Source organism: Natator depressus, chromosome 14, assembly GCF_965152275.1.
Source record: "Natator depressus isolate rNatDep1 chromosome 14, rNatDep2.hap1, whole genome shotgun sequence".
In the NCBI taxonomy this organism is placed as follows: domain Eukaryota; kingdom Metazoa; phylum Chordata; order Testudines; family Cheloniidae; genus Natator; species Natator depressus.
Window position 1 is genome coordinate 9,623,430 of NC_134247.1, and position 569,605 is coordinate 10,193,034.

The 569,605-nt window shown below is 43.6% G+C and overlaps 8 protein-coding genes, 1 long non-coding RNA gene, 1 other non-coding gene and 1 pseudogene across 16 annotated transcripts; 3 read left to right on the plus strand and 8 right to left on the minus strand.

Moving 5' to 3' along the window:
* Window positions 1-65,868: 65,868 nt before the first annotated feature.
* TRNAT-CGU (transfer RNA threonine (anticodon CGU)) lies at window positions 65,869-65,940 on the minus strand. Its single transcript has one exon. It is a non-coding gene; the product is annotated as a tRNA-Thr (tRNA).
* Window positions 65,941-83,125: 17,185 nt separating this feature from the next.
* RAB11FIP4 (RAB11 family interacting protein 4) lies at window positions 83,126-286,943 on the minus strand. 2 transcript variants are annotated; one of them, XM_074971911.1, is made up of 15 exons: window positions 286,715-286,943; window positions 212,179-212,266; window positions 194,945-195,033; window positions 105,518-105,741; window positions 103,128-103,310; window positions 101,888-102,022; window positions 100,040-100,075; window positions 98,308-98,407; window positions 96,603-96,706; window positions 95,844-95,984; window positions 94,331-94,412; window positions 93,373-93,510; window positions 92,640-92,798; window positions 91,135-91,278; window positions 83,126-87,798 (listed from the first exon to the last, which is right to left on the minus strand). In XM_074971911.1, the coding sequence occupies exons 1-15, from the start codon at window positions 286,865-286,867 to the stop codon at window positions 87,682-87,684; spliced, it is 1,893 nt and encodes a 630-aa protein (XP_074828012.1). In that variant the 5' UTR covers window positions 286,868-286,943; the 3' UTR covers window positions 83,126-87,681. The 2 variants fall into 2 exon arrangements, with proteins under 2 accessions (XP_074828012.1, XP_074828013.1); XM_074971912.1 differs by lacking the exons at window positions 194,945-195,033; window positions 212,179-212,266; window positions 286,715-286,943 and adding an exon at window positions 123,201-123,344 and having other exon boundaries at window positions 83,127-87,798.
* On the minus strand, window positions 132,590-157,013 carry LOC141998936 (uncharacterized). The gene is made up of 3 exons (XR_012641929.1): window positions 156,622-157,013; window positions 136,235-136,334; window positions 132,590-132,692 (listed from the first exon to the last, which is right to left on the minus strand). It is a non-coding gene; the product is annotated as an uncharacterized LOC141998936 (long non-coding RNA).
* A 16,389-nt stretch (window positions 286,944-303,332) lies between the features above and the next one.
* SCPEP1 (serine carboxypeptidase 1) lies at window positions 303,333-325,222 on the minus strand. The gene is made up of 13 exons (XM_074971913.1): window positions 325,094-325,222; window positions 321,195-321,340; window positions 320,126-320,215; window positions 319,528-319,683; window positions 318,600-318,674; window positions 317,573-317,645; window positions 316,200-316,237; window positions 315,836-315,964; window positions 314,285-314,369; window positions 313,254-313,367; window positions 312,370-312,507; window positions 307,031-307,194; window positions 303,333-304,820 (listed from the first exon to the last, which is right to left on the minus strand). Exons 1-13 carry the CDS (start codon window positions 325,152-325,154, stop codon window positions 304,752-304,754), a joined length of 1,338 nt encoding a protein of 445 aa, XP_074828014.1. The 5' UTR covers window positions 325,155-325,222; the 3' UTR covers window positions 303,333-304,751.
* A 1,240-nt stretch (window positions 325,223-326,462) lies between these two features.
* COIL (coilin) lies at window positions 326,463-339,743 on the plus strand. 2 transcript variants are annotated; one of them, XM_074971904.1, is made up of 8 exons: window positions 326,463-326,766; window positions 328,872-330,075; window positions 330,657-330,743; window positions 332,006-332,053; window positions 332,702-332,771; window positions 333,796-333,884; window positions 334,492-334,572; window positions 338,502-338,725. In XM_074971904.1, the coding sequence occupies exons 1-8, from the start codon at window positions 326,513-326,515 to the stop codon at window positions 338,565-338,567; spliced, it is 1,899 nt and encodes a 632-aa protein (XP_074828005.1). In that variant the 5' UTR covers window positions 326,463-326,512; the 3' UTR covers window positions 338,568-338,725. The 2 variants fall into 2 exon arrangements, with proteins under 2 accessions (XP_074828005.1, XP_074828006.1); XM_074971905.1 differs by lacking the exon at window positions 326,463-326,766 and adding an exon at window positions 328,125-328,263 and having other exon boundaries at window positions 338,502-339,743.
* A 4,415-nt stretch (window positions 339,744-344,158) lies between these two features.
* Window positions 344,159-367,236, plus strand: TRIM25 (tripartite motif containing 25). Of its 4 annotated transcripts, none has more exons than XM_074971907.1 (10): window positions 344,159-344,847; window positions 349,300-349,395; window positions 353,245-353,478; window positions 354,132-354,288; window positions 355,847-355,882; window positions 356,572-356,655; window positions 357,524-357,589; window positions 358,375-358,401; window positions 360,181-360,255; window positions 362,031-367,236. In XM_074971907.1, exons 1-10 carry the CDS (start codon window positions 344,245-344,247, stop codon window positions 362,558-362,560), a joined length of 1,908 nt encoding a protein of 635 aa, XP_074828008.1. In that variant the 5' UTR covers window positions 344,159-344,244; the 3' UTR covers window positions 362,561-367,236. The 4 variants fall into 4 exon arrangements, with proteins under 4 accessions (XP_074828008.1, XP_074828010.1, XP_074828009.1 ...); XM_074971909.1 differs by having other exon boundaries at window positions 357,527-357,589; XM_074971908.1 differs by having other exon boundaries at window positions 355,850-355,882.
* Window positions 367,237-374,341: 7,105 nt separating this feature from the next.
* On the minus strand, window positions 374,342-386,668 carry LOC141998178 (meteorin-like protein). Of its 2 annotated transcripts, XM_074970836.1 has the most exons (5): window positions 386,458-386,668; window positions 383,529-383,656; window positions 383,013-383,422; window positions 380,958-381,017; window positions 374,342-376,552 (listed from the first exon to the last, which is right to left on the minus strand). In XM_074970836.1, the coding sequence occupies exons 2-5, from the start codon at window positions 383,552-383,554 to the stop codon at window positions 376,236-376,238; spliced, it is 813 nt and encodes a 270-aa protein (XP_074826937.1). In that variant the 5' UTR covers window positions 383,555-383,656; window positions 386,458-386,668; the 3' UTR covers window positions 374,342-376,235. The 2 variants fall into 2 exon arrangements, with proteins under 2 accessions (XP_074826937.1, XP_074826938.1); XM_074970837.1 differs by lacking the exon at window positions 386,458-386,668 and having other exon boundaries at window positions 383,529-383,867.
* Window positions 386,669-390,590: 3,922 nt separating this feature from the next.
* DGKE (diacylglycerol kinase epsilon) lies at window positions 390,591-418,624 on the minus strand. Its single transcript, XM_074970563.1, has 11 exons — window positions 417,584-418,624; window positions 411,209-411,368; window positions 408,397-408,516; window positions 407,098-407,241; window positions 405,393-405,550; window positions 404,959-405,010; window positions 401,721-401,834; window positions 400,128-400,199; window positions 399,345-399,472; window positions 398,906-399,017; window positions 390,591-398,577 (listed from the first exon to the last, which is right to left on the minus strand). The coding sequence occupies exons 1-11, from the start codon at window positions 418,039-418,041 to the stop codon at window positions 398,386-398,388; spliced, it is 1,710 nt and encodes a 569-aa protein (XP_074826664.1). The 5' UTR covers window positions 418,042-418,624; the 3' UTR covers window positions 390,591-398,385.
* A 5,091-nt stretch (window positions 418,625-423,715) lies between these two features.
* On the plus strand, window positions 423,716-433,451 carry C14H17orf67 (chromosome 14 C17orf67 homolog). The gene is made up of 4 exons (XM_074971605.1): window positions 423,716-423,770; window positions 424,519-424,619; window positions 429,874-429,993; window positions 433,097-433,451. The coding sequence occupies exons 1-3, from the start codon at window positions 423,716-423,718 to the stop codon at window positions 429,988-429,990; spliced, it is 273 nt and encodes a 90-aa protein (XP_074827706.1). The 3' UTR covers window positions 429,991-429,993; window positions 433,097-433,451.
* Window positions 433,452-495,965: 62,514 nt separating this feature from the next.
* Window positions 495,966-496,073, minus strand: LOC141999098 (U2 spliceosomal RNA; annotated as a pseudogene).
* A 35,254-nt stretch (window positions 496,074-531,327) lies between these two features.
* NOG (noggin) lies at window positions 531,328-533,160 on the minus strand. Its single transcript, XM_074970911.1, has one exon. It carries the CDS (start codon window positions 532,569-532,571, stop codon window positions 531,900-531,902), a length of 672 nt encoding a protein of 223 aa, XP_074827012.1. The 5' UTR covers window positions 532,572-533,160; the 3' UTR covers window positions 531,328-531,899.
* Window positions 533,161-569,605: the final 36,445 nt, after the last annotated feature.

Sequence of the window (569,605 nt, forward strand, 5' to 3'; positions counted from 1 at the left end):
GAGGCTCTATAAGGAAGTTGACAGGGGGATTAATGTCACCCCTGTGCTCTGGGCCAGCGCAAGGAGTCACTTATGTCCCACTGAAGCTCTCTTGGGCATAGGCCTTCTGCAGGAGATGTGTGCTGGGGTGAATGTCACCCACTGCAGCTAAGGAAATGCCTCTGGCAGTTTCAATGAAGGAAAGCGAACAGCTATAAAGACAGATATGTAGGAAGTGTTACAGAGTGATAAGGATACCAAAATGGTAAATCAAAAGCAGAGGAAGGATATAAAGCAGCATATACATAGTAAATCTTTTTAAAGGCTGACAATCAGGCAAGCAGTCACTGGGGCCTTCAGAGGGATGTGAATTGGGAGAAATTGCTGAAAACTTGAATTCCTTGCCTTGATAATTAAGGAAAAGAAACTGAAGGTTGCATACTGTATTGGAGCCTGGGAAGCACGATATTTTCCTGTGTGTGTAAAGGGAGCGGGGGAAGAATATGAAAAGGTTTTATGTTTAACCAAAGCAGACAGTTGGGTAATTAAAACTATTAAAGTGGCCAGGTTACCAGGCCTCAGTAGAATTACAACTTAGGAAGCAGAAGAACATTGCCAGGGAGCTAGAACGGCCTCTGGCAATGGCGTCTCGGTGAAAGTGGCAGTATGATAGGATTGATAAGCAGATAGCCTAGTCTCCAGGCTTAAGACACAACCCCCCCCCAAAAAATAAGTTGTGGAGAAAAAAAGGGAATATGGATAAAAGCACAGCAGTAGTCAATATTTGGAGGCCATTTTATGGACAATGGAAGAGGTCGTCAAGTACAAGATGAATTTGATTTCTATGAGCATTTCAATAGGCTAAAGATAAACTCTTTGGGGCAAGGACTGTCTTTTGTTTTGTGTTTGTACAGCGCCTTGCACAATGACAGCCTGAGGCTCCTAGCTGCTACCACAATACAAATACACGCGGTAGAAATGTAGAATTCCATGCAGTTCCCCACTGTGACACACCGCATAGTTACAGCAACACTCCTGCTATGTTCTCACCAGTTCTCAAGGTGAATTCCATTTAAGACAATGAAAGGAAATTCTGTTCTTAAGGTTTCAGGTTGGGTTATTCTAAATTACCCATTAAAAAGCCCCAACAACAACACAGGCTTGATTGGCTGTGGAGTCACTCACACCTGTGCAAAGAGAGCAGTGGCTTTGGAACCTGCTGTAGCATTTTACATCCACTGGGTACTAATTATGGCCACTATTGTGTTGACAACTGCCAGTAAGTACAAACTGTCAAATTAAGATTCAAAGCGCCCGGCTGCACTGATCCTCCAGGGCTAATGACACTGTTGAGCCATATCCAGGAACAAGTCCCATTTCCCAGTCTTCTACAGAGTGGCCAGATCCTCTGGTCAGCATTTGTGGGAGCATATCCCATGGGTTTCTGTGCTCAGCCACTCTATGATTTTTCCCCAGAAAATTATGGGAGAACCTGTCTGTCCTTCTGGGCACATGGGGGAAATTGTGGGCCGGTACTTGAGGACTAGCAGCCGTCATGTGATTTAGCCTGCAACCTCACTGCATAGTGGGTGGGTTACCAGCCCAAGTGAAAGCAGAATCTCTAACCCCCATCCGAAGCCATTCCAGCTATTGCAGGTTGAAAGCACCCCTGAAATTAGGTCAGAAGTTTGTGTATGTGGAGAGGAACTAAGACAGTACCTGTGTAAGAGCCTGAGATAACTGCAGTGAAGACGTACTCTCAGAGAGAACCGTATTGGGTACGTTATCTAGGTTTACCTCAACAAAAATGCATCATTGTAAAAAGATCCTGCTGTGTTGAGATGCTTTCATTAATAAGGTAACATCCATTTTGTATATTATCTAGGCTGAACTCTGCTTGGCCATCTGTTGGCTCAAGGTGCCAGGGGATGACCAAAATTGTTAGATACCTGCCTGTAGTGTTCCTCGTTATTTAAACTCTCTTTCAGTCTAATACCCCCGAAAAGCCTGCAGGACCAAGGTGTCAATTCTGACATACAGTACAACTTCAATGTCTTAATAAATTGGTAGTCCCGTCTGGGATATATAGGCAAGAGAATGGGTCGTGTCTGGAATAGATTGGCTACAATTTTCTAAATTTACAGGATTTAATATTAACTGATGTTAAACATTTCACTTTACATTGAGAAGTCCCTGGCACCTAATACCTAAAATATCCTTCGCCGGGTGAAAGAAGAGGCAACAGATTTCAAAATTTAAGCCACTACAAAACCCAAAAACTCCAAGTCAATCTTTTCTTTTCTTTTCTTTTCTTTTTTCTTTTCTCAACTGGTTTCCTGGTTGAAGTCAGTTCCTGGTTAACCTGTTCCAATGAAACAACAAAATAGGGTGTTTCTAATTCACTGAGTAACAATGACATTCCAAAGCTCCATCTGCTGCTGAGGGTCGAGGATTCAGTATAGGGGAGTTCATGACACCACTGCTAGGGTGGCTTTCGGAGGAATACCCTGAATGGGAAGGCAGAGAACAATACTCTGGTCTCTTCTGGAGTTGGGTCCTTGACAGGGCAGCCCATGCATCTGTCATAAGTGTGCCCACAGTCCATGGATTCATCAGTGAGCTTATCCTGTACTCTTGGAGAAGCCAAAGATCTGGGGCATCAATTTAACCGTGCTGCAATCTCAGTTTGGAGTTTCACAGTCCAGATGTGTATTCTCAATTCAGGTAGTTGTGGCACTGGGGGAAAGACAAAACCCACCCCTGTCAAAGAGGATCCGAACGCTTTTCTTTTCTTGCTTCATTCCGGGCCATGGTCACCATGCCCAGCTTACAACATCTGCAGCTTTCTCCTGGACTACAGAGGGGATTATGGCTCCCATTACTCACGCCTGCCTCTTGGAACAGTGTACCCTTCTAGGTCGATCCAATGCCCATGGAAGTCTGCATGTATCTGTTCATTTATTTCAGTGGGCTTTGGATCAGGCCCATGGGGCCTGATCCTGAGTTGTGCCAAAGCACCTCCAACTCCTAGTGAAACCAGGGAACCGTGGATGCGCAGTGTGTGAGCTCAGCCCTGAGGCCTTGAATCCTGACTGAGGTCTGGAGGAGTTTTGCCTGAGTCAGTCCTTTAGAGATTAATCCAGGTGATCAATAATGTTGAACAATTCGGCCTGGCAGAGGGTTTATAAATAGTGTTCGAAGTGGGAATGTTAACTGTAGCGCTGCATCTATGAGCCATTGTAATGCTGTTCACTAGCAGCTCCATGGTAACTCGGGCTGACTAGCATGAAGGGAGCATAGAATTTGCTTCAGTGCAAAGCTATCCCCAGTTGTGACTGTCTCTGCCAGATCCCACTAACGCAACAGAGTCAGAAAGCAGATGGGAGAGAAGGAACAGAAGAGACCAGATGGCAGATGTCTATCTTTCCAGCCTCTTTCCAACTCAGAGGTCCCCATCCAAATCAGCGAGAGCTTTCTGGACGTCAAACATGGCTGGTGGGTATTTTTGGAAGCCAATCAATCAGCGGTTACTGTTTAAGTTCAGGCAAGTCAAACACAGCCTACAAAGTTACACAGAAACTCTGTGTGTAATAGAAGAGGCTGGTGAGCCTGGCTAACTGGACATGCTGTGCCAAAATCCATCAGCTAACAGTGCTGGAGCTCCTTTTAGCAAGATGTCTATGAGACATAGGAGTATAAACAGACCGCTGATTGTCAAACACACACACACTTTTTTTTTTTCATACTGAGGCAATAAATTACCATTTATGCTTCTATAGAGGCCTTCATTCAAGGATCCAAAAGTGCTTTGCAAAACATTAACACGCCTGTGAGGTTGCCCTTTTTACAGATGGGGAAACTGAGGCAGTACATGTCTGTTTGGCAACTAGCACAACGGGGTCCTGAGCCTTGCTAGGACCTCTGGATGCTACTTTAGTGCAAATGAATAGAACAATAATAATAATTTCACCCCAGGAGAGCTGTGGGTGCTGAGCATTCTGCAAATTGGGCCCAACCTGCCTCAAATTGGGGACCCAAAAATTGATACATCCTGAATTAGTGGCATAATATTTACCTTATCCTCTCTGTGCCTCAGTTTAACCATCTGGAAGATGGGCTTACTACGTATTTACCTCACAGAAATAGTATGTTAATTAATGCTTGAGAAAGGCACTGTAGAAGTAGTTTTGTTCCTGCTTCTCCGCTTCCTTTTCCCCCTTCTCCTCACAATTGCAAGTCATCCTCCCTGTCTGGAGTCTGCATAGCTGCACAAGCTGTAATGCGTGGCATGATCTGAAGCTTGAGATTAACTCACATGTTCCCAAGCCAGCTGGAGGGACCTTCTGGGCTTTTGCTGATGCATCAGAAATATATATTTAGGAAGGTTTCCTTATAATTATCACATTATAGCTCCTTCTGGATCTCTCAGAATATAGTAAACAATCGCTATACTTGTTACAGGTCATGAATACATAAATTCATTCCTCTCTGTGAGGTCTGCTATTAAATAGTGACTTAGTTTGCACACATGTGTGCGTGCGCACACAGAGTGATCAAAGGAACATTCTGACCTTGTTCAAGCCAGTGATCCGGTTCTTGCAATTTACCCGGCTTTCCTAAAGTTGCTTCTCTGAATTGTAACAATCAAAGAGCTAAAGGACACCCATTGCATTGGCTTTGTTTGTTTCAGAGCAAGTGGGGTTATGTCCCATTCTCCAAAATACTTCCCACTTTCTATGAGTTTTACATGTCACTGCTGTGTCTCATTCTTCTTTTGTTATTTATACCATGGTACTGATTAGGGACCCCAAACAAGGATCAGGACCCCACTGTGCTGTACAGACAAACAACAAAGACAGTGTTTATCCTAAAGAGCTAGGTGTCAGCCAGGATCCAAGAGATGGACACAACGGGCCAAAGGGGTGGAGGTGAGTGGGAAAAGGAGTAACAAAACGAACGGAGTTTAGTGGTGAAAAAAATCACAGCTCACCATCCACCATATATCTTGTGGTTTTCAGATGCCCTGATACAGAAGAAATGCAAAGATGTGGCTGTTCAGATGCTCTGAAGAGCTGCAGTACTGTCCATCCCAGCAGGGCATGGAAGGCCCACATACTGCTCGACAAAGCCAGGCAGAAATTCAAAGAATACTTTGATCCACACAAAAATGATGCTTAGAGAAGAAATATTTCCGAAAAAGCCAGTTGTCAGGTGAGACCATTGACCATTATGTTACAGAGCTACGTGATAAAGCCAAGTCCTGTGAATCTGAATACTTAGCCAATGGACTAATTATTAGTGGTATGACTGGGTAGCCAGGGTAAAGAAAGGTTATCATGAGCAATGGGACGTGGCTTTTCAAAGAAAGTGGCTGGTGAAACCATACTTCCCAGATGAAAATGTTAGCAAGCAGTGGAAGAACTGAAGTGTACCTCGTTAAAATGGATACACAGGTATCAAGGTACATTACTCAGGTGAATTAATCTATCAAGGCTTGACCTTGAAGTCCTAAATTTAGTGCCTATAGCCATTCTATTCTTAGCTTCGGCCTAGACTGCCAACAAAGGTGCCAGCTGTGGTCGTTACTCGTCCTCCTTTACTATACATTACTGATCTCCTTCCCTATCCAATACACGATGTTGTCAATGGCTCTGAAGAGTAGACGGCATGCATGCCAAAAAAACCAGAGGTAGAAAGGCGAGAGAGCCACAATTTATTCCAGCTCTAAAACCCACCCACTGCTCTGTATTGTATGATAAGAACATGCTCCTGCTTTTCAGCTCTAGATCTTTATGGCAGTTTGCCTCTTGTCCTGTGTACGCATACAGCACTACAGAAGCCATAAAAATAACTTGATTTAAGAAATCTCCACTACTGAGATATGTGCCACATTAGTGTTTCTCGTGGAAATGTTTTGTAGGTTTTGATTTATGCTGTAAACCAGCTTGAGCTACTTTTAAGATACATTAGTTTGGACAAAATGATGTCAAAATAACTCAAAGCTCTGAACTCCTCCACCTCCAACGTGTCACTCTCTAACCTGGAGACTGGAGCAGAGGATAGCATGCACAAGCACACACCAGGAAGGGGAGCTAAGATTTTGACATTAAAGAAAAGAGGATGGGCAATTCAGAGTTCACTGTGCCACTTGATCCTTAATTCATCTACTCTCCCTGGTAGGATCTGTTGTAAAGAGCTGCACAGAGGAGGTCATTTGCAGTGCACATCACCACCAAATTTTATTGCTTCTACAAAATCCAGGAGCTATGCTATGCGTTCTTGAGCACCACTTCTAGCTCCTTATCTATTAACTCGCTATTTACATGTCTGTGGACTTGTGACAGTGCCTGCAGATGATATTGCACAGGTTGGTGAAATAATTATGATGCTTTATGCTTCTATAGCATTATTCCTTGGCAGATTTCAGAGAGCTCTGCAAACATTAATGAATTAATCCTCCCTACATCCATGCGAGATGGGGATAATATAATACTGACGTAAGTGGTGAAATGGAGATACAAAGAGTTTTTAGGTCTTTTTGAAAGCTTGGGCCAGATTGTAAGAAATACTCAGAAGTTAGTTGTGGGCATTCAGCAACTCTGAAAAGAAATCTCACGTCATACTCAAAGTCCATCCCTACCTTGGGCCAAGCAACCACACGGCAAATCAGTGGAAGGAGCCAAGAATAGAATCCAGGTGTTGGGGTCCTGAGGACTTTGCCCTAACCACAAGCTCATCCATCCAAAGCTTGTAATGCTGGTTCCATAAAACTGAAGTACAACTTAATGAGCAAAGGATAGAATGGAAGTCTGAACAACGAAACCTCTTGCTTTGTTTGGTTTGTGTTGCATGCTCCATGTTGTTTTAATATAGACTCTAATATGCAATGCATTTTTATTGCTTACTCTAATAACAGTGACTGAGTGCTAAGAGCCAAGCCAAACAAGTCTTGCCAAAAAGCCAAACACTTCACTTCAACTAGCAGAACGGATGCCTCAAGTCTTACTTAGACATGTAAATCGAGGACCTTACCAGCCCATTAGAGAAAGCAAAACAAACTGCACCTCTGATGTCTGGAAAGCAGCCAATGGGTGACAGTTTCACTGGACTAGCAGCTGAAACTGCCATGGCTTGGGTTGGTCTTTCCTTCTACCATTGCTCTCAACAGGAAAGAGAGAGAGAGAAAACGAGAAAGACGAGGCATGGCTATGCAAAAAGTGCCAACTCTTCCCAAGTTGCATAAAATGGAGCTCTGGGCTGATTTTCAGAGACTGTAAGCCCCTGCAGATGCCTGGAACATCTGTAAGAGCAGGAGTCACTCAGGACCTTTGAAAACCAGGCCACTACTTACGGACTTGTTATTTTCAATACAATTTGAAAATCCTCCCTCACCTGGTGCAAAATGAGTGTAACTCCATTGACTTAAGTGCATTTATACCCATTAACACCAGGTAGGGATCTGACCCAATTAACATCAGTGGAGTCATACCCTTTTACACCTACTGACTTCAACAGAGCTATGCCCATTTACACCTGTTGGGGATCTGGCCCTGGCATGTGTCCATTTTTTGTTGGCTCCCTTTCCTTATATTTTCCCACAATATTCTGCCTAATTTCCCTTCCCTGTCCTTGTATTCCTCTCCCCCCCAACATTCTCCACCTTCTATGCCTCTCCTCATAGATGTTCTCTGTTGTTCTCCGTGCTCTCCCTTGTTCCTTATTTCTCCTCCTCATGCTCATTTTCTCCCTTACAGGTTAGCCCTTTTCCTTCACATTTCTCTCTGCATAGATTTATTTTCATTTCTTTACCCTTTGTTTTGTCTTGTAGGTGTCTCCTTGTAAAAGCATTTCTTAGTGTCTCTCTCTCTCCCTCATCCTCCCAAAGAGATTAAATTTTAGGGCCCCAATCTCACCTTCATTCCCCATTTCTCTCCACCTATCCCAGGGCTATCCGAACTCTTTTCCTTTCCTATAGGCCTCTCTTGCCTTTCCCATGGTCCATTCCCAGTCCTCTTCCCTGGACCTCCATATGTAACCCATTTCCTCCACAGCAGTAACTGAGAAGAGAGAAAATGAAGTGGGGGGAGGAACATTACATTACATCCAAGAGTGATGGTTGCTGAGAGATGCCAAGTATTGTCCTGCTAGCATTAGTCTGGACTGTTTTCATCTGGATAGACAAGTTGAACCAACCATCTCAAGCACTGACAAGAAATTCACTAGTCTTCATCCCATGTAATCGATCATCGCTCCCGAGTGATGGAGGCATTTTATTTTGCACAAGCCTGCAAATTATAAGTGTTTCAGCAAAGACGTCACAGGATGTAAACATGCACTCTGTTTTTTTCTTTGGGATATGCACCCCGTTTTTTACTTGTTAAGCTGTAAGCATCTGTAGCTGCCAGCTAGCCGTGCTATGGCCCATATAATTAAGTAATTATAGAGATGCAGTCTCAGCTGGGACAGAAAGTAATCAGTCCTACGAGTTACAGAAGAGGCAGTCTGCTACATTGGTTCTGCCACCTTTTCCTTCGCATAAGTTGAGCACACTGTAAGAACAAAGGACCACTGAGAGCCGGCCATGCTACAGTACAGCTCTGTGTTTGCAGTGTTGGTGTAGCCATGTTGGTCCCTGGATATTAGAGAGAAAAGGTGGGTGAGGTGCTATCTTTTATTGGCCCAACTTCTGTTGGTGAGAGAGACGAGCTTTCAAGCTACCCGCAGAAGAGCTCTGTGTGGCTCAAAAGCTTGTTTCTCTCACCAACAGAATTTGGGCCAATAAAAGATACTACCTTACCCATCTTGTCTCTCTATTCTGCTATGGTGTATTAAATGTATACCTCAAAGGTACTAAAGAATTTTCCCTCAGGAGATAATTGGGCTACATTTTAGGTAGCAGCTTCCGAACTGTAACACCCCTGCCTTATGCATCCATGCAGCAGCCTGTCTGTGCGTTTGTATAGGTTTGGGGAATGATCAGATATGGGAGGAGGGATGATCAGTCACTGAAGGAGGAACTTATGATCCATTCTTAGTACACTGCAGAGTCGCTTCTAATTTGCCGCGCAGAACATAACGCCTCAGACAGCCCAGAACTGCTGCATCATTAATTCACCAGCTGTGATTGACTCTCACACACTCCCACTGCCCCAGTTAATCCATGACTCATGCTTTGCCTTTCATTAACAATAAAGAAGACACATCTTTTTTTAAAAAAAAGAATACAGCTGCCCAGTGTCTTGGGGTGTAACATACCTCCTAGGACTCAGCGTTTAGAAATGACCTTCAGCCTCCTATGCCCACAGCATGTGGGTCAGGACCAGAGCTATTATGGAAGAAGGTTGGGACCAAGTACCGTAGCTTGGGTTACAACTAGCTAATCTAGGTGATCAGAGCCAAGAAGAAAGCACTGTATAAGTGGTACATTTATGAATATATGCATAGTTTGTGTTTAATCATAGGGTGCTCTCAATCATGCTCAATTGCGCTAAATATGCTCAAGCTGTGTATATTGTTTTAACAGTATGAGCCCTCAATAAATCACCTGTCACAGCCTTGCGTACATTTTAAAGCATTTATTGCAAATGGATTTTCACAATGTGGTTTAAAGGACATTGTTATTAACGAACATAACTGCATACAGTTGTAAATTTGATAAGAATGAAAGTTGCATTTATAAATTACACTTTACTTTCAACTGTTGCTAGGATTTTTAACTGATTTACAATAAACTGGATTTAACCTTGATTTTTCTTTTTGCTAAAGCTAGGCTCTTACAATCTGAAGCTAAAAGGAATTTATAAGCACCGTAGTCCTAATTCTGCATTCCACGGTGCTGGTGAAAATCCAATCAACTCTAATTATGTCAGTGATGTTACCCTGGCGTAAGAGAGAGCAGAATTGGCCCCCACTATCTGCCAACTCATGCCTTAAAACACACCAAAAGCGGGGAGAGGGGGGAATTAAAAAGGATGATTAATATCCCTTAATACGGATAACTTGAAAAGAAAATTATTTGTCTGTTTCTAGACAACCAATTTTTGCTAATGGACTGCTCTCCATTTCATTATCATTGCAATGACTAAAGTACTTCTTTGTGTATAAATTAATTGTGGAATTATATTTCAGTGCCAAACATCGATAGCACAGAATGCCTGGTATGGCTTAAGACTGGTATCCACCTCAAGGATGGGGGTCTGTAAACATTCATAGCACACAATGATGGGAAGTGTTATATGTTATGGCTGCACCCTCAAACTAGCATAACATTAAATGGACAGTTGTGAGGTGGAATGTGCGAGGCAAACACTTTCATTTCTGAGATTTAATAGAAGCCAGTCCAGGCCAGGATTCATGTCTCTGGCAAAGGAGACAAGGAGTAATCACAGGAAAGCATTTGTTTGCACAATTACCAGAAAGTGTTCATTAATCAAAGAATTTCTTGGTCTGGTTGGGCTTTCTGTTGAAGACACATGATGTCCACACTTCAGAATAGCACAGAAAAGAGACTGGGGGCTAGTAGCTAGGGCACAAGACTGGGTGTCAGCAGACCTGGGTTCTATTTCTGCCAATGAGCTGTTCTATGACCTTGGGCCCGTTACTTCAGCTTTCTGTGCCTCTATTTTGCTTCCCAGGGAAGGGGCTGTCTCATACCATGTGTTTGTACAGTGCCTAGCTCCTCAAGCTGCAATACACACATACCTATCTTAGTTCTATTATGACACACAATATACCAAACCTTATATTGCAAGGTGAAGTTCGCGGTCTGCTCCAGCCTTCCCCCTAGTGGTGACTGTATTTTATTCATTCATTATAATCATTCACTTTTCTTAATTAATTTCTGCACATAGTAGGCTATAAATAATCATTGTTATTGCAAGGCAGCTGTGAGTTTCTGAACAGAAATGACCGAAATCTCAATTTGTCTGTTGCTGGTACAATGCAGCTGTTTTTCTAATTTTTATTGTTTTGGTATTTTATATGCACAGAAAAAAATTCTGAAGTTTACAGAAAGTTTCTTCTTCCTAGATTCATGGAGTAATCATCTCTCAGGTGCCTCTATGACTCTCTTTGCATTTAGCACTTGTAGATACTGGATTCTGGCTGATGTCGTTTTGTTTATATAGTTTAGCAGTGTAAATCCCTAACCCCCCAGCAGTTCCCCAACACAATCACCAATAATTTATCAGCTTCCACCAGGGAACATCTTATTACTGGTGGATAGCGCTCTGCAATGAAAATATTGTTTTATCCTTCTCACCTTGCAGGGGTGACTTGCCAAAGTCAGCCAAAAATCCAGAGGCACCTACCTTATTATGACTTTTGAATCATTAATATTCACCTAACATGCTATGCACACAAGACAGACACAGCCCTTCCTTAGGTTTTCGATTTGCATCGTGTCCAAGAATTGCTACTTCTATTTCTTAGAGCCCAATCCTGCTCCTGCTAAAATCCATGGGTCTGATTCTGCTCTAGTTACTCTGGTGTAAGTCAGGGGATAACGCCACTGAAAATCCATGGAGTTACAGACATGTAAAAGTGGTGCAAATGGGACATGAATCAGACTGTGTGGCCAAAATCCCATTGACTTACATGGAAGCACACAGGGTTAGATGCACAATCCATCTGGCTTTACTCTTGTCTTGCATTCAGTGATTCGTGCTTCCACATTTAAGGCTCTGGACTCTGTGTATATTAAAGCCCCCTGGATGTTCTGCGTAACATGGCGAATGAAAAATTCTGCACAAATAGCTTCCAAAACAGCTTTCTCCAATGGATCCCTGCCACAGAGGGCAGACCACAAGGGCAGAGCCTTTTGGACAGTGCGGGTGTTAAAAATGTACAGGAAATGTGTAGATGCTGTTGGGTTTCTTTTTCCCTTGGATAAAGTAGTCTGAGGGCCAGATTCCAATTCGAGTTCTGCCAGTGTAAACTCAGTGCAAAGGAAGGCCCCAGACCCCACTGCCCCCAGCACCGCAGATGCATTTGACCCTTAATGCACGAACAAGCCTGCTCCGACAGCGAGCACAGTACCAGTGTTTGGTGTCGCAGGCCTTTACTCACAGTACTGCCCCTAGGCATGCAAAGGCCTAAACTGCTGCTGAGCTCTGTGCTCACTCACACCAGCATAACTGAAATGAACAGGGACCCTGTGAGCAGAACTGGGCCCGAGTCTGTTAACACGCGAGGTGGGGACGGTGTCTCTCAGCCCTCCGGATTAATCAAATCTGCTGCAGGAGAGCCATTAACAACGCCCAGTTTCTCTAGGGCAGTGGAGTCTGTCAGTGAACTGAATGCAAAACAATAGCCAACAGCACATTATTGCCCAGAGCATAAGGGAAACGATGGGCAAAAACGTTAAAGGAGCCACAGGAGGCACCTGTGGGAGTTAGAATTTAATAGGCTGTGGGTGCCTCCATTGAAAATGCCAGCTATGGACTATGCAGGCCCCTGGAGTAATGGGCCCAGGGCTATTGAAAGGAAATGTTACCCTGACCTGCTTTCTTTCTTCAATACTCAAACTAACCAAGCCTCTGTGGGCCTGATTCTGGTCAAGGTTCTAGCCTTGCTAACTAGGAGTGCCTGTGATGAAGTCATTGGCGTTGCTCCCCTTTTACAGAAGTAAGTAAGAGCAGAGTGAGGCCCAGCAGAAACCAGCTTTTGCAGGCGTTTGTTCTTTTTTTTTTGTCTCCTCCATTGCCTTTCATTGTAAGGGGCAGATTCCGCTTGTAATTTTTGTTAACTGGACACTGTCCCTTTAATGCAGAGTTCTGTTTTTCTTGCAATGCCAAAACCAAACGTTATTGAAGCAATAACCAGGCACGAAGAGAAGGCCCGGACACCAGGGAGACAAGTCTGCTTTGCGCTTTCTGCAGTGATGGGACTGTTCAAGAAACATTTGCTCTTTCACAACAAAAATCTAATTCCTGTAAAGCTGCCAAGGTCAATAGGTGCTCAGCCCAGCACTGGCCAGGCAAGTCCAAGATGCCTGAGGGCACATGTCACTTACACACCCAACTATTTCAAGATTTCAAAGTATTTTGGAGGGGAAGAGAAGGGGAGCTTGCTCTTCTATTCCAGCACAGTGCTTTCTACAACTTGCTTTTAGACTTTAGCCCATTCACCTGCAGAAACTTTGCTATTACAAATGGTAGATTATTTATCCAGGGTACGAATCTGACCCCCCCATTGCCACAGTATTTGAGCGTCTCACAGTCTGTTAGTTTGTATTTATCCTCACAACACCCCTGTGAGGTAGGGCAGTGCTGCTCTCTTCATTTTGCAGATGGGAAAGCAGAAGCCCAGAGAGGATAAGTAACATGCCCCAGGTCACACAGCACTTCCCTGGCAGAGCAGAGTGGTCTTAGTTTCACTGCTGGCTGGGGACTTAAAACATTGGGGTTCGTCTGAGGGATAGCCGTGTTAGTCTGTATCCACAAAAACAACGAGGAGTCCGGTGGCACCTTAAAGACGAACAGATGTATTTGGGCATAAGCTTTTGTGAATGAATGAAGAAGTGGGTTTTTTTTACCCACGAAAGCTTATGCCCAAATACATCTGTTCGTCTTTAAGGTGCCACCGACAGCTCTGCCACCGACTCCCTGTGTGACTTAGGGCCAGATTTTTAAAGTTATTTATTTAGGCACTGGAAGATCCAGATAGGTGCATAGTGAGGGTTTCAAAAGCCCCTAGTTTGAATACTGGGCACTGGTAGGGAAGGATTGGAACACAGAGCCTTACAGCACCTCCTGCTCCCGGAGCCCAAGAGCAGCAGTGGCATGGGTGATATTGACATGATGAGTGCCCCCGAGCGCAGGCAAATGTGGCTTTTTTCCAGCGTGAGAACAAAAGAAACGGAGGAGGAGTTAGGCACCTAGGCGCTCTTGAAAGCCCTACTCAGTGCCAACCTGCATATTTAAGCATCTAAAGACCTTTAAAAAAATCTGGCTCTGAATTTCCTTGTGCCTCAGTTGTCTGTCAAGTGAGAATAGCAGCACTTCGCCCCGCTCGTTAGTGGCCATGCTCAGCTATGATGGTGGTAGGGGCCATACACGGAGGAAGAGAGGAGTTTGGGGTTCTTTTACCGTCTCTAAATCACAGACTTGTGCGGCAATTGTGTCCATCTCGAAAGGATGCTCTGTTAATGAAAAGAACATGCTCAGTCCAGCAGGACCGGATGACACATGAGCCTCAAGCATGGTCTATAACAGGAAGTCAATTACTTTTTGTCAAGGTCCACATTTTTCAGTCAAGTTATAGGTAAGGTCCAGACTCCAGAGAAAAAAATACAAAAATAATAATATTGTTGATAATAATAAGTAAATAAAAAGATTTCGGGGTCTGTTCAAAAGCATCTGGCAGTCCAGATTTGGCCCATTGTCCACCTATTGACCACACGTGGTCTATAACCACAGACCTACCAGTGAAGAAGTTATCAGCCACGTTGGTAACTTGGGGTGAGTTACAATGAATGGCTCCAAGTGGCGGTGTAATTGTTGTGTCGTTCCAGGGGGTGGGGGCACATGCGTGGCTGCTGGCAAATTAGCAGGTCTCTCACTCAGAGTCCTATTATGAAGCTGAGGGCAGCGTGAGCTCTGAGTAACTCATCCAGTAACAGTGCCAGGTGTGTTTGATAGATGGCTCCTCTAAAATGCACTTATAATGGGGTTGATCTCTAGCTTTTCCATTAAAAACTAAAATCTCATTTCCCTTCACTGCAGCTGTCCTGACACTGCAAAACAGCCACATTCACCGGCTCTCAGGGAGCCCTTGCCATGAAAATATCATCCATGAATCCAAGCCGCAGAAGGTGCTATGAAGCTCTGTATTCCAGCCTTCTATTATCCATTCTTTTCCCAATAGCTCCCAAGATTCAAACTTCCAGTTCAAGGGCAAATTTTCTATGCCTCCTACCATTGACACACAACAGGCAGAGTTTCGGTAGTGTAACAAGCTAGCTAAGTGTATGGTGTCTCACCTCTCATAGCCTGTCCACAAAGTGGATAACAGCCCACTACTGCTACTAGCCACCAGAATTAGTGCTTTAGCTAAAGTGGGAGAGGCCTGTGCTGGAGCCCCTACAGGTCAAACAATGGTGGTGCTATTTCATTAGTATCCTGCTACAGCACAGACCAGCTTGACCACTAAGACACAATAGCACTAGAAAAAAATACTTATAAAAAATAGGGTAAGTGCCTTGAAGTTCTTATGCACTCTCGACTCAGGCTCCTTTAAGGGTTTTATTCTGCAAGCTGATGAGCACCCCCTGAAGGTCACGGACTGCCCTGAGCTCCCTTTGGCTTCAGTGGGTGTTGAGAGCACTCAGGCCCAGATCCTCCAAGGTATTTAGGTGGTTTCGGTGGGCATTTCAAAGACCTCACCATCTGTCTGAAATGGGGCTGAAGAGCTGGATGTAAGTTTAATCTCTCAATAATAGTTGTAAATGGAAATAAAGAAAGAGATGTCTGTATTGCGACTTCCAGTTCGATTGCTAAAATAAGGTCATACGCTTACTGCTGAGAACAAGCACACTCAACTCCTTAAAGATACAAGATCAGATCAGCTCTTCAGTTGCCTTTCCTATGAATAGATGAGATTCCAGCTGTCCCAGTGAGTAATTCTGACATCCTCCCTTTGCCTTGCAGAGCTGAGTCATAGGCATTCTGCACTCCAGTCATGCATTACTTACATGGTCTGAAAGGAAACTTTAACACATCCAATGAATCATCCGGGATTGGATCATATTTAAAGTTATTCCATTGGTATTTCCCTTCTATTGTAGCACGTCTGCCAACACCTAAAACTTCGGCTAATCCAGACTCCTAAATGCATTGAGTTGTTGACATATACAGCTACTAATAAAATTAAAAAAAAAACAAAACATGTTCTTTAAACTTCCCTTCGATAAACAAGTGACCCTTAGAGGTTTGCTCTAGCACTTCAGAGCTGCTAATTTTGTCAGACTGCTTCCTTGTTTTGGAGTTGCTTATTTAAAGAACCCAAAGTTAAAAATGTTTCAATAGCCAGCCTTTAACTACAGAACTTAAATGACTGCAGGTTTCATGCCAAGATATTATTTGCACAGCAATGAAGTGAACGGCCCCTTGCTCTCTCTCGCTCTGTCTCTCACAGAGACGCACACATTCCTTTTCTGACCAAGATAAAAATAAAATGCCTCCAAAGCAGAGACAAAACCATAACAGTGTTAAGTAAAGAAAACAAGGCATTAATCTGCAGCCTGCGCCAGGCCGTCAGCTGCATAATGTAGCAACAGCTCCTGAGAGGGACACAGCCGGTTGCTACCTCACTTTTCCCAGGTGTCAAAACTACATCCTATTGGTCCATCGATGGCTCAGTATTTAGAAGAAAAGGAAACATCTGGAAGAGCAGAAAATGCTCCAGAAGAATTTGGGAGAATTTAAATATAAATGTAAAACAAATATAAACATCTCTCTCTGCCAGTCTTGCAGTTTGTAACTATTTTGGACCTTTCATGCAGTATTCCCATATCTTCAATTTCAGATGAGCTAGAACTGCTAGGTGTTATTAGTTTGGGCCTCTTAAGGTCAATTTTTGTTTGTCCTTTACTTGGCCTTTCTCCAGTGCTTTTCATACTCGACGATCCGAAATCATGTTTATATTGGTAATAAAGTCATCGCTAAATTGCAGTTCATTACTGAAATGCAACCATCCCTGGGGGTGAAACACAGCAGCTAGTTTAACAGCCCACAGCAACAGTGTTGACCCACTATTTTCCAAAAGTTACTACACAATAGGATATGAGAAACCACAGGTTTCACACTGTATTTGGAATGGACTATAACTCTGGTACCTGTTGACAAGTGCTGATTTTTTAAATAGCGCCTCCAGAGGTGATTCATAGAGTAGTTTTTACCCTACTACCCACGTGTGTAAACCCTCTTAGAAACCTAAACATTCCCTACCAGCTGTGTCCTTTTCTTTTTGCCTTCTCATTGGCTACCTACGGAACATGAAACGAACATTGCTTTATTGCCACGATGGGCATCTTTCATGGTCACACAGGTGGCCGCAGCACAGTACTGGGAATAGGGTTTGCTCTTCCATCCATGTCACTCTGCTTGTCGGATGGCAACCCCTCCGTCCAGCAGAGCAAAAGAAAAATACTGCATGATCATGCAGTGCAAATTCTCAGTAACAAGGGTGGCTTGAAAGCACATTGCTCTTTCCATAAGACTTTATGCTTTGGCGAGCTGGTTGGAAAATGGGGAATGTTTTTACACACATGTTTGCCAGCTTCCAATCACTTTTCCATCCAGGCTTTGTTTCAGCTGAAATTTTCTGCCCAATTCTAATCCATTGCCCTTCTTTAGCACCTGACAGTCAGGGATTTCAAAGCAGTTTAGAAACACTAATGAATTGAACATCACACCCATCCTGTGAGACAGACAAGCAGTACTGTCCCCATCTTACAAACGGGAAAGCGAGGCTCCGAGCGGTTAAGTGATTTACTGCTGTCACACAGCAAGCCAGAAGCGGAAGTTGGATTAGAACTCAGCTCTCCTGATGCCGAGCCTTGTGCTTTAAGCACTACACCATGCATCTGCTCAGCTTAGAGCAACATTGCAGCCTGTGTCTACAGGCTTCCCAGAACCATGTTCACGCTGCTTAAGCTAGCATGCTAAACATAGCAGGGTGGCTGTGGTGGCTCAGGCTCTGACTTGCCTCCTCAATACAAACTCTCCCAACCTCCAGCCCAGGGTGTATAGTTGGTGGATATTCTGAGCTGCTGCTACCATCATACTGCTGCTCTTCGTGCATTAGCTCAAGCTCGCCAAACCTACACCGCACAGGACAGCTTTTGGCCATCAGCCTATGGAAATGAGAGGACTTAAATAGTCATGTCATAATAGCCTGTTGCCCTCTGTACTGATCTTTTGCTTGGCAGCACGGATAGTATCATTCTTGCTGTGCAAAGACTATGCCCCATGACAGTTGTGAGGCAAGCCTATGGAGATCAAGTGTCTGCACTTCCAATTAACAGAGTGATATTCATTGGGAAACAATATCTTTCCATTTCACCCAAGGGAAACCATGTGGGTGGAAGGCAAATGCCATTGACACTAATGGGAACCTTGTGTGTGTGTATTGCAGGCGTGATTAAAATAGCTGAGGACCAAGATACAGTGATCATCAATGACAAAATCCTGGGAGTTGAGGGAACTCAGCGCCTCACAGGATTTGGCCGTTACTAAAGAGACCATGAAATACAGTTTGGTTTAGTTGTGAAGTTTACGATAGAAATCACCTTTGGAAGGCGCTGGCGAGGAATGATGTATTAGTTTTTCCTTTATGTTGAAGGTCAAATATGCCACGCATCCCCTTGCGGCTTGAATTACAAGTTCTTATTCCTGAAGTCCATGAAAACTGTAAGTAGCATGGACAACATTCCCCAGCCCAGAAAACCTAGAGTAGATACAACCCGCCATAAGCCACTCATGATGACAGTCAGAGCCCACATAGAGACACAGGATCCACAGGTCTCATGCAAATAAATATATGCAGAGAGGATGTGGATCGCTGGCTATGTAGGGTAGGGTTGGGTTCCAAATCCCGTGGTAGAACTTCAATGACTTCAAAAGGAGCTACCTCAGAGATGAAGCTTAATCTATTAATGTTTGTAAAGCTCCTTGAGATCCTTCCTTCATGCATTTGTCACGCAACGCACTGTCAAACTCTGGAACTCCTTGCCAGAGGGTGTTGTGAAGGCCAGTACTATAACGGGGTTCAAAAGGGAGCTAGGTAGATTCATGGAAGATAGGTCCATCAATGGCTATTAGCCAGGGTGGGCAGGGATGGTGTCCCTAGCCTCTGTTTGCCAGAAGCTGGGATTGGGTGACAGGATTGACGATAACCTGTCTGTTCATTCCCTCTGGAGCACCTGCCATTGGCCACTGTCGGAGGACAGGATACTGGGCTTGATGGACCGTTGGGCTGACCCAGTATGGCCGTTTTTATGTTCTTATGCTGCTATTGCAGGGGCATAGAAGCCATGGAAGAAGTGAAATTAAGCATATTCTAAAAGGACATTTATAGAACGCAGTCCATAGAGAACAGAATCACTGATGACTCTGTCTTTCATTTGCACTTAAAAAGCGGCTGGACTCAAGTAATAGGCTGGTGTGGGGGGAGGGGGGGAATCTCCTATCCAGATTCTTAACACATCATTGATCCAGCTTCTGCAAAAAGCTCACTAATTTCAGATTCTCCTTCTACAGCAATATAGAGTAGGGGCTTGAGATGGGTGAAAGCAGATGAAACTTCACTGGCTTCCCCTCCACTACAGGCAAATAAAAGCCTCCTGCACCCATTCCGTAGAATCTCTTGCACCCTTATTTATAACCAGGAATGCTGCTGCCTTGAATCTCCATCCTGCCACTCTTTATACTGTAACACACCATGGTTAAGCAAAGATGCCACTCATGCCTATCTACAGGGGAGTCTGGGCAGAGACGAGAGGCAGTTATTAGGGGGAAACCCATTGAAAAATGGGCAGGCTCCTCCTGAAAGCTGCCTGCAGCCTCCATAACTTATACGCAGAGGGACTCACTGACAAACATTCACAGATGAATTTACGAGCCGCAGAATCCAGCCTTTAATCCACTATCACCGACTGCCCTAGTTACCTTGGGATGCCATATTCCTTCCACTTGTAGCCTTAATATTCAGGAGACATGCCATATTGATTGATTTTTTTTTCTTAAAGTAGCTTATAATGCAGCCATCGAACTCTGGGACATCTGCCATACCTGGGAATTTATCCCTGCCTGGCATTCAGATTGGGGAGATGTAGCCAGCCACAGGGAAACTGGAATGAAATTTCTTCAAGCTCAAGGATTCAGAGGACAGTGATCATCACAGAGTCATAGAAATGTAGGGCTGGAAGGGACCTCGCACAATTACCTAGTCCAGCCCCCTGTGCTGAAGCACGACCAAGTATACCTAGAATAGTAAGGGCCACACTTTTCTAAAGCTACTCAATTTGTATAGTGGGGGTACTGAGAGCCATTGAACCAAACTGTAAATGCTGTATATGATGGAAACCACTTCAAGCCAGGAGGTATGACAGCACCCCCAGTTCCAGCACCTGTGAAGCCACTAGTGATTTGCGGTGCCTAACTTGAGAGCCTTAAAGGGGCCTGATTTTTTAAAAAAAGTGAACATCTGCCCTGCAAGGTAACTCAAGTCGGGCACCCAATAACGGAACCATCCCAAATCACTAAGCTTCCTTGAAAATCTTGGCCTAAACTTCACTGTCCTCCTACTCATAGGTTGCTGCTCCCCTTCTAGCTCCTATTGCAAACTCCCTCACATTGTAAACAGTCTCTGTTTTAACGCTACGAGCTCTGATCTTATGTAGAAAGAAGAAAAAAATCTCAACCATCATCTGCTAAAGGGAGACTTGGGCAACTGGGATTTCGTCCATCTCCCCCAGAAAGACGTGTTTAAACTGCTAATAAAATTAAGTTCTCCTTAATAACCATATTTCCTCCTCTGAACAGCTATTTATTAAGCGTTCCCACAGCTAACCAGAGTTCCATTGACAGAATCAGAAGCTTTGGCTGTGAAATTTGGGTATTTCCTGCAGCCACTGGTTTAATTCACATCATGTGGCGCATGTACAATTCCTATCTGATTGGATGCACCACAAAAGAGAGCTGTGAACTGGTGGCAGTTGATACTATTACAGAACAGTTCAGCTGGTAACCCCGCAAGCTAGCTTTCCAGCTGTGCTTGAAACACATCATGCTAATTCCTCTCTGGTTGGAGTCTCATCCTGAAACCTTTGCTCATGAGTCAAGTCTGTTCGACAATCCATAGGTTCTTATGCCACACAGCACCGTCCTATCTGAGCCCCTTCCAGTGAGGCACGAAGTGACACAACGACCCTTTGTCAGGCCTGGTTTGGTCTTTCTCATTCTCTCCTGTTGGGTGGGTGTGGGGGTTGGGGGTGGGGGGGAGACTTGTGTGTGCAATGCATGGTTTTGTTTTTGTGGGGTTTTTATGGGTGTTGGTTTGTTTGTTAATGTCCATGCTGCTCGGCAGGCCGAAGACGCGTGCCTCATGTTTGGAGCAGAAGGTGGGGAGGTTGCCGATGGTCCTTAGTTCCGGGGGGGGGGAGGGGGGGGGTTCATTCCACAGGTTCAGACCAGCCCTCCTCAAACAGCTGTTTCCCACGCAAACATTGACTTATATTTTCAAAAGTGACCAGCTATTTTAGGTGCCTCCATTTTGTGTGTGTCCAGCTTGAAATACCTTAAAGGAGCCTGGATTTCAGAAAAATGCCAAGCATGACTGAGAAGATCAAACCCTTTCAAGGCATCTTAAGTTGGGCACTGAGAAACCGAGGCACCCAAAATCTCTAGTCACTTGACAATTTAGGCCATGGGGGCTTATGGGGATCTGGGTCCTCCACGCACAGGGGGCCCAGATACCACAGCAGTATGGCTCAGAGCAGCAGGGATTGTGGAACACTACTGATTGCTGCCAGCCCATAACGCAAAGAAGGAAGATCCACTATGAACCTCGCATGGCCTCACCCGCTGCTCTGGAGGAAGGCGTTGCAGAGGCAGGAGTGAGAGTCACATAATTCGTGTAGCTGGCATGTGCAGCACAACTGACCATGCCTGAGGAAGGTTTTGGGGGAGGGGGGCCCTGTATAGGCTTTATCCAGCTTCCTCAGTATCTATACCTATGGGAGGTGGGGGTGACTTGATTGGACTAGAATTACCTACATCGGGAGAAACTATTTGATATAAGGGAAATTTTCATGCAGCAGACAAAGATGTTACAAAAGCCAATGGCTGGAAGTTGAAGTCTGCAGTAAGATAAGAAATAAGATGCACATTTTTAACAGAGACGGATTAATCATTGGAACAGATTGCCACGGTCTTTGTACCAAGACTGGAGGTCTTCCTGAAAGGCACAATCTAGTTCAAGCCCACGTTGCATGGCCAAAGGCAATGATCACTGGGTGTGTCTACGGTGCAGCCAGACACCTGCAGCTGGCCCGTGCCAGCTTGCGGGACTTGGGTTGTGCAATTGTTTCACTGCAGTGTAGACTTCCGGGCTCAGGCTGGAGCTCGGGCTCAGGGACCCTCCCACCTCACAGGGTCCTAGAGCCCAGGCTCCGAGCCTGGAAGTCTACCCTCCAGTGAAGCAGCCCCACGGCCCAAGCCCTGCGAGCCCAAGTCAGCTGGCACGGGCCACCCATGGGTTTTTCACTGAAGTGCAGACATAGCCGGTGTGTGCAATCTATGGCTTGTGTGGATGAAGAAGTTTGGATTAGATGATCAGAATGGTCCCCGGCCTTAAGTTCCAGGAATGTTTTCTCTTTGGGGTGTGAAGGGGGAGGCTGAGGAGAATCCTTCAAATATTACAAAAGATTTATTTTAAAATATAAACATTCCCCGTTAGTGTTAAAATGCTTCAAAACATAAAAACAGTAACTCAAAACAATCAATAAAAAAGGTCCATGTTTCTAACCATGACCGGCCTTTCCTGTTTTCAGCACTAACAATATCCTGCTGGAGTAGCTTTTTGGTCTCCAGCCTATTTACTGGTGTGCTAATGCTCTCTGTGCTACACATAAGAATCAAAGCAGAAAGATAAAGCTAATCACAACCACAGGCCTTGCCAAGGAAAACAGGCAGCCCCTTCCTTCTTACCTCGGTACCAGGGGAAGACATTTGCAGTTGTTAGAGGAGGAAATGCTTGTAAATCAAGAGAGTTCTGTGCCTAGGGATTCTTAGGATGAGGTATTGTCAGATATCGGAGGTGTCAAAACAGGAAGCGCTGAATCAAATTGCTAACTACAAGAGCAACAAGTCCCCAGGACAGGCAGTAGAGAGGAAGGATGATTTTGTGGGTAAGGCACTCTACTGGGACCCAATAGCTCTGGGATGAATTCTTAGCTCCACCACAGACTTCTTGGGTTACCCTGGAAAAATCACATCTCTTTGTACATCAGTCCCTAGTTTGAAAAATGGGGATAATTAGCCTTCCTTTCTCCTTCCCTTGGTCCGTCTATTCTGTTTAGAGTGAGAGCTCTTTTGGGGGAAGGGATTGTCTTCTAGGGCTTTTCTATACAGGGAAATGTACCCATACCTATTCTACTATTGCTGTTCCGGAATAACTCCCCAGGTAGACATGCTTATTCCATAATAGCTATCACACTTTCAGTTCACACCCTCTCTTATTCCGAAATAACTTCCCTATGTAGACAAGCCCTTATCATGTGTATGTACAAGCATAATGGGGCCCTGATATCAGTTGGGGTTTCTAGGCACCACTGTAGTACAAATAATAATTCAGAAGGCATGAAAGAATGAAATGACGGAGCTGAATTGTTACGAAAAATATTCAGCCTCATTAAAATCACCTAGAAGGTAGCAATGTCCTTATTTTTAAGAAAGGTGCTCAGGGTGATCCTTAGAATAACAGAGTGGTAAGTCTTACCACAAAACCAGGTAAACTGATTAAAATGATATGTAAAAATAGAATTATAAAACACATTGTTGAACATGATAGAATAGGGGCAAACCTGCATGGTTAATGCTGAGGAAAACCATGCATCTCTAATCTACTAGAGCATGGCATAGGCTCCTAGTGGCTAAAGAAGAACTAACTGACATAAATGATATGGACTTTCAAAAAGCTTAAATGGCAAGAGGCAATCACTGTAGAACTCAATGAAAACCTTTATTCAATGCACAGAAGTGGTCAAAAATGCAACTAAAGCATTAGAATGTATAAGAAATTGAATGGAAAATAATATAGAGAATATTATAATGCTATTTTATAAATCAATGAGAAATCCTCACCTGCAAATATTGCCTTCTCTTCTGATCTCAAAAAGGATGCAGCAGGAACAGAGGAGTTCAGAGAAGGGGGACAAAAATGAGCAGAGGCCTGGAAAGATTTCTGTCTGAAGAGACTGGAAAGATTGGGGCAGTTTGGTTTAAAGAGGAGATGAATAAGAGAGGACATGAGGGAGGTATACAAAACAATGAATGGTATCGAGAAGGGAAATCGGATGCCCCTGTTTATCCACTCTCATAATAAAAGAACAAAGACCTGTTCAATGAATTTAAAAGGCAACGCATTTAAAGCTGAGAAAAGGAAATACTTTTTTATATACCATAGATCGGGGTGGCCGAGCCACAGCTCGCGAGCCACATGCTGCTCTTTTACCATGAAAGTGCGGCTCACAGACCTCCCATGTCTTCCCCATTCTCCACCTACCTGACTGGGGGTGGGGGAGCTCAGGACCTCTGTCTTGCAGTGGGGTGGTAGGGTAGGGGCTTCTGCCCAGCAGGGAAGGGAGTGGGTCTCAGAGCTTCTGCCCAGCAAGGATGGGGGGGGGCGTGTCTTGGGGCTTCAGCCCCTCAGGGCACACCTGCTGGAGCTCGGGGCTTCAGCAGGAGTGGGGCTGAAGCCCTGAGCCCCGGCAGGTGTGCCCCAGCTCTTGAACTTCTGAAGATTGTCGTAGGCAGCTCAGAAGGTCGGTAAGTTTGGCTGTCCCTGCCATAGATAATTAGCTGGTGGAACTCATTGCCACAAGATGCTATTGAGGCCAAGAGTTTAGCAGCATTCAGAAAAGTATAGTGAATTATGTGCATAATGAAAACATTCACAGTTAAGTTATGGTAAAAATATAAGGGATATAAAGATTCTTGTCTCAAGGTGTAGGCCAACAGGGGCAGCATGGGAATTAGCAAGAAATATCCTTTATAAGCCGGTAATTCCATACTTGTCCACTAGGAAGTTTCTTCCACCTTCCTCTGAACTGTATGGTACAGAGACAAGATTCTGGACTTGAGTGACCCTTCCTCATGAATATGTGATAAACTGCCTCCTTGTGGAACTCAACTGAATTCACATTTGACTGAGCTTGGCTGTCCAGAGACGGGTACAGCGAGGGAGCCGCTGCCTAAACTTGGCATTGTGGCCAAGCCTTGACCTGGAAGGTCCAGGATTAACGTTATTACACGTATCCACTCATTTCAAACGCGCTGTCGCTTCTGTCTTCAGTGCTGGAACTGAACTTCAGGTACACTCGAAGCAGCAAAAGGGAAGCACTGCCTTGTGGAAAGAGCCTTCCTAGGCCGGGTGATCAGTGAAGGTCCTATATAGTCTCCAGGGGGACTTCACGGGAGTGGGGCCCTGTGGGTCATTAAAGGGGATAAAACAAATTAGATTTCATGGACCTGTGCAAGAGGAGAGCAGATTATAAAGCACGTGCTAGAAATCTTTCCTTTACGTAAGGTCTGACTCCGGGTTAGCACTTGGAAGTGCGCAGGGTAAAAAGTTGGGCTGCCAACAAGAGTATATAGGGAATGTAAACATTAAGGGAATTGTGTCACTGACTTCAGTGGGGCCAGGACTTCGCCCTACGGCCCCAGGTCACCAGGGTCCTGATCCTGCCTTCCTTGAAATTTAGCTCAAAACTCCCAATGATTTTCAAATGCAGCCCCAAAAGTTCTTAGGCATGGGCATAAGACTTCAGTTGGACAAGTCATGTGCTTAAAGTTAGGCCTGGGCTTAAGTTCCTGGCTGAATCGGGGCCTTTATTTAGATTTCTTCACGAATTTGCACCTAGGACTTCTAATTCCAATTAATATTTCATCTTGAAGAATGTTTCCTTCTCCCCCACTTTTCCTGACCAGGCTGCGCTGTCAGCTGCTTTCATTTCAGTATGGACGGCGGACCCAGGTGTTGGGAGGAAGGGCAGGGGCACGTCACCCCACAGGAAGAATGGTTTGGTGGTGGATTCCTTTTGGCTGAGGAGCATGATCCTTCCAGATGACTGGGGAGCATTTGTTCAGTCTGGTTTCTTGTAAGTGTCATTCTGAATTTGTTAAAGTTTGAAGGGAATCACTGAAATGTGTATAATTTATTAAACAGGAGAAAAGCAACCAGAGGCCGCATTCCTTCATGAAGACACATTTCTCTGCGGGGTCCTAGCAATATTGTATGCTCTGGACATTTTTTTTTAAAGGCTGGTAATCGAAATCTGTTAGAGGAGCACATTCATTTGAAATTTCATAAAGGGACGCAAGCACAAGTATTTGCAGGGTTGGGCATTTAAATCTGCAAACACACTGTTTATTTGAATTTAAATATCTGTAAACATTTAAGGTCTGGATCTTCGGCTAGCTTTAACCAGCCCAGTTCTGTTGCAGTCAATGCAGATATGCCAATTTCTCCCAGTTGAATATCCAGTCCTTATGGCACCGATCCTTACGCAAAGACCTACGCACATACTTAATTTCATGTGCTGTGAATGGTCAATGGGATGACTTACAGTGTGTAAAGTTAAGCATGGATGTAAGTCTTTGCAGGTTTGGGGGTTCCCCCCCACACCTGAGTTTATAAACATCAAGGTTACTAAAATAAAGTTTTTTTTTTGAAAATCTGATTGTAACTGTATTATTAATCCTGTATGCTATTTGGTCATATTTTGCATTTCACTCCACTTAGTCAAGGGGAAAAAATAGATTAGCGAGTTTCAGTTTAGTTTCTCATCCGTTTCACTTCCCTGCTCTTATGCTGTAAGCACAATATTATTGTTGTTTGGGTTCTGAGTATAAAATACACTTTCTGTAAGACAATTCATGACAACTTTCCTATCCAGATTTGCTTTTGCAAGACCCCTTCCTCCTGCCTTTCAAAAAATAAGGATCCTAGCTGACAGTATCCCTTTAAAATGAGAACACAAACAACCACATGCCCAGACTTCTTCATTCCAGGGGCTGATACTTACCTCGTCAAGGCCTCCCAGTGCTGGAGGTTCTAGTTGAACATTGCAAGAACAATAAGGATTTTTAGGGGCATTATGACTGGGTTAGTAAAACACAGCTGCCCCTGAAAGTCCCTCATTTTTCTTGCTGCCTCTCAGTGCCCTCCAGGTCCCTGTCAGCTAGGAGAGTTGACAGACTTGCTTCACTCTGGCTTGCTTGTGCTGTGTTAAAACTGACACAGGAAGGCTTCGGCAGTTTTCCCAGCCCTACTCTCCCCCCACATCCCCCCCCAGCAACAGCTCAGAGTGCCCAGCAGTGCTGGAGGTGCTTAGTCATCATAAGCTTTGCCTTTCAAGCTAAATATTGTAACAATGTGGTTATAGGCTGCAGTGCAACCACACAGACGTTTTGTCACTCGCCCCCTTGAAGCCAAGCGAAATGCCACCCAGCAAACCCTGCCCGACAGCTTTTTTACCCTAAACAACTGGGGCATCAAACAAATAGAATTCTGTATTAAGAACACACAAGGAACAGGCAATCAGATCAGAGCTGGCATTTTGACTGGGGGAAGGGGCTTTTCTCCAGCTCCGAGAGACTGATATAGACAAGGTCATTCCACAGATTAGTACCGCATGTGTTAATATACCACTCATGCTGTAATCAGAAGATAAACCGCTGTACGCTAACGGAAGGTCAGCCGTAACAATCAACTGTCAGTGGTAGAAAACCATACCCAGCTTCCCAACAGCATCAGTTACTTCTGATTTATTAATAGAGGCAGGATAGTTGAGATTTATATTAGGGGATTATTATTGATTTTTCTAGGAGCCCCAGTCATGACCCGGGACCCCACTGTGCTAAGGGATGTACAAACAGAACTAAAAGATGGACCCTTCCGCAAAGAACTTCCAAGCCAAGTAAATTTTAAAGAGGCCTATAGGATTTAGGTACCCTGCTCCTATTGAAAGTCTATGGGAGCTAGGTGCCTTTTAATGCCTTTGAAAACTCCCACTGTAAATCAGCAAATTCAAGGCTGCACAGTTTTGGGTGAGAAGACCAAGGCTTTTTGTAAATTCACCAATAATTAAAAGCTTTAGTAGGTGGACTCATCAGAAGTCCTGACTGATCCCCCAAATACCTCATTTTGCTTTTTTGCATTACTTGGCCCACATCTCCATTTTCTGAACGCCTCACAGCCTTTAATGTATTTAGCCTCACAACACTTCTATGGAGCAGGGAAGTGCTATTATCCCCATTTTAGGGTTCAGGAAAGTGAGGCACACAAAGACTAAGTGACTTGCCCAAGGACACACAGGAAGTCTGGGGCAGAGTAGGGAATCGAACCCAGGGTGCCTAAGTTCCAGGCCAATTTCATAACCACTGTCCCAGCCTTCCTCTTGCATTAAAAAAGGTGCAAACCTTTCCTTGTTCACTTCTTGGTAGTAGGCTAGGAAGAACATCATTGGTTCGACAGCCCTTAAAATGTAGCTAGTCTCCACAGAGCAAGAGCCAGCAGCCCTCTGATCGTAAACAGAACAGCCTTTTGCTGTGCCCCCAGTTGCCCAGCACTGTGTTGGATTCAGTTTCCAACAGGTGTGTTAACATTCAGCTCCAAAATAAAGTAAGCTAAGCTGGCACATATCAGCCGCTTTCTCTGTACAGAACTGCATCTTGTTTGGAGCTGCTGAAGCTCCAAACACGTCATCCCCACGGATACAGCTGGTAGGTTAGTGATTCTGCTTTGCATGCAGTGTAAATGACTAGATTTTACACACTCATGCAGACGCCAAGGAGGTGTAATATTAGATTTATATCTCCCATGTCCTCTCGTGGGAGACCACATTCTGTATCTGCAGGCAATGAGAGCTCAAAACTGTCCATAAGACCCTCATTATTATTTATACAGACCGTTTTTATTTTATTGAAATTTTTTTCCCAGGGCCTGATATACAAATAAAAGGGAGTTCTTGGTCCGCATTTGCTAATAAAACACCAGCCAGGCTTCTGATCCAAACAACTTATTTGCCTCTTTTTAAAATTATGACAGCAGTTAAAAAAAAGTTAAAGCTCCCTGACGACACTGGTGTCCTTAAGGAAGCACAAAGGCAAGGCCCGGTGTAAAGCAGAGCAGAGTAAAAGCAGCAGAAGGCCCACTTGGGAAGGAGCATGGCCAGCTGGCTCATTCATTTAAGGAATCTATTCTTTTGTTATGAACATCAAGTAGTTTTTGGACCCAGATTAGAAAATTGCTCTTATTATTTTCAAAGGTTTGAATGGGGTTTTCTTTATTGATTAAACTAAGCAACCTTTTTATTATTCTTTATTATTCTGGGAGGGCCTAAGAGCCCCAGTCCAGGATCATGTCCTTGTTGCACCAGGTGCTGTACAGACAAGAAACGTAGGAGACAGTCTGTGCCCCAGAGAGCTGTTGATCTAGACATTAGACAGGACACAACAGGCAGATGAAGCGGACAAACAGGATAACAATAAAATAAAGAGAGTTTAACAGAGAAGCAGAAATCACAGAGTGAAATCCTGGAGTCACTAACATTAGTGGGGCCAGAACTTCACTCACAGGTTATTATTCATTTAGAGCATTATCTGCTAGGTGATTGGTTCCTCCAGACACTCAGGAAGGACAGTCCCTGGAGCTCTCAAGGTAAGTGTTTTTGGATTGAACATTCCTCTTTGGCATTGCAAGTCCAGACAGAGCTGCACGATGTGAAGTGCCCCAGAAATGGAAAGCAAGACCTAGCAGTTTAGTTTCACTGTCCAAGGCCCCAAGTCAACAAAAGCATTTAAGCGTGTGCTTAGCTTTAAGCAGGTGAGCAATCCCACTGTCATTCAGCAGAGCACTTAAGCACATGCTTAAATCCCACTGACATCAGAGGGACAAGTCGTGTGTTTCAAGGTAAGCTTACGTGCTTTGTTGGCTCTGGGCCTAAGCTCAGCAAAATGCAAAAATAAGACAAGGCAAAGAAAAAAAAATCATTACCAAGCATGAGAAGTAAATTGGATTTTTAAAATTCTTTCAGCTTTAATCATCTGAAGGGGTCGTTAATAACAGACAAAAGGTTGTTTGTTTGTTTAAAGCAGGGCTTTTACTTTGACAGTTTCCTTTCCAATGCAAACAGTGAAAACAAAATGTTCTGTACCCCAAATAAAGGCCCAGCTCCTCAGCTGGTGCAAATCAGCAGAGCCAATGGACCAACACCAATTCACACCAGCTTTAAACTGCAGCCCCTCATCCTGCTCCCGCTGGAGTCCATGAGAGCTTTACCGCTGATCCGAATGGCAGCAGACTTGGACTCTCTCTATTTTAAACTAGACCAAGAGCAGTTGAAAATACGTTAATAGTCTGAGAAATCTAAAAACATGTTACGTTTCTTAAAGCTGAATCTGATTGTATTTAAATGAGCCAATGGACAGAACATCAAGAAAACGGCTGACGCTCAAAGACGTGGCCTTGGAATTTATTAACGTCTTTTGAGAGATGCTGGCAATGCATGCATCCAAAAATCAGTTATTTATGGTACTTAGCCCCTGGAAGAACATACTATCTTTATGAATAGAGCCTTGTCTCCGATTTGTTCTTGAAATTATGATTGGGGCTGAGCATCACCTTAAAATGATATTATAGATCTCCAAGGAAATATTAAATCAGTGACCTCAGAGTACAAACAAACGCATATAACTTCATGGCCCACGCTATGTCAACCAGGCCTCATGCAGTGACTCAAGCAATGTGCAGTTGCACCAGATGTGCAAGATAATGCAGACAGCCATCAAGAGATTACTAGCTTAGAGAGTAATGGAAGTTACTAGCCACACCAAAAGGCAACGGTTTAAAAAGAGACTGCCAGGCAGGGTTGATGATAGGTCTGAAATTAGACCCAACCATTTTGGTTTGGGGGGGTGGGACAGCATGTGTGCTGGCCTGTCGCTCTGCCCAAACCATTCTTGTGAGCAAAGCCAGTGGGAGGAATGGAAGGTCAGCCTCCACCCTTTCACTGCTACGGCTGGTATCTGGCAAGATCATCTGAGCAACATGAATATCAACCCAAACCCTTTCTTTATTCTTCAGATTCTTCCAATAGCAAGCTCAGGGTCTGATCCTGCAGCTCACGTGAGTAAGGGTTACAGGACGGAGCCCTGAGGCGCCACATCTTATCATGTTCACTGTCCAGATAAAACAACACATGAAAGTTACAAAAGGATCAGAAGCCACATACTTCATGCAGCACAGAGGCCCTCTCTCCTGCTGCAGGAAGATTCAACTGCCCCTTGCTACGCCTATCTACCTCCACTGCAGAGAGCCCAGTTTACTGTGCTAATCGATGCACAGATTCCTGTGAAAGATACAACTCTTGAAAGGGCAAATGTCTTATATGGGAGTACTAAAACATCCAAGAGCAGAGAGTACGTGCAGAGGGAAGGAGGGGCAGTACCAGTGCATGACTGGAAAAACACCCAGGCCCCAGGGCTGGTTAGGAGCATTTAGAACCATCTGCATTTTACTTGCTTTGATGTCCTCAATTTGGAAGACCCTTTCCCCCTCCTGTATCAGAAGAGCCGGAAAGCCCAAGTTATTTTTAGGGGAGGCTACATTTGAGGCCTATTAATCTTGCCAGTGTCTCTTTGAAACCTGTCAGGTTTGGAGAATCAAACACACCACGCAGATTTTCCATGGAGTCTACCTAATAAAAACAGCAACCCAACAATGCAGGAGCCAATAGTTCAAATAGTAACTTTTAATGCTCATCTAACTCTTTCACCCCATTGCGATGACCTCACCACTATTTATGTGCAGGGGACTCATACACCAGAAGCACAGAGCAAGGCACCTACAGTACCCGACTCAAAGTACAATAAATAAAATATTTAGTCACCATAATAAACAAAGAAAGGCCTTTCTGGCGGCTCCGTGAATGGGACGAAACTGGCCAATGGTGTATGGCTGCAAAAGACTTTTTAAAATGATCAGTGTCGGCTCTGCTGTTCGATAAAAGGACCCCAGACACACGCCCGCAACAGCATCACAAAACTAAGCTAAGCCCTTGACAAAAATAAACCGCTAAACCAAGCTTGGACTCTGGGGGAAGAAGTGCTGTGGGCATGACAGCTGGGGTACTACACTGCTTGGGGAACAAGAACAGAAGGGAAAGTGCTGGGAATCCATCAGTGGCACGAAGGCACCGGATCTCTGCGGTGAGGATTCTGGGGTTATGTAGCTCCCTTGGGATCTGCAGGGGTTTGCATCAGCCCCTGCAATGCCTGACCAATTAATTGGGGAGAAACTCCACAAGGGGTTCTCCTCTTTGGGTTATACTAAGTGAAGGGTGATCCGGCCCAATGGGTTGATCAAGGAAGCTTTGCTACAGAAGACAGTACCAAAGGAGATATAACAGGGGAGATTAGAGTCTGATAAACAACCTCAGGGCAGGCCAGATTCTGATCTCAGCTACACTTGCGTTAGGCCAGAGCAGCTCCACCAAAATCAGTAAGCAAACATCAGGAAACAAAGTGCCAAGCAAACTAGCTTTTTAAAATGATTTCCTTTTAATTAAATAAGGAATGATGAATAATACCAAGGAACATACTATTCGATTGACAACATATGGATTTTTAATCTAAGGACTGGCCCTGTTGTACCATTGACATTTAATGTGATTTGGGTGCCTAACTCCCTCAGGTTTCTTTGAAAACCCCACCCCAAAAGCACCTTCAGATTCACCCTTTATCACACACATCAGTACTTTTTAGAATTCCCAGGTGCTGAAGGGCAAAGCACTTAAGCCCAGGAGTAATTATATGCTTAAAGTTAAGCACATGCTTAATTAATTTGCGGAAGAGAGAGGCGATTAGTCATATGCTTCAAAGTTAAGCATGTTAAATGCTTCGCTGAACCAGGGCCATTAATTTGATCCAATGGGTTATGTAAAACTCCTACTTCCCCAATTCCTTGAGGCCCAATAATTTGGGAATTCACTGGACATCCTTGTATTGACACACTGATAAAATACACAAGGTTCAACATGAGTCTGATTATAGAGTCCAACACAATAGCTCATTTTTCTTACAAAATTATTTCTAACATCCCTAGTTTACCTGGAATGGATATTACCAAAGATTAGTAACATTAATATATCACATACCTTTGCCTATTGTCTACTAGCGCTCTTTCTTATGCTGAATATTCTGCCTTGTGCAATGTGAGTGTTAAAATAAAAGGTTAATTTGATTTCCATTTTAAAAAATTGCCTCTAGAGCCTGTATCGATATCACACAAACAGTTATACAATCTCAGGGGACTGGCACATGATAGGAAAGGACCATGTGCTGAAGACAGAGGATCGGTACTGAGGAGTCTGCACTGATTGGTTCTCTAGGCTGTGCCAATTACAAACCCTGCAGAAAGGGGATAATAATGGTCATTTCATAAGGGTGTCAGGGGGATTAGAAAAGGAGTGCTTGTGGCACCTTAGTTAGCTTGTATTTGGGAAACAATCTGAGATCCTCCAAAGAAAATGTGAAATATTGTTATTACTAGCTGAGGGCCCGTCACATGACAGGGTGCAGTCCATGAATCATGGGTCAGGCCTGGTTATTTGTGCAAAGTCACATTTTATTAGCCAGAACGTTACAGGATGTTTGAGTGTTTTTCTTGTTGTATCTTTCCGCCTCCTCAGCACAGAGTTATTCCCAGCTCATAATTGCAGGAAAATCAAATCTCCTCCATTTCCAGAAGGTGAAAAAATTGAACCAAGGGAGTCAACACAAAACTCCACTTCTTGAAACATAACTGCTACCATTTATGGTTTTGCAACAGAAACTCATGCTCAGGCAAGTTGGATGAAATAAACAAACTGGCTTCTCAATAAGGAATCCACATGACCTATCAGTAGTGCCAGCTGGACCAATTTGAAAGGGGGGTACTCTCCACCCGGATCAAAACCTCTTTTAACAGTGACAGACCAGGAGATTTCAATTAGCATGTGGCATGTGCAAATCAATTTTCAATGGCCAACCAAGACAGCAATGATTTTGATTATAAAGATTAGAGAAGAAGGTTGTGTCAATTCTGTAGATGCATCTGCCAATAGAAACAACCCTTGTGAAAGAAAATAGCTACAGTAATTAATAAATTGTGGCTACTACTTTCAACCAATCCAGTTCTGTTGTTTATTGTCAGTAAATTCAAGAAAGAGCACATTTTACTCACCAGGGAAAGTGAGAAAGAAGAAAATATTAGATTGCCGAAAGATTTCACATTGAACCCGAATTTTCTCTCTCCTTTCACATTGTTAATAGGATAAACTCTCTCTTTAAAACTGTGCAGCCCTCGGATTAAAGTCTCAGTGTTTTCTTGGGCATTTACATCGATCTACTATTAAATACAAGAAAACCTTCCACCCCCCCAAAAAATAAAAGTCTGTTATTAGACAGTATATCTGCTTAACTCAATTGCTACACGGCTTTTATGTACTGGGGAATTTGTAAATGGACTTTTTTCCACTTTGATCTCACCCTTGTAACTTGTTTAGATTGTCTAACTGTAGGAAACAATTGCTAGACATACTGTAAGTGATATTTGGACATATGCTAGATTTTGGGGGTCAATTTTGTATTCAAAAACCTGCTTGTGTGAGTAAAGGTCACAGGAACAGGTCCCTGATTTATTAAATTCCATTAAATAAGCTAGAATGGTGTCAGCAACATAAAGTTCATATTTTAAATATCGTCCTTTTCTCTGTTGCTAACACATACGATTCATAGGAGGAAAGGTTGTCATCATTTATGGGCAGCAGTAAAATCACAACGTTCAGTCTGACCAACACGTATGCAATCTATATGCAATGTTGCCTATGGGGACTGTATTTGCATATGGTCTCTGGCCAATGATTTGTTAGCCAATACATATATGTTAGGCATAGTATAAACCACATTAATGGGTATTAATGTGCACAGTATTAATATAAGTGTTTGGAAGTTACGTTAACTGAATGTATTATGCCCTTCCCACAATTATGTTCACTCATGCTAAGTATCCCATAACACTTGGCAAAGCTGACATCAGCTTTGGCAATAGCTCATAGAGAACTTGTCAAATGCAAAATATATACGTTCTATGTCCTAGCATAGGTATTTTCACAGGCAACTGGTTTAGAATATAGTATCCAAAAGAGAAAGAAGAAAAATACAGAACAAAACAACCAGTTAAGGAACTGTTACAAATTGATAGGTTGGATTTTAGTGACGTACAGTAAGTTTTGTAACTTGTAAAACCCATACTATAAACTTAGCTAGGTTAAATGCATATTTCCAAAGCACAGCTCCTATGTCAGGTGAACATGCTATAAGATAAGAATTGCTTCCCGGAAGCAGTGTATGTATGTTTCCTTTTCGTATTGTACTGTTTTGTCTTTAGACAATAAATTTGGCTACGTTCAGTTATTTAGTCTCTTGAATACTTTTAAGAACGAATTGTGACTGTGGTCAAACAATTGACTACACCGTTTACTCAATAAATTAAACAGTAAAGCAATCTGTTACAGTAGCTACTTCACATGTCCATAACTTAAAAAATATATGAAAAGAAAAAAAGTGTGTGTAAAAGGGCCAGGAGTATATAAAAGTTAAGCAAATCTATGTAATATTCTCCAGACAAAACGTGCAAAGGATAACATTTGCAAAAGTGCCTAACTGACTTAGGTGTCTAAGCTCCACTTTCAAAAGAGCACGTTCAATGAGAGCTGTGTGAATAACTGGATTTGTGGTTTGTTGGACGAAACAAAAAAAAAATTGGGGAAAAATTGTTTCAGGTTGAAATGATTTTTTAGGAGAACTGAAAAAGCTGGGGGGGAATTTCATTTTTTAAACCTTTAAAAAAATTAAAATGGAAGTAAAATTCCAAACAAAGTCATTTCAATTAGAAAAAATCAAAACTTTTGGTTTAGAAAATGTCAAAACACATTTCAATTTTTTCAGATTTTATTTTTTACTGAAACAATTTAGTGAATTGGACATAAATTCACAAAGTGTTTTGGTCAACCCGAATCTGCACTTTCCAGAGGGAAAAAAGTTTCGGCCAAAACTTCTTTCTACTGTAAATGAGTCTTAGATTTCTAAGTGACTTAGGAGCTTTTGAAATTTTAGTCAGTATCAGCATATATATTTTTAATGGTTTACTCTTCCCTACTCTTACCAAGAACTGCACAGTAAATGACTGAAAAAAGTAAATTTATATTTTATACATTATAAAACTATATTTACAAAAATGGGGCTTGATCCTCTTTCCACTCAAGTTAATAGGAGTTTTAGTATTGGCTTCAGGGCGGCAGGATTGGATCCATAGTACCCTGTCTGTGCTTGATTGTGCTCTCACTGAGGTCAATGTGGTGGTCTTCTTCTGGACTTTAACAGGGTTTGGGATTAGGTTTATTGGCTAATGCCTGCTGTTCTGAATCCTGCATTGTATAATAATAAAATAAACAGCATACATATTTATTGAACAGACAGGACTCTGCTGAGTTTGGAAAACTTCTGGCCTCCCAGCTTGTGCTGTCCAATCCCTTTTTGTGTTTTCCTCAAGCTCAGACAATGAAAACAGCCTGCTCGGTTTCACTTTTGTTTAAAGCCGTTTTCCTTCCTGAGTCTCACACAATAGCTTAGTGATGCTGTCCAGGGCTGCAGCACTGCTGGGGAGTGTTGAAAGTTTAAGAAACTTCATGAAAACAACTCTGTTCAGGCCAAATCCTCAGATGGTGTCAATCGGCATCACTCCAGGCAAGTCAGTCTGGTGGGAGTTTACTTTTGAAAGCTATTTTTGGATGTTTACACCACATTGTTTCTCGTCCAAAATGGAGTTGTGACTCTCCAAGGAAAAAAGTACCTATGTCTGCAGATAGCTAGGTCAGATCCTCAGCTGGTGTAAGTCGGCATAGCTCTGCTGAAGTCAACATCTATGTCCATTTACAGTAGCTGAGGATCTGGCCCATTATGTTTTGCAAAAGCGTATTTATAATTTTTATTTTTAAACACTGAAATCTGTTTACAGCCTGAAAACGGATGATTGTAACAGTAGTATCTAGTTATAAGGTATTTGTCTTTCAAAAATGTGCATCCGATGAAGTGAGCTGTAGCCCACGAAAGCTTATGCTCAAATAAATTTGTTCGTCTCTAAGGTGCCACAAGTCCTCCTGTTCTTTTTGCGGATACAGGCTAACCCGGCTGCTACTCTGAATGCTTCAAAATGATATCTCAGAGCTCTGATTTTAGCACTGTTTCAGATTGATAATACAGCGTGACATAATTTACAAACATTTCTTTAGCATGGAATATTGAGAACAACGATCCAGGTGAAAAGACTCTCCAGATGTTTGTCAGAAAATATTACTGTTCACAAAAGTTACACCTCAGCTGGGGTAAATCAATGTAGCTCCATTGACTTCGGTGGAGCGAAGCCAGTTTACACCAGCTGAGGATGTGCTGTAACTGCTTACAGCCGCAGTACTAGTTCCTTGGAGAGTTGCAGCTCCATTCTGGGTTACATACAATGTGGCATAAATATAAAATCCCAATTTATCTTTCACGATTAAACTCCCACCAGATGTTTTGAAATAAAGCTACAGATTAAAAAAACAAAACGAACAATATCTCAGTGTTAAAAAATATGTCAAAACTTTAGACAAACTATATTATATAAACACCCTATATTGGCTAGTAAGCATTTTCCTTACTCTTTGCAATGTTTACACTTTAAAATAGGGTTGTATGAAACTACTGCTCCGATCACTGTAATCACCACAAGATAAAGTCACTCCAGAGAGAATTCTGCAGAGGGAAGATTATTGCTGTGTTTGCAAAGATCTCAGTGGAGAACCACTGTCAAAAAAAGCCGCCATTTCATTGTGGCTAGTAGCTTTTAGTGCCTCTTGATAAAGAAATTAAATAAAGTCCTTGGAGGAGGGAAGAGATAGTGTTAGTTTTACAGGCTCACTATGCAGAACTTCCAACTGCATATAGCACTAATGTCATAAATGTGTGTGAATGTCCTCATTCAGACTATAATTTAGTCCCCAAGGAGATGCTAAACTAGCTCAGCTATGCTAAATGTGAACCAAACTCTCCCAATGAAGTGAGTGCAGTATATGTATCCCAGAGCTAAATTTAGTCTGAGGCTTTCTGTAATTCTAATCTCAATTTACCACTTATAACTGCAACAGACAAACATTATAAAATGATTCCGTGAAGTCTGTTAGAGTAGGCAGCTATATTGGGTTAAGTTCTAAAAACTCTTTATTAACTAAGATTGGGGAAATTTATTTGAAATTTACTCCAGATAAGTTACTCAGTGTACTTGAGAGTTTGATTTTTTTTTAATGTAAATTATTTTCTAACACTTAATATTTTCAGGTTGTTTTTCAGGTCTTTAGGGTACATGAATTTCAAACAGGTACTGTTAATATTAAAAAAATCATTAACTGTCTTACTGAAAACACCACAATGACATTAAAAAGACAGAAGCTGTAAATATCTGAATGTGCTTTTCACTATTATGACATTTGTTTACTTTTATGTATTTTGTTCACCTTGGACGATAAAAGTACATTGGTCAATTCACTTTTGTTTAGATTAGCTTTCTAGCTCTCGTAGTGCATGACTGTTGCATTTGTATTTGATCCCTTTTTTCCCTTCCCCAAAATGTTTTTATTGAAATTAGTAAGCAATAACATTTATAGATTACACATTTGTATTCTTATTAGGTTTTTTACAAAATAATAATTTTAAAACACAACCTAGATTTAAAATGTCATTAACCCTTTAATTATAAAAGAGATATTTAAAAGTGAAATAGAGGACATTATTTCTTCTAGGAACTATCAAAATAATTTTAAAAGTGTTCTTAAAATCAAGCTCATTTAAACTGATCTGTGTTCAAATTGTTGTTTCATAATGAAAAATCTTTTGATTTGTTTCCCCAAACAAGATGTTTCGCTACCACCTAGCCTGGAAAGCTCCATATATGTTTGCCAGGACTTGTTTAATAGGAATAAAATCCATTATATGTTAAGAAGTCTATTTCCAATAAGCTGAGCACTGCCACCAGACCTTAAGGCTTCCCATTGATCAATCTAGTTGGGAAAGTCTGAGGTTTTAAAAAGAGATTTTGCTGCTGTTTTTAAAAGAGATTGTGGTCAAAATTAAGATTCCTGACAAGGTCTTACTCTTTCACGCTATAAATTCTTAATTGGTTTTCCAGTATTTGTAGGTTGCTATTAGCTCCGTTCTCTCAAATATCAGCCCATCCTTGCTCTTCCTAAAAAAAATTCCTTTTTATGGAAATATGATATTATTCCAGATGTTTCAACATACAGCAATTCTGCTTAACTCAACCTGATCACAGCTCTGTAATGAAGCCGAGAGTTAAATAGTTAAATAGTTAAATAGTTTAATAGGAACTTATTCCTTAAACTACTGCACTTACATATTTGAATTTAACCCCGTGGATAGCATAGGATTCAAAAGCCACGTCCTTTGTAATACCGCACAGATCTGACTAAAGGTTTTTCCATATCCACAAAACCTTTGGTTCGAGAACTGCTTTAGCTTGCTGTCTAGTTATTTGCTGAATAGTTTTGACAGACAGCGTATCAAATTAAATTTAAACATGTTTTAAACTGTGTTCTTCATCGAATTATAAAGGAAAGTGTAGTTTCTGAACAAATGCTATCCTGGCATTTTAGTTCTAGGAAATTGCATACCTAAAACTGAGAAAATTGACAGTGCAGTTTAGAGATTCAAAATAAGAATATCTAGCTTTTAGCACCACCGTAGTTAGTGGGAACTTTTCAATTACAGTGAATGAAAGCAGGCTTAGGCCTATATAGTGCTTTTCCTCACTAGATCTCACAGCTCTTTACAAAGGAGGATAGTATTATATTCCCATTATATGGAGGACTGACCGTGTCCCATTCCCCAGAAGTTATTAGAATAATATCAGTGTTTTGTTAGCTCTTTTAATAGTGTGCATTTCATTGTTATTTATTATTATCATTGTATTTTTATTGTCCGTTTGTGGCCCAGAAGCCTTGGTCAGGTGGGACTCTTTACAAGTAAATAAATATTTGTGACCAAGACTATAAGGTGGATAGAAAGTTGGCTAGATTGTCGGGCTCAACGGGTAGTGATCAATGGCTCCATGTCTAGTTGGCAGCCGGTATTCAAGTGGAGAGCCCCAAGAGTCGGTCCTTGGGCCGGTTTTGTTCAGTATCTTCATAAATGATCTGGAGGATGGTGTGGATTGCACCCTCAGCAAGTTTGCAGATGACACTAAACTGGGAGGAGAGATAGGACTGGGAGGAGGGTAGGGATAGGATACAGAGGGACCTAGACAATTTAGAGGACTGGGCCAAAAGAAATCTGATGAGGTTCAACAAGGACAAGTACAGAGTCCTGCACTTAGGATAGAAGAATGCCATGCACCGCTACAGACTAGGGACCGAATGGCTAGGCAGCAGTTCTGCAGAAAAGGACCTGGGGTGACAGTGGACGAGAAGCTGGATATGAGCCAACAGTGTGCCCTTGTTGCCAAGAAGGCCAATGGCATTTTGGGATGTATAAGTAGCGGCACTGCCAGCAGATCGAGGGACGTGATCGTTCCCCTCTCTTCAACATTGGTGAGGCCTCATCTGGAGTATTGTGTCCAGTTTTGGGCCCCACACTACAAGAAGGATGTGGAAAAATTGGAAAGAGTCCAGTGGAGGGCAACAAAAATGATTAGGGGTCTGGAACACATGACTTATGAGGAGAGGCTGAGGGAACTGGGATTGTTTAGTCTGCAGAAGAGAAGAATGAGGGGGGATTTGATAGGTGCTTTCAACTACCTGAAAGGGGGTTCCAAAGAGGATGGATCTAGACTGTTCTCAGTGGTAGCAGATGACAGAGTGAGGAGTAATGGTCTCAAGTTGCAGTGGGGGAGGTTTAGGTTGGATATTAGGAAAAACTTTTTCACTAGGAGGGTGGTGAAACACTGGAATGCGTTACCTAGGGAGGTGGTGGAATCTCCTTCCTTAGAAGTTTTTAAGGTCAGGCTTGACAAAGCCCTGGCTGGGATGATTTAGCTGGGGATTGGTCCTGCTTTGAGCAGGGGCTTGGACTAGATGACCTCCTGAGGTCCCTTCCAACCCTGATATTCTATGATTCTAAGACCACAGGTCCGTATAAGAGGTACTAGACTCATAATGGGTGCCACAATAGCTAATCTTACTGGGGAATATATTCAAACCATGAGCAATGCAATGGAAAATGGGAACAGATTGTCCCATGGTAGAGGACCCTGGGACACTTTTAAGGAGTTTCCCCAAATTATCAGGGAGGTCTGGAGAGAAACAGGATGTCCCCCACACCACCAGCATGGGAAAAACACAGGGTTCCTCTACCAGAACCTTTGGATCCTCCAGGATCCACACAGATCCTGTGGAATCCACAGGAGCTCTGAGCCATCTCTCTTGGGCCCTGGGAGGGTAACCATTTGGACTACCCCAAAACTGATCAAATAGGTCATGAACCCTTAACCTGTTCATTAGACAACACCCTTTTTTGGGTTCCCATAGCAATACATCAATTAATAAAGTAAAAAAAAAAACACAAAAACCCTCCAGCAAGCAGAGCTGTTATCCCAAAACAGGAGAAACACCAGAGACTGAAGTCCATAGGGACTGGCTACTGCTACTAGTTTTACATGATGCCACTCAAATACTACGGTGATGAGGGTTGAATAAAACCCCAAGAAAGATAGAGTGCAACGTCAGGCAACTTAACGATGTGTTCTAGCCATTCATCTACCCCATCTCTTCCATTTGGAATCAGTGACCTTTTGCTATTCAGATACAGGTGGGGAGGGAAACTATCATCAGCATTAACAATTTGGAAGCATTGTCTTTCCTTTATCATTCAGAAATGTTTAAAAGAAATTGCAAACATTCCTATAGTTTGTGACTATGTTTCTTTAAGAGCTGCAGTTTAGAAAGAGCTTATGTTATACACGGCAGGCACACCACATGCTCTGCATTCACCATGGGGGTGCACGGGGTGCCAGATTCCAAAAAGAGCAGAGCATGTTGGGTACAAGTGGGGTGCTAGGCTCTTGTGAAAATCTGGGCCCTCTCATGTACTGAACAGCAGAGCAAAGAGCAGACAGTCGATATAGAATATTATCCAGATTGACAACTCCTTCAGCCACATACATGTTTAAAACAGATTCTCCAGGCTCATTATGTTCCAGACCCCACTGTAATTCTTCAGACTCTCAGCTTTTGGGGTTCCCTATCATGAAGGTCTCTATTTGAAAACATGGTTCCTAAACACTGCAAACAAACATTCTGCTTCTCTCTCCACAGTTCAAGTAGTGAGAATCCAGCTCGAACCCCACCCCTCTCCTCAACAACTGAGCCCTTACTACTCAGATAGTTTTCTTTCAGGCCTTATCACAGACAAAACCACAGCCCTTTTTCGTGCCGAAGGAGTAGGACCTGCTAAATATACACCAACTCTTTCAGAAGGCTGAAAATGTCAGCCTACAGTGTAATAAACTTCACAGTAAAGGCTCTGACAAAGAGAGAGACAAGCAACTCTGCGCAGAACTAGGTTATTGTGGGGGTACATGCTGTCAGCTCTGACTGCTGAGGAAAGTCTATTTGTACACTGAGAAAGATTAGTGAAAGAGGTGCAAAGTTTAGAAGTGAAAATAAAACAAAGCCCCATTATTAACAGGGAAAAAACCTCACTGAGCCTGCAACCCAGAAAGCATAGGACATTATGAAATACAGATTAACAGTAAAATCACCAGTTAAGAAAACTGCCATCAGCACAACTTGCAGCAGAAGTTTGAAACATTTACCGTTCTAAGGTGTTGGCTGGGCCAAACCTGATGCCTAGTCTAAATATGCTTCATGTCCAATTAAAAAAAAAGCTAATTATTTTTACTTCGTAATTTGTCAAAATCACTTAGGAGTTGAGGGAATTTTAGATTCAAGTTTGATTTTTTTAATCCAATCAGAATGGTTAAATAGAACAATTTAATGATGCCAAAAAATTATTTGCATTAGCCTGTATGGCTCTTTGGGGAAGGGATTGTGTTTAGAAAGTGCCTAGCACATTGTGTGCGCTACTGAAATCTAAACAAATATTAATAATGAAGATGAACGGGGAAAAATACAATTCCTAATATCAGCACGTCCGTCACTAGAGTTCTCTCCGTGATAAACAACTGCATCCACTCTGGTTCAAAACAGATGGATTGTACTTGAAAAAGTTTGTCCTTTCGCCTTGATGAATGACATGGTTAAAGAAAAAGCTTTTTAGAAGTGACGAGTGTTTTGGGATACTCAAATTGAGACACTTAAAGGAGCCTGATTTTCCAAAACAGCTGAGCACACAACCTCTGAAAATTAGTCCCTTTTAATAGGTTTCAAACTGGGCACCCAAAATTTGGAAACCCACAGTCACTGGCCATTTTTGACAATTCTGGCCTAAAATGCACCAAGGAAGGAGAGGAAAAAAATATTGCTGGAAATAAGAGATTTCAGATCGTTATAAACCTGACAGCTTATGGAACTTTATAAAGCAAACCACAAGAAAGAAACGCTCCTTGTGAAAGAAAAACTTTAGCTGTCTCATCGGATAGTCCCAAGAGACTGAATAGTGAGAAATAACGTGTATAATCTTGACTCAAAATTGCACTTCCCTTGAAACAGAAAAAGTGATGTCCAAAAAGTTGCATGGAGAGGTAGAAAGACGACGGATATGGCTTCAGAAGTGACGTACTCAGCAATAGACATCTCTCCCACGTCTCCACTCTACAGGCTATACCATACCATCAGCTTTTAAGTCTAAATCCCCACTGGAATCAACAAGCCTGCATAAAACCTGATGGCAGGATACAGCCCTGTACGCCCAATGTACTTTTACAATGTGCTACCTTCGCTCGTCTTGCTGTAGCTCCCATATGTTTCAGGGCAACTGATTAGAATCAGTTTGCTGTGATTTCATTACAGATTAATGTAGTTTAAGGCTAATGATCCCTAAGGAGGAGGGGTGGCATGTAGTCCAGAGACAGAACTTACATTCTATAACCACATTCGTGTGACAAGGACAACATTTATAATCTTGGGGCAAGCCCACCATTTTAGATTTTTGCCTTTACTGCTTAGTTTCACATACTTTTCCTTCATGTACCCACCAGACAGAGCTAGGTAGAAAACTGGTGGGGTGGGGAGAAATTTGAAAATAAAAAAAAAAGTCCCTTGAAATGTTTCAAAGAAACATTGTTTCAAAGAAAGTTTCCCAATCAGCTCTTAGTTCAGTGTTTTATAAAGATATCAGGCCCAATCGAGCACTCGCTAACTTCACGGACAGCAGGCTCAAGTCATGAACTGAAAACATCATAAATGTCTACACATGGGCAACAATTCTTTGTGTGTTAAGACTAATATGCCTCTGATACATTCTGGAAGATTATTATTTGATTATGCAATGTACAATGTCCCAGTGCAAATGTGTGTGTGTATATAACAACAATGTTTGCAAAGCACTTTGGGATTCTTCAACCAAAAAGCATTATGTAAATATTAATAATTATTACTGTTATAAATGAGTCCTTTAGAATTTGATAGGGATGAAACTGATAGGGTTCTTCAGAATCCCACAGAAAACTGAACATAGAAGGTATGCTTTCTATATTTATATATAATCATCCTTATACAATTCTGGAGCAGAGATATTAAATGCAACATTACCCATTAAAAACAAAAATCTGTTAAATTCTATAGGATGTCTCAAAAATCCCAAAGAAAGGTTATCGATCTCAATTAAATTCGATACAATTTGTACACAATTACTACTTGGCCTTGCTCCTTGTTCTATTTCAATATTCTAGCCTTTAAAACGGAGAACAAGTCAAAACTCTTTGGCCCTCAAAATATTTCCTACGTAAGAACTTGAGGAGGAAAAAAGTTAATAGTAACACAGAAGGGCATGATCATTATTATTTTTCTATTAGTGATTGCGCCCTTTTGCACACCCATATATATATATATATATATATATATATATATATATATATATATATATATATTCATAGACACACACTAAAAGCTGGGTATGAATGGGAGAAATAGGCACGATTTGGAGCTGTAAGGTGCAGATCATAAATTAAGGACAAATTTTAGGGCAAGTTTCGGGGGGTTGGTGATACAAGCATATTAACACAAAGAGATACAATGGGCCGAGCTATTTAATATATGAATAAATGACCAGATCTACAAAAATCTGATCAGCTGTGTTTTCTGAAAGTGAAAGTTGGAAGAAACAAGTCCTGTGAGCACACAGACAGTTCCTGCAGAGAATTCCGATTTTTTAAAGAAACCCAATGCTGACAGTGCACATAGCTTTCACTGTTTCCCCTAAAAGAGGCTTTCTAGAATTATGTGCAAATTGTGCTCCTACAGTGCAGTCAAGAATCATGGGACCTCAAAGTGATACAGTCAAAATTAATTACAACAGAAACTGCTTGCCATGTGCAAAGGTAGGACTTTTTCTTGAGGTTCAAGCGAAACGCATTTCAAAATTCCCAGAGTGACATTTTTTATGGCACGACTCTTCTCCTTTGGCTTTACAACATCCCCGCTAGTATGAAAAGTTAGTGACCTCTCCCTCCAAGAAAGAAGCCACTGCCAGCATATGGCTGACAACCCCCCGTTAAAAAACCAAAACCTTCTTCTGAGCTTTCATATCTGAATACCGAAACAAATAATAATGAATTTGTTTACAGTCCAGGATGAATTGTACTGGGATCTTGGTTTAGATACACTCAGAATATAAAAGAAGTGAGTTGGTTGTTGTTTCCTGGGGGTGAAGAAATACATTTAACCATCCTCTAAAACGAATTTTTAAAGTTCTATCCCTCGGAGGAGGAGAAACCCAAAGCTAGTACCTGGAAATCTGTAAAACACATCAGCCTGTTGCTGATTTGTGCAGCTCAGCAAGGCCAGTCAGCCCCTTTCCCACCAGCACAATGCCAGGGTGGGTGCATGCAAGAGTTAACAGCCCTGAGAAGGATGATGGTTTTTTAAAACCAAGATCTTCTCTCCCACCCCCTGGCTCTAACTTTCAGCTGTTGTGACTCTTCAGTTGTTTCAACTGCCCTATGGCACTGCAGGTCCTGGGAGCCGAGAACTGGGACTTTGTAGGCCAGTTGAATGCACAAACCTCTCATCTCGCCCGCAAAGACCCAGCCCTAGACTCGCCCAATCCGACACCGCGAGCAAAACACGGGCTTTGAACTGTCGCTTTGAAAAGAGGGATTTTAGCACCTGAGCTGGCAGCTGGAGACTGTTTTTAAAAAATCAACTCGCAGCCAATTGGCCTTGTCCCATCGGCCCACGCTACGGGCGCGGGAGCCCCGGACTTCAGGCCGCTCGCCCTCAGACCCCCGGCCCGTGGGTCGGAGTCAAGCAGGGCTTCTGCGCCAGGGACTTAAATCCGCCCCAAAACGGCGGCGACTAGCAAGTGTCACGAAGCAAAAGGGAGGTGGGGGGGGGGCGCAGAAATCCGGATCCATGGTTTATGCTTCGAGCCAGACCGAGGGGCAGCGCTTTCCGCCTGACCCCCGAAGGGTTAACGCGCCAGCCGGTTCCCAGCGCCGAGCCCCGGCACCCGGGAAGCGCATCCCCAGCCAGGCGCGGGCTGCAGAATGGGAGCCGGAGCGGAGCCGCTCTTCCGACAGAAAGCAGAAGTTTGCACAAGGGGGAGGAAGGGAAAATCGTCCTCGCGTGTTAAAAAGCCGGTTACCTTCTCCCAGGGTGGTGGGCACAGGGCACCGGGGGGGAGGGGGCGGCTCTTCGTGCCCGGCCCGAGGCTCCGCCAAGCAGGTCTCCGAGTTGCGGGCGGCAAAGCCTTGACAATTAAGTGGAGAGAAGCAATGGGTAGCTCCCCCCCCGACCCCCCCGCCAGCTCCCGCCGCAGCCCATTCGCCAGAAGGCGGATATTTAAGCTGGTATTGACCGCGCTGCGACTTTTTTCCCACCCTTCCTCTCTGCCCTTGTTAAAAAAAATTTAAAAAAAAAAAATTAAAAAAAAAAGTGCAACCGGGACAGGACAACATTTCCCATTAAAAACAAAAATCTGTTACATTTGCCCGGGGGGGAGTCCCAACCCGACAAGTAGAAGGGGGAGGGGAAAACCCACCGCACCAAACCAGAGAGAAAAAGGCGACTGGATCCTTGCACCGTTAAGACACGTTTCCAATTCCGCGGCGTCGCCGTCCAAGTTGCAGACCAAGATCCTTCGAAAGTTCGCCCGGCGCAGCCCCACGTGTCCGCGCCCCATCCCCGGGGCGCCCGGCGGCGGCGGGGGGTCGCCGGCCCTGCCGCCGCGGCCACGGGTGACAGGGGAAGCGCACCCTCCTGCCGCGCTCAGTCTCTCGCGCTCTCCTGGCTGTTTAAGGAAGCACCCTAGTCCCCACCCCCTAAATTAGACAGCTCTTGCTGCAAGTTAGCCTGGCAGATGTGGAGGCTGGAGGCTTTCCGTTGCTGCCACCCTCCCCCCCCCCCCCCCAAAAATCATTTGGTCAGTTAGGATTTGCACAAGACACGAAATGGACAGTCGCTGCTTCAGGGGGTTTCCCCTAAATCATTGTGCCTTCTTGTTTCCAGTAATGTTCCTCTTTTTCCCTCTCTCTCCATTCGCTTCCAGTTGAGCAATCCAAATCGGATTTTCCTTTCTCTAAACTAAGGGACCGAGAGGCCCCCTAGTGGATCTCTCAGCTGATACTGTGGAGAGCGGCCGCTTTCCACCTAGGGCACTGCAGAGGTCTTCCAGGGGGAACATCAGCTCCTCTAGCTATTTGCCTGGTTTTACAACAGGCTACAGAAAAAGCACCAGCGGAGTCAGGACAAACTGTAAACTGTCCCCTGAAATGTAAGTGCAATATTTATGTTCCAATCGATTTATTTTACAATGATCTGGTAAAAAGGAGAAAGGAAGCAATTTGTCAGTACCTGTACTAGGGCCCTCTGATCCGTTTGTATTTTTAGGTCTGATTTTTGTAAGCAGGTAGTTTTTAAGTGAGGTGAAACTTGGGGTACACAAGACAAATCGGGTTCATCGCAAGGGGTACAGTAGTCTGGAGAAGTTGAGAGCCACTGATCTAGAGCTCATGCAGCACTGCCAGTGAAGGGGCAGAGGGATTACCTGAGTGTCAGCCACATTTTCAAAAGAGGCCACTGATGTTAGGGATACCTCAGTTTTTCAGGGGCTTGGGTTGCAAGAGCACGGGCCTGATTTTCAGAGGGGGTGGGGTGGAATGGAATGAATCAGATGGGTGGCTGCTCAGCCGTTCTGAAAATCAAGGCCAAGGTCTCAAAGTGAGGCAGTCAAAAAGCAGTAGTCATGACTCAAAATCATGGGCCACGTCTGCTGTGATGTGTAGGTGCTATAGAATGCGGGCCACATAAAGCCATTCAGACTGGAGCTGTGTACCTGTTGTTTATCCAGTCCAATCCAATCTGACTTCAGTGAGGCCAGAATCTGAGAACTGATGTTCTTCCTGCAGGCTCATATTTTACTGTATATTGGTGTATGGTACCTGAACCTTGTGCTTGGATGTGTTCTACTTCTACGTGGCTGTCTTTATACTTGCATATAAGACTTCTCTTATCTGTTTTTCTGTCTTTCTTTCTTTCTCTCTCTCTCTCTTTATTTTAATCTGCATATCTGTTAGTCCTGTGCACTTTCTTAGGTAGCTGTATTAATATTTGTGTAGGGGTTTTCACCTAGCTTATGCTAATATCAGCTATTTATGGGGCTAAGATAATGTGAAATTGCATATTCTCACAGTACTTCAGCTTTCCAGGGACTATAACACTGATTAGATCTCATATCAGTCGTGGCCTCCAGCATGTCGTCCTGAAGCACAGAGAGAGAGTGTGTGTGAGAGTGTGATTCAGGAAGACATGGTATATTCCCATTTCCTATTTATTGGGTTATTCACTCAGGTTAGGGCAATACAGCAAAGGGGAGTATCCCCGATGGCCTAATAGGTCTTCTCCATCTCTGGACTCTGGAATTCTGCAATAAAATCATATTGCTTCATGATCATGATGAGGTTAGAATTACAAGTGGATGTTGGGTCTGACAATACAGTCAGAGTCATACACTGAAAACCAGGGACTGCTGATTCATTCCTCTCCTACTCTAGTCGCATCTACGGCTACCTCACTGTACATTTCTTGTTCAGTGACTGCAGGCTTGCATTGGTGTAGGGAATGACCATGGTGGCTGTGCAGAGGGCCTAGAGACAGAGCATTGGATGGGCCCAGAGACAGAGCAAAAGTTCTGTACAGCCCCAGGAAGAAACTTGAGAGAGAGAAACAGACCTGTGCTTTCAACTCAGTCACTCATTCAGGGGGCTTTAAAGCCAATGTAAAATACATCCAAGTTTTTATTTAAAAAGAAACAATTTTAAGTAAACAGAAAATGATTTAATTGCCCCAAGATCCCACTTCAAAAATATTTCACATGCCCAGTTATAATAGACCTGTTTTACAGAAATCCTGAGCACCATAAACTCCACTTGAATTCAAAGAGAGCTGCGTCTGAAGAAGTGGGGTTTTTATCCATGAAAGCTTATGCTCAAATAAATCTGTTAGTCTTTAAGGTGCCACCGGACTCCTTGTTGTTTTTAAAGGGAGCTGTAGGCGCTCAACACCTGTGAAAATCTGGCTTTATGTTTGTACTGCAAAAAGAAACAAAAAAAGAAAATCTTCCAAATGAAGAGTACTTTTTCTGTGTGCATGCATGTGTACACACACACACGGTAACTTGCCTTACATTTATGCATGGCAAGATGACATACACAAGATGGGTACACAACTGTCCAGTGCCATTTTAGCTGAAGAATCAATTATTCCCACACTACCTCCTAAGGAGAAATATATCAAGGGATGTTTGTAACTTAGGTTTCATGCTTGAAGACTTAAGGCCTGATTGCTCTGGGCCTGATTAGAACTCGCTCTTGCATCTCATCCGATGACTGTCATCATCTTTAATGGTCTTTATAATACATGGGTCCAATCCTTCTCCCATAGGATACGAATAAATCCTGTTGACTACAATGGGAATTACTCATACTCAACAGGGTGAGATGAGGGCCCCAGACAAGGCTGTAAATACATCAGGAAGTGAAAAGAAAGGAGGGCAGTGCATCTATATACATCAGAAATGACTTAGCCAGTCAGAATATAAGTGACTTGTTACTTTGGATGCTGTAGACTTCTTGGTTAGAAAGTCCATGTGTCTGGTAGTAATGGAACATGGAGGAGGTCAGAGACTATGGTGATGAGACAGATAGATTTCACAGAATTTCTGGAGAAGTAGCTATTGTGAAATGTCATTTTGTGCCAGTTTGGGAAATATGTTTTAAATTATATAGAGGCCACTACCCAGGGCAATGCAGAGAGTGATCATTTATTTGTTAAATTTTAGTGGTGAGTGGAAGCTGCCCAAACATCTCCAAATCACAAAGCGAGGTAAACAGTTTGCCATAATATATGTAATAAAAACAGCACTTAGCATTTATCTAGGATCTTTCCTCCAAAGACCTCAAAGTGCTTTGTAGAGGCAAATATTTTATTCACAGGGAAACTGAGGCACAGAGAAGTTAACTGATTTGCCACGGTCACTCAAAAATGGCAGAGTGAGGAAAAGAACCCAGATCTCCCAGTTACTAATCCCATGCTCTTGCTGGTATGCTGCCACTTCCAAGTATCATGAAAACCAAATAATAATCTATGGAGAATAAAGTTATATGTTCCCTGGTTAGAAGGTTGCTGAATGTTTAGAATCAGGGAGTATGCAAAATAAATAAGGGATCACAGGCTAAAAGGCTAAAGAATAAACTGTATGGAAAGTATTGAGATAACATATATGAAAGGTAGATGTTAAACTGGTGCACTTGCTGGCCATGTGTGATGATAACATAGAGATAATCACATCATCACTACAGAATAATGCAAATCTTGTAAAAAGAAGATTTTCACACACTGTTCAAGGGACTAAAGCTCTCTCCCTGAGTGATGTGGTGATGACATAGAAATTACTTTTCATGAAGGAATAACACTGGTAACATTTGATTTAAAGTGATAAGATCATTACTGTGTTTACAGAGATCACAGGGTAGCATATGCTGTTCATTCGTTATTTTACCATACTGGGTTTTTCTATAGTATATTCTTCTTGCTCCTTTTGGCCACTTCCATTAACAGCAGCTGAGACAGAAAGGGTGCTGCATTTCTTACTTGTGGTAAGCCCTAAAAACTCAAAGCTAAGAATATGTAAAAACAGGAAGAGAGAACAAGCCAGGAATAGAACATTTGCCATCGCTCATATTCACAAGAGGGAAGGTAGATACTTCTCCCAAATTAATATGATCACATATTGCTTAGCTGGAGCATCCGTGAAACAGCTGTTTACTTTGCTATTTTCAGTATCATGCATGTTGATTCAGGTCCTGATCTTGCTCCCAATGGAGTCGAGGTCAAGCTCCTACAAATTTCAATAGGAGCAGGGCTGGGCATTTATTCAGGATTTTGGCACAGCACAAGTTCCTATGCTGGGGCCTAATCCTTTACGAGGTACTCTCAACTCCCAAACAGCCTGCTCCTGCTCTCATGGAAGGCACTGGCAAAACTTCAGTGGGAGCAGAATGAGCTACACTGAAGCCAAGGTCTTCACCTAGCAGGGGGCACCCCCCACCTTACAAGATCAGAGTTCTGGACTTCACCATTTCTTCACAGAGTGGGCCTTCTCCACACAAATACCTGCTGGCTGTGCTCCAAGGAGTAGGGAATCCAGTGCACGGGGACAGCAGGACGGCAGCTCCATTCTGTAGGGGGGTTATGAAAAGGATTAACTCTGCATTCAGTTCCGATGTGATCACAACTGTATCAAGTTGTAACACATCACCATCTTCACAACTCCAAAAATAAATGTAAGCAGTTTGTTAGAACCAGTTTAGCAGCCAAAGGGCTAATATATTAATAACGTTAGACTCACAATGGCTCGGAACAATAACCAGGGAACAATGGATTAACTCACTACTGAAAATAGTCAAGTTTAAAAAAAAACACCTAATTTTTTACAAGATCCAAGACCCAGCTGTGGCAGCCCTTTTTTGGTATCTCCAGAGATGTTAGTACTTCCCTCTACATTTCATAGAGGATATGTCAACCATTCTGAATTACTCCAGATTCACACCAGAGGTCAGAATGTGACTCATGGGCTTGAATGGGAGAATTCTCTGAGTAATAAGGGTTTGGATCCAGACAATAGTGTTTTTAACTTTCCTTGGCGTCGTATCTCCCTTTTTTCTTTCTTCTTCTTTGCTCTGTTGTTACATTTCACCTTTCCATTCAGAACGCCTCATTCTGCTCTTACTTAGACCCTGGGTGAATCAGGAATAACACCGAAATCAATAGAGCGGGTTACACTAATGTCTAAAAGGACTGACATCAGGACCAGTATCTTTGACTGTAGGCACACTATGTACCAACCCTTCAGATAATTTTTAATAAAGCACCTTTCATCTCTAGCTCTCAAAGCACTTTACAAAGGAGGACAGTACCACTATCCTCATTCTACAGATGGGGAAACTGAGGCACAGACCGGTGAAGTGATTTGGTCACAACTAGCCAGCAGAGACTAGAATAGAACCCAAGTCTCAGTACAGAACTCTATCCACTGGTCAACACTGTCTCTCAGGTTGCTCATCTGGGTTTGTATCTTTGGACTTGATTCTGCTACCCTTACTCATACTGAGTAGTACCTGACAGTGTGAGTAGGCCCATTGATTTCTGCTGAACTTCACAGAGTGTGGTCCTCGGATGGCAGAAATAATCCAAAAGAAACAATGCCAGGTTTTCTCATCTGGCTGATAGCTGGGATTTAGGGTGTTTTACTCCCCGGGGCCACTTTGCCAAATTCCAGCCTATATATGTAAGTGGGTAAAACTGAATTCATTCGTTACTGAAAGAGACTAAATTCTGGCACCAGTGGACCAACCTGCAAAGATACTGTGCTCACGAGAGTGTGATTGAACTTGGTGGTCATTAGATGAAAGTATGAGACCATAACAGAGATACAGAATCACGTCTTTTTTTGTCAGACTAGTACATTATTGCAAATTTAAGACAACAATGTTGAGCATGCAGACATAGTTACTAGCCCTGGGTGCACTTCACGAAGGACATCCATTCTGTTTCTGTGGTATGAAAAGATGTTTCTCCAAAGGGCCAGATCCCCCCACCTCAATCACACCATGTAAGGCCTCAATTCTATTCCCATTGACCTCAATGGTGCAGGAATGGGCCCTAAATGCGGAGTAAGTCTACTAAAAGTCACTGTAGAATAGACGAAAGTCTGCCCCGGAGACTATGATTTGGGCCTGATTTTCAGAATCCCTGAGTGCTCCCACTACTCCAGAAGGGAAGGGGAACCAAAGCATTAACTAGCAATGATTAACCTCAGAAATAATGGTTTCCTTTTCAAACACAGAGCTGTGCCTCTTCTTAGTATAACTACCTCTGCTCCAATTGCATCTATTAAAGCCAATTCCTGGGGGAGACAGCTATATGTAACCAGATGTTACAACTGTGGAACCAGCAATCACAAGTACAGTGGTGTCATGGGCAGTTTAAATTCTTACTGTCTGAACAACAAGTTACATATATAAATAATGGGTATGTTTGTGGGAGCAGCTGTCAATGGGGAAATCCCCTTATCCTACCATAATCCTACATTCCATAACCCCTGCCGATTAAAGGAACGTTATTTACGCTGCTGCTTCCTCCATGGGGCACCTTCGGTCCATGCAGTCCTTCCTCAGTCTTTTAAAGTTTCAATCTCAAAATATGCTGCAATTGTTCTCTATTTGGGAACTTGGACGTGTGATGATGTTAAACCCTGGTTGATGAAGGGCAGGAATTAGGGGATTTAGCTCAACTAGGGTCTAACAAGAAATGGGCTCAGAGGTAGCAGGTGAGAATTTGTTTGTACAGCAGAAATCCTGCATTGGGTCCAAGAGATTTCAGTGTGTGCTGAGTGGGGAGAGGTGCGCACAGGACGATCTATGTACAATGCTTATTTGGCCTTTATTACTATAATACCTGAGCACCTCATAAACTTTCATGTATTTATTCTCATCACATCTCACTGGGAGTCAGAAACTGCTATGTTCTAAACCTGGCAGGACAATAATTCCCTGTGCCTCCTGCCTCAATTTTCTCATCAGTAAAATGGAGATTTGGGCCCCGATCCAATTTCCATTGAAATCAGTGGTGAGAATCCCAGTGATTTCAATGGAGTTGGATCGGACCCATAGCCCTTACGCACCAAATAAGGCCACAATCCCACAGGCCATTCCATGCAGTCAGACCCCCTGCGTCCGTTGAAGCCTATGGTGCTGCACACTGACAGAAGGGTTCACCCACCGAAAACAATTTGCAGGATCGGGGCCAAAGACCCATCAAACTTTATTGCTGGTGAAAAAAAAAATCTGGGTGTAGCCATAAAGGAAATATTACTCCATCATATTTCTCATGCAGATATCAGACACACATTTCAGAGGCAGTAAGGAGACAGACTATGTGTTCAGACCCTCCCAGTCTTTTCCCTCCATCTGTAAAAAAGGAATATCCTACATGCTCAATGCAGCAATTTAATACCCTTGCCCCAAATCAACCAAGATATTAGTACTATTGGGCCAAAGTCGCTCCTGGTGTCCCTGTACTGAAATCACTGTTAGTACAGGGATGGATTTGGTCCAGTCTCCTTGAGATGGTGGAAATCAATACAAACTCTAAAGGCAAGAAAGTTTGTAGTTTATGTGCTTTTTATACCGCTGATGTGGTATATCACGGGGAATTCTGAATCCTGGCTTTGTCCTCATAATCTTCATGTTGTTTCAGGGGAGTTGTATTGTTTTGTACTGAATGCAAAGGAAACAGTTCTCCATTCAGACATGAGGACTAATAATTTGGAAGCTGTTAGTCATCCAGGCCTGACTCTGATCTCATTTACATTGTCTTTGCAGCCACACAATTTCACTGGCTTCTGTGGAGTTATACCCTAATGTACACCTCATGAAAGTAAAAACTATGGTCCTGATCTTGCAAATCCTTACTCATTGGAGTAATCTGGGCTCCCTTGCTGGTGTCGACCGGACTACTCCTGTGATTAAGGATTACTCCAGTGTGCAAAGTTTACAGGACTGGGCCCTGAACCTCTGGTTTTTTCCATTAATTCTATAGTCACAAAGAGGAGTTGGAAGCTTTAACAGCCTCTGCAGTAATTCTAATGCTGGCTGAGTCCTACCCTCGGTAACGGAGTGGAGTGGAGCCCCTAAAATGTGCAGGCCTGTTGCTGCAGAGGTCAGATGTACTGGTGAGGAGATGAGATTCTAAGTAGCCCCTTAGGGGGAACTAAAACATTCGGCATAATTGAAGCTTTGTTACACTCATACCAATTGGAACTTAAACTGGCATCTCGCTGGAGTTCAGCGCAGCAACTGCTGCCGTTCAGCACAAAAAAAATATGTCCAAGCCTATGCAAAGCTGAGGAGGTCAAATTCCAGGGGCTCCCATGGCCTCGTGCGGTGCAAAAGCCAGCGAGATTACTTGCTGAATCGGAGGCTTATTTTGCCTCTCCAGCAGTTGCCATTGTGGTAACAGGAAAACAATACTGCTTCTTAGCAGACAGAGTGTTATTCATTTCATCGTTCTTTCCAGCTGCGTCACTGAACCAGAGCAGTTCCCTCCTGCAGAAAAACCCTCAGGAAGGGAAACTCAGCAAGGTGAGCCTCAGAGAGGTTATCCTAGAACCATGCCCAATGGTGGGAGGGGTCTGGAGGGCTGAGGATTTGGTGGACCGACGCCCACAGATCTTCAGAGGGTACAGAGAGCAGGGCGCCGACCCCACTTTGTGCTGAAACAAGATCTACCCTGCAGGGACAGCTCCTTTACTCCGGGCAACGCAGCTCCTGCAGGAACTGTCTGCACTGCCATTGGCCGAGAGGGAGAACACAGTCTTCAGTTTTCCTGGCTTGTCCTCAGGGCCGGCTCCACAATCTATGTGGCAGTGGCACACCGGGCCTTCCCCTTACAGGGAGCTGGCATCCTTTTGTCTATCACCGACACACTCCTCTGATCTGCCAGCCGCAGCTCTGTCCCTGAACCCTGTCCAGCCCGACTGCAGGGCCAGGAAATGAATCCCCCAACTGCTCTCCCCAGTCCTCCTTTGGAAGGTTCCACGCTTGCATTTCCGGCTGACGGTCCAGAGCCTAGGAGTAAGGAAGAGAGGAGCATTCACCACCTCAGGTGAGGACTGCAGAGAAGAGGTAGCAGAACGGATGGGAATTGTCCAGCCCCAGCCTAGCACTGAGCTGGATGGCTCTCCCCAGGCACTACTTTGCACGGGTCCCCCAAATCCTTCTTTATATTTAGAGACCAGACTGTGCACCACTGCATTAGTACAATAGGAAACCTTTATACTGCATTAGAACAGTCATAGCAAACCTCTGTTTGTGCTTCATTAACACAACATCTAATAATCACATCGTGCCTTACCTCCAGAAGTATTCCAAAACAAATTACAAATGACTGGCTATGGAGAGATCATCTCATTTAGTGAAATGCAGCCACCTCTGGGCCAGAACTCAGCACATAGCCACACTACACAGACGGTTACCAATTGAATTCCTTTGGTATTTCAGGGAGAATTTGGGTGAGCAAAACATAATTATCTAAATCACAATCCTGCACTGGTATGGACATTGCTGAGTTGTGCTTTTCTGTCTCTATAGTTTATGACTCCATGAAACTGGAATTTGTTTAGGAGACACCCACACGCTGGCAAAATCACTATGGGATCCTTAATAAACAAAATCATGATAATACCTAGCTCTTAGCTAGCACTTTTCATTAGTAGCTCTCAAAGTGCTTTACAAGGGAGATCACTATCATCATCCTCATTTTACAGGGGAAATTGAGGCACGGGAAGGTGAAGTGACTTGCCCAAGGTCACCCATCACAGCAGTGGCAGAGCCAGGAACAGAACACAGGTCTCCTGAGTCCCCAGGAAGTGCTCTATCCATTAGGCCACATTGCCTCCCTCACAGATGTGACGGGGACCTCATTTTTGCATCTTATTTAAGACTGCCTTCAGCATCACATTGCGCCTAACAGAATGCTGGGCCACTGGCTCAGTGCTGACTGAGAGGCAAGAGTGCCATCTATTAATGTCTATTAAAATGATAATCCAATAAGAATTGGGGCCTCATTCTGCTAAGTACTTCACACACCCTAGACAAAAAGATTGTCCCCCAAGAGCTGAATTATCATCATTACTTCCTGCAGCACCGTGGGTTTCTCCTAGGGCTGTCTCTTAGACTCATTCAATGAAAAAGCAGCTATTTTCCCCCAGAATATTTTTTTTCGGCAAAAAGTCTTTAACCTGAATTCTGACTTCTTCAAACACCTTTAAAATTTTTTTTTTAAATAAACCCCCAACTTCTAAGGAATATTATTCCCAAACACACACTTGTGCCTCCAGCAGAACAAATCAAGTCATTTTTGTTTCTGCTCAGGCCTTCAGCATGCAGACAAAAACATTTTTTATTCATCAGTGGTAAAAGGCTACAGCCGTTTGACTTTAAAACACAGACATGCTTAGTTCTGGGCTCTCTTCCAGGAAGTCTGTGTCACCCGGGCTGTAGATCGATATGTTTGTCTGCAAAGTCACCCTTTTGATCTGTAATTTTTCATTTTGACACAAGAAATGCCTCTTGATCAAACTTCAGTTGGTCTATTAAATTCTAAATCATAATGGAAATGAGAATCACATTGTTGTAACCATGTGATGACTTCACAGTTTGGCGTTTACTTATTCTTGTGTTAGTTTGCTCGGCTGTATATTTATGATACCAACAACACTGCAAATACTGTTCCCTAGCTTCATTTAGGACAGCTGCTTTTTAGGGGGGTGGGGAGCCGCAGCAGCAGTCTGGTTTTCTCATAAACCAGCCTCTCCACATTATAGAATAAATCATTCACGGAATGGCTTAAGCTACATGAAATATTATCACAATTTTTTTATACTGTGCTACCTGCACGTCACATCAGCCAAGACCTTCCATTTATTGTTTATAAAGGTAGGTTTGGACTCAGAAGCCCCATGCTCCTTAGTCCCTCCCCTTCTCCCCCATTAGCTCTTATTCATATGAGCAGTCCTATTGGCTCCTGCAGGACTGCTCAAGCCAGGAGTACTGGCATCCGTAAGTGTTTGCAGGATCAGACCCATGCATTTATATTTTTCTTCAATTAATGAGTTCAAGATTTTCTCTAACAAAGACAGCTGGTGTTATGTGCAGGGCAGTGCATAATTTTGTGCCAGGGCTTGCCAGGGCTGAGCTCCGGCACCTTTAAGCTTGGCAGTTCATAGCCCTGGCACCTCTGGGCTTGCCGGGTCAGTTATGAAAGTAAAAACATTGCTTGAGCCCTGACACCTCTTTCATGACAAATTAAGTACCGGTGCAGGGAGTAGGCTGGAGACAAAATGGCTGGAAAAAGAGTCCCCTGCTTTTATTAACTGCACCAGCAATTCTGATCAGGCTTTTGGAAACATCATGTTCACACTAGCCAGGCACAAAAGCTTAACATAGGTTCTGGTAGAGTCACTTCACATGAATATTACATAATCAGATTTGCATAGCTACTCCCATGCTAACACAGTGCTTCTCAACTGGTGGGTCGCAACCCCGGGGGGGGGGGGGGGGTGTCATGAAAGAGGTAATGGGGGCGCTGAGAATTTTTTTTACAATCTAAGCAAAAGAAACCTTGCTTCCCAAATCTCTGCACACCTTTGCCCTTCAAGGTCAAGTATTTTCTGCCACCCTCTTGAAACACACTTACACTGAATGCATCCGATGAAGTGAGCTGCAGCTCACGAAAGCTTATGCTCAAATAAATTTGTTAGTCTCTAAGGTGCCACAAGTCCTCCTGTTCTTTTTGCGGATACAGACTAACACGGCTGCTACTCTGAAACCTGACACTTACACAAATCAGTTACACAAACGTGTGTTTTTTTTAATCAATACATTTTTTACGCTTACTTTTATAACAAATGTAAAGGGGTTGTGAAAATTTTTGACTGAATAAAAGCCGCCAATCTGTGTGGGATGAGAAACACTGTACTAACACATGGCCAAGATTTCAAGAGACCAGTGATTTTGAGTGTCTCCATTTTTGGGTGCTCAACCGAGACACCGTAAAGGGACCATATTTTTGCAGGGTGCTCAGCACTTTCTGAACGTCGGGTCCCTTTCAGACAACTCAGGTTGGGCACTCAAAAAAGCATCAGATACTTTTGAAAATCTTGCACCCCTAGCCTTCCAGCTGATAGGATCAAAGCATGAGTCTCTTGATTATTTAAAGGGGCATTAAAAATTAGTTAATTCCTCAGATTTAGTTTGCTAAACAAAATTCAGACTTTAAAATCTAACAGATGGAAATTTCATTTTTTTTTAAATTCAGTGAATTTTGGGGTAGGGTGTAAGATGGTGGGAGAGGCGAGATTGGGGGAGGACAGAAGGGCATGTGAACATATCCCCGCAGTGCTGTGAATTCTAACACAAAAACAAGGTGGTAGTGCACCAGAACCAGAAAATGAAACTGACTAGAAACAAAAGTGAAAGTGACCTATGCAGCATCATTCTCCAAAGGGAGTATAATAGAGTAATAATGTAAGGAAGCAGCACCCATGATTGAAAAGGAAGTGAGCTTTCCCAATCCTTCAGCTATGTTTATCTGAAATATTATTAGTAAAAGAAATATCTTTTTTCTTTAAATGTGGAGCCAGGCCCTCAGCTGGTGTAAATCACTTGACTTAAATGGGACGATATTAATTTACATCAGTTGAGGACCTGGCCACGATTTTTAACTCTTGTTGTTACTCTAGACCTCTATAACTTTGGACACACGTGTTTATACAATTCTGCTAATAGATTCACTATGGGTAATGGTGACACGGTATCCCAGATGGATAATGGTGACGTTGTATGGGCCAGATTCCCAGGCGCTGAGCACCTGCTACTCCTGATGGAAGGGTATGTTCAAATACCTTAAACTCATCTGAGCCCCCACCTCCTCCCAGGTGGGGCTCTCAGTAATACATCTCCTTGGAGGCCCAGCACAGAATCTCACTCCAAGAGTCCTGATTCCAAAACCCCTGTGTTAACCATTAGACAACACTTCATTCCCAATAACAAGCTTGAGCATAGTGTCAATCAAATCCTTTCAGGTGCAACAGATTTTCAGTCTGAGTGCTCAGCTGCAGAAACGTGCCTACACAATGTTTAAAGCAGAGCCATTGATAGGATTAACATGATTTTGTTCAGAATTTGCTTGAGGTTTCATTTTGCCCAGCACATGACACTGGGAGTGCTGGTTTTCAGTCTTCCTCGCTGTCCCTAGTCACCACACAGACCACGTTTGTGTCCATTCTACCATGCTGTAAACACACAGTATTACCAGGCATGTTGTTCACCCATCCTTAGGCTTGCAACAGCGGCTGATAAGGAAGCTCCCCACATTCAACCCCCATGAACACTGTGCTGCCCTATAGAGTGGGTCTGGAAATCACATGCCGGAGCTAGCGGGGAGGTGAGCACTTTCATTCAGTCTGATAGTAACATGCAACACAGCAGGGCTCTTTCATTGCATCTGATCTCCCAACACGAGAGGTGCGGTACCAGGGCTCAGGCCTGGTGCAGCTCCAATGCTGTGAAGAGTACAAGCATTTCCTTTTGCAGAGTCTGTCTGTTCAAAGGTCAGCAGGATGCATAATGAACACATCTACCCTTTTGATACCCTGACAGTCCCAACAGTAGCAAAATGCCAGGGACAAAGGCTCTCCACAGTCTGTCTTAACTGCCCAGTGGGGGAGAAAAATCAGATTCACCATCAATCATTTCTGAGTGGTTTTCTTGGAGAATAAAACAGTGTAACACGTAGGGCCCGATCCTGCCCCCCCTTACTCATGCTGAGTGGCACTTTTCCAAGCACAGAGTCCCACTGTGTTCAATATGGGTGAGTATATAAGTACTAAGGATGGCAGAATTAGGCCCTTAACAGGCATTTTTAAAAGTCTCTTGCACCATAATTCAGTGCAGCTGCTCATTTGTTTGTCTCTCACCAAATCTGCTTAGGTTCTCTGACTTATTAAGCAATGGTATTGTTTATTATTTGTATTGTAATAGTGTCAAAGGGCCCCCTCATGGATCAGCGCTCCACTGTGCGAGGCGCTGTACAAAGACATAACTACAAGATGGTCCCTGCACTAAGAGGCTCACAATTGCTTTGGTTCAGGTTTCGTAGAAGAAAGGGGCAAGAGAGCTCTGTGTAAAGGGTGGTGCCAGGAATGTACTTCGGCTCTGTAGGGATAGGACTGGGATAAGAACCCTGGAGGACTGGCCTGGGGTTAATCAGGGCAGGGGAGGTGGTACAAAGAGCATTGTGTGTTTGCATCGTATTGTAGTAGAGCTTAAAGACTAATCAGGTCAGAGCCTCACTGTGCTAGCTGGTAGATAAGCACAAATATTATTAGTAATCATTTGTTCTACAGGGGCTAAAAACTTGCAGACTAACATGGCTGCTACTCTGAAACCTGACTCCAGTTGGTGTAGTTTCCAATACATACCCTCAAGAAATATAGCATCCCTCCCTCCGTTAACAGGGAACCCCTTGTGACATAATCTTTGGAAGAAACGTATGTTTCTCTAATCTCTTAACCAAATTTGTAGATTTTAAATTTTATCTAGTCCCAGGTGCAGGACTGCATTTCTCTCTACCCTTCCCATATTAGAAATGCACTGAATACAGCCCAAGGGTCCATCTGTATGGGTCTGTTTGCCGGATCAGAGCCCAAGATTTTCACCCTACAGGCGAGCTACAAAGAAACCAGTAAATGCCAGGCAGGCTCTGGCCAGCTGAGTCTGAACAAACACTGATGAAGCTGGACCAAATTAATGCAATAATCATAAACCCTGCGTATGTGCTGAGTGTTTTCATCTTCCAGATGCTGGGCAAACGTTCCATTACATTTTCCCTGCCTATGCAGCTATTAGTTAGAATGTATTATCCGCATTTTACAGCTGGTGAAATTAAGCAGCAAGTAACTGGCTTGTTAGGCCACAGAGAAAGTCAGCCTCAGAGATGGAATTAGTACTGAAAATGCCTGGCTCTCAGTCTTATGGTCACATCACACTTTTGTGCAAGAGCTGACTAGTCCAATGTACAGGAATTGCATCCTTTGCCTTTTACAGTGCGATCTAAATGACACTTTCTCTGGGTTGATAATATGGTGTCCTTCCGTAATACCTTTTATCCTAAGAGTCTAAAGTGCTTTTTAAACACATGAATTCTTCCAACACATATGTGGGGTAGATAAACGGCATAATATCCATTTAACCTGCGAGTAAATGTGAAGCACAAAACAATTAGGGACAGATTTTCCAAGAGCTCAGCTTTCACCAAGGCACCAGAATAAGTGGCCTTCTCTTTAAAAGAGGTGGCTCAGGTCTTCGGTCTTCTGAAGTATCTAACCATTTGTGACTTTGCAATCAAGTAAGGTGGTGGCAGAATCAGGACCAGAGACTCCCAGGCCCAGATCCGCAAAGGTATTTAGGCTGCATAATTTCCATGGATATAAATGGAAGTTAGGAGCCTAAATACCTTTGAGGACTGAACCTCACTGCTCTACTCTAACCACTGGGCAACAATGCCTGAAAGCAGTGACTCTCAACTTCATCCATCTCAGACCCCCTACTTTAGAATTCTGAGTCGCAGATATGTACATTACACAAATCTGGTATAACTCCCCTTGCATAAATGTAGATGCAAAGAGTCCAGGGGCCACATTCAGCACTGATGTAAGCAGGGGCAACTCCAGTGAACTCTATGCTTCCCCAAATTTACACCACAATTTGGCCTCCCAATACCATTTACAGGAGTTATGCGTTGCAACCAACCAAAGCCCTTACACAAGGGTGAAAGCAAGCGGAATTCAGTGCTTCATGCTTACCAAGCAATCCTCCACCCGCCATGCAGCACCAAATGTTCCTTTTATTGAACTATTTACACTCACAATTATTAAGCAAAAACACACTGCCTCTGTCCTCTTCTCAAACAGTAAGACAAGAATCATTGCAATACCTGGCGTCAAGGTTTCCTTTCCTTACTCTGCCCATCACAACATATTACTGTGTGGCAGGAAGGGGCCTGAGCTTTAGTTTGGATGAGGAACTGAACTTCCAGTATTGGGGGTGTCTTAGATCCAGGGTTTTAATTCAGACCAATCTCTAGCATACATTAGGACACACATACTCACATAGATCCTATGGAAAAATCACCAGTGAGTGAGCTACCAGCTCTATTCTATTCTACATCGGTTCTTTTACAGCTTAAGTTATTAACACAGATAAAGACATGGGAGGTGCTTTTGGGTCACAGTTGTTCATTAGCCATAAGGAGTGTGCTATCAGTGTCTCTTATCTCTTTATTCATCCTGGATTGGTGTCCTCGGTTAAGGGCCTGATGTGGGGCTCTCCAGCTGCCACTCACTCAGGCCTGGATGGCACAAAGGGATCGCCCCCTTTAATAGAAAGGAGTCACTGTTTTCCTGCTGCATCTTCAGTGGTAATTTGGGCTGAGAGCAACGGAGCCTGAGAATTGGACACCTAACTCCCCAAAGCTACAGTGAAAATCCCAGACTGTCTATACATGCCCAGTGTTAAATAACCGCATGCTAGGGTTGCCAACTTTCTAATCACACAAAACTAAACATGCTTCCCCACCTCCTGCCCCGCCACTTCCCCGCGGCCCTGCCCCCGCTCACTCCTTCCCCCACTCCCTCTGTCACTTGCTTTCCCCCACCCTCACCCAATTGCTCATTTTCAATGGGCTGGCGCAAGGGGTTGGGGTGTGAGGGAGTGAGAACTCCAGCTGGGGGTGTGGGCTCCAGGGTGGGGCCAGAAATGAGGGGTTCAGGGTGTGGGAGGGGGCTCCAGGCTGGGGTGGGGGGGAGGTGAGGGCTCCGACTGGGGATGTGGGCTCTGGGGTGGGGCCAGGGATGAGGGGTTTGGGGTGCAGTAGGGGGCTCTAGGCTGGGGCCGAAGGGTTTGGAGTGCCGGAGGGGCAGGCTCCAGGAGGGAATTTGGCTGCGGGAGGGGGCTCAGGCAGGAGGTTGGAGTGCGGGAGAAGGTGAGGGCTCTGGCTGGGGGTGCAGGCTCTGGGGTGGGGTTGGGGGTTTGGGGTGCGGGAGGGGGTGCAGGCTCCAGGAGGGAATCTGGGTGAGGCTCAGGGCTGGAGCAGGCAGGTCGGGGAGGGCAGCAGGGTGCAGGATGTGGTGAGGGCTCTGGCTAGGGGTGCAGGCTTTGGGGTGGGGCTGGGAATGTGGGGTTTGGTGTGAAGGAGGGGGCTCTGGATTGGGGCCGAGAGTGCGGGAGGGGGTTCCAGACTGGGGCAGGGGATTGGGGTGGGGGAGGAGGTGTGGGTGGCGCTTACCTCAGGCGGCTTCCAGAAGCAGCCAGCTTGTCCCTCAGCTTTCAGGCGGAGGCGTGGCCAGGCGGCTCTGCGCGCTGCCGCCGCCCACAGCTCCACGGCCAATGGGAGCTGCGGAGCCGGCACTTGGGGTGGGGGCAGTGCGCGGAGCCCCCCTGGCCATCCCTCCGCCAAGGGGCCGCAGGGACATGTCACCGCTACTGGGGAGCCATGTGGAGCCAGGTAGAGAGCCTGCCAGCCTCACGCCAACTGGACTTTTAACGGCTCGGTCAGCAGTGCTGACCGGAGCTGCCAGGATCCCTTTTCAACCGGCTGTTCCAGTTGAACACCGGACACCTGGCAATCCTACCACATGCATGTAACTACGTTTTTGGTCAATTAGAAAGATTATTAACTAACAAGACTGGAGTGGGCACAGCAAGCTGTATTAAACACATACAGTTATTATTTGTTTAGTACTCAAGTGTTCTAAGGGCTTAATCAATATCCTGACCGAGCCCAGGCCAATAGGTTTTCCAGTTTCAGCACCAACCCGCTTCCCCCAAAGTAGGGTTGCCAACCCTCCAGGATTGTCCTGGACTCCCCAGGAATTAATTATTAATTAATTAATTAATTAAAAGAGTATGTTGTCAGCTGAAACCTCCAGGAATAAATCCAACCAAAATTGGCAACCCCACCCCCAAAGCAAAGCGGAAAACTGGCCATCTGCAATTTCCGCATGCAATGAAACTGGGGCTGCCCAGCTGTAACCCGGCACAATGCATGACAAATCAAGGAGCCCAGCTGCATTCCCAGTGCAAAGACAACTGTCCTCCCACCCCCGTCACACACAGACCTGTGCAATGCAGGAAAACCGGCTCCCCAGCGGCCAGTCCCCTTTTCTTTCTCGCGGACTCTCTCAAGCACACCACACACGAGCAATGCATGAAAACAGCCCCCCCCCTCCACCCCGTGCATCCCTCCCCCTTTGCAACGCTGGAAAACGGGCTCTTCTGCTGCAATTCTCCCCCCCCCCTTTGCAATGCAATGCAATGCAATGCAGGAAAAGACGCTGCCCGACTGCAGTCCTCCCGGTACAGTCTCGGTAGCCTAGGGCCATAGATCGCTGCTCGGAGGGGTCTGCAGAGCGCACGCAATCCCACCCCCTTGCAGCGCTCCGCCGGCGGTGGGCGCGCGCCCGGCCCCGCAGCCGGGAGGGCCGGTGTGCGGAGCGGTGCACGCTCCGTGGTGCGGCGGCGCCAGAAGAGCCCGCTGCATGCAGTAGCACCTCCCCGGGGAGGAGCAGGGGGAGGTTACACGGTCCCCTCGGCGCTGCAGCCCGGGCCCCCCTTTGTGTCTCTCAATAAACGGAGCAGAGGCTGAAAAATAAAAAGAGGCTGCACGAGGCGGAGCCAAGCTCCCCTTCCTCCCAAGCAGTCCGGGCGATACGTTTTCCTTTCAGGCACGGACGGGGTTCGAACCCGCGATCTTCGGTTTACGAGACCGACGCCTTACCACTTGGCCACCGCGCCTGACGGGCTAGCAGCAGGCGAAAGCAGCCAGTGGAAGGCAGCAGCCAACGATCCCGGGCCTGCGTTCCATCCGCCCGGGCCAACGTTCCGTTCGCCCGGGCCGCGTTCCACCCGCGTGGCCCAACGGTCTATGTGCCCTGGCTGCGTTCCATCCGCGTGGCCCAACGGTCTATCCGCCGCTGCCCGCGCGGGGCACAGCGCACCCTCCCCCTCCAGCCAGCTGCCAACCCCCCGCAGCTCCAAAGCAGCCACGGATAAACTTTCCGGCCTTATGCATGTAAAACAGCCTGCCTGGGGGAGCGGACGGGTGGATTGTAATGCAATGCTGCACCCCTCCGCTCCTTCCATGCAGTTCCCCTAAGCGCCAGCAGCTCCAGAGCAGGCAAGGAAGATATTCCGGGACTCATGCGTGCAGTGTGTCAGGGAGGGTCGCAATACACCGCGTCCCCCCCTTTCTCCCCTACACCTTCCCCCCAGTATAACTCAAGCAAAAGCCAGCAGCTGCAAAGCGGCCACAGACGAACTTTCAGGTCTCTCGTGCGCAAACGGCGCGCGTCCTCCCGCGACTGCCATCCCATGCACCTCAAAATCCTTCCAGTGGACCCCCAAAAGCACTAGTAGGTACAAAGCTGCGAGGAGCAGTCCAGGCCTCAATGCACCTTGGAATTCATCAAACCAAGTCTCCCTGCTGTGCTTCAATTTGCCTCTCCCAGACTCTGAAAAACCCGCCAGAAGTTGCAAAGCGACCGTGAGCAAACTTTCAAGGGAAATGAAATCCTTCCCTGTGAGAATGTGTGTAGAGGGCGAATCCACCTTTCCCTATCTCCCGTCTGCAACCCTCGCCAAGGAGAAAAGAGCAGCGCCTGCAGCGAAGTAGTCCCGTTTCCACATTCCTGCAAGTAGCCCCCTGCTCCTTCCAGGAGAAGTGGTTGCAACCATGCAAACCAAGCTTCCCATGCATCCATCGCCCCCATCCGGAGCGGGGATTTCAAGCTGGCATGTTATGGATGCACCTTTCCTCACCAAGATGTAAGACGTTCACTTCTCCCTCTTCCCAAATAAGCAGTTGCCAAGCCAGAGACAAACTTCCACGACTCATGTAATGCACCATGCAATTTAGGCCTCATTCTAGAACGAGCTTTCAGACACGCAACAGGCCGTAGAGACAGAGAACCCAACCCCCGCATCATCTAAACAAAACGAGGGCGGGGAACCCAGAGAGCCCCGTCGTGGCTGCGGAATATCACACCTCTCCTTAGAGCGCACCTATCTCTCTCCCCAATTAGGAGGGCAGGTCTTTACCCAGACATCGCCTCCCTTTGCATGGGTTGCATTTAAATCTGAGCACCGGAGTAACACGGCCTAAGGTCGGCCAGATTTGAACCAGCGACCTAGCGGTACGACGCTTCTTAAGCCGCATCCAATCCCCTAAGCCACCGAGCACTTCTTCCTGCAGCGTTCACTTTGTTTCTATAGCGATGCACCCTTTGGCGTAGCTGCAGTAACCGCACCGCAAAGAGGGCGAAGAAGCCGGGCTGTTTCCCCAGCTCCCAATCTGGGACCTTTCACGAGCGTGAAATGCACATCAGCAAAGTGTTCCACGCCGCACGCTCGGGACTGTGAGCGCAGTGTCCCGTCTACACTTGAAATGTCCCAAGAAAGGGGGTTTCCCTCACTCCTTCGGGAGAACATCCTGCAGTCTAACAATACTCTATGTCAGCTCAGAACGTATTTCCTGACAGCCTGAAAGTTCGTGTTTGTAGTTTGAGCCTATTATTATACATTAGATAAGAAAATAAAATAACAATAATAATAACGACCCCTGTAGGGTTTTTTTCTCCTTTAGGGTTACATGCACTAAATCTCTAGTCTTATGGCTAACGCTGGGTCAGACCCCAAGAAGCGAATCAATTGCAATTTCACTCTAGATCTTGTTTTTAGGGGAGAATTTGGACTGTGTAGTTTTGATACATAATATAGCTTTGCACTGAAATAACTCTTTTCTGGCTTGCAGTTTTTAAATTGATAGACCTTATTACTTGGCTCTTAGTGGCTGCTGTCTTCCTCCTTTGCAAACAGTATAATTTAAGGAGAATATGTATACGATATAATTTAATCTATCGAGCTTTCTATAATATGTCAGTTTGTATCCATTCATCTGTTCAGTCTTACTTGATTTATGGCATCCTATAAAAAGTACATGTATTCTCTTATGTAGACACCCCTCCCCTTCTTTGGGTAATTAAGTAAAGACCCAGACTTTGTTTGAGAACTTCAGCCCAAGGAATAGCTGGCTTGGAAAGTGAACAATTTTTTTGCTAAGTACAAAACTTTGCTTTTCAAATTAAAAAAAAAACATCGGCAATCACCTTCCAAGCAAACAACTGCACTTGCATTAGGCGTTATTGATTATTTAGCTTCTGGTGGGTATGTAAGGAGTAACTAATATACTATCCACCAATTATCATCAAACCTGTAAGGGATAACACAGCTCACAATAGGACAGAAATACAGAGTTTAGCACTAGTACACATGCTGAGAACTTTTTCAGAAAGCTTATATAGGCTCCACCAGATTTGCCTATTGCAATCAGGACGACTTTTATTCGGTAGCATTTTCTGTGTATGATTAATCTCCCTTCAGGCAATACTTTGTGTCACATACCCAAGGAGGTCTGCAAAAAGAACAGGAGGACTTGTGGCATCTTAGAGACGAACCCATTTATTTGAGCATAAGCTTTCGTGAGCTACAGCCCACTGCATCGGATGCATGCACCAAGGAGGTCTGCATCTGTTCAACGGGCGACGTCACCCACTCAACCAAGGAGCGGGTGGAGGCAGAAGTGCACCCTGGGATGAAAATATTAGAGGACTCGCTGCAAGTTGCAAGTGGAAGATCAGCCCCAAGGTGTTTGCAAACAGAGGACTGACGAGAATGAATCCTGCACAAGCAGCAGCTCTGGGCCTAGCTACAGCCCTGGGGAAATGATTGCCTGCGAATAATCAGCAGTCCATATTACCTGGCAGAGAACTGGGGGAATGCTCCTATTTCCCAGAGCTGGCTGTGTTGCCTGGGAATAATGCCATGATACCTAGGAGACTGAGGGCTGACCCCCCACCCAATATCTCTCACCCCCTACATCTTCAGTTAATACATCAACACAAATACAAATCAACCCCTTCAGTATGCTGCGCCATGGCACCATGTGCTTGTACTAAGTAGCCTTCATGCCAAGAAAGGTCCAAACCTGCTCTGTCCTAGGGTGTGAGAGTGACACAGTCCCTGTTCCCCTGCATGACTGTAGATGGATTATATAGGCTACAATTACAGTATAGACATACAGATAGTGACTATATGGACCGGACTGCACAGTTCTTTGGCTGTGTCATTTTTCTCCTTTCTCTGATGCATCTGGCACAAGCTTTTGTGGGAGGCAGCAGTGTTTTAACAAGGTGATTGCTACATCCCCAGATCAGATTTCAAATTCTCTGCCCCTCTTTCCCCTCCTTTGTTCTTCATCCCCCACTTCTCTTCCCGCTCAGGGGTTTTAAAAATTGACTACACAGACCTATAGCGCCATCTGCTGGAATAGTATTTAACTGCACATGAAAGTTTGATCTATTTTGTCTAACTTTCCCACCAGTGCTTTTGGAGCTTAGTTGCCTGCCTTCGTGACAGCCTTCCTATTTCAGGAGGTGTGGGAGTAAGGGCATGAATTTTAAGGGTAAATATTTAATGCGCACATTTAAAAAACTTTTTGTGCATAATGAAAAAAACTGACCCGTTGGCTCTGAGACTGAATAGTATGTTTCTCTATTACAATGAACTATGGCTCATGCTTGGTGTGTAATGTGATGACAGATCTTATCTGCAAAAGTGTCGTTTGGATAGAATTTGGTCCTCGGGTGTTTCACTGACACTAAATAATTTGCTGAGGTGCAGGGGAGGGGGGGTGTTTTTTGCTACTGACAGCATTCCAGTGTAGTGACCTTTAATGTCTAATGTTTGACTTTAATGTTGTTTTTTAAATCAAACCACATTTAGGAACGGTCAAACCATTCTAAAGGGATCAAAATATTTCATGACGCACATTGGGCAATTTATTGGCATAACCTACATATGCAAAATGCAACAGGGTAAGAGTTGTACATAAATACAGACGTTCAGCGGCTATTGAATAATGTGTACAGCAGCCTAATTAACCACTCTGTAGCATTCTTAGGATGTCTGCATCTATTTTGTAATCTGGCCATTGTGCCATTTTTCCCTGCACCAAAAATCTGTCCTCAGCTTCACAAAAATGCTGTATCCCTGGGTCATTATGGTTACAAACTAAGTGTCATAGTCACAGCATTATGGCAAAATTGTAATGCATGATGTCCATGAGCCTGCTCATGATATAATAGACTTTATCATCCCTATGCTTTTTTACAAATGAGTGTTAACGAGACAGGTTATAGAATAATACATAATGGGCTTAATCCTGAAATACTCAAAACTCATGCTCTTAACCTTCTTTCTGCCTCTGCTGATTCTAGGGCCAGCTGGTTCCAAACACAGGTCTACTCTGATTTTTGCTGGCTGGACTGGTACCTTCTGTATTTATTAGGGCAAATAACATTTAAGGAGGGATGTTATTAGATGGGCCAGCAAGCACAGAAGACAGCAGATCAAAGCAGCAGAAAACATTAGCTCCTATGACACTTAGACACGACAGGAATGAGTGCAATAGGAATGCCAAGATAATACAGATAGATTAGAGCCGTTTCTGCCAAACTGCAAGAACTGACCAGTGTGCTCACCTACTGGTTCCATGTGTGGTGTATCTCCTTTTATAAAAGACCTAGATGCTGCCATCCAGGCCAGACTCACAAGTTCTTTTCCCAGCTCTGCTACTGAAAGGCCCTTAACCTCTATCTTGCCTCAGTTTCTCCTTCTAGAGCTAGATCAGGGGTTCTCACAAGAAATTTTTTGGTGGCCGCTCTCACAATTTTCCTAAAATACTTCATTAACTTTAGAAAACAAACAAATAAATATGGACATACACATGTCCAAGTCATTGTAATTTATTTATATAGGTTTTTTTTTTGCAGACTCAATAATAAAAATAATGTACACTTGTCTCTATTCTTTACTGGACCTAAACAGAATAAAACCACAAATAAGATGCTTTGCACGTTCTTGTCTTTTTTGTTGTTGTTTCTTTTGCTTTTCTGGTTGTTGTTTTTTTTAAAATGTGCTAGCTAGTAAGCCTGCTGCTGTGAAAAGTGATACTTGTATGTTAATATCACTTTTCACAGCCTCCCAGCTAGCTACTAAGTCTGCTGTGAAAAGTGATATTAACAAACATACAAATATCACTTTTCACAGCAGATTTACTCAGCCCGGGCAAGACAAGGGACAAATTAAGCTCTGGATGGGGAGGTAGGCAGCAAGGGCCAGGGGTGATGGGAGGGGCATGAGCCCAGGGGCCAGAACCTAGAGGCCCGGAGCTCAAAGTCCTGCAGCCTGAGCCTGCTGCCTGCCACCCCAGAGCTGAAGTCTGGCCCCACCACCTCCAGGAACTCAGTAGCTGCCTGATCCTCCAGCGTTTGTCTCTCCAGAGTGGGGAAGGGCCCAACCCTTGCTGGTGGCCCCAGGGGGAGAGGCCACGGCTACTACTTCCCCTCCCCCCAATCACTGCCCAGGCTGTGGTCGCAAGCAAAGCCCCTGGTGGCTGCATTTGAGAAACGCTGCGTTAGATAATGCCCAGCTCACAGGGGTGTTTGTTGCAAGATTTAATTCCTGTTTGTAAAGGGAGCTGAGGGTTTGAGATTAATTAAAGATCCTATGCACAGCATAGTGAAGAAGTAGTAGTATTCCTTATTCAAAGATTGCAGACGTAGTGGCACGCTGAACTCACGCACAGTTTCCACCAGATGTAATAGCTGTTTGATTTTCCCAGCAAGTGATACAGGCAAGTAATTAAGCTGGGAAGTGGGTCACTAAAGCTTGTTAGCCTGACCTGCTGTTGTGTTTTGGGAACAAAATCACCTCCCATCTCTTTTGTGAATTGAGTTTAGCATACACAGCTGGGGGAGTGGGGCGTTTTCTTTGAGCCTGCTATTATGAAGCTGTATATCCAAAATTTCATAGTACAGGGAGACTTGGAAACGGGGGAAGCCTCAGAAGATAATAGGTAGCAAGAGAGCTCTGTGGATTATTCATAAGCCATTTTTGCTCTAGTTCCGAGCATGAATGTACTTGTAAGGAGAAACGCCATCAAGCATTGGAAGGAGCTGTATTATAAAAGGGTGCACATTGTATTAAGAATCCGCCTGCAGTCTAGGTAGCAACACAGATCTTCAGAAAATAACCCTTTGAGCAACTTCAAAAAAAAATCTCTTGATTTTATTTGATCATCTGATAATTATGAAAGAGTCCTCCCCTTACACTCCTTTGGAGGCTAAGACTCTAGCCAGACAATCTGACACTTGAGAGGTGAATTAAAAGCTTAACCGATACATAAGAGGCCTGATGCTCCTCTCCTCTGCACATGGTCGTTTACACTAGAGTAAAGCAGGTGTAAAATGTTACCAAATCAGATTGGTAACAGTCAACACACACTTGGCACAGGTGCAAATGACAGAAGGTGCAGGGCAATAGCAAATCAGGCCCAGTGGGAGCTTTTGAAGATGTGATACCCATGTCTGAAGCAAAACTTTGAGCTGCAAAAGATTACTGGAGAAGGTGGGGGTGTTGCAGCAGCCTGGCTATTCTCCAGCTATGTTAAGAGAGTAAAATGGTCACAGGAGTTCGTCTTACATTTGCAGCGGGATAAATATAAGAAGCTAAGACTGTTGGTTTGCCCTGATCATGTTACCCTGCCGGCAATGTAAGATGCATGACAGTGAGTTAGAACGACAAATGTGCTAATGGCAGGCATTATTGTAACATTTCCGGAGTACTTTTCCAGACTGTCACAGAGGGTTATATAAAGAATGAATTGAAAGTCTTGCTATTGCTTTTCATCACTTTTGGCTTCTCCACAGGTGCCACGTTTCCCTGGGTGCTGGTCACATATGCTGTTGTTGCCCCATAAATGCCTATAGTCACACAGCCTCCTCTCATATAACGTGAATTACAAGTATCTCTGTTTTGGAATCTGTCACAGTACGGATGCAGGCCTCTGGGATTGGCTCATGGAAGGGCTAAACGGGCAATATCTACTATCTGAATTAGAATTCTTTAATTAGTCCCAGAGAGAGACTGACAGAACCCATCTGCAAGGTTGGTTTCTCTTTTCCTGTTCTGAATCACCCATCCCCTGAGAGATTAGCATCTTAGGTATTTTTACCTTTAGAATAATGTGTTGATGGAGTTTTCTTGGTGCTGGAAGAGACTCCAGTGTTTGCAGCTAGCTGCAAGACTCCAGTTTGGATCGGGTGGAGGGGCTGATGTGTCCAGTCTATTAGGGTGGGGCTAAGGGACGATTAAACCTCCTACAGGCCTTATTCCAGTGTGGGGGAAGTCTGCTCTAGCCTTGAAATACTCATATCAGTTTTGGAGTGGAGCAGAGTGGAGAAGCTCATTCAGGCCTAGAGATCCAATGTGATGCCAACTCCAGAATTTACTGTAGCTTTAGGAGCTTCCTCTAGTCCTCAGAGTTGGTAGATTTAACTTATTGGTAGGAAGGCTTTTCTTAATTAGACAATTTATAATGGCGTGTTTATTTCTTATTAAGCTTCTACTAGAATATGGTGAGTTGACTTTCATACTTCCTCTAGGATCTTAAACTAAAACTCTCTCTTTATTGGATTGCTGATTCATCTCCCCTTTGCTGTATGTATGAGTCTGACGATAGTGTGATGACTATTTGTTGGCTCCTTCTGGGCATTGTAATACAGTCTCTGCAAACCTGAGAAACTGCACTGAAGTTCTACCATCGAGTTTTTTTCCTGCCAAGAGTTTTGCAAGAAGTGAGAATTCCTCTTGCAATGTCTTGGCAGGCTCCATCTCTGTAAAGTACTAAGTGACCTTTACACAGCAGCAAATATCTTCATTTGTATCTGACAGTCTCATTCTTCTACTGACTACAGAAGAGTCTCTACTGCTCCCTGGAAGCATAGATGAACTCCAGAGATAAGCCAAGGAACAGTGCATGGTGAATAACCGGGCTAACGTGTTTCAATGCAGTAGACATGACTGGATTCAAATCAGCAGCAGTAACACAGGGAGATTGAAGGGGTGTTCCTGAGATACTCTGGAAGAGGGTTTTTTTGTTGCATCTGGTGTACCAGGCTCTGTTTGTGCTAAATAACTGGATAAGGAAAATTCCTCTCCAGATTGGTTAGGGAAGCTGGTGGTAAAACTGGGGTGGTAGCATGGTCTTAACATTGGGCTCTGTCCACACACTGACCTTTAAGTGAGTTTGTAACTAATTACTGGCATGGTTGGCTCTGTGCATGATTTGTGTCTAGACACCACGTGGTTCTACTCAGTATGGGTAACCAGCTATAAACCTAAACAGGTATGGAGCTAGTTCAGCAGGCTAGTCCCCTTGTAATGGGGAATCTGACTCCCCAGTTGGCACTGCCTTTTGTGCTGCTCTGGCTGCATGTCTCTCAGGAACTCCATCCCCTGGTGTCTCTGCTGGACAGAGATGCTTACGTTTCCCAAGAATGCATTCGTGCAAACGGTGCTGCGATGGGAAACCAGCTGCCGTGTGGATGCAAGCTGAACGTTCCTTCACCAGTCACATTTAGGAGTAGAAATGTGGCCGGTAGGGCTGACTGCAATAAAGACTTCCATTTGTTGCAAGGTAATGTAGATGGAGGTAAATATGCCTTAGCTGATATAGCCCATACATGTAGTAAACTACTGGCACAGCTAAATGATCTCCCGTTGGTCAGTACTGGAGTTGAATAACATTATGTCACAGAGATGCATGTGCAACTATCTAATATATGCACATGGCCCAATTTGAGGCCTTAATCTATTGTAATACCCATAATTCTTAGATTTACTATAACTTGCTACTTATAAATTGTGCAGCCCCCTCCCCCAAATTAAGGAATCAAAACATGCACCAATTAACCACATGGCTCAGCAAATGATCTATACTGGATCCCAATGCAGGAGCTGTGTCCTGATCCTGCAAACTCTTCCACAGCTGGAGCCCCCCTGGACTTAAAAGAGGAGTGCTTGGAGTAATTAAAAGATCACTCCCATGAAGTATTAACATTATGTATCCTACAAACTCCTGGAATCTCAACATAAGAGTGTCAGGTAAATCTATCCCCCCCGCGCCAGCCATCCAACTGAAGTTAATGGGGTTGGCATGGATGTAACTGAGGGCTCTTCCAGTTTTGCCCTCTCTCTGAACTCAAAGCACAGTGTTAAAGGTTTAGAGTGATTTGAAGTATGCAGTGTATAAGTGGGACTTGTGGTAAAGAAAAATGTTAGGTTAGTCACCCCCAGTAAAGACATTGCCTTTTAGTGATGCAGGAAAAGCAAATAATTTATTTACACATCCGTTTGTACAACATTACAGCTACCTGTAATGATCAGCATTACTGAGAAGAGCTTTTTTCCATAAAATATATCACAAGAAAATACAGAGAAAGTGATCTGGTGACACACTGCAACAATATTTATACCACTTGTGTTGTAATTAACAGGATGAAATTAAAAATAATCATGCTGTTTTAGTAAGCTACCCATTTCAGGTCTGTTTCAGTGACCAGGTGATGGGTTTTGTTATGGTTCATACCAAGCAATCTTTGAAATTCAAAAATCATCCCTCAAAGCAGTTTTACAATCCCCTGGTCTGTGAAGTGGGCAACAGATTCATTTCAATTTACTTCTGCTCTCTGGGAATTGGAATGAGGTACTCTCAAACCATAGCTTCTTGGGTTTTTTATTTTTGCAACATGCCATGATGTGTTTTCACATTGTCTCTAAGAGCCGATGCTATGTATCGGGTATGGACAAAGCACTAGAAAATATGATGTAAGGCACGGTTCAGGGGCCTGATCGTTTAAGGAGATGAGCACCCTCAAATGGTCTTCAGCTCCCATCAATTTCATCTGGTGCAGTTCTGAGGTAGGGTTACCATATGTCCATATTTTCCCGGACACGCCTGGCTTTTTGGTTCTTAAATTGCAGTCTGGGAGGAATTTTTAAATATCTAAAAACGTCTGGGATTTTGCCATTATTCTTCTTCCCCAAAGAAGAGTTGATCATTCAAGAAAGAGAGTGAATGTTGATCACTTGAGAAAGTGCCCACTTTTTCCCTCTAGCTCCCAGTGCTTGCACCATGAAACAGCTGTTTTGTGTGGCTGGGAGGGAGGAGGGGGAACGTGGCATGCTCAAGGGAGGAGGCGGAGTGGGGCAGGGATTTGGGGAAGGGGTTGGAATGGGGACAGGGAAGGGGCAGGGCTAGGGGCAGGGGGGCACAAGCAAATTCCCCCCCTCCCCCAGAGCATCCTCTTTTTTGAATGTTCAAATCTGGTAACCCTATCTGAGGGCACTAAGCAATTTTCAAGCCAGGTCCCTGGCTGGCCAGAGATTGGATCCTCTCTACCTCCTAGGACATTTCCTACTCTGGTTTCTGATTCTGTGGCTGAATGAGCAGGAACTATATTGAGAGGCTGGAGGCTTTGCTTCTGCTCCTGGGTCTGCTTTAACAGCCCAAAGATGCTCATGAGGCCTGCACCTTAGTTTCCCCCATCTGTAAAGTGCTTTGAATTGGTATTACTGTCATGCTCTAGTGCAGGGGGTCTCAAACTGTGGGTCGGGACCCCAAAGTGAGGCGCAAGCCCGTTTTTATGGGATCGTCAGGGCTGGCGTTAGACTTGCTGAAGCCTGAGCCCGAGCCCCACCATGCAGGGCCAAAGCCCCAGGGCTTCTGCCCTGGGTGTCAGAAGGGGGTTGCGGTGCAATGAAGTTTGACAACCCCTGCTCTAGTGTATTTAGGATGTGATCCAAAGCCAACAGGAGTCTGTTCCTTGACCACTTCATGTTTTGGATTAAGCCCTCCACTGAAGTCACTGGGAGTTTTACCATTGACCAAACCCACAGACAGGACACGGCAGCTTTGGGGGCAATGTGAAAGCTCAGGGGGAGACATTCCTCTGAAGAGGCCGTAAAGGGGATTACCCTGCACTGCCCATTAGGACACTTCTGCACAATTTTTGTACCATTTTATCTATATTGACGTAGAAATCAATATAATCAGATCATGCAATCCCACTGTGCAGCTGTGGTGATATTGGTCTAGCAGTATAGCTTATTTCCATACACTAACCCAGCATGAGTACCTTTTGGTTTTTTATACCAGCATAACTGTCCACAGCAGGGAACGGCTCTGATCTAACTATATAAACTTCCAGTTAAATTGGTACAAAGAGTATGTGTAGATCTTCCCTTCAGACAGCAAGTTACTTATTCCATCCTCAGGTTGTATCATCACATTTATTTTCAAACTAACCCCTGGCATCCTGAAGCTCTTTCTTTGGAGAAATTCCCACTCAGCATGAGAGCGTAGAGCCAAGAATCCCAGGATGAGTTACAAAGAGTTTTAACTTTGATACAGCGGGGGAAGCGGTAGGCCCACTGATTTTGCTTTTGGGTTCAGCTGGCAAAATGAGTCACCAAAAAACTACTCCTTAAACTGAAATTGACCTGAGATGAGCTGAGATTTGTGTCTCCTGGTCATTTGAAGTAAAAGGAAACCGCTCGCCTCTACAGTGAATAAAAACCATAAATTGTCAAATCAAGCCCTAACTAAATGTAGAGGTTTAGTTATTTTGAATTCACTGACATGGACAAGATACAACTGGCCTTATAATAAATGACACTAGCACACTAGATTAGTGCTTTTGTGCGCACGCATGTGTGTGTGTGTGGGTGCGCGCACGTGCGCGAGAGACATCACTTTACAAAAGATACCAGGCATCCAATGTGATGCTTCTAAAATAACACAGAACTGCTAATTATTTTTAAATTTAATTTGCTAAGTAGGTTAGGGCATGACAAAGTGCGTCTAAGAAAAACCTGTACAAAATGAGTGTTTTTTACATCCCATGGAGGCACATGAAATACAAATCTGGTCTATTTTATATATACACCTTTACAGTACATGAAATGCAGAGATGAACAAATGGAAAAAAAATTATATATGTGCCCAAAATAGCAGATAAAATATGGAAAAAAAACCTCTGTAGCCTCATGGCAGGTGAGTAAAGGCACAAGGACTAAAAATAACCATGCAATAAACATAAGTACAGTCTGTGCAACAAAGCAAACCGAATGGCTCCCATGATAGAATTTACAGTAATTCTCAAAATATACCAGTATTTAAACATACTGTAAGTGCAACATTTACTGCTCTGTAGCATACTAAAGTATTCATATGGAGTGAAATTCTCCCTGCACCGAGCCCGGGGAAATGGGAAATGGGCTTTGGGCAGGGTAGGAGACAAGATGGGGTACATGTTGGGAAGACCGGGGTTACAGTACAGTCATGCATGGTCTCTGTTCCAGTCTGTAGGGTGGAATAGCTGCAGTCTCTCTACACACTCTACAGGGTGGTTGCTGGATCCATTTAAAGTGCCAGCCTACCCCAAAGAGATCTCCTCTGTGGTGCATAGAGGGCACCCCTTCCCACACCATTCTTCATAGGCCTGACACGCAGCATAAGTTGTCCAGAGGGCTTTATGCCACCTCTACAGGCCACGGTGAATTCACTCCACTAAGAATGGTGCCATGAAAGTGGACAACTCTATTGTTACAGCTCTGACACTAACATCCAGTTAAAAAATAAACTTGTGTGCAAGTTCAAAGTAGGTGTAGGAAATATCAGACATCCAGTTTTATTAATACATATTTTCCACTATGCTTCAAGTTTTAGCCCCCCCAAAAAAGTAACCTAAGGATTACTTTTACAGTTAAAAATCTGCAAGAGTTTTAGTTTATTGGCCCCCCCAAAAACCCAAACCGCACAATTTAAGGAATGCAATGTAATATTTACAGTGGAATTTATTGTAGCACAGACCTGGCTGAATAGTGCCCTTAACTACTGCAACCCATACATGATCTGCATCTGTCTATGAGGTACAGAGTGCTAGGCTAAGCTACATGGTAAGGCTATGTCTTGCAAATATAGATTTTAATCACTGCATTTAACTTGGTTGCTGTGCGGAGTAGGAAATTAAACCCAGAGGAATGTCTTAGTGCAGCCTCACTCTGGACTGGTTTAGGGCTGATCTAGACTGTGGATTCAACTATCAAGGCAACTGGCTGCAACATGCTCCATGTAGTACACAGTGGATCTTAATTGTCTTCAGTACCCATATTAAAGCTGTGGATAGGATTAGCCTGGTTATTGAACATGATTAAAGTCCCAAGAGTTAATATCTAAAAATTCCCTGATGTGAAGCATTTCAGGTGTATTCTCCTCCATTTGTTTAAAATGGGTGCACTAAAGCGCTCTGATATCATGGTAGTGGGCATGGTATAAACACCTAGACAGGCACATGCTCTTCTGTGCAGCAGTGAAAAGGTTAAGTGATGAGCAAGGACATGGGTGTGGGTAAAGGATGTGCTCTGGTGAGATCCAGTTAAAAAAACGTTACTCTCCTGCTTATTGGAGCAACTTTAAGTAAATTATACAGTGCAATGGATTTTATTGACTCAAAGTACAGATTAATGGCACATGAGTTGTGAAAGACCCATTCAGGGTCTGTCGGTTCTAGGATTTAAAGATGCATTGTCTGATGGTGGCGGCGACTAATCCGTTCTAAAAGTCTAGTGTAGAGACGGCAGTGAATTCCCTTAATATCAGCAATGTTGAACAGCTCAGCACAATTTAAGATTATACACGGCCTTGTCTGGACTTTTAGAACAGGTCAGTTAGCTGGCCCCTTCTACCACCATACCTTTAAATCCTAGTCAAGGTAAACTCTTAAAGGGCAACCTGGCTAGTGGCTAGTTTTTTTGTAAGCTAAGTCATGGTAGCCAGCAAGTGTGAATTGGCATTTGGAAGAATGACTCTTCCTGTATGCAGTTTGTTATTTACTCTGAGCTATGGGCATTATCCAAAGTCCATTGAATGGATAAGTGCTGCACCTTATCTTTCTGGTGCCTGCCAAAAGTAAATTTAATATTATCCTCAACAATGCTCTACACTATATAGCTCTCTGTATGTGTATTTTATATCTATCTCAAAATCATGCAATAAAAGCAACTACCCTCCCGGTCTATTGGTATGAGCTCCTGATAACCAGGATGACTGCTTAATGTTTGTTTCCCCTCAGCTCTCTTAAAAGCTTGCCCATGCAAAAATCACATCATGGATCATACTGGGAAGTTCTGATCAAGACAGGACTGCAGAATTGCACCCTAAATAGATTTGGACTTTACTTATGTGTACAGGCTTTTAGGTTCAGCTACCTTGCAAAGAAGGATTTACACCTCAGAAACGTAAAGCTGGAATTCTTGCTCTTGGATGACTGGCATCAGCTACAAGCAAAAGGGAGCTCATGCACAACCCTTGTTCTCTCGTGCATGAGAGCATGTGCTGCCCAAGTCTGTTTGGGAGCGAGTATGGAGTGTCTCTTGCTATTCTGGCCGTTCTTCCCCGCTGCAACCGCAAGTGCTAAACATCCAAATCACAATCATCATCAAACCTATTAAGCTAAATCAAAATTTGGCCCACATAATTTGTTACAGAGGCCCTCTTCACGCTGGCCAAAGAAATGAGGCTAACACCTCTGTATTAAGCCAAAGCACAGCTCACTACAGAGCCACGAACTAGAGCTGGTCACATCGTTTGAAATTGGTAAAATTTTGACGTTTGGAAAAGTTCAGTAGAAATGTTGGCAAAATTTTGGATCTCCTCCAACACCTTTTTTTTTAAACCAGCTCTCCTGCTAACACACTTTCCTTGGTCACTGTAAATAGGGCCATTAAGCCCTTACCTACGATAGGCTTTTTTTCTCCTCTAAAACCACCTCTCATTGTTGCTAATGCTGGCTCACCTCCACCAGTGATAGCAGCAGCGGGGCTCTAACATAGACAAGGTACTGGGCTCAGCTTCTCTTTCAAGCACTGTATCATTTAAACCTGCTCAGGGCAGGGCAGGGCAGGGCAGCATGAGGGTTCAAACTCCAGCATCCAGCCTACATTAGTGTTCCTGTTGTTGCTATCACATGTTGTGCTAAGACAGTGGCAGGAACAGTGGAGGGAAAAGCCTACCAGATACCTCCAGTGACGTAAGACCCATCACACAAAAACCCACCACCTTATAGACTTGAATATTCAGTCTCCATACTATCCCTTCTCAGCCCTGAAAACAGGTGCTCCATAGCCTGGCTGAGACAACTGGATAATGCAGGCAGCTTGAAGCACTGCTCCCCTGTAGCTTAAGGACCTAAGCATGCATTCCTTGGACAGCCAAACCTCATGTCAGTGGGAGTTTTGACTGCCCAAGGAACACAGGATCAGTCCCCAAAGGGGAGATTCAAGTCATTCTCATACCTTTCCTAAAATCCGTCATTCAGCACCAAAAAACCTCCTCAAACAGGTTGCTATTAACATACACAAGCTATCAATAATTTGCCTTGTTCTGTAGGTAAACAAATCTGTGTTAAGGACCCTTAACCTTCCACAGACTTGAATTTGCCCCTGGTAAGTTTTTGATCAGATTTCTCTCTCTCTGATTTAGAAAATGGAATGACCACCAATTAGATCTCCACTAGGCAAAACGGCATGATGTAATTATTAGAGCAGGTAAAAAGGCCAGTTTTTTTTAAATGGGAAATTTGAACAAAAATGTTAATTTTTCAAAATTGCAAAATTTAAATAATTTGCTTCCCTCCCCTTTTTTAAAGCTCCTTTCCTGGTAGCAAAATAGAAACAGGAAAATGGTGGAGGAGGGAGTGAAAGGAATATTTTAAAACATTTTAAAGAAAAAAAATACCATTTTTCTTCAGTGTCTGACAAATTTTTTTTGACCAGCTCTAATAATCAGACTCAGACTATCCCTACTGTATAAGAACCCACAAACCCAGTTCAGCCAATGTGTGCGCCAACATTGCATACTCTTTGCTTAAGTTACCAAAGTGTTTCATTTGTAGGTGTTCCGTTGACCTCACAAAAGTACAAGAGAAAAAAAAAAAGTGTCCCACCAAAGAGCCTGTATAGACAGAACAATGTTGTACGTCAGGGTTACAGAATTCAAACCTAATGCATCCTGTAACCCGTATCAACCTCTACACACACGCGCAAAGTTTCATTAACACCCCTCTGCCCTCCCCCAACTTGCTATGCATCGAGTAACAAACAGCTGTTGAGATCAATACTCCTCTATTTGAAAGTACTAAAACAATATGCACTACACAACAGGAATGAAATTGAAGCATTAACATTACAGTTTAGTTGCGTTACACAGTGACTGCAATGCCCTTTTGATGATTTTCCGGGAGCAGCTACCGTAATGACACTTGATGCACAGATGAGCAGTATTACTTACACTGAGAGAGATCTGCTCACAGAAAGTCTGATCCAGCTCCCGTGGAATGCAACAGGCTGTTTTGCCATTGATTCAATGAGAGTTCGATCAGGCCCCCTGATTCAGGTTGTCTTGAAAACACTACACAAATTAGGGTTTCTGTTCCCCCTTGTTTAAAAGATGACAATCTTGTATTTGCTGGTATTTAAATCGGAGAAGTTAATGTATTAATTTATTTTAAAAATTCCAATATGCTTGACTCTTATCCCAGCCTACTAGAACTAGGCCAGAGAGGACATTTAATACTGACTTTTCTCATTAGCCCACTTCCCCAGCTGGGTCAGTGTGTTATTACAGGGCACACTCCTCATTTGTACATTACCCTTAGTGTCCTAAATTGCCACCATAAGTATAACTGGCAAAATTCTTTGCTGGTGTTGACTAGCATGGGTCCATTAACAGTACTACACCATTTTATGCCAGCAGAAATTCGGACCTTCTCCTTGGTGTCCCAAGTGGATTAATTAAAACTATAGTAATTCTTCCATAGAGCTGGTTGAAAAAAAAAACAACCCCAAAATCCCTGAATTCACTCCCCCCAGAAAAAAAAGACAGCCTTGAAGAAAGAAGTAAGCTTTTTAGTTGGACTTTTTTTTTTTTTGGTCCCGCTCCTACAGATCTGCTCAGAAAAAAAAAAAAAAAAAAAAGGAGTTCAGGGGTGGGCATGTGAAAGTTTGTCAATGACAATTTTTTAAAATGAAAATTTCTAACCAGCTCTAGGGTTCGGTTTCAGAACTAATAAAACTGAAATGATTCAAAAATATAGGAAACAAACTCTCTCTCTCCTTCCCATGTCAGTACAAATTAAAGTTTCTTGGCCAGAACCTCCGCTGGTATAAATCTGTGGCACTCCACTGAAATCAAAACTAAATATGCATCAACTGGAGAACTGGCCCTTAATGTGTAACTACTGATGTTAGAAAGGATTTGAGGCTTGATTTCCGTGACTCTGAAACAAATAAATAAACCGTGCCTTTTCCACAATAGGCAGTGTTTTGTATTTGAGTGCGACTTCTGGCAAGAAGTAAACTGTCTTTTTCCATTGCACAAAAAAACCCTTTGCATTTAGGTTGACCTCAATGTTGCTTTAGCTTGAGGATTTGAAGTAGAGAGAACTTGCTCCATGTAAGGAGCAGATAAATACAGATATGGTATCTTGGACAGAATTTAGGCTGTCAGAGTCAAAAAAAGCTCAATTTCAGTATAGAAATGTTCGTTGTATTATGGTATTATTAGACTGGAGGTAACATTAAAAACTAGACTGATTATTTCAAACTCAGATTAAAATATTAATCTACCCAGCAAGGTAAATCATTGCTCAACTAAATATGGCACAGACGAGTGGATTGGCCCAGTCCTACAAATGCCAACATCAGTGACTTTCTTCTGTTGACAGTTCCATCAAGTTCCATGGGAATAGTCATGGCAGTGGTCACACACATGCTCGAGTGTTTGCAGGCTCAGGCAGCACGTGTGTAAATACAAACTAGATCCTGGGTCCTGCTTGCATTTCCCCTGCTGGGGATTCCCCTGCTATATGGTTGGTAGGGGCATCCAAAAGCCAGCACAGCTGGGAGCTACAACTGGTTCTCTCCTCCCCACTCTGCCAAAATTGTTCTACAGGGCCAGTCTCTCTGCTGTGTCCAAGTTCAGATGTTAATAGCAGGTTGTGTTCCCATAAGTCTCCGTCAAGGTAATGACTCCTTGTTACTGATGTGACATTGCATCACCTGTAGGAAAAACACCTTTTGTCCCAAGGCTTTTGTGCAAAAGACAACTTGGTCTTACACAGGTCACTAGTTACTGCAGATCTAATATTAGACCTAAAGTTGCCAGAACTAGAGTTTTGTTTTTTAGAATAGTGACTCCTGAGAGAAAATAAATTTCTTCATTCAGAAAAAGGCAACATTAAAAATATACAAGCCATCATACAAAGTCATTCCCCTCAGGAGTGGAAATGTAATTGCCTTCTATGCAATCAAAACCTATTTAAGGCAACTGCTTTAGAGCACTCACAAACACTATGGATTGAGGAACAGATTTTCAAGTTCTCAGCACCGAGCAGCTCCCCACGCAACTGCTAAACAGTTTTAAAAATCTACCTATAAGCATGAAATTGACCTATGTGTACAGGTAGCCCAAATGCTATTGTGAGGATTCAAGTGAAACTTAAGACTATTTACCACGGATGTAAGTTCTCTGTGCACAGGGGCGAATTTGACCCTAATTATGTATGGCCCAATCCTGCATCCACTGAACTCCAGGGGAGTTTTGCTGTTGAGTTCAATGTGAGCAGGATCAGGCTTTCAGCTTCTAAAACATCCAATTTAATAATTTTCTATTAACCAAAACCTGAAGACCTTAGTCACTCTTTACTCAAAGCATCAATTGACTGTCCTGCTCTAATAAAGGCTTTTAAAGTGTTATACTACAAAATTCTGAATGTTGGACTTCATTTTTCTTTTAAATAAATGTTTGAAAACCTGAGTATTTCCCCTAATATTTAAATAAGGAAACACTTTTCAATCCGAAACAGTAGCGGCTTCATCTACAGCGGCAAACTTCATTGCTTTAGAATGGTAAAAAACGTACCTTAGCACGTTTACAGACGAGGACCATCAGGTCTTGTATTGCATCTGCTGGTTGTAGTTTACCTCAAGGGCCACCTAAACCTAGATCACATCTTAAGGTTAATTATGGCCAGCTCACACGATTTTAAACACAGGATAGTCCATGTCTATGCAGAGGGCCAGATTTATGGCACAGACTTAGAGGCAGCACAAAGCAAGTGGAAACTTCAGTGCTGAAGCACAGCTAAGGATCTTTCCACTAGAGGGAAATCCTTGGGTAGAATTAAGCTGGCATAGCTGTTTCAACCTCATCAGTTGCCCCATCAGCCCCCTTATAGGGGAAGGGGATGATGCTCTGCCTGATCTCCTACAGATGGAACCAGTGCAAGACCGCCAGAGCCCGTGTAATTTAGCATAGTTACTCTGGACTCAACTTTTCCCTCTGGCTGCTCCAAAATCAGGGGAGCAAAGGGGTGGCTTAGAGATACCTTCTTCCTAATCTCCTCTGCTAAGACTCTGTCCTTAAGTGTTTAATGTTAAGCACCAAAATAACATTTTTCCAGTGGAGATAAGCCCTTATACGGTTCACCCAGGCCTGAAAGGACAATTACATTTTCATCATTAGCTCTCCTCCAGTCCCGTGGCCCTACCTAGAGCTTAACTGACGGATTCAAATAAATAACTGAATTGGTTTTATTGTCTTGCCTTCAGGAAAGACAATTTTCAGTGCTTCCCCACACCTGCCCGTTACTCCAATAAGATATCACTGAAGGCAAGATTACAGCAGCTGCAGAAAAAATATATATATATTTACATCAGTAACAGAATACATGCTCTAGGTATTCAGATTATGGAAAAAATGCATTACATACACAAACAAAAATACACAAAGACAATGGTAGGTGTGAGACAAACTGCCAACAAGTATATACAGAAAATCAGTCATATCTACTGCAACCATCCATTTCCAAGGAGCGTGTTAAAATAAACAAGAACAAATCTCTATGCACATAGGCAAAGCCAGATATTTGATTACAGAGAAATCAACCAGAGTGTGTCCCTGCTTGTGCCAATTGGTATGAAAGGGTGGATTTTTTTCCTCTCCACCCATGTTTTTTTTTTTTTTTTAAACTTTAAAGTGTGTAAAAAAAATTCTCTCTCTCTTTTTTTTTTTTTTTTTTTTTTTTTACAAACAAAATGTTTAGTGCTTGGAATAAAATTTCACAGCATTTAACTTCTAGCTGATTTTACTTTTAGCTAAAAGGTCCTAATTCTACAAGAAATGGACCCAATTCAGGAAGCACATAAATGGTGTTTAAACCCATCCCTAGACAGGACGGTACTTATGCAAGTGCTTAACTTTAAGCGTATCCTTAACTCCACTGGGACCTAAGTACAGTATATGCTCAAAGTTAACCACGTGCTTATGTACTTTCCCGATTCAGAGCATATGAATGTGTGCATGTGTGTATTCAGACAGGAGATGTAGTATTTGGGATGGGTAATTTGTGTGGTGAATGCAAGCTCTTGTGAAACAGTGGGGTTGGGGGTGGAACATAAGACACCAAGGTAATGTGCAGTAAGTGTGATTTTTACTTTTAACCGCTCAAAGGTTAAAATTAGTTTACATCAGGGATTAACCAAAAACTGTAGGAGGACCCCACCATTCTCTCTCTTCCATGCCCCCCCCCCCCCCAGCTCTCTCTCTCTCATAGGAGTGCAACAGTGTGCTTTGGTTGTGGGGAAGGGAATTGAGCTATTTGTTTAAGTTAAAGTTTTTCTTTAAAATAATGAAGTGGATTTGCATGCAGTCAGTAACAGTTAAAAGAAATAGAATGTGTTCCCTGGTTGAAGCCTTCAAATGCAGAGGAGTTGGATCCCAGAATTAATTGTAAATGGCCCAGTGATAAACCCCTGAAAATAAGGGTGTACATTGCAATGCCTCAGTGCGATAGGGACCCAGGCTCAACACATACACACACCAGACAGACTGGCAATCATATTAAAAGCACTTTTTGCTGACAGTGGCAAACAAGCGGATGGTGTTTTTACATGGATATTAACAATTCTGCAGTTTGAGCCTCATCCCCACCAGATATTCATTTTTAAAAACCAAATTGGCCAAAGGTTTATTTTTACCTCTGGTTTCAGTAGTAAAGCTCTGGCAAAGCTAAATTCAATAGAGAGTGTGAAGTCGTCAGCACCAGACAGGAATCAAACCTGGGTATGTCGAATTTTTGGGAGTACCCTCATTCATTTGAAAGAATGAAAGAGTAATTCTTGTTCTTAAAGGGAGGGGAGACATCCATGTGTGTCCACTGTATTTCACCCTTACCACTAGAGGTAGAGTCATTATGTCCAGTAGCTAAAACAGCGTGATCCAGTTATATTGTTATAACATTAATATATAGTAGCGATCTTGTCACAGATATTGAAAGTGCATGAAAAAAATGAATCAAGCCGATTTGATGACTCACAGAGAAGTGTACCAGACATCATATAAACATACCCACACACCCACATTCACACATAAGATATATATAGAATCATTTACAGTATCAGAGTGATGTTTAGATCCAGTGGCATGTGCAGAAATATCAGGCAATTGCTTTTTGTCCTTCAATTTTTTATTTCCAGGATAGATGGGTTGTGGTCTAGGATGGCCAAAATAATCTTGTCCATATACTGTCGCAATCTGAAGTTTATTTCCTCCTGTTCTTTAAGAGCTTCCATGAGCTGAAACAAAGATTCCCAAGTTAAGTATCTATTGCAAAACGTCACTCATCTAATTTTAATTTACACAATGCTGTAGGTATGAGGCTTGGCCTCGGGTTCCCTTTGTATTAAAAAAATTACTCATTGCCTCTAATGATACTCTGCTCTCCCCTCACCCCAAGAGATCGCAAAGTGAAGACACAAAAAGGTAGATAAGTATCCCCATTATGCAGTTGGCTAACACAGGCACTTAAGTCTGTGTAAATTATGTTGCTCAGGGGGGTGGTATATTCATCCCCCTGAGCGACATAAGTTCTGCCAACATGAGCGCTGGTATAGACAGCACTATGCCGGTGGGAGAGCTTCTCCTGCTGACGCAGCTTCTGCCGCTCGCGGAGGTGGTTTTATTATACCAACAGGAGAGCTCTCTGTCGGCACAGAGCGTCTTCACCAGACGCGCTGCAGTGGCATAGTTGCAGTGCTGTATGTGTAGACATACCCCTAAGTACCACTGAGCAAGTCACTTGAGTCAGGGGCAAAGCTGTAAATAGAATCCAAGGCTCCCGACTCAGAGCCTGGTGTTCTATCCACTAGCCCATACTGCCTGCTCATGAACGAGTGGGTGTCTGTTTCCTCATCTGAGAGCGTATATTAATGAAACCTTTTTAAAGCACTCCTACATCTGTAGAAAAAAGGGTGCTGTAAATACAGAGTATTGAGGAACAGTGTGAGAATTAAAACACAATGTTTTGAGGCTAGTTTCCTGTCCAGATAAAAAGATCTATTTTAATCATAAATAATGCACCTTTGGTGCTATATTAACGTGCAGGGGAAAATGTACATATCGTACTTTCACCAAGGCTCTTAGGATCTGAGAGCATCTTTAGTTCATTTCAAGACAAGTTGCTTTATATACACAGCATGTTTCGGATGAGATCTTCAAAGCTGTTTGAGAGATCTGGATGCCCAGTTCTCATTAAAATTAATGGTTTGGGGGCATCCAGTTCTGTTAGGTGGCCTTTAAAATCTCAGGCCAAAATTATTATATTTTCTATTTACAGTGAGAACCTGTTACAGAGAAAACATTATGATGAAAAATTGTTAACAGGTCTGAAATTTCACGAACATGGTCTACTGTAAGTTATGGTGGCAGCAGGACGTGCGTCAAGCCAAAGACACAAGATACGCCTTTTTGGGAGGAAAACTAGAAAGAGTTAGTTGTAGCAGCCTCGGTGGATTCTTTTGGTCAGATTAGAAGCTAAATCCCAGGCTGCTATTGTGAGTGAGTAGAAGGTCTGAAGGCTCAGCTGCCTCTTCGAGAGAGATTAGCAGGCCAGGTTGTGGGCAGGAATGCTGAGATGACAAAGAGTGGCCAGAGCTGTCCAGTGACAGTGATTCAGGGCCCACTTTAAGGCACAAGTTTTTCAAAAAGTCTTAAGGACCCGCCCTCTAAAAAAAAAAGTCTCTTGGATGTCAGTTTCTGGTGTGTCTGTTTACATCTAAAAAGTGGGGTGCCCCAAAAATCACGAGTCACTTTGGAAAATCTTGGCCAGCATCTCCAGGTCTCCAGCTGGACGGGAATATAAATTTATCATACATAGTTCAACACAACAGTAGCCTGGCATTCCCGTTGGGATACTCCCTCTCTATTCTCACAAGCCGGGGTTACTTTTTTTTTTTTTTAAAAAATGTGCCTTAAAGAGCTCATCTCTGTAGAGAATGTGTCAGATTCTTCCCCTCCTCCCTCGATCAAAACTGCATTGTTTGACTAACCATAGCAATTAACAAGGAGACGGGGCATCTAAGCAGGACCACCTGAACTTGCTACTCAGTATTAGACAGTGATCCAGAAGTTCTGCGTTAGCTCTGGTAAGATTAAAGACTGGATACAAGACTTATTTTGGTGGCAGCAAACATGTAGTTTGTCTTATTCTGAGGCCAGGTCTATCTCACCACCTACTTTGGTATAACTTACGTCGCTGAGGGGTGTGAATATACCCCCCTTTGAGCAACGTCGGTTACACCGACGTAAGTGCCAGTGGGGACAGTACTAGGTCGGCGGGAGAGCTTCTCCCACCGACACAGCTACCACCTCTCATAGAGGTGGATTTATTCTGCCAACGGGAGAGCTCTCTCCTGTTGGCATAGAGCATCTTCACCAGACCCACTGCAGCAGCACTGCTGTAGGGCTTCTAGTGTAGACTAGCCCTGAGAAAAATTCCAAAGTGACATCACACAACCAATCTCCACAAGGCCCTGATCCAGCAAGGTACTTAAGCACACACCTAACTTTAAACCCAGGAGTGGTCCCCTGAAGTCAACAGGTCTATTCAAGTGCTTAGTTGGGTACAAGTTCTATACCACAACTCACTTTATAAAAGCAAAAAGGGAAAACTATCCAATACTTACACACTAATACTGACCTTTGGTTGCCTTCAAAGTCCATAGCCCTTGTGGCTTGGAAGAACCTCTCGAATCATCTCACCTGGTCCCCTGCCCAAGTGTAAGAGCTCCTCTAGAATATCTTGCTAAGTGCTACTTCATTAAGTGTCTACATTATGGGTTTGTACACAAACCTTTTAGTTCTGTTTGGTTAGGCTCCAAAATAGGGTGAGGTCTTCAATAAATATAGCTCCATTAAAGTCAATAGAGTCACAAAGGTTCACATAGGCCAAATCCTTAGCCAGTTGCTTTTTGAAAGGTCAGCTATCAGCAGTCACAAACTCATGGTATTAGCATTAACTCCATTGAGGTGAATGGGTTTATCAACAGGGACAAATGTGGACTGGTTAGTTAAAGTATGCAGTATCGTTTACAGCTTCTTAGCAACTGGGAGGTGTGCTGGGTTTTCCCCAGGCTGTGCCAACTGAAAATGAGGAGCCAAATGTGTAAACTCAGTTTGAAGCATGAGCAAAATTCTCTCTTGGTTATACAAGAGTAAATCCTCTGAAGTTAATGGAGTTACTCCAGTTTGACACTGGAATAAATCTAAATCAGAAAATCTGGGCCCACACTTGAAGAAATGAAATACCATAAGGCACCTACTATACAGCAAAACAGTGTCTATATCAGCAGTCAGTGCCTTAAATAGATTGCCTTTAGATTGAAAGCTGCTATCCTTTGAAACAAACCCATATTAAGATGGAATTTCTCTATTATTTTGATAATGAAACTAGTTGGATAATGCTAAAATAAGCATCTGAAAATATCACTAGATTTAGCTACATTCCTAGCGGAACAGGAATTACGTTGCTGATTTGTCTGTGTAACAACCTTCACCTTGACAGTTAATCTGTTCCCGCTTGTTAGAACTTTTATATTCAGTGATTAGCATTGTTTTGCTCTCAGTTGCATTACCTCATCTCTTGATGCAGAGTCGATTTCAGCAGCCAGTGATTGGGCTTTTGTCTGTGTTGCAAAGAGATTTTTAGCTTCATAAAGACTAAGACTTAGGATCTGTCCATTAAGGTCATCATTCTGGTCACGAAGTTTCTGATTCTCCTATTAAAATAGGAAAGAGAATGGAATGGAGTTTTCATAAAATGTAAGAAATACACTGCTCAGGTAACACGAAAGCGAACACCACTTTTGTTTTGCATGTCACTATCCACTTTTTTAAGATCTGCCCTTTACAATGATACCTCTAAGAATGGCCAAACACCGTAGGGTTTCAGAGAAAGACTTAAGTTCCACACAATAATTCCACCTAATTGTGGAATGTTACAGGGCCTTCACAGAAGACCTTTCCTACTGATCCCAGCTGTGGATCAGCTTCTGTGCCAAGCGTGATACACTTAAAAGAACAAACAAACTAACAAACCCATGTGTATCTTCACTTTGTTCAGCCACTTAGTACAGAAAATGGAAAACTATCAGCCCTATCTTCATCTTTGTCTTCAAATATGATTACTGTAAGCATTCCAATTTTGGGGACAGTCTTCAAGCAACACAGACTCCAGTCAGAGTTATTGGGATGACCCCTAGGAGCTTAGTCATATTGGGGAGAAAAATACAGACTGACAAAAGTGCCCCAACTCAAATATGCCTTTATTATTTGTGGCCAAGATGACAAAACTTCCTTTGTGCACATGTACCACGTTTACTGATGTATGAATTGCTTTTAGGGTCCAGTTCATATAGCGTAAGGGTCCCCAAACTGTGGGGCATACCCCCCCCCGAGGGGGGGGGGCATGGCAGGGCCTGGGCCAGCCCCCAAGAGGGGGAAGGGGGAGAACCACCCAGCCCCACTCCGCCCCCAGCTCTCAGGCGTGGCTCCATTCCTGGCCCTAGCTCTGGCTCCATTCCTGGCCCCTGACTGTGGCCCAACTGTGGCTTCCGCTCCTGGCATCAGCGTCAGCCCCTGGCTATGACTCTGTTCTCGCTTCCAGCCCCAGACCTGCCCGCAGCTGCGGCCCCCCTCCCCAGCAGCAGCAGCCTCCCTCCTGGTCCCGGGGCAGGACCATGAAAAGTTTGGGGACCACTGATATAAAGGATAGCAGCCTACTACTGATGCCAGCTAACAGAGTTACTTCCTTATCAAAGTGACATGGCCTATGGATCTGAAAGCCTCCAGTTTGGATCACGCGGTCAACCCACGTGAGTCGTTGCGAAGGAGACACAAATGCATGAGCATGGCTCTTGCACTATGCAGGCTGCATTTACAATCCTTTCAAAAAGCAAACAGAGCTTGGGAAGTCTTAAATGCAAACACTATAAAGAGCCTCCATATCAGGGCAATGAAAGTTTCTCTTGGGAGTTTGTTGATAAAAGTCACAATTAGAGATATTTTTCCAGCATCTCTGCATGATTATCCAATCATCACCCCATGAACATGAGAGGCCTGGAGCCCCCATCCTGCTCACCTGCTTTAGCCGTTTAATTTCATGCTCCATTTCCACTTCCCTCGTTCTTGCGTTGAATTCACTCACACTAGACGAGGAGCTTCTCCCCCGGCCAGGGCGCTCGCAATCTAGCTTGTACAGCTGCAGGTGCTCCAGCTCCTTTCGCAAGTCCTCAATGAGCTGCAAGGAGATGAAGACAGGATGGTCCATTTCAATAAGCAGCAAATGACCACCTGCATACGAACTGATCAGCTCTTCAGGGCAGGGACTGCCTAGGTGTTTGGAGGATAACTGGTGCAGTGTGGCTCTGATCCAGACCAGGGCAGCTGGGCGCTTCTGCAACACAGCCAGCCCCTCAGCAGCCCATCTTAGGAAGTGCTGATCACACAGCCAGTTTATGAAGTGCAAGGATATCTAAGGAACCTTGAAAGGCACCTTCACAGCTGCACCTTTTCAGAGGCATGGAGATCATGGGAGAGCAGCGCCAAAGTCTACAATTGTGGCAGGGACTATCAGTACGTGTTTGTACAGCGCCTAGCACAATGGGGCTGCCAACCTGCTCAATGCCTCTAGGCACTCCTGCAATACAAGTAAGGGTTAAATAATAAGTGCCACAGGGGGAAATGCCACATCGACAACATTATCCCTGGGTCCTGCTGTGGCAGCCCTTGCATGTGACAATGCACCTATTGATTTACTCACTCTTGCAAGGAAGGGCTGCCGGAGTGGGCTCTGCACCTCTGTTCATACCCACCTCCTGAGTAGCTTCCCTCTCCTTGTTAAACTCTAGTCTGTTCTGTCGCAGTTTGTCCATCATCCTTTTGTACAAGTCCATCTCGTCCTTCAGCCGCAGACTGGTGTCTTCCAACCTATCCGACATGCGTTGCCTCTCCTGAAACAAACCAGGAGCTTGATAGCCAAGTTGGACTCCCCCGGCCCATCATGTTTCCAGATCATTGTTTTACACCATACTCATTGGCCAACACCATTCATCAGCATGGGTGCAGCTACTCTATAGGCCATGTTGCAACTAGAAACTTAATCTCCTGGAGGTCAATCCTTCCAGCTATCTGTATGCAGAGCTGTATTCAAATCAGTGGAAGTTCTGAGTGTACTAGCACTTAGCAGGATCAGGGCCACTATATAAGCAAGCAGCCTCCCAGGATCACAAAAACAGGTACTTTATCTGTCAGTGACTATTCCAGAACTCTTCCGAGAGCCAGAGAAGTGGGATATTTCTGTATAGTTTAGGGAGATAATGTCTCAAAAAGCATAAAAGCTTAAACACAAACACAAACTTGCCATTTGAAGACCGAGAACTCTCCTCTTCATCCCCTGCCATCATTTTCCTTGCAAAACCCTTCAGTTTTCAAACTGATTTAGGAGAACGCAATTCATTTTACCACACTGAAAGGAAAACTCACTATGCCTCTGATCTAATGCCTAACGAAGTCAATGGAAAGACACCCATTCATTTCAATGGGCCATGGACAGGACTATAAAAGCCAGTCACTTTTGAAGTTTGCCTCAGCAATATTCCTTTAGGTGTGAAGTGTGACTGAGGGTCTCCCAATTCCATTTACATTATTTTTCTCTTATTTTGGGGATTGTCAGTTAAAAAAGCCTATCGTTTAGTGACTAATTTTTGCCCACACAGCTGACTAGCAGTCACTTATTACACAGATATGTTCAGCACTCAGAAGTTTAATTACCTCATCTAGTTTCTCTGTTTGCGATTTCAGTCGCGTAACAGTGGTTTTGAGTTCACCATTTTCTTCTTCAAGCTGTTGAACCCTGTATAAAGACAGCGAGATTTACAGTAAACACAATCGGCAGGGAAAGTGTGGGGGATTGAGAGAAACATGCTCCCCAGAAAACCCCATTCATCTGGTCTCTTTATTGAGCCTAGGTGTTTAAAGACAAAACTTCTCCCAGTGGTTTTCAGCAGTATCACTGACTTGGTTTAAGTGGCCAAAGATCCATATGGACATTTGGATGTGAGGGGGACAAGACCCTGAATAGAGCCTAAGAGAAAGGAACCAGTCCACAGAGAAGTGTCTGATACAGTTGGCCCCAGTTCCTTCCTTGAAGCACTAATTTTAGAAAGCCAAATACCTACTTATTTAAGCTGCTCATGTAGACTTCTACGTTCAATGGTTGCTGAGAAAGCAGTGACATGTCCGTATACGAAGCCGGTAATAAGAGGCAACTGGACTTTTACTGTCTTCTAAGCTTCTACTGGGCATCTCTTGCACAAAGACAGAGCACACAAGGCCCGACTTGCCACCCTGAACCTTGGGCAGTAATTTACCAGCATTCTAGTAGCTTTTTACACCCATTCTGCATAGATATAAACAGCTTCCCAAGGGCTAAGACAGCAGAGACTCAGTCTCACATCCTTCCTGTCCTGGTTGAAGATAAAATAGACGCCTGTGTCTGCGTAGAGGCAACAGGAATAGAGTCCTTGGCCCAAGTTCTAGTTTTATGGTTGATTGTGCTTTATAGATTTCTTGGGCATGCTCACAGGAGGCTCTCTTATAGGCTTTGCTGCCTCAGAATATGCCAGAGCTACAGCGTGGCATCCTTCAGTGCCCAGTGCAAGGCCCTTGGCTGAATGTCTGTACATCTGGGAGAACATCTGGCAGCTGACTGCAGTTGGGTTCTTGTCAGCAGTGTGAGGGTAATTATTTTCCTGTTTGATCTGAGTGATGGTAGGTGCTCAGAAAGCCATTAGTGAAGTACATTTACATAACACATTTGTTCTTATGCCATAAGACACACTGCCACAATGCAACTTGAGTAGGGAGTCAACAAATCTCAGTTCAGGGGAAAAGCCAAGTGTATCCCATTCTCCTGTCCTTTTTGGGTATGTAGTTTGTCTATCAAGTTGTTCTGCATGGGCAGACCTCTACCAAGGGGGCTCTGTGAACAGGGATCAGCTGGGAGAATTTGGGTCTTACTGTAAGTTCTCCAGGGCAGGGATCCTTCCTACACTCAAAAAACTTAGCATGCCTTTGGACGTTACACAACTAAGTGACTCCTCTTCAATTATTTTAAGTATCTAACCCGCAACCATCTGCACACAAGGCAACATACAATCTAGGTTCACACACTAATGGAAAAAGTGGATTACAAAAAAAAAAAACACATGAGGAAAACAGTCATTAGATCTTCTGCTTCAATGTGGATCTAAACACCACATCATCCCAGCTAGTATGTTTTTACCTTGTATTTAGCAGTTCAATTTCAGTGCCCTTTTCTTTTTCATACTTGCTGTATGCTTCTCTATGCCGTTTTGTTTCTTCTTCCAGCGTTTGTTCAGCTGACGTCTCTTGGTCTTTCAACAGTTCTTCTAGTTCATGAACTCTAGGAAGGTCAGTCATTTTGGTAACAATTTCACACATTCAAGAACATCAAATACACACACACACACACACACACACACACTTTTATTCTATACTGATTTATCACTTAGATCCTTTTATGCACACTTCCCAGCAGCCAAAGTTAAGGAATATCTATTTCTCCATTATGGCCATTCTCTGTATTAACATGCTGGATTCTCTCTGTGAACGTAGGCCAGTTTTCTGCCGCGAGTCTGTATACCATAAAAGACATGGGGGCATCCCCTTCATAACATGATGTGAGATGACTCTCCCTAGACAGCCAGCTGCAAGCAAGTCAGATACTCTGCTTGGCAGGACCATAACTGCTACTCTTGGTTAAAGGACACAATTCACTGCACATGCAGCAAGTCTGTGGAGTTCCATTTTTTGGGCTTCCCAGATGAAAAGCTTTGAGGACACTTGCTCTGTGTATGACAGTGACACGCACAAAATTCACCTGAAAGTTCGCACTTTGTTCTATTTAAGCAGCTGGGACCCAATACTGGATTTCCACTTTCCTTCTAGTCTCATTATAGCTCTGCTCCTGAAGAAATTGCAGTGACACAGCACAGAGGAAGCAGGCTGCATGTTTTATTACCTGTGAACTAGCTGCGTGTTCTCCTGTTTCAGTTTGCTCTTCAGGTCTCCGTTTGTCATGTTATCATTTTCCAGTTCGGTCACCTTTTTTTCTAAATAAGTGACCTAGAAAGAGAAGAGGATTTGAGTCTCTTTCACACCCACCCAGCCTCTTACATCTAAACCACAAGAGGGGGCAAAGCTGCACTTGAGTGCCAAAGGCAAAATTTAATACAAGGGTCTAGGTTTCCAAGAGAGCAGGAGTACATCTAGTTCTGATCTTCCCTTAAGGTCACGTCCCCAAAAACTGATCAATGCAAACACACAATGAATTGACGCTTAGAAGTGCATATTTACTGGAATTAAATACATAGAGACATACACATACATACATACACATAAGCTGCTTAGCATCACTTTAATAGACAGATTGGTGTTCATGCAAATGAAGTAATGACACTCAGCCTCTTGCAACAAGGTAGTGCAATGAGATTTAGTGCTTATGAGGGTGAATTCTCCAAGGCGGTAGGCAGGCTTGGCTTCTACCAAAGTGACTCTCACAGGACTCCCTTGAAGGGCCCTTGTAGGGTCAGCCTGTTGGAGGGAAAGTGATGCAGTGGGACAGGGCCCCAGACTGGAAGGCAAAACCTGGGCTCTATACACAGCTCTGCCATGGACTTGCTGCTGCAGCTTGGGCAGGTCACATTGGCCAAGAGTGTCCCCTAATTTTAGGTGCCCAACTTGAGATGCCTTGAGCCTGAGTTTGGATTTGGGAGTGCTCACCTCCCTGAAAATCAAGCCCCTGTAAGGTGCCTCAGAAGTCGGGCTCAAAAATGAGGCACTGAAAGCTTGAGTTTGCTTATATAAATTTTGGACTTTGAGGCCCAGTGGGCCTCAGTTTGGGAAACTGAGCTAAGCTGCAGCAAAATGAGCAGCTACCTCGATAATGGAATTGACAGACACATTGGGCCCAATCTCATTCACAGTAAGGCTTCTTTATGCTGCTCTGGCAGTCCAGAGGGGCCATAAATGGACGTACTTGTCATCCATACTAGCTTTATTGGCATATGAATTTTACAGGCCCTTTTACACTGTCAGAGCACAGGTAAGGGCTTTACACAGAAGTTGTCCCACTATCACTATACCAGTGTAGTTAAAGCAGTACAACCGCTTAGGGTAGACGCCGTTATACTGGCATGGCTAGCCGTGGGGGGGGGGGGGGGGAAGAGAATAAACTATGCTGGCATAAAACACCTTTATATTGCTATAACTGTACCCATGCAAGAGTTTTACTGGGATAACTATTTTAGTTTAAAAAAATGTATATTATATATAAATAACCTCATGTGCAACTGAAATACCAATACAAAAGCTATGTTTTGACCAGGCATTTAGTGGAGATAAGAATCGGACCCATTGTTGCTTTTTCATTTTCTTACTCCGTGAAAGGCTTACATATTAATCAAGTTAGATATATTTCAATAAAGAATTCTTAGCTTGTACTTTCATTCTCTTTTTGGTTAGGTTCTTCTATTTCTTTTGGGAGAGGAAGTGAACATGAACTTTGGGATATTCCATTACTCCTCACTTTTCGTTAGAGATCCTGACTGATCTTGCCCATATCTACTAGCCACCTCGGGTGGCTCTTTCTGGTAGACAGACAGGTTTCTGGCTGCACCAACAAGAGCTGTGCTGAATCTGTCAATCATGATGTGAAGGCTCCTCACCTTTTCAGTGATATCATTATCGCACGAGTCTATGCTGTCTCGGAACAAGTCCTCCGTGCTGCCATTGCTGCTGCTGAAATTACTGTTGTGGAAGAGTTGTCTGGAAGAGCAGAAGGATTATTTTACATCATAGGGGGGAAAAAAGAGTCTACTTTATGGACTGGCTTTGCACCTTGAATGTCCCCAGCTAACATCTGTGCAATAGCTTCAACATAACTTAACTACGTATGGCTCCGATTACACTTGACTTTGTCGTCCTACTTTAACCAATACGTTTATTCCACGATGCAAATGTCTGTTGCTTGTCAAATTAGGCAGGGTTAAAAAGAGGTTAGGTGTTTATAGTTAACCACTATTTGTCCTTGTCCATGCCAGATGTAAAGTTAAAGTTGCATGTAACATCATGTTCACTTACATGCTAGATGCCAAATCTGGGGGAAGGTGAGACCTAAGTGATGTTGATAGGCTTCTGTGTAGCTATACCTACCAGTTTTGCAGAACAAGTGGCACAAAAGTTCTCTTTATTTACAGAAAAAACAGAAGATTCCACTGTGTGATGCTGCAATATGCAAGAATTAAGAATACTTAAGACAGGTTTGAAACTACCTGTTTGGAAGTTACGTACAAGCTGCACGTTTGTAGATTTTCCTCACCACATTATGATGCTTTAACTTTGAGAGAGGATATGCCACCGTCCGGTACGTACAAAAAGTCACTGCTTCCCAAAGAGAGCTAGCATTAAGATTTCCTGGACCAGATCCAGTATGAGTATTGCATTCCTCCCCCCGCCCAACCCAAGTCCATGTACTTAGTCTTAACTTGGACCTGACTCTGGTGTGACCACCATTTTTAAACAGCTGGGCAATTCCCTTTGCCCTCTGGCAACAAAACTAGGTCAGGAAGGCAATAATAGTAATTCCTGATGGGGCATAAGATGCAAACAGGATGGCATCTTTTCAAACTCCTAACAAGGAAACAACTTGCTGATTCACCTACGGGGCCAGCTTGTCCACTCCAAGAGCCTGTTGTTGACTAGAATGGCTCTGATGAGTTCGCTCACCTATGCGATATTGAAGGCGGCAGCTCTATAATCAGAGAAATGATATTCTTCCTAAATCCAGCACCCAAGTGGCTATGTTGGCCTCCAGACAGAAGAGATTTTATTACAACACTTTCAGCAACATGACGCTAACTTGGAATTCAATTAGCTTAGTTTCCCATTCATGTGCAATGCCACACCTATACAGTCTCTCCTCCACATTGGTGGGTAATTAATTCCTTCACCAGGGACTTCATGCCAGGAGGTGCTGAGAGAGTCTCTCAATTGAGACCATACAGAATTAGTTGCGGACAAAGAACTACATTAAATTGTAGTGAGCGTGGAATAAGGCTGCATAGAAATAAGTCAGCAAAGCCGGTAAATAGGGGTTTGACTAACCAACTTCTGTTTTATAAGCTAACTCAGAATTAAATATGCTACTTGACTGGGGAGGGAAGAGAGAAGGAGGAATCCTAACCTTAAGCTGCATTTCTTCTGATGCTGCTGCTTCCAGCCGCAACCATGTCAAACCTCCTCCCCTCCCCAACACTTCCTCCCCACCTAAAGCTTCTCTTCTGCACACCCTATTTGGTTTCTTTTGAGTACTTCATTCTTAGCATGAATGCGTGACATCAACATGAATTCTGGTCACAAATGATTTCAAAGTACTCAGAATGAGCTCAAGTGTCTTACCTTCCAAAAGCTGTGCTTGAGATTTTTCGGTTGGGGCTACGTGGAGACAGAAGGAATAATGTAGTAAGCAAGCAGTTTATTTGGTTATTGTGCAATTCAGTAAAATCTCAGTTTAGTTGCCAATTGAGTTCTGTACAGTATATACAGCTGTCTTATTTTAGCTTTTAATTTGCTCCACCAAAACATGGTCATAAAACTTAATCATAAACTACTCTAATAACTAATGGAACTCCTTGCCAGAGGATGTTGTGAAGGCCAAGACTATAACAGAACTAGTTCAAAAAAGAACTAGATAAATTCATGGAGGATAGTTCCATCAATGGCTATTAGCCAGGATGGGCAGGGATGGTGTCCCTAGCCTCCGTTTGCCAGAAGCTGGGAATGGGCGACAGGGGATGGATCATTGGAGGATTACCTGTTCTGTTCATTCCCTCGGGGGCACCTGGCATTGGCCTCTGTCAGAAGACAGGACACTGGGCTAGATGGACCTTTAGTCTGACCCAGTATGGCCATTCTTATGCAACATGAAGTTGGGTGTAGAGCCATAAGCTACCGTGATCATGAATAAAATGAATTTGGAAATACTATATTCAGTACAAACAGCACTAACAGATTTTTGCCAGCTTGAGTCAAAATGAAACTGTAGAACAGTATCTGCTGCAACTCATACACACGAGCAAATCCACTAGCCACACCTACCCCACGATACATAGAAATGCATGGCTCTGTGACAGAGACTGATTGCACATCTTTTGTTGAAGCAGAACACTACTCTGAATTCAGGACTGTCAGTTGCAACATCAAATTTCATACCAAAATCGTCGAAGATACAACCATCACATTTTACATTTTAGCAGGTTACATACTGCTGTGACAGCAGCTGTAACTGTTACATAACATATACTTGGTCATTGTTTTCTTATCAAGACTAGATGAAGTGCATTATGTTCTAGTTCCTGGGAATGTGAAACAAGGCAAGCTTTGTATTCAGCTTCTAGGGGGAGCTAAAGGTTCACAGATGAATTGCCACAATAAGCAAGGGATTTGTAGAAATATTTAGACTCCTTCAGAGTCTAAGAAAAATGCTTTGCAATTATCTATCTACCTACCTACATGTGGGTGGCAATACTGGGGATAGAGATATAAAGGAAAAAGCTAGAACTCTTGAGGAAGTCACCATCATCCTGGTTTTAAAGTTGCATTGTTTTCCCAAATCTGGTTTTAGGTTAATAAAATCCTCAAGCCACTTGAATCAAGCCATAGAATCTAGAGATCCTGGGGCAGATTCTCAGCTGGTGTAAACTGTCAGTCCCGTTGACATCCATGACCACAGCAGTGGAGCTAGGACAATTTACGCTAGCTGAGGATCCATCCCAGAGACTCATTAGATCAACTTATCTCCCTCCGTGATAGAAACGTGCTACAGGGAACAATCTCAGACAAGTAACAGTATTTTATCCATGGGTGCTGAGCAGTAGGGCTTCCCACTTCCTTGGGGAGGTCGTTCCACAGGCAAATACCACCCACACTCTGCAATTCAAGATCTCATTGTTTAAGTATTTAAAATGAAGAGGACATTAGTGCTCCAACTGAGAAATAGTTTCTTGATGGTAGGGAGAAGTTCTTGTTAAAATCAGGCAAGGTTTGAATATCCTATGCTATTCTTCAACAACAACTGCCTGTTACATTTGATACTAGCTAGATGTGATGTATTGGATACAAGTTAACAGGAAAAAAAGATGGGGCATATTACTGCAGTTTCCCCTTCTTATTTAGTAGCTGTTACTTTGACTGCTGGCTAACCCCATTTCAAAAGGGACTGCTGAGAACGGAGTGCTGGCAACTCACCTGTTTGCTTTCAAGTTTTTCAGCCTCGCTTCCAAGTCATTAAGCAGGTTTATTTTTTTGCAGCACTGCGAGCAGTAGACGTCCAGTAACTCGCTGTTATAAACGTGCCTCATTTTCCTTGGCGTTTGCCCAGCACTGTTTGCGGGAAAGGAGACATGTTACTGGCTATTGTTACTAATTCAAATTCATTTCCCTCTTACTGGTATTTCATAAATAGTCACGTTGCAGTAAGCGTGCTGGGGAATGCACTGCCACTCCCATCACACCTGCTCTGTCAAGGCCAGCTACAGGAACAGAGATGGGGTTCCAGAGCCCATTCGGATCAACTATATGCTGCTAATTACCACACTACCAAATCCCACTTGGAGGAGGGATTTTAAAAGAGCAAATGGTTTCTGCTATGTCTACACCAGTGGTTTTCAAACTTTTCAGGCTGGGTACCCCTTTCCAAATAATGCAGTCTACCGCATACCCCTATCTGAGATAGGGTCATAATATACCCATGATTAGATTGACAAGTCTGACTAAACACAACATGTCTGCTATTACAGGATTTTTCTTGCATACCCCCGGTGAGCTCACATACTCCTAGGAGGTTGAAAACCACTGGTCTATGCTATCAGAACCACTGAGAGTCTGATTCTCGGTTATTCTGAGCCCAGGGTAATGGGAAAAGACAGGATCAGCTGATTTTAGTACTTGGAGAGGGAGAGAGAGACGCTGAACTACAGAGTGAGTACTTCCTGAAGAGATTTAAGACATTCAGGTTCAATCTTCTTTATTTTTTTCCCAATACAAGCTCATCCATCCTTACAAGACATGGCTTTTTGTAAGGGAATATTTAATACACAGTGTTAGAATGCTAAAAAGGAGGGAGACGTTCATACTAGTCATCCCCAAACATTGCACAAGCACTAACATTCTTCAAGGTCTAATCTGATTTCCAGCTTTAAGTCAGTCAATTTCTAATAGTTGCGAAATCCAAGTATTGCAATATATAAAGAGAATCAATCTAGGAGCAAAGCTAGGGGGTTTATTGCAGTGTGACCTGACGTTACGGGCACTGGAAACAAACAATGTAGTCGTTGCTATGGCTTTTAAAAGAAAGACATTTGCTAGTAGTGTTGTGGGCAGAAATTGAAATTTTAGTTTTAAAATAACTAGACAATCCAAGAAGTTCTGGTACGGCCCCTGTACACATGCTCAGAAGAATACACTGTCAAAATAAATAAGTACCAACCTGGAAGACACAGATGAGCCAAGGTCAGAGTAGGCATTGGTTCTGGTCTCATCATCAGGGCATGGACTGCTGGGAGTAAAATCCACATCATCTCCTTCCCCATAGTCTTCAAATTGTTCCTCGTTACTGATCAGAGAGGCGGTGGAATAGGTGGAGAGGTCAGAGGGGTTGTGAGGACTTGACCTGAAACAAGGCATCAGAATGGGTAGGAGGCCAACCCTCAGAAGACTGCCTTTTGCCCAAAGCAGTTTTCTCAGCTGGTCTGGGCTGGCAACTTCTTATTCAAAAGTCAAAAGCTTTCATGATCCACTTGCATTTACTAAAAAAACCTACCCCTAATTACAGCAATAAACCCATATAACAGTGTGTGTGTTTGTGTTTTGTGAGGTTGACAGGACAACTGACCTTCAAGGGCAAGGGATGTGGCAATCGGTGAAACAATATTCTTTAACTTTAGATTGTAATAACATTTTCAATGCCTCACGCTCCCTTGCCTTTCATGAGCTTCCTCCTCTGGTGCGGAGGGTGTCACAACACACAAAGCTGACCTAAGAGCTCAGGAAGCACTTTAAAAAATTGGGGTAGAGAACAGAGTTAAATAATTTGCTGAGGGTCACATGACAAGTAAGTGGCAGAGCCAGAATGAAATGGGAGCCTGACTCAAGTCTCCTTGACAATACGGCCGTTTCTGTATTACTGCTGTTTTTACAAGAAGCTAGACTCCTCTGCATGAGATCTCACAAGCAGGGCCCTTTCATCTGTACCTGGTCTCTTCTGGAATCTAAAGTTTAAACAAAGCAACATTTTAAAGTGAACGGTGGCTGGATGGCACAAATGTCATTTTCACATCCTGCCCCCTGCCAGTATTTCAGATGTAGGCTTTCGTTTTTCCCTCCTTTGCTGAGATGCACTTGTAATTCATATTTCTAAAGGTCAATAATTTACAAAGCCAGAATTTAGGGCAACTCAAGTCTTGCACAGAACAAGAGGACATTTGGGACCATACACATAGGCAGGCTTAAATTCTGCTAGAGGAGATTTATCAGATTACTCCTCCCTGAAGAGGGGACAGATTAGTAACTAGTCAGCAAAGCATTTTAACACCTTCTGTTCTTAAAGGTTGCAGTAAAGATTGTGCACGGAAGGGTTCTGGGGACCAAAATTTGTATAGACCCAGTAGCTGCAGTTACTGTGTTAGATACTCATCTGGCCCCCCCATTACCGTAGCTTCTGAGCACCTCAGTATTTACCCTCAGATCCCCACTTCAAGGTAGGGCAGGGCTATTATCCCCATTTTACAGAGGGGGAACTGAGGCACAGGGAGACTAAGTGACTTGCCAAAGGTCACTCAGGAAGTCTGTGGTGGAGCAGGGAATTGAACCGAGGTGCTCCAAACTAGCACCCTAACCATGAGGTCATCCTTCTCCAGGCCTACTGCTCCCCATAGCCAGAACTGACTGGAGGCCTACACCTTGCTCCTCTTCTGTTATCTAGACCCACAACTCCAGAAACGCTTCAGTGGTTGGGACCTTCCCAACCCATCCCTCCCACAGTCTATGATTGGCAGATGTGCCGTGAATGAGGCATGGATTACAGGAAGAGAAAGGAGGGTCATGATTAAGGCAGTTGAATACTGCCCTGGAGAATTGGATTTTATCCCTGCCTCTGCCACAGAGGTTCTACACGATGCTGGGCAAGTCACTTACCCCAAACTTTTCACAGGCAGTCACTAATCGTCTGATCCTTCTTTTCTGGGTGCCTGATGTGACTTTTTAACGTCACAGGCCCAGGCCTGCAAAGCCCTAGCGGCAAACAAACTGAACGGTGCCTCCTGATGTCAGGGGGAATCCAACGCACAGGATGGCAACGCAAAGCTCCTCAACTACATCTGCAAAGCCTATTCAGCCCAGCCCTCACATCCTTTGAGCATGACAGAAGAGTAACTAAGGCTGAAGAAGCACCTGCACACTCTGGTGCTTTGCTGTGGATTCACACTGGAGTCCTAACACAAATGGGCTCCAGGAGATAGGAAGGCGAACAAGGAAAACTCACCCATTTTTGGCAATTAGCACAGTGCTCAAACTTCATCAGAACTCAACCAGCGCTGTCACTATAAAGCGGGACTTTGTCCCGGCCGAGGTGCCACAGACACGCATTCAACCTACTGGAGCCTGGCGAACAAGCCAGAAGACACAAGGGCTGAGATTTCCAAGGCCACTAGGGGAGATGGATGACCAAATCCCATTCATTTTAAATAGAGGGATCTGGACACCTAATTCCATATGTCGGAGAACCTCAGCCCAGACCGGCCTAAAACAAGAGGGATCAGCTGGTTTAACCTCCCCTACCCTGCACAAGACTCATGTCTTGACAGGCACCTCACCACTCACTTGTCTACAGGCAGAAAGAGTCCACTGAGCACGCTGTCCTTCTCTTCACTGCCACACACATCGGATGCCTCAGAGCTCTGCGCACTCTCGATGGCACTGTCCATGTCGGACTCATGGTGGACCTCTTGCTGGGCCAGGGTCATCGTGTCTTCATCAGGAAACAGCTCGGACTCACTGTACACACTTTCACCGTCCAAATAGGCACCGTCCTGGATTTCGCTACCCTGTCCGTGGAAGGGAAAGACCAGTCAGGAGGCATACAAGTTTGCGGCAAGACATGCAGAGTAAATGAAAGCAGCAGCCATATCCCTCTCCTAAAAACACCATCAGCATGCTGGTATTCGCATCAGAATCACATTTAATCACATTTGGAGGGCCCGATCCTGCAAACACTCAATGCACAGAGCTTCTCCTAAAGCATAAAACATTGCACACCTCTAACCAGCGTTACATAGTGTTACAGAGAGCCAGCTGCAGGAATGCTTGTCTGGAACCACAACCTGCCTTTGACAGCGAGTGTCAACTAGGGCAGAACTGACTCCTGTTCACAACTGGGCTTGTATGTCCCCATCTTGCACAACCAGAAATCTCTGGTCTCCAATATTCATTTATCTGCAATGTTCTTTTCCCATAGTGTCCTTTACCAAGAAAGGTAGGGAGGGAACAGATTTTCACTGGTCAGAGTAATATAACCTCAGTAGAAATGCAGGACCTAGTAGTAGCTATTTGCTTATTTGTTGAAAGGAAGAAGAATTTTGGGCCCAAATTTCCCCTCCACCGTACAGCAATTACCACAAGTCATTAGCCAGATATATTTTTGTATGCTTTCCAGTTTTGTTGTTATCCAGACTTCTCTTCCAGCACATAGCAGTGCTGGTACATGCGTTAGCATATACTGGGAGCTGTGGTCTATCCTCGTGGATGCTTGGTTATTTTCTCTATGCTTTGAAAACACAAGAACCAGTCAAATGCCGAAGATTAATCTTCACTTGTAAAATTAAAGAAGCCCCTTACTAAGAGGACATTATAAAGGAGCAGCAGTGTCTGACATGAGACAAGTGTGGTGTGACTAACAGCTTTGTCACCCAGCTGAAGCAACAAGGAACTACTCTTTACCAGAGGAAAACTTCAACCTCTTGAAAACAGCCATTTGTAACAATCGTTACCAGAAATTCAGGTCTTATCTATCCTGTTTTTTCCTGGAAGACTGACATTGGCGGAACTAGCAGGATTATAATGTTACAGAGACCAAGCCTGCGAGCCCTGATTTATATGAAAGCAAAACTGATTTTTTTATTCAGACTTTTGAACTTAGAGTTTTAGAGAATTATTTAATGCCATTGACCTAAACACAGTTGGGAGGAAAGCACGCTGTACTCTACAGCTTCAAAACACCCCACTAATTCACGTAAGGACACCCACTCCAATTCCCTGGGTCCTCCAAAAGTTAGTCCAGCAAAAATAGGGGTGTGGGTGGGGGAACCAGATTATTTTGCATTCTATGTATTTTTAAAAGCACTAGTAGGCTGGGATTTTAAAAAGGAGCCTACAGGAATTAGGTGCTTGTATCCCATGGGACTTGGACACCTAGCACCCTTTGGCCAGCTGTAGTCTGGGACTACACATGCTCAGAGTTATGCACATGTGCATGTCTTTGCAGGGTGGGGGCGTAAGTTTGACTCTGAAACTGAACCAAGATGCCAGTTACTTGTATTCATGGAATACCACCACCGACAATAGTGAGGAAATAAATATATATAATGAAGAACTGCTCCCTCTTATACTTCACTGTTAGGTATGCCGTCACTGACCCTCGTATCTCTAGACTGAGACAAGTTGTTTCCACAAGCAGTTAACTCCCTGCTGCACTGCTGGTTCCTCCCACGGCTCTACATCAGATACACTTTTGCAAAGAAACATCCCTTATGCAAATCACTATAGAGCCCTACTGACATTGCAGAACTTTGGACTCATTCGTTTCTAGGAAGTGGATTTCCTCCTCAACATATACTCTGAATGCTCACTGATGTTAAATAGGAATTATATACTCAGGTTAAGGGCCACTGTATTTAAAGGGCACTTTAATACAGATCTTTTCCATGTTAGTCACATTAAACAGTGACTGATCTAGGGGTAACATTTTCAGAAGTGCCTAAGTGACTTTTGAAAATGGGACTTCGCCACTTTTGAAAATTTTACCAGAGATCTACACATCACTATATTAGTCATAGGGGAGGTAGAGCTGCCTAGTGGCTAGATCATTGCACTGGACTCCAGAGACATGGGTTCTATTCCTGGTTCTTCTGCTGGGTGACCTTGGGCACATTCTCTGCCTCAGTTTCTTTATATGTAAAAGAAGGATAACCGTTCTTCCCTCCTTTATAAAATGCCTTGAAAACATGCCAATATATATTTATATACAAAAAAAATAAAGCGGCACAGGTTTAACATCTTTGGACAGCTACAACAACTCGGAAATCCACAGGCCCAGGATGGGCATGAGTCACCCCGGATGTTTGCTGCAGCGTGGTGACCCACATGGCCTCAGAGTTGCCACATTTAAGGGTTTTATGCAATTAAACACGAGCTGCTGTTACAGAAATATCCAGATCTGTTAAAAAAAAAAAAAATCTGTGATCCAAGAGAAGGTGGCACTCTGGAAGTCTGACTGAAAAAACATATTGCTTAAGTAAATCTTTACACAGCAGGTAAACCTGACTCATGTTAAAACAAATTAATGTGAGAAATTGAAGGTCAATAGCAGCATGACAGACTCTCATTCCAAATCCTGCAGGTAACAGCTTACATTTAGTTTTCTAATAATAGGAGCCCAGACTCTCTAAAAAGGACCATTAGCAATTAAATAGACAGTCACTCTCTCCAGAGTACTAGGTGCTCATTTGCCTCATCCCTACCAATTTGCGACAGGCTAATGAGCCACATTTTGAATTTGTATTACAATGTATATTTATAATAAGTCACAGCACACACTATACCTAGCTCTTGTGTGTCAGCATCACGTATTATTGTTTCCAATGATAATTATTCCTCTACTTTTTAAGATCTCCACTTTTAACTCCTTCTAGGTACAGGCTTTGGGAAACCATCACCTTCAGTCAGAGCTTAAATTCTCAGTATTTTCTAGAGCTCTGGGGCTTTAGCCCTGTGGGACATGCCAGGGCTTGGGGCTTCTGCCCTGCAGGTTTGAAAATATTTACTGGAACTCCGCTCCGGGCAGCTCCGACTGAATTTAAGCCCTGCCCCCGGTAGCCAGTTTACTGCAAAAGTGCCCACAACGCCTCAGAAACTTGTTTTATACCCAGAGGAAGCTAATCGTTATAAAACCACACATAACAGCCACTTCCAGAAAAGTTTCAGAGTAGCAGCCGTGTTAGTCTGTATTCGCAAAAAGATCAGGAGGACTTGTGGCACCTTAGAGACTAACCAATTTATTTGAGCATGAGCTTTCGTGAGCTACAGCTCACTTCATCGGATGCATAATTAAAGTGGAAAATGCAGTGATGATGTTTTTATACACACAGACCATGTAATCTCTGGTCACGTGATTACAGACATGAAAGTTGCGATATTACAACAGAAAAACTTCAAATCCAGAGTCCAGTGAGAGACTGCTGAATTGGAATTCATTTGCAAATTGGATACAATTAACTTAGCCACTCCCAGTCTCTATTCAAGCCTAAGTCATTAAGCAAGGTAATCTATTTCCCCTTGTTTTTTCCTACCCTCTTCCCCCCTCCCTGCCTCAGACGTTTTTGTTAAACCCTGGATTTGTGCTGGAAATGGCCCACCTTGATCATCATACACATTGTAAGGAGAGTGATCACTTTCGATAAGCTATTACCAGCAGGAGAGTGAGGTGGGGGGAGAAAACCTTTTGAAGTGATAAACACCCATTTTTTCATGGTCTGTGTGTATAAAAACATCCTCACTGCATTTTCCACTTTAATTATGCATCCGATCAAGTGAGCTGTAGCTCACAAAAGCTTATGCTCAAATAAATTGGTTCGTCTCTAAGGTGCCACAAGTACTCCTTTTCTTCTTCCAGAAAAGGAGTCTATTGGCTCATCTGACAAAAGTTGCTGCCCATGAACTAGGACAGTGGTTCTCAAACTTTTGTACTGATGATCCCTTTCACATAGCAAGCCTCCGAGTGCGATCCCCCTTATAAATTAAAAGCTTTTTTATATATTTATCATTATAAATGCTGGATGCAAAGCAGGGCTTGGGGTGGAGGTTGACAGCTTGTGACCCCCTGCGTAATAACCTTGTGACCCCCTGAGGGGTCCCAACCCCCAGTTTAAGAACCCCTGAACTATGAGGAACTCCCCGTTAAGAGACTTGACTTTAGCACATTACAGGCCATACGTGCAGCCAGCCTATCAAGTGGATAGGGTAAACTGATGGCTTGTTGCGCTCTAGATCTTTGCCACCAGATGGAAGACAATCTAGCCTTTGTATTAGACAACTTCTCTCCCTCCATGGTGCACTATAAAAGTTCTCAGCACAAGCTGAATAGTGCGCCTGTCATCGTTATAATAGAAACACTACCTTCTTAAACAATACAGGGGGTTGAGGGCAGCTGAGTGAAACTGCTTGGGGTTTTGGAAATGTCAGGAATGCCAGAGGGCAGCCAAAGGTGCATGGTAAAATGAGTTAATCACATCTACATATATGGGGTGCATGTACGTATACACACCCACACTTTAGAAGACTTTTCTAGGAATTATATAACTTTTTTAAAGGCCAATCTTTGTTACAAATCCAAGTCTCCTGATAGGTTGTTTCTAGCACATTTAGTCTTGCTTTGTTGATGGGCTTTTGGTGTTTTAACCACATCTCCAAACTGCAGTAAGGCAAGGTTGTGGGAGTCAAGGTTCAAAAATGTTAAAGCCATCTGCATTGCTGAAGGCCATACAAGTTGTGTTAGTCAATGGCAAACACGTGAAACAACCACCCTTCCTAGAGCTTTGAAGCACACCTGTGCAATTGTGCGGATGCTCCAAGCTCAGAGTGGCTTCTTATGATCTTTCAGTGGTCAAGCTCTGAGATCTGTTAGCTGAAGAGTCATTGCTAGAGAAAAGACTTCTCTCTGTACCTACCAAAGACTTATCTTTATAAGTGGAAAGAATATATCTAAATGATGCTTAAGGCACATGAGGTTACAAACTTCCAGGGAACAGTCACAGAATTCAATTTTTTTTAATATATAATTTGTAATTGACAGATAATATCAATGTTTATTTTAAGCATTTTTCTATTTTTATCTATTTAAATTTTCACAATTGCACAAAATTATGGGGAGAGGGGTCAACATTACATGTGAAAATATACAAAGTAAATATCCTTAAATCAATCTCTAATACGTTTTCAAGCAGCCTCACTTTGCCTATCTGTAAATTTCAATCATTGATGGAAATATTTTAATCAGTTTGCTCCTGTACAGAGTGAAACTGATGTTTACAGATAATCATAGAATCCTTCCAAGCCTAAATATTCACAAATGGAGCAGCAATAGGTCACAGGAAATGACAAAGAAAATACCCATGACATGTAAAGGGGGGGGGGGGGAGAAACTGCCACAAGAACCACCACTAGAGATTAAAGCTGGAGTTAGTGAATACCATTACTAAGCAACATGCTTGCAAGTGTACATTACTAGCTAAAGCTATCAAAATATTTAAATCGTTCAGCATTAATATCAGTAATCTCCGCTTCACACAATACTGTCAGTGCTGAAAGTACACTTAGCACAAGAAGCTTATATACCCACTTCTACAAAATGGCACAAACTTCTTTTAAAAATGAGCATAAAATTCAAAATTAAATCTCTCAAGTTTTTCCTACAGTGCCTAGAAAGAACGCACTCCTGTACAAAATAAGACTGATTGGCACACACACTATTCAGCTTTTCTTTGCCCCCCCCCCCACCCTAATATTTAGGTAGGGTTTAAGATGCATAGAACATTGCAACCCCAAGTCATTCATTGTTTCAAAAATCCACACACAAACCTACGGAGGGAATAGAAAGGCAAATGATGCAATTGGAAAATGAATTATATACCTGGATTTTTACTATCGTCTGCTCCCTATTTTGATTGGTATAGTCAAGACAACAAAATTGTGACTAATGGTTTTGGAAGGTTCCTGTATAGCAGACCGTACAGCATGTCAAACAATACAACAGCTTGGGATTAAGTGACACAACGCTGGTATTATTGTCTAATCAAGTACAGTACTCAAGGTATCCCAAAGTGCTTTACATGCCAGTGAGAGATGCTGCAGAATTTGCTCTGCAGTAAGTGCTTAGTTGAACACCTGCTGTCCATGGATCTCAGAACACTTAGCAAAAATTAATGAATTCCCTCCCTCGAGGGGCAACTGTGAGGCTTAAGTCTTATCCACATTTAACACAGATGAATAAACTGGGGCAGAGTGGTTAGTGACTTTTAGATGGTCAAAGCAAATTCGAAGGAGAGCCAAGAACAGAACCCAGATTTCTGTGCTCTATTAGAGCCAGCTGTCTTCCTTTGAGCCCCATGTAGGCAATCACAGCAGCCATTTTGGAGCTCAATGACTAGATGGTTCGAGGAAATGCAACTTGAGGGGTCTGACCCTGAAGGTTAGTACGCTGAACTGTCCCCAGGTTGGAAGTGACAGAGACAGTTATTAAAATGCTTCAATACTTCTAACTTTGCTAGACACAAAAAAAATCATGGACTGAATAGAGACACTGGATTTATGGCTCATTACAAAAAAATATATATAACCCATTAACAACCCACCCAGCTGCTTCCCACTTTCCCAGGTGTCAATGGACCACTTCACCTTGAATGGTCCCTTGAAATATGCATTAACTGCTTATGTGAAACAATCTGCCCTATCTTGTATTTAGCTGTGACACTCTGAGTTAGACTATGGGCTTGTCTACACTACACAGCTTTCAGCGACAAGGCTGTGTCGACACAGCCTTGTCGCTAAAAGTCAACGTGTGTAAGTGCTCTTTTTTGGTACTTTGTCGGCACTTTTGCTGACAAAATACCTTCAGCCCCGCGAGCAGCGTTAGCTTTGTTGGCAGGAGAGCACTTTGACAACTTTGCAGTATAAACAATCCCTATGTCTACAATAGCACTTCTGTTTATGTTGCTCAGGGCTGTGAAAAAAACCTTACCCCTCTGAGTGACGTAAGTTACACCGATAGAAACGCCGATGCAGACAACACTGTCAGCAGGAGAGCGTCTCTGCTCGTTTAATTATGTCGATGGGGGAAGCTCTCTCCTATCAGCATAGAGCGGCTACCCGTGTGATCTTACAGTGGCACAGCTGCATCGGTTCAGCTGTGCCACAGTAAGCTTGCTAGTGTAGACATGGCCGAAGTTTCCCAGACCTGAAGAAGAGCTCCGTGTAAACTTGAACGCTCGTCTTTCTCACCAACAGAAGTTGGTCCAATAGAAGATATTACCTCACCCACCTTGCGTCTCTAATATCCTGGGACCGACATGGCTGCAACAACACTGCCTAAATTCAAATACTGACATTTATCATTTGAAAATGAGCAGTCTGGAACCAAGGGACACACGCCCACATGAATCCTTTCAGATCTAAAAGGAGGTACAAACAGTTGCTTGCAAGTACTCTCCAGCTATCTGGCCTCTATAACCATAGCATCTGATCACCTCACAAGCATTGAAGTTTATCCTCACAACACCCTAGAGGATGTAGGGAAGTACAAAAACGGAAGCAGATTTCACCCTGAATTACAACAGTTTAGCTGTCTAGTTAGTTAAAACTAGGATTTCCGAGCATATAATTGGCAACAGGAGTCTTGACCAAGTGACCACAGCAGGATGCTGGCACTCAGTTTCAACCGGAGTGGTCTTCCTGCTTTAATATTGATTCTGCCAGTTTGATCCTAATTAGTAACAGTATGTCAGAGCTGTCCTTCCTTCCCAGTCTACACACCAGAAAAGTCACCATTGTACAATGGGAGGGGAACAGGTGCCATGGAGAGATACGCCAGGTTTGGCAGCCTCCCATCTAAATACTATTTAGCATCACAAACCTACTAGAAAAATAGGCTCTTGTCCCAGCTGAAAAAAGCCTACTGAATTTGAAAGCCAACATCTCAGACTATTTAGTATGGGGAGGATTCTACTAGAAAACTTCCAGCCATCCTGTGCATTCTGCACTTTAAGTGCATTTAAACCAACGGTTACATATTTATTTTAAATGTGGATGTAATTTCTCCTTCAGTTCTCAGAGGGATGTAAGGAGCTGATGATTTACTCACCAGTTGTTTGAACGAAAGCGGCCAAAGTCCTGCATCTGGTGAGATAAGCACAGAATGAAGTGCTCAGCTGAGCAGTTAATAAATCGTGCTTTTACATTTTAGTTCACTGGGAAGTTTTAGAACTTCCTGTCAGCAGGCAACCCTCACCCACCCAGCTGTGGCCGGTGGGCAACCATACGAACGAATGCCTTCAATTAAACCTTCAGAAACAGGTAGAGGGGAACAGGAGCCTTGCCTTGGCCTCTGGTCTAGCAAGAAGGGATGACGGATGATGGCAGGAATTCCAAAGCAGCTGGTGCTTAAAATGAATCTTTGAAAGTCAGATCAATATGTAGAGAATTACTATTCTATTGAGCTGTACAAAATGAGACGCTATTTTAAGGCTACAAATTACAGTTTGTTCAGTGCAGTCGCTCTGTGTGACTGTTTAGTTACTTGGGTCTAACATTTAAAGTTCAATTTTAGAGTTAACCTGACACAAAGCTGGAGTGCGCTGAGAAGGGTTTCTAGGAGAGGGAATTCTTTAGACTCAGTCTATCATTGAATGCTGGACAGCACCCCATAAAGCTGGTAAGAATCAAGGTACAGTGCAAGAGCATGAATATACTCTAGTGTGCTGTCAGTCATCTGCATGTATAAGGTAACATCAGTGGCTTAGACAGTAGTGCAATTCAGGGCCAATGTGTTGACTGCAAAACAAATTTCTACCAATGTGCCCTTCACACTTAACTATGTGAGCGCTAGGCAAAGCCAGGGCTTTTCAACAGTTGCTTTGTGCTCTTTTTTAAGTAAGTGTAAACTGACCCTCATTTTCCAGTGCTAATGAAAATAATTAAGCAATCAGTTTGCAAACATCTAGAAGATAACATGATAAGTAACGGTGAGCATGGATTTGTCAAAAACAATTGTGTTAAACCAATCTGAGAGCTTTCTTTGACAGGGTAACAAGCCTTGTGGATTGGGGAAGGGGGGGGAGAAAGCGGTAGACGTGGTATATTTTGACTTTAGAAAAGCTCTTGATAGGGTCTTGCATGATCTTCTCATAAACAAACTAGATGGAACTACTATGAGGTGGGTGGAAAACTCGCTGGAAAACAATTTTCAGAGAGTAGTTAACAGTGGCTCAGAGTCATGCCGGAAAGGCATAACAAGTGGGGTCCCACAGAGATCAGTTCTGGGTCTGGTTCTGTTCAATATCTTCATCCGTGATTTAGATAATGGCATAGAGAGTACACTTATGAAGTTTGCGGACGATACCAAGCTGGGAGGAGTTGCAAGTGCTTTGGAGGATAGGATTAAAATTCAGAATGATCTGGACAAACGGTCTGAAGTAAATAGGATGAAATTCAATAAGGACAAATGCAAAGTACTCCATTTAGGAAGGAACAATAAGTTGCACACATACAAAACGGGAAATGACTGCCTAGGAAGGAGTACAGTGGAAAGGGATCTGGGGGTCATAGTGGACCACAAGCTAAATATGAGTCAACAATGTAACGCTGTTGAAAAAAAAAAAAAAGTGAACATCATTCTGGGATGTATCAGCAGGAGTGTTGTAAGCAAGACACGAGAAGTAATTCTTCTGCTCTACTCCTCTCTGATTAGACCTCAACTGGAGTCTTGTGTCCAGTTCTAGGTGCCATATTTCAGGAAAGATGTGGACAAATTGGAGAAAGTCCAGAGAAGAGCAACAGAAACGATTTGAGGTCTAGAAAACATCACCTATGAGGGAAGACTGAAAAAACTGGGTTTGTTTAGTCTGGAGAAGAGAAGACAGATGGGACATAACAGTTTTCAATTATGTAAAAGGTTGTTATAAGGAGGAGGGAGAAAAATGGTTCTTCTTAACCTCTGAGGATAGGACAAAAAGCAATGGGCTTAAATTGCAGCAAGGGAGGTTTAAGCTGGACATTAGGAAAAACTTCCTAACTGTCAGGGTGTTTAAGCACTGGAATAAATTGCCTAGGGAGGTGGTGGAATCTCCATCATTGGCGACTTTTAAGAGCAGGTTAAACAAACACCTGTCAGGAATGTTTCTACATAGTTAGCCCTGCCATGAGTGCAGGGGACTGGACTATATGACCTCTGGAGGTCCCTTCCAGTCCTACGATTACTATGCCTGAAAATGGTTTGCAGACTGAAGCCAGCCCAGGGACTGCAGGAGTCAGAAGTGTTTGCACTACACCACCTGTCACTGTAACTGGTGGTAACAGAAGTGCCAGACCTCTTAATATCAGGGTCTAGTTTGAAGCACTCCTTTTCAACGTGCATTGTTTTTCTGGGAAGTTCTGGACATTAGCAGGGACTGACATTTAGTGATTTTAGCAGGGAACTAATTGGAGCAGCTAAGAAAGTTGCCTTCCCTGTAGAGATTAAAAGATAGCATTGATAGCGGCAACTCAGTGAGCCTGGCAATCGTTTGAATGCAACACGAGCATTAATGCTCTAAGATGTAGATAGGGTGTGTCTCTAGGGTGGGAGAACAGGCTGGGTTTGTGAAGGTCAGCACCCCGGCATTAACAACTGTGGAATATTTTCCCCGCGTTTCCACAGTGCAGATAGGTTTTCTGCCACTGGTTCTCTTTCCAGCACTGCACAGCAAATCCTTCCTTCTGAAATGCAAGACATTTTCCATCCTGACTTATAGAGGGTTTTGTGTTTTTGTTTTTTTAAATAAGCCTATACTGTGTTTGTCACAAATGTCACTTTAAGACCAAGGTGACCACTGCTAGCAGGAGATGGAGGAGCCCAATTAATATTGGCATTTTAGATAACAGTTCACAGTGTTTACACAATGTGAAACTCTTATCATGCAAGCTTCTAGATTGCTGACCAGAGCAAAACGGACTCACAGCTCTCTTTCAGCATTACACGTTTATGGCTGATAACCCTCTTTGTTGGCTTATCTTAGAGACAGGAGGGGGAGGGCACTCCAGCCTGCCTCCACATTCATCTGTACAGGGAATAGCAATCCAGATGCCTCTTTCCTGACGGTCTCGCCCTCATGATAGAATTGTTAAGCACGTGCTAAAAAGCAAGTTAAGGTGAGCTGTGTCCCAGCTGCAGGGTACATGCTAAGAGAGTGTGTCTGTTTTATAAAGCCTGGGTAACACTAAAATATAGTCAGTGTACACATGGCACTTGCCAAAAATAAGTTCTTAGCACCACAGCATAAACTTGGCATAATTAACACTCATGAGAAATCTTTGCTTTAAGTCACAGCAATCTCTTTCCTTTGTACAGCCCAAGAACAGCTTGAGGGTGGGGGAGTGGGAGAGAGGCATGGTTGTCAAACTCTCATTAGGGACCCCTTCCTAGGACTCTTCTCTGTCAGAGCCTTGCCTAAATAAACATTTGTACCCTTTCCTAGCAATGGTGCACGAGCATTTATCACCATTGTACCATAAGCAATTTCACCACAGTGTTATCTTGGTGAGGTGATTGCAAACACTGCTGTGCCCGGATGCTCCATCTGGCTCATTCCGGCCAGCTGTCATATTAGCCACCACAATCCTGATGCACACCGAAGCTAAGTCATGATTCATTTTGTGCTAGTTAACACGTGGTCGTTCCATAACATAGACAAGCCCTAAGATACTGTTCAGCTAAAAACCACAGCTGTTCTGAAATATTACTACTTCCTGAGTGCAATGTTACGCCATGCAATGAAGCAGACAGGTGTGTTGGAGAGAAGCACTTACTTTATCTCTTTATTCACATGAGCTCAAGCCCCTGAAGAAATGGCCTCTCAGCCCAATTCCGCAACTAACACTAGTGTATAAAATACAAGATGTTCATTCTAACTAGCATGTTCTGCTTAGAAGATCGCGGAGCTCAGGCACACAAGAACTGTAGCACTTCTTTTCCTTGAGAAGCCTCAAGGGCAAAGGATTGGATACACAGTAATTTAGAGAGAAGTCTTGCCAGGGGGTGCACTAGGCATATGGATAAAGAGCTCCCCTAGCAGCCTTATCGCAGATCTGGGCAGCTTGGGGGAAGGGGGAGAGAGGAAATCTGGGTGCAAAAAGCAGCCAAACATTCCCTAGAATGAAGGAAAGCAGTTAGATTGCATCAGTGATGTGCTTTGTCCGGCAGGAGGGAAAGGTGTTCATTGGCATAGTGTTGGGAAAGGGGATGGATGGACATGGAACAGGGTATACAGAAGTCAAAAGCTGTGTATTGTGAAATAAGGGATTGCACAAGAATTGTGGGGAAATCATATTTAAGTAGGAAATAACTTGTTCCTTGCCTTTGAAAGTGAATTCAGAAGGAAAAGGTACTGTTGGAGCTGAACAAAGGGCAAAAAGGATCAATTTTAAAATATCATCTTCTATCACTATCTCGTGCCCGGGCAACAGAGAACGTGAAGTTCTTCCAACCCCATGTGCCACAAAGGGCAGGATCATTTTTGTTAGGTTCTGCAAAATTTAGGTCCAGGAGTGATTTTTCCATTTATTGTACCCAAAAAGATTTTTATTTTTTGATCTGGAAGACAAAAAAAAAAAACAAACAAAAAAACCCAACCCTTTCCTCTCTCTGGTAAATCCAGAGCAGATTAAGTCAAATTTCCTGAAAACTGCAAAATAAAATAAACCTCTGGGCTAAGCCCAAGCTGGGAAGTTCCAGCACTGATTAGAAATCTTTCATTCCAATGCTCATTTATAGCTCTTCTCATCAAGAAGTCTCAATACGCTTTAGAAAGGGGGATAAGGATACTTTACCCTCCTTTCACAGAAGAGAAAACAGAGGCACAGAACGGTTATGGGTTACATTTTCAAGCACCTGAGTTCCATTTTCAAAAGTGACTTGGGCTATGGAAGTTGAGCACGTAAGTCTCATAGGCACTTCTAAGTGCCCAAGTCACTTTTGAAAATGGAACTCAGGGTAAAAATTTTCAGAAGTGCTTCAGTGATTTAGGTCTGGTCTACATGTAAGACATCAGCATAGCTAGCGCTGTGAAAAAACTACACCCCTCGTGACACAGCTATGGTGACAAAAAACCCATATAGATGCAGCTTTGTTGACAAAAGTGGCCTTCTGTCAGCTGAACTAATGTTCAGGGAGGTGGTGTTCCTACACTGGCAAAAAAACCTCCAAACCTTCTGTTGGCTATGCTGTGCCTACACCAGGGGGCTATGCCAACACAGGCTTAAAGTCACACAGCAAGTAAGAGTCAAAGAGATCTAGAACTCCACTTGTTACAAGCCTGTGAAAAGACGGGATTCATTTTTTAATAGAAGCCTGAACATAGCCTTAACTAGAACTTTCGTTCACAACAAAGCCTGTAACATATACCCCCAAGAAGAAAGATACGAGTTGATCCCCTTTAGTGTATGTTAGCTGTTTAGGTTTCAGTTTAATCATGTTAAGACACTAAAGCTTTTTTTTCTTTTTCTTAAGTTGCCAACATAGAAAGCAGTGTAAGATGCAATTACAATATTGAATTTGAGCCAGCAAGACCAGTTCAGCTAGTCACGTGCCTGAAAATACCAGGTGGTATTTCTCCCAATCTGCTCCAATGGGTCAATAGTCTGTATGCAGAGGGCAATACACGCAAGGGCTGCACAGGGCTCACTGTACACATGTGTTTTCTGCAAACAAATACTGGCTTGGTCAGAGAGCAAGCAATGAACTTGTGCCCTTGGGAAAACCATCTCTCAAAGGGAGCGGATAGCCCAAACAGTGTGGAGAAGAGGAGGGTGAGCGTCTGTGTGGGAAATGGTTATTCTTTTCTGATCTGTGATTTCCACTTCTTTAGTAGGGTGTTAAACATGCCTTTGTTGGGGTATTCTGTTGCTGTTGTGGGGTTGTTGGGTTTTTTTTTTTTTTTGGGCACACAAAGGAACACAACTACAGCAGAATTCTAAAGTAGCATGCAATAGAAGACAGTTATGCAAGTAATAAGCCCTCCTAGGCATAGTCTATCACAGAATACAGCTAATTTAGCCTCTTACAGGCAGAAACTTCACCTTTCTTGTTACATCACAGTTTGTGTGAACAGCTGCCTTTTGACAGAGTAATGCAGGGAAAGGGGGAGCTTTACTTTTTAAAGTTATGATTACTGTTGATTTTATCATAAAATCATACAACAATACAAAACAAGTCACCACTTCTGTACCGCATGGCTGAGAAGATGGGAGAGAGAATTTTAAAAACCACCAACATTCTGTTAATATTGCAAAAGAGCAGAATGCATCCTAACAACAAAACACTGCTGTCAGAATGCTGTTCTTCCCCATTTTCTTCTTTTGTTTGTTACACTTGCTTATTTTAAGCTAGGTCCCAACCCTGCAAGCTGTTCCAGCTGGGTGGACCATTATACCCGAGCCTAGGTCATATGAACGATCATGGAGGAGCGGTCTATGTGGCCCAGCATGTAGAAATGGGGACACAGATTACGGGGCTCCTTTATGTTAGCGTCTTAACCACCAGAGTTACTATAACAACATAGCTGCTCTCCTGTAAACCCTATTGTAGGCACTGCTCCAGTATAAGCCACAGTTTGCAGGAGGTTAAACTGTGCCAGTTAGGGTGTCCAGATGTCCGGATTTTAGAGGGACAGTCCCGGTTTTGGGGTCTTTTTCTTATATAGGCTCCTATCACCTCTCACCCCCGTCCTGATTTTTCACACTTGCTGTCTGGTCACTCTAGTGCCAATGCAGCACATCAGCACTGGAATTTTGCAGTAGTGCAGCAGCTAAAGTTTCACTGTTAAGTTTCACACACGTATTAAGAGTAGTTACACTACCCTGCTCTGTGCAAACATTGTTTAACTGGAGCTTTACCACCATTCAAAGCCTGCCCTATTGCAGCCTTCACCTTATTTATTATTGATGGTAGTGACTAGAGGCTCTGATAAGGTCCCCATAATTAGAAGATAGTCCCTGCCCTTAAGACCTTGCACTCTAGAATAGTTGCCTATTCTTGTCTACACCATTGCTATTCAGGTCATATAGCAAGTCTGCCAAGGACTCCAGCAAAGAGAAGGAAACTGAAGCTGTCTACTCCTGAGATGCTGTATACTCCTGGATGGATTATGTGACACTGCACTCACTAGAGAGGAAGGGAACCTTGGGAAGATGAACAGTTTCAAACCCAAAGCGTTTGAAGAGAGAACACCCCACAATTTCCATAGCACAAGGAGAAAATCTTGCCTTGGGAAACAAATTGGGGAGCAGCCTGTGTTGGTGAGGGCATGGCAAATATGATTAAAGATGCATTTTTGGTGGGGCTATAGCTAGGGCTTATCTACACATGGACCCACAAGAAAGTTAATCTGAATGACCTGTTCAAGTGGATTAGTTAAACTACATTAGAATACCGCATCCAAACAGGGATTTAATCTGGACTAACTAAACCAGTTTAAATGCACCCCTTTAGTTAATTTGGATTAATTTTCCCTAGGTGTCCCATGTAGACAAACCCTAGTTTCCCTCACATTCGAGATCAGAGTCCCACCTAAACTCTGATACCTCTTAGGAGGGAGTAAGCTCTCAGTCCTTGCAGCTGTTTAAGATGGTGTTATTTGCCACAAGGCTGGGCTAACATGAAGTTACTGGCTAAGCGGTACAGAACTCTCTGCCACAGGCATAACTGGGAGTGTAACCTTTAAAATGAAAGTAGAAGCTAAGGTTTGTAAAAATTATGCCCTAATATCCTCCCTAACTCCCAATTCACCATCTGCAGTGCCTGTTTGTTTGTTTTTTAAACTCCTCCTCACTTACTCTTTAAAATTATTTACTTAATGTTGAATGACTAATTAGACTAGTTTAAGAAATATTAATGCTGGGCCTGCATATAAACCACACTGTAACGCCCCACCTGCGAGAAACACAAATGCTAAGATCAGGGCTATCACAAATTCTAGTTCCATCAACATAGGGTATGCCTCTACCCTTCAATTTTTAGTTGTTTTATCATATTCACACACACAGCTGTAAGCGTAGTGTAGACATCTCTGTAAGTGTAATTACAAATACTTCTTTCAGAAGCTATTCAGAGAAGACAGTCTACTCCACCAGCCTGCTTATTGAAGGTAGATACAACCATGGTTGTGATTGTGCTATTGAAAAAGGTTTTAAAAAGAAGTTATGGAAATCCCATCGGTTTGCCAACTTAACAGGAGATGCCTATGATACGGCCCTGAGATTCAGGCTACAATTCTCATACGTCTGTGGCCTTGATTCTAAACATAAACAGTAACTTTTTTAGCTTTAAACCTCAGACTCAGCAGCCCAGTTACTTAAAATATCCCAAAATGACAGAGATTAAAATGTTTTGGGGCACAGTGCGTTACTGAGATTGACTCTCTCGCAATGAGAAACCCAGGCACACGCCTTCACTGAAGCCCCCAGATTATCATGTTTGAATGCTGACAGAATCCCCTACCGCTTTATGATTTTCCCATTTTAAAGTATTCTTGGAACGCAACAGTAGTAGCCTACTGACACATTTATATTAGCTAAGATCACCTGCTATTACTGGGGTGGGTTGTATGGGTGTGATTATTATTACACATTCCAATTTCATGTATTTAAAGCGGTGGTGGGGGGAGGGGGGGAGAAGAAAAGTATGTATCAAAGCAGGCTAACAGTTTAGATATTTAAGTTTTATTGCCTGGATTTCTACCACTTCAAAAGACATGATACAAGCAAAAAAACCAAAACCACAAGCAATCCGAAAAGTCATGGAACAGAGAGAAGCTTTCCCTTGCCCACTGCAAAAACAGCAAGAGTAAGTGACCCTGTGTAGACCAAAAATAAAGATCTGTAGAAATTACATAATCTGCTTCCAGGCTGCAACATGGTCATTGGTGTATTTATCACTAGACACACAGCAGCAAACTGACCAGTCCTGACAGAGCTCAAGCCCCTCTCGAATTCCGCTTGCAAGCCCCCGACGCCTGACACTGGGGCCTCGGAAGAACAGGTAAGCGCCCTCCCCTCTGCCCCCACCCCCAGAATCGCGGAAGAAATGGAGCAAGCTCCTCTCCAACCCCTCAGGGGAAGGGCTGCCAGCCTGGCAAGCAGCGAAGGGAACGGAGGGAAACAAGAGGAGGCAGGTGAATGAAAGCCCAGCTCCTGCTCTCTCAGGGCCGTGGGGAACCAGCCCAAGCCTTTCCCCTCTCTCTGATCAATTGGGGGAAGTTGCGGAACAGCGAAGCTCGGCTTAGGCAGCCTTACCCAGGAGCAGATACCCCCGACTCCAGGCCCAGAGAGAGACACAACCCTCGGCTTGTTACTCTCCAAACTTCCGCCTTGGGGTCACTCCGGAGGGAGGTGGCTGCAACAACCTTCCCTCTCTCGGGTCCCTTTCTTCTTTTCCACCCTGTCGCGCTCTCTGCCTTTCCCTGAGCCTCTGTCTTGCCTCGCTTACCTGGCGGAAAGGAGGGATTCTCACCCCACTTCTAGCCCGGCGGAAGGGGGCAGGGAGAAGCAGCCGGCGCCCTAAAAGCCCCAGCGAGCTGGGAACACCCTCTCCGCGGCGGCACTCGCGCGTCTCCCCTCTCCCCACCTTAGGCAACAGTGAGTAGCGCAAAAGCCACGCCCCCGCTGGCGGTTGCTAGGAGAGCCGGGGTTTCATTGTATCCGCTCGGTATCAGTGCCGTGACATCACAATGCTGGGCGTATGAAGATTCCAAAGAGGAGGGGCTGGGGAGGTCATTCACGGCTCAAACTCAAGGCAACAGTTCGGAGGCCGGGGGCTGCTCCCAGGCTGGGCAGGGCGAGTCCGGGGGGCGTTTTCAATCCAGCATCAAGGGAGATTTGAAACACTCAGCAAAAACCCCCTTTGCGAAACCACAGTAAATTAATCCCAGATGGGGCATCTCGCACAGTGTGAGTTAGCCTGAGAACAGGTCTGTGTGTGGGCGTCTCCCACCCGGTTAGTGAGATACCAAACAGGCTTTTGTGGTAGGGTGACCAGATGTCCCGCTTTTTGGGTCTTTTTCTTATATAGGCTATTACCCCCCCCACACACACACACCCCTGTCCTGATTTCTCACAGTTGCTGTCTGGTCACCCTATTTTGTGGGGAGTGTTTGGGTCAGCCTTGCAAAGCCGGCAGGACAAGTTACCAAACCAGGTGCCAAATTCATTCAGCCTCCCTGACCTTGGTGAACAGATTCATTTGTTAACGGGCCATCATCATTCAGGTTTGGAGTGCAGGGACCAAACAAACCAACCTTACCCCACACACTTTCATGGTCTATGTTCCTAAATCTCACAAGTTGGGAGGGAAATGCTTTCCTATCGAGACTACATTTTAGACAGTTTTTGCAGTCTACCACTCTTATGAAAGGACAAGGAGGAGTCCGGTGGCACCTTAAAGACTAACAGATTTATTTGGGCATAAGCTTTTGTGGGTAAAACCCCGCACTTCTTCAGGTGCACCTTATGAAAGGACCACTTTTTACAATTTGTTTTGATGAAACTTTCAGAAACTCCCTCGTAATTTCTATTTGTAAATCTCCATTGGTGCCTCTCACTTGATCTGAAAATATTTTAAATACAAATGTTAAAACGTGGAGCTGCTTTGGCTTCCTGAGAATCTAAGTTTGGCTTTAAAAATAAAATTAAAAAGCCTGGATCTCACATGCGTTAGTGTGGACAGTGGCAATCACTGGAACTTCCTTTGCTCTGAGGCACAGGTGAAAGATCTTAGACCACAGTGCAATGGAGCAAGTGCTGGATGGCTACTGACACCCCACAGCATGGCACAGTGGCTTAGCCAGCCAAATCAGGCTACAAACCACACTGTAATTGCCAAAGACAGTGATACCTGCTTCCTTCTTTTAGTAGAAGCAATTGCCTTTTCAGAAATCTCTTTTCCATTTTTTTACCCTGGTTCCTGATTGTATTCATTTATTTATGCTCCCAAACAAATCACAGAACACCATTGTATTCAGAAGCAGCCCATGACTGTGGAGTATGTCCAGACTCCAAAGACTAGGGAAAATGAAGATCATCTGGTAAACAGAACGGTGGCAGGTAAGAAGGGACAAGTCAAGGAACAACTCTCCTAGACTGGGGTAGGAGGCTAGGTGGAAAGATATCAATTTACCCTGCTTGTCTCATGTCATGGCATATCTCTTAATGGTACAAGAGGATCATCAGTCACTCATCTGAAAACTATTACATTCTTAAAGAGAAAGATTTGAAACAGGGAAGGACAAAGGAATGTTTATGGGCGAGTTTCAGGAGGAATACTTGTTAAAGTTAATTGGCTACTATGGCCCTAGTCTTACAAAAACATACATGCATGCTTAACTTTCATGTGAATAGTCCCATTGAAGTCAAGTGCATGTTTGAAGGATGAGGGCCAGGGGTAGCATTAGTAGCTCTACTGAAGTCAATTGGACTCTTTGGGTGAGCAAGGCTTTGCAGGATCAAGCCCCGAATGAGAACCTCAAGTGGTATATTATACATTCGTGTTTATATTTATTTGAGAATAAGATGAAACAAAAACATTACGTTGTGAATGCGATGCAACACTATTTTGTATCATTTTAAAAACTGTCAGTATGATATAAAGGGAAAGATTTATGGATGTATGGCTTATTACAACAATCTGTAACCCACTAGCCCCCTCTTTTTGTCCTATGGCTGCCAAGGTGTTAATGGGCTACTCTGCCTTGAATGGTCCCTTACAATATGTGCTAACTACGTACGCTAAACAATCTGTTCCATCTTGCATTTTGCTGTGACCTGGGAGTTCCAAATCTGAAGAAGAGCTCTGTGTGGCTCAAAAGCTTGTCTACCTCACCAGCAGAAGTTGATCCAATAAAAGATATTAACTCACCCATCTTGTCTCACAAATCAAAAGAAATATGCTTAGGACACTTAGCGTATTGTGTTCTTCCATTTGTTAGTCTCTAAGGTGCCACAAGTACTCCCTTTCTTTTTGCGAATACAGACTAACACAGCTGCTACTCTGAAACCTTCCATTTCATTGTAAGTAATGTGAGCAGCAGGAGAAAAGCAAAAAATACAAAAGGCATCAAAACATTACAGAAGTTGTTACCTTGAATTCACTTTAGTTTTCTGAAGTTGTGCAACTTCCTTTTTCACAATGTCTCACCATATTTGCATGCTAGCAAATTATGGGACAAAATCAAGAAATGAAAACAAAAACATTAAAAAAAATCTGTTTCTGTGAGTTTGCATTGGATGACTCAAGCCCAAACAATAGTAGCAACTGATCACCCTCTATAAAATTCCAGTCATCAGACCAAATTCTGTCCTTAGACACATACCACACTGAAGTGTATCATATGGCAGAATGTGGCCCAAAGGAAGTTGAAAACAGCAATAACAATTAAGAAAAGTTTCAGAGTAACAGCCGTGTTAGTCTGTATTCGTAAAAAGAAAAAAAGAAAAAAAAAAAAAGAAAAGGAGTACTTGTGGCACCTTAGAGACTAACCAGTTTATTTGAGCATGAGCTTTCGTGAGCTACAGCTCACTTCATCGGATGAAGTGAGCTGTAGCTCACGAAAGCTCATGCTCAAATAAACTGGTTAGTCTCTAAGGTGCCACAAGTACTCCTTTTCTTTTTTCTAATTAAGAAAAGGAGTACTAGTGGCACCTTAGAGACTAACCAATTTAATCTAAGGTGCCACTTGTACTCCTTTTCTTTTTGCAAATACTCTGAATACGGCTGCTTCTCTGAAACCAATAATAATTAAGGAGTTGAACAAGAAAAGACTGATCCAGTAAACAATTATTTCCCCTGTAAGCTGCCACATTCTGAAACCTGCTGTCAGCCCCCACCCCACCTGCCCCCCAGTTAACTGAGGCCATTTTAAAACAATTGTGAAGTCTTGCTGATATTACCACTGAAAGAGCCACTACTGAATTTTTAACTCTAGTTCTTAGCTATAGACCCCAATTAAGCAAAGCATTGAATGCTTTAGATTTACATGCTAAAGTCCCTATAGTAACACCTAGAAGCCCAACCAAGATCTGGACTCCATTGTGCTAGTCACTGGACCCACACTATAAGAGGCTGTAAACCCTTTGGGGCCCAGACAGTCTATGCAGACGAGACAGAAAAAGGGTGGGAGTGAAACAGAAGTACAGAAAAGGGAACTGACTTGCCCGAGGTCACACAGCAGATTCATGCTAGCGGCAGGAATACAACCCACGTCTACAGAGTCCAGTCCAGTGCCCAGTTCACTAGATGTATTGAATCAAGGCCACAGGGAATTCTGAAAGATTTGAAGGATTCACATAGTGGAGGGTTCTGGTTCAGGGAATCATCCAGGGAATTCTGGTTATTCAGAAATTTCTCTCTTTCCTCTCATACTTCACCATCTTTTCCAGTTTTTTGTTGTTGTTTATTTCTAAATCCATATATGTTTTACTCAACCCATGACATCCTTTCTATTGGCTTTTTTTCCCCTCAGTCCATCAAAGCTTTCTAAGCCTCACTGAGGGAAAAGAATGAATGGAAACCCAAAACTTCTGAGAGCTCTTAACACACTACAACTGGAGTTTAGAATGGAGTATATCACTGAAGCTGGACTATACTGATGTCTGTTTGCCATGCAAATCCATTCACTGTCTTAAAGTTGCATGCTACAGATGCTGCCTGAATCTGTTCTCGTTTTCATAATAGAGGATGACTCTTATAAATTAAAAATTATTCTAATTCAAAAGAAAGAAAATTAAGAAATTAATTAGCCTCAACCCTTTTGTGCAAAGCCTAAAGCAATTAACAGAACTAGCTTCTTCTGAAACTGTTTAATCGGTTTAACAAAAGACTGAAAATACTTCCTTTTCTGATGAGGGATGGGAGACATTGCTTCAGATCTAATCTGAGGTTTAATTTAATGAAGGGATATTGCAAGAAAGAAACATGCACATCAAGCCAATATACACTATTGTTCACATACATACAACTAAGCTGCCTATTAGGCCCCACTCCTGCACTAAGAACTCCATGCTCAGATCCTTGCGTTCACAGTGAGTCCTCCAGGGTATGTCTAACACTGCAGCTGGGAGCAAGTCTCCCAGCACAGATTAACAGACTCAAAATAGCAATGTGTGGCCGGTGCTCAGGCTCTCAAGACCACCTGAACCCCTACGCTTGAGAGCCCAAGCTCCAGAGCCGGAACATCCACAGTGCAGATCTGCAGAACATAGCCTTTTTCCTTAGAGTGGCATTTCAACACACATGGGCCTTATTCTGATCTCACACTGGTGCAACTCAATTGGCTTTGAGTAATGAAGTTACTCAGTTTTTAAGGTCTGGCTTGACAAAGCCCTGGCTGGGATGATTTAGTTGGTGTTGGTCCTGCTTTGAGCAGGGGGTTGGACTAGATGACCTCCTGAGGTCTCTTCCAACCCTAATCTTCTATGATTCTACGCTCAATGAACAATGACAGGTTTCAGAGTAGCAGCCGTGTTAGTCTGTATTTGCAAAAAGAAAAGGAGTACTTGTGGCACCTTAGAGACTAACAAATTTATCTGAGCATAAGCTTTCGTGAGCTACAGTGAAGTGAAGTGAGCTGTAGCTCACGAAAGCTTATGCTCAAATAAATTGGTTAGTCTCTAAGGTGCCACAAGTACTCCTGTTCTTTCAATGGACAATGGTGTAACTAAGAGCAGAAATTTGCCCACATATCTTTTTCCATTTGCTGATCTAAAATAATGGTGGAGCACTTTTTATGAAAGGTCTGGAAGGAGTTGACACTTTCATTCCTTATTAAACAGAAAACTTCTCGAACCTCTTTGCCTTACAGGGCTCAGTTTGAAAGAGATGATTGTATGTCATAGTCATTCCAGAATAAATAACAGTCATAAATAAAACAACTACCTGCATAGTACATTTTTTCATAGCTACCCCACAGATACAAGTAGGAAATGTCTTTGTTGTTATTATTGATTATATCCAGTATTACTTTAAGGTACACAGTGCAATGCATTTGTATATATTTGTAAAATGATTACTATATGCAGATATATTCTTTAATAACTTGTGTTGACTGATGTGTACAAGTAATAAATGTTTAACAGATGATAAGATAAAGCCAATTGAAAAGGATATTATTTTAAGATATGAAAGTTAAGACAATGTATACTAATGTTTAATATATGAATTCAATTTATTATGAAGTACGCTACCCAGGGCTGTGTAATGTATTACATAGCAATAATTAAGAATTTATTAATGTCTTGTTGATATAAAGTGTTACTGAACAAAATTCCTATAAAATATATGACTCTTAACCATTCACTGCGTGCTAAGGCATGGCTGTATGAAAACATTATTAAGCAATAAATATAACCACCAGATAGGCCCATCTCTCTCTCTTATTAAAGTTAATTCTGATTAAGCGTTGGTTGTTATGCTCTGTCTTTCCTCTCCACTGATATGAAAGTTCAGTTCCTGCATATTTCACAATTACATAAATATGTGTTGTTAATATTTTTTTGGTTTGTGTTTTTTGTCCCTTATGCAGAGGAATGCAGCACAAACTGTACTGGATGAGCACTGCTGTCTTCTCCTGGAAGGAAGCAGAACTCCACAAGTATGTGTTGTAGACACTTTATTGCTAACATCAAATAGCAAGATGGCAGCCATGCATCTGGGAGGGAAGGGGTAAGGAGCACACACTTGCATGGCCTGTGCAAAGCTGCCCAGAATAGCAACACCTGCTTGGGGAATGCAGGGGCTGCTACCAAATTGTTCTCTGCCTCTACTGGACAGGGAGTATCAGACCATGGCTCCAGCCCAGTTCCCTAATGTGTTGCTCCCCTAGAAAGAGGTTTCACAACTTATTCTCCCATTGATGCAACAGGGAAGGTCCAGGAGAATGCCTCCCAGTGCCCCTCCCTCCCCCCGCCCCTATGGGTGTTGTGTCTCCCTCAGTGCTGCCCCTTACCATGGCCTTACAGGCACAATGGACCTCTATCAGACTTTCTCCTTTAGCCCAAGAACTAGGGGGTCTGTGTTTCTGGAGGATCTGACTTCTGTCCCTTGTCACTGTGAAGTTCCAAGTGGCCATTGTATTTGTGCAGCTTATTGATGACCATGGGGTCTCAGATAGGCGCAGATTTGGAGCAATACATTGCAAGCTGCATGGTACCAGAATAGCTGGCTCATAGGTCCTTACGTTTACTTATATTGACAAGTGATTGAATAGTTCCCAGGAGTGAAATCTCATGCATGAAAATGGGCAGTTACCAACTCTTTGGCACTCAGGTAACATCCTGACAAAGTGGCACAGTTAAAAGCTCCTGAATCAAAATAGCATTGATGCTCAAAAGTACAGTGCAATTTTTTTCTTATCTAGTTACCGACATGGTTCTCACCCCCCTAATATCTGAGTGTCGGGGGCAGTCTGCCCTTCTGCAGAGGGTTGGTACGTAATAAGCCAAGCAGGATGTCCAGATTAGTACACTATTGACTTATCCTATAGCACACGAGGAGGTTGTGTGTGCGCACGCACATGCATGTGCATACAGACTTTTAGCATCAAGTGCTTTGTAGTGTCATAAATTGAATCACCTCGTTTCTGTTTTTTCAAAAAGCTGTACAATGACAAAGAATGCCTGTGCTGTGCCCAGCTGTAAGGCACCCTCCTCTCTAAAAACACTGCCAACAGCAATAGGTCAGCCTCCCTCTTCGCTCTGTTTGGGTCCTTTTCTAAATTCAGCCCACCAAACGTGCTGCATTCAAAGTGCTGTGTACTTTGAATCCTGTCCAGTACCTATTGTGAGTTGAGCAGAGGAGCCAAGGTTAATTTATGATGATGCCATTTGTCTTGCTGTTCATACACACTGGTCTCTTGGAGCGGCCTGCAGTGGTTTGCGTTACTCAGCACTTCATAAACCCTGGTGCAGACATTGTGCTAGAGTCTCACCCTACCCTGGGTGGGGGTCATGATCCTGGGGGTATTCCTGCAACGGCAGGATTTTAGCACTGTTTGGGTGGGCTACTTCACATCATGCCTAGGAGGTGGGAAAATATCATTATCCTTACACTACAGAAAAGAAAACTGAAGCACATCCTGGGAGGTTTTCAGCGCCCTCACTCCTGTTGACTTTGATAGGAGTGGAAAGCCCCCAGTACCTCATAGGACATGCTCAGCAGAGTCCTGAGAAATTAGAGGGCAAAACTTTCAAATTTGGGTGCTTAGAATGATGCAGCTAAATCTAAACGTAGGGGCCTAAATTACACCTGGCTTCACTTTTGGAGGCGCTGACCAATTTCATCTCCCATTGACTTCCAAATCTCTTGCCTGGTAAATATTTCACAGAATAAGGCTGTTGAAAGGTTCACTGTATGATGCCTTGCAGATCTCATACAAAGCCCTGCAACTGCTTTGCTAACCTCTTGAGTTAAGGCTGGCGCCTCCTTCCCTATCACCCCCTGAACAGAGCCCTATACTGGAGTCAGAAGGAGAATTGTTTCTCTCAAGTCCACCAGCCTTTCACTTGCAGGCTAGTCATGATAATGACAAGAAACTGGAGCTGAAACACGAGAAGCAGAACCTAATTAATAATGAAGATAATGAGATCATCAGATTTGTATAGGCCAAACACATATCTTAATTATCTCCTGAAAACTGGCAACTCCATTCATGCTTCAAGCGCCTTTAATCAATCTCTCTCTGCCTGAATATGTGTGATTACTTAGCACATATACTTATGTAACAATATCTTTTTGTTTTTAATTTCTCTAACTTCTCTTCAAATCACTAATGTAGGTAACTGCCCTGCTTAAAAGAGCATGTAATATTCCAGACCACTAGTTACAGTTGCCCTGAATTCTGATCTCATTTCCACCCATGTAAATCAGGAGCTACTCCTCTGAAGCAAATGGAATTTGATGGGTGTAAATTATTATTGTTATTAAAGTTCTGTATGGTTGTGCCTAAGAACCAGTCGAGAGTGGGGCTCCATTGCGCTAGGCATTGTGCACACACAGAGTAATTGGTGGTCCCTACCCCAAAGAGCTTACAATCTAAATAGACAAGACAGACCCAGGGTGAAGGAAAGGGATGTAACGCAAGCAGAGTGAACAAGGGGATGGCAGTAAACACCATATTAGTTCCAAAAAATTTTGGGGTGGGGAGGTCAGTTAGGAAGGGACAAGCTAAATAGAAAGAAAAATGAAGGGCAAGAGGACGTTGAAGGGAAGGAGTGAGGGGGACAGGGCAGGGGAGAAGAGGGTAAGTGGGTTAGGTGAGGATTGAAGAGACTCTGAGGAAGGGCTTTCTAAGGACCAGCATGGTCACTGGCACAGGCTTTGCTGATGGGTGGGGGGGCGGTTATGTTTGTGGTCTCTCACCTCTTGTGACAGTGAGTTCCACAGCCTCTCATTTCTTTCATGAGCCTCCTCCAAGCTCATCGCTCTGATGAAACACAGATGTTAGGTCATGGTCAAAAAGGAAGAGTGGGTCTCTATGGCCTAGATCTTCACAAGTATCTAGGTGCCTAACTCCCATTGATTTCTTTGGGAGTTGGGTGCCTAAATACCTTTGAAGATCTGGGCCTGAGGATCTGATCCAGTGTGTAGTGCAGACAATGGAAAGTCTCCTATTGATTTCAACAGGCTTGGGCTCACATGCTAAGACAGCTAGGGCCATTCCCCTGGAAGGCTTTGAATATGGAGGACAGGGATCTGGAAGTGGATTTTGTATTCCTTGGTGAGTCAATGTGTAGGTGGGAGCACTGGTGTGGTGGCTAAGCAGACATGCTGCAGCATTTTGTACCAGATGGAGCTTTTTCAGACATTTCTGCAGTTCTCTCCCCTCCCCTCCACCTCTTTGCATCTCCCAGGACAAGTTGAGGAGTTTGGCTCTGAAATCCAGTGAGCAGCAGTATCATCAAACGCGGAAATGTCTCCCGTGGAATGCTGATTCTGTTAAAAAAAAAAACAGACCCAAGCATCTGCAAACAGACTTATTTTAGCAGCCGATGTTCCAGTTTAGTTTTTTACCCCGTGGGGGCCTAGTCTCCCTTCGATTCCCATCACCATGAATAAGAGCAGAGTGCTTGCTTGCATACTGTCCTTGGGAATAAAGGAGACAATGTGGCAAATCAATGAATATGTACCAAATAAAGAGTTTTCGATAGACTTTCCCTGTAAAGGCAACAGTAGTGGTGGGGGGAGAGACATTAGTATCAGCTCTGCAAATCTGTACAAAAATTGGCCCAAACCATACTCCATCCAGTTACATTTTAAAGCTATTTCAGGGAACTGAGTCCTAACATCTCTAGGGATTAAGGGGCTCACAACCTCTCTGCTGCCAGTAGGTTAAACTTTAGTTGCCTAATGAGACTGTATTTGGAGATTGTCTGTGTTCCTCTTCAGAAGCTTGGGCAGGCTGTGGTTGGGTCGAGGCATCAATACAAATGATTGCAAAGGCCAGATTATGGGAACGAAGACAGGCACCCCCTTCTGACAAGCAGCTGATTTGTACTTTTCATTGCATCTGCAGACCTGGGTCATGAAGGCTTTTCATTTCAGTGTTTGAAGGGGGCCTCTTAATAGTGGCTGTCAGTCTGGGGCTAAAGAGCCTTTTGCAAAATCGTCATGAAAATTTACCAGCTCAGGCACAAAATCTATTTCATCCTCCATTTGCCAAGATGGTAAAGAACTGCCCAAAACAAAAGCAAACAAATGCTGTTTTACTTGTCCATTGCGGGAAAAACAAAAAAACCCCTCAGACAAACAAACAAAAATACATGCCCCATGTGAACAGGCCAGCAGAATTTTGCAAGGCTGGACTGGAGTATAATTGGGAGGGGGTGGGCGTTTAAAAGAAAGGGATCTGATTCTATAGGACTTTTTAAAAAGCAATTGTCTTCTTTGTAAACTACAGAGCCAGATTGTGCCTGGGCCTTGTGTGGGTGAGGCAAGGGAAAGGATACAAAGAGCCACGCTTCACTTGTGCCGACCTCCACCAGGACTAGGTAGGACTCCGAACACTCTGCTCTCCTGAGCACTGTCACTCCAGGAGCTCCACCCCAAAGGGAGCCAGGAGGAGGCGGAGCCATGGTTCTACCCCCTGCACCAGCTGGTGAGCTGACCAGATGCACCTTTGTGCAGGTTGGTGCAGTGTGTGCACTTTCCTTGCATGCTGAGGCGCTCCTGGAATAACCACGTCCCATGATGCCATTTGGGACTCAAGGCGGTAATCCTTAAAGAGGCAAAAGTACCACTGAATGGGAAGCAAAACCACCACTAACTTCAAAGAGAGCTTTGTCAGCCTACGGCACATGGGCTCAGGCCTTTGTTGGAAGTTACGCGTTTCTGTATGCATTTTTGCTGATGTAACACAAACACACAAGATGAACCCAGGGTGGAAACCTAGCTCTGACCCTGAGGCTGGGAACGGGGGGCGGTTGTGTTTGGGGAGCAGAAGTTGCAACTGTACATCTCAGTGGAGGAGGCAAAGCTGCACTGGTTAGATAAGAAATGGAGGCGTAGCCAAGAGTGGTCACACCCACATCCTGCTTTGTGTCTGGCAGCGTTTACCAGCTCTGCTGGACCATTCGTCCTTCCTGGCAATCGACATGGTAATCTGAATTAGGGGAGATTTCACGGCTATCAAGGAGCCCGTTGTCCCGCCCCAGTGAGCGCAGTCAGGCAAGGTGCATGAGGGCCATAGAGAAGAGGCAGAGACAAAAGTCAGCCTCAGATCTGGTGGTCCCATTGTTTCTCGGGGGACAGGGTCATTATGGGGACAAGCTATTATAAGGGAGCACTCACGCGGAGTAATTCACTTTTTGTTTTAAATCAGAGATGACATGACAATGAAACGTGCGCTGAGGGCCACCTGCAAGAGACAACCCCCATCTTCAAGGACCACTTTAAGCAACCCCAAGACTTCCAGTACAATTTAATTGGAGACAACATACCAGATCCACCCAAACTGGCACAGGGACTTGCAGAAGCCAATGTGTACCTGGGGTGATATTCTAAGAGGGGCACAGTACAGAGGTTGCAGTTGAGGGGGAGGGAGAGCTAAGGCGGCTTTAAGATACCTTTGCACCTTTCCCATGGTGGGCTGCTCTAGGGGCTGCAGAGACCTCTGGCATAACTCGAGCTGTAGGGCTGTGTAAGGTACAGTGGATCCCCCTAGGCTGCCCTGTGGGCCACAGCACTGCTGCCCTGCCACATCACGTATGCCAGGACTTTCTAAGGGGATCCTTTATGGCTCTCTTCTGCAGCGCCTCCCTGGCTGGAAATGAGGCTGTTGGAGCTTTTACCAACCATAAAGGGGCCAGAGCGGGGTGAGCCTGGAGTATATATGGTCCTATTTCTAAAGGGCACTTGGTTTTGCTGGTCCCTTGAGTGGTTCACTTAAGCCAGGTTGTGTTGTTCTGTAGGTTTCTACATTTCACTTGAACCATAAAGAAGAATTGCCAGTTGTAGAATGTATCACATGGAAAGTTCAGTGCCAAGTGTATCTCAATGACATGTTTATGTGTATATAAAATTTGCCCCAAGTTTGTACAACTGTGATATAACCAATTAGTAATGGAAAGAAAAAAGGAAACAGAGGGCGAGGATAGGAATAATTGACTATCTGCTGATAAGTAATATAACAAACCATCAAACTGGCCAGAGGCCACAGAGTTCTACAGTCCACCAGTAGCTACAGTCAATACGAGGGTAAGATGAGAAGAGCATGGGCCAAATTAATGCCTGGTGTTACTCAAAGTCACTGTATATCAGATGTATAAACTAGTCCCTACTGCATGAGGGCCGGATCCTATGAAGTGCTGAGGACCTTTGAGTCCGACTCAGCACACGATCAGGCCCTGAATTTGTACTCACTGGTTTCATGAAATGATGGTGATTGATTGTGTTCCCTGTATATACAGAATTCTGTCTGGTATCAACAAAACCAAGGCTGCTGCTCTCCAGTGACAATGCTTTGGTGAGCTTTGGTATTGTAAATATGGGACAGGAGCATGGTGTGGTGGTCTGGAGATTTGGGTCACCTAGTCTAAAGGGATTCTTTCTCCTTCTGATTGTACCATTATTTCACTGATGTCTTTGTATATTGCTTTGCTCAGAGGGAGTGAGCCTGTAGCTACAGAAGCTGGGAGGGTTTTTTTAAATAGAGGAAAACAAATCTACAGAAGGATCTAAAGAAATACACATTCTCTGAAGGCCATATCTCCATAATGATGTGTTAGAATAGCACTAGGGGCCAGATCTTGGTGCTGCTGAGCCCCCTCAACTCCCATTGATGTCAGTGGGAATTGAGGACACTGCACCATGATGGAGGTACTTGGAACCTTGCAGGACTGAATCCTAAACTCCTTCCATTTGGGGGGACATTCTGCATTGCTTGCTCAACCAAAACCCATTGGAATCATTGCAGTTTTGGCTGCATAAGAAATGTGGAATTAGACGCTTGGTTAAGAATGCAGGAATTGGCTCCCTACCATATTTCCATGTGGATCTAGGGCTCTGAGACAGGCCAGGGGTTTTTATTTCAGGATTACTGCCAACATCAGGAATAATCCAGCTGTGCTGAAACAGCCCCTGTGAATACAAATAATTTTATGATCCTTTGCTGAGGCAGTAAAATCTAGCTTGAAATAAAATCATATATGTATTTTCTCCCCATTATGGCTGGGGATGGGGGCTAAATCCTGGGCACTGCCAAGCAGTGCTGAAATCAGAGGGCCTTGCAGGTTCTCTGCACCTCTCAGGATCTGGCCCATTAAGTGTGTAACACACAAAACTCTTGGAGTTTACAAGACCATCTCGGGAAGTGAGGTTTCAGTTTTATTAATGCACTAAAAGCATCCATGGATCAAATGTGCAAGCCTCTTTTTAGGCCAGGAAAATGCCACCAGGGGACTCATCTTTTCAAATGCTGATTGATACCTCCTTGTCCATTTTAATAAGAGGCAGCAACAGAAAAAAAGTGTGCCATGTGGTCTCAATAAAGCAGAAAGCGTAGCAATCAATAACAGAAACAATCTGCACTTGCTTGCTTGTAGAATTTGCCTTTAGAAAATTTGCCTTTATATGCAACATGGACATTATTTTGTCTCAAGCTCTATGATCTTTCATATATAATTTGTTCCCTATTAGCTGATTAAAATAGATATTAAAATACTTGTGATGAGAAATATTTTGAAACCAGAAAGCACCACACATCATGCACAATTCCAAATATACATCAGTACAGTAGTTATTTAAAATATTTCTGTGGAGGACACCCAAAAACTCTCTCCCCACCATAAAAACTTTATCCCCCGTTGTAAATTTTGAAGAAGGGTGTATTTTCCTCACCCCTGAGTATTTTTCTCAAATAGTACTTTTGTCAATATAGGGAGGTACACATTGTATACTGTTAAATACTTGGTTTCTGATGGGCTACCGTGTACGTACATTGCCGGATGGATGAAAGTGGAAACTGAATTGAGGAGGGGGCTTAAGGGAGCAAAAATATGAGTAGAGTCCATTAATTCATCATTGCCTCCAGAAAACCGATCCACGTCCAAAGCAAATTTCTCTCTTCTCTTCAGTTAAATCTCCATATATATTTCAGAAGCCTGGCAATATGTAATTCCAATCAATTAAATTATGCTGTACATCAAAGTTTTATTTCTGTGGAAAGTTGCAGCAAGGATGTAATAAAATGTACAATATGTTCCAAAGGAGGACAGGGTCTATGAGATTTTGGATCATCTAGAAAATGCATTTTCTTTTTTTTAAATCATCTTGATAAACAATATATATCAAGGAAGAGAAATGTGAAGCATCAAGCGCCTTAGTGTGTCTTTGATCAATGAACTTATACAACTGTTCACACCACATACCCTGTAAATTCAGACAGAACATACTGATGCTATTACCATCAACCATAGCATCTCTTTTGTACTCTCTAACTGTGTGTCCCTTACTTCTGAGGATGAAGGAAGGTTGGTGGGTAAAGCACAGGACAGGGACTTACTGTGATCTTGGGGGAATCTCTTGATTGCCACGTGCCTCTGTTTCCCATCCCTAGAATAGTGATAATAGTATTTGCCTAGCCAAGAGGATTGTTGTGAGGATTAATTGAATGTTTGTGAGGTACAATGTTCACATGGCATGTTCAGGCATCTCTCTAAAAATGAACCACCACCAAACTGTTAATATATGGAGAAAAAACCTATAGTGTCTGAATAGTGTCTGCTAGACATTTCATAATGATTTTCAGATTCACATCTATATAGTGGGATAATACTAAATAAGCATAGTTTAAAATTCATATATGTACAGTGCTATCATCAGGTACGCGAAGAGGATTCTAGCCTGACCTCTTCGAGATATACACAAAACCAATCATTTACAAGCCAAGCATTCTGGATGGTTGTAATCCACAGCACATTCCCTTACCTCTGAGATTTAGTAGTTCCTAGAGCTGGGTGGCAGTATAAGTATCAGAGGGACCTAGACAAATTGGAGGATTGGACCAAAAGAAATCTGATGAGGTTCAATAAGGATAAGTGCAGGGTCCTGCACTTAGGACGGAAGAATCCAATGCACAGCTACAGACTAGGGACCGAATGGCTAGGCAGCAGTTCTGCGGAAAAGGACCTAGGGGTTACAGTGGACGAGAAGCTGGATATGAGTCAGCAGTGTGCCCTTGTTGCCAAGAAGGCCAATGGCATTTTGGGATGTATAAGTAGGGGCATAGCGAGCAGATCGAGGGACGTGATCGTTCCCCTCTATTCGACATTGGTGAGGCCTCATCTGGAGTACTGTGTCCAGTTTTGGGCCCCTCACTACAAGAAGGATGTGGATAAATTGGAGAGAGTCCAGCGAAGGGCAACAAAAATGATTAGGGGTCTGGAACACATGACTTATGAGGAGAGGCTGAGGGAACTGGGATTGTTTAGTCTGCAGAAGAGAAGAATGAGGGGGGATTTGATAGCTGCTTTCAACTACCTGAGAGGTGGTTCCAGAGAGGACGGTTCTAGACTATTCTCAGTGGTAGAAGAGGACAGGACAAGGAGTAATGGTCTCAAGTTGCAGCGGGGGAGGTTTAGGTTGGATATTAGGAAAAACTTTTTCACTAGGAGGGTGGTGAAACACTGGAATGCGTTACCTAGGGAGGTGGTAGAATCTCCTTCCTTAGAAGTTTTTAAGGTCAGGCTTGACAAAGCCCTGGCTGGGATGATTTGATTGGGGATTGGTCCTGCTTTGAGCAGGGGGTTGGACTAGATGACCTCCTGAGGTCCCTTCCAACCCTGATATTCTATGATTCTATGTTTGTGCAGGGTGCATAAATGACTACAGATACAAATAAGGAGGGCCTGATCAAATAAATTTGAGAACCTCTGAACTAGATGATCATGATGGTCCCTTCTGGCCTTAATGTATAAGAGTCTATGGATTCTAAGCAGAGAATTTAGCACTTGAGTTTAAAATACGAGCTCTGTTTTATCTACATTTAGTGGGAGAATTTTTATCGTTATCAGTTTTTCAGTTTGTATGCAACATTCTTACTCGTCTTACCGATGGGATTCTTAAAAAGCAAAACGAGGTCACCTCTTACTATATAATCTCCCACAAGGACTGTCTCAGCTCCTTGCATCCAATGATAACGGAGGACTGCTTTTATATACTGTGTTCTCATTCCCTGTGGTGCAAGGTAAATGCAGCAGTGCCAAGTCTATGATCCTTCTGTGCAGAAGGGTTTATTTTGCGCAAGAAAATGTGTCAAGTCAGACAAAACCAGAAAATGCCTTTAAAAGTCTTCCAAACCATTATACCAATCTGGGCCCTGTTGTGCTAGGCACTATACAGAGACTCAAAGACTGTCCCTCTCGCAGAGAGCCTGAAAAATAGGCAGGCTTGGAAGGATTTGATTTCTATCAGTAAATGCTGGTAAACATCGGTTTCACGCAAACTGACCAAAAAATATCCATCAGGAATAATTAAAATGTACAGCTAGGCAAAGTAAGACAAAGGCTGCCTGAGAACTTATTAGGATTTGATTTAAGGATATTTCCTTTGTACATTATTAACATGAGAAGTTGACAATTTGTGTTTTAATGGCTATAAAGCTTTAATTTTTTGAATCTCGATATCTACTGTCATTAAGTAATTATTGTCTGACCCCCACCCCTTGATTTCCCATAACTGAAAATTTAAATAGATAAACATCGGAAAAAGTGCCGAAAATAAACACCAATATTTCTGTTGCAATTATTAAAAAAAGAAAATTGAATTCTGTCAAGCCTGAAAATAGAAAAGACAAATAAAGAGTGGGAAGGAAACATCAGCACAGAGTGTCCTGGATCCTCAGAGGTATTTAATCACCTAACTCCTGTTGAAATCAAAGGGTAGTCAGGTGCATAAAGACCTTTAAGGATTGGGGCCAAAGAGACTTGTCCAAGGCCATACAGCAGGCCAGTGGCAAAGCCCATAATAAAAATCAGGTCTTGTGAGCCCTTGGCCAGCGCCTTAGTCACTAGACCATGCTGCCTTTTTACTAGGGAAAATGAAAATGAGCAAATGCCTTGCCAGAGAAAACCCTGCTAAATAAAACGCTGCTGCTTCTCTTAGGCCTCTCATTGAGAGCCCAAAGTGAGGCTTTTAGGGTTGCAGAGACAGCCCAGACACCCAAGGACGAACAAAGCCTTCCTATTAGTCCAGACCAGTTAGATCCCTTATAACACTGGGCCCCACACTCAGGTCTTGCTACCCCATCACATTGCCAAAACACAAGATACAGTAACCAGAAGAGAGGAAGAACCCATCCTACAGCTGGATGATTGCCCTGTCACAGAGATGAGATTCAGTACTTTATTACTGCTCGTTATGATGTGCTGACAACATGATTGGAGCTGCACAAGATACGAAAAGAGTCCCTGTCCCAAAGAGGTCATGATCTGAAAGACAGGTGCTGAGAAGGCAAAACACATTATGAGACTTGAGGCAGGGAGTTAATTTAAGATTTAATTTCTATGGGCCTGATTCAACCAGGCACAGAAGGGTGTTTTTAAATTTAAGCAGGTGCTTAAGCGCCAATGGTTTTAAAGATAAGCATGTACTTATGTGCTTTGCTGAACTAGTGCCTATGGCCCAGATCCTCAAAGGTACTGATTTCAATGGGACTTAGACCCTAAATACCTTTGAGGATCTGTACCTATGTACCTAACTTGCTTCATACCCAGTGTAACATTAGAGTGGCGAGGGAGTTTGACATGAGGTAGTGCAGAATTAGTGACAGCACAGATGGGACCTTCCTCTTCCCTGCGGATGGTTCTTTTCCCCCCAGAATCACTTTTCTAAGCAGAGCAACATTTTAATATTTTCCCTGGGCAGGCCTAGCTCGAGACAGACCCTCCTGGGACACAAAGAACCCACCCTTCCAGACTAGAAGAAATGAAAAGTAAAAACATTCCTGAGCATTGACTGCCTACGCACAATAACCTCAGTATCACAGCTGTCAATCAACAGAGCAAGTCAGTCACTTTCATGAGGAATGATTGATAGGAAGTGCCCATCAGCAAAATGCATTAGTTGCCTGTGACAATACAAGAAGTGATGGCAGCTTTAATATTGCAGCAGATTCTTCTAAAATGGGATGCTCTTCTGGGCTTCATCTCCTCATTGTAACATGCAAGAAGAGGCTAAGCGAGTCAAGTGGAGAGGTTTGCAATCAATCTGTGTCACACTCCAGGGGTTGTGGTGACCCTAAACTCCGCATGAGAATATCACTCTTAAGGAGGTAATTGTTTAACAACCAGATAAATGCACTGTCATCTGGATTTACATGTCACAATGGTGATATCCTGTGACCAGTGAGAAAAATCCTAGGCTTTTCTATCTTGTAGATTTCCCAGTGCATAAATCTTGTATCCAGCGGCTAGTCCTATTTACAAGTGGCAATTCAAAAATCGAGTATTATTAATCATTCACTTTGTATGCAACCTCTCAATGCTGCGTGCAAATTCTTGGTTTGCGGATAAAGGTAAAAGTCTATTTTAACTGATGTTGGTGTATATCTGCAATAACTTCACTGGGTGTGATTCTGATCTCATGCTAGCTTTACACTGCTGTAAATCCATTGGCTTCAGTGGAGTTACTGCTGATTTACACTGGCTTAACCAACAGGAGAATCTGACCCAGGATTTACTGACCGGAGCATTTAAGAGATTAGGAAGTCTTAGCTTCAGAAAAATTCTACAGTCATTTTCAAAGAATTGCCTGAAACATTTTTACAATTAAAGCAGAGATTGTTGCAAACCTCTCAAAAGTCCTGAACATTCAGTACTTGAGTCAGAAATTGTAACAGATGGACTTGGATGGTTCTTTAAAAAATATTAGCTATTAATAAGCATGGGTGTTTGCAATGAGAAATCTAATATATTTTTAGTCTATACTGGGATATTTAGCCATGTCTAAACTGAGGTTTTTGTCAAAATCTTCCCCTTGGATAAAATGGGAATATATTCCAGTCATATTCACAATATCCTTCTAAATACCCACTCATGCAATTAAAAACTCCCTACCACCTCGTATTTCAGTTTCAGGATAAAAAAACACACGCATTAACATTAAGCCTGATGCCTGCATGAAAAAATTGTCTGAAATACACTTAGCATTGATCCCTCTTGCTTTATGCCTCACCAAGTGTCCAGGATTTTGACTCATCTCCCCACTTCCTTTTAAACTTTCATTTGAGGAATGAAACAAAAGCCATGTAGCTGATCTCCGGGAGCTCTCTGTCCAGCTAATGCTTTTGCAAAGGGCTGAATTAAACTGTTTAGGCATTCTGTAAGCCCGTTAAAATATGCACCAGAGCCTCCTATGGTGACTTCAGATTACAGATTTCACTCTGAAGCATTTTTCTCATGCACATTGTTGGGATGGTAGAGAGCTGCACTCAAGAGTGCAGTTTTTCTGTCATAGCTAAGAAGCTTCATTTATAAATAAAAATCTTTGAAATCCAATGTGATGCTGGCAAACCAGGTGCCAGCTCATGTCAAGGCCCAGGGCCTCACTGAACACTGACAAATGCATAGCTGGAAACCAGCCTGGGTTACCTGTGGCTTAGTATAGTTACAATAAATATCTGACTTGTAAGAATGTGTTTGGTGTCTGGACCTTATGACTAGTGTAGGACGCTGCATGTATTGATCTCAAGTATAACCTCTGTAGCTCATGGTATAAAGTTATACTGAGTGTATGGGTAAACCTCTATAATTGTGTAACTCACCAAAGAGGAAGAGAAGCACTAATTAAGAGAAAAAGCTTGTCCTGCACACAAGACAGCCCATTGACGGCAAATGTGTATAGTGTTGCCAACTTTCTGATTGCAGAAAACCGAACACCCTTGCCCCGCCCCCTGCCCCACCTCCCGCTCACTCCATCCCCCCTCCCTCAGATGCTTGCTCACCCCCACTCTCGCTCACTCGCTCATTTTCACTGGGCTGGGGCAGGGAGTTGCGGTGCGGGAGGGGGTGAGGGTTCTGGCTGGGCATGTGGGCTCTGGGGTGGGGCTGGGGATGAGGGATTTGGGGTGAACGAGGGGGCTCTGGGGTGGGGGGTGGAGCCAAGTTTATTATAGAAGCTTATATTACTTTTTTAAAGCTAAGACTATAACTTGCGTGTGAGTATATGTTTCCTGTTTTAACTTTGTAATTAACTCTCATTTCTTGTTTCAGTTAATAAATATTTAATTAGTTTATTACAGGATTGGCTGCTACAGGCATTGTCCTTGGTTTCAGATCTAAGTACAAATTATGTGGGGTAAGTAACTGGTCCTTTGGGACTGGGACTAACCTGAATATTGCTGTGATTTTTGTTGTAAAGTGACCATCTATCACATAGTTCAGCTTGCCTGGGTGGCAAGAGAGACTGGAGTGCCCAAGGGGACTGACTGTGACTCCACGGTAAGACTGTTACAGTGTCTGAGGAGTTCACACTGATTACTGGGTTGGTGAAATCTAATTATAGAACATACCACCAGTTTGGGGTTTCTGCCCTGAGACTGGCACTCACGGTCGTGAGCCGCTCCAGATAGCATGTCATCCAACAGCATACTTTATTAGTGGAACATGAGAAATTGTGCCACTGGGGTGTAAGTGCTCAGAGACTGATTTCCATGGCACTCCAGGGTTACTAGGAGCATTTACTGATTCCCCCCCCAAAAAGTCCAAGAATAGCCTCTGTCAAGCGGTATAATGAGGATTCTTAATACAGTATCAGGGTTAATTATTATTTATTATTCAAAGCCTAGTCATGGACTAGGGCCCCACTGTGTTAGGTGCTGTACAAACACAGACCAAATAGACAGTCCCTGCCCCCAGGAGTTTACAATCTAAGACTATGGACCAGAATCTGATTTCATTAACACTGGTGTAAATCCAGAGTAATGCCATGGAGAACTGTGAGAACAGAACTTGGCCAAAAAGATTTAAACAAATGGGAAACTCGCACATCTTTAGTACAAATGATTCTTCTGAAGTAAATTTCCTGTGGTTAAACATGTGAACTATGCAGGGGTTAACTGCAGCACTGCATCAGGAGAGCTGGTTTGAGGGTTAGTCCTGTCACAGGCATCAGGAATCAGAGAGACTGGACTGGAAGAATGGAAGCCATTATGCACAGCACAAAGAAAGAGAACATGTTCTGTCTAAGGTCATGGGCACAAACCCCGATTGAAAAGTTCCACGAGATCTTTAATGTCCATACAGCAGAGACATCCACAGCAGAACCCCATCAAACTGGTACTCCACTGACAATGGTGACAGGAAGGAGGAGATAGATAGACCTTAATGTTTCTACAACTGAAGGCTTGAGCTGACCATACCAACCTTTGGACCTGTGGCTCCAAGGAATCCAAACAGTTCAAGCCTGCTGCTTCAGTCTATTGGGTCATCTCTTGCATGTATTCTTAATGATTCCAGTGGAATGTTGTGGTAAGTGTAAACCCCGGTAACTCTTCAATAAATGTCAGTTGATTACAGATGGGCCTGTTATCTGTATTTAATTGGCACTGGGCAGGATTTCGTATTTCTGCAGTTCATAGATTCCCTGTGGTATGCTAGTTTCTATGTATCATGTAGGTTTCTTATTCTAAGAAAAGCCTGTTCTTTGACCCATACACTGACACAATTTCCCTCAATAAGAGTTGCAGGCAACAGCTGCAGGAACCTGCCAGAGCTTTGACAACACTGGATGTCAATTTTAAAAGCCCCGCAACACTCCCTGCATGATGAGGTTTTTTTGGCTAAGCAGCGTGATCTGGAAATCTTCATTTGTGGCCTGATTTGTGGCTTTAAGGAGACAGTGTGGATTAGACCTGCAGAAGACACTGGCCTTGTGTAGACAAGGATTTAAGGTGTGATGTTAGCCTGTGTTGGGCAACTAACATGGTTTAACCAGGCACACTGCCTTTAAGAGGGGCTAAGCTGGTTAACCAGCTGTTTTTTCCATGTAAAGTGGAGCCAGTCTGGAAGTTGAACTCAGAACTAGGAAGAAGTCAGTCCTTAAGGTATCAGATCATAACAAGAGACAACAATGGGTAAAGACAGGCATTCAGTACTACTCACTATTCAGACCCTTAATGATTTTGTAGGAACAACCAATGAAGAAAACTATTTTGTTTTTCACTATCAAGGTCATGTTCAAGAAATTCTGGGAGACAGCAGGAGGTTTCTGCACTGCATGCTTAAGCCTCCATGCTCACAACACTTGATGATGTAAGGCTGGAACTCTGGCTGTATTGACAGAGACACACAAAGCTAGGTTACAGTTTTATAGCGATTCATTGACATTATTTACATTTTGACTCAGTAGGCACCAGCATTCAATGCTGTTGACAAAGGTACTAATGCAGGGCCAAAACGGGAGGAGGGTGGAGTCTGTGCTGTGATTTTGGACAAAGGCCAGGCCACTCAGCCCGTTGAAGGATGAAGCATTAAAGCACATGTGCTTAAATACCTTGCTGAAGTAGGGATCTGCTGAATAGAGATGGACTTACATGTATGTTCAAGTGTTTTGCTGAATCGTGGCCTAAGAGTCTAGCTCCAGGGAGGAGAGAGTCATCAAGTTCTGTGATATAAGGTGACTGTAAGTGCTGACAAAGTTGCAAATATTTTAGATGTGTAGGAGATGAGCGCCTGCTGTAGGCTGGGTGTAAAAGCCTCCAGAGGAGCAGCTGTTACGTCACCTTGGCGAAATGGAGTGTAGGTCAAAATAAGACAAGGGATATCTGGAAGTAATGTTTGTCCAGTGTTGTGCCTGTGCACTGAACCTGGGATTATCTCAGTCTGCAAATACCATCAGAGAAGGCAAAGCTACATTTCTACCAGGCTGTCAACAGGACTTTCTTAATCACTCCACAACACATTCTTAACTTCTCACCGAAGAAGTTCTTCTACACAAACAGCTGACCAAACTCATGGAATTGCACTGGACAGAAGTTGTGCACACTATAGTCAGGAACTGCGAGCCTTCGGGAGAGTTGTTTGTAGTCACTGAGGAAAATCTGGGGGGAAGGGGGCAGGGATGCTTTCATGACAACTCACAGGTGACAAATTTTAGAATAATACTTTGCACTTTAAAAGGGCCATCCAAAGCACTGTACAAACATTAACCAGTTTAACTTCACAACACCCTTCTGACTTTAGTAAGAATCGTTACTATTATGTCTCTCCTGGGGAAACTGAGGCACAGAGTTCAGTGACTTGTTAAAACTCACACAAGAAGACTGTAGCAGAGCTTGGTCTAGAATCCAGACTTCCAGATGCCCAGTCCTATATTTTATTTTCTGAAAGCAACTTTTCCCCCTTTTCTTTCTACTGAGTTGGTGTTTGCCGTTTAGACTCATGTGACAGCTGCCATCTTGACTGACACCCTGAGGTTTGAGATACAGCTCCTAGCTACTGAGTATGCCTCACAAACGCATCTGCTTGGTGGACTGGACACAGATGGGGATGTATAACATGACTGGTAGTGGTAGATAAGCCTCACACTGAGCATCTTTCACCCACACGTCTTTGATTAAGAGCTACGCCATGGTGGTTCTTGAACGGTCACCCATATTGGTCAGGAAAGGATTTTCCCCACCATGCACTGGCAGAAAACCATGTGTGTTTCTCCTCCTCTTCTAATACCAGGGATCAGCTCTTTAGATAAGGTATCTGAGATGATTAATTTCCTGCTATTGAATGGAGGGTGGATTTGACTCTCTTCTGGATCTGTGTTTCTGTTCTCTGGCGCTCAGACCAAATGACTGACATATGGGCAGTGATCTGAAGCAACTGAGCACAGCAGTTATTGGGAGCATGGCCAATGAGGGTGCGGCGGGAGGAAAACCCAGATCAATTGTCTTCCCTCCCCAAATAACATTAGCTTTTTATTATTAAATCATGGCTAACATCAAGGCCTAAACTCTTCTCAGAGCTTGAAGAATATACATTATGGAGCTTCTCAGCTGAAACCAATTTTCATCTCACTATATGTGGTTTCCTGGAAAAGCCACTGTTCTTTGGATTGCCAATATGCACTGGAGCTAAAGCAAGCTGGTCGCCAGATATATGAATCCCACTGAACAAACTGACACGCTTCAGCATTTCCACCAGGGCCTGATCAAAAAGCCTGCTGAAGTCAATGGGAGTCCTTCCTCTGACTTCAAGGGACCTTGGATTAGGCCCTAAGGTCCAGAGCCTCAAAGATATTTATGCACCCAAGTCATGTTGAATAGTATCTTCACTCCTTGAGTAGCCCCATTGGGGCTTATCGTTCTCATGCTAACCACTTTGCTTCCCCTATCTGGTGACCAGGGCTGGCCTTACGATTTGCAACCCCTTGAGCTTCTAGCGGGTGAGTGGAGTGAGACACTGAATTTGGTCCTGCCCAGTGATAGGTGGGAGGGTGTTCCGGGGGACACACACCCCTTTTTATCATTCTTCCACTAAACTCAAGGGATGATGGAATCATTTCCCTCCTTTTGATGGAGTTGCCCCCTGCAACCTCCTGGATGTAGCTAATCCTCCTGGCCAGAGACGACTTTTACCCTGTCAAGTATTTCTGAAGGGTATTTGATGCATTTCTAAATGTACACAATAGCACTCAGGTACCCCGGGGTGGTGGATGTCTTAGAAATATGTATAATAATTCCGCTAATAGCATTTGCATGCACAATTACTCATATTGCATGCACAAATAGAGAACGTGGGGTATGCAAATATTGTGTACACATTTTAGGAGGAAGTTTTAAAAGTTGGTCCAGCGACTGATATCAGGGCTTGTGTAGCTTACTGCACTCATGAGGGTTCATTCAACAGGAGAGTCTCCATTCATTCCAGAGAGGAAACTTCCCTTGCTTTGTTACAGATGCAGGGGAGAACACAGCTAAGGCCTCGAGGCCTAATATTTAGCCCCCATTTCAAGCCAACGCCATTTATGCCTCTGCCAGCTTGTGCTGAGCTCCCCTGCACATATGTCTTCCACACTTTGTCACCGTTCCCACACTTCAATTGCTTCTGTTTCACATTTGGGTGATCAAAGCTTAAGAGAAACCAGTTAAAAGGCTTTGCCAGCTCATAGTAATATGGTAGGTGGTTCCTCCTAAAGCAATCCCACTTCCTACAATTAGACAAGAGCAAATTGAAGGAAATAAATTGTAAAGTCTTCATAAGGCAACTGCTGTCGATTCTCCGTGTTGACTGTAGGGTCATGCTCCCTTATAGTCCCTTTCTGGATGCTTGGTACAAAACTTAGGTTTGGCAAGGACACAGGCTACTAGCAAAGAAGGGAATACTTTACTATCAGTCACTAATACCTGGAGTCCTACTGTCACTCAGGGACAGATTGGGCCCATTACATACAGGCCCACTTTGGAGGCACTGGGAGAAATACATTGCCTCAGCGGGCACTCTGAGCCCAACCAATGTGACTCCTCTTAGGCTTGTTCAGCGTATGCTCCCCTTCATGGCTGGTAAGATGTGCCGGCTGGTGCAGACCAGGGCAGGACCATGGCCCCACCTCCTACCCCACTTTTAGAGTGACATGCTCCAGGGCACTAGAAAGAAGCAGTCACTGTGCTCAGGGGAATGGAGATGGTAAAATCGAGACTGATCAGTCCCAGTGCAGGGGGCCTGAGTACCCTTCTCCTACTGCACCTCCACAAGGGCCAGCTGCTATCTGCCCCTTAATATTAAATTAATGTCCCTCTCCATTATAGCAATTTGGCTACAGCTACATGGGTACAAAGACAGGAGGAAACGGACGGAGTATCGCCCAGTCAGCTTATAACTGTTTCCCTCTCTGCCCCATTGATACCAGACAGACGGGCCTAAAAACAGTGACAGACTAGCCAAGCATAGAGGTCTCCGAAGTTTTGTTCCAATTGCCGGGATTTAACTCCCTGGCACTCTTCCCTCTGGTGAATTCCCTGCATCACAAGTCCATGGGCTCCTGAATATCCTTGTGTAATGTGTGCACTGTGCAGTCTGTCCTGCCATCTGCGGGGCTGTCTCATGGTCCCTGGCCCCAAAGATCCTTTCTTGCTCGCCGATCCCCGGAGCGTCTTTCTACCAAAACTCCTCTTTTTACCTCAATATCAGCTAGGAAGTGTCACCATGTCTGCTCTCCCCACTGCCCCCAGCCATGATGCTCACTATACCTGCTCCAGGCCACACTTCTCAGTGTCCTTAGCTTGCAGCCTGGTCCTTCAGCCCTTGGCTTCAATGAGTATGGGATGCAGGACTAGGTCCTTAATTAGGGTCCTGCTTCTTCTCCTGGACAGCACTAAGCACCTAACTCAGAGGGCCAAATTCATGAATGGAGTTCCACTGGGGATGTATTTGGCCTATTGCCCCCAGGCTCTGTAACGAAAGACAGTGTTTGCGATGCTTTTTAGGATCCTCCTCCACAGCGAGGGGTGTCCATGTAGCATTAGTCATATCAGCTCACAACCCACATTGTGCCTGAACGGCAAATATAATTTGTACCCTAGTAGTTAGCAGGAGAAGAGAAGAAGGCAGCGGGGTAGGAAGGCAGAGGGAACCTGAAGTGCTGTTTCTCTGCTATGACGACAACTTCTGATGCAAAAACAGCACAAACCTGGCTTGAAATGAGTGTCTCCTTTGTTCGTCCTGAGATGTTCAGAACACAAATGAGATTCAGTGAGCTGGTTCTGCCTCACTTAGGGTGAAATTCACCCTTGTGCAGGGGGCCAGGGCAAGACCTGAAGGCCTAAGAGGGACAGAAGGGATGCATAGATGATAGGCCTTGTGCTGGCCTTCTGCACAGGAGTGAATTCCTCCATCAGGGCCTGATCCTGCCATTGCTGCAGTGTAGGTTAACACTTCCATTTACTTCAGTGGTGCAGGATCAAGCCCCAACAGCCAAATCCTCAGTTTTCACTCAGACTCTCCTCAGGCAAAGTGCCACTGAAGTCAATGGGAGTTTAGATGAGGGATTTTAGATGATTTTAGACTGTTTGGGCATTTGGCTGGAAAGCAGGACACTGTAAATTTCAGAGCCTCCAAGTGGTCTCCACAGATCAGCGTAATGCCTGCATTTCTCCCTCAGCCACCAGAGCCACTGTAGGTTATGCGAGGAGTTACAAAACAGGCTTTCTTTGGCCCTGCTCTATATTTCTGCAGTGGGCTGTCATGCTGGGTTATCAGCCCACTGGGTGAGTCAGAGGAGAATCAGGCCATGGGGCTCTTCATTTCTAGATGTTGCCACCATTTCTCCTTTGGGTTCCTCTTGGCCAGAGTCTGCCATTCCTGTCTGATGGGAACTCACTCCCTGTAGGAAGTGAACCCTGTGATTCTCCACAACCTTCACCTCAGCAGCTTCACAACAGTGTCAGGTCTGAAAGAGTCTGTTTAATCAGCTGGTAACCTTACACTTTCTCTGTAAAGATCTGAGGCCTACTCTGCTCCTGCTGCTCTCGGTGCTTCCACAGGAACAGAGCAGGCCCCCGTGTTCTGATGGACTGTGGAATCACTGAGGATGGTTGTTATTTCTAGCAGAGCTCAACATCATGCAGACCTCTTGGAACGGTACCGCTGTTGCAAGCTGACCCCAGCTCAAAATGAAGGGCTGATCCTACAATCCCTGACTTACTCAAACTCCCATTGTGTTTAATGGGAGTTTTGGCTGATTAAGGAGGGAGGGATAAATCCCTAAATGTGAAAAAACAAACAAACAAAACCCCCACAAAAATATAAACCAAACCTGGGCCCAGGGTGAAATTCACCCCTATGCAAAGTCTTGGCATAAGGCTTTCGAGGATTTCTGTAGAACACAAGTGGGTGGCCCCTCTGCACGGGGCTGATCAGCTCCCTCCTCTCTGCCTTCCTTCCTCCACTTTCTGGGCTTGCTTTGATTTTCTCATTTGTTTTTCATTTCTCCAGGGGCTTTAAATTCTCCACTGAGTCACAGCTTTAGCAAGTAACAGAGAAAAATAAAATAAAAAAGCAAGGTCGCTCCCCAGTTGCCCAAGGAGATTTCTCTAGTTGCAGAGTGCCACAGAGCACCCTGGCCTGTGCTTCTGATCCCTGCATACCAAGCTAAACACTTATCCCCTCATGATTAAAGCTAGGAACTCACTCATGCGTTGTCGCAGCTGGATGCTTTGGTACCATGCCTGCCGCTAAGATCAAATGCCACAGGTCAGCATCTTGTTGAACAAATCCAAAGCCAAGCCCGCCCTGTCATTTGTACACAGCTGATCCAAAAATAAATAAATGAACAAACAACTCTGAATGACCTCTCATAGAAACGCTGTCAGTGACCAGACAGGACCAGTCTTGGTATTTCAAGTGCATGCCTTTTGTCGTTGTATATTCAGGCAGAAAGCAGCCTTTATCTTGAGATTAATGAGTATTAATGGCTAACACATAGTATAAACTGACTATATCAATTTCAGTGATTGAAATAATAATAATACTTGGCTCTTGTTTCATTAGTACATTTCAAAGCACTTTGCAGTATCATTCTGAAAGAAGAAAAGGTTTCTTTTAACTTTTAACAAATTGTTAGGGTCACTCTCTGCCCTCTTACTCATACTGGTTAGTGTCTAACTCTGCGATTAGTCCCACTGTAATCTGTGAAGCTACAGTAAGTAAGCTACAGATTCATGGCTGAATCTTTCCTCCTGAATCTGATTGTTTTTAAAGTCAGGGGGAGTTGGAAACTAGAGATTTTTTCTTAAAACAGGGCAACATGATCCCAAAAGGGATTGAACATATGTATGGATATCATTTATATCCAGAGCATAGGTGCTGGAACTAAGATGCTGGGAGTGCTACCGCACCCCCTGGCTTGAAGTGGTTTCCATCATCTGCAGGGTTTACAGTTTGGTTTAATGGCTCTCAGCACCCCCACTATATAAGCTGTTCCAGCTCCCCTGATCCAGAGCTGTTATACTTAGTGACAACAACCATTTTGGATGGGACATTAAACTGCCTGCGTCGGGGTTTAAACCAATCTCTGTTAGAGAGCAGGATGAGACCCATGAGGGGGGTGGACATTATCCCACAGCTGCCTATTGTTGGGTTCTTATAACTTCCTCTGAAGCATCTGGTACTGGCTACTCTCAGAGACAGGATATTGGACTAGAGGATCTCGGGTCTGATCCAGTCTGGCAATTCATATTGTTCTATGACAGAGATAGGGCCCAATTCCCCCACCCTTATTCACATTGAACAGTATATTACTCTGAGAGTCATCCTTTTGATTTCAGTAGAGATACTTGTGGAGTAAGGTACCACTCAACATGAGCAAAGGAGACAGAGTCAGGCCCTTAGGCAGCAGCCTGGAGTCTGGATCCAGATTGGCACATGAATTATTCCAAAGTTTTGGAGACCCAGATCCAGGGCTTTGGTTTCTGATTTATGTTATCTAAGGGCCAAATTTGGATCTCTTTACCCATCAGACAGCATGTCACCTTTCCTTGCAGGTAGTCCTAGGGGGGCTGCTTTGGTGATAACAAAGATACCACACTCAGAAAGGATTCTGGCTTCAGGTGAGGAACAGCAGCAGCACCTGTTAGAATGCGGAGCCCCAGAATCCTCATCTTCCGCAAATGTCCCTGCTAATGAACAGCTAGGAAAGGCAGAATCTGAAAAGCAGAATTCTCTCTCAGTACAGTGTTTCTCTGGGATCTCCCTGAGGAGTCAGCAGCAGCTTGCCATGGAGCTAGCATTTCTTTGACAACCTCAACCACATGAATAAGTAATATTTCAGTGTTCAAATTCGACAAGAGAACCATATATCACCAAAGCTAGAGAAGCAGAACAAGTGGCTTTGACTAACAAAAAACAGCTCCTGAAAAACCTCCTGAAAGGTTTTTAGTCTGAAACAATCAGTGACCTAATTAGGTGGCACTCTCGCTGGAGAATAGGAGGAAGAAAAGAAGAAAGGAAGAAAGAAAACGGGTTGGGAAGATTTTAGAGTAGCAGCCGTGTTAGTCTGTATTCGCAAAAAGAAAAGGAGGACTTGTGGCACCTTAGAGACTAACAAATTTATTTGAGCATCAGCTTTCTTGAGCTACAGCTCACTTCATCGGATGCATGCACTGGAAAATATAGCCTAATATTCAGCAGACTGGTCCAAGCTAGAGCTGACCAAGGGGGGATGCTTTATTTCACAAGCATGAGCATGTTCACTGAGGCATCAAGTTAACAACAGAAAGAGAGAGGTGCTGAGTGCCTTGTGCACATTCTTCTCGGAAAGCCCTTTTAAATATTAAAGGGAAGGGGAAAAAATAAAAATGAAACGCTAAAGCAGCCCACAGTTAGTACATGCTTGAAACAAACAAGCCAGAACCCCCCACCCCCACCTCCCTTTTTGCTAAAGAGGCATCATGTTATTCCCTAAACAGACTCACAGGAAGCTGAGATTTGGGACAATTGTGCCAAGATGGAAGAGGAAGGCAGTTTATTCTTCTGAGGGTTTTCCAGAGCTATTCACGATTGATCACCGCAGTGGGACAATTCATCAGTGACCTACATCTATCAGCTATAAACAACACCATTGACATCTACAGATTCCTTGGGTTAAACTTCACGTACCCCCACAATGGGAAATGGATCATGGCCACTGAGCTGTGAGCACAGTGGACTTGATGGAGGGCATAAGGCAAGTTGGGTTGTTAGAGAAGTTGCCCCCAGGGAATGACAACAAGTGGAAGATGATAAACATGCAATAAGTTTGTGCTCCTTGAGTCTGTGCGCTAGCTGCCGGCTGTCAGCCAGTCTCATGGGAGTTGTCCTCTGCTGGTTGACATTCAGATGAGAATCCGGTGGATGCTCGTGCCAAGCAATTGAGCAGGATGGCTCAAAAGAACAATTTTAACTTGGGTGTTAAGAAAAAAAGGAAAACCTGCCGAAGTGCCCATCCTAAAAGCCACTGACATCAATGGACAGAGTCCCAGGGACTTCAGTGGGTTTTGGATCAGGCCCTAACAGCATGAGAACAAGCGGGCAGTGGAAGTTGCCTATCGGAGTAGCTATAGGAAATGCAGAGGCATTCAAATGGATGTGAGATAAGGCTATAAAGAGCAGAGAAAGGGAACTCCTTCTCCTTGATGAGCGCTTGGATCAGAAGGCCCAGATGGTCCCATCTCACACAATCATCTATGTGTGTCATTCCAGGAATCCCCCGAACTCGGGACACTGCTCAGCTCACTACGTACGGGAACAAATTAGAACAGCTGTTATTGGGCAAAGGTGTTCTGTGCTCTGTTTAAAAAAGAAAGGGCCCAGTCCTCAGCTGCTATCCATTGGCCCAGCACAACTGCCTTCACTGGAGCTGTGCTGACTTACACCAGCCAAACACCGGACCCAGTATTTCCAAAATGGCATCAACAGTGGGCATGAGTGTGGTCAGTTTGTGTCCTTGTCACTTCATTATAGAGTGTTCAGTCCTGGGAATACACAACACTGCAAAGGGACCATCCGCAGAAGGCGTCACTAACCAATGGGTCTCATTTCCTTGTGCTCTAGCTGTTATTTAGGGACTACAGATCCCAGCAGGCACTAGAGATCCATTTAGACCAGTAACAAAAACAGCCAGCAAGATCCCTATCCCCTTTTCCAATCTTCTACTAGAATCAAAGAGGTTTATTATTCTCTGGACTCATGTGCATAAGTCCCTTTAATACGAATAGGAAAGTTGCCCTTCCCCTCTTTCCTCCTTCCCCTGCCCAAAAGGCATTTTAAGAACAAAATGCCAAGCTGCCCCAATAAACTGAGTCCCAACTTCGTTCTCTTCTAATGCAATGTTGGATACAGCCTAATGGCCGGATTCTGACTCCCTTCATCACACTCAACAGTCCTTCACTGGGTGAGTAACTCCATTTATTCCAACGTGTCTAGCTGCAGAATAAAGTACTACTCACCATGTGCAAGGGTGGCAGTAAATGGCCCCCACACATCAGAGAATCCAAAGGAAATAGACTTGTCTTTCAGAGAGCTGAATGAGCATAATCCCATATGAAATACGAGCAACAGTCTCTTTCTGCCTTGTTGCAGAGTTGCCCCGATAAGGAGGTAGTTTTGGGCAACTGTACTGTAAAATAACCACAGCACATACAACACAAATCACCTCGACTGATAATGCTAATGCATTCAGTGCTTAAATTGAGTGTGATTAACTCACTGATGGAAGCCAGTGGGACAGATCGTTACTATGTCTTTGTTTTAAATACCCACTTTAACATCAATACATGCCAGATACAAGAATATTACTTTACAGAATATACCATGTGTGTGCCATGTGACTCATGCATGCATCGTTTAAAATTTGCATTAATTACAATTAATTGTTTGTATTATCACAGCTGCTAGAGATCCCAACAGAATTCAGGTCCCCATTGTGCTAGGCACTGTACAGACCTATAGTAAGAGACAGTCTGTAGATCAGAAAATCTCTATAGACAAGACAGACAAATGGTGGGAGAAAGGACGTGTTACACTTACTGTACAGTCAGAGAGCTGAGGCACAGAGATTAGATGCCTTACTCATGATCACAGAGGAGGGCTGTGGCAGAGCCAGGAACTAAACCCAGATCTCCTGAATCTTAGCCCAGTTCCTAAACGACGCTAGCACCCCTCCACTCTGTTCTGTGAGTACTATACATCACTTACATTAAAACAATCACTTTTTACTCTATAAAAAGGGTTAGAAAACCAAAGAATGTAAAAATCATTGAAGTTTTGAAAGATCACTGTGTATATCCTGTTTCCTAGTGTTATCCTGAACACTTTTGTTATCAAATAAACATCACCCTAAGTCAGTATCCCAGATTCATAACACACTTCTTTATTATGCCTTCCATCTTTGGCACACATGCAATGGAAATATCTCATTGGCTGCCTGAATGCTATGCCACCCCGTTGCTTCAGAAGTACAAGGAGCAGATTCACAATCAACTCACAAAGGGAGTTCAAAACTTCATGGAAATTGTTCAGGTCCCAATCACGCTTATGCTGAAAAGCTTTGATGGAGGTAGCACTGAATCTACAGTATGACTAGCTCAATTTCCTTTGAAAGGGAAAGGTAGACAAAATGTGGGTGTGTGTGGGGAGAGAACAGAGAGAAAGAAAGAAAGAAAGAAAGAAAGAAAGAAAGATGTGCGCTATTCGTTGTAGAAAGGTTTTTATAAGATTTATCCATTTCAGTCTGGTGGTTCTGCAAAGCACACACACACAGATATCACTGAAAACCAGGTTTAAATTATCATACTGCAGCACTGATTTAAAGTAGACCTGATCTACAATTTATACAACACAACACAGCTTCTGGGGAAGAAAATATGCCCCGTCTTAACTTAAACCTTAAAAGTTGCACTTACCTCATAAAGAATGCACAGGGGTCTTTAATGGACTGCAAATTCCCTGAAAGGTGCTGTCCTTCTTATTAGCAGATAAGTTTTCTTTCTTGGCTTAGAACAAATAGGGTCTGAAACCTGACCTGGGACATGCTCTGTCTATCTGTGCTGATGAGGGCTCTCAACTGTGTATTGTTGCCAAGAAACCAATGGCAGAATTTAAGTGTTCAGATTCTTAGCCTGGTCAAGGCATTCTTAATCAAATGCCCTTTTGAACAGGAGGACAGGATGAATTCTAAACCTCAGAAAAGGTATCACACGGAGAGTTAACAACTGGGTAACTTTCTTTGATTCAAGTAAAGCAAACTCATGCATTGCTTTTGCCAATTTGAAGTATTTAATGCCGTGTTTTTCTCTGGAATTATCACACGGCCTCCACTTTCTGTTCTTCAGCGTTTACACATGGAACAAGTGGATTTTACCCATGTACCCTCTATCAATCACTGCTTAGAGATAGATCACAAAGGTGGTGGTATCAGGGTCTGAATCCACATTAGGTCTGAGATAGAATCAGGTCTAGGCTAAGAATCAACGGTGCCAACATTTCATGAGCTGTTCTTATTTGTTGCGTCAGAGTTTCTGAAGGTTGGTGCATTTCCAGCACCGGAAAGAGAAATCATCTGTTTCGCCATAAGGTAGTTAACATTCAGCCAACAGCCTGTAGCAGTGTAAGCTCCCCACTGGTGCACATGCCATTAGGCAAATGAGGCACACAGTTCAGACCTAGCTAATCCAGGGGCTCAGCAGAAACACATTTTTCATGCAGCTGACTTGTATTTCACTGATCTTCCAGGGCGCTGATGGGGAAAGTTGCTTCAAAATACTTCAACAACAGTGGATGCTTGGCTTTTGTCAGTGCTGCAGACAGTTTCATGTATTTGCATTTCAGCAAATAATATCCCATGGCGTAGCCTTTGCTTATAGTCCCAATTAGCTATGGACATCAGTGTCTGCTGAAACTCACTCTTACAGGCCAGATGATGTGGATGGAGGAGGCTTGATTACCTGGATCTTGCCTAGGCTAGGAAAAGTAGGATCTATAATTTATGTGTGCAGCTTACCCCAGAGTAGCAATGGTGGGGGCACAAGGGTAGAGAGGGCTCACTCATTTTTACCACCCTATTATCTAGATCTGTTCCGAACAGGTGAGATGACATGATGGTAAAAATATCCAAGCCTACCCTCCAGCCTCCGATGTCGCTACTGCTGGTAGAGCTACCATGATGGTGAACTGCGGGTCTTAATTTTGCCAGTGCGGGTGTTGCCCAGGAACTGTACAGAGGGAGGTCATCAAACACATTTCACAGATTAGCATTTTCACGGCAGATATTCATCTGATTCTCTCATTAGTGCCAGAGTGATCTGTACGAAGCAGGATACACCTGCAGATATTTTAAAATTAATTCCTGGAGTAAGGCCTAAATCCCAAGGCGTATGAACGTGCTTTTTCTCTCCGTGTCATTCAAAGGGAGCACAAAAATCAAGGATCTAAACACTTTTTCCCAGCAAGGACTCACCTCCTGAGTCTTCAAAAAAAGTATTTTCATTTCATACTTGAGTTAGGGAAAAAAAGATGCGTTCCCTTAAAGAGTGATGTAGACGGCCATATGTTCCAGGAAACGCAGGGCATAAGGGTGTGATCACACCTGTTTTGTAGTGCTGATTTTTACAATATCGTACGCTTCCTGTAGAATCTTTGCAGAAACAAGGGAGTTCTCCACTTTTCTCGGCCTGCTTTGAGTACTGTTGTGCACTGAATACTATGTAATTTATTGCACTTACAGTGACGGTGAGCCCTTGGGTGATTAAAGATTAATCAGCCTCATAACTTACACCAAAATACATTAAGCACTAATACCTCTCAAAACCAACTTCATTCTTTTTTTCATCCTTTACCCTCCATTAGCAAGGAAACCCTGATCCTGCAGACACTTACACATGTGCTTAACTTTACTCTTATGAGTAGTTCCATTGACTTTGGTGGGACTACGTATGATCAGGGACCCTACGTTTTCCATGATAAACCCCCCAAAATTCTCTGATAAAAAACCCCATAAAAATCTGTGCTTTTCTGTGATTAAAATGAAACGCCAAACTTTAGTTCCCTAGCCACAAAATATATAGATATCAGTTGAATACAATGCTTTACTGATATACAGTAGAACCCTGTTTATCCAAGCCTCTATTATCTGGCTCTCCGTATTGACCAAACCACCAGCCACCTGGAGCTGACAGTGCCAGGGCTTGGGCTGTCAGCCCCTGGAGCGACTGGGGTTCGGGCTGCCAGCCCCGGATCCTCTCCTACAGGAGGTCTCATTGGTTATTCATCCTCTTTCCCTTGCACAGAAGTTCCATCATCAGAGGACTCATCCTCTGGTGGGGCAGAAGGAATGAATGACTTTTGCCAGCGCTGCTGTTCATGTTCATGCTGTTCAGCGCTGAGTTCATTTTACTGGTGGGAAGATAATCATGCTGTCTTACTGCTGGCTCTTCCTCAATCAAGTCAAAGAGTGCCATCTTCAAGAGCCGAGCCTCTCCCCACCATCCTGATGACATGCTCTGTTCTATATTTCTCACAGCGGCATGCCAAAACATGATTGCGTAGTGGGGAAATGTCCTGCACCACAGAACTGTGCGTGTTAAGTGACTCAAGAGTACAGCTGACCGAGAAACAGAATTTCTACCCTGAGGAAAAACTTGAGATTTCTGGAATTTTTTTCATTCCAAATGGGAACCACATAGCCAAAAGGTGGACATTTTTCACCAATGAAATCCTGCAGTATTTCATTTGAGAAACATTGAACCAGTCCCGGGAACGTTTTCGTGTTTCCAAAATGAAATATGCCCCTGGACTCCCAGGCAGGTTGTGGGGGAACCAGGGAGGCTGACAGCCTGAGTGAAGCCTGACAGCCTGGCAGCTCACCAGATGGGCTTCCATCAAAAGTTTCAACCCAGTCGAGATGCTCTCGTAGAACGTTTCAATTTAGTTGAATCAGCTTTTTCTGGAGGAAAACTGTTCCACTGGAAACATTTTGATCAGTCCTCCTTAAAAAGTCCTGTCCAGCTTACTTAGCATCTATTGTCCCTTCCCAATTCGGCAATTTTCTTATGATTTAAACATTTATTTTGTGGTAATGTCTAAAGGCCACAACCAGTTCAGGTCCCTGTCGTGCTAGGCCCTGTACAAACACATAACGAATGACAGTCCATGTCCCAAAGAGCTTGTTGTGCTCTTGTGGTTAAGGCATTGACTGCCTTACGTGTTTCAGGAGATAGAGTCAACTCCCAGCTCTGCCACAGACTTCCTGTGGGACCTTGGGCACATCACCAAATCCCTCTATGCCTCCGTTCATCATCTGTAAAATGGGACAATAATTCTTCCTTTGTCTATATAGATTGTAAACCCTTGGAGGCGGGGACTGCTCTGATTATGCTGTTGTACAGTGAGGGCACAATGGGACGCCGATCTCAGCTGGGGATTCTAGGTGGTACCCCAATATAAGTAAATATTACAGCTACTAATAACTCAATAATCTGGAAGTTTGCTACAGTGGCAGGAGCAGACTCTGAGATTATACTTTTATAGGATAAGCTTGATTGAAAATGTAACTCTCTTACAGTCATAATTTTCATGAATCTTTCAGAAGCGCTGAGAAGGTAAATTAGCTCCTCATCTCCTGGCTTTTTTTCTTTTTTAAGCATGTCGGAAACCTAAATCTTTGAAATAGCATCAACATGCAGCAATCTTTTAGCCTTGCACAGGGAAATTTGCCTAACAAAACAGTATGGTTTTATCAAGTCATTTCCTTCTGTTTCCTTGCTGGCAGATAATGGCAGCTACAACCACCTCTTAGCTGTGACATTTCTAACCTAGAAAAGGAATAACTGTAGTTGGCTGTAACATTTCCAAATGATGTGCCTGTTTGATGGGAAATGTTACGGCTTTTTCACATTTCCCTAAATAATACCTAACTCTTACACAGCTCTTTTCTCTGCAGCTCTCAAAGTGCTTTACAAAGGAGGTCGGTAACATTATCCCCATTTTACAGATGGGAAAACTGAGGCATGGGAAGGTGAAGTGACTTCCCCAAGGTTGCCCAGCAGCAGAGCTGGGAATAGAACCCAGGTTTCCTGCATCCCTGTCCAGAGTGCTATCCTTGAGCCTCTAAATGCAGTCTAAACAGCTAGCAGAGAAGCCGCATCATTTGTTACTCATCACCACCCTGCATGTGCCTGTAGCCTGGAAGGAGAGAGGGGATTCTAAAAATGCTGACTAATTATAGTGCGCATATCATATTACAAAAAAGGTGTTCGTTCAAGAGCTGCCCATCCTCCAGCCTGTCTCAGGACCCCCATCCTTTCCATTAAGCAGAGGTGCTACCACATTAAAAAAGAAAGAAAAGGCTGGAGGGTTCCCGGAGTACAAATGTGAGTGTTGCAGCTGTGCAGAGCTGGACCTCAACAGGGATAGTAAAGAGACCACAATAAGGGTCTGACATACAGGAGCGCTGGAATGAAACACATTCCCCTCCCCCGGTCACAACACCGGGGTCTAGGTTCCAAAGCAAAATATCCCATCACGTGACAGGAGGCAGTATCCCCTGACTCCAGGGGTTAATGTTACAAAGTGGTACCATCTAGCCCTTACATGTTTTGGGGAGTACGCAGGGGCCAGTCCTTATAATTTGCTGCAGTCTAAACTGTTTGCGAGAAAGGATCAGTTTCAACACATTTCCTAATTCACATGTTTTTTGAATAAAATGTTTTGAACTTGTCAAAACATCCCTTTTTGACATTTTCAAACCAATGTTTTGTTTTTTGATTCAAAACAAGTTTTTGTTTTTGAAATTTTAGTTAAATTTATATGTTAGGAAGTTAAGAAATTAAGCTTGAAATGGCAACAAACAAGCATTTTACAATTATCAAAACAAAATATTTTGATTTGATCTGATCTAATTTCTTTTTCATCAGATGACCAGTTGGAGAAAATTTTCAAGATTTTGAATTTTCATGCCAGTTCAGGACGGGAAAAATTTTGAATTCTCACAAACTTTTGTAGGAAGGGAAAACCATTTTCTGCCCAACTCTACTTCCAGCTACCTTCACTTGGAGTGTTTCTGCAGGGAGCCACACTAGCCGCATCCAGAAAGGAGAGATGTGTGAGGATTTCTTGGGGATCCAAATGAAAATCTTAAAGCAAACTTGTTGGTGCTGGTTCTCTTTCAGTCACTACAAACAGAACTGCAGGAGTCAGTTTGCAAATTCTCATGCATACCACAGTGCTGGCAGCGCAAAGGGGCCTTACAGTGAATGAAAATGTCACTTACTTTAACGTGGCAGTGTATAAGAGTGATAGTATAAATGAGACTAAAACCCTGCAGGGTTTGCAGAGTTGGCCTAACTGGGCTAGCGTGGTCTTGAATTTGCAGAATTGGTGTCTGAGGTAGTGTTGCCAACTCTCCGTGATTTTACAGAGAGTCTCATTTTGTGTTTTTTGTAAAACTCCAGGCTGCTGGAGGCTTGTGATTAAATGAGAAACTCACTTTCGACAAACAAAGCTAAGTCTCAAGTCTTCACGGTTGCAGAGAAGAGCTTGAAACTGCTCATTCTACAGGCTCAAAAAGCAGAGGTAATTAAGAAGAACCTAAAATTTATTTTTTTTTAATCTCTGGTTTTTGAAGCCAATTTCATGGCTTTTGCGGGCAAGACTCTTGCTTTTTGAATGCTTGAGGTTGCAATATTGCTGATGGACCTTAGCGTAATTTTTTTTTTATCCCTGCACAGTTCCCTAATGCTATTTCTACATATTCTTGTTTGTACATAGTATTATATAGGCATGCATTGCTTTGATACAATTTCAGTAACAACAAAAAACTAGTGAGTTCGCTATGTACCACAGATTCACTGTGAATCATCTGCAATCAGCTACTTTAGTCTAGCAGGGCCAGCTCAGTGTAATGCTCCTTTTGTAGACTTACATTGTATTGCAAAAAGACTTCAATCTGGCTACTCAATGGCTGTCAGAAAGCACTATAGCTGTACTATAGCTTAAGTTTCTTCTGGTGCTACAGCAAAGCCACTGCTATTTAACAGGATATCTTACTCCTGGATTTTGCTCCTTCCCAGTCTGAGATGTAAAGGCACACACAAAAGGCAATTAAATCAAACACAATAGATTGTGTTAACTACTTGTAAATAAAAAGCCATCTTGATTTCCTTGCACATCTAAATTAGTCACCACATGACATTGAAGTCTCAACTCACAAAGAATTTTCAATTTGGGATTAAACATGGTGCATTGCAAATAGCTAAAACAACCCATAGCAGCAGATTATAGTTTACAAATAGGGAGAAATGAATGGCATAAAGAGGACAATGAATACCACTAGGACAAAAAGATTTAGGGGTAAAATATTATTGTATAAAGAGATTTTTTGAAAAAGCTTTAGTCAACTTTTCAAAAAATGTACTGGCACATCTCTGTGTTGCCTGGTTCCCTCCTGGACTGGGAGCAGAAAGATTCAAATATCCCCAGATTGGCTGTTCTCCCAAGGTCTGATTCTGTTCTCCTCAAAAGGAGGATGGAACCTGCAGTATTGGAAGTCCAGGTGAAACTTGGAAGAAATCTTGTCCTTGGGTCTGATCCATCACCTAGTGAAATCAACTGGAGTCTTCCCATTGACTCTGATGATTGTCGGACTGAGCTCTTATGGTGATTTGCAGCCCCATTTCATTGCTAAAGAAGTCTGGATAGGGCAGATATGAGGAACCTTTTGAAGTCTGCCCATCACTGCAAATTAGCGGTGGTTTGAGTCTGCAGATTTTCAAATGAGGATTTTCTTTGTCTCCCATGTGTGCAGATTCAGATACTCCAAATTTTGCTTTGAAGTTAGAATCCACTCAACCCTGATGAGTCTCACCTATACATTTTGATAGCTTTTGACACAGACCCATACATCGGCCACAGTTCCCTCATAAAAAGACCCATGTTTGCTTTACAAGCTTGTGAATCCCAACAACCTTTGCAATGAACCTGGTGTGAGTTTTGCTATGAAACCCAAAGCCAGAGGAGATTTGCATGTACTTCATGTTGGCTTTAAAAATTACCGCAGTGTCAAATATATCACAAATCATGGCTTCTTATTTTCAGCACTTGTTAGCAGAAACTTTTGCTGGGTCTTTTCCTGCCAATTAAAGTTTATCCAGAATAAGGCTGATTTTCTTTCTTTCACCAAAAAGAAAAGGAGTACTTGTGGCACCTTAGAGACTTTAGTCTCTAAGGTGCCACAAGTACTCCTTTTCTTTTTGCGAATACAGACTAACACGGCTGCTACTCTGAAACCTTTCTTTCACCACATGCTCTTGATGGCCCTTCATAATTTGTACCACCTCCATCTCGCTGCTTCTTGCTTCTAGGCTCAGAAACACGGCAAAGCTAACTGCTGACAGTGGAAGCTGAAAAATATTTCTTCCTTTTGTGGCTTAAACACAAAGAAGCCACTTAGAGCACTTACCCGGTCAATAGCTTGAGCCCTTTATCACTTCAGAGATGGATAATGGAGAAGGCAAGTCAAGGAAAGTCAAATACACTCCAGCTCCTTTTACTGTTTACAAGGTCATGCTAGTCTTGTATTGTGGTGGAGGGTCTGAACAGTGGGAGTCAGACACGTGTATTCTGAGCCAGATTCTGAGACCCGTAGGCCTGGTCTACACAGTTTTTATACCAGTATAACTATGTCAATTAGCGGGCACAGGTGATTTTTTTACTTATGTAGTTGTACTGATAGAGACCCCAGCATGGATTTATACAGCTATAAAGCTGTCCCATATGGGAATAGCTAACCTTTCCCATATGGGAATAGCTAACCTTTCCCATATGGGAATAGCTAACCTTTCCCATATGGGAATAGCTAACCTGTTGTAATGAACCTTGATACAGATATCATTGCATCCAGCCTTGGAGGTTGCACCATTTTAACTATGCTGGAGTAGTTAAAGCAGTACCACTTTCTAGGGTAGACAAGGCTTAATCCTATGCTAATCTGGCCCCGTTTAAGTAGTGCTCTCCCAGAAGATAGCATGGTGGTGGTGGAGGTGCTGGGTGGGTGGAAAATTTTCTAATTCATTGGGAAAAAAATAGAAGCAAATCAGCCAGATGAAGGAATGAAAATGGACTCGCATTTGGGACCAGCTCGTCAGTGGCTGTCCCAGCTGCCAATGGAGAATCTTTACTCACATCATTTTTGTTAATTTCTATTGTTGCAGCCTCTCAGGTTACAAGCAAATCTTTCCCCAATCTCCAAAAGACTCAATCCACATGCTCTGATATATAACGTTGACGGCTAGGAGCATCTCGTACACTGATCCGCTAAGTGTAGCCCATGTTTGTTAAATCTCACAATCTCTTATTGAGGAATCCTCAAAGGGCTCATTATGATGGCTTTCTGGGATGTAGGGGCAGGATTTGGCTTGCAGTATTCATCTTCTACACACCATTTCCCCACTGCTAGTGGAAAGTACCATTAACACTTCTTACAGCTGCTTCCTCTCTTAGGGCCTGATCCTGTGAAGCTCTAAAGGCCTCCTACAGGATGCTGGGCATTCACCATCTCTCAGGATATGCTCAGCGCTTTGCAGGATCAGGTCCTTAATGAGTGGTGTTGAACTTTGCCCCTGCAGTCATCCACTAGCTAGATGTCTTTCCAATTAGCAATTGCATCTTTAACTGGCCACCTCGAGAAAGTATTTTCAAATATATCTGCTGTGAAAAAAATATATAAGTAGGTCCCAGGGATTATGCAGGAGGACTAACACTAGTGCACACAGGGATGAGACAAGAAGTCCGGCCAGGGTTGCAGAGATGCATAATAATCTGTCCTTGTCTGACCCCTGCTGCTGTTCACACATTCAGAGTTGATGAGTGCCACAACTTCCCCATTAGCCAGAAAGCTTGGATGCCTGCCATGATCAATGGCACTGGAGCAATCAAAACTTTGCAGAGTTCACAATTACATTTCACCAAGTTCCTCAAAAGGGGAGCAACAGTGATGCAGTTTCATTTATGGTTTTACCACTGAGCACTTTACCCCATTTCAGGGTAGATTCAAGATGGCGCATAAGTATTTTTATTTGTCTGAGGGTAGCATCTGGGCTCCACCAACAGAGATCTGCTAGGCACTATACAAACACACGGTAAGGCAGGGTCTACATTACAAAGCTTTGTTAGCACAGCTAAGTCGATCAAGGGTGTGAAAAAACCACACCCCCTCACCAACATTGCTCTGCTGGCAAAACTCCTGGTGTAGACATAACTATGTTGACAGAAGTGTGCTGCTGTGTGCCTAAATAGTGTTGTTCAGGGCGGTGGTTTAGCTAAAAACTTCTTGATGCCATACAGAGCGTATACACTAGGGGGTCTTTGCTGGCATAGCTATACCAGCAAAACTTTTGTAGGGTAGCCAAGGCCTAAGAGAAAACCCCTGAGTTGGAGAGCTTAAAATCTAAAGAGGCAACACAAAGTAAGTATTATCACCCCCATTTTACAGAGGGGGGACCAAGGTACAGATTAAATGACTTGCCCAGAGTCACATGGGAAGTCTGTGACAACAAGGAATTAAATTCAGCTCCCCTGACTCCGACTACTGTTACTTATCCACAAGCCTGTCCTTCTTCTCTCAGTGCATCTGATTCTCTTAACTTAGTGTCACAGACTGAATTTTTTCACCAGGCGATAAATAAGCATGTGCAAGTCAGTTATTGTCAGTTGCTGTTTCTTGACGCAGAAATACAGTCACTTTGACTGCTATGGAAAGGAGCAACGTAAATAAACTAGCAACGGCCGATGCACATTATTAGAGGAATTTCATTAACAGGCAGAGTTGCAGGGAACCATTCATCATACTCGTATGGACACAATAATATAAAAATCCTTGACATGTGCAGATATCTCAAGCCAAATCTCTGGTTCAGTTTAGAGGTGAACAAGGTTTGGAAGAAGAAAAGGAGTACTTGTGGCACCTTAGAGACTAATGCTCAAATAAATTGGTTAGTCTCTAAGGTGCCACAAGTCCTCCTTTTCTTTTTGCCAATACAGACTAACACGGCTGCTACTCTGAAAGGTTTGGAAGAGTAGTTTAGCACTGAATGGCTGGAGGCCAGCAAGAACATAAGGACAGCTGGCAACTTGTCAAGGCCCAGATGCGTAAACGTTAGAATGAATGTCAAGGCCCCAAAATGAGGAGGCAGCGAACAAGAGCAGATGAGGATGTTTGAAAAGATGTGGGATTCACTTGAACTTGCACAACATTTTCAAGTGACTCATTTTCAAGATGCAGCCTCCCAGGGGCCACTGATCTACAGGGCATATTGTAAACAGATCGACGACACCAGGTTTGTGAGACACAGGTAAGTTTGGGTCTACAATAAATGACATGCTTACTAACGATAGAGCCAACGGCCATGAAGACTAGTAAGAATCAAAATTATTGGTTGATTTTCTTACTGCTTTTAGGGTGAAATTCCCCCTGTGAAGAGGGTCAGCAGAAGGCCCACTTCACTGCCATGCAGCCCTCAAAATAAGGATGAATTTCACCGCTACAGAGTTTAGCCTATGTCTGTGCTTAACACGCTACACAGCTGTAGCATTCCTCCATCCACCTAGCACTGTCTACACAAAGATTTAGGTCAATTTAACTACATCAGACCCTTGAGCAACATAGGTGGGTTGATCTAATTTTCTAGTGTAGACCAGCCCTTAGTGTAGCTGAAAGGAACTAGATTGAGAGCCACAGGAAATGAAGTTCTCTGTGGGTATGTGTCCACTGTGGCTGCAAGCAAGCCTCCCAGGTCCCAGACAGACTCACACTACCAGGACATGAAGTATTGTGCTACAAATAACAGTATGGACATTGCAGTTGAGGCTTTCAAGCCTAGTGGGTTGGGTGGGCTTGAGAGCTTGAGCCACCAAGTCCACTCTGCTATTTTTAGCACGCTAGCCAGCTTGAGCCCCACTAGCATAAGTCTCTCCACCCAGGCTGGGAAGCTCGCTCTCAGCTGCACTGTAGACATACCCTATGTGGCTCACGACACAGGAAACATTTTCCAACATTGCCCCACCGATGTACCTGAACCCTGGCCTATTGGGGGAAAGGGATTCAGGTTCCATAGCTTATTCAATAAGATACTGTACAGAATTTAACTGAGAAGAGATTTTGCCCTTTGTTTGTTCTCCGAAATAGAGCTCAGAGAAGAGAATTTTTGCACAAACTAACTGTTTAATTTAGGAAAACAGGCTAGAACCGTCTCTTAAAAAAAAATTCTGTCTCAGCCAGCAGATTGATTGCTTTATAAATCAATTCCTTCCCTGTGTGCAAAATCTTTGATTGCGCTCCCTCTTTGTCTTTCATTCTAATTAAAATAGTGATGTCGCATAATCAGCCATATTGTCGAGGGCCCTGTTGCTGCATGGACGTTTCTGAATGTACGTTATTAGAAGAAAATGAAGCCAATGAAGGATCTCTCTCCCCTCCCCTCAGCAGCTGCAGAAAGATTAGTGGCAGCAGGTCTGAAACATTGATAGGGAAGAAAAGGCTGGAAGCTGCACAGACCCTGTCTGAGCCAACACGGCAGGGTACATTCATGACTCGAATCTTGATGAGCCTCAATTTGAAGAAAGAGTGAAAAATAAAATGGGTTTAAAGAGTAACACTGGCAGCAAAAAGGAGAGAGCACTGTTTCATTGGTCTTTTAGGGTAGGAATTTCAAAGCCTAAAGGATCTGGATGCCCAATTCCCATTAATTCCTAATGGGAAGTGGGCATCCCACTCCCCACGGTGACTTTGTAAATGGCCACGAAGATGTGAGCAGACATAGATTCAGATTCTGCAAGCCTTGTTCACATGGAGTAGGACTGTACTTCACAAACAGATCTCACTGATTCACTGGGGTGACTCCTGGAGCACTGTGCTCCTCAATGGGAGTACGGGGAGAAGACAGCAGCGATGGCGGATGTTCCAGTTGTTAGGGCATCAGGAGACCCAGGTTCAATTCCTGGCTTTGCCTTGTGTGAACTTGGGCAAGTCACTTAGGGCCAAATTTTTAAAGGTATTTAGGTGCCTAAAGATGCAGACAGGCACCTAGTGGGAGTTTCAAAACACCTAGGCCCATAACTCCCATTGAAATCAGTAGCATTTAGGCATCTAGGTGCTTCTGAAATCCCAGTAGGTATCTGTCCGCATCTTTAGGTGTCTAAATACCTTCAGAAGTCTGGCCCTTAGCCTCTCTGTGCCTCAATTCCCCATCTGTAAAATGGGAATAACAGCATGGCCTTATCTCCACGGCAGTGAGGATAAATACATTATGGGCTGTGAGGCGCTCAGAGGCTACTGTAACAGGGCCATATAAGTGCACGAGATTGATACTGTGGCAGAATATGGTCCACAAGTTACTTCCATGCTCTCTAATGGGAAATTATACTATAGCCACACACAAGAACATCATCATTTCGTGAGCACTTTCACCTGAGGGTCTCAAAGAGCTTCCCAATGAGCACAGTTAAATTCAGCCCAAGGCCTAGGCCCCCCGGCTTGGGTTCTGGCTACACTCTGAACTTGGGGTATGCTTCCCAGCTCCCACAGACACACGCATGCTAGCTCTCGTGGAGCTAGCCTGCTAAGAACAGCAGCATAGCCGTGGTACCATGGGCAGTGGTGAGTGGCAGCATGGGCTATCCATGCTGAGTACAAACCCGCCTGAACCCCAAGGGTATGTACTTGGCATGAGGAGTCCATGCTGCTGCCCGCTGCTTTGCCAGCTACGCTACTCTTTTTAGTGCACAGGCTCGATGAGAGCTAGCACAAGTGTGTCTGTGTGAGCCAGGAATCACATCCCTAGCTCCAAGTATAGACATTCCCTTTAAGTGGTACACAGAGAGGATTTTTACTCTCTAACAAACTAACACAGCGTCCAGGGGAGCATTGGTATTCTCATTGTAGCTGTTGTGACAGGGAGGCTAAGGCCCACATTTTCAGTCATTAGGGTGACCAGACAGCAAGTGTGAAAAATCGGGGGGGGGGGGGTAAATAGGAGGTGAAAACCCATTTGAATTCAGTGCTAGGGAGCTGAGCACAGATGACAAAGCTCCCTGCTCAGAATAATTTCCAAAAACATCTCATAATTGATTTTGCAAGTCAAATATCTGCCATGAAAGAAATGTCGAGAACAAGATATTTGAAAATACTGTTGAAATAAAACCACATTGATTTGCTCGTCTGCCCATTGACAGGCTCACAAGCAATGAAAGCCCTAGGAATTCCTAGAGAAGTTTTATAAGCTCTGGAAAGACTGCATCGTAAAGTAACTTACCATCGATCTACACTTATCTTTGTGTTCAAGAGAGCTGCAGCAAACAAATAGTTATTCTTAGAAAATACCGTTAGGAACGGATCTCTGCAAAGACATGTTGAGATAATTAAAATTATTTAGGTCTCTTCCCTAAATTTTCACAGAATTCACTTATAATTAACAGTTACTTAAGTTAGTATTAAGTTATAATTCTCTCTTTGTAAGCCTTTACCCAACTGTGAAAGCTCATTTTTAAAAAAGGCAACAATTTAAAGGGACAAACACTGAAATAGTTTAAGCTGGGATTTTCAAAGAAATTTAAGAGTTAGGTGACATAATCCCACTAAAGTTCAGTAGAAGCTGGGTGCCTAATTTCCTTAGGATCTTTGGAAACTCTAGCCTTAGATGTATATATAAAACAAGTGCCCTGTCTTAAAATTGTCGTCATGTGAGGCAGAATATTAATGAGATTCTAATGGCTATTTCTTGAAAAGAAGTCTTGACACACTCTTACAAATAACAAGCAAACACAAGCAATAGCCACTGCAGAACATAACACCAACACAACACCCTAACCCACTTCTCCATATACAGCAGGCCAGGAAAGGAAGATCCATCCTAATTGAGATGCAGGTTTCTCCTAACTGCTCATCCTTTTATCTCACACTTTCTTTTCATTTATCTTTTTTTCCCCTGTGCCCTGTTTTCCCCACTTTTAATAATTTTTGGTGACCATAAATTTTCTTTCCTGAGGCTTTGGAGACTCTTCCCCAATGCCATTATCTCTCTCTGTGTATATATTTTAAAATGAGCTTCCTCCTCTGGATGATTTCAACACTCAGGGCTCAACTTTGAACATACACTAAGTACAGGCACAACTGTCTACTATAGAAGGACATTATGCGCATCAGAGAAAGTGGGTCATTAGTTCTCAGTTCATTCTCTGGATGAATATTTGATGTCAACTCTCTGTGGGATGCACTGAGATGAAATTCAGTTGAACACGTTGCAAGAACTCTGAGCCAGCAGGACAAACAGCCACAGAAAAATATCCAAAAAAACCTGATGAACATTATCTACAAAATATTTTGCGCAACACAAAGGCTCTTGAAAAGATAATCCCGTGAGACAAGCTGGTCTGAAATGCAGATTATGGCAACAGGCCCTTTTTGGAGATCTAAATATTGCAGGCTGTTTTGCTTTAGAAAGTAATTTTTAGCTGTACAAGGAAATGAATCTCTTGCAAGGGATGAAGCTATAAGGTTTAAAATTAGGGATTATGGGAAAAACAATGGTTGACAATTATAGCATCTTATAAGGTGGAAACAAAAGATAAACAGAAACACAGGCTCAGCTCCTTACTGAAACTAGTCTGATTTATGCCAGCTGAGGATCTGGCCCCCGGTTCTTAATGGATCCTTAAAGATTTTCACTCTCTGGACAGGTTCACCTCTTCCATCCATTAGACTTGTCCAGAATGCTGGAGGGTCTCTTACCATATCTTTCACCTCCTGATGGTACAGCTCATGTCCCACTCACCTCACAGAACCTTCCTTATTGGCATAAGCCTTCAAGGACACAGCAATGAAATACTCAGGTGGAGTGGCAAGAAGCAACAATTTTTGAAGGCGTGCACACCGCCAATAAATAGTTCAATGCAACAACCAATAACCAGTTAATACTAATACAAGCTCCCTCTGGTCAGGGATATATAAAAATACACAGAGGTTCTATTGACTCCTCTGAACGCCTAGAACATCTACACACGTACTTTCCATTAATCCTAATGAGAGCTGAAGGTGTAGACTTTAAGACTAGACTTGGCCTGGGACTGGAGCTCAGCTTCCTCAGGCTGGGGATCTTGAGTTTTGCTTCAGACCCTTCTCCAAATGAGAACAGGGTTTGAATCTGGGTAGAAGCGCAGTGAAATGGATTTAGAACCTGTGTGGTCTAATGGATAGGGCACTGGAATGGGACTGAGGAGATCTGGATTCATTCCCAGCTCTGCCAATGACCGGCTGGGTGCCCTTGGTCAAGTCACTTTGCCTCTCTGTGTTTCCATCTCATCTTCTACCCCTTGTCTATTAACTGTATGCAGATTGTCTGTCTCTATGCATTTGAACAGAACCTACCACCAGCTCTCCCCCCTGCCCTGCATCTCACTTCGGGCTTTTGGGCACTACCATAACATAACTCGATAACAACAGCCATTCTTGGCTCATTTCTGCCAGTCAGTCGGGGTTCTGAAAGTGACCCATGCTACACAGAAGAAAAGCAGCTTCCTTCCTTCAGTCAGCTGAGTTTAAAACAAACTTTTCCAAAGCAGCCTTTCGTTGGCACTAAAATTCCTGGCAGGGGAAGAAGCATTTCTCTTGTGCTCTTACGTCTAGGCAGGGTTTTTCTCCATATCTGATTAAAAGAAGGTCAAATAACCTGTATCTCTTTTTAATTTTTAATTGCAGTTTCATGCTGTTATTTCAGCAGCTGCGTCGCACAAATCCCTCAAGAATGCTTCCTAAATCTTCCCTTCGATGCTGGCCTATATTTTTTTCAGTTAGAAACTGGTCGGCTTAGCCTTGCTCTCCATTTCACTGTCTCTTCAAGATTTCTAACAATAGACCAGATAATCAAGGTCTGATTTATGGCTCTGCTGAGCCAGCTGAATATTATATCTAATTTAAAACTGGGTTTCATTTGCTTTAATATTAAAACAGAACAACATAACAACACTTTGCTTTTCATCTGTAGATGTCTAGGCTCTTCCCAATGGAAGGTAAGTATCATTACCCCCTGTTTTTCAGACAAGAGAAACTGAGGCATAGGGCAGTGACGTGACTTCCCAAAGGTCACACAGGGCTCCGTAGAAGAGCTAAGAATAGAACTCAGGTCTCCTGACTCCCACTCTGATGCTCCATCTACTTGGACGCTCCAGCCTCCCATATAAGTCACTTAAGCATCCAGTGGGGCCATTTCAATTAGACATTGGGAGGGCTATCAAAAAGGAAATCAAATTACATCAGGATGTGATGGGCATGGGGTCATGCAGCTGGAATAGAAACAGTTTTGGCTCCCTTATTGGGAAGGGTGCTGCATAGCCAATGTGGATGCAGAAGTCATAATGCAATCCCTCTGGAAGTAACCTTTCATAGAAAAGGGAAAGGCACAGCACGCCATGTGCTCTCTCCTCGGTAGGATGATCACAACTGTGCTATTAAACTGAGTGCCTGGGGACCACAGCCAGAAAAGGGTGACTGAACAGTTATTGGGGTTGGGGGGAAAAGGGCAAGTGGCCTTATTCAGCACCCTTTGAAATCAATGGGAGTCTTTCCATTAACTTCAGTGGGAGGTGGACTGGGCCCTTCAAAGGCTGGGAATAGAATATGACAAGTGGGATATGTGCAAAGTTCACAACTGAATTGAAACTCTGGATCAGGAGGCAGATGGGGTGGTAAGTTGGTTAACCTGAGAATATGGTGTGGATAACTTTGGTGGGACCCGCAGAAGGCTATTATATTTGACTATTTCAGACCCACAGCATTTCACTGGGCACCTTGGTGGTTGTATAATAAACTCATCCCCATCAGATTCAGCAGCATCTCAGGATGAGTTGGCTTATCCAAGTGGGAAGTCTCCCTGCACTATACACAGGTTGTTGTTTTTTTCTTTCCAAGAAAGAGATAAGTTTCCCTTGATAACATCTATTTCTTTCTCAGTTTGATGAGGGAAGGTAAAAAGGAACAGAGGCAGCAAATCCATTCTTGTGTGTGCAATGAGGGATTCAGAGTTTTGTTCAGTGAGCATCTTTTCTCAGTTATCTTCCTTTGCAGTTTTTTTAAAATAACCTGGATTCTTGGCTTTACTGATCTGCTTTTGAATTGTCTGTACAGGGTTATTTTCCCCCTGTTAAAAAGGATTAGTCTGCTTAAACGCAGGCTTTTTGCTCCAGAAAGCCTATGTTTCAATTTTGCAGCCTTTCCAGTGAATACCCTTTGAAAAAATGATGTTCTGGCATTGATAACTAAGGAAATAAACAACATATGAAATAAAGGAGAGGAAAAAGACAGGAAAAAGCCAAGATTTCAGCTCTGTAAGACTACAAGACACAAAGAAATCCCAGTGTAGTGCCATATAAACATGAATGGACATGCATATAAATTGCCTATTATTCTGCTTCTTTTATTATTGGTATTTGGTAGCATCTAAAGCAGTAGTGGGCAACCTGCGGCCTGTCAGGGTAATCTGCTGGCGAGCCGCAAGGCCGTTTGTTTACATTGACCGTCCACAGGCATGGCTGCCCGCAGCTCCCAGTGGCCGTAGTTCACTGTTCCCGGCTGATGGGAGCTGCGGGAAGCGGCACGGGCCGCAGGGACGTTTCCGGAAAGAACCTAGCTGACAGGGGGTGCTCCCACAATATTACTAATTATTTGCATGAATATTATTAATAATGTCATTTGCAAGGCATCTTGGATTTGACATATACATATTTTTATTTTTAAGCAGAGGATTTTATCTCAATACAGAACATAGAAACTTGAAAGCAAAACAGAGTGCAAAAGCAAGTATTGATTTAGACACAAAACAGCACTTACTTGAAGGATTACGAAATCAATATGATGTCGCTTCCTTAATTAAAAGCAATCAATTGCCAGTTCTCACTCATTTCAGCCTCCTTCCAAAGAGCGATCCACAGCACTTTGAATGTTCTAAATTGATTTCTCTATGGGGAAATAAGGAGTGAAGGAATGCCTCACCATGGCAACAAACAGCTCCATCTTCTACAAAAAACGCCAAACAACACTGAGCACCAATCAAAATCAGCCCAGATTCGGAGACCTTAAATTCTTCAGAAAGGAAAAATAGGGATGAGGCAGAGAATGTCTCTTGAAAATAGAGGTTCTACCCAAAAGAAATTCCCCTGACTTCCTTATGCTAAAGGAAAATAATGACATCTTGTGTGAGGTCCAAGGAACCAGCTGTGAAGAAAACCATAATGAACATCCACAAAATAAGAGCCAAAAGAGGAAAAACAATGAAAAAAAAAACCAGCTAGATTTCTGAGGGTGCTCTTGTGGTGAACAACAGGAAAGATGCTCAGGTTATAGTTTCATCTTAAGTAATGAGCACCCACTAGGGATGGGTCAACGAAGCAGAACCGCAGGTGGAAATCTGAGCTGGCCAAAAAGCAGTCTGCCAAACTCAACCCCAACATTAAGAGCTCACCAGGCTGAGTTACTGTGGCTTAGACTTGTCTACCAAGACATTGCTGGCTGACGCAGGGATTTTCAAAAGAGTTGAATGGGAGTTTACTGCTATTGAGTCAATGGCAAGAGTTAGGCCAATATCGAGTGCTTTGGAAAACCCCACCCATGCTTCCCGGGGATGGACCCTCCAGATTTCTGATCATAGCTTTGGAACAACCGAAGAGGTAGCTGTTCCGAAAGAGTCCATTCTGAGTTATGTGCTGAGCCCCGTGCATGTTTGCGCAGGGTTCAGTTAGTGATGAGCAGATACCCTGGCAGGGTAGTTGTGCTCAATAAAGCTTTTAGTTGCTCACTTCAATACTGAGACTTAATAGCTTAATTCAAGCAACTCCCAAGAACCTGGGAGCCTGCAGAGCTGTGAACTCAACATCCCCATCCGCGAGGTGTGAGTGGTCCATCAGCATGGGGAAGCAACCAGCCAAGAAGAGCCTGTGCTCTAGCTTTACATGTCTAGTGCAGAGGGAGGAACAGGGCTGGCCACATTCTCACAACTGGCCTAGAAGAAACAGTACTTCAGATGCCTGGCCATAAGAAACTGTTTGGATTTGTGTTCAGCAGACACTCTGGTCAACAGCAGATCCTGAAGGCAAAGCTCCCCTGGTTCAATGCACCCTGAGATGTATGCATGTGACTTCTATTATCAATGGGTCAGATATATTGCTGTAAAAAACACCCAGACTGGATCCTAGAGAGGGAAACAAGCCAAAATCCCAGAAGCAAAGACCACCATCTTCTAAGAGATGTTCCAAATCCAAACACAGATCCAGAAGATCCACATTGTGCACTATTACAATACTGCCTAGATGGGGCTAGGTGCTGTAGTAAACCGAGTAAGAGAGTCTCTGCCTTGAATAGCTTACAGTCTAAATAGAGGCAAATGATGAAAGAAAGGTAGTATCGGTCACATTCTATAACTTGGGAGAGCGTCCTGGAACCCCCATATTCTTCTTTTTCGTACAATCGTGATCTTACATATAAAGCAGGCTGTGTGAGGTATCAGGGTAAAGGTTATGATCTGCTGAAAGTCATTTCTCTATCCATATATGTGCATCATTAATGCATATGAAGTTATGAGAATTGTGTTGTATGGTGGTCACTAAAACATGCTGTAAGTTGGGGAATCAGCCAGATATTAGTTCCCCAGAGGCAACGGCAAGGAAAGTAACCAATGTCCAGGTGGAGTGTCAAACAACCCATCAACAGCCATTGTCCAGCAAGGGAGCTACAATGCAATGGCTCACCTGCATGAGGCTACACCAGGGGAATTGCTCAACCTTGCGTCGAGACCTAGCAATGCATGCAGATGTGCCTGGACTTCTGCTCTCCAAGCACATGGACTGAGGGTATAAAATAGAGGCCATATGCTGGGCCCTTCTCCTGTCCCCACCTACACTGCAAGCAACTAAGACACTGAGAAGAAGACAAGACTCCAACACAGGAGATTGGCCCAGGTTTAAGGAACAAACTTGTATATTAAGGACTGCAATATCCAGTGGGGAGAGAAAAATTGCTTAATACAGATGTTTCCCAGTCTAATAGGGTTGAGAGTTTAGACTGTATCCTTATATTTTATTTCCTTTGATAGGCAAAAAATCAGAGTTAGTTATCACTTAATATCTATATTTTATAGTCAATAAATTCGTTTAACTGTTGATCTTTACCAATGAGTTTGTATGAAGTGTGTGGCAAATCTGCTCCGGTTTTGCAAAGGCTGGTGTAGGCCCACTTTCCATTGCTGAAATGGTGAACCAATTAAAAAATCTGCACTGCCCATCTTAAGCAGTGCAAGACAATATATTCCTGAGGTATAAGGCTGGGGGGGGGGGATTTGGCTGATGCCTTTCTCTGTGTGATTCATGAGTGGCTCTGGGAGCATTCATGCAATCTAGCTGGGTGTGGGGCTCCACATGCTGTTGTGCTGAGCGATCACAATGCCTAGAGGGGTTTGCTGCTGGTCACTAGCAAGGCATTGCGAGAGACAGCCCAGGCTGGAGAGAGTTCAGGAGGCACAGCGGTCCCATGATCCTAAACTGTAACCCAGGGATCCCGTCACAACAGTTGTCCCCATTTTACAGATGGAGAACAGAGGCACAGAGAGATTAAGTGATTTGCCCAAGGTCACATAGGCAGCCTGTGGCTGAATCAGGAATTGAATCCAGATCTTCCAAGTCCTAGTGCCTTAATCACAGGTCCAATCTTCCTGTCCAGCAGGCCCCATTACATTGGGACAAGCCAAACATCCTGAACAACAGGAAATCTGAATGTTGGTGTTGGAGCCCATCCCTACATTATAACCGTTGTAGAATGTGGGACTCCTGCCCACCAGCTAATGCATCTTTTGTCCAGGTGCTCCAGCAAACTGGCAAAAATCAGAAAGGAGTTTAAAAATGACAGGCCTGCTGATGAATTTCAGGCCCCCCAAAAGCCACTCTGGCTCCTGTTGATGGTTTTGATGTAATGAAAACTCCCAGAACAATGGATCACAGCAATTTTCTCTTCTGCATTATACATGTGACATTGATGAGGATTTTTTTCCATCCTCCTAAAATAAAATCACATACAAATTCAACAGCCTCATGAGACGTCCTTCCAGCCATCTCCCCCCTGGGCTGGATCATTAAAGTAATGCGAACACTAAGCAAATTACTAATGCTTACTTATGTCAGAATGTTCACTTTCCGGCAGCAACACCATTACTGACTGCACAGCTCCTCTTTGCTCTTGCTCAGCACCGGGGCGGAGCCAGACGCAGCATGAGATGGAGCACAACCTCTCGAGGAGGGCATGCTACTAGTTCCTCCTTAATTGCTCCTGCCATTGTCTTGTGCCCTGACTTCTCGGTCCTCCCACCTCCCTTGTTTGGTTTTTACCTGTCTTTATTTGTTGTTTCCATCTTTTGCTTTCATTTTGTGGGGGCTGATTTAGTTGTGATTGGGTTTTATTCTATTCCAGTGCGGGTACTTTATTTGGCAAAGAAACCATGTTACTAGAAATACTGGATCTGGATTCAGAGCTGACTTTCTCCAAGTTCAGTGTGTGTTCAGATCGAGCATTTTGGTTCAGCCCCTGATAGAGATAAGGGTCAGTTGGGAAGTCGGATCCAGATCTAGATTCAAAGGGCTAGATCCTGGTACTCCTTCTCCTGTTGAGTAGCACCTTACTCACTAGATAACCACACTGAAGTTAACATGACTATTCGCAGAGTACTATTCAACATGGGTCAAGATGCCAGGATCTGGACCAGACTTTCCCAACTTTCCGAGGGAGTGGGAGAGGTGGGGCAGGGCACTTTGGGTGCAAGGGTCTGGCTTGGGCTCATGCTGTGATTTCACCATTTTGTTTTCTGGCTTCCATTTAAGATTGCGCTGTGCTGGAATGCTGTGCGGCTGAATCACTTTACAAATACAGCTCTGTAACAAGTCATTTCTCCCCTTGCGTGTCTCTCTGAAAAGGCTTGTCATCCCACACACTGCTGCACACCTCTCCTCCTCCTCCTCTCCCTCCCCAGCCACAGAACAACAAACACCAACAGAACACACTTTGCTTTCCCAGCCTGGTTTTCTGGAATCCCTTTATCAGGGATACTGAATGTAATACAAAGTGCACCTCAAAGCACCATCTATTTATAGCAGTTGTTACTGACTCCTCTCCCTTGTTTCCTCCCCTGAGATTGCCTGTTGAAGGCAATGAGCAATGCAGATTTGGAAAGAGGTGATGTAGCAATGAGAATTCAAGGAACCACCGGCTTCCCTCCACCCCTACCCTTGTGCACGGGCTTGTTTCACTTTCATTATGCAAAGTGCTGTTTCTCGTGAACAAGAGCAGCTTTATGCTTATGGGAAAATGGCACCACAGGAGATGCAAAAACCTTTAAAAATGCAAATCTCAGGCAGGGGCATTGGGGAGGAGTGAGAAAGGGCGGGGGAAGAAAGATTGGTCTGCATCTTCTCCTCGTGGAGCAACCTTGCAGGGCCATCCACAAGTTGGTCCTTAATATTCATGCTCAGTAATGGATGCTAGGATTTGGTCTGGACAAGCCTTTTGTGGAGAGAAAACCTCCTATTCTCCCCACCTCCACTGACTTGAGCTTTCGCTTCAAGAGGCCAGTAGGTCACCTGTTGTTGCCCATAGAAATGGATGGAGCCAAGTGTTTAGTCATCTCAGTGGTATGATTTGCGCTCACAACTCATTGGTGATACAAAAAAATGCAGGCACAAAAAGGTAAGTTCAGCTGAGTCCTGGCTGAAAACGAGGCCCTCACAGTTGGGGAGAAATATAACAGTCCTCTGCTGGGCTGCTGAATTATGCAAGGTCACGAAAGGTAAGAAAAAAAAAATCATCTCCTCTGCATCTTGGGCCCAATCCCGCTGCCATTGAACGCAATAGGATCAAATTCAACTGCAGCAGAATCAGGTCCCCAATATGACCTGGATAGAGCTGGATGGGAAATGATTTTCCTGCCCTGTGAAAATGTTGGCGATTTAAAATTTCCCATCCCAAATCAGGACGAAAAGTCAAACTCGTCCATTTTGTGAAAAAAAAATTGGATCAGGTCAAAATGTTTCGTGTTTAGATGATTTCAAACCGTTTCAACTGACCCTTCTTTTAAACGATATATTTACATTTATTTTTTACACCAAAACTCATTTCCGCACCAAACAGAGTCTTTTCATTTTGAAAATGTAGGAACGGGCTGTTTCGACAATTTCTAAACTTACTTTTAGTTTGAAATGAGAAATTCATCAAAACCAACCCAGTCCCACAGTTTCAATTTTAACAAACTGGAATTGACTCCCGCCGGAACCGTTTGGTTGGAAAATTCCCAGCCAGCTCTCGATGTGGAAGGAACCGCGCTGCAACTGTTGTTTTGAGCAAGTTCTTTGTGGAAGCTTCTCCCTCCCTTCCCCTTTGTGTAAGCAGTGAGGCAGGCGGATTATTTTTAATGCAGGTGTTTTATACAAAGGACATGGATTTCTGGATGTCGCCACAAACATTAAAAATATAATTCAGAATGTTGTCAGGTGAAAGTAGCTAATTTCCATGGAAATTAGCCCTGAATGGGGGGGCCTTGCTGCTCTGGGTAATCGTCCATCAGAGGCTTCTTGGCAGTTGTAGTTAATGCGCCTTCAGAAGCTTGGGGAAAAACAGGCGCAATGAATTGCTGAAAGCATTGCCTTCAGAGGGTGCCATAAACGTAGAGTCGGGGGACTGTATGCCTGTTGCCACCGCCGTGCAAGATGGACGCTTCTCATTTCTGTAAATAAGATTATGGCTGAGCTTTATAGAGCTTCCCGACAATGCTCAGGCTATGAATCCCTATGAGGAGAGTCAGGTGGTATTCAGGTGTAGCGGGAAGGTCTGGTGACCAGCTGGCCTCGTGGTCACCTCGTGGCCTTACAAGTTCTGCTGGTCTAGTCGTCCCAGAGGGGGGCCCCAGCTGCAGTCTCAGTCACCCCCTCATGCTCCAAGTTCTCCCCCCGGAACTCGTCACTAAAAAGGAGCAGGGTGGGCCAGGTAGGGAGACCTGGCCCATCCACTTCACTGGGTCCTGACCCAGGGCCCTAGGGAGTCTCTCCACATATCCAGCCCAATTACTGAGCACCCCAAATTATGTTACCCCCTTGGTCACTTCCTGTTAGTCTGAAGTGCCTCGGTTTGGGGTGTGGTCACTGGCTTAGCAGACTCTCCTCAGGTTCTTAGTGCCCAGGTCAGTCGATCAATCTCTCCCTAAGCGTTCAACTCCCAAAGGGGTGAGAGGGGAACCCAAGTTCCTGCTGCTAGAGCAGCCTTCACCAAGTGGCTGCCATTCCCTGCACAGCTCTCAGCATCTGCCTGGCTTCCTGGTGCCACATGGAGCTCATTCCCCGCCCCCTACGCTACCAGTGTCCTTTAATATGCCTTGCACCTGTTGACACGTGGGGCCTCCCTAGCCCAGTATTGTGCCCTGCTTCAATGTGGGGCCCGCAGACCCCATCGCACCACGTCTGAAACAAACCAAAAGCAACTGAGGGCCAAACCTAACTCCCACAGTCTATCGCCTTCACCAGGAGTTGGAATGAGCCCCAAGGGCTCGATCCTGCAAGATGCTGAGCACTCCTGCGAGGTGCTGAGTACCCTCAAATCCCATTAAAGTCAGTGGGAGTTGAGGGCAATGAACATCTTGCAGGACTGGGCCCCTCAGGGTACATCTACACTGGGATAAAAGACCAGTTGCATGGCTGTGGCTTGCCCAGGTCAGCTGACTTGGGCTGCAGGGCTATAAAACTGCGGTGTAGACATGCCCTAAGAGAGCAGCCATAATAGTAATACAGACCGAAATCACAGGAGCCCCCTGCCTCCCCTTGAAATATACCGAGCAACCGAGAGACTAGCTCAGTCCGGATCCGATCGTCAGCAAAATTTGGGAGCATTCAGATCCCGGATTTTGCCACAGCCTATTGCAGAAATCAAGTCAACGAAGTACAGATCTGGATGAGCCCTTCCCCATTGCCCTAGTGTCTTTGGACGGAGGTTTGATTCACAGTAGGTTTCCTCCTAGGGCCAACCAGCCCTGGTCTCCAGAATCCTCACTCTCACAGGGTTGCTGACTGTGATTGTGTATTACTCCTGCAAAGGTCACACAAGGGCATCCTCACCTCTCTTGCACACCCACCCAGGGGCACAGCACAATCCAGCCCAGAGTGAATGAGTCAGGCAGGCCCTCGATGCTGCATTAAGCAGATTATATATTCCAACCTTCATTTCTCTACCCGCTCACCTGTGGGCAACTGAATGTGTCAGATGCTATGTGCTTCATTTCCGCTGGCAAATCTGCAGCCCTTGCATTGCAGCGAGGTGTCACTAAAGTCTCTGGAGAGAAGGGGCTCACGCCCCTGTGCATTACTAGAGGCAGTGTGCTTGACTTCAGCTGTAGGCAGGGATGGAATTCAAGGGATGGCAGTAAAATATGGAGGGGGCAGATCAGTTCCCACGTGTCCACACCACAGGAGCCAACACCCAGTGAGCACCATAAAGCAGGGCTGAGGCACATCCGTGGGTGGTGCGGGGAGGCGGGCACTACTGTTGCCATCCTGAGTAACAGTCTCCCTCCCAGGCTACTCCAGGGGAAAGGCAATGATGCATTTCCCCTTACTATAGGCTAGATCACAAACGGACATTAAGCCGCCTCCCTGCTCCACAGTATGAAGGTGGACGACACATAAGCAGGCTGGTAGGAAAGCAACTGTCTTTTGGGCTCAAAAATATATGCTGCGTGGATTGCTGCGTACTGTAAACACCGTGAGAATCTTGGGCCAAGGAAGGAACGGGGGACTTCAGATGTGATGCTTAAATGCCGTACATCTGCTAGGCTGGAAACACAATCTAAGCTAAAAAAAACAGCAAAGGAAAGAGTGTGGGTGGTAGAAAAGTAGAGCCTGATAAGGACAGACAGGACTAGAAAAAATAAATCTTTGACTCGCTATGTTGTTTAACGTAGCTTCTCGATATCTTATCTCTGGTGTTTTTCTCCACAGTACCAGGTCCTTGGGAAGGTATTGCCACTGATAGCAGACACAGAGCAACTAAAATGGTACAAGATGGGGTGTCTCTGTCAGTACATTCCAGGAAGGCAGGAGATAGGATCTGTCTCAAATTAAGAGCTGGGCAACAACTGGGCTTAATGTAAAACGACAATAGGTTAAATAGTTTCGCCTATAAACCCGGTAGCTCAATGGCCTAAACTGTACCAGCCAAGATGGTAAAGACATTTCTAATCAGAGGGCACATCTACTCTGCAATGGGGCTGTGTGACTGCAGCATGCAGAGACATACCCAACCCAGTTTTAATCTGGCTAGCAGTACAGGCTATATAAGCCCACCCGGGACATGGGGTACTTACTTGGGCGGCTAGCACGCACTGCCGTGGATTCATTGCTATTGCTCCCCGTGCTGCAATCATACCTCCACGCGTAAACACATCTGTCAAAAGTAAGGGGTTCAATGCAAGATAGCCAATGGATCAGACCCTATATCCTTTGACTTCAACTGGCTTTGAATCAGGCCTGTCAGAAGGAAGATGAGTTTAATATGGCTAGGACAAAGGAAGTCCAGTACAACTTTTATCAGTTGCTACTGTAACTGTGTGAGAAAAAGCCCAGATATTATTAGAAGCATCGCCCTGTTAAGCCAGACCTATTAAGGTAAAATGTAGTAATGGGCAAGTCTCAAAGGTACAGGAGCTTTGTGAAAACATCCAGTGTTTGGAAGTCTGTCCCCTTTGGTCAAGATTTCAGGTTTGATTTCTTGTGCAAATAGGAATTGCTAAGGATTTTCTGTACTCCCTGGTTTCAGTTTGGTCAGACATTAGTCACGAGTTACCTTCCTCACGGCAGGCTGGCTCCCGCCAAAACCAGGAGAGCAGAAATCTATGAAATAGTAAGTGAAGTTAACAGAGATTTTTCAAGGTGCAGTTGGGCTCAATTTGAGCTTTGGGTAGTAATAACTGTCCCTCTTAGCTGACCTATCTCTATTAAAACGATCCACTGTTATTTTCCGATTATGCATGACTTGGTATTTCCACTGTTCTGAACCTATCTCTGAAGTAGTGATGGGCCATTGCTGGACCATTCAGAATAGGGGCTCCAGGCGGTCAAGGCTGCCAGGCGGTTGGTTTGGATTCACTTCTGTTTTTAGGTAGTTTAGGGCAAAGCATTTGAAAAAGGAAATAGGAAGGATTTGGAGTGGTATTGACCCCTGTGCAGAGACTGCGTGCTGGCCCTTTGCACTGTTTAAAAGTTCCACGTCTGAGTGCAGCTGGGTGAGATTTTTCTGATGGATAGTTTACTTGCCAAAAATGCAGTTTTGGGTCAACCAAAACTATTTTCAAATTCAGGTCAAACTCAACAAATTGTTTTCCTTTTACTGAACCTATCTGAAAAAGTCGAAACGACACATTTTGTCTTTTCATTTCAGAAGGACATTTCATTTTGAAACTTAGCTAGATTTACATTTTAAAGAGCGTAAAAAAAACCAAACACCTGAAAATGAAATGAAACATTTTATTGGACCCAAAACATTTGTTTTGTTCTTTTGTTCCAGTGAGAAAAACAAAAACAAACATTCCATTTTGGTTTGACCTGAAACAAAAGTTTTTTTTCCACCAAACCAAAAAAAAAAATTAAAAAATCAATTATTCACTCAGCTCTACTTCTGTGGGATTATGGGAGATTTTAGTGCTGTACAGACTTCTGTACAGGGGTGAATTCCCCCCTTACTGAGTAAGATCTGCATAATGATTAGATTAACATGTAGCAAAAAAACAAGCACTCTGGATTCCAGAGTGAGCTTCAGATGAGTTGGGAGGTGAAGCCTTTGCCAATCAGAGATGGGATGTTGGGTTCCAGCATCCTGGCTGACCAGTAATAGACCAGAGGTTGAGCTAATGGCAATACTTCCAGGCCTTGTTCCCTGTCCAAAAGAAAGGTGCTGGAAACCCCAAGCTAAATGCTAACAGTAAGGGACATGAAAATGTCCTGGCAAGGGACTCAAGATATCAAGATGACGATTTTACCCACTTTCCAAAGCTGGCAGATATTTAAAACATCCAAGTTGGCAGCACACCCCGTGACCACTGGGATAAACCGTTAGTGTAGACACCTCCTGAAGAAGAAACAGAGATTCACTCAAGAAAGGTGGAGGATAATAAAAACAGAAGGACCTGTTGGATACACAGGTGGCCTGAAGAGTGAGTCTAACTCTTTCCTGGTTTCCCCCCCTATTTATTTTCAATAAATAGAGAAAGGCAGCCCAGGCTGTGCAAATGGACACCCACACTCTTCTCATTCCAGCTGTGTCTCAAAGCGCTACATTTGTTCCTCCTACAGACCACTGAAAAAAAAACCCATCCAGACCCTAATGTCTTTCCAGCACGTTGGGTCCCTCTCTCTCTTGAGCTGGGTGTCAGCAAATACCCATCAGGCAGCCATTTCCAGCCTCAGAAATCAGTGGGGAACCTCTAATTGCTACTGAAAATATTTTCCAAGGAGCAAATCAACTGGTATGCCAAGCTCCATCCCAGAGGCAAACACAATTTATTTGTCATGTTTCAACAATTTTTCTACTGTTCGTACTGTATAATTAGTCCCTTGGCAAGCTGGTGATTACATTCTGGACTGAAAAGGCGGCTCATTCTTTTGACACACAACAATCAGCCCATACCTTGTTAAGAGGAGGATTGACTATTGTATTTACAGTCTAGAGCAGCAAGGAAATGGCCAACACTCCAAATCCAGCACTGTAAATAACAAAACAAAGAGAGCCCACTGAACTGCCCCATTTAATCGTATTTAAAATAGAAACGGTACTGCTGCCATATCTTGCATTTCCCCAAGAAAGGAGAGGTTCACATACAGTATTTGTGTATTGATGCTGGATGAGAAGACAACTGCTTGCTTATTTTCATGTTAAGTCTTCTGGCTCCTCTCAAGAAGCTTTTCAGATGCTTGCACCAATGCCTGATGTCAGTGGTAATGAGACATAGAACCTTTCATCCAACTCCTCCTCCTGGTACCTGGATAATATGGAAGCTGGATCCAAGCCCCCTCTGTTCTTGCAAAACCCGAACATGACTGGCAATGTTTTGCAAAAATCAAAAACTTTCATTTTCTTATTGCAAAGATCTGACAAAGCCCAAGACTTGCATCTCAACACCTCTCCCCCCAAAGCTTTGGGTGGGTCTGATAAAATGGATCCAAGTTACCCCTTGTTCGGATTTGAAAAACTTGGTCAATGAGTTTCTACAAAACAAAAGCTAAACCACAGCTCTCTTATTGCATTTTTAGCAGTGGGCTCTCCCCTTTTCAAATGTCCACCAATGAAAAGAGGACCTATGGCTTTGAGACCCTAGTGGATGCTCACCATGGCCAAATTCTGCAGTGCTTACTCAAGACATTTCTCACTGACTTCAAATTTGAGTAAGAACAGCAGGTTCTGAACCCACAGCCACACAAACACTGGGAAAGAAACTGAAGGGTTGATAACCTAATTTCTAGCAAACTCTCAGAGCATTTACATTCTGCTCTTAAAGACAGATTTTGGCTATAATAACACTTAGCACTTCTAGTTTTACCGGAAAGCCCTGGAGCTGCTTGGAGGAGAGATTTCAGAGTAGCAGCCGTGTTAGTCTGTATCTGCAAAAAAAAAACGGAGTATTTGTGGCACCTTAGAGACTAACAAATTTATTTGAGCATAAGCTTTCGTGAGCTACAGCTCACTTCATCGGATGCATTCAGTGGAAAAAAATGAATGCATCCGATGAAGTGAGCTGTAGCTCACGAAAGCTTATGCTCAAATAAATTTGTTAGTCTCTAAGGTGCCACAAGTACTCCTTTTCTTTTGAGGAGAGAGGGTCTTTATTATTTTTGAATGGAGTGGTGTACCAAAAATCAATACCTACTGACTTCCTGTTTTCCTCCTGGGTTAAAAATATGTAGACCTGAATTCTCAGTTACACTAAGACCTTAACACACCGTCAACCAGTGGAACTCATTGCCAGGGGATGTTGTAAGGGCCAAGAGTATAACTGGGTTCAAAAAGAATTAGAAAAGTTCCTGGAGGATAGGTCCATCCATGGCTATTAGCCAAGATGGCAAAGCTTCTGATTGCCAAATGCTGGCACTGGGCGACAGGGAATGGATCACTTGATGATTGCCTGTTCTGTTCATTCTCTCTGAAGCACCTGGCATTGGCCACTGCCAGAAGACAGGATACTAGGCTAGATGGACCACTGGGCTGACCCAATATGGCTGTTCTTATGCACGCTACATCTCTCTGGCAGTGTAAATGGACTTTTAAGTGGGTGTCAATGTAAATGTAATGGGGTCTTAGTGTATGTGAGAATCAGACCCATAGTACCTTACTCTAGCATATATAAAAAGCTCTGTTTCCTTATATGCATTTAATTTTCTTAGGTACTTACATGACCCCTATCACCATCGGATCTGAGCGCCACACCATCTAATGTATTTATTCTCAACATCCCTGTGAGGCAGGACTGTGTTATTATCTCCATTTTACAGATGTTGAACTAAGGCACAGAGAGGCTAAGTGACTTGCCCAAGGTCCCGCAGGAAGTATATGGTGAAGTAGGGAACTGAACCCTGCACTTTCCAATCTAGGCTAGTGCTCTGAGCACTGGACCGCCCTTCCTCTCTCTTCCTTGGAAAAGCTTCATCTACAAAAGGTAATAACAGGGAACCACTGTATCTCCATGGGAATAACTCACTCCTTCAGGGCCTGACCCAAAAGCTCACTGAAGTCAACGGGACCAAGCTCTTAGAGTGGGGTACAACAGCTAGTTGTAACCCATCAGAACTCCACTGCAGACAGTGCACCATCCCGGAATCAGATATTGCCAGATTGTATTTAGTCAAAAGAACCCTCTTGTGTTATGTTAACCACAACATAACCTACCCCAAATCTCAAATACCAGGACAAGTACCAACACCAAACACTGGTCTCTGAACTCCTCCTCTTCCTTTACACAGAGACTTCAGTGGTTCTGTCCTTATGACAATCAAATGTTGTTAATGGCTAACGAGTGAGACATAGAAAACAGGACTGGGTCTACTACCGGAGGACATTTTTGTGTGTGCATGAAATGTCGCCCATCCTCCCAGTCGAGGCCATTTCATGACTACAGTGTTTTTTCCCCGGTGAAAAAGCCCTGTGAAATGATCATTTGCACGTTGAAAGATGCTATGTTTAAAATTGCACATTTAACACAATTTTTAAAAGTTCTAAAGTTTAACATTTTTTGTTCTGTTTTCACGCAAACGATAGCCCACGTTCCTCAGACAAACCCTGAAACGCCGTCACTGTTAATGGGAAAAGGGACCATTTTAGAAGGTGTCAAATGAACCGCAATAAAACCCTTGATACCTGGGGATTTTAAATATCAGGTCACATGAATTGCACCCGACTGGCTGGGATTAAAGGCTGGATGCGCAGCGGTTTCTTCCTCCCTGTCTGTCTCAACCTGTGCACACCCCTGGCTCGGTGCATCTCTCAAGCTCCGGCATCTGCCACCCTCCTTCTCAGCGCCGCCTCCAACTCCTCTCACACGGCCACCTTTGCGCTGAAGCTGGGCATCTCTGTGCAGAGTGGGCACTTGGGAGGAGGGGGCAAGGCAACACCCTGGTAGTGTTTGAGAAGGGAACTTGTGATGCCAGGGTATTATTTTTCCTCCTTCCTCCCCCAAGACCAGGCGTTTAAACCCCTGAGTCAGCATCACAACAAAGAAGCAAGCTGAACACCAGGGTTAGCATAAGTGCAACTCTCTGGGTGGAATAAAGGGGGCATGTCTCATGCCCCAGCTTCTTACTATCCTGTTTCTGTTCCTCCTCAATGTAGCTGCAGAGCTCATGCATCCTGCCTCTTGCTCCTTCCCCTAACTGCACCCCTGAGAGTTAGACGTGGGATGCAGATAGGAGGGTGCAAAGAAAATTAGATGGGCAACTCTCAGTGGAGGCAGTGAGAGGTACCTGTATAATTGCTGACATCACCAAGATTTTGCGTTCACTAAGGAACCAGGCCACCTGTCAGGAGCCAGTACATTTTCATAGGGAACTGGGCATGAAACTCTTGCTGTTGCTGATAAGCCTGGATCCCTGTGCACATCAAAAGTAACTTGTTTTATCTTCTCTTCTTTGGGGGACTGAAAGCCCCAATAGCAGCAGCTAGGTGTCATTACGAGAGTGGAGGAAGCAGAGGTGCTCACTCACCGGCCTTTCTTCAGTCTTATGCTGACATCTAGTGAACATTTTCTAAATTGCACTTACAAAGTGCAGTTCCAAGAGCGCTTCAAATTAGTCTCTCTTCTTCTGCCCCGCTGGACAAGGCTCTGCCAGCTGAGTCCTCTGACAGATGGGGGTGGTGAGCAGCTTGTGCCACGATGTCCTTTTCCCACACAGACTTTCTGTCACGGGGCGGGGAGGGGCAGGCAGGCGGGCGCTTGGATTCCGCTGAAGGTGAATCTAGCCCACTGTCTATGCAACAGGTGCTTGGGAAACACTCTGGGCCCTCCCAGTACTGCCAGCAAAGTTTCCATAACAGCATTACAAAAAGGAGCCAATTTTGAACCTGGGTGAGTGCATTTTTTCCCCAATCCAGGTGCAATCTGTTCACACTAAGGTCTGAATCAAGGATCTGAGTACAGCATCTTTGCAACTTGAGCTCCAAGAAGACTTAGCAGCAAAGGTAACTTTCTTCCCAGGCCTCTTCCAGCCGCTAGCTAGCAGGAATGTTACATTTTGCAGCTGAGTCTGAGTATCAGGACTGCGGTCTTCTAGAAGGCAGAGAAATCCCTTTTCAGCAGTGCTTTGAATGGAGTATGTCACAGCAGCACTCCGGCAGTCCCAAGGCTGAGAATGCAATGCTTAAAGAGCACTTCGCTTGCCTTCAGATGTCCCCATGGCAGTGGTACAGGTCTGAGGAAGCCCCCTGCTTTTCATTTCTGAGTTGTCCTTTCATAGTGTCTGCCCAGCATCTATCTCAAGACAAGGAATCCGGCTCAGGATACCAGGTAAGGTCACCATCAGTCTAATCAGTTACAAAACCAAGCAGCTTGAGAAGCAAGGAAATGAAGAGGTAAGGACGTCCTCACTCTTACGCTGCCCACATAGGAAACGAACCGTTATTCTTATTCAGCATAAAGAAACAATAATACAAATAAGTCCCAACAACTCTGCCCTACTCTAACCAACATTATGGCTCAAATCCTGCCCCCATGTCCGCAGTCATTGGGGGTCCCTGGGCAGATGACTCAGGACAGTTCCACTGCACAAGGGAAGATGGAGGTGGGGTCAGTCTTCACAAACAGCAGAGGTGGTTTGTGCAGCACCGCAAAGGGGGTGGCCCACGCGTTCATCTCTCCAGGGAAGGTTGGGCGGACGAAGCCTTTGTGGCCCAGCATCAGGTGATGGCAACCAAGCAGAGGATTTGGGCCCAACAACGTAGGGGGTGTCTCTGGTTTAGGTAAACCTCAGAAGTGCTAAGACTAAGCATGTACTCGGCTTTGCCCTGCAAGCCCCTGAGCCCTGCAATGTCCTCTCATTCTTCAGGGCCCTGTGCAGATGCTGCTTTGGGCTGTTATATGAACCCACCAAGGGAAAATTCCTACATAACGAAAATCCTTGCAAATCAATCAACCTCGACAGCTCATTAAATGGAAGAAAACAAATCTCATCACAGTCTGCCTGGGAAGTATTGATTTCTGCTCTAGAAAACATGAATGCAAGGGAACCTTGGAACTAGGCTCTTGGAGGAAGCAATGCAGATTACTAACTGGGAGGGAAACACACTGTGCTCTCCTTCTCTGTCCATATGGGAACTGATCCCAAACCGCAGAAGGCAGTGGAAAGACTCCCAGGGTGAGATTCTGTGCTGCACCTCTACGAACCTCCCACGGGCTCCAATCCTAACCCTAGCAAAGGGCCCTTTACCAACCCCTCCCCTAGCCCAGGGCCACCCGTCTGCTCCAACCATAATGCTAGCTTGGCTCCACCTACTGGCTCCAGGCCTAACACTAGCCCAAGGCCACTTACCAGCTGTAGTGCTAATTGTAGACCAGAGCCACCTTCAGGCTCTAACTCCAGCCTGCTGCAACCCTAAGTGACTGCAACCCATATCTGGTACGTTTAATGGCTCCAACCCTAACCTAACCCCAGCACCCTGTACTAGCTCCAACCTCGAACGTAGCCGTGGTGTTCCCTATGCGACTAAACTCTAACCCATCAATCTACAGGCCTTTAGCGTAAACAGCTTAGGGTTCACCCTAACCTTACCCCGTTCCAGCCCCAGGCCTAACCTAGGGAACCCAACCAGCCTGAACCCTAACCCTTGCTAGGGCTGTCAACCCCCTCCAATCCTAACTCTCTGAGTACTAGTCACCCCATTTCACAAGAATATTGCAGAATTAGATGGGGTTCAGAGAAGGGTAATGAGAATGATTAGGGGCCTGCAAAACTCACATATGAAGAACAATTGAAAAGACTGGGAATGTTTTCTTTAGAGATGAGATGAATTAGAGGGGACATTGTAGAAGTGTACAAAATAATGCACGCTACAGAGAAGGTAAATTAGGGTCTTCTATTATCGATGTCTCATAACACAAGAGCAAGGGGATAGTCAATGAAACTGAAAAGCGGCAACTTCAAAACTGACAAAACAAAGAATGTTTTCATACAGTGCTTAATTAGACTGTGAAACGCATTGCCACAGGATGTCCTTGAGGCCAAGAACTTGGTAAGTGGCAAAGAGGGATGGGCTATTTATATGGAGAACAAACATGTCTAGAGTTATAATGATAAATACTAAAAAAAGAAAAATGTAAAGAAAACAGTTTTGGAAGGGATACAAAACCTCATACTTCAGGGTTTCAGCCAATCACTAAGTATCAGGGTTAGGATGATACTCCTCAGGGGGGCAGATCATCCTACGCCTGCCTACTGAGAATTTCTCTGCACCTTCTGCTGAAGCATCAGGTGTTGACCAGTGTCAGAGACAGGAAACTGGACTAGACGGATCATAGGTCTGGCCCAGGCTGGCTGTTCTGAAGCACACAAGGACAGGCCAACATTGAATCAGGCCCAAGAGTTCATCCCACAATACCATCAGTCCCCACTCTTTTACAGCCTAGTTTCCCCCTCAGAGGTATTGTTGCTTTCACACACTTGCACCCCAGGTTGCGTCGACACTGGTAAATTATGGCCCATAATTCAGCACTATTGCACTCCACCAGTGCTGGCAATAGCAGAAACTGTAGTGTACACAGGGCTTTCGCATTTTCTCACTCTGTTGCCTAACCTTGCGCAGAGTAAGCTTCGAGGACAAAACGGTAAAAATGCCTGTCTCCTGTCTACACAAGCACTGCCACGGTGGATACCACTGGTGGAGCTGACCGGGTAACAGCACACTGATGGGAGACTTCTCTCTAAAACCCAGGTGAGGATGAGACCAGCCTGGTTAGACAACACCGAGGGAAATACGCTTGAGCACTGTGTACCTCCAGTGTCCTGCGTGGCTACCGCCAGGTGGACCTGCAACGGCGATGAACCGTGGGGTCCCGAATTCGCCAGGGTCGCCACTAAGTGCTCAGAGCCCTGATACATGTCTAGGAGGCGACGATCCAACTCCAGTGCAGACAAATTCTGGGGCTGAAGGTCAAGTAATTTATTTGGAGGAAGGTTCCAAGTTACTGCTTCGTAAAGCAGGGTGGCTGTGCCCTTAGGTGCTACAGACCTTTTATGTGTCTTCAGCTCCAACGCAGAGCAATACGCTGTGGGACGAAGCTGCACGAACGGGAAGGAGGATGCAGAGGCAGCAGGACTCAGTCCGGGAGAACTCACCTTCTGGGCACTTTTTAAAGAATTTCTGGATAGTGTAGCAGGGACTTTCCTGGTCTGACTTCAGGCCCGTCACTGGCCTCAGTTTCCCCTCTCCTGGGGTTGACCGTAAAACAGGCTTTAGGAGGGGAAGTGAGGGAGAAGACTGTACCAGAAGACTGTAACATAAAGGGCAAAAGGGAATTTTTGGCAGAATGTAGCAACTCAAGGTGGACACCTAGATTAACACCTCAACTTCCACAAGAAGTAACATACAAATGGTTAACGACCATGAGTGGTGGGGACTTTGGCTATACAATTTATCAGAAAGACAACATAAATTCCCTTCAATGCATTTGATGTATATTTCAGACCGTCAGAAGGAACAGCTGCACTGTTGTGTTTATTTTAATATAGCTCTGACTCTTCCTCCCACCATGGTGTTGGTTTGCTTGCTCCGTTTTCAGTATCCAGACAAAGGACCTAGAATATACTGGCAAATATTCTCCTTCCTGCATGATTTATGATGCCAATACTGTGTTGGTCTATAGTATTTTGGGGCATTCACTGTGATATGGTATTAAAAAGATTAAAAATGAAATAAAACATATGAGGAAGAAATAAATGCTCCAGTTGCAGGATATTTGAGGAGGTTGCATTGATCCATGTGAGATTATCCACAAAGCAGCAAAATTGTTAAACTTGGGGACCATGGGCCTGGAAAGCTCAAGGGATTGATAAAGGAATACAGAACATTTATGCCAGTGGTTTGAATTGCGCTCCACCTTAGGAGGTAATGACTGTCATTACCGTCCAATGACTTTTTGGCAGCCTGTGTGAAATGAGGTGCTGGTCTCAGACCTGTACCCAGTTGGCAGGTAGTTAGATCCCAAATAACAGCCATCATCTCTGACCTCTACTGTGGCCATTTGAGCAGAGACACCAAAGATCAGCAGGGCTTGGACAGTGAATTACCCTTTGACTCCTCAGAGAAGGTGTGTATAGATGAAGGGGTAAGCACATTATTGGTATGACTATTGGAATACACCCATGGATATTTAGAACTCTTCCAGCTCTGGTTTGAATAAGTAGATACATTTGGGGGCAGTTGGGATGGGGGACAGCTTATTTAAGCAGAACTTCCAGACATTGGAAGTTCATCCACTGCTAAATTGGATCCTGCTGCTACACCGATCGTTTGATGCGGTGGGTTGGCGTTGCACTTGTCTTTATGTAGATAGAGCCTCGTTCTGAAAGAGGATTCCCTTCCAGCATAACCTCTAACATCACTAGAGAGTGCTTCAAAGACAGTTCCGTTCCTATCTTCTGACTGTAAGTGGCCCCTCCAGTAAGGGGAACTGACCTGCTCTTCAAAACGCTGGCAGAACGCACCCTTGCTGAGACAGACGAGATCATTTAACAGATGCTTCACAGGCACAGCAACTACGGTTGCCAATTTTGGTTGGATGCATTCCTGGAGGCTTCATCACACATTAATCTTTAATTAAAGATTATGTCCTTTAATTCCTAGCGGCTCCAGGAGGGTTGGCAACCCTAACAGCAACAGGTCTCATCTCTGCCATGGGAAAATAATATTGTTCCCTTGGGTAATAAAGGTAATCAGGGTGATTTCAGCAATTAAACCGTACAGACTTCCAGTGCACAAAACATTTGCTTGTTTCTTACCAACATACCCCAGGCCTAAGGTTGCGAGTCTTTCACGGAGGTCACGGATTCCTCCGTAACTTCCGCAGCTTCCCCCTGCCTGGAAGAGCGGTGGTGGGGCCTCAGGCCGCCCCCTGCTCAGAGTGGTGGTGGCGGGACCACGGGCCGCCCCCTGCCTGGAGCATTTTTGACACGCGCTAGAAATTACAGGGGTTCTATAGAGCTAAGGATTCTCAGGACCTGTATGATCCTATAGAGGACTGTATATCTAGGGGGTCTGGCCCCACTGGCAAACAGATGATGGTCCACCGATAACAGCACGGATGGCAGTTGCTTCCCAGCAGCTGACAAATCCTGGTGTAGCACCAGTAGTTCCTGGTGAAATGAACTCTACCGAGCGCCTGCGTGCACAAAGAATTCAGCTGCTTTAACGAACTCGGTTACCTGTAACCGAGTCAGTTATTTAGGTGCAAGTCTGCATGTGGACCAGCTTTTATACCCAGATCCATTCCTCCCTTATACTTCTGTAGTTCAGCAGCGCTTGCACGGCACAGATTTTTCCCTACTAGCTCCTTTCCACAAGTCACTTGGTGCGCTCTGGGTGTGCCCGCTGGTTTATTTATGGCACCCTCTAGTGGGCAAAATCAGTGAACCTCTTACCTGGTAGTAGTAATCCACATACTGCGGCTCATAGTGCCGACACCCAGGGTTTTCGACAGCCAGCACATCCTTCAGTAACTCTTCACAACCTGACAACAGAAGCAAAAGCAAACATTCAGCTCCTTCTGTGTCTGTCCTACTTCACCATTCGCACAGGCATGTGCAAGCCTCAGACAGAGGGGAGACTGAGGGCCTGTCCATAGAGGGGATATTTGTTCCAGTGCAGCTGGCTCTGCATCCCGATTAGTCCCCCCGCTGCAGCCACCAGATCCCAGTCCTGGGGAGGGGGAGAGGCAGGGAGGCACTGACGGATGGCTGGCACTAGGTCTTGGGCCTGCCCCAGCCGCCCTGCCACCTTGACAGGGAGTGATGCTGCCCCCCACCTCAAGAGTGAGGACCTCCAGCACCTCCCAGGCACCCCCTCCCAGTACACACACCCCTCCAGCACTTCCCAACTGTACCTCCCCTGAGTTCCCCCTCCCCCCCGGCAGTGTTTTCTTTTTGGGAAGTTGTGGGAAAGCGGGATACCGGGAGGAAGCACAGGCAGGAATGTCTGTGAGGGGAGGGCTCCTGCCTCATACTGGGAATGAGGGGCGATCAACAGGTTATCTCAAGTGCTTATATACAAATGCACAAAGCCTTGGAAACAAGCAGGGAGAACTGGAGGTCCTGGTGATGTCAAGGAACTATGACGTGATTGGAATAACAGAGACTTGGTGGGATAACTCACATGACTGGAGTACAGTCATGGATGGTTATAAACTGTTCAGGAAGGACAGGCAGGGCAGAAAAGGTGGGGGAGTAGCACTGTATGTAAGGGAGCAGTATGACTGCTCAGAGCTCCGGTACAAAACTGTGGAAAAACCTGAGTGTCTCTGGATTAAGTTTAGAAGTGTGTGCAACAAGAGTGATGTAGTGGTGGGAGTCTGCTATAGACCACCGGACCAGGGGGATGAGGTGGATGAGGCTTTCTTCCGGCAACTCACGGAAGCTACTAGATCGCATGCCCTGATTCTCATGGGTGACTTTAATTTTCCTGATATCTGCTGGGAGAGCAATACAGCGGTGCATAGACAATCCAGGAAGTTTTTGGAAAGCGTAGGGGACAATTTTCTGGCGCAAGTGCTAGGGGAGCCAACTAGGGGGGGCGCTTTTCTTGACCTGCTGCTCACAAACCGGGTAGAATTAGTGGGGGAAGCAAAAGTGGATGGGAATCTGGGAGGCAGTGACCATGAGTTGGTTGAGTTCAGGATCCTGACGCAGGGAAGAAAGGTAAGCAGCAGGATACGGACCCTGGACTTCAGGAAAGCAGACTTCGACTCCCTCAGGGAACGGATGGGTAGGATCCCCTGGGGGACTATCATGAAGGGGAAGGGAGTCCAGGAGAGCTGGCTGTATTTCAAGGAATCCCTGTTGAGGTTACAGGGACAAACCATCCCGATGAGTCGAAAGAATAGTAAACATGGCAAGCGACCAGCTTGGCTTAATGGTGAAATCCTAGCGGATCTTAAACATAAAAAAGAAGCTTACAAGAAGTGGAAGGTTGGACATATGACCAGGGAAGAGTATAAAAATATTGCTCGGGCATGTAGGAAAGATATAAGGAGGGCCAAATCGCACCTGGAGCTGCAGCTAGCAAGAGATGTCAAGAGTAACAAGAAGGGTTTCTTCAGGTATGTTGGCAACAAGAAGAAAGCCAAGGAAAGTGTGGGCCCCTTACTGAATGAGGGAGGCAACCTAGTGACAGAGGATGTGGAAAAAGCTAATGTACTCAATGCTTTTTTTGCCTCTGTTTTCACTAACAAGGTCAGCTCCCAGACTGCTGCGCTGGGCATCACAGAATGGGGAAGAGATGGCCAGCCCTCTGTGGAGATAGAGGTGGTTAGGGACTATTTAGAAAAGCTGGACGTGCACAAGTCCATGGGGCCGGACGAGTTACATCCGAGAGTGCTGAAGGAATTGGCGGCTGTGATTGCAGAGCCCTTGGCCATTATCTTTGAAAACTCGTGGCGAACGGGGGAAGTCCCGGATGACTGGAAAAAGGCTAATGTAGTGCCAATCTTTAAAAAAGTGAAGAAGGAGGATCCTGGGAACTACAGGCCGGTCAGCCTCACCTCAGTCCCTGGAAAAATCATGGAGCAGGTCCTCAAAGAATCAATCCTGAAGCACTTACATGAGAGGAAAGTGATCAGGAACAGTCAGCATGGATTCACCAAGGGAAGGTCATGCCTGACTAATCTAATCGCCTTTTATGATGAGATTACTGGTTCTGTGGATGAAGGGAAAGCAGTGGATGTATTGTTTCTTGACTTTAGCAAAGCTTTTGACACGGTCTCCCACAGTATTCTTGTCAGCAAGTTAAAGAAGTATGGGCTGGATGAATGCACTATAAGGTGGGTAGAAAGCTGGCTAGATTGTCGGGCTCAACGGGTAGTGATAAATGGCTCCATGTCTAGTTGGCAGCCGGTGTCAAGTGGAGTGCCCCAGGGGTCGGTCCTGGGGCCGGTTTTGTTCAATATCTTCATAAATGATCTGGAGGATGGTGTGGATTGCACTCTCAGCAAATTTGCAGATGATACTAAACTGGGAGGAGTGGTAGATACGCTGGAGGGGAGGGATAGGATACAGAAGGACCTAGACAAATTGGAGGATCGGGCCAAAAGAAATCTGATGAGGTTCAATAAGGATAAGTGCAGGGTCCTGCACTTAGGATGGAAGAATCCAATGCACCGCTACAGACTAGGGACCGAATGGCTAGGCAGCAGTTCTGCGGAAAAGGACCTAGGGGTGACAGTGGACGAGAAGCTGGATATGAGTCAACAGTGTGCCCTTGTTGCCAAGAAGGCCAATGGCATTTTGGGATGTATAAGTAGGGGCATAGCCAGCAGATCGAGGGATGTGATCGTTCCCCTCTATTCGACACTGGTGAGGCCTCATCTGGAGTACTGTGTCCAGTTTTGGGCCCCTCACTACAAGAAGGATGTGGATAAATTGGAGAGAGTCCAGCGAAGGGCAACAAAAATGATTAGGGGTCTAGAGCACATGACTTATGAGGAGAGGCTGAGGGAGCTGGGATTGTTTAGTCTGCAGAAGAGAAGAATGAGGGGGGATTTGATAGCTGCTTTCAACTACCTGAAAGGGGGTTCCAAAGAGGATGGCTCTAGACTGTTCTCAATGGTAGCAGATGACAGAACGAGGAGTAATGGTCTCAAGTTGCAATGGGGGAGGTTTAGATTGGATATTAGGAAAAACTTTTTCACTAAGAGGGTGGTGAAACACTGGAATGCGTTACCTAGGGAGGTGGTAGAATCTCCTTCCTTAGAGGTTTTTAAGGTCAGGCTTGACAAAGCCCTGGCTGGGATGATTTAACTGGGAATTGGTCCTGCTTCGAGCAGGGGGTTGGACTAGATGACCTTCTGGGGTCCCTTCCAACCCTGATATTCTATGATTCTATGATTCTAAGGATGGTAACCCCAAAATAGATGCCCTGCACTGCTGTGCAATGGGGCTTGCCCAAGTGTGGATTGCTTCAGTCCCAAACCAAAATGTGGCTTGGTCCAGTCAATCTAGCTCCATTAAGCAAGAAGGGAAAAAGAGATGGACCAAACCCCAAATCCCTATAGTCAAACTCTGGATACAGTTCAGTATTTCACAGGTCAGAATCTGACTTTATGTCTGTTTGACACTAGTATAACTCCACTGATGTCACCAGAGTCACTCCTGATTTACACTGAAGTAAGTTAAAGAACGCGAAGTAGCCTAGTGATCAGATCAAGGGAGTCTGAATTCACCTGGTTCCATTACCAACTTTTTGCCTGGCTTTGGTCTGTGATTCTCCTGGCATGGCATCATACAATGTAGAAATGGATTTTTTGCTGGGGGTAACTGGAAGTTACACAGAGCTTTCTGCAGGAAACTCCAACATCTTATTAAAATACGTCTCACAATAGGGAGCATATGGTCCTATGTGAGCAAACGCCTACTTGCTTACTTCACATTCACAACTACTGCTGCATTTGCTCTGTTGTTAATAAGCATGTTAGTGGCTGGAAAATCAATGTCTGCGTTTCTTTTAGGCTCTCTCATCTGAGAGCCCAAGACAAATATAGAAAGCCTTTGGAGCTGCCAAATTCCTCAGTCCCCATTAAATACCATTGATTGTTCTCTGTGTACTGAGTTGTAGAAAGAGGTAATAACAGCCCAGGTTATTTTAACCAGCTTGTTACAGACGTGCTGCCTTAAATGTGTTGACACATTTTATATGGTATTTTACTGGGAGGCTGCAATTATCCAATGGTATTTCTCTTTCTACCTCATCACTAATGTGGTACGTTTGGCTGTGACATAACGCATTGCTATTCACTCACAAGGCAGGTGAGCCAGAAGAAGAATGACACGAAGAGTGAATCACACGGAATTATGTTGCCAGCAGATTATTCACTCCTATTGTCAAAAGGAAGGAATAATAGCTTTAGGGGAGAATTACAGGAAGAAGACACCCTCTGCTGATGGAGATAGAATCCCTTAACAAAGGAAAGGCGCACTCAGAAAGAGCAGGAGAACACCACCAAATTGTAAGGGATCTAATACGTGGGACCAATATCTCCCCGCACACTGGCATATGATGAGAGTGACACAGGGCAGATAAAGCAGCTGTCAAGTAAATTATGATCCAAAGAGCACCACATCTCCTCTGCCATAAGAGATGATCAGGAGAAAGGGAGGACAACTGGTATTTTTAAAATCAGAAGTGAAATTCTAGCTTGATTGCTGCACAGGAAAAGAAGAAATTCAAGATAACTAAAGACGACGAGCATAGCTCAATGAACTCTGGAAGCAAGGCCCCAATAAGGAATTGAACTTCAGGCATTGCCAAGAATCTCTGGAACTAAGTCACAGCTGCAATGAAGGAAAGTGCTTAACAGAACAAAGGGGTTTTGGCAATAATGAACATGATACTCAGCAAACCAGAGGGAACTAAAAAGGTGGCATAAAAATACGTATTGACAGCCGCGCTAACTGAAGTTCTAGTTCTAGGCATGGCCAACCTCCAGGTGAATATATGGCTGTGCATAAGGAAGGGAAGGTATGTGGCCACAACGCTGCATACCAGCAGAGGAGGCCGGAAAACCAACACTTTCCCCTGTGTGAAATTTTGAACGAAAAATCATCTCTTGAAATTTTTCAACCAAAAATGTGGGTTTTCCCAGGGGAAATTCCGAATCGATTCAAAATGAAAATCGACATTGCCAGAGAACTGTGGGATGTGCCTCCCGAAGTCCTAGCAACACACACAGGTGAGTGCAGCACCAGAGAGGACACAGTATCTCGAGGGTGGCTTTGCAGTGTGGTCACTCACACCCAGCTGAGGCTAACTCAGGTGCTGATCACCCGAGTTAACTCTGCAGTGAAGACATACCCTTAGACTTTGTTTACACTGGGGTCATAGCCATCTTTGTCGCTAAACTGTTACAAATCCCTACTGTAGATGCAATGCACTGGGTAAACCATGAGTTGCAATGGTGCACTATGGAGCTTACATGCACCAGGTGTATGGTAGGGATTTGCACCTGTGGCTAACACCAGTGTTAGCTAATACATGCTAATTAACATGTTGTTAAACACCACTTTGCACCTAGTGTAGACAAATTCAGTGGTGTTGTATTAGCCAGTCATGGTCAACCCTAGATATTGACTAATGGGAGCAGAATCCCTAGGACTGGCCAGGACTAGCCAACATGTTTTTAAACAATCCTATCTTTGTCCACAACAGGTCCTTAGTGGTGTTTAAAAACATGTTTATCGACACATTTGCGAAACGCCCCTCATTTTCTCAGTACAAAGAAGGTCAAAGATATTTCACAGAGTCACTTCCAGAGCAGAACCACCTGCAAAGTGCTTATCTTATGTGGACTGTAGGACCATCACTGACTTTATTAGCTCTACCTTATTCCTATCTTAACATGTATTTTCACCTCTCATTTTAGCCTTCTAAGTCACATTACACATATACAGACATAGCTAAAATACCACTTGTCTATAACTGGAGCCTGTCCTTTTGTTGTATTGCTTGGGAACATTTACAACTTATTAAAAATCTTCATTAACACGAAGGAATATGATCCCGCGTATTCACCCCTGAGATTGCCTTGCTCATGCGATTCCCATGGCACCAGCACTCCAAAAAGTGGTTTCTTTTATGATGTATGTAAAGATAAACTTCGTTTTCCCCATGAGGAAATTTCCCTCTGTAGATCGCTCTGTCTTGGATCATCACTCATCAATATCCCTTTGTTCCCTATGGCTGTGACCATAACATGTGCTGGTCTGTGCTTTGAGGAGGTTTCTCCATAGTCCTGTTACAGAGGATAATTTAATTGTTTATTTGCACCTTTTGCCATTAATAACTAAAGCTTATTAGTCACGGAGCTGTCTACTGCCCACGTGTGTCATGGGAGTCATTAAAGCACAAACGAACTGCTTGCTCTGCCAAGCTCTCTGTGTGAGACACTGGGCACATATTCATTAGAGTGAGTTATCTGCAGAAACCCAGCACCATTCAGTAATGCATGCAGGCAGGGGTAATGGAGGAGATGTGTTTACACAGCTGTAAAACTTCCCCTCAACAATATCGCCAGTCATAATTTCAACCCACGTTTCCCTCCTGCATTAGTAACAACCACAGCACTGGGCTGATAGCGCAGCATTTCCAGCCAAAGGCCTATAAATGATCCAAAACATTAATTAAAACCTCACAAAATTCCTGTGAGGCAAGGTCAATATTTTTGCCTCTCATTTCTCTGAGGGGGAAACTGAGGCATGAAGGCTGGTGATTTCAGTGGTGCCTCAGGGAATTAGGTGCCCAAATTAAGGGGAGTTTGGTACCTGACTCCCTTAGGCCCCTCTGAAATGAACCTGAGAGGTTAGTCTATGACAGTGCTGAGGACAGAACCCAGCTCCTCTGGGCCCCGATCCTGTGTTTTACCCACAAGAACATCTTTTCCCTCTTTGCATTTTGGCTTTCACCACACTTTTAGGTTTTTCCAGCAGGTGACTCTATACTGGGGACGCCATGGCATGGCCAAACACATTTAAACTCAGGATGATGATGCCACACCAGGACAAAAATATGGAACAATTAATTGCCCCACTCTGCACCTAACCTCCCTGGGGGCTGCCCTGGTCACTGTATTAATGGTAGGTGGAGGGGCCTTTCCAGACTGGGACTCTTGAGTCCCGCCTGCCCAATCCAGAACCCAATGAAACCCATGTGGCATTTGATACTGACTTCAATGGAAGCAGAATTAGGCATCACCTAGCATCATATATTTTAAAAAATGCAAAATGAGCCAAATCTTGGTCCCATGGGAGTCCATGGCAAAATGCCCACTGGCTTCAATGGGATCAGGATTTGGCCCCATGTAAAACACAGTCTCCTTCTGCAAAGGTGACACTTTGTCCGGCTGAACATCACTGGATAGTGGGAGTCTACATATCCAGCAGCCAGCATTGCCTGTGGTAACACAGTTCCATTGTCACGCAGGCTGGCACAGCGACATTAGTGTTGCTCATCAGGCTGGGAAGAAATTGCATACTACACTGCACTGGCACTAAAAAAAGGCAGAGGGTCAGGAAATGCTGCCGCTGAGAGGGGATTTCCCCTATGCGATTGTTTAAACACAACACTGCAGCCATCTGGGGCCTGATCCAAAGTCCAATCAATACACAGAAAGGTTCCCATTAAGGGGCCTTGGTTTGCTTCTTGGTAAGACACATATTTCAGTAACAAAATCTCTGTTAGCGATTCACCACTCTGATCACCTCCCAGTGCAAACCAGATTTTCTTCCCAACATAGCATTCTCCCTATGCACGGTCACTTTGGAAGATCAGCTACTACTGGACCCTTTATCATCTCTGAATATAATTCCAAGCCGTGTGTTTAAAGAGCTGATCATTGCTTTCCCCTCTCTGGGCCCGTACCCATGAGGGGTATGTGTGCACTGCAGCAGGGAGCATGCTTCCCAGACAGACTTGGGCTCACTCTGCTCCAGCTAGTGTGCTAAAAAGAGCAGTGTGGCTGTTGCGGCTGGGACAGCGGCTCATGTTAGGCACCTGAACTCGGACCCTGGGGGTGGCTGGCCCATGTCGCCAAGTCCACGCTGCTACTTTTAGCACGCTAGCTCTCGTGGAGCTAGTGAGCGCCTGTGTGCCTAGGCTGGGAGGTACGTATTTAGACATGTAGACATACCCTTAGTTCGTGGGTGTCTGTTAGCTTCTAAGGGCCTTGTATCGGGCCCTTTCTTTTCAGAGAGGAAAGTCCCTGACATGTTTACATGGAAACCGATTAGCTGTTGTATTCAGTATTGTTCTCTTTACGATGGATGCTTATGCATGAAAATCACGTCTTTTACTTATTTTATTTTAGCGCTAATTTGAATTTTACAAGTGCCCTGGGAGGTTTACAGGAAGGGCACATTACAAATGGATGACTGAATTAATACATGGCTCTGCAGACATGTTTACCTGTGTCTTCCTACCGCAAGCATCCATTTTGGCTGGCAGCCTAGAAAATGCCAGCGTGCTAAATTGAAATATCACAATCCACACAGGATGTAATGAAAAATCAAGGTTTATTCTGGCGTATCTCCTTACGGATTAGGGCAAACGTTATGGCTTCTGATGGGGATTTTTACAATGCTGCGTTCTGATCTGGCATGCCTGGGACTTATTGCCACTGGTACCCTATCTTGAGAAAAAATACCCTCTTGTCCTTGCTTGCAGATGTACCATTGCCAGGTTTTCAAGCTGTGCAGCAGTGCATACTCGAGGCTAGAATCGGTCCTTAAAAAACCATGGCAAGAGGGCTAAGGAACATCTCCCGGCTACTTTAAGATTCTCCTGCATTAAGACATTTCATTATTTCTATAATTTCATTTTCCAGAAAGCAGCACCACTGAAAGCCACTTATATGGCTGATTGGAGCCATTTCATTTGGCTACCTAATGGTATAACAAGGCCTTACCATGTTAGGATCTATGGAAAGAAAGACAAACTGAGGTTGATTTAGACTATTATTTGTTTTTCCAAGCATGGACAATAAAACATTTCCTACTAGCTGCCAGTGATTCTCTTTTCCCCTTCCCTGGCTGGGGTTGGAAACCTTCAATCATATTCATTTTTGGACACCATTTTTGGCAAGCGAGACTTATTGCATTGGAACATGTAGTGCAATAGGGGGCAGAAAGGAAGGATTTTAGCCATGGATTGTTGCAAATCCTTGGATACTCCAGAGCCATAAACTCTGCGATACACTCTACAAAAGGACCTTCTGCTAAAGATCAATGTATGACATAAGCCCGCTCCTTCCTGGGTAATGGAGTCTCACAAATAAAAGTCCAGTGTCCTTATATCAAGTCTCTGGGCCTAACTCTTGGCCTTCTACTCCTTGCACCCCCTTGTCCAATGACTTCCACTGACCTCAACCCCTTATATCAGGGGGGCTTCATGACACCTTCTCTGGAGGCTGGTAGGGGGGTACCCAGACCCTCCCAATACACCTGGTTCCAGCCCAGGGACCCTATAACTAGCAGCAAAGGTCTGCTCCATACAACTCCTTGCTGCCACCTCCCCGGGCTTCTTCCTATCCTGCCTTTCTCAGGCCTTCTCTCCACACAACCTCTGCAGGTTAACCCTTCATGCAGGGCCATGACTCTCAGGGCCCTTGCCTGGAATCCCCTAACAAAATTCCAAATGTAATGAGTAAACTTAACCTAACCTTTGCCCTCCTCAGGCTTGCCCTTTTAGGCCTCAAGTTCCCCATGCTTCGTTCCTTAACTAAACATCTCCCAGGGCTCGCTCCCCTCCTGGAAGTCTAGAACCTGCCCTTCTGTCAGGGCTTAGCAATAAAGACTGTTCCACTCTCAGTAACCATTAGTTTCCTTCTCTACTCAGGCTACTATCCCAGGGCATAATCTCCCCATGAGCCTCCTCCTCACACCCTCCCTCTTCCCACAGAGTGACTGCAGCCTCTCACCCCACAGCTTCTTTCTTTCATGGCAAAGTAGACTTGACTGAATAGTCACTAGTCGCCACCAGCTGTAATTCCTAAATACTTAGCGGTTTATATTCTCTCACTCTGCTGTGTCCTTCAGGTGATGTAACAACTCCTTTCTAATACTACCCCATTTCTGCTAATAACGTAACGTAACTTTTGATATCTTAAGACATCTGAATTCCTCAGAAAGCTTTTCCCTTTCATTATCGAAGCCCTCACAGACCCACACAAGGTGATCAGTTGTTTCTTCCACCTTACAGAGCACACATAGGCCATCTTTGTGTCTGTCTATTTAAAAAAAATGTACTGTTTAAGCCACAATGGCCAATTTGTTGTCTGAACAAAATCATTTCATTTGTCCTATCCAGGTTCTGAAGTACATCATTATCCTCAGCTCTAGGGTACAATTCAAAAAATCTTCTTCCTCTTTTTTCACTAATCCAATTTTGTTGCTATTCCACTTACATTTTTCTGTACTGGGATTTTAACTTCCTGTTTACTCAAGGGTATTTCTATGTCAATCTTTCCATTTCTTACAGTCTTTTTAGCTGCTTTGTCCACCATTTCTTTTCTTGTTATCCCGTAACAAGCCTTCCTTCCATAGTATATTATACACCCTTTCAATATCTAGGAAGGCAGCTATCATGAAACCTTTGTGCCTCATACTTTACTGTATTTCAGTTTCTAACTTAAGAATGTGATCAACTCCTTTCTGCTACAAATTGCCTCTCTTTATATTAATGAGCCTGCTCTTTATACTAACCAGCTGGGCTTCATGATCAGTTAAGCTTGGCTCCCCCTCCAGGTGCAGCCTGGTATATTAATTGACTTCTGAGGCCCACATTAGCCCATTCAGGGCCTTTCTGAGGTACACACCCCACTACAGATCCCCATTACAATAGCCAAGCACCTCACAATCTTTAATGTGTTTGTCCTCCTAATACCTCTATATGGTAGGGAATTGTTATCCCTGTTAGCATACAGCCCTCAAGCCACTGAAGGGGAAGATGTGGTGGGGAGGTGCAAGGCTGCATGGAGAAGTAAAAATACACCCACAAAAACAGTGCCTGTCCAGATTTGGAGCATTAGTTTAAGAAAGTTATTTACTTATCTGCAGTTATCAAGAAATGGAGGCATCAAATCAATTCTGAGACAGAGGACCCAATTCTGATCTCTGTTAGGCCAGTGACATCAATGGAATTACTTGAGATCTTCACCCGTCTAACAGAGATCAGAATCTGTCCTCTACATTCTTTCATATGTATGCATCACAAAGCCAAAGTGAAATCTATTCTATCCCAGTCCATGTAGGTCCTGCAGTATCTGAGTGCCTTCTAGCAGTGCACTGAGCAACGTGACTACACATCTGGTCAAGTTTGTTCTCTCCCCCTCTCCTCAGAGGGAGAAACTCAGTGCAGCAGGGAGGTAAACTTCCTTGCAGCTAGTACTTTCCACTCTACAGTCCCTACCACAGCAACCCCCACTCGGCACCCCTCTCCACAGAAGCAACCCCAAACACCTGTCAATAGCAACACTCTACACATCCCACCCAGCAATCCCCACACCACCACCCAGCATTCCCATCTCCCCCACACCCTGTAGCATACATCCTACCCCCCCAGCCAGTACTTCCCCACACACCAGCACTCAATCTATGTATATATTTTTATTGTACCTTCTGATCTGTATGTAATTGAGAGGCGCCCTTCCATTGCTGAAGGTTAATTTTAATTGTAGCTGTTACCACGATACCTATAAGATTGTGTGTTCCTAATTATAATACACTATTTTATTCTTATTCACTTGTAATTTCATAAAGGTTTACACCATGTTGGTTTTGTGTTAATGATTCTATGGGAAGAGTCTAATCTTTCATCCAGAACGAGTGTAAAAAAGGGCACTGCGTAAGCTTTGTGCTAAAGCCCAAAGCGCTATTTGACATGACCAGCATTAATTAGAGTCTAACGACGTAATTTTATGCCTCTGCACGGGGATCAATACAGCCTTATTGATTATGGGCCGGATCCTCAGCTGATGTAGATTTGTGCAGCTCTGTTGACTTCAGTGATGTAAAGGAGCTGTGCAATCTGCACCATCTGAGGATGTGGCCTCAAAACGAGGGGAACTGAATACTGGAGCAAAATAATACCCACAAAAACAAGGACATTAAAAATTGAGGCTAAAATTGTGAGCCTGACTCTGATCTGGTGTAACTGTGTTGACTTGAGTGGATTTACTCCTGATTTACACCAGGGTAAGTGCCTTTAACCCAGTTTGCCCTGGAGGCCACAGGTCTCTTTTGATTCTGGATGATTTTGTGTGTCCGACAGTTCTGTACAGCAAAGGTGCAGTGCTCTTCAAATCCTACTGAATGGTCAATTGTTTTGAAGGAAAGTAAACAGAATCACAAAGCAATTTCCTGCAAATGCTCTAAGAAGGAAATTTAACCATCCTGAGTCATGTAATTTTCATGGGCAATTAAGCAATTTTAATACTATAGGAAATCAAATCCAGTTACTTAATTGGATGTAGCTGGTTCCAGACACATATCCTAGGAGCAGTAGCTATTCACTTATTTACCCTTGGATCTTTAATGGTGTATTAGGCTCATTTATGGCTTCCGGCTATATTAAGCAAAAATTTAATTGAGTCTTAAAAGGTTTGAAGAGGCACTAACCCCACTTCATTAAATAGCTAGAGTGTTACTTACTAGCTAAGGTCCCAATCCTTCAAAGACTTACTCAAGTAATTAGTTCTACTGAAGTCGAAAGGACTGCTCCTGTGAGTAAGAAGCACTCTAAGAGCAAGGATTTGCTGGGTCAAACCTACCGTGTAAGTGGCACAGCGAATGCTAGTCTAAAAGGGTTCATCCCAGATTTTTCTTTGGTGCCCTATTGCCGTTCTTGCACTCACATGGCTCAGTCCTGATCTCGGGTATAAGGGCATGAGCCACAGACACTGATTTTAAGTCAGACACCGCATACATCTGTAACCTACTCTTCCATCGATGTAATCTACACCTCCCATTCTGTGGCTGATCCACAGAGAGAGTTGTCTCATACTTCTCCCAGCTAACGGATTTGGAGCTGAATTTCTCAAAGTGCCTAAGCACCTTACTCCTAAACTCCTTTGAGGATCAAGGCCTAGGCACCTACCTGCATCTTTAGGCATCTATGTACCTTTAAAGGCAACTTAAAAGGTCATGCCCAGGACTTCAATGGGACCACATGCAGAATAAACGACTGCTCCAGGTGAGTAGAGGGACTAGAATCTGGTTCTCAAGAAGCACTGTTTGTACTTTAGCATTATAATAGATGGTATTGTGATGAAACAATCAGGATATGTAACACTGGTCAATATATCTCATATGAAAGATATTATACAGTAATTACTGTACAATTGTTGGTGTGGTTTCCACGGTTTAAATAGCCTCTTGGAAGTCTGAATGCGTTTTTCTCTACTACTTTTCTACTTAAAAATATAAATATATATTCATGTGTTTCCAATGCAAGAGAATCTGTGACAACTCTCGTTTCCTGTTCCTTTAATGTAATCTGAAGTCATGAAGTTACTTTTTAGTTAACTGCAGCTACAGGGCCAGTAGGGGAAGCTCATCCTTTATTTGTTTGGTAGGGTTTTTTTTTTTATATAGAATAGGGTTTTTTTGTCAAAGAAAAGAACAGAGAACTCTATGAGAACAGAAACAGGGGTACTTAAATAGAACAAACAGGTCAAATATACTTACTTAAACCTTACTAACCAGACTAAGGGCATCATTGTGCAAACACTCCTGAGCATGATGCTTACTACCCTAACTCACTGCCATCAATACGACTTCTCAAGTCAGTAAGCACTATGACTGGTAGCAACTGTTGGCAGGATCAGGCCCTCAATCAGTTTACAATCAAAATGATCAAACACTGAACCCAGTGGTCAAATGTAACAGATGAAATCCTGGCCCCACTGAAGTCTGTGAGAATTCTGCCACTGATGTAACTGGGGCCAGGATTTCAAAGGTGTATTTACACCAAGCCAATATTTGATGGCAGTAGTTCTCCTGACTGGTGATTGTTAATTGAACCGATGGCATGAAGTGAGCAGCTGGAGAGTGCAGATACACCAGGAGCTAAACTTTGTTATTTTGATGTTCCAGCAAACAAGCTTTACAGCCTTTATCTTGATGACAAGCCAGTCCCGGTTTGCAGCAGAGCGTAATCATGCTAGGAAAGTGGCCCCAACAGCAGGTTTACTACTCAAGTGCTGAAGCAAGACATGTACTGGATAACCCACCTTTACAAAGGAGAAAGAACAGAGGCTTTCCTTAAAGAGATAGGATCCCCTCCAGCCTAGAGTTTCATCAGAAAGATACACAACGGGTATGTCTAAACTGCAATAAAACACCTGCGGCTGGCCCGTGTCAGCGGAGTCGGGCTCACGGGGCTCAGGTTGCAGTGCTGATAGATTGCAGTGTAGACCTTCGGGTTCCAGGTGCTGCAGCCTGAGCTCCAGCACGAGCCCAGACATCTATTGTATCGCCCCACACAGCCTAAGCCCCGAGAGCCCCAGTCCGTGACACGGGCCAGCCAGGGTGATTTACTTCAGTGCAGACAAATCCAACAAGACTAAGCTCCTCCAACCCATTATATCCCCCATTACTGCTCCTTCAGCTTGTCTAAATCCTCCATCCCAGGAAATCAGGAGCACGCTGTCAATGTACACCAGAAAGCAGACTGCTAGAGGCCTGAGAAGGCTTAATTTTGCCATCTCAGCAGCGGCTGCAGAGGTGTATGAGTCTTAGGTCAAGGGCCATGTGGAGTTTGTCCAGCTTACAGATGCTGCGGGATCCGGGGAGAGGGGGGCGGAACCTTAGCAAACAGCAGGGTCTTCCTTCAGAAAGAGCCAGGAGATTTTTCACACACATGCAGAGCAGGCAGTGCCTTGGTTTCAGCAGGGGTAGGGGCCACGCCACTGATTTCAGATCCCAAAGTTCAAGAGTTTGGATCCAGAGTTTTAATTCATCTCTTTATGGATACAGGAGCTGTTTGCAAACTACAGATCTGGATTTCAAATACACCAATGTTTGGGAGTGTTGAGTTCTGGAGTTTTGGACCGGATCCATAGCTGGTTTTGAAGACCTCATTTGAGAGATTCAATCAAATTTCTAAACTTCATGGAACTCAATTTTTCTCCCTCAAGGCTGATTCTTGGCTGCTGGGATGTGAATCCAGGATTCCAGAGAACTTAGATGTTTCAACCCCAATGTTTAAACACAGATAACTCCCAAACAGGAACACAAAAGTATTTCACTTCTGCTAGGCAAAAAGTTATCCTTCATCCCAGACTATCAAGGGAACTATCCCCAAGAGCTCAGCTCTGTGATGAGACAATTTAATCTGAAGTCTCATAAATAAGAAATATGGCAAGGAATTAGGGTAGTAAATTTTTTTAATGTAAATGTTTGGCTTCCACCACTAAGAATAACACAGATTCATACTCAATTAGAACAAAACCTTGGGATTTATCACAGTGTCTCATCTTGCTAAATTAATCTGATTACTATACACAATTCAAATAGGCTAGGGTGTCAAAGGGCCATATTTAAAATCGGTTGCAGCCTAGTTGGATTGATTGTTTTTGTCTGAGAACGAGAGCCCTGCTATTCTTGCCACACGAAGCTCTGTTGAAAAATGAGAGATAACATGGTGGAGTCTTTTCATTTTTGGAAGGGGAGCATACGTTTTCTCAACTTTAATCACAGCAATTTGTTTTAAAGAAAGAAAAATGTCTCTGCTGGCTGAAGACCAATAAAACCTTCATCGGGTGAGGTAAGTGATGGATCTAGTTCCTTATTAAGAGTTGCAGTAAAATATATACATAATGGGATGTCTTTTATTAAAATAGCTGTAAATACTCTTTGATTTGAGATGGTGGCTGATGGTGATGCCAAGGATCCATATATGAAAGATAATGGGAAGGCCAAGACAATGGACGTTTTCTTCCCCTGTTGTATCCCTTTTGCATGCCCCTAAATCAACAGAATTTTAAGCTGCACCCGGGACATGAAGCAGCAGGGATGCCCCCAAAATAGGCAGAGCCGTACACTACAGCTGGCATTCCATGTCATCGGAGTAATGAAGATAGATCCAAAGACAAGACATAGGGTTTCAACAGAGATTCACATCACAGCAAAGAGAAAAAATAGGTAAAATGTGATTTCTCCTTTTTATGTGTTGCTCTGAATGCCTAAATGAGCCCATTTTACTAAACAAACAAAACCACAAAACAAAATACCAGCTCCCCCCCATCTACTTTTTTTTTTTTTTTTGGGTGCTAAAAGTGACTCATTCATTATAACCATGAGATCACTTTGAACAAAAAGGTGGCTCTGGAATTCAAAGTTCAACCTAAGAAATTTTAATTTTTGCAGATTTTGAATTTTTGTAGGTTTTCGGTTCATTTTTAAAAAAAATGTATATAAAAGTGAAATCTATGGATTAGCACAAAATCACCCCAAATAGCATCAAACATTCTGTAAACTTTCATAGAAAACTGTCCACTGCGTTCATACGGCTCTATGAATTTTTAACCAAAGCCTCCACAGCTCTTTTGCCTGGGAAAACTGTCTGTGGAACGTAGAGAACTCAAACATAATTCAAATATAAATATCTACAGCTGTTAGTTGAGAACGTCTCTTACGCTGGAGAAACTGTATAGGAAAAGTCCATTCATGAGTAAAGGTTATTAACCCAGTGTGGACTGAAGTTACAGAGCATGGAAAATTCCGAGTGACCTTGATAACCTGATGCTTTTCAGGTACAGTCAAAGTTTTACACATGTCAATTAATTCACGTTTAGACTGAGCTCCTTATCCTGTGGACTGTCTAAATATGTAGGTGGTTTAAAGAAATAAGGCCCCAGTTTTACAAAGACTCATGCACATGCTTAATTTGATGGTTGACTTTAATGGGACACATCACGTGCTTTAAGTTAAGCATGTGCCTAACTCTTTGCAAGATCAACATCTTATTGATTATACGTCAGTGAGACAGAAGAGCAAAGTACAATTCACCAGCATCTATCCTAGTAAGTATCAAATCTTCTGATGCCCCATGCCCTAAGAAAACATTATTGAGTTAAACTGGGTATTTTATAAAAAGCTGCATTACAGTACTTACTTACCTTTGATAGCAAAAACTCCATGACAGAAATCCTTGAAGTTGATTCTTCCCAGGTCATTTGGGTCCAAGTATTTAGCCAATTTTTCCACCTAGAAAAGGATATACAAAGTTTACTATGTGTTGCTTCTATCCTGGTCACGCTCTTATGGAGAAAACACCAGTTTCAAAAATATCTGCAGTACACAACTAAAATCAATACAAGGTAAAAATACTTATCTACGTAGATATAAAACCAAAACTTTGTGACTTTCCATGGCATAAAATATAGGAGAGACTGTATATGAGAGACCCAAGAACATTAAAAGTGAAAGAAGCTTAATATGAGATTAATTTGTTTAGTGCCGTATTATTTACTATAATCTCAGTTTCGTGGTTTAGCATTTCTGATGTAAATTATCACCCACCAAAGGGGATCACACTGGGTGTACTGCAGTAAATTTGCATGTATATTGAGGGAGATATTTTACATTGAGGAAGAGTTGAAGGATTTTTCAGGAGAGATTGGAGGAAGAAGAGGGAGGGAATTTGGTGAATCTATGCAGTGGATCAAAAGAAGGCACAAAACCAAGCGTGGGAAAAGAAAGCAAAAAAGCAGTTAAGTGGGGAGAGGGGAAGAGAGCAAAGCAGGGGCGTTGGAACAATTTGTATAGTGGGGTGCTGAGAGCCATTGAACCAAACTATAAACTCTGTATATGATGGAAACCACTTTGAGACAGGGGGTGCCCTAATTCCAGCTCCTATAGAGCAAAGGTAGAGGCAGTGTTGTCCAGTGGATAGGGCACTGGAGTGGGAGTCAGAGGACTCTTCTATTCTATTCTTGGCTCAGCCACTGACCTGCTTTGTGATGATAGGCAAAAGTCACTTCACCTCTCTGTGCCTGTTTACCCTTTGCTTGTCTTGTCTATTTAGATTGTAAACTCTTTGGGACCAGAGCTCTCTCTCACTACTTGTATGCACATAATGCCTAACACAATGGGGGTCTGACTTTGGTCTGATCCTCTAGGGTGCAACTACAATATAAATACGACCAATTATTACATCAATATATACTATATATTATATTAAGATTTATTATAAGAGTGTAAGGAGCAATGAGAGCAGGAATGCAGGATATTACAATATTCGGAAGGACGGAATGCAAGCTTAAACAGGCCGGTATGAACAGCAATCAAAGCCCAGCTGACAATACACACAGCAAATGAATGAATCCTGGTGACCCAGTTTCTCAATTTTTTGGTTTCTCACGTGCCTGCAAAACCCTGCGGAATGCTTTAAGGCCCTCTAGAGGGTGCACCAATGTCTGACCATGAAACCTCCTCACTTCTATTCTATCCATCCAGTATACCCAGACCATTTTGTTTAGATGGGTTATGATCAATGGGAATATTCTCCATCCTAATGAAAGCCTGGCAGTGCTGTAAAACCAACAGGGTTTCAGCATTTCAGTCTACTGCTGGGGCCGTTCAGTTTGCCAGTGTATCCTATACACAAAATATGGTTTTCGAAATCATGATGCCGGGGTGCTTACATCACATGCTGTCAGTTTCCCAGGACCATTGGAACAGCAGAGTCAAATATGTGGACGAAGTAGCCTGTGGAAGTGTGCATATGGAGTAATGTTCTCATGAACCACACCTCCAGCTGGGACCCAGATGGAGCAACCAGAGCCAAAACACCAGCTGACTGCTCTTGAGATTATTTCTCCACCCAGCATCCTTGTAACAAATGCGATGGGTCTCTCCAATAAGGTCTTATTTAGAACAACGAAATCTAATTAAGGTGCTTAGATAAGCAATAGGTAAAACTTTGATGAATTGCCACTTTCCGCTCCCTAGTGCTCAGTCTCATGCCCTGGCATTCAGTATGCACTTCCAATCAGCCTGAAGACTCAGCAACGGTACATACAACAGCACCTAGGCCCTGGTTCAGTAAAGTGCAAAAGTGCTTGTTTAATTTTAAGCAGGTGCCTAAGAACTATGTTGACTCAGATCCTTAGATACTACCCTGAATAGTGCTAAATTTCTTTGGTTGACAGGTTAAGTTAGATGTTAGTCAGACAGGTGAACAGGTTTTGTACTGTTTTAAATACACTTTAGTAAAAATGTAGTAATGATAGATGTGTTAGACCTGTTCTGCATACCACATCTATACAAGCCATACATTCCCAGTTAATTGCATTTAAAGAAACCTTGCAATTATATTAAATATATAAACACCTTTTACATGTATTATTTAAAATCTTTAAACCCACCCCCCATAAAACTGTATTTATATCTGCTGCGTAGTTGCTATAACAATACTTAGCACACATACAATCCCCAGTCGCCAAGTGCTTTACAAGGCATTATCCTCATTCTGTAGATGGTGAACATGAGGCACAGAGAGGTTAAGTGAGTTGCCCACAGTTTCACTGAAAATCTGCTGCAGAATGGGGAACAAAAACCAGAACTTCCTGCTGGCATATGGAGAAAAGGTACGTAAGATACTATGGTGATGCATGCCATAGAATTGCTTATTACTGGATAAAATACTGACTTAATTGGGGTAAGGGTATTTTCCTATGGGTTGGATACATTATTTTGATACTGTCAAATGGATCAACCATGAATGAATCTGGGAAAACAGCAATGTGGATTTAAGAATCTATTCATGGTGCAAAATGCTTGGTGTTGAGTAGGGGAGAATGGAACAATTTGATCCAGAGGCTAAATCCTTCCCTTTCCCCTCCTTCTTTTTAAAAAATCACCTGCAGCTCCCCTCATGCAGACATGGCAAGTAAAGAGCTGTAGGATGAATTCTGCAGCATGCAGTGAGTTTAGGGAGAAATCTTACAGAAGTTCTCTTATTGTGAAAACCTTTGGAGAGTTGATAATGATGTGCTGTCAGTCTGATGGCAAAATGCAGCATTTGGCCAGAACCATGGACAGCACACATCAAGGGAGATTCTGTTAGAGGCAGTCATCCTTACACAAACCTCTTTGATATTACATCATGGGAGACAGAGTAGTCTTGTGGTTACAGCTGTCCTCTGGGATTCAGGACTCCTGGATGCTGATCACAGTGGATGATATCTATGTATCCTCACTAACCTTTTCATGCCTCAGTTTACTTACTTGGTCACTTAGTCCATCCCATGCTTTGTTGCACACTGGGCTACCCACATTTGCCATCCATGCCTCAGTTTACCCACCTGTAAAATGGGGATACACAATAATAATCTACTACCTCACTGCAATGGTGCAGGGATTAACTAACTGAGGTGTATTAACTGCTCTGAGATTACCAGATTAAGAAGTGCTATAGAAAAACAAAGACAGCATGGTCTCATGGACAGGCTGTCCAACTGGTACTCAGAAGACCTGGGTTCTATTTCCAGCTCTGACTTGCTGTATGAACTCATTTACTGTCCTGTGCCTTGGTTTCCCTATAAAATGGAAATTGTAAGGATACATACTTTGAGATCAAGGGATAGAAAACACAATCTAACAGCTAAGTAATAGTAGTATTCAGAAAGCAAATAATTAAACAAAGAGCAATAAGGTTAAAACAAAGTCAAAATTAATGTTACTTACAAACAAGGCCAAATAGGAAACTCCAAGGAACCCAAATAAATGCATGGAAGTAAACTTCCCTGGTGGCCTAATTTCTCTGTATTCTGATTGCGTATGCTAGTGAATTATGGGGTCAGAGCCACCAGTGCAGTAACTCTCCAGTGTGTGTGGGATGGCAGTACATTGAGGTGGAAAACAGCATTCCTTCCAAATCTCTGCTTGAGTGGTTTTATTCAAACCCCTGATGGGTGACTTTGATCTCTCTTCAGATACAGATTTCAGGTATCATCCTTTCCCACCTGTAATCTCTCTCCTCGTGTTTTATTCTGGACCGTTGAAAGACATGACTCACATTGTACATTCTAAGAGCTGTGGGAACGCTTCCCCCCAGCCCTGCTTGTTAATACATAGATAGCTGCTCAGATTATACATTCATCCAAGTCAAAGAACAAATCCTGTGTGGCTGGCCCAGGATGTACAGTGGCTCTAATTGGGGATGGGGGTTTATGTGTAGGTGTTCAAGGAAATCACATACCATACGTGCATGAAATACAGCTCTCAGTGCACGAGACATAAATAAGAGCTCAAGCAGAATCCGTGCACAACATAACAACACGCAATATTTTGCTCAACCTCCTCTGGCTACATAATGTCGAGCTGGAGACACACTCCGTCCCTCTGTAATTGGCATCACGCACACATCTCTGATCTAACAAGCTTGTCACAGATCAGCTCGTTGAAGGAAGCCATATGCATTATGCTGACATAAATCAGCTCAGATTTACTGCTGAATGGCGTGAAGCTGCCTGATACGACGGAATGTTATGTCCCCAAACCAACATAATTTACAGCTTTGGCGTGCTTCCGTCACAGCCAGTGAGGATAAGTGTTATATATGAAAGGAAGAGGGGGTACCATGAAGAATGCAAGCAACAGAATGCCTTTACATTACCAGGTACTCTGGTAGCATAGATCCAGCAGGATATAAACACATCATGCACCCACACGCAAAGGAAATAGAATGGTACACACCGCAGACCTGACCAGCAGGATAGCCAATGTATAATTGTATATGGAGCACTGTGACAAGAGGTCACAGATGCAGATAAAGAGTAAAATTTTCAAAAGCACTGAACTGACTTAGGAGCATATATCTCATTTGCAAAAGAGGCTTGGGGACTTTGGTACTTTAATTTTTTTTACCCTTTATCTTCATCTCTGATGGCAAGAAGGGTCTTTTGCTTGAGGCAAAGGATGGGAGTCAGTAGACCTGGGCTCTGTTATGCCACAGATGTCCTGTGTGACCGTGGGCAAGTTGTCTAGTCTCTTTAATGAATGGCCTAGGTTCTTCTAGACCAGGGGTTCTCAAACTGGGGGTTGGGACCCCTCAGGGGGCCATGAGGTTATTATGTGGGGGGTTGTGTGCTGTGAGTCTCCACCCCAAACCCCGCTTTGCCTCCAGCATTTATAATGGTGTTAAATATATGAAAAAGTATTTTTAATTTATAAGGGGGGGTTGCACTCAGAGACTTGCTATGTGAAAGGGGTCACCAGTACAAAAGTTTGAGAATCACTGTTCTAGACCAACCAAATAGCAGGAAAGCTGCAAACTCCTTCTTCTCCTTTCTTCACCTAGCATGGGATCTGGAGCATGGTGGCTTCCGGCTTGCTGAGAAATTCTACTCCATGTCCAGAACATTTTAAAACATGGATGTGTTTTAGAGGTTGGGCAGGCAGAAGTCTGAATGTGTGGGGTGTCACTCAAAGTACATGTGAAGGTACAATGCCCTGTGAAGATGACTTCAAAGGACTTCCCTTGCTGATGGCCTATGCCAAATTAGCACATTCTGTTTCAGCACCATTCCATTTTCAGTGGAGTGATGGCAAAGCTAGTATTTATGAACCAGTGAGCCTCCCGAAGACAGGGGAGACTCCTTCAAGAGCAAAGATAGCCCTGGGGCATGCCATTATCATATTATCTATGCTCTGGACTCAGAGAACAGCCTTTTCATTGCTCCACCGGTTTGCTGAGACTTGTCAGCTATGACTGCATCCCTATCAATGAGTATCTCAAGAGAAGTCTTGGAAACTTTTACCTCGTGCTTCCCATATCGTTTCTATTAATGCATGTTCCATTGCTCAGATCCACTCCAGACCATAGTCCAGATCCTCAGCTGGTGTCAGTCAGCACAGCAGTGCACTATTCCAACCCGTACATGGTCAGAACTCACAAGTCTGAATAAGAAGATTGGCTTAAAAATCACGAGAGTTCTCAGGAACAATCAATGTTGAGGTTTTTTTTTTTTTTTACAACCTCTGGATTTTGGTTTATGTTTTCACGCTTTCTCCCCACACCCATGAGGGCTAAAAACATTTTTTAATAAAAGCCGAGACTTGCACGAAGTAATGAGACTGCAGGAGTGACCATTTAAGAAAATGACCAAATACTGTGAGATTCACAATAAAATCACTAGAGCTGGCAACACTGGAAGTCAATGTAGCTATGCTGATTTACACCAGCTAAGGATCTGACCCTATAGCCACAAAACATATGCCTACTTTCAACAGAAATGCAGCTTTAATGAAGTAGGAGACTGATTACAATTCCTTCCTGAGACTTATTAAATACAAACTACCATCAACAGAAGAAAACAACTGGGTCACGGTCAGAGAATGTCACAGACATTACAGAAAGCTAAAGAAAATGGAGCACCAAACCTATTCTTCGGGCCCTGTTTCTGGATATATTTAAAGCGATGTAATCAGACTCAACTAGGCCATCAGGGGTCATGGCATCAAGATTCTAAACAGATGCAATGCTTTCTGTTCAGTGAAGTAGTACAAATCTGAGGTTGGATCCTCAGCTGGTGTCAATCAGCATAGCTCCATTGACTTCAAGGGAGTTACACTGATGTTCACACACTGAGAATCTGGCCTGATGCATACAGGAGACAAATATCTAGTCAGACATTAGACTTTAAGGTTATAAGACTGGTGCATGGCTTTCCCTGATAAACAGCAACCCACAGCATTGCAATATAAGTAAACACTATTTCAAATGCTCACAGGGTCAGTTAGGCAAATTCCATTTCCTTTTGGGTGTCTTGCTAAAAGGCAGGAAATTGTGTTCTTGGTTTTAACTTACCAATTCCTGTAACCAGTTGGGATGCTTGTGCCCACTTTAATAATAATACAATAATAACAATAATCTGATTGTGGTCCCTGAATAACACTGGCACCATAAGTTTATTCCTGAAAGCCTCTCAATGATCCAATGGTTTTAATTGCCACTCTACTGACAACACCTAATTACAATTCTGAATCAAATCACATATGAATGTGTTAAGCCCAGGTGTGTGCATTGTGACTGGCTACAAAAGTGCATTAGTATTTACTATGAAGCAAAGCTTTAACAGGAAATGAAATTATCCCCAAGCAAATTGTTTCAGTCTCCAGGTCCACTTTGTATTTAAGTTCACAGATTCTAATTTAGATTTTATTTATAAAGCAAGTAAATTTACAAAATAGAGGGAGACAAACTGGCAAACATACATACATACATACATACATACGAGTCACATCAAGAACTTTAACCACCACGGACTTGGTCCTCAGCTGGTGTAAAGCAAGGGTCAATGGAGCTGTGTTAATTTAGATCTGCTGAGGCTACATTTGTGTATGCAGTTATAATAAAATCTCTGCATAAATACACACAGACATGTACCTAGGTCTCCATCTGAGGTCACCTACATCTAGGTCTGATGTACCTAGGTCTCCATCCACTTGAACACACCCTCCAGACAGAAAGAAGTTTTGAATCTCTAGGACTGTCATACAACATTTTTCTCCACATCAATTCACATAATTCCACCCTCCCTTTCCAAGATCTGGTTTTCAGCTGATGGTTGAGGATGGGAGGATGTTGTTCCACTTATGGCTCCAGTTCTCCTGAACAGGAGACAAATTTATTTTTCATTTCTCTCATTTTAACATAACAATTTTTGGAGGGACCAGCAGGATTTACCCATGGCCAGTGTGCATATCCCAATGTACCAACCCAGTCACATAGCTCAGTTCTAGCCACCTTTCTGCTCCAGGAGGTGGTATAATTCCAAGAATGCCATCAAAGCACCAGCCATTCAATGTTCCCTAACCCTAAGAACTTTGCTATTACTATTGATTTTATGTGGAAGGCCTTCAGATACTTCGGTGACAGGTGGCAGTATGAAACCCTAAGATAGCATCACTCTTGTAAGTAGCACTGGACGGGTGAGCAAAGCAAGACAGTGCCAATCTCAAAGATACAGTGGGACAGGTGGAAAGACACCCACTCCGCTGGGGCTCATCGGCACGCCTGCTGTGTTTAGTGCAGAGGGCACACCTGGGCTCTGATCCACCACTGTGTTGGTCCAGTTTGACACCAGACTAATTCCAATGGTTTTAATGAAATTACACCAGCAAAAAAATCAGGCTAACCCAAAGGTAAATCTGACCCCTGGAATGTAAAATAGGAGAGTTTGTGGGAGGAAGGACTCTTGTACAGTCCTATGGCTGCAAAATCCCGCTTGTCCTGGATTTCCTCACCGGGGTGAACTCTGCTGGACATTAGGACAAGTGGAATTTCAGGGCATTTGTACTGTGCAGTGCAATGCTCGCCCTAGACTGTTTTAATTCACTGTATTTTCCCCCTAGCTTCACCAACTGCTAACTCTGTAGCTTAACGGGTTTCTTTTACAGTACATACAAGGTTTGTCATATTGAGGAAGACGCCCATTGGAGCCTGATTTATAATGTCCCCTTTTCTGGCCTGAGCATAGGTGGTTCTCTGCTTATGGAAAGTTCCAGAACCTCTTTCTATACTGAACTCAGAGGAAAAGAGAGGATGGGTGGGATTAAAGGTACATTGGGCTAGAAAGGGAATGCGAATTCCATGAGGCCAAACTCAGCCCTCACTTACATTGGTGTTGAATCCAGAGCAATGCCATCGACTTCCATAAGCCACTCTGAAGTTACAGTGACTGGGGTAATGGGCCCACAGCATTTCCTTCTGCAGTGACCGCATGGAAATGTAAAAGTGACAACATGTGCCTAACCCTCAGCTAACATAAGGATGGTCTTATGGAAAAGGCTCTGACTTGGGACACGGCGGGGATCTGGTTCAATTCCTGGTCCTAACAAACCCCGCCCCCCATGTGACCTTGGACAAGTCAGTTCATCTCTCTGTCTCAGTCCCCCACCTATAAAATAGGGATAATGCCACACTTCCGTTTGCCCACCGTTTCTATATGGGGTCTATTTAGATTAGAAGCTCTTTGGTGCAGAGACTGCCCCTACTGTGAGTTTTTAGAGTGCTTTTCACAGCTGGGACCTCTAGGCGCTGCTGCATAATACACTCATGGATGGATGTTTGAGGGGGGGAGGCGTGCATTAGTTTTTAAATGAGCACAATTAATATTCCGATGACTTTCAGACTGATAAAAGGAAGGTGTTACTGAGACTGTAGCTGAGCAGCTAGCCAGTACCGTCAAAATGAACTGTGCTACCAACACGAACCCAAATCCTCTCTGCTGTGTACATCAACCATATTAAACCTTCTCCTGCCTAGCTTTGTAGAGAAACAGTCTCCTATCCCCTTTCTCCTCTGACAGCACACTGCCAGCAATTAATCAGTCTCTCTGAAACGGCAAAAGGCTGTTGAGGCTACAATAATTATTTATTACCCTTGAAAAGGTTAAGGGCCTGTCTGTCCAATAACCAGGCTGCATAACATTGTATCCTTTTTGTTCCCGACCACACCATCTATTCAGAGACAGTGTTATGCTATCAAATAAAAAAGCAGAAGCCTTTCAGTGCCATTAACCAAGTGGGTGAGGCAGCCTGTTCATGCACGAGTGAAATGAGCAGACTGTGCTGGCCCTGGACCCAGAGTTGGCGGGTGAAAGCTTTTCTTATCCCCCGGCATATCTGGGCAATACGGAGTTGAGCCTCCCGCACCAGCCCTCTGGGAGGACACATTGGCACTGAAAGAGCTGAGTCAAGCCCTTGCTGAATCAATGGGATGTTGATTCTTGTGGGTCATTAAGCAATTATGCTGAGGAGGCATCATTAAACATGTTGAGTTTTTTATTCAGTGTCAGGATAAAAGTCAGTACAGAGAGAGAAGTGGTAATACTTTGCTCAGGGCCTTCCATCCAGGGTGGACAGGGTCACTGTACAAGTACCCAAGACACATCTCAAAGCTCTTGATAAACATTAATGTGAAGTCATATCATCTCCATTTTACAGCTGGGAAAACTGAGGCAAAGAAAGATCAAAGCTCTTATCAACCTCACACAGAACATCTGTGGCAGATGTGGGAAGAAAACTCACTTCTCCTAGTCCAATGCTTTAAAACACAAGATCTTCTACAAAGCCACCATGGAGAGAAAGACTCACCTTGCTGGTTGAGGATCTGACCCAGAAACTATAGGCTACCTATATGGAACAGACTGATTCCAAAGATGCCATTTTGTATGTCTTTGTTAAAGGTGAGACCTTTGTTTAGCATCATTTAGATTACCTAAAATAGATACATAAGAGAACAAAAAGTTCATCCCTTTTCAAGAAGCCTCTACGATGTCTGTGGCATTTTTTCATGCTTTGCTAGAAAACCTATTTGAAAAAGTTAAAACGACTAGGGCTAGTCCAAAACCAAAATGCCTTCTGCCCTCCCAAGTTTTTGAGGCTATCTTCAATTGAAATACAAGGTCTAGTGGTTCTGAAGACAGCCTGAGAATTCAGGGTGACTTAACAGGACACTTAGCCCAACGCCCCCGTTGATGCAAAGGAACAAGGGAGAACAATTTTAACCATACTTAACAGTGGCCAAATGTTTATTAGGTTTAAGAACAATGTAAATGCTCGGGTGAAATCCTGATCCCACTGACGTCATTGGGAGTTTCTCCACTCAATTCAGTGGGGCCAGGATTTCACCCTTGCTTTTCCGCAAAGGCTGACAACAAGGATGCCAACAGATGCCAACTATGGTTGGAGGGGGTGGACACTGGAACAAAACAACTCAATCCACATAAGCCATCAGCCTTCTGATGGAAACAACTTCTGGTCAGTGTCAACATGGGCAGCAACTTCGAGGCAAAAGGCTCCAAATGTCCAGTCTTTTGACTCATCCATTCCCCACTCTGTTATTTGCTACTGCTTTCTATATGTGGGGGGATTTAGTCAGGAGACTTCTCATACATTAAATCCATATGCAAGGCTGGATTGTGAAGCCTGTACTAACAATAGTGATTTTTCATAGGAGTAGTCTTGTGAGTTTTCCCCACAATAGTGAATAAGGGGTGGAGAATTGGGTTGAGAATAAGAGGTTGAGAATTCTTGGCTTCAGTCTCATACATTTTAAGGCAAGAAGGAACCACTGTGATCATCTAGTCTGATCTCCTGCATAGCACAAGCCAGAGAACTTTATCCATTGATTCCCGCATCAACCTCAGTTTGACCCAGAGCATTACGTTCAATAAGATATCCAGACTCATTGTAGGTTGCACTAGTTGTGTTACTAATCTCTGCTCAGTAACATACCTCACTGTATGTGTTGTTTTTCATCACAGAACCCTCTCCTATGCACTGGGTTTGGACGGGTTTTTTTCCCTTCTTCTTTTCTTTCTTTACAGCCTTTCCATTGCTGTAAGTAGCCCTCAGCATGCTTTCATGCTGCTCTTACATTTCAGAAAGCAGCATGTGGCAAACATCACTTTGTGTCTATAGAGCCGCCAGTCTTGCTAAGATACACAATAAAGTAGTGTGTGTTGGCTAAGGTGAATGTTATTGCAACTGAGATCTAAATTTATATTGGGAGGATAATCACCCATCCACCCAAGTAAGTGAAACACTAAGGAAAGAACTTTCATTTTCTCCAGTTTGTTTCCCAAAGTGGAAAAGATTGATGTCCTCTGTCTGAGAACATGGACCTCTGCTGTAGAGTTTATTAGCCAGATAGATCCTCGCAGCTTGTGGACTAGCCTGGACTACAAAGCTTGGGGCTGAATTTTTCTGCTCTCTTCCTTCTCTTTCTGGTGCTAGACTGGTGAGCGTGTGCCCAATTCACAGAACATACAAGTCTGTTGCAGCCCTAGCAAGAAGGGGTTGGCTCTTTAGCACAAACCATGCCAGCTTGTGATTTTAGTGCTGGAGATCCTCAGTTCAATCCTCAATGTCAGCCAAAATGGTGGCTGTCACACTGGCGTTTAACCTTGACCTGCAGGGGGAAGCAGGATGCTAATACAAATAGACAGATGTTCTGGAGTTGTGCAGTTCTTGCTAGCAAGCATCACAGCCTAGGACATTGATTTAACAAAACCTCCTCCCCCAACCTCAAAGCCAGCCCTGATCGGTGTTGACACTGCCGTAAGCAGGCTCCTTGCCGGGCCTGTTGCAGAACTGAGGGGCTCTGTTCCTATTCTTCAGGAGGGAGCCACAGAGCTGGTTCTCCCACAGATGAGCTCCCTCCCTCCCTGAGATATACGATACAGAGTTCAGAGTAACAGCCGTGTTAGTCTGTATTTGCAAAAAGAAAAGGAGTACTTGTGGCACCTTAGAGACTAGCCAATTTATTTGAGCATAAGCTTTCGTGAGCTACAGCTCACTTCATAGCTCACGAAAGCTTATGCTCAAATAAACTGGTTAGTCTCTAAGGTGCCACAAGTACTCCTTTTCTTTTTACGATACAGAGTCTCATCCTCCCGCAGCTTGGGTGACAGAGATTACTGCAGCTCTAAAGAGCGAATGGCATCCCCTGCACAGCTCCTGCTAGGGGGAGGAGGGGAGGCTGTGAGTCCTTAAGCACATATTTAGGCTGGGGGGAGGTATGAGGGAATCTCTCTCCTCTCCCTCCCCCACTTCAGCTGTCCTGGCCATGGGTAGGTTCTTTACCCCCAGGGCCCGGTTGCATCTAACAGGCTGGCTAACAGGCGTGCTTCAGAGCTATCTATTAGCCCAGAGCTATCTCTGCCTCCCTCCCCTGCCACTGTCCATTCGGTCTCCCTGTCTGTCAGCAAGCGGGGCAGGCACTCACTGGGCCATCAGAAAAGTTCCCCCCGAGCTCACACCATCCCCAGTCCCAGAGCTGCCACACACAGCAGCTGAGGCAGACTCCGAGTCCCACCCTGAGGATGGGCAGCCACATAGGCACAACATCGCTGCCACTAACGGTAGGCGCCCCAGATGAGAATATAAACCCCACACTGAGATACAAGGGGTTAAGAAGCAGATCTGGGCCCAGGGGACACCACACCTGCAGCACCTGCTCCAGCTGGAGAAGGAGCTTAAAAGAGAGCCAGACAGGATAGGAGGACAGACCTGTTTTGAGAGCACCTGAGCAAGAGCACAGCAGAAGTCCTTACTGCAAGGAAGGGGCCTGGAAAAGACGGCTAAACAGGCCCGGAGGAAGGAGCAGGGAGGAGACCCTCGTCAGAGATTTCTCTCTTGGGACCACCGGCAGGGGGTGCTAGAGACAGAGGGAGAGTTGTGACCCCGGTACCTAACCACTGCACAATACCGCTGGTAAATGCTGCCTGTCACAGCCCCACTCCTCATTCTGACTGGCCTCTGCAGCAGTGAAGCCCAGACTGAGCACAGAGGGCTCCATGAATGAGCCTGTCGCAAGGTCTGGCCCTCAGCCAGACTCCCCACCGACTCACAAAAATGAGTTCCTAAATCTGATCCGAGGGAACCGGTGACTAACCGGAACCCAGACAGCATTAGAAACACAGCAGGTCACTGATCAAAGGCAGATTCCAGGGTGTATGGGGAGGAAGGAATTAATCACAATCTGCTGCTCTGCCTGGGAATCCAAGAGGAATGTGTTTTTTTCTCCATCCTCCAGGGGTTAGTTCACTTTCTGGCACATGGCTGCAGCCTCAGGGGCAGCAAAGCCCAGCTATGCGTTATCAGTGTGGCCAGGCGTTGGAACGATCTTCTTATTAATAGCAGGCAGCGGAGGATTTAATTAGCCAGCAGGGGAGCCTGTAACTGAGCTGCACGGATCTCAGGCCATGGAGGTGGACACCAAACACAGACTGCTAAATAAGGACCAGATCACGAGCTTCTGATTTCCACCGCAGAGCACGTATGCAAGTAACCTCAGTGAAGTCCACGGAACTACTCCTGGGAGTAACTGCTCACCAATACGAGGAAAGTGTTCACTATCTGCCCCCAGATAAATCAATAAACATTACTTGTATTGTGGTCACACCTAGAGATGCCCACCTTTTCGTTATGAGTTTCTGCAAAGCCTACTGCAAAGAAGGCCGCTGCCCTGACTAACTTGATTAGTAGCTCCTCCAGGTACAACTCAAGCTGATGGACCTGCTCTCTCAGTCTACTATCTCCTCTTGCTGCTGCCATGTCCCTCTGACAGCCCCTGCTTTATGTTCCCCAGAGCAGAGTGGAGCTCAGTTGGGAGGGGTCCTCAGTTCTGGAACTTGCTCTCCCCTGTGGCTTCAGAGCCTTCCTTCTGAGATATTTATGAAGTAACACGCTTGTTCCCTCCAGCTGTCTCTTCTCACAGCCTTAGGGCCAGGAGGTAGTGGTCCCGGCAATGGCTGGGACTGTACAATTTATCTGATTGTTGCCTGTACAAAAAGATAGGTTGTCACTTTGAAATTGAAGACACTGAGGCACAGAAAGATTCAATTACGAGCTTAAGTCACACACAGTGTCTGCTGCCCAGCCACCAGACCATCCTTCTGTATCTGCTTCCTGTTGATCTTCCACGTCAGATTTGCACATTTTAATCACCAAATAAAATTTTCTTTTCTCTTGTCCACACTGCACAGCCAATACAGCCCGGTGCGAGGGAAAACGATACGCTATCTTGCAGGCAGCAAAATCACCGGCGAGGCTCAGATCCCTGAGCTGTTGTTGCTGCTGGTTGTTGTGAAGGTGGACAGTAGGAAGCAGAAAGGACATAGCTTGGTTTCCAGACACCAGACGCTGGGCTGGTGGCAATCAGAAAAGTCTCCTTTGAGGCATGTGTAAAACTGATCCTATCTGAAATGGGAAACCACTGAAGATGCCTTTTTAACGGTCCCTGTCCTGATCATAAGAGCCCTGTAACAAGGCAGGGCTTCTCCCCAGCTTGCAAAGGATACAGGACCAGGCCCACAGTCTTTTAGGCAGCTTTATTTCTCAAACATAGGCAAAACATACACCCCTCTCCCCCCCAGTTCTTAGCTCCTCCTGGGCTATTGCAAAGAGGGAAGAAAAACCCCAGGAGTATCTCAGGCTCTCACTGCCTCCTCTCCCAAGGGATTCTAGTCTTTCTTCCAAGCTTGACTCACAAGGTCACTCTCACTGGGTCTCGCTTTCTTTCCCTAACCCAGAGTGCCCTCTTTTTAAGCCTAATATGGGTCAGCTGATGTGGTACAAGTGCACTGGCCCTCCTCCCTCTTAAAGGGCCAGTGTCACCCTGTGACATACCCTTAATAGCCTCACTTGCCATTTCACTAGAATGGGTTACAGAGAATTGTTGACCTCCTTCCATTTAATGAAAAATATCACCATCGGATATTGACCCACCAAGGTTACCGTGTTTATTTCAGCGAGGATTTTCTGACTGAGGCCCTGATCCTGCAATTGTCTCCAGGAACACAAACTCACAGAGCCCCATGGACTGCAAATGATCTTCTTAAAAACAGGGCATGGGAGGTTTTGTTACGAAGAAGGTCTGTAAGCTTTGGCTGCAACTGATTTGACTTCCATCAGCGAAGTTCCGTGCAGGCTCAGGAATCCATCTGCTCACAGGCAGTTGCAGGATCTGGGCTGTAGTCACAAGATGCTACCCAAAATAAGCCATTATAACCTTGGCAATGTCACCATCTATGCTGCAGGCATCTGTGAATGTGTCTCACTCCTATAATGTTGACTGAGAACACTTATGAGCCACAAGAAAGGAAAACAAACCTTCCCACTAAAGGTCAAGCTATCCCGCAGGTGATTCCATTAACATGCAGACAGTATCTCATGCATCTGGAGTATTTGTGACCAAGTCTAAAAATGCTGGGAAATGAGATTAAATATGTAAATATTGTGGGATGGAGTTCGAAAGGTTCTTGCATTATTTATAAAAGGGAACTGCAGAATTACGTTCTCTTAAATTTGAACAGACTGGCTTTTTTCTCTCTTGGCGCAAAGACCATAGATTACTTAAAACATTAGCTGTTTGAAATGCAGTTACAAAATTCAGATGCAGTTAGAATCCAGGCTGTGCAAAGCCTGATAAAGTGGCTGCTTACACATACCGTATATACTCGATCATAAGCCGATCCGTTTATAAGCCGACCCTCCTCCCCCAAGATTGATAAGTAAAAATGGAAATTTTTATGACCCGTTCATAAACCGACCCTATAATTCAGGGGTCGGCAAACTTTGGCTCCTGGGATAAGCCGCTGGCGGGCCGAGACGGTTTGTTTACCTTGAGTGTCCGCAGGCATGGAGGTAAACCTAAGTAAACAAAGTATCTCAGCCCGTCAGCTGATTACCCTGACAGGCCGGGACAGCAACTGGTGGGGAAATTTTGGCGGGGGGGGTGGGGGAGGGGAAGCTGGGGGTCAGGGGAGTAAGCCCTGTTACCACCCCTCACATGACCCTACCCCTAGCCCGGGACCCCCACACTCTCCCCATCCCATCCCTTCCCACCTTAGCTGGGGCGGGCCAGGGGAGGATGTCTCTGGCCTGGCTGGATCTGCTCCGGCGGGCTGGGCAGGCAGGACGGCTGCAGCATGCTCCAGCAGGCGGGCCGGGTGGTGCGGCCGCAACCCGCCAGCCCCGGAGCTGCAGCTGCTTCGGAGGTTGTGGGGAGAGCAGTGTGGCCAGAAGCGGAGAGACTCTGGCCCCGCCTCTTCCCTTCTGGCTGTGCTGCCTCTCCTTGCCCCCTCTGTTGGCAGGAGGGGCTGTGTCCCAGCTCTCCCTCTCTCTATACCCGTTCATAAGCCGACCCCCATTTCTTTTGCTTCCCTTTTTTACTAAAAAATTCGGCTAATGAACTAGTATATATGGTAATTTGTGTCAATAAGTTATCTGATTAAATAAGAATACCTTGTACCTTTCACTTATTTTCCTCCTTTAAAAGCCACAAGACAGGAAAATCGAATGCACTGTTCCTTCTGTTGATTATGATTTTGCTACCTGAAAATTACTTTGTTCTCTAGAGTTTGTCTACCTAAAGCAGTGGAGCTGTCAGCTAACATTCTGTCCTACAGAATTTCTACCTTTGCTTTGCTCTAGGGATCCTGCCAGCTTGTATTTTTTAAACTCGTTTTCTCTAACTGCCTCCAACTTTTTCCTGTAAACTCAAAACTCACAAATATTTCACCCAAGGCCAGTTCAAGACAATCGGGGGCTTCTGCCAACCTGTTTGGCTCAAGGCCCAAAATTCAGTGGGTGACCTCTGGCTCCCCACCACCACTCTCCACATTCCTCTCCCAGTCTTGGGAAGAAGAGTTTGAGGGGTGACAGAGCGTGTGCATATGATCATATGGTGAACACGGAGTACATGTCTTTGGAGACCATTAAGGAAGACTAGACGGAAGGTTTCCAAGAGAAGGGAAAACTGGTGATATGCCCCAATCACAACAGAAAGAAAAAGAGTAAATGATCTAAAGCACAAGCTATGGAAATCTGGGGAACAAGTGTAGCATTAGGTCTCAACACAGGTGCCCGTGAAGAGATATAGGATCCCCAGATCTTCACTGCATATGTCCACTTGCAATGCCACATTGTGTATAGCATCATAAGGCCTGGGCACACTTCCATGTCCCAGCAATAAATGCCAGGGACTCCACTGGAATCTCCAACATCCATGTGCACCCCTGAGAGCCGGAGGCGGCCAGCGTGTAGGAATCAGGATGAATCTGCAGGTGAGGCCTTGACATTTTGCCCACATTGGAGACTGTGTACTGTAAATGATGTGATTTTTGTCACTGCAAACTGCATCATGAATCATGTCACCTGCTGTCTGATCAAAAAGCAGGCAGGAAGAGGTCAGGCACATAGCTCCACTGATAACTGGCAGGTTGCTTTGAATTTCAAATTCAAGCGTCGGTATTCTCTCGGAGCTGTAGCAGCAGGCTTTACACTTCAACGTTGGCTTGTTTGTAGGAGTTCTGTGACTGAAAACTACTATGTTAATTTCAACCTTAATGGGACAATGTGACACTACACCCTCATATTCTTCATAGAGATATTGCTATGATATGAGTATGGCATAATTATGATGTATTTTGTGCAAGATAAGGCATATGAGATATCACTGGAGGGGTTATGATTTACTGAATATTTATCCTATTTGTAGGCATGTATCATTTTTGTATCTGAAGTTAGGAATATTGACTATGTATCAGTTACAAGTGTGTTTACATCTAGGGAACACCCACCAGACAGAATGCAATCTAGATGGCTTGCTGTGGGAAGAGCCATTAGAGAGAACAATAGAGAACATCTCAGAAGATGTTTATCACCCACAGAGAAGTCTTCCTGGGGACACTGCAAACAACCTCTGAGTTATGGCTACAGAGGCATGTGACTAAGTCACCTGGTACTGGACTCCATCTGGGAATACCAGTGTTTTTCCACTGACTGGCGTGGGAACTAAGTTTGGAAACAAAGGGTTCCCCCCATATGAGGCGGGAGTGACATCATCTAGGTTCGTTCGTTCTTCACTGGATCCCCGCCCAAGATGACTGCTATAAACAGCTAAGAAACTAAGACTAAACGAGGGGAGAAGGACTGAGCCCAGGCTGGAAGGTTGTCTAGCCTGTGAATGAAATATCGAAGTTTTAAGCTGCAGGTAAGTGCAGCTGGCCTTCAAGAATCTCTGCAATCTGCCTAAGACAACATTTAGGGTGAGAAATTACTACTTGTAACCAGTTTCTTTTGTATCTTAAGCTTAGATTGCATGTTTGTTTTATTTGCTTCGTAATCTGCTTTGATCTGTTTGCTATCCCTTATAATAACATAAAATCTATCTTTTGTAGTTAATAAACTTGTTTTTGTTTTGTCTAAAACCCAGTGTGTGGAATTCATAGCTGGGGGGCAAAAAGCTGTTGCATCTCTCTCTCCACATTGAGGGAGGGAGCAAATGTAAAGAGCTTATGCTATACAAGTCTCTGTGCAGCACAAGATAGTACAATTTGGGGTCTGTCCTCTAGAGGGGGGTATGCACTTGAGTACTAGGCAATTCCTTAGTTGAGTCTTCCCATACAGAGCTGATCTCAGCTTGTGTGCATAAAGCTGCAGCTGGGAGTGTCCCTACCTGTGTGTGTGCTGGTAAAGTGCAGTCTGAAGCCTGAGGGAGGGCTTGGCTGGCTTGCCTCAGCAATACAGTGTGAAGGGACCCCAGGCTGGTGGGTCAGGCAGGCTCAGTGGTACCCCAGTTCCAAGTGGCACCCTGGGGGCGACCCGTCACAGAGACATTCTGAATAACCTGCTGGAAGCCAAGCCTTGGTACTAGGTTCTAATTTGGGTACGCTACTTGACCTCCATGGACCAAATTCATTGCTGGTGTAAGTGACACTCCATTAAGGGCCTCACCCAAAACCCACTGCAGGCAATGAGAGTCCTTTCTTTGACTCCAGTGGGCTTTGCATCAGGTCCTAGCAGCAAATGGAGATGCAGCTGCCTAAAGCAGTGGCAAAATTGATCCCCTGTGCCTCAGTCCAGATGGGGGAAAAGCCCAAAGGAAAAGCAGGACTTTGCTGCATTAGAGCTGAGCTAATGAAATGTGCCAGTGAATTATGTAGCTACAGATGTGGAGAAGTGGGTTCGGAGGCACAGTAGACAGTAAATGCATCTGAAGGAAAGGGGAAGCTGTTGGTGCTCATGTGTTATTGATGCCAAGTGAAAATATGACCTGATCTCAGCTGGGCAACAGATGGAGAATGCAGCTGAATTGTGGAAACAGGAAGCACTGCAGAAATTCAGCACAGCACAGCAACTGACCTCGTGCCTGTTAACCTTCTAAAATGCAATGATAGTCAAGTGGTTTAAGTATTCTGAGTCGCTCTGTATCCCATTCAGAGAGCAACACTCTGCAGCACTTTCTAATTGGCATCGGAGGGACTGCAGACATGTTTTTTACACATACTAAGGGAGGAGGCAGGGTCTGGAACTACTGTATACATGTTATGACTTCCAGGTGGATCGGATATGGAGGGTGGAACAAAATTAACCCCACTAGGGGGAGACAGCACCCATGTTGCTAGGGAGGTAGAGTTGTCCAAGGACTAGAGCCAGGGATTGGGAGTCAGAACTTCAAGAATTCCAGTTTTTACCAGTCACTCACACGGACCATGTACAAATAAACATACTTCTGTGAGTCTCAGTTTTCCCTTCCATAAAATGGGTAGGACAATATTTAGCTACCTCCCAGGGCTAACGTAAGACTTATTCTGTATTATATAGGTTCTGTGACAGGGTCAGGCCAGATGGCTATAGGAGAGTAATAGAAGGCAGATATATTAGCCCCAGGCTAAGTAGGTCCCTTTTCTCTGGGTAAGGTAACAGGGAAGGTTCCAGAACAATCAGGAACCTTCTGGAGACAATTAAGACAGGCTGATTAGAACACCTGCAGCCAATCAAGAAGCTGCTAGAATCAATTAAGGCAGGCTAAAAAAGGAGCTCACTTCAGTTTGTGGTGTGCGTGTGAGGAGCTGGGAGCAAGAGGCACTAGGAGCTGAGAGTGAGAATGCGGACTGCTGGAGGACTGAGGTGTACAAGCATTATCAGACACCAGGAGGAAGGTCCTAAGTGTTGGGAGGAGGCCATGGGGAAGTAGCCCAGGGAGTTGTAGCTGTCGCACAGCTGTTCCAGGAGGCACTCTAGACAGCTGCATTTCCACAGGGCCCTGGGCTGGAACCCGGAGTAGAGGGCGAGCCCGGGTTCCCCCCAAATCCTCCCAACTCCTGGTCAGACACAGGAGTCGACCTACACCGTGGGTTCAGAAAAACGGCCAAGCTGAGGGCTGCCATGAAGCTCCAAGGCAAGCAAATCCGCCAATAAGCGCAAGACCCACCAAGGTAGAGCAGGAACTTTGTCACAGTTCTTATACCATGCTCATCACAGTAGCATCTGAGCCCCTTCCAGTAGTTCATTAAGCAATGTGACTATACATCTGTCACGTGTTGTTTGTTCGTTCATCCTCTCCACAGAGGGGGAAGCATATGCTTACTTAACTCTTGTCTCTGAAATGCTCTGAGATTGGTCAGTCAGAGGTGCCATAACTGCAAACTAGTATTATTCCTAGGGTCTCCTGTGAAGGGAGATAGTGATTTAACTAGTGCTTATCCACCTGGGCTGGATTCCCCTTCCACACTAGGAAGGGAGCATTTAGTACAGGAGGAGGAATGCTCATGAAGAGGGCACTGCTAAAAAGGGCATTTTCCAGTCCTAGGCTGACATCTCTTGTTATTAACTCGGGTCAAGTTTAATGCTGTTTCCTGCAATCTGTAAGTGCAACTCGGAAGCACAGAACTGCTCCACAGACGAGAACCTGTGGTTCCTCACTTAGAATTCAGAAGCTTTTTCTTGACACCTCAGAGTCTGACAACCGCCCTACGATGCAGAAAAAACAAAATGAGACCCACGGTTCTTTCACAGATGCCGTCACTGGACTTGCTTACAACCATTGTCTGGGGAAGGGGATAACAAGCGAACAAAGAGGCAGATCTCAGCATTTCTCCGGAGGGTTCTGTTACTGAGAAGTTGTGTGGCGTCTCCTGTGCTTGCTGACATGCTAATATTTTTGGTAGGGATAACAGGAGGGCGTGCGATCTCCTTCACTACCATAGCCAAAGGGATATGCCAGGTGGCTTTTATTTCCCCAAGAAAATGACTCATGATATTGAGGCGGGCCACTGGGTTGGATTCTTCTTTCACTCCAATTTGACATAGTGAAGCTCCATCAAATCTAGTGCAGTTAAGCCTGATGCTCTGATGCGGGAATAAAATCAGGCTCTTTTGTTTTCATCCACCCGTCTACTGTGTTTATCCCTTGATCCCTTGGCTTGATCTTGGCTATATCCGCCCAGATCAGCTCCTGGCAGCTGTTTTTTGCCCAGGCCATCCAACCAACAGCCTCAGCTCAGTGATGTTCTGTGAAGCTGTATCCTCACAATGCTTCAGTCTTCCTATGCAGTAGCCAGCTGTTTGACCAGCTGAGCCACCAAGCCAGTCTGTACTGATGGGCTATGAGCTATGCCCAGAGCCAGTCTGTGCTAGAACGTGGAATTTTTTTTACCCTGCCCACTTGTTTATCTCACTTTGTGACTTGTCTTTTAGATTGAAAAGACTTTGGGACACGAACTGCTATGTGCTATGAGTCTGTGCTAAGCACCTAGCACAATGGTGCTCCAAGCTGGTTGCAGCCTCCGGGTGCAAACACAATATGAATGTTAAATAAAACACTGTGGTATTTTTAATTTCAGGTGTGTCACAAGCAAACTCTTCCCTGTAGGGGATTCTTCGCATCATCTTGTTTTATTATTCCGTCAAATCGTTATTTATTAGCTCCTGACAGCAGGCAATCAGCCAGAGGGCACTGTGCAAAGAGAAGAGATTAGCAATGGATTTTTTTAAAGATGGAAATAGGCTACTAAGAGAGCATAATAGTGCTTCATGAACTTTGGTAAATGTGCATTGCTGCCAGAAATCCAAATAGCTCCATGGAAATGCATACAAAGTCTTATACTGTTCATAAAGAAATTACTCATGGCTTTTAAAACACACAGCACAAAGACAGTGAGGACAGAGTGACAAATGGAATTTTTGAGCATATCATATTACCCAGGCTTTGAGGTTAACAATCTTCCAGTTCAGTTTCCTAATCCAGGAGGATACGAAAATCCTAGAAAATCACTTCTCTTGAACTGCGTATCCTACTGGGGATGCTATCTCCTTCCTGATATATGAAACTCATATGTCCTCCTAACATCTTGCCCTCACACTGCACCATGCACAGACTTGGAAATAAAATGCATGTTACGGGACCTGATGCTAACCTCACTTAGAGAAGTGCAAAGAAAAGGAGGACTTGTGGCACCTTAGAGACTAACGAATTTATTTGAGCATAAGTTTTCGTGAGCTACAGCTTATGCTCAAATAAATTGGTTAGTCTCTAAGGTGCCACAAGTACTCCTTTTCTTTTTGCGAATACAGACTAACACGGCTGCTACTCTGAGAAGTGTAAAGATAACCTTCACTGTTGTAAGAAACTTGGCGGAAAAGTTATAAGAATGCTGCTTCCTTTAGGCATCCTACACCTTTTTAGAGGTCTAAAAGCAGGGGGTTCTCTGAACATCTTCACTGTTATTTATAATTTTTAATTAATTTTTCCAAATACAACAAATATGCCAGATTCATCACAATACACAAAATAAATAAAGTGGGTTAGGATAAAGGCAGGAAGGGAAAGTGACATACCTATTTTCAGCATCTATGTTAATCATAGACCTCTAAGAAGTCAGCCCAAATTGCTTTGAATGTGTTGGGCCTTCCCTTTCTGTTGCATGCAGTTGTTGGTTAGCTGGAAGGTCAGTCATATCCCTGAGCCAGGCATCGGTATTTGGTGGGGATCAACTTTTCCATTTTTGCAGGATTCAGTTTTTAGCAACCAAAGCTGCACATTGGAACCATGCTGCCTTGTTACCAGGTACCAGGAACATATCCAAGAATGAAACTGAAGTGGGAGGGCTTCAACTTAGCATCTATTGGTCCTTTGACCCAGCTCATAGCACAAATTCTTGATACAGGAGCACTCCCAAAACATACGAGCTAATGTAGCAACAAGGGAGTTACATTTCCAACAGCCTGAACTTCTACATAGGGTGAACCAGATCTTAATAGAGAGAGTGTTCGAAGTACACAAATCACCTCCCATTCCATTTACAATCCCAAAGGGTGCTGGATCCAACCCTGAAATCAACGGATGTTTTTCCACTGACCTCTGACCTTTGGATCTGGCCCCATGCCAGTCCTGTGGCAACTACATCTATTGCTTACCTGGATAAGTAATATTGGGATAGTATTTCATGGTTTGTTTGGGTTTTTTTGTTTGTTTGTTTTGCTCCTTCTAATGTACTTTAGCAGCTGGAAATGAGAGGGAGCCATCATCTTGTGACCACACTGCTCTTCAAGACCACCGGAGATCCATGGTTCAGTGTGTGAGAATGTCTGGTCTAAAGTAGCTTGAAACAAACATGATCTGAACTGGATTCAATTTTCCCATTATCCCCAGTTTTGGGGTCCAGAATGAGACCCCGCATAGCACAGAAGAATACCATAGGAACAGAAAGCAAAGCTAAAAATAAACCATGTCCCATCTACATGTCCTGTATAGAGACTTTTGTATCTGCTCCAGGAACAATGGGTTAACATGCTGAACTCTTTCCTTAAAGGGCTGATTCATTCACATGCTAAAATAAGCAGCACTGCTACATTAACACCTTCACCTCCTTGTCCCTCTCGCTGAAACCAAGCTTTACAGAGTGTGAGGCCATTAGCAAAAGCTGTGACAAGCTGAAATAGAGCAGATCTCATTATCACACTTGTTCAGCTTACTTGCTAAGTAAAAACAGATATTAAATACTGCATAAATAATAAGACCAAGATCAAAAGCTCATCTCTCTCTCCAACAGAAGCTGGTCCAATAAAAGATATTACCTCACCCACCTTGTCTCTCTAATATCCTGGGACCCACATGGCTATTACAACACTGCATACAAGATCAAGAGGCACATTCAGCAAGCTCTGTACATTGGCGCAATACCCTTGTCTTCAAAGGAAGAGAGAAAATGTTTGGATGACACAGGGTTAATTTTGAAGGGAATATAACATGGATTCATTAGAAAAAATTCTCCTGTTGCACGGGGGGTGCACACAAGTGAGGGCACAGGTGCGACCACGCTGTTGGATATATTAAGTGAACCTGCACCCACAACAGCTGTTTTCCTGGCTTCTGTTCTGGAGGCATCAGCCAACTGGGATCTAATCCATGGAGTAATTATGGTTATTAAAGGAGAAGGGAAGGATAGGTTAGGGCACATATCACCAGATCATAGGTCCATACTTTCACAGCCACTTTGCTGACCACTTGAGCTGATCGTGTCATCATTTGTAAAGGAAAAATGAAATGCAATTGAAATAAATAAGTCTGAGAGGCCTGACCAGCATGAGGAGATCGGAACATTTGGATTATGATCCAGACTTGGAACACATCAAAGTCGGGGAGTGTTCAGATCCATTAGGCTGCACAAACACTACTAGATCACCCAAACCCATATGTGCAAAACCTTGGGGTAACATGAATTTAGGGCACAATGCAGAATTAAAGCCTGAGCTAGCATTACTTGTGCATCCCAAACTCACACTGAAATCAAGAGAGTTACTCCTGATTTACACTGTTTAAGTAAGATCAGAACTAGGTCTTATTCAGGCAATCATGGTTTATTTGCCTTATTTGTTCATCTATTAAGATACTGTATGATATTGTATTTTATATTAAAATAAAAAGGTCTAGGACTCACAATTTGGGGTGCTGCAATTTCTGGGAGCCAACCTGAGACATGCTAAAGGTGCCTGACATTTAGATGAGATGAGAGGAAATCAGGCCCTTCTGAGGCACCCCAAGTTGGGCACCCAAAATCATTAGTCACTTTTGAAATATAAGCCCTAGTCCTTACATCTTCAGTCAAATGGGGATCACACCCCAAGAAACCATGTTGTTCTCAGGACCACATTTTCCAGATATAAAACTAGAGATGAAATAGGAGTTGACATAAACAGGGAACAGAAGAACCACCTTGGACTTTCACGGTCACAAATGCAGGAGATGAATTATAGGACTCAATATCTGATCTCAATTGTAAGAGCCTGAAAACATCCCTGAAATTAATGAATGAAAATTCATATTTGGCAAATCAGTGCCTTCAGAGAAGTCCTAGGAGGCATGTATTTAGGATGAATCCTACATGGAAAGTTGTCTCACATTCGCTAAGATGACAGACATCATACGGAAAGGTATTACTAAAAGTGCAATCTTCCACTTAGCTGTAGAGGAAGAGGCTTAACCTTTCAGAGAATTGTATCTCAGAGATAACGTCCTTCCCCAAGGAAATGGAGGATAAATTGTGCTGTAACCACTGCCAGCTATGATGGGAATAACTGCCGGGTATGAAATGAGGCTGACAGATCTGAATGACAACTCTTGACACCACTGAGCTCAAGAGAAGGAGAGAGCAGATCCCATTGGCCCGCTGGCAGGAAGGATGACTAGTGCTAAGAATGGATGGCTGAAAGGGGAGAGTGCCACTATCAAGAAGAAAGTGGAGAAAAGGAATAACACCCCATTTGTGAGACAGTGAAGCTAGAGATCCGGCAGCTCAGTAATGGAATAAAGGATCTGGGAGTTACACAGGGCTTTATATATTCACACTGGGGTGCAAAGCTTAATCAATCTTCACACCAGCCCTGTAAGGTCTGAAGGTGCACATCACGTGCCCTACTTCACTGATCAGAACACTGAGGCACACAAAGGACAAGTGACTTCCTCAAGGCTGAAAAAGAAGTCAGTGCCAGGACTGGGATTAGCCCACAGGACTTCCTGACTCACAGGGTGGGGCTCAGAACACACCACTCTCAAAACACAGCAACTTTACCGGTGAATCCAGTTGGTTACAAAGGAGGCACGGATAGGTTAAGGGCAGGGTTTGAAGGGTCAGATTTTTAATCAGTAAATGTCAAGTAAACGTCAATTTCATACACATACAACCAACTGACAAAATATTTCCATGGATGATGACAGAAATTTACAGATAGTCAAAGTAAGAAAAATGCTGCTTGAGAGCTTAGAGTTTGATTTAAGGATATTTACTGTGTATATTCTGACATGTGATGTTGACCCCTCCAACCATAATTTCTTGTAACTGTGAAAATTTAAATCAATAAAAATAGAAAAAAAATAAACTCTGAGATTATCTGTAGAAATTATGACCAAATAAAATCGAATTTTGCCGCGCCCAGCTAAGGGCCACATTTTCAGAAATGGACTTACATTTTGAGTACCTCAATTTTTACCCAAATATACGTAGATGTCACCCAAAAATAGGAGCCACTTTTGAAAATGTGCACCATTGTAACTTGCCCTAGGATACACAGCAAGGCAGAGACAGATCAGATGAGATCTCAGGAGTCTCTAACTGCAGAAGTGGCAAGTGACTCACTGCAGACAATGGGACTGGTCCAAGAGTGACAACTCAGACTGATCGGGGTAGCAGAATCTGCCCTTTGAGATGGTTCTTCGAAAGCACATTGCCACTCAAGGCCTGATCCTCCAGGATGGTGAGCACTTTCTGCAAATGCTTAGGTATGACAGATGTGCACAGTGCTAAGCATGGGCCAAGGGATGTACTGGCCGCCGCTTCCAGCAGCTCCCATTGGCCAGGAGCAGTGAACCCCGGCCACTGGGAGCCACGATCGGCTGAACCTGCAGACGCGGCAGGTAAACAAACCAGCCCGGCCCGGCGGGGGCTTTCCCTGCACAAGTGGCGGAACAAGTTTGGGAACCACTGGCCTAGACAGACACATCAGACTAGAGCCACTCAGAGCCTCATGAGAGCAGGGCCTTATGGAGCAAACTGCCATTGCATTAGTCACGGCAATGTGACAAAATGTAGATTGATAGCAGGACAAAAATGTTGTCCGATATCATTATGGGAAAACCTCTCCTGCCTTTTCCATCTTACCTGTATCAGAAAATCGACTTTTATGTTTGTGAATAAAATCTGGCAGGTATGCCTCTTAGTATGTGCAGAGGGCAACACCTGTGGATGGTGAGGAAGATTCATTAGAAAGGCTGAGAAAGTGTAAGATATATAATACAGTATGCTTGCCGTGCTGTGCTGAGTGAGTGAAACTCACCCCGTGCAGAGGGCCAGTAAAAGGCCCATGCACCACTTAGGTCCCGTAAAACCCTCACAATAGGGCTTCAGGGCTTGGCCCTTCACGGTGCCGAGCACTCTGGCCTGATTTGGCAAAGCACGTAAGCATGTGCTTTAACTTTAAGCACACGAATATTCCCACTGAAATCAATTATTTCCCAACAATTGATTTCCACAGGGAGTCATGTGTGCTTAATATTAAGCACATGATTAAGGGCTTCGCTGGATCAGGCTCACTACTTGCTGCCTTGCTAGACTGTACCCTGAGTCAAGCTTAAGTGATGCATGGCCCTCACTTATGCTGGCTTTCTCTACAGTGAATTTCCATGCCATGCACTGGGCATTGTGGGTGCGAAGTAAAAATCCTCACAGAGTTTTGCTTGGGAAGCAGCTATTCTACATGCTCAAGCAGCCATGGTTTGAAATGAAAGAGCTGTAGCTCACAAAAGCTTATGCTCAAATAAATTGGTTAGTCTCTAAGGTGCCACTAGTACTCCTTTTCTTTTTGCGAATACAGACTAACACAGCTGTTACTCTGAAACCTGACTTGTAAACAGTGGTTGAACAGGAGGGGGAGCTCTCACTAGCACTAGCTGAGGAGAGAAACGGGAGCTTCTTCCCCTTTGCTCTCCCTTAGTGTAAACCCTGCTGTTGAGTACACAAAGGTCCGTGGGTGGGATCTTCAAAAGTGTCTAAGTGAATTAAGAGCACAGTTCAGATTGAAACTCAGTGGGATTTGTGCTCCTAAGTCACTTAGGTGCTTTTGAAAATGGCTAAAACGGCAGAATTTTTTTTAAAGCCGGAAGAAACACCTTCAGTCACATCAGATTCCAGGTCACTTTGCCCTCCTGTAACTTCAAAATGACTTAAAAGATTTTTCATACTAAGAGGCTGCTAGAAAATAGCAATTTATAAAGAGACGTGCTGACAGACAGACCCTTAGCTATAGCAGCTCTATGGCAGAAATCATCTCCTTCTCATGCTATGAATACTGTCAGCAATGTTCATCTCTCTTATTTCTCACAGGCCTTTTGTTTATGTCAGAGCTATGTATTGTAACTGTTCAAAACAGAGAAAGAAACCCACGAGAACCTGCAACAACCTCCTCACCAATCCCACAGAGAAGTGTCCCATTAAAGTAGCAAAGAAGGAAATTCTCCTTAGATAAGATGACATGCAGAAATTCACAATACCCTTTGATTTCTACTGGATAATGATAATTAGCCAGAATTTTTGCGCAAAGATGGATAAATACACAGGCTGAGTGCATGGAAAATATATTCTTTGCCCAGCTTTGTAAGTTACACGAGTATGTTCAATAATGTAGCACTGATTCTACATGCCCTCCTTATTAGAAATAGCATTGTTGCTTGCATTGTCATGTTTTACTGGTTTTAAAGGGGCTGAATGGAACTGGGAGCCAAAGTACAGGGACCTTATAACAAGAGAGAAAATGTGGCTACACAGGAATAATTTAAATGTATTTTTAGATTTTTAAAATGCACCCATTAATTATTGTTTGTATTGCAGTAACACCTGAAGGCCCCAGTCAGAGACTGGAGGCCTATTGTTCTATGCATATAATGACAGGGAGATATTTGGTCCAAAAAACAATCTCTCTGATGGCACATATATGAGTTAACCAAAATACCCTCTTTGTAGACTACAAAACAGCTATAAACCTCTATGAGACTGTCATAGTCACATAAAGAACCACTGGCCTCATGCACACACACACAAAAAAGGCATATCCTCAATGTCACCTCCTTAACCAAAAACCTGAGACAGAAACTGGAGCTTACTCTGTGATTTATAAGTCAATAAAGTTGGGCTCTGTGGAACTAACTGGGCAAAGTGGATTCCAGCCCAGAGATTCCTCTAATGAGAGCATCCTGCCAGCCAGCCATGCAAGATTCACGTCTGGAAGTGTTAGTAGAAGCACCCCCAAATGAGCGTGATTGCTGTCACGGTGCACAAAGAAAGAGTCATGCATGTGGAGGGGAGGCAGGGTAGTCTAGTGGATGGAGTACTGGGGTGGGATTCCAGAGACCTGGATTCTATTCCTGGCTCTGCCACTGGCCTGCTAGGTGACCTCAGGCAAGTCACTTCACCTCCCATTGCTTCAGTCTCCCCATCTGTAAAATGGGGATAATGGTATTCGCCTTCCTTGTAAAGGGCATTGAGATCTACTGATGATAACAGTTGGGTATTGTCATTAAATTATGTATTGCATGTACATGTGCATGTGTAACTCACTAGTCAGCATGTGTCACATCTCTCACCTCTGTGCCAAATCCATGTAGGATGCAAGCTTGCTACTGCACCTGGCTCTTTAGCTCCAGCTGTAGAAAATCACAGACCAGATTCTTAGCAGGTGCAAACTGTCATAGCACCAATGCAGTCAATGGAACTATAATGGTTTACACCAGCTGAGGAGTTGGTCCCACATATTTAGCTCTGGAGGTCCCCGGTTCAGTTCTCAGTGTCAGCCAAGATAACGGCTGCCACATATACATACATGGGGTTACACGTGTTCATGCCTTCATGTATGGGCATGGCTTTTGCAGATGTGTGTGCGTGCAAACATGTGCTATAACAAAGTTTTAAAAGGAAGGTGCTGTGGTCTTGCACATTTCCCCTGCTGCCTTCCATATTGGCTTACCCCCAGGATGTTTCATTGTAACTCTGATTTGCTTTTCTGATTTTCTGCTTAGGAACCTTATACAATTTGTCATCTCTGTTAATGGCATTTATGTTTTTTCATTTAACTTTAAAATCAAACAGAATTACAATGGAAATATCTATTTTGTTTTTCTAACAATTACACATTCCCTGCAGTCATTATAGCACTGTGCCCAGCCATGAAACTGACCACAATGGAATGTGAAACTGACTAGCCCATTTTCCTCACCCACATGGAGAAAAGCAAGCAGACTGCATTTAAGGCATGTCAGTGGAGTTACTCCTGATTTACACCACTGTAAATGAGAAGAGAATCAGGCCCTTGGGGCTTAAAATAATATCCTGGGTGTAGAGGCCAACTGCATCATAGCCTCTTCTGTCTCCCAAGCAGTCAATTTATAACACTTTCCTTGAGCACCTATGCAAGAGGAGGAGGAAGCTAAACTGAGGTTACCACGAACCAATAGTATCCTTATCTCTGTTACAACAGATAAGAACATATAGTATAACATTATTTTTAAATTGGCCTTGTCCCTTTAAGAATTAAAATAGCTAATTACAGTCTGTTTGACATTTCAATTCATGGCATATCATCTTCTTCACAGTTATCAATTTAAAAGCTTCTGACATTTTATTGATCCCCTGTGAAATTTCTAAACAGGCAGAAGCTGATTACTGTGTATTCACCAGATCTTTCAGCAGCAGCATCTCTTAAGCATTCAGAGCGGCTGACTTCCTTCTTATTGCTACAAACTGAGCACATATCTATCTTCCTCCACCATAAAAGTGCCTTCTGGGAATGATAACCTAAACCTAGAGGATGCAGATATCATGGGAGATTTGCACTCACAGAGGATTACAAGGCCCCAGCTGCATCTCACAATACCGCACAGGACTTGAGATATGTGGGCAGCAAAAATACCTCTTCTGCCCACAAGAAAACAAAGATTACCTGTTACGCTAATTACCAGCGATACAGTGGCTGAGGTGAGTTATCTGCATGGCTCTCAGGAGACAATACAGTAATAGGGATGTTAAGTTACTCTGCAATTACCATAATTTCCAGTGGAGTTATTGTACCATATAGTTACATGAATGGTAACACAAAATTAGGTAAATGCATTTGCAGTACATATTTAGTTAGCTCATGTCACCAGTTTCATCTGGTGTTTAGTCCCGGAATTAAATACTCTAAGGTAATAATAGGTTTGCTTTTGGATTGGAGTGAAAGGGACAAAAAACATCGGCATCCTCTAGTACCCAACTGACCCCAAATTTCAGGCATCTGGGCTGGGATTTTACAAGCCTATTTGGTTCCTTTAAAAATTTCAGCCGTAGTCAGCATCACAGCAGGTCACCTGCCACTTGCACTGCCTATGAGAAGGCTGATGACATTACTTACAGGATGGAATATACATTTCCCCACCTCAGACCTTATTTGGTTGACAGCTCAATTTCATCTGTGTGAGCAGATTCAGTTACACACCCTATTATCATCTGTAAACGCACAGCACAGAAGACAGGAGCTGAATCCAATACTAGAGAGCAACAGAGAAACCTAAAGAGAAGGGAGGCATTTCATTTCATTTCACATTTCACTACACAAGCACAGTAGGGAGCTCCTTATTAGGTGGCTGTGATGGAATGTGCCCCAGTATTCACACACACTACGGTATTAATCTCTGCACAGAATATGCCTTGTGAGGTATCATTTGAAAACTCACTGTTTAATAATATCATGGTGAAATGTATCTAGCAACATTGTGTGTAAAATTTTCCCCTCCTTCTCCCCCCCTGGCCCTGTATGATGGTAAGGCACATGTTCAAACTCATGCAGCCTGAGTTAGGTAGAACTGATCAAGCAAACTGGTCTTAAACAAAGGGATGTGTGTTTACCTCAATTTGCATATGAGATGTAATGGAGTCCCCACACAGCTAGAGAAAGAAGACAAAGAAAATCCTCCTCTCAGCAAATAGAAGGGAGAGAAGGAACAGCATGAAACCTCCCCCCCAACCCCTAGACTCAGTGCCTCCTTGCTCTCAACTAAAAAGAACTTTATGAGGGGGACTGAACTATAAAAGTGAGGGGCAAATACCCCAAGTTACCTCTCCCAGTCCGTCTCTCTCTTTTCACCTAAGACGACAAAACAAACAGCTGTTTGGACCTTGGGAGCAGATCCTGACCTGATACTTGGTCAGCAATGATACTGGGGACCTGTGATAAGAACTTCACCTTAAACCAAGTCGAGTTTGTTAAGGTTAGTACTACGAAGCGTTTTATTTTTCTTGTAACCGTTTCTGACTTTAATGCCCTACACTTGAACTCATTTAAAACCCTTCTCTTTGTAGTTTAAGGATAAAACAAGCTTATTTATTAAAACTAATCCAGTGCTGTGAACTGCGTGGGTAGCTCCATTTAAGGTGGCTAGCAGTTGTACCTAGATCCCCTTAGAGGGGCAATGGACCTAATATGTCTGGACAGTACTAAACACACATTTTTTGGGAAAATCCAGGACTGGGTGTGTGTTGGGATCACCCTGCATGTGGTAGCCGAGGCTGGTGGAAGCCACAGTGTGACTGGAGTGTGCTGGCAGGCTATAGCTACACACAGACACTCAGGGTGTTACCTGCATGGGGGCAAGCTGTTTGTGAGCGAAGCACTGTGAGTAGGGTTGCCAACATTGTATTTAAAAAATAAGGGGACCGCCACCCTACCTCCTATATTATCATTATTATCACCATTTATTAGTAATTAATAAATAATAATTAATAACAAGGAGCACTCACCTACATTCATCTGGGGTATTTCTTACTGCTTTTGCAGCACTTGGCAACTCCCGATCTTGTTGCACAGAGATGAAAAAATAAGGGACTCTTGGCAACTCTAATTGTGAAGGGCGCAGGGCAGGGGTGACGTGGCCCCTCACTGGTCTGGATTGCACCCCGAAATTTCACAGTGGCCCATTTTGTGAAGCACCAAGGGGCCTGTTAGGGATTAAGTACATGGCCTTGTGATTTATCACCCCCAAGGGTAAAATGGGGCCCCCTTCTTACAACGTGTATTCTGTGTTGCTGGTTTCAGGGCTGGCATCGCTATCGGGGTCTCTAAACTTTGCTCTGTTTGGATTAAGTTTGGTTTCTTTCCAGTGCCATCATTTTCTCTGAGCTTGGATGGATTTTACCTTTGCTGTCTCTGTCATTCAGAGAAGGGCATATGCTCTGCTGGATGCAAGCTCCGGCATCTGACACTTCCTACGGTACAGTACGCACTGTATTTTTATTTGTTTAAAGAATTCCTTTAGGGCCAGCCATGGGAGCACCTGATTAAGCAGAACAATTTACACTGGTGTAAAGGAGAGCAGAATCGGACCCACTGTGTATTATTTGTAACGCAGTAGTGTCAAGAGGCCCCAACCATGTCAAGGCTCCATTGTTAGGGGCAGTAAAGACTCAGCAAGAGAGAGTCCCCACCCCAAAGAGCTTACAGTCTTAGTTACAGGCAAGACAACAGGTGAGGAGGCAGACAGCGAGGAGAGAGAGAGAGAGGCAGGACAGAGTCACAGGAATATCATGGGTGAGCTGTGATCCTGATCCAAAGCCCAAGGAAGTCAATAGATTCCTATTGACTTGAATGGATTTGGCCCTCCATGTAGAAATCATAAGCATAATAAGCCAATCAGTAGCAATCTCAACTCACCATCTGCCTCACTGTTAGCAAGTGGCAGTATTCGGTGGGCATCACAGCAGAAATGAGACTCAAGGAGTGATTTGTAAAAGGACAGGCGAGCGGCTTTACGAACTTCTTCTGAGAGTTGGTTCCATGCCTAAGGAGGAATGTGCGGACTGTAAACTCACTTCTTAAGGTTGTCATCATTCTAGAAATTGTTCCTATTGTGCCTTGCCTCTGCATAGCTTTTCAGGACACTGAAAGATGATCCTTACCATACAACATGGATAATTTTGCACCTTCTGAAATATTCGTGTCTTTCTTGCATTAGTCTCATAAGCACATCTACTTACTTATGTCTCTGGCCTTTTAGAGTAAACTCAAGCCTTCCTTATTTTCCTTTCTCGCATTTTTCTGTATCTGTTAATTCATAGGGCCAGGGCCAAAGCTGGTTAAAATGAGAGTAGCTCGATTGGCTTCATTTGAGCTATGCTGATTTATACCAAATGAGAATCTAGCCCGTATATTGCATGTACTACCCAAGTCTATTTTACATTTATTTTGGTGTACATCGAATGCTAATGGAAGGGGCTGGACTGGCAACCCTGGAGACCAAGGTCTTTAATTTATCCACTAAGACAGGTAGAGTACAGACAGCAGCAGTGCAAGTCTTCAGTTACTGACCTACTCAATCCTGACTTAGCAGTATCACCTCTAACACGGGTGAGAGGTAACTACAATCTCCATGGCTCATTCCATCCTTGGATAGCCAGTTCATATTGACAACAAGGGAAGTCCATGGCCGAGTCAGAGTTAGAACCCACTTCCCCTGATTGGCCTCTCTCTCAAGCACCAGAGCAACCTGGCTCCTAGAACAAATTACCTACTCAGAAAGAATAACAAATGACCCTGTTCTCCATAAAGCAGACTCTCCCCATGCTGCCCTGTCATCCTGATGTTACTCTGAGTACAGTGACTGCTCATCTGCAGAAGTCTGCAAATATGGCTTAGAAACTTACTGTCCCTGCCTCTTACTTCTTAACCTTTCAAGATACAGCAAACCCACAAGGAATTCATAATGGAAAGCAAACACTGGCCGAGTTACATAATGCCAGAAAGCTTCACGTACCGGAGTCAGAGTCCCAAAATTGCAGCATGGGAGTTTCTTTATAAAAGATGCAGTAATATAAAGCAAACTGAGAATTCACCTGCACTAGCAAAGCTTCAGCAGATAAGCATCTATGTATCTGGATCCCTATTTGAAATAGCTAGACCACCTGAATTTGTAACAATGGGCTGGAAATCTCTCAAGAATAGGATTTCTAGTAACATTTCTGGCATTTCTCTTCCTAGGCCCCACTGGAAATACCAGAACAAACAGGCTTTGGGGGGAGTGTTTGGGCACGGTGGATGGGGATACCGGTCAGAAAGGTGAGGAAAAAATGGGGAGGGAAGGGAGATCCTTATTTCAATATTTCATAACCTTAAAAATTATTTATTTGACTTTGGATCTAGAACCAGGGAAAGGATCAGGGGAGGTGATAGGTAGGTGGAGGATTGTCTTTCAAAAATCTGTTTGCCCACCTTTGTGTAGGACATTCACTTTTGAGCTGACATACTCATCCCTCCATTCTCACTTGAACAAAACTCTCAAGCTGCATAGCACCACATGGAACAGCCAGTAAAAATCTGGTTCCCGAGACAACAGGCCATAGTTCACCCAGACTGGAATTACTGATCATGCCACAGAGTCAATGTTATTAACGTAAAAAGGACTAGGAGAGCTGCAGGATCAGGCTCCAAGATCTTAGCCACGTTAAGATATTTTGAATGTGAATAGCTTGGATTTGCTAAAGCAAGTCAAACATCAAGCCTGCCGGCCTTGCAAGTACTCAGTTAAGAAAGGACAAATGGTGATTCACATAGCCGCCGACTCCATGGGTGCTCCAGTGATGGAGCACCCACAGGGAAAAAATGGTGGGTGCTAAGCACCCACCGGCAGCCCCCCCATCAGCTCCCTCTCCCTCCCCACGCCTCCTACCTGCCACGATCAGCTGTTTCACGGTGTGCAGGAGGCTCAGAGGGGATGGGGAGAGGAGCGAGGATGGGGCGCACTCTAGGGAGGGGGCAGAACTTGGTGGGAAGAGGTGGGGTGGGGGCAAGACCTTGGCGGAAGGAGCAGAGTGGGAGCGGGGTCTGGGGCAGAGCCAGGGGTCAAGCACCCCCCAACACATTGGAAAAAGTCAGTGCCTGTGGTGAATCAGATTCTAGCTTGGGACTCAGGAGATGTGGGTTCAATTTCTTGCTCTGACACCGACTTCCCATGTGACCTTGGGCAAGTCACTTTGTCTCTCTGTACCTCAGTTCTCCATCTGTGCAATGGGAATAACAGCCCTGCCCTATCATGGCTGTTGTGAGGATAGCTGCATTAAAGAGAGGGAGGCACTCCTATTCTACAGTAATGGGGACCACACATGTACCTAAAACAGATTCAGTATCCATGGCAAATGCTGTATTCCAGGAATCTCCCAAAACCATGCAAATGTTTTCTGTCCATGGTTCTATCTTACAATGAACTCAGTTTAATCACCAGAATGAAAAGAGCCTCACCCTAAAGAATCTCATTCCACATTAGGCAGCAAAACTACAGCAGGCTTTTGGCTTGTACGCAGACTTGTAAAAAGAACTGGGTGTATTACGCAGTGTTACATAAACGCTATTAGAAATGCCAAGTCTGGCTGATTTGTACCTAGTTGGCATGCTCTCCAGTCTTCTGCAACAATGACAGTTATAACAACAGACAGACACACAGTGACGGAGAGCTTCTAAAAATATACAATGCAGGAGGGAAAAAAGGAGGGAAAGGAAAAGAAAAAAAAACTTTAATTTTTCCTTCTGACTGACCAAAAGACTGGTTAGTGGTTCAGGATTTTCAAGGAGAGGATTGGTAATGACTGTACTTCATCAACAACCCACACTTCATTAACAACTAATTGGAGGCAGCCCATTTCCATGGAAACCTCACATGGTCCATTTCCATGTTCACTGCATTCAAAGGGGGGGATTGGTGCAATATGAAGATGGACCAGAAGGAGGCAGGGATCATCCAAAATGGGACATTTACCCAAGACAAAATCTGCTCCCCAATGAATTGACCATGGTTGTCACATACGTACCACGGACCCGAAACAAATACAAACAAAACAAAACAAAACCCCTCTGATCAGATGGAACTTGCGCTGCTGCTAATTTAACAGCACATAACCAGTCTAGAGATCCTGAGTTTGGAAACTCTTTTTCCAAAAACTTACTTTGCATGTTCTACAAAATCAAATAAAAAACCCCCACACACCATCTCCCTCTGCTTCTCTTCCCTCTGCTTCTCCAGAGCAAACATTTCTACTGAAGCAAATGCAAAAACTTTCACACACATTCCTCTTGTGTATAAGTTTCTCCTGGTAATGGTATCCTAGGGCACCAATTTGAGCAACTATATCTTGTCATCAATCCGTGTCTTGAGAGAAGTGGCCCACTCAACGCCTACTTCCAGGGACTCTCTCATAACTCTGTCGGGGGTAGGGGTCAAGGGACTTCAGGGCATTGGCAGTCCCACCTCTGGGCTCTCTCTACTCAGCATATGGCATCCCCAGAGAAATGCCAATCGACACCTCAGAACATTAACACCAGCCAGTGCATGATTTTAAGACAGCCAAAATTCAGAATCAGAAAGAACATGTGTCAAGGTAAAATCTCCGGAGGGAAGGTAAGAAGCCACTGAACTACCCCTGGCAATTATGTGCAGAGAAGCTACTGTCATGTCAATGAACACAGCATAATTAGGCATGAGGACCTGTGCTCTTATCAAAGTCGATGTTACCCTGTGCCCTAATGTGTATGAACTCCACATGCCATGTATCCAGGCAAATCTGACCACATCCTAATGTCTGATTTGGATTTTTCTGAGGATGAACCTTGCAGGGTGTAAAAGTATCGGGGGTAGCCACGTTAGTCTGTATCCACAAAAACAACAAGGAGTCCGGTGGCACCTTAAAGATTGACAGATGTCACCATCTAACCCTGAGAGAATAAAGTCCTATGAACTGTACCGGATGCAAAACTTTTGTGGAACTTACATATCCATTGTAGACAGGGGTTGCTAACCCCTTCCCCCAGCAACAACGGCAAATGAAACCACCTCTCTGCTAGAGGGATTGCTTCCCTAGGTGATCCATTGCGCAGGTTCACAACATGGTATGTAACCCTGTTTAGTGTGGATACTTCCAAGTGTGTTAAGCTGTAGCCATGTTTGAAAAACCATTCAAAACATGATTACAGGTCCTAATGTGAACAAGATCTGAGTGAAAAATGAAATGTACCTCTGTGAGTGCTGTGGAGTGGCTCTCCATAGGGAATCTGTGTCTTGATGACTTCTGTCCCCAAAGTCCCAGTTCTCTATGGGAATGATCCTATGAGAGCTTGTCTTGAAGCCACCAAGGACCTTGGCTCTCCTAGAATCACTCTTACTTTTGATCCTTAGATATTGGTTGAACTAATTCTTTGGGGTGGAATTTTCCAAAGTGCCTAAGTGACTTAGGTGCTTACCCGTGGCCCTACCTACCATTAGTATCTTTGACAATCTACCCCACAAGTCCCATTGAGTTTCAAATGTGCTCCCAAGTCACCTAATTGTGAAAATTCTACTCTAGAGTCATATTCATGGCTGATTTTCCGTGCTCAATATACTGGACCAAGTCCTGACCTGGAGGAAGCAGGTGCAAAGGGAGAAGAGTGCCCAGTGTTTCAGGAGTGGCTTCTAACTTCAGACACCACCACAGTCAAAATTTTCAGAAGTGGCTAGAGATTTAGAGTTCCTCAATTTTGGGAGGGACCCAGCTAGAGGCACATTAAGGGGGTTCAACTCCCCGGGGATGCATGCTCGTCACTTTCTCAAAGTCACGCCCCTTTAAGGGATTTCAGCTCTGGCACTCCAAATGACTGGTCACTTCTGAAAATCTTAGCTGATTTGCAGGGCCTGATTTTCAGTTGTAGGGAGCAGCACTGCTCTCTTTGACTTTAACAGCTGCCCAAAGCTGGGATCCCAAAACCTGAAGTACTCAAAAGTAGTAGCCACTTTTCAAAATAAGGACCCATAGGTTTATAATTACTGCATTCTGTACAACAGTGGAAAAAACAATGCTTTGTTCTGAGAATCTTAACACGTCCCTTAAGCTTTGCTACCCCAGTGTGAGGTAGAAAACTATTTTATGCCCATCTAACAGAGAGGGAAATTGAGGACCAGAAAGGTGAACACAGAAGCCAGTGGCAACCATGGGACTATACCTCATAATTCCCGATGCTTATTTCTGTCCTGTCTGCTCCCTTCCCATTCCTTCCACAACAGCACTTTCAGACCCTTGGATGAAAGGCACTGTATGAGAACGCAGCTGTATTATTATACAGCACCAGGGAAAGCAATTTACTTAGCCTGTGGTGAATGCTTCCATCTGCAGCAGACAGGGTCACTTTGTTAAGTTACAAAGAACAAGTTTATAAGGTACCTGTGAACCTCCTGCAACAGTGCTCAAGTCGAGTGTGGCTTGAAGTCCAAAAAAAAAAAAAAAAAAAAAAGATTTAAACTCCGCTGGTTTAGACCAGAGGCTTTCAAACTGTGGGTTGCGACCCAATACTGGGTCGCAGAATGAAAGGCACTGGGTTGTGCCGGCTCTGGACACCGTTGACCACGCCGTTAAAAGTCCAGTCGGCGGTGCTGCCCGGCTAAGGCAGGCTCGTCCCTACCTGTTCTCACACAGCACAGCACCTCAGATGCAGCCAGTGGCAGGTCCGTCTCCTAGGTGGTGGGCCCACAGGGCTCCAAGCGCTGCCCCCACCCCAAGCACTGGCTCTGCACTCCCATTGGCCGGGAACCAGCAATGGGAGCTGGGGGGGGGGGGCGGTGCCTGTGTGCCTAGGAGCTGGACCTGCTGCTGGCCACTTCCAGAGCTCAGTGTGGTCTCCAGTGCCAGGACAGGCAGGAAGCCTGCCTTAGCACCGCCGCTGAGCAGGAACCGCCAGAGGTAAGCCCGCGCCCCAGTCCCCTGTCCCAGGTGAGGAGGCAGACAGCAAGGACAGAGAGAGAGGCAGGACAGAGGCACAGCAATATCAGCACATTTTTGCATGGAGCCTCTTCCTGCACCCCAAACCCCTCATCCCTGGCCCCACCCCAGAGCCTGCACCCCCAGCCCAGAGCCCTGACCCCCTCCTACACCCCAAGCCCCTGCCCCATCCCAGAGCCCTCTCCCACTCCCTGAACCTGTCATTCCCAGCCCCATCCTGCAGCCCTCAGCCCTCACCCCAACCCCCTGCCCCAGTCCAGAGCCCCCTCCCAAACCCTGAAACCCTCATTCCCATCTCCGTTGGATCACAGGCATCAACAATTTTCTGCAACTGGGTCACCAGAAATGTTTTTTGAAAACCACTACTTTAGACTACCTAGTAAAGCATAGCAGAGACTTTGACTTCGGTTTACTCGAGAGACCTGTGCAGAGATACTTCAGAGATAGGCAGATTAGAGAGAACAGAGATGGATAAGGCACCCAAATCCCCTCCTTGCAAATGCAGGGTCTCCTGTGGTAGATATACAATGCGGATAGATCAGCTTAGATGCACAGATACAAACCCATCTTCCCAAATTCTTCACTTGATTGGCAGCCTGAACACCACAGCATAATTCACAACACTGGGTCAAATGCAGGAGTTAACAAGTAGCAAGTTAAGGGGGGGGGAAAAAAAAAACACAAGAAAAAGTATTCTTTCATCCCTGTAATCAAAGCCTTTTGCTAGCACTCAGTGTTGTTTTCCCACTAGTAATAGCACTGTGTGCGCTCTGGTGGGATAATAAAGATAGACATGCTGTAGCTCTTTCAAATAATTATTAACCATCATCTCATCTGAAAGGCACCTCAGAAAACCCCTGCTGTGTCTGAGGCCCAATTATCTTGTACTTCCCCTACAAGACACATTATAAGGCAAAAAGTGTTATCTTTTTATTCCAACCAAAACGCTAACACCTTTGCTCTCATCTCCAATCCAAGAAAGTCCCTAGCTGTCCTTGTCGCTTTCTTGCTTTTGGTCCTTAGATATTGATTTAATCACTGATCAGGTTCATAGTCATGGCTGCTTTTCAATGCTCAATGTAGCGGACCAAATTCAGCTCTGGAGTAAATCAGCACGTCTCCCTGGGAAGTCAAAAGGAGTCGCACCAACTGAGGTCGGGGCTGCACTTGGCTAACTGGGCCACATTAAGGCCTGTGCAGGATACGCTGCATAACTACATAGCCGACCTCTCACTTGAGGTCTGAGTGACAGGACTGTTCAGCTTTGCATGTCTCCAGTCCATCTCCCGCTCATAAGAAAACCTGCTGTCCCCTAAAAGGCACCCCGGAAACATGCAGCCATTTCTGTTGTGGCTCAGAAATGTTGGCAATGCAGAAGACTGGTCCTATTTCATATTGGCGTGACATGCCATCACCCTCATGGTAACGGGCTGATATAATACAGCAAATCACATCAGTGCTACTATTAGGCTCATGCAACAGTCCCGGAGAGCCTGATCCTGTGAGGTGCTGGGCATGCACAACTCCCGCTGCCTTCAGATGCCTCTCGGTACCTTGCGGGATCAGGCCCCGTGGTGGAGTTAATCCCACATCGCCAAACATAAAGGTCCAGATCCTTGGGTCAGCAACCACAGAGATGTGGAGCACCTGCACCATGTGGTACAAGTAGCAGATCTTCTGCAGCTGCTCTGGGTTGATCTGGATTTAGTCTCTTACTACGTCTGGAAATAAGATAGACAAGCAAATGTCCGGATTTGGGGTGGGTTCAGACTGCCTGGGAACCTGGGTTTCTTTTTGCCTTCCTCTGAAGCATGGAGTCAGTTTCACCGCTGGGGTCATCTGCGCATTTTTCACCTAGCCAGCTCCCTGCCATTGCAGGGGCCTCCGGCACTGGGAGGGCCTTGCCCTCTCCTGTTCTCTGCCTGCGCCAGTTTAGTCTCCTGAAGGCTGAAATGTTCTAGTCTAGCTAAAGTCTCGAGATGTAATATAGGAGTATCTGGGTAGAGCTGAGTGAATAATTGATTTTTTGGTTTGGCAGCCGAACTGAAAAATAAACTAAACTAAAAACAACAACAAAAATCAGTTTCTACTAAAATTTTGTCCCAAATTTGCAAATGGTTTCAGTCACCCCAAAACAGCATCTTCCAGCAAATTTACGAAAAACATTTTACTGAGCTTTATATCTGGGTGAAAACTGATGGCCTGTGATAGGCAAGAGGTCAGAACAGATAATCTAAAAGGTACCTTCTAGCCTTAAACTCTATGAAACTATGAAATGTACAGGACCTGGCTTATCCACTTAACACAATGATGGGCGCAGCATAGGACCCTGAAGAGAAGGAAAGATTCAGTGGCACCAGAAGATAGCAATAAATAATGCTTTGCACTCAGATTGTATAATGCCTCTCATCAGAGAATCTCAGCATATAATAATAAACACTCTGCTTTACCACCCAAGATGCAAACACTTCCAATTGTAGGCACACAATCTCTGTGCGGATATAGATCTGAAGCTAGTGTAACCCAAGCAATAAAGCCACAGTATGTCTATTACTCCTTCTCTTTGAAAGGGCAAAATTTACACTGGAGAACATAGAGATAAAGCATTGATTAAGGAAACACTGCAAATGTGGCTTCTTATTTTAGCAGCAATGTTTAATGTGCCTGTACTTTCTCTTCATAGATAAAATGCACAGCACTCTCCAGCCAGGCCCACTCTCACTTCTGAAACACTCCTTATGCCAGGGCATGGGGAGGGATATGGCACAGGAGCTGGATGCAACAGATCTATGTTCACTGGGGATTCCCCCAACACCAGGGTAATCTTTGGCAGAGGAGAGGAGATGCAAGTTTCCATCTTCTTCCACCAGATGCAGAGCAGGGAGGAGAATCTTTGGATGGGCAGAGAATTTCAGCAGATTCTTGTTGTTCTGATGGCTTACGTAAGAGCCTTTATGAAGTAGGTTTAATCATCTCCTCATTTCTTCTGTATCGACGTTACGTAACTGCTTTGGGAATAGGGCTTTGGAATTTTAAGCATTACTGGCATAGCTATTTAAATTTTAGCAGAGACGCTCCAAGCCTGATTTGGATCTCTCTTACATTGGTGGAAATCAGGAATGACTTCACTGAAGCCAATGAAGTTACACCAGTATTATACCAACGTGAGATCAGAGCCAAGTCCTTCAAGGACAAATCTAAAGGAATAAAAAATCCCAAATAGAATTTGCTCAGCAAATAACACTCACAAGGGAAAACACTTATTTTTCCTGTTGTTTTTCCACTGGATCATTAAATCTCCTGTCTTCCCTTATTTAGGTTCCCAATGTTTTTCAGAATGCCAGCACACACAGTCAGATCCCCCTAATCTGTTTTATACCAACAGGAACCAAATGTGTAGCTTCTGGGATTTCAGCAGATAGGACTGAGGCTAGTTTTCAGCCTAAGATTTAAAAACAAACAAACCCCCACAATCCCCCTCCTCTCCCCCACCCCACTTCTTGTTTTGTTATTTGAAAACATCAGGGAAATCAGAACTTAAAGGGCAGGGATGGTGAGCAGATTTATAGAAACACACTGCCTGCATTTGGGTTCGGAGTTTTGGCTGAGCCTATTGCAGACATGAGCCTTCAGCTGGATCCAGATCAGAACTTCCTCAAACTTCTGGGGTGGTGACCGGGGTCATGTTAGGATCCTGTGTTCCGATTTGGGTCCATCTCTACTTTTTTTCCACATGACAACACTGCTGAGTTTTCTAGTTATAGATGGTCTATGGCAGCTTTAGGATGAATTAGATCAACAGTACCCCATTCGTTCATTCCCTGGCCCACTTGATAAGAGACAGATGCTCCCACGGACCACCTGCTCTCCCAAACTCCCCTGCATGGTTCTCAAAAGGATTCATTCTGCAGACAAAGGCCCATAGACCACAGATACCTACAGCTCTCAATCTGAGAACCAATGAATTAGATCTAACTTGTGAGGGAAACAGAGACAATGCCAATGTAATATGTGGAGTTTCTTTTAAATGTTCTCCTTCCCAGGCATGTCTTAACCCAGGCTTCTTTAGCTTTTAGCATTTAAAATTCCACAGGATACTGCACCTCTGCCCATTTTCTCTTACCTGATATTGTGACCTTGCCCTGGCTGTCTAGTAGTTACACATCTCATACACAAATACATTCATCTTCCTCACATAACATCCTCCCCCCACAATGCGCTCGGGCAGTGCTTACTTATATACTTCCTCCTCTTTTTGGCCAATATTTAAGCATTTGCCCTTGAAGAAGAAGAAAAAAAAAAAAAAGAAGAATTTTCAAAAGCACTCGTCATTGGTCTAACCCTGCTCCCATTGAAGCCAAAGGCACTGGCGTTGATAGGAGTGGAGTTAGCCAATGCTGCGTGCTTTTGAAAACCTCACCCTAAACACTGAAAAGTCAAAGTTAGAGATCAAAATCTTGCAGCTATGACTCAGGCAGTTTTCATTCCTCCTGACTTACCGGAGTCAGGAATGAGTAAAGACAACAAGATCTGGCCAGAGGGGACTGCTGGATAGAGGTAAAAAGTCATGCTAACCACCAGTAAAAAGTACTGACCCTTGCAAAAAGGAATTGACATTGAATGCATTGATCACTTGTGTGCTGAGCCACTGGGCCATTAGACCTTTCTGGTTCCACCTGGAGAGAAGCATGCTGATGTTGTCTGAGAAAATATTTCCACCTCTTCCCACAGTTGCAGACTTTCAGTGATCACTCTAACCCATCTACCAGCATTTCTGCTGGCTGCTCATTAGCGGATTTTACAGTGTCGGGGCTGCTTGTGTTCAGAGTCAGTCCCAGACTTTTAAAGTCAAACCCACTTCTAAGCACACTGAACTCATTGTCAATATGAGTTTATGAGTTCTCTTCAAACCTGCCACTGTGATTCCAAGCTGTATTCATTCGCCTTGTGCATCTGTTTAGTTCTGTTTTGCCCACCATGGAACCTCCTTGCATGCCCTTAGTAAGGAATTGTCTTGTGACCAACTTCTATATTGATGATTGAGATAGTTCACCTTCTCTCCCCTCCCAAGAAGGTGGTGGCCGATCAGTTAGGCTCCAATCCTTCAACGAGCGCTGCATAGGTTTCTGCTCCCACACAAAGCCCCACTGAAGTCAATGGGATCCATGAAGATGCAGAGCTGACTGCAGGATTGGGACCTTAGTCTGCAACCTGACCGGATGTTTTGCGAATTCAGATCTGGCTTTCAGTTTTGCCTGAGGAAATTTCCTGTTGGTCACAGCAAGGAACCAAGTGCATGGGAGAAGAGTCCTATCCAAAAGGAGAAGATACCCAGAAGATAGGCCATTCAGAACGTAAGAACAGAGGATGGGATTTTCGAGAGCACTTAAGGGAATTACTTAGATTGTAAGCTCTTAGGGGCAGGGACAATCTCTGTGTTCTGTCTTTGTACAGCATCCAGCACAATGGGATCCTGGTCCATGATTGACGCTGCTAGGTGCTACCACAATACATATCATAATAATCCTGAAGGAGAAGATGTACCCATAGCAGTAGTGAGCCCATGTCAATGGAAACTGCGCCTAACTCCCTTCAACATTTTGAAAATCCCACCCAGAAACCTTTTATTCCCCTCCCGCCCCCACCAAATAATTTTAACTCTTTTCCAAAACCCTCTCTCAGAGAGGAACTGCAAGCAAATCCAGCTCCAAAGGGGCGTTAATGCATTGGAGGTCTTGGTTCCATCTCCAGAGGGTTACAGACGAGAGAATAAAAAGAAACTGGTCGTCTTTTCCTTCTCTGAACTGGCAGTGTTCCGAAGGGTAGCAGCATTTAGCCTCCAGGAGCCTGATTCTCCTCCCTACAGCAACAAAAACAAAGAGTAACTCCACTGTAGTCAGCAGAGTTAAACCAGTGTGAAACCAGTGTGAGCTTGTTCACTGAAAAATTGAGACCAGAAAGTGAAGTGAAAACTCAGACAAATTAACCATGGTAAATTATTCACCCAGCCTCAGTGAGAGGAATGGAGGAGTCCATTTACATCCACTGAGGATCTGGCCCATTCATGTCTTTTGAGGGACTCAGGCCCAGATTCTCAAAGGTATTTGGGCTCCTAAGTTTCACTGATTTCTGGTGGTCCATCCGAGCATCAGATGCCATGAAGCTGTAGACCCTCTAAGTACCTAGATTAGGGATGCAGGATGTAGCCATTTAGTCATCACAAATAATCTGAGTCTTTATAAAAAAAAAATACCGTTCAAAGCTTTGTTTTCTAAAAATCACAAAAATATCTGAAAACTCCCGTCTTTTGAATATCTCCATTGATGTGTAAATTAGCTGCACATCACAAGCCGTTGCTTTGGCAATGTCTGAGTCTTGTCATAAAAAGCAGGCAACGAGACGCAACACCTTGAACACTAGGTTCAAAAACACCCTATTTTTGGTTCGGAAACAAATGAAAAAAGGGCATACTGGAAAAGCTATTTAAAAAGACTGCAAGGGTCATGAGATTACTGCTGAATGTTTGTAGGTAACTAGACAGATCTCGTGACAAATATAGATCTGACGTTTCTCATAACACCTGCTGTATTGTACTGAGTAATGAATGCGTCATTGCAATAAATTGTCACAATGTATTGGTAGACTTCTGTTTACTGTTAATGCATCCTCCTTTAACCCACTTTTCAGTGTGTGTGTTATCTGCGCCCCTTTGTCCCTGATCCACAGAGGATATGTAAGATGTATTCAAGTTGTCAGGGCCTGATGAAATTCATCCTAGGCTACTTAACTAGCAAAAGCTATTTCAGAACTGTTAGCAATTCTCTTTGAGAACTTATGGAGGAAGTCCCAGAAGACTGGAGGAGGGCAAACATAGTACCTTTTCTTGAAAAGGGGAGCAAAGAAGACCCGGTAAATTATAGACTAACTTCGATCCCTGGAAAGATACTAGAACAAATTATTAAACCATCTATTTGTAAGCAGCCGTGGATAACAGAGCTATAAGGAATAGCCAGCATGGATTCGTCAAGAACAAATCATGCCAAACCAGCCTCATTTCCTTGTCTCTCTCACCAACAGAAGTTCATCCAATAAAAGTCATTAGCTCACTCACCTTGCTTCTCTAATTTCCTTTTTTGACAGCGTGAGAAGTGGATGGGTGGAAGCAGATGTAATATATCTTGATTTTCGTAAGTTTTTATCACGTCCAGCCCCTGGTGCTGAGGCAAGATCAAGTAAACTTAGATCATCCCTGACAAGTGTTTGGTTCAACTTTTTCTTAAAACTTCCAATGATGGGGATTCCACAGCCTCCCTTGGAAGCCTGTTCCAGAGTTTAACTATTCTTATAGTTCGAAAGGTTTTCCTAATATCTAATCTAATGATGGAAATCCCCATCATTGGAGGTTTATAAGAACCAGGCTGGACAAACACCAGTCAGGGATGATCTAGGTTTATCTTGTTCTGCCTCTGCACAGGGGGCTGGACTTGATGACTTCTAAAGGTCTCTTCCAGCCCCATATTTCTGTGATTCTACAAATTCAACCTGAATGTCAATGGGTCCAATTCAACTGGCTTTAATGAAGTTATGTCCATTTACATCAGAGCTCAATTTATCCCTGTATATTACACGGTTAGCCACTATTCTCATTGAGTGACCTTCCGGCTCCATTGAAGTGATGGGAGTTTTGCAAATGACTTCAGTGGGGCAACGATTTCATTCATTAGGTATATTAATGTTAAAGCAAGAGTCGGAATTTACATTCACAAGAATTGCAACAATAAAGTGCACACATACCTCCTGAGGACTTCTGGTATTGCAGAGACAAACATTTGCCTAGCAGGAACATTTGAAAAGTTCAGGGGTGATCTGAGACTCTTTGAGTTTATTTCTCCAATTCTGCTCCACCCATCACTGCAAAATGACTGAGTAGACTGCATCATTATATCTGTAGTTAAAATGCTGCCAGAGTAACAAAGTTCATGCTATTTGTGAATTTAGGTGAACACCAGTCATCAGACAATTGCATATCACTCTCAGGGTAAATCATCTGCTTGGTTATTTTGATTGCACAGATTCCCCATTGACTTATAAGAACATAGTTATTAAGAAATCATGAAATATATCTGAAGGTTATCTTAGATGCTATGTACTCAAAGTAAGATAAGAGGGACAGGCAAACGCATCTTTTCTATGACAGTGTTATTTTAATAGATCAGATTTAATTCCAGTATGTAATGGAGGGACTTGCATCAAAGGTTGTTTCGTCTTTTTACATCTTTTGTTTTGCAGTGTGTGCAGCCAAGAGCTCTCAGATTGTTCTTTGCCAGAAGATTAAAGAGGATTTTAAAGGGTCCTTATTTATTAAAAGTAAAAAGGAAATTTAGCCTTTCAAAGTAATCCAACGAAGAAGACTTTCTTCTCTTTGCTCTGTACTTCCATTTATTTTATCCATATACTTGAAAGCCCTTTGCCAATAGGAACAGTTAATGGTTTGGGGTCAGAGTGACAAAAGGTGGCCCTTTGGCAATAAGATCACCTGTTGCATCAAAAGTCATTGCCAAGAGCAGATATGTCATCTGAACACTTTTCAGAGTAGCAGCCGTGTTAGTCTGTATCAGCAAAAAAAGAGGAGGACTTGTGGCACCTTAGAGACTAACAAGTTTATTTGAGCATAAGCTTTCGTGAGCTAGTGAGATGTAGTTCATGAAAGCTTATGCTCAAATAAATTTGTGAGTCTCTAAGGTGCCACAAGAACTCCTTTTCTTTTTTCCTCTGAACACTCTGTTTGAATGTTGGATGCATCTGATCTTGCAGGGTTGACTGAAACCCTGCTGGAAAATATATGGCCCACTTTATTTGAGAACAGTGGGATCCGCAGATTCCCAACCTTGTTCTGTGCTTTAAAGGCTCAGTCCTCCAAGGTGCTGAGCAGTCTGGCCCCAATCCAGGAAAGCACGTAAGCATCTGCTCAAAGATAAGCATGTGCTTCAGTGATTTGCTGAACGGGGATAAGTTTCTGACATCAGGACGATGAGAAGTCAGTGGAGCTACTCATGCGCTTACCGTTAAATCCCATGTTCCCAGGGACAGTCGTTTCTGGTTCTCCTTACTCTATTTCCTAGCCTGGCCTATTCCTAGAATCATCCCTACAAACGACTATTTCTGGGTCATCTAGTCTCCTCTGCTACATCACGAGAAGACCGATATAATCTCGACACCATCCCTGACAGACAGCATCTAGTCTAGCACTGAACCTCTTTAATGAAGATAATTTCATAACCTCCCTCTATTGCTTTGCTCTTCTGACAGATAATAAAACTGAATCAAGTAATAAATTAACCCCCCTTACAGAAAAGTACTATGGCACTGAACAGAGTTGGTAAGTTTTTTTATGTACCATCTTACAGAATTTAATAAAGTAGTCTATTCCTGCTACGGAATTCTACACAGTGGTTAAAATATTGAAAAGTTATAATTTTCTATTAAATTTTATAGGTTTTTAAAGTATTTTCTATAGAATCCTATTAAAACCATACAGGATGCTATTTAATCATATAGGTCTTTTCCATGAGGGTTAAGGCTTCAGCCCAGCAAAGCACTTAAGAGTGCGCTCAGCTGTAAACATTTAAGGCCATCCCTATTTAGCAAAGAACTTACACGTTTATCTTTAAGCATGTGCCTTGGTCCCACTGACTTCAATGGGACTTAAGCATGTGCTCAATTGTTTTGCTGAACATTTCCCCCATTCATTGCCTTTTTCAGCCGGACACATTCTGACCATGGTCCAAATTATCCAGCAATGGCTGGTGACACTCGTCTGAAGCAGGTACAGTTCTGCATGCAGCATCTGATTTCTGCGAAATGTGCTGTTGTAAATGAGTTCTTGCCACATTCTCTCTTTTATATATAGAATTGATTTCAGCACAAAGAAACAGAGCTCCTTAAACTGCTCTCTGGCATCAGGGATTCTGGGATTACAGCACAGCAATATCGGTGAAATGTCTGAAACGCCTGTCTACGCATTAATCATCTGTTCAGCTTTGATAACAAATCATGTACTTCTCTTTTTTTTTTTCCAGATGAGGAAATGTTGATCAGAAGCAGCTTTCTGAGGGTCATGTATTGAGCCTGTCATTGCAACTCAATACCCTTTGCAGTTCACCCAGACACATTCTGGTTTATCCCGGTCACCTCCGACTTTATCATCAGCTGGAGCTCAGGCCCGGCATATGCAGGGCACTGAAAGCAGCTTACCAAGGAGAACTTTGCCTGGGTGTTCTAGTCGTTTTTCCTTCTCATTTAAGAGTTCCCTAATGGAGCCAAGTCCCTTCCTCTTGTCCAGCAACCCTAATGTCAGATCTTTCAAGATGATTGGCCAAAGAGCTCTGGCAAGGAGTCCCTTTGTTTGCTTCAAGCAAAAAACCAAAACACAAAACAAGCCCCTCTCCCGCAACAAATCCATCGTCAGCTTTCCTTAGTGCAGGTATCTGTATGCCAGTAAAGAGCACGACTGAAATTCAGGCCCTGTTGAAATCAATGGCAAAACTCTCATTGGACTTCACCCCATGTTTACAAGGCTTGGTCAAAGTGAAACGTATTTGATCATCTAAAGCCAGCTGAGTTGAGCCCATTGCTATGCAGGATGAATTTAGCCTATAAATATTCCATCAATGGATTCTAGTGAGAGCACAGATTTCCAGATCTGAAAACTACTGCACAGGTAGCCATAATTGGCCTTTTAAGGCAACGTCTTCTTAAAAAAACCCCAAAGACTAAGCTTGGAAAGAAAGGGCAAAATATACATAGCAGTCCCTTGCCACATGCTAGTGTCACTCAGTCAACATGATTTCATGAGCAGAAAGATTTGTTCAGATATTAATTTTATAGTAAATTAATTATCTGACATTGCTTAGGAAGAACGGGAAACAGGAGCATGAGGTGCAGAGGGTTGAAAGGAGAGACACCGGGATGTGCCCAGAAGCACGATATTCATAAGATTTATTATTTGCTTTGTGGTAATGCTTACAGGCCCCAGTCATGAAGCAGAACCTCATTGTGCAAGATGCTGAACAAACAGAACAAAAAAAATATTCCCCGCCCAAAGAGCTTACGATCCTTATCAACCCCAAAGGACTATAAATAGTGTTTATACCATGCCAGATTTTCAAAAGCCATGAGTCATCTTGGGCACTCAGCCTGAGACACCTCAGTGAGGTCTGGTTTTCAGAAAGAGCTGAGCAGCAGCTGCCCTATTAAGTAGTGGATCGCTCTTGTGCTGCCTCTGCCTAGGGAGTGAATTTCACCCCTAAATGTCTGCAAAATATAGGATCAAATTCCTCTGTGTTACGCCTCTGCAACTCCATTTAAAGTCAAAGAGAGTGGTGCTGAAAGGAGAATTTGTCCTACAGCATTAATACAGCAGGATGTACAGCAGGGTTGCCAACTTTCTAATCACAACAAACCAAACACTCCTGCCCTACCCCGCCCCCTGCCCATTCTCTGAGGCCCCACCCCTGCTTGCTCCATCCCCCTTCCTTCCCTCGCTGGTTCGCTGTCCCCCATTCTCACTCACTTTCACTGGACTGGGTCAGGGAGGCTCCGCGCGCTGTCCTCGCATCCACAGGCACCACCCCCACAGCTCTCATTGGTTGCAGTTCCCGGCCAATGGGAGCTGCGGAGCTGGCCCTCAGGGCGGTAGCAGCACGCAGAGCCTCCCTGGCTGCCCATGCGTCTAGGGGCTGCAGGAACCTGGCAGCCGCTTCCGGGAGCCGCGTGTAGCTAGAGGAGGCAGGGAGCCTGCCTTAGCCGCAGGGTCCCGCTGCACTGCTGACCAGAGCCGCCAGGGTCCCTTTTCGACCAGGCATTGTGGTTGAAAACCGGATGCCTGGCAACCCTACCTGGGTTTCAAAGGCAGCAGTTACACTCTTTTGAATTCCCACTCGTGACATTTGAAAAAAAAAAAAAAGATTATTACCAATGCCATCCTCCAGCATCCTGAGACAGCACTGCTGTAACAATGCATGTGGAGATAGATCCAGGTCTGCGGGAAACTAAGCCTCCATTGCAGATCTCCTAGCATGTGGCAGACCATGAATATTCATTACCTCTTAAGACGTTTGGAAGTGTAAATTCAAACCACGGTCAAGTGTGCTCATTTATTCACACAGCTGAGTCACATTAATTGACAGGCTGGGACCTAAAAGACTGGTGAGTTTTAAAAAAATATTAGTTGAATAGATTTGAACATTTAGGAGTTGTGCATGGGGTCTCTTTCAAACAGCAGTTCACACACGGATAGGCATCACGATAAGCCTTTTTTTCTTACCACTTCCAAGAAGCAGCATTGAACTTGTTTATGTTGTCTGATGCACAGTGACCCATTTAACAGCAATTTCAGAAACCTTCGTGAGAATCACAGCAGCTTGTTATAAAGTCTCTGATATGCCAGGCAATAAATATCACTGAAAACTCACCTAAAGGGAGCTGTAGCTCTTTCATTAATAGCAGAAAGCACAACCAGCCTCTACTACTAGGGGGAAAATAGCTGTATTTAAACAGTTGAGAGAGGTACAGTCCAGTGGCCAAGGAACTAGAAACTCCTGAGCTCAAATCTAGGCCGGGGTAACATCTTCAAAAGCACTTAAATTACTTGGGAGCCTAAGTCCCCTTTTAAAAAGTGACTTGGACCCACAGGAGCCTCCGTTGCATTGACTCTCAAAAAGACTTAAGCTTCTAAGTGCCCAAGTCGCTTTTAAAAAGCAGACTTAGGGCTTGTCTAAACAAACTGTTGGTACACGGCCAGCTGGGATGGAAATCTACAGTGTCCCAGCCTGCCGCACACTGTCCGTACGGACCCTGCACTATAAGTTCCCTAGTGTGTTTTGATCTACTCCACTTTGAAACGGAAGTAGGTCAACACGCACTAGGGAACTTTTAGTGCACGGCAGCAGGGTCCACGCAGACGGCTAGCATGTGGCAGGCTGGGACGCTGTAGGTTTATGTTCTGTTTGTGAAGACAAGCCTTAAGACTCTCACATCATTAAGGGTCAAACGTGTTCAGGTATTTAAGTAGCTAAAGATGCAGATAGACATGTAGCCACTTTTGAAAATCCCACTAGGCAACTACTGTCATCTGTAGGTGCTTAAATACTTTTAAAAATCTGGCACACTGGAAATGTTACCTCTTGTCAATGATTCCCTTGATGGACTTGACCAAGCCATTGAAACCTCTGCCTCAGTTACCCCAGTGCAATGGGGATCAGAGTATTTCCTACTCACAGGGCTGCTATAAGGTTAAGTTACTTGTGCCTGTGGGCACTGTCTTTTTATCTGTGTTTGTACAACACTCAGCACATGGTGCCTTGATCCTGATAGGGGCCTTTGAGCACTACCGTCATATGAATATTTCAAAATTATAATAGCAACATAATTCGCCTTTTTATAGCAGTTACTATCAGAGGATTACAGAAGCTTTACAAATATTCATTAATTTTTCTTCACAACCACCTCTTTGAAGTAGATAAATGCTATTGACAAACACAGAGAGTCACATGGGATGCCGCTGTGATAATTTTGTTGGAAGCCCGCTCACGTCTGTGAGGTTTGTCTGTTAAATAATATTTGGTGCGTTTCTTGAAGCCCAGCTCCTCGAGTCCTGTGATTATGTGAAAATCTCAGTATTCATTTTAAAAAGAAGTTTTTATCCTTCATGGCTGAAAAGGAAAACTGGTAAGCATAAACCCTAAAGGCTTAAAAAACAACCCACACATTACAGATTCACATTACGGAAGAAAGTCTATGGCAGAACCGTGAATAAAACCGATCGACTCCCATTCTTATATTTTAACAATAAGAGCATCCTTCCTTCCTAAGGCACTGCACGTCTAACTAGATCCTTGTGGGTGGTCCCTTGCTGAATGGAATTCCACGGACACCAATGGGACTACGCTCATAGTGTCCACCCTACACAGACCCCATTGCAGGTACAGGACCTAATCTTTGTGGCTATTAAATGCTCCTATAGTCTGGGGAAAAGACAAATTCCAGACTCGACAAAACGTATTTGCAGGTAAACTACAGATTTAGTAATGAATTGCCAGTCCTGGCCATTCATATCAAGACATTGGGATTTAAAAGGTCAGTTGCAAAACCAATGCTACAATGAAAACTGAACTAAGCCAGAAACGCGCCAAAAGCACTAACTGGATCTGGAGGGAATTCAGTTTCAATGCATCTTTTTATGCATTTTCCCCCTCTGAAATCCCTTAGCATTTCCTGGTTTGCAATTGCCTCACTGGTATCAAGAATCCCATGAAATCCATGGGGAAGAATGGATTTTTAAAAGGTTAGTTAAACCTCATTCCTGTGCTGAACTGCCATCAGAGTCTGCTTATTAGGGGCACACGTATTCTGATCTTAAATTAACTTCCATTCCAGCGTGGCAGCTTGTCTTTAAAGGGCAGCCCCCGCATTCTGGCAAAGTTGTTTAAAAAAAAAAATGCTGTATCTATGCTAAAGTGATTGTTCTTATCCTGGTATACTTATCTCCCCGTATTTCCTTTGTTTTTACTGTTGACTATCAATATATTTGTTGGCCGAGAGAAGATTTTCCTTCCCTTTACTCTTAGCCTGCTCCATCTGCCTGATTCATTCAGTGAAGCCACAGACCAGTGTTAATGACAACACATAATGGATGTTATTGATGACAGTGCTGCTGAACTGAATCAGGCACAATGAGCAAAAGGCTGAACATAAAAGGTAAAAGTTTCTATCTACAGCAAGAGTGGGAGAGTAAATAAAGACTTGGAAGTTTAAGAGGGTTTCTGTAACTATAGTAATACCTCCCATTGCTCCAACACCTGCTATCTGAGGATTGGATCGTGCTTCTCGAACACTTTGCACTTCATAATACCTCTCGGAAGCAGGTAAAGGGAATATTATCATCCCCATTTAACAGATGGGGAAACTGAGGCCCAATTTTCAGACATGCTGAGCACTCATCTCTCCCACTGAAATCAGCAGGAGTTGCAAGTGCTCAGCCTCTCTTAAAATCAAGCTCTAAGACCTAATTTCCCATTCTCTGCTCTATTCTGGAGACCCCCCAGTGACTCCCATACTTTTACCACTAAAGTTGCTCTTTGCCAGGCCCCAGTGCCAGCAGAGGAATGGGAATATTATACAGGACATTTACTATCCATTAGTTATGGCCTGCAGTGCACTCTGACTCTTCCCTTCCTTCCCTCATTCCCAAGAGCAAAGTCAGCCTAGAACACGTGCTTGGTCGGCTGCGATCCCCAAAACTTTTGAGATGAACTTGAGGGCCCAGCACCCCAGTCCCCAACCCCTACTAGCTGCTAGCACTCTTCCAGCTCAAACCTGCCAAGTTTTAATGACAACTGCCAAGTTTCCCTGCCCTACCCACAAAACGCGCTACACGACTGACTGAGGTCTCACTGGGACCCCAAATATCTCACACAGGGTTTCTCAAAATCTAGAGCTGGTTTTGCCCCAGAGCCACTGTGTCTCTGCCTCTGCATTTGGAGCTTCCTGGAATGCTTAACTGCGTGGCCTGCATGCTCCTGGCTGAGGAGATTAATGCTTCAGGACCAGGAATAGCCTCTGGGGAAACCATCCATGGAATTGCTTCCATGGGCTAGAGAAGTCAAATGTTAGGTGGACCTACCACAGCATGGATAATGGGCCTGGTTTTCACCTCACACCAATGAATGGAGTTACCTCGGGGCAAGCGAGAGGCAAATCAGGCCGAATGATTTCGTAAGTACCACAGAAGCAAGGCAGAATCTGAACCTATCCCCTTGGCATCCAAAAACAGACACTACAGAAAATGCTCTATTGTGAGAAGTCAGTCTAAAATCCTTCTCTCTCCCCCCCACCTCCTGGGAATCCATGGCAATGCTGCTAGAAAACAGAGCCGCCTCTTCTAAAAAAATGCAAACAATGGTAAGTTCTGAATTAAGAGACATGCCACTGAACAACACATATTGCTAAAAAGCCAGTGTTTTTAATAAAGAGGGGTGAAAAGCAGCAGGCTGCTGTAATAATCCCAGAGGTAATTTATAGCCACATTCTTCTACCAACTCAACTCTATCAAGCAGGGCTTCCACCTGAAATGTTATGTAAAACATTCGTTGTTATATCTGCTTAGACTGACTCCTCCAAAGCTACATTTACCTCTTGAAAGGAGCTAATTTGCTGTACAATTACTACATCTAGGTGGTAGAAAGAACGGACTGTGCCAGTTTAAATCAATTTTAGCCACCTACCACAACACACTGAGATATACTGAGCCCACAGAAGTAGCAGCAAGGGAACTGCAGACCTTCTGAGTAGGGATGAACTAAACTGGGCTGGAAAAGAAAGTGATAGTACTGTACCTCCAATCTAAGAGGTGATCAGAGACCAATGGGCCAACTTCTCCCTTCAGCTCTGCCAGTCACTTGTACTCAGTTACACCGGTGGGGCTGCATGATTCTAAGGAATAAGTCCCACTCAGTATGTTTATTGTGGGCTCCAGCCAATTGACCTCCTGAGACTGAAAGAGAAGACGACTATATAACAACTCAGTGTCCTTCTCTTCTTTTTCTTTGTTGATTTCTGGGTGTAGCGGGCTTTCTGGCTTGATCTCCATGTGGGTTCAGTGCTGGGTAACCAGAGTACACAGCAGAGGGGCTACTGGTATTTCTCCGTAGGAAGGGGTTCATGTTTCATGTCACCATTTACACAGAATGGCCAATTTAATTCTCATCTCCCTCTTTTACATTCACCATCACACGTTTAATGGACTCACTTGTGTTATTCGGTTTGTAGGGAGCATTGGCTGTGTGCTGAAAGCAAGTGTGATGGCTGGAAGGAGGCTTTTCCAGCTGTCTTCCAGACTCAGACTCTATGGAGTGGAATGTCAGAGTGTCTAGATAGGAGGGGGAGGAAGAGATGTGGACCACTAAAAACAACATGTAGTGATGGGCAAGCATACAGTGAGACCTGAATAACGTGCACAGGTACCCCTTTGAATAATATCCAGCAACATGGGGCAGCCCATCTAGGGCCAACGAACTGTTTGAGATCATGAAACAGAGCTGGTGATCTGCATTAGAACAGTCTGTTCACACGGATTCCCCTGAGGCTGTCGCAAGTTCTGATACTCAATATGCTGCTACTGTATGGTTCCTCCGTCCTCTACTCCTGGTAGCACTACACACCCTTAGGCAATGACATGCGCGATGAAATCTGGATTCACGTGCCAACATGCAGAAAATCACTTTGACTGCCCCAAAGGAACTGCTGACATGGAAGATCACTGAGCAGTACCAGCTGTTTCTTGCGTACTTGGAGTGAGGCAGTGGAACAGGATTCATCTGCACAGTGCACGAGCCGTCAGAGTTAAACACAATGTCTCTGCAGAACACGATCTGCAGGTGTCCTGGGACATCCGCAGAGGACTATGGAGGGACTGAAATAGACATGTGACAAATGGGATATCCATTGCTATTGTTATAATTATTATGTTTGTTCAATGACAAAAATATATCGGATGGAAGAGAAGTCACCTGGATCTGTTTTTGAAGGAAAACATGTTTGTGTCCAATATTTTGGACTAAAGATTTTTTGCCAAGATTTTACTTTCCACTAAGATTATCTGTGTGACTCTGCCTCAAATCAGGGAGAACTTAAATCATTTACCATGCCTGCATAAAGCTCATTTCAAGCAGGTACCCACCTAGCCCAGCCATCACAGATTAGTTGATTTCTTAAAGGCATCACAGTAGAGGTGGGTTGACTAGGGACTTGGGGGAGGGCATTGGCTTTATGGATCGGAACATGAATTGTTTAGATTGAAGTCAACGCAGTTTTGCCATTGAGGGCAAAGCTCAGTTATTTTATCACCCACTTTTTTATTCAGGTGAAAAGGAGTATTGTTTCCCTTCTAAAGTTGGTACTTCCTATGAGAGAATTTAATATCAATTTGTCATTCATGAATGGTTTTCCTGCCCACATCCATCTCTTTAGCCCCAAGAGGTGGTTTTCATATTCCAACCCTTTGACATGCAGAATTTATGACAGACACCATTTATCTGCTTCACACGTGGTTGCCAGGAGTAGGCACAAAGCAAGTTATGATTTTTTTTTTGTATATGATGGCTGCTGGCAACAACCCATGCAAACTAGTTTCATTCTCTAAACTAGGCATATTAGACCATCTGTCTGGGAGCAAATGAAACATCCCCTTTCCAGTAAATCTAGCAAACTGGACACAAGAGCTTTGAATGGGCCACAGAGATGTAAGTCGGAAGTGAAAAGGCATCACCCTTACAGAGTGCAATTTTCCTCCAAGGAAATTTTCAGCACTAGTAATTACCCAATGAGAAGAGCAAAACTGTGTGGATTAAAAGGATTTGTCAGTTCGAATTAATAAAGATCAAGCTGCCGATCCCCACAATGTATCCAGCTCCTTCCAGATGCCTCCTGACTCACTATCTGAATTCTTTGATTTCAAACAGAATGTTGTATTTTCCAGCGAGATTGCCATCCTGAAGATCTGGGGCCTTTCCTTTGTTTACTGGTTACCCAGTCAAAGGGCTAAGGCCTGTTCCACTCCTACTTGAGAACACATGGGAGCCATGCCAGCTTTAAACAGACCAGGCAGCTTTAAGGTCACTTCGCACTTCTCTGGCAGTGCAAAGTGGCCTTAGCTGAGCCAACTCTCTGGTTCTGGGACTCTCCCCTAAAACCAGAATTGAAAGAACTGGATACTCTGTGAATGCTGCACACTCAGCTGTAGCTCTCAGTCTCAGCAATCCTGCACCGGATGAGCTCAGCAATCTTTTATCACATGCACATATGCGCCTCCATATGCCTTTCTCCAGGAAACCCGACTTACAAATAACAGAATTTGTCTATATGTGCAAGCTCTAATCCTTCAGAGATACTCTCCCTTTATCATCCGAGCTGAAAATTCTGAGATGGAAGAGAAAGATGATGAAAAGTAAGGGAAAGATGACCATTTTGCAAGAAAGACCCCCATTTTCTTCTCAGATAAAATCAGCACCAGCTATGCTCAGTTAAACTGCAGGCATTGCTGGGAGCGGCTTTAACACACACCTGGGACATTCTTAACCACTTCTGAAGTTTGAGAATATAAAACTCCAAACCTGAAAATGGCAAGAGAGAAAAACTAAGAGGAAAACCAACCAACCAATCAGCCCCACCTGCAGGTGACCAGTTATACACCAGCTCATGGAGTTCACAGAAATATTGTTACCCACAATTTGCCTGACATCTACTTCCTTAAAAACTCTTGGGTCTTTCTCAGTGAAGAAAAACATAATTGGTCTTCTCAGTGTAGTTCTGCATTTTTTAAAAGGGGGCTTTCAGATCTGCTCACTCAAAATGTCAATTTAAGGCACCAGTGAGAATTCCTTCTGAAAGCATCCCAACAGCTATTATTGTTTCTGCGGTGGTAGCTCCAATCGGGGACTGGCCCCCACTGTGCAAGGTGTTGTACATACAACGTTACGCAGTTATAATGAAATCTTTTACTAGTGTTTAAAAGACTAAAAGCAGGAACAAATACTCTTTCCTTGCAGAAAGTTCTCAGCACTTTAGGTTTTATCAGCCTCGGTCACCGCCTCTCCCAGTCCACTGGCCCAGACGCACTCTCTCGGCTCCCCTGGCATTCCTTCTTAGTGCAAAGTGATGGAATGAACCTGTGATTAGTTCTTCAGAGCAGAGTCTCACACCCAAGACAGGCCACCCCAAATGCTGCACGCAGTCAAACTCATGTGCTCAAGACCACAGTCTGAACTTACAACGAAGTACTGTGAAATGAAGGGAGAAATAAGGCAACCATGACCCAGACCTATGGCAAGCTACAGCCAAAGAAATTATGGTAATATTGGGTGAATCCTCCAGTGCTCACTCTGGCAGAACTCCCACGGACACATAGGAAGGGCTGGAAATGACCCAAGTATCTACCAAAATTAGGCAGAAAGTGCAGGGTACATGCATTGAAATGGGATCATTCCTCCTCTCCCTAAAACCCACAAATTATATGGATATATTTAAGACTCTGTAATATTCAGAGATGGAGAAGAGATATTAGATTCTCCACCTGGCTTCCGGGCCAATGCAGGATTTCCCCCACAGAGCATTTTCACTGATACACTAACTTTGGATCTCCATGGATCTAGCAGCCTTGGGGTTCTCCTGACTCAAGCATTCCAATGAAATCAATAAGCCATCCAGCAGGGCAATTTCTTTCCTGAGATTCTCGTTTTATACCAAACAAGAGATGCCTCTGCGTATGTTCTACAAAATTCTTCCAGCTGCTGCTTCTTCTACAGACAAACATTAATTGACTGAACCATGGATGCATCTGTATTTACTTCAAGTTGCTCTGTGTACATTTAAAGAAGGGTTGAAGTCCAGAATCCAAATGTACATGGCCCACGGCGAATTACTGAGTCGATTCTCTAGTTATCCACGGTGCTTTCATCAGCATCACTTTCTCTCCCACCCCAACACTGCTGAGCTGTCTTCTCCAAGCTGCTGTTCGGCAATTATTATGCCATTCACTAAATACCTCTCTCCTTAATATGAAATTGGCCTATAAAGGTAGTACCCTCTGCAGAGACACAATCCAGTTCGGCAGAGGTGTCACGTGGCAAGTAAATGCAGTGTTACTTGGCGATCATTATTAAGGCTGTATGCAGCCTGCAACTGCAGGGTGTGAAAATTAAACTACCATAAAACAAAATTTTACAGGATACAAACTGCTTGGCTCCGACTACCTTTCAGCCACTCTCACTGCCATTGCATTTGAATGGGCTGGCCCAGCAAACCACCCTGATGCTGCACAATGGGAGAGGGCTGTCACCAAGCCCGCTGCTGCAGTGAGTAGTCAAATATGTCTCTGCTTGTCTGACAGCTGCCATCTTGGCTGATACACCAGGGATTGAACTAGAGACTTCCAGAGTTAAATACATACAGCCTGAGCTAAAGAGACACAGCTTGCTTGCTGGAGCTATGACAGACACATATTCTCTGTGGATTGGGCACAGCTACATTTGGGAATGAGATTATATGGTGGGATTGCCTGCAACTGTATGGGACTGCACTCTATGAGCTAGGAGGTCCCTTCCAGCCCTATGTTCTACATTTCACTTAGTCTGTTGCATTATATATGGCACTGCAACTGTACTGTAGATTCAAAGGAGACGGAAACAGCGCTAACCATTTAGTGCTCGATTGCCATACTCTTATGCTAAGGAGCCCTATCAACGGGACTAGTCAAGGGGAATCACAGTCTGGCTCTTAGTAGAAATGTTTGACCCTCCTCCTCTAAAACAGGTCAAAACCAAAAGTTTCTCTTGGCATCAGGCTGCCATTTCTAGAGTAGTCTTTGGGTTGTGGTTATTTGGAAGTGCCATTTGCAGTGACAGAATCTTACATTTACGTGGAGGGAAAGAGAAAGAGTTTGCCCTGCTGACCAGCTGGACTGTGGTAGAATCCTTGGGTCAATTCATGATTCCCACTGAATAATGTATGAGAATTTCAATAGTGATTTCAGTGGGACCAGGATTTCCTGGAGGGCCAACTTCTGCCACCTCTTCCTCACACTGATGCCACTCGTAGTCCCATTGAGTAGCGATGACAAAATCTGCCCTTTGCCATTTACCCTTTCATTTCTTGGGATCCCTTCCTCCACATTTGAGTAGTCTTTCCACCGGATTATGTATTTAGCCAGTCTTTGAGTGGCCTCCGTTGAATTTTGATTCAGTGCTTGGAACACAAGCAAGTTCTAACAAGGAAACGCCTACAACAACTGTACTGCAGCTTTCTACGGCATTATAGTTCCCAGAAGCAATGTTGATATAAAATGCAGAGTAGCTGCCTTTATTGTAGGATACTGTAATAATTTTCCAATCATGGACTAGACTATTGGGTTGGGATCAAAGAGGAAACAATGAGTAGAGGCTATTTTGTCCCTCTCTCTGTCCATCCTCTTGTTATCAGATTTTCTGACAGAAATAGCTCTAAACTCATAGCTGTTGCAGAGATTAGCTACCATGAACTACTGGTTGTCATATGGTTTAATTAGGTAAAATATGTTCGAGTGAGCATTTAGTCACTTGATATGTAAACAATGAAAACAACAATATTTTGCTACAGAGACCCTGAAATCTATTCATAACATGCAAACATGAAGAAAGCTGTTTGTGTATGCATATTAATTTAAAAAAAAATCAGAACAACAGAAGTGGAGTAGGAAAAAAAAATCCTATGTTCAAAATACTGTCTGGGTTGTGTCAGTAAGGGTCATTTCACTGTGACACATGGAGCTGCAGCAGAAACTGGAACGAAAAGGATTTGTGCGTTTCCACTTCCTCGTTGCAAAAAATAAAATCCACAACCCCCCAGTAACTGCTGCTGCTCAGAACAAGCCAGAAGGAGCGGAGAAAATATGCAGTAGTAGGTGTGACAGCAACAGAAGACAAATAATGGTGGGTTTCCAGGGCTGGAAAATTATGAAGACTATTATTGGTGAATATAAATAATAAAAATAAGCTATTTGTGGCTTGGTGCATAAATATCAAAAATTCTGAAAATTTCTGTTGAAGTAAATATTCCAAAACCCACCAGTTCTTGTATGGCAAAGTAGCCAAAGCAAGGAAAGAATGAATGCGTGGTGATTGCCTGAGATATGTAGCTGGAACAGACTTACATAACTAAGGAAATAGAACCGTGTCTGAGGCACCAAAAAGGCAGCAATAGAATGGTAATTATACATGATTAACATGGCATCCTATTAGGACTACAATATGCATACAGAGCAGCATGCATTTAATCGTACTGTCATTTTGAGTCCAAAACACCATCCAAAGTTGTATTCCTAAAGCAAAAGGAATATTCAAGATAAATTAGCACGGTGGTTATAAAGCATAATCATTTAGATAATACTAAAATATTATATCCTGATTCCCAGCCCAGTGCCCTATCCATTAGACCATGCTGTCTCTCACAGGTATTTTGGATAAGTATTTTGTCTGTGCATTTAATTGCCGTCACTCATTCACAGGCAGGGAGTGCTGCAGAACTAAACTAAAAATCAGGAGTTAGGAAGGACTCTTGATATTTTTGATTTTAATCGCACTCATTTCTAATCACAGGGAAACACTCTCTTTCCCTTCAAGTGAGGCCCTTTAATTACCTTTTGAATGGCAAGTAATTGAGATGTATTATACAGTGTTTTTGTTTATAGTCACACTGCTGTTATAAAACCAAATTCTATACGACCAGCAATTGTGTCTGCCACTTCCTATTATCTACTTAATCACACCCTGGTCTGAGTTAGCTATATTGCCACACACAAATGGGTATTTATTCAGCAACATCTGCAGGTATCGAGGCCTGAGAACATACATCTCTCACAAGGAACTTCACAGTTTAAACACTGCTATGATTTCATTTGTAGCTCCTGCATAGATGAACAAAGTTAAAGTAGTCTTATGAAGCTAGCCTACCTTACAAAGTAAAAATCCAAGTTTCTAACATGCTCATTAATGTTTGGCTCTGGAATCAGATGCCATTAATGGGAAACACGGCATTGTTGATTGCACGAGGAATAATGAAATCATTTTACTTCGATGAACACTGTAAGGGAATTAAATTTGCGTCCACTTTGTTAGCCTGAAAGGCTTTCTGCAGGTTATCAATGGGTTGTGCTAAATTGCAGATGACAATGGAGCCTTGAGACCATGTTAGCTTCTTCTAGCATCCAACTGGAAATTCTCCTGCATCCCCAAAACACTGTACCTTTCCTTGAACAATTTTGCATAACTCACTTTTCAGAGCTTACTCATATTAGAGGGGTAAAATCCGTATGCACTGGAAATTTGAATACCCTCCAGAGTCGCATGAGCAAATTTCTGGAAAACACCAACACGTCACACCTGAAAAATACTAGTTTTTAGGGCTGTCGATTAATCGCAGTTAACTCAAGTGATTAACTAAAAAAAATTAATCGCGGTTAAAAAAATTAATCACGATTAATCACAGTTCTAATGGCATGGCTAAACAATAGATTCCAATGACATTTATTAAATATTTTGGATGTTTTTCTACATTTTCATATATATTATATTCTGTGTTGTAATTGAAATCAAAGTGTATATTATTTTTGAATACAAATATTTGCACTGTAAAAATGATAAACAAAAGAAATAGTATTTTTCAATTCACCTCAGACAAGGACTGTAGTGGAATCTCTTTGTCATGAAAGTGCAACTTACAAAAGTAGGTTTTTCTGTTACATAACTGCACTCAAAAACAAAACTATGTAAAACTTCAGAGCCTACAAGTTCACTCAGTCCTATTTCTTGTACAGCCAATCACTAAGACAAACAAGTTTGTGTACATTTACAGGAGATAATGCTGCCCTCTTCTTATTTACAATGTCATCAGAAAAAGTGAGAACAGGCATTTGCATGGCACTTTTGTAGCCGGCATTGCAAGATATTTACATGCCAGATATGCTAAACATTTGTATGCCCCTTCATGCTTTGACCACCATTCCAGAGGACATGGTTCCATGCCGATGACATCCATTAAAAAAAAAAAAAGTGTTAATTAAATTTGAGACTGAACTCCTTGGGGGAAAATTGTATGTCCCCTGCTCTGTTTTACCCGCATTCTACCATATATTTCACGTTATAGCAGTTTCGGATGATGACCCAGCACATGTTGTTCATTTTAAGAATACTTTCACAGCAGATTTCACAAAATGCAAAGGTACCAATGCGAGATTTCTAAAGATAGCTACAGCACTCAACCCAATGGCTAAGAATCTGAAGTGCCTTCAAAAATCTGAGGGGGACAAGGTGTAGAGCACGCTTGCAGAAGTCTTAAAAGGGCAACATTCCGATGCAGAAACTACAGATCCTGGACCACCAAGAGAGAAAATCAACCTTCTGTTGGTGGCATCTGACTCAGATAATGAAAATGAACATGTGTCGGTCCACACTGCTTTGGATTGTTATCGAGCAAAACCTGTCATCAGCATGGACACATGCCCCCTGGAATGGTGGTTGAAGCATGAAGGGACATATGAATCTTTAGCACATCTGGCACGTAAATATCTTGCAACACCAGCTACAACAGTGCCGTGAGAACACCTGTTCTCACTTTCAGGTGACATTGTAAACAAGAAGCGGGCAGCATTATCTCCTAACAAACTTGTTTGTCTGAGCGATTGGCTGAACAAGAAGTAGGACTGAGCAGATTTGCAGGCTCTAAAATTTTAATTTTTTGATTTTTGAATGCAGTTTTTTTTTTTTTTTTTTTACATAATTCTACATTTGTAAGTTCAACTTTCATGATAAAGAGATTGCACTACAGTACTTGTATTAGGTAAATTGAAAAAAACTATTTTCTTTTTTTACAGCACAAATACTTGTAATCAAAAATAAATATCAAGTGAGCACGGTACACGTTGTATTCTGTGTTGTAACTGAAATCAATATATTTGAAAATGTAGAAAACATCCAAGAATATTGAAATAAATTGTATTCTATTATTGTTTAACAGTGTGATTAATTTAAATGTGATTAATTTTTTTAATTGCTTGATAGCCATACTAGTTTTACATTTTAACAGCACAGACTGAATCTCGCATGAAAAAAAAAAAAAAAAAAAAAAAAGAAAGAGAGAGAGAGAGAGAAACTACATAGAAAATATCCAGTCTTGCCAAGCAGCTGGGTAATTAATCTCCCTAATTTCAAGCTCTACCTCCAACAATATATAAAATGGAAGCAGCATTGGATTGTATTTGCAGGATCTACATGTTGAGGTTTTTCTCAAGAAGATTTTGCATTTGATCACATGACAACACAATGCCACTGTAGCTATATCAAAGATAATCTCTCAAGGTAGCTCTAAAGCAGAGTTATTTAAATAAAAAATTCAAGAATTACTGTCTTTTCTCTGGTTTTTAACAAAACCCTACTCATTGTGATCACTGTCATGCATTTCAGAATACAGCAGTAGCTAATTCTTAAGTGTGCGTGTAACCCACCCCCAGTGCTTGTATCTCTGAAATGCATTCATATTACATAACAAATTAGACTTGTAAGTGCACAGCGAACCTTACAGCATATCTCCTCATTACAGTGCTGTAGCAAACATATGATGAACAATAAGGACTAAGCCTGCTTTATGTCACCTGTTTGGAAATACATGCTTGATTGTAGGATGTACCAGTAGGTTTGTTTAAAGCACACTGCAGTACTGGCTTGCATTGAATTAGGAAAGCTACAGCAACTGTACCTTGACTAATCCAAAATCCATTAAGCATCCTAGCGCACAGTTTTCAGAGTAGGATTTTTTCCCTACCCAGTCAAAACGATATTAAATAACTGATCATTAGCAAATTACTTTAGCGAGTCAAAATGTGCACCAGCCTAGGTATATACAAGAGAATGCGGTTGCATGGGAACTGCCCTTCTGTCCTCAGCATGGCTGGGTGAATATTTATTTGTTCTTTCAAGAAGTATTTCTCTGAAAAGCAGAGCACGAGGAAAGCAGTAATTCTTTTCTGCTTCTGTCATCAGAATACCACCACCCTTTGGTCATGCTCTAATACTTTTCCTTTGAAATCTCAGAGTTACAGGTCTTATTTCCCATATTTGGTAGGTGCTTATTATAAGGCTACAGCATACATTAAACTATTTAAAGACATTGCTGAATTCTGCTTTCAGTTACACTGGTGTAAATCAGGAGGAACTTCATATACCTCAGTGGTTTAATTCTAGAGTGTCACCAGCATAGCTGAGAGAAGACTCTAGGGGCGTACGTGCTATGTAAGACCACTTTTGCAATGGAGAAGTGCTTTTTGCACAGGAAGGCCATTACAGAGCAGTTATTTACAGTAGACCCTCTGCTTCAGTGCATGACCTCAACAGATACTCCTAGAGCAGAGCAGTCGTTCTCAACCTGTTTACCACTGTGGGCTGCATATGCAGCTCTCTGTGTGTTATGTGGGCCACATCCATACAACATATATATACTATCTGTATGGCCCTGAGAATGTCACACGGGCCACAGGTGTGTGCTGTTTGGGCCGCAAGCGGCCCGCAGGTTGAGAACCACTGCCCTAGAGGATAGTTCAAGAGCATCTCCCCATATTTTGATGCTTTGCTACTCTCTATTGGTCTCTACATGCCAAAGAAGAAAGGTGGGGATTTGCGCTTGGGATTCTGTGTACATCTGGCCTGATGCCGCTCTCACATACACCAATTCTACATGGTTGAAACTGACTCCAGTGGAGTTACTGTCAATTCACAACAGTATAATTGATAACACCCTACAGGTTTTTATGAGCTGCTGAAGTTCCCTCTTAAGTGGAAATCTGTTCCTATCCTGGCAAGTATTTGTTGATCTTAATATTACGCACACTGCTGTCTAAGCATGAACACCTGTGCTTTCTCTTTTTTTAAAAAAAAATGCTCCAAAAGGTGATTACGTCTCTGAAAATAAATAGTCAACATGTTTATCATATTTCACTTGTTGCTGAAAACTGAATGTAGAGTTTAAATAGGATCTAGCATTATGAAACATTCACTGGCAACAGATTTGTAAGATACACACTTTCACATAACCCATTGCCAGGAACCTGAGCACATTTAATATGTAATTTGCAAGGCTTCTAGACACATCAGCTGCAAGTGCAACTATTTTCTAAGTAACAAGAAATCAGATGGCAAACAACTCCTGGCTTTTTCAGTGCTACAAGTGTTTCCCCAACTAGTGACTACACAAGTTCCAGCCATGGTATTTAAAATGCAGTGTGTTTTCCACATCTTTCTTCACAATCCCTGGTGAGTGGGCATACATTTGGCAGGCTGGCATTTCCACTCCTTATGTAACAAACTGCTCAGCAACATGGAAATTTCAATAACAGCTATTTGCGGGGTGGGTTTTGCATGCAGTCGCCAAGAACAGAGCCAGCGTTGTCTAGTGGATAGATAGGTCTGTAGAATACAGGTGCAGCGCCCTGGGTTCTATCCCAGGCACAGCCACTGACCGGCTTGCTGACCTTGGTCAAGTCATTTCACCACAGCTTTTCCCCTTTATTTAGATCTTTGGGGCAGGGACTATCATTATGTGTGTGACTGGGGCCTCTGCATGCTATTGGAGTATAAATAAGAAGAATTCACTGGTGAAAGGGTTCCACTGTTTCTGTTTTAAACTATTGTGCATTGTAGCTCTCAGGTGTAAAAGAGACAATCGTTACTTCAAGTTGGGCCGTCATGTAAGTGTTGCAAAAACAAGCTTGTACTAAACCAAAGCTCAGTAGAAATGTTTCCATAATAAAAAGCAATCCAATGAAAACAGTTGTTTTTAAACCAACAAATATTGCCATGCAGCATTTGAAACCTCAAGCACTGTATCAAGGAGAAAAAAAGAAAGTGGCACTGACTATAAACAAAAGTGAAACTGATGTCATGGATTTCCAGCATCCATAGCTAAAGGAAAAAGCAAGCACAATAGTGGAAAAGTGACAAGCAAATTGGAACTTTAAACTTCTTTTACTTGTAATAATCTAAGGGGGACATTTTCAAAAGGCACACTTGGGCACCGAATTCCCATCAGTGCTTTTGAAAAGCCTCCCACCCTCCACTGTTTCTGGTCTCATAGTCAATAAATGTGTCTGTTTGCAACATGTGGTTTTCAGTTGACAATATCTCCTTAAAAGCAACAGCTACATGTAATCTTCCTGCTCTCACTGAAGCCAGTGAAAATTTTGGCTGAGAGAGGCAGCAGGGTTCGGACCATATGTTGTAAAGTACTTGGGGAGCCTTTGGGGTAAAAGCACCATGTACATTTAAGATACTTAGTACTATTTGGCCCTTGATGTTTAATATGAATTGCTCCATCCTATATCTATTAACATCTGTATTACAACTGCAGCACCTATGGGTCTCATCACGCTAGGTGCTAAAAACGAACCCCCCGATCATGCGAACACTTATGCACATGCTTAACCGTGAGTATGAAAGTAATTACATTGACTTCAGTGAACTACAATAAGGCCCCAATCCTGTAATGAGCTCTGCCTGGGCACAGGGGTTCACTCGCATGGAATTCATTGCTAGATCAGGGTCTAGCAATAAAATGATAGACCCTGCCCCTATCGAGCTCAAAGCCTAATTTAAGACAGTGTGTGAAAACAAGGCAATACTTCCAAAGACTTCAGTGAAGCCAGGATTTCATCAAGGGTGTATAACAAAGGAGGAGTGGGGTAAAAGTTGCTGCCAGAGAGAGTTTTAAATAGGGTAATAGATAATTTCATCATCAGTGATAGGAACCATAAAAATCCCCAAAGTTTAATCATGAAAAAGCTAAACATTTTCAAGTTTCACCTCTGTTATTTTGACTGTGCCAATGAACATGAGGGCTGCTTTTTCCAGGCAAAAACCTGCTGTTTTGCTGCAAAATTTTGCTTTGAGGCAAATTTTCAGAAAGTTCCTGATCTCTTTGGAATGATAAATTTCATCATGTTGACCACAAACCAACCAAACTACCAACCACATAAAGGGTAAAAACTTCATATTATGTTAAATTCTCACAAACTTTGGTAAATAACTCAAGAATTTGTAATATCAAGGTTTTGCTTGGCCCTGGCTACAAATATATGAAGGCACAGAGCAGGATTGTCGGATAAAGTCGGGAAGGATGGAATTAACCAAGCCAAATTTCACTCTCATTACACCAGTGCAATGTCGTGACTATTTGTGCTGAGAGTGTTATAGATACTTGGGTTGCAACAGTGCAAAATCTGATCCTTCACATGTTAGGTATAAGATACACAGAACTGAAAGGCTAAAATCATTAACATATAGGGTCAATCAATCTTCTGCTAAAGCCAATGGAAAGATTCCCATTTATTTTAATGGGAGCTGGATTGGGCCCAGAAAATGTAGAATAAAAACCAAAAGTACATTTAAACAATGAATTATCATGCGTTAGACTACGGTAAAGAGAACAAGGCAGCTCTCTGGCAGCATCTCTTAGGTTTAATTTAATCTGATACATTGCAGATTTTCCTGCACAATTGTTATTAGGCCCCTATGGAAGCAAGTTTGGGATGGCTGTACTGTTTTGGGAAACTGATTCTTTCTGTCTCCTGAGGTCACCAGTGATACATAGTAAACAAAGTTCATTTTGAATGACACGTTTTTAAACAGAATGGCAAAGTCATTATCCACCCACGATAAGGTATTTACAGTACATCTGCACTAGGATCATTGCCTCTGTCTGCGGTTCCATAGCAAATCTCTCCCAGTGGTATGCATATCAAATTGGTTCAGCTGAGAAGTCCAGAGATGATTTTTCAAACTGCCCATGCTGCAAACTCTGCCCCTGGAATCTGAAAGCCAGACTTTCCCTGCCTCTTATGTTACCGCCAGCAGTGAAGATCCTGCAGTCAGAAAGGAGCAGGCATGTTTGTCGATGATGCATGGAACAGAACAGAGTCCAGCTTGCTGTCTCCTTAACCTGTCCGTGCAGGGAATAATCTTGTCTTTGTCAGTTAAATGAGCAGACCTAACTCAGCCACTGCTAAATAGCACAGTGCAGTTTGTACATCACCACTTTTCTCAGTCGGGGTCCTAATGCCTTTTCTGATTTTGGACATCCCTGTCCTCCTTCCCTTTTCCCCTTCTTTTCCTCCCTTCTCCATATTTCTTTGCCCACAAACTTCTTCCTCCCTCCATGTGCCTTACAGGTCCAATTAAATCCTCCCCACACTGATCGCCCTACACACCCTTCCTATCGTTTCCTGCCATGCACATTCCATATTTCCCTGCTGCTGTTCCCCGCATTGCCTCGTGGCACACCTGTTTGGCTGAACTCCACTGGGAAATCAATAACTTGATTAGGAGTGGAGGAGGCCATCATTCTTAGAGCACTCAGTCTGCTCCTCTGATGACCATCACTGCATCTGAAATACATCCTCTTGAAGCATCATGTCAAAGAACGGTGATTACTTAACATGGGTACTGGAAAAGCTTGGTGTTGAGTATAAAATAAGGATCCTGTGAAGTTGGAATGGCTTCAAAAGTACCATAACACACCCAGCCCTCTTTAATTTCCTCCTTCTTGTAAACTCTCAGCCCCTCCCATTTTATCTGGTGATATCTGGGAAGAATTAGAGATGAATCCAAGAAGGCAGTATTATGATCATGTTTAGGTTGTGGTTGAGACCGAATCAGGGCTAAGGTTTAGCAGCAGATTCAACAGCACTGAAATCACATAAGCGAGTCTCATGAGATTTTGGCCCCAAACGGTAATATTTTAGCTGCAGCACCCAAAGCTATAAAATAGCACGAACCCTTCTAGATTAGGAGCTGTCCCAGAACCAAAACTGTAGAGGCAGGGGACATGAATCCACATGCACGTAACACTCTAAAATTAAAGGAGTTCAGATGTGAAGTTCTGGTTTGGTCCACCCAAACCTAGCAACAATGCAGCATACCAGCTACTGAGGGCTTGCTCCAAAGCCCAGTGAAGTCAATGAGCCTTTTCAATGACTTCAACAGGCTTCAGATCAGACTGCTTATACAAAGAGAAATTAAGACAAATTGTAATATGCATGCTACTAAAGATATAGAGGTAAATTCCTTTTCTCTCATCTTTGTAAGTATATTTTTCAAACATTGTCAGTTACAACTAACAAGAATGCAGTGATGATTACAGGGCATTTCTCATTACCTTTCACCCTGTTTAACTAGACGTATGCTGCAGCCTATAATTTAATCTCTTATTTGCATATTATTTATTTTTCTGGCACCTAGTCAGTAATCTAGGCCCCTCCCAAAATTCAGAATACACCAGTCATGGTTTATAATTTTCCAATACAATACTTTAGTTCATCAAACCCCCACCCTTTACATATTTCTAATACATTCATCTACAAAAAATAAAGACATTTTTAAAGACATCATCTGATTCAACCTTTTATCTCCAGTTTATTCTCCCAGCTCCCCTCCTAATAACCTGATAGATTTCCATACATTCTAAAGTCAGAAGGAACCTGATCATCTAGGCCAGTGGTTCCCACACTTCTTCCGCCGCTTGTGTTGGGAAAGCCCCTGCCAGGCCAGGCCAGGCCAGTTTGTTTACCTGCCATGTCCGCAGGTTCAGCCGATCGCGGCTCCCAGTGGCCGCGGTTCGCTGCTGCAGGCCAATGGGAGCTACTGGAAGCACTGCGGGCCGAGGGACGTACTGGCCACTGCTTCCAGCGGTTCCATTGGCCTGGAGCAGCGAACTGCAGCCACTGGGAGCCACGATCGGCCGAACCTGCAGATGCGGCAGGTAAACAAACCGGCCTGGCCCAGCAGGGGCTTTCCCTGAACAAGTTTGGGAACCACTGATCTAGGCTGATCTCCAGCAAAACAAAGGCCAGAGAATTTCACCAACCTTCCTAAATGCCAACAAGAAAAGGTTATTGATCTAGGAATGAAATACATACAGTAATACAAAAACCACCCACAGTACAATCAATGTTTCTTGCGACATGGATTTAACAATTTAGGCCCTTAGTGTATATAGGAATGTATAACTCTTCAAGGGACAAATAAAAACAGAGAGATCAATAGAGCTCGCTCCTGTTAGTCCTTTCTTCTCCTTATATTACTGGTTACTGAATAATAACTCTAATCTCTCATTAAAGAAATATTCAACCACAGGTCTATGACTAGATGTAAGAAATGGAGCCTCCTGTATCCTCTTTCTTTAATTCACAAGTCTTGTTCCATTACCAGTGCTGATCCAAAAATTAGTAACTTGATTTGACAAGAACTATGAATTTATTATGCTTTTTTTGCTATAGTATCTCCTCGGAACCCTTTTATAAACTTCTCTCTCTTTACAATCTCTGCAGATTAATTTATTTTACCGCATTTTAAAAGGTCAGAACTTTTCATCCTGACACCAGCTTTGTTTTCTTGGTGCTGCCTCCTTTTTTCAAGTACTAGAGCGTTTTGTTATGTGGTGACCCAGAGATGAGGTACCATATTCTGAAGGGGGGAATCTTCTCATGAAATACAAGATTTCATAGCTGGTTCATTTTGTTTGAGATTTCTGTCTTACTCAATAATTTAAGAGGAACTGGGCCAATTGAAATTCATGCAATTATTCTAATCAATATTGGGCCAAATTCTACTCTTATTTACACTACTATAATGCAGTGATAATGGTTCCACTAAAGTAATGGCTCCACTGAAGACAGTGGAGTGACTCCAGATTTATACCTGTGTCAACGATAGACTGACTTTGGTCCATAATTCCAACTCACACAGCTTTTCTGTGAGTGTCACTGCAGATTAACATGATGCTGTTAAATGGCTCCACAGGCATTCCAGAACACACTCTGGGTTCTTTAAACACCAAGAAGGCCAAACAGGACTTACGTGTATAAGGAATTATGACAGACCCATGGTGGAGTAACAGGATTTGCAATAAAGGCACTCATTTCAAAGGAGAGTCTTGTTTGTGTAATCTGTGGAACCTATTTTCAGATTGTCCACATAGCTAAGGAGGAGAAACCTTTGCTTTCACCACAACAGTCATGCCTGGCAAAATAAACAGCAACAACAACAAAAAAACTAACAGCAGAACCATCACATCTGTTCACTAGCGCAGGTGTATTTCTGCTTAGAAAGTCAATGCTGCCATTGAAAGAAAGCCCAGTTTTGGTAAACAAGGTCAAACCCAGGTGTTTCTGAGAGTCAGGTGGCTATTTGCATCAGCATAAAAGAGCCGGGCAGGAAATAAACTAAAGAAAATATGAGCCTGTCCCTGCACTCTGATTCAGACAAAAAAATCATATGGGCTGAATTCTGCATGGCCTTATCCCACTGTTTATTCGCAGGGAAAGCAATGCAGGGTTTGCCCTGTTTGCCTGAATGGCAGCGGGGTGGTATGTTCAAAGCCAGAAGTCCAAAATATTGACTTCAGCGAAGTTACTCTCCATATGGACAAGAGACTTCAGAAAATAGAACCAAGAATAGGTGCAAAACTGGTTAACTGCAGGAACATAACTGTCCCCCTTGGCCAGAGGGGTCTGGAGTCAAATCAGCAGAGAAGTAGCCCCAGGCTCCCTGAGGGTACCTCTTCCTGCTCTAGGCTGCAGGAGAAAGTGCATTTCCATGCAATCACCTCGGACGTGATTTGACCCAGAGCAGCCTGGCCCTGCGGTGCGGAGCGCTCAGGGGTGCCCCCCCCCCCGGATCAGAGGGGGAGCCCTAGTTAAAAGGTGGCAGAGCTGCCGCAAAGGGAGCCCAAGGCAGGGGCAGCCTGCAGGTGCCAAGGGAGGGGATGCAGGACGAGGGAGGGGAGGCGGGCGGGCGCTGCAGGGTGAACGGGGGGAGGCGGGAGGAGGGGGCCCCGCATGGCGCTGGAGGAACCGGAGCCCCGGTGGCAACTGCCCCGCTCGGGAGCTGGGCGCGCCCCCAGCCCCTCTCACCTCATCCCCGTGGCCGAACTGCAGCCCCAGGGCGACGAAACGCTCCACGCGGACGAAGCCGGCCGCCTCCTCGTCGCACACGTCGAAGACCTCCTTGAGCTTCCGCAGGAGCCGCATCCAGTCGGCCTGGCCCCCGAGCCCGCCCGGCTCCATCCCGGGCGCCTAGCTGCAGCCCCGCGCCAGGCGCCAGCCGGCAGCAGCCATGACCGCCCGGCTGCCTCCCGCCGGCGTGTGACATCAGCCAGCCGGGGGAGGGACCACAGAACGGGGGGGGAGCCGGGAGAAGGAGCCAGGGGAGGGGGTGAGCCGGGAGAAGGAGGATGGGAGAGCCGGGGGAAGGGGAGAGCCGGGGGATGGGAGAGGGGAGGGGGAGAGCCAGGAGAAGAGGGATGGGAGAGGGGAGGGGGAGAACCAGGAGAAGAGGGATGGGAGAGGGGAGGGGGAGAACCAGGGGAAAGAGAGAAGGGGGATGGGAGAGGGGAGGGGGAGCACCAGGAGAAGGGGGATGGGAGAGGGGGGGGAGCACCAGGGGAAGGGGAGAAGGGGGAGGGAGGGAGGGGAGGGGAGGGGAGGGGAGGGGGAGAACCAGGGGAAAGAGAGGAGGGGAGGGGGAGAACCAGAGGAAGGGGGAAGGGAGAGGGGAGAACGAGGAGAAGGGGGATGGAAGAGGGGAGGGGGAGAACAAGAAGGGGGATGGGAGAAAACTAACAGCAAAGGGGGCGGCATGCTTTAGTGGTTAGAGCATGGAATTGAGGCTCCGGGAACCTGGGTTCTATTCCTGGCTCTGCCACTCGCCCACTGAGTCACTCCACCCTGCTGTGCCTCAGTTTTCCCCGTTTGTAAAATGGGGATAATACTTGTCTTCCTTTATAAAGTGCTTTGAGCTCCACAGCTGAAAAGTGTCATGTAACAGCTCAGTATTAGATGCCAGTAGAATATAAAATTAAATATTAAGATTAAATGGAGGAGGGCTGGGAATGAAAAGAAAATATGTGACTAAGATGAAGAGAAGGCAAACACCTGTCTGATCCAGATAAAGCGAATAGTTGCATCTTTTCTTAGTTGCATCTTACTTTGTGCTACTCAGAAAACATCCTGCAGCAGTATTTGTTTGTAAGAGGGGATATTGCATGGTGATATAAGTCAGACATGACTAACTCATTTAATGACTCACGTGCCATTGCAAGTTAGGCCTTCCTGTTATTCAGTGTAAATTTATCCTTTCTTAATTTAAGCCTTTTGCTACTTTCGCTCCCCCCCCCCATCTTAAAATAACCCTTCTAGTCTATATCCATGAGCTTTCTGAGAAGTGGGTCAAAGGAATGGACAAAGAATGGGTCCCTCTTTCTGAACCATGCCTTCGGCCCTGTGAATCGTGGAGGCAGCCTTTGGAGCAGGTACCATGAGTTCATTTAGGCTTAGGTACTTGATGGCTCAGAATCTGGCCAGTCACTCTTACTTTTGCCAAAAGCACCGCAGTTGTTAATAAGCACAAGTGGCCACTACTCCAGTTTTACATTGTGTGTGATTTTATGAGTGATGTTTTGCAGATTGTCAATAAGGCTGCTCACTTAAAATGCTCTGTGCTAAAGATTTTACAGTTAGCACTGGACTTTGAATTGAAACACTATCTCATTAATTTCTTGCTTTAACACAGCAAAATAACAAAGGCCTCACATTCCACCTAATGTCTCTGGAAATGCCATGACGGAAGGAAGCCAGCCAAAATGCTTTCCTCCCCTGGGAGGCAGGAGGCATACACCCCCAAGAAGTTTTGGTACTCCAAATGTGCACTTCATCCTATTTGTATGTAAATGTAATGTTCATGAAGAGGGCTGGCTTGACAGCCCTGTGGGTTGATGTCTTCTGTTGATCCGTAGAACAGTGACAATGCAAGGAACAGAAGTGGTGCAAGCTTCCCACATCCTGCCACCTTAATTTGAAGGGGTCACATATAGACGGCAGGGGTTACAGTGACACTGTCACCTTGATACTTCTTTAAGTGACCTATTTTAAAAATTCCAGTTTCTGTAAAACAGCCTTTAAATGAATACTCTGTCCTGACATTTAAAAAAATTGTATAAGGTTTTTCTGCTCCTGTACCAATGTTTACCAGGGTCTTTCCATCATGGAAGAAACTGACTTTGAAGTCCGTGGGTGTCAGGGCCAGGATATAAATGGCCAGGCCTAGTGGTTAGCATAGGGCAGGGTGCTGGGTTCCCATGCCAGTGGGGGTTCAGAACCAGGAGGTCAGGAGCTGAGGTCAGGAATCAGGCTGAGTCAGGAGGCCAGGGTGAGGTAGTGCTCGGTGAGCAGCTCAAAGCATGGTAGAGCCCAGCACTTCCTGCTCCTGACCCTGAACTCCTGATTCCTAGTATCTGACTCTCAGTTCATGACCTCCTGGTTCTGAACCCTGGTTGGCATGGGGAGATGGTCTTTCCCACCCCATCCTACATTTATCACTGGCCAACTTCGTCCCAGTGTCAACCGTTTGTATGGATGATTTCCTGTTCCTCCTTCTGGCTTAAGTAGAGGAAGCAGGCCAACCAGAAGCTCCAGTGTTCCAGCAATTGGGGCTCAGGGGTGATGCCCTCTATCTGAGCTGGTCTTCAAGGAGTTCTGATTCTAGTTGCTGCCAGTACGTTGTTAGCTGCAGTGTGATGATAGACAAGAACCCTGTGGACCTGGGTTCAAAATCCATGGATTGCAGGGATCTTCCCAGCAGGCAAATGTATTTGTACAATCTAACTTTAATTTCCCTTTTAATTTTGTTTTAAACACTCAGCGGTACCTTAGCCAGCCAGGGAATAGGCATCCTTTTTATTCCCCCTTTTCCTAAATCTGCAGATTGAATTTGCCAAACCTTATGGAAAAACATAAACCCCTTGAGTTCAACTGGCCCTTTGCTGATAAGAGAAAACGGGCACCTCTTCTAGGAGCAGAAAACAAAGAGCAGAGATCTCAGAGGCGAGATTTTGATAGTCGGTGCAAGAAGAAGGGAACAGTCAGCTGTGAAGCAAGGGATAAAAGAGGAGATTTGAGGCCAAAGAATTGGTAAGAAGTAAGAGAAGGGAAGCAAAGTGTTTGATCAGAGAGTGGCTGGGAACTAAAAGGTTGTGAAGTCAGAGCAGCATCCTGAGATTTCAGGGCCATTGTGCTGGGCTTGGACTTGTAAGCTCCAAATTCAAAACTGTCTACAGGGAGAATGGATTTGGCAATCTCCTCCTCAGTGTTGTCAACCTCCAGCATTTAAAAATCATAAATAGGGCCTCCAAAATCTAGAGATTGTCTCTCAACTCATGACCTGTGAAAGAAATAATACATCTCAGGTTCTTTTATCTGCTTTCTGGTTTTGGAGACTTTAGGGCCACTTTTCAAGCTTTTCTCCATAACCCTGATATCTAGAACATAAAAACGGACACACTGGATCAGACCAGTGGTCCATCTAGCCCAGTACCCTGTCTTCCGACAGTGGCCAATGCCAGGTGCTTCAGAGGGAATGAACAGAACAAGGCAATTATCAAGCCATCCATCCCTGGTTGTCCAGTCCCAGCTTCTGGCAGTCAAAGGTTTGGGGAAACCCAAAGCATGAAGTTGTGCCCCGGACCATCTTGGATAATAGCCACCGATGGACCTATCCTGCATTCACTTATCTAATTCTTTTTTGAACTGTTATACTTTTGGTCTTCATATCATCCCCCGGCAATGAGTTTCACAGGTTGACTGTTGTGTGAGGAAGTACTTCCTTTATGTTTGTTTTAAACCTGGTGCCTATTAATTTCACTGGATGACCCCTAGTTCTTGTGTTATGTGAAAGGGTATATAACACTTCCAGATCTATTCACTTTCTCCACACCATTCATGATTTTATAGATGTCTATCATCTTCTTAGTCATTTCTTTTCTAAGATGAACAGTCCCATTTGTTTTAGTCTCTCCTCGTATGGCAGCTGTTCCATATCCCTGCTTATTTTTATTGACTTTCTCTGTGACTTTTCCAATTCTAATATATCTTTTTTGAGATGGAGCAGCCAGAACTGCGTACAGTATTTAAGGTGTGGGCATACTATGGATTTATATAGTAGCATTATGATATTTTTCTGTCTTCTTATCTATCCCTTTCTTAATGGTTTCTAATGTTCTGTTAGGTTTTTGACTGCCATTTTGCATAGAGCAGATGTTTGCAGAGAACTATCCACGATGACGCCAAGATCTTTCTTGAGTGGTAACAGCTAATTCTGATCCCATCAATCTGTGTATATAGAAACTTTCTTGTGGTTTTATATGAAAGCTGAGATTTTCTTGTAATCAATTGACTCCAGGAGCTGGAGCTTAGGGAAAATCACCAAATAGGACAAGAATTGTGGATACAATCATAAGTTTGCAACATGGCAGATCCTAGCCTGCACTGATATGCATTGCATACTGCGCTATAGAAGTGGGCATGACTGGTTGTGCCTGATGAGCACAAAGAAACACATTCTCCGGCAGCAGAATAGAAATAACTTCCACTGACATCAATGGGCGTTCCTCCTCTCCTGTGATGAGGGAGCAGTGTCCCTGGGCTGGGAGCTGCAAGTCAGGGTGGTTATGCACTGGCAAATATGGGGAAGCTTGTACAAAATCTGCCTGCTCAATGTCTGGATCACGTTGTCTCATATTTGTCCCTAGCAGTAGATACATTTACAAAGAAGCACTGGGAGCTAAGGCAGTAAATTGAAGAGCTGGTGCTGAAGTCTGAAAACCGACTCACAAAACTGGCATGCCGGTGAGATCTGCAAGAAGGCCGATATCAGAGAGCTGCAAAGTACGATAAAGAAACTGTCACTGTAGACAGCTGAGTTCAGAGCTGAGATCCGGGAGCGCTGGGAGCTGAGATGTGAGCGGCAGGAGCGAGATTTTGGGAGTTAAGGACTGAGATCTGAAAGCTGGGAGTAGCCCACGCGCACTGAGGCAGGGAGGCTGAGCTGAATGTGTGCTATACTCACTTGCCTTGCAACTGCAATTGGAAGACACAGTATGAAAGGCTGAACTGAGTGGGAGTTCCCTTTTATTGTCAGTGGACTGTATGTGGTAGGCTTAATTTCTTGCTGATGTTCTATATCCTCCAAACCTTTTTAGGAGGTATCTGTCAGTACAAAAGGCTATTTCTCCCTGCAGGAACAGGTGGTTATTATTTAACAAGTTAATTCCCTCCGTTAGTCATCACAGGACTTGACTAGGAGTGAGAAGGCAAACAGCAAAGCACTGAGGCTGAGATTTCCAGAGCTGCTGTGACAGTTTGCAGAACCGGTCTATGTACAACTTATAAATTCCAGATTGATTTAATCAACTGTCTATATTCCTTATGTCTAATGATTTTCTTTACTGTGTTTGAATGTCCTATACTCCTTGCATGAAGGAGGCAGGGGAGTGGTGACTACAAGTCTATCGATGAACAAGGCCTTTTATTTTTTGTTTTTATTTTTTTTAATAATTTCCTGGGTGTTTATCCGTGTTTATTACAAATAGTTAAAAAAGAGGTGAAAATCAGAGTAAAAATTAACGTAACAGTTTTCTGGGTAAATATCAGGGTTAATATTATGGGATGGGAAGGCAGAAAAAAGCAACAAATAGAGAAAGTAAGAGTATTGAAAGTTAAAGCAGTGTAATGCTGCGGTTTATTTCATGAATTGCACGTTAACAGTATGTTCACATAGGCACGTACATGCATATGTATGTGTATCTTTCATTACACTGCCTTATTTTAACACACAGCCTTGCATTTACACTTAGACTCATTTATTATTAACATAAACACATATACTAATGTAACCTATTGGATTTGCTTAACATAATCAGTATTTTCATGTACTTGGGTGGTCCAAAAATTGAATGAAAACCAGTAAAAACTAAATAACAGTTTTGTAAAACTCAGGAATTTTTCAGTAAAAATCAGTACAAACTGAAAATGAAGGGCCTTCTCTATGAATAGATCAGTCATTAAAGGCTATCAGCACCTGAATAGATCTTGCTCAGGCAGAAGGAAAAAAGAACTGCATCCAAGCTAAACCCAGTTTTCTCCAACTTCTCTGTAGAAGGCTAGGGTTTGAAGAAATAGAATATTCCCAGGAGAGGGAGCCAAGCCATCAGGTGTTGGTACAGCCTTTTAAAAACATAGAGAGTGGGTTGGCCTGACAAAGGAAGCTTGGGAGGAGAGTGGGACAAGCTTTTGGAGGAAGAGGGTCTTTCTGGCTGTAGAACCAGACAAGGCTGAAGGAAGCTGGCTGCAGGAGAAAGAGAGAAGCCCTGAGCTGCAGGAGGGGGTATTGTGGACACCCTAAAGGACTCTGATGAAGTCCCAAAGAATGTTCAAGACTGGTGAGGAAACTGAGGCAGGTAATGGCTTCTAGGTGTGTTACTGTTTTTTACCTTGAACTGTATGGCTCTTGTGCTGTCTAGATTAACTGTGAGGGACACAGGCTTTGCAAAAGATTTCTGTTTGCTTTAATTATTACATGACCCTACAGAGGTAACCTGTAAACCAGAGTGCCCACAAGGTTGGAGCTTTGGGAAAGGTGTTTAAGCAACTGAGGCATCTGGAGGAGCCTCCATCAGTCTTGGGACCTGGGTAGTTGGACTGCAAGGTTCCAACTCTCAGAGGTGGGTGACAGAAAGAGACTCTGCACCCCAAGAGCATGCCTAGAAACCATGAGCCTGGACTCTGCTCAGACTCCAGAAAGGTTAAAAGCGCATGGTCCAGCATGTGGGACTCAAACGCAGTGACCGGGTGAGTGTCCAGCAGGGGGAGCTTGACTAGGGTGTGACAGCTGCTTAAAAGATTTGAATACCCCATTCCCATTAGAAATTATAAGTAATTGGACATCCAGAATCTGGATGCAGCTTTAAAAATCCTGCCCTAAAATCTATTTTACACAAAGTTCCTTAAAGGCTTCACAGGCAACCAAGGGATGGTTCTGAATAACAAATGTCCCTTTAAAGTGTCTGCAGGATCTTAGTGGAAAACATCACTAACCGGAATTCTGCAAAAGTGCAGGAAGCTTAACATGATAAAAGCTACTAATATAGCTAAGTGTCACTAGGAAAAGGGAGATGAGGTGATGATAATATCATTAAGAATAATTGTGGCTAGCAGCTTCGATTTGAGGACCTCAAAGTAATTTAGAAATATCAATGAAACAAGCCTTGCAACCCCACTGTGCGGCAGGGAGGTATTATTACCCCATTTTACAGACAGGTTAAGTAACTGGCCCAAGATCATAAAAGAAGTTGATTAAAGGCTTGATTCAAAGGCCATTGAAATCAATGGAACAATTTCCATTTCAAGGGGGTTTGAATCAGGCTACAGCAGAACCTGAAATAGATCCCACATCTTTTCTCTCCTGGGGCTATGCTTACTTTAATCACAAGAGTAACCTTCCCACTCAAGAGAGGGCGTAAAATATGGAGCAAGCCCCTCTACTGGATACAACTTGCACTTCCAACACAGAATAAAATCACATGGGGGTGATAGCACCCTAAAATATTTCACTAGTGAAACAGCCTTATTATATTATGGAACATTTTTACGGCAAATACGTATTTTGTTTTGTGTTTCTGAAGTAGAGGCTTGCTGAAAAACTCCTATCAGACCCCAGAGCACAATGCATTTGAATCTTCAGGCAAGATATTCAAAAGATAATTAAAATCCAGTCCTACTTTGAAAAGAGACTGTGAAGATGGCCCTGTGGGGAACCATGTGTATTGTCTCTGGCAGACACCACATCACATCTGCTTGGTTTACAAGTAGAAAAATGCTTTTCAAACTACCAGCTCTGCAAAGTTTCTGTGGGATTTTGAAATCACTCTGGGTTCTTTCTTCCCATGTGTCATCACCACTAATAAAGATTCTGCAAGTGGCTTGCAGTTAATTCTCTGGGTGATATCTGAGACAGAATAGAATCCAGCTCAGTCTCCCATAGTGGCACTGTGCAGTGATAACAGGGGAAAAAACTAGTAAAAACTAATAGCTCACGAAAGCTCATGCTCAAATAAATTGGTTAGTCTCTAAGGTGCCACAAGTACTCCTTTTCTTTTTTAGTAAAAACTTAGTGTCAGATATATGCTCCGTCAGTGGCAAAATTTGGATCCAAATTTTGAGCACACCAAAGTTCAGAGGCATCTGGTTCTGTAGGGCGTTGGTTCAGGCCCACCTCTACTTATCTTTTGTCAGTGGAGTGAGTAGCTCTGAATAGAATGATCTAATCTGTTGAGTGTGAAGGTGCCATTTTTACTTACATTGTAATCTCTTTTTGGCAGGGATTGGTTTTTGTTATGTATTTGTACACTTCCTACACAATGGGGCCCTGATCCATGACAGTGGTCCCCAGGAGCTAGTGTAATACAAGTAATATTCTCACTCAGTCACTTTTCTGACCCATAGCTGCTCTTTAAAGAGGTTTGTCACTGGCTCAGAGAAAAGGGAGGATTTTAATTATGGGTGTGTGGCGTTGGTGATGCAGAATTCCATATTAGAGGTGGCTGCATTTCAAGGTATTTCAAGTGATCTTTCAATATATTTTATTCAGTGTTTAGATTTCTTCTAGCTTAAAAGCCCCTACATAAAGAAAAGGTTTTGTGTGGATATTACACGGTCTCTCACTCTACTAGTCATTGCCAGAAGTCACCTCAGCTCAGATGCGATACTTTGTGGAACTGATCTTTTACAGGCAGCAAATTAGGGTTTCTGCAACTGAAATATCATTTCCGGTGGGGTTGCCAGCATTGCCTGTTGAGGGTTAATAGTTTGGGATGTGATATTTCATTGAAAGCCACTGGGTGTTGGCGGCACTTGCGGGATTTCATTACAATGAGCTGCTTTTCCGTCAGTGTCATGTTTACTTATTTAGCTAATTTAAATCTGATGTCGGAAACTGTGTATAGAAACTGCACTACCCATGGCAGGTGACCTTATGATTAGCAATTCTGGTTGCCTTCCAACATCTACATTCTTGGATATGACATTGTTAGGTATAACCTCGCAAAATATCTTCACGAGCTGAATTCACTTCTCGGGACTCATAATATCACTCAGTGGGGATCTTAATTTATAATAGTTAACCTTCTGCCCCGGGACATTGCCATTAATGACATTAGAGAGTTGCTATGGTAACAGTAGGATGCAGGTTCCAGTTTGTTGTTGCTGTGTTTTAAACTGTTGGGGTAAATCAGATGAAGAGAAGAGATAGTGAGGACAGGTGACGTGGGCAACAGCCAAGAGGGGGCTCATGTCCTATTCTGCTCCTGCTGTCCTCTAGGGTCAAAAAATTCTTGAGCGGTCGTGGAGTTCTGCCAGGCTGGTTTGAAATTTTGGGAAAATGTCATCACCATTTTTTCCCATTTTTTTCCCAATTAAAATTTGAAAATTTCCATTGAATTTGGGAAAATTTCAGTCAGCTCTGCACAAAACTGTAACGTACAGTTCCTTAAAAACATCCCAATTGACTTTGACCACCGCCCTCCCATTCTGCAAAGTCGTAGGCACAGGTTGAACTGTACGCATTATGAATGGTCGCAGGGACTTAAACGGCTCTACTCCCAGTACGTAAAGTGAAGTGCATGCGGTAAGTCTTCGCAGGATAGCTAACTGGGATGACCTCAGTATGGGCAGTATTTCTTATGCATTGCCTTAGCATGTGCCGTATTCCCTGTAGTTGTAACTGTAGAGAATACTGCACACACACTGGCAATGATACCAGTTTACCTAAGGTGAAATGGGAAGGTGTTTAAGGTGTGCGCTCTATTTGAAGACACAGTGTGCTTAAATACAGGTCACAATATAGAGTGATATGTTGGGATTACAACTGCAAGGAATATTCTCCTGTCATTTGTACGTCTGTAGTCTTGTTGCTGTCATTCGGCTTGCATGACTGTTACTGGCTCAACAGCTATAAATACAAAGCCCCCAATTCTTATTCCCAGGAACATATTGGAGAAAGCTCTGTGCTAGTTCAAATCAAACCATTTCCAAAGTAAAATCATACGGTTACATTATCTTCTCATTTACACCAGTGTGACAGAAATTGTCCTCATTCAGCTTCGCAGGGCTGTCTTGGTGTCAGCAAAGGGAGAATTTGGCCTGTGGTGTCTTCAAGTGCTGTTCGAGTGCTTGTATTGATTGAACTGGCCCCCGACTTTGTTCATGACAACAATATTTTCCCATGGTATTTTAAAGTCTCCTAACTCCACCAAGTGGAGGATCACTTCACTGCACCTCTACCAGTAGCCAGGAAACACTGCCAGATGAAAATGCAAAAGAGCAAGGAATTTGGCACCAATCACAATAGCCACTGGTCACCTCGGAAGCTGAGATAAAGACGGGATTGGATAAAATAAGCCTCCTTTGCCTCCCTCAACCTGAGTTTTCAAAACACTTAGGAACAAAACCTCCTCTTGTTTCTGGCATGCACTGGAACCAGATGCACCACAGCACTTTGAGAATGTTTTAATGGGATTTCTGGCCATCTGCAGGCTGGGTTTGGGTGAGAGGGCCCACCATACCCCCTTCTAAAGTGGGAGGAGAGGAGCCCATCAGCTTTCCTTCCGAAGGACTCCAAGCAGGATGGGAGGGCTGCCAGTTGCCCCAGACTGTAAGACATGACACCACCAGGCTGCACTCTAACAAGGTAAAGCAGCCAGGCTGTTGGTCACTCCAAAAGGCATCGGAAGGTTTAAGGCCCCGTAGGTCACCATTTAGTGTCTCAGCAGAGACAGCAGGCAGGAGAGAGCCAGGGCTTGTGCAGGGAAGAGGTTGTGTGGGTAGGGAAGAAGTTTAGATCCTCCTCGCTATTCTGCATGGTAGAGCCTCCTGAAGGGTGTATTGGGAAGAGACCCCTAGATAGGGGGCCATAATTGGGTAAGTATCTGAACTGTACCAGGGCTCTGAAGCTTTGGGTAAATATCTAGTATCCTTGTATCTGTGAACAACAGGGCAAGAGAGTGCAGTTGTTTAGGGTGATCCAAATGGGGCATAAAAAGGAGCCAGGGCTGGCCCCCTATTGTGTAGTGCTCTCAAACACTAAGCCACACCTCAGGGGTGTGGTGAGACATGAAAAAGGACACTGCCGAATCCAGCAGAGTCTTTTCTCCTGATTCTTGGAACCATTATTTTAGAAATTAAAGCTGAGATTTTTCAGTCACCAAAGGGATTTGGATCCTCAATCAGCCTCAGCCTGTACTGACATCAGCTGACATTGTTTAAGCTAATTTACCCAAAATGCACATGGACTCACACTGAATTATTTAATAAGTTATTTTTCATTGTTGAGGAGTTTTAAAGAAAAGTGTCTTTTTAATGCCATTGAGTCTTGTCCTGTCTGTGATGGATTATTAGACAATTGAATAGAGCTTCTCCTCTGGGATCTTATGATATTTGGCAGCAAGGTATGTAATTCCCACATGCTTGTGGATAGATATAGCAACTAGAATTGGGATGTGATAAAAAATTCGATCATGATATATCGTACTAGTAACTAAAGCCAGACAGCAATTTGTATGAGCAGAAAGCCCAAGCTAACTGACTACTATCGGGGGGAGATGAGAGGGGGGAGGGGGAGAAGTGTCAACAATATTTATGCAAGAGAATTTAGGGGCAGTGTCATTACAGTTCTGCCCATTCATGTGATGATAAGCATATATGAAAACAGTATGATTGTTTCAATGACAGTGCAAGTGACCAAAGGCTTACAGGGAAACATCACTGAAGAGGAAATTTTAGGAATGGGGAAGCAATTCTAAAAGGAGCCTAAATGAGCTGGTTCTGGAGCCTTTTATAATGCTCTTGGAGAATGATTGAGGTAGTCATTTTTGAAGGCAGCTTGTAAGTAAGATTATTCCAGACAGCTTAAAGCAGAATTGATTCATGGCATCTTAAAACCTTATTCAATCCTACATAGTATGGTGCCTACCTATCAGTATTGCTAGTAAGACTTGGGAAACAAATGGTGGCAAGGCCATAGAACTGAGTTAATACATTCAAATCAACCAGGGTTCCTGAAGACACACCAGTGATGATGAGATGATTGCCCCTCTACATTGCAAGTGTTCTGGTCTTGTTTTTCAAGTGCTATATGAATTTTTACTACTATTTGCCAGATTGACAGCCCAATGAATGCTTTGGCTGAATGAGTTTCTGTCTGTATGCAGTAGCTGGAGGGTTAATTTTTTAATTCAATTCATGCATGACATTAGATGGAGATATTGTTCAAGCAACCGGAACACAAGTGAGAACAAAGACCCCAACTCAGCAAGATGCATATACGTATGCATACTCCCCTTGCTGAATTGAGGTCTAATGCACTCATCTCTGGGTAGGTTGCTTTCAGAGCTGTTTGCATTGGTTGTGGAATCTCAGGAAGAGCAGACTAATAGCAACGACTCTCTTGCCAGCTGTTCCTGGTGGTAGTTTTGGTTATGGTATCTGGAATGGGGTGTTCACCCCACACCGAAGAGGAAGGGGTTAATGGAGGCCTCATGGGCCTGTCACACCCTGTCTCAGGGAGGAGCAGTGAGGGTGAATCCTCCAAGCAGCCTAGGGAAGCCACGCAGGAAGCAGCCAATCAGGGCCCAGCGGGCTCACATAAAAGGGAGTTGCAGAGCAGGGCCAGTGGCTTCTGGGCATTGAGGGAGTGAGGACTGTGTCCCCTGAGAGAATAGGAGTGCCTTGGACACTGCAGCAGCAACTAGCAAGGACTGGGGAGCAAGAGGGAGCTCCTCACTGGCTGCTAGGACTAGCTGGCTCAAGGCCCCAAGAAGAAGGCAAAGAAGGTGCTGGGGCCATGGGGAAGTGGCCCAAGAAACTTAAGCAGCAGAGGAGGAAATTAAGGAGTCGCAGCATGAGGCTGCTATCTACAGGGTCCCTGGGTTGGGACCCGGAGTAGTGAGTGGGCCCAGGTCCCCCGCACTCACCACTGCGGAAGTGGCTGGACTCTAGAACTGGGAGTTACTTCCCCTCTGGAAGGGGGAAAACACAGTTGGATCAGTGTTCTGGATGTGGATGGGTACAGTGTAAAAGCTTCACCCAATTTATGAATTTTAACAGGCAAATAAATTTGTTTATGCTTAAAAACCAGATCATTAGTATTAAACTTCCCCAGTGTGTCCCTGCTGTCACAAACTACCCTCCTTCTCCAAAGGGAAAACCTGCAGTGACTAAAAACGATGACAGTAAAGGGTATTCCACAGCTGATCAGTCAGGGAACATCTCTAGTAGGTGCGGCTGAATGCTACATTAGACACCGCTACTGCTCTTGTATGTGTTGACTTTTATCGACTTCCAATTATTCTAAAATTTATTCTCCTTTCCTCTTCACCCCTGCCACACACCCTGCAACACTTATTGTTTAGCTAGGATAAAACATAGTGGCTATAATATCTCATGCTTCAGGGCATAAGCCAACCACTAACTCTCTGGAGTCAGGCAGGAACTTCCCCTATGGGTAAGTTAGTTTATCATATCCCATTGGTGTTGGGGTCCCCTGCCACATCGTACACTGAAGGAGCTGGTATTTGGCCACTCTCAGAGACAGGATACTGCACTAAAGGACCGCTTGTCTGATTTAGTCTGGCAGTTCTATGTTCTCCTCAAAAGACTTTAAAATGGAGTTTAATGTAAACAATGTTGTGGGATTACTTTATGAGAGGGCTGCATATATGTATTTAATATAAAAAGTGCCATCTACTGGAATGTAATAAGTGGCATTGTTCATAATGTAATAGGTTCAGTAAAGTTCTTATTAGGCACTGAAAATGGTTTCCTGAATCCAGTTCTTAACATAGTGTCAAAAGCAATGATGGTGTAAGTCCTCCCCCATAAATAGCTAATGCCTTCTTGTTCTTTGGCATCCCACCATTTAAACATTTAGCCATACCAGGTTGTACTGCAATCCAATCTTACATCTAGAAATGGCTGGAAAATGGTTTAAAAAAAAAGCATGAAATTCTTTTTTCAGTTTTTTAAATCAAAATTTGAGATTTTGATAAACTTTGTTTTTTTTTTTTAATTCCCATCAGCTCTACGTGCCGTCTATAAAACCAGGGCCTCCTCAGGACTTGGATGAATATTGGTGAAGGAAACCTAGATTCTTCAGGAAGTGCTCTTGGTGATGGAAGTGCAGTGCTTGAGTCTGAACCAGTTACCAATGCTATTGTTAGGGATAGTGGGGTTAAGGGGCTACCTGCCATTATTCAGATGAAACAGAAGACAGAACTTGACCACTTGCCATGTAAAATTCAATAGCAGTTTGAGCTAGAAAAGGTACATTAAGGCTGGTGTCCGCGCCTCATTTGGCCTCTAATATGCCCATGTATAGGTAGAACGGAAATCATATTGCTCTTATTTAATATGTCCATTATGACCTATATTTTCAAAAGTAACGAGTGATTGTGGGTGCTCAATTTGAGAGGCCTGATTTTTCAGAAAGTGTTGAGCATCTTTTGAAAATCAGAACCCATTAATGTGTCTCAGGGTGGGCACCCAAAAATCAGTTGCCCCTTTGGAAAATGTAGGCCTGTGTTCCTTGCCTCCTGTCCTAGGCAGTTCAGTGATGCGGGACTGTAGTAAACAGCTGCTGCATTTCACTCCAGAGGTAGTTGAACCCCTGTGGTGGATCAAGTGTTTCCTGGGTATAGTTTGTAAAGAATGCTGTGGTGAATAAATACTCATTTATTAGTAATTACACAGGAAAGAAAAAAGCCTTGGGGAAGTGAATGGGTACAAAGCTGCCTTGAAGCTGGTATGGTGAGACCGAGAGCAGATTGTACTTCAAAATCCTTTGGATCAGCACATGGACCTTCCAATAACAACTTCATCCAAATGGCTCATGAGCACCTCCATCTCTTTAAGCACTGAATCCCATGCACCTTCAGTTCACAGCGATCTTGAAAATGTTAAGTGACTACATTTTTTTCCCATTTACACTCAATTCTCAGTGTGAGACGTAGAAATTTACATAGAGCGCTCCTTAAAAAAAAAAGCAAAAAAACCCAACACCAAAACCTTGAGTTTCTAGTCACAGCAGTTACTGCACCTGTGTGTTCAGCCTTACAGCTCCTGCTGTTGAACCAAACTATCCCTTCTGGGTTGCAGCAGCATCATGAACATTACTGAACTTACACTGCTCAGCTGAACATACCAACTGTACTTGAAAAGCTGGGCTCCCGAGTGTGTGGGAAAAGGCATTGAGCTAAGTTAATTAAACCCCAATGGATTGAATCAGCCTCATGGTTGCTGCACCACAGGGACACCCAATATTTCAGAACAAGCACAAGCCTGGAACGGCTGAGACTGTTGGAGTGAGAGAGGAAACGGCAAAAGCCATTCAACAGCTCTCTAGGGGCTTGATTAAAGTAGCGGCAAGGGCTTGTCTAGAAAGAGTTAGCGCACAGCAAGCTGGAGTGTAAACCTACCAGCACACTAGCTTGCTGTGCATTAAGTAGCCAAGCAGACCCTGCTAACCTGCACGGAGAAGTTTCCTACTGCACTTTGGCGTACTCCTGCTTGAAACAACTGCAGAGGAAGTAATCGGACTTCAAAAGCTTGCAGGCTAACAGAACTGCTGCCACCATCTACCTTGGGCGATGACTAAGAAAGGGGAAAATGACTCTCCATTGAAGAAACAAGGCAAGTGGCTTGTATCCCTCCCTTCGATCATAACCAGTTGTTCCTCTAAGGGCATGGCTACACTTGCAGTTGTAGAGCGCTGGGAGTTAAACCAGCCTTCGGAGACCGCAGCAGGGAAAACGCTGCTGAGCGTTTACACTCTCAGCTGCAAGCACACTGGCGGGGCCATATTAGCAGCTCTTGCAAGGCCACAAAGAGCAGTGCATTGTGGTAGCTATCCCAGCATTCAAGTGTCTGCAGTGTGCTTTTCAAATGCGGGGGGGTGGGGTGGAGTGTGACAAGGAGTGTGTTGTGTGTATGTGGAGGGAGATAGAGTGGGTTTTTGGGGGGCTGAGAGCATGTCAGCATGCTGTCATGTAAGTGCAGACAGCAGCAGACCCCCCCTCGCCTCTCTCTCACGTACTCACTCAAAGCAAGCAGCATTCCTCAGTAATGGTTCCTTTGTCCCGGAGCGGATAAGCAGCCAGCTGTCAGAAACGGAGCTTTGAAATGGCATATCCGCATTCCTACAGCGAGTTCAAAACAATGACAAGAGTGGCCACTTGACTTAAGGGGATTATTGGACGTTTCCGGAGGTCAATCAGAGTGCAGTAATGCAACACCTCGTTCACACTGGAGCTGCGGCGCTCCAGCGGGGGGCACAGCAAACGTTATTCCACTCGCCGAGGTGCAATACCAACAGCACTGTAGCCGCGGAGTCAGAGCGCTCCACGTGCCTTGCCAGTGTGGACGAGTAGTGAGCTAGTGTGCCCAGGGCTCCTTTTTTGCGCTGTAACTTGCAAGTGTAGCCAAGCAAGTCACTGGTTCCAGGTTGATTCTTGCCCTCCACACTTTCTGTGCATTGGGCAAGGGGAGAAGAAACTTGCTGCTGTTAGCTACCACTTATATACCTATAAAGTACGGGAGCACATGGCAGTATCCTTCTCCCATTCCTGCTTTTAGGCAGAAAATGCTATAATCCATTACAATATAGCCTTTTATTTGACTTCAAGAACATGTTAAAAAAGGTGACAAGAGCAGGATCAATATATAGATCAGCACAGTTGTAACCACTGGATTCATTATTTAGCACTGAGGGTTTTATTCTCCAAAGCCAGACCATAGAGGTACAAGTTTTTAGGCATCAAATCAACTTGATTCCAAAAGGTGCAGCATTTAAGTGAGATCCACTGGTTTATTGGAAAGGTAGATTGTTTCTGCCTTGCCAAAGTTCCCCATAGCACAGTTTCAGCTTATTGATGCTCTAACAGCAGAGTTCTTGCACGTGTGTTTACATAGCATTACACTGCAAAAGCTGCAAAGCTAATACTCTTAAGTTTCCTGGGTGGGGGGGCCACAGGGCTGTTTGCTATTTATTTAGGATTCTGACAACTGGAACAAGCTGCCTGAGTGTCGATAAAAGGGGTCATTTTCAAAGGGGATTGCAGCTGTACCACAGGAATGAAGTGATTTAAATACCTCATTTATGTGATTGGTTTCATTTGGGAACGGGGATAAGTATACTTTATAAAGAATCTCCACTTCAAATTGCAAAGCCAATAGTTCACTGCAAGATGCAATCCAAGATCTAGAAAAATATGGATGGGGTATTTGTTCTGACTTATGCCTCCTCCTTATCGCTCAAATAACCTTCTCCTTTTCACTTTCTAGGTTGAGGCCAGAAGCTCTTATCCATTAGAACTTTGGCTTACTCTATGAAAATAAAGTATTGGCACATTGTTTACTCTCATTATATTAAGTATCCATGCCCTTTGAATAACGGGGAAAGGAAGGTTTTTACTGAGGGATGGTTGTGTGGCACTGAGTGCATTAAAAAACAAATCTTGGATAATGCACAAGGAAAAGGAGGATCAGGAGTAGAAAGAGTGGTTCAGTATGAACACACATCTCAGTCCAAACTGGATCTGGATCCAAAATGAAGTCCTAGCACAGACATTCTGCAGCGTCTAGAAAGCAATGCCGCCTGACTCAGATGCCAAGTATCTGTTTAGGAAAAAGCATCCATAGCTTATAGAAGCAGGTTTGCTGCCTGAGGTTGAATCTTTAAAGCAGCAAACTCATCTTAATATTAGTGCATAAACAGACAGAGCATTTGGGCAATGCTCAAGGAAGCGGCTGAGTGTGTTATTTATCAGAGTGAAGTCCCCACAGGAAAAGTCCGTGTGAGCAGTATTGAGGCAGAGAATCACAGTTTACAAATTCAAAGGCAGAATTTCATTTAAGAATACCATGTATCTCTTTAAATGCCTGGCACATTTCCAAAGTGTAAAAGAGGCTAACTTTCCAAATTGTGATTGTTCCTTCTGAAGTTCAGTTTGTGGCACAAGTTCTGCTAATGCACCAGAGTTGTATATGAAAATCATGCCAGCGGGCATCCATTTCACCAGTGTTTTTGTTGTGTCACCATCCTGACCATTTTCAATGCCATGTCCCCTTGATCGGATGGTACCTACCATAGGGAAAGAGAGTGCATTATTAATTGCTATGCGGAAGCAGACAGCGAGCTCTAGATGTTTCATAGTCAAACTAATATTTAGCTTGCTTTTCTAGGACAGCCTTCACCTTGCTCCCTGATATTAGTGCATTGTGAGAGTACCTTCCAAGTGAGGATTGCAGTCAGGTAAAGATGGGGAAACAAGGCACAGACAGGTTAAAGCAGGGATCTCAAACTCGAATCACCAGGAGGGCCACATGAGGACTAGTACATTGGCCCAAGGGCCGCATCACTGACACCCTCTGCCCCCTCCCGTACCCCACCCCTTCCATGAGTCCCCACCCCTGCTCTGCCTCTTCCCACCCCTTCCCCAAAGTCCCCACCCCAACTCCGCCCCCTCCCTGCCCCTATTCCAACCCCTTCCCCAAATCCCCACCCCTGCCGCACCTCTTCTCTGCCTCCTCCCCTGAGCATGCAGCTCCCTGCTCCTCCCCCCTCCCTCCTGGAAAGCGCTAAGTGCCTGTAGGTAGGCAGAGGAGTGGGGATGCGGTGCACTGTGAGAAGGAGGAGCGGGGGGGGAGGGGAGCTTGGCAGCCCGCAGGAAATAACTCTGGGAGGGTGGGGGGGGGGCGCAGGGAGCTTGGCAGGCTGCAGGAAATAACCCAGGGGTCTCAAACACACGGCACATGGGGCTAAAGTGACTTTCCCAGGGTCAAACAGGAATATGTGGCAGAGCCAGGAAGAGAAAACAGGTCTCCTAACTCCCAGTTCTATGCCTTAAACAGAGGGCCAATCTTCCTCCCAAGTAGTAAGAACTGACAACATTAGAAGCAAATTCCATGTACCTCAAGCAGATATACAGCCATGGGAATGTCCCTAATCAAGACGCAAGCTTAGGTTCTTGCTCTAGGACTCCTGAACATAAACTGGATGGAGTTCAGAGTTTGGATGTTTTTTGTTTCCAAGGTTGCGGGAAGGAAGACAGCAGGCCTGATTCTGATCTCATGCTAGTTTTACACCAGTGGGAGTAACTTTAGTGAAGACAATAGATGTACTCCCATTTAAAAGAAAAGCCAGTGAAAGGATAATCAGCCCTTTAGTCCTGCTTTTTGGTAGTCCCACTGGTAACATTTCTGGAGGGTCATTAAGGGAGAGGATTTATATGTATTAAGACTTTTCTGCTAAGGAGGGAAATGAATAGTGCAACTAGCAGGGCATGAGGATGGCGGTTACAAATATACAATGAAAGCCTAAAAGTGACTAATTTCGGGAAATTCCACGGCAAGACCAAGAAACAGAAGTGAATTAAGATGGCTGCATTCTGAAACTGTTTCCGGCTGGGAAGCTGCTAGACACAGTTTGGTGGTAGGGCACATCTTCACTGGCAACGTTAAAGGGCTGCCACGGCAGTGCAGCATAGTCGCGGCATAGCGCTCTAAAAAAAACCCAAAAAACAAAAACCAAAAAACCCACCTCCACGAGAGGCATAGCTACCAGCCCTGGCGCACAGTCTACACTGGTACTTCACAGCGCTGAAACTTGCAGCGCTCGGGGGTGTGTTTTTTCACACCTCTGAGTGAGAAAGTTGTAGCGCTGTAAAGTGCTAGTGTAGACAAGCCCTTAAACAAGCCTCAGAGTGTTGACTGAATAGGCTTCTAATATTTGGAGTTTGCAAGGAAAGTGCAATTAAGATTTAGCCTCCTCCCATGGTTCTGTATTGTTATACAGAACATAAAGATGACATTTTTCTCAATATAGTAGATACATGTACACTGTGTTACAAAGATGGATGAAATGCAGATTACCGTTCTTTGTTCAAACAATTTAGAGACAGTATTGAATTAGGATCTGATTTTCCATTACCTTATTCAACGGTCAATTAAACCCAAGCAAAGTACTGGGTGAAAAATGCTACCAGACCAGAAAGGCAGCATTTTACAACCTGTGCTCCACACAATGCATAGTTGTTTACACCAGTACAGAGAAATGAAGAATAAGGCCCATTAAGTCTGTGCTGGGTATTATGCAAAGTCTGAGTGTAAGCCAGATCTTCAAACCAGGAAGATAATTAATCAAAGGAATAATCTACATAGTCTGATTTGGGAGTGTTCATGCAAATGTAGGAAAGCATTTAGACATATTATGCAGGGATAGCAGACAGATACATCATTTACAACTTGACTAATATTAGGTTTCTTTTGTCTTTTAGCAAATGTGCTATTTACCATGTGCCCAGCCTTTAGAATCCAGTAGAAGGCCAAGTTCTCATAGGACTTATGGAAAGCAGCTGTCTCAGAGGATTCTGGAGATACATACAGAGCCTTCCATTTTTGTTGGCTGAACTGCTTCAGTTTAGGCCATTTCAGTTTCCGAACCCATGCCTCCTGGCCTAAGTTAGGGATAGAAGAGTTATGTTTCATTATTAATTATTTATAGTAAGGCAGCATCTAAAGATCCCAACTGAGATTGGCGTCCCATTATTCTAAACGCTATATGAACAAATATATAGCAAGTATAGTCAGTCAAAAAATTTTGAATGTTCAAACCAAATTTTTGTTTGCAACCACAAAAAAACAACCACCAAAACTTTTAATTAAAAATTTCAAAGGATTTTCTTCCCCATGGGTCAGAGACTCTTGAAAATTCCAAAAGTTGACCCAGAGGTTTTGATCAGTTCTAACCATAGCAGACAGTCCTGCTCTGAAGAGCTCACAATCTAAATAGACAAGACATACCAATAGCGGGAGGGAAAGACAGACACACAGAGGAGCGAAGCAGCTTGTGCCTGGTTACCTAGCACCCTCTCCTAGCGAGATTTCAGAGTAGCAGCCGTGTTAGTCTGTATCCACAAAAAACAACAGGAATACTTGTGGCACCTTAGAGACTAACAAATTTATTAGAGCATAAGCTTTTGTGGGCTATGCATCTGATGAAGTGGGCTGTAGCCCGCGAAAGCTTGTGCTCTAATAAATTTGTTAGTCTCCAAGGTGCCACAAGTCCTCCTGTTCTTTCTCCTAGAGAGAGACGTCTCTGGGAGAAGTGGCAGCATTAGCAACTCCAGCATATTTTCATTCCCCTTCCCATACAACACCCTGAAGCCCTTCCTTGCTACACAAACACTGGCAGGTAGGAATTCCTCAGCTCAGGGGGGCACATCAGACCAATGTTAGGCGGTTCCCACCAGAATGCATGCTTGGGCAAAATAAGCCTCATTCTGGTTCTAAATGTATACCGATGCCAACACAAGCACAGGTCCTGCACGTTGCTGGATTCCCTGTCCCCAAGGTGGTAGGAATTGAGACTGTTCAGCACCTTGCAGGATCAAGCTGACAGCACAAGCTGCGATACACAAGCATATATTGGAAACACGGTCTGCATTAGGGCCATTGTTTTGCTGTTTGTTACAGTCATTCAACCAGGAGAGTCTGGAAAGACAACCTCTGTTCTCAAGAGCAAGCTAGGGAAGAGAAGAGTGTTGAGGCAACAAATCAAGAGACCAGTTCCAGGACATTTAAAAAGGCTATTGTCTTAAAACCACCGCTCAGTTACTACAGCAATTTATGCTGAAAGAAGTGCAGTTTAATTTTACCTCAAAATTAGCCATTTGTGGCACTCCAATTTGTCTTACCAGTTTTGACATCCTAAATAGCATCTATTTAAAGAATTATTGATTGCTGGGCTGTCCATGAAAAGGAATGGAAAAGGAGAGACTTGGGCCATCTATTCTTAGCAATTAGGAGCTGAGAGATTACAGCAATAAACTTGGTACAGGAGACTATTTTAATAAAGGAGAAAAAGGAAACAGAATGAAGTCTGGCAGATTTGCTGCAGAGTGAGATATTCCAGCGACACCTAATGTGGACCACAAGTCTTCATTTCACAAGTGCGGAGTCTCTTAAAGACAAGCAAAAACTTTTGAGCAATCGTGATGTACATGCGCTTAAGCTGAGCAAGCATGTGCTCTTCGGCAGGTGCACATGTCCTTCAACCCCACCTGCTCCAGACTAATCATTAGGCTCACTCATTGTGTCACTTCTGACACCATTATTAATGGTTTCTGTTGTGGTAACGCCCCGAGTCCTCAGTCAGCATTGGGCCACCTTATACTAGGTTCTGTACAAACACATAATAAGACATGGTCCCTGCCCCAAAGGGCCTGCCGTTCAATGCAATCAATATCAGTAGGGCAGGAGAAAGAAATGAAATCAATATGTCCAATTTTATATATGCACCAGTCATGTTTTACATGTATAAATATACAGTCACCTGACTGCTGCTTAGTTTGTGGTTAGTGGGCTAATTATGTGGAGGCATCAAGGAAGAAGTAGGTTGTGAGAAGCATTTGAATTAAAAGGAGGGGGTCATTGGCTTTACTGATAAATTCAGAAGGCCTTTCTCACGTAGGGGGCTGCGTGGAAGAAGGCCCATAAATTCTTGTAGGGGAAGTAGACATAATGGGTGAGCAAGGCTAGAGTGGGTGGGGTGATGTGGTCAAAGGTATGGAGGGGCAGAATTGTGAAGGACCTTAAAGGAGAGGGCAAGAAGCCTCCACCTAATCTAGTGGGTAAGGGGCATCCAGTGGAGGGATTCAAGTAGGTGTCGCTGTGTGTGGGGGGATGGTTACAGAGTCAGAGCATCAGGCCGGAAAGATGATAACTCAGTTATTCGTGCTTTGGGAGATGAGGGGCCACTTCTTTATTTGTGCTATAAAATACCTAGCACGTAGTAAAATAGTTAACAACAAAATATGCCACCAGCATAATCTGTGTTGCTTGGAAAGACATAAGAGAAGACAATGAAGTAAACCACATCCCCAGTAAATGGCTAAGGTTAGACAGGAATAATAATAACAAAAAACAAAACAACAAAAAAAACCCCAGGATCCACCCTTATTGTTGGCTCCATCTCAGGAGTAGCCAGGTTTGGATTGCTGCACTTGGCAAACTACAGTATGTTGACATAGGAGTTATGCCATAATATGTAATTCAAGAAGCTGGAGGTAAGCATGGCAGAGATGCAACTAATGCGATCAAATTCTTAGAGTGGGGCGATATCTCCTAGCACCAAGTCCCTGTGATCTGAGACCTAGCCCAGCATTTCCCTTCAAACTTAATTTCTGCTTTGCAACAGAGTTGGGAGGCAAGTTTCCAACAGTGAATCCTGTTCCTCATGGAACCATGGTTAGCAGTGTCCTCAGGACTGAGGGACAGATTCTGAGCTGCACCTCTCAAAGGTACAACTCAGAGGTGCAGCCCAACTGGAGGATGGCTGGGGAGACAAAACCATCATTGTGCCTCCCAAAATCTGGTCTGGATTGGGGTCTTATTCACCCCATAGCATAAATTAGAGCAGCCACTGGGGGCTAACTATTTATAGGCTTACCTAGGGCATTTATCACTGTAGTACCTGAGCATCTCATAATATTCATGAATTATCATCGCAAATTCTGAGGGCAGGGAAAATTTATAATCCCCATTTTCAGATAGTGGAGGAGGAAAGGTGGTGAAACTGAGGCAGAGCTGAAGTGGCTTCACCAAGGGTCACATAGGAAGCTTCTGGAACTGTCTGGAACAGAATCCCTCTCTTCTGAATCCCAAGGCAGTGGCTGCACCGCAAGACAGTCCTTCCTCTTAAGCACTTCATGCTCAGTACTAGGACGGGCAAAAATTTTCTGTCTAAACTGTGTTTCAGCAGATTGGGTATTTTGATTATATGAAGCTTTTCACAAAAAGCGGCTACTTCGTGTGGTTGATTTCCCCCCCCGCCTCCCAACAAACAAAATCTACCATGGAAGCAGGCACATATTGTGAAAAGTTTCATTTAATCTAAATACCAAATGCCTGGAAAACAAAAATATTTTCAATTTGGCTAGCCTGCTGTGGTGCCTCATGGGAATTGTAGTTTGGTTTCCTCACATCCACATTCCTTTTTACAGCTTGGGCTCCCCAGCTGGACTATATCTCCCATGATGCAACCACCTCCCATCACTACCAGGTGAGACTGTGGTGCATCATGGGAGGTGCTGGGTGAACAGAGAGCTCAACCTATAAAGAATGGAAGCATGAGGTACCCGAACTACAACTCCCTGAGGTACCATGGCAGCTTTTCTAAATTAAAATATTTTGGTTTTGGTTTTTGGGGTGTGGAAATCAAAAGGTCAACATTTTCTGCAGGAGGAAGAAAAAAAAAAAAAGCCTGTTTTCCAAACAGCTCTACTCAATTCCCGTTTGCCAGCAGAACTGGTTGCCATGTGGACAGCCTGAGTGTGCAGCTGTTACTTTAGATGGCTGGATGAGGAGAGCCGCACTGACAACTTCAGCAGACTGCGCTGGAACTACTGGCACATACGGAAGCTTTGCATAATTTACTGAGTGACTCATTGTGCCCATTTTGGTGCCTCTTTTAGGATGTCTCATCCCCCTGTGTATGTTTTATAAGCCACTTGCAACTTCGAAAGAAACAGTCTTTGTTTAAAAAACTGCTTGAAAGTCACTTTTCAAATCTGCTTTTAGTGATCTTATTTTGCCACAGAAGGGGAGAAAAAAACTGGCCTCATTTACTGCCAGTCACATCAGCACAGAGTTAATGCTCCCAGCAAAATGAGCTTTAATCTAATTAACTGAAAATTATTTAGGGATAGTTATCTATCCAGCACTGCAAACAGATTTTTCTAGGTCTGTTCAATAGCTTCAGTGGAAAGCTACATGGAAGAAGCAGCCATACCCACCTATGCTTGCTCAAGATGAAAGGCTCCCATAGCCTCATGTGAGCAGAAAGGAGGGGAACCACACCCATGGGTCTGACCAGGCTGGGGTAGTCAGAGGGCAGCCAGCTCCCTCGTGTCCTTCCAAAAAACTATGACAGGGACTCTCCAGGGATGCAAAAATGTGTCTGGAATATATGGGCCATGTTGCTTCTCCCAGCAGCAGTCAGGGTGCTCTGCCAAGAGTACTAAGAGACATCATGGAGGAGGAGCACCAGGAAGCAGTTGGAGGCACTAACCCCTACATAGAGCTGCCCTCCCCTCACTGCACCACAGAATGTGGGGGGGTGGGGAGGGAGGGGAAGGGAAGGAATCTGGATTTTGGTAACTGAATTCCTGGTCTCTTCTGGGAACAAACCCAGCTTAAACCCTCTCCAAGAAAACTATAAAGTGAAGAAGATCTATATGTCTCTTGCCTGTGTTCCTGAAAGGGTGACAGTGTGATTTGTAAGATATACAAATGTACCTCAATGCAGAGGAAGGATAGTCCATTGGGAAATCTGGGTTCACTTCCCTGCTCTGCCACAGACTTCCTGTGTCACCCTGGGTCAGTCTCTTAGTCTTTTCATGCCTTGGTTCCCCATCTATAAAACAGGGAAAATGGCACTGCCCTTCCTCATAGGGGTGTCGTGAGGATAAATACATTACAGACTGTGAGGTGCTTAGGTATTTTAGTAGTGGGACCACGTAAGTAATATAGATGGGGGCTTGTATAGGGGCTGCCATACAGATTCAAGTACAAATGTTAATAACCAGTGTACGTCTTTCTCTTCAGAGAGAAGAAGAATAATGAATGCTTACCCATTGTGTCCACAATGAGATCCAGCTGTCCGTTATAGACAGTAACATTGACATTGGCTGCCAGCAGCGCATCCACAATATCAATGACAGGCTTCATGAAGTCTTCAGCCATGTGTAAGAAGACTTCTTCTGACTGACCTATTCATATGGATCCAAACATGAAAGACAGTGCAATTGACTAAGTGTGTCATCTTTAAACTGCGGCATCAGCAGCAGGGCTGGACAAGAGTTGTGAAATACAATTTGTTGCTGCAGAAAAGCAACCACTAGAACGGTACATTCCAGACCACAATGATCAGTCTGAGTGACTGGAGAGAAATGGAGAACGGCCAAGTTCCACATACACACAGGGGATATCAAAGCAGCACAGCACATGTTTCTAACAGTACTAAACATGCGGATTTGTCAGTTTCCATCTCCCATTACAGATCTGGAAGGGTCCTGGCAGGTATTCAGCATTGCTCTCTAATGTTTCCCTCTGGTTTGATTTACACCCTCCTTTCCCTGAGCTCTCACAGCACTGGCTTTCTGGCAGAGGAGAATGGCTAGGAATCCTTTTGGCAGACTGAGTTGCACAGATAGTTTTCAGCTGCTCAGGTATGAGGCATACTCTCCCTTCCAGGGTGTGCACCTAGTTAGACCCTAGCAGGCTAGAGAGGAAGTCACAAGGACCAGAATCATGCCTATGCCCATAGGCCTGCCCAGTTCCCTGTTGTGGGTTCTTTTTAGGAGCCTGTCCTACAGTTGGGCCCAAGCAGGATGAGAATTTTAACAAGCAAGTCAGGGAGACTTTATGTGGTAGAGCATCAGGACTGCTTTGAACAGACTACAATACTGTGTAAGTGACAAGCTGCCCATAAGAGCCATGTCAGAGGGTAGAGTACCTCCCCATCTGATATAGTCAGGAATGATTCTCAGCTTCTTTCGGATGGGTCCATTCATCAGGTCACTTAAGCTGTCCTTATGCAGACGTTCGACATGGCGCTGATAAAGTTTAACTGAAAGGAAAGAAAAGAGTTTATTCTGCAGCACAGGGTGTTGGATTTAAAGATGATGGATAGGCACTAAGATGGTATCTGATAAACAAACACCACAAGGCAAAAACAAGTTTTATCAAGGCTCATTCAGTTCAGATCTAAGAAACTCTTTTCTACTGAAACTGCAATAGTACACAGAGAAAGAGACTTGCTGATTTTTAAGAGGTCTACAGTAGAAGACAGAATCAGCCTATAGCATGGTCAAAAGATAGATGAGGAACAGAGTCATTATCTTGTTCTTTTTTCTGCCAGTGCATATTGTTCCCAACACTACATTTCTGGGGCTAAGTTTCTGCTTTAGCTAGTAAGCCTGAACATAAACTCTTCTCATCACCAGACGAGTTAGTTTTGAGCTGCAACCACTTGTTACTTTTAAAAGTAAGCAGGGCTCTTCACCTCATCCCTCCACCCCCATCTGTCTCTGGGAGCCAACAGAGACGGTAATAAAAACAATTATTTTATTTCCATGTAAATATTTAAAGGTGATGAAGAAGTGATGTCGTGAAGGCTGATGGAGGCCAGTGTCTAATCAGATCATCTTATTCAAGTGTTTGGAGGACATAATTAGTTCATAGGTTGTGAAGCTCCAGAGTAATGTATTTACTACTGCCCGTGACTAATATCCAGAGGGCACAGGGTGTATCTAGGTGGAAGTATATGACACAAAAGAGCTGTGGTATATCCCTCAAGAGGATTCTTCAAGCCCTCCCTGTATGGAGGCCAGTAAATTCAGTACTTGAGAACACTCGGCATCTTCGCAAGATGTGGTAGCCACAGACAGTAGCCTACCACCTACAACCACAGGTCTGGGTGCTCAGCACCTCTGCATATCAGGCTCTTGGAAGCTTAACTTCATAAACATGCTCCCCTCAGCTTACTAAGATTGATATTTTCATGTTTCGAGGCTTTGAGGTCTGGAGACTTCTTGGCTAGGATGTTATAGAAATTCACGTTGTCCGTGTTCTGAAAGAGTGAGAGAAGAGGATATATCAGACTGGACATTTTATTTCAATAGCTATAAGAGAAACATCTCTCTAACACATGAGGGTTGCACTCTCCCCGCAGACCAGAGAGGGGTCAATGTTCCCTACTTAAATGGGGCCCTATTCTGTTCCCTGTTCTGGCCCCTATTTTGAGGAAGGCCTTTTTGGAAGGGCCTTTGGTCCCTTGCTCCCCTCCTTTTTGATGATGGATTTTGGGAAAGGGCTTTTTCCAGTTCCCAAAGTTCACATACAACTGTGTTTGAGAGAGAGTGAGGGAGAGCATACACCTTGCTACTGATTTTCTTTCCTAGCCTTGAAGAGGCAGGAATCTCCTGGAATCCCACCACCCCATCCATGGCTCCAGAGACTTTCCACCAGCTGCAGCCATAGCCTCAGTGCCACCGATATCCCAGATGCTCCCTTCAGCTAGACCTTGCTCAATATGAGGCTTCCCATTTCTCAGTTTCCTCCTATCACATCAGCCTCAGCCATCCCATGTGCTCCCTTTTGATAGTGTCAATCAATATCTGGCATCCATATTCTGGAACAACTGATGCAACCAATTCATCATATCTAGATGAATCCAAGAACTGTGGATTCACCACATCCCTAATACAGCCAACAGACTGGACATGGACCAGAGAAGAGGTGTGTTTCCATTAAAGTTACTCAGAATTAAAAACAAGACCCAACAAATTTCCCATAATTAAATTTTAAATATTTAGATGTTCTGATGTAGAAGTCAGAAATCATTCCATTGCAACAACCAAAGAGGAGCAGCTGTGCCATCCCTGTTACATACACATTGCAGCTGGGAGGAATGGTTACACGGGCTTGGAGAGAAAGGCAAAAAGATAGCCAAAGTATCATGCTAGAGCATGAAATGAGGAAGTGAAACCAGTCATGCACAGAACACTAACAATTGCAAGACAGCCAGAAACGAGAAGCAGTTTTTAGCTTAGTCTTTCAGTTTTAGTACAGCATTAGGTGACTTTTTTTTTTTTTTTTTTAAAGTCACATAAGTGAACCATATCACTGTAAAACACCTACTTTGGCCCAACCAAGCAGGTTTTTAAAGTTAAGCTTGAGTAGTACCACTGAAGTCAATGGGCTTATTCATGTGCTCTAATTTAAATAATCTGTTTAAGTGCTTTACTGAATCAAAACCTTAGTGTTGTACTGCTTTGCACACATCTGGGCCTCATTCTCCATTGCCAACCACCTTGGGTAGTCATTTACACCAGTGCAAAGAGAGCACCAAATGCTTTCAAGTCAGCATGGTAGCACACGGAGTGCACTGGTGTGAACAACTGTACAAGGAGCAGGGTAATAGAGAATCTGGCCTATCTGTACATTAATAGCAGAGCGTTACCTGAATTTGTTCATTTCCATAAGCCATTAGCATAAGTTACTTACTAATCTTGATGCCAGACAGCATTTTCTTACCTGTTCAACTACTTCCTCGGTTTGACTCCAGAGCTCAGTGGCCAGTGTGTATTGCCCTTTATTCACTGCATTCATGACCTTTTTGGCAGCAGCAGTCACCTCCACTAGACCTTGATCATCAAGGAGAGACTGGAATGCAAACAGGGAGAGACCAACCAATTGCTCATGGAAAGAATTTGATTTGAGGTCATAAGTCAATGTCATGCCCTGTTAATTACCAGTATAATTACCAGTATACTGGTTGAAAGCTAACCTAGAAATGGAAGTCCCCTCTTGGATTTAAATTGTATAGTGTAAGGTCTTGAATGAAGCCTTAAAAACCAGAACAATTATTGCAAATAGCCGAGATGGAGTAGATACTTACAGTGCTGTAAAGGTACGGCCCCCATGAAAGCACAGAATCTAGAGAAACAAAATAGGTTTCAAGGATCTAATAATTTCTCCAACAAAATTTTCCCTCTAAAATAGCAGGAATAATAGTGATGGCAGCATAGAGAGGCAAAGATGAATTACTCAATAAAGAGGCATTGTCAGATCAAATTTAGAACAAAATTTAGGCATTGAAGCTGTTTACAAAATCTAAACCCACCACCATGACATTAGCTCTCCACATGTTAGCCAATGGAAGCCGTTTAAAGCAACCAATAGACATTTATCCTGCAGCATTTGCAACTCAAACATTGCAGCACAGTGCTAGTGCATGAGAACACGTAGACAGATTTGTGTAGTCAATGTTCACCTGTTTGCAAACAGTGCAAGAGGACAAAAAAATATAAATAAGTCATATTTTTGAGGATAAGTTATAAGCTAGGGTAGGGGAAGATTGTTTAAGGTAAGCCTATAGCACCCCACTCTTCTAACTTCCCGCATCTAAGTCCAGATCCTCCAATGGGGCTTGCCCATGTAGATCTCACTGCAGGATCAGTACCCTAAGAAATGCTTTGATGTGGTCCTTCATCTCCACCTCTTTCTCCCCAAGCAGTCATCCCAGCTTTGTTGACTATCACACTGCTATGGCTGGTGGCTTCTAATGTTAGCGGTAAATTTAGAGACGGTTGGTAAAACGCAAACAGTAGTTTAAAAGCCAGATGTGGTAGAAATTTAGAAACACTTAGACCTCCTGACGTAAAGCTCCCTACCTACTGTAAAGGCTAAAAGGTAAAACAAGCATTTTCCTACCTGCCATTTTTTAAGTGTGCTTGGATAACATAAGGCCAAACTATTCAAGAGTGGACACCTTTGATCTGCTGTTCAGAGGTGCAGGGTTCAGGTGGAGTCATGGGTTCTCAGTATTTCTGAGAAATCATGCCTCAAGCAGTCTCACATTTGAGTTTCACAGTTTCTGGATGCCCAAAAGTCAATGGCCCCCAAATCAAGGAGCATGCCAAATCGGTTGCAGTCTTGTGAATCCTTCAGTGGCTAAGCCTTAACTGAAGCATTTGTTTACTGAAACACTTCAGACCTTTTAGTGACTTTTAGGGACACTCCCCTGCCACCCATCTAAAGGAACATGAGTTTGTTACGAGCTTTGTCCTGAGGCCATTTTGAATTTCTGACCCCTCTAGACTGGGGCTAGTTTAATTACAGCTCCTTGAAACATCAATGTACATTTACCCTGATTAGATTTCCTGCATTCACTGGAGATCTGCTCCATTTAAAGTCGGTACAGACAGTATTCAAGACAGATGTGGGCTTTTTGGGGAGAGGGAGAAGTTCACAAAAATCCTATAAACATACCTAGAGGAGAAATCCATGAATCTCCGAGAGCAGCCCCAACAAAATTGCACTCTATGCTCCCATTGTGAATAGCCTTTAAAAATAACGTAAAGAGAGCTTTTAACGCACATTTAGGTAAACAAGGATCTTCTACCTAGTTCTTCTCCTTAACCAGCAAATGGTAGAAACAGGCTTCACAATGCAAGATAAGCAGAAGTGCCTTTGTGTTACAGGAAACAACCCTTTAATTTTAACTAGCATCAAGACACAATGACAAATGAGATCTGATGAGAGTCCATTTATGTCCCAAATGACTATCAATTCATCATTGTCACTTGTCTTAGTAAGAGGAGGCTCTGTAAGAGTCGCTGAATTCATTCTTGAATTTCATGGCCTGACAGGATTACCACAGGATAAGACAACAGCACCAGAGGAGGCTCAAGTGCAGAAGGAAGATAGGAAGGGAGTACATGGTTTGCATGTACACTGTATCTATAAAAGCCAGTTATGGAAAAGCTCAAAGTTTTATGAAATTTCTAATTCAGTGTGAGCCTTTGAGAATAAGCTGCTTCTTTCAGTGATCTCGAGTCCTCAAAAGCCTTGTCACTTGTCAGAGACAAATGGTGTATTCAAGGCTTTGTTGAATCATCCGAGTCAAGCAACAGACTCTGGGCTAGAGAATTTATGAGGCAGATTTTCAAAGGCACAAATGAGAATTGGGTGCCCAACTCCAACTGACTTTCAGTGGGAGTTGAGCACCTAACTACTCTGTGTGCCTTTGAAAATCAACCCCTGCAAGGCTGCCTGTGGTCCATTTAACCCCTGAGACCTGGGGCACAATGTAGTCATTTTCTAGTTATCCACTTCTTAGCTTGGCTAAGATCTTTCTCTTCTACAGTGAAGAAAGTTTACTCTCTAAAAAATGAAAAAGCTTCTACTCAAAAACAAAAATCAACACACCATTAGACCTTTCTTTAAGACATGAGAAATACACATGCCCCCAAGGAAGACGCTGTTATTCACTCACATAGGGAAGGAACTGCTTTACCTTGTACAGCTCTAAAGCAATACCAGCTGCCATTTTTCCTCCATAAGATTCTGAGAAGATGTAGAATGGAATAGTCTGGAAAAGGAAACCATACAATAAGGCTATTAGACTCCCAGCACAATATACATTTTGCCCACCCTCCGCCACCCACATAAAATCCAAACTGCACCTGCTCATCCCTCAAACACTCGATATTTTGTTTGTTCATTCTGAGTTGCACCTAGAGAGGCTACGATCCTACAATGCTGTATGCACAGAGCTTCTTTGTCTTCAGTGGGGCTCACTACAGGCACAAGAATCCACCGGCCTGAATGGAGGATTGGGGCCAAGGACAGAAGCACAAATAAATGCAGCTGCAATAGATGTCAATTAGACATCCAATTTCACCTTTAAGTCAGCAGGAGAAAAAAAGGACATGAGTTGTGCCTGCAGGTTTAAAACAAACAATAGGAAGTACTTCTTCACCCAATGCACAGTCAACCTGTAGAACTCACTGCCAGGGGATGTTGTGAAGGCCAAAACTAACGGGGTTAAAAAAAAATTTAGATAAGTTCATGGAGGATAGGTCCATCAATTGTCATTAACTAAGGTGGTCAGGGATACAACCCCTGCTCTAGATGTCCCTAACCTCTCGCCGCCAGAAGCTAGGAGTGGACGACAAAGGATATATCACTCGACGATTGCCCTGTTCTTTTCATTCACTCTGAAGCACCTGGCGTTGGCCTCTATTGGAAGACGGGATACTGGGCTAGATGTACCATTGGTCTGAGACAGTATGGCTGTTCTAATGTGCAGTAGCTAGTGGCGTATGCTACCTTCTGGAGAGGCTGTTTTCTTCCTCTGTCTAGCTGTTTACTAATCCTCTCTGATGCCTTGGTTAGAACCACATTTTTCTTTAATGCTATTAAACAAAATTAGAGTTCCTTACCTGGAATTCTTTCATCAACTTGAAGAATTCTTTAAGAAGAACCAGCATATCGGAAGATACAGTGGAGAGATCTTTTGCAAACGCATTACTATCATTTGAGTAACTGAATCCAGTGCCAACAGGATTATCGACAAACAGTACATTGGCTGCCTGCAGCTATACAACCAGGAGAAAATAGATTTGTATGAAGTCTCCATTCAATTACCAATACGTGCAGATTTCCCCTTTCCCCAGTCTCAGACAAATTCACCGAACCATGTTTCCTCCACCAAATCAAATGGGTAAGCCTATGCTTAAATGAGCTGCTCTTAGCAGCTGTTTCCCGAACTACAGCATTTTAGGGATAAAGTATTCAAAGATAAGCAAGTTATTGCAAACATGTGGAGGAGGATGGTTCGATACCACTTTAAATGTGTTTGTTGGATTAAAAGTAGAACTACAGAAAAATTTTATCTTGGGACATGCTGAATTTAAGATGGACACTGTATTGCTTGGGGCATTTTTGTCCTGGTCAATCACCTGACTAAGAAAGCAAGGATCTCATCTATAAGTCAATGAGTGCAAGCTAAGATTACCAATCATAAGCTTTCTACTATACCCAGGTTGTATTTCTTGGTTTCAGTTCTGCATCCAAGGGACCAATTTCTTCAAAGTTCCCAAATCCACAGCCTGAAGCTCCTGGACCTCCCTATGGGGGAAAAACAAAACAAGAAAGCTGATTAGAATCTGGGGAATCAAGACAAACCAATAGAGTTAGATCGCTGGAGTTACACAGCAATAGTTTGGGTGCTGCATGCTAAAATGCAAAGGGAGCCCCTGTCTTCCTTCATTATATATATATGCCCTGTTTGTGGAGAGAGGAATTTAAAAGACTCAATCATTAATCTGTGAAAGCATTTGATTATCTTTAGGCTAGGCAGATACCATTCTGAAGCTTTTCTTCCCATCCAGAGCTGAGCACACTTCAGTGCAGTAGGTTATGGAAGAGTCAGCTACTGAACTGGTGCATGCATAAGAGTCACTTTTCCCCAGGTGCACAGCATGTGCACTACACATTGCAGAATTAATCTAGAATGTGAAAGACTGAGTCAACTGGTGGATTATATTCAACATTAGCTCCTGTAATATAGTGTCTAGGATTTGTGTGTGTATTATACACACACACACACACCATTGCCTTGAACTTCTCTGATTGGATAGAACTGGTCTCCACTCTAAAATAAAAAGTCCCAATCTTTTCCCTCTCTCCATACAGAAATCTCTCTAGGCCTCTTATCATTTTCACCAATTGTCTCTGACTTCAGACAGCTGGATCTGCTCTTTAGTTATGCGTTCGCAGGGTGCCTAGCACAAAGGGATTGAGGCCACTAAGTGCAATCACGATCCAAAGAATAACGAACTGTCTTGATTTCTGCTACACGCTTCTTGATATAGGGTGATCAGAATTAAACACATATTCCAGGTGAGGTGTCCCATTAATTTAGATAATTGCTTGACAACATATTCAATATTCTTTTCTAACCTGAAAACCTAGTTCAGACAGGACTCAGAGAATAAGTCATAGCTCAAAATCTTATTTCTGTGTAGCTAGAATATCATGGCAGATCAGTATGCTGAACGGTACAGAAATCAAGATTCCTTTTAAAACGGCTTTCACAATATCTTACCTGAAGCCACATAATGAGAGGTAATTCCGTGAAATTTTTGGCAGAGTTGTTTGCATAGTAAAGCCACCAGAACATGCTTGCATTGCTTCTGACTGTTACATACCCCCATGCTTCTTTCTGTTCTTTTGATTGCTTTATAACTGCACCTAAAGAAAAGGGGTATCCGATTCAGTTGAGTAGAGTGGGCATTTGACCAGTCCAAAAATAATTGGTCAGCGACAGGTCAAGTATTGTCAAATCGTCAAATATTTTACAGAACTAATTTATTATAACAGTAACAACAGTAATAAAAAAGAAAAAGACTTTATGGTCTGCAGTAGGCTAGGCCTTAGATAAATGCTTATGCCTAACTACAAAAAGTAAGTTCTTAACTCAGTTATTTTAACTCAGACAAATATGAAACACAATGAAATGAAGTTCTAAAAAATGAAAGAATGGCATCATGATGCAATCACAAAGGTAGGTCACTGCCTATATCAGAGCATTCTCGTTAGGATAACTGATGGTGATCAAATAATAGCTGGTCAGTTGACATTATTTGTCAACTGACCAGCTTGCCAAACCTAAATTAGCATGTGAAACATTTGACCTTGAAACGTTTGACCAACAGAGACTTGGCCGAGACCCATTAGTTTTAATTTTGGGTGTGGTAATTACAAACACTCTCATTCAAAGATATTTACTACTGAACAAAACACCTGAATCCTGACTCCACTCACACTTCCACCCAAATCCTGCAAATATTTAAGCACTTGCATAACTTTGACTTCATCAGGTCTACCCACAGGAATGAAGTTATGCATGTACTTAAGCGTTAGCAGGATTGGGGCCTTCCATTATCTTTACCACCAGTGCAGCTGTCCAAATGCTGGAATAAATTTTCTAGAACACACATGCCTTTAAGTACTTGTAAAGAGCAGGGCTGAAATACTGGTGCCATTGAAGACAATGTCAAGTCTTCCATTGACTGTAATGGGGCCAAGATTTCAGCCTCAGGGTATAACAGTTTGGTCCCAGTCTTACACGCACGATCAAATCATGTTATTATAGTATCCAAATATTGTTAAGTTTAGGGCCCTAAGAAAAGTCATCATTAGGGCCTGATCCAAAGCCCAGTGAAGGCAGCTGAAGACTCATATTAACTTCAGTGGGCGTAATCTACTATGGTGTATGATGCAGATGCGTTGTAGGGAGCAGATCTTTAAAGCTTAAACCCCTCCCTAGTCTTCTTTATCACAAAATAGTCACTAGAACAATATGGACTGTCCAGTAACTGAGAAGCAGGTTGGTCAGTAAAGATGCCCTAGTGCATAGTACTGGAATGATTCCATCTATTTTGTCAGAAATTTGGGTTAAGAACTGCTCCACATCTGTGCAACAGCAAGTTAAAGTGCTTGCTTATTCTGAATGGGCGCCGTTTCACTTGGATTTCAGGAGCAGCAGCATGAATGGCCTTGAACGAGCCTACAATCTGCTAGCAGCGTTATCAGAATGTTTTGAAAACACTGCAAGTAGAGGAAGGGTTACCATGTAGAATGATATTATAAACAGAATTGGTTTAGCCATGTTCTCTTTAGCTCTGAAGTGACTCTTTGATATTTTTCTTGATACTTTGTAGCATCAAGAATCCACATTCATTCTTACTGCCAAGATGGACGTCAGCTCATCAGTTCACATCGTGTCATGGTTTCAAAAATAAGGATAGCACCCTCGACCGGTCCTCAGCATTAGACTGTGTCATTAGTTGACAAGCTATTTGGGACTATTAACATCACCTAAAAATGCTATCTGCTTTGAAGTGCAACAATGCGTTTGCCTTATAATCAAGAAAAAGTCTCTGCTGCCCATACAAGCAATGACCTCCGAGAGAGAGTTTGGTATCAAGCTCTAAAGACCCATGGTCCTGATACTACAACTGGATCCAGAACAGCAGACCATGTGCCTATGGGGAGGCCCACTGAAGTGGATGCAAGGATCTGCATAGGATCCAGGTCCAATTGCAGGATAGGGGCCTTAATTTTCAGGCAGCTTCACTTCAGGGAATACTCCATTACCCAGTATCAAAGAGCTTGGATCACAGAAGCTGAAGGTGGAAGCCAAAAGGCCAGGCCACAAGAATCTTGTGGTAGGAAGGAAAGTCAGCCTCAAGTAAACTAAAATGTTTGCAATTAAACCACATAAATTTCCCAGTAGAAGTGTGCTTCTAACTTTAAATCAGTTATTAGGAGTTAACTGGGCAGTTGCTTACAATGGTCAACATCGGTGTGTCTTGAAGTTATTTTTCTAACTTCAGGAAAAATCCTGAAGCTGGGCTTGAAAGCAGTTTAACAACTGAAGTGCAGAGGGGAGCCTAATTTTTACAAGGCCTTGTCTTGTTTATAACCCCCTAAATGTTGCATTATACAATTGCTTGCAGTAAATCAGAGAGGTGCAATTTGAACAAGGAATATTGTTTTTTCAGCTTGTTAACTATTTGTTAGTCTCTAAGGTGCCACAAGTACTCCTTTTCTTTTTTCCTTTTTGTGTTTTCAATTTATTTTGTTATTTCAAGAACCCTAGCAGTCCAGTGAGATCATCAATTGTATGACCCCTCATCTAAAACCTAGGCTAATAGATCATGTGCATAGACAATTATCCACATAAGACAAACAATGTCTCCCCACCTATATCTTATCAATAGCCCTGACAGTAAGCTCCAAAACGTCTCAGTTACATTATTCTTAGTTTTATCTGAGAAAAGTTTTTAAAGTATTTATCTGAGAAAGTTACACAACAGAGACTTATCTTCACTTGTCCTGGGAGACCAGGGATGGTGGGGAGGGTGAGAGAATCAGCAGAGTTTAGAGCATTAGATTCCATCTAAATCCTGTTCTATGTAACAACCTGGCATCTTTAACCCACCCCACACTAGGTTGATGCTTTTCAGCTAGGGGCAGTGGACTCTTTTCTCCAGGAAAAAGGTCAGCCACATAATAAACACTGTCACTATAGCTTAAGGGTGCACAGCACAGAGCTCTAAATTAAAGAGAGGCACATCATGTTCAAATTAAAGCACCACCCCCAACAAAAAAATTTTTGACACACCTGATTTTCAGACTTGATCCCCAAACCTACAATCCTGAGGTTGTGCAGACTGACCCATGCAGAGTTCTATTAAAGTCCATGGGGCTCCATGTGGGGCAAAGGGCCATTCACATGTTCCTTATTGAAGGATCAGGGCTTCGGACAGCAGTTCTTATGCATACCACATAAATAAAAGACTGCCCATCACTTCAGTAATGCAAAGCTACTTTTATGGGAGTAAAAAGAAAGAGCTACTCCTACGGATGGGTGGGGTGCAGAATACTCCTGCAGCAGATGTATATGTATGTTCTAGGACACTGGATCAGATCCCTGACTCACACAAATACTTGCCATTGATTTCAGTGGGGGTACTTACATGTGGTGAAGTTACATATATTCTTCGGGCCTGACCCTGAACACGCTTGGTAACTTTTTCCATTGCGAAAGACTAAGTGAAGAGCCAGAGCGTTCCAAGAAAGGGATTACATAATTAACGTCGCCGGCTAGGCAAAGCTTAAACCAGTGTGAGCCTGGAACAGACCCCCTTAAAAAAGGCTCAGGCTTTGAAAGCGCAGTACAAAACTCTCAGCACATCTGGATTTAGATGCTTCTGCCAGGGCCTAGCACAAAAAATATCTGGGGGGTGGGTATGTAGGGTAAAAGGAGGCATCATTCATTCCTTAGTGTTCACCTAACAAGAATAAATGCCTGAAAGTTCAACAAGCCATAAAACAGTCGGTTTAGAGCAAGTTTAGGAGAAAGGTGCTTGCGAGTAATGTCCATCACCCCTAGCTTCGATAACTCCTCATGGACACTCAGCCCCCTACCAAACATACCTGAGCCCAACGTCAGCAGGAAAAGCAGCGGGATAACATGCTGGCTAAGCAGCAGCTCCATCTCTGCAGCAACTGGGGAGTTTCCTGACTGAAAATCATATGACTCGGGTCTCTAGTCAGCTGCGTAGTGAAAAGGGAAGTGCTGGCTCTCTGGTTGTATAGGGAGCCGGTTACTGCCCCAGGGCGCCCTCTCTCCTCCCCTGCATGGTAAATACAACAGACATCTGTGCTGCAGTCAAGATGCCAGTTACACTTAACATGGTTCTATCTGCGCGGCTAGATTTAGCTGCCTTGCCAACCTGGCTGATTTCCCCATGTTATGCTACAGAATTTATTGGGCTTGTCTACTTGAGAACTACTGGTTTTTCTGATGCTGGACACTAAATCCAGCCTGTGAGATGAGGAAAGGAATTGTGTATAAAATCACCGAGTGATTTGTGTGTGCTAAAAGGATTTACAATCATTCTATTTCCACAACTTTTCTAGTGATTTAGGTTTTCCAGATTCATTCTTCCTGGAGACATAATCCTAAGGAAATATTTCTCTCTCCTTCTCTCTCTCTCTCTCTTTTAATGCCCACATATCTCAGATTCTCATTTCATGCTATTCAGATTTGACACTTTCTAGAAGAACTACTTGCTCTTCTCTTGCAGACCCAAACCAAAAGCATTTATGTACAAGAGTAATTTTTCTCATGTGAGCAATCCCACTGAAGTTAATGAGACTCCACATATACATAGGGCTCTACCCTGTAAATTTGACTGCAGTATCATGGATTTAAGATGTTAATATCAGTTCTCCTAAGAACATAGGAGCAGAATTGTTTTACATGATTAACTTTACATGGGATGTGTTGGGGGGATAAAGGTGGGGCGGACAGAGCGTTTAAGTGATAATTAAGGCTTTGGTCCTGCATCTGGCTCCACCCAGCTCTATTTTAATGCCCATGCATAGCCAGCTGCAGGAGCAGGGTCTAAAACAGACACTCCTCTGTGCCAAGGTGGTAATATTTTTATTGGACCAACTTCTGTTGATGAGAGAGACAAGCTTTCGAGGCGCACAGAGCTCGTCTTCAGATGGCTCCTCAGTGCCCAAATTCTCATGAATGTCACTATGAAAAAGAGGAAGTAGGGAACAATATTGGAAAGGTGGGCCCTGATCCTGTGCTGATCTCCGTAGTCGTCAAAATAAATACTACGATAAAACCAAAGTCGATAAAACTACAATAGTTACTGAAGATCAAGATGAACACACTTGTGATCGAGTGAGTGACAATCCAGTCATTCCCTGCGGCAGCGTGCACTGTTCTCGGGCTGCAGTTCGCCGCTGCTGCCGACAGGTGGCGTCTGAGTGATGCCTGTCTTGTCCCGCGTGGGGCACCGTAGCACCCCCTTCCCCTCTCCGGCCTCCGTGTCCAAGATGGCGGTGGCCGGTGGAGGGGGCCCCGTGCGGCTCCGGCTGCTCTTCGACTACCCACCGCCGGGGAGCCCGGGATGTTCGCTGTGCTGGCTGCTGCTGGAGCCCAGCCAAGTGCGCCTGGTCACCGACCTCATCAGCCTTATCCGGGAAAAGTTCGGCTTCAGCCGCCGGGCTCAGCTCAGCCTCTTCCTGGAGGGGGCGCTGCTGCCGCCGACCGAGAGCGCGCGCCTGGTGCGGGACAACGACTCCCTCAGGTATCGGGGACGGGAGCGCGCCCCTCAGGTAGCGGGGACGGGGGGGGCGCGAGACTTCCTCAGGTAGCGGGGGGGGGGGTGGCGCGAGACTTCCTCAGGCGTCGGGGGGTGGGGGGGGCGAGACTCCCTCAGGTAGCGGGGACGGGGGGGGCGCGAGACTTCCTCAGGTAGCGGGGGGGGGTGGTGGCGCGAGACTTCCTCAGGCGGGGGGGGGGGCGCGACTCCCTCAGGTAGCGGGGGCGGGGAGGGCGCGAGACTCCCTCAGGCGGCGGGGGGAGGGAAGGGCAGCGAACCCTGGTGGGGGCACCTCTGGCCAGGGTTCAGTTGCCCCCGTGGGAGATAGACGCTTCTGACGTTTCTGCCTGGGATCCCTTGGCCCAAGGTGGTGCTTTCGTCTGGGACTGAAAAATGGAGGCATAAGAGAGGATTTTTTTATTATTATTATTAGGAAACTCGGCCGTCCCCCACGTGGCTGGAGGAGCGTGGGCCTCGAGGCTCAAATCTCCGCTTTCCAGCGAGGTCGGCCAGGAGCCGTCTCTCTGCACCTCCTCCGTTCCCTGCAGTGTTGCTTTCCTGTAGGGTTGCCAGTTTTGCTTGGATGTATTCCTGGAGATTTCATCACATGACATAATCTTTAATTAAAGATGAATCTTTAATGCCCAGCGATTCCAGGCCAATCCTGGAGGGTTCGCAACTCTACTTTCATGACTGCCCCCTCTGCTCTTGCCGAGTGGTGGGAAAACCTGTTTCTGAAAATAGTTAGCTAACATGATTTGGAACACCCTCTTCCCCTTGTACAGACGCCCTTTAATACCTTTAAAATCATGTCAATAGGTCATATTGTAGCCTAGCTTCAACTCTCTTTGAAAAGCATCTTTATTGTTGCCTGGACATACCCTTAAAATCTTGAGATTTTGGAGGCAGGCCTGCAATGTCCCACAAAGCCTGTGTGGTTAGATGTTGACAGGTATTTGGCTGCGTGTGTGTGTGTTCCCTCTGTGTGCTGCCCCAGCCCTGTGCAGACAGCTGGCACGACAAACCTTGTGCGAACCGCCCAATGCCCACAAGATTCGTTAAGGGACGAAGGCACCCAGCCAGGTTTATTGTTGACAAAGCATGGTACTAGTATCCCGCAGACTCCACCGGACCACTAAATACATGTATGCCTGTAACAATGGACCAGCTCAGTGAATGGCGGGACTTTCCGTTCCTTCCGAGGCTAGACAGAGATACTCCCTCTGAGATACATCTTTATATTCTGATACAAACAAGTTAGTACTGCCCATTTGACATAGTTAGTTATGGCTCCCTGACGTGGGTAGTTATCACACATCACCTTGTACACATTGGTTGGATCAAAACGTTTTTATTACGTACTCTCTTCCTGACCTTATCTTTTAGGAAGGGTCAGTGTGTTCCTGTTATCCTTGGGGAATGTTTTTGTAGCATTCCTGATATCGGGATGTTCTGGTACCACTGATATCGGGATGTGTTTGCGTGAGTACTTTGTGACTAGTACTTCTTAGGAATGTGTATTTCTGCAATATCAGCCCTGTTTTTGTCAGATTTTGTGAGCAGGATTTGTCTCATAGCAGGTCTTTGATACAAGGGCTTATGTCTCAGGGCTCTCTTCCTACTACAGCCTGTGCCTCAGACCAAACACCTAAAGTTTGACAAGTGTGGCTAGAGGAAATCTGGGGTGCAAGACAAGGCTTCTTAGGTACTGGAGGAAAGCATGTTCCCTGCAGACTTCCCACTGAGTTCCCCTACTCCATGGCATCTGCACTGGCATGTGGTCCCCTCAAGCAACAGGGACATGCTGCAGTATGTGCACACTGTCTGTGTCCCTCCCCCCACCAGTGAGCATAGGGGGATTTTAGGCTGTTTGATGGCAGCTAGTTTAGTCCCTGGTGGCATAATTTGTTGGGAGATTTATAGGTGCATCTCCTCATCTACTAAGGTAATATTCCTTAGCTGCTAAGTGAATAGCTGTGACATCCTCATTTGTAAAAGACAATAATCTAATAACTATTTCAAACTCAATATGTAGGAAGGAATATTAATTTGCTAGTTATACTGAATGCTGGTTTCTCTGTCTTTTTCAGAGTTAAATTGGAAGAGGTTGTTGCAGATATTTGTGATGAGATGGGTAACGGTATCACTTATTCATCAAGAAAAGAGAGAAAAAGGCACAGGCAAAAGTTGGAAGAGGAGGGGGAGTCTAAAAGTGAAGATGACAGACACAGAAGGAAAAAGAAGAAGAAGAAACAGAACTCTGAACATCTTTCTTGTAAGGAAGAGGACTCTGTAAATGTTCAAGACTCTTGGAAAAAATCCAAGAAAAGAAAAAGAAAAGAAGAGGTGAATGGAAGAAATGGTATCACAGGAGGTAAGGAGGACAGTGGTCTTGATGAGTCCAAAAAGCTTAAAAAAAAGTTGGAGGGGGAGAAAGAGCTGGAGCAAGAAAGAAAGGATGCTAAGCAGAGAAAGATAAGGGCAGTTAGAGGAAAGACTGTCTTAGAAAAGGCCAACAACAGTTTGCTTCTGAGTCCTAGTAAAAGTAGCACAGTAAAAAACATTGCAGCCCAGTCCAGCAAAAAAAAAGGGGGAATTTTAGATTGTGATTCCTCCAGCACATCATCTGACAGTGTAATGGATATGAAACAAAATAAATCCTCACATAAACCTGTGGCAGCAACCGTACACAGAGACAAATCCCAACTTGTTGCAAATTCTGCTATAAAAACTGTTACTGCTAGTAAAGTTACTGCCAAGTCTAAAGATGAAAATTCCCCTAAGACTGCAATTAGTAAAAAAGCTAAACCCCAGTCCTCGAGTTCAGATTCTGACTCTAGTATGGAAGAGGAGGAGCAAAGCAGTAACTCAAAGAGAAAATTGCTGCCTAAAAATCCACCAATTGTGAACATTATGTCAAAGTCCCCCAAGGCAAAGACATCCTCTTCAAAGTCTGATAGTTCAGATTCAGAGACATTTGTTATTAAAAAGCCCATAGCAAATGTTGGCTTCAATAAATCCGTAGTAAGAAATGGTGATAAACAGTTGCCAACTAGCAATCAAGGACCAGCTGTAAACCCTAGCAGTTTTGGAAGGGGACTTGGAAGAGGAGAGGATAACTTCTTCTGGAGAGGAAATAGGGGCCGTGGGTGTCGTGGGATGATCCGAGGCCGGGGCCGGGGTCGAGGTCGAAGCCGAGGAGAAAGCAATAGCTTCTTCTTCAACTACGGCCGTGAAAGCCAGAAAGAGCAGCAGTTAAATGAAGCAGCAACAAACACTTCAGTTGTTATCCAGGTGGGTGACTATTTATGTCCTCATAACACATTTCTTTAAAGATTTTTTTTAAAATTTATAGTTTTCTTACTAAAATTTTAGTAATTGAATATACAAAAACACAGTAATACCACTAGCTCTTATGTCATGCATCTCAACGCACTTAACAAAGAAGGTCGGTATCATTATGTCCATTTTACAGATAGGAAATTGAAGCACAGAGAAGAGAGGTGATTTGCCCAAGGTCACCCAAACCAAGTGCCAGGACTCTTGTGAGGTCCAACTGAGTGCTCCACCCACCAGGGAACACTGCCTCTCACATCAAATGAGCATAAATTGTAAAAACAAAACAAAAAAAATAAGAATAAGACCAATGTAAAGAATACAATTGTACTGTTCATACAGGAAGGCCAGCTAACTCACATCCTGAACAAGTGTTTGTAAAATACTGTTGTTTTACATTATACACATAGCTTGTGCTCTACCTTTTGGGTTGGATGCTGGTTTGTGTGATGGATTTTCTCAGAGTTTTTTCATACAGCATTAATATTGCTTTTGTTAATTAAGTAACTGAATCAATGGGCTTAATGTTTATTTCACAGAATCCAGTGGAAGTTCCAAAGAGGGAATATAGTGTACTACCTCTATTAGCTGCCCCTCCACAAGTAGGGGAAAAAATTGCCTTTAAGGTAAGGAAATCCTAAAATATATAGCGTTAGTCATATGGCTCAGATCTCTTTCAGATGTACCAGTGTAATACATTTTGCAGGATATAACACAGCGACTTTAGCTGTGACATCCAAAAATTTTGCAATGTTCAAACTTGCATTATTTAGTGACTTTTGCTCTAGAAGTATCAGACAATATGTTTGCATTTATCCTGATATGCAGTTAACCTTGGTTCCCCTAGCTTGTAAGTTAGATGAGGAAAAATGGGTCCTAATAGGATTGACATCACAACCTTTCCAGATGAACTATAAAGCTAGGTCTTCAACCATTAGCATAAGAACTGGGTATCCAAAGAACCCTTTTTCACCTTTGTCAGTGAATGACATTTTCGTCTAAATCTTTTTATAAGAAATCTGAAACTCTGACTGGTTCAAAGCCCTCTAAGCCTTCTGGTATGTCTTGTATTTGCAAGTAGCTCTAAAATCATTCATTCATCTCTCTAACCAAGTATTTTCTTGAATAAAAGAACCTGCTATAGTTTTGATTGTGTGTATATTTTCAAATTGTCTTACTCTAAAGACACAACTTGAAGGCAATCAATTGATGCCTCTATTTTAGAAAGCTTTGGAACTGGTGCATTTAAGTTTATTTTGTTTTAACTTAATAAAATGACAACATAAGCAAAGAAATGTCATATCTCCATCTCCCCCTCAATTTCAGTAGGAATTCCTAGACAAATCTGTATAATGGATCCTTCCCTCGGACCACCTGAGTCAAGCCTCAGTTAATCAAGCTGACTTGGAACCTTCCCAGAATGCCTCTCTTTTCCCTGGAAAAGCTGTTGTGATACAAACAACTCCTTAAAGACCACCCCAGAGAGAAGTGCTTCACACACACATAAACGAAGTCACTATGAAAATCCTCTTAAGTTACTGTTTCTCTCTGTATGATGTTTCTGTGAGATCATCATAAACCTTGCTATAAAAATAATGCTACTTCATTTCCCAAATCAAAAATAACGAAAACCATCACTGGTGCTGCGGAACCTGGAGTCACAGTGATCTCTTCTTGAAGCCCAAGCTGAATGGAAAGCCACTGGAACAATCAGTTATGAAATACTAGCTGGGGCAAGCATTAGGGTCTAGGAGCAGAATGCATAGCTCTTATGCACTTCACCTCAGTGATAGGGCCCAGGCTGGATAGTAAGTGGCGTCAGCAAGGGCCAGAAGCAGGAGATATAATTTTTCATGTCTTTTAATGATTTATATTTTTCTTTTAACAGCTTTTGGAATTAACTGACAATTACACTCCTGAAGTATCTGACTACAAGGTATTTTTTCCAAAAATGCATGTATAATACTATAGTGGGTAAGACAAGATTTTGGGGGAGTCTTAGATATTTTATAATTCTGTGCATTGTATATTTCCCCCCCACTTCTCCTGTTACCATGCAGACTATTTCCAATATAAATAAAAAATAATTACAAAATACAAAACTATTCAAAGTATTAGTGTTGTAATTAGAAAAACACATGCAAACAATACTGCTGATTTAAGAGCAAACAATTTAAAATGTGAGGAAAAATTCCAAGCTTCTGGATGCAAAAGAACATTGAAAGACACGGCACATTTGTTCGAAGTTGTCAAGACATTTCGTGGAATTATTAAAAATAAACCTTTGCAGCAGTTTCAAAGAAAACTTGGTTTATAGCTGACTGATTGCCACAGTCACTGCGGATTAATGTAACAATACAAGATTTGGGGTTTATTGGTATTACTAATTTCAGCTCATTTAAAACTTTTTAAAGTTAATTGTTTAATACTTGAACAGATTTTTCAGAACTGGCCAAAAGACTTCTTCAAATAGAAATATGTGCTCTGGCTGTGTTCAAGCATATCCTTGTAATGCAATATGAAATACAGTGCTTGTCAAATTTGCTATGCTTCACCATAGGACCATTTTTGTTGTTTTTTGAAGGAGGGAAAAATAATCAGTTGGAATGCTGATAACAAACAGCTAGAGCTTGAGATTCTTTCATCTTCGGCAGGCAAGTATATGTAACTCCAGAAGTCAGTATGTAAATATCTAAAGTCATTTCTGCTGCGGTGGTAAACATCTGTAAGACGATATATTACAATTTTTCAGACACATTTCTTCAGCATTACCTCAAACTTCATAAAATTTCCCACAGATTAAAATATGTTAAATACAGCAACTCCATGATGCTTGCTTGCTGTCTTGAAGTTGGTTGTACATATTGCCAAGCAGGTTTGGATACTCGAATGACCTGTCAGGTGTGGCATCATGCATACAAAGTTCACTTTGAGTTGTACTAGAAAGTGAACAATGTCCCATTGGAACTGCACTGTATCATCTGAAAGATTAAAATGTTAAATGAAAATAAATGGAATAGACATATGCTTGTGAATGGAAGAAATTTTAGGGCCAAGTCCTTTGAAGTCAATAGGTTTGCCTTTGACTTTACTTTGTAAGGACTTAGTCCTACACCAAATAATGGAGTACACCTCAAATAATTGATTGAAATTCTGAATGCAAGTATATTGGTTGCCATTTAACAACCAGCATTTATCAACAGCTGCCACACATCTGAGTTTGACATAGTTTTTCCTTATACTTAAATCAGGAGAGATTTGTGACTGAGTTGGCAAATGTTGACTCTTTACTGGATTTTACTGTGTGGTCTTAACTAGATACCCGTATTGTAATTTGGAAGGGGTTGAACTAGGTCACCTATCTCTGATACATATATACCAGTTATATGCAGTGTAGAATTGAACAGTGACAAATGGGTCCCTACCGCAAACAAATTAGGTTAATGAGTTGATACTGTATAGTGTGATACAGTGTAGTATAAACACAGAGTAGTGTATGGTCATTACTGCTCAACTGCTTCATTGAACCCCTGGGGAGTGAATGATTATATCAGTGTTTGTTGTAATGTGTATTGCTGATTAAATAAATGAACTTGACTAGTTTTTAAATATTATACAAATGTTTACTTTTACATTTATATAAAACTAACAGGAAATCACGTTTTTTTCTTATTTAAGTGGTGAAAGAGCCAGGAAAGTTTGATCTGGTGTACGAGTCTGCAGATGGAGCTGAAGTGATAGAATATGCTGTTTCTCAGGATACAAAGGTGTGTTAATATTCTTTAAAGTGCTTGGCCTTGTGCTATGCACAGTTGAAATACTATCAGTTGTATGTGACACTTCATTGCCGGTAAGGAACTTACTTGTTTTAATGAGATTTTATTGTCAATGCATCTCAATGAAAATGAGCGAAAACAAAAAAGAAATAATTGCTTCTTTATAGTGATTGGTGTATATTTATAGCAATCATTACTTCAACATTATACCTTATTTAGTAGCTACACAGGTGTATAGATGTATATACACAATTCACTGAACAAAATTTTTTGAAGACTTTTTCTCTTAATGTAACAGAATTCAATATTATGTCTAGCATATTTCAGTTTTTACAAGTTTGTCTATTCATCTGGTATTTTACTCTCCCTACATGTGTGGATCTTTGCTGATGTCAGTGGAATTCTGTGTGTATTGGGAAAGCAGAAAAGCAGAGTAGGGATTCACCACACAGATCTTTGTACAATACAGTAGTTCTTGTTTAGTAATGTTCTTGTATAGATGAGCAGCTGATATGTATCTTCTTAGCACAAATATAGACAATAAAAGAAATTCTCATCTGTTTCTCTCCATGCTAAATATTTTACATGTTTGTTTCAGATAACTGAAAGCTGGGGTGCACTGATTGAACCAAGACTGATTGTTGAACCTTCTCCTACTAATGAATCGACCACCGAGAACGTAAAACTCTAAGATGTGAACTCATTTTCCATATGTGTAAATAGTTGTATGGACACACTGTTTTGTGAAGTACTTTCTTTTGGTTTTGAAGACAGCAAATGCACTGGATGTTTTTTAATAAATAATTTAAAAATGAAACTGTGTATAAGGAACTATAAATAAGTTTTTCAAAGGCAATTTTGGTGTATTTAATATAGAAAAGTACATTTGCCTCTCTTTTTAAAATTGTTTTTAATAAAACAGCAGTTTTTCTGCCAAACAGCCATGAGTTACATATTTAGGAATTGCTTGCTCATGGATGTGAAATACAGGAATTCTTTTAAAAACAGTAGCTCCAGTTAAGTTTATTCTCTGTAAGGGTATAGCAATATAACAACAATACAAAGATAACTTACTGTAAGGAGAACTTAAAACAACATTTATAATTCATCACAAGTTCGATAGCTAACAACACACATACTCCACTTCTCAGTGTGCTATCTTCCTCCACTGCTGCAAGGCTTGGCATAAATGCTGTTTCTTGCAGTTCCATAGCACATTGCATCTGAACATCTCAAAGGGCTTCATACCCCTGAGAGGTAGGTAGGTATCCTCCCCTTGCAGATGGCAAAATTGAAAACCATATGTAAAGCAAGTGGCAGAACAAGGACTAGAACACTGGAGTCCAACACTTCTAGGCAGTCCCTATGTGTATTAAATTAATCTGTATGCACTTCTTTAAAAAACTGTTCTGATGCCCTTTGTGTAGATCAATTTCAGTGTCCTGTGCCGAGTACCCTTTCCTCCTTAAATCCCACCTCATTCAGTATCTTCTAGTAATACTCGGTTGTTGCTTTTTTCACTATTATTGATATTGTGGTAGCACCTAGGAGGGCTGATTGTACGTTGCTTAGCACAATGGCACATAGACACAAAGATGATCCTTGTCTCAAAGACCTCATAATCTTAAGTATAAGACATAAGAAAACAGCTAGATACAACAGACTCCTGAAATACTGTCTGTGTAATAGGCTTCTTATCTAGATTTGTACTCTATTTGGGTTAGGGAACTTGTCTTATCTATATTATAACATTGTGTAAATTTACAATTATTCTTTTAAGTTTTTTTTTATTGTGTAAATACAGGACATACAAAAATATGTTAACATTCTACATGATCAGTTCAAATATTTTTGGTTATTTTTCATTTGGCATTGTTTTGTGTTGCAATATTAACTTTTTTTAAATTTAGAAAATGGGATAATGAATAAATGAAAAACTATATTTAGTTGAGAACTGAAACCATAAATAAAAAATACTAGTAAGATATTTTTTAGCCAAATAAGTTTTATCCCCAAAAGTTTGTGTTTTTAGGTAACTGCTGATTTGTTTTTCATTTCTGCGAAAGAATTGCAAACAATTTATTTAAATGGAAACATTTTGCAATATCTTATAGCAGAAATGTCATCTGCTAACAGAGTAGTCCTGAGATTTAATATGTATTTTGGGCAACAGACCCAAGATCCATATTCCCCATTCTGCAGCTGAATGTGACACACAATGTATCATGAATAAAAATAGAAGTATAAGTACGTAGACAGAAGGTTTTTGAAGATACACCTTTACTAATTGTATTTGGCCTCTGGGTGGCAGTATTGCAGAATATTTCATTACTATAAGAGTCTTGTTTTTATAGTCCACCAAATCCCTCAACAAGCACAAATCAAGTCAGTTGGTATGAAACAATGTTGTTTGAATAGACTAAATTTCAATTAAGTGAATACAGAGTTTGTACAAAGTCCTATTATAGTTCTGTTTTGACAGCTACTGAGGAAACATGTAATGTACCTAGATATTAAACACCTTGGATTATTATAGTTTTTAAGATTTCATTTTTTCTGCATCTGCAATTGCCTTGCATCTTGTGTATCTCTAAAATTGACTAATGTAAATCAAAATATTCCAGCTTTACAAAATTCTGCCCACTTGGGAGTAGTATTTTGTTGACTAGCAAGTCAAATATCTGCCCTCTCCCCCGCCATTCAAAATCACATCAAAAGATGGTGACCAGATGGTGCGCCTGGGCTGATATTTTCAAAACAGTTTTTAAAGGTTGGCATGTAGTCAGTTACTAATTAATGTCACTTTTACATTCTTGCATGCACTGGTACAATACTACATTGTTTTTGATTGTAGACTATAGGGGAAGTGGCGAAGTCTAATGCATAGTGTTTAGTAGAAGATTCCATTCTAAAACTTAATTTTTGGGACTAACAGTTTCCTCTCACAACTTCAGAGTGGGGTAAGCTTAGAACAAAAGTATGGAGGAGTCTCAACTCCAGGCTGGATTAGCTGAAGTGAGAGAGAATTGATGGATGAATGTATATTTTTGAAAAGTTTGGAAAACAGTTTTTATGGTTTCCAAAAGCATTGCCAATTGAATAATTAAAATTCTTTTTGAAATTATTTTAATGGGATATTGAAAAGACATAATTTGATGAAGTAACAACTTCTCATGCTAAACACTGAAATGGTTGGACTATACCCTTTTGGAGGGGAAACATAAGATAACCTTGAATAAAACAGATGTAATGGGATTTAAAGTGAAACTAAAGATTCTTAATTTTAATTAATTTGACTGCCTCAAGACCACTCCTTGAGTGGTGGACCTATAAGAAACATTGCTAATTTAATTCTTGAATGGCTTCTTTTAAATAACTGAATACTTGTTTCCCTTTCATAGGACTTAGTTAAGATCACTTATGACTGCCCATATATAGGTTATCTATGATAAACCAAATAGGACTCTCTGACTCAAACAAAATCCCTCTGCCCAGCTGTAAACTGTCTTAGTTATCTAATATCTACTAAGGTTCAATTCATTAATGATTTGGAGGAATAATCTATTTTGGTCACAATTTACCTGGTGAAGAATGTTCCCACCAGAGGCAGACTCACTCTTAAAAGTGTAATAATCTATGTTAAACTCTCCACAAGTGGGATATAACAGAAGAGATAGTAACTGAAATAGTCATTGCTTCCTTTTCTTTCTTTCTTTTTCTTTCTTTCTTTGTTTCATCAGTGATGAGTATTTTGCTTATCTTTAGACTCCAGTGTCCCCTAAGACATTAAAAAAATCAAGAAGTGGAGGTCCCATCCTTAAATTGGTATCGACAGAAATAATTAAGATGATGTTCCTTTGAACAATAAAATTTTAAAGCAATTGGGAGGAGTAAAATTACTCTCAACATTTTGACACTCTTTTCTTGTCTACACTATTTTAAGGTTCTGACGCCTAATCCACTTCTCAGGAGATGTACATGCATATAAGCTGTACTCCAGCTATTTGTGCTAATACTGGATCTGCAAATTCTTTAGGAAAGTGGCATGTTTCTTTGTTCTTGCCAGAAGCCTGTATGTTCTATTACATTCATAATACTGTTAGAGTGCTGGCAACAAACCAAAGGGTTACAGGCATTGAATTCTCTTCAACAGTGTTTTTTTTTTTTTTTTTAAATCTCTATCCACTTTCCATTTCTCAACCATCTTGTGTTCAGATGCTAAACTAAAATGTAAAAATGTCTTAATTTTTCTGGGCAACCGTATTAAGGCCCTGATCATGCTGCTGCATCTACATGAGCAAGGTTGTGTGCCCATGCAGAACCCCAATGAGAAGCCAATGATATTCGGTGCAAGGTCAGCACCCATATTATTAAGCAAGAAGTCCACTAAATAATTCCTCATTTCCTGATAGTTCATGCAAAATAAATCGTGCTGGTGCAATTCTAGTTGTTGAGGTAAAATCCATATAGATAGCCCTAAGCTCGCAGTGATAATGTATATGTGATTCAGTCTTCAAAAACACTTAAGAGATTTTATTGTAAGGATTCATTGTTACAAATTAACCACTTTTTCTTAGGCTTTATGAGATTTCTTTTCCTCTCTTGCAGGTCCCTGACCAGCTACAGATGGAAACACCAGTGTCCCCTGCTAATGTATTTTTTAATCATATGTAAATTGGAAAATCAGCAGCTCTCAATGCAGGTTCACTTTAGACCTCTGTCTTAAATAGAATTTAAGAAAAAGCATCTATATGAATTACAATGCTAACCACTGGGATGTATTTGAAATGCTAGGCATGGATTACTGTGCACTCTCCCAGCATAATTTACAGCAGCTTAGGGCTACACTAATTTCATCCTGGCTATTAACTGCAGTGGGGGAATCACTGAGGTCCATGAAAGCCCAGTACCTTGACAGCCAGGAGAGGGGATGGTAGCACGGAATCCATTGTGGTAATTCTGTGTCTCTTGTACCATTCCTCTGTGCTAGATTGATCCTCCTGTGGTTGGCTCCACCATCTTTCAGGCCTCTGTGCATCAGTGCAGTAATGCAAAGCAGCTCTAGTGCATCTGAGAAACAGGGCTTCTGTCTTTCACAGCTTACAGCTAGCCCTGTAGGGACAGCTGTCATATCTGGAAATTGAACCTGGGTTTCCTGTGTGGTAGTGCTGGCTGGTTTAGGTACTGGGCAGAGTTAGTCAAAAGTTATGAGCTGTTGAAAAGTATTGTAAAGCTATTTCTCTCTTTTTTGTTTTCTACATAATTGGTTTAATAACAGTTGGTTTGGGGAAAATATGCTCCTGATAGATTTATATTGAAACAGCTTCTATATGCACACCTTGGTATCCCTGGCCCTTTACAAATACAGCATAAACAATAGCTCATTTCTTAATCACAGGAGTGGGCCATAGCATGGAAAAATGCACTGTAACTTTGTCAGTGACTCAACCCTGCATGCATTGTTTGTTACTCACTGTTTGCACATTCAGATAAAGCTCAGTAATACATAGCTGCAGCAGCTGTTATCAGTGTACACAGAGAATGTGAGTGTAGACTGATCTGAATGATGTGATAGGGTGGACCAAGCAGGACAGTCATTGAAGCAGGAATGGCCAAACCCCAGTAGAGTCAGAAGTCCAATTTGATTTGCATAAGCACCACAAAATTATCCAGATCTTTTTGGTTTAGAAATCTGATGGGACAGTTTAGGACATAAAACTCCCATGAGCTTTCCAGAATATCAGGGTTTCAGTCGAGTCAGACATCAAAGTGGCCTCTGATGAGTTTTCATGATCTCCACAAACCAGAAATGCAGAAAGCACAAAAATATAGTAAAAAGAAAAGGAGTACTTGTGGCACCTTAGCGACTCACATTTATTTGAGCATAAGCTTTCGTGAGCTACAGCTCACTGCATCCGATGAAGTGAGCTGTAGCTCACGAAAGCTTATGCTCAAATAAATTTGTTAGTCTCTAAGGTGCCACAAGTACTCTTTTTCTTTTTGCGGATACAGACTAACACAGCTGCTACTCTCAAACCAAAAATATAGTGCTTGACTCAAGGAGTAGGAGAAGTTCTTGATCTATTCTTAGACTGTCCTAGTCAGTTTGCTCATTTCTCACATGAAGAGCTATTAGGAATTTATAAGTGGCACCCTTCCTTTTGAGTCAGCACTGAACCAGTCCCAGCATGGAGCTAGAGCATTGGTTCCCAAACTTGTTCCGCCGCTTGTGTAGGGAAAGCCCCTGGTGGACCGGGCCAGTTTGTTTACTTGCCGTGTCCGCAGGTTCGGCCTGTCGCGGCTCCCAGTGGCCGTGGTTTGCTGCTCCAGGCCAATGGGAGCCGCTGGAAGCAGCGTGGGCTGAGACGTACTGGCCACTGCTTCCAGCAGCTCCCATTGGTCTGGAGCAGCGAGCTGCGATCGGCCGAACCCCCGGACGCGGCAGGTAAACAAACCGGCCTGGCTGTTGGATCATATTAAAGAAGTTCTGTATTAAAATCACAAATGAGTTTGATTCCCCATAGTTTAAATTCCAGGGTATTACTAATTAAGAGGTCTCTTGGTTTTTGGTACTGTTTCTCTCCCTCTGTATGTGAAACTTGCAAGCTGCTAATTGCGTTAGTACATTCTAAGACAGAGTCTGTTCTCAAAGCAATTCACAGAGAGAGACTCAAAGCAATACTCTAACAACAGACACAGCACCCAGAGACTCCCCGCCCTTTTGTTGTATTAACAACTGTGATTAAAATAGAGATAGAGGATGGATGTGGATGGATGCTTGGTGTGGATAAGAACTGAATGATCAGGGAGGTGCCAGCCTAAGAATCCAGTGTCCATCGGCTGAAGAAGGCGTCAAGTGGAAATAACCAGAGGACCCCGGAGGGCAGACTGGAATCCACCCAACAGCCTCAAGAATGGGAGAACCAAAGAACAAGATAACATCTAGCAGCACGGAGCCGTCAGGAATGTGCTATCTGCTGATTGATTCAGCAACAGCATGATGAAGCAATTCCCATAGACTGGCATAGGAAGAAATTCCTATAAAAATAGACTCTAAAAAAGTGAGAACTTTGGGGTCTGATTCTGCAAACCAACTTCCAGGAGCATCAGATGAGCATCTGACAAGGCCCTGCTCCCTCCTCATGTCCAGGCCACCTGGCCAGTGGCTTGGCATGAGCAACTCTAAGGCTGGTAACTATGATAACAACCTTGCAGAACCTGTGTGTGTGTGTGTGTGTGTGTGTATGAATGAATGAATGAATGTGTGAATAAATATGAGATTGAATGGAATGTTATAGCTATAACTAACTGCTTACTATGATAACAACCTTGCAGAACCTGTGTGTGTGTGTGTGTGTGTTTGTATGAATGAATGAGTGAATAAAGATGAGATTGAATGGAATGTTACAGCTGTAACTAACTGCTCACTATGATTCTTTCTGTATTCACAATAAATGTGGTATTTTGCCTTTTTCCCTTTAATAAGATCCTGCTGGTTTTTAATTTATTGGTACAACATGGCCCGGTGGGGGCTTTCCCTGCACAAGCGGCGGAACAAGTTTGGGAACCCCTGAGCTAGAGGATTATATGAGGGGAGGGGAGATTTCTAAAGTTTTATAATAGAGGACCTGACCATGGTGGTTAAAGATCCCATGCCACCTTTTGCAAATATAGGTATTGTTACTCTCTTTCAAATTCTAACCTTGGTAATAACACTGCCTCATGCGCTTTTGACTGCATAGATGCAGTATTGCCAAGTCGTGACATTTTATCACAAGGATCACAATATTTGGCATTTTTTTTAAAAAAAAAACTAGACTCTGCAGTCAAGTGAATACACCAGAATCTAAGGGTTTTTTAAAAAGTAAGTTTTCTAGTCCGCATGGTTATGGATATAGTTTTGAAAATGTGACCGTAAAGATGCAAATGCCAGAAGGCAAATAAAAATAGTCCAAATGTGTTTTTTTTTTTAAATCTCACAATCTGTAAATCAATCTCATGATTTCTGAGGGCTGACTTATGATTTCTGAATGCTTGGGGTTGGCAATGCTGTACATGATTCTAATCCTAAATTGTTGTGCAGTATTCCTTTTCTCTGTTGTACAGCTGCTGTTTCCCACTGCAGAGGTGACCCCTACATACTCAGAACAGTATTGTAAGGCCTAGTTAAGGAATGTTTATAAAATGCTTGGAGATTCTTGAATGGAAGTGCAAAGTATTATTACTATTTCGTTACTATTTCTGTTTTATTTTATTACACAGACAATTACACAGGTGTAGAAAATGGACAGCATCCAAATATAATCAGAAAAAAATGAAAGTGAACTTCATTATTGGCCATTTATTTGTACTGTGCTGTTCATCCTAATCAAACTTATTTTTTCCACCTATGAAATGGTTTAGCATAATAAAAGAATAAGGATAAAGACTGAAATGAGATTTAAAAAAATCACAGCATTGCAGCAAGCAGATAAATGGTTCAACAATTGTGAATTTCAAGCAACATAGTCATGAGTAAGGCTGTGTGTCTGTCACGGAAGTCATGGATCCTGTGACTTTCCGTGACCTCTGTGACTTCTGCAGCAGCCCTACTGGTTCAGGGGCTGCCTGAGCCACGCAGCCCCTGGGCCAGCAGCAGCAGTTTGGGTGCGGGAAGGGGCTCAGGGCTGGGACAGGGGGTTGGGTTTTGGGGAAGGGGGGGCTATCTGGGGGGGAGTCCCTGCCTCCTACTGGCATGTCCCTGCAGCTCCTAGGCGGAAGGGCCAGGGGGGCTCTGCGTGCTGCCTGCGCCCACAGGTGCCGCCCCTGCAGCTCCCATTGGCAGTGGTTCCCGGCCAATGGGAGCTGCACCTGCAGAGCTAGCGCTTGTGGCGGGAGCAGCGCATGGAGTCCCCCGGGTTGCCCCTCTCCCTAGGAGCCACAGGAACATGCCGGTCAGAGCCAGGTAGGGAGCCTGCTAGCCCTGCCAATCTGACCCCCTCCCCAGCACCAGCAGAGGTCCCAGGCCACGCACTGCCGCTTGCCTTCTCCCAGTACCAGCAGGGGTTACAGGCCACCTCCCAGCACCCACAATGCCCTTGGCCCAGGTTTTAGTTAGGGGTATATAGTACAGTAAAAGTCATGGACAGGTCACAAGCTGTGAATTTTTGTTTACTGCCCATGACCTGTTCATGACTTTTATTAAAAATACCCATGACTAAAATGTAGCCTTAGTCATGAGCTATTTAGGGCCCCGATCCTGCAGTCAGATCCATGGGGTGGACCGTTGAACCTTTATGGAGTCTCAGTGGCTTCATTTGATTGCAGTATTGTGGACTCGAATATTAGTGGCCAAGTAGGGTTATTTTGGCAGGATACCAGTAATACTATGCTGGTCTAGACCGTAAATCTGAGCCTTACTGTGGGTCTGGTTAATGTGAGTGTAGCGTGACTTTTAGGTCATGTATGGCAATAGCATGGGATATAAAAATACATATTTGCCTTTCTCTTCTGTATTTTGAATCAACATAACCTTGTTTTATTTAGTAACTGAGCTACTGGACTGTCTTTAAAGACATCTGGGGTAGCAACAGGAGATACTGATTTTTTCAAAAATTGCATAAATGCATTGACTATTTTGACCTGAAGGTGAAAGGACTATTTAAAAATAAAACAAATGTAAGATATATATCGAACGAGTACTTCACAATAAAACGTGTGAAAAAATCATGTTGCAATTATTTTTTTTATATATTGCAATTCCTGTTGCTTTTGTAGATCTTTCACTCAGGCGATTTGCCGTCTTTTTAAAGGGGCTGCCAAGCTCATTCTCAACGGTGCACGAGTGGCTCTGCATGTTGTGTGACGGGGCGCGGACAGGCAAACGCCTTGCAACTTTATATGGCCTTTTCCTGCTTTGCAGGTCTTGCACTCCGGAGCAGTTTTGTTTGAGCGTCACCCCGGCCAAGCTGAAAAGGGGCGAGGGTGCAGCGGAGAGGAAGGGCAATACATGGCAGGAAACCTCTTCCCGGCGGCACTTGTATCTCAACTAAGCCCCTGCGGCTCCCTGCCCCCGAGAGCTGTGGCCGGGGGTGAATAAGCAGCCGCCAGCCGTGGCATCGGTTTGCTTGGGAAAATTGCCGCCTGGGGGTGGGGGAGGGATTCGCTCGAGAGCCTGGCTCTGCGCTGAACTTTCCCCCTCCACGTGATTTCCAGGAACCGCCACCCCGCTGCTCTCCGAGAGTTTCACTTTCCCGCCCCAGGCCCGCCTCTCCCGCTGCCTGCGGAGCGGGTGCCCTGGGTGACTGAGCATGCTCGGTGCACCCTAAAGCGCACAGCCCTGGCCAGAGCAGTTTCCCACCCTCCACCGGCCATGGCGGAGCTAGTGCGGGCGCCGTCCGTGCCCTCCCTGGCCGGGCTGGAAGAGGAGCTCACCTGCTCCATCTGCCTGAGCCTCTTCGAGAGCCCGGTCACCACGCCCTGCGGCCACAACTTCTGCGGGCCCTGCCTGGACATCACCTGGAGCGGCCTCCTGGCGGGCTTCAGCTGCCCGCAGTGCCGGGCCAGCTTCCCGCGCCGGCCGGAGCTGCAGAAAAACACGGTGCTGTGCCGGGTGGTGGAGCAGTTCCAGAGCGCCCAGCCCGCGGGCCCGGCCGAGGAGAAGAAGGGCTGGGACGGGAGCCGCGCCGAGGTGGCCTGCGACAGCTGCCTGGAGGCCGCGGCGGCCAAGACCTGCCTCACCTGCATGGCCTCCTTCTGCCTGGAGCACCTGCGGCCGCACCAGGAGAGCCCGGCCTTCCGCGACCACCCGCTGTGCCCGCCCCTGCGCGACCTGCAGCGGAGGAAGTGCCAGGAGCACAACAAGCTGCTGGAGTTCTTCTGCCGGGAGCACGCCAGCTGCATCTGCTGCGTCTGCCTGGTCAGCCACCGGACCTGCCTCACCGGCCCGGTGCCGCAGGCCAAGGCGGAGAAGGAGGTGAAGAGGGCGAGGGGCCCGTGCCGGGGGGTGCGCGGACCGGCGCTGGCCCGGGCACTAGGCTGGGGTGGCGCCGCTGTCATCTGACCTCTTCCCGCCCCCTGGCCGTCCACAGCTATGGCCGCCAACCTTTTGGCCACCGGGATCACTTTTTGAATGGAAGGGTAACCCAGGGTCTGCCCCGGCCCTTCCCCGAGGCCCCCGCTTCCTCCATCCCCAGCCTCTCCTTTGCTTGCTCACTGTCACCGGGCAGGGGCTCTCAGTGTGGGAGGGGGCTCTGGGCTGAGCCTGGGGGTGAGGGGTGCCAGCTCTGGGAGGGAGTTTGGGTGCAGGAGAGGGCTCCAGGCTGGGGCAGAGTGTTGGGGGGCAGGAGGGGGTGTGGGGTGCAGGAGAGGGCTCCGGGAAGGGGCTCAGGGTTGGGGGGCAGAAGGGGGCGTGGGGTGCAGGAGAGGGCTCCGGGAAGGGGCTCAGGGTTGGGGTGCAGGAGGGGGCGTGGGGTGCTGGCTCTGGGAGGAGCCTCAGGGCTGGGGCAGAGTGTTGGGGTGCAGGAGGGCGTGTGGGGTGCTGGCTCCGGGAGGGGGTTGGGGTGCAGGTTCCCACCGGGCAGCACTTACCTTGGGTGGCTCCCGGTCGGCGGCACAGCAAGGCTAAGGCAGGCTCCCTGCCTGCTCCGCGGGGCCCCATGCTGCACCCAGAAGGAGCCAACATGCTCTGGGGGGTGGGGCTGGCATGAGGCTCTGCCCGCTGCCCCTCTCTGCAAGCACCGCCCCTGCAGCTCTCATTGGCCAAAGCTCCCCATTCCTGGCCAATGGGAGCTGGGGGGGCAGTGCTTGCAGGCAGGAGCAGCATGTGGAGGGGAGACCCCTGCCCCCCAGGGCTGCGCTGGCTGCTTCCGGGAGCGGCATGGGGCCAGGGTAGGCAGGGAGCCACGCTGCATTGCTGGAGATCCTCTAGGATCAACCGGGAGATCCTCTAGGATTGACTGGTTGGTGACCACTGATCTACAGTGTCTCACAGCCTGTTTGATAGCAGGGACTGGTTTGCTGTCTTCCTAAACTGTGTTAGGGAGATCTCAGGGACTGATGCCAGTCCACGGTCCGGTCATTGAGAAACATAGTCTTAGAACAGCAGTTCTCAGCCAGGGGTCTGGGGCCCCCTGAGGGACCACGAGCAGGGTTCAGGGTTGGGGGGGGGGGGTGCTGCCAAGCAGGGCAGGCATTAAACTCTCTGGGGCCCAGGGCAGAAAGTCGAAGCCCCGCCGTGTGGGGCAGAAGCCCGGGGCCCCTGAGTCCCACCACCGGGAGCTGAAGTCGAAGCCTGAGCAACTTAGCGGTGAGGGGACCCGGGCACTTGCCCTGCTTGCTACCCCCTGATGCCGGCCCTGGCTTTTATATGCAGGAAAACAGTTGTTTTGGCACAGGAGGGCCATGGAGTTTTCATAGCATTGGGGGGGGGGGGGGACTTAGAAAGAAAAAGGATGAGACCCCCTGTCTTAGAAGATGCCCCTTGCACCCTTCCCAGGATCCTGGACGGCTGCCCCTGCTACTGCTGAGGCGGCCTTAGGAGCAGCAGGTAGGGGAGGTAGTTGGGGAATTGCGGGCCCCAAAAGTGCCATCAGGGCCATAGACCAGGTTAGTTTATAACAAAAAGACAGGCTCTGAAGGTCAGTTCCACTGCCTGTGAAATCTTTTTCTCTTCCTCTTTTAAGAGAACGTTTTATGACATACCACGATACAGTCCAGATTTTGGAGCCAGTTGGGCCCAGAGGGAGTTTTCTGTGCATGAATCAGCTGGATAGTAATCTAGGCGTGGACCATTAAGGCCTTTTTTTTTTTTTTTTTTTTTTTTAATTTAAACTGCTCTGGGGGACATAGTGCTGCTTTAGAACTTGGCACAGGAGGCCCCAGTCTGATATTCTCCGGTGCCAAAGATGCCCAAGGTGGGCAGTCTGACCTCAGGCTTATAGGGAGTTATGTTAATATTTTTTAGCCAAGACTAGTGACTCTTTTTGAGTTGTAATAAGGGCTTTTTTTTGGATGGGGAGAGGGAAAGGGCAGGAGGAAGCCAGATGTGAGCTGCATGCAATGAGGTGGCGGTCTCAGGCTCATTCCTAGGTTGCCCATCTTATAACATCACCTGCAGACTTAGCATGAATTAGTACTGGTGTTGGACTGGCTGGGGAGAGGCCAAAGGAATGAATAGGTAAGGGAAGTGGTTGCAATGGGGAAATGTTCTTTAATGGCTAAAGCAGACCTCCGTCTCCAGAGCAGCTAGGTCTGTCCTTGCTGCTGCTGTTGCATATACTTGTTGGGTAGCCACTCTGACTCTTTCCTGGGGGGAAATATCTTTCACAGTGACTGCCCTCTTTGTAATTTTCTTTAAATTGCTTTTCAGAGGAAAGAGGGGAAAGATAAACAAAAGATTTATAGCTGACAATGTGGAAAGAAGTCAATATCAGAAGAGCCATGTACCCCAAACTATCACAGCTATTGCACATCCAGAAAACCAGTTCACCTACTCTTTAAAATCCCTGGGGTGAAATCCTGGGCCCAATAAGCTCTCTCAGACTTTAGTCATGGACATCAGAGGGGTCAGCATTTTACCCCAGGATTGGGCCCATTGTAGTAAGCACCACGCACAGTTGTAAATGTGTTTGCAGGATTGGAAACTTAGCCCTGATGCCCACTGAAACCAATGGAAGGGTTTCCCAGGTATTTCAATGGACACTGGCCTTAGGCCCCTGATCCTGCAGTCCTACACACCCCCACCAATGTCAGCGTGAGATTTGCTGGCGTAGGATTGAACGCTTGGGCCTTACAATGGCTTTCAGGTTCATGTTTAATTGTTTTGGGGGAGCTATTGCAGACCTTGCCAACATCCATGGTGGCTTAGCCTTTGTCACATGGGGACACAGCGGAGTAGTGAAGTTCCATTGTTTTTATCACCATTGTAGTGTGTGTACTAAGGCTGTGGATCTGCAGTCGGATCATTGCAGGCAAACTCTTGCATCATGCAGAGATCCCTGTGGGGCTTCATTGGGGCTCTGAGTGGGCCTGCGCAGATAGGATGGGGGAGGGGTGTCTATGGACTCCGTTCTGACCACAGGTGCACACCTGCAGCTTTTGAACCCGTTGACAACAGTCCAGTGAATTATGAAGAACTTGTGCCAGTGGTGAGCTCTTAATTCTTCAGATTTACAGCCACTAGAGCTAGTCAGATCTAGATAGAGGGCCTGAGCAAGTGAGGAGCTGAGCACCTTCAGCTCCCTGTGACTTAAAAGGGAGTGGGTGCTCCGAGTGTCACAGAAATGGGTCCTAAATATTCTTCAAGTGGTGGAATCTGTGTGTAGTAGACCAGGAAAGTAGCCTTTGCAAGGGGGTTTTAAGAGGGATGAAAGTGTGAGGAGTTGAGGAATCACATGGCTTATTAAGGGCCCAGTCTTACAAGCCTTTGTGCTTAAGACGTCCGTTGATTTCCATGTGAGATGTTCAAGCTCTGCAATTTAGGTTCTGGCCATAAACATGTTTATGCACAAACACCTCTGTGACTCCCAGGCATAGCTAGTGTGATGCTGTGGCCCAGTGGGGCACTGGAGTGGAAGTCAGCACAACCTGGATTCTATTCTTCGCTCTGCCACTGGCCTGCTGAGTGACCTTGGGCACGTCGCTTCACCTTTGTTGCTCAAATTTACTCTCTGTAAAATGAGGAGAACGACACTTGCTTCCTTTTGCTTCAGCCTTTTAAGAACGTCAGCTGAAAAGTCTTCTGCACAGGCTGGGTGGTGGTGGTCGAAGAAGCATGCTCTGGCTGGGAAATCTGATGGTGAAACCAAATGTGCTTCCCCAGGTAGCTCAATTTGAACCGTTAGTGAGACGTATTGAATTCATATAACAAACCTTTCTCATCCTGCCTAAACTGTATTGCTGTGTGTGTGTACAAAGTAGAACCTAAACACGGTTGGGCAGGGCTTCTTAGCAACACACTGGAGAGAAACTGAGCCAAGATAATAGAACATTGGGTAGGCCAATCTGAAGGCCTATTTTTTGGATCTGGGGTACCTATTTAGGGTGGGGTTAGGTTAAAATTATGTTAAGGTTCATTCTTAAACCCACAAGAGCCAGGAAGGCTGCTGTGATAAGAGTGCTCTGACAGAGGTGCTGTGATAGGAGTACTGCCTTGGTAGACTCATGTCATTGTTACAGGACTGTGTGTGCTTCACAACTCAGAAAACGTGGCGCTGCATCAGTGCTGCTTGCTCACCGTCCCAACCGTGTACGGAGATTGTCTTTGTACAGTTAAGGAACAATGGATTTAAAAAAAAAATCCAGTGTTGGTGATAAAGGTTGATTAAAACTAACCTTTTAATTTGCTTTTCACTACTTATATGATGCATATTGGGAAGAGGTGCAGTATCCACGCTTTTAATTTGGGGTCTGATCTGTTTTGTTGCAGGCACAGCTAAAGAACAGACTGACGGAGCTGTATAATCAGAGTGAAAAAGCTTCTCTGGCACTGGATGAAGTGAGGGTGCTGCAAAGACAAACCAGTGTAAGTGGATAGCCCTTGTTTAAAAATGGCTCTTGTTCTGCTATTGGGGTTATGCTAGCCACTGGGATCCTGGCTTCTTGTATTTGGCTCCTGATAAGGTGCTGTAATACTCAGATAAGAATGACTTTTAAGCGAACACCCTGTGACTTACCAGGGTACAATCCAGAGTAATGAGCAGCTGTGTCACCCCTGTCCTGCAACCTTGGGTGCCTTATGATACCTTCCTGAAGGAGCTCCCACCTGGGATACAGGAATGCCTCACTTAATGTTGTAGTTATGTTCCTGAAAAATGTGACTTTAAATGAAACGATGTTAAGCGAATCCAATTTCCCCATAAGACTTAATGTAAATGTGGGGGTTAGGTTCCAGGGAATTTTTTTTCACTGGACAAAAGACTATATTATATATATATATCTATATATCTATATACACACACCATATAAGTTTTAAACAAACTATTTAATACTGGTACAGAGTGATGATGATTGTGAAGCTTGGTTGAGGTGGAGGAGTCAGAGGGTGGGATATTTCCCAGGGAATGCCTTCCTGCTAAATGATGAACTAGCAATTGGCTGAGCCCTCAAGGGTTAACTCTCACACACTCAACAAGGCAGCAGGAAAGGAGGGAGGGCAGACAGAGACAGAGGCACACCCTGTGTGTGTTTGAGAGAGAGAGATGCGCATTTCCCCTTTAAGTATGAAGAGTGGGGTCAGAAGTACACTGCCTTGTTAATTAGATCAGCAAGCTGAGACCAGACTGCAGCTGCTGCTTAAGGCAGCAGCTCCCTCTCTCTGTGTGTCCCCCCAGTTCTATGGAAGATGGGGTAAGCGGGGTGCAGGAGCAGGGGGACACCCTGACATTAGCCCCCTTCTTTGTCCCCCCCCCCCCAGCAAACAGGAGTCTCAGGAAGCAGCTCCAAGGCAGAGGGCAGGAGCAGCACATGGCAGTGGGGGGAGGGACAGCTGAACTGCCAGCAACTGATAGCCTGCTGGGTGGCTGCTGCACAGGGAACTTAGGGGGATCTGACAGGGGGGCTGCCGGTCCACCCTGGTTCCAACCACCCACCAGCTTGCTGCAGCGGGCTGCTCTTCCTGCAAGCAGTGGACAAATCAGGTGGCTGCCAAATGAGCATGTTCCCTAATTGATCAGCAATGTAACAAGGTTAACCAGGCCAACTTTAAGTGAGGAGTTCCTGTGCTCACAAACAGCCTTCCAGCATGCAAGCCACACCCTGAATGTCTGTGCAGCTGCAGCCTGGCAGCCTCGTTTGGGTTACACGCTGGCTGGCTCTCACCAGCCTTATAGTGCAGGGTGACCACCTTTCCCCCCACCCCGAGATGTATGTTCCGTGCTGCCCAGCCCTCTCCTTGACAATACAGCTTATATAAAGTCTCTTTGTCTGTAATAGAAATAATGTGCACACAGTTGACACCCCAAATGGAGTTTCCCACACACTTCCATTTAAACACACTGGATGAGATAAAACAAGTTTATTAATTATAAAGAGAGATTTCAAATGAGTACAAATAATGAGGCATAGAAGTCAGAAACGGTTACGAGAAAAATAAAGATAAACTGCAACAGGTGCCTAATTTAACAAACTTTGTTAAATTCAAAGTGAAGTTTTCTCACGACATGCTTTCAGCAGTCCATCGGCTACTTACTTCATTGTTCACGTGCATTGAATGGATGTGGGGGAGGGGTTGGGGTGTTTGTTCCTCCTTTTTATAGTCTCAGTCAGGAGACACAGTCTATGTGGAGGAATATTCCCTGCTGGGTTTTTTCCACCTGTTTAACTTCCTTTGTCTCCCCTTCCTGCTTCATAACTCCGGTTACTGCTTAAATGCAAATTAAGCAGAGCGCACATTACTTTTTTTAGGACAGACCTGTTTGCCAAATTTTGCATGGTAGGGCTGTGGTTTGGAACGTGTATTAATAACATCATACAGGGAAGTCTTATAACTTCACATACAGTGTTGCCACACACATTTTATCAGGACAATGTTGACAAGCAAATTTGAGTTTTTTCAAGTGATTCCTTACAAGACAAAAATAATTACAATGGTGTGGACATGGGATACATTCTGTCACATATAGGGTGACCAGACAGCAAGTGTGAAAAATCGGGACGGGGGTGGGGGGTACTAGGCGCCTATATAAGAGAGAGCCCCAAATATCGACTGTCCCTATAAAATAGGGACATCTAGTCACCCTAGTCACATACTCATATAAGTGTATTTTGACAGGAAGTGTACAGAAGGCATTGTAATCATCTGACTAAGAATGGCCTATGTTTACATGGTAATCCCCGTTGGTACTAACAATGGAGTTAGAACCCACTGAAAAGCATGAGCCTGTACAGCTTGAGCTAAAGGAATAAGAACCTGGTCCAAGCCCACTGAAGTCAGTGGGAGTCTGCTCCCTAAAGAGGGAGGATAATCCAGTGGTTAGGGTGCTAGCCTGGGATTTGGAAGACCCGGGTTCAGTTCCATGCTCCATCTCCAGACTCTTCTCTGTGATGTTTGGCATGTCATTCAGGGCTTGTCTACATGAGGACACTCAGGAAAACTAATCCAGATTAACTAAAGGTGTGAATTAAAAGTGGATTAGTTAAACTGCATTAAGCCCATGCATGGACATGCTTCAGAACTGAGAGGGGCCTTAATTGGGTTTACCTTAGATTGCTACAGATGCTAGCTAAGGGATCAGATGCGTTGTCCTTCTTTATTGCAGACTAGTCACTAGAAGGGGACAAAGAACCACATTCAGCCCATAATGAATCCCTCTTGGGGAAAGTGAGGGTAACCAGCTGGCACTCTTTGGGGTGAGAGCACGCTTTGTGCAGTCTCACTGACAAGCTGACTGGAGACTGTTTAAACTCCTCCGCCTTTCTCTCCCCCCTACCAGTAAGCAGGCGTGTGCATGGCACTGCACTCTGAATGTGGCGCTTCCGTGAGCTGTGCTGACTGCCTGATATTGTCATCTCTGCTGTACAAAGGAGCAGGGGCTTCTTGAGGGTGTGTGTGCCCATGTAACCTCATGGGAGCGGCATAACTGAAAATGGTCACCTGGAGGCTCCTGCTGCTGACTCCGATGTCATGGGGAGCTGAATTTCTGTGGGCTTCTGATGCTAGGGATGAGCTTCACCCAGCTGGCGTCGGGGAGAGGAAGTGTAACCTGTTCTAACTCCATATGGACCTTTGTCGCCCTCTAATAGCTGGACCACATATTGAGATCTGAGTCTGCTACTGTCTCCAAGCTAATGCATCTGGTCTCTTAGCTTGTGCTGTTAAATCTAGAGGTCCCAAACTCAATCCATGCTGATGATCAATGGGCTATTACATGCGAATACCCTGCTGGGTCAGAGACATCACACTCAGCTCCTCCCTTCCGAATAATAACTTTGCACCCCAATCGGGCCAGTCTGTCTTGGGGAATCTGGAAGTGCTTTGCAGATGTTAGTTAATGATGCCTCACAAAACCCCCGTGAGACAAGAGTTGTTATAATCCTTATCAAAATGGGTGGGCTAAAGCACAGAGGTGTTTTGACTTCCCCAAGGAGGCAGACCTTGAAGTCTTGACTTGCAGTTCTCCTTTTAACCACAAGATGGCACAACCTGCCTTGTTTCATGCCTAACACTGAGTGATTTTTGGGGGCGAGGGCGGGGATGGGCTCTGTTTCTGCTCCCTTTGAAGTGAATAGGAGATTTGCCATTGATGTGCGGGGAAGGATAAGGCCCTTTGAGGGGCTGCTGTGGGGAAATGGAATGAAGGCAGAGATATTTCACTCAAGGCTTTACCCCACAAGTAGCCACTTTGAAACCAATGTCAATATGTTGGTGATTTAGGAGACAGCTGCCCGAAAGATGGATTTGCTCAGAAGTGAGTTCTTGGAAATTAAAGCTTTAATAGAAGAAGAAGAAAACCAGGCAATGAAGAAGGTTGAAGAAGAGGAAAAGCGAGTCTGTGATAAGTTTGATTATGTTCATAACGTCCTGGGAAAGAAGAAAAATGAAATTCAGGTCATCAGGGACCAGATTGAAATGACACTGACTGAAGATGATGACATTACATTTTTAAAGGTGAGTGCTGATGTTTGACTTCATGTTTTAGCTCAGAAAGAGACTTCTGCAGGAGCCCTGCTCTGACTTTTTATCAATCTGTTGTCTGTACATAAAAAGAGATTTTTCTATAAAGATTATATTAATAATTTGCGATGTGACTTGGCTTTATAAAAGGCATAGAAATGTGTCCACTGAGTTAACTGTCCTGTGAGTATTCTAGGCAGTGATATTATTTGCCTATTGAATCACTGGTTAGGATTGTTATTGTCTGCATAATCATTTTCTCCCTTTTTATAGGCAAATTATCCTCCAGTTTATCTTTCTTTTCTCCCAGCCTTTAGCCACAGTTGCCCCCTTCTGGCTGGGTCAGTTAACCAGAGAAGTAGTCGTGGTGTAAGTGAAGTTCACTGCTATGACACATCTACAGTAGCTTTTCCTCTGTTTTCAGATATCATATGAGAAAATAATCCATGTAGGGTACTTCTTATTGAATTTTGCCATGACTGATTAGTGTTCGACTATAACCTCCCTTCCCCGCAATAAATCAACACACATAAGAAGAAATAATGCAGAAGTAAAGTAATTTAAACCAGTTATGACATTCCAGACTCAAATTTTTCTATGCAGTGACTTATCCCTGACTTCATGAGCTCTTCCATATCTTATTACAGAAAGCAGCGAAATTGCGACAGACTTCAACCAAAGATGTTTTCATCCCCAGAATCGATCTGGACCAAAACTTGATACACACCATTTATCAAGGTGCCTTTTCCCTTAAAGAAATAGTGAAACGAATGGTGAATCAACCTCAGGAGAAGAAAATGGAAGGTATGATCATTTCAGAGAGAATTACCACTGTGGGTCCTTGTTTTATTGTTTTGAGATCAAATAGTATAACCCCTTAAATTTAAAATATTCAGAAGCAGACTTTTCTGGCTTGTCACAATTTTGTATATGGATGTTTTAAAACTGTTGGTCAATTGAGCTGTTTTGTAAAGTAATGAAACCCTCCCTCTCAAAATAGAAATACTACAAGTTAAATACTCAGGATGGTTAGGAAAGAGAACTGATTTAGGTGTGTTTTTTGTTTAAAGCTTGTCAACAGGACTAAACAGTGGTACACTTTATTTACATTTGGATAAACTTATAAGTGTCTTGATACTTTCCCACTGATTTTTGCTTTGACAGAACTCTCATAAAAAGCTATATTATCATCGAGAAGTAGACTGTGATAAATAAAGAAATTAGTCTTGTATCTCATCCTATGAGGAGAAATTCACAAAGAGAATTAAAAATATGGGAAGAAATGGAATGACACTTTTTTCCTGTATATCTATAGGCGGGTTTGTCTGTGTTCCTAGCACATTGGGCTTTCCCTCATCTGTTCAGCTATTGCAGCCTTGGCCTAGAACGTTGTTTACCTTCCATACTCCTCTGCGTGTGTAGAGTCCTGTTGTAGAGAGCAGAAAGTTGGTTGTTTGATACGTGATCTTTGGCTGGGGAAGTAGGGCTGGGTTGAAATCATGGAGCCAAGAGTAAAATGGTGAATGTGAAATATATGTTAGTGAATTTTATAGCACTGATCGAAGACTGGGTTATCCCCATTAAGCTTTCTAGTTTATTGGCTCCATGTCTGCAAGTCAGACCTGCTGGATGGGACAGATATCCCTCTTATCAAATCAAAAGTGTTAAGCTGTACTTTTTGTCTGAAATTAAGTACATTCTTGAAGTGTGACGGGGTGTCAGGTGTTATACCCTCTTTGTAGAGGTGCAGAGTTATTCTGCTGACTCACCTTCATAGCCAGCCTGGGCATGGCTCTTTAACTTCAAGTTCAGTCATATAAAAGGCTGACTGTCACTCAGAAGAAAAAGAAGAAAAATCTAGAGGGAGTAAGTGTATGTGGGATCAGACTTTTGTTAGTAAGTACAGTCTAGCTGCATGGGTCAGCTATATACCTAAGGATAAAGGCAATTCTCAGAATAGGGGTGATTTTTGAACTATAGCCCACTGTGGGAAACTGGTGGACTTCTCTATAACTAAAAATCCATCTAGTTGAAGTGGTCTGAACCTCTAAAATAAGATGCTTAAACTGGGTTTAAGTGCCTGTTTTAGGGGTTTGTGCCATTTCAAGTAGACGTTTTTTAAAATCCATGTAGTTTAAACTGATGCACTTCTCCAGTGTAGACAAGGCCTGTGCACTCTGCTGGAAAGTGAAGGGTGATCTGACTTGTTTACAAAGTGTCTGAAGAGGCCACGCTATCTTCATCACGTCTAGAGCCAGGTCTTTTGTTGCTGCACACAAGCTAGTGGGATTGTAAGGGCTGCTAATAAAGATCAATATGTATCTGAAACAGTTGTACTTACTGATACAAATATCCGTAACAGCAGGTGGACAGTCCAGACCAAGTGTGGAGGAGAAGGGTAAGTTCACCACGCCCTGTCCTCCTTTCTCCCCTGCTTCTATCTTTTTCACTCCTTCCCTGGCTGTTTTTAAATGTTTTTATTAAACAGTTACAAAGTACTGGTACTGTTCACTTGTACCTGACTCTCAGGCAAGATCAAGCTTTTTTTGTTGTACCTTGTATCAGATGTAGGAAGACGACAACACTGTAATGAACTTATCTTTATAAACTTGTGCATTGTGGTTCATCAGTATTACAGTAGACTGGGAGCTGCATTGTGCTCGGTGCTGTGCATGCAATGAGAAAGAGTCCTTGCTGCAAACAGCTTATATTGTAATAGAGAAAGGGGAAAAAGCTAGAGACTCTATGAAGTCGACTAGTGCCTTTCCTGTTGCCAGGTTCTGAGACCTTACAGTGATGTCTGGCAGCATAAAGCTCTAAGAAAGATAGAAACCGCTATTACCCTATTTTTACAGATGCAGAAAGATAAAGTGTTTGTGAAGTCAGGATCTTAACTTAGCCCCATTAAGCTGAGCAGAAGTGTTTGCAGGAGCGGGGCTTTAATTGAACTCCCAGCTCTGTCACAAACATGGGCAGAGATCTCCTGAGTACCAGCCAGATATCTTAACCCCAAGACTATCCTTCCTCTCTTTGTAGCTTGTTACAGCAATACAGCTGTAAAATATGGTGTGTGTGATTTCATTGCAGCAAATCCACAGTGGAAACCTAAGGCTTTTCAAATAAACCCTTCAAATAAACTCTCAGCATCTGGAAGAAAAGCTGTGGGATCACGTAAGTTAACAATGTGGCCATCAAAACCTAAATGCTGCTCGTACAATTTTCCCTCTAGCAGTCAATGCAACAGTATCCACTAGAGCAAGTAGATGATTAGTAAGGGGCACTGTCAACTTGAAAACCACATCTCTGTCTGAAAACATTTTTTGAAACAATAGCAAGCTTCGCCAAGAAGACTAGAACTGACAGCTCAGAGAAATTATTCCCCCAGCCCTGAGTTTGGTTAGATTGTACACCCCAGTGATGTCAGCTGTACAGTGCATGTGGCTGATGGTTGCGTGTCTTGTCTCTTGCGCTTGTGTGGTGGCATCCCTCCCAACAGGGCAGTGCCCAGCACTGGGAAGTTCACGCCCCTCCTCTTTTTTAGGCACCGCCAGAGGGCGTGTACCTGTAACGGCTGCCGCAAAAGACAGGCATGCGCACTGAAAGGCGGACCCAAGCAGGGTTGGTTTGTTGCTCCTGCACCCACCCAAAAGGCTCCCTCCTTCCGTTGGTGCTGGTTTATAATCCAGGGCCCTGGTCCTGTGAGGTGCAGAGTTCTTTCTGCAAGGTGCAAACCCAGTGGGAGCTGAGAACATCTGGTTGAGTGCCTAGTGAGGGCTAACCAAGCAAATTGCACATGGTGTGGTGGCCTACTGGTCTGTAGCTCAGGTTCAGCTGTGTGTGTCCATGCAGGTGGAAAGGCTAAGCAAACCTCTCCTTGGCCTTTGAGTTCTCTGCCTGCTAGTCCAGCTATTCCACAGTAACGGTGCAAGGAACCGAAGTCTCGATTAAGCTGCCCATAAATATCTGTCCCTCCACTGTTGTTGCATGTGATGTGTCCTGCTTTATGAGCTGCTCATGTTCTGTCTTCTCCCTTCACAAGAAGCTCCAAAAATAGGTAAAGCCCCTCAGAAGCCTCAGTCGGAGTCGAGTGAGGATGCAGACACGAGTAAGTGATGGATTGTTCATTGTTCTTGTTGATCTTGCTCATGTTTATGCTCCTGGGGCCCAGTCCTGTCAGGTGCTGAAGCCAAGGAGGGATGGGAAGGCAGATGAGATTCTTGGTACCTTGCATTGGGACCCATAGATAAAGTGCCCTAGGTAAGCACTTTTGAACTGATGTTTCTTACCTTGACGTTTTTCAGTCTGATTTGGCAAGGTCTCCTCCATTCCATTGGCTTAAAAAAACAATCACCTCATGAAGAAATGACCTGTGTATAATATAGAGCTATTAATCTGTAGCTAGAGCTCTTGAAGAGGGCAAAACAAACATATAGCAACTAACTATCTTGGATGTAGACACAAGCAGTGTTGCACGGGTCTTACATTAGCTGTGCAGCAGTGGTTTAAAAACCACTGGCTTGACCCTGAAGTGCTTGACACTTAGATCTTCCATTGGTTTCAATGGGAGTTCTGTGCCTAGAGCACCTGCAGAATCAGGCCCTATATTGTCAGAGTCAAACTGACTGGTAGTGTATGTGTCAGCCTGTTGGAGAAGTAAGCAACCAAGTACACTCTGTGGGTGTGTATGTGTAGTAATTAATTTCCAGCCTGAAAAAGTCTGCACTGGTCTGCAATGTGCCAGCACTTCAGCTGCTGTTAACTGCAGGAATTCCATGGGCTTCAGCAGAGCTATACCAGCTGCAGCGTTGTTCTTGTGTGTCAGTGGATGTCGTTTTTAAATGTTAATACATCCGGCCTTACACTGAGTAACAGAGACCTTTATTTTTTCAGGGGATAAAAAAAAACCTGCCAAATCTGGTAAGTGCAGAACTTCAAGAGACTTTTACTCCAAAAAGCAAAGCAAAACATACTACTTAAAATGCAAAGTGGAGGATGGCTGACTTCAGTGTGCTGGAGGCAAGTGGAAATGAGCGCTTAGCTTGCGAAGGCTCCTCATGTCTCTTCAGGACAGAGGTGTCTGGCTGTGTCAATTTAGCTCACAAAATTGTGTGTGAGAATGGTCCTCTGTGGCAGTCAGTGGGGACTGGACCCCAGACTCCTCTCACCGAAAGCCTGGTCTCTAGTGCTTGAGCCCAAGGATGAAGTCCTCTAGCTGGTCTCTGTAGAAAAGTCATTAACCTCTTCTGTGGACGAGCCACTAGGGAGGATCCAAGACCCCCACTGTGGTAATGTGAACTGCATGTGGAAGATACATAATTGTCAAGTTTGGGTTAATAGAGGCTCTGGGATGGAAATGCAGGGGTGACACAGGGCAGCCTTGGGCTGCATTTGGCTAAGCTGTGAGGAAATTACTCCCGGGGGAATTCTGTGCCAAAAAATTTAAAATTCTGCTCATGATATTGTAAAATTCTGCATATTTTATTTGTCAAATAAACACAATATAATCAACCCCCCACAGTTCAGTCCTCCCGCCATCATCGCCACCCCATCAGTTCAGCCCCCCAACCCCATCGACCCCCTGCTCTCAGTTCATCCTCCCAGTCCTCACCCCATCTGCTCAGAACCTACCATCAATACAGACCCTCACCCCATCAGCCCCCACCCTCCTCACTTCAGCCCCTAGCCTCACCTCTGCTCCTTAGAGTTCTTCACTCTCCCCAGGCCTGAGGAGCCCCCAGCGAGAGCCCCAGCCATACCTGGGGATGACAGCGGGAGCATTTTGGTAGAAATCACAAATTCTGTGTGGGGGAAAAAGAAAAAATTCTGCAGGGAACATTAGTTCTGTGCAAATTCTGCAGTGTGCAGTGGTGCAGAATTCCAGCGGGAGTAGGAAATGCACACAGTGCCTGAGAACAGCTGCATCAAAGTCCCTGGAAAAACTCCCCCACATGTAGGCCTGTATTTCCTGCAAGGAGAAAGGTGTCCTCCATCCTGATTTCTCTCATGGGTGTCGAGGGTGCTGAGGGCTTTGCGGGAGGTGCTGTCCACCCGCAAGATTGGGCCCATGATAACTAGCTCAGTCAGGTTGCAAGTCCCCCTCTCATGCATGACTTGCTGAACGCTTTGAGGAAAAAGTAGCTAAAAGTATAAGATGGGGAACTGGGTGACACAGGGGACTTGGCAATAAGATGTGAAACCGCTTAACCTCTGTCACAGTTTCAAATCCGGCCAAGGTCAGTCGTGCCCTGTGTGAAATAAGTTAGTGAGCAGTCCACACCCAGAACCTTTATCACAGCAGCCACCAGGGGCTGGCTCTACAGAGACACACGAGAATGTAAACTCAGCCTGCAGTTTGCCTTTCCCCCCTTGAGCTGGTCCCTGCAGAAAAGGGTAATGACTGTTAGTGGGTCAGGGCAGGGGCTGCCTGGCTGGCATGTTCCATGTTGTACCTGTTCTGTGGCGAACAGAACTCACTCTAGTAATACGCTCTTTAATACAACCACTGGGATTTCTCCAGGCTGTCCCATGTGCAGAGGGGTTCTGGTTTTCTATGGCCTGTTCTATTAATCTGAGATTTATAGATTTAGCTTTCGGACAATACTGGATTACATTTAAAGAAACTGTATGAACTATGCGTGTTCCCCAATGACAAATTAAGTGACATGCTATTGTTGTCTCTCTCTTCCATAAATTCAGCACCAAACACTGCGAATCCAGGTGCAACATCTCTTGAAAGCTTTTTAACAAAATCGAGAGAGGAGCTTCTGGAGTGTAAGTAACCTGACGTGTTCCATTTTAAAAATGACTGACTCTTCACTGGTATTATGTGAGTCGCTTCTTTCTGGATCTGCATGTTGCTATGGCTTTATTAATGTACTGAAATTGCTGGTTAACTGATATATATATGAGGGGAGTTACTAGAAAAAGGGTAAGGCTGTTAACTGCTAAAATACTGGACCTGTTGCCAGAGTAGGTCAAATTCACTGCTAGCATAGGTGTGACACTAAGTTTAATTGAGGTCCACCCACGTATGGCCCTGCTGGCTTGGGATCACTGTTCCAAATGAGTTTGTTGGGACATGGTATAAAAATTCAGCCCCGCAGGTGGGGTTCATTGAAAGTTAATGGTGTTTAGGCGCCGAAGGCATTTTTTAAAAATTAGTGTTAGGCTCCTAAAAGAAGGGAGACTTCATAGTGGAAGATAGTAATTGCAATGGTGAATCGGACCCATGGCCCATCTAGTTCAGTATCTTGTCTGCGGCAGTGGCCAGCACCAGATGCGTCAGAAGAAAGCCCACAGTGGGTAGATATGGGATCATTTCCCCACCCCAGGAAGGTCTCATCCTGACCCCCTAAGAGTTGTGGATTGGTTTTGAGACCCAGAGTGTGAGGCTCTCTGCCTTCCAGTACTCTCTGCTAGCGCTAATGGTTAGGACTCTGGTGATCCGCCTACAGCTACGCCGTGTTGGCGGCATTCTGGAATGCTGCTTGTTGCCTCGCTTGCCCTCTGGCACTCCACTTGTGCTTATGGCCTGGGGTTCTCATGCCAGTTGAAGCTGGGCATGTTGCAGAGCCCTGTCTTGGTAGGGGTGGTCACCTCCAAGCAGGGGTGTAGGTTGATGATGCCATATGCCTTTCAGTGCCACATCGATAACCCCTGCGCTGCCAGAGTACCAGGGCTGTGCTGTCAGTTCCCTTGGGATACAGCGGGAAGGGATCCTTTCACTCTCCTCCGCCACCCTGAAATCACCCATGCCACAGAGCAGCAGTCGACCCACTCCACAACCATGGCCGTTGTCTCGGGGCTACAGGCGCCTCCATGGGTCCTGGCCTGGGCGCCCAGCCTGCTGGAGGAATGACTGTTGGTGCTGCGTAGTGATGGATCAGCAGGCGCTGCCTTCACCCCGTCCCCATGTACTGATCCAGGTGGCAGACCCTGACTGCAGGCATCTTGCTCAACACCCACGCTTCCCTCTTTCTGTGCACCAGTTCTGCTGGATCAGAGCCAAAGAGTAGTGGATGCAGGGTTAATTCCCTGGAGGCCGCACTTCTTATGGTGATTGGTGGGGTGGGGGGTGTAACCCGGTCAAAATGACCTGGAGGATATATGGTTTGGTGGGATGGGTTGTGTTTTTAATCTGTCCTTATTAGTTAATACATCGCTAGCTCATTCACTTTTATATGTGGCAGTGATCGGACTGTGTGTAACACTATGTCTGAGTTAGGGGATCATGTGGCCACAGAGCACTGAGGTAAACGTATGTGTGTGTGTGTGCGAATCTCAAACTGCTACCTTTCCTCTCCTTCCCAGCCTGGCCGCACTGCAGTGGCCATACCTGTCTCCCCACCCGGAGGGGAAAGTGTGTTGCTTGGCACTAGCTGCCGCGCTGAAAAGGGGAAGCTACTGGAGAGTAAGCAGTGGGACCAGTAACTGTTCCATCCCTTCGCTCCCCCGCTCTTTGTACATATACACACACACGAACGTGCCTGTCCGTGCACCCCCACCTTGCCTTAGTATTTGTAATGTATCGATGGGTTTTTCCATAGATGCTGCTAAAATCACGCTGGATTTCAACACCGCTCATAACAAAGTGCTGTTATCAGACAGAAACACCAAGATGTCGGTCTCTGAAATACCCCAGAAGTATAACCCCCACCCTCAGCGCTTCACCTACTGTTCCCAAGTGCTGGGCTTCCAGTGCTTCAAGAGGGGCATCCACTACTGGGAAGTGGAACTGCAACGGAATAACTTCTGCGGCATCGGCATCTGCTACGGGAGCATGGAGAGGGAAGGGGCAGACAGCCGCCTGGGGAGGAACAGCAACTCCTGGTGCATTGAGTGGTTTAATTCAAAAATTTCAGCCTGGCATAATGATCTCGAGAAATGTCTGCCCAACACCAAGGCCACCAAGATTGGTGTGCTGCTCAATTATGAGGGAGGATTCGTTATTTTCCTGGGTGTTGGCGAGAAACATAACCTGATCTACAAATATAGAGCGCAGTTCACTGAAGCACTCTATCCTGCTTTCTGGGTGTTTTCCAGTGGCACTATCCTTTCGCTGTGCCAGCTGAAATAATAGGCTGTCACACCTGAATCTGTTTGCTCAGGGTATTTACATCTGCTCGCTCCCTCTCTGTCTTTCAGGGATTCACTATGGTAGTTCTAGCTGGCTCATTTAATTCAAAGCACATACGTTCTTGCTTTAGCTTGCTGGATGGCTTTTTCTGGTGGCTTTCTGCTTATCCAAAACCACTAGACTGCAGTCCTGCAAGTGCTGGGAAGTTACTGGTTAGAAAAGCAAGATCTACAGAGTGGATTTAGTGCTCTGGTTTGACATGTGTGAAGAAAGGTGGCTTTTACTGCACATGAATGTAAAGGAGAGCGAGAACTTTTCTCCATCTCAAAGAAGATTTTACCTGTGAATATTTCCAGTTTTATAACTTACAAAAATAAGGTCCCAAAGGGCAGAACAGGAATTCGATTTTTAAACCTCCTAAATTGTAATAAATAAGGCACCTAGTTTTTATAGCAATATTAAAGAAGAAGGAGGCAACAGCTCCACTGTTCCTTTTTCTACAGAGGGAGACCCAGATTTTTGCCACACAATGCATCAAATGAGTCTTGGGTCTATCAGCACCAATATTACTCTGTTTGGGCAGGAGGTTTAACTGGCTGTAATATGCAGTTTGGGGGCTGGTGCATCCCATTCTTCCCATCTGAATTCCTAAATCCATCGGTGGAGCACTGACGACCGTGAAAACTCTCGGAGGTTTTCCCTACAATCACTAGATAGCAAAGGTGGTTCAAGCAAAAGTCTTTTAAAGAACCCAATTTCTTCTTTTAAAAGAGAAATGATGACTATAAGACGAAATCAAATGATTTTCATGGCTAAACACAAGGGTCAGATCCAATTACCACCAATGTCAGTGGGAGTTTGATTCTGTCCCGAATGTAGGAATTTTTTTTTCCCCTGAAAAAGCCCAGCAGCGTCCTCTTGCTCTATCCCGTCACTAGTTTTAGAGGTGGATTTTTGCTGTCTGATTTCCTGTTGCTCAGGCAGTCGTCTATAGGCAAGAGACCGGCCTTGCACAGGTATCGGGGGGCCTTTTGAAATGGTTAAACCTATGGAAGATACTTCCTACACGTGGTTTGTCTAACACCATTGCAGATGGGTGTGGGTTGAATTAAATAAATACACGTCTTTAGCGCTGAATGGTAAAAGCCAACATGGGGTAGCATGTTGGAATAGAAGACCAGAAACTTTTAAAGGAAAGGAGCAAGTGACCGTGATATAACCAAGAACCATGTATCGAAGCCAAGTGTCTTCAGAAAGAAGCCCTGCAGAAATTCCTCTGTAGTAGCTAGGGTTAAGAAGTTACTGATTTATCACTTGCGTATCTGAATTGTCTTGAAGAAAGCTCTGATGGGATGGAATAACTCAAATTCTGAACATTTGCGGGGTATTAAAGATCGGAAAGGTGAGCAGCACCACAAATTGCTCCTGCCGTAGAGATCAAGGTGCTTGTCAACGCCACCATTTAAAAAAAATAAAATAAAAACATCCCTGTTTGAAATGAACAGAATTTAAAAAACCACATCTAGTTTTTTAGATAATCTAAAGGGTCTGTTTGCTATGCCTTTTGGAATGAAGCATCCAGTCTCACATAATGTATCAGGGTGCTTTACTTCTTCACATTATGAATCTCTACAATACCTCCTTACATTTTGAGGAGGTTGTGGGAAGAAGTGGAGAAAAATATCTTGGGCTTGCCTAATAGTATTAATGTTCTGCTCATTCACCGCAGGGTCAGAGAAGTTTCTCTTTCGAAGTATGGCATTCCCTGAGTACCAAGTCTTTATGTGCCATTTGGCCATGATACTGAGATCATTACAGTGGCTTCCAAAAGTCTGAAAACTGCCTTAGGGCAAAATTGAAGCATCGTTCTGAGCGATGTGTCCTCTTTGGATGTGTCCTCTTTGAATCTGCATGTGGGCTGGCGAATCTTCTAAACTAGCAACATGTTGGAAAGGATGATAGAAGGAGAATATGTTTCTGGGAATGCATTTTTTTATTCTCCTGATGCATTGTTTTTACTTTGTGCTGTGACATGGGTTTACTTTGGAACCTGTATAGCAATTGCTCCTTCCAGGCATTGTCTGCAGTATAGGAGACCTTTGCTGAAGTTCATAACTATAAAACCCTCTGAAACTGGAGAAACAACTAGGGGACACAGCTAAAGGTTGGAGATCTGAATGTCTTGTGCTGATAAGTAGGAGTCATTGAGAGGCTTTCCTTGCTAGATCTCGGTCCTCAGACCAGTCCATAAAGAACTGGGAAGATGCTGAAATTGACCAAATTTATTGACATGTAAAGCTCTTCATAATGGAACTTTGTATGCCCTGTGAAATATAATGCAAAGCCACTGCAGACACTATAGCATTAGAGAGGAGACAGTATTCACAAGAGTTTTGGTGGCAGAATTTTACAAGGGCTGAAGTTTCTGAAGTGCTTTAGCAAAGCAAAGTATTGCAGCATTCCAGCCTGGATGTTTAACATCAACGTCAACTGTCTAGTCGTTCAGAGACACCAGATGTCAAAAATATAATAATATTCCTTTGGTCAAAAGGGGATTTAGTTAAGGAACTAGTATGACCTCAGCGCTGGATCACAGTGGGGTTATTTGGAATAGCTGTAGTATTGAAATATAGAATGGGCCAGTTCATCTTTCCAAAACCAGTTCAGCAGGAAAGCAATCTGGAATGCAGGACAAATAGCTTAGAGAGCAGGAGCTGATGCTGAGCTGATCAGAGACAGGAACTCACTGACTGTGTAGAACTCCTCACAGGAAGGATCATAGACAACATGAGCGTGAACAAAGAGGAAGAAACCAGTGCAGTGCTGGACAAAGTTGGAAACCAAGTAATTGACAGGACAAAGACAGAGCTTTATGGTGGTATCCAGTGTGACTGCCAAGAAGAAAAAGATGCTTTGATGGGACAAAAGACCCTTGATGTATGGCCCATCAAGAACACACAAAGGGGGGAATCATTGGAAAGTGGGTCTCACTGCTTTCCATGTGCCGGGTTCCCCCACCTTCCGACTAAGGTGATCTCAGTCTTGTTGAAATATTCAGGAGCTCTGGGGTCTTATTCCCCATAATGAATCCTGCTTATTGCTCAGGAGAGCTTTGGATTTTTCCTCCATAAGAAATGGGTAGTTGACACTTCCTTAAAGAGTCCTACCTTGTATTCATTGTAGGTGCTCATTGGTCTCTTTCCCTCCCTAAAGAGTCCTACTTTCTATTGAGGAATTCTAGGATTTTTATGGGATCTGGGATCTTTTCCTTGTGTGAAGTCCTGCAGAGAGATTTCAAGTGCTCTGGACTTTTATCCACATAAGTGTTTCTAGTTTTTACACATCGTCTGGGAGGTGCATGCTCTTCAATAAAGAGTCTTAACTAGTATTCAGGCATTTTGGATTCCCTTTCACATAAGGAAGCCTACAAAGTTTTCTGATTGTGCTGGAATGTTGTTCCCCACTGAAGAGTTTAAAATACTCCCGGTGGACAGTCCCTCTAAGGATCCCTGCTTTTGGATGCATGGGTATTCTTTAGGCCTGTCTGCCCATCCTGCAATGCACCAGAGCAGTAAAGGGCCATTTTGGAGTAATCTTCTTGGGAAAGGTTGTGCTTTGTGGTAGCAACTTGCGTATTCCTGTGCTGCCCATGGCTGTCAGCAGTGGGAGTCCAATTCTTGTAGTCCGTGCTCTTTGACAGAGATCCACAAAATGAAGACCACAGTTTGGGGATTGTTGCACTACTGTATGGTATGGAATATGTGTCATGGATTAGCGGGGGTGGACAAACAGTTGTATTGGTAACTTTTACTTTCAGGCTAGCTGCAAGACACGTGGTTGAGATGTCTATACTATTCTTATAAAATCAAATGAGAAACACTTAACAGTTTCTTGCAAATACAGCCAATTAAGTTATAGTGTTTAGTGCTTAGCTTGATACACTTGGACTACATTAGATGGAATATCTGTTGTAAAACAGTTGATGGTAGACGTAGCATAATAAATTTGATCAATTGTTTTCAATGCAATCTCAAGATGATGCAGCTAAAACCTCATAGGTAGGGTTTTTTTTCTCTTCCAATAATGGTATAAAAATAGTATCTTTTTCATCAGTTTTAATACTGACAATAGATATAGTCATCCAGTGGATTAGTTCTGTCCATAAGAAAAGTCCTTTTAAACTTAATTTTCTAGGAATTCAGTCTGGAAGAAAGGTGACCCAAAAAGCCAGGAGCATTTTGGGGAGTGGGAAGTGTGCAAAAATGTAACGAGTGGAAGGACACAAATTTTCAAAATGCTTGAATCACTAGATCATTCTTTCTGTAATTTCTCTGCATGTGAAATTTGTTAACAAAAAATCTTGTTGCTAAGAAAAATAACAATTATAACGAGTTTTTTATTGAATGCATCTTTGATTAAAATTGTCTACAGTAACTAGGATAGTCCTGAGAGCCAGTTGATACTTACTGTGCTCTCGCTTTTAACGCTTCTATGTAGTGATGCATCAATAACACCTACAGTCTGTCTCATCAAGGAAGCCTGTAGCCATGTATTTGGGAGGTCTATCCTGTTGTTGGGACTAATGATGTAAAAGTTGCATGGTGTGATGAATCTAATATCTGTTATGATCCTTTATTGATTCTGCAGCTGAGTGAAAGTTTTGTGAATTCAATAAAGTTTGATTGTCATGAAATGACGTATTTAGTGATTTAAACTGAAGAGGCCTTGCTCCCTATAAATGTGGACTATATAATCCACAAATAAACAGTACTTGGGGTGTCTTATAACTGATTAAGTGATTGGGGTGTTGTGGGGAAGGGAGAGACAAACCATGTTGTACAATTTTTATATAGAGCCTTTCTAAAAAGTACCCAAGCACTTCACGAACTACACAGAGAGCATTCATCGTCTGCCACTGAAATGCACCCAGCTCTGGGCTGGGACACTAGCTGCTAAACAGCAGCACAACATTATGGTTGAGGGAGAGAGGTGTAGAACATTATTGCACCCAGCGGAAGCTGCAGACAGAATTCAGTGTAAGCAAAAAACTGGAGGAAAAGGGAGTGACTACTGCGACTTGCCTCTGGTATAAAAATGCACCAGGGAGTCTCTTTGCATACGTGTTGCCTAAAAGATTGCTGCCTGTAACTAGCAATATTTATTTAATACTTCTTTCATAATAAAGCCCAGCGACCCGGATTGGGCTGGAGGACCTTCTTTGCTAGGTAAGCACTCGCCACGCAAAAGTCGATATAAGTGACTGAGGAGCACCCAGACAAAAACTAAGTGAATGTGATTCTTGGTGACTACTGAGAGTGCCACCTGCTGTGATGGGTATTCTTAAGTGACGTGGATCTCTGTCCCTGGCTTGCTTTTTCCTTTCCAGCGTCTCCGTGGGGGAAAAGATGGGGGGAGAGAGAGATCTATTTCTCCCTCAACACCACCTCGCCTAAAAAGAAGACAATGGAGAAGTGAGTCAATGTCTAGTTTAAAAACTATTCCCCTGGGTTTTCCTGTTCACCAAAAAAAAAATATTCTCTTCTGATACAGCTTTTATCACCGGAGTAGCTTGAGAGCACATTGAGAAATGTCTAACCTCTGTCGTGTGTGTGTGTGGTGGTGGGGGTTCTCCCAGGGGAAGAACTGAGTGTGCAGTGGAGAGTTTGGTTTTTGCCTTAAGGTCTACATGGTGGGTGTGCTCTCGCTCTCAGCTCAAAGAAGGGTGTCTCACGCTTGAAGGTGGTGAGGTTTGTGGTGGCCCTTGATTCCTGGGGGAGTTTGTTCCACACAAGCGGCTTTACAGTTGCTTTGTCTTTTCAAAACAATGTATGTAAAAGAAATCAGACTGGTGTACATGAGAGCCCAGCCTGAGCCACTGTGCTACCTTTAAGCAAGACACCTTTCTCTTCTGGCTGGTAGTAAGATGCCTAGATGCGCCAATGTCCAAGTGCACAGCTCTGTCCTCAATGCGATGGGTCAGCCAAGACTTCATTGCTTGGGTATTCGTTTGTAACTTCTGTTCTGGGCAGTATGTTGGCCTTATTTTATGAAGGTTCCTGGTAAAAGGGACTCTAGAATGCTCTCCTCATTTTTGCATGCAGTGTCCATGTGGTTATATGCATGACTAAAAGGCCAGGATTTGGCCAATGCTTCAAAAGGGAGACAAATACATATTTTGAACCTTCCTGAATAAGGTCTTGCAACATTGGGCCTATAGGGCATAGAAGAAAGTGAAGAGTATTGTGAAGTGATCATTATCCGTGTGCATGTAATTTTGGGGGGTGGGAGGAGACATAGCTAATATTAAATTCTAGGGTATGATTTGGAGCTCACTAATGCTGGTTTCACTCTGATTTCAATAAAGTTAATCCAGATTTACACTAATGCAAATGAGGACAAATCAGATTGCAAACAATAGCCTGTGGACGTGTGTATGGAAACACTTATTAAACCGTCAGTTTCCAAATGTTTGTTTCCCTCATAAGAAATAATTTTAGCCTTTCTACAATGTGCAGCGTTTACTTCTTCCTCTCACCGTCCCCCACCCCCCACCTTCAATTGAGTGGCTGCAACTTCTCAAATAATCAATATGTCCGTTAAAAACATGTCCTGGTGTGGCCATTGTACCCCTCCTATTCAAAGGCCATGTCACTTAGACTTTCATGGGCAGCTATTTTGTCCCATTAAAAAGTTCAAGACAGCAATTTGTGAATCCTGCTCAGCCAAGGAGAACTGTGAAAAAAGGAGTTACTTTAAAAGTCAATTAATTGTGGTCTCTCAGAGCCCTCTTCATTCATGTTTTTTTCAAGCCTTGTCACTGGCTCACATCTGTCAGCCCTGTGTTTCCCAGGCTGCTATCGGATGCCGTTAACATTGTAAATAATGGGTTTATTCAGGCCCTTTATTGGACTTTGTGTGGTAGACACATTTGTATATCATTTTACGGTGTAACAATTCGATTTACATAAAATATAGGCAATTATGGGAGCGAGGCCAAAGCATTGCAGGGGGAGGGGGGGGAGCCACCATTAAAATAATAAAAGCTAATTGAAAAGAGGCAGATAATTTAGGTGAAAATGCCAACGTGAGTGATTCTTGATCCCAAAATAATTCAACAGAACTTTAGGCAACAGACTCGGTTGGTGGTGTGTGCGTGCATTAAACACTTAAAATTTTCCCATTCATTGAAAGTTTGTATTTTTCCATGCATTATTGTCACATACTTCTCATTTCAAAAATCAAATGGCTTTAATGAAGGGAGAGAGAGAGAATCCACAAAGTGCAGCCACGTTTCAGCATTTGGATGTAACTAGCTTGGAGGTATTACTTTTCCTGGACTTAACCCTGCAAACCTGGACTTGTCCTTGTGATTGCAGCGGGACTACTTGCATAAAGCCCTGTATCTGGAAGGTAACAACAGAAAACTTTTGCTAGATTATCCTGACAGCATTGAATAGACCGAAAAGGACTGGAAGAGGTTGCAGATTTTTGGGTGGCATGGTACAATTCCTGCAAAATATCCTTCCTCCTTCCTATAACCTGTAATGGGATGATGTGCTGATAACATGGCATAGGTATTCCTACAGGATAAAATTGATTCCATCTTAAAGTCTTGTTCCTAACCCTTTGTAGGGTGCATTAATCTGAAATATGTGGTGGCTTTTTTTTTTTTTTTTTTTTTAAACAGAGGCACAGAATTAGTAAATCTCTTTTATCTACTTTGATACCAAGGTCGTCACTATAGTATTTTAAGTGCATTTTTCCCTAAAAAAGTTTTGAATGGTCTGAGTCAGCTCCCTTGTACTCAGTGGAAGTTTTGACACTGACTTCAGTGGAATGAGAATTGGGGTAGAGGGGAAGAGGGAGAAATAAAAATACTTATTAAACCATCATTGTCTTCTGAGTTTGAATGTGCCAAGTCTCAGCCCAGAATGAACTTGTATGAGCAGGTTTTAAAACCCAGCCCACGTAAGAGTTCCGAATGAAAATGCTGAGAGCGTGTTAATGAGAAGTAATTATTATAGTAGAAGCAGCTTAGCTCTTCTAACCCTCTCACCCTGAATTTGCCAAATTCTGCAAGATTTGTAGCCTTGTCACATTTAGCCCCGTTCAGCTGTAGCACTTGAAAATGCTACATTGAGGTAGGTAAAAGTATCAATCTCCTGACTATAGGTAGGGAAAGTGAGGCACAGAGAAGTTAAGGGCCAGATTTTAAAGGGACCTACCTCCCACTGATTAACTTGAGTCACAGGCAGCGCTAAGAATAAAATTCAGGTCTCCAAACTCTTGGCCATGGGCGCTATCCATTGGACCATGCTGCCTTTTCACTGGCGGCATTAAACTACCAGAAAATGATAACTACTAACTGGGCATCTCTTGAAGTATCAGGGTGTTACAGTGACTATGCAAATAGTGCTGTTATCCTTTCCCTCTAGCTGAGAGAAACATTGACAACCTTGAGCTATGGTCTAAAAAGTACCAGAGCCGATTAAGTGGTTTGATTTAAAAGAAAAATTTAGCAGTCTAGAAAGTGGGAGTTAGTTAAACCTATGAGGAAATGAGTCAACCTGTATTCATGTAACTGATCACAATCCCCTGAAACTGAAATGTTAAAAATTGACTGTGTTTTGAAGCTGTGCGTGAAAAGGTCCGGCTGGCATTAGAAAAAGACCCATTGCTCTCTGCAGGGGCCAAATTTCACCCTGGTGTAAGCAGGCACAAATCCAGTGAGGTCAACAAGCTAATCTTGGCCCTGCAGTCTATTCATGAGCTTGTTACTGGATGGTGTTGGTCCAGTCATTCAAAAACTCATTACAGATTCTCAAGGCTGTTTTTGTCTCTTTAATGAATCAAAGGAAATCTTCTGTCCCTCTTTTGATTCTGAATCTACAGAGCAGGCTCAAGTCCTGGAAAGAACAAATGTTTAGCTGCATAAAGAACACTGCTGCTTTATGAAATGTTACAAATCAGACAGTTTATAGGCCAGCGTCACTCCTTTCTTAGAAGAGTTTAAAAGACTGATTTGCAATTGTGGGGAGGAACGTGCAGAACACGCTTTCTGTGAGTAAACAAAATCCACTGGTTTAAATTTAGGAATGGTAAAGAAAAAGTCTTGCTTTGTTTTCACCAGCAGTGATGAGAAGAATGCTTTACAGTTGTATTGGATCTGCACTAGGCCCAAATTTGCTAATGCAACTGATAATTTTGGGTGTCTCCGTTTTTGGATATCTCACTGTGCCTGGAGATGCCTTAAGTCCTCTGAAAATCAGGCCCTTAAATGTGTGGCAAGGTGGGTGCACAAAATCATGAATCACTCTTGAAACCATAGGCCCGACTGACTGGTTTACCCTTTCCCCGTGTGAACGTTACCCACACAATGGGGTGCATCAGGGTAGCCTGAAAACTGTAAACTGATTTTTTCTTTCCGTGGGGGAGAATGTGCTGTCTGAAAATGGGAGGAGCTGCTCTCGGTGGAGAGCTTAGTCTCTGAATTTGGGAAAAGCTCTACTTGCAGGCAGTGGGTCTAATTCACCTGGCTAGAGAGGGGAGGGTAAAATGCTTCCAACATGGATTCCGTGGTATGTCCTGAGGGCCTGATGGGAAACAGGCAGCCACTGAGCATTCATGTGCCATGATCTTCCTGTCCTGGAGTGGATGAGGAAAAGGGCCTCCTCTGTGTCCCCAGCCAACTATCTGGTGTATCCCCCATGCCCTGGTAGCACTTGCTGCCTTTTGTTTGCTCCTTTTTTACTGCTACAATTAATTCTAAGGGCCCAGTTCTTCAAGATGCTGTGTGCATCACCCACCCATAGAAATCAATGGGGTGTGCATCGCCTCACAGAATCGGGCCGTTTCAGTGGAAGAACATGAGCTCAGCTACTATAATATTGTTTCAAAGTAGGAGACACAAAGCTACCACTGCCCTTCTGTTGGGAAGATCTTACGTGGGGTCAGATGCTTGGCTGCTTGGGCCTCGGACCTTTATGAACATTCTAGACTTTGAAACAAACTTGTACATGCTCTGTTTATAGGAGCTTTTTTTTTTTTTTTTTAAAAGCTGCTGCATGTTTTCCTTTAAGGAAAAGTCCTGTAGAATGTAATCGAAAATACCTTTCCGAGAGGCTTATTTTTTTAATCATCTTGGAGACTTGCAAGGAGCGTGATGCCCTTTCTGTGCCATTCTAGAGGCTGGATCAACATGCTCCCAGAAAGGATACAGGTGGCTTTAGAATAATTTCTGTAGGATCTTATTGCTTATTTCCCTATTAGGACTTTTCAGCAAGGGTTTCAGTATACCTGCTATTTGGGGAATTTGCAGAGGAATAGATTTTACATGGACGGCCTTTCCATTGCCAGCTTCTTACAGCTGACCTTGCATCTATGTATTAAGCATGACTTCTGGCCAGCTCTTCACCTATGATGTTATATAGCTCCCTGGTTCTTGACCTACCTTGCTTTCTTTCATTTTTTATTGCTTGTCTGTGTCAAGTGCTTTATGGCTTTGACACACAATTAGTCTCTGCCTCGTCTTTTCCAAATAGAGCAAACAAACACATTGTGGGTGAACTGGGTTGCATTAAATGACTCACATAATGAAATTGTGGGCATTACAAACTGCTTGCATAATTTGTTTTGTCTAAGTCTGTATAACCTCTTACTGTCAGGATGATGATAAGGGGCACATGAATGTGTTTCCTGGCTCCTATTATGCATGGGGTAATCCAGCTAAGGCCGGGAAGTCTTCCCGTTACCTTTTAGTCTAGTATAGCTTCAGAACACATGCTATGATTCGGTATGACCCTTCAGAAACTGGGTCAGGTAGGAAATTAGGGAAAGAAATTGTCTCTGCCACACTCTGAAATGTATCAGTGCTCAGGAAACCTCGTGGGCTGCCATTCTAGCTTTCCCAAATTGACTCCTTAGAAACAAGATGCCAAAATCCAAATGTCCTGACCTGATCACAACCACTTGACTTATTTACTTGACCAATGACTGTCTACCTTGTCTTGAATGTACATGGTCTGACTTCATATTGTAGCAGGTTTTTTTTAACTGGCCCTTTTATCCAAAGTGAAATATTAGGGATTTTGCCCATCTATTAAACATGAGGCCCTATCAAAAGCTGATCTTGCTGTTGAAATGCTTGGCCCTGGTGTAAGCACATTAGGGAATTGATTTCAAGCTTACTACACCAGGACTATTCTGGGTGCTAGCTGAGGCATCACTCATTACAACAGCTACAGGATCACTTAGCAACTATATGGGCAGTTAACACTTCTAGCTGCAAAAGGAACAGGAGTACTTGTGGCACCTTAGAGACGAACCAATTTATTTGAGCATCAGCTTTCGTGAGCATCTGATGAAGTGAGCTGTAGCCCACAAAAGCTGATGCTCAAATAAATTGGTTCGTCTCTAAGGTGCCACAAGTACTCCTGTTCCTTTTGCGGATACAGACTAACCTGGCTGCTACTCTGAAACTTCTAGCTGCAAGGCTCCCTCTTTTCTAAGTTCTTTACCTCGGAGAATCTCTGGTTTAGCACCTGGCTCGAATTGTTACTAGAGCTGGGCCGAACATGGCAAAGTTTATTAAAAAAAATTAGAAAATTTCAAAATAACTTGCATTCTGCATGTTTAGTTTCTGGTGTGAAATTTGTCCGTGTTTGTATCTGCTCCCCTTTCTTCCCCCTTTTTGCCCCAGAAAAAGAGGGGGTGAGGGGAAGGGAAAACCCGCCCTCATTTTTTTTATGTTTAATTTTTGTGGGGGAAGGAGGGGAAGATCTGTACATTTTTATATAAAAACGCTGGGAACATTTTCAATTTCCCCAAAAAGACCTTTTCTTTCTTTTTTTTTTTTCTTTTTCTTTCTTTTTTTTTCTCCAAACAACAAAAATAAATTTGAAAAATGTCAACCAACTCTACCTGTTACTTTGGATAGTCGTGACCTTAGATCGCTCTTAATGCAGTGCAATGGGTGTAGAGTGTAGCACGGCTGGAATAGGAACACAGGCAACATGCACGATCTCTCATGTGTTGTTCATTATTCTGTCAGCCTGTGGGTGGTTCGGGTTGCTAAATTCAAGAGTGGTGAGGCCCTGCAAAACTATATATTATATATCTGATATGCAGGCCTTTATATGTCCATAACTTGTACCCAAATTAATTTCATAGTGGATCATTAAAAACATCTAACACTCCGTAAAACACCATGTAGCTACAAGTTCTTCTGAAAGACTAAGTTACTAAAGTAGTGTTGATCTATCCTCAAGCTTTTGAAAACAAAATATTTTATTTTCCAGGTAATGGTGCTGAGATATAGCTAAGGGCTTTTGTACTCATAGGCAAAACAAGTACACAATCATGTATAAGATCAACATGTACAATTTTGTTCCCAAATATACAAAACAGTCAAATACAGTACATAGGTGATCAGCAAACACAATGTTTGAAAGTGCAAAGTACAGCTGGGAAATGTGGACTGCACTTTAAAAAACCAACCAAATAACACTATCCCTTTAGACAAGCCCACTCTTACAAATTATATTCAGGGGGCACATACTTTCAGAAGAGCAAGTGAGTGCTGACTCTGGGATGCCCGCAACTGTCTCTGAAACTTAAGTTCCTCAAAACTTCTCTTCATTTTAGCTGCGCAAAGTTCACAGTGCAAATGTTAAGTTAACAGCATTGTTCATTTACTTAATCACAATATTGAACAAACAGGAAGATCAGATTCAATAACAGGACATCCGTTTCACCTCTTTCGATACAGCACAACCTTCGGTTCTGTCTCAACTGGACCACTTTCTACACATCGACTGCTACTTACAGTGAGTTGTGATTAAAATGCATGGGGGAGGGGCTAACCATGCAAGACTCGCCTTGAAATAAACAGTTTTTACCTGCTGTACCTTTCTTATAGGGCTTGGCTGAACTGGGACAATTCATCATGTTAGTAACTCATGTTAACCAAGGTGATGATCATCACAACAGCCCTTATCTACACCAAGGTCTTCAGCTGCTATAAACTGGTGCAGTCCTGGGAGCTATACAGGTTTACAGCAGCTGAGCTTATGCCCCAGAGCCTTAGTTTGCATGTGTTCTACTGAACTGTAACTTCCCAACAGAGAAACCGCAGGAAACTGACAAACCCACTGATAGGCTGTGGGCTTAGTAGTTCAACTCAAACTCTCAATGTCATTGAGTCTGCATCCTCCTTACTGTATGTGGGGGGGAGGGAATCTACCAGATGAAAACGGAAGCACAGAGTTAAAAAAATAAGAGTGGGGGGAGAATAGGGGAGAAAAAAGCTAATGAAAAAATACAAAACAGATAGGACACCCACTTAGGGCATCCTAGCTTTTGTGAGGCATCTCCTACCTCTAACACTCAGCACAGGCTACTCTTCAGCTAGGGGGGAAAAGCAGCCCCTTAAAAAACAGAAGGTCCCCTGGAGGCAGGAGAGGCACCTGTATTTGAATTATAAGCAAAGCACTTCATGAATTTCAACCATTTTGCAGCTTCACTGTCCTGGTTTGAGAGGTTCATAGAGTCATAAACTCCAAGAGGCTCTCCCAGCCCTAGCTCTAGTGAAATCTGTCTTCAGCCTTTGCTGCACCTCATGAACAGCACCCAAACACGGGGCTGCAATCCTTTAGTCAGCACTCTTGTGACATGCATTTCAGCTAAACTGAAACTCACATGGGTTTGTTCCCCTGTCTCTGGCTGTTTGGTAAATAGAATTGAAGTCCTTAAATCGAGGGGCACAGCCCAGCCAAGCTTCTCCAAAATGTTCATTGCCGGTGAACAGGAAATCTCCAGCACCTTTCTTTACCTTGCACTGCAGCAGGGTTTTTATGGGGCCCCTCCATTCACCAGTTGCTTCATCCTGTCGGAAAATTCTGTTTTTCTGCCTGTAGACTTTCTGGACGCTGACTTCAACCTGGGACATGTGATTTTCAGGGTCATGGGAAACATTTTGGATCGATCCTCTCACGACTAGATGTGAAGATGACATGAATAGAGAGTTGGTTATGGCACAGCTGTTTCTGATAAAGAGTTCAGCTACTATAATATTTTCAGTGCATTTTTCCCTAGAAAGACTAATTTTCTGATATTTCTTAGCACCTTTTATACCGATGGTTCCACATCACTGTACAATTAATTACCTGTTTGAGAACTTGCTGACATGCAGCCACTTCTGGGGTACAACACAGCAGCTGTGTGCACCAACATACAAGGACAGGCTAGTTCAAGGGTTCCCTAAATGTTTTCAGTCTCTGTTCCCAGCGAGTGACCCTGTCATGGGCCATCACGCCAAGTCCCCACTATGCCTTTGTACACCAGTTGAAGCACTGTTGGAAGTAGTAGTGTGGACAGGACTCAGAACAGGGCTCTGGCTACACTCCCTTTTCTCATGTTGCTGCCAGTGGTAGAGGTGCACTGATAGGTACCAGTGCAAATGCAGCTGAAGTGTTTCCCTCTGAGAGCCCCAGATGAAGACCCCTGATGCTCCATGGATCATAAATCAAGAGCCATTTGTTAGGTCATTGATTTATCTTTTGGATTTCCAGTACAAAGCATTTTGATTGCTACAGTACTGTATTATTTCAGGTTTTTTAAGAGAACTCCATGACTAGTAAAGCATAGAAGATCAGAAAAAAATTGGAAACTAAAGCTAGCTATTTCATTCCTACAGTGTAACTATGGCCAGATATTAGACTGCAATCAAAAATTTACCCCAATCATAATTTGATCAGTAGCCTTGTTTTGACAAAGTTTTGATTTGTCGTCATCAGACTCAATCTGCAGCCATGTTCTGCCTCCATAAGGACTACAGGGCACTCAATTTTTAAAAAAATGTATTGCCCAATATGAAATCTTCTTGTATAAAAAATAAATTAAAAACTAGTGAACAAGACAGACATTTTAGGGCCAGATCTTCCGGTGGTATAAAGCGACACAGCCCCCGTGAAGTCAATGCAGCTATGCCATTTGAGGATCTGGCCTAATGTAAACTAGACCTGGAAGTCAAAATAAAATAGAGGGAACTGTTATTACGCAGCGCTCTGAATGTGTAATGGTTTGTGTTCTGTTGGACGCTCTTGGTGAATTCCAGGGGGCGCTTCCTGTGGATGCAGGGTCCATGCTAGTGTAGGACTGGGACCCTGGGTCTGGTCTACTCTAGAAAAGTGTACCAGAAAACCTCACCTTTTGTTTCAGCACAGCCTAGTGTGCATACACACCTAATTTTGTCTCCTACTGACAAAACCCTCCATTTTCCGCAGCATACGTATTCAGTCCCTTTTTTCGGCGCAACAGAAACCTTTATGCCTCATTTAAATCATGCCATTTGCACACAACCCACCCCACCTGTAAAAACTAGCAAAGCTGGTTTGAGAAATAAAAATAGAATAAAGGCCTAAATAAGTTTAATCATTTGTGTCTCCAGCACAGAGAATGTCATCCATTTCACAGCTGCAAAACTTATGCCTGTTATTTGCCGATGTGAAATCTTCCTCTCCGTTCCCCACTTCCCCCCAACAATCAATGGGAACTGACTTTTCATATTACATTTCTTCAAGAACAAATTCCATTTGAATCCAAAATACAGGGAATGCTCAAAGAGCGACCCTCAACCATTCTGCCAACAGCCCCTGAGCAAATGAGAGGTTACCCATTTATCTGGAACTTTGCAAAATATCCATCAGCTCTTTCCTTTGGGGATAATGGTCTCATTAGTGTAAGGGGCACAAAGAGCTTATTTCTGAAAAGTCCAGGAACTTCCTTAGCTAATTTAATTTTCAAGGGATGCAAGGGCTGAGCACAACAGATGTCTCCGCTCTGCTCTTCATCTCCTTCTTTGTGTGAGCATCTTTAATCAGATGCAGTCAAGTCTATTGACAAGCTATAATGCACTTGTTCCTGTTCCTCAAAGTCGCTCCTGCACGGCCCATGGCCTAGTGACTGAAGACCTCTGCCTTAAGACTAACCATAAAGCCCCCATTCACTCCTGGTGTCATTTACACTTTCATTAGCAGCTATTTTCTCTAATCAAAAAAGTTGATGATAGCGATTTGTGCGCGTAGGGCAAGGAAGTCAGGTCATAAATAGAGTCCGTTCAAAGGGCTATTTCTTCTGGTCTGTTGGTGCTATAAGTATAAATACCCCCCATTGTGCACCCTGGGCCTCCACATCTGTCAGTCTCTGGGGCTGCAGGCTGCGCAGAGGGAGAGCTGTTTGCATGGGAACTGATAACTTCATCAAGTAGAAACAATGGGGGAGATTGCATCAATTAGTTCAAATGAGGAAGAAAGATGATTGGCACAGGAATACACTTTCATGGTAAGACCTGGGCTGCATTCAGTTTTGTTCTGATATGCCAATATAGTTCTACCAGGACAACCCCTAGAATGGATGTAGTTATACGGCTATAAAGACATCTTATATCACTAGAGCTTATAAGTAGGCTTGAAAGGAGTCGATTTTTATCAGTAAGTGTTGGTAAATGTTGATTTCACCATACACACACACACAAACTGACACAATATTTCCATCCAGGATCATCAAAATTTACAGTTAGGCAAAGTAAAAAAAGCACTGCTTGAGAATTTGTTGAAGTTTGATGTAAGGCTATTTCCTTTGGATATTCTAATATGCAACACAGACAATTTGTGTTTTAATGGCTAGAAACCTTTGACGTTTGAATCTCAACGTCTACTGTCATTAAATAAATTTCATTACATAAGTTCCCACAACTGTGAAAGTTTAAATTGATAAAAATAAAGATAATTAAAATCTGTAATTTTGCACAACTGAACATTTAAATGGATACAAACTGAAAAAAGCTTAAATATAAACACTGATATTATCTGTTGGAATTATGAAAAAAATAAAAATTGAATTCTGCCAATCCTAGCTATGAGCATATTTAACTGTGTCCACATTAGGGAGGTTGTACGGCTTTAACTAGACGAGTATAATTACTATGGTACAATTTGTGTGTGTAAAGGAAAAATCAGTGCAATAAAACAAAAAAAGACATGTTGCAGAGCAAGAGACAATACTGAGAAGTAACAGATCAGTAGAGATTTTGCAAGATGGAGTAAAGGAGATAAAGCCTTTGCCACAGCATCATGTTAAGGGTTTCCCCTATTTATTACTTTATAGCATATTAATGCATTTGTTTTCTCAAACGGGATGTGCTAGGCTGGGGCTGAAAGACGGTGTCATTAATGAAGGGTAAATCTTCTCATACAACTAAGTTTAAGTCACAAACAATGGACTCCATCAGTAGCCGGGGGGGTTGGGGAGGGAGGGTGTGTGTGCGTGTGTGTGTGTGTGTGTACTCATGCTAAGTATAGTAAACCACTGAGAGCACGATATGAAAGAAAAAAGAGTAGAATGAAAGGGAATGTACAAAGGACAATTATAAATGTGTCTGTGACCTTGTCATGTGCAAGAGCTGGCATTATGTAGCAGGAACTATTTCTGATTTGGCTTCAGTTTCAAGGTTGCACCCACTGAGTTTATCAAGGATAAAGGATCTCCTTGAGGGACAGCAGAATCAATGGTTTTCAAAAATATCTCTTTTTTTTTATTTGACCAAGGGCAGTGGAAATTGGGGTTTTGCCATTGACTTCCACAGGTGCAGGATCAGGTCCATTAACATTGTTTGCATCTGATGTTCTACAATATCTGTGTGAGGTTGCATCTATAACCAGACTCACTTCGGGAAAGTTTGATGAGGGGGTATAATGTACAGCCAGGGCTTTAATTCTCATACAGTATTTCCTGGAGCCACCAACATGCTGTAAAAACTCCATGGGGGTTGAAAATATTTACCAGAGCTCCACTCCGGTCAACTCCGGCTGAATTTAAGCCCTGGGTACAGCCCCACAGTGAAACACATGGCGAGGAACAGTTCCCACAAGGATTGCTGTACCATCATTACAGCAGTTTGAAGTTGGGATCAGTTTGGAAAAAGCCAACCTGCATAAATTGGGATTTTACAAAATTCTTCATATCTGTGCAATTAGATGGAAGGTAAGTAAAGAATATTTCTGCTGCACATGTGTGTGCGTGTGCAAAACTATCAGAAAGTGAAAGACAAGGGGACTGTGACAAAATGATTCCAGCAAAACACTTCATGCCGAAGAGGGAGTGTGTATAGTGTATGTGGAAAGAAAAAAAAAATTACTTTGCCTTCCCACCTGCCTAGATTCACTGTGTTTGATCTGCAGCTCTGATTTATCCCATCTTTTTACGTTTCATTCTTTGACACAAGCGAGTGGCGTTCTCAGATTGAAGAGCAAGACGATCACGGTATTTAAAGAAGAGGCAAATAAAACGAAATAATCAATGCATAATTAGAGGCAGAATATTTTCCTGTAAGTCTGCTTACCAAAATCACTGCTGCATATGGCCATCAGAAGCTCCATGTTGTCACAAGGACGGCACATCGCTAAAGAACAAAAGAATCAGTTACTGATCAGTACAATAATGATTGCTAACAGACTGGTGAAGTGTGTGAGGAGAGTAGCCTGAGTCATTGATTTCAATGGGCTTTGGACCAAGCCCTAAACAATATTCTTACTGTCCTTTCTTCCGTTCAGTTGTTTTTGGAAATATAGTAGAAAATTTTGGTAATTTTGACACATCCATCTACTTTGATCCCTGAAAATGTCAAGAATTCTAGGTGAGGTTTTTTGTTTAATTTCCAAAGTGAATTCCATTGGAAATCTTACAATGCTGGACTGCAGCACCAATGGCTCATTGCAACCGTTACAATACTTTGCACTTCTGTAGCCCCTTCCATCCATTGTGTGACATGATATATTCATTGCTGGGGATGCTGCAGGAGCACTCTGGTAAGAGGCAGTGGCAGAGACCACTGTTCTGAAATGTGGGGATATTTTACAATTAGGATTCTGAGAATTTCCAGACGCTGTCTGAAATGAATGACCTAAATCTCACTGGGATAAGTGACTTGCTCGCAGTCACACACTGAATGAGCCAAAACCAGAACACAGAATCCCTGACTCACAGTCCTGTGCTTTAAGCACAGCACAAAAGTCTTCCTCACTGATTTTCTGTTACATTCCTTCCTATCTTAGGCTAGGGCAGTGATATTTTGGTAGCCAATATGGCTATTTCCTCACGATGAAAGACACAAACCTGATGCAAGAATAATCAGAAGACCAGAATCAAGGAGGATGTCTCTAATGCATCTGGGGCCTCCATCCATCAACGTCGAAAAGAGCATTATGGCTGGGATTTCCAAATGGCCTTAAGGGAGTTAGTTGCTCAAATCCTATTTAAAGTCAATGGGAGTGGAGGGTTCAACTCTGGAAATCCCCATCCATGGCTCAAAGCCTGCTTCCCTTAGGAACTTTTCACTTCCTTTCTAATACATGGGCATATACTGGAATATTTGTCATTTTGTAATTTACAGGGCCATGCCTGGTTTGTGGCAGACGGATGTTCATACCTGCTTAATTCTATGTCATTCTAATTTTGAACATGCCACTGGGAAATCAGTTCGTTTCTGTTCCAAGTAAAGGTTATTTCATGACGTATTTACTTTGATTTATCCTAAGTTTATTATATGGAACATCTACCTCAGGCACTGCTTGACTGTGCCAATCTCTTTACAATTACATCCTTAAGTAAGCATATTTCCTCAGTTACTGCCAGTACACAAAACTAAGCCCCTCCCCAAAATAGTCTAAGAAAGGGGAGAGGACAGCAGGAAAGTGCTGTGGTTGCTCTTTTTATTCAACCTCCTGTCCCCCGCCCCATTTCCTACAGCCAGCCTCTGCCCTGAGCCATTGCGACGCGGGTCGAAGACATTGTCCGAGTGTCTCTCAGGATACAAAATGGGAACAGAACCAGGGTAAAATCTTCAAAAGCACTTTAAGAACTTAGGAGCCTAAATCCCACTTACAAAAGACACTCAGATCCAGATCCTCAAGGGCATTTAGGCTTCTCAGTAAGGCCTGGGCTCTTAAAGTGCCTCAGGTCATTTCTGAAAAGGGAACTCAGGAGCCTAAGTCACTTAGATGCTTTTGAAAATGTTCCCCCGTGTTCCAGTGCTTCTTGCTCAAGCGCCCATGATTAAATTAGATGACAAATGTGGGGACAGGACAGAATTTCCCCTCAGGGCACTGGGAGCTTTTCCTGCTTTTGGAGCTCTGAACAGGGTAGCTCGAGAGACTCTGTGCTGTAAACATCTCCCATGATCAATGTGATGTGTTAACAAGGGGAGCAGGGAGAGGGGCAGGTGTTGGGGTTCACAGATAAGCGATTATCCCTCTCCTGCAAAGAGGAACCCCATTCATGAAATTGATGGAGCCCTGCACCAGTGTGGGACCTCTACAGAAGTGGATCAAGCTCTGCAGGGGGTGACCTGCGTAGATCCATTTGCAGGCTCGGGGCCTATGGGCGATCTCAGCCTTACCTTCCACAAGGGCCATTTTCTGGAAGTCAGGGCCTGCCGCACTCTGGTTGCTCAGCAGCTCGTACTGGAAGCTGGCCATCCTGCGGCTGATATCCCTCTGCGGGCTAGCCTGCAGGAAAAGGGCGACCCGCTGTGGCGTGTGGGCACTGAAACAGGACACGTGGCGCAGCCGCGCCTCCTCGGCTTCGCTCACCACCAGGTGCAGCTGCCCGGCGCGCTCCACGTAGATGCTGGCACCCTGGAAGTCACTCGCTGGCTTGATGCAGACCGTGGTGTGTCTGGTGCTCGACAGGTTGGGCTCCAGGACAACACGCAGGGCTCGGGCTGGATACAGCCATTCCAGGGAGCCCTCGGTGCAGCGTAGGTGGACCTGCTCCACGGTGCGGGAACGGGGTTCCCAACTTAAACCACTGCCAAGGCAAGGCCAAAAATACATCATTAATAATGAACAACACCTAGGCAGCACAAGCTAGTGGGAGTCAGCAGAGTGAGGTCACTCCCTAACCCGCCACTAACCTGCTGCGTGATCTGGGGTAACCCATGTTACTGCTCTGTGCCTCTGTTTCCCTTTCCACCCTTTGTCTTGCAGCTCAAGATTGCCAGCGCTTCCAGACAGGGACCGTCTCTTTTTATGTGTGCAGTGCCTAGAACAACAAGGCCCCCAGCTCAGCTGGGCTTCAGAATACACATAATAAATAACAAGCCCCTTGTTTTGTACATGAAACAGGGAAAGAAATGAGCCTCGGGAGTCAGAGCCAGCCTGGATGATTTGTAAGTCTCGTCTATCTCCTGGCCACTGCTGGATTGCTCCCTAGAAGCCTATTTTCGCCCCGTTTTCAAGAGGAGACAGCAACGTGCATCAAAAGTCTTTTACAGCAATAACTGGATGTAGACTCATGGTCTCCATTATTAATGATTACTACTACTACATATAATTAGTTCTCTAGTGGCAGCTACTAAAGGAGAGCTGCTTCTGTGGCAAGCTGCATGGTAACAGATGTAAGGGAACCTTTCCAAACGTGCTTCAGAGTACGTCTCCACAGCCCATGGCCGGGAGGCTCCCAGCCCGGGGCCGGCAGAGTGGAATGGGGCTCTAAGAATAGCTGTGCAGATAGCACTTTGACGCCCGCCTCTTGTCCCAGGCTTCAGAGCCCACACTGCATCTTCGATGCTAAGCCTATGTCCCATTTTTAGAAGTGACTCAGGATAGAGTTTTTAAGAGTGCTCGGCGCTGACCTAGCCCTGCTCCCCATTCCAAACCAGGGCAAACTTCCTATTGCCTTCAATGGGAGCAATGCTTAGCCCTTTTGGAAAATCCTACCCCTCGGAGCAAGTCCTAATGCCTTTCCATGAGAATTAGGTGCCCAAATGCCTAAGTCACTTTTGAAAATGCCCAAGTCAGGTGGACTTTGAAAATGTTACCAGTAGCTACTATTGAAGAGTTTCAGAGTAGCAGCCGTGTTAGTCTGTATCCGCAAAAAGAAAAGGAGTACTAGTGGCACCTTAGAGACTAACCAATTTATTTGAGCATGAGCTTTCGTGAGCTACAGCTCACTTCATCGGATGCATGCAGTAGTATTTTCCACTGAATGCATCCAATGAAGCGAGCTGTAGCTCACGAAAGCTTATACTGAAGAGTCATTTCTCAACAATGAGCTGTAGGCTGGCCCTGATTTGGATCGTCTTCACACCAGTTTTACATCAGTGCACTTAGAGGGGAGGGAGAGCTCAGTGGTTTGAGCATTGGTCTGCTACACCAAGGGTTGTGAGCTCAATCCTTGAGGGGGCCATTTAGGGATCTGGGACAAAGCCGGTTGGACTAGATGATCTCTTGGGGTCCCTTCCAACCCTGATGTTCTATGAATTTCATTAATTTGGAGTTACTTTTGATAACACACAGCGCTTCGAGCTGAATCAGGCCCAGTCTCTTTATTACCACAGCTGGCTAAAAAGTTCAATTTCGTAATTTTTGTGAAAAATTGGAACCCTGTTTTCCTTCAAAATTATGACAAAAATAGCGTTGAAAATTTCCCACCAGTTCTGTAGCTTCCTGTCATTTGACATGGTTTGTTAGGAGAAAAATCTTTCAACACAGATTGACACCCCAGGGTAAACCAGACTGACATTTGGGGCTCCTGGAAGCCAGTCTGATGCATATTTCTGCTGTCAGGGTTCAGGCGTTCATCAGAGAAGCGAAACAGAGGGCAGGATTGTTCTCGCTGTCTAATTAGTGCCCGCCTTGCTGTTCGAGCCCTGGCCTGCTGTGGCCGGCTCCGCGCTGGGTGCAAACAGCTCGAAACGCGGGACCGGGCGTCTGGCGCGCTGGGCTCCTGGCTCGCTGGGTGGCCGCAGACACCTCACGCTGCGGCTCCGTGCCTCGGTTTCCCCCATCGTCACGCGCAGACCTCGCAGGCGACGCGCCAGCAGTGGGCATAAGACAGCCGGGGCTAGGCAGCACCTCGCCGTGCCGGAGCCGTAGCCAGCCTGGGCGGCGTCTCCCTGAGGAGCCCGGCCAACGCTGCGCTTCCGAGCCCCTAACCCAGGCGGGTCCCTCTTCCAGCCGAGGAGCAGGTGGAAAAAATGTCTAGCAAATGGGGGGGGGGTTGCCAGACAATCCCTCCCCCCTCCCGCGGCTCTGGGGGCTCCCCACCGCCTGGGGCCCGGGCTCTGCACACCCCTGGCCGGCTCTTACCTCCCCTTCCAGCTGCAGCGGTCGGCGGCGCAGGGCTCCAGCCCGCTCCCCGCCAGCACCAGCAGCAGCAGCAGCCGCCCGAGGGACATTGGGGGGGGGGGGCGCCGCCGAGCCCGGCCCCCGGGCGGCCCAGAGCCCCGCACGCGCTGGCTGCAGCCCCCGGGACAGAGCACGGGCGCGCGGCGCTGCTGCCTGGCCGGGGGCTGCCGCGTTATAAAGCTGGGCAGCGGGGAGGGGGCGGGGGGTCTTTGCTGGGACACCTCCCCCCCCCAAGTGGCTCTTTGGCTTTGGGATGGCGGCAGCAGAAAGGGGGGGGCTGGCTCGTGGCAGCAGAACTGATTGCAATAGCAAATGACCCCCCCCCCGGATGTGTGGGGGGGCAGGGCCAGCTGTGGAGGGTGCTTGGGGGGGGCTCCTGCCGCCTGGTCAGGTTCACCGCGCCCCCCCCCCCCGCCTTGCCGTCTCACCCCCCACCCGGGTGGGAATGGGGGGGCAGGGAAGGCAGCAGCGCTCGCTAGGCGCCCCCGTCCAGCCTCCTCCGGGGGCTGCTGCGAGCTGTCGAAACGGGGCTGCCCGCCCAGCAGCGGGACATGCAACCCGTCCCCCCGCCCAGGCCCGGGCCGATCCAAGGGGCAGCCGGCGAGGTGAGTTCAGCCCGCGGCGTTGGGATAAAGCTGCTTCCACCCGCTGGAGTCCAACCCCATCCCTCCCCTGGGGCCCGTGTCGCGCCGCTGCGCATCCCCGAGCACGAACCGCAGCCGTGTAGACACACGGCCCGCACCCGGTCTCCGAGCAGGGCGAGTTCTCCAGCCGCTGCCGCACGCGGGCTTCAAGCTTTGCTCACAGCACTAACGGCTGAGCGTCGTTTCCAGGAAAGCAGATTTAGGAACCAAGGGGCAGAGCCTCAGCTGGTGTAAATCAGCCTGGCCCGCAGAGCACGGTGGAGTGACTCCGGCCCTGAACTAGACTGCAGCGGTTTTAGGCAGGGAATTGTGTTGCCCAATGGGAAATAAAGATAATTGCGCAACCGGGAGCTCTAAACCCCTCTAGATATCACAGGAAGTATATTTACCTAGCCCTTTCTGCCTCTCATTGTAGCTAACCAGGGAGAAGATCCCCCCTTGGTCTTAAAAATATTTTAAAGTGATTAATAACCCTTTCTCACTGCAATTTAAGACCAAACAACACAATCATGTCAACATCATCCAAGCGACCACTGAATGATTGATGGAATTCAACAGCTTTAACTTTTGCTTTCAGGGGTCCATGCACAGGAAAGCATGAGGGCCCTGCGATTATCCCGCTAAACGCTGGGCTGTGCCTGCCAATAATTAGATTTCTATATGCATTACCCTTTCCAAATTTTCCATGCGTGACACGGGGAGCGGCTCTTTTGCAGCTTTGGGAGACTGGCGCTCTTTTCTGCAGCTCTTAAGCATGGAATTGGGATTTTGCACTAGGGTGAGGACAATGTGCCGGAACGCTGTTGGGTGGCACATGCTAAGATGTGCATGGTATTGTTTCCTCCTCTCAGTGAGACACAGCCCATGGTCACCAAGCCTTCGAGGCCATCTGTTACCTTGCTGCTAACAGAGCATTTTCCACAGCTGCATGCAGAGATTTGGGGCTTTTGCACTTCTGCCACAAGCTTTTCCTTCCACATGGGGAAATGTAATCATTGCAAAAAAGGCTTCCAGAAATCAAGGGCAGCACAGTGTTTAGGTCAAAACTTTTAAAAGTGAAAGTCTAAAGGTAGGCTCCTAAATCCCTCTTTAGACCCCTAAGTAAGAGACCGGATTGTATTGAGCATTTCACTGTTGTGATCATTTATTTAGAAGCCTAACTTTATGCACTCATTTGAAATCCTTGGGCTTTGCTTTCATCTTCATGAGGTTCTGAACTCATAATATTCTCCACCTAGAGAAAGCTTTCAGCCAAAATGTATGTGACAGTGGATCTAAAAGACCTGGATATTGTAGATCTATAGTTGACTTCTGTACATTGTGTGAAAATATTACTAAAAGTATGAGGCAAAGAAAAATTGGCATCTTCGAATAAGATCTTGTGTGAACAATAGCGTCAAGCTTCTGTGAAATGACTGTCTCAGGCATCTAAGGAAAGAGCCGCTGAATATATATATGACTTGAGCCATTCCTGAGTAAAAAGCAACATGCAAATAGCCTTTAAAAAGGCCCGATTGTAGCACAGTATAGGAGTTAAGATACTGGAGCTCCCTGCCTTTGTGCTAGTCAGTCAGGGTGGGGATGTGGAAAAGAGAGGACTTGGGAGGAAACTGACATGATGATGAAGTGGCCCCCTAGGAGGATTTATTCAGTCCAAAGGCCTCCACACCCAAAGCAGCCCATCTGCTGCCGTCAGGAGAAAGCATTGAGCCACTTGATCTCTGAACCTCTTCCAGAAGCGGTGGGTCTGCTGTCCCTTTCCACCAAGAGCTCTGTGCCTATTTTATTGACTTGTCCTCAAGATTTTTTTCTTTCATCACCTTCTTATGAACACAGGTCATGACAAAACATTATCTGAGGCTGGTAGGTGGATTTACAAATCCTTGGCCCCCAGAGACCAGGAATCATTAGCACTTAAGGGGCTAATCAAAAACAAATCAAGACTTTCCCTCCTGCTAAAGTCATTAGTAAATGCACACCACGAAGACATTTTAAGTTGCTCCTCCTTCATTTTCATTTTAAAGAAAATCACTCTTTGAAAGGCAATCCCCATATTTAAAGACTGTGTAACATTAACAGAAATCTCTAATTGTGATGTTCACTTTCTCCCATATCTCCTTGAAAATTGACATCCCTTTGCAAGCATCAAATTGTATAGATATTTGAGAGTACTTTCATAGTACTAGGACTGGTGGCCCATCCGTGGAGCTTAGAATGTTGTCTTCTCTCTAGTTTTGGTCAAAATAAAAATAAAGAAAGTACACTCAGAAGAGCTTCCTGGGAAAATCAAGGGGCCAGATCCTCCTATGCAGTTACACTAGCTGAGGAGCTTGCCTGAAGTTTCCTGTTTGGAAACCCGTGAGTACAGCTGGTTAGTTATTAAAGTTATTGTTGCCCCCGCTGCAGATTAAATTCAGAATTTTAACCCAGGTAAACAGCAGGTAAGAAATTAAGGATGACCTGGATTTCCATGTTTTGTATTAAAATATATAAAAAAAAATGTATAATTTAGATCCCCTGAAATATTCTGTGAACGACTTGGGAATCTTAAAACAATTAAAAAAAAAAAAAAAGCTTGGCAGTTTATCTTTATTACCATTCAAACCCCGGAGTAGTCTCAAGAAAAACACCCGTTAAAAGGCCACACAAATCTAGTGTTACCTCTATGTGAAATACCAGAGACAATGACCCCTTAAAATGCAGTAAAAAGAAGAGTTTTATCCCTTTCGAAAACACTACAGGGCCCCTCTCTTTAAATTGCCACAAAAACAAATCTCTCTTCTACCTGCCATCACTGAAGAAACCACATAAAACTACCATCAGCTCTTTAGAAAACGCAAAGCATTAAACGCCGGGCTTAATTTGTGCCAGGAATTGCCAGGGCTGAGCCCCGGCACCTCTGAGCTTGGCAGTTCACAGCCCTGGCACCTTTGGGGTTGCCGCTTGTTATGAACATAAAAAAATTGCTTGAGGCCCTGCACCTTTTTCATTACATATTAAACATTATGCCCCTTAAAAACAGTATAGTTTTTAATAAAAAAACCCCTTCCTAGAAGTTAATCTTCTTAAAATCAATCAAGATCACCTCAACAATTATCAAAAGTGGCAGTTTGGGCTAGGGGTTGATACAAGAAATCCTGGGCCTGCGATCTATTCCGACTGCCACGGACTCACTATGTGGCTTTGGTCATGTAACTAATCTCATTGTGCCTCAGTTTCCCCATCTGTGAAAACATGGTTTGAGAGACTACGGTCTCCCACTTGTTCTCAAGAAGGCAATGGCAAACCTCTCATTCTACTTCAATGGAAACAGGCTCTTCAGTGAGCCAAGCTCACCCTCAGGGTAAATTCCAGGGCTGTGTAAATTATGGTCCTGCTTTTTCAGTAAAAATTCTTACCTTCAACAGTGTTACACCAGTGACTGGCGTGGCCCAATATTTATTGAAGTGCTCGCAGATCATGTGATGAAAGGTCAAGTGAAAAACATAGTAACAACGATGGGCAAATTCAGTGCCGTGGCTGAGCTGCACTCTGCAAAGATAAAGGGGATGGGTGGGGGGGGTGGAGAGAGACAGAGAGGTGCAAAGGTGGCCTTAAGCCCACCCTGCTCCAACCACACCCCCAGACCAAAGGCAGTAGAGAGAGGGTATAGGGAGCTGGAGCTACTACAGCAGCTTTATACCACCTGAGTACTCCCCTAGGCAGAGGGAACTCTTGAGGCTAGAACCGGCGGGTTTATGGCTGCTGTGTAGGTGTTAAATCTGTCAATTAACTAGCAGGGGGGAGGCTGGCTTGGAGTGTCAAGAACAAGCTGGAATTCTTAAGCCTTACAAGATACATAAGGTTATGCCTTCTTCACTTCAGAAGAATATGGACACCCACAGGAAAACATGGCAAATGCTTTCATCACAGCAGCTTTAGGAATTATCATCACAGCTGGCAATTTCACTAAGGAAAATAACCAGCAACATCTTTTAGAAATGTTAATTACATAAGGAATAAAATAGGGTATTTTTGTTAAAAAAAATTGGGAGAGGAAGGGTAAATCATAAGGAAAGTTTTTATTTAAGTTTCATCACCTGTTATAACAGATAAATTATGATACCAAGAAGTCTTAAAATCCTTCTATGATCATAGCTCCTTACTGATTGTCTACAGTCTTGAATTTTAAGGGTGACCCATCTTTTCTCTTTTGTGTGCGTGCTCCTTAGGTCAGGGACCTCATGTTTGTGTTGTGTAAAAAATAGTGTATACTTAGTGTTCACCAAATAACATATTTGTCTTACTTCAGAGTATAAAAAAGTACACACAAAGTTACCGGTAGGTGTCAAATATTCTCACTAATTTATTACAGATTTTGAAAGCTGATGTTCAGATTTGTGAATGGACATAGAACAAACAAAATGGATTCAAATGTTTTAATCCACACACATTTTCTTCAGTCTAGTTCATACAGAGAAATACAATACAGATCAACAAGACAACAGAAAGATGCTTTAGGAAATTCAGCAACAGAATCAGTGGTATGAAAATAGTTTTTATTTATTTACAAACATCTAAGAGGAATATGAAGCAGACATCCTTTCAAAAGGATTCCTTTCTGCGCATCTTTTCTTCTAAGTCATAAAAATGAGCAGGACACAAATTAACAGATTAAATCTGAGTAACTCCACTGAAATCAAAGGAGTTCTGCTGACTTCCCTGGGAGTTACTCTGCATTTACAATTGTTTACGAACAGCTCGCTCAAATATTTTTTTACTTCTCAACAAAATACACAACACCTGCATGCAATGATTAATTAAACTGGTCAGTGCACTGTCAAAGTGACCAAACACATACTCCTCAGGCAAGCAAAACTCCCATTCAAGTCAATGGGCGTATTGTCGCTTAAGGAGAATATGATCAAGCCCAAAGAGTGCATGAACATACAGCAAAAAGTTTGACCACAAAAAGTTTCCAAAGTCACATTACTGCTTGTGTACAGGAAGGTACAGAAGATTGTTTAAAAATAAAAAAAACTGTTCCCTACTTTTATGACTAGAGTTTTGTATAACACTTTCCCCCTACAGCTTATTCATTCTTTTTGAAAGCAGAAGAGCAGCTAATTCTACCTGGGGGGGCTACACGCATCTCTTGATGCCAAGGAATGTAAGTGTATCTTCTACCTTTTAAAAAGATACTTTGGAAATGCAGTATCATGCTGGTTGGTCATTCTTTTACAAATAAGACCTCAAGCACTTTGCAGCTGTGAATACACGTGTCATTTTCTTTTTTTGGGTGGGGAAGGGAGCATGGGGAGGTGGTGGTGGAAAAATGGGCATTTGTTAATTTCTGGGCACTTCACTGAATGATAGCCACATCTTATGGAACATTAGGCACCAATTTATGTTTCTGAATAAATTGATGGATTCCTGCATTACCATTTGGTGGGAAAACCACTAACCAACCACCCATCACTTTTTCTGGATAAAAAGAACACTAAATGTTACAAATTCAGCATTTTGATCCAGTGCTTAGATTTGTAAAAAGCTCTTGGTTTCTTATTTAGTGCAATTTCAGAATCTGCATATGCACACTGAATACAAACATATTACAATATCAGACTACTTCTATCCTAAAGAATAGGCTTTTGTAAACCTTTGATGTGCTGGTAATTTCTCACAAATATTATTTAAGTGACTCTGACTAACTCACAGTTACAGCTCTTGAAATTCACATTTTTACAATATTCAGAGTATGGTTTTTGAATCGTTATTTCTATTATACATATTGAAGGTATATGCTACAAAAATAAAAAATCATTCTGTTTTACTATAAAAAAATCTATAAAGATTAGATGGCTAGAGTTCTAAGAGCTACATGAGTTAGTAGTAGACATATGGCTAATGAGGAATGTAAACTTTGAAGATACAGACTGAAATCCTAACAACAGTAGTTTCCATTTCCTCTTTAAAGAGAAGCCAATACAATAATCAGGGTTACGTTTGATGGATGCAAACATTTTAAATTAACAACTCTGAGCCTGGAAATGTAAAGACCGTTGCAGATGATGTGGGCACAGAAGACAGGGAAATGTTAAAGAGAAACAAAGGATAGTTTAAAACTATGAAGGTAATTCAGACTTCCAAAACATTACAGCTGGTGTAAGTCAGCCTGGCACCACTTGGTTCAATGGCACACTGCTGATTTACTCCAGCTGAAGATCTATCCCAAAGGACCCCAATCCTGGGCTCAGTGAATATTCAGCACTCAGTGAAGCAAACAGGAATTTTGAGCAGGCAGTGCTTGCAGGAATGGGCCTTAAACATATGGAATATGTAAGTACTGTTCACACAAAACAAGCGGTGTTTTGTTACCCTACACTGTGCTCAATAAGCAGCTACAGTTCCTCAGAACTGGATCAGAGCATATTTTTTTAAAGTGGATAGTTCACATTCAGTAGGATCAACCAGGGTACTAAAATGTTGCAGTAATCTCTTTTAAAATCTAAAAATATTCTAGATTATTTCTAGTTGACAGTTTAAAAAAAAAGAAATTTGCAGTCATACTATGTAATGAAATAGGAAACAAAGAGCATACATACAAGGAATTTCAAAAATGTGTTACTCTTATGTCTGAACTAAGGAAGAGTGGTATGTTTTCAACATTCGGGTATTCTTTAAGAAGTCAACATGTATTACATTAACATTTTTAATGCAATTGAAAGCTACGGAACAATACTTAGACAATATTTTTTCCAGCTAAAGACAGTAAGTTGCACTTTGTAAGGAGGCTATTTTGGATCTCAACTAAGCCTGCTTACCCAAGTGAAGAACACTGCAGCCACAGTGCTGAGTGTAATTGCTAGACCTACATGCTAAAAATTAATCAAGTTCATAAATCTTTGTAGGTTTTGGCGCAAAGACCACAAAACCCAATGGAAATAATCAGCATTGTCTCCTCAGTGAATATTGTCTTCTAGAAAAAAGTGCATTGGACTGCTAGGGAGGACCTAAATTTTACACCTATTAAAACATACCATGACTAACATTGCATTAAAAAAATAAAAATAAAGCGCAGGATACAAGTTTATACACACAAGGAAAAATACCTGACTGAAATGCAATCTAAATATGAGCACAGAACTGTGCACTGACCTCAGAATGGCTCCGACTTACAAGGATACCAAAAACTTAAAAACGAGTCAATTACAAAAAGTGAATTAGAAGGAAGTTTCTAGTATTACAACTGCCTGAGTGCCCCAGTCAATTTTAGTAGTTTTATAAGCATGTTTTGCTATTACAAATTTTTTTCTTTCCTTTGTTGCTAGTTAGTTAACATAATACTGACAATCATGACTGTATGGTTAGTGGAGACCAGACAAATCTTATTCATCATCATCAAGCCAACTAACTGGGATTAGATTTTGCTTGGACCCGGAGTTAATCTTGGTCGGTTAACATGGTGCCGAATAAGATTTGCCCTATGACTGCTAAGTCATGGCTGTCTTCATCCTGTTATCAAAATCAGATTCTCTTGATTGTGCATCCGATGAAGTGAGCTGTAGCTCACGAAAGCTCATGCTCAAATAAACTGGTTAGTCTCTAAGGTGCCACAAGTCCTCCTTTTCTTTTTTCTTTTTACGAATACAGACTAACACGGCTGTTACTCTGAAACCTGTTTATATTGTAGAATTCTAGAATGTAAATAGGCCCAAACAGGGAAAAATAAGTAGGGCCTGTTTTTCAAAGGTGTTAGCACCCACTACTCCAGCTGAAGTGAATGCAATCCAGAATAATTAGCAGATTACAAAAATGTTCAGAACACACATGTGATTTAAAGTTAGGTGTGTCCATTTAAAAGGGGAGTCTCATCAATGCATTGGAAAGGAGAATCTGGACCATGCTATTTACCCGTTGTGATAGTTTTTGGCGCTATGCTGGAGTATGCTGTAAACACATGACCACCAGTACGCATCGGGTTATAACTATATCTTAGCCAATAAGTGGCACAATTTCTTATAAAAAAGATAAACATGAATGGCAACTACTGTCAGACCTCAACTATTTTATTTCAAGGGGAAAAATAGAAAAGGTGTAGGGCCCACCTCATGGATTGGGAACATTGCTTTTAAAACCACAAACAAGTTGCAGAAGATCCAAGAATACAGAAGTGTGTCCAAACTCAATAAACTTTTACTCTGACCTGTGAACTACTATAAGAAAAATAGATATATTATATACAAATTGTGAAAGTTAATAAGTAAGGGGGTTGTGAGGGGAGAAAAAAAGTTCACTCCATATCTAGGCTGTGCGTGCAAGTTTAAGCCCGCCAAAAACATTTTAACCTGTAGGTTATAAACCCAGGAAAAGGATTTATAACAGAAGCACTGACCGATCTTTAGGTACACTAGCATATGCTGCAATAAAATCTCAATATAGCCTAGAATTACAGCTTTGTGAATGAATATTCTGAATGCTTGCTAAATTAATATCTCAATATTTCTACAGCTGTACATTTTATTCAAATTAATATGCTTATGAAAAGCCTCTAAGAAATTAAATGTATTCATAATTTATGTCATCCTTAAATGCTGTGTTGCTTTTCTTAGAGTAGGGCATGAATTTCAATAGCAGAGCACCCTCTTCTGAATAACTAATATATTGCAATATTTTTATGTTTCCAATTGTCAAAGCCTATTTTTAATTAAAAAATAGGATAATCAATAGACAAAACTGTATCAGGTGCTTCATGTTTTCTCACATCTGTTTTTTTTAAAATGTGAATTTCATCAGATTCACAACCATGATAAATATACAATAGCACATGAGCAACTACCATTAAAACTGAAAAGTGTCTATTTAATTTATATGCAAATTAGACGTGGGGGGCAAATGATAATGACTTATAACTTCTGCAGTCAGACTAAAGTGGTTGCACAGGGAGAAATTCACAGCAGAATCTGACTCTAAATTTATGATGAACTGAAAAGTATTGATTAAAATAAAACAGTTGAGCAAGAGAAGTTTAAAACAAAACCCCAAAAACCCCACAGGGTGGTAAGTTGGGAACTGGAAGATTCCTGTGATCACTTGACATATTTAAACTCTAGCCTTAACATTTATGTTTTTAAAAAGTCCTCTGACCTGTAGACAACTAGAGACAATTGCAGGAAAAGTGGGTATGGCATATCTGACTTTGAGATAAAAATTTATAGCACGTGCAATCTTCTCCAATCCTCAAATAGAGTTTTCTGAAAGGCTTTCCAAGCATACACCATCTAAATTTGTTACCCATCAACTATTCAGTCACTTCTAATTGCTCATACATGCGGCATAATTCTCCTCCCATCAGCATGCAAAGAGCAATGATTTGGCTGAGACAATTAGGGCCATCCTCAGAAAGCAGCTCTCCAAAATTACTAAGTAGGTATTAGATGAAGTGTTACCTTCACTGCCCATTCTCCTCCTGTACTACAAAGCTATTCATGGATTTGTACTGTCCAGAGAGTATTTCACCCAATTGGCATCAGATCCTGAGAAGTGCTCAGTGAGTTGCAGTCAGTGGAAGGATCCAGCTTGTCTGCATACAGTACCTCCTGGCCAATACCCCATTGTCTGAGGTGCTGTACCTACGTTTCCTTCCTCCAACCAAGAACAAAACAAATTGGGAGACAGCTTACTCTCACCAACTGTGCTGTCATTTAGAGCAGTGTTTCTCAATGACTGGTCCATGGACTGGCGCAGGTCCCTGAGATCTCCCTGACACAGTTTAGGAAGGCAGCAAGCTAGTCCCTGGTGTCAAAGAGGTTGAGAAACACTGATCTACCCTCTTCCCGGGACCAGGAAAAAAGCATTTTATAAGTTTTGTTTTAGGGGTAGGCTGGGGGTTCAAACTTTAAAAATTCGGAACAGTTTTTGATCCTATGAGTGTTGAAATATATCTTGAAAATTTCCAGATAAACTTTAGATGACTCTTCCCAACACATTTAATAAGTTTAGATCAAGCAACCCTGTCCTTGTCTTTCTAATGTATCTGCATTCCAAATACATACCCAGTTTTTACAGAGCTTTATAACTTGCCTGTAAACATTAGTACACAAGGATAAGAACATAATACTTAAATAAATATTTTTAAAAATAAGTGTGAATAAGTTATTCAAATATAAATAAATAAAATAGAGGCGTACCATTTTAAAATGATTTTTAAGCTAGTATAACCTAAAGTCAATTTTAACTAGAGAAGATTTGGATAGTGGATCTATCTATAACATGGTATATCTACTTTAGGAATTTTTAATTTACTTTTTATGTGGACCTTTGTGACTCAAATTGCTATGTATTTACATGATAAATTATACATTCAAAGAAGGTCTATAAGGCTACCAAGTATGAAATTTACATTTGTTGTCAACATTTACAATTCATTACATTCTAATCACATATATAATGAACACCTTGCAAATCTGTCTAAATATGAATTTACTAATGTCAGTAGTATTTAGAATCTAGCATGTAAACTTTTAAAAAGGGACACTGTCAAGTTAAAACATATTTGTATCTTGAAAGATTATTAAAAATGGAAGAGTTTCAAAAATGTAATTAACTTTTTACCATATAAACTATGTTTGCTTTTTGCATTTCACTCAGCATGGAAAATTTAAACCAGAAAGGGTCTGTTTAACTTCCTGGTCTCTCATGCATGCATATAATGTTGTTGTGTTTGATTTCCATAAACCTGTACAAAAATGCTTAAATAAATTTAAAAAAAAATGTTTTCATTAACATTAGGTAATCCATGGAAACTTTTTTTTAAGATTCTGTAAAACAATTCCATTTGGTTTACAAAACCTAGATATATGGCCTACCCTACTTGACAGTGTCCCTTTAAACTAGCATACAGAAAACAAAAGGAAAGTTATTTGAGGGCACTGGCTTAAAATGACAAAAGAGGTAAGAAAATTCAGTGTTTAGACCAAGACTCTTTCCTTAACTTGTCACTGGGCTTAACGTATGCAGCACACATCTACTATAAGTTCAGTTACTGTTTGGAGATCACCTGCAGTACATGAGCTCAACTGGATTGATTAGTGACAGGTTTACTACTTAGCTTCAAGCTCTTGGCTTTGTAGGTTAAATTACTCACTCATAAAATAACTAAGGAGCAAATATTGATTTCTGCTGAGGCGACCACGAAGTTTTAAACCTGAGAAGCTTCACCTAGGTCAATATTTACCTGGAGAAATGTTGATGGTTACCTAAACAGGATGTTTATATCTACTGTTACATCTATTCTGAATTTTTGTATCATTGTTTGTAATAATGTTATTTTGTGGTCATAAATTTAAATGGGAGATAAAAGTTCTAAATCCCGCAAACTATTATTCACCTTGCATGACCTAGTCAGGAAGCAAAATTTACATATGTTCTCCATCTGTTTTAGCAAATAATACATTTTTACTGAACCAGATCATATATGTATTTATGATCAATGGGGTGGCACAGACTGACTTGCCATGTTGCTATTTTCAGATCATCATCAGACACGATCAGTTATCTGTAACCGTTTTTAAAGTGTTGCCAATTGTCACCAAAAGAAACAGTCTTCTTACATAGGTCTTAAAAGATGGTCATGCTACCCAAAGTCACATTTCAATATTTCTTTTATGTGCACCTCACAGTATATTGTTGAAGCGAGTAAGACATACTGCTTATTTAAAAGAGAAAATAGTATTCTCAAGACACACTAAAACGACACTTAGCCTTAAGAAAAATCAGCTTAAGTTATGGTGAGATTTTCATTTTGATAGTATACACCTAAGTGTTTTGCTAAGGGTTAGTCTGGAGGTTTTTCCATTAATACTTGAAAGCATGGCTTTTTTTTTTTTACCCCTATGCCACTCACAAGTCTACACCTTACTGCATAAAGGTATAGTTATTGAGATAGTTAAATATATATTAAATGTTCTAAGTTTTTTAACGAGACTTGATTAATATATTATGTAAAATTCTTCAGAACCTATATGTCTTCATCCGTCTGTTCCCTCGTGTGTTCCTGATCAGACATGCTGGAAGCATCATCATCTGTTTGTTCACCCGAGTGATATAACATCAGTGCATGTGTCTTATGAGTTATGGTAACAGTGCAGGGTCCCTGTGCCCATGGCTCTCCATCCACCTGCATTGGCATCTTTGAATTCTTCAGAATCAGCTGGTATTAAATAAAAGAGCGTATATAGAATCATAACAGTTCACTCCAGCCAAAGATATTTCATTTACAACTATTGGCTATGTACTGATACAGCAAGATTTTAGCCTCCCAGTAGAGAATCTTAGTATATTGTTAGTTACGCACATGTATAAGGTGTCCATAATGGAGTTATGTGGGTGCAATTTAAGGGGCAATTAACTTTTCCAACAAAGATGAACACCAGACTCCCCGACAAACTGCCACTTTTAAAGACAAAGACGTGGTCAGCAGTTGAATGCCTAAGATGACACATTCACTGAAAAACCTGGGTAAAGGTAATCATACGTACCCTCACAGTGTGTGCCTGTCCTAGTCGAACAGGATTTGCTAATTTCACCTGAATCTGTGCACAGTGGAAAGAGCCATAAACTCCAGCAACTTCCAGCAGTCCATCATCATACCTAAATTTTAGAAAAGGAGAAATTTACTATAAAAAAAATAGTTGGGAACACCACTGAAATAACTGTATAAAAAAAACTTTACATAGTCTTTGTATTAATAGATAAAACTATAGTGAAAGTGACTGTTACAGTACATAAGCTTAAAACTATCTGTTTGCCTTCTGCTGCATAACAAATTCAATGCACTCTTTAAAATCTTATGGCCCACTTCTGCAGCACCTACTCATGTGAGCAATCCCTCCGATTAACGGGACTGCTTACGTAAGCCCATTGGCCCTTACGCTGTAATAAAAAAGTATATATTATAACCATTAAGGCACTACATACCTTGCCAGTGGATAAGGCTCATCACCCATTCCTTCCCATAATCTGCAGCCACCTCCCCAGTATCCAATATTCAGGACGATGATACCTTCCAAATTCGGCAGATCGATTCTCTCACCATCCAACTCTAGCTTTACAGATACACAACAGATTGTTAGTAAGTTACTGTGGGCCAAATTCTGTACTTGGGCATGTGCCACTTCTCTTCATACATTAGGGTGGGCATTCCAGTGAAGTCAATGGGACCTTGTCCCATATGATCAGCATGTGTGTTATTTATAAAATAAATATAAACATATTAGAAAACATTTTTGACTTCATAATATGGTACCGTATCCTACCACCCCCATTTCTATTATTAACTAGCACATTACAATTGCAAGGGTTTGTGACTCAGACTTGTGTAGTCCCTCTGTGCTGGAGCAAGTTTCACCTATACATTGGGATTTTAGCTACAGCAGGGGCTCGATCCAAAGTCCATAAATGTAAATGGGAATCTTCAATGGGTTTAGCATCAGGCACTAGATACTGTACAGTAAGTCCTGATTAGTCAGTTGCCACAAGTTAATTTTGCTTTTATATCAAAATGTAAGCAATATCCAGGTATGCATTAATGGGTCTCTATGACTGTACCTAGTGGAAACTTAGACTTAGGCGTTGCTTAAACTTTTTTATTTATAAAAACTACTAGATCATTTCCATTTAAGATCCTGCTTTCTTGAGGGAGGGAGATGTATGTTCCCCCAGGGAATAAAGTGAGTTAGCGAGAGAACATAGATATCTTACCTCAACCTTTTTGTTAAGATCTTTACATTCCTGTACTAAACAATCTTTGGTTCCATAGAAAAAATAAACAGCCTACAAAAAGTTAAAGAGAAACCAGTATCAGAAACAGAGAGAAAGACGAAGATAATTTAATTATGGTTATAAGAGCTCAATCTGAAATTTTTATGTAACATGAGATATTTGTGTATCCTCTTTGCTTTTAAGTTTTCAGGAAGAGGATGACCCAGTAATTACTACCTAGTGCAAGAAAGATTTTCCTTTTAAAATTAAATCAGTACTGCACTTTTAAACAGAGTTGGGCAGTGCCATTGCTCCAGTCCATTAAGTTTCCAAATGACTGAGCAGCTCTACAGAGATAAATATACTTAAGACTGCTTTGCAGGTAATTAAGAACAAGAGTCTTTCCCTCTGCTTCCAGAAGGGGAGAGCAACCCAAACAGTTGGAACCTGGCTGGAAATGCACCAGACCCACCATAAGCTCCCCATGGAAGCTCCTCTACAAGAGCTCTAGGACTGGACCTCTTCTAAAACTGGGGTGGGAAGAGGTAGCACTAAGAAGCATGTTCCATTGCCGGTACTAGAGTCCATGTTCTCGCCACTACTGTACAACCTAGGAATATGGAGTGGTAAGTAAGCCAATAGCAGCATGGTGGTGGGCCACAGAACAGCTGCGTGGAGACAACAGTCCCGCATAGTTGACCAAGATCCCTGTGCATCTCAAGACATGTACTGCTGAAAGAGAATGAACTTCCTGACCCAGGGAGATAAACCCTAAACACCCAATGGAACAATGAAGATGAAACTCCAGGAGCTAGACAAGAAGAGTTTCTCTTTCCCTATGTAGGAAAAATTTCACGTAAGGGAAAATAGGACCCTAATGGCAGTTTCCGAGGTTGGACGTGTAGCTCCACAGTTGTATTGCACAACTGCAATAAATCAGTGGCCTGAGCTGTTTCCACGGAAGTCAAAGAGAATTTGGCCATAGTACTAGAATGCATAACCATGATATTGAGGAACAACAAAATGGAAATACACATTAGAACAGGGGTTGGCAACCTTTCAGAAGTGGTGTGCCAAGTCTTCATTTACTCACTCTAATTTAAGGTTTCGTGTGCCAGTAATACATTTTAATGTTTTTAGAAGGTCTCTTTCTATAAGTCTAGAATATATAAACTAAACTATTGTTGTATGTAAAGTAAATAGGGTTTTAAAAATGTTTAAGAAGCTTCATTTAAAATGAAGTTAAAATGCAGAGCCCCCTGGACCGGTGGCCAGGACCCAGGCAGTGAGAGTGCCACTGAAAATCAGCTCGCGTGCCGCCTTCGGCATGTGGGCCATAGGTTGCCTATCCCTGCATTAGAATAAACTAGACACTAGTAAAACACAATCTTAGATTAAGAGGCAGAAAAATGTTTTGCTTGATTGCTACTCAATGTAAAAAAAATCCAAGTTTGTCTCAGACTCTTACACAAAACAGCTGATACTTAAATACTTCCATGAATTAATGGAAGCTATTTGCAGTCATTTGATTAAAGGGTGGCAATTCTCAGTATCTTTGGCAAGAAGTGGAAAATGCTATTTTATCAATCACACCTTATTAATAATTCTGCTGGAAAACAGAGAGGGAGTCTTCTCACGATGCGCATGAAAGTTGAGAGCCATGAGAGCATCAGGTCCTATGGAAAAATAGTTGTTCATTGTGAACACCTGTGGGACAACAGTTCTAGTTAAAATTATGGAGACATGAAAACAAAATCCTAGCAATATGCAAATTCGAAGTTATGAGTGTGTAATCTGAAGTAGCAGATAACTGGTTCTTAGCTAATATAAATGATTAAAGGCTCTCAGTTATATAGGTGCTTTGATGAGAATTACCCAGGGGTGGGAGAAGCACCCACGTTACAGAGCAGAATTTGGTCCTATGAAATTAAAATAGTCACTGACTCTCTGCACTTACCAATACACTGCCACCACTTACAAATTATTGTTGGATTCATGGAGTTTTGCACACCCTTCTCAGCTACCCTTTGACTTCCTCAGAGATAAGAAAAGCCCTATGACCACTTTCATAGTATCCTTTGTTCTAAAATGCTTCTTTTGGCACTTTCACTGCTCACTGTGGCATTTTTAAAAATAAGTAGTGCTGTCGATTAATCGCAGTTAACTCACGTGATTAACTCAAAAATATTAATCACGATTAATCACAGTTTTAATCGCACTGTTAAACAATAGAATACCAATTGAAATTTATTAAATATTTTTGGATGTTTTTCTCCATTTTCAAATATATTGATTTCAATTACAACACAACACAAAGTGTATGCTGCTCACTCTATATTGTTATTTTTGATTACAAACATTTGCACTGTAAAAAGATAAACAAAAAAGATACAGTATTTTTCAATTCACCTCAGACAAGGACTGTAGTTGAATATCTATCATGTAAGTGCAACATACAAATACAGATTTTTGTTGTTACATAACTGCACTCAAAAACAAAACAATGCAAAACTTGAGAGCCTACGAGTCCACTCAGTCCTACTTCTCGTGCAGCCAATCGCGAAGACAAACAAGTTTGTTTACATTTACGGGACATAATGCTGTCCACGTCTTATTTATGTCACCAGAAAATGGTAACAGGCATTCGCATGGGACTTTTGTAGCCAGCATTGCAAGGTATTTACGTGCCAGATATGCTAAACATTCATATGCCCCTTCATGCTTCGGTCACCATTCCAGAGGACATGGTTCCATGCTGATGATGCTCATTAAAAAAGTAACGCAATAATTAAATTTGTGACTGAACTCTTTGGTGGAGAATTGTATGTCCCCGGCTCTGAGTTTTAACCGCATTCTGCCATATCTTTCATGTTATAGCAGTCTTGGATGATTATTCAGCATATGATGTTCTTTTTAAGAACACTTTTGCTGCAGATCTGACAAAACTCAAAGAAGGTACCAATATGAGATTTCTAAAGATGGCTACAGCACTCAATCCAAGGTTTAAGAATCTGAAGTGCCTTCCAAAATCTGAGAGGTAGGAGGTGTGTAGCATGCTTTCAGAAGTCTTAAAAGAGAAACACTCCAATGCGGAAAAAACAGAACCTGAACCGCCAATAACAAAAATCAACCTTCTGCTGGTGGCATCTGACTCAGATGATGAAAAAACATGCGTTGGTCTGCACTGCTTTGGATTGTTATCTAGCAGAACCCGTCATCAGCATGGATGCATGTCCTCTGGCATGGTGATTGAAACATGAAGGGACATATGAATCTTTAGTGCATCTGGCATGTAAATATCTTGCGATGCCGGCTGCAACAGTGGCATGAGAACACCTGTTCTCACTGTCAGGTGACATTCTGAACAAGAAGTGGGCAGCATTATCTCCTGCAAATGTAAACAAATGTGTTTGTCTGAGCGAATGGCTGAACAAGAAATAGGACTGAGTGGACTTGTAGGCTCTAAAGTTTTACATTGTTTTATTTTTGAATGCAGTTATTTTTTTGTACATAATTCTACATTTTTAAGTTCAACTTTCATGATAAAGAGATTGTACTACAGTAATTGTATTAGGTAAATTGAAAAACACTTTCTTTTGTTATTTACAGTGCAAATATTTGTAATAAAAAATAAAGTGAGCATTGTACACTTTGTATTCTGTGTTATAATTGAAATCAATGTATGTGAAAATGTAGAACAACATTCAAAAATATTTAAATAAATGGTATTCTATTAACAACAGTGTGATTAATCACATAAATAAATTTTTTTAATCACGCAATTCATTTTTTTAATTGTTTGACAGCCCTAAAAATAAGATAAAGGTTCTTAATGCCAGGTCTGCAAGCAAAACATGTAGTGATCTAGAAAAGAAACTGTAAATCCTGCATTTCTTTCTGTGGATCCCAACATTTTCCAGCAGACGGTGCTACTTAACTACAATATGCAAATATAGATATAAACAGTTAATTAAACTTTGGAATTGCATGACAGGAACTTCAACTAACCCTGTAATAAGTCAGGGTCAACTCCCTCAAACACTATTCCAAGCCCCTCCGCTCCCCTGAGACTAGGGCCTGATTCTTCTCTCACACTGATGAGAATCAGGGGTAACTCTACTGATGTCAGTCACAAAAGTGTAAAACTGATGTGAGATTAGATCACTCTTTCAAATAAGTATTCACTTTACGGGCAGGTTACTTATCTTTTCCATATACCAAATGGTTATATCTTTTTTTCCTGAAACTTTCCAGAGTGGCAACACATGATTTGCAATCCTCCTCACATTTCCTATTTTCTTATTCTTGTTTATTGTGAATTATAAGATTGTCACGTAGTAAGAATAGTGTTCTTAGCACTGCTGTAAACTTGCATAACAGCTTCACTTGTGTTAGCCAATTAACAACGCAGTTCATTGTTTTCAATGCTCCAATACCATTATTGTTAAAGCTTCCATCTACTTTCCTATGGTACTGTGAACTGAAGAGAAAAGCCTAGTGAACAGAGCGCTGGACTGGGACACAGGGAATCTGGGTTCTATTCCTGGCTCTGTCACTGGCATGTTGAGTGACTGTGGGGGAATTATTTCACCTCCCTGTGCTTCAGTTTCCCCATCTGTAAAATAGGAATAATGGTGCTGATCTCCTTTGTAAAGCTTTTTGAGATCTTCTGATGAGAAGTGCTCTATCTGCGAGGTATTATTACTATACAACCTTCAGGCCTGGCAGTTTATTTTATTTTATTTAAAAAGCATATCCACGTAGGAAATAAAATAATCAGTTAATACAAGCATCTGGTAAGATCCACATTTTAGTAATTTTGAAACAATACCTTTAGTTTTCTTAAATTGTAGTATCCTTTATTTGTTACCTGAACCTTCCACCTGAAAAACAAAAGGCTATTATTTAGCCAAGTTACAGAAGATGAACTACTCTCACTGAACTCAAACTGCAATAAGAAACCAAAAACTGCCATGTAAGAAATTATAATCAGAAGATGAATGTTCCTCAGAAGATTCAGAGGTTTGGTTAAATATTTAAAGGTTCAGCATTGGAGAAGCTGCATAGCAGAGGCGCCTCCATCTCTGACATCCAGTAGCCCCTAGTTTCCCACTGGAGCAGTTACACCTGTGCGCACCGTGTTTGTGTTTCCCTATCAAAACTCTGCGGTCACTGGGTGTTACTGTTGATCGGTAATGCTTTCTGGAGTTTATACACAAAATAGTCAAGGTGCTGTGGGATTCACCTTTGTATCGTGTTACTTACCTGTCTAGTTTAATTCCATCTGCCTCCATTACATTTCGTAAAATTTGTTCCACTGGGACTTCTCCAGCATAACCTGCACCCCAAGCCAACGTATTAGACAGGTCATTACCTGTTCCGAGAGGTAAGATTGCAACTTGTGGAATATACCGTTCTTGTCCCTGTGACATAGAAATGGTACATGTTAGAATCTCCTTTTCTAGAGTCTTCTCCCTCCATATTATCCCCAGAAATGCTGAAGATAGCTGAACACCATTAACAGAAAAGCTGCTTCAATGGTTATTACAGAGTGGCACAGCACGTACTGTAAGCATGGCAAATGTCAAATCTAAGCATTTGGGATCAAGAAAATATGAAAGGTGGAATTTTTAAACTAGGCAAATACCAAATGCACAAAAATAACATATCCCCAAATGAGCAGCCCCTTTGGAAAATGTCTTGCCTCTCCCTTACTGCCTTAGCTTCCCCTCCGTAAAGCTGGTATATCTACCTAGCTCACAGAGCTGTTGTGAGATTTAAGTTTTCAACTGTGAGAAGTAATTTGAAAAGTGGCATCGTGGTTACTGTTGTTTAATCAGGATATATATGTTTATAAGAAAAAGGATGTTTCTTCTTATTATCAGCCCTGCAACCAGGGATCTGAGAGTCAAGCTGGGTTCTTTTCTCCCTTCACTTACCACCAGTGATAAAGGTTTTACAGCCCAGCCCTCAGAGGAATACCTATGTACTGCCAATGCCTGTAACATGTTTTCAGGAGCATAAAATTTTGTCAAGAACTCTGCTAAGGAGGCATGAGAGGGCCTAGAATCCAGCTCACACCATCTTAAGTACGGTAGCTCTGCAGGGCTATTAAGACATTTTCTTCCACATATTTCATTGTTCCAGCAAATAGGTCTCTCTCAAAAGCGTTCATAGGTTTATGGTATGCATCATGAGCCAGTTGCAGGTTTCAGTACAGTACTTTACAAAGTATTATTAGTTAACAAATATAATATTCACTTTGACTCTAAAAAATTGGGAAATGGAAATTACATTTTTCTTATCCAATTTTGAGAACTTTACCACTTGTCTTCTTTTTTTCTGTAGAGAAAAGGAGGTGGGTGTGTGGATACTAGGCAGAAAGGGTGACAATCGAATTAGACATCCCAGGAGTTCTTGCTGACACCTCTTAAACTGAAAACATGTTCTATTTAGAAACAATACTAAACACACAAAGTTTCTTCACTTCTTGTCAGTAAGTAATAGTATAATGAAAACCAAATCTTTAATAATTTATCTACTTCTGTCCCTTAATCTCTTTCTAAAGTCAAAAACTGCAATTGTGTCATTATTTTTGGTGGCTTTAGAAGTTGAATACTTTTGGTGAGAAATAAGCAGCCAGAGCAGAAGAACCTTCTTCTGCTCTGGCTGCTTATTTCTCACCAAAAGTATATTAATAAGTCCATTAACAGCAAATTAAATTTCTCTTTAGATTGCAAAGGAACGCATAAAATAGGCTACACTCTGTGAGCAGAATGGCTTCTAAATTAAATGTTCAAAGTCTGTATCTCTTTATTGTATATAAGCTACTTAGCAAATACTTTTCTTAATAGGTTTACTCTGAAAGATAGGAATGACCCATATCCGGATAAGAGATTAGGGCTTAACTTTTGTAACTGGCCAAAGTGTATTTCACCACAATAAATGCAAAGGTATTCAAACACCATACCTTTATCTTCATTTCATCAATTGCATCCAGGACCCAGCCCACTGTGCCATCCCCACCACAGACAAGTACCCTCGCAGAATTATAAGGCAGCAAGGTACAAAGCTGGAGTGCTTTGGCAGGTGAAATTTTGCTCAGATCAAAAACCTATGAACAAATGAAAATAAAAATGAAAATGTCTGTAAGTTAAGACACACAGTGTAGGGTTTACTTCACAAATCAAAACATCTTCACTTTTATATATCAGGATGCAAACTGATCATCATAAGTTCCAGACAACTACACTGGCAAATGGTCATACCAAAGACCAAATCCTACTCAGATTCATGTGAGTAGTTATTTCAGTGAATATTCATATTAACAAAACAAATCGGATTTTTTTCCCCCAAATGAAAATTTTTTTTAAATCCAGTAATGTCAATCCTTCACTTTTACAAGAACCAAAAGTAATGAAATAAAAACGGTTAAAAAAAAAAAAGACTTAAAATTCAATTTGTAAAAAAGAGTTCATTCATTGAGACTACTCTTGGCATTGATTTTTGGTTTTTGTTTTTTAAAACAAAGACCTTAAATTCAGACTAACAGAAATCATTGAAGGCTCTTGCTTTGAACTTTGGAGGAAGAGAATTAAGAGGTAGTCAGGAAGTCTAGGAACAGCTACCTTATGTCAGAGCATCCTGTGCCTTCCCAGCTGAGTTTAAGGGACAATGGCAACACAGAGGGCAACACAGGAAAATAGCCAGATGTATTGCCATCTTCACAAGTAAAGTTAAGATTTAAAAAGTTTCAAAAGAATCAGATCAAACCCACATAGTTTTCTCAGGACCGTTGCACCAGACAGAGTGACCAAGGTGATGACATTGCACAACGCATCATGTAGTGAAAAGAAAGAGTTATGATTTTACTTATGATTTGAAGTGTTTTTTCAATTGTTCCCAATTTTAAAAACCTCATACCTTCCTGAATGAATAGGAGACTTATGGAAAATAAAAGCAGCGAGGGGATTATTGCAAGTTCAACTTCTATAAATCTTGATGACACCTAGCTCCTTATCAAACTCATTGTAAAAAAAAAAAAAAAAAAAAAAAAAAAAAAAAGCTCCTTAAGTTGCCTTTGCAGACCTGTGCTAAAATCCTGATGGCCATTTTTCTTCAAATGAGAACTGCACCAGTCTGTTTCCTTAGCTGGAGATTTGTATCAAACTGCTTAAAAAGATCCTGTAATCCATATATAAGCAAAATGCTGGTGATCTTAATTGAGTCTTTAGTTTATTACATAGTTCTGGCTTTCCTCCACAATTACCTGAACTGGGTTTAAGAGAATCTTAAACTCTCCCAACAATGTTTCGCCCATGTTGTTTCCACTACGAGTATTAGCCAGGATTATTATTGGGGTCCAGTGTTTACAATAGGAGGATGCCAACTGCAGAAAGAAAAAAATTCCATATGTACACAAATGTGACAAACCTGAAAGGAATGAGGGGCTTTGAATTCCAACGTCATTCCCCATTTACACAAAGACAGAGAAAATGAATTACTCCATAATTTTAAATAAAAAGTAGCTAATTCCCTCTTTATAGTAAGTACAGAAACAAGCAACCTTTCCAAATAAGTAATAAGTTTTACAACTTATTTCAACCAGTAGCATTCCCAGTCAATGAAGATTTATTTGGAAGTGCCAAAATACAGCTACTAACAGTCATTTTATTTTTGTGTTTTTTCATAGTTTCTTGTTGCCACTTTTGCTAATCATCATTTGTAACAAGAGCTTTCAAACAGTTCCTCCCTCTTTACACCTGGATCTTGCAAAAAAATCACATCAGAATTATCTCCATAGCAGCACTGAGGTCTTAAACACAGGACTATACTCTCATGGAAGAATCAAAACATGGCTTAGGACAGATAATGCTTTTGTTCAAACACAAATGATTTCCATAATAAAGGGATATACAGAAAATTATCAGCGAAGTTGAACATTTCTACAAATAGCTTTTATCAAATTTACACAAACATGCAAGTTCCCCTCTAAATTGACTTCATGTTTTCAGTACTGCTAACCTCAAGGGTTCAAATACCAGGAGACAGAACCAAAGATAAAAAAGAGAAGAACAAAATCTTGCTTTTTGTCTGTCTTCAGATTTTTGACCTCCCCTGTGAATACCCTAATTTGCGTGTGAGAATTACAGGTTGAAAATTCAACCTTGAATCATACACAATAATGCTGGCCCCAACTACCTTTCCCCTCACCTTTGCTGCCAGTCCTCCAGGCTCCCTACTGGCACGTTCCTGCAGCCATCTCAATTCCGCAGCATGCTCCCATAGCCTGCTCTTCCCCTCACCCCCTGCCAAACTGTAGGCCCCCACTTTCCAACTTCTCCTCTAGCAGGATCCAGCGGTTGTCCCATGTCTTCAGCCTGCAGGGAGGAAGTTTGTTCTGTGCTCCTACATCCAATAACTTTCCTGCACTGGGGTGGGGATAGCAGGGCTAAGACTACTGAGCTTGGGCTGGCTCTGCTGTCCTGGAATCTGCCCTGCTCAGAGCACACAGGGTTGGCTGCCTGTGGCATAAACAGCACAGTAGCCTGTAATGGTTGAAGGGGGAAATGCAGGCACCTCAGGTAACATTTCTGAGCTGCTTGTGTTTTATCACAAGAGCCCCCTAAAATTGGTCTGAAATCATTCATAGATTTTAAGGCCAGAAGGGACCATTAGAACATCTAGTTTAATCTCCTGTATATCATAGGTCACTAAATTTCACCCAGTTAGTCCTGTAACCAGCCCAATAACTTCTGTTTGACTGACTCCTATCTTCCAGAAAGGCATCCAGTTTTGATTTGAAGACATCAAGAGATAGATAATCCACCACTTTCCTTGGCAGTTTGCTCCAGTGGTTAAATTGCTCTCACTGTTAACAACGTGTGCCTCATTTTTACTTTGAATTTGTCTGGCACAGCTTCCAGTCACCAGTTCTTGGTTTGACTTTCTCCACAAGATTAAATAGCCCTTTAGTACAGGTATTTTCTCCTTGTGATGTACTTATACGCTAGTCAAGTTACTTCTTTGTCTTCTTTTTGTTACTCTGTTTAAGCTCTTTACATCTCTCACTGTCAGGCATTTTCTTCAGCCCTGGAATCACCTTTTTTCAGCTCTATTCTGTACTTTCTCCAGTTTTCCCAACATCCTTTTTAAACCGTAAACACCAGAACTGTACATAGTGTTCTATTATCAGCCTCACCAATGGCATATACAGAAATAAATTCACCTCGTCCCTCTTTTATTCACTACTCCCCTGTTTATACATACAAGTATCCCATTAGCCCTTTTGCCACAGCATCGCTCTGGGGAGTTCATGTTGAGTTGAGCTGCCTGCTCACTATGATCCCTAAATCATTTGAGTCGTTAATTTCCAGGGTACAGTCCCCCAATCACAAAACTGGTGGTAGTACTGCGAATGTTGACACTCTGCATTATGCAATACACTCTATTTTGGTACACAGAAAATATTTTTATTTGACAGCTGTACCTCTTTGAAGAGTCAGTTTGTTTTCACAATATTTAATTTTTGGGTAAAATGGAAGTTTATTCTTTAACAGGCTTATCCATAGAATTATAGAATATTAAGATTGAAAGAGACCTCAGGATGTCATCTAGTCCAATCCCCTGCTTATTCTTATCAGGTATCCCTTTAAAAAGACTTTATAGGATTTCTCTCCAATATCTACAGTAGTGGCTTGGAGCATGGAAACTGTTTTCTTTTAAACGGCTATGTTGACAGATTTTGCTAAAGATTTAATGAATATTCTCTAACATATAACAGGGAATTGAGGATAAATTACTTTTGGAATTTTTGACTAAAGATGATTATGGGATTTAAACAGTTGTGGTTAAGATGTTTAAGAAAGCAAGGTACTATAGCCTCAGTGTCACCTCAGAATAATTACGTGCAAAAATCTGTTCAATCTCAACCAGGATGTTAATAAAATGACTAATACATTCAAGTCAACACACTTAGCATTTATGTATTCAAACACTGATTCAGTGTATAACCACCACCATGTCATTGCACTTATTTAATATTTAGAATTACGTATTATAAAAAAACCCAATAAAGTTACCTTTCCATAATCAATTCTTTTATCCTTACGCATCTGATTAATGGTGGATAAGTAATATGGTGGAATAATTAAGTTTCTGAATTCTCCAAAACGACACTTCTCGCTCTTTAAAGAATTCTGCATGCATTCATCATGTACAGTGTGCTGACACCAAACGCACCTGAATACAGAAACAAAAAGAGTTCAAATGGTGGTTTAACTTGATTTCTAACCAATTGTTTGGATTGAAAGGTTGAGTTTACTTATATAGGGCTATGCAAAAACACTTTATAAAATTAGGTATATTAATACAGCACAAGTTACCCAATGGGATCATAAAATAATAGTGTAGAACCTTGCCTTAAATTACTTTATCAACATCACTTACACACTCGGAAATTTGCAGGGTCTAATTCAGAAAAACTAGCTGTCCTTTTCTTAGAGAATTAACAGAAGAGAGTAAACATGGTCTAAAAATATCTTTTTATTAATCAAACTAGGGGAAACTCTAGCAGGCATCAGACTGATTATTGGGGGAAACCTGCTACAATCAAACTTCGTAACAGTTTGTCCTACAGTAGGGAAAGATCCTTCAAAAAATAATGATATATAATCACATTTTTGGCTTTGAATCCCTACGGCAATATTCTGGAACAACTGAAAAAGCAATATAAAATAGATGAAGTGTTAAGAAGATTTAGAAAAATCTGTGTTTCTAAATGCATAATCCGAGTGATTGATATACAATATTTTTAATGTTGTAATGGGGCATCTAATTAAAATAATTAAGTACCAGGTGGCAATTACTTTTTAGTCTTTTTGATTATTGCCCCAAGATCCTTGATATCTGTGGAACACTAGCATCAGTACAGGGAACTACACTAAACACAGACAACATAACAAGGTGAGAAAGCAAAGGACAAAGCCAAGCAAGGACGGGAACAGTGGATGACTCTATCCCCACATATCTGATCAGGACAATGCATTAGTAAGGTCCAATTTAAACCTACTAGTGCAGGCTTTTATATGGGGTACCTGGCCTTGTGTGGACCCACTGCACAAGACTGAATTTTTCCCAGTTTGAGGAAAGCAAAGACAAGAAACACAAAGAAGCTGTGGGATACTGCTGAGGATTCAAATGATAAAGGAGGACTTGAGAAAAATTTGTATTTTAATGGGTGGTCTTGGATGGGGATGGGGGCAGAATAGAGAGATGAAAGCAGGGCTTTGGAGCTGTGCTCCGGCTCCGCTCCAGCTCCAGGCAAAAACCTGCAGCTCCACTGCTCTGGAGCTGCTCCACACTCCAGCTCCGGGCTCCACTCCAAAGCCCTGGATGAAAGACCAGAAGATGATGGAGAAAGTTTATAATGGTGATTATGGCGATGCAGCATGAGACTGCAGCATACTATAGCACAATTTTTTAAATCACAAACAACCATTCATTTTAAAATGTGTAGCTGGTAGAGAGCAGCGGAGCTGATAAAAAAAAACTCAGAAAAACTCAGAGCAGATTTGGAGGAACCATGGGACAAATGAGTTATTAGCGGGTACTCTTGGATTTTACGTGCACAGTGACCCCAATTCAAATATATTGGCTCTTATTAGATCTGATCTTCCAGACAAAAAGAGTATTAGTGGGATGAAATTAAGAAAATAAAAAATTCAGACTGAATAGTAAGAAAAAGCCAGCTCCTTCTCAGAGTAGCTTGGCACACTAAAACTAGACTGGACAAAACACTAGTAAATGTATTGTAGGGAAGAGTTCCACACTGACAGAGATATGGACTAGCTTACCAAGTAGGTCGTTTCCACTTCTAATGTCCCTGTATGATACATTAGAAAACCAAATACTTTTCTTAAACTATGTGAAGTTAAGAAGTCATGCATTCTTGAACTCTAACACAGAGCTTTGTAGGCTATGAAACACATTTTCTCTCATAATAATATAAATAGGAGGCAAGTATATTTAAGGTTCTCAATATCACATTGCTCATAATAATAGTCAAGTCCAAGTAACCACATCACATGCAATTCCCTAAATAGACAAAACTGGCATAAACTGTCAGTAGATAATTTACTACCTGCCTTGAGATGAAGTAGTCGTTCCTCCCCCCCCTCCCCCCGGCCATATACATATTTTCTGATCAAATAACTATACCCTCTCTTCTCCCTTCTACTGGACTTACACACACAGAGTGACATAAAGGAGAGAAAACCGTGGATTTTTACCACATAGAAAAACAGATCTGGGCTTTTCTGGCATTTATTCCTCTTCCAGTAACAAAGATTTAATAGATGGAAAGCACAACTTATACTGTCATTTCTTACTTTTTGAAACTAGTGTTTACTGTTGCTATTGCCAGCACAACTGAACAGGCAAATATAGAAAAACTGCTGACATGGTATCAATTAACTCTTCATGCCTTTCTTCTCACTGCCTAACTTCTGTATTAAAAAAAGTGAATGCAGACAGCACGCTACACTGTGCACACAGTCTTGGGCTGGAATACATGAGCATTAACAGCATGGAGTGTGCAGAAAGTCAAGACATTTATTTCCAAGGAACCGGGAATAGACTCAAATAGGCAGATATCAAAATATAACTAGAAAAGTTTCAGACCTTTGGACAACTTGACAAAATAGGATCTTGGAACAATATTTACTTCCATCTAAAAACAGAGCAGATATTTATATCTTTAACCAAGTAGAAAAAAAAAACACCTAATTTTTTGGTGCACTCATTAAAAAAAAATACTCTAGGTATACTTATACCAAAATGATTACTATTAAATATTACAAGACACACTACATATTCATAATTCATTACAAACAAACAAAACTGAACAAGTTCTCTGTAGAATTAAGGAAAACAAACACATTGTGCTTCAAATCCACTACTGAAAGGTCACTGTCAGCTCAAGTTTGGCCAGATATTTAGGATTTTGTAAAAAATGAGCTTTTACAAAATTTAAAACCAATGGAACCATTAACATTTTTTGTAATTCCAAGAGAAACAGTTGCTATAAGCAAATAAATATTCCCTTGCACAGCTGGCAACACAAACACTGCAGAATTGAAAACCTGAAAGTGAAAGTGTAAATAGCTTCATCAATTTTCATTAACTGAAAAAAGAAATTTCAAATAGTAAAAAATAAACTGAATTTCAAAAATGCTTTTTAATTTAACAATTGAGTGTTAGTAAGACGATAATAAATTTGTAAATAATGTCAGTTTTCAAAGTTGACAGCATCCCTTTAAATCGTAAGCTCTAAAAGTTGTACAGCATTATGGAAAGCTGTAGCACAAAATCCCACAGCACATAGTTGCTCAGCTATTTAACCTGTTCCTACAGGTGTCCTGATGAGAGCCAATATAGGGGGAAATATTATAATACCTATTGCCATCATGTGCAGAAGGCTAATCCTGGTCACCACATCCAAGAACCTGATTTAAGTACCTGTGGAAGCTATTTTTGGAGTCCCTCGATTAATCCAGCTCTTAATACCATGGACACTGACATTCCCGATGGGTGACCATTTCTTTTCATTGTGGGCCATGAATCCTGCCCTCAATCAAACACACTTGAGGCTCCTTACAGATGAGTTAGTTGTTTGCTCTTCTGGAGCTCTACTCGCTTACAAGGTGTCATATAAAAGCTGGGTAAAAATAGGTAGCAAGTATAATCAAGGAAAGAAATAATTCCTTTGTAACATTATAGACACAATTAAACTTCCTCTACCCTAGTATGCACTTACTCTCATCTGTGTCAAAGATATTTAACTGAACAATAGAGGGAAGTCAGTCATGGGTTTTTCAGCAATCCGCAGCTGCTGAAAAGATTATCTAAGAGTAGGTGCCTAGGAAAACTCAGAATACAACTGATCTGTAACAGCAGATTTAATTTACAAGTAAGTACTGAACCTCCAAACTTTCACTGTGAAGCTCGCACTGCTTCTGACAATGTGCAAGACAATTCCAACGTCCAGACATACATCTAGACAGACAGTGGAGGAACTCCAGGAATATCCATCTGCTGCTAGGGCAGGTTTTACGCTAAAGAGTTCAGACAGCGCAGTTACTAATGAACAAATATGCCAGATCTGTACATACTTTGCTTGGGATCAACACTCTATTTTCTTTATCATACAAGCTGATTGCCAAAAGATGTTTTTGAATGCTATTGTTCACTTTGAGACCATTTGAAAGCTCCAGCTCATCTTTTTGCTAACCTCCCTTCAACAATAACTCACTATTTCCTTAATACCAATGCACTAATTATTTTTAGAAAAATAAAAACACTCTGCATACCATGGAAGACAATTAACCTCAATCTTATTTTTGTGTATCCCTCTCCTTCTCTCGTTTGCTATAATCTCTCCATGTCACAGTATGTGTATGTCACCGGAATTGTAAACCGTCTGGAGTAAAATGCTGTGTCCTCATTCTCTATACAAAGTACCACGCACAGTTAATTATAGCACTATGCAGACATCCTAAATAAATACATTATTTCCTGAAATCTTGGAAAAAACAATGAAACTTGAGAAACACAAAAATTCCACTGGAGGAAAGAGAGACAGGAAGAAAAGATGGGAAACAGATACAATTTATGTTGTAAACTGCAGATGAATCACACAACAGTGCAGCCAGTATTAAATAAATGATTGCCAAGACTGAATGAGAGTTTAACAGTAGAAGAATAGTAGTTTTATACATAGAAATATATTCTTTGACTATTCGTCCATGCTGCTGTACAGCTTCAGAGCCTGGCAAAAGATTCCTAAAGTGGTTCTTCTAATTAGCTTGCCTCATGAAAATTACCTGCATAAGTAAATATGAAGCGGCAGGCACCTGTCCATCCCACAGTATAATACCCTATATTTTGTTCATGATAGCCTAGCGAAAAACAAAGGCACAAAACAGAGCCTTGCAAAAAACAGCCACAAAATGGACCACAAATAGTCAATGCATAATTTACAACAACATGCACGTGACAAAACCTATATGCAGGCATACATAAGATGACACTGGGTTGAAATCCTGACTCCAATAAAATCAGTGTCAGAACTCCTATTGACTTTGGTGGGGGCCAGGAATTCACTCGAGAAGCTTATCCTGTAGAATGAGGGATGTAAATATAAGAGGACAAATTCTTGTCTCAGTTACAGTGATGTAAATCCAGAGTATGTCCAGTGAAGTCAATGGAGTTACAGTGGAGTAACCGAAAACAGAACTTGGTCCATGAGGATAATATTTACAGAACATAAGAACGGCCATACTGGGTCAGACCAAAAGTTCATCCATCCCAGTATCCTGTCTACTGATAGTGGCCAATGCCAGGTACCCCAGAGGGAGTGAACCTAACAGGTAATGATCAAGTGATCCCTCTCCTGCCATCCATCTCCACCTTCTGACAAACAGAGGCTAGGGACACCATTCCTTACCTATCCTGGCTAATAGCCATTAATGGACTTAACCTCCATTAATTTATCCAGTTCTCTTTTTCAGAACCAATTCCATGACATTCATCATGTTGACTAGTACCTTACTCTACAAGTAGTCCCATTGAAATCAATAAAAGCTAATTTCAGGGTGTTGAGATAACTTATCATTACCTTATAATATAAATATCTATAATACCAAATCAGAAGTTAATAGGTGACATTTTAAGAATTCGCCATTAACTTTCACAGGGAGTTCTGCTTATTATTATTCTTTGTAGTATTGTAGCACTCGAAGACCTACTCACGGACCAGGAGTCCGTTGTTCTAGGTGCTGTACAGACACAGAACAAAGAGAGTCCCTGCCCTAAGGAGCTTACAATATAGTCTTAGGAGGAATGAACACTTTTGCACTTATACTTGTTTAATTTATATTGTGTTTTGTCATAAGTCCAGGCCCCAATCCTGCAAAGATTTATGCACCTACTTAACTTCATGCACTGTGAGTAGTTCTGTTTAACTCAGTGGGACTACTCACAGTGTGTAAAGTTAAACAAATTATAACTTGTTGCAGGAGAAGTGTTGTAAACTTTCTGGGGCAGGGACTGTCTTACTACATGCCTGTACAACGTCTAGCAAAATGGAGCCTTAATTCTTGATTGGGGGCCTTACGTGCTACAGTAATACAAATAATAATAAAATAGATGACATAGTGAGCTATGCTTTACCCCTAACTTGTGACTCCATTCTCCCATCTTTACTCATGCTGAATAGCACCTTACTTCATAAGCAGTCTCATTGATATCAGGCCCTGAGAGAAATTCATGCTAGACAACTTGCTTGAACTATTCTAGCATTTCATTTAGCAGTAAGGTGACCAAATATTGCCACAGCAATTACAATAATGACATAATACTGTACTTCCTGCATATGCAAGCACATTCCTCCACTGTACCTGTAGTCACAAAGCTTGGGCTGGGTGCCACACTGCTGCTTGCATACGACACAATGGCTGCACAGCGGGACGTTGCCTCGGATCCAGCGATGTGCCATAGAGGTGTGGGCTTCACCATTGCTCCTCATCATAATCTCCTTGCAGAGGAAATGCCGGTCGGCCTTCTTGAGACACCCTTCGTGGACACACAGCCCACAGCAGTTGCAAAAAGCTCCCTGGAGAATGTGCTGGGCACACACACAGCAATAGGTGGGCTGGCCAAAGAGATCTGTGTAATGCCAGTCGTGCTTGCTCTTGCGGAAGATGTCTCGCCTCAGCACCTGCCTCCGGGATCGCTGGAAACTGCACCACAAGGTGATCACTACTGGCAGGATCACCGAGCACAGAGTCCAAAAGGCCAAACTCCAGTCTGCAAACACTCCTGAGGAGGGAGGACCGCTGTTTTCCTCCCCTTCCATCCCTTATGGATTTTAGCTTTCCCTGTCTAAATGGTCAAATTAAACAAGACAAGCAGGGCTAACTTGGGGCTCACTTCCCAATTCAGGGATACCGTGGGTGGGTTTAGGAACCATCCTTTATTGTATGCTTTAACTTTCCCCCTATTCTTATTATACTCCCTTTCTCCCTAAAGCCTGACTCACAACTCATCAGACTGGATACCCTATATTTGTTATCATGATAATTAACCTCTGCTTTTCTTTCCACCCTGGTATTATCCTGAAACCCTCTCTTTCCCCTTGCGTCTGATATACCAATTACTATCAGAACCCACCCTTCTTGTGAGACACCTGCTCGGACAAATGATCAGCCTCACTTTTCCTGATATAAATAGCCTTGTTCTCCCAATACCTGCCTCTCCCAGCCACGCCACAAAAGGGGGTATGATCATTAACCTTGCCTCTTCTTAAGTCAGGCACTACCCCTTGCCCACAAACTGGTCCAACATCTACCACACCCCATCCTTTTAAACCATTTACTCCACCTAGCCTCCGTTTCCATCAAGTCTCGCTTTAATTCCCCTTCCCATGAAAGCCCTGGTACAATACTGACCCCCCCACTCTAACAACCCCCCAATATCACAACCTCCTTCTCTTGGGGTTTCTCTCCTCCACCCCCCCCCCCAGCTCTTCTCTTTCCCTCCCTCCCAATGCCGCCCTTCCCCCACTCCCTAGGATAATTACCCCTCCCCCAGGGATGATGACCGGGGGTGGGAGGGGGAATTAGGTACCTACCTTGTTACAACCTCCTCCCTCTCCAGCCCTGGACACTCCCCTCCCTCAAAGTAGCTTCCGCCCCACCAGCTCCCCCCCGGCCCTGCTCGCGCCCCGGGGTCCCCCTGAGGGGAGGGTCTCACCCGTGGGCGGGAGGGGATGGCGGCGGCGAGAGACGGCTCTGGCCGGCTCGCGGCACTGCGGGGATGGGGGGGGGGGCCGGCGGGAGACCCGTAGCCGCAGCAGCGGGGCCGGGGATGAGCTGGGGAAGCTGCGGAAGCGGAAGGAGCCGAGACGAGGCCCCATGCGGGGGGCGGGGGCTGCTGATGGGGGTTGCTAGGAGACGGGCTGGCAACCGGAAAAGGCCTAGAAATGGGGAGAGGGAGGGATGGAAAGAGAGAAGGAAGGAGGGAGGACAGGGGGTGAGGGGAGGGGAAGCAGGCAGCTGGAAGGGCGGGGCGGGGCGGGGCGGGGGGGAAGGGAAGAGAAGAGAAGAGAAGAGGCAGGTGGAGGGGCAGAGGAAGAAGAGCGCAGGAGAGAGGAGGGGGATCAGGCAGCTGGAGGGGCACAGGAGAGGGGAGGGGAAGAGGAAGATGGAGGGGCACAGGAAGAGGCAGAGGGGCCCAGCAGAGAGGAGGGGAATCAGGCAACTGGAGGGGCAGAGGGGCACAGGAGAGGGGAGGGGAAGAGGCAGAGGCAGATGGAGAGGAAGAGGGGCCCAGCAGAGAGGGGGGAAAGCAGGCAGCTGGAGGGGAAGAGGGGCCCAGCAGAGAGGAGGGGAATCAGGCAACTGGAGGGGAAGAGGAAGAGGGGCACAGGAGAGAGGAGGCGAAGCAGGCAGCTGGAGAGGAAGAGGGGCACAGGAGAGAAGAGGCAAAGCAGGCAGCTGGAGGGGAAGAGGGGCCCAGCAGAGAGGAGGGGAATCAGGCAACTGGAGGGGCAGAGGGGCCCAGCAAAGAGGAGGGGAAGCAGGCAGCTGGAGGGGCAGAGGGGCACAGGAAAGAGGAGGGAAAGAGGCAGATGGAGGGGCCCAGTAAGAGGCAGAGGGGTCCAGCAGAGAGGAGGGGAATCAGGCAACTGGAGGGGCAGAGTGGCACAGGAAAGAGGAGGGGAAGCAGGCAGGGCAGCCCTGCTTGAGGACTCATAGGCAGGGTAGGGCAAAACAAAAACCCCTCTGGTTCAGGGACTGAAAATGAATGGTCTGCAAAGTAAAGGGCCCCTCCAGCACAGAGGTGTGACTCCACTAGGAACAGCCATCCGTCTAAAGATACAGTGCGCAGAGTCTGCTCTGGGCACCACGGGTGTGATTCGGCAGTCACTGTGCCGAGGGTAGCAGAGTCACCACAGATTCATATCATTTGAAGGCAGAATCCAGTCCTACGTTGCCACAGGGCTCTGTAACTTTTTGAAAACAATGCACAGGGCTTCACTCATTAATACCAGTGCCTGACCTCTAAAATCCTAAATCCTGTACTGGCTCCTTAAGGATTCTTATGCTTTCCCTTTTTAAGCTCCAGTTGGGTTTTGCAAGAGCCCATCAAAGGCTTATTTTCAGCCATTCACACAGAACTGCAGTCCAGCAACTCCAGAGAAAATTTAATGGCTAGAGTACAGTAGAAGTTCAGGACCCTGAACAAAGCAAACACAGGGTCTCTTCTGCAGGTTAAGTGGGTAGGCTTATACTGTTGTAACTTTTCTTTCTACTACCTCAAACATAAAGAATTTCTCTCTAAATTCCATTACATAGTTGTCAACAGAAAGTAAGATTTAATTCTGCACCGAGACTCCCCTCTATTTTTAGTTTCAGTTTATATTCTTGTTCTTGAGCTCATCATCCTCCTAGTCAGTTTCCTGGCATCCGCCCTTTCTGTATTCTGAGGCTGCTCACTACCACATTCGTGGTATTCTCTTTTTAGGCTAAGTTCAGGTCTGATTCAATTTTGTGAAACAAAATGGGTGTATATAAAAGCTGCAAAAAGACTCAGCCTTTGACCAAGTTGCAGCTCTATGCACATCTCCTCTGCTGAGTTTTGCTGTTAAGGGTAGAAATCACCAGCCTAAAGTATAAGGGATGCTGGGTCAAGTAGTGTTGCACTAAAATGTGCTAACCATGCCCTCTCCCACAGAACTTTGCCTTCTTTCTGCCTCCAGAAATTGGGGTTTGTGAAAGCCTGAAACAGCAGAACAAAATACTGGCGCCCTACTGTTTCCCTCCTCATTTATCTTTTTGCCGCTTACACCTTTACAGAAGAGGTGGCCTGAATTTGATTTAATCTCTTATTTTCCGGAAAATGCAATCCTAATGTTTATAGCCTTTCCAGATAGCTAGAACATAGATACATTTTCTAATCTACACTGTCCTTGTCCCTATTTTTTCCATTTTAAACTAAATTTCTTGCAGTAAGGGATCCACCCCAACTCAGCATCTCCTTACATTGTTCCAGTGTGCTTTCTTCTGATATATGTCTACACTAATAAATCCAAGTAGCCTGTTTTCCTCACTGCTACTAGACAGTGATTTTATAATTAGATGTCTACTATCAGGCCCCAATCCTTTTCTTGCTTAGTGTATTGTAGTGTATTATTTAACTCTAAACCTTTTTGCCACTCATTATCTCTGTCCTCTTTATTTCATAGTTTTTCCATGTTGCTTTGCATGATCTTGTCAGCCTATGCCCCTACTCTATCTAGATCCCTTTGAATCTGATCCTTCTCTTGGCATTGACTGGCCTTTTCAGTTTTCTGTCCTCTGCAAATTTGTACTCAGCCAAGGACTATATAAATGTATGTTCCCTCCTCCAGGTGTACAGTGTGAACAAAAGTAGACTGTGGTACTCTGCTTGCCATTCATCTTATCTGATCAGTTTCCATCTCTCACTACTTTGATTGTGATAACTAAGCCAATTTTGTATTCAGTCAAGAACACTCCTGTTAATACCAAACTTACCACATTAACGTTAAACTGCCCTTATAGGCTGGGATTTTAAAACAAGCCTAAGGGAGTTAGGCTCCTAACTGCCACTGAAGTTCAATATCATCTGGGTGCCTAACTCCCCTTAGAGTCTTTTAGGTGGTACTGTGTCAAAAATTTCCCCCAAATCACATTTGTTAAACATGAATTGTCCTTTATATAAATCTGAGCTGATTTTCTTTGAACAGTCTGTACCCAAGCAAATGTGTTTTCATAAACTTCCAGCCTGAATGACTTTTATTGTAGATTAAGGAAAATGGCAGTAAGAGAGAACAAAAAGGGAAGTACCCCGAAAAAAATTCTTAACAATTACATAAGTTCACACTATACAATACATAGGGTCCTACCAAGTTCATGGTCCATTTTGGTCAATTTCATGGTCATAGGATTTTAAAAATCATAAATTTCATGATTTCAGATATTTAAATCTGAAATTTCACAGTGTTGTAATTGTAGGGGTCCTGACCCAAACAGGAGTTGTGGCAGGTTCGCCAGGTTATTGTAGGAGGGGTTGCGGTACTGCTACCCTCACTTCTGCACTGCTGCTGCTGGTGGCGCTGCCTTCAGAGCTGGGTGGCTGGAGAGCGGTGGCTGCAGGCTGGGAACCCAGCTCTGAACGCAGAGCTGCCGCCAGCAGCAGTGCAGAGGTAAGGATGGCACGGTATGGTATTACCACCCTTACTTCTGCGCTCCTACCTTCAGAGCCGGATCCTCAGTCAGCAGCTGCCCCAGGAGTTCCTTGCTACTAGCTCTATGCTTAGTTCACTAGATTTCACTGCTTCTCTTCACGGGCTATTTTGAGTGGGGTCAGTCTTTACAGTGGCAGCTGCACCACGCTAGTCAGATTTTATAAGCTAAGAAGCGTCAGGCCTGGTTGGGAGATCTCCAAGTGAAATCCAGGTGCTGCTGGAAGCAAGGTGGTGGTGATTCAGTTGGTGGTACTCTTCCCTCTGGAATGGGTGCTAATCATTGCAGTCCTACCTGAGTTCTAAACTGAGTTGTTGCTTTCTGACTACATTCCACCCACTGGAGTTTCAAAGGGAAAAGTTATTTCGAATCCTAAAAACTACTGTGTGTTGTGGGGATGGTGCAGAATGTCTGCCACCCTGCACTTCAGGGGAAGTACAAAAGTTCAGTTTTTAAAAAGGCAGAAACCTGTAAGCTAATTCTTTTAGAAATCTGATTGTTCTCTATACATCTGCCAGACATGTCCTCTTCCCATCACTTTATATTCACTAGCAAGGATATTTACAATCTTGTCCATTACTGACTTTCCCTGCAAACAGTAGAATTCAATGAATATTAATTTCCACGATTCTGTCCATTTGATAAACTCTCCATACTTTAGCTATGGTAGTTCGGCTTTGCAAAAGTTAAACCAATGTATTAAGATGTAACTTTGTGCTTGAATAAGGTTTCAGAGTAGAAGCTGTGTTAGTTTGTATCCTCAAAAAGAACAGGAGTACTTGTGGCACCTTAGAGACTAACAAATTTATTAGAGCATAAGCTTTCATGGTCATATATGCAGCACCTTTTGACACATGGGCCCCTCAATGGCTGCCTGCCAAATTAAGGCTCAGGAGTCTTGGTGTTTTTTTTTTTAATTATTATTTCTCTTGAATCACGCTATTAAAACCATACCTTGCCATGCTGAATGTGATGCAATGTGTTTTATCTCCACAAAGTTAAAATATCCAGTATACCTTTGAAACCCCCAGGGGAATAGTAAGCTTTTCTATTTTTTTTTGGGTCAGGAACAGAGAATGTTTAAGCTGACAATAGCCATATTCAAAACTTAGACCCAGATGTCTTCAAAGTCAAAATCATACTGTAGGCCAAATTAGTCAAAGCATAAACAAACATCTGTGACTGACGTAGCTGCTTCAAGTAGACTAATACCTCAGTCAGTGTTATTCATTTTGGAACAGGCTGAGAGAAAGCAGAATCAAAATGAAGAAGTTACTTGTGTTTCTTTTCATTTTGGTCATCCTGACCATTTTTACAGGTAGGAGTTCATATAAAACAAACTGGCTAATGTTCATAGAGCTGGAGTGCATATGATAATAATATTAGTGTTTTAATCTTGTATTTAAATATCTTAATATTTGCTTTTTTTTTACCAGTTACAGTATAATAACATTAAATATCGTGTTATACTGCAGCCTTCCAGTAATTTTATTTTTAACAATCATAGTACTATACTAGGCATTTTTATCTCTGTATCACAACCCTGGAGTCATTTATTGATTAAAAAAAAGATGTTTTCATTTATAAATCTACATGTTTGATGTCCTTGACTATTTCACCATTAATGCAATTTCTTTGTCTTAAGACTTATTTCAACAAAAGTCAGACTAGTTAGCTTTGGTTTGAAAAATAGCCCTAAAAATAGTGCATCATAGAAATGCATTTAACAAAAAACTGTCAGCATTAATAAAAATATTAAATAGGTAGATGGTGCAGTTATATTTTTCTAATTTTGGGCAGGAACTGTAATAATATGGTGTTCTGAGTAGGTTTTGCATATTGTTAGTAGCACTAGCTTATAAAAAACACGAGTATATTATAAAAATGGTTTAAAATTCCACTCATCTCTTCTGGAATGCAATATCCCCTGGGAAGGGGCTGTAATGAAAGAACACTTTGTGTATTGACAAAAATCAGACCTGAAAACATTTCACCATGGACCCTAAAGATAAAATATTAACTTCATGTTAATTTCATACTTTATTTCTTCCTCCCTCCCCTTTTAGATACTTCACCAACTTTGACTGAAAAAGAAGCTAAACAGATTCTGAGAACCCGTCGTGAAGATAGACCAAGAAAAGCAGGTTTCCCTGATGAGCCAATGAGGGTGATTTTTAATTTTTACTTTAAAAATGAATAACTAAAACAGTTCATTGTATTTTGTGCTTAATGTTGTATTTGCATAGCTAGGATTCTACTCAATCAGTTTATCTGGTTGCAAACTCCACTCTTTTAAACAATGGAATGAAATATTTTGTAAACCCCTTTGCACTCTTTAAACTACTGTTGGATAGCATTCTCTGAATTATGAATATATCTTGGGACTGCGCATTCCTGCAAAGTATGGGACTTATCTATAATCTACATCTGTCATCATTCTAAAGCGTAGAATCAATTATTGGCCAAAAGATAGCTTCTCGTCTGTACAAATGTTTAGTTCATCATGTTATTTCTGAAAAATTAAACTCTGCAGTACAAAAGGTCGTTTGCTTTACGTTTTGCACTGAAAGTTGGCAGAGGGATGCAGGTGTCAGTGGGCAGTGTGGAGATTTAGGTAGCTCAGAACTGACTTTAAAATCCATTTAGCTGCATCCATACATTTTTTCTACAAGCGCTAGGGATAGGGTTATACATTAGGAGAGTATACACTTCTTTAATTGTTAGAGTAAAGTAACGTTCAGTTTTTTTCATATAGTATTTGCTATTATTTGCTTATTAAGCACATTAAAAATACAAAGAAAAAAAAAGACAGAGAGGAGCCTTCCGTTTTACTTACTTTTGACAGGGTGTGTGATATAGCCCCAGACGTCTCAAAAGCTACTTACAGCATTTAAAAATTACTGCACATTTCTCTCCAAAGTCAATAAATGGTGTTAAAATTATATGGTTGTAAAGAGGCTAAAAGCCACAGAAGCCAGAAAGTGAACAATAGACCATGCATATACGATGAGCATAATGGGCTCAATCTGACAAGATGCTGAGTACACCTCATGTCAGCAGGAGTTGAGGGCGCTCAGCACCTTGCAGACCTGAGCCCAGTGTGTACAGAGCATGTGGTTGGGGAAGGCTGGTAGTTCCCTCTCTCCCCTGGTTAGTGCATACTAGCCAGGAATAACCCATCTGGCAGTCAGGGATAGCTGAATTTACAACTCTGCCCACTTACATACTCTCCTCTTTGTCTACCACGTTGGCATCATCACATCAACCCTGACACAATGACTCTTCCAACATCAGAGGGCCCCACTGACCTGAGACAATGGGAGCCGTACCCCACATGCCAAAATGCAGCAAAAAACACTAGCCAGGGGCTCCACAGCTGACCTCAACATCCAGGATTATACTGGTTTCAAACTACGGTCAAACAGCCTCATTCAGCTACAAGACATTAGCAGGAACCCAGGTTCCACCTAAAATGATACATAGCCACACCATGATGGCTATTAAATAGAAGAGGGTAGATCAGAAAAAATGGATTGGATAAATTCCTGCACAACAGCATATTACATAAAACTTGTGATCCAGGCAGGTGAAATTCACACAGCCTTCACAGCAAGTCCCAGTAATGAGTTAAAACAATGACCGCAGTCTCTTGTCGTCACTTGCAGGGGTGGGTCTTAAGGTTATAGGAGCCACACAGCGGTGGATCTCTGTTCACTGCTGGTCTGGCCTTGCCCGCTCCCCAGTGCCACTTTCCACATCATTAGGGCTGGTTGAAATTTGTCTGTTGAAGCTTTTTCTGTTAATGAAACATTGGCTTTTAGACAAAACCATCTTGTCCACAGAAAACGGCAACTTTTCATTCACCTCCCCCCATCTTTGGTTTTTGAGGAAAAATTTAAATTTTCCAGAAGACAAAAACCCATTTTCTCATCAGTTTTCCATACCAGCCTATGTTGAGAATGGAGATTTTCCCTTCTATGCACATAAGAAGTGCAGAGGTTCCCTTGGGTTTCTCCAGCAGCCTCTTGCACAGTCTGACCACAGAATTTAAGTGGTCCTGTGTACCAGGATGAAATTTACACTGGGATGAACACACTTGCTAAACTACCTCTATTAATTTATTTTAAGTAAATGGTACATGTATTAAGCCAGTTCATGCTCAGTCGGGGCTGAAGAAGAGCTCTGTGTAAACTCAATAGCTCGTCTCTCTCACCAACAGAAGTTGGTCCAATAAACGCTATTAACCTCACCCACCTTGTCTCTCTAAAGTCCTTTTAGTTGTGCTAAGCTTTGAAGAGCAATTAATCAACCATCCCTTTGCAGAGCATGTGTGCTAATGAGAAAATACATCCAGTTTAAATGTTCATGGACGATCAAAACTAGTGCAAATTAAATAGGAAGGATTTTACTTTTAATATAGACTCTTAGGAAAAGATCTGTACTTCGTCTGACTCCCAAAGCAGCCAGGATTTGATGAGATAACTGATTTCATTAGTGCATTTTACTTAGGGTGCTAAAGGGAAGGTTTATTGGCCATTTCCATTATAACTACATTTCCTAAGGAGAGGCGTTTAATGTGCCTAGTTTAAATGACAGCTATCGTTCAACCTGTCAGCAGTTTTTTTTCTTTTCTTTACACGAGCCCTTTCCCCTCACCACCACCACAACTAACCAAAAAAAAATAGCAGTTAACGACAGGTGTCTCTGTATTCCCTCCTCACCACTCCAAGAACATATGAGTTAGTATTAAAGCGAGGCAAATATTTTACCACCCTGCATGGAACTGTTGGGACAATTGAGGAATGGGGAAACAGAGGACCTGAGGTGTTGTCTGCTGCTACGGGGAAAAAGCATTGGATTTGGTTCTCAAACTGTGGATTAGGACCCCAAAGTGAGTTGCGACCCTGTTTTAATGGGGTCACCAGGGCTGGCATTAGACTTGCTGGGGCCCGGGGCCAAAGCCCGAGCCCTACTGCCCAGGACTGAAGCCAAAGACCAAGCCCCCCAACCCAGAGTCAATGGCCAAGCCTTCAGCCCTGGCTGGCAGGGCTCAGGCTACAGGACCCCAAGCCGGGGCTGAAGCCCTTGGACTTTGGCTATGCCCCCCCCATCCCTGGGGCAGTGGGGCTCAGGCGGGCTCAGGCTTTGGTCCTCCCTCCTGGGGTCATGCATTAATTTTTGTTGTGAGAAGGGGGTCACGGTGCAATGAAGTTTAAGAATCCCTGGTTACAAAGCAGGTTCTAACGCAATGACTGTAGCCAGTGTAGACTGGCTTTAGGTGTGGAACTATCACACATTTCATTTTGTGCAAAACCTATTTTTTTCAAACACATTTTATTTAAAATTTCATAACAGAAACTAGTGGCTACTCCACTGGCAAGACACTGCTTTTTTATCTCACATCAGATCGATTGAAGACGTGGCTGTGGAGTAGTACATTCAGCTGAGAAAGTAACCCATTTCTCGGCTGCCTGCCTTTGGAGAGATCTAATGACTGCTGTGGGTTTTCATTTCTGAATGCTGAAAATGCACTGGGCATAGCTTGATTTTATTTTGGGGAACTACTGAAAATGAGGGAGTCTGCTCCTGTTCCCAATAAAGTCAACTGGGAGGCTTCTAATTAACTTCAGCAGGAGATGTATTGGGCCCTTGGAGATCAGATACCACAGGAATGGGAGTGGGATAAATAGATTAGTTCTTTAGTGGATCAGCAGATTGAGGAAGTCCCCACTTTGGCAGAAAGTACCACAGATATCGCTGGCTAATATTTTTTTCTCAAGACAGTTGCAAGTAAATTCCAAAGGTAGTTTTAAAAGCCCCCTATTTCTGAAATGGACTTTGGTAGTGCCTGTGACTATTGCCATGTGACTCATTTCCCCTCTGCCTTTACTTATTTAGGGCCTGTGCTCATTGAGGTCAATGACAAAACTCCTATTAACTTCAAGGATGCTGGACCAGACCTGAATTATTTTTTTACTTCTGTGGTCCTACTTTCTCCACTTATAATGACATTGGCTGAGTTTTCCATGCTGCATAAGGGATTTGGATACCTACTGGAGTAGGAAAACCCCATAGGCAGCTTTAAAAATCTCGGCCAGTATATTCTGATGGTTACCTCATCTCTCTTGCATCCTGAATCTAGTGCCCTAGGTTTAAGGTGTAATGTTCAGTTCAAGCAGAGGACTGACACCACCAGAACTGATAAGTGACCCATATCATAATATGCTTAAAGGGACATGCCAAGTACTTTGAGTCAAACAATGATTTGGAGCACATACCTCTCTAGAGAAGGCCAGCCGGCTGGCTGAGGGATCACAGTCTAAGAAGCACTATAGATCTGTGCTAATTATTGATGACATAACAGATGGTGCTTTTGTCAAATAAGGAAGTAAGCAATTCATTGCTACTGTACATTTATTTATATACATATGTTGTAAGGTCATTCAGAAAACAAATTGGGATTTCAGAGTGAAATAAAGTTTATAAGCATAAAACTGAGGAAGAAACAGAATCAGATAACTCTGTGAAAGCACCACATATAATTGACCTTGGGTGTTTTTGGAGGGGAAGGGATACTGAACACATCCAAGGGACTAGTGACCACCCCAAAGAATGACATCTCATTGACCACCATAAGTAGTAGTACACTACTGAAAAGCTGGGATATATGGCAATTCTTTCTAGCCCTAATGGTTTGTGAGATATCAGACCTCAAAAATCACACGGGATGGGGAAGAAGTGACACTAAAGATGGGCTGGCGTTTCTCTGTTAGCTAGGTGATCCATATCCAGATGGAGTTACAGTAGGTGATGGTAAAGAACGTGCAATGTAAAAGTTCAGCATGATATATGTTGGTATGCTGGTAATGTTCAAACGTACAATGAAAACAGAGAGATGTGTGCAGGAAAGCTGTTTACACCCGTGAACTAGAACCCTTTTAAATGGCTGGGGGAGTGTCATACCACACACATTCTATTTACTTACATGGAAAAAACATAGAATTTTATCTGTCTCGTAAGGAAGATCAGTGAATGACTGGTACTTACCAGAATCCCCTTTAGAACTGCTCAGTGACCCAGAATCATTCCATGGTTTTAAACTAGTAGAGCTCAATTTTCAACGAAGACTGCTGTAGATGTTCCTGCAAAAATCCATGTCCACCCCCTTGGCCAGCAGAAGCTTTATTGTGTGTATTAAAAAAAATTAGTGTCCATGAAAATTTATCTCTTAGCACTAATGCAAATGTCTGCCTTAAAAACTTGGTCCATAATGTAGCAAACACCCCTACTAGCCTGACTATTGATGGAATTCAGTAACAATGGTGAGATTTGTAAGGGGTGAAATTCCACTGAATTCAATGGGTTTACACCAGAATTGAGTGAATACATAAGTTTAATGCTGTTTTCTTTCCTCTAAACAGGAACACATGGTTTACCTCCAGCGCTTGGAGCAGAGATCAGAAGAACAGTTCCTTGAACATTGGTTAAATCCACACTGCTACCCGCATTGCAACAGGAATTTAGTTCATCCAGTCTAAAGGGTTTGTTTTTTCAACAGTTATTGGTATGTGTTCTCCTTTGTGAAGCATCATAGTTCCTTCAGAATAAACGTCCGAATTCTCTGCTGATGTATAGTGAAGTCAATGGAGTTATACCAGTTCACACCTGCAGAGAATTTGGCACAGAATGTTATTTTTTCATAGATTCTCAGACCAGAAGGGACCACTGTGATCATCTGGTCTGACCTCCTTTATAGCACAGGCCAGAGAACTTTCCCAGAATAATGTTTAGAGCAAATCATTTAGAAAAACATCCTATCTTGATTAAAAAATTGTCAGTGATGGAGAATCCTCCACAAGCCTTGGTAAATTATTCAATGGTTAATATCCAGGGTGCAAGTTAAAGCTGAAATAATTGAGCATACTCTTAAAATCTTCTGGACACCACAACTGCTCTGCTGCCTTATAGCACAGAATTGTACGTACCTCAGTTCACACAAAGGCCCTGATCATACAGATCTTGGTGCAGAGAGCAGCATTCTGCAGCAAGTGTTAGTGGAGGCAAGACATGAGTGTAAATAAGGTTATTCACTAGTCGTACAACTCTATGCATGTCAAGGTTCCTTCCCCACTCTGAACTCTAGGGTACAGATGTGGGGACCTGCATGAAAACCCCCTAAGCTTATTTTTACCAGCTTAGGTTAAAACTTCCCCAAGGTACAAACTACTTTGCCTTTTGCCCTTGTACTTTATTGCTGCCACCACCAAGTGTCTAACAGATATATAACCGGGAAAGAGCCCACTTGGAAACGTCTTTCCTCCCAAAATCCTCCCCAAACCCTACACCCCCTTTCCTGGGGAAGGCTTGATAAAAATCCTCACCAATTTGCATAGGTGAACACAGACCCAAACCTTTGGATCTTAAGAACAATGAAAAAGCAATCAGGTTCTTAAAAGAAGAATTTTAATAGAAGAAAAAGTAAAAGAATCACCTCTGTAAAATCAGGATGGTAAATACCTTACAGGGTAATCAGATTCAAAACATAGAGAATCCCTCTAGGCAAAACCTTAAGTTACAAAAAGACACAAAAACAGGAATATCCATTCTCTGAATGCTGTAGTGATGAAGTGAGCTGTAGCTCACGAAAGCTTCTGCTCAAATAAATTTGTTAGTCTCTAAGGTGCCACAAGTACTCCTTTGCTTTTTGCGAATACAGACTAACATGGCTGCTACTCTGAACTCTATACTGAGCTATAGTCAGTCTCATGTTCTCTTTGCACCTGCTCTCTTCCTTACAAATGCACAGGATACAAAAAGGAGAAGGGACAGGCGGACAGTAGGCATGTCTGAGGGAACAGGAGTTTATGCATGATTCGTATCATGCTAATAAAGTACTAGACTACATAATCCCCTACTACCTGGGAGTAAGGTGGTGACTGCCTAGCAGCACTCATTAATACAGCTCCCGATCTCCCTGAACTCCTTGTCCTGCTCATCTGTTTATACCTTGTGATTATTTGTACAGTACTAGGCACCTGGATTGTGGCAGTATGAAACTCACAGTGGTCATCATTAAAAAGGCGGCATTTAACAACAATCACGCGGTGGTATCTGAGATTCTGCTTCATATGCCTGACCCTGCAAAGAGTTGGGCTTGTTCTGTGGCGTCTCAGCTACCATCGTTTCATAGCAGTTGTGCTCTCCCACTGACATAACGCTGTGAACATGAGCGCTTATGTCGGTGGAACTTATGTTGCCCAGGGGCAGGGCTGGCTCCCGGCACCAGTGTCCCAAGCAGGTGCTCGGGGCGGCAGTCAGAAAGAGGCGGCAGTGTTTCCGCCGTGCCGGGGGCAACTCGGCAACAGCTTCTCCGTTCCGCCGGCTGCGGTGGCAATTCAGCGGCGACAGTTTTTTTCACTGCTTGGGGCGGCAAAAACGGTAGAGCCGGCCCTGCCCAGGGGGGTGGTTTATTCACACCCATCAGTGACATAAGTTATGCCAAGTATCAGAGGGGTAGCCATGTTAGTCTGGATCTGTAAAAGTGGCAAAGAGTCCTGCGGCACCTTATAGACTAACAGGCATATTGGAGCATAAGCTTTCGTGGGTGAATACCCACTTCGGCAGATGCATGTAGTGGAAATTTCCAGAGGCAGGTATAAATATGCAAGCCAGAATCAGGCTAGGGATAACGAGGGAGGATGAGGCCCTCTTCTAGTAGTTGAGGTGTGAACACCAAGGGAGGAGAAACTGCTTTTGTAGTTGGCTAGCCATTCACAGTCTTTGTTTAATCCTGAGCTGATGGTGTCAAATTTGCAAATGAACTGAAGCTCAGCAGTTTCTCTTTGAAGTCTGGTCCTGAAGTTTTTTTGCTGCAGGATGGCTACCTTTAAATCTGCTATTGTGTGTCCAGGGAGGTTGAAGTGTTCTCCTACAGGTTTCTCCTCCCTTGGTGTTCACACCTCAATTGCTAGAAGAGGGCCTCATCCTCCCTGATTGAACCAATCTCATTATCCCTAGCCTGATTCTTGCTTGCATATTTATACCTGCCTCTGGAAATTTCCACTACATGCATCCGACAAAGTGGGTATTCACCCACGAAAGCTTATGCTCCAATACGTCTGTTAGACTATAAGGTGCCACAGGACTCTTTGCCATAAGTTATGCCGACATAGGCTGCAGTGTAGACATAGACTTAGGATCAGATTTTCAAAGGTATTTTGGTGCCTCAAAAAGCACCAAGAGGGATTTTCAAAAGTGCCTGACTCTTGCTGAGTTCAGTGGGAGTTAGCCACCGAACCCGTAAAATCTCACTAGGCTGCTGGACATATGCATTTGTAGGTGCCTAAATACCTTTGAAAATCTGGACCTTCAGTGGAAAAACACCAGCTTACAAAAGCAGAAGATCTGGCCCTTTAAAAAAAAAACAAATAACCCCCCCCCCCCAGAAGCTTAGCTTCTGGGACATAAGATGGCAGCATCCAAAAAATGTAGCAGCTGGCCCAATTTTACCCTTGTTCCCAGTATGGGTTATTGTGAAGATTACTGTTTGTACATCGCTTAGAAGATGTGAAGCACTGTGTAAGTTCTTAATATTGTCAACATATCTTTCTGTGTTTTAACAATATTTCCCCACTCCTTTTCCAGATCTCCCCAGGTGCATTTAAGAGGAAACGGTCTATGATTATGTTAAACAGGATGAGGTTCATCCAGCATCTGCTATATACTAGCTATCGAGCTGAATGTCTTTGGAATATTGAGCATTCTTAGTATGTAGCAAGGCTTTCTTTCATAATCATACATGTTTAAAACAATTTCATTGACTCATGTAGATCACCATAAATTTTCAACCCATAGGTAAGCTAATGGTTTATATGCATGAATCTAGGGCTTCTCCCAAGATTTTAGGAATGGGGCAGAATAAATCACCAACTTGTCTTAGAACATGTTTATTTTGGGCACTATCTTGGTATATATTGAAGCAGGAGGAGGCTTTACGAGAAAGGAATGAATACGGATGGAAAATAAAAACATGATAAGGCTGCCACCCTTTGGGGTTTTGGATAATAGAATTTCTACAGGTTTAATAATATTGTAGTGAAGCATAACATTTATGCAGCATTAACCTTTTATGTTAGTTGCCTCGCAAGTTATTTCACCTATTATGTTGTAATAAAAGCTCAAATCAAATCCACTGACATTTGATTTTGTTACACTGAAATCAGACGATGTGTGTTGATAAAATCAGTCAGGCGTGGCTCAATATTTACATGTGAACTGTGCATGTTATTCATTGGGGCAAAGCATGACAGAGGAAATGTATAGACTGGGTATATGTCTTTGGCTGGGGACAATGCCACTATTCAGTGAAGTTTCTAGACAAAAATAATACATTTGGGGCCTCAGTTACATACATGCAGCCACATAGATTTTTCAGTAGGATTTCACAAGTGGAACTGAGGGCAGAATTTGGTAATTCAAAGAGGGAAGGAAAGGACAGAGCCGTTAGATGCTTGGGAAGTTCTGACACTAAAGATACTTTAAAGTAGGTAAGGCTACTTTACTATTGCCGAACTGACAGTATGTACCGCCTTCCCTTGGGCACATGAACATATATAAGGAATATGTGAACACCCGCTATTGTGGAGCATCCTTGGTGACCAGGCTTTTAGGCGTAAGCTGGATCAACTAGGAGCTGTTTCCACCTGGAAGTGCTTCACCAGGGGCACTCATCTGTTTGTTCCCCTACAGGCATTTGTGCTGCTTTTCAGGGAGAAGCTGATTGTGAATCTGCTTGTGCTGTGCCTTTCTCCTCACGTCATACCCTCAGATCCTGAATGCTGATCACACCAATTTCATTCCCTAATGTTGAAAAAGTCAGGCAGTGTTATTGGATGGTTGGGAAATCAAATGGGAGGCTCCACTGCTGTGAGAAACCTCCTGGTGGCGTCTAGTGATCTCTCGCCGAAGCAAGGAAAGGGGTCTGTAAGCCAGCGCGCAGACTCACTGGCTGGAGGAGAAATAAAAGTTCCAACTACTGGTCACTTCACATACCTTCCTTAGGGCTCAACTCAGACTACTGGGCAATAACCACCTGAGGCCTTTCCAGCCTCAGCCCGCTAGGAAGAGAGAGGACACAGACTAAACCTGTGGGAGCTTCCTTTGCATCAGCTTCCCCTTTCCTTTTATAGCCCTGCCCAGCCATGTGGACCCAGCAGTCCCTTACCTGCTGGCATACTTTATACCTTGTCACAGGGTTTCTTGAGGTTACTGAAAAATAAGCTGGTGAACACAGGACATCTGCTAAAACAATGTGAGAGATAAGAATATTACTATTCTATGTCTTACAGCTACACTGTGATATGTGAGAGGCCATTTAATTAGGAGAAAATCCATTCCCCAGCAGCCAGCCTCAGTCTTTCAGGTGGGCCTTAGGCTGATATGGGAGGGAGGAATCCTTACACCTAAGGCCAGAGAGTAGCACTGGAGGTGTTTGCTATTCCAGTCTCTTTGGCCATAGCACGCCATCTCTGTTGCATTCCTCTGGCTCTAAACACACATACACCCCCATACTGCTTCTAAAAACTCATTGTGTGGTGTTGTCTAAAGACCCCTTGCAGGAACATGTCTTGTGCCTCTTCATGCACCCCCTTCTCTGTCCCCCAAATCCTCACCACTTCCAATGCAAGGGAAACCTCCCAACCTAAGAAGGCACAGCTGTATTTGTCCTTTACTGCATACTTAAAGAGGTGCTTAAAACAAGAAGATAGTAATATAAGTCTCAATGGAAACCTTGTTCTATATATCATTACACAGGCCTATCATTATACTGGCTCTCATTTACACCAGTGCAAATCCACTGAAGTCATTGGAATTACCCCAAATTTACACTGGTATAAAGAAATTGGTCTTATATGACCAGTATTATCCATCAGTATTGTGTAAATATAATCACAAATTATTATTTTATTATCATCTTATTGGTCCTCATTATATTTTATATCACCAATCAGAATGGTGTATGTGATATAATATATCATGATGTGTTAACATTTTACTCATGAAAGATAAAATAATTAACAGACCTGTTAAGTGCAGAATGTCATCATTAAAGGTCAGTAGGGCATTTGAATTTGTATCATTGTATCACAGTGCTGTGGGCTGAACAGGACCTTAATATAGATCCCTGTTTAATCAGAAGCCGATTCAGATTTCCCTGGGTTTGAGGGATCGGCTTATGTAAGTACCACACAAATAATTTAATCTTTATAAAAACAAAGCTAATTATTTAAGATGAGCTATTATCAACAGGGGAAAAAAAACTTTTGAAGTGACAATCAAGTGCTCCAATCCCGCAGATAGATATATGCCATCATGTGCCAGCAGTGCTCCTCTGCCATGTACATTGGCCAAACCAGACAGTCTCTACACAAAAGAATAAACGGACACAAATCTGACATCAGGAATCATAACATTCAAAAACCAGTAGGAGAACACTTCAACCTCTCTAATCACTCAGTGACAGACTTAAAGGTAGCAATTTTGCAACAGAAAACTTCAAAAACAGACTCCAATGAGAAGCTGCTGAACTTGAATTAATATGCAAACTAGATACCATTAACTAGATAACACTGAACAGAGACTGGGAATGGCTCGGTCATTACACTAATTGAATCTATTTCCCCATGTTAAGTATCCTCACACCTTCTTGTCAACTGTCCATCTTGATTATCACTTCAAAAGTTTTTTTTCCCCTGCTGATAATAGCTCCTCTTAATTAATTAGCCTCTGACAGTTGGTATGGGTACTTCCACCTTTTCATGTTCTCTGTATGTATAAATATCTTCTTACTATATGTTCCATTCTATGCATCCGATGAAGTGTGCTGTAGCCCACGAAAGCTTATGCTCAAATAAATTTGTTAGTCTCTAAGGTGCCACAAGTACTCCTGTTCTTTTCATTAACTTCGTTCACACTGAGGATGAGACAACAGGATAAAGATGAATCAACCCACACTGACACCGAAATGCAAATCAAACCCTATGTAACCTTCCTGGAGTTCCAAAGTTCCAAATACTTTATTAAACCAAGCTCCCTGTCACATGCATCTGCAATTCTTGGTCCTGACTGGGACTGGACACTGAACTGAAAGATATGGGGTGCTCTTCTGGAGGTGTTCCTGGCCTGATGAGAGGTACAGAGTACCAGAAACCTTACAGGAAATCTGGGCAGGTAGAATAAGGGGAGAGAAAACAGAAGGAAGAAGAGAGAATTAACTATGATGGCCTAAAGGGAAGTGGTGAGGAATCCAGACTGGGCCACAGCAGTATCTTTAGATACTTTGATCATTTGTGTAAGACACTTAAATGCCGTGAAGATGAACTCAGTCAAGGAACCTAGATGATAGATAATCACTTCTCAAGATTTCCAACCTACTTCTGCAGATTTAAGAAGCTAGGTCCCCAGCTGGTGTAAATTGGCGTAGCTCCACTGAAGTCAGTGGACCCAGCTGAGGATCTGGCCTAAGAACCGAACATACCCAAATCATATCTGACTTCTGACCCTTCGGAAGCTTGCTCAGCAGTAGCAAAGATCATGGCTAACAAAGGAAGGGAGGGCATGTGTGAGGCATAGCTGCAGACTGCTGGCTGCTATGAAGACACCAACACAGAGGGGTGCAAAAAGCTATCTAAATGATTTTTAAGAAGCCATGATGTGCTCGACAAAGAACAGGATCCCCTCTCCATGGAACTTATAGACATAACGGGGTATAATACAGTTAAACACAGTTAAACGTAGTATGAACAAGGGCTATGAAGGTGAACTCAGAGTAGCTGTGTCAACACTGAAGATGGAAAGTTCAGCAGAATAGATGATTTCCAGAAGCTCTTACAGGAGAGGCTTGGAAAGACTTGGGAAAAGCTTTCATCTAGGCAAGAAATGAACATGATGTTTTTGTTTGGTTTTATGGTTGTTTAACCTGTTTTATATTCAATATTCCTGATCCCATTCTGCCTTCTCTGACTTGAAACTGGAATGAGGCTTGGTGCAGGGGATATTCAGACCTGTGAGTAAACTAACTGACCACTAGATGTCAATGTTTCTGCATACAAATTGGAGCATATACTTGATTTTGAAAGGGCAGTCTCGCTTGATACATTTTTTTTTTCGTATTCATGTGCGCCCTTTTCCTAAAGGGTTCAGATACTGAAATAAAAAGTCACTTTTCTTTTTAAGCAACCCAAGCCTAGAGAGAGTGGTTAAACATTTCCCCCCTTTGGATCCAAGATTCCTGTGAATATGGGCTTAATTGTGGGTCTATCTCTGGTCACATCTTGGTGCCAGTGGCAATGCCATAAAAAAAAGTTTGAATGGTTCCTTTTCTATTTTTCGCACGGGAACTGTAGCAGCTCATGGTTATTTACTGTTACCTTTTACTTTGCATTTTGACACTAAATTCCAGAGATGCCATTTTGTGCTCCTGTTAAAATCTTCACCACCAGAATGGATTAACATTGTGCCATCTTCAGTACTTCATTATTAACTATAAGCTGCAGAATAACACAGAATGTAGATAGTGCTTTGCGTGTTCAAAGTGTGGTATGAACATTATATGATTACTATTTATTATAACAGTTATATTTTGATAGCATTTGGAGGCCCCAGTCAAAGATCAGGGTCCCAGGTGCTGTACACACATATATCAAAACGACTGACTGTGCCCCAAAGAGTTTCCAGTCAAAGTCACATTACCCCTGTGAAATAGGTAGGGACATATTACTAACCTTCATTTACACATGAAGAAACTAGGAAAAAGAAAGATCACGTCTGGAATTTTCAAAGGAGCCAACTCCCTTAGGAAATCCAAGCTGAAATGACTTGCCCAAAAGTCAGATAAAGTGTCTGTGGAGAAGCTATAGGATTAGAACTAAGGAATTCCTTGCTTTTAGCCCCATGCCCGTCTCACTGGACAACATACCCTTTGCTAGTCAAGATCTCAGCAGCTGCTGAATTTATGTGCTTTACTGGCAACAACAATCATATTGACCTGATGGAAGAACTCTGAAGCTGGGCACGTGCCTCCCAGCCAAGGCAGACAGACTCACAGTAGCTCTCCTTGAGCTAACAGGCTAAAGATAGCAATGTGGATGTTGTGGCACCGGCAGCAGCTCCGATGAGCCACCTGAGCTCGGACCTGTGGAGTCAGGAAGCTAGCCCAGGCTGCAGTGTCCACCCTGCCATTTTTAGCGCGTTCATTTGAGCAGAGCTAGCGCGAGTCTGTCTACCCAAGATGTAGCTTCATTAAATTAAGGTCTAATCCAGCAAGCCCTCTTTTTTATTGGTTTAAGTAGGAGTTGCATGTATTAAAGTCTTGTAGGTCTGGGCTCTGTACAAACTCTGCGCTGTTATATAGCAATAATTTTCCAGACAGCGAAGTCCAGCCACTTCTGGGTTGAATTGAGCAATTGCTTAACACGGCACAGCAATACTTCACAGTGGTTTAGGACAGGAAGTAAAGAATAACTGTGGTGATGTGAATTACTATGGAGATGATTTAGGACTTGTCAACACGGCACTGTAGTCCGGACTATGGGGATGTGAACTCTCGAGCATGCTAATATGTTGTATTCTAACTGCTCCAAGTAGACCCTGCTGGTGCAAACTCACAGGTTCCTAATTCGCGTTTATGTAGTCCTGTTTCAACAGGACTGTGTTGGTATACATGTTGGCATACTAGGTAGCTTTTAGTTCACACCTGCAGGGCCAACATGGGGCAATTAGAGCACTACAATTCACACCCCCGTAGTCCAGACCGCGGCGTCGGGTACACAAGTCCTGAGATAGCACTAGACCACCGATTCTCAAACTTGCCCTTCAGTGACCCCATATTACAAGGGAAAAAGTTTCAGGACCTTTGTTCATTATTTTTGGCACCTCCTCCCATTTAGCCATAAAAAATGAGGGTGGTCATGATCCTGCCAGACCTGGTCATGACCCTAAGGTTGAGAACCCCATGCGCTAGGGCACACCTATGTGTTATGATCTAATAGGTCTCTTTGGACTAGTGCTCGACAAACAATTTATAACCAAAAAATTATTCAATGAATGTGGATTTTTTAGTTTGTTTGTAGATGGGCGGTGAGCAGATTGGGATTTCCTCAAATCCTTTGGCTACTTGAAATTATTCTCCTTTCGTGAGTATTTGCACTAGGAATACTTACTTGCTAGAGGCAGAATTTTCAAGAGTCCAAGTCTCATTGAAAGCCAGTTAGTTGCTTAGGTTCATTTAAAATCCCATCCCAGAACATCTGTGAAAAGCAAACACAAAAGAGGCATGAACACAGCCAAAGCAAATGCATTTAAAAATTTGGACCAGTGTTCATGAAAAGCAGTTTTTCAGAATTTGCAGCTCTAGTTTGCACAGTCTGCAAGGGTTCAATGCCTGTGGAGCAGAGATTATTTTGAATGCAGAGTTCTGCTGTTCTCCGGTAATTTATGTATGTAATAATAACATCAATTGGTATTTAGGTTGGTGGAATGTAATTACATGAGTGGGAACCTAGCTAAGATATTGTGGGAGGGGGACCCTTGTCCTTTAATGACCAAAAGGGGTCAGGAGTGGATTTTGGTTTTAAGCCTCATCCTAAAGAAGCATCCACAAATTTGGAAGGTTAGCTGAACTCGTTAAGGTGTAGAAAAAGGGCTAGAAAATTTGTGAGAACAGCATGTCTTGAGTTGTCAGATACATGGTTAGAAATGGTGAGAGCTCTGCAGAGATTTTAGTCCTTTTTCAGGTCCAGGAGGTGAAGATGTAAAAAAATGAAAAGACAACCAACTAACCAAAATGACAAAAAGTTAATTAAACTTTGAATTAAGGTAAATTATCTTATTTTATCAAATGGGGTTGCCTGTCCCTAGTCTTGATCCAGCATCAAGCCAAGAGTATACAGGTTCTAGGGATGGGCCAAGCCTCAAACTCGTCTGAGCTGCCCGGGGTTTTAGATCAGTCTATTATAGAAAGGGGGCACTAGCAACGGTCAGGTTCAATCTTTTCCAACTTTGGGGGTGGTAGGATCCAAGGCTTCACTGGTGCCTATCTCCTTCAGCACACGTGGAACAGGATATCCCACATTATCTCTCTCAAAGCCCAATGGGATGACTTCAGGACAGAGGTCTAGACACAGGATAGAGATAATCAGGGTAGATCGTTGCCTGGGTTTGAATTTTGCAGAATAAAGAGCATTTCTTGCACAGTTACATAGAATGTGCCGCACCCCCCAAACCATAGCAGTGCTCCGATTGCTTCACTGGAGTGACTCTGAGATGCACTTGTAAAAATGAGATCAGAACAAGGTCTACAGCTTGTCTGGCCAATCAGATGCGTAGCACCTGTGCTATACAAACACCATACCTGGCCCTGAGGCAGCTGGAGTGTTTAATCAGGTGAAATGCAGTATGATACAAAGATCACAGAAGTAGAGCCCAGGACTATATTCTACTATATAAGCTCATAATCCTGGAAACATGCATGTGAGTAGTCCCATAATCAGTAGGACTACTCAGGTAAGTAATACTCACATACTTGAGTGTTTGCAGGATCAGGGCTTGTGTTGGTCATTACAATTATTCAGCCTATTTCTTGAGGCCGTATTGCCCAGTAGTTAAATCAGAGGATTGTATTCACTTCCTGGTGTGACAGCAGCCCTCTTGGCCAACATTAGAGACAGAACCAAGGGCCCCAGAAACTGAAAATGCGAAGATCTACAACTTGAGCTAAATAGCCCAACGCTGTAATGAACACACATCCTCTGTGCATCAGCTACAGAGGGGGATGTCTAATATAGACTGACCAGCAGGTTATGCCGGGTTTGCCACTGATTGGCTGTGTGACCATGGGGAAGTCACTTAAACTCTCTAGCCCAGATCCACAAAGGTATTTAGCATCCTAACTTCAACTGATTTCACTGGACGTTAGAAGCCTAAATACCTTTGTGGACCTGGGCCTCCATGTCTGTCTTTAAAATGCTTCTCTGCCTCTAAAGGGTGTCAGATTTAATTTATTATTATTCATATGTTTAAATGGAACACACTATATACGCGTATAGTTTTATAATTTGTTATTATTGTTGCTAATGAGAACCAAAGCAAGGCGGAAAGTAAATCATCGTGTATGAACCATTGGAATGGAAAATGTTGTTAATGATGTAAATTTATAATAACATAGTGTCTGCTTGGGCTTTTGTTCTCTGGGGACAGAACACATTGTGCCCTTCCACCCCCCATCCCAAGAATCTAGCAGCAAACAGCACCTAACCAGATATTAAAAATCCCTGCAGGTAAGAGGACAAAGAGCTGGCATTCAGCAGTTTTACCAGAAATGTGACGGGTATGTTTAATATTCAGGAGCAGATATTCAGTTGGTGTAAACGGACTGCAGTGGATCTTCACCTATTTACACCAACTGAGGTCCTGGCCTGGAGAAACGGTTTGCACCATTTGTTACTACACTATGCCATCAGTTTTTGCAGCAGGATCCCATGCTCCTAACTGTACTACACACACACACACACACACACACACACAGAGGCACATGGATGCTCACAAAAATCAGACCTGAAGTTTGCTAACTTCCTGTAGAAAAAGCGGAATGTTAAAATACAAGGCCTCGTTATCCTACAAGATTTGCGGTTACTTAACCCACTTTGGCAAATCTGCCAAAAACAAACTAAAAAAATGGTGTTTTATCACAATCTAATCCATGGTAATTGTGTGAATATGGCAACTGTGCAGCTGTTTTTATATTAACATGTCTGCCTCGGTGATATTTGTAATGCTCTGTGTTGGGTGGGGAATGTCCTGCGGACGTAAACCTTCTCCAGATGACAACACCCCTGGGGAGCTGGGCAGATCCATAGGGAAGGGCACTGGAAAGAAGGAATCCTCACCTCCGGGCTATAGAGCAATAGCAGAACTGTCCCCTGGACGCAACTGCTGCCCAACCTGTGAAGTAGCCTCCATGGCCTGTTAAATGTTCCCACCACAGTGCAGCATATGACAGGAGGTTCTGTATAGCAGCAGATCCACTGGCCCTACTTCAGCTGTGTCCCACCCCCACCTGCCCCTTGTACACTGGCACTCAGGGATTACCGACTGAGCTCTTTTCAGTGCGGGGAGTGCACCATCCACAGAAAACACCCCAAATTCCACCCCTCCCTGCTTCTGCTGCCACGAGACCCTTTGCTGGCACGTTGGGAATCTGCCCTTCACAGTGTTGTAAGGAGGGGAAGGATATAACAAGATCTAGTGTAGCCCTAAGCAAAATTACATACAACTGAGAGCCAAATTCAGGACTCAGTGACACTGAGGTAAAGCCAGAGTAACACTAGTGATTTCAGTGGAATTACTTCAGCCTTACACCAGCATAGCTGAGAGTAGGTATTAAAACAGAGAATCTTGTAACAGCAGTTAGGCATCTTGCACAACGCTGAGTAACCCATTGTGTACTTCTTTATGGGAGAAAGAAGCTTGGTTTGGGAACGGCAGTGCTTCTGGCATAGGGATATGGTTTCTAAGCCTGTGAGTAGCTGGGAGAGCACATGGGAAGTCTTTTTTTTTTCTGGCAGAGGATCTGATCAAGGGTCTGGAAAAAAAACTACCAGTCAGTAAAACAGAAAGACTAACACTGAGAGCAGCAGCAAAAAAGGTTTCGTTCTCAATTTATAGGTGCCGTGGCACACACACAAACAGCATGGAGCTCTGGTTATCTGTAGGGAATGGAACACTCTATCAAAACAGGGTCAGTCTGTTTCTGTAGTCATGGAAGAATACTAGTGTGATAAATTTATAGGTCCAATGGAAGACCCTTTAATTTACTGGGAAATGACAAGGCGTCTGTGGCCAACTTGTGTAAAATTTACTCCTTTATACCTGAGTTACATGCCATTGAATATTTACTCTGAGTCTGAGAATATATTTACCATTCATGCAGCATCACAACCGATCAAAGAACCCTACTCAGAGTAGGATATGTTGGGTGCCTCACTCTTCTAAACATGAAACTGCACTGACTTTAAAAAAAAATCCTTTAAAATGTTATGTTCGCAAAGCAAAAAGTTCCTGGAAGCATACTGCCATGTAGTTAGGGTTAAATAAGGACAGATTTCTACACAGAAAACAAACTATGGGTATCAGATGACACTCTCCTTTGTCCATATATGGACCGGCCACATGGTCAAGAACCAGACTTACAGAGAATTGTTCATAGAAATCTATTCTATGCTAAGCTATAATACTGTGCTCGTCTCTACAGTACTATCATATATTTGCTATTCTACATCATACACACATTTTGTGCTGTAACGCTAGTGTTTTTATGAAGCATCTGTCAAATGCATTGAGGCACAGTAGAGGAAAAACCTTGAACAGCACAGCAACAAAACATCACTGATTTCAAAGTAACTAGATCAATGCTTCACGCCTGATCTGGAATTTAGAAACAGAATTGCTTAGGGGCCAATCCTACACGATCTTAAGCACATGAGTAATTCTACCCGTCTGGTAGCCCCCGGGAATTCAATGGGCCTGTTCAGGACCTAGTGGAGGACCGGGCCCTAAGACGAATCCACAAATGTAAGCCATCGCTTGATTGTGTTCTGGAAAGAAGCAACAAAATGGCAGCTAATGAAAATATCACACCCCACCGCAGCCATTCTGCATTCTGAGCAGATTTGGGGCCCCATTCCACAGGCACAACCCAACTTCACACAGTGCAAGTCAGGTTGCATGTACACAAAGCTGGCTTACAGCTTCCCTAATTCTATTGCTACCCGGTCCCCCTGCAACATGTTAGAGCAACTGACTGCTTGCAAAAAGAACAGAAGTACTTGTGGCACCTTAGAGACTAACAAATTTATTAGAGCATAAGCTTTTGTGGGCTACAGCCCACTTCATCGGATGCATTGAATGGAACATATAGTAAGAAGATATATATATATACACACATACAGAGAAAGTGGAAGTTGCCATACAAACTGTAGGAGGCTAATTAATTAAGATGAGCTATTATCAACAGGAGAAAAAAACTTTTGTAGCGATAATCAAGATGGCCCATTTAGACAGTTGACAAGAAGGTGTGAGGATACTTAACATGTGGAAATAGATTCGATATGTGTAAATGACCCAGCCACTCCCAGTCTCTATTCAAACCCAGCTTAATGGTATCTAGTTTGCATATTAATTCAAGCTCAGCAGTTTCTTGTTGGAGTCTGTTTTTGAAGCTTTTCTGTTGCAGAATTGCCACCCTTAAGTCTTTTACTGAGTGGCCAGAGAGGTTGAAGTGTTCTCCTACTGGTTTTTGAATGTTATGATTCCTGATGTCAGATTTGTGTCTATTTATTCTTTTGCGTAGAGACTGTCCAGTTTGGCCAATGTACATGCCAGAGGGGCATTGCTGGCACATGATGGCATATATCACATTGGTAGATGTGCAGGTGAACGAGCCCCTGATGGCGTGGATGATGTGATTACGTCCTATGATGGTGTCACTTGAATCAACATGTGGACAGAGTTGGCATCGGGCTTTGTTGCAAGGATAGGTCCCTGGGTTAGTGTTTTTGTTGTGTTGTGTGTGGCTGCTGGAGAGTATTTGCTTCAGGTTGGGGGGCTGTCTGTAAGCGAGGACTGGTCTGTTTCCCAAGATCTGTGAGAGTGAGGGATCATTTTTCAGGATAGGCTGTAGATCTTTGATGGTGCGCTGGAGAGGTTTTAGTTGGGGGCTGAAGGTGATGGCTAGTGGCGTTCTGTTATTTTCTTTGTTGGGCCTGTCCTGTAGTAGGTGACTTCTGGGTACTCTTCTGGCTCTGTCAATCTATTTTTTCACTTCAGCAGGTGGGTATTGTAGTTTTAAGAATGCTTGATAGAGATCTTGTAGGTGTTTGTCTCTGTCTGAGGGATTGGAGCAAATGTGCCTGTATCTTAGAGCTTGGCTGTAGACAATGGATCGTGTGGTGTGTGCTGGATGGAAGCTGGAGGCATGTAGATAAGTATAGCGGTCAGTAGGTTTCCGGTATAGGGTGGTGTTTATGTGACCATTGCTTATTAGCACAGTAGTGTCCAGGAAATGGACCGCTTGTGTGGATTGGTCTAGGCTTAGGTTGATGGTGGGATGGAAATTGTTGAAATCATGGTGGAGTTCCTCAAGGGCTTCTTTTCCATGGGTCCAGATGATGAAGATCTCATCAATGTAGCACAAGTACAGTAGGGGCGTTAGAACAACGCTTCCTTAGCTCTCGTCCCCTAAGTCAGCCATAAAAATATTGGCACACTGTGGGGCCATGTGGGTACCATAGCAGTGCTGCTGATTTAAAGGTATACATTGTCCCCAAATGTGAAGTAGTTATGGGTGAGGACAAAGTCACAAAGGTCAGCCACCAGGTTTGCTGTGACATTATCAGGGATACTGTTCTTGAGAGCTTGTAGTCCATCTTCATGTGGAATGTTGGTGTAGAGGGCTTCGATGTCCATAGTGGCCAGGATGGTGTTATCAGGAAGATAACTGATGGATTGCAGTTTCCTCAGGAAGTCAGTGGTGTCTTGAATACAGCTAGGAGTGCTGGTAGCGTAGGGCCTGAGGAGAGAGTCCACATAGCCAGACAATCCCACTGTCAGGGTGCCAATGTCTGAGATGATGGGGCATCCAGGATTTCCAGGTTTATGGATCTTGGGTAGCAGATAGAATACCCCTGGTCGGGGCTCTTAGCATGTGTCTGCACAGATCTGTTCCTCTGCTTTTTCAGGGAGTTTCTTGAGCAGATGGTGCAGTTTCTTTTGGTAATCCTCAGTGGGATCAGAGGATAATGGCCTGTAGAATGTGGAGTTAGAGAGCTGCCTAGCAGCCTCTTGTTCATATTCCAACTTATTCATGATGACGACAGCACCTCCTTTGTCAGCTTTTTGATTATGATGTCAGGGTTGTTCCTGAGGCTGTTGATGGTATTGTGTTCAGCACGGCTGAGGTTATGGGGCAAGTGACGCTGCTTTTCCACAATTTCAGCCTGTGCACGTTGATGGAAGGAATCTATGTAGAAGTCTAGTCTGTTGTTTCGACCTTCAGGAGGAGTCCACGCAGAATCCTTCTTTTTGTAGTGCTAGCAGTGGCTCCTCAGGAAAATCTGCCACCCTAGGCAAAACTTCAGCATGCCGCCTCCCTCCAAGGGTGCCGGAAGGACTGCAAAAGTGTGTGTGTGTTGCAAGGGGGGGGGATTTTGAGGGGTGCTGCAACCTTGTGTGCCAGGTTGCAACATCACCCAGAAATCTACTGCCTCAGGAATCAGCCACCCTAGGCAGCTGCCTAGTTTGCCTATAGCTAGAGTGGCCACTGGTTGCTAGTAACCCTCAAGGAACAGAAAACACAGTGGGGGATCAGGAGCTGCGTCCTCCCCTTTTAGCTAAACCCTCAACACTCAGGAGGAAAGAGCCTCTAGGCAGCTATGCACCACCAGAGGCTCACCCATGCTAGGGTGATCCTTCTGGAGCTGGTTACACTGACTCGGGCCGGATTGTGCTGGCAGTGTAGTAGACAGTGGCTGCACTGCATCAGAGAATCTGGCCAACTGTATTATGTGATTGAGGGAGGCATGATCTAGTGGCCTAAGCACAGGACTCAGAGTGAGGGCCTCCAGCATCCCAGCTCAGACTCTGCCTCTCCCTGTGCCCCCGGGCAAGTCCATCAACCTCTCTGCTTCACTTTCCCCCAACTTTCAATGTTGATAATAATCCTCACTTGCCTGCTTCACATGAGTGCTTTGGTTAAAGTTAATAAAGCCCTTAGGCAATGGAAAGGCTTTGTTCATCTTTGTCATTTTATAGCTCAAAGTGGAGAGGAGGGAGACTTTTGGGTTCATGCACTAAGCTGAGGTTTAGGAATTCTGGGCTCCACTCCCAGTTCTGCCACAGACTTCCTGTGTGACCCAGGACAAGTCACTTAACCTCTCTCTGCCCCAGTTCCCCATGTGTGAAATGAAGATAATAATCCTTCCTTGTTTACTTGGACTTGGGCCAGGGACTCTCTCTTACTGTACAGTGCCCAACACAATGGAGCCTTGATCTCCAATAAAGTCCCATGTGCAACCATAACAAAAATCAAAATAACCCAGCCAAATGCACTGTTGGAAAAAGCAGGAACCTCATTTTCTTGTTAGTACAGAAGTTGCCAACTGGTTGAAAAAGGGTATTAAAACTACTGTCTGGTCTGGATTAAAGCATAGGTACTATCCAACCCCAGCTCTTGGAGTCACGTGATGAGATCAGAATCTCAGCTCTCATTAAAAAAAATGTCTAGTCCTGGTGGATGCAAATAAAAGCTTGAAAATGTGATTTGAGTACAATGGATGTCTGCCTGGATCTGCAGGCAGCCTGAAACAATAGCTCCAAGAGGTGTGAACTGTCCCATTCATCTTAACTCCGAAACCTGCCATCGCTCCAAGAAGGGGTGGGGACATGGGACAGCCTGGGAGGAGTGCTTAGTGCCATAGCTTGCCATAATGCAGACCTGTTGACCATAAATTTGCATTGGCCTTACAATTTCCACAATCAAAACTCTGGGCTTACACCCAGCAATGCCACATGAAAGCAAAATACATAAAGCCCAATAGATTTTTTTTAACTGCTCCAAGTTACGGAACACAAGTCAATATTTTAACATGGACTGGATCTGAATTGAAGATGGAGCAGTCCAGCTGCAGAAATGGAGCTTTTCAGGCATGCTTTCTCATTGGAGTAATTCATTTTTAAACCCTGACTGTTTTAGAGCCTTTCAGCAAGACAGGAAGTTTTGCTAACATCAAATCTATAGCCCTGGAGGGAATTTTGGGGGGTTAATATTTGATATTTAGGAGAAGTTCCAAGTCAGGAACAAAACTTTTTTCTTTTCTTTTTTCCTCCCTATTTACCATTTGGTGCTTTAGAGCTGCCCAGGGACAGAGAGAAAAATGTCTTTTATTTATAGTACAGCTGCTGCAGTGCTGGAGAAAAACATTTAAAATATTAAAACGGCTTCTGGGCTGAGAATGTTTCGTAGGCACCATTTGAAGGTACTGAGCTTGCTGCAAGGTGAACCGCTACAAAAAGAGAGTTGGAGGCTGAAATCCCTTAAGTGGATAAGAAGCCATTTTTTTGCACCGAGCAAGTACTGTGTTTAAATATCTCTAGGTAGCTACAAGTAGTACTCTATCTACTGTATCGATGACTCTTTATTTCAATCATACAAGGCAGTCGAAGTAAGTGGAAGCACTTAGCTATGCTGTTCCAGGAGCAGGTAAGAATAGGATTGTGACTTTGGGACTCACAACCTGGTCCCTTTCGCCCCCTTGCTCATGGGAGAATTAGTCTGTACCAGTTCTTTCGATGGCACAGACCACTTTGTCCTTGGTGTCAGCTGTGGTGCACTGGGGGCTGGAGCCAACTTTCCTCCTGCTCCCTGCACTCTATCTGCTTGGGTTAGGGAGTAGCTGCTCTCCCTGCCATGTGGGTTCTGCTGATGCGGGGAGGATATCCAGGGGACTGCTTAGATCTCCTGACTGCCCATGGGTGGGCACATGGCAGGGATCACTCCGGAGGCCAATGGGAGCAGAAGCAGGCCCATCATCTTTAGTTCTCAAACTTTGCTAGTAGTGAAAGGCCCAGTCATGCAAGATGAATGAAGTTCATGGCAGTTGAGGCAACTGCAAATGTGAAAATTCGGGACAGGGGGTGGGGGGTAATAGGAGCCTATATAAGAAAAAGACCCAAAAATCAAGACTGTCCCTGTAAAATCAGGACATCTGGTCATCCTATGTGCAGATGGTGCTCAGCATCTCTCAGGATTGGGCCCTAACAGAATATATTGCAGCATGGGTGCAGTTTGGGCAAGAGTGTTACTGTGAAGGGGGCTAGGGTAGCGCAAGTATCCGGTCTCTGCTGGCCACCACATTAGCGATAGGGACAAATAACCTGGCTGTGGATGTTTTTGGAATAACTTGCTTGGAGGGACAGACCCTTCCTACCCCCAGAGGTTGGTTTATACCCTGAAGCATGAGGGTTTATGTCCCTCATTAACAAATAATAAATAAATAATTTAATGTAACTGTGGATGTTCTCATTTTCCATATAATGATCTAATACTTTTAAAAATCCTTCTCAGCTCTTGGCTTCAGTGGTGTTTCGCGGGAATGAGTTCCACCAGCTAATTCGGCATTGTGTAAAAAAAAGCATTTCCCTCCATCAGTGTAAAGTGCTTCGCCGTTCAGTGGCGTTGAATATGCCTTTGTTCATTAATTAATGGGAGGGAGTGTGGTCTAGTGGACAGAACACTGGGCAGGACTCAGGAGACCTGGGTTCTGTTCCCAGCTCTGCCACAGCTTTGTGGGGTGACCTTGGGCAAGTTGCCTCACCACCCTTACCTCAGTTTCCCCATCTGTAAAGTGAAGATATTACCTCCATTGTTATATGCTTTGAGATCTGTGGATGAAAAGTACTAAGAGCTAGGTATTAATGAATTAGTATTAATTGTAAGGATGTGTAAACAGGAGCACATAGCCTATTGTCACTATACCATTCATTAATTTGCATATATCTATCAAATCTCCTTTTATGTGTCTCCTTGCTAAACCAAACAGGTCCCCTTTCCCCAGTCTCTCTTCGTACAGACCTCTTTCCATGCATCATTTTCGTAGCCTTCTCTCAATCCCTTTCACTTATGCTATGTCATTTTTTGAGATCAAAACTGAACAGTATACTCCAGGTGAGAACACAGAACAGATACAAACACCACGCTGAACCCCCAACTCTCGGAGTTTTCTCTCCAGACTAAAATAATGGAAGCTGCTGCTCCCTGAGGGAATATCTGACTGAGTTTTAACAAGTGTTCAGAATCAACAACGAGGAAACAAAACTGACGCTGAAGCTCAGCCATTCTTTTGTGGAAGTTCCCATTTTACCTCTTCAGTGTGTCGCAGACACACACAAACCCTTTCTGTGGGACACTGGGAGTGCAATCGCACTGAAACATCTGGCTAATGACCAGAATGTGAGAAACACTTTAAAGTCACGATGGGCCAAATCCTTCAGTCCTTGCTCAGTCAAAACTCCCACAACTATTGATTTATACCATCTGAGGAACTAGGCCCCTCTATCTTATCCACTGTCTTAGTCTTTGGAGCCTTCTCCTTTTGGCCTGATTACTGTTTGTCTACAGTACAGAAGAAAGATTTATTTTAATTAGTAAAATTAATACAGTCGAAACGCAATATTAGGAACCTGCAGCTAGATGTGCTCTTTGGCTTTACACATGTTTAGCCTCATGTGGGCTGATGAAAGAGATGATGCTATCCAGTAACTCTCATTATCCTGTTAATATAGCTCATCTATAGTATGTGGTGACATCAGGCCTCTTTCAATGCCCGAGGCATTTTCAAGGCTTACCCAATGTTTGTTTATTACAGTATAAAACCATCCCTGCTGAGTTTTATTTAATTTTTGTTAAAAAGCCACTTTCCTCTTAAATTGGGTGGGTTATTTTAAATCAAAATTAGGGGGACGCTGCTTTGAAAAGACCACAACAGGACCAATGAGATGTGGGAGATTTCCTCCATGAGAAAACTGTCCTGTTTGCATGTCTGTCTGCTTCAGCCTTTGGATTGAGATGCAAACTTTGCACCCAGCTCTGGGGCAGGAGTTTGAACCCCAATAAGATCAGGGTGGGGAAAGATCTGGGGTGGAGATTTTCAATGCCAGCTCCCAGCTGTTGGGCTACATCCTCCAGCTGGTAATAGAAATCTCCACCTGAGTTTGTTTTTTTTTGTTTAGTCTGTTACAGAGATGGGTCACCTGTGAGATCTGGGTCTGGGATTTAAATCTGGGAACCTATGAAGTTGCGGGATGTTTGGATCTGCAAGTTTATACGTAAAGTTTAAGCAAATCATTCCCTATACCACTGCTGGGCAATACTTGACTTAGGACATAGAATGAAAACTCCGATTTCCTTTGCTCACAGCATGACCAGCATGCCTGGTAACTCATGCTGAATGATATTAAAAAGGAATTTATTTATTTCAATGATACTCAGACCTCCTATTGCCATGGCAGGTGCTTATTTACAAAGCTGGAGGTTAATCCTGTGATGATTGAGGTCAGTGGTAGAGCTTCTATTTGCTCTATGCTTGAACTGATATTTTCAAAGCCACCTTAAGGATCTGGATGCCCAATTCCCATCCTTCAGTCAGGGAAAATCTCAACCTTTAGGTCCAGGAGAACCACTATCCACATTCATCCTAATGACCTGCTAGTGTCTCTGTCTCTCTCTGTTGACACCTGAGTACACAACCCTTGGTGATACCCGATAATCATGATTCTACCTTGCAATAAAACCATGAAATTTATGATGCGACAAATAAATATGCCTTGACCTCAAGCTCACAAGACTCATGCTCTGGTGAACAGTGAAGAGGAGACAATTCTGAAGATGGAGGCCCTCAGCTAAGCAATGTATCAGCCTTGGAGTGTTTTAACTTGGAAACTGACAGCAGGACCTCCCTAGAGGATCTTAACTGTTGGGACAATGTATAAATTGGTCTCTCATATGAGCTGCTCCTAGGCCATCCCAGGCATTATAGGGTCTAACGGTACCTGGAAGTTACCCACAGCACAGGTTACATGCTCGTAGCATCTCACCCTACTCAGGAAGCAATCAGCTGTATGGGCAGATTTCAAATGGAGCCCTTGGTAGAGGGCATTGCTGGAACATAGACCGGGAGTAAAAAAGTCATGGATGACCATTGCAAGGCCAGTGTTAGGGAGGAATGGCAACAGCTACCTAACAAGTGAAATGGCTCCTGAGATTACTAAAGAGTCCTAGATTATTTATACATAGTACACACCTAACTCTCAAGCATCTTCAGTTCTACTCCAAAGGGCATTCTCTGCTTTCACTGGTTGAGATGCATGGCTGCCTAAGGGCTGGTATTGGCTATTTCCAGCATTGCAATTGCCCCCTTGTTTTCTATTGACCAGGTCTGAGGAGTGTTCAAAGACATCTAGTTAACTTACTCGCCTGCTTTTAATTCGGTTCCATCAGCACAAATAGCTTTGCTGGTGAAATACAGGGCCCTCCTCTCAGGAGAGCAGGTCTAAAGAGAACACCACCTGCGGCTGTAGGTTCCAGTAGCAGGATGCCCATCCCCACAGAATGTCATAGTTCAGCCAAGAGAGAAATTAATTGCAACACCATAGCACATGTGGTAAATTACACATGCAGGGAAATAAACCCCTCACACAAGAGAGATGGCTAAATATGGTTGCTTAGAATACAGTGCCCCCAATTAAACAAAAATGAAAATATATGAAACGACAGCAAGAAACTCATTCTCCTCTAGACAATATTTGTCCAGTTCTAGCCCAAGGCTTTCTCATTTTCAGCTGTCCTACCCGGGGCTGGCAGGCAGCATTGTGAATGAGGGACAGAGAAATAAAGTTGGAACTGTTTACTAGATAATAGCTTTTGCACCCTTTGTTCACCTTCCTTTGTACTTGGATTTTTGTTACTTCTTATTTTTATTACAGAGGCCCCATTGTGGTAGGAGCTATGCAAACACATAACAAGAAAGCCCCTGGCCTAACGAGCTTTCAGTTTGGTGCAATCTGACATTTATAATACCCATAATCATATCTATGAACTCAGCAATTACATTTATACTTCAGTGGCAACATGCACCCAAGTTGGGACAGGGATGGGTAAATTATACAGCAGATGTAGTAGATGCTAAAAATGTAGGAGATCACCAGTTACTGCAATGCTAGTGTCCAGACCCAGCTCAATTCACATGCCTTACAACTCAGTCATAATACCTAACTTATGCACACACTTCTCAAAGGCTCTTATAGACAGCTGAGCACATGCAATCACACAAATCTATCTGTCTATGGAGCTTAGTCACACTCAACCTTTACTCTGATCTCTGAAGTTTTTAGGTTTCAGTAATGCACAGTAGACTTTAACAGTATGAGTACTATACAACACCTAGCACAATAAGGTCATAGTCCATCACTATGACTCCTAGGTGCTATGGGTAATACAAATAATAAGCATATCAATTGGTAAAATATCTTAATTTGGCCAAGGCTGGAGCTAAGGTTTTGCATTTGAGTGCAACTGTAAGAGCCCCACAAATTTCTATTCCTAAGGACATGGTTTCAAAGGGCTCTTAGTCAAACCTCTCAGACGGCTGGCCCAACTTTATACACCCAAACATTCAGATCTGTATTTGAAAACTATCTGGATGTGCAAATCAAAGCGTGAATTAGGCATGCGGCTTCTTGACTCGCAGGCACAAATGCATTGATTGTGCCTGAAATCATTGGTATGATTTGAGCGCAGAAAAGTTGCACGCTCAAAGCTTGAATGTGGAAAATGGCACCTGCCGTTTTAGAGGCAACCTCAGGAAGTTTGACCCTTAGCGTAAAAATGTGCGATTCCAAAGGGAACAAAACCCTAAACCAGACAGAAGCGTCTTGGCTTCAGGCTTTATTGCAAATCCCATAACTGGAACCTTGTTCGCCAGCGTTCTGGAGAACAAGGTGCTCAGGCTAAAGAAGTCCGAGATACACAGACGCCCGTAGGGCTGAGATAGGAAGGAGTCAAGATTCGAAATATGGAAGCTTAGACTGAGTTATGAGTGAACGTGCTGGGACCAAGACAGGAATGAACTTTGGGCTGAGTTTTGAGTGCTGATTTATGGGGCTTTTTTGGGGCGGGTGGGGGTTGGGGGAAAGAATAGAGTCTCAGCAGTTTCGGTTGAGCTTTGCTTAAGGCTTTTTAGATTCACTGGAACGATAGAGCAACTTAGGGTGACGTGTGTGTGCGCGCATTGCGTTGGGGGTGGTGGTGATGGATTCTGATGACAGCCCCATCCAAATGTAACCACCAACTTTCCCTGAACTCTGGTGCTGAGCCTCTGCTGAGTCCTGTCCCATCCCAGTCACATGCGCCCAGAGCACAGATCTGACATGCAGAGGTTTTTTTGGTTTTTAAACCCCCAAGTGCTTAAATAAACAGAGACTTAAATTACGAAACAGTCATAATACCATCTTCTGGATAAAATCTTTCTAAATGCCTGGGTCTGTTGTGACCCTTCCATTACCCAGAAATATAGCTCCCCACAGAGCTGGGCTGAAGAAAGATCTCTTGTCGCTAATAAACCTGTTCTATCTTGGGCTGCACTGGCAAAACTCAGGGCTTTGGTTTAAAAATGAGAAGGCAGAGGACCAAGTTTGGGGGAGGGAGAGAGAGCTTCTTGCAAACATCCATGGGGGACCCTTTCCTCCTGTCTGTCTGTCCCTCTGTCTCCTTTTCTACTCAACAACAGGATGCACTCTTCTCCATCTCTCTCCCCCCACAGGCGGCAAACAAGCTGGGAGCCGCTCTGTCTGCCTTCAGCTCTCTCCGTTTAAAGAAACAGACACCCATTTCTCACTGAAGAACAGTTAGGTAAACAATAATATTTTTTTAACACAGAAAGTAACTCAGCATTCGCAGCATGAAGTCGATGTGTCTAGTAAACCCCAAACTAATTTTAGGCGAGCTGTAGCTAGAGAAGAGGGGTTTTTTTTTTTTCATTTCTGTTTTTTTTTTTAAATAAAATCATTGACGTTTGTGAAACTTGTGGCTGTAAGCATCTGCTGATTCAAGGGCAAAAGTCAGGGCAAAAGAACACCTGACGTTGTCTTTTTCAAGGAAAATTTCCTCCTGCTTCGGGGGAAAATCTAGTGGGCCTTGCTGGCATTATAGGGATGTTTTGCCATAGTGGGTTGGACCACTGGTCAGTTGTAGGGTTGCCAACTTTCTAATCGCACAAAACCGAACACCCTTGCCCCTCCCCTTCTCCAAGGCCCCGCCCCACTCACTCCATCCCCCCTCCCTCTGTCGCTTGCTGTCCCCCACCCTCACTTGCTCATTTTCACCGGGCCGGGGAAGGTCCCTTTTCGACTGGGTGTTCTGGTATCCTGCTCTGAGAACGGCCAATATCTGATTCTTTGGGGATAGTGAGTGCCCCACACTGGAATGAGCCAGGCCAACTGTGGAACGATGAAATGGGGGAAATCACTTCTTAACCCCTGCAGAGCTGGAATGTCCCGGAGAGCTCAATGGTTATCTATCAAAGGGTTTATTCTATGCTCCTCATCATGCTGACCGAAGGAAAATGCAGCGTTCTCAAGAAAACAAGGGCTTTCAAATGTCAGCGAAATGCTTTTGCTTAACAATGAGATAATAAGATGAAGGCTTCAGTATCTGATTTGATCACCCCTTCTCCATGTCTCTCCCTAGTCTACTTCCTGTGAGATAACTTTAGGGGCCACAAGATGGCGCTAACCCACAACCCCCATGAGTGACTCAGTCTGGTCACAGGCTGTGTGGCGGGAGCTCTGGAGAGAGCCCAGTTCAATTCACCCAGCTTGAGGACAGTGACGGTGCTAGATCAGCGCTATTGGATGAGCCACGAAGCCTTGACAGCGGGAGGATTAGTGGTTATATAAAGGGAACTGAGGTAAAAAAACCCTTAATGAATGCTTTTTATCCTAAACCACCTTCACAATACTCAGATCCCAGCTTTCGTGGCCCAGGCAGATTCTCCCTAGCCTGTAAGCACATTAGCAGGTGTGTATCGGGGAGAGGGTGTCAGATTATGGCAGCCTGTCTGCAGTTGTAGTAACAGCCTGACAACAGGGAATTTAAAAAAAAAAAAAAAAGAAAAAATATTCTGAGAGTGAAATATCCTGTAAGAGCTCGTCAAGGCCGCGTGAAATATTCACCACGCACCCGCAAGGCACAGGAGACTTTCCTGGACTCATGTCACTTCCTAGACCTGGCAGACCCACCAGATTTGTGTAAAGGTTAGGGCAAATGTGCAAAACGTTCACATGAACCTGAGGCAGATTTATGTTGTTGCCATGAAGCCAGGCAAGAATCTGTTGGCTGGACGCAAGAGTTGCTCAGGGTGAGACTCATTTGGGACCAAATTCAGTGGTGATGCATGAGGTGGTGTAAATTACATACCCTCATCTTCATTCCCATTCCCGCCCCCTGCCCAGCCTCCGTTGGACCTACTGACACCCATCCTACTGCTGTAGAATGAGGTCTAAACTGGAGCTGTCCCTCCACCTGGCATCTAGAGTTACTGCATTCTAGTAAGCCAGAAAGCTACTTGACCTCTGAATAGACAAGCAGGCAGAGACACAGGGAAAATGGATTAGCTCCTGAGAAGTGCTAAGAAGCAACACACCCATGGAGTTTGTCCTATACACAGTGCTTATTCCCAAAGCTGAAAGTTCCCAAATGGTGGTCTATGGACCAGTTGCTCAGGTCCATGAAGAGTTGGCTGGCAAGACAATCTCTCTATATTAAGATGTGGTTCACATTATGGAAAAGTTTGAGACCTCTCACTGGCACACGACACACATTCTACTCAGGCAGACATTTCGTCTTTCAGTGTTTAAAATGGACCCCCCAGGATTGTATGCATGTGCCAATGTGCTGTTGCAAAGAAAACCCAGTTTATTGAGTTTGTTATCATAGGGTTGGCCAGCAATCAAATTTGCATACCTGGCTCTTCATCCTGAAACTCTGCTACTGATAGTTTCAAGGAGCAGTGTACCATGTTTAAAAAGAAGGTGGTATCTTTTAAGCAGGTTGGGCTTTGGGCCTGTCTCTTCAACTACATTGTCCATACTTCTTTCCTCAGCATTTTCTTTGTGCTTTGAGATAATAGAAGAGTACAGAAATGCTGCATCAAAATACAACTTCTGGGACAGATATGAAGTGGCATATTAGATCTGGATGTGAAACAGATATATAATAGATCCAGTGTGCACTAAATGTTCCTAGTCTAATCTGTCTGCGGATGATACAAAGAAAAGAAAATAGGACAAAGAAAAGCAATTAACTCCTAAAGAAGTGAGAGAATCAGACAGATCAGAGTAGGTCAGGGAAGCAGAGAAGGTAGGTTGAAAACATTTTTTTTTTGATGCTAAAAACATATTTAATTAATTTTTTTGCAAAAAACGTGTCATTTTTTCACCACCTCTATTCAAGATCCTAAAGAAGATGCTCTTTAGCAATCCTGATTTTCTTTTGTAAATACTTCCATTCTCTCATATTGTCTCTCCTGTGTGAATAACCTTATGATGCTTGTGGCACCTTAGAGACTAACAAATTTAATTGGGCATAAGCTTTCGTGGGCTAAAACCCACTTCATCTGATTTCATAATTCATCTGATGAAGTTGGTTTTAGCCCACGAAAGCTTATGCCCAAATAAATTTGTTAGTCTAAGGTGTCACAAGTACTCCTCGTTCTTTTTGCAGATACAGACTAAGACGGCTACCACTCTGAAACCTTATGATGCTTGTTACAGTCAAGATGACTACTTATAGAATCAAGATACTACTTAATGTGTCTAAGGGTGAGAGGATTGGCCCCTGTGTAAGATAGTATAGGTCACCCTTGGTCACATTTAGTTACTTAATTCCACAACTAGCCCCACTGAGCTAGATTCTACCACCTCTACTAGGAGGTATGATACTACACAGCATGAATAAGTGTGACTGAATCTGACAAATTGATTTCAGGGGTGCTCTATGACTAGAATTAAAAATCCAGAATTCAATGGACATTTTTTTCAACCGGGAATTTCCGGTCACAGGGCCAGATCCCCAGCTGTTTTAAACTGATGTAGCTCCATTGACTTCAAATGCCAATTTACATCAGCTGAAGATCTGGCCCATGTCCTGTTGGGAAGCATTTTGAGACTCTGGATGAGGGTTACTTTAGGCCTAATATTGCCCATTTAATCAGTAGGATTAACGCAGATAGATAAAGTAGAAATATTTTCAAATATCTTGTTTGAATGATTTGTGGTCTTACACAGCTTTAAAAAAAACACATCACTTCCCCCCCCAATGGCACACATCTTGGAGAATTTCCAGGATTGATCACAACATCCCGAACCACAATGTCAAGTGGAAATAACAGCTGTGAACAAGTCCTGGTGTAGCACACCAAGATGTGGGATTTCACTCTAGGACCATAATTAACACTTGTTTTGATTTATCCATGATTTGTTCCCAGTACCAGTGAATTTGTGGCCATAGGGTACAAAGAGATGGACACCAGTTATATCATAGTTCTCCTGCAAGGAAAATAAATCTACGTAGCGGTACAGGCCCAGATTCTGCTACCCTTTCTTTTACTAAGTATGATCTTCCTTGAAATGAACAGGACTACTCGTAGAGTAAGGTGGTACTCAGCATTGGTAAGCATGGCAGAATCTGGCCCATGATTAACCAAGTAGAGCTGTGTGACTTGTGGATTTGGTTCTCATGGGTTTTGACAGGCTTCTTTTGTAGGTTTCAGCCCATGGAAGATGATGGCATCTGAAAGTGAGCACGCAAAATTGACATGGAAGTGTGCACTGTAAGCCAGGTAGTGGCAGTGAGTAACGATGTAATGCAAGATCTCTGGCGAGGTCATTGTAATGTATCTAGAGGTTCTGCCTACTCTACGAAGTGCTTCTGGCTCATGTGATTTCGAGCCCCTTTGAGGTTTGTTTAAACTCCGGGGTAAAACTCCAGTTGAAACCTGTGGGGTTCATTAAGCTTTCTGCTTTGTGCAGTGGGTTCCCAAGTGTTTGTTCAACCCATGAGAACCATCACCAGCTTGGTGATGAAACTCAAACCAACATGAAAAATTCAGACCAGAAGATCTGGGCCTGTGCTGGAGGCACCTAAAAGTTTCACCTTCAGTTTTGGTCAGCAGTTCCTGACTACTCATGTAGCAGGTCACAGCACTGCGGGAGAGCAGCAGGCAGGCAGGGGCAGCGAGTGGGGGCATGTTGGCTTGGCACTCCCCACTCACAATGTGCCAGCTGGCGGGGATGGAATGGGGAGTAATCTGTGCCAGAAATAGGGCTGGAGCGGATTGTTTTCCTCTGGAGCAGGGGGAAACCGAGGAACCAGAATGTGACTCTATGGACCACAATCTGGTTCCTGGTCTGCTTTTGAGGCAGCACAATTCTATGCTGCCCCTTACTCAGGGCTTGTGGCAAAGCCATAATTGATCCCAACAGGAGCAGGCCCTAAGGCAATGGCACACTGAAGTGGGGATGAATCCTTGGGCCTTGCCGCTGGACTCAAATGGCCAATGTTTAGAGCATTTGGAAAAATACCTTGTTTATCTCTGGGTGACTGGCTCTTGGAAACTAGAGGGTGGGCCACTCACATTGTGGTGAAGAGGGGGAAGAATGGATAAACAAACCCTTTGAATTAATTTGACGTCCTAGGAGTAGGAAGGCTGGGTGGGAAAGTATGAGCAAGCTGGGAGAGAAAATGACACAGCTAACTGTGTGTTTACTGTGGCAGAGGTGGGTAAAGGATTCTAGGGCAAACAGTGCCTGGAAATAGTAAGAGCTTGGTGGCTATCGAGAAGCTTGTCAGGACAGAGCAGAGAAGGTGTCTGCTCTCATGATGAAGAGCAGAAAACACCCCCAGCCCGACGGTCAGCTGTAAAGCAGGGCATCGCAAGAATGAAACATCCCATTCAAGAATGTTTGACAGGATTCCGTAAGCCGCAGTTGACAGTAATTATGAAGATAGTTAAAGAAGGTTCGCAAAAAGAAAAGGAGTACTTGTGGCACCTTAGAGACTAACCAATTTATTTGAGCATAAGCTTTCGTGAGCTACAGCTCACTTCATCGGATGCATCCGATACAGACTAACACTGCTGTTACTCTGAAACTTAAAGAAGGTTGAAACCCAAGGCTGCTGTATCCTGTGAAAGGAATGAGAGGGAAACTCAAGCCAGATAAACTGTCTAAGGTACTAATCAGGCCCCTATCACCATAGAATCTGGACCCCTCACCCCTTTAGCGTATTTATCCTCACCGCACCCCCAAGAGGTAGGAAAATGCTAGTCTCCCTGTTTTACAGATGGGGAACTGAGGCACAGAGAGGCTGAGTGACCTGCCCAAGGTGACAAAGAAAGTCCATGTCAGAGCAGGGAATTAAACCTAGGTCTTCCAAGTCCTAGGCTAGTGCCCAGCGTGCTGGGACATCCTTCCGCACTCAGAATTGTGTCCACATTCTTGGCACACACAGCATGTGCACCAACAGCTGTTTCCCAGGGCCAGACTGACTCTCTTCCATGTGGTTGTGGCCCCCTTGCACACAGTGGTGAGCACTTACTTGCACAAGCATTATCTGTGTAACTGCTCCCCAACACGTGTAAGGGGTTAACAGCATGGCCCAGACAGATCAATTTCTCTTAGGTCCAGATTCTGATACACCTACTCATTGAGTAATTTTGCTGAAATCAATGGGGCTAGAGAAGGAATAAGGTACTACTCAGCCACAGTCAAGATGGTACAAGCTGGCCTATAAGGTCTGAAATGCTGACATTTGTGAAAGTTTTTAATCTGCTTGACGTTCTGTCGGTGTTTTCAGCTGGAACAGTGGCAATGATAATGAAACCCACCTAGGGACAATATAATTCCAGTCTGAGATGGGTGTTCTGTATGTGGCCACTTTAGCAGCTCTGTCTGCTCTGAAAGCAAATTAATTTGGGGGCATACGAGAGCTGATATGTGAAGTTACAGTATAAACCTGACTGCATAAATTACAAGGACGGGAATGCGATGGATTTTTGAATAGGTTCTTTCACATGACCGTGTTCGCCTGGAATCAGAAAGCAGTCATTGCAGCAAAAAAGCTTTACAGTATCCTGAAATAAATATTCGTATTTTTCTAAGCACAGAGGAGTCAAATGAAGTGGCCAATAAAAAAGTATATTAGTCAGAGGCAGGGAGGTGGGGATGGTGGTGAAAAAGGGTTTGATACAGAATGTGCCTTGCAAGAGAGCACCACTATAGTGAAGGATGTGTCAGCGTCTCCTCTCCCCCATTAGCTAGTAAGATCTAGTGGTGAGATCAGAATCCTTGAAGTCAGGACAGCTGGGTTTTATCCCCAGCTCTGGCACTACATGATGTCACAGAGATCCACATTCACTGATTTGGGGTCCCTCCATTTTTGGGTATTTGACTTGAGACATCCATCTCATTTTCAGAGGTGACGAGCAACCACAGATCCCACTAAAGTCAATGGGAGCAGCAGGTCCTTGGCATCTTGAAAGTCAAGCCCTAGACGTCTCTCCTTGGGCACTCAAAGGCAGAGACAAAGGCACTTTTAAAAATGTTTATTTTCTTTCTTTAGCTTTAAATAGTAAAATAGACGCCTATACAAAGGCTCTAGGCACTCTGACACTTCATTAGTGACACAATGACATAATCAATCTTCCCAACAGTGTCAGCAAACAAACATTTCAACAGGAACCAATAACTCAGCTCAGCCAAGCCAACATGACCAGGTGGCCAGCCATTCCACCCCCCACATCGTTCTGGGAACATGCACTGAGCCCTTTCCAAACCCCTAACAGATGGCGTCTGCAGTGTGCCCAGAAGGTCGCCAAATTCAGACTCTCTTGGACCCTGTGGGGAAGCAAGTTCCAGGGATTTTGTACAATCTACTGGGAGTGATGTCTCATTTTCACATCTGACGTGGGTGGGGCTTATTTTGTGGATGGAACTTGGGAAAATTCCAAAACTCCACCCGCCTGAACCTCAATGCCTAGGTGGACCTGTGGAATAAGGAGCAGAGAAGATGGTCCTTATCTGGCCAAAACTGAGACTTTAAATTGTTATATTTATTGCCAAAATGTCACAGTGAAGAGTACATTAGAAATGCCTTGAAAGGTTATTAGCGAGATGAGGTGGGTGAGGTAATATCGGTTATTGAACCCTTTGACTTCTCTGTGCTTAGAAAAGGACGGCTATTTTTACTGCTAGGTTAGGTAAATGAAATAGATTAGACAGGCAACAAGACAGGTACTTGCTTTACAAGCGTCACTGAGGGCAGGTCTACACTACAGAATTCCATCGGGAAAATCCACACCCCTGAGCGATGTAGTTATACTGTCCGAAGTGCCGGTGCAGACAGCGTTATGTCAGCGGGAGAGTTTCTCCCGCCCACATAGCAACCGCCTTTCGCCGAGGTGGACTGCCTTTGCCGACAGGAGGGCTCTCGCCTGGCAGCGTAGAAGGTCTTCATTAAAGTGAGACAACAGCAGAGCAGCATCGCTGCAGCCGCACCAATGCAGCGTTTTAAGTGTAGACCTGCCTTGATCCTAATTAGCTCGTGTTGGGAAGAGAGCCCAGACAACTAGATAAAGAAGCAAGGGATAATTCTGAACTTGTATGTAAGGACTTGTGACTACTACGCTATCCTTGTTGCCACTTGTCATTATTTCCCGTTGAAATCTTGGCTTGTGATATCATGACCTATTTTGAAATCAACCGTTAAGAGAAACAGTCAAAGCTGCATGCAGTTAGGTCCTTTAGAATTAAAAAAAAACCTCTGTGGGACATTAGAGAAACATTTATTGCTTTCTACTCTGCTCTCTTTATACCCATCCATATTCATCCAGAATATGCTACTCATGCTGCTGCTCCAGCTCTAGATACTTCCAGTGCCAGACATAGCATTCATCTGTTGCCAAACTCGTTCTCCATTCAGTTAAGTGTCTTTTAGGAGAGGAAGTAATTTTAATGCCTGCCAGATAGGGACAAGGGCAGCTGCTCCAAGTAGAATTGTTCAGCATTTCTTTGAGTGAGATCAAGTGGGAAGTCCCCAAGCACCAGCATTTCACCGTACGCTGTTTGTCCTGCTGCTGCACTCCCTTCCCTACATTGTCTCCTCGGGCTTCCCACACAAAAGTCCCTGTCCCAAACCCTTTGCCTCCCTCTCAGTGGTAGTGGCCGGCCTCAGCCTTTTCCAGCTTCATTTGAACCTGTTTAATCTAATGTATTTATTATCAGAGATGAGCCCAGACTGCTAAGTTCAGATCAGTGCCCGGATTCTGCTTCAGATTACAATTTTCCTAAACTTGATGGGCGTTTGGATCCAGGCCATTGGTCAGCCCACAGCACAGACAGCAACTAGTTACACAGTCTGATAACAGATCTGGATCAGGATTCAAACATCACCAAAATCTGTGTCCCCCCCACAAGCAAAGCATCTCTCAAGCATAGGAGATTGCTGAAGGGCTGAGTCAAACCTGGATTTAAACCTGTGTTTGCTCAGTAGCGGGAAGCCTGACCCTTAGGGTTGCCAATTTTGGTTAGACATATTCCTGGAGGTTTCATCACATGACATAATCTTTAATGAAAGATTAATTTTTAATTCCTGGAGACTCCAGGGCAATCCTGGAGGGTTGGTAAGCCCCTACTGAGCCAGCTTTCCCTGGTTGACTTGGAAACAGCACAGGCACCAGGGTACCTATGGGTGTTTCCCAGGGAATTATGGGAATTTGACCTCTTCTCCCACAATTCCCTTTGGTATCAGCATGGACACAGGGCAAAACAGCAATGGTCATTAACACAAAACCACATGACTAGCTTCGACACTGCACTGCTGGTGCTTCCCCACTGGTTCAGCGAGCAATGGTTCAGATCTCTAAGCAGTGGGATCTTTGCCAGTTTGTCAATCAGAGACATGGGACTTAGTCATTGTGCTCGGGTGATTTAGGCATATCTACGCTACACAATAACACCCTTGTGAAGGTAGTGGTGGGGCGACCTTTTATTTTCCCTTGCCACCTCCTTGGATTTTTGTTTTAGGATTTGTAAGAATTGATTATCTGCTGTATTAAATCAATGACATAAGTAATTTGATGCTTTGACACTAATTCAATACCTGTGTTAATGCAGTGTCTTGTTAATTTGATTAAAAGAATACTGACTCATTTTCCTTTCTATAAGCAACTTGGGACAGAATCACAGAGCGCCTGAATAAAATAGCTGGTTCACCTCAGCATCCACTTGTCTGTTTTTAAATTAAACGCTTTGGTTCTCACAGGACAGACATGTTATAACCATGTTTGCAGTGGTGTTGTAGCTGTGTTGGTCCCAAGATATTAGAGCGACGAGGTGGGTGAGGTAATATCGTTTATTGGACCAACTTCTGTAGGTGAAAGAGACAAGCTTTTGAGCTTACAGAGAACTCTTCTTCAGTCACCAAGTGCTGACAATGCTTCAACCCACCCCTTTGGGGAAACTGTTATCTTTAGAGGGGCCTGTTCTTCCCTTACTGTGCCTGACCCAAAGCCCAGCAAGGTCAGTTTCCATTCCTGTAGATTAGGCCCATTATGCATGCCTATGTGCCATTTGTGACATGGGAAGTCACAGACAAGCCTTTCCATGGGAGAACCCGCCCCCACATCTCTCACAGAGCCTTGTTAATTTCAGATGCCTGTGCCCACGGCTGGGTGGATCGCCTTGTCAGGATGCTTACTTAACCTTGCCAGAATGGTGAGAGGTCTTTGAACTGTGGCTGTCCTAGCTACAGTTGCATCCAGTACATTCAAACTCCTCTGTATTAAAAAAAAATTACAGGGAAAATGTGAAACTGTTGTGCAATTCAGTGTGTCCCCCACCCCATCAACAAAGTGCTTGTGCATTTTATTTGATTAAAAGGGAAACATCCAGCCTTTCCATTCTCGTTACATCAGACCACCAAAGTGATTTACATCTCTCTTTCACCCACCAAATATTTTTATGATTTTTCCACATAAACAGCCAGGGAAAATGAGAGTAACCACAATGACAGCATGGAGGCACTTCATGTCTCCATGAAAGGAGGAAAGAAAAAAATAAAACAGATCATTGGAGGAGCGATGCTATTATATGGATTGTTTTTTAAATTCCATTGTGGTATTCTGAAATGGTAGACAGAAGCAAGGCTCTGATCTGACATGGAAGACCACACAGGTACCTCTGCACAGTTCTCAGTGCAGGGTGTGGTCCTAGTGTAGGAAAGCGGAGATTCTCAAAAACAACTAAGGGGTTTAGGTGCACAGATCCCGTTGATTTTCAGTGGGATTCATAGGCTAGATTCACAAAGATACTTAGGCAGTGCAATGCTCAGTGTTCACAATACCTAATCCCTAAATGCCCTTCTGCCTAGTGCAATTCTCAGCCCTGAGTTAGGCACCCAGATCTGGGAAGAGTTATGCACCAAAGAAGATGATTCTCAGATGTCAGAAAGCTGAGCAAGGAGCTTCCTAAACTAGTCAGGAGCGAAAGGTACTTAGGTGCCCAACACCCATTTATTGGGATCCCTAAATGTTAGAACGTCAACATGAGAGAATTTGTCTTTATAAATAAATAAGGGGCAGATTTTTAACGATGAGAGTCATTGACTATTGGATCATCTGACCGGGTGACATGTTGGCCTCTCCACCGCTTTGGAGTCTTTTAAGGCAAGATTAGATATCTTTATAACAAAGATGCTCTAGGTCAGACAGACATAGTGGATGCAACAATTACTCAGTGAGGTTCTTTGCCTTGTGCTATATAGGAGGTCAGACTCGATGATCATACTAGTCCCCTGTGGACTTGAAACCTATGAATCCACAAAATAGTTGCCAGTGGGTTTGCATGAGAGAGATGAGCACAGAAGTGGTTGGCCTATTCCTTTACCCATCATTTTCAGAGCACGTTGATCGTGTTTCACAAATAATAATGGTCTTAAGCTGCTGGTGGGACTGTTAGGGTACCTTGGATCCTGAGCACAAACACAATGGAGTTCAATTCCAGTGCTAATTATCACTTTTATAACAATAGTGCCCCAAAGCCCCCAAATCAGATGGAACCCCATTGTGCTGGGTGCAGTACAAACCCCCAGGATTAGATTGTCACAGCCCGCTGGGGAGTAAGACACCTCCCAACTTCTCTGCTGTTATTACATCCTGCTGACATGGGGACGAGCAGAGGGGTGACTTGACCAAAAGCCCCCCACTGTAAACAAGTGGGTGGGGAGGGGGCATTGAGAGGTAAGAAGAGTGGAAGGAACCCTGGCTCTGCCCCCGATTTGCTGGTCAGGCACATGTTGGGCAAAGTAAATGATTTCTTCCCCTGAGTAATGGTGGGGCGGAGGGGGAGGGGAGAGAAGAAGGGGAGGAATTTAGACTCTGAATCACAATTCATTCATTGGGCTGCTCCTGGGGCCTTTTGCTCCAGGCAGGTTGCAAAGTTACAATAGATGCTGTTAGCAAGAGATAGCCCCGACTCTGAAGCGCCTACAAGCTAAATAGAAAGCACAGTATCCATTTGGCAATATGGGTAAGAATCTACTCTCCAAAAAGCCATTCCCTCGGGATGCTGTTGTTATTTGACCTCCCACCACCCCACATCCTGATCTGTGAGCCTTAGAAACGTACAAGTACATCAGAGCCCAGAGGGAACGGATTGCGGAAAGTAGCTTTTGCAAGGTTGGAAGGACTCATCTTCAAGCGACTTTCTCTGAGATCCTTTGAGATCTGCTTCACTAGGAAGGAATTTTACACCTCTCCGAGTGCCCTTTGCCAGCAGATAAAGAAGGCTGGACCCTGTGGGAGCACTTACCGCACTGTAGCCAATAAGAAGTTGACAGACTTGTCTTGGATCTAAAATTGCCCTGTAGAGTTTGCTACATGGTTGCAAGATGCGATTTTGCTCCTCTTTTAGTGCGTGATTTGGAAAGCTCCCAATCCTGCCGATTCACATGCACTAATGATATAGATGCTTATCATCACAAGTACTAATTACATTTATACACTGCTATGGCCCAGGTTCTTGGCTCTGAGGAGCGGAGGGGTAGCGGCTAGGGAGTGATCACAGCTCCTGCAGTCTTAGCTTGGAAATGCACAGCCCTATGCCCTGGCAGACCAGGAAGCTGCTGCACCTTCTGCCAGCTGATGAATGCACACCAGCGGAGTGGAGCTGGAGCACATGACACCCCAGCCATGCCCCAGTTTTAGTTGGGGCCCATAGCACTCCCGCCATGTTAATAATCAGAGGTGATTTGTTATAATGCCCCTTCACTACATCACATATCATTGAACATCCATTCTGAGAGGACTCTCTCTCCCAAGGCTCACTGTGGTATTGGGAACTGTACCTTTAAGTAGGCTAGCTTCCCAGCCCGGGAATCCAGGGGAGTGGCATGGCAGAAGCCCATGCTCTGTTATGCAGAGGCAGTTGGAACTGGTCTGGGAATAAAGAGGATCTCTGTCAAACACCGTGGACCCAGAGTGATTCCTGACCACCACACTCCTAGGCCACGGGGCGGTGTGAATCGGAGACTCCAACGGCTATTTGAGTTTTGCTCCTTTGGCTAAACTCTGTGGATTTTTTCCTGGCACCCACGCTCTGTCTCTTAATCCTCTTCATCGGCTATTTACAAATAAGTGTATCCCCATCCTTAAATACGGCAGGCAACATGCAGCCCCTCCGCCCTGCATGGCAAGGGTCCTGCCCCTCTTGTGCCAGGCTAGCATCCCACACGGCAGGGCTGGTTGCATAGCGGGCAGTTTCACCAGTGAGGGAATTTCAATCCTGCTTTATAATTTGCCACCCGAAAGTCAAACACAGGAGCTAAAGTGCTGCTGCAGTATCTTCTATAAGAAACCATGGATTTTTGCCATTAGACAGACACAGAAACTAGTAAGCTATTCCCTACATTCTTCTATCCCCAAGGGGACCCTCCGTAAGGGAAGCCATTGATGCTTGCCATCAGATAGACACACAAACTAGTAATAAAATACCCATGATTCACTGCACTTTTTATTCCTCAGGGTGCCTTCTGCAGCGGGAACTACAGATTTTTTTTACTTCTGTTTAAATGATTTGTGAAGAAAAAAAAATCTATTTTATAGTCTGCACTATTAGCCAATAGGGAAAATTTGGGTTTTTGCAAGTTTTGAATCTCATTTGCTAGCCAGTTTTCTTGCAGTTACTTGTCTTTAGTCTGGTTGTTCTTTACAAAGCTAAAAAGTTTCCTCCCGTGTCTTCAGAGGATTTGAACTTTGGAGACATCAAAAGTTTGCTCTCAGAAAGGTCAAACACCAAAGTCCTCACTCTGTGTTCGCTCAGGCAGACAGATATTGACTGCAGCTGGAGAATTTAATCTTTGGTCCTTAGTTATTGTTATTTCTATTGCAGTAGTATTGAGAGGACCTCCCCACACACAAAGGGAGGGACAGTCCCTGTCCTGGAAGGCTCACAGTCTAACTAGACAAGGCAGACAAAGGTTGGGAGGGGAAAGAGATTTTCAAAGGTTCATGCAGAAGATCAGTGGCGGAGCCAGGAAGAAAACCCAATCTCCTGTCCAGTCCAGTGCCCTAGCTACTAGATCACACTCTGCTCAGTACCTTTCCTGGTGCCTGAGTATGGCTTACCTCAGCATGTGTGTGCAAGGGAGGGATAGAGAACAATGGGTTCCTGACCCTTGGGCTGGGGTTGGGAATCCTTGTACACCTGGAGCAGAAGGGTTCTACTGATTCTCTAGCTTCTGCCAATGGGAAGGGATGGGGCTGGGACTCAGGCACCATGGGGATGGGAATGGTGTAAGAGGCAACACAGAGATAGAGGCCATGGAGTTCCCCCACATCCATCCAGCCAAGGGCACTGCACTCTCTGTTTGACTCCTATGGAGCAGGTCTAATGTGGCAGAGGAAATCAAAGCAATATTGCATATGGCTTTGTGTGTGTGTGTGTGTGTGTGTGTGTGTGAGAGAGAGAGAGAGAGAGGTTATGGTGTGTGTGTGTGAGAGAGAGAGGTTATGGTGTGTGTGTGTGTGTGTGTGTGTGTGTGAGAGAGAGAGAGAGAGGTTATGGTGTGTGTGTGTGAGAGAGAGAGGTTATGGTGTGTGTGTGTGTGTGTGTGTGTGTGTGTGTGTGAGAGAGAGAGAGAGGTTATGGTGTGTGTGTGTGAGAGAGAGAGGTTATGGTGTGTGTGTGTGTGTGTGTGTGTGTGTGTGTGAGAGAGAGAGAGAGAGAGAGAGAGGTTATGGTGTGTGTGTGTGAGAGAGAGAGGTTATGGTGTGTGTGTGTGTGTGTGTGTGTGTGAGAGAGAGAGAGAGAGAGGTTATGGTGTGTGTGTGTGTGAGAGAGAGAGGTTATGGTGTGTGTGTGTGTGTGTGTGAGAGAGAGAGAGAGAGAGGTTATGGCCCTCCTTTTCAGCCGTGCTTTCCACATTAGTCCACAAAGTCGCCTGTAATCTTCCCTCACCTTCCACCTCTGGACACACAGGTTAAGCTCTGCCTGAAGCCAAGGGAGAAAGGGAGTGTGACGTCTTCTGCAGGCATCTGTCCACAGCACAAAACTAGCTCCTAATATGCCTCAATTCATCACAAGCTTGTAGTGTCTGCTTTAGAGAGGACAAAGACCGGAATAGCAGGGATGGAGTGGGTCGGGCTGGAGATGTACTGGCAGGGACATATGGGGGAAGCTCACACAGAACCTGCCCACACTATACCTGGCTCTGGCCAGTGTTTTCATGATCGCTAGATTTGCCAATAGTTTCTAAACACACAATAAAGAGAGAGAGAAAATTAATTAACTGTGCAGCCTAAAGTTTGTTGCTACTTCACAGCTCCGGGCATAAACGGATAAAACAGGAACCGCGCTCTTCTCCAGCCCAATTCACTCCCACGCTGCTGGCCCCCACCAGCAGTAAGGCTTCCAGATGGAGAAAAGCACTCAGACCTGGCTGGTCCAGCACACAAAATGGGTGGGGCCAAATCAGAAGGGGTCAGGGCCAAGCTGGCTGGGAGATATGCTGATTCAGCACATCCCCCAGGGAGCAGACTCAGAGAGAGAGCTCCTGCAGAGCCCCAGCTGAGAGATAGCCCTGTTGCTAGGGGGCGGTGGCTTAGCAGCCTGCCCTCCCCGAGGATGAACGCCGGCAGAGTCTGCACCTGCACACATGGCTCTTCCCGTGGCTGCAGCTGCCATCTCTACAGAGATGAGCGGCATCGCTGAAGTCAGTATCTAACAGCATCACACATAAAGCTGGGAGCTCTCTGGTTATTTGTTCTCCCTCTCGACTGAGTACGTCATCTCTCTGACACCCTTCTATTAACTGGAGAGTGACAGACCTCCTCAGCCTGTCCCCAGATCTGATCCCCCTACACAGTAGTGCATACAGCCTTTCCAAAGCCATATAGAAAACGAGCTGCCCAGGATGATGAGAAAGCCCCTGATACTGGGGTATTTTAAACCTTGGCAAAGCAGGGCACTCTCAGGGCAGCAGTCAGCATTACCATCTTCCTCCCGACTCCTCCAGACGGCTCCAGCCAGGGCACAGGTTGGATGTGCTGAGTTGGCACTTCCAGCCCTTCCCTTCCAGCTTGTGCCGGTGATGGATCTTCCAACCCCTCCCTCCTTTGGACGGATCTGATGACATCTACCTTGAGGGCAGGGCAGCCGCCAGTCTTAACGTCTCGTTTCTGTTTGCCCCTCCAATTCCTCTGACTTCCTCTTGGCTTATGGGTGGAATATTCCAAGCACATTTGTCTGGCCATCCTTTAAACGTTTTAACTCCGGGGACCGTTTATTTGACTGTGTTTGTCCTGAGACTAACCTATGAATCATTTGTGTTATCCTATCTTTTGCCTATTGTTTAGAAGGGGCTATTGTTTTTCCTCCACTATTTTTGATGACCCCTCCCCCCAGATCCTCACCTTAAATGAGTCATATGCACATGGAGAGACTATCCAGAAGGCTTGGGCCAATAAGGAGATCTGACACACAAAAGCAAAGCCCAAGAGGTGATGACTTGCATAATGGCTTTGTCGGTGGGGGCGGGCAAGGATAATGCGCTAGGGAGCAGGAAGAGCAGTAGCCCCAAATAGGTCAGACGTTGGAAGTTTCTGTGAAGAAATGTTCCCTGGGAGCGTCCGGAGACTGCAGAGATGAAGAGGAGGCCTCTCCCTTCACACCAGTGTAACTCAGTGCAGTCCATGAGTCACTCCTGATTCACATTGCTGTCTGTGAGACCAGAATCGGGCCCCACAACTGCATCCAGAGGATAACTCAATGAGTACCACAAGTATTTATCACACAGGTTAGCTATAAACTCTCATTAAATCATATGTGAGCAATGCGATGACTTTGCTCTAACCAAGGATGGGTGCATGAGCCACAATCAAAATCTGTCTCCTCTAAATGATTATGCTCAGGTTAGCTACATACATTCATGGGGCTAAAACTAGATCACAGGATGAATGAAGGGATTCATTGTCATTTTACAATTTTTTTCACTCCAATCTCCACCACCATTCAGCCTCACCAGGAGGTGTTTCACTCTTGTGGGGCTGACAGTCCATTCTTCTGTAAGCTACATGGGGTAGCTTACAGCTCTAAGCACTGAACAAAAAAATACAAGGACTGCCAGGCACAAGAGATGCAAATTCTGGCAGGGCCAACTGAACATTGCACGGAGGCAGATTAACTGAGCTCCATGCAGTTCAGTCTGGGTGAGTGAGTGTTTCAGATCATTTGAGATCCTGGTTTATCTGTAGGAATGTCAAAGATCCCATGGTGCTTTTCAGGGTTTGCTGGTGGCCTTGGTCACAGCTTCTGTTTTGAGTTTTGTGGCACGTTTCTGCCTTTTACCCCGGAGGTGGCTGATTCCAGTGTTATCTGTGAAGTGTTTGAGGAAGGTAGGTGCTATATAAAGTCAGAGATTGGCCCAAACTGAAACCTGGATCAAAACCCCTGTAAACTTGGAGGACAAGTGATTCAGAATCCAAATCTGCATCCCCGTTTTTCCATTTGGTTCCCTGTGGGTCAAGTTCTTTGCTGCTTTAAATTGGCAGACCTCTAGTGACTTCAAAGCAGTTCACTTCCTGGTAAGCCCTCCTTCTGGAACATGAGTTATTATTAATGATTATTTTGAGAATCAGGGGTAAGACTGATATCCTTTGAGCCATGATGCTTCTGGAACATTCCTATAAAATTTAATCAAGGTAGAACCAACCGGTAGGCCTTTATAGAAGTGATCCTAAAACTGATGGATTTTCGTTAAGAGAATGAGATCCTGCCTGTAGGTGTTTTTGAGCCATCTTATGGAATTCTAGAGCAAGGATATAGGATGGTTCTTTCTATCCAGTACTAGAGAATGAAATCTGGGTCCTCTCAAAACTTGGGCCTGCTTTGTAGAAAGGTTTGTGAACCTGCCATGATTTGGGGCTAAGCAAGAAAGCAAACAACAAATCAGGTGACTTTCTCCTGGTTTGAGTTTAGTTATGAAAGTTGCTCACATCTCTACCAAGCACCTATGAACCTTAAACCTGGGCTAGGAGTAAACTCCAGGTGGCAAAGACTCCATCCCAGCTGACGTGCGCTTAGGATCTGACAGCAGTGGTTCTGCTTTGCCAAAGGAAGAAATGACTATTGTAGTAGCACTGATATCCCTGACCAGGTCCCTACGGCAACAGAGAGCATGGCCAATGCAGACTTTGACAAACAGACCACAGAGTATCTGCAAAAGACCCATTTTTAAAGGGGTTAAATCAAAGGTGGTTCGAGTGTCTACCTGGGGGGTGTGTGTGTGTGTGTGTGTTCTGCTCACTTACTTAGCCAGAAGTGGAGCACCCTGTAGATCTGTGACTCTGTTAGTGAGTTATATTAGATGGATGAGCGATGAGGCTCATTTTCTAATACAGTTTTTCCCAGAAGAGCAAAACGTCCACAACTGCGAAGCAGCCATAGGCAATCCATTATTTTTATACTACCCACGTAAGTTGCTCCTTCCATATAATGAACACACATAGCTAAACACTGCCCAAAAGAATAAATGACTAACCAGATTTTATCAGTACACAAGCTAGATTCAATGATTTATGAAGAAATCTTGGTCCCGTCTAATGGAATTTTCCCAAAATAAATTCATGTAAACAACTCACCACAAAGAGGCAGTCAGTGCTGCTTGGTATGTGTAAACAGCTTTAACAGTTGAGAATATAATCTCCTTGACTGCTCGGCAGTCTGGGGAGATTCATGCAGAGCCGCCCGTTAGCAAACCACCTCTGGCTCCGATCCTTCTGACATCAGAATGCCACCCATTTCATTAATTTTTTTTTTGTAAACGTTACTATCATCTGTGAGGGGCAGCATCGGTTCGCCTCTCCAAGCCAACACACTCATTTATTCTTTACATTCCTGATCAGAATTCCAAGACGCTATTCAGGACTAGAAGAGGGAGGGAGTGAGAGAGATGAAAAAAAAACAAACCCCAACCCCTGAACAACTGTATCACAGTGTATTCAATTCCCAGTGGTGGATTATTAATACACTTCTGCATGTTCCTTGAATCAAGTTTAAAACATCTCATGGCCAGATGCTTAAAGCATTTTGAGGGGAACTTCTCTTTTCATGGCCTCAAAGTGCAAGGCGAAGTCAAGTATTTGATAGATTATCCCATTGGTGCTGGAGAGCCCTGTGAAGAGATTGCTTTGGAGAGAAATTTGCAATGTGTATAAACTAATCTGTGTGAGTGGCTCAAACTGATCTGGGATGTTTCCCAACCAACCTAAACCGCAGTTCTGTTGACTTTCCAAACCGAACCTGAACCATTTTCAAAGTTTGCACCGTTTTCGGAAATGTTTCCTCCTTGGCCATAACTCATCTTCAAAAGTAGAATGTCATGGGCAACTTCAGTTTTGTTAGGGGAAAAGCAGGCAGGCTGGCGAGGCCCCAGAGTTGCAAAGGAGAGTTAGCTTTTCCTAATAACTATCCATAATTATAGACTCATTAGCCGTTTCCTGGGGATGATAGCTACAGTACAGTGTGTTCCCCTGGACAGCCAGAGAAAAAACCCTGCCTTCTGCATGAAGCGCCAGCACCTTGTTTTTAGGTTTTGTATAACCTCAGAAGTTTTTCACTTATTTCTGAATAAGCCTGATTTTGCCAGACAGCAATCAAAATCCGACATCTCTGATGACGACTATCCTTAGTATCACAGTACTTGCCCACATCCACTAGTCAGGGATCAGGGCCCCATTGGGCTAGATTCTGTATGGACAGACATCAGTGTTTTCAAAAGTGACTAGTGATTTTGCGTGCCTCAGTTTTTGGGTGTCTAGTTTGAGGCAGCCTTAAAAATACCTAATTTTTAGAGGGTCAGTGTTGTGCACTTTCTGAAAAATCGAGCCCCTTAATGGTGTCTCAGATTGAGCACCTGAAAATCACTGGTCACTTTTGTGTGTCTTGGTTGTGGAGAAAAGACAGTCCTTGCTCCCGAAGTCATAGCTTAGGTACAGCATGAGGCTTCCTTTCAGAGCTGTAGGATATAATTTATACTCTAACAAGATGCTGTTGTTTCAGCATTGATAGCTGGAGGTCTTAATTTAGGGCCAGGATCTGATCTCAGTGACACTGGTGTAAATCCAGAATGTTTTGAAGCTCGTGTTTTTTGGTCTTTTAAAATTTGATCCTACTTTTCTACGGATTGTGGTTTAAGTAAAAGTCTGTAGGGCCAGCTGATTGAGAGGGACTCTCCAGGCACGGCTTTTGTATTTGAATGATTTCCTTGTGAAATAACAGCAGGACAGATAGAATCATTCATGTTCCAGTTTTTGAATGTATCAGATAACGGCAGAGGATGGAGGCTTCGCCAATAAGATTTCCCTCCTGTCAAAGGGCTTCAAGACAAAATTATTGATGGAAGCGTCATCTCTAAGATATCCCCAGTCCACAGCATATCATATTCCCAGCCATTTTAGCGGGCTCCAAGAGAGTTTTAAACTGGCAGGCCTAATCACCAGCTGGGGAAAAACAGTCAGCCAAGTTCGTATGCCTTCCTTCAGGGCTCTGCTTATAAGCCTCACAAAGAAAGAAAGAAACAACAATCTGGTTAAGGATTCAGACTGGGGCCCTCTGGCCTCAGGAAGCTACTGGGCAGGGCCTTCCCCAGTAGGGTGACCAGATGTCCCAGTTGTGTAGGTACAGTCCTGATATTTGGGGCTTTGTCTTCTATTGGTGCCTATCACTCCCCAGCTCCGTCCCGATTTTTCACACTTGCTAGCTGGTCGCCCTATTCCCCAGCCCGGGGGCTGGGGGGACAGATCCACAGGGCCTACTGGCCTGTAGCCTCTTACAGGAAAGCACCCCCACTCTCTCTTTTGGATCTCTCCTCCCCCTGTTGGAGCTAGGTCCTCCTGTGTTGTCCAGCTGAGAGCATGGGGCCCAATCATGAGGTGCTGTTTAGTTGCATCAGCTGATTCCCATCTCCGGCCTGTTGGGCTTCTCCCTGGAGCAGGGTTCGCTGTTCCCTGCCTGCCCTCCTTCATGGGGGCATTAAAGAGGCATCACAGGAGTAATGCTGATTTATACCACCTGAGAACATGGCCCAGGGTATCTGCGAAATTCATCCAACTTTGAGCCTGAGTCTACTCCCTCTTATATTAGTGGAAGTCAGAAGAAACTCTAGCTGAAGTCAGTGGACTTACTCCACTAAGAATTGAAGGAGAATCAGGCCAGATTGCAATGGTGCAATGGTTTTATGCCCTCTTTGCATAAATGTAAATGAACAGACCAGGTACAAGCCTACGGAGAATTAGTTCCACTATGTCTACTGAGAGCACATACAAATTGTGTATTCCCTGTCGGACTCTTTGGCTTAGTAATGGAGTGTCACAATAGCCATTTATTTGACCAGCCATGCCTTGAAGCATACAGTGCCTGGCACACCCAGGGGATTGGCCTGGATGGATTTACTGCATTCTATATCAGCCTGGATTAAACTATAGAAGAAGCTAATGAAGCATGAAATGTGAGTGGTGTTTACCAAGCCCCTGGGATATAGAGAACTATCGCTGTGAGAACTTGGGGAACCCCCCCCTACTGATGATAAGGAAAGCTATTCTCTTATTCTTCTTTATAAAACATTGCTCTAGATGTATGTCTAAGGGTCTGATGCTGTTGAGGGGGTCCCACATCTTTATTGTGGAATAGTTAAGGTTTGTGAATACAGCTACTTTGGCATTTGTCTGCCAATTATAATATAGTCTTGGAAGCTTGAGATTCCATACCCCATGCACACAGTAGGTTACAGAGAAATCATACCAGGTCTCCCTGTTGTGTGGAAGGCTGTTTCCACAAATACGGGATTTTCACAGACTCTAGTGGTTACCGATGCGGAGAGGGAGGCAGGCCTCCTGGGTTTGTTTCCTGGTTCATTCACACACTCACTTTAGTAACCTAGACAAGTGATTTAACCTCTCTCTGCCTTATTTTGCCCATCTGTAAAATGGCTATTTTGAGGCTCAGTTACTGCTTGCGAAAACTTCAGCTGAAAAGTGACATCTCAGTGCAAAATATTATTGTCTGCTTTTGGCATTTCAGCAAGGCCCAGAGAGAGTCTGAGTCTCTGTTTGATTACCTCAGTTTTACCCCACTACAAGTCTCCCATGTAATTCTCTCTGATTTACATTGCTGTAAGTGAGATCAGAATCGAGCCCAGTATCCCTACATAGCAGTGATACCACTTTAGAAATTTCTTGGGGGGAATGGCAAATTCCAGTCCCTGTCCTTCCCTGGCAGGAACCCAATGCCGGTCCCCACCCTTCCTTCCTTCCCCACCCCCAGGACCCTGGGCCTTCCTTGGCTGGGGAGTCTCCCCTCTCTCTCACCCACAGAGTGCATGAGCTGGTGCCTCCAAGAGTCAGGCTTTAGTGGGACTCCCCAGCACTCCTCCCTACAGGAACAGACTCCCAGGTGGCAGCACCATTTGGCTCAGCTGCCCCTCCACTTGGACGGAGGGGCAGCCGGGCCAAATTTGAGTGCTATTGAGACCTTGTGCGCCAGGTTCTAACCCCACTCACTGAAATTTGGCCTGGCTACCCCTCCATCTGCATGGAGGGGTGGCCAGGTCAAATTTCAGTGGCGTTGAGACCAGGCAGCTGGAGCGATGCTCCAGGGGCGACGTACGGATTTAGTACAGGATCACTGCTTAAAAGTGATTGGGCCCTATCCTACCCCAGCTCTTCAGCCTATGGAACTTTGAGCAAATACAAAAACCTGGGGGGCGGGGGGAGGTGCAAATGGTGCCACTGCTACATAGCCTAATACTGTAGCAGAGATACCACTAGAGTAGACCAAGGATCCTTAAGGAATGTGATCTAGTTCAGTTTTCAAACTGTGTGTGTATATTTGGAATTGCCAGAACATTTCATTAATTGAACATTCTGAAAGCACATTATCCTTCATTGGCTTGATTCTGTTCACACTTACAGCCAGGGCTGAATTAAGGCAGGCTCTGCCCCCTTGCTGAAGCCCCAGCAGTCCTTCGGGTAGCAGTAGGTTTCAGGAACAAGATGAATGGGGCAGCTCATCCCTTAAGAGCTATTGTTTCAGGCTCCTTGCACACTCAGGGAGGCATTGGGTACATTCGGTAATTCAGTTTACACTGGTCTGAAGCAGGAGTAATTTTTTTAAATTTAGCGGAGTCATTTTGTAAAGCTGCTGTGAGATCAGAATCAGGCCGTGTATGTGTTTGTGTGTATAATGCCTTCCTCCATAGGGACTTATAAACAATGGACAGGAATCTCATCAACACCCAGCTCCCTCTGGGGTGAGACATGGCCAGTGCTTCACAGCACACAGTAACACCACACATTGGTGTAGGACAGAAAGTAAAGGATACTGCATCCAACTGAACTTACAAGGAGAATTTATTTATCTGGATGTAACTAATTACTCAACTGGATTTACCAAAGTGAATTGTAATTACCCGTGCTGGAATTTAGCCAGGGCAAGGGGGTTAAAACATCTTGCAAAAACCCCAACAACCTGGAACGTTGAATGACCACAAATGGTCAGCACCTGTGGCCCAGATTCTCTGCTGGTGTGAGCTGGTGGAGTCAATGGAGTCCTGGTGATTTACATCACCTGAGGACTCGCCCCTGCTTTTTACATCTTATTGAAAGATGGTTATATAAGGATCCCATAACTTTGCATAATAGAAGAGAGAAATGGGATTCTCAAAAGAGCATTGGTCAGGTACACAACTCCCATTAACATGTCAATTGCATTGGCTGCCTAATGCCCTTTGGCTCCTTTGAAATTTCCAATCATAAGCATTCTCTAGCTACCTATCCATGACCTTATGCTGGTACCTAGTACCTGAGTATCTCCCAAGATGAAAGCTCCCTCTCTCTAGTCCTATGAATATCTCTGTTGTACTGCTTCTTGGATCAAGCCTTTGTCTGCAGCTATTAGTGAATTCATGACTAGTAACACTTTAGGTGGTAGCCTTCTCTGAGATATCTAATTACTCCTGCTGTTTATATTTCTGTACCTAGTGGCCAGTCCTGCAGCCCTTTGCCCTACTGAATGGTGAGCAGGTACAGAATTGAGTCCTTGTATATGCTGACAGCTCTGTGCAGCTCTTTATGTGGTGTATTAGCCATATAATGTTTGACATCTTAGGTCAGCTAGATCACTTGAAATGTCTCATTGCTGATATCCGGAGTAGTCTCAGAGCTTCCTCTCTGACAGCTTGTAGTTAAACTGCTTGTCACAGCTGACATAATTAGAGGTTAAGAAAATTAAAAGAAATACCTTGCATCACATGCAATTTCTCCGGTTGATGCCACGTTGTATAATTGTTCCTTACATACCCAGATGAAACATGCCTCACTTGTTAAATCCCTAGGTATCAAAAGCTTTAATAGCTGGGGATCAGCAATCCCCGACCCATCACCTTCACATGTAGTGAGATCATTGCTGCTGTGTACTGCAATATCAACACAGATGGAAAGAGACAGTTGTTAAGCATTGGAATAATGAGCTACCTAAACGTGTGTGTGTGTGTGTGTGTGTGTGTGTGTGTTAATTAAGAGGCAATTGGGGCATTTTGCTTTTAATGCAGGTCTTTCTCCAGCAAGAAAGGAACAAAGAGGAAAAGGTATTTCCAGGGGAAGGGAAATTAAATCAGATCCATTCTATTGTGTTAGATAGATCGTTTGGGCCAGATCGTAGGCTAGCATAAATCAGTGCAGCTGCAGTACAGTATTGTCACCTCCAAGCATTCAAAAAGCATGAGTCAGTTCTCCCCAAATCATGAGACCAGCTTAAAAGTCATGAGATTAAATAATAATAATAACACCTATTGGATTCTTTTTGTTTGCCTTCTGATCTTTGAACCTTTTAGGTGACCAGGGTCACATTTTAAAGCTTTTCTCCACAACTATGAGGGCTAGAAACTTACTCAAAAAAGGTGAGATTCTTGCATAGTCACATGACTCCATGACCTGGGGCTTTAAGCAAGATTTCAAATATCTAGAGACTCACGATAAAATTGTGGGAGTTGGCAATAATGTATTGACTTCAATGGTGCTACGCTGATTTCACCAGCTGAGGCTCTGGCCTTTGGTTAGTTTCCTAGTGTCTTGGCAACAATAAGGTCCCTTCTGCTCTGGACCGCTAGAACTCTGATAGGCCAGATTTCACTCTCAGCTCCGCTAGGATCAGTGGCGTGATTCTGGATTCGCACTGGTACAATTCAGAGCAAAGCCTGGCCCAATGGAGTTAAACTGGTGTAAAACTGGTGTAAGCAAGATCAGAATCGGATCCCGCATTGCCAAATAGGATGACAAAGTGAAGAGCCCTAGGGAAAACATACCAAGGATACATTTATCTGGCCACTAGGTGACACTGTTGCCCCAAATTTGGGTCCTATTTGCTAACCTTTTGTGATACAGCATTAAATCAGATTAAAGACAACAAACCAACCATCCCTTTAAAAATGTAAAAATAAATGATCAGCAGAGAAATACCACTGTGAGGTAGAATCACTTTTTCGCCTTCAAACAACACCCCATTTTCTCCTCTCTCCTCCCCTCCTCTTCCCCTTGGAATCAGGATTTCTAAGCTCAGTTTGGAACCAAAGTTCAGATTTTTTGGCAGGATGAAAGGATTCAAGAGAGAGCTAAATTAAACCTTTTCCAAACTTCCACGGCTGGACTGGTGGCAGACAAGAGGCACATTACACTGCCGTGTGGGAGAGCTGAGCTCAGAGGCAGACAGTGGAGGCAAAGGTGATGATTTCAGTCTTTGCAGAGGTGCCAACCAGTCTGCGCTAGCCAGTTCACAGGATGGCACCACTAAGGTCAGCTCCACCATTCCCACAAGAGTCAAAATCCGTTCCAAAGAGTCCCCCCACCGATGGAAAAAAATTATTTTGGATTCTAAACATGACATGAGAGCAGTTGAGTAAAGCTCTGGGCTTGAGGGGATGGGTTACAGACCCTTCACACAGCTACAGTGAGCAAAGTAGGGGAATTCCTATAAGGCTTTAGTACCCATCTGAGCTGAGGGATAACCAGCCGGGTCAAAGGGGAGTGCCAGACAGTGAACTATGTCAGAACCCTGCAGAACTAAGTCCCCCTCATCATCTACTCTCTTTCCCTCTTGTCCTTGCAGGTTTTATTTGTTTCTCCTTTTCCTTTTATTCTTTTAGGGCCCTATGCAAAGCCCATGGAAGTCTATGGAAAGCTATCTACTGGCTTCAATGGACTTTGGATCAGGCCTGGTCATTATCCCCTCCTCATTTAGAAGGAAACGTTAGTGCTTTATTTCATGAGCAGGGACAGGAGGCAGCTCCTACAGGATGGGGGAGGAGAAGGAGTTGGTGACAAAGCTCTGTTTCTAGTGCTGTCCCAAACCATTTCAGGGAAAACCTGGAAACCTCAGTATTTGCAGATTTCACTTTTTGTTGCACTATCAAATACTGAATTTGGGGGTTGAGGGAGGCTCTAAAATAGGACCTTTCTCTAGAGAGAGAAATGGGCTCCTTTCAATCAAAAACTTCCCTATAAATTTTCAAAATTTTCAAAATTTCTGAACTGTAAAATTTAACTTGGATGAGATTGGGTTTCACCTCAGACGCTGTGCATGGGCCAAGTCCATTGACTTTAGTGGAGCTGGTCTGCGGTCTATCAATATTTCAAAGGTTTCAGCGTGAAAAGTCTATTTGGTGAAATGTCTCCTCCTTCCTGGGCAAGGGGCCGGGGGACATTTGCAGATGCAATACAATTGTGGAGAGCTCCCTGTAAAATGGTGTGTCCATTACACCTCCCCCCTTCCCCCAATATCCCATGGCCATATCAGTTCCCCTTAGCTCCTGACCTCTCTGAGCACCGCATGCTCTAAGTACTGCAAATAGAGCTTTACAAGAGGAAGCAAAAGGAGAAGGGAGAGAGGGCTGGGTCGAGAGAGGCAAAGAGCCGTGGCGTGGCGTGGGTCTCAAAGTTGGCTGACACTGAACTGAGAGTCTTTTCCTTGATGTTCAGTAGTTTTTGGCTATAATGAGAATGTGTCTGCAATTCCCCTGTGCGATGGGGGAAGCTTTTAGGGTGTGTCTACACTGCAGTTAGATCGCCATGGCTGGCCCGTGCCAGGTGACTTGGGCTTTCGGGGCTAAGGGGCTCTTTGATTGTGGTGTAGAAGTTCAGGCTCACGCTGCAGCCTGAGCTCTGGGACCCTCCGACCCTGCAGAGTCCTAGAGCCCAGGCTCCCTCCCAAGCCCGAACATCTACACCCCAATTAAACAGCCCCTTAGCCCAAGCCCCTAGAACCTGAGTCAGCTGGCCCATGCCATGTGGGTTTTTAATTGCAGTGTAGACATGCCCTTAGAGGACACCTCCTGCCCAGTTCAGGAAAGCTAGCTGTGTTATGTGCTGCTGGGAGAAGTTGTAAGGAGACTCCTTTCCCTCACCATAGCCAGGCCTGATCCAAAACCTACTAAAGTCAATGGAAAGATGCTCATTGACTTAAATAGGCTTTGGCTCAGCACTCCTGAATACTCACACACCTCTGTAGGGCAGGATTTCTACCTCAGCTCAACAAAGCACTAGGGAGCAGGCCTAACTCCTCTGCCCACTGGCACATTATGGCCCCAAGCATACATAGTCAGCAGCATGCCCATCTCCTCTGGGATGCTCTGAGCTGTCCTGCCCTGCACCAGCAGGATTACTGTTGGGCTATACATGCTTCCCTGCTGCCATTCCTCTGTGGTTCCTACCACGATGCATCGTTGTCTCCTCTAGAGCTGTTTGAACCAGGCCGGTTTGGGATCCTGGGGATGGCTGCAAACCCTTTCCCTAGTTTTGGACCCACAGCGCTTTACTTTGACCTTGGGGTTGGAATGAACTCCAACACTGCCCCAGGAGCTCAGCTGAAACTAGCAGGGGTTGCTTGGTGTCAAGAAGGAACCCACGCAATCCTAGCAAAATCCTCATGGTTTGTTCCCAGAACCGCCAATCAGAGCTAGCATCACTAGAAACTCAGCTCAGGGTCTCAGCAAGCCTGACCTAATTTCAGGTTTGTAACAAAATCAGGCAAACAGGCTTGGTCCTGGGTCTCCATATGGGGGTTTTGCACAGCTCTGACCTGAACTGGGCTGGAAGTTGTGTACAATTCTTGGGACTTCCCAATTCCTGCTGGATCTGAGATGCCATGAGAAAAGAGTTTTTGGGACAGGGCTTGTAGCCACAGGCCCAGCAAAGCAAAACAGAAATCTCTTGGGTGGGTCTTAGCTGCTGATGGGGGATGAAGAGGTGCAATAACTGCATTTGGGTGAACTGCCTAATGTGCTCTTATAAATGAACGAAAGTCTGTCACCGGGCAATAACCGAGCCACCCCCGGTAGACCACTTTACACCCAGCTTATAGGATTTCAGTGCTTTCCCTGCTGGTCCTGACCAAATTCCGGAAGTGCAAAGGCATGCCAGAAAATTAAAAGCATGATCCAAAGCCCACTAAAATCAATGGGAGTCTTTCCATTGACTCCTAGAGGCTTTGGGCTGGGCCCTAAATGAATAAAAATGGAACCAAACTCTTCTAAACTTCAGTAACGATTGCAGATGGGTCACTTCCTATTTTATCCAAACTCATTCACCCCGCTGGAATTATTACTTAAGTCTTATTTTAAACAGAAGTGAGCCCAAACCCAAACGGCATGGCTGAAACCTCTAAATGTTAGGAAATTCAAACTCTAAACCAAGATCTGAATCCCCTAATCATTAGAATGGGTCCAAGCAAAAAACCCAGACCGCAAATCCTACGAACACTGGGATGTTCAAAATCCAGATGCACATGATGTGCCTTAAGCCCATCTCAAATATTACATTGCACTTTAAAATCCAGATGTTCGAATTTACTCCATCAGTGAGTTTTAAGCAGCCAATAGAACCTCTTGTTATAGAAGGTATCTATAAGGAGTTTACCTCTTATATTGGGCAAAGCATAGTACAATCCCTTAAGGAGATAAGAATCTAATTATATACATTTTAAATGACATTTTAGAAGGCTCAGTGCTTTTCATATTACATCTCAGATCTTAAACCTGGCATCTGTTTCTCCTTTTACTTAAGGAACTGAGAGACTATTTACATATTCTTAGGGCAATATCTCCAATTAAATCTTTTCAGAACTGCAATCCAAACATTTAGTATTAAGTTTCTTGGCAGACAACTATCTTTTTCTTTAAGAGATTTATTTATTCAGTTGGATATTTTTTTTTCCAGCCTTTGCCTGGGCATCTCGAGTCTCCAACCTCACCGTCCTATAATTAGAAAAACGACCCTACTAAGACATTTGCTCCAAAATGTCCTCTTCCTGATTCATTTATTCAGCCACTCTTTTATTGATGTGGCTTCCTCCGACATTCGCCTCTGTAACGCAGTATGTGGTAGCGGAGCGGAACCCGTTTAATCAGGAGCAGTAATTCACACGATCATCACTCAGGACCGACATCAAAAAAGAACAATGAAGAATCAGATGGCAAATGTAAGTAATAGGAGTCTGTACTTACTATTCAAATTGGAGAACACGCAGGCCTGCCGGTGATTCATAGAAAGTTGTGACGAAACGTTCCATTTAGGAAACAATTCTGACAGGGATTTATAAAAAAAGCCCAAGGGAGTTTTCCTACAAACTGAGAGCTGGGTGCCTAATTCCCATAGTCTGCTTGGAAAAATCTCAGACTCTATCTCAATTTCAGACTATACAATCGATTTATTCATTTAGATTCAAAATAATACAGATGTCTATCCAAGGCTGTCCGCTCCCTAACATAATTAATCCTACAGTAAATACAATTATATTAAGCCTCAACAGTATTAAAATCATCAGTGCTACAGGAACTTGGCCAGTCTACCCTCTTCATCATCCAGGAAGCATACCCGCAGCTTTCTCCAGAGACCTGTCAAACAGATATCTTTTGCAGCGTGCCTGGAAAGTCACCAAATTTGGACCAACAGGAGCAAGTTTCAGAGTCAGAGAGAACACTCTGGCTGCTGCCCCGTGTGAATAATGCAATATGGTGGGGTCTGCCCCCTCTGTACTTGTATTATTGTTGACATTAGCATCACCACAGGCTCAGCAGATCAAACCCTGCTTTCAGTTACCACTGTGTGACTCTCTCCCTGACCTCTGTGAAGTTATTCTGTATTTGCACAAGTGTAAAGGAGATCCGAATCGAACCCACTGGAATCCGTGGAGTTGCTCTTGATTTAGAGTGAAGTAAACGGAAGCAGAATTTGGCTCATTGGATCTAAATTGTATTAATTTCTCTCTTGAAGCCACAGGGTTAAATCCAGACACACTGTAAGCAGGTGCAGCGGCCAGTGAGATCAATAGATTTGCAATCGCTCACGCCAAGGATCTTCTTGGCCCAGAATGTTTGCATTGTGACAAGATAATCATTGCAACGACAACCAACTGTGATATCCCATTAGGGGCCTGATTCTGATCTCACCTATGCTGGTGTAAATCAGGCGTAACTTCACTGATGCCAATGAGCCAAACCATCCCCTTCCCATCGTTAAACTCATGGGAAAAGGCTCAAGGAAATCCACTCTTCCACATCCGCTGTGGGTGTGGGTTTACCCCTTCCCCAAGGGACAAGCTGCCAGAGCCACCCCAAACCTGATGGATCCCAAATAGCCACGAGACCATCTGCACGGAAGCCTGTTTCTCCCATTGGTCCCTGGCTCCCAGGCAGCATGGGTCCAGCAGCTTCACCCGAGCTGCAGCTTCTCCCAGCAGGGATGGGTGGGGGTTGGTGGATAAGATAATATTGCCCCAGAACTCCTGGACTTTTTCTAGGTATTCCCTGTGGAGGACAGGGGTGGGATAGGTATTCACCTCCATCCCCAGCTACTTTCTGCTGGTGTGGACCCTAGATCCTCAGAGAAACCTCCACAGGTCTGGATGAGTGAGGAGTGGAAGTGGCTGAACCCCTGTTCTGCATGGGAGTGGGGTGGTCTATGTACGGAGGTCTCCTCTGTATATGGATCTGGGGGGACAATCCAGGCTGGTGGAATCACACTGCCATGAAGGCACTGTTCACAAGATCAGATTGAGGCCCTGAGAACAGAACCCTGTGTTCTTTTATTTGATCACTGGTTTTCAAGTGGGCTTTGTTCTGCAGAAGGTTCTTGGTCATTTTTGTTTTTAAAAGTCCACAGTGGGACCAGCAAGCATTACAGCAACAGAGGTCCTGGAGCCCCTTAATCATGAATTATAAATAGTGGGCTTGATTCTTTTCTCACACCAGTGTCAATGAGGAGGCATGCCACTGAAGTCAATCAGATCAAAATCAGGCCTGGTAAATTATACCCCAGTGGAAGGAGGCGGCTGTAATTCCTTCCCAGGGGTGCGGGGTGCATTTTGAGACATTGATAACCCGTGCAGCACCACTCTTGTGGTTCATGATGTCATTGGAATGACTCACTGGAATTCCAGCCATATGTCGAGCTGGGTGTATATTATTCTATATAAATTAAATCTTTTGAAATAGGAGCTTATTGTTTTTAATAACTTAGGCTATATAATTCCGCTCTCATGTTAGTGCTTCAATAAACATTTCACATGTTAAAATTTACTCCTGATCCATCCTCGCCGGCTTTTGGCTGAGAGCTGATAAATTGGAATAATCCTTTTTGTTTTAAGTTCCACAGACATTGTGCTGTTCACATGATGTCATAGCTGTGTATGTTCCTTCATTAACTACTGGTGAGTCCTTATTACCGTGGCTAATAGAAAGAGGATTATCTCTTTATTAAATCAAAGGCCTGGCATTTTGTTGGTGTTGTTCTGCCTTCTTGGCTTTTAACCCTTTAAATTCTGGAAATCGGGATTTTCACAGTGGGTCAGATTGCAGTGACAGACCTGTAGCTCCCCCCATCAGCTTGTAACAAAGTGGTTATGGCTCTATCTTAAGATTTGGGAGACCTGGGTACAATTCCTTCCTCTGATACACACCTCCAATGGGACCTCGAGCAAGTCACTTTGTCCCTCTGTGACTCAGTTCCCCATCTGTAAAATGGGGATAATCCCAACCCCACAGGGGTGTTGTGAGGATGAATACATTACAAGATTGCGAGGGGCTCAATTACTATGGTAATGGGGGTCAGATAAGTACTGGAGATAGTTTGGCCCGTTCAGTACAAGTGTGATAAACCGACATGGGAGTTTGCAGTTGTCAGCATTGCTACTCAGGTACCATGGTAATAGTGACCTGAGAAAGATAGAGGAAATGCTAATGCACAGGCCACAAGGGAATATATTTAGCATGAAAGGTATCCCACACTAATGAGTATTTCTCATGCCATAGGAATTCCACGTATAGAATGTCTGGCTCCGCCAGGGGCTGTAGGGAAGTGGTTGGCTAGACAGAGCTAACAAATAGAGATCAACTGGCCAAACAAATGCAGGAACATCCCTGGATCTTCCTCTGTCACCAGACTAGGAAATCAATTGCCACATACACAACGTTCAAAGGAAATACCCAAGTGCTAGCATTAGAATAGTCCACTGTGGTCTTCCCCAAAGTATGTATTTTGCTGCAGACTCATGGTGTTGAGATTGCCCTAGATTCTGTGTCATACAAAAGATACCGTAGTGAAGAACCTGCCTTAAATGCCTGTATAGATAGGTAGAGAAACCTTCCACCTGCCCCACCAAACTCCCTACTGTCCACACATGCTCAAACACAATATACATGTTAATGTGTGTCAGTAGTTTTTCATTCTCCTCCAGTTGCATATTTTAGCCCAGCCTCTGCAGATTTGTATGAGAAAAGTGAACAAGATGTGGCCTTACACCATTAAAACCTGGGGGGATGTTACAGTCGATTATGTGTGTGTGACCATTTTTTTGGCCTGTGTATTGGACAGAGGTGATTTTTCTTAAGAATAGATGGATGTTTGGGTACCTATGAATTGTATTGCATTGACACTGCATCACAGACGAACTCCAGGCATAAGCTAAGGGGGGTGCCAGAATTTGTGATCTCAAATTGTGCTATTTATGTTCATCGGCATTTTGAGGAATAATATAATAATATTTAATATTTAATAATATAATAATATTTAATATAAAGTGTGACCAAACCCATGATATGAACAAAAACTTCATGTTCACACCATTACAGAAGAATATTTTCATAAAGAAATCCCTAAACCTTTGGGATCTTTATAGTATCCTCACAATCTCCATGAGTATATGGTAAGAAAGGCATTAATGAAGCCTGTCATCAATCCTGGCTTTCACTGTTTTAAAGAAAAAAGATGCATAGTCTGTCATTACCTCAGAGAAAAGTCCAACTGCATCTGTGGGTAGAATGCACACGATTGAAAGATATCTTGCTGACAAATTTCTTTCCCTTATCTGCACTGTCACACATTATCAGCTGGTGGATTATAATAAAGAACACAAGGCTGAAATACAATTATCCCTAGACATATTTGAGGAATCACAAGTCTGCTAATGTTACTCACAAGCCAAGTTACCCATTTGTGAACACGTCAGCACTCCAGACAAAGGCTTAACTGATAGTTTTTTACCTAAAGCTTTAGGTTTCATTATCTTAGCTCCAGAGATAATTTTCAGCTCCTTGTAGCTTAAACCTGGAAACCAAGATATCAAGGAAACTAAAGAATTATCTGCATAACAAGTGACATTGGTAAAGCACCAGGATTAAATCTGAGTGGGACCAATGTCTGACAGACCTTCACAAGGAACAACCTCAGTGAAAATTGGTTCTTGCACGTACATTGCTGTGTCGAAAGGAGCCATTAAAATATTGTAGCAGTGGTGTTGAGATGCAGCCCCAAGCCTTTGACATCAAGGGTATGTAGTCACAGACTTAATAGACTCTAGTGGATTTGGTCTATTCCTACCTCTGCTACAGACTCTGTGTGTGATTTATTGAGCACACTTATCTGCAATACATCTCAGTTCATCCTAGTGTAAAATAGATACTTACTTCACAACAGGTTTGTGATTAATGTCTGTGAAGAGCCTTGAGAGCACTGTGGGAAAAGTGCTGTCAAAAATTTAATTTAGGAGCCAAAGGAGAGTCTTGTGGTTAGGAGACTGAATTGGGACCCAGGAGATTGGGTTTCAGTCCCCACTTTGCTACAGACTTCCTGGGGTAAATTACTTAAGGAAACCTGGGGCTTGTCAACACAGGAGAATTGACCAGCAGAACTATACTGGTATGATTATATTACTATACCTCCCTGTGTGAACGCTCTTATTTCAGAGTCACTTTCTTTTTCTGGTTTAGCTTCTACCGCTTTCAAAGCACCTTAAGCTAAACCAGAAAAGGGCACTTTTATTCTGGAATAAGAGTGTCTACATGAGGAGTTATGTGTATAACAATCACGGTATAATTACACTGGTATAGTTCTGCTGGTCAGTGTCACCATATAGAGAAAGCCCTTGGGTTGTTAACTTTTTGGGACTGGGACTATCTTTTTGCACAGTGCCTTGTGAAATGGTGTCCTGCTCCATGACTGGGGGTCATAGGCTCAACTGCAACACAAAGAATAAATAATTCTATTCTATACAGGGTTTTATGCCCCTGCTCATCACCATAGTATCTGAACACCATCCAGTAGCGCATTACGTGATGTGACTACGGTCTGTCACGTGTTGTTTGTTCTCTCCTCCTGTCCCCATAAGGAGAAGCGTGTGCAGTGGGGTGTCTTGTTTTGGTAGGGGTTTTTTTTGGTTTTGAGATACACATGCTGGGGAAGGCAAGGCCAAAAATATGCACCTTACACTTGGAACAGAACGTGGTGAGGTTTGAGGTGGTCCTTGGTTCCTGAGGGAGTTCATTCCACAGTCTCAGACCAGAGCCTAAGAAAGTTTTGTCTTCCACCCAGACTAGCTTTTTTCTTATTGTAGAGTCCCATTATGGCAGAGAAGTTACTGACCATGGTCTTTATCTCAGCTCTTTTAGATACCCTGCACCCAGGCCACGGAGCACTTGACGATAAGGACTGAGACCTTGAACTTGAATTGATAGGCTATGGGAAGCTAGTGTAGAGAGCAGAGGACAGGTCTGATGTGCGCATGGTAGCCGGAGTTGCTGAGGAGACAGAGAGATTAACAACAATAACAATCTCTCTTGGCCTCAGCTTCCCATCTTAAAATGGGGATACTATAATACATCCTACATCTATCATTTCTAGTTAGATTGGGACTCATTAGGTGTATGTATAGCCCCAATTACAGCATGACCCTGAGTTTGGTTGGAACATCTAAGTGCTACTGTAAAGATAATTTTTCAAAACAGATGTTAATTTTCATTAATAGATGCATTTCATTGCACTGAGGCTTCTTCACACAGTTAACAAGCAGGGTTACATAAATAAATCATTAGGTGCTATTTTACAACTCTTTATTTTAGAGCTCTGTGTGTGTGTTTTTAAAGTAGGTGTCACAGCCTAGACACATTTAAAAACTCTCCACTAGGGGGGGAAGAAGAGCAATTATGATTGGCTAAATGTATAAAACATAACAAAATCAAAACCACAGTCAAGAGAGTAACATACAATTCTAAATGGAACTTGAAAACTCGAGAAGTAATTTAAGGGAACCACATTAAATACTAAAATGTTTAATGGAACCCATGTGTCTCAGGCAGAGAAAGGGAGTGAGAGAAATGTAACAGAGGAAATCAAGGAGACAATATGTCTGTGCGACTTGTTCTAATTAGGGGCACAGTGCTGGTGAGGATCATTCATTATAATTTAGTTAAATCTTTAGTATGGCAAAGGCACCTCCGTATAGCCGTATAAAACAAAAGACCCCCAGTCGTAAACTAAGTTAAGGCCCATAGAACAGAAGTTAATTTCAGTCATTTGTGACTGCTAAAGGCAGCACATCACATGAATACCAGCACTTCTTTATTACCGCAGAGTTGAGCTCCAGCTAGCAGATGTCTGCAAATTTGGGGTGTGTGTGTGTGTGTGTGTTTGTGTGTGTGTGTGTTGGGAGAGGGAGTGCAGGGGGTAGTGGCTCATTGTCTCCAACTTGTCTGTCGCTTAACTCAGTAGATCTGTCTGTTTCTTTTAGCAGGGGTGGGAAAGGAGTTCAAAGAAAGAATCAAAAAAATCCGTACATCAGAGCATTGGAATATCTGAACTGCACCCAAGTATCACCAGCCACTTCTCCGTCTCTGCTTTGAAACAAGAGAACAAATGATGATTTGCAGCCGTTTGGGATGATTTACACTCTCGCAGCATGTGCAACACTTACTGCAGTGTAATTTTAAAACATATCAAGCATCAGAAGGCTGAACTGGGGTCAGGTTCAGGTTTGTGACACTTGGAGCTTGTATAGTTGTATAGGGTCGGATACCGGGCCAAATTCTGCTGTTATACCAGTGTAAATCCAGAGACGCTCTGGGCCTGATTCTGAATCCGTTTACACTGGTGCATTTAAATAGGGACTAGATCCTCAGATGGTGTAAATCTGCACTGGCTCCAATGGAGCTAAACTAATTTACCCCAGTTGAGAATCTGGCCCAGTGGAATTAAATCTACCATAAATCCAGCATGAGATCAGAAGTATTTTAGTCTGGATAAGTGCTGGTGGAACCAAGAACATAATTTGACCCTCAGAATTTTTAACATTGTTCAAAATGTTAAGTCAAATATTCATTTGAGTAAAAAGAAAAGGAGGACTTGTGGCACCTTAGAGACTAACAAATTTATTTGAGCATAATCTTTCGTGAGCTCACGAAAGCTTATGCTCAAATAAATTTGTTAGTCTCTAAGGTGCCACAAGTCCTCCTTTTCTTTTTGCGAATACAGACTAACACGGCTGCTACTCTGAAACCTGTCATTATTCATTTGAGTGTAACTATAGTATCACTCAACCAGCGACAATAGAATTACACCAGGGATGAATTTGGTCCTGTATATTTAATGGAAGTACCTTGCCTCACCCCAGTAAGGAGATTTAATCAGCAACAAACATTTGAGTTTGCTGTTGGATGTTGTCTTCTTACTCCTCAGCTTTCTAGTACATTTTGTTTTTGGAGCTTATTTAAACAAGCAGTTTATGGTTTGATCAAGTCCTTAACAGGAAACCTAACTGGTTTATAAAATATTGAGTGCTCTCATTACCACTGACCTAAAAACCTCTGGAGTGACAATCTTCATTTCTATTATACCTGCTGTTACGGTGGTGGGAGTGTTTTCTAGTGGTTAAAACAGATGACAGGGAGTCAGGACTCCTGAGTTCTAAGTCTCAGCTCCATCACTGACTTGCTGCATGGGCTCGAGCAAATCATTTGAGCTGTGTTTTAGTTTACCTATAGAGTGTAGGACAATTAGTGATTGCCAAAGTGCTTTCAGCTGTTGCAGGATATAATGATTAGTGTTAAAACGTATGATAGGAATGCCTGGCTCTTTTCTTGAGATATTAGGGAAATACAGTAACAAATTAATACCATAAAATAGCCATAACAAATACAGTACCACTAATACATAAATGTTATTTATAAAGTTCCCCACTGCCATGGAACTTGAGCATCCTAAACACACACTGTAATACATCTAGCTGGACCAAACTGTCTGTTGATGTAAGTTAGCACTGCTCCACTGACTTCAATAGAGAATGTCATTGAGACACATTGGCCGACCTTCCCTTGGTATGAATAGGTGTAGCTCCATTTAAGTAGTTGGAATATCAGCACTTTACACCAGTGCAGGATCTGACCCTTTAAACAGTACAGCACCTCCAAGGGGTCAAACAACAAAACCTGTTAAAAGATCCTGAATAAAAAGGAAGCTGGCAGGGATGCGTGTGTGCAGGAAAGGTGTATGTGGGGCTGGGAGAAGTGAATTAATGTGGGATCAATAATGGTTATACTCAAAAAACCAAACAACTCGGAAAACAAAAGGTTAAGATAGCATTCTGGATTCTCGTCCCCCTTAAGTCCCTGTAAATCTATGGCTGTGGTTATGCTGGGGTAAGTGAGAAGAGAATCAAGGCCTCTTTTTGTAGAGGTGGAGTAAGGTGGACATCAAGAGTGTGATGAGAAGGAAGCATGGGCTGCAGAGAAGAGCAGAACCAATCACTTCGGTCTTGTCCACACTAAGGTTATTTTTTACTTGTAATTGCCACCATTAGCTTCACCCTTGTGGTACTAGCAATGGGCCAAAGTACTAGTCTAGACGCGATAAATCGATCCCTGAGCACTCTCCCGTCGACTCCTGTACTCCAGCGCCATGAGAGGCGCAGACAGAATTGACGGGGGAGTGGCAGCAGTTAACTCACCGTAGTGAAGACACCACGGTGAATAGGTCTAAGTACAACGACTTCAGCCACATTATTCACGTAGCTGAAGTTGCGTAATTTAGATCGCTCCCCCCTCCTCCCAGTGTAGACCAGGCCTAAGCTTGCTTCTATCACTAATTTAATATGCAGCCTTCGCTAAGTCACATTTTAGCCAAATTCAGTCTCTGTGTCAGTTTTCCCAGCTGCAAAGTAGGGATAACACTCACCTACATCACTGGGGGTTGTGAGGGTTAATGTTTGTACAATGCTTTGATAACAGATATCACCATGGGAGTGCCAAACACAGCGTTATCCCCCTCCCCCATGGATACCCCCTACTTTGTTTATATTGCAATAAATCAGATGCATATATTTCCTCAAGCTAGAACAAAGAATCTATGCAATTTGATTGAGACTTCTAATTTTAAATTCTTAGATTAAAAAAAAAACAGACCGTTTTCCAGGAATTATTACGCAACATATGCAATGCATGTAGCATTGCCTAAGCCTTATTAATCAGATGGCAGAGAAAAATTCAGAAGCCAAGCTCAGATTCATCCACAAATGTGTCCAGACCAAGATCTGTTGGCTATCTGTGCTGAAAGGCAAAGAGCGTCCAGCTGGAAAACTAAATATCACATGTTAATTAATATGATGAATCAAAGTAGTGTGAGCACAGCAAGTCATATGAGCCTGCCACCGGAAAGGCAAATAGGCAAAACTGACATGGACTCTGTGATGCTAAAGACAAGAAGAAATGCTAGGAACTAGAGGACTCAACCAATGTGGGCATTTCTAAATGGGTTGGAAGTTGTTTGAATTAATGTGAAGAGGAAGGTTCAAAAGTTCTTCCTCATAAACAGGAGGAATTACCCTAATATTCACTAATGGTAGACCGAGACCATACATATGGGCTGTTCACTGATGTTACTGCACCATCACTTAGTAAATACACTAAATGATTCCAGTTTTCAAAACTGAGAGTCATCCAGGGCAAGGACAATGGCTTGAGAACCAAACACTGCTGGTGCATTCCAGGTTACAAGGTTCACCCCTGTGGAACCAAGAACAAAACAGAAAGCTTTCTATTTAGTAAGACAGTGTGGTCCAGTGGTTAGTACAGGGAGTGACACATTAAGGGTCCTGGAGTGCTAGTCCTAATTCTACTATGGACTCACTGTGTGACTTTAGGAAGACTAATCTACCCATCTCTTCATTTCTAGACTACCCCTGACTTTGGTATGTGGGTGCTGTGTTAGGAAACTTCCCTGCAACCCCGGGTATAACATTTAACCACCTCACAAAGATATATTTTGAGAATCAATTAACTCAGGGCCTTGAGTTCCCATAACTCACAGCCTTGAATACTTTGGGACAAGTCACTTAACTTCACAGCTACTCCATCCATAAAATGGAGATTACACGTACCTAGCTTACAGGAATGCTGGAAGGGTTAATTCACAGAATTGTTTTGAAAATGTCCCTCCTCCCACCCCGAAAATCTTGACTTTAGTTGAAAAGCCAAAACCCCCAAAAGTTTCATCTGGAAACCAAAAGTTTTCAGCTGAAAATTTTTTGGTGAAAAATGTTAAATTTTCTATGGAAAAGAGACATTTTTGACAAAAAGTTTCATTTTGCCAAAAGCCCAATTTTCTTTTGAAAAACAGTTTGCCAGATTTTTTTTGACCCTTTAATTAACTAAAGGTAAGTGTCTTTGAGATGAAAAATGCTAGGTTTGCAAAATGTATTGAAGGCACATAAAGCAGCAAATATTGTTATTCCCCTTTGCACAGTGAAATCAGCAAGCACTAGTGACATATTTGGATCACCCTAATTTGTTTGAACAAGTTGGCCCAGATCCTCAGCTGGTGCCAATTAGCAATGGAGTGATGCCGATTTGCAGCAGTCAAGGGAAAATCTGGCCTTTCATTTTTCGTGAATTGGGTCCAGCCCTGTTTGATGTGATGCAAACATGCTGATTATTGATTAATCAAGTCCACTAGAGGGCATGTAAACTCTAGCATCCCCACTGGTCGTGAGTTATGGGAACCTCTGGTAGCAAGTGCTGCTTATTAGGTTTGATTTAGGTGGGAGGATAGTGTGACAAGGGATTCTTCTCTTTGGGGAAGAACGTTGCAAGGAAAGTCTTTGTGGATTTGTTAGTCTCATCCTGGCAATGGTCATTATAAAATAAGGTACATCACACACATGCACAGACTACACAAGTGACCCGCTCTGCAGAGATTCACACTCTGGCAAGAATCAAGTGCCTTCTCTGTTGTTTGCCCATCCTGGTTAAGACTGTGTGAAAATTGCGCCACTGAGCTGCTAAGCCGCCAAAATGTTTCAAAACGCTCCAAGGAGAGGGGCCAATGGAATTGCTGAAAAACCTCATTCTGTAAAGTTTTTTTTTAAAAACTGTACATGTGTTTGTGAGCCAAGGCAGGAGCGCCAGAGAGACTGAGAGAGAAACAGCCTCCTCGAACATATATGGAGGTGTTCTTTCCTCCATTCATTAGAAGAACAGAGAAAGAAAGAAGGGCTGGGGATTATGATTATATAGTCTTAACATAGCCATCCCCCTGCCAGACATGCCCACCTTGTGAATCTGGAGTCACTCCATTGATTACTTATAGAACAGACCTAACTGAGGCATAATTAGGTCCGGATTGTGAACCCTTAGCTCACTGTGGTAAGTGGTTACTCACACACATGCATTGCCGTGGCAGCTGATGGGGAGAGTCTTTGCATAGATGGATGCGGACGGGACCACTGGTGTAACGAGTTGCTGTAGTTCACAATCTGGCCTTTGATTTTGAGATGCGTGGCTACTTGGGAAGAACAGGGAGAGACTTTCGGGGAGCATGGGAGAAATTACATCTTATTTAGCCTCAGGGCCTTCTGAAACTTGACACCAGCCAGGAAAAGAGGGGGAAAGGCTCTAAACTCTGGAAAAGGAAAGTACATTTCGGGTCTTTGCTGTGAGTGATGGGAAAAAGCTATTTGATTACTGGCTACATTCCCCTGATTGAGGATCTATCAGATATTAAACTGATATTTGAGCTTAGCCAAAAGGCCAAGCAGCAGTGATTAACTACATTTTCCCCCTGGTCGTTTTTCTCATTTTACAGCTTTATTTTGTAGTTTTTCAATGCCAGTTCTTAACTTTCCATGTTGGTTGTTGTAAGTCCTCATGGCTCTAGCTGTGGGCCTGATCCTGAGCCCAACGAAGTCAACGAGAGTTTGAGCTTGGGTTGGGAAACAAGAGCTTTGCACCCAGAAGCTGAACGAATGGTTTGAGTTAAACCACAGAAGTACTTCAGGTCAGTCTTGATTTGATTTTGAGCCATATCCATGATCCAGCAGAGCTTCTGCATGAATTTTTACGGTGGTTGCAAACCTCTAGAGATGTTTTTTGCTCCATCTGAGTATCAACAAATTTTATCTAGCTGCTGTTCCTAGTGTAGTTCAGGTATGACCCTGATTCAGTTTTGGGATAGGTCATAAAATGAGTCACATGGTATTTTACTGTTGCCTCTGATTGGCTGAATGATCTAGGCCACGTGATCAGAAGGGTCAGCATTAGCCATTTTCACTTGGCTTTGCAGTGACCGTGGCTGCATTTTAGTTACAGCCAGCTGGAAAAAATCAGCATTTGGTTCCTTCCAGCCCCAGTCTCTCTCTCACACACAGGAAAGAGCATCTTCTATTTTTAATGCTTTTCTGGGAGCAAGACAGAAGCACCTGTTAGGAAATGAGGAAAAACAAAGTCCCTGCTGCTGCCTGTGGGCCAGCTGAGATTGGCTCCAGATGAGCGAGAAATCTCTCTACAAGCAAGAGGGAAATGGGGAGTGTAAGGATGATCGTGCAGTTGAGACACTGGACTGGAGATCTGGGTTCACTGTTTAGCTCTGCTGCGGAGTCCCTAGGTGACCTTTGGCATGCCACCAAAAGGTAATAGGGAAGATGTGCTGCAGGGGGTATGTGTAGCTGGCAGAGGAATTTTTAGCTATGGCAAACCGAGCATGGATGCCTCTGGCTTGCCTTGCTTACTGACCAGTTCCTTGACTTACTGAGCAGTTCAAGCATAAGCTGCAGGAATGTATTGTGTAGGCTCACAATGGGCCAGATACATCCCTGGTGGAGCTGCACTGAAGACAACACAGCTGCGGTAGACATTGATTTGGTCTAATGAGTCCAGCACCAGAGAAAGGGATCCAGTAAGGGGTGAATCTGCTCTAGAAGTTGGATCCTTGTGGCAGACATAATGGGGGACTCTGGGGGTAAATATCCCTTGACCTTTAACGCATATTTTATGCCTTCTTTTTGGAGGAGAATGAGGAGGTGTAGCCCACCAGCTAAAGCCCACAATGGGAATTCGATTCCCTGCTCTCCCACTGGCGCGATGTGTGGCAGGCCACTCAAAGGTCTTCCTTCCTCAGTTTCCCAATCTGAAAACAGTGATGATAATATTCTCCTACCTGCCAGGGATGCGACGCTGATCGATTAGTATTTGGAAAATGCTTTGAGATCTGTGGCTAGAAATTGCTATAAATGGGCAAAATAGTATTAATAACTGATATGCAAATGGAGAATCGTTTGGATAGGACAATAAGACACTAGTGGCGACACCCCCATAAGACCAGCCGGAATGTGGCTGTGGTATATAGAAATGTGCCATGTGCACAAGCGCGGCTGACTCAGTCACTCTCTTCTTGCTGCTCTCAGGGCCTAGGCTAGAGCTGTTACTACTAGACCTCATTTGAATAATTCCCACATATATTCCAGATGCTGACCACATGGCTGCCTTTGTAGGGCTAAAAAAAGAGGGGGTGGGGCAGGTCTCTCCTAAATGTCCATATTTAATTTCTACGCAGATGTTTGTAGTTGCACAGAATAAATAAGCATAAATCAACCCTCCCCTCCCCTCCCATCATACGTTATGTGATTCAATACACGGAGCCTGCCCAGAATGCAGAGTGAAGACAACTCAGCCTCAGACGGATTTATATAATAAATGGCTGTGCACCCTTTCAAGGGGACAAGGAATCTTAAAATAACTCAACACTATGTTACTGATCAAAAATGCATACAAGTCTGCAGCTATTCTTTTCATTGCCACCCCTTTGACACATTGGACGTGACCCATGGCCACCCTATACAATACAATCCTTTCCTTACTGTGCTGACAACAAAGACTGGCCATCTCTGATCAGGTTGAGAAAGTAGGGTTTTTTCACCATCCCCTTCATTGTGAGTTACCCATTTCACTGTATAATTCCATCTCTGCGTGAGTCAAACATACTTCGCATGAAAGTGGCTTTCCTCCAAAGCTGCAGTACTGCTGCACAACCAGTAGAGGGTGTGAAAGAATACGATAAAAGGAACTTGAGAGTGTTACCTCTAAAAATTTACTATTACTGTTAAATATTTATATCACGGTAACACCCAAAAGATCTGTTGACAGAAGCTATTTTGTATCCTTCTTCTACATGCTATGAGGAGATACTTACAGACGGGAATCTAAATAAGCAACACATAGAATTCAAATTAGGTTCACTCCTGGAGAATGGAATTTAAGTTTTATAGCATGACTAATACATGGTTTTCTCTTAGGCATAGACCAGACTCTTGATTTTTCCAGTATTATTAGCTGGGACTAGACAGTTTGGCCCAAGAAACCCCTCTATACTTACTAAAAGTACAAAGTGTTCTATTTAGACAAGACATTGATTTTTAAGGTCACAGCCACTCCTCCAGAAAACTCCATCATACTTGTGTCATCTACCTTGGAAAGACCAAGGTGATAATGCTGAGATCTGAACATGTCTTTCCAAGTAGCCTTGCCTGGGCAAAACCCGAAGTGTCACTAAGCCACCCCTCTACTATCTTGCTACAGCTGGTAAATTATCTACATTAGTACCTTAACTAAATGAAAACCTCATTCATCTTATCCGTGAGAGTTCATTTATTTCATATGGCATCAACCACAACTTCTCTAAAGAGATTCTAATAGGAGGAAACTGCAAAATATAACCAAGACCACAAATCTGTGTCATATCCGTTAAGAAATAAAGCTCACAAGTGCTGGCGATTTTTAAAGTGTCTGAATCACACACCCAAGATCTTTCCATGAGTTACCATTGAAATGTGACACGTGGTTGGGTAGATTAACTAAAACCAAACAGAATACTTTGGTAATTAGCGAACAAGTGTATGTTGGTTTTTTTATGATAAGAAGGTTTTAAAAGGACATATTATAATTCTTGAGTCTAAGTTCATGTTTTGCAGTAAAACGGGTCAAGAAAGGATTCCCCCTACCCATGTAACGCTGCACATTTGGCTAGGTGCATCATTATCAGGGACGGGATGGGGAGACATGCTTTCCTCTGACGCTTCCGATATTGTCCTATGCTAGAGACAGGATATTGGACTTGATAGGCCAAAGTTTGATTCATTGCGGCAAATCCTGCACTGCTACCATTGGGTCAGATACCACAGCGTTAGACCTTTCAGAAACATTGATTTGATAGTGATGGATACTGTAATAGGGTGACCGTCCCTTTCAAGGATGGTAGGGATCAAGGGTCAGTCAACCCCTGATCCATGGTGCAACCCTCTAAGTTTCCTAGGACTTTCTGAATGGACCCAGGCCTATGGAAGGGCAGAGACAGGTGTTAGGAGAGAGGATGATGGTTCTGAAGGAATAGTTAATGCTTGGGGAAGAATCAGGCTACCGTTTAAGGGCCAAGGACCAGGACCTTTGTGGTACAGGATGAGGCAAGGCTCCTCTGCTCCCAGCCAACTGGGATGAGCCCTGGGAAGGAGGGCAGCATATGCTGCCTTCTCTTTCATAACAAGAGAGACACATTCAGAAGAAGGACCGCTGCCTTCTGCCCTCTCCTCACCCAGGGAGAAAAAGGACTAAGAAAAGAGGGGCCAGCTAGGAGAAGCTGCAGTAAAGATACTGCTGGCCTGACTCAGCAAGGCCCCAACAAGGAGGGCTCTGGGACTCCTAAGCCCAGAAGGAGAAGACCTGGACTTGCAGGGGTAAATCTGTGTTGAGTACTCTGTAAAAGAGGGAGCTTGTTCTCAGTGCTTAGGTCTGGGAGTCAATTATTGCAGAATACCCAGACAGAACTGATGGCAGGGTGCCTTCATGGCCTCCCCAGGCCATGACGGGGTGACTGGAGGTGGCAGCCATGTTCCAGCTACCACGCCACTGGCCATGAAGCAGAGCTCCAGAGTGACTTCAATGGGGAATTCTGCTTAAAAAAAAAAAAGGCACATAGATTCTATCTTCTTGAGACTTCCCAGTTAGGTGCTGAAACCTCCTCACTAGTCTGAAATGCAGACTGGGAGGGATGAAAAAGAAAGTCAAACATCTTCCACCAAGACATTTTGGTACTTCTGTTTATCAGGAAGGTTCTTTACTAGGGGCTCAGTGTGTTGTCCACTTTCTGCACCCCAACCCACCTTGGGATTAGTGTTTACCTTTCCTAATACAGCACCAGTTCTGGATAAGATAACTCACGATGCATAGATCGCTCTCAGTCACATAGGGCTAGCTTGTGAATTTAGGCACAGCCTGGAGCAAAGGATAGTGTGTAAACTGCATTGCCGCAAGAGTACCTCCCAAAGCATTGTGCAACAGACCCACACCTCTGAGTCATAGTTCTTCCAGTGATTCCTCCTTGCTCCTGTGGGGTAGAAACTGATTGCTGGGCTGTACCCAACCGCGAATGACAACATCCCCTCCCTATGCTGACTAGTGACTGGGATTGCAGACAACGTGACACCCATTCTTTACCCTACCCACCCACCTACTCTGTGGAGGAATTAAAGAGGGAGTAACCCTCTTTACTCCTTCATGCCCAGAACTGTATGTGGAAGGGGGGGTGGCAGTTCTGACTAGCCCCACTCATTTTAATGGGATTACTTGTGGAGTAAGGACGTTTTCAACCTGAGTAAGGGTGGCAAAACATGGCTTATAGTTTGTGATTGTGGAAAGGAATGACGTTGAAGGCGCTCAGATACTATGGGGATGGGTGGCACTATAAACCCATAATATAGAACCAGTCTTAAATAACTAGCATAACAACATTAAATCTCTCTGGATTCTATGCAAAGGCGCTCTAAACTGCCACTGGACATCACAAGACTTTCCCAGTCAAAACAGGAGCCATGAAATCAACCAGGTCTTGGAGAAACGAAAGTTCTTGCTTACTAGTTAAAATCCAGAGTCGCTCAATGAAAAATAAAGCGGACAGCTTCAATGGGACTAAGATCAGAATGTGGCCTCTTCGTCTCCACTGCCTACAAGTGCCTTGGGACTCAGCTTATTTATCTGGGGCTGAGAAGGAAAAGCTATCTTTCTGTGTCACTAAGGTGTCACGACACGAGCAGATGGCACAGACTCCACTTCTTTCAAAGTAATGAAGTGAGATTGTTTACGTGAATGTTTTCAAAGAGCTCAACCTGCAAGGTTCTGCTCGCAGATCAGGAAATAGCAGAACATAAATCTGTCCGAATCAGCCAAGCTCACACAAAATTCAATGTTGGAACACAGTGGCACCAGCAACTCTTGTTCTTTCGGTGTAATGACTGTTGATGCTAGGATTTAGCAGGATTATGTCGATTTAGGAAAAAGAGGGGAATATTAATATACAAAATTGTTAAATGTCAAATAAAATCCCTTAATAACGTGTGTGTCTGGCTGAGCATGGGAGCGCTTCAAAAACTAGCTACAAACATTTCAGAAATCCATTTGGCAAGTTCAAACAAATAGCCACAAATCAATTATACAGACGGTATTCTTAAGGGGGTCCATTTTCAGCATAGCATGCAGAGAATTAAGCCCGCAGCTCCCATTACTGTTAATGGGATTGGCACACCTAATTCCTCATGCCCATGGCTGCACGTTTAAAGCCAACAGATAAGAGTATGTCCTCAAATTAATAGGACTTTTTAATATTTTCTTAACAAAATGACTCTACCTGCATAGGGTTGTTTTTTTTCTTGAGGAATATTTCAGTCTAACAGCTTTGGGCTCCATGGACTCACATATGCTCAGAGAGGAAAGCAGAACAGAAGAATGCAGAAACTATTTGAGAGTTATGCAGGGGCTTTAAGTGGAGAGAGGAATGGCTACTAGTCATACCTAGGGTTGGCTGGAAAAGAAGGATTCTGTTTTTCAAGAAATATCGATTTTTTGTTTCTGTTCTGATGCAGAAGGAAACAAGACCTTTTTTTTGGTGGGGGGGGGGAAGGGAGAGAGAGAGAGAGAGAATTTACAACTGTGTGATGCAGTAGACAGGGATGTGGAGTGGGAAGCAGCAGACCTGAGTTCTAGTCCTAGCTCTGCCACTGTATGGCCTTGAGAAAGGGCTTGTCTACCTACATAGAAAGTATAGACTAACGTGAACTAAGCTAAACTGCACAAAGGCACTTTTCGTGCGGAATAAAACTGTCCATATGAGGAATTAGTGTGTCATAGCCCTAGCTTATTCTGCACTAACTTCCCATGTAGACAAGCTCTTGGTCCCTTCTGTTTCACTTCCCCTCCTTTCTCAACCTTGTCTGTTTAAATTGTAATTTAAGACCGGTGCTCTCTCTTACTGTGCGTTTGCACATTGCCTCGCACAATGAGGCCCTGATCTCAGTTGGGACCTTAGATACTAAAGTAATACTATAGCTACTACTCAGTGTAACTCCACGACTTCAGTGGAGCGTCAGTGAGTGGAGAATCAGGCCTCTCTGGGTATGTCTCCACTGAATTGGGAACCTGGGCTTGTGGACTTGAGATTTCCAAGCCCATGCTTGAGCATCCACACTGCATTGTAAAGCTGGGCTTAAAATTGCTGGACCGGGGTCTCTCAGCCATACTAGTGCATCCATACTGTACTATGCAGACCGTCTCACTCGGGTCTGTGGCTTGACCTGTGTCCAACTGCAAAATGACAGGGCTTGGACATGAACCAACAGCAGGAATTGGGCTCTGACCCCCCCATCCCCAGCAGGGTCCTGAGTGCTTGCTGACCATCAGACTGATTTGTGTGTGGATGGAAAATGGGCTTGGGCTCCAACCTGAGTCAGAGGTTTGCCTTAATGTGCAGTGTAGACACAGCCTGTGAATAATTTCTTTCATAAGACGGAAATAGCTAAATTGTGACAGCATTGTTACTTTGATGGCACAAACCATTTCTCTTGAGGGTGATGTCTGACCCTCAAGTAATAAAATAAATCAATCATAAAAGACAACAGGGACCCGAGCTGGGAAGTTTGAGTTTGGATCCACATCCAAACTCGCTCAGTGTCCTGGAGTGCTTGCCACTTGGGCTGTGAGTTATTCAGGTTATTCTGAATCCAGGGGTTAAGTTTAAGGCCAGAGCCTCAGCTGGTGTAGATGAGCACAGCTCCCTTGCCTTCAGTCTGAGGATCTGGCACTTAAAATTTTCATTTAGATGTGATCTTCACTAAAATGCGGGGATGCTTGGCTGTATCTCTAAAAAGAATACCTGGAGAGTGGAGATAATTAAGTCTGCAGTCCACAAAAACTGCCAACAAGATTAGCTGTTAGGCCACTTGAGTTTCAGCCAAACATTGACTATTCATTGGAAAATGCTATACACAGTTAATAAGAAGTTCAGTGCCTGTACAGGTAAATATTTGTTCTGCCAAGTCCTATGTGATGGTCACTCTATACATTTCCCTAAGGAGAGACATGTTAAAAGCTTTGGGCTAGATTCTCCTCTCACTTACTGGGACTTAAAGACTAGCTTACATCAGTGTGAGAGGAACAAGGGGCACTTTAATGATGGAGTTCTAGGCAGAATTATCCCAGTTTCCCCATATAATTCTCTATCGACAACACAAAACTCAGCAGGAAACAAAATATCTGACATGATCAGTGCAGTTTTTTATATAACAGTTTGACTGTAGCTTCAAGTGAACATAACCAAGCTATTTAATCTGCATTACATTTACTTAGTGCTACATTCTGTATTAGCAATTTCCATAATGACTCTCTTGCAGATAATGTTCTGAACACATTAAAGATAACGAAGAATAGAATAGGTTCTATCTTAATCATTCTGAGGTAGCTTCACTGAATTCCAAGCAGCTTATTATATGGGCTTCATACAATTTTATGGAACCCTAGAAAATAGAGATCCTGTCTACTCCTAGACATTAAGGGCCAGATTTTCAAAAGGGGAAGAAAATGTGTAATTGTGCACCAAATGTATACGCCCAGCTACCACAATGGTGTATGCAAAAGGACGTACCACGGATGTGCCATTTAGAGTAGATACCTATCTGGGTATACTCATATGCAAAGTCAAATTTACATGTGATAATATGGATGCACATTATGCATACAGTTTCATACACCTCTCGCATAATCTGTGATTATTCTCTAGTCAGTTTAACAGGTTCACATGGGGGTATATCTACACTGCAACAACACACCCACGGCTGGCTTGTGTCAGCTGATGCAGGCTCAGGCTGCAGGGCTATACAATTGTAGTGTAGATATTGGAGCCCAGGCACCAGCCTGAACTCAAATGTCTACATTGCCCCACAGCCCAAGCCTGAGTCAGCTGATATGGGTCAGACTCAGGTGTTTTATTGCAGTGTGGACATACCTGTGGTGTCTTTACAGTCAAGATGCTGCATTTGGGGTCTCTGATTCAGATTTAAGACTTCAGCTGTATTCCATACAGCTAACCCATACCACATGCATAGGTTTCAAGAATAGGTTATGCATGCATAAAGCACTGCTGAACTATACTGCATGTATACCCTATTGCTGCATCAGCATTGACACTCATAGGACACCCATAGGTTATATCTGAGATGTTCTGAGATTGATTTTATGTTGATCTTTAAAGATATGGTTGTTCTCCAAAAATTGCTCTGATAACCATATCCTACAAGACTTTATAAGACGTAAATTTCACAAGAAAATGCGTTTTATCTCCACTGACATTCATTAGACTTTCTGTTCTAGACAATAAGTAGAACTGCTCTTTGTGGGGGAAAAAACTAAACAAGTGTAATTAGACTGGTTGTTCCAGGCTTGTCCAGTTCTGCTAAAACAATTCAGTTGTTCTTCAATTTTAAATTATACCATTTATAAATAGGTGGTACCTTTTATTTTGAACAAGGAGCTTTACGAAATCTCTTTCCCTCTCCCACATAAACCAGGATGTGTTTAATGTAACATTGCCAATACCAAATGTTCAAAAATAATGAATCAGGCCTCAAAAATAATGAGATTTAAAAAAACAAACTGACCAAACAATAAAAAGCTTGAGGTTTTCTTATGACTTCTGTATTTTGAGCCTTTAGGGTTCCCATTTTCAAGCTTTTCTCCACAGTCATGAAGGAAAGAAACTTTTTTTTTAAATGAAAGCTGTGATGTTGATTTATTCACAGGACTCCAGGAGCTGGGTCTTTAAAAATAAACACCAAGTGTTGTGAGAATTGGCAACACTGCAAATGGAAAAAAGGAGGGGATGAAAATGCATATGTATATACCAATGACTGTCATACTAAGAAGCATTTTTGGAAAGTAAGACCAGATCCTGCAGCAGAGAAAAGAGGAGCCTTCTGGGTATGTATGCAGTGTTTCCAGGAGCTGGTATGGGAAGGGCCAGAAAGGGTAATGTTGTCTGGAAACTGGAGGAGTGTCACATGGGAGCGGGATTGTGGGGACTTGGAAGGAAGCAGCATAGGCACTTACATGGGAAGGGAAGCTACAGAGGTGTGCAAGTGGAAAGCAGCAACAGCCCCCGAAAAATTACAAAGACTTACTTTCCTGTAGACAGCCTGGTCCTGGATTCCTTGGGAATCCAAAACTGTGCCTGGAGATAAGGGAAGTTTTGGCTGCACAAGGAAAACAAGGTCAGGACCAACAGGGAAGTCGGATTTATTAATGCCATTTCTAATGTGGATTCTGGTGCATTAGTGGGCACGGGGTTTTAACCTCTGGTGATCCAAGTCCAAATCATTGTCCTGCTCTGGTGTCTCTACACCCGGTGTTTTCACTACCTCTTGACTTTAATAGTCCCGAAAGCAGGTGTGTGACTTTTTTGCATGGGAGTATCCCATTAAAGTCAATGGGATTATTCACATGTTTAAAGTTACAAATGTGATTAAGTGCTTTGCTGGAGTGGGGCCTAACCGGGAGGCATGATCCTTGCTCGCACTGAGGCCAGCTAAAAACCTCCCACTGACTTCTCAGGGAATGGAATCGGGCCTTCACCTTTTAGAACTCTTTGGGATCGTGTTCTTACTCATCTGCATAGCACCATGCATGCCAACAATGCCCCATAAATAATACTAAGAAAATCACATTGAGATTCCAAGGGAAAATTCTTCATGGCTTGCTTGGTGGCATGTGACCAAAAAACCCGCCACACAATGTGCCACAGTTTTTCACACGACTACCAGTCTGTGTTTCAAGGAGCTGGGGTAAAAGAGGTCAAGGCTGAGATGTACTGGCTGAGCCAGGCCAGGAAGTTTGCATAAGACTTAGCCACACTGCATCTGACTCTAGCCAGAGTTATTAATCACTCACTTTCATGAGCAGTAAATTCACTCATAAAATTTAATTAAAAAAATTCTGTAAATGCTTTTTTAAAATACGGCATTAAAATATGAGTGCCCATTAAAGGAGTGACATAAACACCCAGTCAGAGCTTTACTGGGCAGGAGAGGAGGTTTTCTTGTTGTTGTTCTATATCAAGCTTAAAAATATCATGAAAAAAATAAGCACCCAGTAGTATTGTTTGAATTACACACCCTCTGAAAGAGCTCGCTGTCAGCCGTCTCAGTTTGTGAAACTGCATGTTCTATTAGACAGACTAAATACTAGGCACAACATAACTTTGTGTCACCAGAGACCTCCCATATATTTGCCTCTGGCCTAACATTCTGAGGTGAATAATGAAGCCTTTTCCCTTCTGCGTGTTAAATAATAAATAATAATAATAATAATCATGGCATTCTTAAGAAGAACTCAGCCCCAGATATTAAAATGTCCCCTTCACCCTTTCCAAAGCCTAGAGTAGCAGTTTATAAATATCACTGCACTGGGAAAATGAGAACATGCCAGGGACTTATTCAAATTTTACACTGAGGCCTCTTTACACAGCTCCGATGGGGTAAAGGGCCTTATTTCCACCTGCTGCCAGAGCAGGGTAAAGGGCCCTTGATGTAAATGAGAGTCAGGCTCTAAAGGTAGGAGGGGTTCTTAACATTTTGACTCACTTGCCTTCCCCCTAAAAGAAAAAAAAATTCAACTTTGTATTGCTTGTTTGCACTGCTCCAGACGTGCAAAATAAACTTTTTCATAGATGATTTATATGTAGGGCAGTTAAAAACAAACGGACCTTTCTCACCCATCAAATAATCCAAGCCTGTGCTTGTCTCCCAGATTGCCCACTTCTGTGTTCTGAGGTTGCTCTTTGTTATTCAGGAATATGCTTTGATGTGTTCGCTCCTGCATTTAGAAAGAAATCTGAGGGAAATGGCAATGAGGGGGTTTTGCAAGATGTTAGGCCACTTAGCTGTTGGAGCCATTGAGAAAAACCACCACCTAGTTTTCCCTGAAAAACAATGTTACATAAGTGCTTCTGTAACTTTTTCTGTTTCATAAGTAACCTGGCAAGTCGACTAATTCACATTCTGGGTATCATTCTAAAGAAATATTTCTAATAATCCTCTCTGTGTACAAAGCGGTATTGCCTCACCCTGGTCTGGCATTTAATCTACTAGTTACTATTTTCAGAAAGGCTATTTCCAAATCCGAATAACAACAATCTCGCCTTTATATAGCGCCTTTCATCCTGGAGGATTCCAAAGTGCTTTGCAGAATTAAAACAAAAAGAGACAAGCTGGACAGAGGGGTCATTCATCACAGAAATGCAACCAGCTCTGGGGTGGTCAGCGTTTAACAGCGATAACAATGCTGTACAACAGCATAGGCAGAAAGTGCAGAATATCAGCCTGATCCTCCTCTCCCTTTCCCTAGTGTAATTCCACTGACTTCAGTGGAGTTATTCCAGATTTACACTGGTTTAAGTGAAAGAAAAACTAGACCCCTCCTATCCAATTGAAACTGCACGGCAAATTTAGGCAGGCAGAATGTAATTAACCTAGGCTCCGGCTCATCAACAAATAGCAGGTGGACACAGCTGTCTCAATGGCACTACCCTGCGCCACCCTCCCAGATCACATAGAGGCCTCTCCAAGAGGTTCTGTACTGCGGAAGGTGTGGAGACTAGACAGGCTATTGGGCGGATCGGAGGTGGATGCACATCATCCCCTTCTGCCCCCATAGAAATTAGACAGAAAGAACAAGGCAGCCCCAGGCTCCACTCTCTTTCCAGTGGAGTCTTTCCCTACCAGGGACAGCCCTGGTCAGAGGGAGGCCCTGACAGAGAGCTGGGGCTGGTCTGCTGATGGTCCCCCCGCACAGCTGCTGGGGAAGTGGAGGGCCTGAATCTGTGAAGTTTGGGGTAGACTTCATGGCCATTCCTGTGTGGGTAACCCCCCACATGGTACCCTACAGAGAGACACTATGTGAGGGGATTCTCCCCAGTTCTCCATCCACAAGAGGGTAAAATCCAGTCAGAATCTGGGGAGGCTAAATATCGGTCTGATACGTTCTACTAATTACTGGAGGGAGCCAGGCACCCCAGCTCTAGCGGCAACCACTGACAAGCAGAAGGTTAGCAGGCATTTCTCCCTCTCCGCCACCTCCAGCTTTACAAGGGGATCTTTTATGGACCTGTATTTTTCTGCTGCCACTAAGTGTCCCGGCATAACTCAGTCAGGCTGTACCAGAATTCCGAGCTAGCCATATTATAATCTCATTTAAAGATAGGAAGCAATGATCAGTGAACTCTGAATAGCCATTCTGTGTTACGATGTATAATACACTCCTGGGCTAATACAAATGCAGGGAAAAGGGTATAATCTTGGTGTCAGGGAAATGAATATATGTCTCTACCAACACCCTGCAGTGTTTTTTGTCTGCACAATCCCAACCTGTGGCAACAAAACTGCATATTACCCGCTTGTACTAAGTTGTGCCATGATTATTATTATAAAAAAGAAAGCATAACCTTGTTAACCCTCTTACCAGGCTAATACCTTATTGCAAATCCTCTTGGTGGTAATGGATTTTTCTTTTTCTATATACTTTATGCAACAGTGTATTAAAGTGGCTTTTTATAAAAATGGCACATGAGGTTAATAGCCAGAGCCACAACTAGGATTTTCTGTGCCCTAAATCTCCACAAAGACTCTTGTGTAAACACTTCTGTTCCAAAAATAAAAACAAAAAACAGAACAGGGAAATGTTGCATTATCCCTGAAAATATTAGGTTACTACTCATGGCAAACTAGGGCATACTGTTAGTAGGTGAACCTGAATTCCCTGTGAGCTGGAATCTACCTACCATTTGACAGAATTACAATACTACAGTTTATGGCCTCTGTTCAGGAAATCACTTGAGCACATGTTTAAATACATCACTATTCAAGACAATGGCTTAAGCCGGCGCTTAGAGTAAAGCACAAGCTTAAGTTTCATTGACTTGGGAACCGAAGCACATGCTTGAGTGCTCTCCTGGACTGGGATGACCTGTAGCAAGCCATTTGCTCACACAAATTTATACACTGAGAGACATACATCTATAAAGAAATACAGCGTTCACAGCAAATCTTTTATCTCCTAAATCTCCTAATACATGCAACTTTGACCACAGTTAAAACACGATCAATGTTAATCAGTGTGCCAGCAAATAAAAATGAGATCCTAATTGTTTTACGTCACCATCTGTAATCAAAGACAGCATTTTGATAAAAACATTACTTGAAAATCAGGAAATAGTTTCTATGCTGGAGATAGTTAATATCTTCTCTTTCTAGAGCACTGTTCATCCTAAAGCAGTGGCTCTCAACCTTTCCAGACTACCGTATCCCTTTCAGGGGTCTGATTTGTCTTGCTACCCCAAGTTGCACCTGACTTAAAAACTACTTGCTTACAAAATCAGACCTAAAAATACAAAAAGTGTCACAGTACACTAGTACTGACAAATTGCTTCCTGGACAATAGGGTTGCTTGCATAAGGTGCCATGATTCCTTCTCCCATTAAAGTAGCTCTGCCAGTTACTTTGATGGGAACAGAATCAGGCCCTTACTGAGATGGAAGACACAAGTACGTTATGTCTGGGGGATGTCCTTAATGACTCAGGGCGAGCCAGGGACGCCTAACTGAGCAAAACTGCCATTGAAGTCAACTGTAATTGACAAGCAATTGAATTGTCAATAAAACTATATAATCATGGCGCTAATGCTTGAAATATGGGGGAGCTTTGCTGAGGAAATACCTTCAGGCTTTGTTCTGCTAATGTTTAGTTTTTATAGATAGCAAAGATTTCATAGAGGTTAAGGCCAGAAATGATCATCAGAATCTAGTTGGACCCCCTGCATAACACATGCCAAAGAATGGAATGCAGTGATTAGAAAGTCATCATCTATAGTTTGTAAAAACTTCCAAGATGTTTCACTATAGGCAATGTGAGGCCTCTAACATATACCCCCAGGTTGATGTCCCCCTACAAAATATTCAGTTTATGGAAATTTGCTTGGGCAGTGTTTTCTCAGCTGCTTGTCGTAGCTGGAAAAACCTCTAATTAACGTAGCACTGTAAAGCCAGCTGCTATAAACCAGTTGATCAGGTACACCTCTTAATTTCTCATCCAACTAAGTTTACAGCCGATGATCGTTGCTCTTGGCCTCCAGAAACTGTCTACTTTACTCAAAGATTGCATTGGAGCAGCTGTTGTTCTGTATTTTTGAGATAGTCTCTTTGGATGAACTCTCAGGGGTTTGGATGATAATTTATGGGGTGGGGTGAGTTTGTACTCTGTTGCTTGTGAGTCAACTTGGAGTCATCCTATTTGTGCTGTAGTTTCAAACATATGCAGACTGATACCCTGTCAAAACACTTGTAAATAAAGACCATTCTTGTATTCCTCAAGTTCAATCAAGTGTAGAAGTTTTGTGAAGAATTCAGGCTAGGATCACTGAGTTTGTTCACATTTGTCAAATGATAGGTTATCTCAGTTCAGTGCAATGAATTTAAACATGTTCAATATATTTTGACTCACGGAAGGAGTGTGATCTAGTGGTAAGAGCAGGAGACTGGATTCTATTCTTGGCTCAGCCACTGATGAACCGTGTGACCTTGGGAAAGTCATTCAAGCTGTTGATGCCTCCATTGATTTATCTGTAAAATGTGACTAAAAATACTTATCTACTTGACAATGGAACCGTGGAAAATTAATTTGTAAAGTACTTGAAGATCCTCACATGACAGATGTGGTCGAAGAACAAAGATAACAAATTCACTGTGTGTGTAAGATCTCCCTACAGCCCATTTTCACATCTCTGCAACAAAATAAAAAAGGAACCCTGTGTCTCCCACATTGATAATTATTTTGCCTAGTGTTGCTTTTTCTTATTTGTATTCCAGTAGCATTTGGAAGCCCCACTGAAGATTAGGGGGCGCCATCATGTTAGGTGCCCTACATAGTAAATTTCATATTGCTCTGAAGATTTTATAATCTAAATAGACAAAAGGTAGGATTGGACAAAAGTGATTTACCGAAACTCATGCAGAAAGTCTGTAGCAGAGTCAGGAACTGAATTTATATCTCTTGGATCCCCAAGCAGTGCCTTAACCACAAGACCATCCGACCTCCCAAACAGTAGCACATCTGAAGGCAGAGACCCAGCTGTAGCGAGACTGATTCTCATCACCCAACTGTTATTTTCAGTGAAAAAGACCATCTGGTCCTTCTCTCAGTCCACGAGAAATAGGAAATCTTTTCACAGTGCTCATGGAACTTTCCACACACTGGAGTACAATATTCAATCTAGCCAGCTTTTATTCTATAATAAAAACTTTATGCATTTTCTTAATAAGTTTAGCATTGCTCACTCATTCTTCCTGTTTTTTTCTTTTATTCCTTTTTGTCAAGAAAATGAAAAGCAAAATAAAAAAAAACACATTTCCATTCAAAATGGAACATTTTAGTTAATCCCATAAAGAACTAGTATAATGGATTCATCTATGAAATGTATGGGAATGGAATCAATGCTTATTATACATACCAGGTCACTTCTTTGTGGCTGGTTTAAAACTGTTATGTTAAGTATAATGTGAAATGAAAATGCTTTAGTCTAAACATGAAAAGGTGATATTGTATTACATCTCCATGGTCCGGCATGACTTTGTTAGTATCTGATTTCAGGGCTCCATATCGAAGACCCTCTATTGTTTTCTTTCTACCTTCCCTCTCAGGCAGGACAGAGAGTAGATACCTGTTTTAATGTAGATATTAATTTCATTTGGAGTTGTGTTACTCCTTAAATATTTAACTGTCTGTATTTTTGTGTTCTGATGAGCGGGAAAACTGAAAAATTGAATGTGAATGGGGCTTAATCATGGTAATGATGGGCGCTCTTTTCAGTCTCTCTTAATTTTCCCGTCTTTATACTTTTGCCTTCAGGGCAAATTGAAAAGATGTAAGTGTTACGCAGACACAGTCACTCCTTATATAACCACAGTTGCGTTCTTCTGACTGCACTAAACATTTTGACATGCTTAAAGTTTACAATTAAGCTACTAAACTTTTCAGCAGACATTGTTTCTAAGTGGCATAGTGTTTTATAGCTATTCTGTTGGCTTAAAACAAATCACATAAATCTCACTGTAGAATATTTAGCAGGTATATTTATTAGGAGCTGGATCCAATCAGCCAGACTTGAGAACCTTGAATTGAGCAGATTCCCATTTTGTCACTGCTTTGTTGTTTTGTCTTCATGTTGTGCCTTGCGCTGCCACTGTTGAAACTTACCGATCCGGGCAAATAACTAATGCAAGCAGTGACAGTGCTCTGATGCGCTTCATGGGGTATGTAACTTAAAAATTGTGGTGTCTTGTGCACTGGTAGGTTACATTCACTGGGCCAATTTTGCTCTCAGTTGAACAGATGCAACTACGGCTGAAACAGGTGGGAATTGCACCATTGTAAGTGAAACAGCATTTGGCCCAGTACCTATGTCTGTGCATATATATATTATGAAGAGGGGGCAAGATTTCAAAACTGACCAGCACTGGGTTCCGTCAGTATTTGGGATCCCAATTTGACACACCTTAAGGAGGCCAGTTTTCAGAAACTGCTGGGGAAACACCCTCTGAATATGGGGCCCCTGTCATGTGTCCCATGTTGTGAACTCAAAAATTGAGGCTCTCAAAATCAGTAGTTACTTTAAAAAAATCATAGAATTACACCATTGTTCATTGCCAGGATGCTGGACATCAATTCTCAAGTCATATATAGCCTCAGACTAGTTGTATAAAGCCTCAGATGACTTTTAAAGTAATTTTAATGTATTTCTCTTTAGAACTTGGAAACCTCATCACCTCTGGACATGACATACTCTGCATTTGGACATAAATTGAGCTTAATGGAGCAGGGAAAAGAAGAGTCAATTTTCAAAAGCAAATAAAACAGCTTGTATGAAAATCAATGGCTAGTGATGGAAAAATATGCAACTGAACTGAGCCCTTAACTGGTTATTTAACTAAAACAAGGCCCTCTTAATAATAAACACTCCCATCGTCAACTGCATCACAGACGCTAATGGAAAATCTTGGCATCTTTCATTGTATGGGAATATGAGGCACAACTGGTTAGGATGCTTTCCTGCCATCCTCTTGCCAACTGTACATTCCATCTGACTGAGGATTACTGATCATTTTTGGCAACTTCGTGGCTACAGAGGACTCTTCTGTACAACTGTTTATTTATCCAAGACTCCAGGAATTTATTTTTAACAGAACTTTAAAAAAATGCTGTAAATATGATATATGCTAATTGTACTAACAAAAGGGTTCCTAAACCAACCTTCCTTGCTTGCTTTTAAAAACACAGTGCTGGACCAAGAGTCTCAGCCAGTGGACTGATGTCGATTTATACCAGCTGAAGAGTTGGCCTAGTGTATCAAAATGCTCAATTGTAGGATCTCAAACCCCGTGAAACTCAGAGCAAGAGGACTATTTAGTTATACCTATATTCATTCATTAGTAGTAACACTGGGAAATTCCCCAGCTGAAATAGGGGCCCCATTTGATTAGGCAGCATGCACAAATATAGTAAGAGAGTCACTGTCACAAAGATCTTAAAATCTAAATAGACAAGGAAGTATTATGCCCATTTTGAAGATAGGGAACTGAGGCACAAAGTGTAAGTGACTTGTCACATGGGGTCTGTGACAAAGCCAAGAACTGAAGCCAATTCCAGTCTAGAGTATTGACCACAAAACCATCTTTCCTTCCATTCGGACGTTTCCTGGAAGCTCTCAGGACTAGAGCAAGCTGGGAGATTATGCTTTCTCCACCAAAAAATATTCAGTGAAAACTTTTCTGTTTTCAGCAGCTGAAAGCTTATTTTCCCGCATTTTAAACTGTTTTTTTTTCCTTTCAGTTTTTGGATGCTGAAAACCAACCACTTTTTGCTTTGGGGATTTTTCAACAAAAACCTGAAAAAATTCGAAGACTTTTTTTTGACAAAAATTAAATAAAAAGCAAAACAAATTAAGTTTCATTGCTGGGCAATGAAAAATTGGAAATATTTGGTTTAAAACTGAGAATTTTTTCCACAAAAATGTTTTTGTCTCCACAAAATTATTTTCCTCATTTGTCTAATGTTTTTCAGTAGCTTTTAGCTGAAAACTTTTTTTGATGAAAACAAAAGCCAACTTCTTTTGAGGAAAAGTCAAAGCTTTCCTTTAAAAATCTTGAGAAAAATGAAAAAGTGATTTTTTTTCATTAAAATCTTCACCACCCCCACCCAGCCATTTTGCAACCAGTTCTGCTATTAGGCTCTTTTAAGTTACTGAAGGATAGATTGTGACCTCAGGCACAGCCCTGAGCAAGGGGCTGTGCCACAGCTGCACCATTCCAGGAATACCTGGGGGAGGCGCTGTTACTCAGCTTTATCTTTCAGAGTATAGTAGTTTCCTTCTTACTCTGATGAAGTGATGGTTTGTTGCTTGCCTGCACCAGCAGATCACCTCTTCCCCTGGGCTGACTCAGTAATGCTGGCCAGCAACTGAGGGCTTAGAATCAGAGAATTATAGAAAAGTAGGGCTGGAAGGGACCTAGTAAGAACATAACATAAGAACGACCATACTGACTCAGACCAATGGTCCATCTAGCCCATATCCTGTCTTCCGACAGTGGCCAGTGCCAGATACCTCAGAGGGAATGAACAGAATAGGGCAATTATCCAGTGATCCATCCCCTAAAGTGGTCATCTAGTCTGTCCCTCTACTCTGAGGCTAACACTTATTCTTGCTACCCTTAAATAATATGATGGAGCTTCTTCCAAGCATTTGTATTTTTATGAGGACTAAAAATGATGATGGACCAGATTCTTGCACCTTTACTGCTGTTGAGAAGTACCTTAAGCCTGGATTAGCCCCATTGACTGGGAGTAAGAGTAGCTGAATCAGTCCCTGCGCCAGACTCACAGTCAGTGTAAATTGGCATTGCTTCACCACAGGCGATGGAATTGTACCTACTGACATTAGCTGAGGATTGGACCCACTGCATGTAATGTTATGCCACCTGATTTGGGGCCTGTCTCATCAAGTTAAAAATCAACCAATCACCACGTTCCTAGACAGACTAGAGAAAAAGGCTATACACTGAAGGCTATTTGTCCACAATTTTCATCATATGTCTTATTTGCTTCTTTCTCTTTACTGCTTCTAGATTATTCTTGAACTGCAGAGCTGAGCTGTCTGGCTGCAGGGGGAGAGGTAAGTTTCATACTTCAAAGATAAATTGTTACTGTATTCTCTGCCCCCACTTTCCAGCCAAGAGGGGACCCTGGGAATAATTGCAACTGAGTCGCAATGCCTCCCTGGGGCTACCCCTGCAGTGGTGCACTTGTGGACTACCCCATAGTCTCCTCCTCGTACAAAAAGCACAGTCTAGCCCTAAGAAAGTAAATGTGACCCCATGACCTCACCGTATTTGTAGCTATGGGTCCATTTTATATTATGTGCCAAAGCGTTGCAACAGTGTGAATAAAACATATCAGAAGTGATGCAACATGCTAGATCACATTGCAAGCATAACCCAAGTGACGTACGCTTGTCGGCTTCAGTAATTGCTCAAGTTTGTGAGACAGGACATTATTCCCTCTCCCCAATTTCCCCCTCAACATTTCTGACTCAGATGATTCAGGCGTTTCTAGCTCTTTCAGACATAAACGGGAACTTTAACTTAAAACTGTCATCGGTTCATAAAAAAACGATGCTATGTTTTTCATTTCTGAGAAAGGGCTCACATATGCTTACAACTATAAGTTGCGAGTGATTAAGAAACTCATATTTTCACACTCATTAAACGAAACACAGTGTGTCCACCTTTCTAAGAAAAGGCATCTTGTGTGTAATACTGTAATACATTGGGAATGGCTTCTAATTAGCTTCTAGTGCCCCTTGCCAAAATTCAGACACAAGTTTGTTTATTTACACAAGGGGAAAAAAATAAAACATTGTATAATTAGTCTGCCTAAATTCAGCAACTCCAAGGTATGTGAAACTGACAAACTTTTTAAGATTCCATTTTGGTTTATGAAATATCTCAATAGGTAACCCAGACTGCATCATAGCTATTGTAGCAATGTGCTGCTCAATGTGCTGTTTGTGTCGAGATGGAAAACTTTGACATGTTTGATTTTTATGCAGGTCAATTAACTTGTTTTTTAAAACTGTAAGGGCATGCTTTGCAAATAAGATTACTTACTATAAATTATGGGAACATAGGGCTCCATTCAGACAAAAATGTTACACGCCCCTTACACATGCATAAGTCTGCAGAATATAGTTCTGCACCCTGACAACCCATTCAGCTAGGGGTAGAAACTTATTTTGGTCTATTCCATAGGGGCTTCCTAAAATGATACAAACAAAAGGGGATAGAGACTTAATTAGAATGTCTCTCTCTACTCCGCCTCCTGTTGCACCACCCAGTCAGTTCCACCAGGCCAAAACCTCTCCTTATGTGGTGAGGGAAGTATTTCTTTTTTAAGTTAAGGCAGCCCACAGCAGAATTAGCAATGATAGGTCCCCTTAACCACAGTACAGAGAGACATTTGGCCATTCCCACCTGCGAGTTCTACTCTCAACCCTCACACTTAAATGGGCTCTCTTGACTGGCTGCAATCCTGCCCATCTGTTACCATAACATTTATTATGCTTGACCACAGCTCAGATCAGACCTGTGCACCCAGGCAGAGGTGTGAAGCCATGTCTGGAAAACATGCCATTGAGAAGCAAAACTCAAGCCGTAACCATGCAAATGAGGGTACTGGGAATATTAAAGTCAACAAGAGTCTTTTGATTGACTTCAGAGGGCCCTGGAGCAAGACTTCAGTTTGCATCCATTTCAGGATCCCAAGAAGTCAGATTGTTGGGTGCATTGGAGACCCTACAAATGTTTATTTGGAGATTTAAAATCAATGGAAAGGAAGAAATGCCCACATGCACTGGGGGCATGGAGGCAACACCAAGAAATAAATGATGCACATCGAGACGCAAAGGATGTCAGGCACAAAATCTCAGGGTTGGGTCCAAGACCCTTCCATTTTTCATGTGTAGGAAGTCCTGGCCTACACATGTAGTTCCATTGACTATGTATGTGAAGAAAGACTACTCATAAGTAAAGATTAGAGAACCAGGCCCCTTACTCCGGAGCATGAAACAACGTTCTTAGATGCCATTTCTTAGAGCCAAAGTCCAAGGCAATTTGTTGGTTCTCGCTGTTAGTTCAAGGCATAGGAGACCACAAAGAAGAGCCCTGTGGCCTCCTAACCAATTTCAGCCTGTGTAAAGAACGCACTCTCACTTGAGTTGATCTTAGGTTGTTGGTTCCAATTCAGAATCTGCAAAGGCAGATTAACACAACATAGATAGTCCATAAGGCACAGCTGTATGCATTTCCTCGGAAACAGTACTGTGGCAGTCTATGCAGCTATCTATCCAGGTTCTTCTATTGACTCCCATCACCACGGTATCTGAGCAACATTGACTCCAATGGGGGCTCAGGGCACTCAACGCCTCTCAGGGATTGCTTAGCACCCTGCAGAATTAGGCTTTTAGTATGGCCCAACATCAGCATTTAGACACGGAGCAGTAACTCCAGGAGCTCTTACTCCACAAAAGCAGGAGGTCTCCAGAGCTTGGTAAGCAAGCGGACAATGCCCCTGCAAGAAATGAATCAATAATTTATCTATTAAAAAAACTTCTGGTCCACCGTGCTGTGCACTCTCCTTTGCTGAAAGATCCCACAATCTAATTGCTATAACTCCTGTCTGTCTCCTCTGCCCACCTCTCCCTACTGCTTTATACCCATCTGATCCAGGGATGAAATTAGATCGTAAGTGCCTTGAGGCAGATACCTTGTCTTTGGTATCTTTACGGTAAGGTGCCTAGCATCCTTTTGGATGTTCCTTTAGCACTTTGTCCAGTGGCCCCACTGATGTTTGGCCGGCTTCCTACTTCCAATAGACTTTAAAAAATTGCTATTAGTTTTTGTGTCTTTTGATAGTTGCTCATCAAAATCGTTTTGTTTTTTGCCTACCTAATTATACTTTTACACTTGACTGGCCGGAGTTTATGTTCCTTTCTATTTTCTCAGTAGGATTTGACTTCCAATTTTTAAAAGATGTGTTTTTGTCTCTAACCACATCTTTTATTCTGTTGTTTAGCCATGGGGGCGTTTTTTTGGTCCTCTTACTGTTTGTTTGTTGTTTAATTTGGGATATACATATAGTTTGAGTCTCTATTATGATGGTTTTAAAAAGTTTGCATGCAGCTTGTACGAATTTCACTCTTGTGACTGTTCTTTTTAATTTCCATTGGACTAGCCTCCTCCTTTTGCTGTAGTTCCCCTTTCTGAACTTAAATGCTGCTGTGTTCGGTTTCTTTGATATTTCCCCCTTACAAGGATGTTAAATTTAATTACATTGTGGTCATTAGTACTGAGTGGCTCAGCTAAATTCACCTCTAGGACCAGATCCTGTGCACCACTTAGGACTAAATCAAGAACTGCCTCTCCCCTTGTGGGTTGTCGACAAGCTACCCCAAGAAGCAGTCATTATTGGTCACTAGAAATTTTATTGCTGCATCTCATCCTAAGGTGATATGTTCCCAGTCAATATGGGGATAGTTGAAATCCCCCATTATTACTGGGTTTTCAGTTTTTATAGCCTCTCTAATCTCCCTGAGAATTTCACAATCACCATCACCATTCTGGTCGGAGGTTGGTAGTATATTCCTGCAGCTATACTCATATTATTCAAGCATGGAATTTCTATCCATAGAGATTCTATGGTACTGTTTGATTCATTTAAGATTTTTGCTATATATGACTCTATGCTTTCTTTCACGTATAGTGCCACTTCCCGACCAGTGTGACCTACTCTGCCATTCCTATATAATTTGTACCCTGGTATTAATGTGTCCCATTGATTGTCATCGTTCCACCAAGTTTCTGTGATGCCTGTTACATCAATACCCTCATTTAATACCAGGCACTCAAATTCGCCCATCTGAGTATTTAGATTTCTTGCATTTGCATACAGTTACTTACACAATTTGTCAATATTTAATTGTCCGCTTTCATGTGATGTAATTGAATGGGACTCTTTTTTGTTTGACTATTTCTCTTCAGATCCTGTTTCAGTTCCTGTTTCAAATTAGCAGCATATTGTTTGAGGTTACATTAACATCTGTCACCAGCTGGAAAGTGGGAGGTTAGCATAACACACTTGCACAGTGTATATCATGTCCCTTTCTAATTGTTTGTGCAACCAGAAGATAGGCGCCTACTACTGAAGTCATTTAGATTAACAAGTAGTCTGTGGTGATGAAGATTCAAAACCTGCTTATGGCCGCTGGTTGGGGTAGTCAGACTACCAGTTAAACATTTCTGCTGTGTCCATGAACTCTACCCCTTCACACTGTAAAGCTGGCACAAAGCCCTTTTCAATGGAGACTGCAATAGGCCCAATCTCAAAGTCTTAACTCAGACAGAGCTCTGATGATTACAATAAGAGCATCACATGAGCGATTCACGTAGCGTCCGACCCTATTGTATTTCTTCGGGAAAAACTGGGTAGGTTAAAAATGCCTGTTGTTTTCCAGAGGAAATGTCCAAGGCAAATTTTTATATTTTTGGTTTTTGAAAGAAAGCTGGAAAATTTCAACCAAGAAAAATATTTTCAGAGAATTTTTTTTATCTGCCTTAAAATGCTATTTTTGGGTCAAAATATTTCTATTAAAATATTTGAACCAGCCCTAGAAAAAATATATTAACAAAAATAGATAAAAATAATGTAACAACTGCTCACTCTTGTACCACCACTAACATCCCTTGCAACAAGGTGTTGCTGTGTAAAAGCACCCTGAAAGTGTACATGCTGCAGAAAAAGATAAAGGTACAGATGTACATTTGGTATAAATTGGTATAGCTCTATTGAAGTCAAGAAGTGTTGTATCCAACACGGGGGAATTCTATGTTAGACCCCATTTTGGCAGATAAGGAGGAACTGATCATGGGACTAAAAATTAACGGTTGCTTAGGTACGAGTAATCATGACTTGAGTCATATCATCTGGGAGGAGGAATTTAATCAAAAAAATGTGAATGATAATTGGGAATTGTTTAAGAACACTTTACTAGATATCCAAAAAGGCCACAATTGAGACAGGTGGGTATATTGGTTAAAAAACTGACCTGGTTTAGAGGGGAAGTGAAGGCATATTTTTATATATATACACACACACACACACACACACACGTAGCAAATAGAAGAAAGGAAAAGTTGACATTAATGAATTTAAGTCAGAAGTAAGCAATTATAGAAAATTGATAAGGGAAGCAAAGGGGCACAAGGAGAAATCTATGGCCAGCAGCATTAAGGACAATAAGGAGGAGTTTGTTAAGTATATTAGAAACAAAAATAATCCTAAAAATGGTATTGGTCTATTACTAGACGGAATGGTAGAAATATCAATAATAATGAAGAAAAAGCAGAAGTGTTCAATACATATTCCTGTTCTATATTTGGGGGGGGGGGGGAACAGATGACATAGTCATGTCATGAATGATAACACTACTTCCATTCCACTAGTATCTCTAGAGGATGTTAAGCAGCAACTACTAAAGTTAGACATTTTAAAATCAGTAGGTCCAGATAACTCTGCACCCAAGAGTTTTAAAAGAGCTGGTTGAGGAGCTCACTGTACTGTTAATATTGATTTTCAGTACGTCTTGGAACACTCGGGAAGTTTCAGAAGACTGGAAGAAAGTTAATGTTGTGCCAATATTTAAAAGGGGTAAACGGTAAGTATAGGCTGTCAGTCTGACATAGATCCCAGGAAAGATAACGGAGCAGCTGATATGGGATTCAATTAAGAAAGAATTAAAGGAGAGTAATATAATGAATGCCAATCAAATCGGTTTATGGAAAATAGATCCTGTGAAACTAACTTGATATCTTTTTTTATGAGTTTGCAAGTTTGATTAATAAAAGCAAGTATTGATGGAATATATTTAGACTCCTATAAGGCACTTGACTTGGTATTGCATGCCATTTTGATTAAAAACTAGACTGATATGAAATTAACATGGCACATATTAAATGGATTAAAATTTGATAGCTGATAGGTTTCAAACTAGAATGACAAACAGGGAATCATTATTGAACAGATTCATTTCTAATGAGGTCCCCCAGGGATTGGTTCTTGTCCCTACTCTGTTTAACATTTTTATCAATGACCTGGAAGAAAACAAAATAACCACTAATAAAGTTTGCAGATGACACAAAAATTGGGGGAGTGGTAAATAATGAAGATGACTGGTCACTGAGACAGAGTGACCTAAGTCACTTGGTAGGAAGGACACAAGTAAACAATGTGTGTTTTAATATGGCTAAATGTAAACATATACATTTGGGAACAAGGAATGTGGCCATACTTACAGGTCAGATCCTCTGTCCTGAGAAACAGTGACTCTGATAAAGATTGGGGGTCACAGTGGATAATCAGCTGAATATAGCTCCCAATGTGACACCGTGGCCAAAAGGGCTAATGTGATCATTGGGTGCATAAACAGGAGTATCTTGAGTAGGAGTTCAGAGGATATCTCTGCATTTGGCACTGGTGCAACTGCTGCTGGAAAACTGTGTCCCGTTCTGGCGTCCACAATTCAAGAAAGATATTGACCAACCAAAGAGATTCAGAGAAGAGCCATGGTTAAAGGATTAGAAACCATGCCTTACAGTGACAGATTCAAAGAGCAAAATCTATTAACAAAGAGAAGTTCAGTGGTGACTTGATCACAGTTTATAAGTCCCTACACGGGAAACAAATATTTATCAGTGGGGGTCTTCAGTCTAGCAGGAGAAGGTATAAAATGATCCAGTGGCTGGGAGTTGAAGTTAGACAATTTCAGACTGGAAATATAAGGCATAAATTTTTAATGGTGAAGGTAATTAACCACTGGAACAATTTACCAAGAGCCATGATGGATTCCCATCACAGGCAAGTCTTAAATCAAGATTGGACATTTTTCTAAAAAGATCTGCTCTAGGAATTATTTGGGGGGAAGTTCTGTGGCCTGTATTATAGCGGAGGTCAGAGACTAGATCACAATGGTTCCGTCTGACCTTGGAATCTGTGAAAAAATGTCAGTGGAGTTATGGCCATTTGCACCCCCTAAGATCTGGTGTAAATCTCTAATTATGTTGATTTACTTTCTCACAGGCAAGATGAAACCTATGAGGCCTGAGAGGAAGTATGAGGTCTGCTCTTGATCTCATGACTTAAGTGATGGCAGGACTGGGGGGGAGCATTTTCTAATGTTCCTAAGGGACGTAGGTTCCTAATCCCATTGGCTGTCAATGCGAAGTGGGCACCTCTCTCATTTAGGTCCTCAAAATCCTACCCTAGACTCTTAAACCAAACTTTTTAAAATTTGGGTTCCTACAGTTAGACGCCTACTCACATATTTAATCCCTGATATAGAAGTGGGCTGAGGACCCCCACCGATAACATGATCCCTTATAGGGAGTTGTGAACACTCAGTGTCTGAAATTCAGGCCACGCCCCTGAACCCCCATGGTACCTGAAAATGGAGTTAGATGCCTTATTTTAGGCACCCCAGCTTGAAAATGTTGGCCTTAAAGTCTACTGGCATCTCTCAAAAGGTAAGAGGAACCAAGTCTGGCTGCTTGGATCTTTCATTTAAGATTGTTTTAAATACATTGTGAATGATTACGGTCTGACCGTTTGACTCCATGACACTTCATTAGACTGATGCTATTTTTTGGTACCGTAGATGGAAAACTGAAATGATCTCTTTCAAATCTCTCTAATTTCCCATAAGATATGAGCGAGATACCATGGCAGAGTCTGGAGTAACAAATTAGGATCGCTGCTTCATTTGAAACAAACCATAAAAGCCAACCTCATGGTAATTTTTTTGCTGAAAGAACTTCAATAAGTTCTGAAGTAAGTGTTTCATTTACTGCCACATGCCACACATACATGGCATATAGTTTTATATAAACCACAACACTCAGCTGTTCTCGCTTAGGTAAAACAGCCCTCTTCTGAGCACCCAAGCTGCTTTTGCTTCCCTCTGGCTAGGTCCTGCAAGGTGCTGAGCACTGGCCTGATCCAAAGCACTGCTTAGCACTGCTCATGTGCTTAAAGTTATAAGCTTCAATAGGACTATGCACATGCTTTAAGCTACGGATGTGATTTAAATGATTGGCTGGATGAGGCCAAAATGCTCAGGATGCCTTTCAACATCAAGCCCACAGGGCAGCATCAGAGAAATCTGGGCTGATGTCGAGCATCAATGCCCTCTTGTGTTTCTAGTTTTTGGTTTGTTACTTTTCCACACTCTAATACTAATGATGAGACTGCTCTGATTTGTGTGTGCATAACAAAGTCGTGATCCCGCAGGCTGCTCCAGATAGATGGACTCCTTCCAGCCCTGTCAAAGGCAACGGGGCTCTGTGCGGCTACCGGGGGATGCTCATGCCAAGCAGTTTGCAGGATCCAGGCCTAAGAGCTCTGAAGGGCATGAAAGTAATTTCTTACGGGTTGAATGTAGGGCTTCATCTTACAGACCTCAATCAGCCTAGTCTTACTCCCGTGAGCTCAAATCAATGACCTAACTCTTGTGAGCAAGTATTATTCACATGAGCAAGACTTGCAGGATGTGACCTGTATCAATGGACACTCTCTCATTCAAAGGGGACACCAGCAGCTTGAAATCCAGTCCATTTTGGAAAAAGAGTTAAAAGTCCCCTTGCCAGTTCTTATGGTTTTACAGTCACATTTAAATATTTATCTCTGCCCTGTTGCTGCAAGAAAGAACCACAGAACAATGGGGACAGCTGACTATGCAGGGGAAAAATATGAAACTGACTAGACACAACGTGCTGCCAAGGGCAAAAAGAAAACAAACTGAAAAGAAATAGGGGAAAATTATTTTCTGTCTTTCAGTCACAGTTAATCTTACATTAGGTCCCATTGCAGACAGCCACGTGATGTTTACATTGACCTTTTCAGAAATATACAACTGATTCTTCGATGTTCTTTTTAGTCTATAACATTTTTGGATTTCTTTACCAATTAATTCATTTACTGCTGGGAAAAAAGTGCCGGTTTACCACATAGGCTACATCTCCATTCCAGCTGGAGATGTAACTTGTGGCTGGTACAGACAAACCCAGGCTAGCTTTAGTCTAGCTTGCTCACTAAAACCAGCAGGGACGATGTAGCTATAGCACAGGCTAGCAATGTTAGTACGTACCCAGAGGGGCCGAGTGGGCAATCCCGTGCTGCCACATCCTCACCGTTATATTTAGCGAGCGAGCTAGAGTAAAGCTAGTATGGGTATGTCTACATGAACTGTGAATTACACCTCGGGTTGAAGTGGAGGCAGAGCCGTAAACTGTTCCCTATTATGTGGAGCTACAAGAGAGGTGGAGGCAAGGCAAGTTTTGTCTGACCAGGGGCCTGTGGTGTATTGAAACCTGGGTTAAAATTGTGATCACTTTAAATTTTCAGGGGTTTTCCTGGTCCAGCTTGCAGATCGGGGGCTCTGTAGGAAAGTCTGTGATCAGAGTCAGTTTACAGTCAGCCTAAAGTAAGATAGGGGGAGTTGTGCCTCTCTATTTTAGGGAGCAGCCTGCTTTCTCTTTCTCTTGGTTGGGGTTCTTGTGGGTTATCATTCTGGATTCTAAGCTATAGTTTTATACTCCTCCAGAAAGAGTATTTTGTCTTTTTATCTATCTTCTGTGTACATGCCATGAACTCAACAGTGCCCAACCCAGTCAGACGTGTACTTGTCATTGGGAACGCTCACTGAAGTTCCATGCACGGATGGCTGCAGGATTGGGGCCCCTCAAGGAGCAACCTCTGATCTAACCTCTAATCAGCACTAGCGGTTGTACTTCTTTAACAACACTGGGATAGTCAAAGTGGCACACCACCCGGGGTCTGGATTCAGTTATATGAGTATCAAAGTGCTTGATAGCCCTCTGGAGCTTGGAATAGCTATTCCTATATGGGGCAACATGAGGACCCTTTGTACTGGTATAACTGCGTCCACACTGGAGGTTACACTGGTATATTGCTACATGAACACCCCCCCCGCCCCCCAACAACATATTTATACAAGGTATGACTTTCAAATGCCAACCGCGGGCTTCTCTCCATGGGTTATTAGTGCGCAGTAAGCCAGGGTGTGAATTTAAAGCACACTAACTCCTACGTGGACACTCTTACTGTGGCAGGCAGGTTAGCTTAGTACACTTCCTCTAGGGATTAAGCTATGCACCTGAAGGCACACACACTGCACAATAAGGGAGTCCACACATGGAGTAGACAATGTGCACTAGCTGGTGTGCACCAGCAACTCCCCTTGTAGACAAGCCCAACGCTAATTCCTCTTCATCATCCTTTTACCCTCGGCCTTTCTGCTGAAATGGCCAACAAGGGTGTCAGTTATGGCGTTGGCTTGTGATACAGATGCCTGTCTGCGAGGACCTAGACAGAGACCAGCATTCCCCCAAAGCAGGCATCAGATGACTGTGGCTTTCAGTTACTATCTTTGCTAGATTGGAGCTCTTTATACCATCATCAACCCCCCAAAGCTGCTCAGTCCTTCTCTGTGATCTATGGGTTTTAATGTTGTGCATTCGAAGATCTGTTCAGGTTCTGTGCAATGGTCCTTGTGTCTGTATTCCTGCCACACCCCTCCCATGGAAGGACAGGGAGGGAAAACCTATTTTAAAAAGTCTGTTACAATCGTCTTGTGGTGCTGGTGCTTCATGGAGAGGGAAGAAGGTGGAACGAAGAACCCCTGCAGAGCCCAAGATCTAAGGGGATGTTGATTCCCTGTGCTACAGAACCTGAAGCATCCACCTGAGGGGCTAGGTCCTCTGCACTGTTACCTGGTTTCTCCCCAAGCAGCCTGGCTCCCGAGTAAATGTGTTGTGTTGTCCTGTGCAGCCCCCTGTAGCCATGTGCTACCGCCCCCCATCCCACTCCAGCAAAGCAAGGTGCCACGCAGTGGGCAGTAATACTAGGCTGACCCATGTGGATTTCTGTCCCAGTAACTGTCTAGACTCCAGGAAAGCCTGCCACATCGAGCCGTCGCTTTCCCCACGCTTCAGCACAGAAACCAGGATCCCTAACAGCAAGGTTTGGGTGCAAAAACGCCATGAGAGGGGGTCTGCAAGCTGCAGATCCTGTGCCACCCACTCCATGGTTTCCAGGCCCTTAATACCCATGTCTCTTGCTCTCAACCATCCCAACCTTTGTTTTCAAGTACACATATTTATTACCTTCTCTGTAACTACTGGAGCTTCTTGTCTGGTCTCTGCATGAATCAGAGAATGAAAGGGTCTCTTCAAACTTGCTGTAGCTGCTTCCTTAAAGAGAGCATTGACACAAATTCTGCAGCAGTTGCGTGTACTAGCAAAACTCCCAATGGGCTTACACATAAAGACTACAGGATCCTTGCGGGTACTCCAGGAAGTGTGTGGCCATTCTCCTCCCCAGTGAATGAGTTTATCGTATCTATTCCTAGCATGAATCTACCAGGTGGCAGCATTCCCCTGCCAACATACCTTTGGTTTGGCTTAGCTTGAAAGCTATGATGTTACATTTTATGATGACGTCGTAATTTTTGTTTCGACTTTCAATGAAGAGTCCTGGCAAGTCTCTGAGCTGGAATATCTTCTTTTTAAAAAGATCCAAGATCTAGCAGGCACAACCCAGATTATATTTATATAACACAACCCAAGTAACATGAACTGGTAGGATTTTATTAATAGCTGTTGATGTTACTCAATTAAGGATATTTCTCCATAAAAACTACGACGAGGAAACCCCTCACCCAATACCTTTAAAAGGGCTTTTACCCTTATTTCTATGTAGGATTATTCACCTGATTTTCCATCCTCACTCGTACCTGCTGCTTGCCAGCACATCCTGAAGCAGGAGATCCATAGCTCTTAACTAGGATGGCAGTGTGAACTAGAGGATAATGAACAAAGGTTTCCAGGATTATTTAAATTCAGGTGTGAGGACACCTTATATTAACACTTTGTGCTCTGTGCTTTCCCCAGTTTTTTTTTTTTTTCTGTACAGAGATAGTGTTTTTAGAATGGTTTAATTTTGAGTTTTCGTATCCCAAATCTTAGGGGAAATTACCTTTGGGTTTTATTTTCACCCACACAGCATTTGTTTAATTCTTATTTTTTAAAATGGTGCTTACTACAATGTACCTTCCTTCAAAACCTGCACATTGATTCTGACAGGTAGAACAACAAAGCCTTAGCGAAAATAATGCAAGAAACAATCCTGTAGTGGCAAAAGTGATGGACTCTGTGCGCAATTCAGGAGCACCTAGAGGCCCCCAAACAAAAGCAGGCCCTCAGGTCTCCACTACAAGCATATAGTGTGAGATAGTTCTTGACCAGGAGAGTTAGTAAACTCTAGATAGACAAAGTGTGAGAGAAAGAAAGTATTTCCCATTATCCCCACTTTACAGATGAGGAATTGAGGCACAGAGAGATTAAACCACTTGGTTTAGATTAAGAGACTGTGACAGAGCTGGCATTTGAATTCAAATCTCTTGATATTTAATAGTCTATTGTACTTTAAGATAGTAATAATGTGAGAACAAGAAGTGTGTGTCATAACTTAAATTGCACTTTCTGCCTTCTCTTTTTTCTATTTATTTCTATTTTCCGCTTATAATAGTCTCTGTGAAGTCTCTCTTGTGGTACCACATATGAAGGACACCATACAAATGAACTGATTTCAGTTGAAAGGATCCCTAATTTAAGTTTTGATTACAAAATGTTGCAAAATTGAATATCAAGAAAGTATTTGCATAAAAGCATTAATCAGAAAGTTTTTTGTTTGTTTGTTTGTCCCGAAGTGCCTATAAAACAAGTATTGCAACAGCAGGGGCAGGAGAAGCAGAAAGAGAAACTGACCTGAATCCAGAATGAAACTGACGAGCCTATTTTCCCTCTGCCTGCTGACGGAAGTAAAAACCAAAGGGATTATTAACAAAGCCATAACTGATTTCTGATTAAAGGGATACTGCCAGGTTAAAAACAACACTCAGACATGTAAATGCAGACAGACAGACACACACTTACATCCCCTCACCACTTTAATCTTTAACCAAGCAGTCAGATCGGATGCAGTGTCTAGAGATGATGGGTCTCTGTGCAGCAACTGTTCCAGTCAGAGACACGTGCATTACTTGGTGAACAGAGTAAGTAAGTAATGAATGGAACTGGAAATATTACTTCGGGAAGGTTTGCTAATCGGGGGAAGGACCTTGCATTGTACTCCAGTGACATTTTCAACCTTCGGGGAACTTTTGTTGACATTCCCCAGTCCCTGGCTGCCATCCCAGCATGAAATAGTTTCTGTTCACATAATTCTCCTGTTTACCGGTCATGAAATACCGAGCTTTTGGCTTTTTTTTTTTTTAAATAATTTTTTTTGCAAGTGAAACTCGGTCTAAAAAAATATTGGCCCCAGGCAGAGCGAGTTTTGCATAAATTCATGTGTGATGAATGGCTGATTTTAATGTTATTTGGGTATTTGTCAGAACCTAACAAACATACATGGTAATGGTGGGTCAGAAACGTAAACATCTCAATATCCCCTTTCTTCTAGAAATAAATTACATTTGTTTGCCCTGCCTGGAGTCCTAAGGTAGCCGGCATTAGGAATATTTTAAATGTGATCATCCATCCAGCATGTCTTTCAGGCGCCACGAAGATTAAATGAAAGAATCATAAGATGAAGGTCTTTAACTTTTAATCCTTTTACAATGAACCCTTAGATACTCTTGGGGGCAGGGTGCCTTCTATTTGAGTAATAATGCCTCTGTTCCTCCTCCCTAAGTTAATGAATACCCCACAAATGTACCAAGATCTGATTTTTTTAAAAAAAACCCCAAAACTATTGAAAGAAGGAGCAAAGAGGCTGATCGTGAAATGCACCGACTGAGAGATAATATGCCCTGGGAGATGGAAAAGCTACACAATTCCAGAAATCAGGACTGGGTTCTGTCAATGAAAGAATTTGAAATAATTAGTGTGGATTCCCTGAGATTTGTCAAAAAAGGTTTTGATTCCAAGACAAATAAGGAAAACGTTTTCTGCACTGTCAGAGGAGCAGGCGGAAAGTTTGTTTTTGCAGTTGGTATCTACGAGATAGGTCTCCCAGCACGTACAAGGCAAATACTTAGTTGGGGGCAGAGCCCCAAGGAAGTTTATTGAGCAAGAAGGAACATATCTCGTCTCAAGTACCCCAGCGCGTCTTTCCTTCTTAAAAAAGAAAAGGAGGACTTGTGGCACTTTGGAGACTAACAACTTCTTTAGACATTACTGAAGATGGCCAATTCTTATCGGTAACGAGAGAGCCCCTAACGCAAACAGAATCGCAGAGGCTGGAAGGGAGACAGGCAGACCACTTTAGAATCAAAAAGCTGGGGGGGGGGGGGAGTGAACGGGGCAATGTGCGGTACTGATCTGAAAACTTTCCAACACGTGCATTTTCAGGACCATTCAAATAAAACACGTCTGGAGGCTCAAGTTACAATCCAAGGCGCGCACCGCGGGAAATGATCAAAGCATGTTAATGTCACAGTACCTGGGAGGTAGCTACCGGGAGAGAACACAACCGAAGAAACACCTCCTCTTGTCAGTGGGATCCTCATAGAAATGCAAAAACAAAAAAAGTTACCCCCGCCCCCCTCCCTCCGTACGCTAGCATCATGACTGGTATTTTCTTCAGCGGTCTGTCATGTAACATAAGCCCTCATTCATATCCCATCAGCCCAGCGTTTCTTCTGGAGCAGGAAAGATAGGGTGACGGCCAATACACGCCTTTTGGGTTAAATTTGGACAGCAAAAGTCAGCCACAAGTGAAGCCAATTTCCAAGCAATGGCCATGCCGAGGGGAAGGGGGAAAAAATCTTTCGATCCCCAGCTGCTGGAAATGGTCACCTGCACAGCCAGGAGGAGGCAGCCTGGGGCTCCAGCGCCCGAGGGGTTAATGCGGTTGATCGGTGGGAGCGTTTCCCCTTCGGGAAAAGGAACCCGGCGACCAACGTGGCTGCTGGGCGCAGAGCCCCCCGGCCGCAGTCCCAGCCGCCTCCCACCGCAACGGCAGGTGTGAAAGACACGTGGCCCGTGGTAAATGAAATGTCAAGCGGCTAAAGCAAACGTCTGCCACGGAGCCTTTGCCCTTCCGCAGGGAGCACGCCCCGGGGTGTGGGCCGGAGGCAATGGGGGAGAGGGGACACGGTCTATAAACAAGCGGCGCTGTCACGGAGTCGGGCGAGCAAGGGACCCCGGCACCCAGGCGAAGTGAGCAGCTAAGTCCCACGTGCAAAGTTGGATCCCCCAGCATCTGTGTCGGTCAGGTCTCTGATAACACACATAGTCGTGAGCAGGGACGGGGACCCCTCCCCTTACCGCAGAGAACCGGCCTGCTCGGCATACACAATCCATCAACCAGCTATCGCAAGGAAGAGGGAAACCAGCCTGGATTCGGCATCCAAACCAAAAACCAAACAAAATCGACCCGGCTCGTGTTTTAGTGGTTGACTTTAATTCTGCGCTGCACTTTTACTACAGGGATATAAAGAATAAATAGCAGATACTCTTCACTGACATAGGCTTAAGGCATCCAAATTTGTCCTCTCTATTTACAACAACGTTGTGCTCTAGGCGTTTATTCATTGTTAAACTCTGAAGTCCATTAAACACACACACACACACACACACACACACACTTTCCGAAGAATGGAAAACAGCTTTAAAACGTCGTCTCATCAAAAGTTTGGTTTGTTTTTTAATCCTTTTATTAAAAAAAAAGAGGGGGGGCTTCGCCCAAAGCGAAGCGATCTCGCTCTGTGTCTGGCATATAAATACAAGAAATAAAAAGATACATTAGCAACGACCAGGATAATAGTCTTAAAAATACAGTAGACGCGGATTATTTCACGTATAATACTGACCTTTTAATAGTAAATTAAAACGGTGCCATATATACACACACATATACATTCTCCTACACGTTACAGTGCATTACAACGTTAACCAGAAAGCAATTGTCTTTTTTAACGGAGGGATGGGGCAGCAAAGTCCACCCTGGGAGTCCGGCTTCGGGGGGCGGGAGGGCTTAAGTGCAAGTCCTAGCAGGAGCATTTGCACTCCGAAATGATGGGGTACTGAATGGGTATCCATGTGCACCTCTGCCCCCCCCGGCGCTGGCACCTCCACCTCAGGATCGTTAAATGCACCGACTTGGCAGGCTTGCAAACCATGCCTTCTGGGACCGAACAAGACCTTTTACTGTAGCAGCTGCCCACTTTGACATAGCGGGGCCAAAAGCGGCTGCCAAGATCGGTCCACGTGTATAGGACTGGGCAGAAGCTCTGGGACCAGAGCCACATCTGCAGCTTCCTGCGCAGCTTTTTGCTCAGCCTGTGCTTTTTGCCCGGCTGCAGCCCCTCGTAAAACTCCAGCCCTTTGATGTCGCTGGGCATCGCCCCCGAGGGTCTCTGCCGGAGCAGCAAGTCCAGCTCGCCCAGATCGTCCACCCCCAGCCGGTCCTCGGGCAAGGAGACAGCCATAAAGTTAGGGTCGAAGTGTCCGCCCATGAGGCTCCGCAGCAAGGTCTCGTTAAGATCCTTCTCCTTGGGGTCAAAGATAGGGTCCGGGTGCTCGATTAGATCCACCAAGGGCAAGTTGTCGCTGGGCGCCGGGCGGATGTGCAGATAATGCTGGCTAGCGCCCTGCTCTATCCGGAGACCCAGCAGAACCACCCAGGCGTAAATAGTCACAAGGCACTGGGAATGATCCATCCTCGGGGAGATCGGCGAGGGAGGGGGGGCCAGGGCGGGAGGGGGGCTGGCTTCACCAGGCACCAGAGGAAGAAGGTGCAAGCAAATGCATCAGAAAAACAAAAACAAAAACAAAAAAAACCGTGTACGGGGCTTTATCCAAGCAGTTTGTCTTTCGGGGGAATCCGCCCCCGGCCGCCCCCAAAGGCTGCGCCCCAAGCAGCCAGGAGCAAAGCCCCCTTCCTTCTGCAACTCCTCTCTCCAGCGAATTCTCCTCCTGGAAGAGCCTTTGCGAAACTCTCCTGCTGCTTTTCCTTCCCAGGGAGGCAGAGCGCCGCTTTTCGGGGGGCAAATGCTCCTTCCCGCTGCTGCTCCCCCTTCCCAGAGCGTGCGCGCGGGAGAAGGGTTGGGGTGGTCTTCTGGTGTATGTGCAAATTCGTCCCCCCAGTTCCTTCCCGTAGGCTCCCCGCTGCAGCTTGCAAAGCAGCCTGCTCCTCCTCAGCAGCAGCCGCCACGCTCGTTGGCACCAGTTTGTCTGCTTTGCAAGGATCCAAAGCCTTTAAATTTCCTGCACTTTCAGCTCCATCACCATGGAAACCACCGACTCTCTCTCCTAACCCACCCCACCCCCCCTTAAAAAAACCACACACAACCCCCACCCCCCAACCCCGCAAAAGTCCAGACGAGCTTTGCTCTCCCCTCGCTACACCCCACCAGCCACCCACTGGTGGGGAATGCTGCGAGCACGGTCCACCGCTGTCTCTGCCCCCCCCCAGCTGCTGCTCACATGCGTCCTGCTGCGGGCGGCTTTGGAGATGCTCCTGTCGGAGGTGGGGATGGATCTCGCCCCCTCTCCCCTCCCCGCGGCTATACAGGATAAGCAGCGACTCCAGGCACAAGTGATAGGTCTTTTATGGAGGCCTCCCCTGAGGCTGGGGGCTGCAGGGTGGCGAGCAGAGGAGGGATGGGGTGGGAGTGTAGACGGTGCCTTTATAGCTCGCCCTCCGGGTAAGGGCGCAGCAGCGGAGCGCTGCAGCTCCCCGGGAGTCCCTTCATGTGCACGGTGCTTCTCTCTCTCTCTATTCCCCCCCCCCCAAGCTACCTGGCTGCTGGGGGTTTATTTGCCCGGCTCCACACATGGGCCTGTGATGTAATTCCTATTAAGCACTCACTCATGCTGGCTTCCAGCCCGACAGGGACTCTGCAGACACCTCCTCTCCCTAAGTGCAGGAGCTAAGTCGCCTGGCTCCTGCTTGCTAATTAACCGGGAGGAGCGAGCCCTCTGCTGGTGGCAAGGAGCGCTTGTGTCTCTGGGCAGAAGGCTAGACCCACCCTGGAGAGCGTGTGTGTGTGTGTGTGAGAGAGAGAAGGGGGGCCTTGAGAGCTCTTGATAAAGCACTATCCGCGTGAGCACAAAATCACTATAGTTTTAGATCCTTATCTTTCCATTATCCCCTTCTTTGTAACCCTCCAAACGTGATCTGGCTTTAAATGAGTTCAAACCCCGTTTTGAATAAGCCTCGTTTTGCCTTTTTTTGTAAATATAAATAGGGGGAAAGAAAAAAAAAAAGGCCGGTAGAAACTAATGGGGATGAAATCCTTGGTTTCTGTGGAGGGTGCTGTTAAAACCGTTAGAGCTTAATCGAGGAGGAGATCCTCCTTTTAAAAAAACCCAACATACAGGATTCCACACCAGAGTTATAATTCTTTAATAAAGTTATTTGGGGAATTTTTAAAATAGCTCATAGAAAGGTTAGGACTTTTCTATGGGGGGACAGACAGACGGGGACTGATAGTTATAGATCTTGTCAGTCCATTAGAAGATAGAGACAGGCTGAATACAGATCAGTGACACATCAGGATGTTATAAAGGTGAATGGCATTGTCTTCTATTAAGATTTGGAGGAAAATTTCTAAAGCTGCCTAACTGAATTAGGAACCAAAGTTCCATTTTCAGAAGTGGCTTAAGCACTTCGGAGCCTACATCTCTTGGAATTTTGGCTCCTGAAGTATCTAAGTCACTTCTGAAAATGGAACTTAGGCACTTTGCAAAATGTTACTCTCTGACTTTAGACTCTTGTGAAAGCATGCAGTATACAAGGGACTATTATCTATATGCCAAACTGTGATTTTTTTTTCTAAAAAGTAACTATTTCTTTTTTTTTAAAGTGAAACAACCATTTTATAAACCCAACACCACATTCTAAGATGTGCTCACTGAATACCAGATATGCCCACATCTGGTTCTTTGAACCACTCAATTTATACACTCACACAACCAAGATGTACTTATAAGGTATTCCACCAGAACTGTTAAGAGGAATGGGGGATACAATACACCCCAAAAGTTAAAGTGTGAGGGAGATTCAGCAAAACACTTAACATTTAACTTTAGGCACCTGTTTAAATCTCACCGATTTAAGCATATGCTTAAGTGCTTTGCTCATTGAAGCCTTAATTTCATCCAACAGGTAAGATGTTGCTGACAGCCCCTCAGATTATTAAACTGAAATAGTTTTAAACATTTGAATTACTTTTCACCATTGATGCTGTTAGCTTTTTGCACCAGCTTCTGCCAACTGGTCAGCATTGCTTTTGTGTAGAGATAGGCCTGACTGAAAATGCTACAGCTGAACACCAGTGAACTTTAGGGTAAGGATGTTATCAAATCCAGATGCAGATCTGACTTGTGCTTTATTTCTAAGTTGAAATGAAAAATATGGATCAGAACAGCCTAAGTTACGTAACATGACTCCTATTACCACAGTATCTGCGTACTTCACAACACCCCCAGGAGGCAGAGAAGTACTATTATCCTCAGAGAGGAAGAAAGACCAGAAAGGCTAACTGACTTGCCCAAGGTCACAAGAACTTGAACCCCATGTCTCCCCAGTTCGAGGTTAGTGCACTAACCAGTGGACCATCCTTTTGGTTTTGTTTATTGAGGGGTGGGGGTTTCAAAATCCTGATATGGACATCAGCTGTGTATCTCAGTCCTATCTCTACTTTGTGCTACGGTCTGTTTTGCTCTCTGGTTCTTAGCATTAGCACAACGATGCAATATTTGGGTTGCAAACCCTCCAGCAGAATCTTTAAAACCAGACAAAATAGCAGTTTTTTAAATGTTGAAATGTTGTGAACACACTTCTATTAGTGTTAGGCTTTGATACAGTTCATTTGCAGCTAGCATGGTTTCCTACTTTTAGGGTTACCAGTAACTGACAGTGGGCCTTTAACTCTTTCAGTTTTCCTCCATCCACTCTGAGGTAGGCCCCGATCCCGCAAAGCAATTCAGCAAGTGCTTAAGTCACATGGGACTATCCATGTGCTTAAAGTTAACCATACACTTATACATTTTGCTGGCTGGAGTCTTAGATTGTAGGATCCTTCAGCAGGGACTTTGTTTCTGTTTCTGTTGTGACTGCTTGGAATATTCTGTAAAATAAACAATTCTAATAATCAATATTAAAGAGAGGATGAAATTCAAGCTGGAGCTAAACTGTAGAGAGGATCTTACAGTCATACGTGCTCCCCCCATTACTATTAAGTGTGTGTCACATTTCAATTAGATAGCTTCTTTTCCTGGAAGTTTAGATCTCTTCCTTTACCCAGCCCCTGGGAAAAAAAATATTGCTCATTGCTGGAACTTGGCATGCCAAATCTCAGCTCTCAGCAATTGCCCACATACAAAAGTTAGCTACCACTACAGCTGTGTCAATCTTTTATAAAACTCACAGTGAAACCCAGGGGGTCTGAACCTAACATGAACCCAAGACTGAATTTTGCTGAATCCCATGTGAACCGAAAGGGCCAAGATTTGCACAGTTCTAACCACCGCACACAGGCACAAGCTACTTGTAAAAGAAGTCTCATAAGGATACTGGGCCAGATCCACAGCTGGCATAAATCAACATCGACTTTGATGGAACTATGCCAGTTTACACCAACCTGAGGTTATGCCTCTGTCTCTTAAATAGAGTCCCTGACTTGTTGCAAATTAGGCCCAATCCTGCATCCTACAAATTACCCACTGTAGCAGTAGCAATTAACCCCATAGCTGCTCTGAGCTGGGCAGGGCTTGCTCATCCTTCACACCCTCAATACTTTCACTTTTCATGCTATTCAGGCAGAAAGAGGCAGAAGGTATGTGTCTGGACTCACCCCCACTGTGCCTGCATGCAGAAAGGCTTAGCAGAAGCTGATTGGTGAGTCTGATGTCACTTTACCCACGGACAAAGTGATTGCTTTAAGCAGTTCCCATACTTCTGATGGTGGTCCGAAGTCAAGGCTATACATTTACCTACATAAAGAGAAGTATCCATCTATCTATCTATCTATCTACAGAGTCAGTAACCTGGTCTAGCTGATTTAAGTTTATGGTTTTTCATATAGTTCAGTATTGTGCCTTTTTTTCCTTTTTGGTTTTAGCAAATACAATGAGTGTTGCATGTGATCCATGTAACTTTTGTATCCGTCTACCTATCCATGTCCAACACCATCCATAACTAATTGCCAGGCATGCTTTTAATGTATTATTTGCAATTATGCAAGCTCACATTAACTTGACGTAAACAATGCTTTGTGTCAATGATCCATCAACATATACTTGAGTCAACAATTCTACGTATGTATCGCCCTTGTCCTTGTGTACTCCTATATAGATCAGCTATTTCATAACTGCTAGAGCTCTTGAAGAGGCACAATTCATAGGAGCATTTTGTAACACTTTCAGTTCTGTGCAAAGGATTTCTATGAAGTCTCAGACATTAGGCCAGACCTTCACCCATTGAAGTCAATGGCAAAACTCCCTACACGCTTATGACAAGTCTCTTCTGTTGCCTCAATCTCAGTGGAGGAAAATGTACGGGGCCATAAGTCAATATATATATTTTGTATTCATTTTTAAAATCACCAGGGTTTAAGAACAAGGAAACTAACAAAAATACAAGGCTAAAAGGGCTCTGAAGTTTTGATGAGAAAAGCGACAGAGTTACATTCCGATGATCCATATTGATTCTCTCACAGGGAGCTCAGTGTTGAGTTGACTCAGAAAAAAACACTCGTTTTCTCACACACAAACTAATGGCAAGTGCCATGTGCTCAACTTGGGGTCTGAAAACAAAGCCGTGTTCTGCAGCGTAGTTAAGATTCTTGACTCATAATTTAGGTCCCGATCCTGCAGCCACTCAAACACACGTTTTGTTTTACTCATGTGAGAAAAAGTTACACATGTGATACAGTGTTTGCAGGATTTGGGCTGTAACAGAGGGATCTGGTTTTTATGGCAAATGGGCAGACAGCTGAGTTCTGGGAGGGAGCCCTGTTGAGAACAGGTTAAGGGATCAGATGATTGCCTGATGAGTATCTGATTCCTATAAAGGCAGAAAGAGTTCAGTCGAGGGAGGAGAGCTACAGGCTGGCTCTTGTGGCAGGCCCTGAAGCAGGGGACTCCTAGGCAGATGACCTCTAGGGGATATGATCTAGACTGCAATGCAGGCCCAGGGTTTGAACTCAGGCTCAAGCCTATCCCTCCTTCTGTCTACATACAAATCATGCTAACCCAGGACCCCATGGGTGGAGGGACCAAGCCTAAGTCAAGCTGGGACTGAGGGTTCAAGCCCTATTGCTTTGCAGTGTATGCAGCCCCACTGGATTCGTGCTCTGGGAATCTGCCAAAAGTATCCCACAGGCTGATTTTTTTCCTCAGGACAGTCAAGTTTGGTGGTCAGTCAAGTTTTCCCACCCTGCCCCAGGAACAAAGGGCTAGAGAGGCCACATTTTGGGAGGGTGTTAGGAAGCCCCGGATGTGGGTGGTTGGATTTGGGCCCGCATAATGCAGCGTAGCCCGGGGTTCAACAGTTCCGAACCTGTCATTACAAATGAGTGTAGACACTCAAGCCCTAGGTTAACAAACCCAGGGTCTGCTAACTCAACTTCTGCTAACCCTGGGCTTGCATTATCGTGTAGACATACTTAGGAGGACTGAAGAAGAGCTGCCAGCGGTGGGGAAACTCCAGCAAGGAAGCCCCTGGACAGGAACAGTTAGCTATTGGATTGATGTTGAGCTGCTTTATTTTGGGGTTTGTTGAAGATTGTTGGTGAAGCCAAAACATGAAACTCGAGCAAAAGGGCCTGATCCAGACTTGGGGCATAGTGTCAATCCTCCCTGGGATGGGAAGACAGGCCAAAAGCCAACGGGGGGCTTTTGCTGGCAGTTCTGTTGGCAATGATGCATGAGGCAGAGGAGAACACAACTCTAGCCACTACAGCTTTATTGGCTCTGGAGTGCTGAGAGTAGTAAAACTGTGTTTTTTCAGTAAAAACAAAAACAAATACAACTTGCAAGACACACAGGGAGCCAATGGGAGGAGTATTAAGGTGCCATTTCTTTGTGGTCACATTTCGGATCACGAAGCATTTACAACATGCACCACTCTGAATGTCTGAGGCACTGCACAGGAAATATATTACTCAAGGACCTGACTTATACCTACAAAATCAAAGACATTCAGATTTAATGCAACACTCTGAGCCATATCTTCCCATTTGTTTTTTAAGCCACAATGCCCATTAAACCTATTTCCTTGTGCCAGTTTGGTAATATATGCAGGACTCAATCTAATGTTCACTGAAATTTATTTAAACATGGCTTCTGTTCCCTTTACGACTCGCTAATTTATTATTAAATCTATTCACTAATTATATGGTGACTGTATGTTACTATATGTATGTAAATAGTGACAACACAATCCACAGCTCTGGGCATTGCAGGGCACCCAGTAATCCCTGAGTACTATGCTTGGCTCTCCTTCTAATGCCTTCTGTGTCTTTGAACAATTCACTTTGCCTATGTGCCTCAGTTTCCCTATTTGGAAAATGGAAATAATACCTATCGATTTCACAGAGATGTTGCAAAGTGTACTTAGATGATGCCTGTTAAGTGCTTTCAAGACAAAAAGTGTAGTAAATATTATTCCTGGGTCTTATACAGTGCAAAGGTGTAACAATTAAAATAATTGTAATTATTTATATTTTTAGGTCCAGATCTGCAGCCCATTAAAATCTCCCATTCAGATAGCCTTTGAGACCATCACAATTATTAGTGGAGTTTATCCTCCTAATACCTAACACAATAGAGGGGAGTTATCCCTGTTTTACAGATAAGGAATTAAGGCAAAGGGTAGATTAAATGACTTTCCCAAGGTCATACAGGGAATCTGGGGTAGAGGAAGGAATTGAACCCAAACTGTGTGAGTGTCTATCCAATGTGCTATCACCGATACCATCCTTCCTAACCCTGGATTCAGTTTACAGGAAGCTCCTCCAATTTTCATGGTCAGTCCTTTAGGCTGAGCTTAACTGAAAATATTTAGTTGCACTTTGAAAGATAGTGTGTCTTCCTCAAAGTGCAGGAGCCCATGTGTTTTCTTGATTCAGACAGAGTTCTAGAAGATGGTATTGTCTATGTATGGGCTAGTAGGTTATCAGCTGGTATGAAAGAAAACAATCACCAATGTCCTACTTCGGAAGGAAAACAATATTTGAGAGAGAAAAGTTCTACCTTAGAATCCCAAGAGAAGATGGATAGTTTGGGCAGAGGATCTGTATCTACAGTGATAAATGGTATATAAATAATAGATTTTGTAGTTAAGCTCTGAAATGAATGTTTTATAGTTGAGTAAATCCTCAGATGACTGATGCATTAAAGCAATGAAAATACAAAACAAGGGAGAGACCGAAATCTAAAATATAAGTGACTGCTCAGGCCCCTCTAACAATTGTTAGATTTAAAGGTTAGAGAGCAAATCTTGCCAACACACACATGGTGCCTTGCAAAAAAACACTATAAAAGAAAAAGCTCACAGGCTCCTTAAAGGATTGCTCTACTTTTCTTATTTCATTTCACCCCTGCTTTTAAAATGCCATGCCACCCAGATTCTCAGCCCATTCTCCAGCATTCTGCCTAAGGTATAGACTTTTGTCTTTGGAGCAGGACTTGTGCATTCATCTGCTGATAAACTGTTTATCTTAGCTTTTATGAGGGCGCCTTGTTGCAAGCCAGCCAGAGACAGGATCCTGGGTGTTTGTCTTTTTTTTTTTTTAAAAGGGGGAGAAGGAGGGTATTTATACCTCCCCTTGGCTCTATATATCATGGGAGGCGGACTCCACCGTCTCTGTCTCTCTCAGCAGTGTCTTCTGCAGTAAATCTGAACCTCTCAGACTGGATTTTCTTGGCTACAGCCCCAATTGGCCATAAGGAGAAACTAAGGAGAGTTTTCTTTTTCTATCCCCCCTCCCCACACACACACACACACACAAGGTCTGCAGCAGTGTAAACCAAAAGTTCTCCTATTCCCCCCACCTCCTGCTTTTCATGCCAAATATTAACATCTCAGCAATCAAGTGGAGAGAAATTAAAATGCCAGACCAAAGCTGGTTAAGTGCCTCACAGTTCGCAGACAGATTCATCATGGGAAGAGAGGCTGGTGGGGGGCCGGTGAGAGAATTGGCAAAGATGAAGCAGTAACCAGGAGGAGATTTCTTTCTCTCTCTCTTTCTTTCTTTCTTTTTTAAGCCTAAAAATTATGACACTTATATTTACAAGCTGTGGCTCCTAACTGGGATCTGAATCTACATACAGGCAACTTAGTTTATTCACACAAACTCCCTCCAGTAGCAGCATATATGTAGTTGAAGGCTAGGAATTTATTTATTTTGCCAGCCATGTATTCAGATAGATGTTTATTGAGATAAACTAGTCTAGAGGGTCTTTAAGACTAAAGATAACAGGGCGACAGGCATCCAATAGAGCAAAGAAAATACAGCGATTTAAAACACCCTTCCAACCAAGTGCTCCGAGTGTGAGTGTGTGATTCATTGATGCCAGCTACTGAATAAACCTAATACATAACATTTCCCACCTCTGATATTTAAAAAGGCCCCTATGCCTAGTTAGCACCAGTGGAGGCCTTGAAATGTTTTATTGCTGATTGTCTACTGCCACATGATGGATTGCCACTTGGCTGAAAATGACAACCCCGCTTTCTCTCAGCTACTTCATTTTCCTGGCTCCAGTGGGGGTGAAGAAAAATCCGATTACATCATATTTAGCCTCCTGGTTTTAAACACAGGAGAAAAAAATGAAGCTTTTAAAAGCACCTTTATCAAAGCTAGCTCAGCAAACCCCTGCACTAGTCAGTTACTTCAGTGGGCTTTGCATCAGGCCCCAGGGCAAGTTTCTTGAGAAATCTGACAGATTTAGTGGCAAGAAAATGCCCTGGTCTATACTACAGAGTTAGGTTGATGCAAGGCAGCTCACGTTGACCTAACTAGTGTCTACACTAAAATTTTGCTCCTGCCAATGTAACCATCCTGCTACACCTCCACAAGAGGTGTAGAGTCAAAGTAATTAGGTCAATGCAATGTTAGTGTAGACACTTGCATTGCCTTCATCGACTGTTGCTGGCTTTCAAAAGCTGCCCCACAGTGACAGTTCAATCGGTGCAAGTGCTCCTGGTGAGGACACACACCACCAGTACAAGAAGCAAAGTGTAGACGCGCACTAGTGATGTAATTACTGCGGTGCCTGTGCCTCAACATAAATTAGGTCGACTTAACTTTGTAGTGCAGACATGGCCAAATGTTAAAACATCTCAGACTGTGGGGTCTTTACTTCTGACCTCAGAGCGAGGCAGGGCCTGATTAAAAATACTGTATGTGCATAGCTCAAAAACAATGCACAAGACCAAATCCTGCTCAGGTGCAAATCTGGAATAATTCCAATGGCCTCAATGGAGCTTCCCTGGATTTACTTCGGTGTAACTAATAAGCAGAATTAGGACCAACGTATAAAAGAAAGTCTAGTTTTCTGTTTGGTTCATTGAGTAAAGACAGCAGATTCGGACTCATAGAATTGGGAGAGGGGATCAATAGACTTTTCTTTTTTAAATCAGTGAATGTCTTAGAGAATTTGAAAAGAAGGTGAAGTCTTAATAATTGGAAAGAGATTAACTTGCAACTTGCTTCGGGAGATTTTGTATTTATAATTTTTTTCTGGTTGTTACTCTTGGCCCCTTTAGGAAATCTGATCTTTTAAAAAAATAGTGGATTAAAATGATCATGGAGCACTTTTTTTTTTTTTTAAAATAGCTGCAATCATAGAGTTAATCTTGGCTCTACTTATTATGGTCAAAGACAATAAAATGTCCCAGAATATGAGCTATCAAAGATCCGGTTGGCTTTAAAAAACCTGTCTGTTTAAAGAGAATATTTCCCAGTAAATCTTGTATTTCAGCTCCAAGTGGAATGATTCAGGCACTTCAGACACCAGGCAGACTGAAACAGAGATGCATGGGGTTGATCTGATGGATTCAAGTATAGAAACAGACACAAAGGAGCCTGATCCAAAACCCACTAAGGGCCAGTAGAAGTCTCTCCACTGACTTCAATCAGAAATCGACGTTCTAACGGATTGGGAAATGCTACTTGAGTTTTAGTAGCTGGCTAGTTTCAAGTCTCTCTCAACTGCACGTGGAAGCAAAGGGAACCAGGTGAGGACACAGTGAAATCTGGGCTTCGCAGGCACAGGTCTGACATTTACTCTTGGTGTTTGAATGGGTTCAGGGATTAATTAGGCCACGCAAGCCAGTTGGGTTCTCTCTTCTAGCAACCAGGTTGCTTATGGAAGTCCCGCCTTCCCCTCCCCTATAATGAAGCATGACTGTAGTAAAACAAGCCTTTTGATCGTTCCTCTTCTCATCACTTTCAAGACAAACAATGTCTCAGAAGCCCCCCAGCTGCTTTTATTTTTCTTATATCTAGAGTTACGTTTTGGGCGTGTTTACCCATCTTCATTAAAAATGCTCCCCCTTTTTAATACCCTTCCTTTATTGCAGTTTACACAACACATCAATTACAAGACAGGCTCAAAAGCTTTCAGAGCCCCTCTCAAGCAAAGCAAAGCAAAGCAAAGCATCACACATCCACACCCCACCAAAACAGTAACGGAAAACACTTCCCCAGCAAAGAAAACAATCACAAGTTACGGCTTTGTTCACTGCAAAGCATCCCTTATACACGATTATCCCTTCCATACACTCAGGCGAACAGAAAACTCTTTAAAAAACATTACTCGAGAGATTATTCTCAGTTCATCAACATTAATTATTCTTTCCCCACAACTCTACACTATAGCATAAACCGTGTTTGGGAGATCACTTGTAAGGTATCCCAGGGATATGTAATTAATAGTTTGGCCATGGCATCAGATTTGGGATAATTATGGCTTTGCTGCATTCATCCTGGCTTTAAGATGATTCGCCTTAGTACGTCTGGCATGCTTAAATAATGGCATGCTTAAAATCGTGTCACTAAGATGCTATTTAGCATGCTACATTAAGTTGCACCACAGCTTAAACTAGAAGATATACAGCTAGGACTTACCCTTTCAAAGGGGGGAAATATTTGTCCCAAATGGTATGATGTTTTTGAGCTAGTTCTCTCTCTCTCGGTATATCTATCTACAAACAATGGCCTCCCTATTTAAGCATAATAATGATATTTTCACCAGCACAAACATTCTTCATAGGACAACGTATCCTTGGAACAAGGCACTGTGCACATTCAAAACACAATTATTGATCAGCCACACTTGGGAAAGCGGAGAGGGCCCCCCCATGCAGGATGTGAACAGCGGGGTTGAATCTCTCAAGCAAAGGGGCCACTTCACCTCGAATATGATCTGATCGCTGGTTTAGAGAAGCAGATTTGAGAATATTACCCCGAGAGGGGAGGGGGCGCGGAATAATACAAGCCACACATCAGAACAGAGGGCACAATCCTGCTTCAAGGGTCCCAGGAAAGTGATGGCTTCTTACTGTTCCCCAGAAATTCTCCCTTCTCTGGTGAAAATCCCCAAACCAAGCTCAGACCCAGGGGTCACCCCAGGAACCGGGAGCGGTCTGTTTCTCACTGCTTGGTGCCTTGCTAACAACGCAGCAGTACCCAGGGCTCCGTTCACCCTGGCGAAGGGTTTGTTTGTCAATTACCCCTAAACTCCCCTGGTCCTTATTCCATTAGCAGCCTCTTGGCAGACTCTGCCCGTGACTAAGCCGGGGCCGTGGTTTGTCTCAGAAGCGGGGCAATTGGCTGCCCTCCGCGAGCCAGGAGAGCGAAAGGGGTTTGGGATTGATTTGTAAATTACAGTCCGGGATTTCTTGCCTGGACCCCACTGCTATTTGCATTCACATTCCCTAGCTGAAGCTGGCGCCAGGATCCCCGGCTGGCCCCGTGTTTATGTCATTGAGACTAGGACAATATTTCAGTGTGGAGCCAGACCGCGGGGATCCACTCTATAAAACCCTCACTAAAAATAGACAATCCGCCCCCCCATCATCATCTCTCCCCCCCCCCCCCCCGGCTTCCCCAGGGTCGCCCACACCCTGCCTTCATTCGCAGCGAAACAAGCGTGCGAAATCGGCTCCCGGGGCCGTCCCCTCCCCTCCCCGCTGCTTTCTTCTCCAGAGCAGGTTTAACTCGGGATGAAAGACGCCAATTAGCCGCCCCCGGAGCTGACAGCGCCGTGAAAGCTGCAGGACAAGCAGCCCCGCAACGCCCGTCTGGCGGGAGACCCAGCCCCGCAGCGTGCGGATTTTCCACTCGGACCTGCCTGCGCCCGGCCCGCAGCCGATGGGGGGGAATCCAGCCCCATCAACCTGTGCCTGGATCCTGGGGCTGAGCAAAAATACACCCCCCCCCCCAGGGCAGAGGGTGCTGCTGGTTTTGCAATGCGAAGGCAGCAGGGCCCAGGGCGCCAAGGCCGGTTGGATGCTTGGGGCCCAGGGCTGTCCAGAAGAGGGTAATAGATACCGGAAACTAGCACAGTGCCTGGGGCTTCTCAGTTCCCTCTGCAGCGTTTAACTCCTGCCCCCGAGGGACCCCCCCCCACAGGACAAACCCGGGTCATGTCTTCACCCCCCGGCCTGATAAATCTTTTCTGGAGCCAGCAGATTCAGAAGGAGCGGATACATTTCCATCCCAGCGCTGTCAGTTTCAGTCAGGGAGGCCCACACCAGGGTCAATCATTTAGCCTTGGGCCTGATGGGGAGGTGAGGTTCAACCAGGGACACCCCCACCACACCCCCAGTTTAGAAGGATAAATAAGCAGCTTTTCTTTTGTGCTGCAAAGGGTTTATTGATTAGTTCAGTACCCAGGTAGGGAACATACCAGACACCTCATGTAAAGATTTGCAAGCGAAGGGCCTGATCCTTCAGTCCATACGCAAGCATCATTCCCAGTCGGCTGGAAGGGCTTGATGCAAAGCCCACTGAGCTCAATGGACAGACCACCATTGATTTCAAGAGCTGTGGAGCTGGTCCAGAGCTTTTATAATGCAGCAGCTACAGACAAGTGGGACTCCCCATGCCTCCTGGTTTCTTTGGTTGTTGAAGATGCATCTCCATAGGTATGCACAGATATAGCATATCCAGAGCGGGAATGGTGCTGTTAAAGAACCAGGACTGCCGACCCAACCCCCAAGAAGGCCAAGCTGGTTAGGAAACATCTACATCCAGATATCAGTCCCTGACTCTATATTTACCTGGGTCAGGTTTGGAAGCTCAGCAGAGACATACGGACCTAAACATGGTGCTTACCCGAATCTTATCCAAACCTCATGGACCTGTACCACTGGTAGAGCCAGACACTGACAATGTAGATGTCACTTTCACATGGCTGGAAGTGAAGTAGAAGGGGAGTGAAAAAACATCCAGCTTTTCAAACGCAAAGGCTGGAGTTTGGCCCACTTGTTCAAGGAGTTATTATTTAATTGGAATCAGCTCACTGTTACCGAATACAGAGAGATGGAGGTTCACCTGATTTTGATGGGAAGAAATCTTTGCTAGAGTTGCTCTGTTCCAGTATTTCAGTAGTGCCTGGACTCCCCAGTCACCTGGGTGCGCTAGGTGCTGTACAAACACATAGTAAGAGACAGTCCTGTAAAGCTCGCAATCTAAATAGATGAGACAGACAAAGGGTGGGGCAAGGAGTTACAGCATATAAGCAGAAGCCTGGGAACACAGGCATCACTGTGACTTGCCTTTGGCCACCCACTCTGTGACAGCAATAGAAATTGAACCCAGATTTCCAAAGTCCCGTTCAGTGCTGGAAGTGTAAGCCCACCCTTCTTCCCTTAGCATGCTATTTGACGGTTGGTTGGAAGTCGACTTTCGACTAGGACTAGCTTTGACAATGGCTGGGGCTCTAATTTTTGTGAGAGGAGCCAAGAGAAAACCATTAGGAACTAGGAGAACCCTGAGAGTGGCTTGGCAGAGGGTTATTTCAAGACCCCTCCCTAGAATGTTCCTCAACATGTACACAACAGCACGTAGGGATAGCTGTGGTCTGGTGGAGGCAGCTTGGTCACAGACTTTGGGAGGGGATCCAATCAGACCCCACACAACCTGGTGCACACATCTAAGTTTTCAGAGTCCTTGGCATGCCTGCCCACTCTTGCTCAGAGATTATGTCACTGAATTCAGCTTCTCATAGCCTCTTCTGGCTAGAAGTTGCTCACCTAAAGCTATTAGTATTACTGTAGTGCCCAGATGAGATCAGGGCCCTGTTGTGCGAGACATTACACAAACACACAGTGAAAGGCAGTCCCTGCCCAGAGGGGTTTACAGCCTAAATAGGCAAGACTGACAAAGGGTGGGAGGGGAAAGTGAGGTATAGAAGATGAAAGGACTTCCCCAAGGTCACCCAGCAGATCAGTGGCAGAGCTGGGAATCCTGCGTCTCCAGATACTTTAGTTCACACTGCCTTGTACACAGATGGAATGCTCCCTTTTCTCTTAGCTCTAGAGACCTGTCAAAACTCAAAGATGTTTGGAGAAAAAATCCACCCCCGTGTTTCTTTTTAACATTCTTTCTGCTCTGGAAAGGTGTTGGAGGCAGTCGGCTGCAGCCCCTAGCTGAGCGGGCTGTGGCTCAGGCTTACAAGGAGTTTCCAGCAAGTTAGACGAGCGAAGTTATGTAGTGTCAGTTCTTCAAGGGATTAACCCAGCTGTGCTACTTAGATGAGTGTCTCTGAATGAAAGACCGGGCAATTCTAGGTTCAGTGTAAAGCTAGGTCTCCTGGTGTTGAAGCTTTCCCCCTTTCATTACTTTCCTCTCTGAAATGCTTTTCACCTCTCCAATTGACCTTGGAGCAATTTTCCCGGCTAATTCCATGCCAGTAGGAGTCGGGCGCCAGTTGGATTGCGGGGACCAGATCCCGGTCTCATGGAAGGCAGTGGCAAACCTCCCCACTGACCTCAATGGAACCAGGATCAGCTCCGAAAGTTAGTGAACATGACTGGAGAGAGTGAGATCAAATGTGAAATCCTTTGGAGGCAGGAATGAGGGCTGGCTGAATGTCCCTTTGCAGCTCACTGCTGGGTGGATTATCAGAACTTGGAGTGAAATCCCTGAATAGCCACACAGAGGAACCCTCACAGCATTAGATGAAGGAAATTATGAATCGACAGCAAGGTGCTGGTACCATTTTGTCTAAAAGCAGCCTCCTTAGTTTTCACCATTAATCATTGTCTCTGTTGGACTTATTGTTTTAGCTGAATAGTCCCTGGCTTTGGCGGAATGATCATAATACACAGAGAACCATCAAGACTGGAGAAGCTGAGTTCCTCTGCCTTTCATTTTTTAATTCAAAGCACCAGTTCCTAAAACACCTGCCTATGGCCTGGTCCCGCAGGTCTCTCTCAAACACGACTCCTAGACAGAGAGGATTTTGGGACTGGGATCCGGATGAGACTTTCAAACCCTGTTTTCAGCAAAGAGGGCGAGGGAGGAGAAGAGGAAATGGAAATGTGCTGGGGAGGGGGAGTTTCCTTTCCTTTCACAACGTTCTGCATCCCAGAAACCCAAGAAATAGCCTCTGCTCATGGAATGTGCCTCTATCCTTTAGGATAGTCTTTAACTATATGACTACATGCTATGTTTTCCACAGGAACCCTGCTTCATTTAGTGCCCAGGACAGACAGAGCTCTTGGAATGAACCAGGATTCCGTAGTAAAAGGTTTTTGTCCATATGACCCTGCCTCATTTGTTGATGAAGTTGGAATGTGCGTAGCAAATGAGGCAGGGGATTACAGGAAGAGAAAGGATGATCTCAAGATTTAGGCAGTTGAATGCCACCCTGTACAATTAGATTCTATCCCTTCCTTTGCTACCAAGTTCCTATGCAATGCCGGACTAGTCACTTAAATCAAGGTGGCCATGAATGGTGGGTTTCTCATTTTCTGGATGCCAAAGGTGAGACACCTGGGGTCAGATTTGCAAAGTGCTAAGTGCTCAGAGCTGCAACCGTACTCAACGGGAGATGTGCTTTGAACATATAAAGTAGTATAAAAATGACACAGGTGTGGCCTCCAAATCCATACAGAGTACGACCTCGGAGCTTTAGAGCATAGACCACATCCAAATTTTCTGCTTGGCATGCTCTGTGTAAGTGACAGCATCTCAGATCACATTCTACAAAAATACCTTCAGGACCCTCCCGGAGTCTGTTCAGAAATCAGGCCCAAGATGAGCTTCACACCCCACAATGAGCCAAGTGGCAAAGAGCTGGCTTCATAATGCCCTAGATGTTATCTCTCAGTACGTTCCTCGGGCGCTTGGTGCTTCCTTTCCCGAGCCCCTTGCCACAACCAGACATGTCAGTTAGGTTTATAGGCAAAATTGCATGTCAAACCTAGAAAGTTCTTGCTGATATCCAATAGGCCCTATTAAAGGCGCCTCCTGGCTCTGGGTATAATAGTGATTTGAGTGGTATTCCTCACTTTAAGCATAGGGAATAGCTCTAAAACTGAAAGGGAACTGAGGGGAAAACAAACATGAGAGGCAGCATGGTCCAACGAGAGAGCATTGGAATGAGCCTGCTCTGTGACCTTGGTACTTCACCTTTCTGTGCCATTTCCCCTCCCACACTTTGTCTGTCTTGTCTCTTGAGATTGTAAGCTCTTCAGAGCAGGGGTTGTCTCTTACTAGGTGTTAGTACAGTGCTTAGGGTGCCTTCCAAACTGTCCAGGACATAATTCCCTGGCAAAAATCCACTCCAGCTCCTCCTAGTATGCACACGTACTGGGAGCATTATTGGAGACCTTGTTTTCGTCCTTCGCATTTTTGGTATTCTGCTGTAGCGCTTTAATATTGTGCCCCGGCTCTGTGGAACGCATTGTCTTTTGACATCAGGTACGGCCTTATCTTTCCTTGAAGTCTAGATTAAAAACATTTATTTTTGTCCTTTTAATTAGTTTTTAATTTATTATTTTAAACCTTCGATGCTTCAGTGAGATAAAATATTATAAAAGTTTTAGCTGCCGTTGCACAATAATATGGCAAATACCAATATGCACCTATTACATTTCTTCTGGAATCTCATCTCACTTTCGCTGGTTTCACACTTGAACAATTCCATTTACTTCAGAGGATTTACTGCCAAGTATCTGAGAGAGAAATAAGACCAGAATGGCCACCTGACAACTTCTCTTAACAAGTAATACCATCCCCTAGCTCTTAGGTAGTGCTTTTCTTCACTAGATCTCAAAGCACTTTAGGTAAGCATCATTATCCCTATTTGACAGAAGGGGAAACTGAGGTACGGAGCAGTAAAGTGACTTGCCCAAGGTCACCTAGCAGGCCAGTGACCAAGCGGGGAATAGATTCCATGTCTCCTGAGCCTCAGTATCCTTTAACGAGGGCAGTAGGTTTTAACAGCTCAATGCTTTGAACCATTACTAAATCCAAAAGGACACTAGGCAATACAATGGTGTTGGAGGGACAGTCTTCAAACTGTTGAATGCATCACATTCTAGAGCTAAAAAAAAGTGTATATTGTATATACTGGAGAGCAGAATGGTGATTTTAATTTTCCATAAAAAATTAAACCAATTATCTCTTGGTTACTTATTCTTTTATTACAGTGGGTCCTAAAACAGGTCCTAATCAGAAAGCATGGCCCTATTGTGTTAGGGGGTACATGCTTATGTTGTGAGGACACAAACCGCACCCCCAAACAGCCTACAATCATTGGCCTTGTCTACACTGCAAAGAAAAACCCATGGCACTGAGCCTCAGAGCCCAGGTCAATTGATTTGGCTTGCGGGGCTAACAGTAGCAGTGCAGGCATTCTCAGGCAGGCTGGAGCTCAGGCTCCAAATCCCAGCAAAGGGGGAAGGTCTCGGAGCCGGGCTCCAGCCCGAGCAGGAACATCTACACTGATACTTTTAGCCCTGCAGCCCGAGCCCCAGTCAATTGACCTCTGACTTGGTGCCACGGGATTTTCTTTGCAGTGTAGACATACCCACTGTGGCTTGCAAAGACGATCCAAAAGGCAAGCACATATTTTAATTTTAAAACACCTCCCCCCCCCATTTAAAATTGTTCTGAGCCTGCAAAACTCAGAACCCTTCTCAAGTGAAATGACTGAATCTGAGAATCCAGCAAGCAGCGATATATTATGCATCATTTCAGCACATTGTTGGCAGCTGCTGTGGGACCAATCTATGGGATGCCTTCAAAATGTTAATGGAAGGGTATTCTTTTAAATCTCTACCCAGTCTTTTCACTGCTTTCCAGCATACCCTTTTCAGAACATAAGTACATATGCTGTTCTCTCTTTTGCTTGGCACCTGGACAGCTTTTCTACTGTCACTGCCCTGTAGTCCTCAGCTGGCACAAGAATTCCAAAATAAATGAACGTGTTGTAATCAGGAGAAAAATATTGTGTCCTTGTGGTGTTGATGTTGATTGCAGCTCAATTCCTCAATGGCCACCACCAGTTTAGCTGCATATTTCTGTACAAAACTACGCTCACATTGGGGACTTGGCAGGCTTCTGGCTGAATAGATACTTCAGCTACTTAAATGTTCATTGCGGTTGACAAAGTGCTGTTGTACTTGCATTATGAGAGGACTAGTCTTAACAAACAGGACACGGTTTGCATCCAGTGGCCCATACAGCACAAACAGGTCTGCTGGTCATAAAGCTCCTCTGAGTTTTTGTGATACTTAAGTGCTGATGATAAGAGACCAGGTTCTGGCAGAAGAGGACCTTAAAAGAGGCAGAGTGACTGGATAAAGATCTCCTACGCCCAGACATGCTTCAGAAACCACATGGGCAAAATGAACTTCACAGATAATTTACAAATATGCCTACAGGTACCTAAAAAAGAGCATCCTAGGAAGAGCACAAGATGAGATTCAGCGACAAATAACGAAATAGTTGCGTAGCTACTCACATAGCATATAGTTGACATGGGGGAAATTTACTGCCCCAGAGAATGAAAGGGTCAGGGTGGGGTTTTCAAAAGCGCTCAGTGCTGGTTAACTCAGTCACCTTCTGCTGCATCCAATCTGGATGTGAAAAATAGATCCCCATCTGTGTTCGCTCCTATCCCACAACCAGTGCTGTTATGGGAATGTCAAATTCCAGTACTCTCCATCCTGGAGTTTTAGGTACTGTGCCTTTAAGGGCTGAGCTGCCCAGCCAGAGAGCAGAGCTCTTGCAAGCAGCATAAACTCGGAGTGACCACTGAATGCATACACTGCACCCAAGATTTAACATTCTAGTCCAGGCCCATCTCTGGGGAAAGTGAACACTGAGTCCCAGATCTCTGTGCTGAATGCCCTACACTAGTATTTCCCAAAGCGTAGGGTGTGAAGGACTGACTGCGGGGATGGAAAAGTGGGGGACGCAGCCAGATCTCGCCATTGTTTTCCATATTCTCAGCTTTCATTTAAAAAATGTCACTAGGTGTTATGATTGCAAAGGAAACTTTCAAAAGGCAGTATAACTGAGGCAGCAATATTTGCTGGAGTTTGCAGAGAGCCTGAAACAATAGCTCTGAACTGCCTGATTCATTTCAATGGGTGCTAAGTCAAATGTCAGTTATTATACTTTACCTGTCAACACTTAACTATTTTACTGCTCATCCGAGCATATAAGCAAGGAAAGGAAATTTGTTATGAAGATCTATCTATCAGGAGAGGTACAAAGGACTAGCTGGGGGTGCAGTGAAGATGTACTACATTAAGAGGTGTAGGTCTTTAACAAAATATGGTGGGTTGAGGGGAAGATGTTAGGGTAGGTGGGATGGGTTTCATTTTCATGAAAGGAGGCTCAGCTTTAAAAAAACTGGGAATTGCTGCTTGACACAGTTTGGTTAGAGGAGGCATCCAGCAGATACTTCTGGATTTAAATTAAGGCCCAGTACTGCAGGTTTAACTCAAGCAAAGCTCAATTCCCTGTACAGGGTCTGCACTATTGTTCCTCAGTTTTCCTTGAAAAAGCAGCCCTTTGGTTACCATTTCGGCTAAGGTGTACCAAATCTGTATTCATTTTCCTTCCAGTGAATTCATCTTTATCCAGCTTATTTCTGGGAAAGGTGAGGCTGCCTTCCCAGGACCTAATTGCAAGTCCCAGTAGAGGAGGCTGGGGGCAGCAAGGGAGACTTGAGGTTGAGGCCACAAGATGCAGTGCTGCAGAGACTCTGGGCTATACTGGGGCAGCTCGGGGAGGCTGCAGTAATTTAAACAGCCCCCCAGGGCTATCTAAGTTATACTGAGGGCCGCTCTAGCTCTAGAATGGCCAAAGGCAAGTCTACACCTATCTGTGCCTTGTTTTACCCATCTATAAAATAGGGACAACGATTCTTATCTGCTTTTGTAAAGGGCTTTGAGCTGCTGCTAAAAAGTGCTATATTACGGGTTATGATTACATTCAGCACATATGCATCAGCAATTCCAATTGAAGTCAGTGGGAGTTACGTGCACATAGGACAAGATTCTGATCTTTGGTATCCTGGTGTAAACCCCGAGCAACTACTTACAACAGCATTAATCTGGAGTACCTCCAGTGATGTCAGACAGAGCTGAATCTAGCCCATAATGATACTGTGTGGCAAGGGTACCAATATGAGCCATGAAACTAAAAATATCTTAATAAATTACTCCTACCACTACTGATTAGGAGAAATAATTTTCTCTTCTAGATTGCCTTACAGAAGGAGGGCCCTCGTATTCGGTTGTGACCTGTCCTGATGAAGATTTATGCTATTTGTTTTTTTTTCTTTCCACAGGCCTTTGAAGATCTAATAGGGAAGTGATTTTTATGGCTGATTTATTAGCCCAACTGCTTCACTGGGTCTTTGCCTGCAGCAACTCCGGATAATTTCTGTGAGCTAATTGCGGCATAAATTCAAGCTTCACAAAAACGGAACTAGTCATCTAAGTCTCTCTGTAAAACTGCTCAGTTCAACCACACTTCTGTGTGTTGGAGGCAATTCTGGAAGCACAGATGCATAGATTTTAAGGCCAAAACAGAGCATTATGATCATTTAGCCTAATCTCCTGCATAAGGCAGTCCAAAAAACCTCACACAGTAAACTCTGCATTAAGCCCATATCTCTGTTTGAGCTATTGCATTTTTTTTTAGAAAGACATCCAATTTGAAGACTTCAGGTGATGGAGAATCCATTACCTCTGTCGGTAAGTTCATTCCAAAGTTTAGTTACCCTCATGGTTAAAAATCTGGACCTGATCTCTAGTTATTGAATGTCTCTAGTTTTAGCTTCCAACCACTGGATCTCATTTTGCTTTTTCCTGCTAGAAAATTCATGCTAGATTAGAGCTATCTGCTGTCAGAAATCTCTTCCATGGATAGGCACTTGTAGATGGCAATTGAGTCATCTCTTAACCCTCTCTTGGGCAAGATAAATAGAATGAGTTTCTTAAAGTTTCCAGACCTTGAATCATTCTTGTAGCTCTTTCCTGAATCCTTTCTGACTAGTCAACTTCCTTTTTGAAGTTTGGACTCCAGAACCGGACAGAGTATTTCAGTAATGGTCCCACTATTGCAACAGCAGGGAATTCTGTCCGGTTAATCTGACAGTGGATAAAGAGAACAAGTAACAAAAAGACTGGAGATTAAAAAGAAGTGTTATCTGGCTGGGGGGAAGAGGAAGGAGAAAACCACCTAAGGAAAAAATGTAGCCACTTCAGGCAAATTTTGTAAAAAAGGGGTGCCTAAAAATAGGCTCCAACATCTGTATTTAGGAACATAAAGAGATGGCCTAATTTTCAAAGGGGCAGAGCACTCTTCAGCTGTCATGACTCCAATGGTTGTTGCTGGGGGCTTAGCATATTTAAAAATCAGCTCACCTATTCAGGTGCCAGAGCTGAAAGGTTTTGCTTTACATCACTGGTTGAGCTGATTTTTCTATGGAACTTAATTAGCAAATATCGTGGACCAAGTCAAAAGCGAGATCCTTGTGTTTCTAGGTTCCAAAAGCAACCTCTCGCTCACCAGCTGGTTCAGCGATGGTCCCAACTGGGCTGATCTCATCCATCTGAAGCCTGGTCCCAAATGAGAAACATGCAAGCCATAAACTGGGCATCATGGGCTGAATAAAGGCATTCTCTTCACAAATGGGCTAAATATGCCATTTGAAATATATATTTTAGATATAAAATAGTTGTTAAAATTGAATTGAAAGGTTATTGTAGAAGCTGGGTGGAACGTGGTGGGTAGAAAATATGCTGGACGTAGTTTTTTCCGAGTTGCCATTTTTATTACAGCTATTGTGGGAGCCCAGCAAAATACTTTAGTGAATAAGGTCTCCATACAAATTCCAACTATGCACTGGTGGTTATATAAGAGCTTGTTTGTTTTAGGCCTTTTATTTTATTTTCAGTGCACCTGCACTCTTGCCCAAACCTTCCCTCACATGTTTCCACCGTGGCAAATAATATGGCAACTTTGGTCTTTGAATAAACCCTACATCAGTGTCTCTCAACGTTTGCAGACTACTGTACCCCTTTCAGGAGTCTGATTTGTCTTGTGTACCCGTAAGTTTCACGTCACTTAAAAACTACCTGCTTACAAAATCAGACATAAACATACAAGTGTCACAGCACACTAGTACTGACAAATTGCTTCCTTTCACATTTTTGCCATATAATTATAAAATAAATCAATTGGAATAGAAATATTGTACTTTCATTTCAGTGTATAGTATATAGAGCAGTATAGACAAGTCAGTGTCTGTATGAAATTTTAGTTTATACTGACTTTGCTAGTGCTTTATATGTAGCCTGTTGTAAAACTAGGCAACTAGCTAGAGGAGTTGATGTATCCCCTGGAAGACCTCTGTGTACCCCCAGGGATACACACACCCCTGGTTGAGAACCACTGCTCTAAATTTTACTCTGCATTTTTCCATCTGCTTATGTTTTAACAAACAATGGTCCAACACAATTGGGGTGACCTCACTCTTTGGGCATGAGTCTCTCTTTGGGCAGACATCACTCTAGTTTTCAGTATCCGCTTTAAAGTCAGCCATGCAAGAAGCAGTGTTTAAACTTAAATATAAGGGAAGGAGAAAAGCTCCTCTCGGATTTTTCATGTGTGTTAAAGTGATGTAAGGTGAAAGTCACTGGGGCCAAAATCATTCTTGGTGTCAACTCCTTTGTGGAGTTAAAGTGTCAGTGATGAGTTTGGTTTGCTTTAACTACAGCTATTTAATTTAATTAATATTTACATTCCAAAGAATCCCATTTGCAAGTGCTAAGTGATATGGCAAATATGGAACAAATTATCAGCAACAGCAGGGGTGACTTAAAATATGCATCTTGAGTTTGGAGTAACTCAGAAGCCTGCAGTGATGCAATCATTCGAACAGAGTAATCTTTGTGCGTTCACCATTGCCAAGAATGCATGTACAAACCATGTTACAGAGAGGTGTTTTATAGGGATGACACATAGGCTGCCCCCGATTGTCAATAAGCCTCATATACAGAAACCTAAACCCACTTGGTCTTGTGGGCCAGGTGCCTCCTAATGACGGCGTAAGCCAGAGGCGCTGACCTCCTGAGTCCCCTGGAGGTGCTGGACCCCCGCTCTGCCCCAGGCCCTGATCCCACACCACCCTTTCCCCCAAGTCCCCATCCCTACCTCTTCCCACCCCATTCTGCCTCTCCCCCCACCTCTTCCTGCCCCAGCACAGCTGATCACTAGCAGGCAGGAGGCACGGGGGCAGGGGGACGGGAGCAGGAGGAGGAGATGATCGGCAGGGTTCACCGGCAGGCAGGAGATGCTGGGGGGAGGAGCAGGCACTGATTAATGGGACTGCTGGTGGATGCTGAGCACCCACTATTTTGCTCCAGCCCCAGAGCACCCCCAGAGTCGGTGCCTATGGCATAAGCAGTGGGCTGCTGTGCCCGTGGGACCAAATCCAAAGTGTGCTGAAGTTAGTGGATAGACTTCCATTGACTTCAATGGGCCTTGCTTGCCAAACAGCATTCAAGACAGATGACTAGATTGTGATGAGTCAACGATGTGTGATTCAGCAAAACCGCTAATACAAATTAACGCAGCCCTGTCAGAAACAGCTTTTTTAAATCTGGTGTTTCAAACCTGCCCATGCCACGAGACTCCCAAGCAGAGTGAAAGTTCCCCTTTTAGGGCACACATCGCTACAACACAAACACGTCTTGCTTCCTGAGAATAATGCTAAGGACAGCCAGGGCTGCCAGCATCCTGATGGCCCCCAAAACGCTTTACAATAGAACCTGCAGACCATACAGAGGGATCTCCTCGTCCCTTCCCAAAATGCAGTTATGCTGGGGGGTGAAATGTGGCAGCTGCTTGATAGCACTCAGCAACTCTTGCCCCAGGTAAGGTAGAGGACGTGAACAGGAATGCTATACATGGGAGGAATTTTAGAGAGGCAGGATGCAGTTCCCCACATGGGCACTGCCATACTTCAGGACAAGGGTAACACCCCCACACTCTTACAAAAAGTCCCAGAAGTTTCCTTAATGCCCACAATGTGCTCCCTAATATGACACCTCAAGGGTGTGTTTCAAAAGGAGAAACCAGCTGGAGGGCGCACAGGGCAGTGCCAGCTTCCTCTATTCTCCTTCCCTTACAGTACAGAAGACACTCTTACCTTGGGGACTCCCCTAGTGTTCTGGGTTTCCTCTGGCTCCCAGGTGGAAAGTCGCTATGCTCCTTCAGAAGGAAGCCATCTTAGAATCACATGAGGGGGGCCTAGCAATGTAGATGCTTTATAGCCTCCCACAGCACCATGCAGTGGCATAAACACAGTGGTGCAGCTTACCAGGCACCTGAGTGAAGAGCAAAGCTGCAAAATGATTAGTATTTAGAGTGCAATGATGCCATACAAAGATGCCCATCAAGAATGGGGCCCTACTGTGCCAAGCATTGAACCCCCACACATGAAGAACGATTCTCAGCCCGGCAGCATTTATTTACAGCCTAGTATTAGATCTCTTCGGGACTAGCGACTCTCTATAAATCTGCTTCCCTGGAAGAGTTCATCATTATGAGAGCTGTTAACATGCCAGAGGAAGGGTGGTCCAGTGGTGAGGGCTCTAGTGGAGACCTGAGTTTAATTCCCTGCTCTCCCACAAACTGCCTGTGTAACCCTGGGCAAGTCACTTAGCTTCCCAGTTCCTTATCTATAAAATTGGGATAACTGCACTTCTTTACCTGACACGTTATTGTGAGGCTAAAGACAAATAAATCTTATTAAGATTGTGAAGTGCGTTGAAAAGCCCTAGACAAGAAATACGTATTATTATTTGAGCTGAGTCAATCCAGTATTTGATAATGGAGCCTTACATAAAAAGACATGATTGTTGAGACATAATGATACTTTGATGTGGGCTCGGCCCTCCATCCCATAGTGTCCCCTGTGACAGAGAGTAGACAGGACTCCTGTAGCAAACACAAAGGGGCTCTTTTACTGAGGCTCCGGGGGAGTGGGAGGGAGAAGGGAGGTGGGGGAAGAACAGCTCCTTGCAGCTCTCTGGCTCTAGCCTGGACTGTGCAGTGTTACCACCAAGGGTCTGTCTAAATCCTGGCCCCAATTAAGTCATCATGGAATGAATTGCTGATCACACTGCACTTGCCCTCACTGACAGTTGGAATTAGCCCATAGTCCACGCTTTGCAAACGACATCACATTTTGAGAGGAAAAGTGGATTTGTGAGCAAGGTACTAGTCTGGGACTCAGGAGATTGACCATCTGTACCTCAGACTGCCTGCGTGACCTTCGACAAGTCACTTACTCTGGGGCTTCAGTTGATCTGTAAAATGGGGAGAATGTTGCCTCTTCTGGCTGTTCAGAGGGTAAGCTGTTTGGGGCAGAGGCTGTTAAGGTAGAGGGAACTGTGCAGTTAAGTGGGTTAGTTTCGTATATACGAAGTCTAGGGAAAGGGTGCTGCAGAGTCCCTGGTCTGTCATACAGAGGCAGTTGGAACTGATCACTGAATAAAGAACTTCTCTTTCAAGCACCTGGGTCCCAGAATGCATCTGAAGAAGTGGGTTTTTTACCTCCGAAAGCTTATGCCCAAATAAATCTGTTAGTCTTCAAGGTGCCACCAGTCTCCTTGTTGTTTTTGGGTCCCAGAATGATTTCTGAGCACGCCAACTGTCTTTTATTGTGTGTTTGTGCAGCACCTAGCACAACGGTTTCCTAACCTTGGCCACACAACTAATTGTAGGCACTACGGTCATACAAATAGTTAATAATAATAATTGTCCTCTCAGCAACAAAAAACCTAATCTCAGTAATAGAGGCACTGTAGCAGCCTTGACAAATTCAGGACGCTTACAAAACAGCCAGTGATACCGCTTGAAAATGCAGTAGTTAAAAAAATCAATCTGTTTCCGAATCTTGCTTTGAGAATTCAGTAGTTGTAGTTCCATATTTCAGCTGTGCTACTGGTCAGCTAAGGGTGTGTCTACAGAGCAACTAGACCCTCACGGCTGGCCCGTGCCAGCCGACTCAGACTCGCGGGGCTTGGGCCGTGGGGCTGTTTCATTGCTGTGTAGGCTTGGGCTGGAGCCCAGGATGACTTCTTGCATAACGCAGGCCAGAGAATTTCACCCAGTAATTCTTCAGTCCAGTAGCCTGTGGCTGAACTGGACCATATCTTTTAGGAGGACATTCCACCTTGAGTCGCAAAATGAATTTTGCTCACAGGCATGGTCATGAAAAGCGAATAAAAGGGGGTGTGAGTGTGGGTAAAGGGAAATTCTATTATGAAGTGGCCAAAATGTTTAAAAATAACACCAGTCACCATTCAAGAACTCCAGTATAAATCCAGAATAACTCTATATACTGTCCTCATCACCGGGGTACCTAAATGCTTTTCAGCAGAATAATGCTTGAAAACAATGAAATTAGTACAGATTAAAACCAGTGTAAATTAGAGGAGAATCTTGCTTTATAGCCTTCCTTGAATGACCAGCTTTATTTTGGGAAGGTATTATTATTTCAAAGTATATTAGACTATCATGATAGGAGAAATACACTGTTTCAGTAAAAAAGAATTATACAAATAAAACAGGTGATTTCATTATTTAAAGGAGGTAAAAATCTTAACCCATCAACCTCAGCAGTGTCCCTTTAATATCAGGTAAATATGTGCCGACATGACTATCCGTGCGTGTGATTAATATAGAACGCTTGGCACTATATACCAACGTGGGATCTAACTGTGGAATTGGGGCCTGATCGAAAGCCTGCTCAGACTCATTGACTTAAATAGGCTTTAGTTTGTGCTTCTGATGCATTAAATGTTCTCCTATAGGACAGTATCGTGCAAGGATATAATAAGCACATCTGTGACATCCACCATTTTGGCTGGCCCGAGGGGTTGAACCAGAGACGTCTATGGGTATAGCTACACAGCCTGTAGCAGCGAGCCTCCCAGCCTGGGTCAACCGCCCAGAGCCTGAGCCACAACATCTACCCAGCTATTTTCAGTGTGGTAGCACTCGCCCACGTTTGTGGTAGCTAAATTGCTCGCCTCTGAGACTGGGGGCCATAACAGACTTTCATCACATAATACTTGTTGAACAGTGGGTTATGGACTTCCTCTGCACACGGCAAGCTCATCCCAAGCATCTGAGGACACGTCTACACTGCAATAACAAAAACCCAACCCATTAGCACCAAGTCTTAGAGCCTGGGTCAATTGACTCGGACACAGCTCACAGGGCTCAGGCTGAGGGGCTAAAAGTACCAGAGCAGACAGCTGGGCTCGGGCTGGCACCTGGGCTCTGAGACCCTCCCAGAGCCTGGGCTCCAGCCCAAGCCTGGACAGCTACACTGCAGTTTTTAGCCCCTCAGCCCAAACTCCGTGAACCTGAGCCAGCTGGCCTGGGCCAGCCGCGGGTCTTTTAGTGCAGCGTAGAAGTCCCTTGAGGCCCACAGAAGTCTGAATGCAGGATAACACCTCAGTTATGGGATCATCACCGTCTTGGATGAGGCCTAGGTTTAAACCAGAGATCTTTCGACCTAGGAGCTCGAAGAACCAGGCTCTGTGAGTCAAGCACCGAGTGGACACAGGACACACACTGAAGTGTTGGTTGCACATATATACGCCTGGCCAAGGAGATGAGGGAGAGCTTAAAATGGCGCAGGACTCTATGCACCTCTACAAGGCAGAGTGAAGTCAGTGGTACCCCACCCCGCTGCCCAGGGCTGTTTTTAAAAGGTACCTGAAACTGCACTCTCCATGCATTTACAGTTGGTGCATCTTACACAAATCTGGAGACAAGTAGCCCAGAACGCTGCATGCTGGAGCTGTGCCAGGGCTGAGTCCCCAGCCGTTGAAGAAGGATCCCTGGTAAAACTCATGATGGGAGGTCAGGCTCAATGAAAGAGCCCCCAGTAGTTTCAGAAGGAACACCAGCACCTCTCCTGATGGGAGGTCACTCAATGAACGCCCCCCCCCCCCGCCCCCCGCGCCGGCAGCTGAATTCCAGTCTTTGGCTGAACTCCAGAAGATTAAAATAGAGTCCTTAGAATGTCACCTCTGCAGCACTGCCAGCCAGAGGCCTGACAATCCTGGGGTTGTACTCCAACATGAGTCCCTCGGGAGGCTTTGCCCGAACAGCTGAGGCACAGAGTAGGGCTAAGCAGTCAGGGTTATTGCTCGCGTGACTCAGACTCAAGGAAGAGCAAGCTCAGGATGGAGCCAGGAGAGAGAGAAGGGGCTCAGAACTAAACCACAGGCGTGTGACGGGGGCTGGAGCAAGAGTGACCCAGAAGAGTGTTTTTTTTGTTTTTAAACCCTTGTTTGGGGCCAGATTCAGAGCTGACATACAGAGGTGTAACCATCAGCATCAATGTAGTCACCCCACGTAGTCCATTTGGCCCTTTGTTTGTGACCATTTGGGGAGGGAAGAGCAAGGGACACAAACAACACAAATAAAACAGCAACATTCTTCCCACTCAAACCAATCTAAAAGGAACCATGAAATGTTCCTCTCTGTCCTGCTCAAGCCGGGCTTGCTCCTCCCAGGGTGCAGATGACGCCCCCCTACAGGACTACTGAGCACGGTGCTTTGTTATTCATGATCCAATATGGGGAAGCAAGATGAGGGGAGTGGGTGCTTTAGGGCCACAATTTTAAAAATGTGTGTCTAAAATTAGGGACTCAAGTGCATATGTAGTCACCTAAATAAAATGACCTGATTTACAAAGATGAGGAATGCCCCAAAACACCTTTAACTTCATGGGGAGCTGTAGAGGCTCAGCAGGACTGGAAATCAGGCCACTTCTAGCTAGTCACCTACATACATATGGATTTAGGCACCTAATTTTAGGCCCCCACATTTGAAAATTTTTGCCTCGGGGTGAGATTTTCAGATGTGCCTAAGTCACTTAAGTGCACAAGTCCCACAGACTTTCAGGCTAAAGTTCTATGCGAAGGGTTATTCCAAAGACAATCAAATATTTATTGACCATTGGTTGAAAAGCTATAAGAAACCACCAGCATAATTAATAAAGTGTTTCTAATCTAACTGAATGTACCATCATTTAAAAAAAAATTCCAAAACAGCAATCCAGGACGCGGGTAGTTTATTAATAAAGAGACACGTTTGTTTGTGTTTGAAAAAAATAACCTTTTATTTGAAGATAGAATTAAAAAATAAGGTAATAATTTGCTTGGAAAGATGATAGTTTACATAGGAAAAGACAATGCAATTGGATAAGACAACAAAATGGTTATCTGTTGCTGTCAGAAGAGCAAGTCACAAACATGCCAATAAGAGTTTGTTATTTTTTTTCCAGTTGGTTCAAAAGCATTTCCGTAAAACAATGTACGACACAGAGGCAATTATAAAACAGCACTGTCCTTCCTCTTCAATGACCATGACAAACTTGGCTGTAAAGTCTTATAAGAAGTGTAATGCTCACCTGGATATCTTCTTATACAAAGAAGAAATCTAAAATCCTGGTTAGCAAAAATGTACAAACAACCATACTCTAAAAATGCATGGTACATGCAAAAATGCACCAAAGTCATTTAAACACAAGCAGACAAAATATTCCTTCTTGCTAGTGGTGGTGTTTTTCTAGTAAATCTCCTTTGTATTATTGTGACAGTAGTTTAATTACTCATTTTCGTGTAGCTTAGTAGGTGTGATGAAATTGTTAATTCTCAGAAATTAAAATGTAAGGAAGGAGATATGATTGAGGATCATGTTTTACTTCACATGTTAAGAAGGTTTTTGGCCTGTTGTCTAACACCACTTTGGCTATGTTTTGTTGAAATATTTTCTAATGCATGAAAGTGCCCTAGGGTTTCCAACGGGATGTGAATGTTCTGACGCTTACAATGAGTTCACATGTCTTGGCTGAGTTAGGGGCACATGCTAAAGTTTACATTACCATATATACTTGTGCAGGAGCTAGACAGAGATGACAGATGGGCCAGTAGTTAGGGTGCTTGCCAGAGAGCTGGGTTCAATACACTGCTCTGCCACAGACTTCCTATGTGACCCTGGACAATTCACTTATTCCTCCTGTACAGTGGGGCTAACAGTACATGGAAGATTGTACGGTGCTCAGATATTATGGCATTTGGGGCCATCTGAGTACCTAAAATAAATATGCTGACCCCTCCATTGCAGAAACAATGATGACCTAAATAAGCACCAGTGTCCTATGTAGACATCAATCCCATTGTATTTCATTACTGTAAATGACAGTGTTCTCGTTTTCCTGCTTAAATGCTGCAAATTCAATCTTAATCCCCTTAAGTACTATCATATTGCTGTTACAGTGCTTTCCTGTGTCTTCTGAGGGGACATGTGAAGAGGAGAAGTGGAGTTACAACAGAAGAGTGTGCTTCTCTTTGACAGAGCAATTCCCTAGGTAGGCAACGTCTGCCATCGCTCTTGACTACAACAACTGGATTATATTATACACCCACTGTGCTGGGTCTACTATATTTTCACAGCATGCTTTAAAAGCTCAGATTCACACCAGAAACACACCCAGGTGCAGATTCTGTCTGCCATGTCATTGCATGTGCACACCTTCTAAAACAATAAGGCCTGCACAGCAGCCAGGCTATCTGTCTGCCCTCCAGCCAGGTTCTTATATTGTCAATTGTCTGGCAGTCCTGGTGCCTGGATTTCAGCAGCCACTAGTGCATCCCTGTCCTATAAACAGAATGTATAGACTGAAACCACACTTTTCAAACCTGGGTTTTCAAAGCGTGGCTCATACACTCATATTGGGCACCTACAGTTAAGTGATCTGATTTTCAAAGTTATACCATATTTGCAGTTTCCCTTGACTTCAGTGGGAGCTGTTTTTTCCCCCAGCACTCTGAAAATCAGATCACTTCTGTTTAGATGCCTGACTATAGGGATATGAGCCAAATTGTGGCCACCCAGGTTTGAAAGTTTTGGCCTAAGAAGAAATTGCTTTCCTTATATGCCCGATGACCACTGTGCACTGATTGTATGACCCACATATATGATGACCTGATAGTGGTCACTCAGCAGATCTGTGGGATGATATTTGAAGATTATACACAAGTATAGATGGTAGTTAGGATTATACACATGTACATATGGTAACACTTTTTTTTAAAAATTAGGGAAGAATAAAGGCTCTGGAAATGTGATTTAAAACAGCTTATGTGAGTTGCAAGAATGCAACAGCACTTGCCTTCTAAAACTCAAAAAGAACTAGGTTTCCATGATATCTGATCAGACAAAAATAGTATTCCATGCAAAGAACATTTTGAGGACTATGATTCACTCGAATAGATCTAATATTTCTTATCTGACCAATTATTTTTCTAAAATAGTATTTAACAAATTTGAAGTTATCAAAAATACCTGTAGTCTCGAAAATTATTTTCATTTTCTATTTTACTTAATATATATGCCTCTTCCAGTAATTATCCAAGAAGCATGAGTCAAAACACACTCATTTATTCTTGGCTCATGGCCATCCTCAACATATATTTTGATAGTTTCAAACAGTTTATAGATACATATGCATGAAAATAGTGTAGTGTAAGGTCCCTTGATCACACTTAACAGAGCATATATTGTGCATCTGTATATTTACAAAGATTTAAAGCACACAAAATTGTGCATTATACTATACCAAAGTTTAAACTTTAACATACACTCGGTTGCATATATAGCAACGGGTTACAATAAAAATCTGAACAAAGACAACCAATAAACAGCCAAATTGCTATGTACAAACAGGCAGGAAGCAATTAAACACTGCCTTGCTCATTTCACTTAAATTACTTTTTCTCTGGGGAAAAAAAGCAGCCTTTAATTCTTTTTCAATTAAAAAAGCTGGGACCAAATTCTTCCCAGGGGCAAGCCCATGCAACTCCCATTGCATTTAACGGAGGATGCATTTGTGTAACTCGGGAATAAAAGTTGGTCCTTTCTCTTTTTTAATGTAGTGTTTAATTATGAAATCGTTGCCTCTGTCACAATACACAGCACGGCAGCACTGAGGGCTGTATCCTTCAGCCCTTTCCTCTGGCAAAACTCCCATTGACTTCAAGAAGGATTTTGCCTGAGATAAGTGCCCTAGTTCACCTCTGACTTGTACCAGCTTTACACAGGTATAACTCCAGTGGGTTCATGGTGAATCCCTTGTGCCAGATCCTCAGCTGGTGTATCAGCATAGCACCTTTGGAGTCAACGGAGCTATGCTCATTTATGCCATTGAGGGCCTGGCCCAGCTTCAGTGGGACTACACTTGATTTATGCTGGTATCAAAAAAAGAGGGGAATTAGGCCCAAGAAGCATATGAGTGGGCCCAAACTGATCTTTATATAAATCAAAATGCAATGCAAGAAGTCTGTGCCCTTTAGCAAAAAATTTGCCACTGGGCTGCTGGTTAAATGACCGCAGTTCACAGTTTGAAGGAAGAATAGCAGTAAATTAATCACATTTTTTTATTTCTAGAGAAACTAAATATTAACTTTTGTCCCCCAGAATTAATGAATAATAAAAACATAAGGCAATGATGACAAAAGAAAACAAAACAATATCCCTCTTTCTTCCTAGCAAAATAGGAGATTTTCTGCAGTCAAGTGATAAGAAAAAACAAATAACCCTACACCGTCCTGTCATAAGATGACCAACTTGAAGGCTAAATCTTACCCCAGGTGCAGTGATGCATAAAAGCAGGGCAAAAAGATTATAGGTGGGCTCTTCTTTCACTCAAGAAGTAGGGTGTGCTAGAAGACACAACGTAAAGGCTCATGTACTACAGTTTTGAGAGTCATGATCTGTGGGTTAGTAAGAGGCATAACTAGCTTCTGGCTACATGTCGGGCCTTATCCAAAACCCATTAAAGTCAACGGAAAGACTACCATGGTCATTGCAAGCACTAGCTGGCAGCAGGTATGGCTGCCTTTTGTTCCATGCGTGGCAAAGCATGCATTAGAGCACTTTTCCTGGATCACCTCAGGGAATCTTGCTCTGACTTTTTGCAGAGGATGTCACGGGCCCGCACCCCTACTTCCCCTCTCTGAGTCAACGAGGGCAGGATTTAGCCTTGTTAATCCTCCTCAGTGGAAGCAGAAGAGAAAAAAATATATATACAGAGGGAGATACAGAAGTATTCTTACTACTTGTGTGCTGCTGTAGTGGAAAAAACGGAGACCAAAACTTGATGAAATTGGCGTTGTATGAAAATTCAAGGCCCTTTTCTAAAAATACTTTTTGCTGATGGCAAAGTTCAACACCTCAGAGAAACTCTGAATCAAAAACTGAGAATAAGTTTCCAGACTGTACAGCATATTTTCAAATACACTACACCCTTGTTGTTTGTAAGGCTGCATTGAAATTTTACATAACAGTCATGAGCCATGTGTTTAAACATCTTAAAAGAGTTGACCAGCAACTTAATGCATTTCTTTATAACCCACTGAACGTAAAGATGCACCATCTCTTTCCAAAACATTGCTCTTTAAATACTCCAAACATAAACGTTCGGGATAAAATATTCCATTCCCTCCTCCCCCACTTCACTGGCTCCATTTTAAAATATTTACACTACAGCAATGAAGTAATAATTTATAGCTTTCTGTGCGTGCGCCCTTGCTGCATGGCAAATCCAATCGTTAATTAGTGTGTAGAGGCTAATTCACAGAGCAAACATGCAAGCACAGGAGAGAGATACACTTAGCCATAGGTCTTTTGAGACAACTTGTCAATGCTCAGGCCACCTTCTTGCAGATGCAGTATCTTCCTAGTTATACACTTAGCTCCCTAATTGCCAGTGCAAATTAGAAAGTTAGACATGCACCCAGGCAGACTTGGGCCCGCAATTCATTTGTGGGTGCACCAGGCGCAGGCACACATAAGGTTTGCAAACAGGAAGGGTTACACTCAGCCCAAGTGAAAATACTCTCCTTCGTGGGCAAATCAGAATGAATGTCGGGTACCTGATTTTATAGCAGCAATCCAGTTAGCTATCTGGATGCGTGTGAATCTTGAATGCCCGTTGAAGGCCAGGTCTTCAGCTGGTGTCAGTAGGCACAGCCCTAGTGACTTTAATGGACCTATGCTCATTTATACCAGAGGAGGATGTGACCCATGAAATTCAGCTGAATCGTAGGCACTGAACCTTGGCCTTTTATATATCTGTGCACGATTCTTAGAGGGGAAACTGAGTTCTACTGGGTGTGGTGTCGAATGGTTAGAACAAGGAACTGGGATTCATCATTAGGTTTTATTCTTGATTTTAAGGCTTTATTCTGAGCTCTATTATCATTTTGTGGCCTTGGAAAAGTCACTTAGCCTTCCTGTGCCTTGATTTACCTAACTGTAAATTGAGGTTAAGATTTACCTACTTCACAGGGGTCTCTTTTGAATCATAATCGCTTGTGAAAGGATTTGGAAGATCCTGCCATGAAAGGTGCTATAGCAGTGCAAAGTATTATGATTATAACTGTATTTTGTTCTCTAATACAGAAAGGCACATTTTCCCTACGGTTTATTGCACTGGGCACTTATTAACATTCTTATAAGGGACTCAATGACTCACTTGATGGCCAGGGATGGTGATTAGTAGGACACGCACTCCACCCAAATGACGCCCCCAAAGTCTTCCCACTGAAAGTACTTATACCCAGTACCTATCACTCACTGCTTCGACGGTTCGGCTGGTCTGTTTCAAAATGAAGTGATGACATGTGGTTGTACTTCTGAAAGTTAAAGTATGTGTGAGAACCTCGGCGTGGAGGTAATGGGATGAAGGAACTGTGCATTGATTAATGTTATTTAAACAGTGTTACCTATAGCAACATTGGAATGAAGATGGGGGCTGAATCGTGAGCGGGACTGCAATCTTCAGGCCAAATTCTTTGCTGGTGTAAATAGGCCAGGCTCCATTAATGTTAACCCTTTCACACCAGCAGAGAAGTTGGCCCTGGGAATTTTATTAGAGGAAGGGCTGCTTCTGGAAAATCAAACAGCAGGGGTAGACAAAAAAAAAAGGGGGTGGGCAGTTTTCCATCTATGTCTGACTAGCAGGGTGTGGCCTGTTCTTTCTGATGTGGACCTTGGTACCTCCAGTCCTAAGGTTGCCATATCCTTGGAGAGCCAGAGCAAGGTGAGGTGGTTTTCGATTTAGGAAAGCAGTTCTCTAGCAAGGCCCATGTAACATCTCTTTTTACCACATCACAGTCTGCAAAAAGTTTTGGGCCTAGTATTTCATTATTATGAAACACCTTCTGTGGCAGTAGCACCGAGAGGCCATTGGGCCAGGCACTATATTTTGCACAGTTGCATGTTTTGCCTGCAATTCAAAAGCACCAGATTGTCCTGGTCCGTGTTGATAGGGGCATTATACCAGTGACCGTGAGTCAACGTAACAAGCTGGTACTGACTTTGCTGACAGTAGACATCACCAATTTTTCGTTCTATGGTACACTTTTTAGTTGCATCAGGATTTCCCCTCCCATGTGAGATAAAACCTACAATTCATACAATTCCAACTAAAGATTGGCACCTGGATTCTTCACCCCCTTCTCCCCACTAGAATTTTCAATGTGGGTCTGATCCAAAGCCACTGAACTCAATGGGAGTCTTCCCATCCTCATTGAGCCTGATTGAATACGTTTCTGGTGTAATGCATCAGGAGTTACATATACAATTCCCACTTCTAATAAGAGGAATTACATATTTAAACCCTTCAAAGAAACTGAGCTCCCTTATATCAGAGCAAAGACTCTTTTCTTGGCTTCCACACACCAACCGAGTATAAAATGGCAAATAACTTCAATTTTTGAATTTATGGATTGGGTGCTAAGCATTAGGGGGATTTTAATAGCACTGGGGATAGGAATGTGGTATTTTAATATGGCCCACAGATCATGGGGCAAATCCTTACCTTTATATTGAATTCAAGTCTCTTTATTGGAGGCCTTACAACTTATCCATGTGGAATTTAAAACACTGAAACGGAGAAGGCTGGGCATACATGGAATGAGGGAATTTAACCCACAGGAAGATGGCCTATAAAATTAAACTTCAAGAGCTGTATAAGAAAAAATAGAAGTCGAATGCTTGTGCAACAGCTGGGGTGGAGGTGTCTCTCCCCTTTAATTAATTTCTCCAAGTCTTAAAGATATACGTAGTAACATGACCCAAGAGTTACACCTCTGATTAATATGGATTTA

Excerpts from the sequence above, each read along its gene's own strand:
- COIL (XM_074971904.1), top strand. The coding sequence starts at position 326,513 with ATGGCGGTGGCCGGTGGAGGGGGCCCCGTGCGGCTCCGGCTGCTCTTC. Across the intron at positions 330,744-332,005 it reads GGGAAAAAATTGCCTTTAAG|CTTTTGGAATTAACTGACAA; the intron begins GTAAGGAAATCC and ends TTCTTTTAACAG. Across the intron at positions 334,573-338,501 it reads ATGAATCGACCACCGAGAAC|GTCCCTGACCAGCTACAGAT; the intron begins GTAAAACTCTAA and ends CCTCTCTTGCAG.
- TRIM25 (XM_074971907.1), top strand. The coding sequence starts at position 344,245 with ATGGCGGAGCTAGTGCGGGCGCCGTCCGTGCCCTCCCTGGCCGGGCTG. Across the intron at positions 357,590-358,374 it reads GAGTGAGGATGCAGACACGA|GGGATAAAAAAAAACCTGCC; the intron begins GTAAGTGATGGA and ends TTATTTTTTCAG. Across the intron at positions 358,402-360,180 it reads AAAAAAACCTGCCAAATCTG|CACCAAACACTGCGAATCCA; the intron begins GTAAGTGCAGAA and ends CCATAAATTCAG.
- SCPEP1 (XM_074971913.1), bottom strand. The coding sequence starts at position 325,154 with ATGGAGCTGCTGCTTAGCCAGCATGTTATCCCGCTGCTTTTCCTGCTG. Across the intron at positions 318,675-319,527 it reads AGTTGATGAAAGAATTCCAG|ACTATTCCATTCTACATCTT; the intron begins GTAAGGAACTCT and ends TTCCTTTTCCAG. Across the intron at positions 313,368-314,284 it reads ACATGAAAATATCAATCTTA|TTAAACTTTATCAGCGCCAT; the intron begins GTAAGCTGAGGG and ends CTTTCCTTTCAG.
- NOG (XM_074970911.1), bottom strand. The coding sequence starts at position 532,571 with ATGGATCATTCCCAGTGCCTTGTGACTATTTACGCCTGGGTGGTTCTG.
- LOC141998178 (XM_074970836.1), bottom strand. The coding sequence starts at position 383,554 with ATGGGTTACCCCAGATCACGCAGCAG. Across the intron at positions 383,423-383,528 it reads TACCCCAGATCACGCAGCAG|TGGTTTAAGTTGGGAACCCC; the intron begins GTTAGTGGCGGG and ends TTGCCTTGGCAG. Across the intron at positions 376,553-380,957 it reads CATATGCAGCAGTGATTTTG|TCGTGAGAGGATCGATCCAA; the intron begins GTAAGCAGACTT and ends CTTCACATCTAG.
- DGKE (XM_074970563.1), bottom strand. The coding sequence starts at position 418,041 with ATGGAAGGGGAGGAAAACAGCGGTCCTCCCTCCTCAGGAGTGTTTGCA. Across the intron at positions 411,369-417,583 it reads CCCAAGCTTTGTGACTACAG|GTGCGTTTGGTGTCAGCACA; the intron begins GTACAGTGGAGG and ends TTCTGTATTCAG. Across the intron at positions 407,242-408,396 it reads TTCTCTTAAACCCAGTTCAG|GTTTTTGATCTGAGCAAAAT; the intron begins GTAATTGTGGAG and ends ATTTGTTCATAG.
- RAB11FIP4 (XM_074971911.1), bottom strand. The coding sequence starts at position 286,867 with ATGGAGCCGGGCGGGCTCGGGGGCCAGGCCGACTGGATGCGGCTCCTG. Across the intron at positions 103,311-105,517 it reads CTCTTTCTGCCTGTAGACAA|GTCAAGTCCTCACAACCCCT; the intron begins GTGAGTGGTGAG and ends GCCTTGTTTCAG. Across the intron at positions 98,408-100,039 it reads TCAAGCACAGCTTTTGGAAG|ACAACTCTTCCACAACAGTA; the intron begins GTAAGACACTTG and ends CTGCTCTTCCAG.
- C14H17orf67 (XM_074971605.1), top strand. The coding sequence starts at position 423,716 with ATGAAGAAGTTACTTGTGTTTCTTTTCATTTTGGTCATCCTGACCATT. Across the intron at positions 423,771-424,518 it reads CATCCTGACCATTTTTACAG|ATACTTCACCAACTTTGACT; the intron begins GTAGGAGTTCAT and ends CTCCCCTTTTAG. Across the intron at positions 424,620-429,873 it reads TCCCTGATGAGCCAATGAGG|GAACACATGGTTTACCTCCA; the intron begins GTGATTTTTAAT and ends TCCTCTAAACAG.